The sequence below is a fragment of the Patagioenas fasciata genome, chromosome 1, assembly GCF_037038585.1.
Source record: "Patagioenas fasciata isolate bPatFas1 chromosome 1, bPatFas1.hap1, whole genome shotgun sequence".
NCBI classification, from domain to species: domain Eukaryota; kingdom Metazoa; phylum Chordata; class Aves; order Columbiformes; family Columbidae; genus Patagioenas; species Patagioenas fasciata.
In genome coordinates this window covers 152,859,824-153,367,444 of record NC_092520.1, presented here as the reverse complement: position 1 = coordinate 153,367,444, position 507,621 = coordinate 152,859,824, and the positions used below count along the sequence as shown (strand labels likewise).

The window sequence follows — 507,621 nt, the reverse complement described above, 5'->3', positions numbered from 1 at the left end:
CTCAATGAACCAGGGCAGGAGTCATCCATGTGAATTTTGCATCTTTGTGGTAGCTGACTCCCAATGATTTTAAGCCAAACTTCAGGGGTTTTCTCCATCTTACCTTTATGTTTCCTTCAGATATTTCTTCAGTATTCTTGTCATTTACCAGAAAGTCCTGTTTTCCTCTGTATAGCAGGAACTGTGACAAAGAACATTTTTTTTTTGGTTACAGCTTCAAGCATGTCTCAGCCTGCACTTCTCTTTGTGCTTTCCTCAAGGCTTCTTCAGGCTGTGCCAGTACATCCTCACCACCTTCTGTCTTTCTGGTCCTTTTCACCTATTGCAGATGCACAGATAAAAGGTGCTACAGAGTAATCAGCAAGAACTTCACTCACATACTCCTTGAAGGGATGGCATACTGGGATTTGTGGTGGAGGCTGTGTTTTTCCTTTCCCTCTGGAACAGCAAAAAAAAAAAAAAAAACACCACACCTTACATGCTTCTAACAACTATCTTAAGTCAAAAATGACAGTTATTCATAATCATAATAATAAAAAAATCTATAGAAGACTTCAGATTCCATTAAAATAGAAATCTGAAAAAATATGGCTGATTTTGCTAGAACATTAATACAGCCCAGAAATCCTGGGATCTCTGGCCCTCAGAGGCTTCCCTACATTGTCACTTGCAAACTCACAAGGTGAAACTAGCTATAATTTTAATTAAGTTTTACTCTGCAGCTTACAAATGTACTAATCATAAGATGTAACTGAGTTGGAAGGTGAGAAATTATCTTTCCTGTGGTACCCTGCTGTGATCCTTGGTGGTATGGAGCAAGATACTAGGCATGTTGCTTAAGGACAGAGTAGAAGTAATCTTTTTTAACAGTGTGACTTGCAAGGGTTATTCACTTACTGCTGAATGACTTCCCATTGCATACAAACCAGGAAGTTTTAGACATCACTGAGCTTTCCACTACAGTGACAGCTACTCTGATTTATCACTGGTGTGAGGCTGAGGATGCAAAAATTAAAATCATAGTCTGTGCAAAGTATGATTAGATTAGTGATGACAGGCTTCACCTGGAAACTGTGAGTTTGTTTTGTGAAGGACATAAGATGTGGGGGCGGGGAGAACCACAGATATGTCCACTTTTTCGGATAGGAACCTCACAACTGTACACACATAGAAGGACATTTGGAAGATGCAACCTCAGCAGTGGAAATACGCACCCACACTGCAGTGACAGAAAAAAGAGCATCTCGGAAGGCTCTTTATGGAAGTGGTGACTTCTTCTTGTTGCCCAGGTTTTGCTGGAAGGGAAGGTGTGAAATTAGACCCTCTTACCAACCTGGAAGTACTTTTCAATCATTTTGCTTTTTGGCGTGTATGTAATACCCACATCTGGCAACCTGTTTCTCAAAATTGCACATCAAAACCCTGGTTCAGAGACACTGTAGTGAATCAGAGACCAGCAACGTTATTTCCAATGGAATCAGACATTGGTTTCAGTTATTACTGGTTTGGGACTCAGTGACCAGAGCCACTGATGATATATTTTCCTTTAGTGAACAATATTTGTGTTAAAAAAACAACCAACCAAATAAACAAAACCCAGTTTTTTTCTCCTGCTCTTTTGCTGTTGCTGAAATTTGTGAAAACAGACTTTTATGAATGTTTTCAATTTGCTGAACTACCCACTGGGAAAAAAAGCCCACATTCAGAGGGTGGTGTTCTAGCTTGGCTTTGTGAAGACCTTCAGAGAGTTCTGTTCATTAGGCTATTCCAAATGTTCTCAGACATCCCATTTTCTTACCAACACTTGTGTCTAAGGGAGCAGAGACTGCATTTTATTCATTATGGTTTTTCTTTTACTCTCTGCAAAGCTGTGTGCTATGGAAAGTTGCATGATACGCGACATTAAAAAAGACTCAAACCATTTGCAGAGGACACCCAGTTAGGCAGGAGTGTTGATCTGCTAGAGAGATCTGAAGAGGCTCCATAGCTCAGGGGTAGGGCACTGGCCTAATGAACCAGGAGTCATGAGTTCAAGTTTAACTGGAGCCTTGGGGCTTTGTACCCCCTACAAAGATCCTCAAACTTGTATTTCTGGTTTCTCTTCAATAAGGTAATCTTAGAGGTGCAGGAGCAGGCCCACAGGTGAGCCTTCCGGGAAGAAGACTGGCCTGGCTGAATAGAGAGGCATAAAAAGAGAATTTGGAAGGAGGGGCAGTCTACTCAAAAGAAATACAAGAATTCTGTGAGTTTATGTGGGGAGAAAATTGTAAGGGCCAAAGCCCAACTAGCGCTGAGGCTACTGCTGTTAAAGGCAACAAGAAATGCTTTTGTAGCAGCAACAAAAGGAGGGCTAAGGAGAATCTTCATCCCCTCCCTGATGGATGTGGGGGGAAACACAGTGACAGAAGATGAGGGAAAGGCTGAGGTACTAAATGCCTTCTTCACCTCAGTCTTTAATAGTCAGAACAGTTGTGCTCTAGGTACCCAGCCCCCTTAGCCAGAAGACAGGGATGGGGAGCAGAATGAAGCCCCAATAATCCAAAGGGAAATGGTTGGTGACCTGCTACACCAGTTGCACACCCACAAGTCTATGGGGCCAGATGGGATACACCCAAGGGTGCTGAGGGAGCTCGCAGAGGTGATCACTAAGCCACTTTCCATTATTCCTGCTCTACCCCGCACTGGTGCAGCCTCACCTGGAGCACTGTGTGCAGTTCTGGGCACCACAGGATAAAAAAGATATTAAGCTACTGGAGAGTGTCCAGAGGAGGGCTACGAAGTTGGTGAAGGGTTTGGAGAGAAAGCTGTATGAGGAGCAGCTTAAGTCACTGGTTTTGTTCAGCCTGGGGAAGAGGAGACTGAAGGGAGACTTCATCACAATCTACAGCTTCCTCACAAGGGGATGAGGAGGGGTAGGTGCTGAAGTCTTCTCTCTAGCGACCAGTGTCAGGAAGATGTGCCAGGGAAGGTTTAGATTGGACATTAGGAAAAGGTTCTTCCCCTGGAGGGTGGTGGAGCACTGGAACAGGCTCCCCAGGGAGGTGTCACGGCCCCAAGCCTGGCAGTGTTCCAGAAGAGACTGGGCAAGGCCCTGAGACACATGGCGTGAACTGTGGGGTTGTCCTGTGCAGGAACAGGAGTTGGACTCGATGATCCTGGTGGGTCCCTTCCAATTCAGGACATTCTATGATCCTACAGATCAAAACAGCCCAGTCTTACTGTGCACTTCCATTCTATTTCTGAACGCTCATACTTTGTTTGATCCAAACTTGTGGTCTAGGTTACTTCTGCCTTTCTCCTTTTATCTAGCTGATGAAGTACAGCAGCAACAGCTGCTGGCACCAGAAGGCAAAAGAGAGAACTTCAGAAGGCCGGACTAACAAAACAGATCAGCTTTGTTCTGGAAAATACAAGGAAAGTACTAGAAAGTATGCATTTCAAGTTAAAAAGTGAAAACAAAATAAAAAAAAAACAGACTTCATTAGGGTATAGATTTTTGTACTTGTGTAGCTTAATGAGACAGTCCTGTATGTTCTCATGCTATAACCATGTAAAACACAATATTGGGAACTGGCACCAGGAATGCCCACACAAATACTGGATTGTTCCTGTGTAAAGAAGAAAAAGGCAAGAGATGCCTGTATGCTGTGTTTTCAATTCTGAGCTTCTAAGCTGGAGAAATATAGAGTTAGTTCAGAGAAACAGCCTTTTATTTAAAAAAAAAAAAATGCTTTCTTCAACATTTTATACTACAGATTTCATTGAGAATTTAGAGAGGCTGCCCAAGTGCATCTCTGTTTTGCTGAAAGGCTTGTCAACCTTTTGCAAATACCTTGGGCTGTCTGTTCAATCCATTTCCTGGACTTCTGGCATTGAGTCTGCAACAAATATCTCAGATATACAGCTTCATACTGTTCTTCCTAAGAATGGTTGCTCTGATTTCCTCCTCTGACTCCTTCACTTCTACCACCTGCTAGAAGCTTTTCCTTCAAATTCCTGTCTTTCCAGTTCTTCTAAGACAATGCATAAGAACCAATGGGCTTAGTGTTGTTCCTCCAGTAGAGACACATGTAGCTCTCTGAACCAATGGTCTCTTTTCCTTCATATCTGCAACCAATCCTGACTTTACGTAACCCATTTTGTTCATAAAATATTGTTTTTGAACACACAGACATGCCATATTCAGAAACTATTGCATCACAGATATATTTTGCTCAATCAAACTATCCTACATTCCAATGCACTAAGCAACTGAAAATAACTCCATCTATACTTAGCTAACTTATCATATTAAAGATAATGCATTTCAAGCTACTATAGCATTGATCATGGCAGCAATCAGATTATTTCCCTGTGTTGTGAAATGACACACAAAAACCAAGCAACCCAGATCTTGTCTCTTGTAGTTTTGGAACTTAAGGAAATTTAAAGTATAGTGACTTTACTATAAATAACCTTGGTAATGCCATCACTAACAGAGCACTCACTGAAAAGGTCACTTACACATACATCCATTAAACTCCTCCCATAAAACAGAGTCAACAAACCTTCCACTTTATGCAATGTCAAGAAATACTTCCAAAAATATCCAGACCTTGCAAAATCCTCCCCCACATCTGTTTCCAATCATCACTTCATAATTCAGGGTACATCTTCCATTCCAGAAACCATTTGGACTTCATGTGAAAGCATAAGCCTTCCTCCTCTCTGGCCCACATACAGTTTATACCAAAGATTAATCAAATGCTATCCTAATTTATATAATGAACAGTGCAGATCAGTAAGTTGCAGACTCAAGGATCAGTGTTTTTTGGAAAGAATAACTAAATCAGACAATCAATAGATGCTTTGCCAGATTTTAGTAAGAGCAGCTGGAACAAACACTTTCAAAATCCTGCCCGTGACATTCACCTCTAGTGAGCTTTTGCTCCTGCTGACAGATGATAGTAGCTTGATCTTCCTGAGAGAAATGGCTTAACAGCCCTTTTCCCTTCCCTCAAATCTGCTTTGGTTTCCTACTGCTAATGGTTTCTGGTCCCTCTAGAAGTTACAGCCCCAGGCTCCCTGCCATTCAATGCCTATCACAAAACACCTATACTTCTGTTCTCTACTCTTTTTTCTCCATTCACATTCATCTTCATAGAGTCTTCCTGCCTTTACGTCACCAGAAAGACCTTTTCTCCCCATGTTGTTACTTCATCTCTCAGTGAAATGTCACCATCCAGATCTCAGTGAAGCAAAGAATGTACTTTACAGGACTACACTTGAGACCCAAATTGCATCATTCCTAAACCATGTTTCATATTATTTTCTTCAACCAGCATTGTCCCTCACCAAACACCCTTGTTTAGCATTGAACACTGCAGTTGGATCAATGTGGAGCTTCTTCCTGCTTTCATTACTTTTTGTCTTTTTTAAAACCAGAGCCTACAAACCCTGTCTGGAAACCAGGACCCTGTTGTACCAAACTCAACAGAAACAAAACAAAATACGCTGGAAAAGATGGTCCTTGTCTCTCTCTGTTAAATAGCCAAAGTACAAATCCCGGTTTCAGAGCCAGCTCATTGGACTTTTTCTCAGGGCTATTTGCACCATGGTGTGTTGCAGTGCAGCTGTGCCCTAAGTAAACTTTAAAAGACTACTATACAGACTTGTGACAGGCAGACATAATAAAGAGAGATATAACACTTGAAGAGCCGTAATTGTCAAGAAAAAGGAGTTTGTTAAGGGTAGTGTTTGAAAGAGAAGTAATTTAATCCAGAAAAGGCAAACCTGAGTCAGAATATTTGGATAAAATTTCTGGCAGAGAGTTACACCAGCATGGAAATTGTCCTCCAAGGAGAGCAACAAAGCTCTTCACTTTTGGTATTTTAAGGCTCACATAGACTGGGCACAGAGCAGAATCCAGGGAGCAACATTAGATGCCATGAAAGGCTTATTCTGATGCTAAATTCAGTAACAGGCAAATGAGCTGAAAGCTCCGGTGTTATTAAGGTACCTTTTAGTCACAGCTCAACTGTCTTTCACGCTTATATTCATCATAGGATGTTGATGTGGTGTTTTCTTCTGTAGTCTGATACTATTTTTAAGCTGAAAAATACTAGTAAAGAGATTGAATTACTGACACAGATACATTAATTGGTTATTTGATATTATCATATTCTATATTCATCACAGAAATAATTAAAATTATTTAAAAATGTGGGACAAGAAACAGGCAAAGGGAGAATTACCTCCAAACCCCACGGAGATGTCAATGACACAGCCATTAGTTTCGGCAGTCTGGCTACTTATGTGGCTGGCACATGCTCTTGAGCAGCCAAGTCTTCAACAAAGATAAAAGCCTGACTAATTGCAGCCTTCCTTCTCAGGTGCCACTGCAGTCGGCATTAGCCAGACTGAGCTCAAAGCACAAGAATAATTAACCTGAGTCCATGGTGGGCCAGCATTTGTCTGCTTTGATGACTTGACCAGGCTGGAGCTGTGTGGTCAAAAGCCACCTCTAGAACTGTCCTCTAGAAAGGCTCACTCCAAATACTGAGACTGAGTCCCAAAGGCAAATGCAGGGTAAAAAGTAAAGAGCAAGAAGTTAAGGCAAAGGAGGATTTGGGACATCTCTCCTGAGAAACTTTTTGCTTAGCTAGGGGAAAGCCTCCAGACAGAATAATCCTGTCCCGTGGAAGAAGTTAAAAAGGCATGAGCTGCAGATACAGCTGACATTTGGTCAGGAGAGCTACTGAAGTGAGCAGCTGCAATTTGAGCCAAACCTCTTTTCTTCTCCAGTTCTTTTTGGGGATATATTATACAATGTTAAATTAAGGTCAGATAAAGAACATGTTAGTAACATCCTTGCCAGTGAAAACCGCAAGTTAACTATTAAATTATGTTTATTTATGTACTGTTTTATTAAAAGAGTTTCTCTGTGAAAGTCCATTTGAAGAAACTGTGAGACTGAGAACAATATTTGGACACAGCTCTGAATAGTAAATGGAAGTTCTCTGTGCACTGCCTGAAAGCAGTTGTGGTTCTCTTTTAGCACATTAGTTGAATGTATACACTGGGAATATTTTACTTTGTTTTATGTTATTGCAGTTTGAAAAAAAATTACACTAATAGCCCAATTTCATGCAATTATCTGAATGCAAAACATTTTTCAGTTGAATTCCCATAGCCTAATCCTACTAGTTCCCTTGGCTGTCTCACTTTCAATTATGAACCAAGATCTGCACATGAGATGAAATGCTGCTATTGTGAAAATTGATCCTTTCTTTAAAAGTTATTTTCAGTGGTCTTCTGCCATAGAAGCTGTTTTTATTGTCTGCAACCAAAGGCACTTTAAGGAAATCTGATTTTAACATCACAGGCCTGCAATACATATACTTTCTCTAGAATGGTTTGTTGTGTTATTGTGGTAATAACCTGGTTATTTTTGCACCATAATTGTGCCTCTAAATGTCTCTTGAGCTGCACATATGGGGCAAAGTGTGGCTTTATGAATACAAAGGGGAAGGGGAAGAAAAAAGAAGGGCCATACAGAGAATTACATCCTTTTTTCCTTCCATATATAATACAGCTAACACAGTTTTGGAATGCAAGCAATGGGTGATGTTAACATTACATTAATGTCAACTTGGTGGTCAAATCTGAGCATTCAGAAATCATAAGCCTGGCTAAGGGATCATACATGTCTGCTTTTGTATTTGCTTTTCCCTTTTTGGAGCCCTTACAGTTTGCATCTTCAAGTTTTACTCCACAATCTAGGAAAAAAAAAATTCTTTTCAAGAAAAGTCCAAGCTTTTATTAAATCACATGGTTCCAGGGTGTAGGACTTCAAGGAAAATACCAAAGAAGTTGAGACTTACAAGAGTCAGTGACAATTTGCTAAGTTCCTCAAATCAAGTGAATGAATTAACCAAGCCAACTGACCCACATCCCTGGAAGGAAGCACATTTTGTATGTTGTGAAAAATGTGGATAATATCATACTGCTGAGTACACTTCCTTGAAGCTTCAGAAGGCTTGACTCCTGCTCTAATACATCCATCTCTCTTTTGGTTCCTCTGAAATACCTGTCCTGCATTTCCTCATTTGTGCTCATCCTTGCTTGCTTATAGACCTCACCTGCTTGGTAGGAGGAAAACATTCTTACATCCACTTTGGAAAGAACTTGCATTCCTTGACTCAGCACAAGTATGACAGATCCTTTTTTTAACTGAAGCTACATGCGTTTATTTGAAACTCAGTCTCTAAGCTCCATTCCATTGTTGTGAATAGAAAGAAATAATATGCATTTTATTATAAGATGGGACAGACATCAGCCTGGCTCATCTGGCCTTGCCTGGCTCTCCCCTTTGTCTATAGAGGAAGGCTTCGATAACTACGTCCTTTCTTCTAGATGGATAACATTAGGTTAAATGAATCTCAACCTTAATATCACATTTTGGGTACCCATGAATCAAAATAATAAAATTAAATTCCTTTTTCATTTTCACTGCTTTAAATATCTTCCATCTTTTTTTGCCCTAAAGGAACAGCTGCCTCTCTGGGCGGTGAAATTTCTGTTCCTTTTAAAAGCTGCACATTTATCTGACATCATTATTCAGGTCTCCAAATGACCTTCATCAAAGAAAAGGAACTGGAGACATGATATTTTGGATATTAAAGGGTGAAAAGTAAGCAGAAGAAGAGGGTAAAAACAATTAAGACTTTAAACAGGAGGGTGATAAAGAGAAAGCTCATAGGTTTAAGCTTTGAATTTCACCTTTTACGTACTAATTATATAGTAACACACTCAGATACACACCCATAGATACCCTGTTACTAATTACCTTTAAGGAATACTTCAGTCAGTGAGGCAGTTCTTTCCATCTTATTTTGGCTGTCATGCTTTATAGTACCCCCTTGTCTTTGCACCTGCAAACATGGCCATTCTGGTACTTTACTCACACAGTATTTTGTTTGTGAATATTGGTGCTAGCCCAAAAGTCTTGGGGAACACAAATTTCGGTTTTTGGTATATGCCAGCCGTCTCCATCACAGACACCAAAGAGTAAAAAACATATATTGGCTCCATAAGGTTCCTTTCATTTTCTTCACCTGCTTTGTTAGAGCTGCCACAGATCCTTGCAGAGGATCAGACAGACACGTGTAACATCTCTACTCACTTGTACTGGGAATCACTCACAAAACTGGTTTCCTGTCATTAAGCAACTCAGAGAAGTAACCGATAGCAATGTAGGCTTCAGCAATTATTTAACATCATGAACAGCCAGAAATAAGTGGACAGGCTGCCTTGATGCTGCAGTACTTCTTTCCTCACATGGCTGTCTGGAAATCCTGCTGCCCTGAATCTCTAGTTTCTAGTGAATGTATAGTAATGCACCAGCCTTATGCTTGGGTATGCCTTTCACAGGCATAGTACAGTATATTATGCTTTCCAGCATTTATGTGTTACATACACTGCTGGCACAAAAGTTTACATTGGAACTGGCAAGGTTATTGATTACAATTCTGATTTAACCTTCCTATGTCTTTTATATCTTTGCAACATCCATTTATATATATATATATGCGTGCACACATACATTTATAAATACACAAGCATTTGATATGCTATTTTTGGAGCAGAAATCAATGCTAGCTGCCCACTGCTGAGTGGCTTCCCAGAATGCTTGACTGTGAAATTCTGCATTAACAAACATGACTACATGGACATAGAGGAAAAAAAAAAAGAAAAATGTTCAAATGAAGGCATATTTCCATTTCACACTTGCAAAGCACTATATAAAAAGAAAATTAAAAGGGATAAAAATCCACATTCTTAGTGCTTCTAAAATTGCATATCACATATTGTATTTCATTATACATTTTTAAAAGGCTCCTCCTATTCTCTGAGACTAGAAATCTTTTAATAGCATGAAGTTAGTCAATCTTTCTTTCATTAATATTCATATATATGCCCCAATTCTTGTATGTAAATCTACTAATGCAGATTCGCTGGCGCTGCAGCTGAACATTGTGCAGGACCTGGGATCCTTCTATGCCAGCAGCCCCTGTGGAGCACTGAACTGCATGGTGGGCAAACGACATTCATTAAACAGCAGCCACTTCACCGTCTTTCTGCTCCCTTAGCCCTTCTGCTAATTCCTTAAACCTCTTCAGCACACCCTCAGCTGAGGGGGATGTGTTCCTGTTGCAGCGATGAGAGCGATAGGCAGGGACTTGTAATGTGCCTCTCCTCTGTGTTACAAAAGGCATTCTAATAATCTTTGCCAAGTCATTCAATCTTTTTGCCTTTTGCATTATAAAGTGTTCCCCATTTTGTGAAAAGGAGACAATAGTGCTTCTCTTCTTCCCAAGAATTTGTTGCAACTACACAGCTTCTGGTTTCCATTTAGCACTAACTCCATCTCTTTATGCAGCACCACACTGTGATGTGTAAACTTAGCCTGAAACAGAGTCTGAAGGCAGAAGATACCATTACGATCATTTAGCTTGGCTTCCTCTAGGATTTTTCTCAGGGATTCCTGCATGAGGCTTCACCGTTTCAGTTGCCAAGGAAACAATTCTCAATCTTTTCCATCCCTCACCATCCCTATCCCTCCTATCCGTTTTGTCATTTCTTGCTACAATAAAAAAAAATCCTGTCAAATGTCCTAGTCCTTAGCTCTAGCATCCTCATCTCCACCTCAAAGAACGAATGGGAAACAGTGGTGAGGGTCCTTGGCTGGGAGTTCAGCCTGAAGCTTACCTTTTATCCTTGGATCCTGTGCTGCAGGTGGATTACCCTTGGAAAATGACCCTCTCAGCTACAGTTAGCTTACTAAATGCTGTATTGTTTGGCTAACACAAGACATATTATTTTTTTTTCCAATTGCACAGCAGTGTACCGCTTGATTTATTTTTGGTATCTTTCCTTTCACCACAGCTTTAGCTCCACTGCAGCCTCATGCGGAAATGCTTTGGAAAAAACACACTGTATTGTAAAATAAAGCTGAAGAGCAAAATCACTAATGAGAAAAAGAAAAGAAGATACAAAGAGATGGAGAACCATGTAGGAGTGTGATAGAAGGCAAAACCCCCGCATCAACTAGAGAATAAATTAGATGTACTCAGAGCCAGAGAGAAACTTTTGCAGTCTCAGGAGGTTAAATTCAAGTACCTTCAGGCAAGTTACAGGAGATCTGCATGTTTCCCTAAGGTCTAATGAGTCCCACCTGTATAACTTATAGCATCTGACAGTTACACTGGTTTTTATGCCCTTAAATACAACTCTGATCAGAGTAGCTGTTTGAAGGACAGAAGGGTGTCTCACCAATGTAATTTGAAAGGTAACCCCCTCAAATTCAGTAGAATTGTATCAGTGTAATCAGTTCCTCAGTGTGCACAGAAGGAGGATGAACACACCAACTTCAGGGTGGAAAGAAGAGGCAAGTGCTCACAAAAAGCTTATGGGGAAGAGGGCTGCCATTTGGCATGTTTTGATAATCCACCACTTACGGTAATTGTCCCCCTTTTGTAAGTAACCTAACAATACTTCACCTGAAGGAAAGCAGGCTTACCTTGCAAACCTCAGGAATATCAGATCATCAAGGAAAAGTCAAGGATATGTAGTAACAGCTGAAACATCCCTGAGGATAAGACCCCGGGAAGAGAGAAACAGGGTAGAGCACATTAACAAGTCAATCCCTCTTTAGAGTCAGAGCAGTGCTTTGGCCCTTCTTCTTCTGGACACTCATTTTTTGAGCTTGCCAAGGCTTTTTTCTCTGTGTGTGTGTGAGAGAGACATAACAGGATGGTTCAGAGGATGGCCAAACCATGCATGTATGCACAGAAGATGTTATGTCATACATACACCCCCATAGAAACACTCAGTGCGTGCTCAGCTGATCGGGCACCAGAGCCTCTGTGCCCCTGCTGGGACCTCTGTGAGCCCAGGCCTCAGGACACGCCGGTGGCACTGCTCACTGTAAGCCTGGGAAATCTGTATCTTTTGGCCATTTGAGTCCATTTGTTTAAGATGCTGCATCTAAATGTAGCCCAGCACAGGTACTGAAATCCCTGATGCTTTTTCTGCAGGCACCACTTGCTGATGGTTTAGGTTGTTGTGACAGAAGTAGTAAGATAAAGCTAAGTGTGAAAAACAATGGAGAAAACAAGTTATTTTTATGAATGTTGACAATATTTCAGTTTTCCCATTGGCTATTTTCCTGCCAGGCTATACAGAAGAATGTCAGAGGGAAGCAAATAGGAAGAAAACAGTGACAATGTACAAATACCTTTTCAAATATCACAGAAGTATATCAGGGATTATCTATCCACATACCTTCAGGCTGGCAAGTGTTAATTTCTCCTAAGTCCAGAGAGAATAAAGAAGACACTGAAATGCTGGAAACCGCAGCCAGACAAAGAGGAATAGATGAACAGCAGTGTTGGGATGAGTAAGAAAAAGCAAGCCTTTAAGAGAGAGTTGGTTTTGGCACTTGACCTTGAACAGGTGTGTTTATGCTCAGTGGAAGCTCTTGAAACAGCTGTGTTTTCTGGTAAGACTTACATACAAATGCTCTTTGTTTCATCTCACGTTTCATCTTCTGAATTTTTTCCTTTGTCTGAAAAAAATATCTTTTGTTTCAAAAATTGTATTATTGAGTGCTCTGGATCAGCTGCTGGCCCAAAGTGTGTTGGGTCAGTGCGGTGCAGAGCAGGGGCTGCTGGCTTCTCTACAGAGTGCTGGACTCGGTTACCCTGGAGAAGACTATGTGGAGGGGAAAAAACCATTGCTGGTTGGCAATGACATGAGATGACTTAGTGTGCCAGCTGCCTCATAAGCCTGTGCTTCCTCCCCTCAGCAGTGGTACACAAGTGTGAGAACTCATTATTCCCAGATAAGAAAAGCAACAACTCCATAACAATAAATAAACAAACAAATAAATAAGCCACAATCAACCAAACAAAAAGACACCACCACCAAATTCAAACAAACAGAAAACCACACAAACCCCACAAACAGAACAAAAACCCCTCAAACAAACAAACAAAAAGCACCACAAACCAACCAAACAAAAAACAACCCAACCCCCCCAACAAACAGGTAAACCTGAGAAGGGTACTGTCACTTGAACCTACTGTTTCTCCCACCCACGTGCGCTCTATAGTTCACAGCTGGCCGCTGCCCTGCTGCTGCTGCCCCTGCCAGGCTGGTGGCAGGGAACAGGGTATCAGTTTGCAGAAGGAGAGCAATCCCACTCCGTACAGGAACGGTACAATCTTCCCTTACGGGCAGACCCAAGTATATTAATCGCGCAAATGGTACCAGGAGGCAGTACCCGGAGGTTACCTCTTCTGCTGTCCTCGTGGGCTTTAAATTACTCTATTCCTGTTCACACTACTGAGCAGCCTGGCAGTTGGGTGCAGGCAGTGATGTCCTTTCCACAGCCCTGGCTGGAGATGTATGGGGAAGGAAAGGGCTCTCCACTGCTTAGGAAGCCTGAAAGGGAGTCAGGAAGGGTTCTGGTCATGGAGATCTCATGTCCAGGAGAGCCTCTACTTCTTGCTTTTGGATCCAAGACAGACCCATTATGCCCTCTGAATTGAAACTAGCTCACTTTTCCAAATCTCCTCTAAGATCTTGGATGTTTCAGACTTGTCAATGTCATCCGCTAAGCTAAAAATCCCAATCTACTCCTATTCACAGCTTCTACCTTTCCAAGAGTAAATATCCCATTGCTATCAGGGCATGCCTGATCACTCCATGTGACTGTCTTCATCACTGTCTTCTGTCTTGCTAATCATTGCCAGCCCCTGCTGTTCTCAATAGTGATTTCATATTCATTTAGATCATAGATTAAATGGTTGCATTCATGGATCAAACAGCTTCCAGCATTGCCCAAATATCCAGAAGCCTCTCCTGGACTACTTCACTGGCTCTTTGAGGTCTGCCAGTTGGCCTCCTCTTGGTACCATTCACGTAAGTTGTACCGATATCGCACGGTGTTCAGTTTTAGACTCAAAATGCAGTGCACTACTGACTCATACACCCACCACACTTTCACATACATTATCACTATGCAATTACCTTTGTCAATCAAATCACAGAATCACAGAATCACAGACTGTTATGGATTGGAAGGGACCTCGAAAGACCATCTAGTCCAATCCCCCTGCCGGAGCAGGAACACCTAGATGAGGTTACACAGGGAGGCATCCAGATGGGTTTTGAATGTCTCCAGAGAAGGAGACTCCACAACCTCCCTGGGCAGCCTGTTCCAGTGTTCTGTCACCCTCACTGAGAAGAAGTTTCATCTCATATTTAAGTGGATCCTCCTGTGTTCCAGTTTGTACCCATTGCCCCTTGTCCTATCATTGGTTGTCACCAAGAAGAGCCTGGCTCCATCCTCGGGACACTGATCCTTTACATATTTATAAACATTAATGAGGTCATCCCTCAATCTCTTATTCTCCAAGCTAAAGAGCCCCAGCTCCCTCAGCCTTTCCTCATAAGGGAGATGCTCCACTCCCTCAATCATCTTTGTTGCCCTGCGCTGGACTCTCTCCAGCAGTTCCCTGTCCTTCTTGAACTGACGGGCCCAGAACTGGACACAATATTCCAGATGTGGTCTCACCAGGGCAGAGCAGAGGGGGAGGAGAACATATGTAGTCTCATTAAAGCACTGATACTGGGTTTGTTTGGTAAGTTTGCTTATAGTTACTATAAAACTATGTCAGTGGCATTAATCATATTCTTCACCTTAATTCTTGCTCAACTGAATACCACACGAGCTTTCCTTTATTTTCCCTGGAACTGAGCTAAGCCTAGCCAGCTTGCAAATACTGGGTTCAGTCTATGGGGCAAAATTAATACTAGTCTTTTTTTCTGCTCTGTACGTTTATTGTGTCCTGATCGCACTTTTCACTGACTGTCTCTGCCCTGACCTTCGGAGAGTAGCACATCCTCTTTTGCTCCTGGAGAGGCTCAGGAGAAGGGATTGAAGCTTCTTCCTCTCCCTTGCAGAGCACCATGGAGCTACCGCATGTATTAATATGAAACTCTGGGTTCTGGGAGGGCTAGAGGGCAAGAGAAGAGGCTGTGGGTGTCTGCATGCCCACAGTACCACCTCGGTACTTCCACAATGTGTTTATCCCACAGAGAGAGGCCCTGGTCCCAAGAGAGACCAGACCACCTGAGAAATGAGAGACAAGTGAGGAGGGCAGAGCAGGAGAGTTCTGCCCCTGCTTACACTTCTCCTAAACTTGTCCAAAAGGTTTAACAATACTGGTCTGGTTGACAATACCATAACATCATCCTTTTGGTTGCTATTGGCAGCAAGGCTCAAATGACATATTTTTTCCTTACCTGCAAGTCTGCTCTAAAGTCTGCTGGAGTCTTTTCATTAGCATCAATTAGTATCAGAGCAAAGTTTATGATTGCATTTCCCTGGAGGTGTAAAAGATGTGTCACACTCATTCTCTTCCTTTTTGGGATGCTCAGCATGATCAGAGGGTCTCCTCTGCAGGACAGCAGCAGCAGTTGCATTTGCTTTGCTAGAGGAGTTACAGGTCTTCTTCCCACTTGCCAGGCCCCTTTCAGGCAGTGTGCTGTTTCAGAGCCACAGGTGGGGCTCCTTCCTCCCAAGACAGATTCTCCAATTGCATCATTCCCCAGAGAATTAAAATTTACTTTTACCAGAGTCCTTAAAGAAACAAAGGCAAATGTAGGGTCCTGCACCTGCGGAGGAATAACTCCATGCACCAGTACAGGTTAGGGGTTGACTTGCTGGAAAGCAGCACTGCAGAGAAGACCTAGAAGTCCTGGTGGACAACAGGTTGACCATGAGCCAGCAATGTTCCCTTGTGGCCAAGAAAGCAAATATCTCAAGGGTGGGTGTCAAGAGGATGGGACCAGACTCTTTTCAGTGGTGCCCAATGATAGGATGAGGAGCAACAAGCACAGACTGAAAAACAGGAAGTTTCATCTGAAGATGAGGAGAAACTTCTTTACTTTGAGGGTGCCAGAGCACTGGAACAGGCTGCCCAAGCAAGGTTGGGGAGTCTTCTCCTCTGGAGACATTCAAAACCTGCATGGACACATTCCTGTGTGATCTGCTTTGGGTGAACCTGCTTTAGCAGATGGGTTGGACTAGGTGATCTCCAGAGGTCCCTTCCAACCCCAACCTTTCTGTGATTCTGTGAAATCAGTGTTTACTCACCAGGAAACAGATTCAAGATCTTACACCCATCCTGCCAGGGTAACCTGTCGTATAAGCCGGTATAAAGACCATATGCCAGACCATGTGAAGCACAGGAGAAACACACATTGCTGTTCAAAGGGTTGATGCAGCAGAATTGGTTTCGGAAGACCATTATTGTATTCAGCAACATACTTCAAGTGCCCTCTTCTTAGGAGGCCTATTATTAAATGGAGGTAGATGTCACAATAAAGAACTGCTTCACAGTTCAGAGAGTAAATATAGTGCCCTGGGCAAGCAAGCCGGATGGCTCAGTAACAGAGAGTTCATCACAGACCATTTAGGACCATTAACAACTCTGCTCATAGCAAAAATGAAAATCAGGGTAATGGGAGAATATAAAGAAAGGAAGGAAAAAGAAAAGTGAGAGACAAGGCAGCTGCAGAAAGCTGAACTTTACACTTAGCGTATGCCCTGTGACTCTGCCTGCCTGCAGTTAGAGGACAAGGAAGAACATACCCTGTTGAAAATCTCTTTAAAAAAACCCAGATTCTATCTCTGTAACTTCCACTTGTGGTAAAGGAAGGTCATAAATGACAAATCTGCTTCAGGAAAATTTTCTCAAAGTTTTCATTAAACATAAGGAGTAATAAACCATTATGAAAGGAAACCAAGTATTGTTTCTGCTCTAAACCACAGGTGGTTTGCTTCTCAGAGATTGCTTATCAGTTATTCTTTTTCCACAAAGCAGATCATTGGCTCCTTGAGCATCTGCATGTAGCTCAAAACCTTGGAGTATTTCTTGGTGAAAGCCCTGTCTCCTTTGAAAACTCTGAAAGTAGTAATGAGGAAAGACCAAACAGACACTCTTCTCCAATCAGTTTTCTTCTCATGGGGCTGAAATCAGGCTGCTGCCTTTGCAGCTGAGGTGAAATATCTTGGAGGAAGGGGGGTGGTGGTAAAAAAAAAAAATCCAAACAGCCCCTCATCTTCCTGAGATGTGACATTCCTCATCTTCCTCGCCGTAGCCAGGAGCCTCTGGAGAGCAATGGATTTAAGAAGCCAGAGGACTCCCATTTTTGTTCAAAGGAAAGGCAACTGAGATGGATGAATGGCCCCTCATGACCTCTTGCCATCCAGATTTTGCATTCAGGTAGTTCCATCAGTTTGCTGGGAATCTCACAATCAGTGGTTCCAGCACTGGATGTGTCGGAGCTGTTAACATTCGATATCCAACCGAGGTATTATAAGATCCTCTGTGCAGGCACAGTGCTGTTCCCTGTGATCAAAGGAAAACCCTGTGATCAAAGGTGTATGTCTGAGGATCTTTGGCTCCTTCTAGAGAAAAACACCAGTGATATCCTTACTTGAGTGCTCAATTAATATTCTGCTTACTTTTACTTTACCTCCAGCACCAACTGCTTTTACAAACTGAAATCTTTGAGTGCTCTTTTTTAATTGTCTCTGTAGTTTAAAAATGAGCTGGCAGACTTCTGAGTGTGCTTTTCATTATGTTGGCATTTGAGTGAGTACCTCAACGAGTTGGATAGTTTGTGTGGCTTGAGTGACAGAGGCACAGACCGGACTGTGTCTTGTGGTTGTTGCTCCAGGCTTCAGTGTCCAGGTGCATGTATTATTTCCCAGTGCCTAGTAGCACAGGTATTTTCAGTCAATTTTCCAGAGAGGGATTAATTGTAAAACTAAATGTTTAATTTATAACAGACAATGCAAGTGTGCAGGCCAGTTAATCTGTACACACAGACAAATGAGGTAAACAGTAACAGGTTAGTATAGAATTGCCTTCATTGTGAATAATCTTCAAAACAAATGTATTTGTGCCTGTGCCTGTCATATCTATTACAAAATGGAGAAAATATTAAGAGACTGAGTAAATCCTCAGCAAGTTTGCTCATGATACCAAACTGAGAGGAAGGGCTGACACACCAGAAGGCTGTGCTGCCATTCAGTGACACCTGGACAGGCTGGAGAACTGATTATATTAAAAAATGGAAAGTGTAGGGTCCCACACCTGTGGAAGAATAACCCCAGACAGGTTAGGGGCGGACCTGCTAGAAAGCAGCATTGTGGAGAAGGACCTGGGACTTCTGGTGGACAGCGGGATGACCATAAACCAGCAATGCACCCTCGTGGCCAAGAAGGCCAATGGTATCCTGGGGTGCATTAGGAAAAGTGTGACCAGCAGGTCGAGGGAGGTTCTCCTCACCCTCTACTCTGCCATGGTGAGGCCACATTTGGAGAACTGCATCCAGTTCTAGGCTTCCCAGTTTAAGAAAGACAAGGATCTTCTGGAGGGAGTCCAGCAGCAAGGTACGAAGATGATTAGGGGTCTGGAGCATCTTTCTTATTGAGAGAGACTGAGAAAGCTGGGTCTGTTTGGCCTAGAGAAGAGAAGGCTGAGCAAGGATCTTATCAACGTTTATAAATATCTCAAGGGTGGGTGTCAAGAGGATGGGACCAGACCCTTTTCAGTGGTGCCCAATGACAGGATGAGGGGCAACAGGCACAGACTTGAAGCACGGGAGGTTCCATCTGAATATGAGGAGAAACTTCTTCATTTTGAGGGTACCAGAGCACTGGGACAGGCTGCCCAGAGAGGCTATGGAGTCTCCTTCTCTGGAGACATTCAAAACCCACCTGGACACATTCCTGTGCGATCTGCTCTGGGTGAACCTGCTTTAGCAGGTGGGTTGGACTGGATGATCTCCAGAGGCCCCTTCCAACCCCAACCATTTTGTGATTTTGTGAATTCTTCTGCTACCTCTGTTTCAAAACATCTGAATTACAGTGTCTTTCACAAAGTTTCCCAACTCTACCATGTCTGGCTGGGATGGAGATAATTTTCTTCGCAGCAGCATATACAGTGCTGTGTTTTTGATTTATATCCGAAACAGCACTGATAACACAGCAGCGTTTAGCTATTGCTGAGCAGTACTTGCACAGGGTCAAGGTTTCTCTGTTTGTTGCTCTGCACCCCTGCAGAGAGTAGGCTGGGGTAGCCAAGAGGCTGGGGTGGGACAGCTGACCCAAACTGCCCAAAAGGATATTTCGTACTGTATAATGTCATATTCAGCAATAAAAAACTGAGGAGAAGGGGGAGATTCCAGCGCTGCTGTTGCTCAGGGACTGGCTGAGCATTGGTCTGCTGGTGGCAGGTGGTGAGTGACTGCTCTTGTATCACTTGCAGGTTTTCTTCTTTGCTTATTAAGCTGTCTTAATCTCAACCCAGTCTTCTTTCACATCCTTATTGTGCTGGGTTGACTGGAAATGAGTTAATTTTCTTCATGCAGTTAGAAAACTTTCTTTTTCATAGCTAGCATGGTTGTTGTTTTGGATTTAGTTTGAGAAATAAGAGGATAACATCCTGGGACAGAGTTAATGTTTTTAATAATTCTGGTCTGAGAGCCAAGGCCTCTGAGTTCTGCCCACAGGTGTGAAGCAGCTCAGAAGGGGGGCAGAGATGGGGCAGAGCTTGTCTGACATCCAGACTGATCAGTAAGGATATTCCATGCCGTTAGCATCATGCTTCATATTTAAGGAAAGTTGGGATCTTGTGGTTATGCTTGGAGCGACTTGCAGTCAGGACAGAGACCTACTTGGGGGAATTTTGTTTGGGAGTTTCTTTAGTTTGGCCTTCTGTCATTCTACCAATTTGCAGAGGCCTCTGGGCCTTTCTGCGTTTTTCTCTCTTCTGTCTCCAGGATCAGCTGTTTGGGACCAGGTGCTGCTGCCTGGGACTGGCTGCTCAGTGCGGACAGAGTTTGTGAGGAATTGCACTGAGTATCTTTTATTTTATATCCTATTTCTATTTTATATGTATTAGTAGTAGGAGGAGTATACTAGTGTTGTTTTGCTGTTTTATTAAACTGTGTTTATCTCAATACACAGGGTTCTCCGTTCACTTTTGATTCTCTCCCCTATTTGGGGGTGGGAGAGAGGGGAAGTGAGTGAGCGGCTGTCATGGTTATATTGCTAGCTCGGGTTAAACCACGACACTTACATTTGAATATTTCTACCGTGCTCAGCACTTTAAAATGTCATCAAGCACCCAACCTGCTTCACTTCACATGGATGTACAGCATCAAGTACTGCCGGCCACAACTAACTTTTCAGTGCCACCTAACTGCAGTTAAATATCAGGGATAAGAGGGAATTTTTAAATCCCTTCACTTCTCGGTGAACTGAGACTGTATGTGCCGTGCGCTCATTCGGGGGAGCCGAGCCGAGCCGAGCCGAACCCGCCGCTCCGGGCGGGTGCCGGGTGCCCTCTGCCGGCCGGTGCCTGGCGATGTTGATTGTGTCAGATGGGTTGCTCGGGGGGTGATGCTGTCGTGGTTCCACTATTAGAAGCCGGTAGAAAAATATTTCCTTCCTGCACCCCAACGGACTGTTTCGTGCACACCCCGTTTTGGAGACCGCAGCTCCAGAGGCTGGGTGGAAAAATCTGGCTGAGAGAGGACCTGATTTTTTTTCAAGGGCTTGAGCACCCCCCCGCAGTCTTCGGTATTTTGGTTAGACCAGTGGAAACACATTGCTCCTGAAAATCCTGTCTTTTTTCTTTCACATCTGCATCACTGTCTTCTTGTATTCCTCTTACACCTGCTGCCTGTTTTCTCTTCAGCTCTTTTCCTGTTGTGTCTGGTCTCAGAACATTTCATCCCCTTCATCCACCTTTGCCAGTAATACCCATCACCCCCAGGCACCGGTAACACTACCATCTCATGGTGCCTTCTCCCTAATTCACACGATTTTTTTGCCTCCTTTGTTTTATCTGTCTGTGTTGTACACCCCGTTTCTGTATTTTAGTGGGCAGCGTAAAGGGTAAGAGGTGGAGAAAATGACAAACTGGGGCAAGTGACACAGCCGAGGGGATTGCATGGATATGGGGAAAGGATTCCCAGCTGCTTTGATTCTTCCCTCCTCGTGTTTTAGCAGCCATGGGGCACACACACACAAAGGGTTAAAACAAACACCCCACGAAAGAGGTTCTTATCACGAGTCTGAATGGTGAGCCACTACCATCAGTGTCTCTAGGCCTTGTCTCCATGCAAACACAGCCATCCCTAATATTATTTTAAAGCCTTTAAAAAAAAAAAAAAAGAACAACCTAATGGGATTTGCTTTTCCTGACACCCTCCACTACCCGCTGTTGCCTCTTTCAAGCTGTACCAGCCCACCCCGCACTCCTCAGCTTTCACCCACCCTGCTAAATTATGCATATACATGCTGAGGTCAAAACAGTATTGAGAGAAAATAAAGGAGGTAAGGGGAGAGGTGAGGAAATGGGACCATGCAGGACAAGGGTCATTAAAAAAAAAAAGAAAAGATGGGGGTATTTTGATCCTGGGGAAGGCAGGAATAAAGAGGGAAATGTGACTGGCACAGGAGCACTGGCTCGCTGACACAGAAGAAAGCAAAGCTCTGATGCCACATAACGTTTTTAAGAACAGAGTAGACAAATAGTCTCCACGTACAGGTGAAGTACAGCTGAACCTTCACTGATGCCTCCTGCAGCCAGACCTGCCTTCATTTTCCTTATCACTCCTATTCCATAAACTCCTGAGGAGGCCCGTTGCTGTCTGAAGGAGAGAGACGGATCAAGGATATTTGGGTGTGGAAGAAACACCATCAGAGAGCCAAAGTCAGCTTTTCTTGAGCAACCCAGCAGTGCTGCCGTGATGGAGCTGTGACCCAAACCTCACTCTGTGGGGGAGCAATTCAGTATCAGCCTCGCTCTTTCTTTGTGCGTGCATGAATTCCTCTTTGTGGTTTTCAGACTGTCCCTGAGCATCTGGAAGGGATGGGAATATTTATCTCAGAGTCCAGTCACAGTATTGTGAACTACAGTAAGTCCTTTTTAACCACACTTCCCTCTCCTTTTTTTTTTTTTCCTGTGACATTAGTACAAGTTTTAATATTTTTTTTTTTTTTATTTTTTGTTTACGAGCTTGGCATAAGAACAGGAGAATAAAGTGACTTTTTTGTATTTAATGAGTTCACATGCCAGAGGCAGTATACTCTCCAAATACAAATGGGAAACCTTCCAGAGGCCTGCTGGACTTGTGGCTTCCTGCACCCCAACACTACATGCCTGGATGTGTCCAGAAAGGCTTGTGTCCAAATGCAGCCTGGAGTTAAGTGTACTTAAGCTACCTGGTGTGCCTTTTCGTTGTTACAGGGTTTACGCAGGGGTGATGAGTCCCTGTGGGGAGGCAGTGTTGCTCCCTGGTCTGTGCTGGGTCCCCAGGGCTGGCACGGTGGTGGTAGCGCTGCCTTGGAGAAGCCTGGTCCTGTCCCAGCCTGTTCCCTTGACAAATGGGTTTTAGCGTGGCTCTATCCATGCAGTGAGCTCCTCCTATGGCTGCTTCCCTGAAGCCCCGAACAGCAGAGACTTTGATATATGGTGCAGTGTGGGGGCCTTTAAATAACAGCTTTTATTGCTCCTCATTTGCACAGCCACCTCACAAGAGAAATCATAAAAGGAAAGTGCATTGCAGGAAACGCTGATGCAGGCATGTTTGCCCTGGCCTGACTGGCATAGTAAGAAAGAGAAGACACGAGAATTTACAGGATGGAGTTCCACAGCAACAGCATGGGTTTGCTGTAGAGATCCGACAAGCACGCACAGGTGACCCAAGAGAAACAGCCTGCATTTCATGGAGCAGGACCATTCCCCTCCTGCTCTCAGTCCTCATTTCCAGTCTTACATGAAGCAAACAGCAGCTGGGACAGCAGAGCAGTGCTGGAAGTCAGACAAGTTCTCCTCATATGGATAAATACAAATTTAGGTGCCAAACTTTGGATGCCAAAGAACTAAAGCGCGGCCTCTGCATTGGAAAGCACAAGCAGCACCTGCCAAGAACAGCTGTATCACAAGGTGTACACCGTATCAGCAGGTCCCCACACACTCCCAATTTTAAGGAAGAACCATACTCACCTTGAATAAACCAGTTTTGGCCAAGGTGAACACTCTCAAAGAAGCAGTAGAGATTCCTTTTAGCTTAGAAAGAGCTGGAGTGGCGCAAACTCACTGGTGGTCATTTGTACCAGCTGCTCAGGTTCATGTTCTCCAGGTGCTGATGTTCCTGCAGCTCCAGAGGGTGTGGGCCACAGAGAGAGACATAATCTGACTTTAGCTCCATAGTGGACCAAGCTCTTCAAGCCCTGCCAGGCAGTGTAAGCCTGAACTTTATATGTGTAAGTTGAACTTTATATCTTTTGGGTGAGCTCAGAGCAATGGGGGATTAATTCCTTGTGACCACCATGCCAGTGGAAGATGCATGGACAGTCCTGACCTCCTGCTAGTCAGTAAGAGCTCCCTTGGGTTTTGGTAAAATGACTACCAAGCTAGATTTAACTGGACTCAGGAATATTTAAAAGTGGATATGCAGATAAATGATCGATCTGAGGAGAAACCCAGGAAATGGCTGCACTTGCAAACCATTCCTAGGTGTTGGGCAGTCTGGAGGCCAGTTTTAGGCCACTGATGGTGTTGGATTCTCTAAGACCATTCTCATCCTTTTATCTGGTGGCTGAAAACCCTCACGGTTTCCTCTTGTGAGGCATTGCAGGCTCCATTGGAAACAACCTTGTTTAAATTGAGAAACTATTTTCCCTTCCTGGACAAAAATGATCAGAAAGTACATTCTCCGACTACAATGCATTTTTAATCTGTTTTGGTCTTGGACAACAGAATGACAAATAATTTTTTACAGTTTTATAGATAAGTTTTACAAAACAAAGAAACAAAAATAGAAGACACTACAACACAGTACAAACATGGAGAAACTCTGCACTAGTTAATCTAACTCTTCTGGATTTACAGCTCTTTCTGAGATTAGATCATTTACTAATGTCTCTTCGTTGTATCAAGACCCAGTAAACTCCTCATTTCCAGTAAAGCACCTAACCATGCAATTACCTGTTAGCATATGTTAAAAAGCTTGAAGTTTAATAGGACACGTGATTTTGAATTAAACACACACTTAATTGGTTTGCTCAACAGGCACAAGCATTACAGCTTTAATTGCTTTTGCTGAGTTGGGGTCTCAGCCAATTTAAGGCAGCCAGGAGAAAGGTGCCATGACCTTTCGTTACCAAGTGTTTTATGTCTACCTAGAAATTCATAGCACCAGTTTCTGCAATACTCACTGCTTCTTGCAGGGATTCCTGAGGCACAAGGCTGGAAAACCGAGCCTGTGGAAAGCGGCCATTGCCTCACTGCTGGCACTCCCTGCTAAAATGAGCTCCCTGCTCTACCTAAAGGGTGATGTCCCATGGCCTGGTGGTGCTGTGCAGTGCCATCAGGCACTTACCACATGCTTGCAGAAAGCCATTTGTCACACACTTAATGCAAAGTGTGATCCTGGGCTGTAGGCAGCCTATACAACCCATGGAACACCCTCTGGCCGTGCCCAAGAATGGAGAGGTTGAAGTAGAGAGATGAACCCTGCAGGTCAGGAAACCTGGCGGCTTGTGCACTATGCTGGGAAAGGTCAGCAACAAAACCAGGTGGGTCTTGCTCTCCCTTTATTCAGATGAGTTGCTGAGGAGCCATTGGCTTCCTCCAAGGTGACAACATGGTATTTTGGAAGACACACTTCCACATTGCTCCTGAAGCAACCTCATGGTGAAAATCAGGCCCGGCCCAAAAGGCAGGTACTCCTATTGGCAACAGGTGGTGGTTTAAGCATCTTAATGTCTGTATCAGCCTTTCAAAGGTCAGCTGGGACTTGGCAAAGAAACAAAAAGGAGCAAACAAAACGAGGGCTCAGGCATTATGAAAAGAAAAAACAGAGCAGCATTTATAGCTGATGCCCACGCTTCAACCAGCACAGCGGGACGTAGCAGGGAGCTCTCGATGGAGCAGCTCTGAGCAGCCTCTCTGTGCTTCTGGGAAGCCCAGACCTGAACATCTGAATGCAGATGCTCTTCTGCCCTGGGGAAAAAAAAGTACATCTCACAAATCTAAACGTGTCACCTCAAAGGGAAAACTATTTGTTATTAATGATACTATTACTGCTGTTTTTCCGATAGACTGGGGAGATTAAATAGTAGTAACTGAAAACTAACTAAATGTTGAGACCCAAGTTTAACCAGCGACAAGACATGCAGACACAAACTTTGCAGTGACTTAAAACAGTTTAATGTAATTCCAAGACAAAGTGTGATTACATTTCTACACATATACAATATGCATATGTGAGTTTACAAATTCTGATTAATGACTCATTTCACCTCAGAGACCGAAAAAATGATCAAAAAGAAACTGTGAATAACAAGCTATAACATAGTTCACCACAACGGGACCTCCTTTCTCACCCTACAGTTAGTAATATTACAATTAAAATAACTATATTCTTCTATAATGTATTTTCTGTTAAAATCATCTCATAAATTTACAATGCTATTATTAGTTTCCAAGACTAATATAAATTCACTCCATTTTTCTACAACGAAAATGATTATTAATTAGAAGCACACAACGTCATGATGAAAAACACAAGCATTTTCTTTTTAGTAGCAAGAACTTGATTGGTTAAGAATTAGTTTTCTTGTAAAACATTCTAAAGCCAAGTAAAATATCCATTCTTATAACATACCTATAATATGAGACTAAGGAATAGGTTACATATAGGTCTACAACACATCAGTTTGTTTTTGTTTTTTCTTTTAAAAGAAGAAAGACATCTTTACCAAAAGAAAAAAAAAAAAAGAAAAGAAAAAGAAAAAAGGAAAAAAGGGAAATTAAAAAAACAAAAGGAAAAAGAAAGGGACAATTCACATAGGAAAAAAAACAGTACACAAGAAAATACTGTTGCACACAATAATTTTCACAAAGATTAACATGGATTAACACTCTTATTACAGAAACCATACAGTGAAGGAACACAACGGCTCAGGGCTTTTGTGGGGATATTGGGCTGAGATGATACTGTAGAGAAAGAACCACTCGAGATCCAGAGCTGGGGCATCTTTTCCCTTGCGATTGTAATAGCATTTCACAGCTTTTCCCCCCCTCCTCTTCCCCTTCATAATTTTGGTGCAGTGTACATTAACTTCCACTTTCCATCCAGAGTACGCTGGGCTTGTGGGCAGTAGAAAGGCATAAAATATTCCCTCCATTTCCCCGGTTCTGTTTTTTAAAAGGATTTTACTGCTCATAAAAAAATATGTTTCACCCGTTGGTTCATTTTCAGCTACCTGAAGTCTAGATTCTTCACCTTCCGAGATGACCCTTTTTTGTCTCTCTTTCTTGCTCCCTCTTTTACTCTCTCTCTCTCTCTCACACTCCTTTAATAAAGCTATTAATGACACTTCCTCTCCTTTCAGAAATTTGATTTGGTATGAAAGATACAGGCTACATTCTGGTTCTGCCCAAGTAGAATCTGGTACCCAAAACGCCTCAATTGCTCTGTTGGTGAAACACGGCATGAGGAGATCCTTTTTTATACCTGAAATGGTTGCGCCCTGGAATATCTGTGGAAGTTTCATTTTGAGAAGAATACAGAGCAAAAAAACCCCATAAAATAAAATTTAAAAAGTCAAACACTTAAGGGATAAAGAGGGGGGAAAAAGAAAAGCCAGAAGTGTTGTACGTAACCACGTGAGGTGGAAGGATTGCAGAAGCATTTTATTTCCTTGCTGAGGGCAGGGGTGCTATATGTAACCATTCAGATCCTACGGGATGTGTATTGCCAGTATCCGAGATCCCTTCTCGCCTAACAAGCCGCAAGCCAAAGTATTAGATAAGATTTTGTGGCTCCTTCATGTGAGTATTGCTGGTATTTGAGGGGTGGTGTGACTCCCCCCATGGGAACAGAAGATGGGGCAGGTGGCAAAGGCAGCAAAGCGTGGTGGCTGGGTGGTGGTGCCCAGTGAGAAAGGGTGGACTGGACGTTCCCCAGCTGGCCCCAGTGCTGCTGGCAGTCCCGGCTCGCTGTGACACGTTATCACTTTGGGTGACCGACACAGCAGCCCCGGAAAGGTGCTGAGAGGGGAGGAGGAGAAGGCGAGTTGCCCTCCCCTGACCTCACAGCTGCTGATTGTACTGGGAGCAGCACCGGCGCCCAACTGCAAAGCATCGCCCGTCGCTCCTTTTCTCTGCCTCCGCTCTGAGCTGACTGACACAGCCCCGTCAGGCACGAGGGAAACACATAAGGAGCTCTCCCGAGGCCTCCCAAGCTCCACCACTTGAAGCTCGGTTCTTCAGATTAAGTATACGTTGTATTTAAATGCCAACTCCTGTATTTTCATGAGCTCAAAGTACCATTTTGCCCAGCAGATATTCCTACCATGTTCGTTGGTTACCCAAGTGAAAGAACACAGCAGACGAAACTAGACAGCTAGGCGAGACCGGGGAGGGGGGAATGTGATATATAAAAATGCAAAGTACAGGGTAATGACAGCGGGGAAACAGCATTGACAGGAACTGGCATGGGCTGAGAAAACAGAGCTGACAAGGAGATGGTCAGTGAACTTTGTATTTCATTTACTGGTTCAAAACATTTCTGTGGTGGTAAGCATTGTTTGTAAGAAAGGGGTGAACACATGGAAGCCAAATCACAGCATTGCCTCAGAGTGGCTGTCACACACACACATATACACCACCCCCCACCCCCCCCCAAATAAAACAAGCATTCACTAACTCAGGAATTAATCATTTGGCTAATGATGTATCAACAGTACAATACGATCCTTCCTTTGAAATATCCTTCATTCTCCTGACGTGGGTATCTTCATCCAGATGAGGATCCTACATAAAACAGTGAATTTAGTATCGTGCTCCCTGCTTCAACCCAAGGAGCCTGATAAAGTACGTTATTAAAACAAGTGAACAAACAAATAGCTTATCTGTTGGACTAAATCTTCAAAGTGGGTGGAGTGTTTTTTCAACCAGACTTCAGAATACAGTGGGTTACTTGATCTCTGGACTGACCTTCCAACACTATGTTATATCTCAAAACAGAATATACATATTAAAGACACAGTTGTACTTTTCCATTTTTAACGGGCAAAATTAAAAAGAGGCAGCTATATTGAGTTTTTGAAGGTGTCACTTACAAACACAACATTTCCCTTAAAAAGTACCAGTTTAAATGTAAACTATAAAACACTGTAATAACTATAAAATGTAGCCAGAAAACTGTTTAAGTAGCCACAGTCTATAATTCAGTTCATATTGGTTTAAAATGTGACTCATTAAATATCTTCTAGAAGGCCAAAGCATTTTACAGTAGCTATAAACATATATACTTACATGTGCATTTTAACATCACAATTGATTAAAATACATAAAAGAGTAATCTATTCCTTGGTTTGTGTTTTTTTTTTTCTTTTTAAAGATTCACTGTCCTCAGAATTCACTCAAGCAACAATGACCAGGGTGGGCATTTATCGCTATTCCGCCCCTATGGAGTTCAGAGTCTTTGAATCGAAGTTCGAGCTGGCTACATGTTTTCAAAAAGGCTAAAACCAGGATGAATGCCCACATTTGAGGTAATTATTGCCATTAGGTCACAGTTTGTGTAATATAAGTGTATCTAAATCCTTCTTTAGGAAAAAAACCAGAAGGCATCCCGCGGTGCTGGGGGATACCCTTTGTAGCAATCAGAATCCAGAATCCTGATCAGTGGGTTTGCTTCCAAAGGAGCCGGCGGTCCCGGAGCACCAAGCACCCCAGGGATAGCGGCCGACCAGCCTAGAGGTCAGGCGGCAAGCCATTGTTTTATTTGTATTTTACATTTTCTTTAGAAAAAAAAGAAAACAAAAGAAAAATCAGAGGTGCCATAAAACAGATGGGTAACATTTCTGATCAGAATTCCAGACTGAAGCTTTTCTATATCTGCCTTATTCCTTTCCAAACGGTTTGCTGAAAAAAGAGTAATAATGAAATCAAAACGCATCGGCATTAAATATTAACTCTATGCCAGCACTGCTAAAACTCCTTGGCTATGTTCTGAAAGTGGGATAAGCTTTGCTTTTTGCTCTGAGCATTGTTGCCCCATTGCTTTCTGTTTCAAAGAGGAAACCTTGTGAAAGAAAGAAAGAAAGAAAGAAAGAAAGAAAGAAAGAAAGAAAGAAAGAAAGAAAGAAAGAAAGAAAGAAAGAAAGAAAGAAAGAAAGAAAGAAAGAAAGAAAGAAAGAAAGAAAGAAAGAAAGAAAGAAAGAAAGAAAGAAAGAAAGAAAGAAAGAAAGAAAAGAGGGAGGGAAGGAGGGAAGAAACAAGGAAGGAAGGAAAAAGAAGGAAGGAAGGAGGGAAGAAGGGAACAAGGAAGGAAGGAAGGGAGGAAGGAAGGAAGGAAGGAAGGGAGGGAGGAAGGAAGGGAGGAAGGGAGGGAGGAAGGGAGGAAGGGAGGAAGGGAGGAAGGGAGGAAGGGAGGAAGGGAGGATAATCCCTGGCTGTCAGAAGTACACACAAGTATTTACAAGGTTTGTGTGAATCTGCACACAGTTCCCCTCACAGCGAAAGAGTTAAGAACAGAGATGTCACAATATTTATCAGTGCAGTAAAAAATATCATTTTTGGAAAAAAATATACCTTTAGTATTGCCTTTCTTAGATTAACTATGATAAGCAAAAGATTAAAAACAAAAACTTTTTCTTCAAACACATACGAATAGTCTGTTATAGCAGCACTGCTAAAACTGGAAGGACAAAGCTAACCCGTAAATAAGAAACAGGAGTTTCGAACCATAAATGCCGAACGCAAAGCCTCCTAGTACGCTTCCTAAGACTTCTGATGAACCAAGCCAGTCTACCATTCAAATTTCACTTTTGACCACACGCAAATGCTCTAAGACGTGTCTTCCCACTGAAAGCATTTGCCCAGCTTACCTCCCCGTCCAGTTCTCACACCTCCACCTGCCTCAGCAGTTCTTCACAGGTAATGGCCACCTTTGGGGGTCACTCCCAGAGATTACATTTGTCACGAGGACCAAAGACACCTTCAATGCGGAGCTCTCAGTTAGCGATGCTCCTCTGTCCACTCCAAGGGGCCACCCTTGTGGTGGGAGGTGAGTGCGGTGGCATCACGGTGTCCCTCACACATCGTGGCGCTCCCAGGTGGTGGGAAGGATGGACCGCTGACCAGCCCGGTGAGCCCAGTACCTCCCGTCCATCGCAGGACTCCAGCAAGGAGCCCACGCACAGCCACGTGCAACAGGACCAGCGCCACAGCTTTGAGCACCCTTCCAAAATGTTTTACCTCCCTCAGCATCTGCAGCCTGGTGTGAAACTCTCACCGTCTTCAGAGGGAGCTTTGATGGAGCGTGGCAGTGGGGGAAGCCCAGTAGCGCAGACCCATCTTCTCCTCCCTGACTACAAAGGGAGCAAAATGATTTGTAGGCACAGGAGCGGGCCACAGGAAGTTGGGGACTCCATGCACTATGGATAAAGACTCTCCTCACAGGAGCATCAGTGAAACGTGGGGGTGACATGGATGAATGCCTAGGACTGCAGAACCACTGCTTTGAAGCTCCCATGGGAAATGGGATCACAGCAGGCACAGCTCCGTCAGCAGGAAGGGGGAAATCGTTCCCTATCCACACTTTTTCCTTCTGCATTGCCTACCCTCAACAAAGATTATTTCTGCAGACCTTCCGTGCAGGTATCCAGGATTTAGCCCACAAGTAGCACTGCAGATCTCTGATGGGCTGATTGCCAAGCCACGGAGAAACACACACATCAGTCCAACACCCTTGTCCAGCTGTGCAAGGCCTGACCACAGCAGCACTGCTGGGCGTCTGATCCACAAAACAAAACCAGCATCCTAAATCCAGAGAAGGAGATGCTACAGAAGCATGCAGAGCATCCAGAAGCTTATCTCCACTATGCAGCCTACCATTTCCACACTGCATTGTCACCACTGAAACACTTCAATCAATGTGAACAACAATGAGAGAAGAATGAAGTTTTTGACATCCCCTACAGTCTAGGATAGCAGCAATATTTAGTGTGAATTTCTCTGCTTGTCAAGCCAGCTACTGAAAACAATGACAGGAACTTGAGAGAGAAAAAGAAGAGAAAGGAAAGATGGAGTTACGCAGCCTATCCCCATTGCCTGCCGGTCATGACTCGTGACTTAATTTCATTTCTGGAGTGGGTGGGGGTCTCGTTCTCTCTCTCTCTTAAAAGGTTTCTTTGGTAAAAGAAGAAAACATGTTTACTACCCTTCAAGTTTGCTAATGGAATTGCCTTCAAACCAAGTGACAAGACATAATCCCTTGGAAGCATAACAAAGGAAAAATGTCACAGACAGAAATGTCCCCTTCTTGGAATGTTTTGTGAATTACGACAAACTAGAGGGAGAGAGAGACCTGCCAAGGTCCAATTTGTTGGATGCAAGCAGGTACAACTCTGCCAAGGAAGATGCAATTGCATTTGCTCTCTCAAACAACAGGATTTGGCCCAGTCTGCAGTGAAAGTGCTTCCATTTGAGTTTTCCATTCTGCTCATGTCAGTGGTTCTCTCTGCTCCCTCCTGTGTTCTGGTTTCACAGCAGGGATTTGAACATCTCCCCGCTGAGGAGAGGCGATGTCCGTCATTCCTTCTGCTTCCCACACGAGAAGAATGCAAGACAACATGATGGGGAAAGGGACCGCTTTTTCACTGTGCCAGCCATAAGCCACCCATAAAACTTCCAGTATTCTAAACATTCGCCTCCTCTCTCAAGTTTCCATGCCGTTTACCCCACGCACACGAAGAACACCAACCCAACCACGCCAACCCCGTTTCCTCTCCAAAGGGCTCTGTGAGCAAAACAAGCTGGCTGTTACTATGTAAGTTGCACCGAGAGCACGCAAAACTTCTGCCTCCTCTGCTAATACAACCAGATTTTCCCACCTGTGATTAACCACACCACACCTTTTTCGACACCATGCCTTTATACCGATCTGAGGAAGGAGGTGTTGCTCAGCTCTCCCATATCCACCAGAAAAATAAGCAGTGTTGCACCGCCGAGGCAATTCCACAGCTTTGCTGTGCACCCTTGCAATCATGGTGTCCCATCACCACGATCATCTGACCGCCTCTGGCTGGCAGGTCAGCCACTCCAGCATGGACAACGTGAAAGGTGGCTCCTCCGACACACACTGCACCCCGCCTCGCCACCAGCATCTGCCGTTCTAACACCTCCGCTGCCAAACACCCATCAAAACCAGGTTTGAGCCCACATGGGAGAACAAGTCAGGCGGCTACACAGGGAAAACGCAATTAATACAAGTAAAAATCTACTGTGATTGAGATTGCAACCTTCCACACTTCACCAGTCCTAGGCCAGAAGAGCACATAAACAAGTAATTAACTTGGAGGGTTGAAGTCCGTTCTTTAGCAAAGCGCTCAAGTGCACGATTAAGTCTCTACTGAAGTCCTACCATTTATTTATGGAGTTTGAATTCAGTCACCACTCCCTCCCATTCTAACAGAGCAAATGATGCAAACGAAAACATAAATACATAAACTCTAGCAACCAGAATAGCTTTACCCAGCTAATGGCACCCATGCACCGTCATCCTCTGTCCCGTGAGGGGACCGAGATCCACGCTCACACCTCTGCCCCTGCTCCTCTGATAGCCCTGTTTCTGGAGAGCCATCTATCTGCTTTCTCCTTTAGGAAAACCAAACCCTTAATGTGTAGCGTGACTTTGGTTTGATTGAACGGGCCCAATGACCATGGCCTGGAGCACAATTAGGTCTTGATCTCATATATACTTGCAAAGTGATGGTGAGCTGGATCCCAGGGCACCCAGGTCCTCACCTGCCTTTGATCCAGCTCTCCTGATAGATCATTACGTTAGCTGCTGTTTGGTTTTGGCCTCTGAACGAATGTTTCTGGACTTATTCTGAAATGCAGATGTGACATGGAGGGTAACTCCTGTACCTCAAGGCTGTAATCACTCTCAAGAGAGTGGCCTCACTCCCCTTAAGTTGGTGGCCGAGTTTTCATCCTTGGGACAATCTCGTTTCCCCTTCCTCCTGCAGTTTTCACAAACACAGCAACCCTTCTGATGCCACTGATGAAGAGAAATAAAATTAACAAGAAGAATGACAATACTAAGATGAAAAAAAATAACACAAAGATTAAGGAATGCATGTGCAATTAAAACCCAGAGTAAAATACAATAATAATAAAATAATAATCATAACAACCATACAATAAAATAACATTATCTTTCCTTCTCATGACACAAGCAGCATGACGCTCTCGCTCCCGAACTGGTGGGAGAGGAGAGGAATGCATCAGAGAGAGCAGGGCTTTATGCTCCTGCCTCAGACGAAAGGGGGACATGTTGTCTTTCCAAAGGAAGCGGGGGGTAAGGTGCATAGGTGGCTGGGAGATCGCATCTTCATGTACAGTATATTGAGCTGGAATGAAGGACAGGCAGGAGAAGAAAACTGCAAGAGTAGCCCAGGAACCAGAGCTGGCAACCAGGGTGGCTATTTGGTGGTTTGCCAGAAGATAACAGCCTTGTTGAACAGCCTATGCATAGTGGGATCCCTTCTTCCAGGCCAGCCAAGCACTTACCACAAGACAATATATTTGTGCTTGTCTTTTTGTTAGCTCTTCCTCCGTGAGAGAACCGCCTTCCTTACTGCCATCCTGTGAACCCATCCCTCACCAGCCTGCCAATGAACCTGATCTTTTCCAGCATCTTATGAAATACCTGAATACTTCATGCTCCAATTACAGGGAAATGTAGAGTGGAACTGAGCAGCCACGTATACTTCAGCTTTCATGGAAACGCTCTATCAAACTCTCTTCTTCCTTCCTGGGCCACCCACAGGCAAGGGTACTCTAGAGACACTTCTGAATATTCCAGATATTGATGCACCAGTGCAACTGCTGTTGCCACCGACACTCCCCTCTGAACCAAACCCAGCTGTAAGAAAGGCTCAGTAAACAAGATGACCACATAGCATTCCTCAGTGTGGAGGACCCACAGGACCATGGTGCTCTCCCATTCCAGGGTCCTTCTGCCACTGCAGGCACAGGGGAGAAGGGCAGAAGGAAGCACACAAGGTCACAGCTACATTAGAGTGGGTAAGGCCCAATGTATTATGATACTCTTCTCATTTAGAAACCTGAGTTTGACTCACTCAACTGGATTTTCTCATGTTTGCTTTGGGACTCCAGTCCTTTCCGGAGCCCCCTCCATCAACAGATGTAGTGAGAGATGTTGGCAACAACTAGTGTTTCCCCCTTGCATGGGCTAAAGTTTTGTTCCCATTTCAGACACACAACTGGGACAACCTGACAACGCGGGTGGACGCTGTCCTCCCAACAACACACCGAGAACGTCGGCAAACAGCAGAATGAGAATTCAGTTTCCGGGGAGGAAACCTGCTATTTCAACAGGATAGAAACAGACCAGTCCACAAACTAATCCCCAGACCCTCTGGGAGTCACCCTGGGTCCCACAACCGACCTGGTCACTTCCAGCCCATCCAGTGCTCGACAAAACACCCAGCTATACGCACTTCCAATCCCGACGAGCTTCCCCAACACCTCAACAAGTGAGCTAGGATTGACAACGTGGGGAAAAATAAAACCAAAACAACACCAGCAGAAGAAGAAGAAAATCGGCAATAACAACCCCCCCAAAAAAAACCAACAGAAAAAGAGCTGAGAGTAAATTCCGACTAGCCTCAGTCAGTTTCTAGGAGTACCAGTGGAAGTAAACCCTTAAACCGCGTCTGTAGTTCGGTAAGGCACTACGAGGGAATGATGTAAAACTAAGACTGTGACAGTTGTAATGGCTGTGCCGAGGAACACACCACAGAGAGAAGGCAGCATCTGCACACACGCACACACGCACACACACGTACATACCTGGACAATCACATTTGTTACATGCCTATGTTATATCACTTTTCTTTGTGCAATCACATTGAGGAATAGTCTATTGGTATCGTTGAAGTTCAACACAAAATAGTAAAAAGGGCGTATGACCTGTAGAGTGCTACATTCTACCAGGGTGGGGGTGGTGGGGGCAGCTAAAATGTCTCCTCCTATACTAAAACGGCTAGGGATTGAAAGGGAACATTTCCAAATAAAATAAAATGAAACACAACTGAAATCCAACATACATTATTACAGATCTCATTGAGGAATAGCATTTCTCAGGGATTTATCCAGTGTGTTCAAGGAAAGGGAGAAACATCCCCATTGCTTCCGCTCTTGACCAGTGCTGCATGGCCCATTTTGCTGACATGTTTTTAAGTGTAGCACTGCTAGATCCAAATTTAGAGCACTGGGACAACATTTTCTCCTCTTCCCTCAGCCTCCCTTACCCACTTTCTATTTCCAGAAAAAAAAAATCCAAAACCTTATGTATGCTTTGGGATACAGACTCCACTGCCAAAGATAGGGCATAAAACCTTTGAAATGCTGGATAAATCCCTAATCCGTATACTTATTGGATTAAAACCTAATGGATTTCATTTTAGGTGTTCTGGACAACAAATTTCTAAATGTAGCTCACTATTGGATGAAAATAACCTTTAAAAGTCTATTGGTGAAGTTCTTCAAAAGACAGGACCCGCTGGAGGGTCCTTCTGCTTCTCTCTCTAGTTTGGTGCAGAATGGTTGGGTTTTTGTGGGTTATTTTTTTTTTCTGTTCTTTTTTTTTTTTTTTTTCCATTTTCTCTTTTTTTTTTTTTTTTTAAATAAAAAGTGTAGAATTGGTTCTCCCCCTTCTTTCCTCTTTTTCGTTTCTTCCTCAAAGTCTCCTTCGTTCAAGTTTCGCGCGAGCCTCCCATTGCATTGTTTGTCATGTATCTTCAGTACAAAAGTGGCCGCCTCGCTCCCCCGGGACGGGTGCGTCTCTCCCTCCTTATTCCAGTGTTTAGATGTAAGGGTACTGGTTGACCTTGGTGGGGCTCAGTGGGTATCCAGTGTAGACTGTGGAGGCCGGAGAAGCACTGATATAGGTCTGATGGGCAAACTGAGCCTGGTACTGACTCGGGTGGATGGTGGGTGAGGGCAGAACCCGTGGGCCCATGCTGACCGGGACTTGGTGGACGATGCTGGCGGGGTAGGTGGTGTGCTGCACGGTGTGCCGCGCAGACCCTTGGGAGGCCACCAGGTGTGCGACGGCGCCGGTGGAGCCCAGGGCGGCGGGGGCGGTGTAGGTGTAGAGGTGGGGTTGGGTGGGCAGGTGAGCAGCGGCAGCCGCGGCCAAGTGAGGATGAACCGTGCCATGGCTGGGACTATTGTGCGGGAAAGAGTACGGGGCCTGAGCTATCGTTGGAGTGATGTAGGCTTGCTGTCTCCGGTGACTCCCTGTGCGATCGGTCGTGATGTGCTGCTGGGCCTGGAGAAAGACAGCAATAGTGATAACTGGTTACAAGACGGGAGATGGATCTTCACCTCCTCACTGGTGCTGGGGAGCCTCCCTGCGACACCAGGACAGCCTCAGGAAAGTCCTATGCGCTCCTCCCAAAACCCTCAGCATCGCCACAGTCTTCCCTGGGAAACAGGTGACAACAAAGGGTCCCTCCCAAGCCTAGGAAGACCCTGTTGTTTCATACATTCACCAAAATGGCCACCAAAAGGACAGCAGAGTTTGAGCCACAACCTGCTGGAACAGCTACCACAAAGACCCAACTTTGGACGCTTGGCTCCTAAGAACATCTTCCATGAGTCCAGCCACTCACACAACGCACAGCTTCTGTTAGTGAACTGTCTGCAGATGAAATGTGGTGGCGCTGACCTCTCAGGGGAATGAAGTTGCCTAACCAAGCCTGGCACAGGCAATTTATTTTTGCTCAGTTTGTGTCTTTGCTGTTATAATTTCCTCATTTAGTAAAACAACTACTTTATTTTTCAAAGATAAAGCCCTCAGCCCATAAGATCCTGCAGGTGCCTGGTACCCTCATGTAATCAGCTATAGTCATTTGAGCATGGGCAATTTCTTGCAGTGGGACAGGACCAATGTACTTTTTCAGGGATTTTTCTAAGTTTTTTTTTTGCATTGCACAATAATGTCAAGGAGTTTTCCTGGCCCTTTGTAGTCAGAGTATTAAATACTCAACAAAGTAGGAATTAGAAGGCAAGAAAGGCAAAGCTCCATGTTATCTCCTTCTAGTCTTTTACACCTTCTCATCCTATTTGTAGGCACTCCCTGTGCTGTCATTGTGGTCTAAAATGCGGCAGCCACACTCTTCCCCCACTCCTGCAAACAGCATCTCACCTACTTCCTCCATTTTCACTTTTATTTCAAGTTCATTTAAATTTTAAAATTTCAACTACATTTTGAGGGGGGGGGATGACATTCTTCTTCTCAAAATTATTAAAAAAAACCCAAACAGTTCTGCTTATATCCAGCTCTGGATGCAAATCAGCACTGTCCTCTGAGCTCTCCAGACTTTTTTCTCTTGAAACATTGGTAATTGTCCTGTTACCTCCCTACACTCATGACCTTACCTCAAGGCAGAGAGAGGCCCCAGGTGTGGTACATGAATAGGGCATTATTTAGTGAAGCTCCTGGTGAGACTCTGGGCGTTGTGGCCACAGGTTATGAAGCATCTTGAGAAATACATGTTGCCAAGTAATGGGATTTGCCCAGATCTCAGCCTACGTTTATCATGGGATGGATCAACCTCATTACATGAGGTCACGCACATGCACAGAGGCTTTGCCTTGTCATGTCTGATGGGGACTTCTCCCCAAGTCCCACAGCCAGGCTGATCCACACTCTTCGCTTGGAAGATACTCTTTCTTCACTTGGAAGATACTCTTCCCACGGTTACCTATAGCTAAGGAGAATTTAGTCCTCCCTACATGGTCCTGCTCCATGCCTTTGTGTCTGAGCCACTGCACCGTCTCTCTCTAACATTATTCCCACTCACAGTTAGATCATCTGGCTTCAAAACACACAGTAAAAGTACCGCCAGCCCACCCAATGTCTGCAGCAAAGTTGAAACAAGGTGATCAAACTCAACATGGGGCCCAACTATCGTTAGACTGGAACAGGACAGCCCACGTTGGAGGAGTGGTAGGTCACAGCTGGATGACACACCACCAAAATTTGTCTCTGTTGACTTACCTGACTTAGATTAAGAGGCTGCTGCTGCTGGAAATGTGCTCCTGGTCGCTGCTGCCTATAGGCAACGGCTCCAGACGAGCTCCCTGAAGAGTGACCGCTGGTGGAGGTCACGGTGCTGGAGGACTTGGACTTGTAGGAGGATGAGTGGTGACTGGTGGTGACTGTGCCAGGAAAGGAAACACATTTGTAGCTTACATCACATTCTTTAATTGTTCACCCTACCTTTTCCTCACTGAATCTCCTCCAGAGTGGCTTTTGGGAGGAGACATACAACAGAAGCAGGATAAGAAAACAGTTTATCTTAATTAACAGAATACCTCAGCAGTGTTTCATATACACAGCCAGCATGTTATTCTAGAGGTAGACAAACAGACCTGATATCTGGACCCAAACTGGGCCTGGAGAAGGCCTTATAGATCCTTCAGAAGTGTAAGAAACTGTTCTGCCAGCAGAACTGTACGATGTAGGCACAAATCCCAAGGAGAGGAAGGAAAGAATAGTGCGCACAGCACAAAAACGCCCTGGCTTGGCTCACCTCACAGTGAGTAGGAAGAGAGGGCGAAGGAGCTGGTGGGGAGCTCACCCTCTGAGCCTTTGTGTTCACCAGCAGTGCATCAAAAGAAAGGACTGCCAAGTAGCTCAAAGCCAATTGCTTCAGGCCAGACTTTCACCGTAAGCCCCTTGGCAACACATCGTACTACCTAGCATTGCAGAGGCTCTGGATGAGCAAACCTCCTCAGTCCACAATGAAGAACCTTCTTCCCAGAAACGTCAACAAGTTCGGATGAAAATGCACATGTATTTTCAATCTCTTACCCATTTTAAAGTACACCTACAGAAACGCAAGGCAGCAAAGGTTCACACTTGCATTTGGGAGCCTCTCAGGTCAAATGTTGAGCTAAAGGCTGCATTCTGTTCTTGGGTTTATACAGAAGTAACGGGGAACGACACTTGCCCCCGTGACTTCTGAGTCTACCAGGGCACATAAATAATGCAACATTGCTCCCAAGAACAGATGTGTCACTTGAGAGAAGGGCAGGAGCACGGTTTCTTCGGAAAACAAAACAAACAAACAAAATGAAACTGAACAATGAGATTCTTCGAAGATAAATCATTTATTTCTTACTAATTTTCTTGACGGAAGAGGTGCAATTTACCTGGTGCCAGGCTATCGCACTCTACCAACACCTCACTGGCCTGGGTTTTCAGTGGTGGCACGATGATGGTTCGGGGGTTCCCACTGCAGTGAGTCTCTGGAACCCCTTTGGTGTCGTAGGTGTTCCCGTTATTCTGCCCCGCGCGATGCTGCACGGCATAAGGGCTGTTGTTGCTGGAGGAATCGGAGTAGGGGGAGTCATGCACGGTGACACAGCTGATGACGTTCTTCCTTTGCTTGGACAAGGTGCTGAAACAGAAGGACACAAGTGGAAAGAGTTAATGGGGAACGATCGACTGGACAACCACCAGAAGACTCTGCCCGCGGCTGACCAGCATCGTAAAGGCAACACACTCTTCAGTCCTCTGCCAGATAAAGGTTGCTAAAGCCAAATCCCAGGCTTCCAAATTCACTCGTTGCTATTCCAGGAAAGCCTTCATGGAGGTCAAGGAGTGAGTAAGACATTGTGGATAGATCTTATATTCACACTGCTTAGAATAGCTCTGGACCAGACTGCCAGATTTATTTTCAGACTGCTTTATATATATATATAGATGTGTGCAGTAGAAGCCCAGCAGTTATACTATGCTTTGTTGCAAGTCTCACCACCCACACAAAAACGTGGTGGTTTCTCCCAGCCTTCCAGCAATGATTTAATAATAGATGCTATGACTTTTCATGCTCAATTCCCATGATTCTACAAAATACACTCAATGCTATTTACTAATATGGTACAATGGACTTATATTCTCAATAAGCATTTGAAACTGAGGCATGTATGAAGAAAAAATGAGCAAAGTATATAAAGCTTCTGCTTTTTTTTCTCTTTCTCTGAATAGGCACTGAGTCTTCTGACTCTAGCATGGATTATCAAGGTCTTGCTGCAGCTAATCTATCTATGACATCAAAAAAGTGATTAAAAAGGAACATCAACACTTCCAAGATTACTGCTAGAAGTTCATTAGACTAGACTGCATGAGTACGATTGGGATTTGCTCTGCTATTGTGTCTAATTATTCCTGATGGTTTCTCCTTCCTGTTATGAGGTTGTTTAGGGAGAAAAAGAGAGAGCAAGAAAGAGGGGGGAGGAAGGGGGATGGTGAAGATTTGCTTAAATGGTTTGCATCCTTGACAGTGCACAGACCTTGACTACAGAAAATAGCTGCTATGTTTCACTGATTGCATTATGTTGTTATGGCAACTGAAGTTTTTAAAATTATGAAAAGAAATGGATAGCACATAAAAAGCTAAGTAATTAGGTGTAATGGTGGAAACAGCCCCAACAGGAACAGAAATGCCATGGAGAAAGAGGAATCCATCCCTTAACTTCCTGAATGTGCACTTTAAAGAGAGAGAGATCCCTTTCCCATGGAGTTTCCTCTCCATCTCCTCACTCTGGCCAGTCCAGTCCAGGGAACAGCTGATTAATCTACTCTTAGTTTGTGATGGAGCCGTTTGTTCCCTAATCTCAGCATCACTCCTTACCCAGGGAAAGGTGGAGCAGATACCAGAGAACAGCTTCCTTCCAAAGATGCTTTTTGCCCTATTTATTTTCCACAGCGCTAAAGGAGCACTGGTGGGTTCCCTTCCACTTGTCCATCCCAAAGCCTCTCCGCCAGCATTCACAAACTGCAGCTTACCACCCCGCTCCCAAGACTTGTCACTGGAAAGTTATCACCTCCTCCATCAAAGAACACCTTGGGGCACTGCACTCACAAACAAGTTATCATCACACGGCCTTCTCCCAGACTATCATCACAGGATCCTGGTGTGCCCCAAAGAGATCCTGTTGTTCTACACACAGCAAAAAACACATCTTGAGAGGCTCCTGCTATTCTAAAGCTTGAAACAAGGCAGATGACAGAGAAGGAGGGGAAGCTATCCCAGAGCAATCTGGAAGCTGAAAGCACGCCTTGCAAGGGCAGGGATCTTTTTGACAGGGAAGGTGTGTGACAGCAAACCCTTGTATTCTGGCATTCCACAAGGCGCTGGAGAGTGCTGGATTAGAAATGGGAAGAGCAACAGCGTAGCCTGGATGGACAGCTACCGTATGTGAAGAAAGATGTAGCAGTTTGGATATGGTGCTACGAAAGCAGACTATTAAGCCAATAAAAATGACGAATATTGCATCAATATTCCTCTCTCCTTCAGTAGAAATGTCTGTAATCACACATTTATGAGTATCCACACTGCTTGCCCTTTGCAGCTACCCTTGGCTGACAGTTGAGAAGAGATATATATTCTCTACCTCTGACAGTTATTGCATTTTATAAAGAAAAATCAAGTCACTAAAGAGTTTGCTGACAACTGATAAGGTCTAGCTATTCTTTTACAGTCCCTTCCTCACATAAGTGTCTGAGCTGCTGAACTGGAAATACTTGTTCTTGGCTGACACTTGACATGGGAAGGTTTGAGATGTAGAACTGGAAGGGTATTTTTCTGTGTAATCTGTACTATTTATTGTTTTAGAATGGGCATATTTTTCAGCAGTTTGACTGAGGCCTTGTCAAAGCAGGGACCATGAAGAGTCCTCTCCTTCAAGTCTTCTCCTTATAGCTCCTTAGTTACAATAAGAACAAAGAAGTGACCCCAAACACAAACCATTCCAAAGGGACCGTAGCAGGATATTAAACTCATTTCATGGATGGGAAACTGAGAAGGACCAGAGCTATGGTCCTACCAGGCCTTACGCAAGTGCTTAGCACTACTGATATGTGTCATCCACCTGTCAGCTGGACGATTCCAAGTAACAGAGCTAAAGCACATGGGTAAATATTTGCAGGATTAGGCCCTAAGTGATCAGCCTCTTGATTCGGCAGGCTGCACCATTTCAAGCACACAGGGAGTCCCATCAAAAGCAGCTGGATTTTTTGTCTTTAGGAAAGGTAATGTCCATGGTTGATGTTTGAGCAGGCAGAGGAGTTGGGCAGGACTATTCACATGCCCAGAGCTCAGAACCTGCTGTACCACAGGCTGCCTGCGAGATTAAGGGTGGGAAGTTCAAAAGCATCAAAGGCCCAACTCATGCTGAAAATCAGCCGATTCACAGGCTTAGAGGTACATGTTAAGCTGAAATGTGGGCTTTTGAAAATCCGACCCAGAAGAGCAAGTGATCCCCCTTCCCAAAGCCTTCTTGCTGGCCAGCAACTGTCCTGCTCCCAGCTCCCTTGGGGGACTCTGCTGCTCTCCCCACCTTGCAGTAAAGCGAGAGTTCTCTATGTCAGCTCCGGGCTGGTGTATCACCTTCCCTGCTCACGAACTATCAGGACTGAGAGATTTTACCTGTTAACACAGCACTTGCCTACTCAGCAAACCTGTTGTATTCCTATAACTCAGCCCCAGATTTTGGGGATGTTTGTGCTTACACAGAAAAATGCTATTAAAAGTCTTGCCCCCTTCCTATTAAGCTCACTCCAAGCCTAGTAATTGCTTTCCCTCCTGCAAGCACAGTAGCAGCAGCATATGTGATTTAGCAGTGTTGAGAGTCAGCATGTACTGCTGGTCAGCTTGTGTGCTTGCCTGCATTATGTGGGTGGGTGTATTCTAATTCTCCAGAGGAGGGAGGGGCGAAGATTACCAAAGTGGCATCAAATCTATCTGCACAGACTGAAAAGCAATAAGCCAGGAAGGCTTTTTAACCCTCCCTTTTAGAACAGCAACTGGCAAAAGACACATTGCTTTGTAAGTTCATTATTAGTTTATGAGTGGTAGCCCATTCCCACATGGTCCCGAAGAGCTTGTTCTGAAACTTGGACACGAAACAATTCACGTCTATCCAATGTGCAGACACAGAGCACGACCGTGCCTTCGAACATGCAGAAGCAGGTCGCTGAGATGGCTCCCTAACACATATCGCCCTTGTGGATGCACAGTGCAGAGATGCACATGGGTTCCCACTCCCCACAGCAAGCAAAGGTTTCAAGGAAAAGTTCAGTGGAGAGAAGATAGTCTGTGCACAGGTGCAGGGAACGAAACTAAGGTGTGCATCTGAGATACTGCTAATGGAAAGGTGCCAAAGGCAGGCGTCGAGAACAAAAAAGTCAGAGGAAATTAAGAAAAAGATGCTGAATTAGGTATTAAACCAATGCGGAAACCACACAAGTAGCCAAGGACAGGGACAACAGCTCTTGTAACAATGCAACTTGAGATGATTTTGACTTGATGAAGGCCCAGCCCAAAAGCTTGGTATGTGATAGCACTGCATGACCAGGATCTTTTTTTTTAATCCTGAAGATCTTGAGTTACACCAGAATCCCAGAAAAAGCAAATTAAGTCTATTAAGGACAGTTCTTCAGTGTGCAGTTCACCCAAAGAGATACAAACCTTTCAGTGTGGCTGACACTACAGCAACAAAGGCTTTCTGCTCTGAAGGTCACCAACATGTCCTAGGTTTGGGGGAAAAGGCAGCCACCCCACAACCGTGCCTTCGGACTGGTGTATGTGTACACCATGTCACGTTAGCTTTACATCACCTCACAAAAAGAACTGGTCCAGGTCTCTGAAAACTTGATAACACGCAACCTTTTCAGTTTGCTGCTTCAGAATAATTCACCTATTCTAGGCAAATATAGAGTCAGCCAGCAAAAACTCATGCTACAATTGCAATCGCTCTCTTCACGTTGAAATCTTACGCCATGCATAGCTCAGTGCTGAGAACATGCCCCTCTCCAGCTCAGCTTCTATCCTGTCCTGTTAATCTGCTCTCACCTTCTTTGCGAATTTGTGATGGTAAGAATTATTTATCAAGCACTATACTGAGGCCATTTTATTAGACTATACAGTATGTGCTGTAGCTATTTAAGTCATATACACTGAATCGCAAGCAGGTTGTAAATGTCCTGTTGCTGAAGGTTTGCCGAGAGACCTACAGTCTATCTCTGTTATTTTAAGTGTTAGCTGCATATCGGTCTGTCTTCTGGAGATGGAAGGCAGCAATCCTTTTACCAGATGACTGTGGTTAGTCAACGTATTGCTATGCAGAGTCAGTGCATTACAATGCACAGCATAACATAGCCACAATAGGCTAGATGTCAAAAGGAGAATCACAAGTGGTATTTTGACCCTCACACATGCACATCAGCAAGTTGGCAAAAACACCTGGTTTGAGCCTGCCAGCAATTTCTGTGCGTAAGGGGAATGACAGTCCTGTGAAGTAGGCTCCACAACCACTGGACTATGATGTGAATAAGGTAAATTAACCACTTGCACCAGCTCATGCTCAGTTATGAAGGTGAGACTCCCAAAGAGACTTCACTGTACAGTTTATCATCTTAAGAAAAAGGAAAAAAAACCTCCACCCTGCAAGAATTTTGGGCCAGTGAAGATGGCCAAGTATGCTCAGGTGACATCTGCGGTCCAGCCTTTCTTGCCCAGGTAGACAGTGATTACTGTGAGGATCCCACGCAAAGCCAAGCTGGAGAGGTGTTACCACCCTGAAAACCACCCACTTCAAGATCATCACTGTATTGTTTCAGAAAGTCATATTTTCCTTGGCTGTTGCACTTGTTGCTTGGATGGGACGTCATCTAGGCACATCACAGTGGGCACCTCCACTGCCTTTTCCTTCCACTCTTCCCTCCTGCCATACTCTGTGATGTGGCCCATGGCAGGACATGGACGCACCCCTCACTGCACCACTGGCACAGCCCTGCGCATGCTCTCCCTCCCAGTCGCCATTCAGCCACCCCAGAGTGCACTTATAGAATAGAACCACAGAATAGTTTGGGTGGGAAGGGACCTTCAAAGCTCATGCAGTCCAATCCCCCTGCCATGAGCAGGGACATCTTCAACTAGATGAGGTTGCTCAGAGCCCCGTCCAGCCCGGCCTTGAATGTCTCCAGGGATGGGGCATCTACCACCTCTCTGGGCAACCTGGGACAGGGTTTCACCACCCTCATTGTAAAAAATTTGTTCTTCATGTCTGGCCTGAATCTCCCCTCTTTTAGTTTCAAACTATTACCCCTTGTCCTCTTGTAATAGGCCCTGATAAAAAGTCCATCCCCACTTGTTCCTCTCAGCTCTGTGTTTAAGTTGTTGCTTAATTTTTCTCTACTGCTAAGCTTCAGAAATATTTAATCAAGGGAGGATTTATATTTAAACCACTGCACCATGTGAACTTGCATACTGGGGAATACTTAACCCCTGCTACTTGCTGCTTTCTTAATGTGTCCTCCAATTGCTGTTGGTCTGTCTGCTTGACTTTCTTGCTAGAGCGAGTAGAGAAACTTCAGAGGGATAAACTGATAAGAAAAATATCAGGTCTACAGTCTTGTTTTTACTCTTTGCAGTGCTTTACAGGTAATGGTTAGACCTAAATTCTTCTTTCCAGAATAAATACCAATCACGGTTTTATCTTCCAGCACAGCAGGAAACACCTCTTTGGCCTATAGAGTCTCTTTGTAAAGGACACTGAACTGAGAGTCTAGATAAATAAACAGAGTCACAAAATTGTTCCCTATCCACATAGTGCTTTTCATATGCAAATTTTTTTCTACTGTTCTATGAGACAAAATGTCACATGCAAAACTTCGTGGGTATCAAAAACCAGGTAAAAACAGACAGTCAAAGTGTTCCCTTTTTATTTTGCCCATTTCAAAATTTGTTTTCTATTATTTTCTTACTTTCTGGAAGAAGAAAAAAGCTTCACTTAATCAGGAAAAAGAAGTCTTCCCCTTAATTAGTTAGTGACCTAACATTTTCTTTCCCTTAAAAAAAAAAAAAGTTAAAACCTTTTTGCAGTTTTGAAGCTTCCCCAGATTTCACTGTGTTGGGGATATTCCTAGAAAAATCTCAAGGTAGCCTGCAAAAAGCCTTGTTTTTGACAAACTGACTTTTAAAATCAGACACTTGCCCCCTGAAAAATCTCTGACCACTTATTTGCGGACGTCCCTGCCAAACTGTACCCAAGGTCCCTTCTCTGTGATTTTGCCCCAGGCATGGGGCTGGGGCCCAGCAGATGGCTCCCTTTGACAAGGCTCCATTGAACATGTCCCCCAGAATCCACTTCACAACACCTCCCCAGCACCTTTACTCAACAGGAGCCCAACATTTTCAGATGACTATTGATTTTAAAAAGATTACACCAAGCTATACTGATCGAGCAAAGAACGAGCAACATGCTGTCCTGACTGCCTGGCCAGATGCTATTTCATAAATACCCTACTAGAACATCCGTGCTTTTCGAAAGGAAATGAAAGGGAAAGGAAAAGGAAAATTCTTCCCATATCACACCAAATTCTTCAGATTTTTCTTTTGTCAATAAAAACTTGCACCCTCTGTCCTAGAAAAGCTCTCTCTGCTGCTGTGGTATTACAGAGAGGCTTTTCTGTTGAAGTAAATCCAAGCTGTGGGGCTCCTTTACTGCATCAGCAGTATAATTTTTTATCAGCATTACCAGTCCTTCTCAAACTGAGACTTACGAACTCTTATATGGCCAAAGGATCTACCACTTCTCACAACCACATGTAGCTCTAAACAATCTTGGCTGAGCAATCAATAGAGTAAACATTTTTAGTCTCATGGGTCAGAGAGAAATTTCTAACCCCAGAGGAAATAGGAGGAGGAAGTGCTGTAGCAAATTCAGGAGCTGATCCAACATCAGTGAAGTTAATGGAAAGACACCACTGCTATCACTTAGATGGGATCACACAATCAACTTTGACTGATCTCTCAAGTGCCATATGATTTCTGTATTCTAACCCAGAATGTCCAGTTCTGGGCTTCCCAGTTTAAGAAGGACAAGGAACTTACTGGAGGGAGTACAGCAAAGGGCTACAAAGATGGTTAGAGTTCTGGGGCATTTTTCTTATCAGAGACTGAGAGAGCTGGGTCTGTTCAGCCTGGAGAAGAGAAGGCTGAGAGGGGATCTCATCAATGTCTACAAATATCTCAAGGGTGGGTATCAAGAGGATGGGACCAGACCCCTTTCAGTGGTGCCCAGTGATAGGATGAGGGGCAACGGGTACAGACTGAAGCACAGGAGGTTCCATCTAAACATGAAGAGAAACTTATTTACTTTGAGGGTGCCAGAGCACTGGAACAGGCTGCCCAGAGAGGTTGTGGAGTCTCCTTCTTTGGAGACATTCAAAACCCACCTGGACACATTCCAGTGTGACCTGTTCTGGGTGAATCTGCTTTAGCAGATGGGTTGGACTGGATGATCTCCAGAGATCCCTTCCAACCCCAACCATGCTATGAAATCAACAAAGAAAAGGAAATATTTTTAGGATGTGACCATAGTGTGTTTTAAGTTATTCTTTATTACCCAACAAGGTAACATTTGCATAAATATGGGTGAGACAGTGCATTCTTTGCACAGTTTCATTTTTGACTCAGATCCTGAACACCTGGGCACTGATTAGAGTAAAGAACATACTTCACTGTCACTTCCATTTTTCTTGGAGCCAAAAAAATACATAAGAAGACTAGGAGGTACTTTCCCAAATGTGACATGCTTTCAATGAAAAAGACCTCATACTGTGGCAGGGGCAAAGTTCATTGGCATTAAATGCTGATACGGCTTTCTAGATTGGAAGCTACATTCTTACTCCAGCTGAGAACCTGGTCTTAGATATGCCTGGGTCAAAAGGTGCGGAGCGAGTTGATTTCACTCTCCTGGAGACTTTAAACAAAAATTCTCATTCTGGACCTGCTCTTTTCCATTTCTGTCTCTGCCCTTAATTCTCCACTCACTCTGCCTACATCTGTGGAGGCAATTTAACTCACTCTGGAATTCCAAAAGTTGCACAAGAACAGCCCGTGCCCAAATGAAATATTTCTACATGGCTCTGAAATTAAATCTAGCTCTAAAGCTTTGGCCTTCCAGGAATGCTGTTGCCCTGGCACTCTGTATAGATATGCCATATGGATACAGAAAGTAGCCAGGGATCTGATCCCAGGCAGGAACGTGTCCTGAATATCCCTTAGTCATATCAAAGCCAGTTTGTTTATGTAAGTCTGGCTCCTGGGACTACTTTCCTAACCCCTCATCAGACCTTGCCTGAATATTTAAGTATCCCAAACTCCCAACTTGATTTCCAGACATTTTCCAGAACTTTGTTCTGTCCGTCTCCCTGGAGAGCTGCCGACTGAAGAAACTGGTCAGATGGCAGCAAAGTTGAAGCAGAGGAGACAACCATTAGCTGAAGTGGCTGGAGGATCCCAGCTCTTCCCTCCATCCTCTTCTGGACCCAAGGGGATACCCCAGGTGGTAAGTCTAAGTATTTGCACATAACTGTCCCAAGCCTGGGATCAGCACCCTGGGTAAATCTGCTTGCAAATAGCTCCCATGACCCTTGAGTTACCTGTCCTCTTCGTGCTGTCCAACCTCACAACCTTAGTTTTAAGCACTTCTTTTGTCTTACCCTTCCTACCCTGGAAGTGGGGGCTCCATATTTATAGGCCACTTGACTTCCATGATGACCTTCATTAAACTCTTTCCAGAAACATGCTCTCTTCTCCCTACCAAACTAAGGAATACTGTAGGTTTTTTTTTTTTAAGGTGAACAATTTTACACTGTCCTGTGATCAGTTCCCCATGATAAGCACTGCATTCATAGCAAGCCTGGATGTGAGAAGCACGGAGCTCTTGCTGCCTGGTGAAATTCACCGGTAAGGAGAAGGGGAATGGGAAGCAGCGGTGCCTGTCAGGAGGCAGGTTGAAATTGCAGCCCTAGAAGCCTGAATCATATGGCTCCTCTCTACAGATTTTTAGCTCCTTGAGGCCAAACACATCTCATCTGTTCTGTGTGCATGTGCAGTGCTCCACTTACTACCACACCGCAGAGATGCAGAGATATAGATAGGTATCTCCAGTGATTAAAGGAAAATCTGCCATGGAGCGTGTTCTAAATAAAAAACATAAATTCTCTCTCGATAATACTGGAGGGATTAGGTTAAAAACTTCCTAGCTCAGTTAACAACATAAAGATGGTGCAATTATTCAGCTGTTTGCAAGGCTACTTCTCTACAAGGTATAAAGCAGAGTGATGTCTTGTGATCGGCATCAGATGTGAAACCTAGAGTGTTTGCATGTGATAAAGGTGCTGAAAAGACAGTCCTGGAAAATTAAGTCCTCTCTCATTCACAGCAGATGATCAGCAGTGGCAGCAGTCCTGGGCCACACTGTTCACTTGTGTGAGTTACTTCTGAGGAGCCAACTCAGTCACCACCGTCTTTATCACCTCATCTATGCCTCTCTGCATAGTCAGTCAAAAAGCAATCAGTTTCTGCCAGTTAAGACGATAGTTCAGGGATGTGTTGGCAACACAATCAGAACAGAGCAAACTTCTTGCAAGGTATGTACCATTACTGAGTGTTTATGACACAAACCACTAGCTGTTTTTCAGGATCTTTTTACGGAAAATAACACACATGGAAGGTGTCATTTAATGCTCTTTACGGATCGCTTAGACAGAGAAAAGGCAATTTTAAGCTACCCTCCTTCTAAGCCCTTCTTTTTACTTTGTTTTAAAAGGCTGACTTTAAAAAGCTCATCACCATAGAATCTCTAAAGGATCCTTTCAACAGTTCCGCAAAAACTATTTCCTTTTACAGATGAGAGACTACTACACTTCTCCAAGGTCACACAGCAAATGTACAGCATGGTAGGGAACATCACCTAAGTCTGCGGAGTCCTCAGCTAGTATTCAAGCCTCCCCATCATATTTCCTCTCAAAGAAAAAAGACAACCTGGGTGCTGAGACCCAACTGTAGCTCCTGGGACCTTACAGCAACTCCTGGGACCTTACAGCAACTCCTGGGACCTTACAGCAACTCCTGGGACGCTCCATCACTTCTCTGCCTCTGTCTCTCTCTCTCCTGCACACAGAGAAGAGCAGAGAGCCGCTGCTCACCTGGTGGGTGCATGCTTCTGCTCCTCCTCTTCATCTGTGTCGCTGCTGATCGTGATGACACTCACTGCGGGGCTCGGGGTGTCGGGAATGATTATCGTCTGCCGCTGCCGCTCCCGTGTGGTGCTGGTGGCCACGTCGCCCCAGCCGCAGGTGACTGAGGTGCTGCAGGCCGGGCTGTTGTGCACCATGGCGCAGCGAGGAGGCGTGTTTTCCTTCACCCGTTTCGACCGCTGAGGTGAGCTGATGGATTGAGAGGATGAAACTTCATAGGTGGATGCATTTCTGGAAACAGAAAAGGTTGTTAGTTGGTTAAAACTTAAGTTTGCTTAAGTTGCCCGTCGCCATGGCATCTGATTCCCGGTCTCTGATTCAGTGGCACTGATTTATGGAGTCTAGGGAAGGTGCAAAATTAGCATAGTCACCTCTTCAAAGGACAGAATGCCTCACATGACTTATTCATATAATTAGCTGAAAAGCAGTTTCTTTTATTAAAATACCAATTTTGTTTTCCCTAGAAGTTTCCAAATGAGAAATGCTGCCTCCCAGGAGCTTGTGCTGGGAGGTGGAGGCTAATCACACAGCCTGGACATACAAAACACAGGCAGGCACCGTATGGCTGTTGCAGAAGGAAGAACAACCCAAATGATAATCCCGTCCTCCTGTATCCTGCATGGATGCATCATGACCAGATATTTTTTGGCCAGAAAAAGCTAAAAGTAAAATTATAATTTGTTGTGGAAAACAACGATCATTTATCAGGAAAATTGCTTTTCTTAGTTGGAAATTTAATTTTCTGCTTAAGAATCTTTTCAATGAACATTTCCTGCCCAATGCTTCATCCTCTATGATAGTGGAGTCCCATGGATGAGAGCACACAGATGGGAGGACATATAATCAGTTTCATTTAATTACAATGTGAAGCAGCAGATACAGCATATATAAACCAGAAAGAAAAGAACCATCTTCTTATTATGCAGTGGAAAATAATTCTCAAGCCCTGTTTTTTCCCCAGCCTTCCTACTCCAGCTTCCCTCCCTGACAGGTGGAAAAGGCTCACTCGGATCATGGATCTGAACACAGAACCTGTCCACCAAACAGTGCAGTACAGGTCTGCAGATGGGAATATTTACCAAAGCACACTGACTAAAGCTCATTTCACTCATTTCCCACATCATCTTTTTTTTCCTTGCATTTCTTCTGCCTATTGTAAAACATTTGCAGATTCAAAAATAAAGAAAACAAAGTTCTGCTTTTGTTCTACAGAGGGGCCTGGGCTGCATGTTCAGCTTGGCCCAAAAGCTAACAAAAGGAATAGGTGGCATCCATCAAAAGGAAGTCATTCTGGATATATCACACTATACCAACTTACCCAGGCTCTTTTGCATAACAAATGGCTCGCCCAGTAGCACTCGCACTGCTTTTTGAATACCAATGAGCAGTGTGGAGTACCCTCCTCTCCAAAGGGGTACGTTCCTCATTTGGCTACATAAGCATCACGATTAATGAAGCTGTAGGAACCTGTCGCTCTCAAACTGTCCAGTTTCTCCTGGACACTGTCACCCAGCCCCTGGAGACAGCACGCCTTGCACAGACAGGGTGCAAGAGGGGCTCTCTTCAGCTGACTTGGTGGGGACATGGCTGCCTCTGCTCTACATGATGAATGGACTAAGACAGCTGGAGCCCACCCAAAGTAAAAGCAACATTAGAGAACAGATAAATAGGAAAGATGTAAATAGTGGCCTCTTAACTAGGGTCGAGTCGGTTGTGAACTCAGAGCTCCTCTGGCCTTCATGCAATCACCCAGGAAAGCCACAAACTCCTCTGTTTTTGCCACTGCATGAGTGGTGACCCATTTTGGTTCTCTCCTCCACACTGTTTTTGTTTTGTTTTGTTTTGTTTTTTTTAAAGAAATGTGCTTGTTTCACAGCCCAGAGGACTTTCCCCGGAACAGCTGCACATACATCTGAAACAGCCCTGTCCTCTAGGGAAGACTACAGGGCTGTGACAGACACCGCCATTATCCTGCCATTTGAGTTGTGCCACATCACACAGGATGAACCAAAATCCTGTCTCCTCCCTACAGAGCGAAATGGTCCTGTTTAAAGTTGACAGATGTAGATATCTAAGGATTGTCCATGTACGAGATGTTCTTATAAAGTGCCTGGTTTTAAGCTGCCATGATTATAAAAAGGCCAGTGTGGCTATCTGCTGCTGGTGCATATTGTTGAAGATAGGAGCCAACCACCTACATTAGGAGCTGAAGAGTTTGAAGATGGCCTAAAGCCACCCCAGTCCTCCACTCTGCATGGAATTGAAACTCAGAAGATATGCCCTCATCCCATTGCTTTTGAAAGAGCAGATCTCATGTGCACACATCAGGCATGTGTTCCCGAAGTGCACCACCTTGTGGAAATGCAGACACTGCACCTCTGGAATGCTTTGAGATGGGAAGAAAAAGGTCTGGCAACTGGGTATGGCACCACACCGACCTGAGAATATAGTTACTTTTTAATTACGATGACTAGAAGGCCTTGGGTAATCTCAGTAGCATACTGAGCTTTATGAATGGGGTCCGAGCCTCCCATCTTGCAACCCCTCCAGCCAGTAATCCCCACAGCAAATGGGTATAAAATGCACCTGACTCCCACCTACCCCCCACTCTCCTGCCCTGGGTGCAGGAGAGGTGAAACAGCAGACTCCAGCCACACAAAGCGTGATCTAATCACTTGTGGGCTGTGGAAGAAACCTCACTTTGCCCCACAGATGTCAGTAAAGACCACCCTCACCAGCACGCTCGCGTTGCAGAGCTGCAGGGGGGTTGGACTAGATGAGGTTTGAAGGTCCCTTCCAACCCAAACTATTCTATGATTCAGAACAACCCCAGTACGACTCTTGCCTGACCGAGGCCATGACAGGTGCTGGTTTTGGGAGCCATGCCCACTCACCGGGGTGCTGACTGGTGCTGTTTGCTCTTCCTGGCGGAGGCGGCAGTGGTGGCAGGCGGCTGGCGCATGACGTGAGCGACACCCACATTGACGGGCTGGGCGGCGGGGAGAGTGACGTGGCTTGCCAGCAGTGCGGGCTGCTGCATGATGGGGTTGTAATGGCTGCCGTGAGCATGGGTGTTCCTGCAAAGTGGGGAGACAGGCACACGTGTAAAACGGAACGGGCGGCTCTTCAGCAGGCTCTTTCTCAGGCTTTCACTGCCTTCGCCGAGGCACCCTCCTCCAGGGCCTGTCGGGCTCCCAGTCCCCTAAGGAAGGAGCATTTTCCTCAGGGAATTGACCGAAGGGACAGGAGACAGTGAAGCTGCCCGTAGCTCTCAGACAGGGGTGTCAGGTTGCAGCCTCTGCCCTTCTCCCCACAGCTCTACAGCCTGGCAGGACCCCATCCCTCCCACCCCAGCTCTTCTCATGCCTCCTCCAGCACTGGTGGGTACTTCGGGGAGCCTCCATGCACCTCCAGTTTACCTCCAGTCTGCCAGCGGTTGGGTGCCCGCCATGGACTCCGGGATGACAGTTGCGTGTTGGACAGAAGTGTGGGTGGCCACCCCGGTCAGTTGCTGCCAGGCGGGAGGGAGCAGGATCTGCTGGGTGCCACTGGGCCACGCTTGCTGTGGGACAGAAGGGAGACAACTTCTTCACAAGAGCTGTCATACACTGAGCGTGGTGCTGGTCCACGCTCAGCTGGGGCTCCTGACCATGATCATGGCCATACTACCTAGCTCTTACTACTTTTCAGTCATAGATGACAAATACTGTTAGGAAACCATGGTAAAAGCAGTAAAAGTTATCAATAGAGAGAGCACAAAGGAGGGACAAAAAAATCCCTGCTGTCCAAAGCCGCAGCTGTGTTTCAGGTTAAACTGGGAAGGGAAGGGACTGAAACTAGTTGCTGTTTCAACCCAAACATCAAACACATTAGCAACTTTTCATTTTGACTTTTCAGATCGACCAGGCACTATGGTACCATCACTGTTTCTACCCCCCCGCCCAGCCAATTTTCCTTCCTACCCCAACGGGACCTAAAGGATTTCAGGAGAATGAACTTTTCAAGGATTGGGAAAGAGAACAGAGAGCTACAAGGCTTTTGCAAGGAAGAAAAAAAAAAAAAAGAGGAATTTGGGGATATCAAAAGGGAGTGAGTATTGGTTACTGAGCGCTCCTCAGAAGGAACATCCTGCTCCATGGGCCAAGGAGCCCAGTCATCTGCTTCCAGCTCATCAGGAGCCTCCCAGCCAAACCAGAGTGGCGCCGTGCATGGCTCCACACTGTGTGCCTCTCCTCTCCACGTCCTCTGTTTTCTTCTGAGTGGGTGCCCCCCTTGCAGGGGTGGAAATCTCTGCCCTGTGAGTTGAGCCATCCTTCTGCTATGCAACCATCCCTCCAGCTGTGCTGCCACAGGCACGACTTGGGTCATCCCGCTCCAGTGACTCCACACGAGTCAGATGATTGTGGGGTTTTTTGACTTGAGAAACTTTCTTTGCTACGTGCTGTCTGAAGGTGGCTCCAGCAGCTTCTCCCTGCCAGGGCTGGGGAATGCAGGGGTACCTGCTATGGTTCTTAGTCCTAAACGCCACCACTGTATTGGACCCATGTTGTGTCATCTCACAGTTCTAAGGAGGCTAAATTTTAATGAGGGGACTCTTCCTCCAAGTATGCATTTGTCCCCGTCTCTATCCTCACAATAATTCTGTTAACTATCACCATAATCCCCTCCTATCCCCCAGTAAAACAAACACCCCACCCCAAATCCTCTTTTTCCAGTTCTGCTCCAAAGTTTGTCTTCTAATTTTCCACCTTGCTGAGTAAGATGAAAAGGCTGCTACAGTGAGGCCTCTCAGCAACATCTGCAAAGGATGGACAGTAACAGGGCTCCTGAAAACTCTTCCTCTAACGAGCCATGACTACAGACTAGCGCTGCTTGGAGCAGGTAGGAGGAAGAGACAAAGATGCAAAAAGATCAGGGGGAAAGAAAAGGAATTTTTTTTTTCCCCCGTTCTTTTCTTCTATTCCTTTTTTTCTCCACTTTGATTTGAAAGAGGAGACTAAACTACTGTTGCAGTCAGTCCCAGGGGACTACCTGGATTTACTTGCAGAGAAAACTGCTGCCTCCCTTTTCAGGAAGAGAACTGAACAAATCTAAGCTCCCTTCCCAACTGCAGGGCATAAATTTAGATGCAGTGTCAGGGTCCAGGCACAAATTCCTCACTTGTTAGGTAAGGACCACTGAATCATTTCATCTGTCGATAAGACTTGTCCAGGCTGATCCACCAGCACAGTGCTCTGTGCCTACACACAGGCAGAACAACTAATGGAATAAGCGTGTCTGTTCTGAAAGTCGGTGGCAGGACCTACATGGGAAGAATTGTTGCTGGTAAGGAGTTAAAAGGAGAGAAAATCAAGAATTAAGGGTGTTATTCAAGGACAGGGGACAGTTCTGGGTCATGTCATGGAAGCCGGCCAGAAAACTGTACAGCTTTGTCTCTTTTGAGATCTGAAGCTGCAGAGAGCTGCTAGTAAAGACAGGATCAGTCTCACTGGCCTCTGTGCCTACAGTATGTGGTCTCATACAACATGCACAGGGAGAGCTGGGCACTGGCTGTGCCGGAACGCAGTACGGCTTTGCCAGACACAGCCACCACCAGCAGGTGAGCAGAGTGACCTGTGCTGCACGCTGGGCAGGGGAGAAAGCCTGACACAAAAAAAAAGGGCTACACAGTGCTGGGAGCACAAGGAGAGGCATCATGCCTCACCAAGAGGACAAACAAGGTGGGTGGAAAGACAGAAGCGGTCTCTGGAGGCGCTGTGCTCTCGACTGGGGACAGTCCCTCTGGTAGTTGGAGCAATCACACCATCCGGTCTGAAGAGCATTAGATAAGCAGCTGCGCATGAGAGGAATAGCTCTCTGCTGAAAGAGAGACAGGCAGCCGCTTGGAGATCAGATGCGACTACAATGCATGACAAAGAAGCTGTGTTTTTCCATTCAGGAAACTGGAATTGGGTACAGATTTGTTTATCAGACCAGCTGCTCAGCCCGTACTGAGCAAGGCCCGCGGACACCAGATGCCACCGGCATCAATCAGAGTGCCTTGCCATCAGAGAGGCAGCTAGCATTTCTCATCGTGTGAGACAGACAGATATATCAGCAGGCAGACTGCCCTTCTTTTATTAAATCAAGAATTAAAAATCTATGCAAGTGAGGACTGTTTTTCAGAAACAGCTTCAATTCCCTTGTGGAAGTGACAGTGAACAAAACATCCATAAGAAGTATGAGAGGGGCAGCCCATGAAATGGGAGTTCATGAGACATTGGAGTACTAGAGAGAGTTCAGACAAGAGTAAGGGGTCTGGAGCACAAGTCTGATGAGGAGCAGCTGAGGGAACTGGGGCTGTTTAGCCTGGAGAAAAGGAGGCTGAGGGGAGACCTTATCACTGTCTGCAACTACGTGAAAGGAGGCTGTAGCATGGAGGGTGTTGGTCTCTTTTCCCAAGTAGCAAGAGATAGGACAGGAGGAAATGGCCTCGAGTTGAGCCAGGCGAGGTTCAGATTGGATACGAGGGAAAACCTCTTCACATAAAGGGTTGCAAGGCATTGGAACAGGCTGCCCAGTGAAGTGGTGCAGTCACCATCCCTGAAGATGTTTAACAGGTGTGTAGACATGGTTCTCAGGGACATGGTTTAGTGCTAGTTAGGTTACTGTTGGACTCTGTGATCTTGAAGGTCTCTTCCAACCAAAATGATTCTATGATTCCATGTAGCAGGGGCAGCACAGAAGCGGGTAGCAAAGGTTCTTTTGAACACTCCCTCCCTCCCACAGACTGCACAGTGACCCCAACAAGGCCACCTCAAGAAGAAATAAGGGATTAGAGGTCCAAAGATCTCTCAGAATCCCGATGCCTTCAGGATGCTTTAGACCCAACCCTCACCCCTCTAAGCTCCATTGTAACAGCACACCTCAGGAGGCCTGGCAGAACGGTGGGGCTGTGCAAAGCTCTGTCACCTCCTTCCCCCACTGCCTTGGCTGGCTTCTTGCACAAGCAATAGGCGCCTGCAACCCTGCTTGCACAGACTGCATCTCGCTTTGCCATTGTTTTTGTTCCCCCTGCCTGTTAGGCTCTCCTTTCCTACCAAACAAGAGAATTGGCTCAGGGAGATTGTTACAACAGGCTGCAAGAAACAGGTTCAGTGTTTCAGACAGCCCTCTAGCTAAGACTTGGCTACTGGGAAGGGGCAGGGCACCTTAGCTAATGGAAATCACACAGGCTGCAAGTTTTGTTTCAACCCATCTTCACCAGATAAGCTTGACTGGTAGCTGGCAAAGGAAGGCAACTGCACTGAGTCTTACCCTGGCAAGGCAATGCACAGGCATAAACCCTCAAGTCTGCTGGTACCTGACTGCCTAAGACTGTGCTGGCGTTAATGAAAGCATGGCAGATCAACCAATCCTGAGTCAGTGGCATGCATTTTTGACTTGTAGTTCATATTTTCCAGGCTGTATAATTTAATACTAAGTATACTAGGCACTTTTTTTTTCCTGCCAGAAAAACAGAGGTACCATGGCAGCAGCTGAAAACCAACAGGGGCAGATTAACTGGAGCCAGCACAAGAAGGAATAAACTACTCCTCCTTTTTGAGGAGCTGGGGTTCCCCTTGAGGATGTGCACATGATTGGTAATACTCATCCCCATTCCTTTTCTCTCCTGGCAGAAACCATGCTTTTCCCATGACAGCGTTCTGGACAATTGTGCCAACAAGTGCTGCTGACAAGCAGAGCTCCCCGGCTATGAGGACCTTGCCCCTGATCCCCTAGATCTCCCTCATAACTTAAAAGCAGAGGGGCAGCTCATAAAACAGAAGGGTGCAAAGTTAACGCGTGAAAGGTATTTCTTGGCTGCATGCAATTCCCCAGCACAACTCCTGGCCACCAGCTACCACTGAGAGCACACATTCAGGAGGATGAAGGAAGGTTTATTACCAGTTCCTCCTCAGCAGAGGCCTGACACAGCTTTCCCTGAGGCTTCCCAGTGTTTCCAGTGGAGAAGTAGAAGGAAATAAGGTTTTACCATCAGCTTTTGCAACTCCGACATAGCCTTTGAGCTGAACAATGAACTGGGGAAAGTCTGGACATTTCAGAGAAAGCTGGAGACCCTTATATGGGCTGCCCAAGTCTCCAGATTGCACCACAGAAGGTCCTTGGAGAAATCTCCTCTCCTCAGCCTCCAAGAGCTAAACAACACACAAAAAACCAAAACATGTCAAGCTCAGTGTCTTCAGGGCTCCTTACCTGTGCGAGAAGTCCTGGCTGGATCTGAAGAGGCTGGGCCCCAGGAGCCTGAGTGACAATGGGAACGGCGTTCTCCATCCGAACTGAATACCCAGCGTGCTTCGAAGGGGAGGCTTGTAACCCTGTTCCACCAGCACAGAAGGTACAGCATTACCCACCAACATCATTGCTAGGAACAGGGGTCTGGTTTTCAGAGGACCTTAACGGCACTCACTGATGTACACTTAAATCTGATCAGGCTTTCAGGGCCCCACATATTTTACCTCAGCTCAAAGGTGTCCATCCAATATTCATAAACATGATACATGCATAAGAGTTGCAGAGAAGACATTTTCAAAGATGGTAAATGGTTAACTGAGTTCATATCTTTGGGGTATCATGAATCCATGGGGGAGACACTTCAACACAATATGTAACACAATATGTACAGGGAGAAAAGGAAGAGAGGGGAATGAATGGCTCATCCTCCCCCATGTTCTCTGGTTTGATAACAGAAAATGATCCCTGTCAGCCAAAAAACATTGCTATGTGACAAGTCTCTCCTGTGACCCAAGTGGGACAGCAGGATGGGAATCCAGAACTGTGCACTCAGTTATGACAGAAATAGGTGATTTTCTCTTGCACAGCTTCTCAGGACTCACATTTAAAAAATTCTCATTTGACTGTGTAATCTAGTACACCCCAAACTCCAGCCATTGCTGACTCAGCCATGCATTAGCCTAACTGATATGGAGGAAACTTCCCTCTCCACCACCTTAGTGCCTGGCACAGCCTGTGCTACCTCCTCTGCTCTAGAGCTTTTTCAAAACAGGAAGCAAAAGATGTTAGCTTACATATTCTAGCAATACATTTCTGAAGTCAAACCCTCGAGACGCATTTTAACTATGCAGAAGAGGTCTAGATAAACTCCCTTGGTTCAAAAGAGCTTTGATAATCCTGAAAACATTTAACAAGTGCCTAGAGACTGCTGTACAGACAGGCTTGCAGAAATGAAGAGTAGAAGTTGCACCAGCTGAACTAAGGTCTGTTTAGATCACTTCCTACAGACACCTAGCTAGTTGTTCCAAATTGCTACAGCATGCAAAGTCAAGACAAGTGGCTAAATCTGACCATCACCCAAGATGTCTGACAATGGTGCCTGCCACTGGTATACACAGGCAGAGCTGCTTGCAGCTGAAGGAACTGTACCAATAAATGGCCATGAGTATCTGTCATGGAGGCAAAACTCATCTCCACCAGCACCACACTAACTGCTGCATTAACCTCCTGAGTCCCTCTTTTAACAACTGAATCACTGAGAAGTGATGAACCTGTTATTTATGTACTGATTTATCATTGTTGTGGGGCTAAGTTTTCAAGATTATCAAAGTGAGGCAGAAGAGCCTTAAACTCCGTTCAGGGGAAAAGACGAAAAATTTCACATATTCTCCCCCAACCCCTTCTCAGTGCTTGCCCCATTGTTTCAGACCAGCCACTTCCAGCCCGTGATGCTGGAGGTGCCTGCAAGGTCCTCCGCTGACACAAATATCAGCAGTGGTAGGTTATTGGTTTGACTCGATGATCTTTTCCAACCAAAATTATTCTATGATCCTGTGATTTCCATCTGTAACAACCTCATCGCTCTTACGGTAGAAAAATTGCTGGTCTGTAAATATGATCTGCGCTAAGGAGCAACAAAGATGATTAAGGGAGTGGAGCATCTCCCTTATGAGGAAAGGCTGAGGGAGCTGGGGTTCTTTAGCTTGGAGGAGACTGAGGGGTGACCTCATTAATGTTTATAAATATGTAAAGGGTGAGTGTCATGAGGATGGAGCCAGGCTCTTCTTGGTGATAACCAATGACAGGACAAGGGGCAACAGATACAAAATGGAACACAGGAGGTTCCACTTAAATTTGAGAAGAAACTTCTACTCAGTAAGAGTAACAGAGCACTGGAACAGGCTGCCCAGGGGGGTTGTGGAGTCTCCTTCTCTGGAGACATTCAGAACCCACCTGGACGCCTTCTTGTGTAACATCATCTAGGTGTTCCTGCTCTGGCGGGGGGATTGGACTAGATGATCTTTTGAGGTCCCTTCCAATCCCTAACATTCTGTGATTCTGTGATTCCACCAAGAGCTGGATGAAACAGTAGCAGGGAGGGAGCAGAGACTGATCAAGACTTGGTGAGGCCATTGCTTACCTTGGAAGCCTGGTGGGCAGACGATGAGAGCTTGCTGGAAGGGGTCGGGCCGGGCACAGATCTGCGCTGTTCCTGTCTGCAGGGGCATGCTCCTCTGGGCCACCGCAGCCATGGACGCTGCTGAAGGCTGGTAGAGTGCAGATTGGTAATTTAGTATGGAGACCTCGGGGTTGGCTAAGGAAATAGTGGCACTGGAGGAGGTGGGAGCCAGGTTGGTGGTCTAAAGGAATGACGGGAATTAAACAAAAACAACAACAAAAAATGAGGGAGATGGGTATGTTGGAGGAAGCAAAATCCAAAAAGAAAATAAAAAGGTAAAATAGTGTAAGATAAAGTAAAAAAAAACCAAACCAAAACAAACCAGCAAACTGAAACCAAACAAGGGGTAGAACAGGATGCTGAGAAGCATAGCGGCAAGGGCAGCGATGGGGAAAGGAACACGATCTGCTTGAGTAACTGCAGCTGTACCACGCCATGGGACCTCCAGCCATGCGGTGCTGCTGCGTTCTGCTTGGAGACACAGTGCTTTCTCCACAGCAGAACTGTAGCCCCATTTATCGCCCTACCGGCTTCGACTTGCAGCAGGCAGAATATGGGTTCAGAAAATGCTCCTACCCGCAAATCACACTTTTCTCTCACCATGCACGTACTCTAGAAGTAGCTCATATTTCTTAAGTAAAAGAAACTCAGGACCTCCATGCCCTCTGAAGCTTCATCCTGAGAGGGGAGACTCATTCCAGCCTTTCCTTTACTTTGTATTTAAGACAGCACATGCCCCTGGGATTAGGTTTTGAATTTTAAAGAATCAGAAGGCATAACAGTAGGTAATAATAATATTTTCAAAGTCCAAACTTCCCTTGGTTTGACTGTCAGAGCAGAAACTCCAGCATGGAATGTTGCAAAGCCACACAAAACAGCACAGTGTTCCGCAAAACACCTAGAAATCTAAGGGTGATTTGTTTTTTCTTTGGACTGAGTCCGTAACAGTTGCAAACAACCCCTAAACAGCTCTGCCACTGCTCTATAAAAATACGCCCTTAGCATTGGTGTCTAGGCAGCTAGGCTCTGCCAGATCCACGCCTCCCCTTCATCCAAACACACCAGAACCACTGCTGGAGACAGGTGAGACAACACTTTCTCATGGTGAATGCATGGACCAGGGACAAGGCTCTGATCAAGGCTGCAGGAGGCAGCAGGCTCAGCATTTCATGCTGCCCCGGTTGCTACTGGGCCCAGGAAGGGCACTTGAGCTGCACCAACACAGCTGCAACCATGGCCCTGAGGGATGCGATGGTGAAACCTTTCTCCCTTGTCTCTGTGCAGAGGCAGGGAAGTGTGATTTATCCCCTGTGCGACACACTGAGCAGCAACCACGACAGCTCCCACACTCCTGATCTCAGGAGCTGTAACTGGAAGGAGAAAATCCCCAGATACTTTGCAGAGACAGGGAGCACCAGAGAGCCAGGATGAGTGGTATTTTGAAGAGAACAGCAAAAGGTTTAGAGCTTGTTCAAATTAAAACACCCTGCCAGGAAATGTTTCTACCACTTCTTCTAGGAACACTGGAGATACCAGTTCTGCTCACAACACACACCCCTTATGAGAATTCAGTGATCACCACGGATCTCCCCAGCCAACAACCGATCTTAACATCTAGTGAGCTGTGAGGAAACGAAAGCAAGTCTGCATTTCCTACTAGCAGTTGTGGTGCAAATGGTGTCCCTGACCTGCAGCTGTGGCCTAGGGGAGCATGTAGCCCACATTTCTTTAGTCAGCATCTCGGAAACAGCCAAGAAAGGGAACCAGTGTTAGCAACTAATAACCTATCACATGAAGCCATGACCTAGCTCTGCCTGCACCTGCTTAATGAATTGTTCCAAAAGACCTTCTGCGATCACATATATTGAGAACTAAGTCATGAAGTCTGGCTTTCTGAGTGACACAGGCACAGCCTGTACATCTACACAGACTCCTCTATCTCCCTTGCTTTCCAAGCACCATTTCTGCAATGCCACCTGCAATGTCTAGAGTGAGTCTTGCGCAGCCTGCTCAACAGGCTTAAAAGACGGTAGCTATTTCTTCAGCTTCAGCCTCCTAGGGTGCTGTCCCTGGAAAGTTTCCTTTCACTGTTGTAATACAGTACCACAGTAAACAACTTAGCCTGCTAGTCACATAAATTTTGTCAGTCCAACACTGGGGCACGTAAAACTAATTCAAGAGTCTAAAGCATCACTACAAAGCCAGACCCCACCAATGCAGAGTACAATGTGTTTGGAGTGGGGGTACATGCACAGGGTCCCCACATCAACTGTGGCACCTGCATTAAAATCAGTGAGAGATAAGAATAAACATTACCACTAAACTCTCCCTTCCTGTTGATCAGTTACAGTGCTGTGTCTGTTACAGAAGGGTTTAAATTCTTTTTCCTTCCATTTGAAGAAGTGCTATAAGATCACAAATACTTCTGCCTGACCCAGGGAGTGCAGTCCTGCTTGCTGCATTAAGGGACTAACGAGCTTTTCCCCATAGCAACTTCCCAAGTAAGCAGGATTTATCACCCCAAACAACAACATAAACAATTGAGGGCAACATTTCACTGTTGCACAAAATGTCACCAGATTTACTGCTTGCCTGAAGAAAAGAGCATAAGGAAGAACAGACGAAGGAGAGTTAAAAAGCACCATCTTTTTGCAGGCATGTTAAATGGGATGCTACTTTGCTTTTCACCTTCTAGACCCTACGGACTTAAACCTTCCAAGCACTGGCTGCTTCTGTTCGATGTCCTTACCTGGTTGTGGACTGTGTTCAGCTGGTTGTTAAAAGTCATGGTCAAGTTGGTTGATGTGCTCGGGGCCACGTGGGTGATGAATGGTGTCTTGCTCTGGTTCACTGTGTCATACATATTCACCCGCCGCTTGCAAATCTCCATGTTCTGGAAGCAGGACTTGACACTGTATAAGGAAAGCGGGGACAGGGAAGAGACAGAAAATCAACCAACCAATCAGCCAACACAGGTAACAGCTCATCACAGCGGCCCTGCATTAGGTCTCAACTGCAGGCTTGGCACCTTCTAGGCTTGTAAAGCCCTTTGCTGTTTTATGCAGGTCTCTCTTAACTGGTGAGAGTCAGATTTGCCTTGTGCTGAAGAGGGTCAAATGGGTGTCAAGAGGGGAGCGGCAGCTCTGGGACTCCTGGGTGCCCCCATGGGTCTAAGCACTGCAATCTAAGTCACAGAAAAGCCAGCAAATTGGTTGCTCTTCCGGTGTCAGGGCAAGAGATACAAAGTGGCTATTTTAAAAGAGTGAAAGAGATTGAGAGCAAGAAAGAAAGATACAGACTGGTTTTTTTTTCTGATGATTGAGGCTAAGGGAAAAAGACAACTCATTCTTTCTGCCTCGATGTAAGCCCAAAGGCAGTTTTACAAGTCTTTTGCAAGAACTAATTTTACTGTTCTTGGTCACTGAGACCCCTGAAAAATCTTATTTGCTCCTTTTAAAAAAGTAGTTCACTGAGAGCAGAGTCCAGCCAAGCAGTTAGAACATTGCCCTGTCTGGCTAAACGCTTCTGCAGATGCTTATCTAAAAGCACATGAGCTGTCCTCTTGCAGTCAATGGGACGATTCACATGGCAAAAGATGATGCCAAATCAGATTCATCAATGTCCCAAGGGAATCAGGTTTTAAGGTTATCTCAGACTCAGATCTCTGGGGGGAAAGATTACAACTTCTACCTCTACACAGACTTTTGTTTAAATGTTATTGATACAGCAATGGACATTTTGAGAAGCATCATATTTTGTATCCCTGGTAAAGGAGACAAAATACTCTCTGCATTGCTAGAGCACTCCAGGTGCCTGGTACATGAAACTGTTGGTATTATTTCTAATTGGGATACCAAAGCATACAGAGCTTTAAAAGGTAACAACATAGCTTTTTTGTGCAAAGCTGTATTTTTAATAAAATCTATTTTTCCAAAGTCTAAAAACCAATATAGGTTTTCCACAGTCCTTCCATAATAGTTTTTACAAATGTGACCTCAGAGTCTGAAACACAACCCCAAAAAGTATAAAGGCATTGATTTTATTTCCATTATCCCAACCCAGAAAAATAGAAAATCTAAGCAGTGAAAATCAGCTGCAGCTGTAAAAAATCAGCTGTATGCATAATTTGTTTTTGTAACAATCTAAGCTACTGGAGGTAGGGGAGGTAAACACATCCTCACATAATTTTTATGAAACAAATTGTCCCTTGGAAGGGAACAAGCTCATATGATCCCTAGGGTTGGTCAGGAGGAGGACCTAGATCTGTTCATCTCTGTCTTGTCTCTTACTCACATGGTCATCTTTCTTCTCTTACAGGTAATATCTTGATAACTGGATCTGTGCCATAAATACCTGCAGACAAGACAGGCTCAGGACACTGTGCATAGCTGCGCATTATGTGCATTCATTTAAAGAACTATGAAATACCTGTAAGTCGCAGAACATTCAGAAATATCACTTATCAAATAAATATGGAAGACTATTGGATTGCATTTTTCTAGTCAAGTATTAATATAATTCTCCCTCCATAAAACAGAAAGCACTGAAAAGAGTGTATATTCTGTACATGATTAAATGGTTTGTGTTACCAAATGTTTTAATATAACAAGGTATAATCTCTACTAATGTAATACTGTGTTCTCTGTCTTAAAAAAAAGGGGGAAAAACAAGAAGGCAGGGACAGAACAAAACAGACAGAAAGACTGACAAGTACTCAAGAACTTAAGAGCCAGGCAGCTAAATACACGTGAAATAGGGAGCTAAACTGGCTTTGCTTTTTGCTTGGAAGTAAGCAGAAGGGTCCCTCTCAGGCCGCTCAAGCTTGCAGAATCTCTGAAGCACACCACAGCAGAGACTCCTTCCAGAAGCTGCATCTTCCATATATTTTCACTTTCTCTGCTGTCTGATTTACTTTCAAGAGAGATTACAACTCCCTGCACCTCCTGAGGCTTTGAAGTTTCTACTCTCCAAACCACAGGCAATCACAGACAAAATTTCCATCAGCTTGCCATGCTGGTTACAGCTTATTGCTCTCTTTACCCATCACCGCTTCCAAAGCAGAGGGGCTGCGTGGGGTTACGCACCTGGCTGGTATATCATTTACTATTCGGAGACCTGATGCTGAATTTTTTATTTGGGTAAAATTCTCACTGCTGTTGGCCCCAATGGTATTTTCAACTTCTCCGGGGTTTTGCCTGAGCAGCCCACAACCAAGCTCTTCAAAAATGAAGATGTGATTATGGACTGTTATGGAAAGATTTCTGACGGCGATGCATTATGACACAAATCTCTCCTATCTCACAATCAGTTGTTGCACAGTAAGAAGGACTTTTGCAAATAAAAAGACTACCGTATATGATGCTAACACTGTCGGAAAACACTGTCATTTTTAAATTTATGAATGTTTTTATATGAAACTTACTTTCTCTTTGTTTAGCACAACAATCTCCCATCCTGTTTTCATTACATTTATCACTTACTATCTACTTATAGATAACAATGTTCAAAAATGTCTATGCAGGGTAAGCCTGGGTCTATGCAGATAGTGCACCCACTACCTTCTGCTAAGCAGCTGCTCTTGTCTTGCGACAAACATAACGAAAAGGCAGATACACCTCCTTCAGAGAGGGAAAACTACCTTAAATGAACTTGAAATACCACAGGTAAGAGCACACATGTGGGCAGGAGAGGGGACACAGAGTAACCTGCTGGTCTGCAGTACCCACACAAATATACCCTATGGCTTTTTAAGCATCGCCTATATTTTTGTACCCAAACTCCTCAGAGGCTTCAAACAGCCGTGCACATAGCACCCAATGAAGCACAGTGTTGTGCCAGTAACTGTTCTCCTGCCATGGGGAAGGGATGGCCTGCAAAAGCCCCTTGAACTGCAAAGTGCTGTAGAGCAGGATGCTCAAAGGTAGGTGGGTCTGAGGGCTCTGGAAAACTCCCACTACGTGTCGGTCTTGACTTGCACCTGAGAAGCCCGGCCTTACGTGACCTGCCCGGGGGACATGAGCAAGTGCTTGGTGCGGATTTCTTGCATTTTGGGCTGCTGCGCTCCATGACACAGCCTCCAGAGAATGAGGAGTCGGGCTGGAAGGCATGACACATCCTCACATCTCCACTGGGCAGTGCAACCCATTCTCCATTCCACAACTGTGTCAACTGAGGTCAGAGTGTGGTGTTTGAGGTTACACAGGCAGGCAACAACAAAGCCTAAAACTCCTTGCTCCATTGCCTGTGCCTCTAAACCAGCTTGCTGCAGAAAAAGCTCTTCCCTTAAAAAGCAAGCAGCCCCAAATTGACCCCTGCAAGATGGGAATGTTCTGGGAGGAAGGATTGGCTCCCCACTGCAGATAAGGCTGATTGCTGCAGTAACAATCAGGACTATATTACTTTGAGATATACTGATACTTTCAGCACTAATTGCATAATTTCTCCTGCATTTCAATGCAAACATATGTAATTATTGAATATTTACATAATGAATGTAGCACACTCTGCAGTGTTTTAAATGCCAAGCACCTACAACACAATTCTTGCAACCTTAGAGTTGGCAATCCTCTTTTCTTTTTTAACCAGAAAAAGAGTAAAACTTAGCACTTAAGCATCTCAATAATGCCCCTCAGACACATTTGCTCTCCACCACAACTAGCTCCTCTCTTCATCCCTCAATTCAAAACCCAAGGGAAAAGAAAGCCACGTACTGTGTGCTGTGAGGGAAATCGAGCAAGTGCGTCATGGTGACAAAAGGGTGGTTCAGAGTTTCGATGGGTGTTATTCTCTTATCTGCATCTATCGTCAACATCTTCTTTAACAGATCTATAAACTCCCGCCGGTCTGCCTTTTCCACCAACATATCACTTCCTTCCAAATCTGTTGTCATGTTCACCTGAAGGAAAAAGGACAAGGGTGAGCACTGAAGGGAAAGAGCAGATGGTCAGGTCTCCAGCAAACTGTGTTTACTCCTTGTTGGAGCAACATGCCCTGGGAGCCTCCCTGTCTAAAGGGGTAGTTGCTGAAGTCACACGGCAGACTCCTCAGTGGCTCGTCATCTGGCTTGTGCATGTCAGATCTCCAGACAGACTGTTAAGTGTTCAGTTCGCTTGGGTCAGTGGCTAATGAAACACTTAGTCACCCTCCACTGAAGATGAACAGCTTCCATGTGGTAGCAGGCAAGCTCTGATAATCAGCGTATTTATCATATAAGGGACAGTGCTATCTGATACTTAATTATGTGTCCTGTGAGCAAAAAAGATACATAGAACAAATAAAAATTGTCAGTAGGTTTATGGGAAACATCCCATTCATGTATCAGGTACCAGAAAAAAAAACCCTTTATGTTATTTCATTCATTTATACAATCCTCTATTTCTGCATGTTTGCTTGTGAATGCTACAATGTCTGGACTTTGCTAGCACAAACTCCAGTTTTGTACTGGTGTTGTACCAGTTCTGTGTGACAGTTTGCTTGCCAGCAGAAAGTCCAGTCACAGGAGTGGTTAGTCTGTAATTAACTTTCACAACCACATGGGACTGACACCGAATTAGTACACCCCGTTCCCCTAGACAGCCATGTTTTACAGTGACCACACTCTTCTGCAGGCATGGTGATTATTTCCAATGTCACCACTTTACAAATGGAAACACTAAAGCACAGAGAAGTAAGTAAGTGACTTGCCAGGGGTTGCTCACAGGAGAGACAACGGAAAACAGTCAGAGATGTGACTTAGCCATTTTCCAAGGCTGTTTTACTACAGCACATTGAGCCCACATGCCCCTGTGTGCAGTTTTACCTACACAGCAGCACATAAGGAGCTGATTAGGTAGGCATAATCCTGGTATTTCTCAGGAGCTGTCCCAAGAATAGGGTACACAGAGAAATCATGTAGTTCCCCTTCGCTAGTGTTGCCCGAAAACACATGAAGCAGTCTTGCTGGTTACTCACCAGTGCTCTTACCTGTGCCATATCATCCAAACAGTTGAAAATATACTTTCTTGCTTCCTTCGACTTAATCCCCGTCTCTGCCTCATGATCATCTGGTGTCTGCTCAAAACAGGAGACAGGCATTGACCAGAACTGCCCTGCAATCAGCTGCAGGTTATGTGCCACTTCCAGCTTGTGCCTTATCCTCTCCTCATCAGAGACCACTGTGTCTCCCTCACCTGAGCAGATAACATTTACGCTATCTCCCCTATGGTTATATGACAACTTTTGTGGCATAAGGTGATATGTCTCTTATTTTTCACTTCAGAGGATCCTCCCAACTACAGTGGGAGTCCCAGAGGTCTCCTATGCCCACCTCAGTGAGAGGCTCAGCATCCCATCCTCTCAGTCAGAAGCCCACTGGTCTCTCTAGCTGGGTACCAAACACACTCATACCAGAGACACAAGGCTCACTTACACTACTAGCAGTTTTGATTGTCAGAATCTTTCTTTCTTTTTTTTTTTTTATTTTTTCCACAATGCATTAGATACTAGAGCAAAGTCTCCCCAGGGCATGTTTCATTTAAAGTACACATGAATTCATAGACTACTTAGAGGGAGATTTCCAGGTCAAATCCAGATTAAAATTTCCCACAAAGCGGTGCCAAGCAGGAGGGCTAAGTGCTGCAGACTTCGGGGATGGCAGTTTTACTTCAGGCTATACCCACCCCAATGTCTGTGCTGCGCTGCAAAAAGCAGAGACCTAAGTTCTGAGGTGACCTGAATGTCTCCTTGCTTCCAACCAACAACTGCAAGGCAATGGACAAAGAAGGCAAGGCAAAAGAAACAAGGGAACACCTTCCTACCTTCAGTCTCCACAAAGGATATGGTGAGTCTGTATCCCTGTTGAAAAACCTCGTGGTCTTTGTCCCTGCACTTAGCAAATACTCTGCTGGTAAGCCCTGCGTCTGTGAAATATAGCGAATCTGTAAGAGAAGGATGAGAGGTCACTGTTCACCCCGTGAAAGATCTCTGGAGGTTTTCCGCGAAGGAGGGCAGGAGGCATTTAAAAGAACAGAACAAAGAAAGAAAGTGAAAATGTAGCACGTGGTTAGACTTCACCAAAAAAACACCCCAGTGCAAGGAATGAGAGGAAAGAGAATTCCCATATGGCATCCCTCCGTTTATCACGTACATCACTGGAAACCCACCCCTACGGAACGCTCCTACAAAGCCTACGGATAAAGGGAGGAAAGTCCCTAGGTTTTGGAGGTCAAAGAGGAAGACCCACACAGAGATTTCAATGGGGTGTTTCACTGCTTTGCACGCTTTCCTCTGCAGGAGGTAATTTCAACAATTTGATTTTTGTGCTCTAACTTTTGCTATTTTTTCCCCCAGCTGAGTGCACAAGCTTTCCTAAAGAGCAGTTTGAAGTTCAAAACAGAGGACTATGAAGCGACTATCTTTGAACTTAGATGAAATACACACTCAAATGAACTGACACCCTCATAGTAGGTAAAGTACTTAATCTCTATTGCCTACATGACTTATTTGTTATTTGGGTTACTTCCATGAGTATGACCTCGCTGGCACTCACACAGCTAAAAGATGCTGTATTTCCAGGACCTCAGACTTTAATTTATTTATTCAAAGGAGTGCGGCAGGGAGGAGAAAAAAAAAACTGCTCTTCATGCTTGGTATGTGATTTTGAAATGCTTGTAAGCTTTTCAGCTACATCTGATTTCCTTTGGAGTCACTAATGGCCCTGCTCTTCACTGCAGGTTATTTCCCTTGCCAAATTTCACCTTTAAAACTCTGACTGAAAATACACTAGCTGCAAAAGAAGAGTCAAAGAAACATTTTCATATATTAAAAACCTGTTTATTACCCTGCCTTTTTTTTTTAATTCTCTAAAAGAAAAAAGACCTTTTCAGGCTGCATTTGCAGACAGCTAAGATCATATTGAAGAAGACTATGGGAATGGCAAGTGTTCTGCAGCCCTTGTTCTAGCAGCCACTGCACTATCAGTTTTAGGTCTACAAAAGGAGTGCAAAAGCCTATAGGGAGAAGAGTATGACAGCTTATATTAGCTGGAAACCTACACCACTGTGAACGTTCTCCTTGTCACTGCTTTTAATATGCACCCCCCATAAAAGGGGTTATGAAACACAGCAGAGTTTGTGCAGTTTCTTCTGACAAATAAACCTTTATTCAGCACTCGCTGTTACATCAGAGAAAGGGTCCCTGCTCTGCTCGGTGAGGAAAGACACACACAGAGCTCTCCAGTCAACAGTAGTGTTGACTCTTGATTGAGACTCTCCTTACGTGGTCAGGTCTTAAAAGCCAGTGTACCAAACAGCACACAGGTTACCTAGAACAAATTCCCCAGGTGGATAATAAAAAGTTGACTTTGGAGGATAAGAAACACATATCCCCTGTTAGTGAAACAGAAAAAGTTGACGTCTGTTCATTCCGCCAAAAGAAGCAAAAAACACCTGTGCTTTTACCAGCATTCACAGCAACATCTGTACCTACCTGGTCATACTCCGAAGCTCCTGGGTACAATGGCCAGCCCAAGAACAGCTCTGCAATGACGCATCCCAATGACCACATATCGATTGCTTCACAAAACGGTAAACCGAGGATGATTTCAGGGGCTCTGCAAAGGAAGAGGTTAGAAAACATCAGCAACAGGATCAGATCTGTGCAGCTGGTGTGGGGAGCCCCACGCAGAGCATGATGCTCACAAAGCTGCCTGCTGCCAACAAGTGTCACCGCTCCCGTGGAGCCAAGGGCACCACCGATCATCGACAAAATGTCTGCTAACCAAGCACGAGTGTCAGTGAATATTTATCCTTACAGAAGAGTCCTCCTGGAGCGTTTCACCAAGAGACAGCCTTAACATTTTTCAGCAGTTTGCAAAGGAGAGAACTACCATTATTTTCATTCGGCAGGTTGGGAAATGAAGCACAAACCAAATGTTGCAGGTTCGAGGTCACCCAATTAAGGCCCCCATTCGAGGTTCTCAAGACCAGTTTGCCACCCTGTGGAGGAAGCGTGTGGACTCCCTGCGGTGAAGCATCCTCTGTTCACGCAGCTCGGTGGGCTTCACAAACAGCCGGACATTAAATAATCATTACAGGACTGGTATAAAAGGATTACTGACTTTTTAAATGAATGGATGTAACCGTAAAACAGAGAAATAACATCATTAGATCTATTCAACCTAAGACTCTTCCTCAGGAGGAAGTAGCCAAGAAGCCTTTGCTTCCCAGTCTGTCCAAAGCACCTCATTAGATTTTCTCTTCCCTCCCTGCCCAAACAGCCAAAATGTGGCAGCACTCCTGCTATGCATTTACTGTCAGTTTCAGGAGATGCTCACTGAGGCACCTCTGCTCAGCGAGTTTTGATATTAGCCCTGCTGAGGAAGAAGAGAACAAGGTAAAACTTCGCTTCAGCTCTCCAGGAGGATCCCCAGCCAGGGCACAGAGGAGACACCCAAATAAGTAAAATCAGTCTTAGCTCAGATTTCCACAGGAGCTTAAGGTGAGGGTCATTTCACGTTTCAGCCAGGTAGAAACTGGTGTCAAATCTTAGCCAGGTACTGTGCAGTCAATGGAGGGACACACACCTCAGCAAGGGGGATCTGACCTGCTGCCTTGGGATGATTTGAATCTTCCTTCACTGAGGCTATACAAGCTCCCGAAACTCCAGTAGCCAAGGTTAGACAAGATGAATCCTCCCCTTAGTACCCAAATGTGTTCCAAAAGAAACTTCTAAGTGGAATAATCAAAAGTATCTAATAAATACTGGACACCTTGTACAAAACCCACTCCTGCACACAAAAGCCTTCCTTATTTTCCCTTCCTTAGCCCAGACTGCCATGTGCAGTTAAGTGCCAGAGTTCCTATTTTACACAGCGATCACCCAAGGTTTCTCTCCCGCACTTCTTGCAGATCTTGCAACACTTCTAAAGCCTCAGCTTCTGGAGTCAGGTGATGTAAAACAGAAAGAAAAACTTACTTTCCTATACTCCTCTAACTAGTAAAAAAAAAAAAAGGCAGAAGACAAGATAAAAGAAACACACACTGCTTTAAAACTTGAGTCATTTTAAAAACAGCCTTGGGATTTCTCAGGCTGTGATGCATATTTTGGGAATGCCTGGAGTTTACTATTGAGTAAATCAAGTGCCACCATCCAGAGCTGGAAATAGGGCCCATGGTTCCCATTTTTCCATCTGTCATCAGGATAAGATCTGACACTACTGAGATCATACTAAGGATTACCAATTGCAGTGGAAAATATTATGTTTTAATCACGTCACTACATGGCCATGTGAAGACAAGTCTTTAGCCAAGAAAACAAGCAAAATGGGTAATTTTTTCCAAGGAAACAAGCAAAGGCCCCGTAGCAAGAATCCATGCCCCATCTTCAGCCCACAAACTTCCCCAATTTTGAGTTGACTGGTAATGACAAAAGCCCAAAACTACCTGTTCTCAAACCAGCAATGCAGAATGTAAAAATTTCAGGAAATTCTGGGATTTTAAGGCTAGGATGCTTTGTACCATTCCCACAGAAAACATACCAGAAACTTAAAAAGTGGACACCCTTAGCCCTTCTAGACTCATCTGTTCTTGTTTTTCCCATACCCCATTGTCCTTTAGCCTGTTGTGACAAACTTTTTATTCTAATGCCAATCTCTTCTTAGGAACAAGGGGTTAATTTTCCTCCATCCCTCCCCATCCCATCATCCCTACTCACACCTAGACAAAATGCAGAGAGAAAAAGACAGCTATGGTGACCTGAATCTCATTACTATGTAAATCCTGCATTCAAAGCCATCTGCCTCTCACTGTCTGCCTTCCACATTGTCAACAAAATGTCCCTGGTCACTAATGAGAGCTCAGCCACACAGTGCCTGAACTTCAAATCCCTCCCACTAACTCAAGTGGAGGGAGCGGAGGGCTGGACTATCCATGGGATATTCCCAACGTGATTTTGTGTAGAAACCTCTCTGTTCATAAAAACGACTCGCGCTGCTGTCATATGCGGCACACGCCTCCTCCCCACGCTTATGCTGCCAACACCTCCAGACCCCTGCAAGAAGGGATGACCTAGAATTTGAGATTCCAAAATGTCTATTTTTTTTTTTCTCATGAGTCTTTGGCTGTCCAGTGGGTTTTCCTTAAAGCTCCAGCTTCTGGAGCGCAGCAATTAGGAGAGAATTTATTTTTCACACACGAAAGAAGTTTTGCATCTCCACTGTTGGGAGGAAAAGCACAAAACCAGTGTCTGTACCATTTAGACACATAAAATGCAACTAAACAGAACACCATTCATTACACTAAACCAGACCTATCGTTGTAGAGAGGGGAGGTGGTGAGATAGTTCTATTTTATTTTACTTTTTTGAAAGTTGGTATTCTCATTACTCAGCCAAGCCTAAACATCAGTTGCAATCTTTGCCTGTTCAGCCCCAAATGATGATTATTTTGGAACAGCGATGAGAACGCCTGCGAGAGGGGGCCAGACTGAAGTGCTATGGTGCTCTATGTGCATCACAGCCAGTGTTCTCTGCACCTTTCTCCCAGCCTTTGCCTCATGACTGCAATTTTTCCATGGAGAGGGAGTCGCCCTAAGACAAAAAGATCTTGTTAACTCAATTAAGCAGTCATTAAGACACCGCAAGAACCACAGGTGTCAGACACCACACAGGCTTCCAGGTTTTCAGCCAGCAGACAACTCTCGTTTGTGGTGCAGAGGAGAGAGCTGGAGGAACAGCGTTCTGCTGGCCCGCTGTCGCCCTGCTGATGGCCAATGCCAAGTGTCTTGGTGGAGGATGCTACAGGTTCTGTAATGAAACATCTTGTCCACTGATAAAATGCCTTCCGAACACCTATTGGGCAGAAACTTCTGTATGCTCAGTTACGGATGCATAGATTCCTTCTGCATGTAGACCTATACCTAAGACGTGGAACTCCTCTCTTTCTTAACAAATGTCATTTTTTTAAGACAAGCTGAGATCTTGACTTTAATCACGTGTCACCTGGAGTTCCACAGGCAACCTTCTGCTTTCAATAGCATCCTAACTCAGTTGTTTAAAGCCTGATTTTCCTTCATCAGGTTTAAATCTGTTACCTCTCACTTCATGTTCACATGGATTGGCCTAAAGGTGAAGACAGAAGTGCCTGAATCACCTTTCTTCTAGCACAAGCTATTTTTATATCTCTTCCCTGCTCTCCCTTCTTTGCAGCAGCTTCTGGCTTCTCAGTGTTCCATTCCATGGATGTTTCAACCCACTTTCACTGCCTGCCCCTACAACTCCTCTTCCTGACATGACTGCTCAGCAATAGGCTGAACAGACCTAGAAACAGTTAAACACGAGGATATTCCCCAGACTTATTTTACGCTATTTGCAGAATGCTTTTGCGTTCCAGTCTTCCCTGAGCCTAATACTTTGTTTGCTTTTGGAGTGACATGAAGCATTTCAGCAGATGTTTTATCTGGGAGATCCTCTGAGACACGCAGTCCTTTCTCCAGAGGAGCTGCAGTTAATTTAGGACATAGAATTATGTAAAAATAGTTTGTTTTTCCTTTTCCAATGTTTACTTGCCTTTCAGTACAGCAGTGATCGGGTGTAATGTTGTCTGTAATCTAGATCAAGTCCCTTAAATGTTCCTCACTCTCTTCTGCAGCCTAACCCAAGCAAGTCTGCAGTATCTGCACACTCAAGCACTTCACTGCTGGTCCACCACTTTTTGCAAATAATTAATACATTAAATAACTCTGGTCCTAAATTGTGCATGCTGTCCACTCCACAAGTGACCCTTTTGTTCCTAAAAGCACTAAGATTTAGCTCAGCAATCAGAATGATGTAATTCTCTTTTCCAAAGCGAAAGAAAACATTTCCATGTTTTAGCCAGTTCTTATGCAGGATTTCTCCATTCTGCAGTTGGTAACACTATGTAACAGGGGAAAATACTCTATTAAGGTCTGCACATCAGAGTGTTGTAATTATAAATCAGAAGGACAACTCACATGGTGTCAGGTCCTCCCAGAACAGCACTGAGATCTTCAGCATATCACCCCATGGCTGCACAGGGAAGTATATCCATCCCAATAATGGTGCTTGTTTTAACACAAGGGACTGAGAAGGGATCTCATCAATGTTTATAAATATCTCAAGGCCAAGTGTCAAGAGGATGGGACCAGGCTCCTTTCAGTGGTGCCCAATGATATGATGAGGGGCAATGGGTACAGACTGAAACACAGGAGGTTCTGTCTGGATAGGAGGAAAAACTACTTTGAGGGTGCCAGAGCACTGGAACACGCTGCCCAGAGAGGTTGTGGAGTCTCCTTCTCTGGAGACATTCAAAACCCACCTGGACACATTCCTGTGCGATCTGCTCTGGGTGAACCTGCTTTAGCAGGTGGGTTGGACTGGATGATCTCCAGAGATCCCTTCCGAACCCAACCACTCTATGACTCTGTGAACACAGACTCACCAAACCTTTTGATGGTGGTGGGGATCTGACTGGAAACCAAGCAAATGCAGCCCGCTGCCAGATATCTTGGTACATGCAGGAACATCCCCATTTACCGCTTTCTGCCAGTTTTCGGGCTGTGCATCCGCAACACCCTCAGCACAGTAATTCCAGTCTCTGGTATGAGACGCACAGGAGGAACACAGAAAACTTTGCTCTCCTGCTCTCCCTTTCCCATGAGATGCCTTCCATGTCTCCCAAAGAAAGGCATGTATACACAGGCACAACCTGCTCTACAGCTCACACAGATCTCACCAGCACAGACCAAAGATTTAAAAACCACCAACCTGCGAGACACTGAAGAGCCCCCCAAGAGCCCATATCTCCAGGACAGAAGCAGCCAGCCCATGCCCGCTCCACACATCTCCTACCCCTTTCCCAAACCAAATTACTCCCTTAGCCAGCAAAAGACGATCCGCTCCTTCGCTCAGTGCTGGGTGTGGTAAGTCCCCCATCACCTTGGGGCCCAGCTTGAATGTGCCTGTGTACACCAGAGAGCTGCTGGCATCGGGTGCCAGGGACCCAGGACATGCCGGTAGCTGTGTTGGCAGCTCCCACAGGCCCCCAGAAGCAGAAGTGCCATCTCATCATTTGCTTGCACTTCACATATGACCCCGTCCTGTTTTCAGGCCTGCCGCTGGCAGAGTATTTACTTTAGCAACCCTGCTTTGTGGCAGGGTAATTTCATTGTCTGGTGTTTCTGTCAGGAAAATTAATTACCAGTCTAGATCGCTGGCTTTTTCACCCACATATCACAGGACATTAAAAACAAATGCCAAAAAAAATCATTTCCACAGACTTGGATTCAGAGAGCTGGGCTCTTTCTGAATTTTAAAACTCCCCTGCAAACTGCCCTCCTGGGGATAATTTACCACCTCTGGTAGGGTTTCGTGGCTGAGCGTGATTGTCTCAGCAGAGTCCTTCATGGACAAGTATACACATCAGACAAAAATATAACTCAAAACTTGATACTTGCTGGCATCTTGAGCAGAGAGCGCGCCTGCTTCTTGCCTTTGGGGTGACGCTTCTAGAAGAAGGTTGTGGGCAGTTGCAGGCAGTGCAGACAGACCCACAGCGGTGCTGTCTTCTCAGCCGATAGACACAGCTCCTGTCTTCTACCTGTTAGTCTCACGTGCCAAGGCCTGAGTGCTTCAGGAAGCAGCAGCTTTCACATCTCCACCCAGAAATCCCTGGGCAGAGGCAGAGTCAGAAGCCAGAACCCCCAGCCCAAACAAGCACTCACTGACCAGCTGCATGCCCAGGGCTTGAGCCCTCTCAGCGCTTGTGCTCTCCCACACACCGAGCTGCTCCCTGTGGGGAGGAGGAACTGCATCTTTTCATGTGTCCTACAGAGGGGCTTTTATTCAAGCGATGGGGCTCCATCTTCCTCCCAGCTGAACCCTTTCTTTGGCATCTCTACAGACTCTTTCTCACACCTCTTCACTTGACTCTTCTGAATTTTGTGGAGGTATCCACTTTTTATTGCTGTATGTTCTAGCATGTAGAGTACCTTTAGCTCTTAGTTAATGGAGATGGAGAGCACAGAGCACCTTGTTTTGTCCTTCTGTACCTCTCAGACCCCAAATCACTTCTTAACTGCAGGGCTGTAAAAGTAGACAGACTCATATTCTGGGAGTAAAAGGTAATAATTGCTATTTCTCTTGCTCCTCCACCTTTCCACTCGCACAGACACTGGGAAAGAATGCAGACATGTAATGCAATGACCCCCAGACTCGAGTCCTTCCTCCACTCCAGGGCTGGGCAGTTGCAGACTTCCCACCTGTGAAAAACCCAGCTATCAGGGCCAGAGCTTAACACCTTCAAGCACCAGTGTCTCCTGCTCACTTGCTCCCCATCCTGTGCAGGAGAGCAGCTCCAGACTCCACCTGTACCATTCCCAGCCAAGGAGAGCCAGGCTCACTCTCGTTGCTGACCTTGCTGTGGGACCTCTGCATTTCTCCTGCATCCCTGAGCTCTGGAGTTTGCTCGGACACTCAGCCGAACCCCATACAGAAACGGTACAGCTCTGCAGACTTCTCACTAGAGCCTAAAGGACTGCTGTGAACTCTGGACTGTGTTGGGAAGCACCAATCCAGCAGAATCGCAGCAAGTGACAGCCCTGGGCATCAGGACTCATTCCAGAACATGCAGGCCCACCATGCCTTTCATATTCCAGCATAAAGTTTGGACTCCAGAGAGTTTAGTTAACACAGGGATATTCATGAGTGAGAGAAAGGGCCATTGAGGAATGTCAGCCAGTGTTTACCTACAAAGATGTTTTGGTTTGAGTTGTAAGGATGGACAGTGTCTCTGACGGGTGTACTAACATGTTTCCTATTTCACACGTCAAGCACAGCGACACTTTCTGGAAAGGACTGGGGGTGTAGCCAGAGCCATTTCTATCGCTGTTGGGCCACCAGCACAACTACCACTAGAGGGTAGCTCCAACACTGCATTGCTCACATTGCCCTCACCCATCCCTCAAGATTAGTTTGCAACACATCAAAAAATATCTGTATCAGCTCAGCGGACTGGAAGCTGGATCCACTCAGCCTTCGGTGATGGTTTATGTTACAGGACACAAATATAAACTGCAGGCTCGTAACAAGTGAGGTACTGCAGGGGTTTATCCCAGGACTGGTCTTGTCTAACTTCTTTATCACGGACATGGGGAAGGAGGCAGAGTGCACTCCCCTCCAGTTTACAGGTGATGACAAACTGGAGTGACCTGGCGATGCGCTTGAGGGCAGGGCTGCCACCTTGAGGGACCTGGGCAGGAAGAAGGGGTGGGCCAATACGAACCTTCTTAAGTGCAGCCAGGACAAATGCTGAGTCCTACCCCTGGGATGAATAAGCTCTGGTGACAATACCTGTGCAACTACTCAGCAGGAATGGCCATAGGTAACTTAACTTGGGGGACAGTGGGTAGAAACGAGGACCCTGGCAGCAGCTGGACCAATGGCCTCCCTGGAGCAGGGCCAGCAGACCAAGGAATGTGATGACCCACCTCCAGCCACACTTGTGAGACCAATCTGGATACCACGTTCAACCTGGGGCCTCCCAGTGCATGGGCAAACTGGAGCAGCCTCAGTGAGGGGACAGCCAGCCATGGGGGACCTGACAGCAGCCTGTCCCCTTCTCCTCTGCCACATGGAGAAGACGGTGCCAGGCTCTCTGCTCAGGTGGGCAGGAGGAGGTAGAGATGATAAACATAAACTGAAACAGGGAAGGTTCCTACTGGGGACAGGGAAAACACCTCCACTGTGCAGATAATGAACCACTGGCACAGACTGCACTGAGGGGCTGTGCAGTAGCCACCCCTGGAGGCTTTCAAGACCTGACAAGACAAAGCCCTGACCTTGATCTTGTGGCTGAACCTACCTTGAGCAACAGGTTGGGCTAAATGACCTCCTCAGGCCCCCTCCCACCTGAACTATTCTGTTTCTATATGGTGCAGCAACCATACACTTGTCAATAGGAAGGTCACCACGATCTTCCTACATCCAAGCAAAACACTTCATAGCTGGGAGTGTACAGACGCAGGTCCCAGGGTGTTTGTAGCAAGTGTACACACAGAGTTCTATCTGTCTTTTAAAAACAGAGAACAAGTTACACAAGAATTACTTCCAGACTTGATTGGCGTAATTATCAAACAAGCCTTGGGAGCCGAACACTACTAAGGGTATTTCATAGCAAATAAATCACAGAAGCAGACTAAACTACCCGCCCCTTGACACTGCTCATGTTCCACCAGGGTGCTGACTGGGAAGGGCGAAAAATATTCCAGCGGATGGTGTCAGAGGCTGACAGGGTTAGTCTGGACCTCTAGAACTCACCCGCTCCCTCCCTGCCCTGGTACTGGACCAGCCATGCCCATGTCACTCCCAGCAAGCATTCAGCTGGTCTTACAGACCTCCCATGGTGTAGCACCCATAAACTTTGCTGTACCCTAAAGGACATCACCCCTTGTAATTTTAAGGAATAACACAGCTGTGCATAGCTGACTTTATGTCATGCTTAATTACAGCTTCTTGTCAATTCAGCATCTATGTAATACATCTATGGAAATAAATATGGAAAACCTAACTGAATACATCTCACTTGACTTTGCCTTCTGCCAGGGTGTACATCCTCCCCATCTTCACCCTTCCTTGACCTCAACACATATTCAGTACCTATAGCCTTGTCTCTTTCTCTACTGCTTCCCTCTGCCTTCTTTTTCTGCCTCATCTCTTCTGCTCTCTTCCTGCACACATTGTGGATGAATAGGGAGGCTGACATCACACACAGGAGCTCTGAAACCCCCTACCCTCATGGAGGGGTGCACACCACGCACCTGCAAACACAGCCCTGCGCTGCTACGAGGGTGACCTGGGCATGTGCAGATCACATCCATTTATCTGTAAAAACGGGGTGTCACACAGAAACTCACACACCAGGCACCCCAATGGGATCTCAGTGCTTGCCACGACCATCAGCACAATGCTCTTGGGAAAAGCAATTTCCACGCGTTAATCCTGGAAGAGTTTCAAGTGCAGCGCACTAGCGTATCCCACACACTTCCCATTGCTACACATCTTTCTTGGGATTAAGGAAGCAGGATTCAGCGATGAACAAAGCCTGGGTTTAAGTGAGGAGGGAAGGGTGCCTGCCAGAGGGCTCTGAGCCACTGTTCTCCTATATACATTGCATATATAATCATTCCATTTAGGTTAGGGCCTGAAAAAAAACCTCCTGTTCTCTTCAGCAAGAGCGTGCGAGCAAACGTCTGAAGCCCTGAGCTGGAGAGGGCAGCACAGCTGTTTGTGGAAACAAGACAAAAGATTTAGAAACAGTTGCTTTTTTCCCCCTCTCCCATGTCAGGCTGTTTACAGAAACCAAGGGATGAAATTTTGCAGACAAAAGCACTGAGAGCAGCCTGTCAGTCTCAGAGGGAGGGAGGGAGAGGGAGAGGGAGGGGAGCGTAGGCTTCTTTCAGGATTATGGATCATTGCTAAATTGCTCTATCAATTATTAAACCCATCACTCAAAGCGCAGTAACCAAAATATAGCAGATAAAGCCTTTCTCATCCACTCTCTACCAGCTGCTCTTCTCCTCCTAAAGCCAGAGGGGAACGAAAATTCCCGTAGTTTTATTTTATAAACATCATTTTCCCTGTGCCTTGAAAATACAAGCTTTTTCAGACAAGGTACAGTAGAACCGGGCCCATGGCAGGACGATATTAAAGGAGGATGTACCCTTTCAATTAACAGACCCAAGGAATAAAAGAAAATCTCTCAAATCAATATGATTTCTTAGCGCCGACAGGTTAAAACATTTGTCTGTGGATAAATGCAGAGGCAGGCCCCAGCCATTGGTAGCTGCCAGTTGCCATTTGCCTTTGCTGCTGGGTGGATCCAAGATCTAGCTGAGGGTGGGTACGGTCCTGGGAAAGGATGGGACGTGGCCAAGCGGCACTTGGCGTTTGGTCTGGTCAGTGGCTCTGCGGAGAGAAAAATCGCAAACAGACACCCAGGATGAGAGAGGAAGCCCTGGGTGGGCAGTGCCCGCACGGAAAGAGGAGGACCAGGACCTGACATCCAGCCGGAACGGCTGCCACGTGGCTGCTGATGTCTGAGTGCACTGGGGCTTTTAGTAGCTCGACACGTGTTGGTTGGAGGCTGCGGCTCCAGCTCAGCAAAACCCCCCACCATGTGCATTACCTGAAACAAAGACATGCCCGAGTCCCAGTGAAGGCTCTGGATACAGCTAAAGTTAAGCAAACACTTTAGTGCCCTGCTGAATCTGAATCTCCTACCAAGTCCTTTTTGCACTTGAGCTGGAAATCTTAAGAGGCAAGAAAAGCTATTAAGCCTCATAATGGAAAAGAAAGCCAGGTCCTGGGTCAGCCAAGAGACACACTAAGCTTGTCCCAGGCAGAAGCGCATCTTTGTACATCCCTGGAGAAAGCCCTACTGGGCTGATCACAACCACGCTCATCTCTTCAGACTTAGAAATGCAGGACCCTATGAACTTCAGAGGAGGTGCAAAACGCTGAGCACCACGATCATTGCCGTCGGGGGTCGGCAGCTCCACGCTGACCCAGACGTGCAGGAACACGCATGGGCGGGGGTGATGCAATCGCAGCTACATTCAGCACAGCGTGACCCCTGCTTGTTCTCCGAAACAAAGGGTAATGCATGGTGGGGAGAGCTGGGGCTTTTCCCAGGTTGTGGAAGAAATCAGAGAATAGAAAAATCATAATTTGAAAACAAAAGCCCTGCCCATGCCAGGCAGTGAATGGATGAGCTGCAACGTATTGGGTGCGGAGATCCCCTGAAGGAGGCATCTGATCAGGAGGGGAAGAATGACAATTATGCGCTCCCATTCATGCCACCGCAATGAAAGCATAATTCTGACTCCACTTTCTGACCCTCAGTGTGCAATTTATGCAAATCCAAGCTGTTCTCACTTCCCTCAGAGCCAAATGTCCACCAATGCCAGAGCTGGCTCTAACTTTTTGTTTTCCTTTTCAGATCTATTGTTTTCACTGTTGAATGCTTAAGACCTTTTGTTGTTGCTGTTGCGTTTCTCTGGAAATGAAATAATAATTTAAAAAAAAAAAAAAACACAACAAAAATAAAACCAAAGCACAAAGAGACAGTCAAGAGTTGGCTTCCCATCTCCGACAGCTTCCCATTCTGCTACACTCAGCTCCATCCCAACCTCTTATCGTTCCAGCCCAGACCCTGCCACATACTGGCCAAGTGAATGAAGCTCCTTGCGTCTGATCTGTAATGTTTCCCCGAGACTTTTGTTCACAGCAAATACCGAAAGTTGCACCAAGCTGCATGGTGGCTTTATGGGATTAATCCAAATACTTGAGCCAACTACCAATATAAAGCTCCAAACAACTTCTACCCCTGGCAAACACGGATACAAATCAGACTGAGGCCATGATCTTAAGACTGGTTTCACAGAGCAAGTCTGAGGCTAAAAATATCTAATTACTGCAGTCTCCTTTATTTTTTTTTTCTTTTAGTCATGTCTACGGGCCACTTTTTTTTTTTTTTTTAATTAGAAAAATACAAAGACAAAAATAAAGTACTTATCTTGCCTGCTCCTCGGAGAAAGGAGCATTGCTCTTATCTCTGAAGAGCCATGCAGATTTAATATTATTATTAGCAGCAACTATTTGTATTTCTGTAGCACGCAGAAGTCCCAATGGAGACTGGAACCCCATAATGCTAGATGCTAAAAGACAACGTGCTAAGGGACTGCATCTGCTCCAGAGAATTGATGATCTAAGGCGATGTGTGGTGACAGGGGAACAGATTGGTGGAGCACTTCGCCCAAGATCACACGGAGAGAGCGCAGCAAGGCCAAGAAGAGAAGTGAGGTCCTTGCGAACAGTGTGGCATATCTATTAGGCCACAACGTCTTATGATATTTGGGAACAGCAATAATAATACACGGATTCCAAGCTCTTTCAACAGAAATGGGTATTTCCGAGGCAAGGCAGATTTTGAGGTGAAATGACCTGTAAATGTTACCCAGCAAGATAGTGTGTCGGGAACAGCTCACGAAACCCAAGGTCTGCGTTAATGCCCCGCTTGGTGAGCTGCAGCATCCTGCCTACACTTTGAGGACCTACAAACAAGTTTTAGGAAAAGCCTGAGAACACCTGCCCACTCACACATGGAGGTAAACGTGGCTGGGAACATCAGGGACACAGCAGAGCTGCCTCAGCTGGTTATTCCTGCTGCAAATTTCTACCTTCAACTCAAGCCCTACTTGAATCAACACAACCACAGAGTGACCCGTGGAGCAGGTGACAACAGCCCAGTGTACAAACGGTATGGCACAGCACCGTGAAAGAACATTCCTCTTCCACAGAACTGCAGAAACACAAGTCCACTTGAAAATTAACTTATTTTTACTGTATTTACACTAGGGCTAAAATCTGGAAAGCTTAAGCAGGGCTCTGCAATACTAGAATCATAGAATAGTTTGGGCTGGAAGGGACCTTCAAAGGTCATCTAGTCCAACCCCCTGCCATGAGCAGGGACATCTTCAACCAGATCAGGTTGCTCAGAGCCCCATCCAGCCTGGCCTTGAATGTCTCAGGGATGAGGCATCTACCACCTCTCTGGGCAACCTGGGACAGGGTTTCACCACCCTCATTGTAAAAAATTTCCTTCTCATGCCTGGCCTGAATCTCCCCTCCTTTAGTTTAAAACCGTTATCCCTTGTCCTAGGTGCTGTAAAAAAGCATAAGAAAACAGGCCCTGTCCTATAAGACTTGCAATCTAATTTGGGATCTCTCATCACACTGGAAAAATAAACTCTAGGACTTGCTGCTCAGCAATGGCTAAGCCAGGATGAACAATCAAATCTGCATAAAATACAGCCCCTGGCCCATCAAGGTGACCACTGACCGTCTGGACGCTGCAGCCGACGGGGACAGGAGCGAGCCCATGGATGGGAGCAGCCCCACTGGGAAGCCCCGGCAGCTTGGGCTGCTGGTATCCCACTGTTGGTTACGTAAAGAGTACAATAAAGTGAGGCTTAAGCCAATCTGCAGGAACGACAAAGGATCAGTGCTAAAATCTCAGGCTGCTCACGACACATGGCAGCCCTTAACAAGTCAGCTCACAAACACCCTTCCAGCACACAGGGCGTCAATGTGGACCTCAGCATGGACTCCTGTGAGGGGCAGAGAGCTGGACCTGATGATCCTTATGGATCCCTTCCAACGTGAGATATTGCATGATTCTGATAAATGCCCTAGGTTCTTGAGCACAAACCTGAGCACTGAAGGGTAACCAGGTACCCCCCGCTCCTCATGGAGCCCTGGGCACAGTGATGGCAGCAAACAGCACCCCAAGGCTTTGGAGGGACCAGTGCCTTGTCTGCAGCTTCCCCCATAACCACATCTCCCACCATAGCTCTCCTAGTCCCTGCCCTTCCCTTCGCCTCCTCCCACCATCCCCACCAGCCCTTGCTCCGTTTCAGAACTCCACTTGGCTCACCTGTTCACTCCAAACACCAGTTTATTTCCTCCCTCCCCACCCCTCTTCCTAGGTCTCACCCTTCCTGGGCTGAAGGCCTTCTGGTCCAGTGCCTCAGGTGCAAAAGGGTGGACAGGGCAAGCCCCAAATACCATCGCTGGAATGGTGTTTTCCATGAATGACTTCTGCTGTCACCCACACCTCATCTCACACAGGGATGGGGGCCACCACATTTTAGGGCCAAAGACTGCAATTCCCCAACTGTCCAGATGTGGAAGACTGCCCTTGCAGCTGTTTGCAGAGGAACAACTCTGACTTCAACCTTTAATGCCACATATCTTACAGGAGCCGTACGGAAAACCAGAACTCGAGCAAGAATGCACACATGGTGTGCAAATAGTCCCGAAGGAACCATGATGCTTGCAGGGAGAAAGGAAATGCTTCAGAAGGAAGACTTTTAAAAGAAAGTCTTCTGCAAAGTTAGGTTCATTCCTTATTTAAAACCATCACATAGAAAATTCAATTGTTCTCCAACGCATTTCTGTACGAAATCAGGAGACTAAATTCAACCATTAAAGTGTGAAGCTGATGAATTTAAATCCATAGTAAGTGCAAATTTCAACACAATTTTAAGCAAGGAGTCGCTCCCAACACCTTCATAACATGTCAACACATACTCATATATTTGTTTCTGGGACTCTTCAAATGTCTCCTTTTACAGTTTCATTTTTTTCTTGCCAAAACAAATTCTTAAAGCTATCCCAATGTTCTGAAAAATATAAACATTTCCCACATGTTAAAATCTTAGGTGGCCATGATACAAATTTTGCAGAGACAAAACCTGTGGAAAAAAACATCATACAAAAGAAACTTTTCCTCCTCTTCACCATACACGAGGGGAATTTGGAACAATTCCCATCTGATTAATTTTAACTTGCAAATTGTCCTTGGATCGCATTGCAGTACGGATGTCATTCCTTAATTTGACTGTTTTGCAAGTAGCCAGTACTGTCCTTGTAAAGGGTGAAGAAATCCCCATATATCAGGAGTGCTTTTGGCTTAGGGGAAGTTCGGTAATCACTCCAGAAAAATAAATACAAGAATCAAAAGTACTTCCCTGGACATGAAGGCAAAGATCCACCCTTCCTTGAAAGAAGGGGCTCTCATACATACATTCATATCTTCAGTTATCATGACTGTCTGTAACCATTTAGACCTCTGATAAGTCAACTGGAGGGTTCAAGAACCTTTCCTGGCATTCTTTACATTTTTTCATGTGTCCTAATTTTATCTGGCATCTGCCATATGCTTCTCCCCAAAATGCGTGAACTGAATCATCTTCCTCCTGACAGAGGAGTTTGGGGTCCCTAAACTTGCTGCAGCTCTCAGAAATCTCATCGCTTGAGGGCTGTGTTTGAAATTACTGAAAACAGGATAAGTTTGGTTTTGATAGGTAAAACCAGAGTACATTCAAGCAGCAGGGGATGCAAATGGACCAACACCTCCCCTTAGAGACACTTTCACCCAGGCCTGCGTCACCAGTTTTAAGCCCATGAATTTAACACCTCAACATCTTGGAGCTTCCCCATCCCTCCAACAGAATACCTCAGGGCACCTCTCTGGTTTCATCACCTCCTTCACTGCGCCCTTCCCCACCTCTGTTCCCACAGCTCTCACAACACCCATTTTAGTTGTGGACAGTGGTCGTTTTGGTTTAACCTGGACTGGAGCACAGTCGGTGCCGCTGCTCGCGCTGCCATGGGCAGGCAGCTCCAGCTGGGCAGGGGAGGCCAGAGCAGCCCCTGCCCAAGGTGCAGCTCATCACCCGCCACACCACTTACTACCAACACATGGTAATATTTAGGGCGCAATAATAAGGCGGTACATGAGTGCTTTACCAACAAACAAGATGGGGAAGGGAATAAGTGTATTTCCCCTGTTATTCTAAGGGGAGGTTCACCAAAAGGTTAGCGAGAAAACAATGTAAGGCCATCGATCACAGGGACAGCTAAGCTAGAAAGGTTACCGCGTGTTCCAACCTCATTTTTCACATCCATAATTACCCCGCCGCTTCTCCTCATGCCCCACCCATCACCAAACACCGAACGCAAACCACTGCTGCTTTATTAATTACATATTTTGTTTATGCTCTTTGTTACTGCCCCACAACATGCCACGGTGGCTGAAGGATGAAGTGGCACAATTCCTGTGATGCCCGCAGAGCTGAGTGGCCGGGGAAAGGCAGCCTGGGGGCCTCCTGCCCTCCCTTCACCCAGTGTGAGGAGCTACCACCTCCCAGGGGAGGTGGAGGTGGGATGGAGGTGGGAGGGATGCGGGTCTCTACATCCGTCATGTGAGAAAGAGAAGCAAGGGAAGGCTGTTTGAATTTATGAAGGGCTGAGATTTGCTTTCGGACTTTCATCCGACTGAAACAAAATTCCAGTATTGTTGAACATACTCAGCACCTTCCCAAGCACAATCCTACTCTGAATGGTGCTCGCCTAAAAACGGTATCACCAGGCTCCTTGTTTACTGCATCTCCCCAATGCCTCATCTGAACTTCTCCATTTAAAAGAAGAATGAGATAGGCATGGGAAGAGATGGGAAGAAGAGATAGGCATGGGAAGTGCAAGGCAATGATTTGAAGACAGTGAATTTGCAGCAACTCGGTATGTTTCTACTCAAAGTACAGCATCATGTTTCTGATGCAGGGAAGCCGGAGGGCATTTCTAATTTTTTTATTACTTTTTTCTTTTTCTTTGGGGAAACTTAACACAGTTTCCTTTGAGAATCTGCACTCACCATTTCTTCCTTTTGCAGTATTTCTGGATCTAGCGTTCTCATTTGTAGAATAACAGTAAATATGTATAAAATCAGGAAAACTGCTGCTGCAGCAGCAATAATAGTGAGAAACATTTTAAGCCCTAGATCTGAGAACTACTTCCTTTCTTGTTTTTTTTTTCTGTACCACCAGAAATGGTAATTAATTCATTATCTAACAATACTAAACCAGTTATTTTCTAATTGTAACCATATCTGCAATAGAACTCTAGGTTGATGCAAAGTGGAATAGAAAAAAAAATTGCTGACAAGAGTGAAAAGCTTGCACGAAAGTCACTCAATGATACAAAGTTGCATGCATGTCCCATTCCGGACCCCAGAACATCTGTTGAATGCTAATGACGAGAGAATCACCCTAGAAAAGCCAGCACCAGGAGTCTCAAGCAGAAATAATATACAGAACTTCTCTTGAGAAAGAAACCTAGAAAGGTGAGAGCTTTTGCAGTGCCTTTGAGGCTGCTGAGCTCTGAGCTGCTCACCTTAGGATCTTGATGGAAAATTAGGCACAAGTAGGATCCAGAAAAAACAAGGAGGTGTAGGTCTTCTTAACACTGCCAAGGACAACCAAAAGCACGGCACCTGCTGCCCTCCAAGGATAGCTCACTGTATCGAATGTCACCATGCTCAACCACTCCAAAATCCTCAAATGTGTTTCCAAATGTTTGTGAAGGGGCCAAATAAAGCAACAAAATCACCCAAAAAACCCAAATCCAAACCAAAAAAAAACAAACAACAAACAACCCACCCAACACAAAAAAATCAGAGTGTCAGCCCATCCCTAATGCTTTATTTCTGAGTGGATCCACAACAGACAGTGGAGAGGATGCTGGAAAAAACCCACAACGGACCACAATGGACATTGGTTCCCATGTCCCTCAGCCAAGCCCTCAGGAAAGCAGCACAGGATGGCTGTAACAGTGACCTGCCACCTTCAGCGTTGACCACGGCACAGATGTCCCAGCTACAGGCACCTCCAGTTTGGCTCTCACCCCCTCTTTATAGTTCCCCCTTCCACTCAATGGGATATCTCATTACCAAACCCTTGTGGTGCTCCACACCGCATCCCTGTGACCAGAGGTGATGCCAGCACCTCTGCCAGACCTGCCTGGTGGCTGTTACCAAGGGAAAACCCACGCAGAATCATAGAATCATTTTGGTTGGAAGAGACCCTCAAGATCATCGAGTCCAACCATTAACTACTCTGGCACTAAACCATGTCCCTAAGAATCTCATCTATGCGTCTTTTAAACACCTCGAGGGATGGTGACTCCACCACTTCCTGGGCAGCCTGTTCTAATGTCTGACAACCCTTTCTGCGAAAATTTTTTTCCTAATATCCAATCTGAACCTCCCCTGGCGCAACTTGAGGCCATTTCCTCCTGTCCTGTCACTTGCTACTTGGGAGAAGAGACCAACCTCCTCCATGCTACAACCTCCTTTCAGGTAGTTGAAGACAGTGATAAGGTTTCCCCTCAGCCTCCTTTTCTCCAGGCTAAACAGCCCCAGTTCCCTCAGCTGCTCCTCATTAAGACTTGTGCTCCACCAGGAGCACTGATTTTTTGCATCAATGCCCATCCTGCACACAACCAAGGCACAGATGTCAGAGCTACCATTGTTACAAAACCTGAATCGAGCTTCAGAAGGGCAGCCAGACCTTATTTGAAGCCAAAAGAGTAAGAGCCACCTCCACTCACTGGGGGCTGTGCTCTGTGCCCTCCTCCCCTCCACATCTGTGGGGCTAACTTCTGTGAGTCAGACCTGGTTTATAGGGATCTTCTTTCATCCAACAGAGGGGACCAGTGTCAGCACAGTGCTCATCCTCCCCTGAATCCAGGAAGCAATGTTTACTTGTCTCAGCAGCAGCAGGACTGACATTGTACCCAAGTACAGTTTGCTGGACCAAGGGGAAGTAGAACTGAACCGGATGTCTGAAGCTTCTTGTTTTGACAATGCCCACAAGGTCCTCAAGGACATCAAGAGATGAACAGGAGTGTTTTCAAGGTAATTTCTGCAAAAATTTGAGGATCTCATGTATGATCGATTTTAAAGATCTAAAATTGAATGATGGGAATTTTCTTCCCCTCCTGATTAAACCAATTTACAGTCTTTTCAGGTTAATGCTCTACCCGTAAGCTGGGGTATATGTGTTGGGGGACCTTTCTTGGTTGCTTTTTTGAATTCCATTGTTTATTTATTTGCTACAGAAACAAAGAACAACCAACCAACGTAGTACAGAGTTGCATGCTCTCAAGTGGAGCAACAGCTGCAGACCCTCCAGGACTCAGATGGGCCCTCTGAGGATCCATCTCACTCACTTTCAGAAAAATCCCTGCTTTTCCACTCTTCCTTGAAGCAGCAAACTAGATGAGGGAAGGATTAATTAGCTGATGTTTGTAGAGCCCTTTGAAGATGAAAAGTGTTATTTTTATTTTCAAGTCTCGCCAAATGAAAAAAAAAAAAAAGAAAATTAGAAGAGGAAATTAGAGAAAGACTTTTGCCATCTCCTTCAGACAGGGGTCTCAGGACTGAGCTCCTGTACAATGACACTCCTCCAACAGAACACATTCACTGGCAAGCTGACACTGCAGCCCTTCCTTCCCCTGGGGCACGCATTAACAGGGTCTCTGCCCAGCTGCCTATTTTCATGAAACATGTAGAACTCAATACCAATGAGACCTCTCCCCCTGCATTAGATTTGCTTGAATTTGTCCACCGGATTAAAAAGTTAAAGGGAACACAGCAGCAGTGTGATCACACACATCTCATTTCCTTAGAATAACAGACCGAAAACAAATGAGGAAGGCCCCTGAATACAGATGCGGGACCCAGGTGGGCTATTTTTTCCTGAGGTGTAAATTACATAAGTGATTTGTCTTTTTTAAACACTCTGCACCTACGGTTGGAATTTCTGTATGCCACTTTTTGTTGTTGTTGTTGATTATTTGTTTGGCTTTGTTTGGGCTTTTTATTTTAGTTCCTGGGTCGTTGGCATCATGAGGATGCACTCAAATCAGAGGCACGCTGTGGTGCCGGACAAGGTTTCCCTGGCAGCTGGAGAGCAACAAGAAGCTTACAGGTGGGTGCCCTGCTCTAGGAAGACAAAAATAGCAAGAAGACATTTAGGATAGCAACGTATTAGCAGAGTTGTGCTTAACACCTAAGACAAGGATGACGAAGAGCTGTTATAGGTCAGCCCTGAAGTGAGCTGGCAACACAGAAGCGGAAGACTTTGCAGTGTGCAGCCCATTACAGCTCATTCAACTCCAGGCTCTCATTGAAATTCCGTGACCACCAAAAATAAACAGGATGCTAGCTTTGAATTATCTTGTTAGATAACACCTAGATCTTAATTATGATGTCTAAGCATCCAGCTCCAGATATGTTCATTCCCCGCGACCAGGGCTAGCAGCATCTGTCCCGAGCCTGTTTTCACCTGTAGAGCCTTTCCCTGCTCTCAGCTTGGCAAGGCACAACATGCAAGAGCTGTGAGGTCCTGCACAAAAACAGCCATCTGGTGAAGGGGCAGGAAGAACCGGTTAAAAACAGAGTAGCTCCACCATATGGAGAAAATAATTCCGTTGGGCAGTGTAGGAAGAAGCAAACCCTATTATAATAATTGTTGCCAAGTGATGTTGTAGACTTGTTTTTCCCCTCACGGTTTCTGCACCGATTAGGAACAGAGCTTCTCCCATAATGTGGCACCATCCCCACAGCAAGATCAAACTGTTCCCCCAGGAGACTTGTGGGATTACCAGGTTATCACCAAAATGTCTAAATCGTGAACTGAGCACAGGGACAAGAGCATTGTATTTGCCTCCTCCTCCTCTCCTCTCACCTTACTTATTCTTCCACTGCGAGTTGAAACACCAAGACTTTGGGAAAAGGTGACCCAGTTTGGCTGGACGGCACCCCAAGGGAAGCTGAGGCCTCAGCACAGGAGGCAATTACGCTAGTGGCAAGCCCATGTTTGAAAGGCTTCTGTCCCACCAAACCCAAGGACAAGCAATGCAAACCTGCCTGGGGCTAAGGCACCTCTCTTCATTAACACAGGAATTCTGGCCCTCCTGTCTTCCCCCAAATATCTGGGACACAGCAACTTGATAAAATCCCAATTAAAAACAGGTCCTTCTAGAACAGCTCCCTTTTCCTTCAAACATTTCTGGGCTGTCGATAAAAGGGTCCAGGTATGCAAGCTCCAGAAATATTCCTTACTCTGCAAAGTGAAGACAAGCCCTCCCTGGAGGCCACATTAATCAGCTCCCCCACAGCAGCCATTACTACTTGGGCTCCGAGTGTCCTGCAATCAGATTATCCTCACCAAGAGCTAACCATGTGCAAAATGGCGAGGTCCCTCTCCTTCCTCTGCCTTCCTCTCCCAAGGTCCCACCCCGGCTCTCCTGGCCGCAGCGCTGTGCCCCTCTTGCCTGCCTCTTGGGAATCCATCTCTCCTTCTGCTCCACCATCCCCTCAGCACACAGACCGACAGGCAGCCACCCAGACAGACGTGTAACACGATGTGCTGGCAACCATCACCACGATCAGCACAAGCTGCTGCTGATCCCTGCACATGAGGTGGGACAGATGCCCAGGTCAGCATAACTCCAGGACAAGTGTGGATCAGGATGCTGAAGACAGCCACCACACTGAATGATGGTAGGTAGCCCCAACTCTCCACCTCTGAGAGATATACCCTCCTCCCAAAATATGTGTCACAGGTATGCTCTTTCAGGTAAGAGCAGCTCAGGTTCAAGTTCGAAGCTCTAGCTTTCTCTTTGTAAAGAACTAGGTCTTTCCTCCTTTTTGCTTTGTTTCCCCTTCCTCTTTCTCCTTCCCATCCATTACCACGCTGTGGTTTTCCTCTGGGCTGCATTTATTTCCAGACATGCATGGTTGCAAACAGAGAGATTTCCAATCTGCATGAGCCGCCTTGCAGATTCCAGCCAAAGGTGGACAAACCCACCCGTGTCTCCAGAAGCGTGGAAGACAGAGAAGAAAGCACAGCCCCTTGCTGCAGACATCGTTCCCAGGCAAGCAAAATCCCAGTCCGAGGCCAGTTAACACATTAGTCATTAATTCTGGATAAAAGGAAATGTATTTGCATGGCCCTGCTTAGACAAGACTGAAATCTTAACTTGCCTCTCCCCCTTCCCCTGCTTTCCTTTAATACCTTATTAATATTGTACGCCAGTACAAGCCAACATGCAAATAGAACTCTATGCAAATACGGCTCAACGCTAAGACAGCTGCACTTATTTCAGTGCGTTAGCTCAACTCAAGAGGAATAGCCAGGGGTTAAAATAAATCACATAGATGATAGAGAAAGCATGTCTTAACTTCCAAATTTCCAGGGAGAAAGCCATGTGTGAGCGTCTGTCAGAACAGAATCTACCAAGTTTCATCAAGGAGACAACGTAGTTAATGCTCTCTTAATTAGAGGCTGCAGTGTTCTTTTTGGGGTGCCAGAGGATTGCCCTCCTAAGTGTCTAAGGCTCTGTCTTGCAAAACCTACTTCTAAAATGGACTTAAAAGTGCAACTCTGCTCAGTGAAAGCAGTACTGTCAACTTTCCTGTTCATTGGTCCTTTGTAATTCCACATCAGATACACTTAGTTTCTAGACAGAAACCTTTTTACGGGTTTCCCCCTAAGCACAGTCCTGCAAACAACAGACCTGAATTTGAAAGTCAATCACCCATTCTGTTCCCAAGCACTGCTACCTGTCTTGCATTAATTGCTACTGGCAATCAACAGGTCCCCAGGAATGATGCTGATGTGGTGCAGAATTATTTCTACCAAGAGTTTTGAAGACATAGCAGAATTCTAACTTGATGCATATGCAGTCTGGCCCCTTGGAGCAGGGTCTAGGTCAAGGATGTTCACAAGAGCTGCTGACAACTACCATACTTGCCTGCAATCAGAATAACCTTCCATGTGACTCCAGCTGTGAGAAGCAAGCCCGTGGGTCAGTGCCTAGGGTGGGAGTGGTAGGAGAAAGACCCAAGCACTTTCTTTTTCCATAAAGACAGCTGTTGAACCTTCAGAAACTTTAATATAACCAGGTAAAGCAAGCACAGTTTATTAATCCCACTTTATAGCTGGGAAGACTAACAGATGTAGCAGAAGAATGACTTTGACAAGTTCATGTAAGCAAACAAGAAAACAACTTCCGTTGTCGCAACCTTGTATGTTGGCCACAAGACCATCTTCAGATGCAAGTGCCAAGTTTATTAGTAATACATATCACTGCAATGGGTGACCTTGCATTCAGAAACCTTTCTTGGCTGTAAAGGACAGCTGAGAACGCATTAAGGTCAGTTGGAGCACTTTTTGAGAACAAGCAGTCCCAGGAATGTCATTTTTGCTGAAGAACTATTTGTAAATGAGGTTACCATTTGGAAAGCTCATCTGCTAGAAGTGACAAAAGGACTGAGGGCATCTGCCTTGCCCAGTAAATACAGATACAACACGCCCCTGCTCTTAGCATAGGAATTACGAGTCTCCAAGGAGGTGGAGTTCAGGAAGGAACTAAAATCCACGACTGAGCAGGAGCATCTTGCACCCCTCAACTGGCACCTGTTCCAGCCAACACCGCTCCAGCAGTGAGCCTGGCAGAAGGAATAAAATTTCATTCTGGATTCAGCAAGGGAAAAGGTGACATCCAGAAAGAACGCAGGCAACCTCCCTTCTGCAAACAAAGCTACTGGGACCTATTTGTAGAAGTTATCTCCTCCATGCATTGGGTTTTAGATGTCATGCAAATACCAATTCCAAAACGAGGGACAGAAGGTGGCTACAGAACAGTAAAACAACTGAAATCTTTACAAAGTGACATCCTACCTTTGGCGATCTTTGATTCAAGACCAAGATGTATTACCTTGCTCTTAAATGTACTCCATACTATTATCCCATACACTGCTCATTATTACAGATAATGCTATAGATCCACGCCTGCTGCTTGGCGATGCTTTTTTTTTTTGGAAATAACCACAGGCGGACACCTGGCACACAGCAACACATCAGAAAGGGCCTCGACATTTTTATTTTTTTTTTTAAATTTCAGCACAGCCATTCTTTTAGCATTCTTCCTTCTTTATGTAACTGGGAAAGGGCTGAGGTGAGAAGGATCCCACACAGAAAAAGAGCTGGCTTGCAATGCAGAAGAATGAAAGCACTGCTAGGAAAATGACAAGACAGCTGGCTTCCACAAAGGGTGCCAGACCTTATGTCTAAAATTAAAGAATCTCATGTTCTGAGGAAAGCACCTAGTCTCACCCTTAAGTAGAAAATGAAAAAGAAAGAACTGGAGCACACCATGTGATTTTTAGTGCCCTACAAAAACCTTACACAGGTTGGGAGCCAGATTAAATCCCACGCGTGTCAGTAGTACCTGATGGGCTTTATTTTTCAGTCATTTGCTTCAAGGCCTGCATGAATGGAGTTCAAAAATGGCTGGTCAGCAGCCAGGAGCTGAATCCACCTTACAAAAATAACCACTTTTGGTAGCATGTTTGCACAGCAAAGACCAAGGGAGTAATAAGGTTGGCTTAGCCCTTTACCTAGATATGATGTCTCCAGGCCATGCGAGATGGAAAAGCAAAAGGAGAATGGACATTTCAGCCCTGCTTCAACAGCAGGCACGCTACCATGCTGCCCACCTTCCCCATCTACTTCCCCAGCATGAGCCTAATCGGTCAGAGGGAGATATCCTGAGTAATGGGCATGAGTAACAAAGCAGGTATGGACATGGGCAACTCCTGCACAGCTCTAGGGCAACGTCGACAGCGTGCGCCATCTGCAGACCTGGAGTTCCACCTGCATGGGAGGCATAGGGAATCACACCCCCGGCTTGTCTTGGCTGTTGTGGAGGCTGTGGTCTCCAGGTACATCTCTTCTTGGTGGCACTGCTGCTTTAACCAGTTTCTATCCCAAATCCCAGGTCCCACCCCCATGCCTTCCCTCAGGACAAGCCGGTACCAAAGCTTACGGAGTCATGCAGGGGTGAACCAGCTCTGATGTACCAGGGTGGTGAGACAGGGAGAAGGAGGCAGCACTGCTCAGGCAGCCGCTGTCACCAAAGGGCACATATGTGGCCATGTCCCAAGAAGACAACTGCTGCCTTGGTGAGCTCAAGACCAACCTACCACACACAGGTATGTAAAAACCAAGACAAAGCAACCAGCAGAGTGATGGAGATCAAAGCAGGAGAATTCACTGCTGGCCCATGAGTCATTTCTCCTGCGCTCCCAACAGCCTGATCTTTCACATGGTGCTCAGTGGTTTGGACATTAATCACAGGTGAAGGGTATTTTCTCTCACATGGAAGTAGAAACTCCCACAAGGCCACCTGTTGGTGCGGTCACTGTGACTGGCAGAGACAACACACCTCCTAAAGGATCATGGACTTTACACTGTCCCCGGACTTCACCTGAGGAGCTGCTGGGGAGACAAGCTTTGCTTTTCATGCTAGCACACAGTAAATTAACCTCTTTCTTTGAAGAAGGAAGGGGGAAATAGCATCACCTCTCCAGTATCCCAGCCCTTGAATCCTGAATGTGTTTCCCACCATCACTACAAGCAAAGTATCTCACGTCCACAAGGCAGAGAACAGCACAGAAAGGGAAATGGAGATTTTATCACTTCTGATCAGGTAACAAATATAGGGAGAGACATCCCTAGCAAACAGTCAGAAGGACTTGGGAGAAAAAAGTCCACTGTCACTGAAGTAATCCTGAAAAATTAGTTTTGCACCCGTCCTTCTTGCATCGCTTTTGCACTGGCTGAGGAGACCGCATACTACTTCAGTCTTCAAGGATTTTCTTTAAGGCACATTTTCTCCCTGGTTCTGGGCCAAGTCCTGGTATTCTTTTTACATGGGGAAAGTCCTCAGGAAAGTCTGCCACAGATTTGTCTTGAATTATGGGTCTTTGCCTGTAAAGATTCATCTCTTCCCATCACTAACACATGAAAACAGTCCAGATCTGGTTGTCGGGAATTTGGTAAGAGCACAGAAACTACCCAGTTGCTGCAACCTCGGCCACAACAGGCTGTGGAAATAACCCTCACACTCTATGGGTCAAACTATGAGAACCTCCTGAGAATTAACGTACACTGTTATTGACACTAATATAAGAATCAACACTAATTTCCCCTGCTCCTGCTTTCCTGGAAACTAACTACGGAGAAGAGGCCCCAGGCAGCTTCACACACTGGTTTGGTGGGCAACCAGCAGGAGGTGGGTGCAGACCCTCAACCTAGCTCCCCAGTCTGCCATGCCCCTGCCCAGACACCCCCCAGTTCAAAGTCGCTTAGAGGCCTTGGTTCTTATCATGAAATGTTCTGCCAAATCAAATGTAAACAAATGACATGCACAGTTGACATGGCAACAAAGCAGCCCTGCACGCAACGCCGCGGCAACATTTAACTCTGCTGGGTTGGGCACAAATTTGCAGGAAAGACCAGAGCAGCCAGGAAACTGCAAAGGTAGAAGATGCTATGTCCTCTGCTTTCCCCAGGTGCCTGGAGAAATACACTGCTCAGCACCCGGGGGTTTGTGGAAAGGATGGCCAGGCCACCTCCTGCAAGATGTCTTCAAGTTTCTGGGTAGTTTTGGGTGGCATGAGCAGTGGTCTAGAGCAGCAAACCCACGTACACATCTCAAAGCTCCTCACAAAAAACTTCAGCATCTCAGATTAATCTTTCCTTCTGAGAACTAGCAGCACATCCCTCTTTCTATGTGGTCTACCCTCATGTATGGGTCGTTTACAGGAGCAGAGCCCAGCCATCCATCACACACGTAAGAATGATAAAAAGCAGCACAGAGTACGAAATGACTCAAGGAAGGAACGCAGCAAAACACCAGTATGATCACTTGGTATACAATATTGAGCTATTCGCACGCTTTGCATCTCCCACCAAAATACAGCCCTAGGAATACACATATTTAATAAAAGGAGTAGGAATAAAAATCACCAGTGCACTTGGGCTTCCCTTGGACTGTGCAGTTTCGTCAGCTCCCTTATAACAAGTTGGATTCAACAAAAGCTTGGAGTCAAGGTGGGTGTTCAACTGCAAGCACTTCGGGACAGGGACTGCAACTGTGTGATTCGACACTGCTTTTCCCTACAGACCTCATCGTCTTCTAATTTTAGATGCCTGGGACAGTTTTCATGCTCTGACCTAATAAAAAATACCGGGTGCTGCCAAAGCACATCTCACTTTTATCGTGGTGGCAGCACCGTTCCAGGGACGAGGGCAGGAATCCCTGAGAAGCCTGTACAGGGTGTAAATACTGTGGGAGCCTCAGCACCAGGAAGCATCCTTTTTGGAGCAGAATATTTCAGTTTCACCCCCCTCCAAGGAAGGCAGTGTGATCTCTGAGCTCCCTTCCAGGAGAGCCTAGCAAGGAACATCAAGTCTGCAAGGCAAAGTCCCTTTAAAAAACAAGCGGCTGCTGATGTTAAGATAAGCATCCAAGCAGTAAAAATAATGAAGCTGGCTCTTAAATAATGAGTGCTGATGGCCCCCTCTGCTTGCATTCCTAGCCTAATTACTTACATGGTTAGCTCAGCCCTGTATGCCTTTCAAATGCTGCCATTTAAAAATGAAAGTTAAATCTACTTGGAGTGGACAGGAACTAATGGAAACTACTGTGCGTGTACATTGAGGGTCCTGCCAAAGGGATCCCTCCCCTCAGTCTCTACTTTCAACAGGAAAACCTGATTTAAAAAAAAAAAAATCAAAGAAGTAGCCAGCTTACAGATGGAAAAATAGCTCTTTAAAACGGAGGAATCTGCAGCGTGTGAGTTTGGGAATACAAATCAGTGCCTCCCATGAGACATTTAGAGGTTTGGGTGATGGTGCTGATGTCAGGGAAGGCAGAAGGAGCAGCTCTTTATGATGGAATCACAGGGTCAGGTTGGAGCCCCGCTGCTGTCCTTTGCTGGGATCTCTTTCAGCTCCATGGGAGCACCCACAGGTGTCCTCACACCATGCAGTGTGTGCCCCAACCATGTCCCAGCCACACAGACAGGTCACTCACTTTGGACATACAGGTATCTGAAGTCCCACCAGCAAATCCACAGGGTTCCTTGTACAGCCTCTGAGACCAAATTACAGGCTTCAGAGCTGCTCAAAAAAAAAAAAAAGAAAAAAAAAAAAGGAAAAAAACAACCCCCCAAGAGTGAGATGTGACTGCACACACTGAACAGGGTCAGGAAACAGCAGGAAGGAAGAGGGACATGTAGTGGCTTTGGTGAATATGTCAGGGCCCAGAGCATCACATCATCCCTCGCCCCACCGTCACAGAAGTAGGGAGGGGGTCACCAGAAGAAAGGCTGCAACCCCACAGGGTAGCACCCTGACATGTCTCTCACATGTGCTCTTCCCGTTCAGTTTGGCATCAACATTTTGGCTCCAGAAGCTACTCTGGCACAACATTCTTTCCTGCAAATTTATCACATGCCTTTATACAAAGCTGCCAGAATCATTTATAGCCACTTATCTAACAATATCTGCTTTCGCTTCAGTCATTAAGGAAATAAACAGAGGCTGCAGAAGAGTTAGTATGGAAAAGGGGCCTCTGCTTTGGAGAAACAACAGCCTTGGACTACCGGAGATGAGCAAATGCTGCCCTGCCTCAGAAACAGGCTAGCGTGACAACAGTGATGGATTACAGAGAGGGATTGCTTCTCCAAATGACGTCCAATTACTCTTCATGCTCAATCAAATTGGTTTTAAGTTATCCCTCAAGTGAAAGAAGCATTCCTGTCCTGGAAGAGAAGGCAAGGGTTTTACATGTAAATAAATTATTAGAAATAACCATAGGCTGATGGTGCAGTTGCTGGGGTCTATCAGAGAAGAAAGGAGAAAATGCAGCAGTAATGGATTGCTTTCTGTCTCACATCTGTGATGATTTTTTCCAACATCTGTAATTTATGACAGATTGTTTTTATGAGCCACTAAACAATGATTTATAACACTAATAAGCAGCAATAGGTAAGTTCCCCAAATACGATTCCCTTATGTACTTCTCCATGACATGTATGGAAAAGACTTTCCCTTCGAATATGAAGCTTGAACCCCACAAAAGCATTAGTGACATCCAATAACCACGAAAGTAAGTTCTGTGCTGTCAGGGACAGGAGCCCCTGCCTTTGTCCCTGTCCCCAGGTGCTCGCGCCGGGGCCAGAAGGTGGGAGGTGATAGCTGGGCTTGCTCAGGCATACAAGTCTGCGGGACCAGGGCTCCTGGGATGCAAGGTGCTTGGGGATGTGCTATGCCTTTTGTAAATAAAGCACCAGCTATACATCTATGTCTCTGGAAAAATAATGTATTCACTGCAAGCACTGCGTATCTCTGGCACCAGTTTTCCTGCATTTAACAGCTCCAGAAGGCTCCTGCCTATTTCAAGAAGGGATACCGAGGACCTGACAATTATTTTTCTTTAACAGCTGAGATTTGGAATAAATGGCTCGGAGGAATCCAGAATAATTCCCTTAGTCCTCTTCTCATGAGTCCTCACGAATTTCCTACCTCAAATAAGCCCCTGCGACCAGCTGAGAGCTCAGACATAAAATGCAGCCATTAATGACGATGTGCCTCTATCTCCGGAACACAATTCGTTAGGAGAGGAGTGAAGGGGAGGGCAAAAAAAGGGAAATCAAACGCAGCTCCCATCATGTTCACAATTACTTTATGAACCAGGAGTCCAGTTCTGGGGAATATGAGCAGTAAATTGCTGAGTGGCTTTCTAATCTAATTATTTCACTTGCAATTCAAATTATTTTCCAATTAAAACCAAGCTAATACATTCTGAAATGTAAATCAGACTCTATTACCTTTTTTAATTGCAATGCCTATACTAGTCCCCCTTTCCCCTTAATTGATAAAAGTCAGAGGGAGTTTTCCATATGTTCTCCTGCAGTCCTGTAGGGTTATTTCATCGTGGCCTTGTCGGTCTTCCCATCCTTCACCTCTGCCCTTGTTTCCACCACAGCAGAGGTCAATGCTCTCTGCTTAATGAAAGCAAAAAGCTTAGAGAAGGAGGCAGAGGAACAGCTCTTTTCTCTTCTTATGAGAGCAAAGCTTTCCCATTGCAGCAGTGCAAAGGTATGGACAAAAGATGCCCATTGAGTGCTAGGTCTTGCCCTAGAAACAGGGTGTTTGCCCCCAGTTGGTGGGGACCAGTCAGCCCTGATGCTGTTCTCCTGCACTCGATGGCTGCCTTCTTCCGAAAAAAGAAGAGGAAATAAGTACAGAACATTTTGTCCATTGAGCCATCCCAGGTCAGATATAAATACATAAAGAACAAGCAAGGAAGCCTCTTCTGCAAAGGGAATCTATTTTTGATTTAGGCAGGGCCCTTTCCAGACTGACAACTTCTGAATAAACTTGCAACGTCTATATTACTTCCCTTTTCTCTCCTACTGACAAAACTCAAGGGGAGAGGTAGCCTGCAGGATTACTTTTTCTTGCATCCTACGCTCGCCTCCTTTTCCCCCCAGTTTCTTGTAAGTACTGATACCAATTTTGAGCCTAGCAGCCACTCACAATCCGCTCCTGCTCCAGGGTGCAGTGTCCTCGCTCTCCCCCAGGGCCGCCAAGGCCTCTGCAGGAGCTGAGCCACTGGATCCCTGTGCAGCAGCACCGCCGCAGAAGTGGCTGATCGCAGCATGCCCACCTTCCCGGAACACTGTTCACTGCACCCCTTGTCATGTGGCCTTTGAGGGCCACAAAGTTAGGTGAAGGGTTTGGAGAGGTGAAGGGTTTGGAGAGGAAGCCATATGAGGAGCGGCTAAAGTCACTGGGTTTGTTCAGCCTGGAGGAGACTGAGGGGAGACCTCATGGCGGCTACAGCTTCCTCACAAGGGGAGGAGGAGGGGCAGGCACTGATCTCTTCAGCAACCAACGACAGAACCCAAGCGAATGTCAGGAAGATGTGCCAGGGGAGGTTTAGATTGGACATTAGGAAAAGATTCTTCACCCAGAGGGTGGTGGAGCACTGGAACAGGCTCCCCAGGGAGGTGTCATGGCCCCAAGCCTGACAGTGTTCAAGAAGAGATCGGACAAGCCCTCAGACACAGGGTATGAACTGTGGGGTTGTCATATGCAGGGACAGGAGTTGGACTTGACAATCCCTTTGCTTCCCTTCCAACTCAGGACATTCTATGATCCTATGATCTGCTATTTTATCCAGACAGATGGGAGTGGATAAAATTATGGGTTGACTGTCGACTCTGCAGTCCAGGTCTGCGTTAGCCCCAGCCTTTGCTCCTGAACCTCTTACAGATCATAACGTGGCAGATGGAGCTGAGCAAGCCAAGGTGCCCTAAAGGGTGGGTGCTCGTTCCAAAAGCAAGAGGCAGCTCTCACTGCCCGCAGGAAAAGCAAGTGAAAACCAGTGAAACCAAGCAGGGTTTCATGCCCCGTCGGTGTGAGCAGCTGTTCCAGCTGTGATGGGCCACGCTCCTAAGTTTTCCCCTTCTTGAGTCAGAAACATGAATTAAAAGGAAAAACAGAAAAAAGACACAAGAATAAAGAGTGAGAGACATCCAGCCTGGCAGACAGTAACTGGACTGACGGCACCGGCAGGAACACTCACCTTTACTTCACTATTACTGGAATAAATTAATAGCGACTGTGGATGTGGAAAGGCTCATCCTGAATCCAGAAGTCACCTAAACCAAATTCTGTGTGGATTTAGACTTCCCACAGCCACACATGCTTCAGCAGGGCTAATGGAGATATAACTCAAAGGGAACTACCCTCCTCTCTGGTGCAAATATGCTCTTTTCTGTTGTTTAACTTTTCAGCATTACCTCTAAGATGCTCTGGGAATTTTCAAAATTCAGCTTCACTTCATTCACCAAACATCTGTTCTCTACCTGTGCTTTTCCTACAGTTTGATATTAACATTTGGATTGCTTTGTAGTTTACATCATTGCAACATAGTAGAAACTGTTCGGAGAATTCAAATTATTAATTAATTTCCCTCATACATAGACCAAAAAAAAAAAATCAATGGCATATGATTATTTTTTTCAGGTTAGTCCTCAAAACAGGAGTTTCATCTGAAAAAAAAGAAAAAAAGAAATCAAAATGCTCTAAATATTTCAAATATTTAATGTATACATACAATAAAATATTTAAACTATATATGATGCATTTAGATTCTCAAGCAAGAGAACTAGCCAGGCAGTTGGAAGCTGGGATGCCTTTTGAGTCTGAACTACCAGCACCCTTTAAAAATTGTAGGTGGAGATACTTAAAAAAACCTGGCCATAATGTAGTTTTCTAGAAAACATCTCAGCAGGTGGGTGTTGATCTTTTATTCCTATAGAAATCTTTTCAGACTTCTGTTTTAATTTGGTTTTTAAGGAAGGTACAAAACAGACCCAAATCTTAGATGTGGAAATCCCCATTTTCAAAGTACTGGGGGAAAGGAAGAAGAAGGAGAGAAAAAAAAGGCTAGGCATCCAACTGAAGGAAACTTTTTTCAAGTGTCAAATCTAACATTTTCTTTACATGCAGATTCATCTCATTTGGGGCAAACTCATCTCCAGAAGGCAAATGACAACTGTAGCAACTTGCCCTACCTCAGGGACTAGCGGGATTTTTATGTGTTCATTAACTCCCTGGTAACCTCTTCACCATCCAGGTGACGATAACCCAGCCTTAACCTCTTGAGGATTTCCAGGCGCTAGCTGCAGCTCTCCAGGCAGCAAAGACTCCCCTCAAAGCCATTACACCCCTTTATGTTTTTCTCTTCTCAGTTTTCAAGCCATGTGTTGCCCAGCACGGCCAGCTCGCAGATGAAATAACAACCCTGCATCCGTCCAAATCCCTCCTCCCAACCAGTTTGCCAGCCACGGGGTGGGTTTGCACTTGCCGTCCCTCCCAGGTACTTGTGTGTTCTGCTTTTATTGCTCTGATCTCCTCAACTCCTTCTTGCTACAAACACTTTCTGAGGGAAGAAGCAAGCACAGGGGTAAGCGTGCAGGAAGGCGGTGGAGGGTTTGGTACTCGACATTCGAGGGAAAAATCAGAATGAGAATGACCCTGCGCTTCCCTTCTGCTCCAAGGTTTTGTCTTGCACCCGGCTGCCCACCATGAGGGCTTCTATCACCTTCCCCCTGGTTCTTCCCAATTTCTTCCCCCCCCTGAAGATTTTAAGCATCTGAAAGGCTCTGGGCGGCTGTGCACAGAGAGGGGAGGGCTGGGGTAACACCTCTTGGCATTGGGGATGCCCCGGGAGCTGCTCAAAGCAAGAGGTATAGAAATAGCCCTAGCCCCAGAAAGGAACATGCAGGCTGGGCCTGTAAAAATTAGAAAAGCGTGGGCAAAATAAATAACGTAGCCTAAGACTTCGTCGGCAGCTCCTTGTCAGAATTCAGGGAAATTTTGGAAGCAGATTTTCCAAGAGCTGTCACTGCAGTGAACTCGAACCACAAATAACTCCACAGCTGTTCCACTGGAGATGCAAGGATTTAAATCAAGAGATAAGCAGTTCCCGTGATTCCAGTATTATGGAGAGTCACAGAGGTATTCATTTCCACCGAGGCTGTTTCTGCAGGTTTTCTCCCCGGAAACAAAAACATAAAAAGTCACCTGCCAACCTGCAAAATTACATTAGTGGGTTTTTTTTTTTTTTTTTTAAGAATGTATTCAGTCTCTTAATTTCAGCTGGTTTTCAAACTCCTTCTGGCAATAACACTGAGGTCTAGAAATGCCTCACCCTTTTTAAGTTAAAAATCAGATTCTCACGGGTAGGTAGAACGTTAAAAAAAAAAGACTTAATGAAAACAAAAGGAACCAACAATGCTGGGTGCATCTACATCAGCGTTTCAGCTGCTGGGCCCTTTTGAGGCAAACCTTCCAGTTGCTCCCACTTGTTCTGTGCTCCTATTGCAGAGTGGTCTCAGAGTGCAGGAGCAGGCATTCACCCACTGAACAAGATCTAGTCCACAAGAGCCACCCCCCAAAATGTCCCAAACATGGCTGGTGCGTCCTTGGCACCAACTGATTGAGACTGACTTCCCAAACCAGCTCCCACCAGGCCATGCAGCATGTGAGGACACCCAGTGCCACCATCTCCTAGGCTCCTGCACAAGCGGCACGTTCTCTGCTGTCATCCATTGAGAGTTACTTTATGGTTTGCAGCTCCGTGTTCGCACATGGAACAGCACGAGTTTCATTGTGAATTCCTTTCCATGAGAAGACAAGAACACAGGCCTGATTTATCACACGACCCTTCATTAAGCCCATTAAGGCATTAAGAAAATTAATTGAAATGGTTAATACACATCTGTAACAGGCTATGCTGCTTATGACATTTACCTTCCCCATCACAGGCGAGTTATCCAGTCTCTACTCTAGAGTAAAGATAAATGTCAGCAGAGATCAACAATCATGTATTATAAATATACAATGCATAATTTTTTTCTCCTGCTGTTTTGAAGCACAGAAACTGCTTTAGATGACAGGCATGAAATATTTAGAAACCATTGGAATAGGATGTTCTGAATCCTCCTAAACTTTTAATAACTTGCAAATAGCGCTGTCACCCACAGGACAGCATCAGGAAGGTGCCTGTGCTGAGCAGCAACAGACAAAAAACCAGCTTCACTTCTGCTGCACCGAGTAGGTACCATTTCCCACAAAGCAGGCATCACAGCTGCTGGCTATCACTCTATTATACCTGGTCAGTGGGGTATGACATGCAAAGGAAAATTTGCAGAATTAACCGGATTCAGTAAAATCTTACAGAGAGTTCCCAGTTCAAATGACATTAACTTCTCACCATCCGGAGAAGCACACGCAGCCCGCGCAGGCAGGATCTGCTTTACAGTAGGCACACATGTGCAAGATAGCTGTTGTTTACTAGGTCATGTTGATTTTGCTTTCAGCTATGTTTTCTTAGGCACCCACGTCTCTTCATGTAGGAGTGCCTTAGAAATTACAAAATATTACTCCCACTCAGCATGCACTCATGTGTGTATACATTGAGCTTGTGTGTATATAGCTATAGAGATGCCCACCATAAACAAACATTTGCATCCATGAGCCTTCAGAAAAAAAAAGGTATTTTTCCATCCCTTCACAGGAAAGTACCGCATTTAAAGTGAGGAAGAGCTACAGCCTTGCTGCTTTTGTCCATCCCCCTCGTCCTGGCAGCACTTTGGGACCCCAGCTCCCCTGTGCTTCACTTCCAGAGGGACCTGGCTCTGCACGACCCTGCCAGCTGCCTCTCTCCTGGGGCAGACAGAGGAGCAAAAGGGGGTCCTGCCTCACCGAAAGCCTTTCCCTGCAATGCAACTCGCTTGCAACTCAGCATTTCCCCACAGAGGGGCCTCCAAATGCTCCTCTCCTTGCCTGTCTCTGTAGCATCCCTTCTGCTAGCTCTGGAAAAGCCCGGTTTCTTGGAAAGCAGCAGATTTTTGCTTAAGATAGGAATTCCTGCTAAGGAAGCTGATCCCGATCAAGCTCTTCCCTTTGGCCCCGACCTCCACCCCAGTTTAGGAAATTCACCTTCCTGGAAATGTCTTGGCTATAAATACAGCCCTCAGAACAGCTTGTGACATTTTTCCCTTTACTACAGAAACTTTCTGCTTGCCGGAACCCTCCCAAGGAAAGCCACCGCAGAATATAAACCAGGGAAAGCGTCGCTTCGCCGGAGAAGCCGTGTGGGTGGCACTGGGCGATCCGCACTCAGACCATCGTCACACACCTTGGCATGAACCACCTCACGTGGGGACATGCCAGAGCATCACATAACCTATCCTAAGGATCTGTCCCCTTCCCTGCCACTCCTTGTACTCGATAACCTTCCCCCTCCCCACTCCCCCCACCTTTCCTGTCACCCCAGGTTTGTTTCATTTACAGAAGCCACTCGGCGGAAGTTATTAATGCTGCTTTGGTATGGGGAAAATCTCATTAACGTCAGCAAAAGGAGGAAGAGTTCTGAAAAGCTCCCAGCTAATTTGCTTTCTTTTAATTTTCTTGCAATTACAGTAAGCAGTGTAGCACTCTCCCAATAAATGAGTCTTTAGCGTTGTGGCAGCAGTCTTCTCCCCAATCAATTCTTGCTCAAAATTTAACCCTTCGCTAGATTGACAGAGAGGAGAAATGACTTGTGCGGTCCACCTTCCCAGAAGTAACAGATTTCAGACATTTCCAGTAATTTATCCATTCAGACATTTCCAGTAATTTATCCACGTGATGGAAAACCCCTCTTTTGGCTGCACTTTTTTTTTTTAATCTATTTTTTAATTTTTTCTTTCCGGTCATCGCAGCGATACCAAGCTGGTGTTTCCCACATCCTCTACTTGGTGTAAATTCGGTTTCTCTTACAATAAACACAGCTCCTAAAGGCTGCAGTCCAGTTCTTTTCTGAAAAGAGGTTCAGTGTAGCATGTCCCACACACTGGCTGAGTTTTTAAAACTTGTTGTGTGATCTGTTTTCCCTTACTGCTTTGGAAAGTTGAAGAGAAACATTTCTATTTCAGACTGCACCTTATTATTTTTACTCCACTGTAAAAAATAAGGGAATAATGCTGAATATTGTTTAAGCATATAGTCTAGAGCAGGGGTGTCAGGCTCATTTTCACCAGGGGCCACATCAGCCTCGTGGTTGCCTTCAAAGGGCCAAATGTAATTTTAGGACTGTATTAATGTAGGAGTAGTCTGGAGGGTACTAAGGGGACAGAGGTTTTGTTTGCTTTGTTTTTTTTTTTTTTTTTTTTTTTAAAAAAAGTAAAAATCATCCTTTTTATAAAATAAAATTTGATTGATTTTTCAGCCACTTAAAATTTTACAATAAAGCCCAACACCAAAATTTCATAGTGACAGGTTTTCAATTAGAATGGGAAAAGCTTGCCTTTTTTTTTTCTGGATAAAAATTTGGAGAAATAGAATTGTGAACAAGATCACTTATCCATATCAAAACAAGTCAGGGAAGTCCAAATACTATTATTATTTGATTGCTCTTTCAGTCAACACATTTTTAAAAAAATTCTCAGCTGTGGATTCATGTAAGAATATTAGATTTCCATTATAATTAAGTTTCTAATCATCGAGGCTCCAACCCAAATCTTTACAGTATCAACCCTAGAATCTAAAAAAAAAAATTATACATCTCCAAACAAAATAAAGAAGAAACTGTTATTTTTTTCCCCATAGTTGGACCAACGTTTTTCACCTGCTCCCATTGCATCTTGCAGGGGAAGCAGGGACAGCAGGAACAGCTGGGAGGGATCAGAACTCCTGTCTGGACACTTGGAAATCTCTGCCCCGGGTCTCAGTGAACACTGTGAAGGTGGGAGCATACTGCTGACACTGGAGTGCAGTGAAGGACTGGATTGAAGCGGCACAAAATGTTTCCTGCCTTCACAGTTAACAGAGGCCTCTCCCCCCATAAATGATCTATCTATCCTGGGGACTTTACGAAGCAAGAGGAAAAAGCCTATCCTGGCACATACTACAGTACATCGATTTTATTTTGCAGAGCTCTAATCAGCACACCAGAATATATGAAAAAAACCCCACTCTATTAATTGAAAACTATATTATGTGTGGAAATTAGGTGGTTAATGTTTGACTGGGCCCTTTGCTGAACACATTTCAGGCAAGGGAAGCTTCTTGCACTGATCTGCAAGTTGCAGAAAACCCCACTGCTGCCAACATTTGAAAATAATTAAGTAGGACCTTTGTTGTCTGTGGAATGAAAAGAAGGCAATAAAGACACATTTTTAGCTTCTTTTAAAGGATATTTGATGATCACAAGCTTCTTGCATGGATAAAACTGTGTATGCACAATGTAAAATGGTGTCCACCAGTACGTACATACATGTACCAAGCCCTGTGCTGAAACAAATCCTGTATCATTTATAGCTACTCTACCTACTTCATAATGTATGCATGGATAAGCTATATCAAATGCAGGATGCTGAAACTGTCTCATTTGTCCAGGCCAGTCACAATTGCATAATTAAATAATGGCCATAAAGAAATCCTTACTCGAACCAGGGACAGCAGGAGAAGTTTAATTTTCTTGTTTGTTAAAAATGTGCCCACCCCATTCACAAGTGAAATCCAGGGCCAATGGGGATCTTCAACACTGAGAAATCAAGATATCTGAAGCGGGTCAGGAAAAGCAAACTCTGAGGATTTCACTGGAAAGTCACACACCAAAAGCTGGGGTTGGCGCCCCAGCAGAAGTCGCTGTCAGGAACCAAATGCTAACTCATGTTTTCCTCTTGGCTATGGAGATAAGAAACCATCATAAACACAATTCTTCCTTTCCACTCATCTATACTCCATCCTCAGAGCTGATGGTGTTTCAGAATGAACTCCACTTAGCGACAAAAACATAGAGCACTGAACAAGCTCATCTTCTGGTGGTCCAGCCACTAGTGGAAAGGTCCCTTCTTCCCATTCCTTTGCTCTCAGGACCTAGAGCTCCTCAGCCAACAGCAACATTAGGAAACCTCTTCTGTTGGTACAGCCAGAAATTCATTTTCTCACTCAAAACACCAGCCTGGCTGCGCTCCAACCAAAGCAGCGTTCACAACAAGCATCAGCATGTGCATTTATGTGAAATGACTGAATGGCCCTGCAGGTTGATAAAGGTTCTGGAGTGTTTCACACACAACTAAAGTCATCGGTTTGAACCTGAACCGTATCAGTGGTGTGTGCAACAGGCTGCAGCTGGAAGACTGCCGGTGTCCTATCTAACCGAGTCGGTAGTATTGCTCTGCGTCCTGGAAAACAAATATACAAGCTGTTTGGGGTACTTTGCATAGAGAGGTCAAGACTCGGAAAGGAGTGAATTTTGAAGTTCCATTTCACGTATGCTATTTGCTCCACCATGCAGCTGATAGGCTCTCCAAGCAGATACAAGGCTTTTCATGGGTTGTGATATACTCTCCACAGCTAAGTTTTAACTGAAAATATCTTCTAGGTTACCATTTCATGTGTTGCCACAAACTATCTACCACAGCCTCATGAACTAGGGCTTACGGCTAACACATCTCCAAGAGAACATTCTGGAATAATAAATTTCTCCCACACCACACAAAAAAAATCCTGATATTAAAACATCATCTATCCGTAATCTGCCCTTCCTTCCATCTCCCAAGGCCATGGCCAGCGGTTTCCCACAATACCTCGATGTTAGTAAACTCATTGCCCCACGAAAGATAAACACGGATATACAAATTCCCCATCTCATTTGTTTGCATACAAACGCTTAGTTGTGAAGGAAGCAAAACCTCATCCCTGCTGCTTCAGCTCCCGCTGAAACTCACTTCGGAGAGCAAAGGTCTCTGACCAGTCTGCACTGGGAATGCCCGGCATGATGGGGCAAACCCAATCATAAAGTCCTATCAAACTAAAGCACACTTCAGATTAAATCTCATTTTACCGGGATCTTCAAACCTCCTACTTGCCCTCAAACTGGTCTGGTTTTAGCCCATTTTTACAGCCTCAAGCTGACCACCTTAAAAATCTTATTAACCTAATGAAAAGTGCTCCCCAGGTCCTACTTTCCCAACTGTACTAAGCCACTCATCAGACCTTACCAAAATGACAGAGAAATAGTGATCCTTCCCGTATGAGTTACAGGCTTTGCCTCTGCCTTGACAAGGCAGCAAACACTGCTGGCTCGCTCCCATTCACACAGCCCTGCACATGCTCAATAACACCATTGATTTTGTTTGTGCAGGCAGAGAGAATCCAATTTTAAAAAGCCACATTGATTCCCACCCATTAGAAACAGAGCAAGCTGCAGCATTTGCTAAATGGATAGAAAAAGACTGAGGTCAGGGTGGAGGGGTGGGAATAATGTCATTACCCGAGCTCATTCTGAAGGACGGAGAATTACAAAAACAGGCAATAAAATAGTAACCGTTTGACTTTGTTACTTGTCGTAGTTTCTAAATTACAAAAAAAAAAATTAAAAATAAAGCAACTCAACAAGAAGGGAGTGCCCAGGTGCAGAGACCAGGGATGCACAACAGAAAGCATCCAAGAGCATGAAGCTGTGAGTAGTTGCATTTGGAGCATGAAGACACACACGCACGCAGAGAGAGAGGGCACAGACACAGGAGCAGAGAGAGAAGCCCTGTGAGTATTTGTGAGGGCCCTGCCTGCTTTTCAGTTCTTTGTTTTAGCACATTAAACAAACAGAGCCATCACACAGGTCACCAAGGACCTTCCCTCTGCAACTGTGGCCCCAGCTGCGCTGCACACAAAAACTATTATTCTCTAATGGCTGCACCTTTTGGACAATGATTCAGTGTTGGGTTTTTGTTCGGTTTTGCTTTTTCTCCTTTAGTGCAGTGCCACTTAGTCTTCTGCTTCATTTTATGTTTCATTCGCACACTCTTGAAATCTTCATGTAGTGACTAAAAATTCATGAGGAAGCCTTAAGTAGGAGCCTCCGCTCCCCATGCCTTTTCTAACCGTAGCGAGCAGCTAAGTAGGTACTGGGCACATACTGGCGCTGCCACAGCAGCAAAGGGGTAGTAGAAGCCGTGGGGTGGGAAGGAAGATGGTGCTGCAGCCCTGGGGGTGCTTCCTCCCCACAGATCTGGGGCCACAAGCTAAGGATGGTGCTGACATAGGGCACCGCAGCTCATCGGTGCTCAGCAAATGTATCCCAGGGCACAGACACCCCACGCTGGACACGGTGGCTGTGCTTCAGCTCAACACTGTGCACTACCCGACCGTGAGCCTGCCCGTGCGTCGCAGAGCAGTCACTCATCTCTTCAACTTCAGTCTGATGATATGAACAGGCAAGTGCTTGCTAGCGTTAGTGAGGTTTTCATAATTGGTCCCAGCTGGTTAGTTGTAACATGCCTTGTTGTTGAGCAACTACCTACTAATGCTGTCAGACATCCCCTGGTTGCATAAGGAGGGTTACTATCATCATTAATTACAGCCTGCCACCAGTCTGTGCCACACTCTGCAGATAAGAAAAGCCTTTAAGCTCCTTGTTGGTCAAAGCCTTGTTGGAAAACCTTGTGCCAGATTCAAGGAAAACAAGCTCAGACTGTAGCCACAGCAGCCTCCTGTCCAGCACCTGGGTCCTCTCTCCCCCCCTGGCTACTGCAGGCTCTGCTGCCCAGCCCAGCAACCTGCTGGCCCTTTGGCCACCACACACAAGCCCTGGCTCATCAGAGAGGTGCACACATGTGTAAATGGATATGTACAATGACGTCGTGGCAGATGTTTCAAAGCATCACAAAGGAATGTACCTTGGTGCCCGGCCACACCACTGATGAAAACTGCAAACACTATAGTGTGGCACCACTTCAGGCATAAACCGAGAGCTAAGCAAGGGAACACAGCATCAGGCAAATGCACCGCTCCTGGTGTGGAAGGGAAACGTGCAACAATTTGGATCTCTCAGAAGGCAAAAGCATGGGGGAAATATGATGGGACTAGCTATTTCACAAGCTACTTGTCCTTACCAATGGCTCCAAAAACTTGAGTCAAAGTTTGCAACCATTACCACTGCCCTAGACCTCACTCATCACACAATACAGAAAGTCAGGGGCATTTTCTGCAGAAAACCAAGCAGAATCCCCTTCTTTCTGCTCTGTCACTGGGCTGCTGTGACAGCCCCCTTACAAAAGTAATGACTATAGTTATATTCTGCACATAGGATTCTTACATGACTTAAAATGCTGTTTTGTGGGCAGTAATCAGAACCTGTAGTCCCAGGCTAAAGTAAAAGCTGTGGGTGTGCCTAGGAGCTAGAGCTTCAGGCTTGCTCAAAAACACAGACCTTGAACTGGAAATCAGCTTCTTCAAATCCCACGTAAGAGCACACTGCAGAATTGGGCTGAGAGTAGTGGTCCACGTGGCTTTACCAGCTGTCTAGAGGAACTCTGGCCTTTGCCATCCATGGTTTTCAAATGAACCAACCTGTGAGGGTCTGGGTTTGCTCCTGCTTCTTCTCTCTCCAACTTCTACTTTGGCTGTCCTTCAGAGCCTGAGAAGGCCACCAGTACTGCTAGGAAAATGCCCTGACAACTTACAGGTGGAACAGGCACTGCTGCTATTCTCCAGCTACCAGAGAGAAGCAGCTGGGGATTCTTCACCTCCCTCTGATGAGCAGGGCCAAGGCTTGGGCTCGTTCAAGGTCCACATGACACCCAAGTCAGGGGGGCTGTCAGCTGTGTCTCAGTACCCAGCTGCCTGATGCTGCAGACTGATCCTTTTCTAAGATGTGAGCCATCTTCTTGTTCGTGCCCAATGCCTTTGAAAACCACACAGGAACAGCAAATACATTGCAACACTTCATACCTGTTACCCCTATTCCTCATTTTAGTCTAGGAAGTGAACACATGCTTTATGTTACCCATACCTCTGGAAGCCAAGAGGGTCATTGACATAAGTTTAAGCTTAGTTTCTTTTGCTAGATCATAGTACTGATGCTGGAAGGTAATTCTCTAAATCCAACGTAAGGGTTTAAAGTTTATTCCCAAAGGATTTATGTAGACATAAATATACAGATTAAAAACAAGCAGGACTTCGGGAGCTTTCTACTACCTTCTGAAGTAGCCAGGCACATGGATATTTTATCTCTCTTTTGTATCTACCGTCTTCCAACCGCACAGTTCAGAGACTTCATACAGATCAGCAGCAAAGTTCAGACTAGCACTGACAATGTCATTAAAAGGAAAAAAAAAAAAAAGAGAAAGAATTGTGTTTTCTTATGTTTTCTATTCTTTTACTGCTATTTTCAAAATGAAGAACAGACCCTATCAAAGTGCTAAGGGCTGAAAACATAACTCTAAATGATACAGGAAACCCAACTTTGTGCCAATCCATTTTTATCATCTCTTTGTGGTCATAACAAAGCCAAGAACAAGAGCTAAACAATAGAGAAAAAAAGAATAATTTCAACTTTTTTTTTTCTGAAAGTAACATTGGTCACAATAACTAGAATCCATTCAAAAGACAGAATGTTATCTTCCAACCCAGTTAACATGCCTTTCTTTCTCTTGCTCATTATATATCTTACACATCAAGCTGTATTCTGACTTCACAAAGGAACACGTTTGGAGCTGCCACATCTCTGTAGACATATTGGTATTGCTAAGTAAAATCCAGACCATGCTAACCTTTCCCTTCCCTGGCCCCTCATGCACCTGCCAAGAGGACGTAGGTTATCAAATGAGCCTCCAGAAAAGCCTTTTCAGAAACAACAACACAACTATCTTCTGCTTTTGCTTGTGCTCATCACAGGATCACAGAACGTCAGGGATTGGAAGGGATCTGGAAAGATCACCTAAGCCAATCCCCCGCCGGAGCAGGAACACCTAGATGAGGTTACACAGGAAGGTGTCCAGGTGGGTTTTGAATGTCTCCAGAGAAGGAGACTCCACAACCCTCATGCAACTCACCAGAATCAGTCCACTAATTTAAGTGGCTAGCAATGGCAAGAGCTGTATTTTTGACAACTACAGGGATGAGATCACTTAGGTAACCTTCTATCTTTGATACAGGTCATCACCATTACTTCCTTTTACCTGCTGAAATCAAATGGCAATATTTCATCATTAACTTTTTAGCGTAATAACCAGCAAATTCAGCTAGCCTCAACTGAGCCTGTTTAGCTTTAAGATTTCATCTGTCCCTTTTAATATTGTTGTGAGGTGCATAGAAATACTCAATTTTCCTCTTGGATGATATTCTCTGCTTGCAGACTCATACTGGTAAGTAAAACAATATGGGACAAAATAAACTGAAACTTTTTTTAAGCCATCAGATACTCCTCCCACCCCATCACTCTGAGCTTTCTTCTGAGTGCACAGCTCTGCATAGAAGCAACTAGTTGAAACACGAATTCTTACCATGGTGCATCTGAAAAAGGCCATCAGCTTTTCTTCTGTATGCCAGCTGTCACATTAACATGCATGCTGGCCCTCATTGTCACGTGTACTATTATACTCTCTATTACCCCTTTGTTTAAGGGCCTCAGCCACAGAATCTCTGTGTGTTAGGTGCTGTAAACACAAGCCCCGCTTCAGAAAACCCCGCATCTAAGGAGAGCAGTGGAAAGTAAATGGCGACAGACCCCTCCAGCTAGGTTGGAGAGAACGGGGAGCAAACATGGTGGCGTTGCTCAGCAGTTTTACCACAAATAATCTAATTGTACCATCTGTAGTTAAAACACAACTCATTACAGCACTGCTCCTCTTCTGGTCAAGTTAACTAAAAGCTGGTAACTTTTTTGTCTCTCTGCACATGACCACAAGCATCAGCTGCTGGAACAGATGATTCTTCTTCTCCTCTAAAGGCTTCAGGTGGTGAGCTTCCTAAGTCATCAGAGTTACCTGAAAACTCTCCCAAGCCTCCCACAAAGGCAGAAGTTCAGTGATGACACTACAAAACCTTCAGCACTTTGCATGTCTCATCAGGCCCTGGGGTCCTACTCTCAAGCTTGGGAATTTCTGCTTCAGACCAAGTAAGAACGGCAGCAGTTGGCAAAAAGAAAAACAACAGTTAACTCTTGGAGACAGAATTTTTGATTCTGAGTCACTTGAGTCAGACTCAGGCCAAATCCTACACATCTACCCTGTTTCCACACCTAAGCGGGAGCCTTTGGAGACTGACAGTAGGTTTGGTAGCAGGTAGGAAGAAGTCTGCTACTCCCCAGCTGATGCAAACCAGCATAAACAGGGACAGAACCTGAACATGCACTCAAGAACCAATTCCATACAGTCACAGCAAAATAAAGGCAAAACCTGTCAGCACAAAATCACTTGTGTCTTTGCAAGTAAAACAAGGGCTGCAATTACTTCTGTCCTTCAATAAGTAGAAGACAGAAGTCAAGCTGCCACTCAGGGACTCACGGTTTACTTTCCAACCCATTGCAGCAGAAGCACACTATCCTGTTTAGAAACCGGCTATCTCTGGTTTTGAAGTCTCCAGATAATGGGAAGAGGAAAATCTCATCTTCTTTCCTCCCACATATTTCCTTATATGGGGAAGAATGACTTCCAGGTAACCACCTCCTGTAAAAGGATTTCTCCTCTCCAGTTATTAGAGTCACTTCCCTTTTATTTATTCCTCTTGGAAGAAAAAAAAAAAATTCACAGTATATACACACATGCCTCTCTTCTGACTTTTTTTTTTCCCCCCCTTTGTAAGGCACCACAGAATAACCATTGTTATGACCTGGCCTAAGAAGCAAAGGACATTTCATTGACTTTCCTCCTTAAACAGGTGACAGCTGTGGCTCTAACTCAGCTTAAGTCAGGCCACAGGATTAGTGGTTTTCAAGGAAGATAACTATTCTCAGCTCCTTGGGAGTCACTCCTTTTCCCCCAGCATGACCAGGAGAAGGAGGCAGCTACTGAGTCCCCACCTGAGAATTAGGTGCCTTTACATTAGCTTAGGCTAATTTGATGCATCAGTATAGCAAGTGTCTTGAGAAGTTAAGACAGAAACTTTGGGGACTGAAATCACAGTATTAAGGGGTCTGAAGCTGGGGAATGTATAACCCCATACTAATCATAGCATCTTCAGGTAATTTCTCTCTTCTGGTGATGACTCATTCGTTTATAAATCCACGTCAGTCACTTTCCTACCCTCATTGCCAATAAGCAGCAGAGCAGAAACACTCTCCAATCAAAAACTGCTCTTCAGGGTAATACAGCTTTTCAGTCCCACTGTGCTGGGGCCTAAAACCTGTGAACCTAATGAATGCACAGACGTACACAGTAAGCTGCCTCCATGTTACACGTAAATCCCTTGCCTGCAGTGAGCAAATGTACAGGGGGAGGTAAAAACCTGATAGGATTTAAATACGTGGTACTTGAGTAAAGCATCCATGAAATCCTGTGCAAACTGTGTTGCTAATGCTGCTTTTTCATATTCAGAAGCGCGGATGATGAATCTCACTACTTGTAATTCTTCGTATTTTCACACTTTGTGCACTGATCTCACGCCAACAGCCCCTCATCTCATTCTGCTTCTCGGCAGCTATCGCTGCCATTAGCCAGCTACTGCCCTGACCCAAACAAGTGCTGAAATAAGTGGAGAGGGACATGGAAAATCACACCCCAGTGTGCGTCTGCAGTGCCTTCTCCTTCACTGACCACCTCTTGCTGGAGTAACATCTGTGGGTCACTACACTGCTTGTTCCTACAAGCAGCTGCTGCTGCTGCTGCTCCTCAGTCACTGGAGCTGAAAAGAAGAGCACACTTTCCTCTGCTCCGTTTCCTTTGCACTTGGCGAGGAAGCGACTTGAGTGGGAGGAGAGAAAGGAGAGCAAACACAAAACCACAGAAGTAAGCTAAGAGGAGCAGAGACCAAACTTTGTCTTTCATATACATGCAAAGAGCAGACTCCGATTGCAAATGGTCCTTGTTCTAGCCCCGCTAATTGCACTGCCACTCACACATATGGCTGCAGAAGCAACTGCTTGTCACCGTACTGAGACAGGTTATTTCCTAGCCCCTGGTCTGAGCACAGGTATCTTCACGAAAAGACACTATGTTTTTTACGTGCTACAGAGATGGAGTCTGAAGTGCTACAGCCAACAGCTGCAATAGGAGGATTCTGAATTCTCTTAGGTAAATAGCTCTTTTTAAGTAAAACAACCTAGTAATTTGTAGCTGTTTCAAACTTGCCCTGGTACAGTAAATATGAGAGTGACCTTGATTTTTCACATCATTTCACCAGGCTGCAGCCTTAAAGGGACTTACTGTGCTTATAAAGCTTGAGAGAAGAAAACTAGACAGCAGGAAATCCTGTGACAGGCTTGTTTTTGTGATCATGTGTGAGAGATGCTAGCAAGAGAAAAAAAAAAAGCCAAAAAAACCCTAAACACAAAACCACCTGTGGCCAACCTGCAAGTGGTGAGACTGGGACTTCTGAGCCTCTCACTGATCCTCCCGGCGTTACCAAAATGACTGCGGGAGTGAGCGTAGATAAGAATCATAGAATCATATAATAGTTTTGGTTGGAAAAGACCTTTCAAATAATTGAGTCCAACCCTAATCTAGCACTGTCAAGTCCACCTTTAAACCACATCTACACATCCTATAAACACCTCCAGGGATGGTGACTCAACCACTTCCCTGGGCAGCCTCTTCCAATGCCTAACAACCCTTTCTGTAAGGAAGTCTTTGCTAATATCCAATCTAAACCTCCCCTGGCACAACTTGAGGCCATTTGCTCTCATCCTATCACTTGCTACTTGGCAGAAGAGACCAAACACCCTCCACGCTACAGCCTGCGTTCAGGTAGTTGTAGAAAGCGATAAGGCCTCCCCCGAGCCTCCTTTTCTCCAGGCTAAACAGCCCCAGTTTCCTTAGCCGCTCCTCATCAGACTTGTGCTCTGGACCCTTCACCAGCTTCATTGTCCTTCTCTGAACTCTCTCCAGCACCTCAATGTCTTTCTTGTAGTGAGGGGACAGATTAAAAAAAATAAAGGTTGATGGATATTTATGTCAGGAGTACCCAGATGACCTCAGGCAGCAGTACAGGGACAGGTAATGGAATGTATTTACTTGCTGCCGCCTCTCTACAAGCATTCTCGAAAACACACAGGAACTCCACCTCAGCTGCATATGAAGAGTGTTTGTTTCCAAACCAGAAAGTGTTGCTTTCGGGGAGCTCAGCCCCAGGCCTGGGACTGCATGGCACCAGGAGGTGTGAATGCCCACAGAGGCAATGTGTGCTTACACAGTAAAGTTCTGGAGTGGAGGGGATGGAGGGGAAGAGGAGCACTGTTCTCCAAAACCATGTCACTTCAGAGCTGATGTGGAGAAGGATGGTGAGTTGAGCTGCCCCAGCATGGACAGGACACCTGTGTCAGAGCCGGTGGTCAACCAGTGAGCCCTGGTCAGCAGTGCTGCCACCACAGCTCTGCTCCTGCACTGAAGGTGAACAGGGCTGCCTGCACCCAGAGGGCTGCCCTTCTCTCCATGGGGATCGCTGACGCACTTGAAACCTGCGGCAGCCTTGGGAAAATGCTCTTTTTTCAAGAATCAAATATGCGTTTACCTTCTCTTTCCTGTGTTTTGTTCACTCTTTTGCACAACTGCCATTTTCCTAAAAGAGGGATCTTCAGCCATTCACGGGCTCTCAGTGCTCATCGCCTCACCTGAGGCCACCATCCTGCTGCCTGCACTGGTTGCACTGGCAATTCTAGCCCCTTTCCACAGCTAAAGGGAAATCAAATTATAACTTCAGGCAGCGAAGAGAAACCGCTGGAAATTAGAAACTCCTAAGAAAAAACTTTCTCATGCAAGTATCTCTATCAGTGATAAGAGAAAAGCAATGCAGGAACAACAGGGTATAGTCAACAGGTGGCCCAAAGCCCAGATTTCAGGGTGCTCTTACGGTCTCTGGTTGTTCCTACAATTAATGGTGAGTGTAGCAGCCAAATCTTTTCTTTTTTTTTTTTTAAAATGGGTGCTTAGTGGGGCTTTGCCAATCAGTTCCCTGTGCTGTTTGACCTTACTGGACTATGGCAAAGGTTTTGCAACTCCAGATGACTGGTGAGGACCAGAGGCTCTCACCTGTGGGGCAGCATCACCCAATACAAAACCAGTGCTCCCAGCCCTGGTACCTGCCTCTGGCTGCCTTTCATGTACTTGTCTCTGATCGACAACATCCCTAATGCATTAAGCCCTGCCTGTGGACACACAGGTTCCTCCTTTTCCAGCCACCAAGACAAAACTAAGATCTGCTGGAGCCAAGGAGGGAAATGCTGCGGTGTCACAGGGAAAGGGGCAGATTGCTAGCCCTGACAAGATGAAAGAGGAGATGGTGGGTCTGCTCGGAGCAAACTAAAAAACACCAAGGGAAACGGTAAGGTTTCACCAGAGAAAACCTTAGGGAGACTCTGGTCTGAGGAGACTGTTTAGCCTGAAATATTGGGTTTTCTGTTATAAATTAGACTCCAGAAAGGCAGCTATTTTGGAATATACAGTGTGTATCTTCTGTTGGATGCACTATGGGCATAATGCTGGTTTACCATCCCTGCTCTGGGGTGCTATATATACACAAAGGAACTTGGCGAAGAACTAGCTTTCCTTTTGTTTCGGAAAACAAAAAACCAACCTGGCCTGATTATCACAGAGATGGGACAAAGCCAAAACATTTCAGCTGAATGTCTGTTCTTTTCCAAAACTTGGTGGTCTACGTACAATGAAACCGAGATTCAATTAATCCTGATGTTGGTTTTACCAAAAAAAAGGAAAAAATCTGCTGAATTTTGGTTCTGAAAAAAACCCATCCAAACGTCCTTGGGAAATAAATGAAAAACTGCTTAAAATAGTACAGCCTGAAGTCTGCTTTCCTCCACAAAGTCTTCTACAATGTATCGCTTCTTTTGCTAGCCTGCAGTCCCATCAGGCCTGATCATCACTAAGTGAAATCCCAGCTTGGACTTCAGCAATGAACTTGGTTGTTTCACTCCAGTCCCCAGAAGAAATATTCCTCCTCAAACCATCTAGCTAACCTGCTCTTTACCTTGGAGAGGCAGAGTCAGTAAAGCAGTGAATGTTGCAGGTAGGACTGGAACAGCCTGGCAGAACAACGAGACTCCCACGGCTGCAAAAGCAGTCAAGTCTGAGATAGAGATGTTTTTGCAAATCCGGAATGGCGGAAGTTTTTGAAATGTAAGTGCACTGTTATACAAGGACATAACAGATGCCAATTCACTGAGTAAACTAATAAGCACAGCCTATCCCTGCTGCCATTACTACTGCCTCATTTAAAGGGCAGTTTTGGCCAGAATGACGCACGCTCTGAGTCACACAATAGGGAAGAGGTTGTGATGCTTTGGCTCCCTGTCAGCACGGCTAGAGGACTGATACCTGCGATTGCACGACATCCACGTGTGACAAGACAGATGAGAGATCCAGTTTAACCCCCTGTGTCCCTCAGGACCCCAGTTAAAAACACAGCTGCCCACAGCCTCACTATTTACTCCAATTAGCACTCTGGGCAGCAGACAACATGTGCATAGGCGTTTATGCCTGCATATTTTCTTGTGGAGCCTGAAACTAGACTGATAAACACCTCTTCAGACTGATACTCAGCTTCATTCTCTGTTATCCAAACATTTCATCAAAGGCCACTTACCTACAAAGCAGAAATCTCAACCCATGACCAGACACGCCACATACTAAAGCCTTTTGAAAACAACGGACTACATTTAACCGTTAGTAGTTTAGGGCTGACAGCCATTACTTTATATCTTCAATATTTTGAAAATTCTAAAAGACTTAAATCTCATAAGGTGATTACGCCATTAATTAGTGAAATGCTGCTATCACTGGGGTGCAACACAGCAGCTGTTTGAGCCGAGCAGCAAAGAAAAGCCAAGAAGGCAAGAGAGCATAGTGGTAGTGCCCTCAAAAGAAGCCCTCCTGCTCCGAGCATCCCAGCGCTGCCACGCCATGCTAGGGAACGCTCTGGCTCCAGCAAGGGAGGACTGCAACTCTACCCACCACCCCAAACACCCCCTCTCCCAGAGGGTAGCACCCCTTCTTCCCCCTGGTTGTGTGAGTGTGGGCTCTCCTGGAGCGAGCACTTGTGGCAGCCTGAGCCCTGCATGTCTCAGGACGTGGGTTTTCCTGGGAAGCTGTTCATACACAGACTGTCAACCCAGAAGGGATCTCTCTGATCTCTTGCAAAATGGAGATCACAAAGCCTACCTCAATGATCTCCCCTTCAAACTGCAGCATAAAAAAGAAAAGGAAAAAATAAAATCCCATGAAGATACCTTGTGACGCAGCAGCTGTCACAGCTTTTTGATCGGTTGTTCTGCGAACCAGCTTTCACTTCTAGCCTAAGCACGTCTGGCTGTAAGTGCCAGCCCTGCTCCTTCACTGTGAGCTGGGCAGAGCAGCCCTCCACCTGCAGCTTCGGTTCCTCACACAGGCACCTCCAGACCATGGCTGTGTTACCACGTCCCTCCATGAAGAGTCACTGATCAGACCCAGGCTGACTCAGCTAGTGATAAGTGACAAGACAAAGGACTGTGGTGACTGAGGGCAAGGCTGGGACCATTGGCCCAAGCAAAGGGGAAAGCTTGGATGGCCACCAGCCAGGTTCTACACGTGCAAGCTAAGGATGCTACATGAGAAACACTTTGCACATCAGTGAGTTTTGCACCACAAGCTGAAGATGGGTGGGAGGAAGGAGAGTGATCCTTTTCACAGCACTCTCCCTTTTAGATGACAACTCTCACCACCACAGTACTGAAAACACCACTGACTTCGGTGGAGCAGCAGCACAAGGGGCAGCCAACAAAACTGGGATGGGGTGGAAGAGTCCCTGACCAGCCCACCAGCGCTGGCGAGAAGCTCCAGAGCTGTGCAGCCCCCAGGGCTGATGCAGGTGACCATGTGCCACTGTGGGGCTGGGTGGCTGAGAGGACTCTACCCCTGGTTCCTCATCTGCTCTGGCATCATTCCCGTTTAATAAAGGACTCAGGACTGGGAGCTTTAAGTTCTCACAATGACTGTGACATTCTTTATCATTTCGGTGCGGAGCCAGTGGCAGAGTGCAGGGTGTGCCTGTCCCCACCAGGCTCTGGCTGGTGCTTGTCCTCTTTGGCAGAGGCATGGGCAAGCGCTGGGGATGTGACAGTCCCAAACGGGGACTCTTGGTTGCAAGGAAGGGTTCCTGCAAGGCCCACCTTAGCCTGGCATGTCCTGCCTCTCTCGGGCCCCTCTACAGGAGTGAGGGAGAAAAATATATAGAATATCAATTATGGCAGCAGACCCAGCCAGGAGGAGGCTATGTCCTGTGACAGGGATGGGAGCTAAATTTTGTTCAACTGAAGACATTCAGATGATAATTTTTAAAACCTTCTGTCCCACCCCACCACCTCAACACTGTCACAATCCCTCCGGAGAGCACTGCCTGAGCCTGACAGAAATATCCCTGCTGGGACAGAAATGTTGCTGATGTTGGGGTGCCTGGAGAGGCCCCCGAGTTGCACCAGAAGCTCAGTACCAAGTCTGCCCACTGTTCCTTTCACAAAAAACTGTGCTGAGGGATCCGTTTTGTCTTCAGAGCACACTACACGTGGCAGCACATAGTTATGTGGATTTGTGTCAAGAAAGAGCATGGAGTTTGTTTAAAGACACTTTTGTCTTCCACCTCCAGGAGAAGAAAATAGGCCTATCATTTAAAACAAGAGGAAAGGCCTTACACTGCCCTGAGAATGGCCAGGGTACCACACAACTTTCCTCATTTGAAAGGATTTGGCCATCACATTCTTGAGTGTAGTGTTAAACAACAACCAAAAAAAAAGGCAAGTTGTTAATAAAATATGGGGACAATCTGGGAATTTGCTCCCAAAAGCCTGTGATAAAAAACCTCCAGCTGAGAGCCGACCTCTACATTATATTCCCCAGGGCTCTGCCTCATCTTTCCTTAAATGCATGGGGTGCAGGGCTTCTGTCACTTCTTTGGCATGCCTGCTTAGAGTCTGAGAGGTTTTACTCTGAGGAAGCTTTTCCTTCACGTTCAGCTTCAATGTGCCATTTCTTGAAGTCATCCCCTTGTCTTTTATACTCCAGCAAGCAAAACAAGTGTAAATTAAATGGAAGACACATGAAATCTTTATAAAGCCCTGTGTTTCCCCTAGCATGAAAGTTCCTTCTCTTTGGAGTGGAATGGGTCTTTACTCTGTGCTGTATTTTTCCCCATCAGAAAATGAAGAAGAATATAAATTTTTCCTCATGACTTGAATTTAGCTTCATCAGCACCCCCCTGCTGATGTTATTCAACCCAACGAGATTTTTCTTTTTCTCTCTTTTTTTCTTCTTTTCCTGGTGAGCTGCTGCCCCTTTTCCCCTCCTCCCATCAATTCAGCCATGGAAAACAAGGCAGGAATTAGACAGACAGAACTTATTATCTAACAAACTGCAAACTCAGACCGGGCAGGAATAACATTAAAATACAAAAAGCAAATTTTATCAAGCCTTTTCCTCCCCAGAGACTGCCACAGAAATATTCCTTGTTTGTCGCTGAGAATGAACCATTTTTCTCTTTAATTTCTGCTTTCTGTCACATATTTCATTTTGGCTGCCCCTTCTGTCTTTCAGCTAGGGACCTAGGCTGCTAATGCAGAATCACAGATAACTCAACAACAAAATGCCTGTATTATCTCCTTTTTTTTTTCTTCTAGTCTGTCAGGTAATTGCAACCCTAAAAGCTTTTGCATATTTACTACAGAAACATGTCTCTCCTGGAGGATGGGACTGTCATCAGGTAGAATATTTCATTTAATAAGCCTCTTCTGAGGTATAAACTCAGGTTGGAGATTTTTTTCTGGCCTCCTTCAGAGCAAAGGACAAGTAGATAAAAATCAGCTGCTGCAGTGCTACACTGTCAAAGTTCCTGTTCCTGTGGAAATTAACTCTTCCCAAGCTCAGAACTCAGGTATTCTTTGCCACTGTGATATTTATGAAGTACGAAAATGGCCTGTTAACAACTCATGTTGGTTTTTTTCTCCCCAGTCCTCCCCACATATAAGCCAGATTTCTTTCCTATTTACAAACAGAGCAGTTACCCTGCTTTTCTGTAATCCATCTGATGAGCTGTGGATGCTGCCAGGACTGATTTTCATTAAATCAGTCATAAAGAAGGATCACATTTTCCCTCTTCACCCCTGTTTCACAGTATTACAACAACAAAAACATGGCCTGAACATTCCTAAATTCAGCTGTCATCTAAAAGCAAATTCCCTTCCCCCCTGCCCCTGCTATTTCCCCCACCCCTGAGGTAGCAGTGGAATTGCTTTTCTTGGTTCCTGGGATGTTGAATCAAGCTCACTGGTACCAAAGAGAGGGTCTGAGGAGAGTATCTACAGAGCAACTCTGTGTCTTGGAGTCAAGACAGAGGGAGAGGATGCCCATCCAGGGATGTTGTAGGAATAGGTTGCTTTGCTGAAACTGTTCAACAGACTGAAGAGGGACATAGCTGGTTCATACATTTGGCCTTGTGCACACACACATAGAGGTTAGAACTCCATCCTAGCACATCACACACCTGTAGTTAAAAGCACTCTGAGTGGGAATAGACAGTTCATGGCAGGTCCTCAGTCCAACACTAATTAACTGACAATACTCATTCATTCCTACCGCTAACTTCCCACACGGAGAAAAGTGTTTCCAGCCTGGCCAAGTTGCCCGTTCACTTGGAGCAGAGCCAACAGGAGCCAACCGGAATACTCTCATTGACTTTAGCAAGCTCCACAGCCTGCGTGAAAACTACTCCTAAACAACGCATCTTCTGCATCCACAGAGTTTTCCTGCAGGCCAACCTTATTCTTGTAAAGTCTCTGGTTTCATATATGAATAAAAACTGGAAGGCGCAGCTGAAATATGGATTGTTTAGGTTAAGGTTTTTCTGAAACCAAGAACCTACTTGCATTGACCTGGAAAGGAAATGTGAACTCTCTAGATCCATCCCCTCTTCTGGAAGTGGTCCCAGAGAGAATGAAATATGGACAGAATTGAAAGGGTTTCTGAATTGTAACAGGCAAACTCTGTTTTTACAACAGTTTATGGTTATTTACAAATTTACAATGGTTTTCAATGCAAGTAAACTCCGAGAGGTAAGAATACAATTTTTTCTATCACCAACAGCCATTCAAAGAGCCATCCCAGTTTAGGATTAAGGGATGACTCTCATTCATTTACAGGAATGTAGGAAAATCCCCATAGGTAAAACATTTATCCCCATAATATGCCATAAGCCCAGCCTCTTACCTGTAATATCTGGATTGAAGGTAGGTAGAACACACAGCTTTAGACACGTGGCTAGCTGAACCGAAGTCTATGACCTTGACCCTATATGGCTGTCGGGATGGGTCTACCAACATGATGTTCTCTGGTTTGAGATCAGCATGAATCAGTCCCAGGCTTTTCAGCTTCATTAGGGCAGTTGCTACCTGCTGGAGAATTGGTCGAATGTACTTAAGGGGCAAGGGACTGAATTTGTTTTGTTTTAGGAAATCATAGAGGTTCTGCTCCAACATTTCAAACACCAAGCACGTGTGATTCTTGTGCTGGAAGCACTCATATGCACGGACAAAGTTGTAGTCATCCGCACTTTCTGTGCTCAGCCGAGCCAGGATGCTCACTTCGATCTGGCCTTGCCGGGCATAGGAAGGATGGTTTTTTAGGATCTTGATAGCCACAATCTCATTAGTGCCACGCTTCCAGCATTTGACTACTTGTCCGAAGGTTCCACGGCCAAGAAACTCTAACACTTCGTACGTGTTGGTCATGGAACAGAGCACCTCATGTTGCACCAGCTGGTAATCCCCTTCGCTGTTGGAGCCACTGTTTTTGGAGGTGGCCGTGGAGGTGGTGGCAGTGGCTACAGTGGCCCCACTGGCATTGTTCTGAATCATTGGCGGATGCTCTTCAATGATCTGCACGCTGCTCGTGTTCTCGATCTCCTCACTCTTGCGCTTAAGTCCACATTTTTGGTAGGTGTCCAGAAGGCTCACAGTGCTGCGACGCATCAGGTTGTGTGGCCCGCCCAGTGTTTGCCCAGACACTGCAACCACACCAGAGGTGCTGTTGGCGGATGTCACCACGATGTGCCCCGTGCTTGCTGGGAAGATGATGGTCTGTTCGTACGGGATGCTGGGGTTGGGGATCTGGAGGGAGGCGTTGACGGCTGCTGCGGCGGCTGCTTGGGAGGACTGCACGTTCTTGCTCTGGCTGTAGACTTTGCTGTGTGTGCCGTACCCAGTCATATCCCAGTTCGAACTCGGCTCCACTTTCAGTTTCTTCACGCTACAGAAGGCACTTGACTGAAGGGTGTGAGGAGAGAAAACTTGCACATGCGAGGCCATACCTGCAATACAACATCAGAGTGAAACCAGGGTGTCAAGATGCCCTCCACAGCTTTTTTCATTTGTTCCGTGGCAGGAAGGGAAACTGGGATACAGACATCAGATACAGCACACGCACACACACAAAACCCAAGTTCTGCCAGAAATATGTACTCAACACAAATAAAATATTATGCTCTAAAATAAATCATTACCCCTGATTGAACTATACTAACAACAACGACTCCTGCTCTCTTGCTCTCCCTCTTCTCATTTTTAATAACAGGAATGTAAATGTTATTTTTACCTCCTCTGCCTAAAGAGACTCTTATTCCCATTGTCTCCAGGAATATATCTAGCTCTCAGGAAGAACCGATGTCAAATACTGCAAAGTATTCTGCCTGTGGAGGCCAAATCTGAAATCCTCAGGCTCATCCTATACTAAACAGTTTGGTGGATCTGATTTAAGTCCTCTGTTTATTCCCATAAAACCACTGTGTAGCTTCTGGCCTGCAGAGAGCCAAGATAGGCCCTGGAGATGATAGACCATGATGACAAAATGGAGATGCGCGGACAAGTTGCAGAGCCAGGACAGAAGCAGCAGCTGATGTTTCAGGTTACTTGCCAAGTCTGCGTGTGGGTATCGTGCACAATGCTGGTCTGTGCTCAGGGACACTGGAGATGGGAGTTACTTAACATGAGCTTCACTCTGTGCTCTCAGTTCTCCCAGATTTATAGAACTGTGTTCATCTATCCTTACTCACAGTGACAATACCACTACCGGAAAGCAGATCCCCTGGAAATGAATGGCATTGTTAATGAAACAATGCACACATTAGCATGTGGCAGAACTAGGTCATAATATAACTTTAATTTTTAAGAAAAGAAAAAACGTGTTGTACTGTAAGCTTCTTTGGTTCTAGAAGAGTTAATGGCCTTCTACATCTTTAATAAAAAAAACCACCCTACCAAACAAACAGAAAAAGAAACACGCAACCTCATAACCAAAGTGAAAATAAAGTATGACTGAGACAGACTTACTGAGTAATATTCCATTGAATCAGAACACACTCCAGTGAAAAAAAAAAAGTCCACTGAGAAGTGGACATCTAAGTCCTGACTTGCTGCCAGCTTCCCCTCCCCAGGGTAGAGATGGCACCACTGGGGCAAAGGTATTGTGAACAGCACAAATCTATGGCAATTCCTGGGGAAGCAGTCAGCACCCGGCAGGAGTTAAAGCAGAAAGGCACAGCCTCCTTCACTCTTCTGCCTGTCGTCAGTGTTTCTTTTTAATAAACCAGAATGACTAGGGAAGAAAAAGACAATATGCTGAGCTGGCACCGTTGCTGAATTATTAAGCAAAAACATAACCTTGACTTGTTTTCAACTTTAAAAAGTTAAAAGCTGCACGAATGCTTCAGTGACAAAACCACAACAAACTCTGCAGTGCACATGATGACTTCTTCAAGGGGAGACCTGAGAGTATTTAACACTCGGCTCCCCCTCCTAAAAGAAACTCATTCTCCACTAGTCATGTGGCTCTTCAGAAGATTTCTGGAGCTCATGTGTAGACATACACTCACACATGTGCATACATAAATACATACACTCATACCTTAAAAAAGGAACGTTATTCCATGCTTCCAATGCACGGTCAAGCAAACACACCTAAACACATCCAACATTCCCAGCAGCCCAAAGCCCAGGAACTACTCGGGAGTGGGGCACTGTGATGAGCCCAAAACCATTGTACACAGCTAGAGCAAAACAATCACTCCGGCTTGCTTCAACACCCCCACCTTAATCCCTCCCGCAGTGATGAACTTCTGAAGACAGGGCAGATGCAGAAGAAAACCCTTATCAGGACACATGGGGAAACCACCACACTGCTGGAACATGAAACACAAAACCCCACTAACCCCACTCTAGCAACAAAGCCCTGCAAACCACAGTGTGTCCTCCTTTGCAGACATGGCCCCTGGCTTGAATGTGATTTCTGATGCCATTTGCTGCAATTTGGAGTAACTTCCCCCCACCAATCTCCTTGGCAGCAACCTCCAAGGTCCCTGACACTAGGTCCTCAGGACCCCCAAGCTCCCTCCCCCTCTAAGTGTTTTCTGTCCCCTCTCCTCCATGGAGCAATGATGCTGCCACGAATGCTGTACCGTGTAGCACACAGTGAGCTCAGAGAACCGCAGTAACATTACTCAACTTGGCATCCTGGGCACAAATATCGTATGTGAGCAAACCAAAACTCTGTTTGTTTTTCCACTGATAAAGAAGAGTCACGGTGTTCCTTCCAGTACAGTACCGACCTGCCTGGAGAGTGGGGTGGGTTTGATGTATGTTTTCCCCCTGGACATGAATAATAAAGCAGACGTAATTGGTAACATATTGTGGACCTAGCAGAGGTGTAATTTATAGCTTTATGGCTTTTATTCCACGGCGTGCTTGAGCAATATCTCTTCATACAAAATAAAGCCAGAAAAAAAGATTGACACAGAAGAAGGAGAGAGGTTCTTCTCACACGCTTCTCTCAAGGTAACACCAGAAAACTCAGACACCCCAAATTAAAGTCAGGGATGTGAAGCGCAGCAGCTTCAACTTTCTCAGTGCCACTGTAAAAATCAGGATAATCACCACCATTAAGAGACAGACTTTCAACTGGTGCAAACTGGCAAGGCTCCAGTTGGTATCAGCTGACGCTAAAAACAAGGTCAGCAGTCACTCAACGTTGTCAACGTCAGACGGCCGCCTGTGCCCCTTGGTGAAATGAGCTGTTGTTAGGGACTGGTTTCCACATCAACAACGAGCCCCTTGCTGTCCCTGCAACACTGCTGGCAGCCTCAGCAGGGGGACAGGAACCTGGGACAAACACTGACGCACCCTGCTAGCCCAAAAATGAAGGGGATGGAGGAAGCAGGTCTGTCTTGCAGCTACAGGGAGGACTTTGGACTTCTCTGCTCTCACTTCTACTCTCCTGAGAGGTTAAATCTCATTGCAGGAGAAATATTTTTTCCCCTTAAAAAAATATATGAAATGTTCTTCCTTCCATCCAAAATTATTTTTTCACATTTCAGGTTTTAGGGGCACACATTGTAAGGAGAATAACTTGGCCACCTCTTCGGTATAGTCCAGTACCAAGAAATTACAGGCTGATCGACAGCTTGGTGATGGGAAAAGAAGGCTTCTGCAGCGAAGATGTTTTTATTGCAAATTTGCCTGTGCAGCTAATGTGAGAAAAACACAGTCCTAAATTCTAAATTTCCTGAAGACACTATCAAATTGTGTAAAAAACGCATCTTTACTTCATGACAATAGCAGAAATAGTAATTAATGTGAATAGAAGTTGGATGGTTTGTTGCAGGGATCAAATTCCTCATTAGAGCCTGTAATATGATTTACAACCTCAGCCTTTTGATTACGTAGGCCAAGAACGGCTTGCCACGAAGTCCATGAACAGAAACAAGCTGTCAGTAATGCGGCGATCCAGGCCAGCCAGGCCCTGTGACAGTGATGCCCCCCGAGCATCCCCCAGAGCCGTCTCTGGGGCAGGAGCATCCTCGCTCCTGGAGTCATCTTCAACTCAGGCCTGCCAAGAAACCTCTTGTGCAAGGCTGGGTGTCTCTTGCTACCTCCCTTTGACCCAGTAAGGTCCTATCAGACACCCTGCCACATTTTGCGTGTGACAGCCTGAGGCTGGCCCCTGGTTCCTCTCCTTTTTGCCCTCTGACAGCAGCAGAGAGGGTGAGGATGGTCAGGATGAGCAGCCATGCCTACTGAGCATACCTGCTTGCCCAAAGCCTGGCTCAGCAGCCCCACCTGTGCTGGGAAAAGCTTTTTCTGCATGAAGGCAAGCGGTGATATGGACTGAACTGTCCCGGGCTCAGGCTGGGTCCCTGCCTTGGCGGGGGTGCGAGGCAGCCTCCTGCAGCCCTAGTTAGCCAGCCGGGCTGCAGTCAGGACTCTGCAACAGCTAAATACAAGCCCTGAAGAGTGCAGGACTAATTTTTATATCACCCCTGCACACAGCGAGTCTCTGGGCTGGGAGCAGAATCAAGCTTGGGCACTATGCATTAAATAAAATTGATAGTTCCCTTCTCTAATAATGAGTTTTAGTGTAGCCATTTAAAGCTCTCACACAATTGACAGTAACTGGATTTAATGGGGCCTCCCCTGTCCTTGATACGACCCATGTAACTCCTCGTAGCATCCACATGAGCTGAAGTATGTGGTGTGCAGCCAGGGGACAATGTCAAAACAGTCCAAATGACTTTTATTAAAAGACTTGACTTTTTTTTTTTTTTCCTGAGAACTCCTCCCACGTCAGCTTTCACTTAATAATCATTTAGCAGGTGCTATTTACAATTCAGATGGCCCTCTTCTGCATGCATACACAAATCACGCAGCCGCCTCACTTGTACTTCCAGCAGGTTTCAGGAAAGCAAATGAGGCAAAGCTCCCTATCCACCCACGTCACCCCAAAGGGCAAAAAATACACTTTGGGGACTATGGAAGGAACAGTTTGAAAGTCACTGATGTTTTCCTCTGCTTTACTCCTAGCACTTACTGCTGATTTATAAACCTGGCCTCTATGGTGGCAAGAGACCAAGCCCCTGCCCTGTATTAAGTAGGCAGTAAGACCTTCTGCAGTACCTGCAGAGCTGCCAGTGCACTGTAACCAGCGGCTGCTTGCTGACTGCCACCAGAACGACAGTGCCTGCTTGAAAAATGCCGTCGAAAGCACATGGCGTGTGTTCAGCATATAAATGATGGACGCAAGACACTCCTGAAATAAATATCTTCCAGTTCTCCCCAGAGAGGCGCAAGCCTGCAAACTCATATGCATGACCAGGTTAAGGTGGCAATGAAAATGGGATCTGCTAAGTATGGCTGATGTATTGCACCTTCATAATAGATGTGTGTCTCAAGCACAGCACTCTTCCTCACATCGGCCTCTGTGTGGCCTCTTTGGAGGCTCTGTCCCCACTACCACTGTGCTCTTGGAACCTCCTTAAAGTTTATGTCCCTGGAGGCTACACAAATTCCTTCCCCTATGCTCTTGAATGTTTGGAGACAACCTCAAAGTAGAGTTCAGACCTCAATAACCTCAGCTCCTTCCTGTTCCTGGTGAGCAGAAGATGTCAAGGGAGCCTTCGTTCCAGGTGAAAATCTCCCTGCCCTCCTGCTCTGCTTTTCCTGTCCTGCTAGTAAAACTGTATAGTCCTAATTAGTGCTTTCCTAAATGCTTATGCAGCATGAAAACAGTTCTTATAGATGTGACACAGCTTGTTCCCTGCAGTGTTCCAGACCTGGCTTCACATGGCTTTAACCTGCTGTGTTTGATCCACATCCCCTGGCCAGATGAAAACGTAAGACTTTCCAATGCACGGAGTAGCCATAATCAAAACTGACCAAACAAAGCCAAGCATCCTTTTACCCCACACACCCCCAAGAAGCCTATCTCCCACTGCAGTGTGATGGCCAGGAGCTCTGATCACAATCACCTTCACACCCTATATTCCCCTGTCACCCCGACTGCCCTCTTACACGTCCCTCTCCTGAATTTATAACATCAGCAATGCAATCCTGCTTACTATTTCACACTCCACACCACAACTTTCCTTTATAGATAGGACAAAAGTTAGCAACCAGGACTTCAGTTAGTACTCCTGGGCATGGGGCAGCTGTTCCCTGTGATGCCCTGAGCAGGTTATTCTGGCATGTGGCTCAGGATACTGCTATCTCCTACACCAAACCATCTTCATTCCTTTTAACTCCTTAAATCTGGGGCAACTTCCCTGCTGGGTACTGAAAGCCACCTCAGTTGACCAGGGGGAGGAGGACACAGCCAGAAAAATACTGGGAAGACCTTCCCTGAGCCTTCAGCCCCATTGCACCTGCCCATGGGCACAGGAGGTGCTGGGAGAGGTGGTATGGGAAGTGCCACAGAGCTCAGTGTCCACGCACCGACGCAGGCTGAAGGCTGGTGAGACGGCACACACCCACTGCAGGACATCTCCAGTGTTGGGGGTGGTGGGTGCTCTCTGGTGAACAGTCTCTGTAGGGGCAGTATCTCTTTTCCCAGGGCTACATGTGGAGACTGTGAGATGGACAGCGCTGTCCCCGCTGCACCCAGTGCTGCTGGAAGCGTCCTGCCACCCCAGGCAAGAGCTGTCAGGAGCAGCTCGATGGGAAATGGACTGCCCAGAGCCCTGGTGTGTCCTGCACAGACCAAACGAGGCAGCACCACCCTGGGCCAGATGCTGCACCGGAGCCTGGAAACATACAGGCTGCTCCAGCCCCATCCACCCACGCTCATCACATCTGGTGGGTCACTAGACAATGTCACGTGAGCTGCATTTGGATTGTGGGCAAGCACTTAAATAAGCATGCTAATCATCTGAAACACCAAACTCTTGTGAATTAGTGAATACAAGGCATCACCAGCCACAGATCTCCCTTTGAACCATCTCTGCTGTCTTTTATTTTATTTTGTCTCTATAGACAAAGGAGTCGAGTCCCTGAAATATCAAGCATTTCCTTCAGTGCTCAGTGACCACAATTTCACATCTCATCACTACAAAACTCCACTCTTCCATATCCACTACAGAGCCACAACGCCCTACTATTAGGTATCTTTTGTAATCTAGAAACATCGCCATTCTTATTCATCCTTTTGATGTGGGTTCATGTGCTCACAAGCCTAAGTAACAAGCTGTGGGCTCCTCTGACATATTCCTGGTTTTAGGCATGTGAAGCAAAATCTCGGGGACAAATATATACACTTATTTAAACCCTTAATTACAGTTCAGTGACGAATTCTTTCGGGGTCACCTCCATCTCCCACTATAATGAATCGCAGTAATGACAAGAGATATTACGGATCTCCTCAGTGAATCATGTGACTAGTTTATGTTTCACATTATAGTTAATTAACGATGCAACACCTGAGAACACAGGTTAAAATCTACCTCACCAGAGGCTGTCCCACTACCTCCCTGCAGATGCTGCAGACACTGGACCTGACACTAATTTCTAGATCTTGGTGTGAGAAGGTCCAGCAGTCAAGTCTGTGCTCCCCTGAACTGGAAGACAACCCTTTGATATCTTCCTGGGGAAAACCCAGCACAGTTGGGATAGTGCAAAACAACTTCTCTCCAGATCACCTCAGCATCACTTGAGTGGAAAGCAAATGAAGGCAGCAAGTAAATACATTTGCTGGGTTACAGCCCTGACAAAACAGAGCCAGACCCCAGTAAATAAACCCCCTTCAGCATACCTGTCAAAACTGACAGGAAGACTGTCACCTCCAAAGAAATCACGAGATGACACTGATACACCCTACTAAGATGTCAAAGTGGTCTCCAGACATAATGTAAGAAACCCAGGAGTCCAATCTGCCTGTAGTAGGTCTCGGTGGCTTAAGAAGACAGATGGATACCCCTGCTGGGCATATCTCACTGAACAAGAGTCCTCCTGAGTCAGGGAGTGAAAGCCATCAGCTTCTGCGATGACTTCTGGAGTCTCAAGAGCAAAATGAGGCAATGAATGATAAAGGCAGGGGCAACGTCAGCATCTGAAGGGTCTGCATGAGAGTACAAAGGAACCTTTGCAGAGTCTGAAGATGTTTTAGAAAAGTGGTTGTTGAAGAAGTCAGGAACAAGTTTTACAACCAAAATCTCAGTGCTCCCAAGGGTCTTGGAGAGGGGTTCAGCAGAGCTGAGGTTCTTGTCAGGTGCTCGGCTGGGGTTGCTGCTGTGGGGCCATGAGCAGTACCACATCTCCTCAAAGAGCTGGAAATCGTGGTAACACTCGCAGCACCACTCAAAAGGAGGCATGACACACTGAGGTTTGTATAATATTGTCCTTAAATGAGCTCCTGAGGTGCTGGGTATGGCCAGAGGAGTGGGAAGAGCAAGCTACCAGGGAACATTTTGTGGCTTCCCCATTCTGAAGCGGAGGGAGGCTGAGAGCAGGTACTCAGATCAATGTGCCATGCAGGACTGCCTGGCAACAGCATTTGTATTCCGGCCACCTCTCCCCCACCCATCATATATCCTCCATGGAGTGAAAGTGGAACAAACGTTAACCACGGCATTTCCACAGCACCCAAAGTTCCATTTGGAGAGTTATACCAGATAGCCTGAACAGTAAATATGAAACTGGCCAGGGCCTGCCTTGTAGTCCAGTTTAGCACATGTGTGGGTCCCTATAGTTAACTCCAAACATCTATAATGCAAGAGCCTCTGGGTTCCCACAAGCTCTATCTCTAATTGTTACTTGCTGAGAGTTGCATCCTGAAAGCAGAACTGAAAAAAAGAAGCATCTCGGCATGGCTCTGCTTTCCAGGCAGAGTGCATCAAGTCACTCAGCTGGGTCACTTCAGTTTTCATCTTCCAAACAGGGTTGACAACAGTATCACCATCTTACAGGGGACACAGAGGACCTCCTCAGCTCCTGACCTCAGGTCCTACAGACTTCACCAGGTGCCCTTACCTGGCCCTTTGTGATCTTAGTTCCTGGAAGAGGGTGCCAGGGCCTCTGAAAAAGGGACCAAAATGAATCAGTGTTTCCCTCTGCTGCCCTGGCTGTGGCCCCATCACCCACACAGCACTGGCACACTTGTGACTTCTCACAGCTGCCTAGAGGAAAGGAAATTCTGGCTTATTCCACCAGGTCTGCCTCCCCACCTGGATGACTTCCCACCTGTAAGTATTAGCTTTGTAATGTCAGTGACTCCAACTGGCCCAAGTGTGGTGAAACCACAGGGAATGGCTGGCACCTCGCACACCTCAGTCCGTAGAAGCAACCCTACTTGTGACGGCAGGACATGGGCAAGGCTTGCTGGAGTCTCAAGCTGAACCTCTCACTCCCACAGGATTTTTTCCTAAGTGTTTCATTTGCAAAGCGGCCATTGCATGACATTCAGCCCTTGCTTTGTTTACGAAATCTGAAACTCAGATCAAGTGCTAGCTGGGCTGAAAAGGTCAGTTTGCCTGCTTGCAAAGTCCCTCCATTTCATTTCCATCAGGATACAGACCTGTTGGAGAGAAATAATCCTCTGGTGAAATCTGGACAAAATACACAGGATCTGGGCTGCAAGGGAAGACGAAGCTGCACGGAGAAAGGTGGGGAAGCTGGGCACGGGGCTCTCCCAAAGCAGAAAATTGAGACAGACTGATGTGGTGACTTCCCAGCTATCCCAAAGCCAGGGTTAGCTACGCCTGCTCGCTTCTGCAGCAACATCTCCCTTTGAAATAAGAATGACCAAACACAAGATTTACAGCACTCTCATACACCAAGGGCTACAGGGTGTTTCGGGAAATGAAGAGAAAGGATACTGCAGGCTAATCGCCTGACCTGCACTTCACGTAGTTAAAACAATTCTGTAAATAACCTGTCCTCACGTAGGCACACACACACCCCCCCCCCCAGAGAAAAGCCCTTAATTTCCTCAAGGAAACACATCTTGAACATGAATTTTTCACCCTGTCTTCCAGACTTTATGTTCCTTGTCACTTAGGGCCAGAAAAATATGCCCAAAGCGATGACCAGTCAGAAACCCTTTTTTGCTGTCACTCATGGCTTTTGATTTGCTTTCCAAAGTAAGACTATAAACCCAGAAATGTATGACATGAAACGGCTGAGGCCATGAGTTCGGACCAGAACAGGCATAGCAGGGCTGTGCCACCTGGCCCAAACAAAAGACCACTGTGGAGATACAGGGTGTAGGGCTTGGGTGTGGACTCATTTCTCCCCCCAAAAAAACTCTTTAATTCACAGGCTGCGCCTGAGAAGAGTAACCCTGTAGAAAAGTGCCACTTAACTGTATCTCTCCATCCTTCCTCCTTCAAGTGGTGAGTAGCTCGTAGAAGACCACATGAGAGGGAGCTGCAGCAGTCTCCATGAGAACATGGTGTGTTAATGGGTGTAACCTTGGGAACCCCGGTGACTGCGATGCCTTGAAAATTCCAGAGGTTTGCTTTGCTGTATTTAAAGTTGTACTGACCTCTGCCATGGTTATGCACATGATCATGCTCAGGCACAGCCAGAGGATGACCCGAGAAGACAAGGAAAGAAATGAGTGATGCTGCCCCATGCAACCCCACAGAAGTACTTCCAGACACGTCCCTGCCCCACTGCTGGCTGGATGTTGGGGCCGGGGGCTGGTGGTACCCGCCAGATCTCCTGCTGTCTTCACAGCAATTTTCTTTTTAAGCAAGGTCTAATAGGACAGAGGCCAGTTCAGTATGCAGAGAAGAAGCCTGTTTGGCCAAGGAAGGACAGCCTAGGTGATGCAGGAAGCTCTTGTTAATACAGAAAGAAAACCTAATTTAGGTACGGGGATAAACTACATGAGGGATTTCAGAGTCTTGAAGAGTAAACATCCAGGAGCTCAGGAAAGGATATCTACTTGAGGAAGAAGGATATAAAGCCCTTGTGTGTGATGAAGAAGCTCAGGGACACCAATTACTGCCTACTCCCCCTCAAAGCTCTAAGAGAAAAGAAATCAGAGGAAGATAAGTCATTAAGAGAAAGAAAACAGTAAAAACCTCCACCTGTATCAGCAGAACTCCCTGGCTATCATCAGTCTCTCCCCCAGGTTTCTCTTTTGTGCAGGATATGATTATTTATTGACATATTTATTTACTCAGCTCTACAGTGCTTAATGTCATAGCTGCTGGGCTTCTTGCACTGGCAAGACTAGAGCACGACAGAAGAGGAGCAAAGCTGAGCCTGAAGATCCAGTACAATACATGCCAAATGCCTTCTGCAGTGCAGCCTGAGGCATTCTGCCACTGTGATGGGCTAGAAAGGGGGATGGAGCTTCAAAAGCAGGCTTTAGGCAGAGAACACAGAATGGTTGGGGTTGGAAGTGTCCTCTGGAGATCACCTAGTTCAACCCACCTGCTAAAGCAGGTTCATCTAGAGCAGATCGCACAGAGGCTCCATCTGAATATGAGAAACTTCTTTATTTTGAGGGTGCCAGAGCACTGGAACAGGCTGCCCAGAGAGGTTGTGGAGTCTCCTTCTCTGGAGACATTCAAAACCCACCTGGACACCTTCCTGTGTGATCTGCTCTGGGTGAACCTGCTTTAGCAGGTGGGTTGGACTGGATGATCTCCAGGGGTCCCTTCCAACCCCAACCATTCTGTGATTCTGTGATCCTACATCTGTGAACCGACATGTCGCTATTCACTTATCTCGTCTCTTCCGTAACCACCTTTTTGGCACTACTACAGCTGTTTTGCAGCCATGCCCTTTCAACCCAGAATACTTGACTTTTTCCTTTTCCTACAGCAAGGAAATTAGAGGATTCAGCCTAGATGCAATGGGATGATGAGTTCAGAATCATTAATGTACTGGTGACACTGCAGCCAAGCTGTCCACAGTCACACCTACGGGTTTCGACTAATGATGAAAAGGAAGTCTGGCCAAACTGAGTCACAGGGAAAGCAGAGTTTCTGGGAAAGTTAGTTCTATATGATTTTCTCACAGAAAGCAAATACAGTGCTGTTTCTGCAGGATCCAGGGGAAAAAAAAAATTAGTAACATCTTGTGGTCAGTCACAAGAGCTTTCAACAGGTCTGGGAGAATCTTGGTCATCTCAGCTTTGTCTAACACAGGAATGACTGTGGAAAAAATGGCATGGGGTGGGGTTTTGGTTGTTGGTAGGGTGACTGTGAGAATCCTAGTAAATGATGAGAGGGGAACTGCCAGAAAAACAAAAGCAAAACCAGCTACGGGAATTCAGTACCAAAAATCCTGTGAACTTTCATCAGACTTGATGCACTCAAACTCACAGAGAGCTTTCCAATACTCATATGGATGAAGAATAAGAAGAGACTGGAAACTAGATTCAGCAAAAGTACAGTAACTGGGGAAAGAATTTCAGTGGGAAGGGGCAAGTTTACACCCTATATAAATACCCAGTTCTTTCGATGTTTCCATTACTCCTTTGTGGACATAGTCCTTGAGTTTGGTCATTTTTCGTATCTGAAAATAGCCACGCTTCCCTCTTTAGCCCTTCCTGTGCTCATGGGAGACTGAAATGAGTCACCAGAGGACCAGCTGAGTCATCCATCCAAAGCCTGGAAAGCGATGCAAAATTGGTCATCACATCCACAACTAAAATGTGGATGACAGCAGTCCTCCTAGCAACCAGCCATGCATTAGGCAGCCAGGGATGGGGACCACTGCTACTACGAGCCATTATTTTAAGCCAGACAGAAGAAGGCTTTAAATGAAACTAGTACAATGCAAAATAAGCACTGACCACTCGTTCTGCATCTGACACAACGCCCTTCTCCATTCAGTTTCTCCATCCCAGTCACATCAAGAAAAAGAGAATTCCTAATCTCAGAAAAGGCCACCTCTGTCTTCCACATCACAGGCAATTTCTAGTCAATTTTCCAGCTTTTACGAACCAAGGAGCTAATTCATTACAGTTCTTTAGATTATCATCAACTCTTAACAAAACTTGTTTCAATACGAATCTCCCTCAGGACCAAATAACTATGACCTTTTAAGAACACAGGTCCATATTTCATTTTTATGTCTATTATCTTCAGAACAGAAGGAGCTGGGGCAATTGCTTTTGGGCACAGAAAATGTACTTACTCAACAGGTTTTTTATGGTGATTACAAAAGTTTAGCAAGTGAATTCTGGACAGTGGGCAACTCTTAGACCTGTCCTGAGGAGCTGGGCATGCTGTAAGCAGATGCAGGGTAAGCTTCCTTGCCCCATACATCACTTAGTGCACCACAACCTTGCATTTGGGCACTGACCAAATGATGCTCATCCTGACCGGCTGCCCAGCCCTCCCGAACATGCTGTCAATCAGCACACACCATCAGGCACATCACTGACACATCTGAACAGGCTAAAAGTGCTAAGTGGGCCCTCAGTCCTATAAACGTTAGGCTTGAAGTTTAAAACAGATGTATTTATACCAGGACATACAAAATCAGTGACCCGCAACACAGAGCTCACCTTGACCTCTGTCCCCCTTTACAGAAACCTGGCAAAAACAGAGAAGATGTAGCTGCGTGATAAAACCCCTGAGGGCCACAGAAAGTCTGAATATGAAATATTATGGAAATATTCACAAAAGAGACAAGTAAAAGAGAGTTGCAGCTCTACAGCAAAATGAACAATCAGTAGATCTCTAGGATAAAATCCTGTTCTCCTTGTGCTGTTATGGAAGAGCAACACGGACTTGCAATGGCTGGGTCGCATTGCACCCCGCCTCCGGGAAACCCGTTTCCACAAAGCTCGCCCTGCAAACCACCTGCCACAAGCCACCACCGAGCCAGCAGCCTGGGGACTCCAAAGCAGCAGCTGCTTATGGGGACAGATCAACAGTGCAGGTCCCTCTGTGGCTCACCCAGAAAAACATGCTGGCTTGAGGCTCCCGACCACACTCCTCGACCCACCCCAAGCACCGACGAAGGCACCAAGGGGTTGCACGCGCGATAGCACCAAACAGGTGTTCACAAAAGTGCTGTAAATCTGCCAACTAGTGACACCACGCCTGTTTTGTCTTGGTCCTTCCCTCCAGCTCATCCCTGGGTTTCAGCAGGGCTGCGATGCATCTTCCTTGCTGTGACTTTGCTCCCAGCCCTCTGCACATTCCTTTACCAGAAAAAAAAAAACAACCAAACAAAAAACCCACCAAACAAATAGAAATAAAATTTTTAAAAAAGGAAAAAAAGAAAAGAAAGAAAAAAAGAAAAAAGAAAAAGAGAAGTGCTGAGATGTTCAGATGAGCATCAGTGAACGAAGGACCCAACAAGCCAGTCGTAATGTTTGAACCTTAGGGAAGACAAGTGTCAAACAGAAGCAGGTGTAACTGGACATCTGCTCTTTCAAAGGCTCGGTGGTAGAGACTCTGAGCTGTTAAAATGAAATGATAACTTACTCCACGCTCTGCAGGGCAGAAAATAAACATGAAACTGGATCCTGGCAGCACCAGTAGATCCCAAAATTGACCCTCCCGCTCTCTGCTCTGCCTGCTCCAAGAAACATGCTATTCCTGGAGGAATCTTCTAAAATATAAAGCCCAAGCAAGTGTTTTCACATCCTCTCCACTTCCCAAAGCCAACAGAAGCAGCTTGCTTGAGTGGCCCTCCCACACACAGCACCCTCTGGGTCCTGGCAGTTGCTCACAGCCCAGCACCAGCACCCTCAGCTTCCCTGGTACCAACCACAAGCAATGCGGCAACCACAGCGTGCAGCTCCGCACACACCAGCTGCAATAAACCTGTTGGGCTGTGCAAGACATGAATCACACAGATTGCCACAACAGCAATACAGCATGCACAGCCCTGCTAAAAAGCAACAAACAAACAAACAAACAAAAAATCCTAGGACGTCCTAAAACACAGATGTAGGTAAGTGGCCACTCTCCTGAGGCTGCCAATACATCTATGCTACAGGGCTTGCATGAAAAATATATAGCCTCTTGACATGAGACACTTCAGAAATGTTCCTACACGGCTGTAGTGGGGAGCCAGGGGAAAGCAGGAGTAACACTCAGGCTCTTCTTGCTGGGAACGTGGACCCCAACCAAGCAGATACCTGGGTTGCCTGGGATGCTGGAAGTGAGAGAAAACACTTAATAGCGAAGGCTGCTCTTCAGCCACCGAGGGCTGTGACTGCAGAGGTTGCTCAGGGTCTTTTGGAAAACACATCTCCAAGAGCGCGTAGCCAGCTAGATGTGCTGCCCTCTCACACCAGCAGAGAAGCTACGTTGGAGAAACAGCAATGCCTTTTCCTACTCATGGTCCTCCTGGAGTCTTTGGTGCAGTCATGAGACTGAAGCATGGAAATAATGCTCCAAGTGATGATGAGGGGTCTCCATGCTGCCCCTGCCCTCCAGGGTAGCCTTTGGACTGCATACAAGATGACTGTTCCATCCATACTTGTGGGCCCCCAGGACACGCTGTTCTTCAAGGCAACCAATGAATGGACCAGTGGCTAATAACTAGACTTTGGATGTCTAGTTAGATCTATCTATAGGATGTCTATGCATGCACAGATATTTTTCACTTGTATCACTGCAATATGGTCAACGTGGACATCGACCATCTTACAGTTCTGTTTTCCCCCTTGCTCTTTCATAATCTCACTGTGTCACCTCTTAAGCCACAGTCCTTCAAAGACTCGCAGACATGCCTCACCTTCTCACCAGCAACTGCAAGCCTGTGACCCAAGAGATGAATCAGGCAGACAAAAGCAAAAGGGAAAGGCGCAAGGCCAGTTTGTTTGCTTTTCCTTGAGGATTCAGGACAGAGACTTCAGCTCCTCCAGGTCAAGACAGTGTCTGCATTAGAAAATATTCTATAAATTCTTTATTTAACTGTTCCCCTAGGGCAGCTGGCTAGACCCTCATGCTACAAGCACGTGGGCCTGTGTCTGAGTTTAAGCACATGAATTGTCTTAACTGACTACAGCAGGACAACTCATGCATTGAAAGCTAACCACATGTGTAAGCGCTAGCAGGATCAGGGCATTAGTCATCTTCCCTTGTCTCCTCCAAGGGGATTCGTGTAGGAAAAAAAAGGGGGGGGGGGGCAAAAAACCCCACAAAACTTGTGGATACAGTTCCGGTATCCAAGTCATATTTGAATCCAAATTAAACTCCTCTCTCTCCCTCTTTCTTTACTAAAACTAAGTAATTTTGTACCAGTTAAGTATTTGACCTGCTGTTAACCGATTCCAAAAGAAATCCCGCAGCAGGTAGAGTCTCCAGCACCCATGCCCACCCCAGAAGCTGCACACTCTCACAAGACCTACACAGGCACTCCATGCGTTTTCTTCTTCTGGATTTTCTTGCGGATTTTCGCTTCGCTTTGTTCTTCATGACTAGCAATATGCACAGGCAAACATGCTCTCTGCTCTCAGTAGAGACTGTCTGCTGCTGCTGCTGCTGTGCATTCTCCACCTGGAGTGAAAACTCCTCTTTGTGACACCACGTTGTCACGGCAGCCAACGGTGATGTCACACACCAAGTATTGTGATTTCAGATGGAAAAGGAGCAGCGGGAGCAGATGAGCTCCGAAAACAAAGATATTGCCTTGGTCTAAACAGACTTCGCAGAAAAGAGGGTACTTTTTAAAAAACAAGTATATCTAAATATATAATAGAGTTTTCTCAAAGTATAAATAAATACATGATAAATACCGTTTTCTCAAAGTCTCAACTACATATTGAAAAGTTTGTTATTTTGTTTACGTTCTGCTAAGAAACAGGGCCCTTACAAGCTTTTGAAAGAAACATTTTCTATGCTTTTTAAAATTTTGTTTTGTAATACCTTCATGTCTCATCCTTGTCACAGAATAAGCAAACACCATTGCTATGTAAAGAAACAGGTCTCAGGAAATAATGTACAGCGTGTTTCCAAACGCTTCATAAATCCACAGGCAGCCTGCAAACACTGCTTGCAGTCTTGTGTGAGGGTGGTTGTTTTTCATATAAGTCACGTATTAATGCAATTTGAAGAAAAAAAACTTAACCCCATTCAGTCACATCCCCTTCCACCTTTGCACCTTACCCAGAGGTTATAATTACACCCAGGAGCAGGAATAAATTAAAACAAGTGCTGGCGCTGCCTCATACTCTTTTTTGGAAAGATGATCCCACCTACCCAGCCTTATGTGCTCTAACTCAGAACAGGGTTGGATGGCAGGCGCAGGGGCAAAGAGTAGGTTTTCATGAGGTCAAAAATGAAAATGAGGTCATTTTCAGAGGTCAGAAATGGAGTAACGCATCCCATCTCCTAACACGTACCAGATCTTTGGAGGGGCACGTTATCTCCACTACCTCCCCTTCTGCTGCCCAGGACAGCTTCATGCTGCGGCACCCCAGGAGCTCTGCGGAGGGGAGCGGGAGGGAGGGTGAAGGCACATCATGGGTTAGACACTTCTCCCCACTTAGTAGGGGTCATTTAAAAAGTAGCGGATTGTGACAAAGTCAACACCCTCCAGTTTGGGTGTGAAACACCAGAGGTTGGGGTAACAGACTGATGCAACGCAGTGGGTTCCCAGGTGGGCCCTGACCAAGCCCTTCACTAGTGGGACTCAACACCACCTTTCAGAGGAGATGAGCCCCTCCTGTGGTAACAGCCCCCTTTTTTCCAAAATCCTTGCTCCTGAGCAACTCTGTGTTTCCCTCGCTAGGGTTATGGGAGATGGGACAGTGGTGGTGATCCACACTGAGCATAGGTACAACCTGGAGGTGAACAGAGATGCCTACAGCAGTGGCTTCCCCCAACAAACATGCAGGCACACGCTGCATGAAGCAAGACCAAGGGACTGCAACCCCCCCATTTCTCCCTCACAGGGCTGGAGCAGGACCCCAACTTCTACCCCAGCTTCTTCTCCAGGGTTTCAAGCAGGCTGAGGGACCTCAGCTCAGAGTTACACACTCAAAGCTGCCAGATACAAGCCTCCTTTTGGAGGAGTCAACAGCAGGGAATGTGAAAGGCATCTGCTATTAAAAGCAAAAGAAAAAAAAAAAGAAATAGAAAGAGAAACTATCATTTTGCTAAAACACAATTATCTAATGCTCGAACAACTCAAATAACCAGCCTGTGCCAGCAGACCAGTGTCTGCCTTGACAAATCTTTCTGAAAATTCACATGCAGAAGAAGAGGAAATATTGGTAGGACTTCAGTTATCAGCTTCTCAGGGGACAACACAAATAATAAGCAGTCCCCTCCCCAACGCACCCTAATGGCATCCTAGCTTTACAAAAAATTATGCTTGAATATTTTTTCTGAAATATAAACTTGCCATGTGCCGTCAAAATTAAAGAGAAGTATAAGACATTTTTGAGAGAAACTCCATGGGGAAAAGCAACTGTGAAATAGCCAAACATCAATTATGAAAAACACGTTAAGAAGAGGCTCTTGTGCACGGGCTTTAGGGTTTAGGGATTTGCAGAAAATATGCATCCTGGTTTGACTCATAATGTAGGCAGAGAAGGAGCAAGTTTCCTCAACTTGTACAGCTCAGCAAGTATGTTCCTCTGCTGAACTGTAACCCTTTAGAGTCAGTGTATGTCTACAACTCTCTTGCATCTCATAGCTCCTGGCAATCTTTGCTGTTCACAGCATTGGAGTGACTGCCTCACTCCCATCCCAAGCTAGTGCAGAGGAAGCAGCCAATACTACAATGACACGAGCAAACTTCTGTTGAAGTGTGCATCCCAGCCATCTCATAGCTTGCTCATGTGTGGCACGATCACGATTTCTTCTTCAAACCCTCATCCAGAGCCTCCTCCTCCCCTGGTGCTGCCCACATACAACTAGTAACGGGCTGCCGGCAGCCCTACTTGCCTCTACCTGAGGAAACACACAGGGGTGGAAGAGTAAACCATAAGAAAATGAGCAAAAGCAGAGGGATTCGGGGGTGATTCTGCCTGTGAGTCAGGGCTGGGTCATTTTCCCAAACTTAAAGATGATCATGTACCACTTAAGATTTCCACAGGGCAGGAGCTGGGAGAGGGAGCCACCAGAACTGTGAGTACCCAGGAAACACCTTCCAACAAGACCCACAGCAAAAAGCAACAGGATGATCTTGCCCTTCTTCAAAATAACTTGCAAGTCTGTTGGTTTGAGGCATTGCTATTTAATGAAAATGTTATAGAGAAACAGCATAAACCAAAGAGTTGTCATGAGGAAAAAAAAAAAGACATCCGGGTTTGTTTGCTTTTTTTCTTCCATCCCTGACTTCTCTCTATCTCGAGGGCCACACATGCTCCTGTGCGCAACGCCTGGCTGCAAGGCTTCAACAAGAATATTCCTCTCTGACGACCGGTGGCACCAGGCATTTCCCTGTCTCTTCTTCCAGGAGCAATGGCTGTTTATTATTCCTCATGCCCACTCCACATGACAGACAACTACGCAGAAAACAGAAAAAGGTGAAAGCGAGACTATTTAAAGCCACAAATCGAGAATTCAAGGCTTAGGAGACCTCAGCTTTATGATTGCCTGTGAAACCTTCCTTCGGCTCTCCTTCCCTTCTATGTACTGTGGCAGAGCTGTTAATCACATAATCACGGGCTATTTTTCTACAGAACCTTGGCCTCACCCTGTTCAGCAGGACACACGGTGCTCACTTAGCGAGCAGCTAGTCACTACTTCATCTTCTCTGCATTGTTCAAGGTGTGGCCCCAAGCCTTGTTTACTAGGTACCAGCCACACTCTGCTCTGCAGACGGAATTAGTAATTTACTCACAGGCTTTCCTACAGTACACATCATTAGAGTAACTGAATGTTTCACAAACATGAAGGAATGTATTTTCACAATGCCCTCATAAAGTAAGACATTGTATTATTCATATGTCATGGGCAGGGAATTGAGGCACGGAGAGGTTAACGTGAAAACATTCCACTAATTTTAACTGCTTAGTTGAAACTCTTAGGTCACCTCTTCTGTGAGGACACCTGAGAGAGTTGGGGTTATTCAGCCTGGAGAAGAGAAGGCTCCAGGGAGACCTTATTGCAGCCTTTTGATGCTGAAAAGGGGCCTCTAAGAAAGATGGGTACAGACTTATTAGCAGGGCCTGTTGTGATAGAACAAGGGCTAATAGTTTTAAACTAAAAGAGGGGAGGTTCGGGAAGAAATTTTTTACAAAGAGGGTGGTGAAACCCTGTCCCAGGTTGCCCAGAGAGGTGGTAGATGCCCCATCCCCGGAGACATTCAAGGCTGGGCTGGACGGGGCTCTGAGCAACCTGATCTAGTTGAAGATGTCCCTGCTGTTGGGGGGGGGGTTGGACTAGATGACCTTTGAAGGTCCCTTCCAATCCCGAACTATTCTATGATTATATGAAATTCTTCAGAGATTTGTTTTGTCTGCTGAGGAAGTGGCGACAGCCAATTTTAAGGCTTAAAACTTGGCCAAGTTTGGGCTGATGTTCTTCAAGACAGCAGAACTGGTGCCCCTTATGTATATACCATGCAAATTTCATTGGGTTATGAAGACAGGGGATTGTTTTCTCATTTATTTGATTATTTGTTAGATTGAACCTGCATAAAAAATTTAAATAGAGGTATAAGTGAGTTGTTTTCTAAATATACATTATAGGTAGGTAGCTGGGATGGAAAATTGTAGCCCAGAGAGTTTAAGTTTGGTAAAGTTGCGAACAACCCAAAAGAGGGTCTGTAATAGGGAAGCTGAAGGATGTCCTCAACAGCAGGTCACTGCCACGACATACAGATTTGTTCCTCTTGGTTGATATTGTCCAGCTGTTGAAGAAACCACACATGCCAGATGTTACACTAACAGAATCATGTCAAACTTAAATGCAAACTGTAACTGAAGCTTTATTTCATATCCTGGTTCTGTTCAGATAAACAAGATTCATTTATTTTTAATCTTAATGCCCAACAAAGTCTTGTTACTCATTTCCAAATAGCAACTTTTGCTTGGAGCAAGAGCCTCACCTTTCCTCCTGTTCTCTTGGAAACAGAAAGCTAGTTAAGTATCAGGCACTGTAGGCAGCAGTGGTCATAAGCTGGATATAGGACAGACAGATGGACAGTACTCAGAGGTAGTGACTCTTACATTGGTATCAACAGATCCTTCCCCTTATTATTTACAGGAAGATTCACAAAATCCTAAAAAAAACCAGACCCATCTGAAAATTTCAGGCAGTGATTTATCTGTGTTAACATCAGGAAAGAAAGAGAGACAGACGAAAAGACAGACGGGGGTGGGGGGGAGAATAAATCAACCCATCATTGGTGGCAGCTTTCTTCAGAGAATTAAAGTGTTTTTAGAGATGCTTCTGCAGAATCATAAAATCCAACCTTGCAACTGCCCACCAAGCGTGTGCGGGACTCGGAGGGAAACACAGTGAGACAATATGGAAGTTGGCAGAATTGGCTCCCCCAGCACCTTGGGAACGTGCAAGGACAATGCTGGGATAACTCCCGATGATTCCTCCTTGACACCCAAGGCTGTACTCCTGGTAAATTATGTTATAAACCATCCTTCCTTTGGACACATACCACACACACACAGAGACAAACACAGACCCAGTTTATCTGTCCTGCACTGAAAACTCTTGCCATATATCCCCGTTTTTCAGCTAGTGATGTCTCTTGACTGCACTAACATTGACTAATTTAGTATTTTTAATTACAGAGGGATTTACAGCACTGCACTACAGTGCTCTCCTCTTTTATACCCACTGTTTCTACTGGATCTGGGTGTACTCTACATACAAAGTTGCACATTAGACAAATTACACTGCACATTAAGTAAATCTCTCTCTAGAAACAGGATTACATGAAGAGGCAAAACTTCCTAATTTCTAGTGTATGAATTAATATCTCCATAATCAATATGAAGAGCTCCACATCAATTTACGAAAAAAAACAAAAAAGAGTTTAAACATCTTCCACAATGAATTAAATTTATGTAGGAGCATTCTTTTTCTCCTATTTTGCTTAATAAATAAAACAGCTGGTCTGAGGAATCAGGTCAATCAGTGTCTGGAAAAAGCCCCATTAAAGCTGCTATATAACCTAGTTTCTCAGGCTACATAAGGCATCCTAATATTGAAAAGGCAGAGTCCACACAGAGACAGCCTGGATGGCTCAGCTTCTGGCTCTACAGGGTTATGGAGGACATTTATCACATAAGATAGCAGCAACTGAGGTATCATCTTGCAAACATTTAAGGAGCTAGGCTCTGGAGGAGTACAACAAAGACAACACGATGCATCCAGACCTATACACTAAATACGGCCAGTGATCTTGAGCAGCTTGAGGTCATCCAACACAAGGAGATGGGAAAGGACTCACTTTTTATATATGCTCAAATCCCCGCAAAGCGAGCCCACACCTATCTCTGCCGCCACAGCAGGTGACAGCGTCTCCTCTCGCAGTGTGGACCACTCTCCACACCCGCACGGTCCCGTCCCTCCCACGCTATGTGGGAGGGTGAATCCGGCAGTGTCCAAAGCTGTGGGTGTGCTGCGCCGGCGCAGAGCCTCTTCCAGTACAGGCAGAAACCCCCCAGCGTCAGCCTTCCTTCTCCTGACAACGCGGCTGTCGGCACAATGCTCCAGCCCTGGTCACCTTAGAAAACGTAGCTCTGCCTTTCTTCTACAGGTTTGAAAATGTTTTGCAAAGGGATCACGAACCACATATTATAGGGACAAAGGCAAAGCCAGAATAAAGTGCCTTGCTCAAGTTTAAAGAGCAAGGCAGCAGCAGAACTGGGAAATGAAACCTCCTGACCCACAAGCCTAGGTTTTGGCTTCTTAAATAAGGATTCTCTTTCCTCATTAAAAAACTAAAAATGGGAAGAGGGGGAGGAATATTCTGCAGACACAATGAACTTGGCCCTCAGAGGGCTAATGACCTGATATACTTCTTTTTCCTTCTCACCTCTGTTTCCCCTGATAAAGTCACTGCAACTTCAAGGACTATCCTTCTTTACTGGTCTACTTTAAACTAGCTTGTTGGTTCGACACCCTTTTCCCAACCGTCTGAAGCCAGAGACCATCCTTCCCAGAGAGGAGATTACCTTCTCACTTCCAGTCTCTCTGGGTGTCCTCACAACACCCTGGACTGACGCCACTCTGCTTTCTGGATCATGCTGAGGGACACCAAACTCCTATTCGCTGGTCTCAGCCTGCAGTACGTGGCAGCCTAAAAAGGCACCCTGGGGGTAAAACCTGGTTGTTCTCTATTAATTTTTCATTTTAAGAATGGCTCCAGGGAAAGGAGGGAGATATAGGTCAGAGACTTTGGGGGCTGATTAGCAACTCCATACATTTTCCTTTAGTTTTTTTTTCCTCTCCCTCTTTTTTTTTTTTTTCTCCCTTCCAAATTCAGAAGCAGAGGGTTTTCCCTCTGTATTTCTCATTTACTCTTTGAACATCATCGGCATTAGTCAGCAAACTCCTGCTATTTCCTCCACGAGCCCCGACACTTGCAGAGTGACTAACCCTTCTTTCCACACACTTTGGCTCCAATAGATGCACCTGTTTTTTTCCCCCGCAAGAAAAACGGGTCTCCCTGTTGCACGCGTGCAGTTTGCCCCTGTGGACACCGCTGGATACACTCCCGCTGCTGTGCAAACACCACGTTTTATGCACAGAGCTGAAAAGCCAGGAAGGGATGGCAGAACCGGCGTTCAGGTGACTTCTTAACTTACCACCACAGGAGCAGCATCCCTCAAATTGGGAAGTGGTTAGCTACTGCCCCAAGACTGGGCATGTAGGGAGCCCAACAGAGGAAGCCTGAAGCAACCTGGCTTCTCTCTGCAGCCCTGCCAATAAGCTGGTGTGTTGGGTGACGTTGCCTCCAGGTGCCTGTATCTGCCACTCCTTCCTGGGATGGAGAGTCTCTGCCCTTGTCAAGGCAGCTGGTGCCTAACATGGCACATGAGAGGTCTTGGCTGGGCTTCTGAGGCACGAATGCAGGGTGAATAAAAACACGGCTCCTCGTGATTCAAGGCCGCCTCATCAGAGCAGGACAGGAGGAAGGCTCCTCCTGGCCAGGTGGGCTTGCACAAGATGTCCACCCACAGCCACGCTCACAGGGGACCTCGCACGGAACTCACGCTCGCGTGGGCATATCCAACGGCCCTGCCCACGCTTTACTCTTGAGCAGGCAGCCAAGTTGTTGTGTTCGCCTTTCCAACAGTGCACAGACCACAGTCCCTATGTCTAACATGCAAAGAGAACGCCTTGCCCACAGGGCAAGGTCACGCCCTCAGGCTACGGTAGGTGCTAACTCCTGCTACCCTTAACAGGAACGAGCCGCATCCAGAGCGGAGCATGTCAGTAGGGATCAGTGAGAAGGTTTGCCAATTTGGATCTGGAGAATGTTGTTCCCCACTTGACCTTGTCCCCCCACCCCGACACTGACCCCGCTCCCCACTGCTGTTACCTCCGTCCCCATCGCAGGAGAGCCTTCTGCATCGCTGTGTAGGGGGGCATGAAAATAAACCATCGGCTCCAGTGCCACACTCCCTCCCGGCAGATCTGTTTCTCTCTTCTTAACTGTTTCCAAGTGCCTGGCTGTTTTATAATCCCCACTGAGCATTCCCTTAACTCCTTCCGCACTGAGCCCTTCCACTCTCCCTCACCCGGTCTCTCTTAATAGGCAGAAAAAGCCAAGGTGAGGTAGGGGGTACAGAAAGCGAAGGAGGGGGCCTGAATCAAAGAAGGAACAGCTGAATCAAATTGCACGTACAACAGAACCAGCAAATTAGTCATTTCCCCAGCCTTCTTTTACGTAGAAAACTGACTCTTCTGTTAAGATATTTCCTTTTTCCCCGTGGACATTTGTGTACCTCAGAAGCTTACTTCTTTGCTAATCTGCTTTTTCATACGATGAGGTCGAATGCTTCTGCTGGTAGCACAATTTTAAATGACACAGCAGCTTGCCCTTTGAGGTCTGAACTGAAATCACATTCTTAGATCACAGGTAAATATGACTTGATGGCTTCACACCCAGTGTCACCACCACCCCATTTATGCATATTGCAAAAACAGAGAAGAATCAAGCACAGGTATCGTTTCTGAGTGGAAAGGACCTTGGCAAACACCACAAGGGCTGTGGGAGGGCTGTGTGGAGGAGCTCGGGCAAAGGGACACAGCCTCCCTGGTTCTGAGACGTGGGACTTTGCATTTGCCCTGAAGTGAACTGGTGAGAGCTGTCAGTGCTAAAGCCTGTGCATTACACATGCGTGTGCACGCGTGTAAGCAAGTGCAGGTGGTGGAGGAGAGGGAGATACCTGGCCTGGGACTTTGTAGGAGACCCATGGGTCAGGGCTGCATGGGGGTAACCACAACATACTGCAGGTCACTGTGTGCCAAGGTGTGCTGGCAGCACAGCGCAGGGCGGGACGGCTACAGTAGCTCTGGATTTCATAACCACGCCTGCGTGCAAAGCAGTATCACAGAATGCTCTGGTGCGTACCTTGCTCCTGTGAGAGGTGAATAAAGAACACGGAGGGAAAAATCAAAAGCTTTCACTTGTCCACTCTCAGGTGGGAACTGCTGCTCTTTCCTCAAAGCCTACAGTTGCTTCTTCCAGCATCTTGAGGTTACCTCTGACAGCTTGCACTCAAAAGTTTGTGAAGGTATCTTTTTCCCTGACAAAACGAGCTATTCTGTCACAGAAGGCTGGGCTGCAGGGCTTTTAAAAATGGTTGTGCTGATGTTCAAAGGGAGCAGCTTGCTGTGCAGAGGAGTGGTAGAGTTAATAGTAGTAGGATCAGCACAAGCTCCTACCCTGCCATCTGCCTTCAGCTCAGCCAGGCCTTCTGCTGAGCAGCCAACGCGGGCTGGGGCCACTAGAGTGAGCAGCAACTCAACGACATGAAAGACCGTATGGGTTAGTTGATTAAGAAGAAGATTAAGAGCACAGGGATCCTGTATAGAACTGGTACTGACTCAGTTTGGGGATTTCATGGGGATATTTAAGCTCGGTTTTCCAAAGAAGTCTTTTATTTTGCACAGGTGGGTGTTCGCGTGCCAGCTTAAACCAACCCCATGAACTGATGATTTCAGAAACAGCGGTCATCTCTGAAACCGCTACGTTTTCTTCTTTGGTTGCCCCTGGTAGAAAGTAGAGATAAATAATACTTAATTACCTCACTCCCCTGTAATGTTCAACTCCTTCACATTTATAAAGCTCCACAGGAAACACAGGAAAGCCCACTGGAATGACAGGGATGCCCCTCATAGCCATAGATCACAGATCCCTCATTTTCTCTGTGGACTTCTTTTAAGCGTTGGCCACTGCCAGCAGACCCCAGCAGAGGCTGCTCAGCTCTGTTCCTGGCATCCAGATTGACAGCTGCCTCAAGAGCTTTCCCTTTTCTTTTTTTTTAAATAAGAGTCACTTAAGGCTTGCAGATGACCTCAAAGTACCAAACTGCTGACCGACAGTGAACTCTGAGCTTGCCACTGCAACCATGAAGAGCAGGGCTTGGTCCCCTCAAGGGACGGTGAGGGCAAAACAACTTTATAAACCCATAACAAAATGCTGGGGTCCCCTCTGACATCGTATCATTCTGTGGTGATAACCTACAGCAATTCAAAGGACTGCTGTGGCTGGTCTCCAAACCCAGGAGGAGACAGGCGGAGGGTTCAGCTGAAGGATGCTGGTCTGGAAGGGCGGTGGGGGAGCTGGGATGAGCAAGGGCACAACCTGCCTGCTCTGAAAGCAAAAGGAATGGAGAGGCCCCTCCTTTCACAGATGGGGGAAGGGAAAAAGACAGAGGAGCAAAAAGCCTGGACTTAATCATGAAAAACAATCACTCATCATTTATTTTCATATCCCCTCACTAATGCTGGAATAATGCTAACAGTGGAATTCTTACGGCATGCATGTCATGCCTGCAAATACCAAGTGAATTACTTCTCAGTTAGGCTATGGGCTATGGCACTGAGCAGCAGATTCGTTACAAGCGATTGGATGATGAACAACAGTTCCCAAATTCCTCCTTCACAATGCTACTTGCATTAGTTGTAATTTAATGAGAGAGAGAGAGAGAGAGGGAGAGAAAGTTTTGGCTCAAACCACTGAAATAATACTGCCTGCCGCAGATTCCCACTGAGTCTTGTATTAGCTCACACCACCTCCCCCTTCTCCTCCTCCTCCACCTCCTCCCTTTTCTCACCTATCCTCAGGTGCTAAAAGTGGTGCCATGAAACCCATCAGCCTGGCAAGAGAGCATGGCAGGAAGCCCCCAAGCACATGCATTCCTTCTGGCTGAAAGGCAGGTGAAGACATAAAACTCTCCCTCTCCTCTGCTGACAGTAATGGGAGGGCCAGTGGGGGGGTTCCTCCAGCAGCCAGTCTCAGCATGGACAAACCTCCAACTCTACTTCGGTTTCTTCCTCTTAGAGAGCCAGAGCAGGTGAAAGACGCTGAACTGGCAGCTCTGGAGACCCAGCACCAGACGCACACAGCACGACTCGTGTGGGTGCGGAGCTCCTTATCTGGTTTGTTGCTCTTTGTAATGATTTTGAGACCTGGTAAGCAGCCAGCTAATGTAAACAAAACCTTTGGGTAAGGCCTTCAGCGGTGTAAATGTGCCATCACTGTTGGCCCGCAGCAAAGCAGAGAATCACTGCCATGGCTGCCTCCTTATGAGCTTTCTGGTAGGTCTGCACCTCCCACGTCTTCGGGGCAGAAACCAAGTCCCTCTTCTTTCCTCTATGGGCCCTGGCACAAAAGGGATGACCTCTTCAGAGAGGCAGGGGCATCTTGTAGGTTTCTGCCCTGTAAGGAAACGAACTGGCCAGCACTGCCTCCCACTCCTGTGGCAACCTTGTTGCATAGCCCATCCCTTCATGTAACAGGACATTTATCCACCAGATGACCCTACATGTAAGGTTCAAGCCTGAAATATGACCCAGTGTGTGGGGTCTCATGTGCTGGGTCAGAAGAAAGCTGAGAGGTCTGATCTGAGCAGCAGACCTACAAATAAGAGACTGCAAATATCATTACTGCTCTTCTGTTGTATCCAGTCTCTTCAGGGTTCCCCACTGACAGCGTGTGAACAACATCCATGGATACCTACCTGATGGAGCATCCAGAATCCTTTTTATCCTCTCTGTGCCAAATGTAATTTATAAGCCCCCAGCCACATTTTGTGGTGTTTCGAAAAAATTAATCCAAGCTAAATTTACATGTTTCTGAAACAAGGTACAGGCAGGAGAAGGCAAAAAGCCCTTAGGATTTGTGCGAATGAGACCAAGGCTTTACAGTTACCTTCCAACCTCCAGCTACACTCTTCTTAGCCTTGGCTAAAAAAAAGTCACCTGTTTTCTAGTAAAGGTTGACAAACATCAGTGATCCTTTCTCTAGAGTACTGGCCGAAGTTCCGTGGACCTGACTGGGGGAGGAAGGTGGGCAGGATACCATAGGATGCTCCCAGGGACGTCCGCAGACACGGGTCCCCGTGGGCACACAGGTGCACGTGTGTGCTTCCCAGGAATACAGCAGGCACAATGCTGGGGGCCATCCTCAGGACCTGTCCGAAGCATAGCACGGTACATTCTGACTTTCCCAAAACTAGGGCTCTGAAACAAACGAAAGCATCCAGTGCTGAAATCACCCTAAGTGAATGCAACAAGAGTTGTTACAAATACATGAACAGCAATCACAGTTGCAAAGAAAAGGAAGATGTGGTGAGGCTCAGCCCACTGTGACTACCTGCGCGCTGGGTGGCTGATCCACTCCCCCCACGCAGAACACGAAGCCCAGCATCCCCCAAGGGGCATCAGAGGAAAGAGGTCCCTGTGCAGACAGCAAGTGTGGGGAGGAGGGAACACGGGCATGAGACAGAAGTGGGGGGCTCCCCCAACTGAGGCCCATTGCAATGGCTATGTGGCCTTCAGAAGCCTGGTACAGGGGTGGTTGTTATCGACTACCAGTCACAAGCTGAGCCTGCTGCCCACAATGAGAAGACTGGGCTGGGGAGATGGAGAGATGGAGGTGCAGAACTATAGGGATGAACATACATTAACCAGACACATGGAGACCAGCTGGGCTTGCAGGCAGAACAGGCCCATTAGTTGAACAACTTCTTTGGGCATCCAGTGAAAACCACAGAGGTCAGAACCACCAGCTACGATTAATCACACTCACAGTCTAAAACCCGACCAAATCCAAAGCTTCTGTTAGGACTGAGAAGTTCAGCTGGAGGTTCCTGGCCCTGCTGGGAAGGCAGAGGCTGTCCTGCCCCTCAGTTCCCCTCTTGGCAGGCTGTCATGGCTCAGGAAGGGTGAAGCTCAGCCGCAGCACTTGCTGCCACACTTCAGTTCCCTTTAAGCCTTCAAATTAGGGCTTACACGGGGCTTAAGCACAACCCGTCCCAGCACAGGGTTGGATTTCACAGTTCTTGCATGCTGTTGGTTTGTTACCTTCAACCAAAACGGGGACAACTGCCCCACAGTATGGCTCGCAGGCAGCCCATCTGCCCGGCACCCCAAGCAGGGAACACGGAGTGCCTGCCCCCCGCAGCCCTCCCCACATCCACAGAGGGCAAGGCAGGCAGGCTGAGATCATCGGGAAGGGCTTCCACTTCCCTTGCCTTGTTTAGCCAAGTAACTCCCAATATCTGCATTTTCAGCAAGCTTTTCGTGGTAACCATGGAGCGTTCCACCCATGCGACTGTGCCTGCACTTCTCCTCCCCTGCCAGCCCCCTAGGGCTCACCCCGAGCCCCAGGGGTGACAGCAGAGCCCCTGCACTTGCTGGTCCATGGCTCGGGACATCTGACACGCAGCATTCAGCTCCCGTGGGAAGTCAGCATGTTCTCGATACGTAGTGCACTATCTCGTCAGCCATGAACATCTCAGGTGGGCTGGTCATCTTCAACCAAGCACAACCGAACATGACAGGGCTGTGCTGGGGAGGAGGTGGCAGAAGGAAAGATGCTTCCGGGAACAGGAGAAAGGGCACAATATACAAGCAAAGTAAAAGCCTCAACCCTTCCACAAGCTCTATAATGACAGAGGGCAAGATGGACAGGAGTACCAACCACAGTCAAATCCAAATGAAAAACTATGACCTTCAGCTTGCTCCAGTGATGCCAAGTGACATAAGCACTTCTCTTAACTTGCCCCCAGTGCTGCCAAGCATCTGTTTTATTGCACCTAGTATCAGAAGCATTGTGCATCCCCACCTGAAACCCTGTCCTACCCCGCCATTCACTCACATCCCAACTTCTTCCCTCGCACATTATTTTCTACAGGCAGCAGCTTTTTGGCAGGAGTCTCAGTGCCTATTTGTGACAGGGCATGGCAAGGGAAAGCAGACGTCTCCTTGTAAAGCATCCTCTTCCTGAAACCCCTTCAACCCTTCCTGGCTGAGAGGAAATGGAGGGATTGATAGTGACTCAAGTGCTCCTCTGGGAAACAGCAGTGATTTTGGAGGAACACAAAATAACTTTTAAGCCAAGCCCAGTCCTAAAGAGGGGAACTCCACAGTCTGTAGCTTGAGTTTGCAGTGGAGCAAGAACAAAAACAGGGTTCAGGTGCCTACCCACAGGCATGCTGAAAAAAATACAGCTACTTTACTGAGGTGGCCTCACCTACACTAGGTATGTTGTGAGCAATACGGTAAATACATCTAAACACACACAGATTCCCCAGGGGATATTGCACTTGCATATAGACACCAGCTACATCACAGGACCAGGTCAAGACTGAAACCACTGAGGATACAGGAGGACAGACGTGCGACACATTAGCAGAGATACCCAAGAACCAGTCCAGTAGGGCCACCAAAGCCTGGCACTGGGAGAGGTGTAAGAGACACTAGCCATACAGTTGTTCTGTGTCAGGATGGAGATGAGCTGGTGGATGTGGCTTACATATCACTCCCAGTCAAAATGTCTTGGATGCTATTTTTCTCAAGCTTGGATTTCTAGCAACCCTTTTGTTTAGCCTGAAAATAGTAGCATTATTGCTTAAAAAAAATCCTTCCCTGCATTTTACAGGCAGAGTGGCAGTGTCCCCTCCTGAACGCACTGTGATTTACAGCCTTCCACACTCACACCGGTGACACAAGCCCTTACGCAGAGACTGCAGACAGCACTCCTGCCAACATACGCGCTGTCACAGCATCACTTCACATAAACACCCTGCATTCACCTTGTTTGTATTTCCTCCTGTACAGGCTGCAACAGCTCACAAACACATGGAAGGTCTAATTTATATTTATAATAAATCTCCCTTCTTCATCCCCCGCAGTGGAAAAGAGCCCTGGCACAAATGCAATTTGCTGACAGAATGGCATAACAGCTCTAAGAAGAATCAGGCCCATGTTGCCTTCTGTAGACAAAGGGGTGCAGCCACATGCAAACACATGTGCATGATCCTACACGTGCCTGCAAACATGGAAGGAGTCCCACATATGCATCTATACACACATATGTTCTTCCACCTGTATTCTCACACATAAGGCTCAATAACAGCATCTACTATCCCCTCTGACTCGCATGTGCTTTCAGGCAGCATAGGCACTTGAAAGCTGCACTTTTATTATCCAGGTGCTCATAGCCTCAGATAAGTGATGAGAAAACGACACTGCAAGAGAAATATTGTCACCACCAATGGGATCTGCTCATGTCTGGGTTTTGCATGTCCTTGTCAGGTGGTGCAGCTATTTTAAAATGGAGTTTGCAACATGTTTCTTATCCCCACTTGCTAAATACATACACATTCTGATGTTGAGAAAACGCAGAGAGGAGGTTTGATGGGAAGGCAGGTTTCTGGTGGTGCCAGAAGAGCACTAGAAGAGATGAAGAAATTTATAATTGTACTCATGACTAAATGTGATCCCCACTTTGCTTTGTAGGCACATGCCTTACGGGAGTTATGAGTTCTTGGGTTTCTCCACTGTGCTCACAAAACTGTCTGTAGCCAAGAACTGTCCTTTTGTTTTAATCTGGCTTTAGAGAAAAGGTTGTGATCTCTCTTCCCTCTGCAAAGGACCTTGTTCCAGCTTCCCTTGCCCCCACCACCCTGAGGCCTGACTGCAGAAGTGTGTGCCCCATGGCATCACTAAAGCATCGCTAAAGCTACCTGATGTGTTATGGATTGCTGCTCTGCTCAGTTCCCTGCCCTGCACTCCTCCTTGGGGCACCAGAGTGCCTAAGCCTTGGATCACAACTGTTTGTCAATGTTAAGGTCCTCAAGAGCATCAGCAGAGATTTGCCGTATTAGAGATGACCCTACACTGAGTATTTTAAAGACCAGCAATGGCTATTTAACTCCTCAGAAATTTTGCCACAAGAGGAAGATTAAAGATTGCACACACACAGATGGAGTTATGAGGCTATCTAAGAGGGTTTTCTCGGATTTTTTTCTCCAGCTTCTGAAGACAATAATCCAAATAGGAAAGTTGCAGCGATGGCCAGAAATTACTGCTATTTAGAGGCAAAACAGAAACCTGCTGGAAATCCTTGCCAAACTATTTGGAATCTGTCAACACTAAATGCTGCCTAGGAGAAAATAAACCTCCATGCATTTTAGCTGGACGTTCTTCACCTCCGGCCTCGTGCTTTAAGCAGATAGTCTTCCTACCAACGTAAGCATGGAGCAACACAGATACTCATCCTTCTGCAAACCTGTTGCTGTCATCTCCATGGAAAAACCCTGCAGTCACAATCCAGACCCCCGGCTCACTACGGGCACAGCTCTTCCAGAAACACCACTGTGGAAAGCTAACACTCAGACCACACTCTGGGCAGGCTGGAACACCATCTAGAGATCATACTTCTGCTGACAACTTTTTCTTGGGTACTTCTCCCTCTTTTCCCCATGCCAGCTCTGTCTGATCTGAGCACCTGTCGCATCCTTTCTCAAACACAGGTTGCGAGCTCTCTGGGGCAACGTCGTGCCACATTTGTCCAGCTTTTAGAAAATGTGCAGCACAGAGATGATTGACTTGGGATCCCAGTTGCTAGTGGCTACAACTAATTCATAATTAAAGTGAAGCTGCACGAAGGGATTGCTGTGCCTCCAAGTTTCCTCCAGACTAGATTACTCTCAGGAGACACAGGAGAGCTACCACTGAGATTAAAAAAGCAAAACAAAACAAAACAAAAAAAACCCCAGCCTACTAGGTTTACACAGAGACCACAGAAAATATGTGTCTGTATTGTTCTGACCTCCAGATCTTTTTTATTCCTTTGCTTTTTCCTAACCTTTAAAAGGCATGTAAGATAAACAGAAGAGAAACCAGGCAGACAACATCCTCAGAAGAGACGTAGGAATATAATCAAGCCCTCAGACACACGCACACAAACACCATAATTTATCTCTTCCTCCTCCTGTTTGATATTATCCTCTGTTCTAGTATCATAATCTGTTGCTATAGAAACAGCTATGATGTCACTATGAGAGGTTTATGGATGCCTTGAACAGGAAGGAAAGGTACATAACGATGGGAGAGATAAAAAACATCTACAAACAGCTGCTGAACAGGAGACGTTCCAGGAACAGCAAGTGTTAACAGGGAAAAGATAAATACACTGACGGTGCTGGCGCTGCTGCAGACAAGAGCAGAATATAAACCATGTTTTAAAAATAAAGAACACTTACAAATTTTGCCTCCAAGTAAAAATATTCTGGGAAAGCTAAAGGAGCTTCCTGAAAAACTAAATTTTCTCTGAAATGTTCTGCAAGTTTTCTGGGACTGGGTATTTTCTGGGTCTTGCTGCTAGAGTCCAAGTCTCCATCAAGCCACTCCATCATCTGCTGTAACATTCCCTCCAGAAGTGTTAGTGTAACACTCCACCAATGCAGCTAATAGTTAGGGACTTGGCTGGCTATCCGCCATCCCGTGTGCCTTTACGATCTGTAACTAAAGAATAAAAAAAAAGTCATGTCTTCAAGCAAAAATAAACAGAGACACACTGAATCCACTGGATCACATCCAGTAGCAAATAAACACCCTGACCCCAAACTATAAGCAAAAAAAAGAGCTTTTCTTGCTCTCTTCACCCAAGAGGAAAACTATAATCTTACAGACTCGCTGCCAAGTGTACTGACATACCTGACCTGCTACTAGAGAGAACAGAATGTTGAGCCTCGTGCGCTCAAAACGCACCCAGCCTTTGGGCCGCGCACATCCATGTGCAGCCCGATGCACGTGCGGTTCTGGCCCATGAGCTCAGTCACTGGTTACTGCGCCTCCATGCACGCACCCGTTTCGGTCACCTGGAGAGTCACACATGCCCTTAAAGACATCCTGGGCAGGCCACAGGAAAATATAGCGTGCAGGGCCTGCCAGGGAGGAGGAGGGAGGATGGCACATCAGATTTATCCTGCACACCCACATTCGTCATGGAAAGGGCGACGACAGCAATGGAGGAAATCACGAGGATACCAGATCAATGAAAAGTGCTGGTGTTTCAGCTCATCTCTGCCCCATCAGAATTTCCCAAGCATGGAGAGCAGGATTAGAGATTTTATGGGAATTCTAGAGCATTGATTTTGCCTCTGGTTTCAGCTCCAGCCAGGCAATCCCCAGGCAGACTTCTCATCCCATCTACGAGCATCAGGACATATGTGGTATCTCCTGTTCTCACCCACCTTCCTTTTCAAAGATGCTGGAGACAACTGCAGGGGAAAAACCTGGGAGAGACTGAAGTCTGGAAGGGCAGCTGCAAAAACACTCCAAGTCAGGATATTCAGCAATTCACCCCAATCTTCTGTCCCTGTCAACCTTTGCTGCCACAGACCTCAGCCTCTTTATTTCTCAGGGATCACCTCCTCCACTCCTGTTACAGTTACTTTCCTCATCTTTCTTCCTCACCTGTCTCTCTCATCCTCCTCCCTCTTGCTCCTGATCGATTTCCGTACTATTTCTCTCCCTCCAGCCCATCCTTTTCTTCCCCAAACAAATCCCTATGGCAAATGTCTAGGAAAATCCATGTGTTGTGATTTCCTCTCCCCAGAGAGCCAAGCCAGTTTGTATTATCCACCTTCCCGTGTGTGAGTCTATATAAAATGCAAATCCTTTGAGGTGGGAACTATCTATCCCTTCACGGCAATGCCATGCCTAGTGAAATAAGGTCTTGCTTTTGTTGGACACTGGCGCTAATGCTGCAAATACGACTGTTCTTAGGAATACTTCAAAAGCACCAAAGGAGAGTAGAAGAATTGGAGATATAACAACAATGCCAGTGTTTTGTCTTTTTTTCTCAATTTATTTTATATTTTGAGGGCAAAGTTCTGTTCCAACTTTTTATGAAAAGATTTCTTCTGTGCTTTCTATTTGGGACTGTGGAGTGGAAAAGCAAAGCTGGTCTTGGTGAAGAAACAGAGATTGTCGTTGTTTTTTTTTAAATTGGCAGGTGACACCAAGCAAGAAAAGACTGCAAAGTCAGGGCCATTAGATCAGAATTCAAAACAATCCTGACAAATTGAAAGGTACAGGATAAAATAATCCAAACAGAGCAAATACAAATATCATATGCTTCGGTAGGAAGGGCTAGCTCCACACACACAGGATAGAAAATGGCTTGTGAGACACCAAACCTCTTGGATGGGACCTGGGAGCCATGGCAAATCACAAGTCACACACAGATGAGTGATGCTGAAGTGCAAAAGTTAAAACCAAACAGGAACACTGACAGTAAGAGATACGAAGGAGCACTTGTGCTCGACTTGGCCAGCACAGGAATCCGGGTATGGACCTGTGCTCTAGCAGTGACATTGAAGAGAGGTGCACTAGCTGAAGGGAACACAGAGAAGCAGGAGGATGGTCAGAGCTGCAGAATAACAGACACGGGAGAAAGAACTGAAGGATGTGTTTGAGGCAGGATTTAACCCAAGGAAGAGAAAGCTAAGGAGAGACACGACAAAGAGGAAGGAATAGTTTTTCCACACCCACTGTCAATAGGACAAGAAATCACAGCAAGCAAAGCAGACCACAGCTACAGATGAGGTGAAGTCTTTCCAACGACAAAGCTAGCAAAGGCCAGCAATGACAGCCCAGGCAGGCTGTACACACTCCATACATGGGGAATATGCTAGACAAGAGTGTTAGGGAACGTCCTCGACAAACATGTATTTGGTATAGGACATCCTGCTCTGCAAAAACATTCTGAAGTCTTTCCTATGCCCACTTCCTATGATTTCAATGATTTTGGTGAGAGATAAGTTTCTTTGGCATATGAGCATAGCCCACAGATCAAGATAAACCTGTCAGCGTTCAGAAGGACAGGAGACGTTAGCCTGCAGGGTACCGTTCGCTGTGTAACACCATTGTTCCAGGTCTTGCTAATGCCTTTAAGGATTAAAGGTTATAATGAACAGTACAGACAGTTGCCCTTCCGAGTTTCCCAAGTATGTCTGGCAAATACCACTGCCTTGTGGGTGACCTTTTCCACTTTCCAGGGTAGGAGCTGTAAGCGATTGCTCTCACTTCATCCTTCCAGAGACAGATGTCACCACAGGTCCTGGAAGGTGAGCAGGACAGAGAACGAGGTGCGCATAAAGAGTTAACTTCAGCTTCTCCAAGCGAATGTCCCATACAGCAGGAACTGCTGCAGAAAACCAAGGGAGACACTGTGTCATCCTTCGCTCAGCATAAGACTCTCCCTCCAGAATGCAACACAAATGGGCCAAGGCTCACTGCACAGAGACGGTGCTTCCCCCCACGTAGCTCCCTGGGCTTCAGCGGTGCTGTTGATCTACAGAACAATCCTTGAAATCAGAACTGAGTCCAGGAGCAACTTGAGGGGCTCACATCTCAAAGACTCTTGTCTTTCACTGGCTATTTTGCACATCCCCTGCGAATAAGTGAAAGAATCCATTCTTTGGCAGCATTCTGTCAGTCACATAGACACTCTTTATGTAGCACCTTGAACATATGCAGCACTGTATAAACACACACCATAACAGACTATTATTACTCCATTGAATAAATAAATTCTAATGGCACAGCTTTTTCGTTCTTTTAGCCCAGAATTTGGACTCTCCAAGGCATTTTGTGATGTTGTGATACCCTTGCCAGCCTACAGAGATGGGAGCTCTCCTCCGCTCACCTGCATGGGGAAGTCTCAGAAGAACTATTTCTACCATATAAGTTATCCAGTTCAGAAGGCTATCTGAATTCAAGAGTGGTCCCAAAAGGTCCAGAGGAAAGATCTCAGCTCTGATGTGGCCAAGCAAAAGAGGATTCAGGGGTGCTCTCTGCATCTCTGTGCTGTAAACAGGTGGAAGCAGTAACATATCTCTACTCTCCCCCTCCAACAAAAAGACAAATTGCTAAATGCCCTATCTGGAGTGAAATTATCACCTGGGTTTATTTTCAAAACAAAAGCTGAACTCTGCACTGCTAGGGGAAATAGTTTCAAAAGAGAAGGCCTCCTGTTAAACACCTAGGGCCACGGCAGGGTATGTAAATAGCTGAAGAAACAACCTTTTTTCTAACTAGTGTTTAATTCTCACTTCTTATTATCTACCAGTTAACCTTCCAAAAGCAAGCAAAAGCTCTATAAATAATATTCACATTCAGAGGGCAGAGACTTCCTATTAAGGGTGAGGAAACAACCTCATTTTTATAAATGGACTGATTAAGCTATAGAGGCCATGAGTCAGAAAGGTACTTCAGCGTGTGGCTAGCTTTAAAGACATAAACAATTCTAATGAAGTCAGCAGCACTGCCTGTGAGCTTAAATTTAGGCACAGACCCTAAAATATCTTCTTAAATTGGGATCAGAGAGGAAAAGGGCGGAACTTTCAAAAATATCCAGTCTCAGCTTACCCAACCTCTGCAGATACAGAACTCGGGACACTGTAATAGCTGTCAGCCCACCACTGAATGTCTGCAAACTTCCCTTCTCAGGAGTCTTGCCCAAAAGCACGTGCTATCCCAGTTGCCCCAACACCTGCACCTCAGTGGTCTAATCTGCCTCATACTCTTGTCTCAGCCCAGTCCAAGCAGAAGGTGGCTGAACCTGCCCTTGACCTCACCATCTGGCAGGACTGCTCTAACACCATCACCTGAGACCCACCTGGTGAGGCCCACAATCAGGCCAGGGATTAACCTCCACGCCTAGGTTACTAATCCTTCCATGATGTTACTTCCCAGAACTTTCCTCTTCATCGAACATCTACATACTTTTACACACCATTGCTGTGTTGTGGCCACAGCTGAGGTTTATTTGTTTAGCCACCCAAGTATGTTATCTGCCTCTGAATAAAAAGTCTAACATCCAGGGGCTGACAGGAGTTCCAAATCCTCACAGGCACGAAGGAGGTCTCTGGGCTGTCCGGCATCACTAGAAGACCCACACTAATCAGGGTGCACAGCCAGCACTTAACCCAGCCTGGAGGAAACCACATCCAGTAGCTTCAAAGCACCACGTGAAAGTGGGCAGTAAATAGCAACCACTGGGTAAATAGGTAAACCGAGGCAGGGGAAAATGAAAACTACTTCATTTTCCAGGCCTGCTGAGGTATCCAGCTGAAGCCAAGAGAGTTTCCGCACCTGCTATGGCCATGCAGAGGGATGTGCTACATGGAGTCCAAGGGCCAACGACTGTAGTGAGTAACTGTGACTGCCTCTTTGTCCAAGCATGTTGTTCACTCAACGCAGCCCCTGGTCCCAGCAGCACTCTTTCCGCTTCCGAAAATAAATCAGCATTTTTCACCTCTTACATCTCAAACCCATTTAATCACTAAACGCAGCAGCATGATAAGAACAATAATTATAACTGGAGGGGGCTTCCTGTTATCCTGGCTATAGCCATATCCTGAGCTAATAAAAACTTACGCTTTTGGTCCCAGCATTGACTTAATGTGAGTTCTGGTTATTAATTCATAAACAGGAAGCACCTCCGAGTTATCATCTCCTTGCACGAGTTTTGGGGTAAAGGCCTTTACTCCGCCTCACTGGTGCCACCTCCCCAGTGAGCAAGTTTTGTGCGTTTTAAAGAGATTTGAGGATGCATTCAAAACTCAGCGGGGCTGGCCTGATCCTGGTGTTAAACGGAATCTGGTCCACAATGCATCTGGGGGCAGATTTTCAGGCTGACCAGCCCCTGGTGTGACAAGAGCAGCATACAGGGAGGTCCCCACCTGTGCCACGCTCTAGCAACACCGACACCGGTGGCGAGGTGCAATTTACAAATATTACTGAGATTAATTCCATGAGCCACCCACATAGAAAACTACCAACGCAGCTGCTAAAAATACACAGTGAGTTGCAACAAAGTTGTCAGGAATAAGTAAGAAGCAAAGCAAAGAGGAACAAAACCAAAACAGAGGTAATCACTGTATAGAAAATAAAGGTTATGGTGCATAAACACCTCTTTTTACCCAATTCTGAAGGATGCCAGCTACAAGACACCCAGGAAATCACTGAAAAAACCTGCCCAGGGCCAAAATCTACCTGCAGCCCAGGCACTGGTAGTGTCTAGCAGTAAACCCTCTTAAAACGGGGTCTCTTCTGGTCCACAGAGCCTGGTTCTGTCCTCTTGAACAGAAGGAAAAGTCACACGATGAGCACGCCGATGACAATTTTGCCCAGCAAGGGCAACATTGCCTAGAGAAGCTTTCAAAGAACCAAATTCTTGCTTGCCTCAAGCCATTCAATTCCCCTGAAGCTGATACAACTGCCCCTGAGGACGCTGCATCTTTGGCGTTCAGTGGGACAGCGGCCGCTCATTTGCCCCAACTCTGGAGCAGAGACCATGCAGGTTTACAGCTGACGAGGCCCTCTTGGAAGCCAAACACATTTCACACAATCAAAACTAAAATCCACGTCAAACACTGCACAGCGGTGTTACTGCTGGTGTAGTTTACTTGGTAGGTTTTTATGTCCTTCATGTTACTGTTCAGTTTTGCAACACCCGGAAATGAATGAGAAAAAGGTAGTGGAGGAGAAGATGACAGCAAAAACTCTTACTTCTTTAAAACAAACGGGAAAATTCTCCTTGCACAGTGTACATAGGAGAGGATTTCACACCAGATACTCACTTATTTATCATGCTTCACCTATTAGTATCAGGTGAGGCACTGTTCCGCTTCCCAGAACCACTATTTAAGCCAGCTGCTGACCACAAACACACACCATCCTCACCTCCAAGTCGGGAATCGCGGGTGAATTTGTGCATGTGCTCTATGTTATCACTTACTTAAATTTCTACTGGAGCAGCTTCATAAGGGCCTCTGAGGTATCACATTTCCTCCCTGGGGCACCTTTTTCTGTCAAAGAGCCTATGTTCTGAAACCCGTATGGTGGAGATGCCATTCCACCTACCCTCGCCTCCCTCGTGGCAGTGGCTGTGCGTGTGCCACCATCAAGGGCAGGAGCAGAGAAGCGGCTGTTCGCCGCAGCGCTGATCCAGCCCCTTGGCTCCTGCGCTCTCCTCAGTGGCCTGACTGTACCTGCTGCTCCAGAGGAGGGCTGGAGACCAGGCCAGTTACTGCACATACCGTGAGGCTCCTAAGGGAGGATTGCAGTCCTCGCCTCCTTCCAAGGAGGAAATCACATCCCCTGCGATAAGTAAGTTTTTATCTATGCACTGCGATATTGCAGGGAATTCGAAGGACCTCTCATGGCAACCAGGAGGCAAAAAACATTCATTAACCCCTCCTCCGCCTCCCTCGAAGCCATCCAGCACCAATTTAACCCGCAAACATGCTGCAACACAAATCAGATAAAACAATCCCTATCAGCCTTTACCCTACCCACTGGCTCCTGTGACTTGGGTTATTCACCTACTTTAAGGCTCGAGGTGTGCTGCAGAGCCTGGCCGCGGACCCTTCTGTGTCGATTGCAAGGAATCTGTTTTTACGGGTTGCTTTTCAGGGCATTTTTTCCATCCGCTCCCTTTTTCCAGTCAGGCAGAAGCACGGGCGCCGCTGAAGTTAAGATGCTCTAGGGAACCGCTAAACTTCCACCGCACGCTTCGGTGCGGCACCACCGCCTCCTCCCCAGGAGGAAGCCGGCGCCCTGCCCGCCCTGGCTGCGGCCGAGGCCTCCTCTCCCTTCCCTTCCCCTCCCCTGCCCTGCCCGGCTCCGGGGAGGCGGCTGTGCCGGCGCTCGGCGGGCGCCCGCTGCGGCGCGCCGGGAAGGGGGAGCGCGGCCGGCCTGACCGCAAGGCCCTGCGCCCTCACTCCGCCCCCGGCCGCTGCGGAGCCGCCGGGCGCCGCCGCCCGCCGAGGTGCCACCGCACCGCTCCGCACCTCCGCCCGCCCGGGGGATGCGGCCCGGCGAGAAGCGAACTTCAGAGGGGAATCGCCGCATTACCCTCTCTGCCAGCGGCGCCCGCTCGGGAGGGGCCGGGCAGGCTCAGCGGCGGGGGCTGCGATGCCGGGACAGGCCTCACCGGCCCGCCGGTGGCCCGGGGCCGCGCCGAGGGGGGACAGGCCCGGCCCGGCGGGGGGCTGCGGGCGGGGGCTGGGCAGGTACGCGCCGGGACTGCAAGACCCCGCCGCGGCCAGGGGGCGGCGGCAGCGAAACGGCGGCGGCCTCCCCCTGCTCGCCGCAGGCCCCCGCGGCCGCCGGCTAACGCTGGAGGCGCCGGGGGCGGCCCGGGCACAGGCCGGGGGGGCTGCCCGGGCCCGGGGACCGAGGCCGCTCGGCGGTGCGGCGCGACCGGCAGAGGGCGCCAGCGGCGGGCCGGCTCCGACCGGCACCCCGGGCCCGCCGCGGCCCCTCCGCTGGCACCGGCCCGCCGCCGCACAGGGCCCCGCTACCGCCGCCGCGGCCCCTCCGCGCCCCCCGGCGGCGCCGCCGCCCCCAGACTCCGGCAGCCCGGTGTCTGGCAGCGGCGAGGGCGGGGAGGGACGGCCGTCCTTCCTCGACTGCCGAAAACGCTCCTCTTTGTCTGCCTGTCTCCCGCGGGGTCCAAACTCCGCACCGCCGGTGAGCCCGGGGCTGCCCAGAAATAACCCGGCGGGCCGGTAACTTTACACCGCCCGCCGGGCGCCCTCCGCTCGGGCGCTGCAGCCCGGGCTCGATTTTCTCCTCAGATAAGTTTTACCGTCCTCGCCATAGGGAGAAAAGTACCGTGTTCCCCTGTCCCCCCACTCCTGCCGCCGGGCGCCCGGGTCTCCGCCGCCACGGACCGACCGGACCCCGGCCGGGATAAAGCGACGGCCGGGTGGGCGTCCCTGCGGTTTATGCAACGCTGCCCGGCCAGCGCCGAGCCGGGAGGGGTGACGGAGGAGGGTAAAACGCATCGCGAGGGGATTTAAATGAACCCTGGTATCTTCATATTTTTTTTTCAACAGCCACCCTGAAATACGCTCCGATCTAACACAGCCCCCCCCCCCTCTTTTTTTTCCAACCCCAAAAAACTAAGTTCGGGCACTTGGGCTTTTCGCCGCAGACCGGGCTGAGCTGAAACAGAAGCCGGAGGAGCTGACAGGAGGCTGCCGGCAGCCCCGTCCCCCGCAGCCGCTCTCCGCGAGGTCTCCGCGCCCCGAAGGAGCACCCCGGCGGGGGGAACTCTTGGGAAACCGGAGAAAGGAGCGGGGTGGCCGGTCCTGGAAATGAAAACTGCAGCGAGGGGCAGGCAGGCAGGCACACGCACGCACACACACACGGAGGCGCAGGGCAAGCTCCGTCCACCTCATTGTTCTGCTCGGCACCGGCACGGACTTCACCCACCGCCCCCCGCCGGGGCCCGAGCGCCCGGGACCGCGGGGCGGGGGAGCGGTGGGGCGAGGGGGTGTGGGGGGGCAGAGCCGGTCGGTGACCCGCGCCTCGCCCCGCTGGGCGCCGGGCAGGGCGGGGGTGCCTCGCCGCCAGCCTCCCCGCAACAACACCGGGGGCACGGCGAGCCGCGGGCGGCCGGGGACCCCCGGTGTGTCCCCGTCCCCGTCATCCCCCACCGCGGCAGAACGAGGGGTACCGGCAGGGTGGGCCGGGCCGTGCCGGGCCAGGGCTTACCTTCGTACATGGGGGCCATCGGTGCAAGGACGCCTGTTATTCATGGCAACGCCGCCACGAACGACGCGAGATCGCAGCCCCCCAAACTCAACACACATCTGCCATCTTGAGCGGGTGTCTCTCGGCGGAGGCGAAGCTGCCGCCTGCCTTCTGCATCGCTGCCCGCCTCAGCGCGGGGGGAGCCGGGCACATCCAGCCCCGCTGCCGGCCCTCCGACGCGGCCAGGGCGGGCGGACGAGCGGGCGGGGGGCGGCGGCGCCGGGCCGGGCCGGGGCCGGGGCCGGGGCGAGGCGCGGGGCCGGGCAGGGGCGGCGGGCGGCGGGGCCCCCCCGGCTCGGGACGGCGGCGCTGGGGAGGGAGGGAGGGAGGGAGGAAAGGAGAGAGGGAGGGAGGAAAGGAGGGAGGGAGGGAAAGAGGGAAGGAGGGGGGCTGGCGCGGTGCCCCCGCTCTCAGCGCGGCATGGCTGCGTGTGCCGGGGCGCCTGCAAAAGTTGCACTGGGGGTGAGAGAAAGGGAGAGAGAGACGGAGGGAGAGAGAGGGAGACGGAGACCGAGACGGAGAGGAGGGAAAAAAAAAAGGCCAAAAAAAAAAAAAAAGCGAAGGGAGTTTGCAAATAATCAAGCGCCGATGGCACTGATCGCGGCTTCCCAGAAGGAGAGAGAGCGAGCGAGAGAAACCCTCTGCTGAGATTATGTGGGATCTTGTTTAACAACACATTTCAATCAGGAGAAAAAAGGAACAGTCAACAGAAGTTGGTGAAACACTTCTGTCTTCTTCCCCCCCCTCCCCCCCTTAAAGAAAAGAGAGGAAGGGAAAAAAAAAATAAAAAAGGCTACTGATTGAAGCTTTGCAATTCACTGGCTGTGGGGATCATATAATTTGAGCTCGTGTTTTACAATAGCATGGAAAATTCCTACCTCTCCCCATCTCCCCAAATAAACCTTCTATTCCCTCAAGGCATTTCACAATCTGGTTCACTGACAAAAGTTACAATTTTTTTTTTTTTTTTCATTTAGCTTGCTTGCAGTGTAAATATTTAGCGGATGCATTTAAAATAAACATACGTTGTTGCTTTTAGGATTCTGGTTGTGTTTTTGTTTGTTTATTTGGTTTTTTTTAAAAAAGGAACCACATCAAAGAAGTGTTTACTTGCTCAGATTGACAGCCACTACTTCCTCCTCCCCCCCAATTTTTATTTTAAAAGATGCATCTCTCCGTTTGAACTGTTGCTGTAGGAGCACCAAATGCAACCAGCATCATTTTTGTCAGTGCATACAGGAAAGCTGTAGGTGAAGCCACATTATCTGGAGCCCCCTTTGCCTGACAGCAGCTTTATGAAGGAAGGTCAGTCACCAGGTACCCATTGCACAGGTAGGGAAGCTGAGACTCACACAAAGCCTCTGGCATAGGTGGAAGTGAAACCTCGGGCTGTGATCCTGCATTAATTCCCATCTGGATTTTCCTGCCTGGAGCTCCTTGGCAGCCAGCAGTCTGGGATCAGACCAGTGAAGACGTATTCTCTTCATGCGTGCCTGCTGTTACGGCTGGTCCCCAAAATCGCTGTCTCTCTCTGCTGCTGGTGCCAGCCCAGACCTCTCCCACCACAGGATTCGATCGCAGCAGGGCTCAGCACCCGGCTGCTCCTGTTGATGTCTCGAGGAGGAGGCAAGAGGTAACTTTTATTTGGGGATTTCAGTGAGAGCCAAGTGCTCCCACCAGCCTGGCTCCTGGTCTCGAGGTTCTCAGAGGATGGCAGATAAAAGTGGGCCAGGGCGCAACTCATGTTGACCAGCCGATGGAGCAGGATGGCCATGTCCCCACTGGACATGAGGACGTGATCCACAGGCTCCTGTGGGCTCCCTTGTTCGCAAGGTATTTTCAGTGTTTTGCATATTTATTTATTTATTTATTTTTCCCCACTGAAAAAAGCCTGAAATAACAGGAGGGTTGTCTCACAGCCCATTAGCATTCTGTTTACAACATGAAGCTGAGGATATGTGTTAAATGTTTCCGGGAGTGGCAGGCAGGGCAGGTGGAGGTGGTTGAGGGCACAGTCGACCAGGACGGCACTGAAGGACTGTGTACAGCAGAGGGAGCAAAACCTGCTGCTGTCTCATCCCTGCTTCATTTTGAGTGTGATCCCAAGACCAACCATCACCGAATCCTGGAAAGAAATGGAGCTGTCTCCAGCTGGGGAAGTCCAGGCTGGAGGGCAAGCAGCATGGACACCAGCAAGCACAGTATTTTAACTTGCTTCTTACCCCTCTTTTATTTAGCCATGAAGACCCTCAGAGTTTGGCTCTAGGCACTGAGTCGATAATCTAACATTTTCTGGTCATCGTAATTCTGCACTGCTCTCTTCTTTTATGATAGAGGGCATTATCTGCTTTCCAAGACTACTGATGCTTGTGATCCCAACATGCTTCCTTACCCTTGGTCAAAGCAGCAGCCATAGAGCCCCAACTCGGAGCCACAGGGGAGACATGGAGAAGTATCAGAAAAGAGCAGAGGACAAGACCAGAGCAGAGGAGCAAACTGCTGAAGGAACAATCTTCACTTCTTGTCACTGCATTTTGTTGCAGCATGGCTCCAGGTTAGCTCTCCTTGGCTGTGAAATGGGAGCAGTGGTACCAGCCTCTGCTGTCCGAGACTGCACTGATGGGTTCTTTCTCCCTTGCTGTTTCACCCTGAGCTATCCTGTAGCCATCGGGCCCATGTCAGCAACATGTCCATCAAAGCTTGCATGATGCAGGAGCTTAAAACATAAATCAAGCTTACTCCCCCACCAGAAGAAAAGAGGAAGGGGTAGGTGGACTCACTGTGTGTGGCCTGGGCATAGCAGTGATGCATTCTGGCCCTGTGGCTGGCAGGTGGAGTGCAGAGGGAGCAGCCAAACCCGTGCATGACATACTTGCACAAGCGCTAAAGCTGCCTGGCTTCAAAGCACAGGTTATTCTGCCTCTTTTAGGGGCAAGCTGCTGAATTCAATGGATTACTTGTCTACTTCAGAGTGGCAATTCCAAATTGTGTTTCAGGTTCTATAATCCCCAGAATATTATAGATTCTCATTTGCTGATGATAAGTCCAAAGACAGGAAAATAAATGGGGATATTTTCACCAAATAGGACCATTCTGGTCTTACATATTTTTAAATATTGCTGCCAAATGAGGTCACAGCATATCTGGTAAATAAAAAACAGCCCCAGCAAGTCCTGACCTTAGCTAAGATTGGCTGCTTAAACCTGGTACACAGAGGAACTTTATGATGTGTGGGCATGCAGAGGGAGGAGGGGTTTGCCCTGCTGCGTACAACTTTCTTCTCAGCTCACACAGGGGCCTCCCTGTCAGAGGGGACTTGGGGTATATGGCTTGGAGCTGGGGGCTACAACCCCTTGCTGTGCTTTCCCACTGCTGTGCACGAACAGGGATGCATTTGGGAGGTGGCCCAGCTCTCAGCCAACCACTTTCTTTCCGTTCTCCCCAAAACTGAGCATCCATGCAAGGATGCTACACCCTTGGTCATGTAAGGTTCCCTGTGGAGTGAATGTACCTGTTGGGGGACAGGGACTAGCAGTGAGGCCACAGCAGCCCCAAGGCAAGCCTGTCTCTCCACAGGAGAGATCATGGTCCACTCTGTGTGTGCCTGAGACCACAGGACATGCCATTAAAATTTTTAATCCAAAGAGACTTTCCCATCCCAACAGACTACTTCTTCTCTTTGGACCCTTCACTTGAGAGATGATCACAAAGCCTCACTGGAGAAGTACATTTTAACATCTCATCTTATGATTTTTCATTTCTCCATTTGTATATTTGGGTCAACCATAAACACACCCATAGTCTGGATACAAGTACACAGCATGCTCACCATGCCAGGGAGCCTGCATTCTCAGCTACATCTGCCGTGGCTCCAGGTGATGGTGGCAGAGATTAAGCCAGGGAAAGGAGGGGTGGCCTTTTTCCAATGCTGGGCTAGCACCAAGAAGGGCTTGTTTCCATTTCTGCCCACCACATATAAGTCTTGGTGGCCTTGGGCATGTCACTCACTTTTCCAGAAAGGCATATGGTGTTTGACTGGCATGTCTCAGGGTCCTGCTGGTAACAACCCAAGCCTTATACCCTTGTACCTGACTGCAGTAAGGAATAGCAGGAGTTACTGTTTCTTACTGGAAATGCTGAGAGTTTGATTTTTTTTTTTGAGTTAATACAGATTTTGGAGGTCAAGGTGCAAGAAGGAAGGAAGGAAGGTGAGTTTTGCAACATAGTTCTTGAGCACAATTCTCATTTTAGGGAGATTGCACAAATAGACACGGGGTGTCCTTTAGTCTCTTGGAGCCAGAAACACTACAGTGGCATCATCTCCTCTTCTCTTCTCTTCTCTTCTCTTCTCTTCTCTTCTCTTCTCTTCTCTTCTCTTCTCTTCTCTTCTCTTCTCTTCTCTTCTCTTCTCTTCTCTTCTCTTCTCTTCTCTTCTCTTCTCTTCTCTTCTCTTTCTCTTTCTCTTTCTCTTTCTCTTTCCCCTTCCCTTCCCTTCCCTTCCCTTCCCTTCCCTTCCCTTCCCTTCCCTTCCCTTCCCTTCCCTTCCCTTCCCTTCCCTTCCCTTCTCTTCTCTTCTCTTCTGCCTCTGCCAGACCCTGGCTGTGCCAAGAGTGTGCCAGGGGTAATGCCAAACGTGCCTGCTGCTGGGGTGCAATTTCTTCCTCCTTCTCCCAAAAAAAAGCTGAGGAGGTTCGTGGCTTCCAGCATTGTCCATCCACTGCATTTTCTTCTTCAGAAAGACTGAATCTAAAAAATGTACTAATAAAAGACTGTAAGGTACATTGGGAAAAACAAACAAACACACACACACGCCACAAAAAAACCAAACCAACCAAACAAACAAAACAGAAAAGAAAGGCTATAAGCACACCGAGTGAGCACGTCCTCTTCAGTGACAACCTTTAATACCTGTTTGCCTTCCCGGAGGAGCTGGAAGGCAGCGTGTTGTTAACAAGAATCAGGCCCCAAATCTTTCACAATAAGCAAAGCAAAATATTCTTGTAAACACCAGAGGAAGGCTTCCCAGTGAAACACACACAGATGTTTTCTTTTTAAATGTAAATCAGTGCGGGAAGGGACAGTTTAATTAAAAGCAAAATTATTAGGTAAGTGCTGAGGGAATCTACTTTAGTTGCTGGGTACACTCACATATTTTTACTGGTGAGTCAATTGCAATTTTAAATTTCTTTCCTCCTAATATGATCAGCTCAGAGACTAGCCACTGTGATGTGGATTATTTGGGAGAGGATTTTTCCGCGGAGAGCAAGAATGTCTGTTCCGTATGCAAGTTGCAGGTGCCCAGGCAGCCTGCTATGATATATCCATTTGTAGCCTTACATCCCTGGTAATAGTTAGCTGACACTCAGTATAGGCTGCCTCTGTGGCATCACCTGGAGAAAATCGTGTCACTTGTGACTGGGATTTTGAGTCGCTGCTAGCAGCTGAGACACTTGGGCTTACTGCTGGCTGGGATGTTGAGGGAAAGGGGCTACAGTGTTAACCGACTTTACACCCTGCTGCTGCTCTGTTGCTAGACTCAGCTCCCTTCAGTATCCCCCATCCATCCACACACAACCGTTTTTGCAGGCAGATGTTTTGCAGAACCCCCACTGCCCCTTCCCTCCAGCCCATGCCTCTCTCTTCAGCATGACGAATGACACAGACTGACTCCTAAGCACGTCAGAAAACAGCGTACGGGACTGGGACCATGACTGCTTATTTTTTAATATTCTGAATAAAGGCCCTTATCTTCTGAACACATACGGAAAATACGCTGCATACTTGAGTGGGGTTGAGGACCAATGGCCATGTCACAGCTCAAGTTCAAAATAAGACCACAAAAACCTACAGCAAAATTATCCTGTGCACCAGGAAGTGGGACTCTATGAGAGCACTGATATTTTTACTCAGTCTGAACACCAGTGGCACCCTCAGTGCAGCCTGTGTAACGCAAATACCTGTTTCAGGGAGCAACAATTAGATTTGCAGTGCAGACATACAGAGGGATGAGACTTAAGTGACTTAAGCCCGTCATGAAACCAGATGATGCTGATAAAGCCTCAGTGGCTTCAGTAAATGTACCCCAATACAGACAGGAATGTGGCAATGAGGAACAGGACAGATGTTGACAAAACACTTTAGGTACCAGGGCTGGAAGAAAGGTGCGACGAAAGCACAGTCTGATTAGTGCCCCAGGAAAGGCAGAGATCTGGGTCACCTCATCCGTGCTTACCCACCACATCTGATCACATTTCTGAACCTTGCTTCCCCATCAGGAGTATCACTGAAATAAATGTCCTAAAAATTATGTGGCCTCTTTGTTTGAGGGGTTAAACACAATTTCCCATCATCAAGCTTTTGCAGTTGGTGCAGGTATTGTCGCCAGGGTCTTGGATCCTTTTCTTCTGATTATTAAAAAGAAACTTTGAAATATGTATAAAAAAGTGCTTATCAGATAATGAAATTCTAGCTGTGGTCAAGTCTTTCAAACAACCAGGGCCATGATTTAATTGGAAGTAATTATAGTCTTTTCTGAAGTATAATTTTTAGGGTATTTTTTCCCTTGACATTTGCAGTGTGAAAATTAAAAATAAAATTATGTCAGAATCACGAGATTTCAATCTATCTTCAAAAAATAATGTGGGCTAGTGTCAGAGGTTTGTCCTTGGCTGGAAGGAGGAGAAATCCACTGAAGAAAATCCTCCTGGTGAAAATTGCCAACAGCACCTACTTGTGCATTTTCTGTGCTCAGAAAATTCCTGTGAGACTCCTGCTTCCCAGAGCTCACTGGAAAGCGTCCTGCCTCTGCTGCAGTGGGAAAGGGCACATCAGTACCTGGCTCCTGAGAGCACCACATTCGTGATGCAGGCTTTATTAATTATTCCATCGGTAAGGCTGTATTAAGAGACACGCTTAAGAGAAAGAAAACAAATCCCCATTCTACACAACAAAGATTAAATGTATTCCTTATATCCTGCTGAAAACAACCCAGGATGTAACAAAGTTATTTCCATATTTATTTCCTCTTAATTTTCACAGTTTGTAAAGAAGAAATTTTTCAAATGTTTATCTTCTAAATTATGCCGTAATTTCACTTTGTAGTTCCTTGGCTTCCTTTGGTGAAACGACCAATGGGTCCCCTAAACTCCAGCTCTCACAATCTGTCTTACCCAAAGTACCATTCCCAAGGGAAGGACAGTCTCTACCAGCATAAACTCAACCTTTTTGGTGGCCAGTGGCATTAGCAGGACCCCACAGGCAGAGCCACAGCTGCTACCAGCCAGCTCAGCTCTGCTGTCACCAGTGGTGCTATGATGCCCACAGACAGAAATGCATCTCTAAATACAGCCACTTGGAAGGACCATTTGGCCCAGCCTTTTAAATCAGCTGCTCCAGACTCCGAATAATTTCTGCAGGGGTGTGTGTGCATGTGCGAGGAATCATCTTGCACTCCAAACCCTGTGCTGGTCGATCTGAAATGTTAGATTTAACACCCATTTTCAATCCATTTCTAAACACCAGCCAAAGGGGAAGGAGGAAATGATTTCAGATTAAAAGGGCAACACATATGAAAAAAAAAAAAAAGTCGCATAATGAGGCAGGCTGTGATTATAGCACTGTATAAAGTGCTGTAGAGGACTGTGTGAGGGATGCTCTGTTCTGAAAGTGTGTTGTCTTTTTGATGAGGCTTTCAGTGAGGTCCCTATCATTACAGACTCCATAGAGTTTTTCACCAGCTGAGTTACAAGCCAAATTTCCATTGGGCAGCACCTGCCTGGCCCGCTCATGTACCCCACCTCGCCACTCAGCTTTATTTATCCCATTCTCTGCTCTCCATCTTAAAACGACCCATGGCGTGGCCTTACTGATGCAGAACAGCTATGTATGATCTCAGACATGGCTTAGCTTCAATAGCAAGGGAAGGGACTTTCATCTACTCTTTGGCCTCTGAAACCAGCCTTTTCAAAGAGAGGTGTCAGGATAATAATATTAATTATTTCATTATATTGGAAGTTATGGTAAGGGAAAAAATGTATAAAGGCGGAGGTAAAATTTGGGTCAGGCCTTATAAGAACAACTCAGTGACTTTAAAGTAATAAAACTTCTGTGGTGCTTTGCTGAAGCTTATCTTCAATACTTCAGGGATAAATACGGATATTTCTGATAGGAAATGCGTGGCTTCCAACCCATGCACTCATGAGATTTTTTGGAAAGAAACTGATTTTCCAAAGTTAAGTATTTTCACTCCTCGTCCCCAAATGGCCAGAAGACTAGCAGTGTTTCAAAGAGAAGCGTGCATTTTACTTTCATGCCGTCAGCAAAAAAATACTTGAAATTGCAGGCAAAGTTTCCAAGAAAGTAGAGATGGAGATTAAATTTCCCAGCACCTTCCAGCAGTCATTCTCTTGCCCTTTGTACTTCTCCCTCTCTCATCTGGGAGCCTGGAGATCTGAGGCCATGACTTGACCACCAGTCTGCTCAGGGACTTTGTGTGTTTGTGTGCGGTGGGCCAAGGATCTCACCTGGTACATGCAGTGCCTGCCATGACACAGCCCTTGGGTTGGTAGGACCAGTGGTGAGAAACCTTTGAAATATTTACACTTATTGGACTATTTAATGGAGGTAATCTCCTTTTCCAGCCCAGATCTTTGTAAAAGCCAAACCTGGCTATGATGTCCATCACCGCTAATGCTGTACCAAGATTAATAGCTAAGCTGTCGGTGATGGGTTCACACAACAGAGCTGTGCCTTGCTGGTTAGCCGCAGCCTGTGACTATGACTTTAAAAATTGTGCTGATGAGGTCTTGACTTGAGACCCTGCCGCCCACCCACTTCCATGCTGAGAGAGCCAAATAAATATTTACTGCTTCTCATAATAACACCCAGCCACACTCATCCTTACTGCTGCGGAGTAGTTCATCTAATTGAAGTAAGAGTATAAGTAAACTGTTTGTCAGAGCAGTTTATTAGGAAAAGCATTGCTGTGTCAGGAACTCCCTCACTGTGAGACATGCTGTGTTGTCTATCTTAATATTTAATGCCATTTTAATAATATTTCCCAGTTAGGGGCACAGGCTGATGCTACAGACTAAAGGCCAAGCCTGCCAAAGCAGGGAGGAAGGAAAGCTCAAGGACTGAGGTCAGGCCAACTCCAATGGCTTATCCACCAGGAGGTTAGCAAAGAGCAATCCTGCTCTTCTTCCAAGGGACTCAGCCACTCCTGGGTCTTCTTCTCAGCAACTTTACCTCAGATTTGTGGATATTGCCTTTACTGACTCAGAAGGACACTTTGAAAACTGCAAGCCACATCCCGAGGTGGTGGACTTGATGATCTCTGAGGTCTTTTCCAACCCAGTCGATTCTGTGATTCTGTGGAGATGAGAAACCCACATTTTTCCTTTGACAAACCCATTTCTCATTGTGGTACCACTCCAGATGGGCTCATTAATCAGATAGTACCATAAACTATTGAATTTCTCTCAAGATTGTGATTGCAGCTGCAGCTACAGCACTCTTACCTGTCTTTGGCAAACTCTTCTGTCTTTTGGGAACCTCTAAACCTCCAGGTGAAAGTCAGAGGTGTTTTTGCTCAAGGAGTGAGGAGCTGCAGTTAAAGTATCAAAGGTCCTTGCTAGTAAAGCTGCCTCCGCATTGCTCTCCAGCCCCCTTGGCTGCAAAGCTGCTGCTCAGGTGATGCCCCAGTCTCCGTGCCACCCCCAAGGTCTTCTCCTGGCAGTGATGCCCCGCTCAGGCTCTTCCTTGTTGTGAAAGACTCCTGGCTGAAACACCAGGGACTCAGAGCCTTTTGAAGCTGCTGAGTAATAAGCTGCATTTTTTTCCAAACATCACTAGACAGTTCAGTAATAATTACACGAACTTTATAATCAACCAAACCAGCGTAGACATACACCTGGCCTACACATAGCATTTGTGAGTAATTTTACATAAAGGGCAGGTACTTTTGAACTTAGTGTACAGGACTTGTGCACAAACAGCTATAGGGGGAGGGCCCAATTATAAATAAACCATCCTTAGTTGTCACTTTGCTGTCTCTAACTTCCCACACATTCAAATGGTGAGACTGATTCATTTAATCTTACTCTAAAGCAGCAAGCCACAGAGGCAGTTTCCTGGCAGTTGCTTTAAAAAGTGCAGCTGAGCTCTCTGAAATTGTCTTCCCTTGTATTATATTTAGACATTGTGATTAGAGTATCTGCCACAATATGCTTCTGCTTTAAGGCAGAAGTTCAAGCCACTTTCTGAAAGCAAACAGAGATGCTCCGAGGAACCAAGGATGCACGAGCGCTGGGATTTGGCATTGAGGAGCAGAGATCTTCAGTGCCACTTGCACTGCCGGCTCCCCCAGCACAGCCAGCTGTAGGAAACCTGAGTTTTCAAATAAGTGCAACATTATTTACCGTAATGAGACTACTGGGAAGGGTGGAGGCAGCTAAAAGCCTTAGCAGCTCTTTCCATGTGTTTTAGCAATACCAGCTGAGGAATTCTTATGGTCTTCCCTTCTCCCCACCTTCCCTCGTTCCCCCTCAAACATGGCTTTTCTTGGCAAAGGAAGATGCAGAATCTGGACACTCCTGTCATACGAACAAGGCTTATATACATTTGTGTTGCTGCAAAGCAGATTATAATGACTGTTCTTCATGCATTTTACTCTAATTAAGTTGGTGAGGGTTTCAACACAGATACAGACTAAATCTGCAGCTCTGCCCTTGACAATTGTATACCAAAGAGAATACCTGAAAGCTCTTGTTTTGCTAAATATGCTATTTAATATTTTGTAATTCTCAGGCAAATACAGTCAGTGAACATGGAGTCTTCTGCATTTCTATATTATTATCATAGAGGAGGTCATTAGAGTTGCACTGAAGGAGCTTCCCTCATTACGTGCCTTGCTTTGCTGGAGTACTTGTCAGATACTGAACTGCAGGTTCCAGTCCTGCTGACCACCAGCTGTGTTGAGAAGACTCTCAAACTCCAGCAGACCCTCAGCCACTGGTCTGGCTGCAGGGGCTCTACAGCAGGGTAGCAAACATGACAGAAGACTGGTAGGCAGGACAAGGTGAAAGATCTTTTGGGCTCTGAGATACATGGGGAGCCAGGGAGGGCACTGTGTGGAGGGGTAACGGTAGGGAGTAGATGCTGTACCTCCTACAGCTTTTGTTTGCCTGGAATAAATACTGCTGTGGAGTTTAACACACTGAATTGCAAGGCAAGTTTCTCCCATGTGCCAATTACTAGTGTTTTAAGCTTGTGTTGGATGCCTGTCTTCCTCTACCTGATCTACTGAGATCTGTAAACCTGTTATTGCTTCCAGGTAACCTCATAGAAACTCGTGCTTTTAGTCTAGTGCATAGAAAGCTCCTACATCCAGATCTGAATGTGGTCCAAATGTGATTGGATTACCATTGTTTTAAGAACTGCTGTATTCGTTTTCTCTCAGATAAAAATGTCATGCTAGAAGCTTTTCGCCGCTTCCATGTCACTCGAGAGAGTCTTGGAGACTTGAAGGTGACTTTTCTGTGAAACAGTCTCAACATAATTCCAAAATTACTCTATAATTTGGAGGCTGCTCCTCAACCTCCAGCAGAGATCAAAGGGATCCCAGAAAAAAATAAAGCATCATGCATTCCTAGGAGCTGAGCCTTTGGCTGTGATGAATCAATCAACTACTCTTTTATCAGCCAGATATAAATTGACCTGGGGCACTTTGGAGCCTAAGGCTAGTATAAGACTTCTGGTTTAGGCTTTATTTCCATTAAAAAGTTTAGCTCCAGAGAAAGACCTTTGTTTTCAAAAGGTGTTTTTTCCATCTTCTTGTTATTTTCACCTCCAAGCTTGCTTGGCCAGTTGGGTATGAAAAGCTTGTTCTTGCTTCCTAGCAGCAAGATTATCTGTTGATGGTATTTATGGGGTGCTAATTACTATCTGTCATTGGTATTTATGAGGTTCCAATTGCTACAGTACCTAGGCGCCAGGTACAATATTGAGATAAGCATAAATATTATTGAATATGGACTCCGTTCTTCCCATCCCATCTTGAATACTTTTCTTTGTCCTGTGCCTCCTGCTCCTTTTCATATTTGGGAGGTGTCTGAGAAAAGATGAGTTTTGTGCTCTGCTATGGAACAACATTGCCTTGTGAGCTCACTCGGGAGTTACCTGGCTCCCCTGGCTCCATCTTGGGGTATATTGTGCCTCTGTCCCCACACCAGCAGGTGACCCCAGGCACCAGCACTGTGACTGGTGGCATTGGGAGCAGAGCCCACAGCAGCCTCCACTGCTGCCTGCGTCTGCTTTGCCTGTAGCCAACACACCCGCTGCTGTGGAATTATCTTCTGTAGGATGTTTTCCAAAACCCAGCAAACTGTGGCAACTGGGAGAGCTGAAATCAAACTGGGTGCTGCTTCCCAGCCTGTGCAGTCACAGAAGGTGTCTTGGTCAAAGAGCATAGAAAGGTTTGAACTTTTTGGACCAGGAGCTGCCTAGAAGTGAGCAGAGAGCCAATGGAGCCTGGCTGGCGTTAATGTGAAGGATTTCTTGTGGCCACTGGTATGAGAGAGTTTGCTGCTCAAACTAGAGCCTTTGACCAACCTGACTGCCAGCTGTGGCCAGAGACTGACTCTTGTCCTGATTTGGAGAAAAACACATGCCTGGGACTCCCTTTCTACCACTACAGAGAAATTAAAATGATCCCACAAGAAAGTGGAGATGAGATCAAAAAATGCAGGTCACAGTAGCAGCTAGTTCCTAAGTGGGACAGGCATAAACTTCTTTAATGTGGAAAGAGAAGGGGACATATGTTGTTTCTATTATCACCTGGTTATAGGAGGGTAGAAGGAAATTTGCTCACAACCTCAAGAAAGAAGTGTTCAAAACACATTTTCAAAACACCTGGGGGTTTTCATTTTTATTTTAAATAGGAAGGAAATTGAAATGAAGTATCTATGAAGATTTTTTTTCCCAGCTTTTTGATCACTTCTGATAGTTCTAATTGAAGTCCAAGGAGAAAGGTGGGAATGACTTTGAAATGCAGAAGCAAGGGGTTGTACCCTTGCTAAGCCCTGCCTGTGGGACAGTAACCCTGGGACAACTGAAAATGCAAAAGTAAGAAAGGTGCCACAAACCGAGATTTATCTCCTGCTTACTCTTATGGATATTTCCTTAGCCTCTGTTTTTCTGCTTTTTGATCGGTTCTGATAGTTCTAATTGATGTCCAAGGAGAAAGGTGGGAATGACTTTGAAATGCAGAAAAAAGGGATTGCTCTGTGGTGCCAGTAGGTTTACAGAGAACAAGCAGGGCTGGGGCCAGGTGAGAATGACTCCAAAGGACCAGGCAGCAGCTTTCCAAGGAAAACACATGCCCGTATAAATAATGAGAGAAATAACTATAAATGACTAATTCGCTGAGCAGAACTAAAAATGGAAAGCAGAAGCAGGACTGAAAGAGAGAAGGAAAAGAAAAGCATCTGAGCTATTTTGTAGATGCAGAGGTTTGCATTTTGTGTCTAAAGAAATAGGAGAAGAAATTTGAATATATCTTTAAGAAAAAAAAAATCAAATGTGAAATGCAAAAAGAACCACAAGCTTTTGTGAGGAAACCACTGAAGAGACACAGCTATAAATGCACAAATCCAAATATCAACCTTTGTTCCTTCAACAGTAAAAAAAAAAAAAAAAAGAAAATAATTTAGTACAGAGTGAAAGTAAACTTTTGGGAAAGTACCTGAGGATAGTGCTAGGAGTTGTTTACCCTGCTATTTTTGCTCCAGTCATCGGGCAGTATACGTGAGGTAGTTATTAGAAGTATTATTTATTCCAAGAAACATTGCATTCCTTTCTTCTCACCACTGCCTTGCTTATAGCCAGGTGTATTTATTAATCTTGCTGAAAGCCCTGAGCTGCACTACCACTGCTCTCCCAGCACTGTCTGCTCAGCCAACCAGCAGAAGAATGAAAGACCCCTATCCAGTGAGATACCCTTCTTCCCCATCTATCTCCTCATTCCTCTTAAGGAAAAACTGGAAAACATGATAAACCTTATGGCACATCCTGAAAGCCAACAGCTGCCAATAACAAATCTCCCTTGGGCTCAGATAGAGAAGACAGTTCCTAGTCACTTGCTAGAAGGACGTCCTGCCCCATTAAACAGTGGAGATGGTGACAGGTGAAATTGGGGCAAGGAGGTAAGTAGAAAATGGCTCGTCAAAGAAGTATGATCTCACTTACAGAGCTCCTGAGCTGAAAACCCAGCCTTTAACTTTCTTCCAAAAGGCTAGATGGAAAACAAGTCTAAATATGCTTTTTTTTCTTCTCAGCATCACAAGATACCTTCTGTACTCCACTCTCTCATGTTCCTGGCTGAAAGAAAACACAACAGGGAATTTATCACCAAATTAAAGTCACTGCTATCAAAATCAGTCTGGATCCAAAGGAGCCAAACAAGTTTGATCTTACACCTGGACAGATTTCAGTCATGGACTGACTGACTGAGTTCTGGCTGGAGGAGCCTCAGTGCCATGAGCTGAGCTGGAGACGGAGGGGCTCGTGCTTGGGGATCATGCTACATTCCTCGTCCTAGGATGCGGCAGAGTCCCCAGGGACATGGAGGCCAGGCATGTGCTGCCTTTTTCCAGCCTGGTTAGGAGCAAACAGGGGTGGTGCTGTAGGGAGAAGATTCGGGCATTTAAAAAAAAAAAAGGAAGAAAAAGTCCCTCTATGATTTTGCGGCTCTCAGGGCACGCTGGGTGGTGAGGCTGAAAGTACAGTAGCACAGGACACAGACTTTAGTAATTTAATAAACGAGAGTGACTAATCTATCTTGACACTCCATCACTGTAACTAGAGTTTAGTGAGCCGAGGTCTTTGGCCAGGATTTTCTTGTCCTTATGCTCACCCTGCCTACTAGGCACTTGGGGATTGTGCTGTTTAACCCTCTTTCCCCTCATTTATATTCCCCATTCCCAGTCAACCCATAGGCAGTGTTGAACAGCATTACTCCCCTCCCCCAAACTTTCCCTCTTTCATTTGGTGTCACCACAAAGGAACAGATTATTACTGACACTGATCTCAATTTAATCCTTCCAATAATCTGATTTTTCCAAGCCTATTTATATCCTTGAAATGGCAGTGGGGTTTAAAGTGATACAAATACCTGAGCCTCAGCACTGGTATTCTCCACATCAGCCTGCTCCAGTTTTGACCCTCCAGAATAAAGTGTAATACCAAAGATTATGTGAGTAAATCCCTTCCCAAGTGTTGGTAGTGCTAGACTGGTCCTTGGTCCCTCTTTTTGATGAACAATACTTTTGATGTCACAGGTTTACTCTGCCTTACACTGGTAACACGCTTAGGTCCCAAAATAAGTTTTAAAGCTCATATAAATGTAGAATTTCTTTTCCCTTTGTGGATTTCTAGTAACGTTCTGGTGTCTGGAAATGATCAAGAAGTAAAGCTTTCATAGCAATTTAAGAAGTATAAACCCATTCTAGTTTGTTATTTCATCCAGCAACTTGAGAACTTTTTTATTTTCCTGGGATTTAAAGTGATCAACAAATGTTTTTTCCCACCCTCAATCTCCTTAAGAGGCTTATTAACATTTTACATTCAAAATAAAGTCAAACCATCTGAAAACAAAGCCGTCCTTAGGGCTGCGTATTCTAAATGTGCATGCTGGACTATTTCCACTATTTGTAACCAATTCATTTTAATATTGCTCCTGCTTCTTGCTAGGTCTGCAGAACTTCAGTTCACACGTAGGCAAGGAGTAGTTCAACCAGCAGTCAGCAGGTTTTTATTCTTTCCACCCGCCCCGCTTTTATAATTCAACACAGTGACCTGCTTATATAACCAAATCTTTTTGTTTCTCCAAAAGGAACTTGGATATTCCACTGAGTGACAATACCCATGGTAGGTGATAGTCTGGCTTTTCCAAAGCAAAGACCTCAGTTTTCAGCTAAATTTACATTCCAGTAATAAATATTTAAAGGAATTATAATGGAACTGAAGTAAAGAATGTCCCTCTGAAACACACACATACGTGTGCACAAACACACACACACAGAGTCAATTATTCTGGGGTCGCTCTGATGCAGATGGTGTCTCTGTTCAAACCCTGAGATATTTTGCTTTTTCCATTAGAAAACATGGCCTCTTTAGAATTTTAATACCCCATAAAAAGCTTCTAAAATGCTATTCCTTACTGTCTATGTAGAAGATCACTGAAACATCTATGTCAAATGAATTTTCTGCAGCAGGATCTCTTTCTGCCCCTAAAAAAAAGTGTAAGAAAGAATACAAACCATGCTGATTTCTTGCTGTCCTTTCTCAGGTATGAGCTTTGGGATTTTCAATCATGTTTGTTTTTTTCTACAACAGGCTAAAATAAGTGACACCACTATGGCACTTTTGAAACATTCTGGGGCTACACAACTACGTTTTGGCTTCAAATGTGCAGGCTATTATTAAGCATATGAGATTCTGATGTACTTTTCTATTTACATAGCTTGTATTTGCCCCTGTAGGCATAACATCAGGTGATGTCTGAATTAATGATGGTGAAGATCTTATATATGACATAAACAAAAGAGCTTCTTTTTAAAAATAAGAAAAAGTGAAATATTCCCACTCCCCTGAGGAAAAAGAAGGAACTGTTTCCAAAAAGCAGAATAATGAAAACCAAAAGCAAAACCAGGGAAGAATGCAGCATAAATATTGGAGTTATCTGCAAATATCTTCCTCTGCAAACAAGACAGTATTTACTCTGTACAGTATGCACAGCACTTCACATTACTCATAGGACAACCTGTTTGTCTTTACATTTGCATTGAACCACGCACACATTTGCAGAACTGCATCTATATTATCCGCTGGCTGACACAGTGCCCATTGAGTGCTGCCCACTGAGGAGGAATCAGAGACTGCTGTCCCTTCTCGTGCCGTGGACAACCTTAGTTCATGAGCCTGCTAACTGTGGAAGAGTTAGCTGTGAAGAACCGACCCACTGAGACAGCACAGCATGCTGGGGTCTGACACCTCCCTCACCAAACTGGCAGATGATAACGCAGCGGTCAGTACCCTGACCGCCTTCCTCTGCTGTGTTATCTGCATCTGCAGTGATCGTGTGATGGGACTGACACGCTGATGTCTGCTCATCAAGGGAAGACTGTTGTCTCCAACTTTCAAAGCTTGAAACATATAGGATTGATGAGAGCTGAAGAAGGACCTGTGTCTCACAATCTCACCAAAAAAGCATGTGAAAGGGATTAATAAAAGGGTGTTGATGGGGAACCAGTCTTGGAGAAGGGCCCTAACGCAAGAGGGTGGGAGGATGAAGGCTACATCTTATTTTTTTCCTTCATACCTGCATTCAGGGCTAAGCAGGAAAAGAGTACTACATCTCTATTTCCACCTCCATCTCCAATTTTTCACCTTGTGAATCTGGTCATTCTTAGTTCAGTAAGTTTAATTTACTACTCTGACATGGACACATCCATCTTTCATGTTAATTCTGGCTTATGCTCAGAAGAAACAGAAATAAGAATGGAAAATAACGTAGCTGGCCATTACAGGCAATGGTGCTGAACCAGTTTAGGAGAGATGGAAGGTGAACACAGGTATGTAGAAGATCTCCACTGCTCAAAGTAGTCCACAGCCAAACATAAAAGTGTGTGTGCACGTCTGTGGACATGTGAGCATGGACATGCATGGACCAGTGGAGATGCAAGGATAAATGCTTTTACACTCATCAACCCTCCTTGCTGTGCTCAGCTTTCTGCAGGTGCTAGTGCAAGGAGGCAGCCCTGGGAAAGGTTTACCTTCATCCCACGAGAGCTATGGGACAGATCCTCTGGCTGGGAGAGGGAAGCAGAAGGACATCCTGCAAGAAAGGTGAGACCCCTCCAGGGCAGGGCAGGGCAGGGCAGGGCCAGAGAAGCTCCTCCTGGGAGAGGGGCAGGCATGGATGGAGGCAGAAGGGCCTCCTGCTCCTGCAGCTCCCTCTTCCCATGCCAGCCCTGCTCCATCTGCTGGCAAGAACAATGCGGAGCTTCCCACATCGTTCTTGTCTGCTGGCAACCAGCTCCTCCTGCGATTCCACCAGCCCAGATTCCCTCCGTGGCCTTAATTCATCTGCCACAAGGGCCAAGGGTGGGAAGAGCAGAGCCTTCCCCAGGCAGAGGGAGAACAACCCTTTCTCTTAGGTCACAGGATGAGGAACTGCCCTCCCATGAGCTTCCCTCTACTTTCGCTTCTAACAGCTCATCAAGGTTACAAAGGAGCAAATTAAGTTTTGTGCACGTTGCTTATTTGCCACCTGAGCTACTGGTTGGGAACTTCATTTCGCTGCTCACTTGTGGTCAGTCAGGCCCCAATGAAGAGGCCCTGCAAACGCCTCGATGCTGCATGGCAGAGTGGGATGCTGCTGCGGATGGGGCGAGGTGGCAGCATCAGCTCCTGTCCCAGCAAGTGCTCAGGAAACCAGGGTGCAGCTGGGAAAGGTGTTCAGGGGAAACGTGAGCAGTTCAGGTCTCTGGTTTGTGGCTCAGCACTTTGCAAGGTTATTGTTTTGGCTTTACCGCCATTTTTCCCGTGCCTACTGGGTGTTTAAGAGAATGTGCTGAGGAAAGCTCTGGCCTTTTCAAAGTATGGAAGCAACAAGAAAATCCTTTGCCATGCATGAGGCTGAATGGCATTGCAAACTTGACTCTCTCTGTGCAAGGAGACACAGGCTGATTTAAAAACTCCTCTGTGAAAGTCAGTGGGAATTTTTAGCTCTGGCACTGTTGGCATAAAATGGTTTTTCCTCTTGTCCCACCTTCTACTATTGGGAAATCACCCACACCTGGATTTTGCTTCTTTTTTCCATATGGGAAAAGCATCATATTCATCATCCTGCGGTCCCTAGAGATAGCATCTATTTCAGCTCCGTGTTAGAGGTGGGCAGGTGAATGGGGTGGCTGAGGTTCCCCATGTCAGCCATTCCCTCGGGGAGGGAAGAAAGACAGCCAGTGTTGGATTGCTGTTTACAGAAAGTTCAGTCTCCAGTGGATTTCCCTACTCCAACAAAACAATAGGAGGGTCTGGTGCTATATTATCCATGCTTCCTCTTTATTCAGATTTTATCTGTGAATTCTTGCAAATAATAGATGACTGAGACCATTATTGTTCTGGGAAATAGGAAGATGAAAACATTAGACAGACCTTAGCGATTTCAATGGACTTATTCATGGTGTATTTAGTTATGGAAGTCTTTGCAGAGTCAGGAACTAACAAAACACCTGTTGAAATAAGTAATAATCCTGTGTGTTCACAAAAGCAGCTCTCTTATGGCTCATTTTAATAAGAGATACTGCCCCAGTCAACTGAATGCTACTGAGTTCACAACAAAAAGAGAACACAAACATAGCTCCACTCTTAATGCCACAAGATCTTGGGAATCAATCCATTCCAGGTCTTCAATATCTCTGCTTTAATACAGGCATTCTCAATGTAAATTGCATGCCAGTGATTAAAAGATCTTGTATCAATTGAACTTGAACTGAAGTCAAAAGAACATACTTTTTTTTTTTTTTTTTACTTCCTCTTATTTTTTAAACCTGCATTAAAAAGATTATTCAGAAATCTTAGAATTACAAGTGCTAAGGCAAAACTCACATTTTTCTAGCAAGTCTTTGGAAACTTACTTTTAAAAGTCATATGCTGTAGAATCACAATTATTCTGAAAGGCTTATCTGGGTTATGGCTTAAGTACGCTATTCATGAGCTGCCAGCTTGTTCTAGAAGTACAGGATCAGCTGCAGTGCCTTGCAAAGCAGCTAAACACTTCCCCAGGCCAGACAGAGTCCAGAAGCAGCTCAATGGTTTGACTTGAGCGAAGAAGTCCTGCAGCCCCCACAGAGAGCTGGGCTGTCCCTTGGCCCTGCAAGCCATGGAGCCAGGTGGGTCCTCTGCAGCTCTAGCAGTTCTTGCAGGACCCTCTGCATCATGACCTGAGCTCTGGAAGGTCTTCTTCGTGTGGGAACATTGCCATACAACTGCATGGAGACGGCTGTGACGTGGTGCTGTGTAGAAACAAAGAAGTCTTCGTGGATGCCACTGATCTGTGCACTAAAGCCTGCATCACACCTGTATTATCATTTTCCATTATCTAGGACCCTTCCTTGTCCTCCTCTTCACCTCATGTAAAGGGGAGCTGTTTGTATATCCATAAGCTTAATACCTACTAGTCTTGGAAGAACTTATCTGACTCTTCTTGCATTAATATTGTTCACATTTTTAAAGCAATGCAGTTAATAAAATTTAGTTAAAACTTTGAAGCTCTGGACAGATCAGGAATTTTATGTTCTCCATGAAGTATCATTAGGACTTGCTGTCCAGAAGGACTTATTGTGAAGCAACGATTTTACTCTGAAAGGAGAGCTTTCCCTCCGCTGCACCGCCTTCCCCTCGGTGTTAGAAAAACAAACATTCCCCGTTAGGCAAACAGGGCCATGCTCCCAAAGGGCTCTTTGTGGGTCTCGTGGCATTTAGTGTTCCTATTGATTTCCCAAATTCATGACAGCAGTGACTGTGTGAGAAACTTCACCTCTAGTTTTCAAAAGAAATGTCTACCTTTGAGGAAGAGATGCCTAAATAAAGGCTAAAACACAAGGTAAAAAAGAACATGCAGTTTAGGCTCACCTTGCACAAGTCCATCAATTCAGGCAAAGGTAGCTTGTGAACTGAAATCCCAAGCAGTGCAAATGAATTCTAAATAAAGCAGTATTAGTGTGAAATACATGTCCAGCGCAGGGGAGGGGAGTTACGCAAGTGAAGCTACTCTGCAGCAACTCCCAAAGTGGATGAACCCTTAATTACTTCTAAAATCTCACCACTACTAAACCATGCTTGTAATTTCTAGAGGTCTTGAGTTTCTGGAACAACTGGAGTATGAGATTCGATTGCATTCACTTCAGTGGAAGATACAGTTAAGTATGGGCACGTTCGTACGCTTGAGGCCAGACATTAACTAATTAGCGTATGGGAACATTTCAATTTTTCCCATCTGATTTTGCAAAGTTATTTGGCAACACTTGCATACAAGCCTTTTTTCACCTTTTCCCCGCTCCCTTTCCAGCAAGCTGAACCCACACCAGAATCAAAAAGCTCACTGTGGTGTTCCCTTTGACTGTACACAAAAATATTTGCTGAGTTTTGCTTTTTTATACATGCATACCTGCAGATGTACATATAAAGGTTTTTTTGTTGTTTTTCCTGTTCAAGCAATAGTTTCCAGAGTGTTTGTTTCCCTCGCAGCCACGCAAAGCCTCCCTTCCCAGCAAGGGCACGGCAGCGGCAGCGGCGTGCATGTGTGTGTGGGGGTGCCCCAGAAGAACTACAAGCCCCAGAATGCATAGCGAGGAGCAGCGAGGGGGCAGACGGCCAGCGAGGCGCGGGGCCTTCTGGGAATTGTAGTCCAGTGGGCTGTGCCTCGCTGCGGGGCCGAGGGCAGCTCTCCAAGCACCTGTCTGTTCCGTGGGAGGCAGCGATGACTCCGCTCGCCGCCGCACTCCTCGGGGTGCTGCAGTGCAGCTGCCTCCTGGCAGCAGAACCAGGAACCCATGGAGGAGGGCATGGGAGAAATCTAAAGGTAAGGATCTCCTAGTAAGTACGGTGAAGTTGGCTGTTGCCCTCTTGGTCCTCCTTGCCCGCTGCTTTTATCAGGGAGGTTTTGCCGTGCCGCTCCCGTGGCACATCATTGGGCAAGTCGTCTGGATTTGTGTTGGCTTAGGGAAACTGCTGCGTTAGCAAGTGTGACTGGCCGGGTAGGGACGTCATTCTCCCTTGCAACTGTACTTAGAAGTGTGGCTGTTCGCTCCTCTATGTAAAGGTTAGCGGGAATAAAAAATCATTCAATCTCAGAAGAAGGTGGGGGAGGGAATCATACTCCCTATGGGGACTGGAAATCTTTCTGTAGTCATTAAGGGTCTAATAACAACTTCTTGTTGAATTTAAGTTTGCCTTTTTTTTTTTTTTTTCTTTTAAGTCGACTTTCTAGGTGTTAGTAGAGAGAAATCATCAAATACAAATTTTGCATAAGTGACTGTCTCCATACATTTCCTTGTTCCAGTGTTTCTGCTGTTTGCTGACCTGGAGGCAACTGAAAGTCTCAGGCTGTGCAGATCACCACAGTGAAAATCTTGGAAATGCTTCAGTTTCATGCTGCTGCTTAATAAAACAGAGCAGCAATCAGGGTAGTTCAGGGAGGAGAAACAGCTTTGTGTACTTCATGGGTCAGATAAAACTCCTGAACATTTTGGCTGTGATCCTCTGACAAATAACTGCCTGGGAAACTACTCCAGCCTTGCTGCTGGTCCTTACAGCTGAGTGTGAATTTGCCAGGGAGCTCTGGGAAATCCTTTGTCCAAGGATGCTCTATGGGCCTTCCAGGGCTGAAGATACATGAGATGGGGATAGCCAACACATAGGGACTGCTGCTCCTTTCCTACAAATAGTTTACTAATTATGCTGAAGACTGCAGATTTGCTGAATGCACAATTTACAGCCAGTGATACCGGTTCTCAGCTACTGCTTCTGGGGTGGAACAGAAAGCAGTGGGCACACTGAAGACTGCAAGAGCAGAATGGAAGTTTTTAGCTAAGGCTGCTGACGCAAGACCCTATTTCAATGCAAAAAAATGGAAGCGAAGACAGGAGTCAACCCTAGTAAAGGTCTCACGCAAGAGAAGATGTGAAAGGCAGTTCTCAGCTCTGCTGGGAATTGCATTGCCCTTTTAATGGTAATAAAGTAGCTTTGCTGTTAATCTCCGCAGAGGCTGCCAAATGCTGAACAGGTCTGGACAATGAGGCAATTCTTTTCCTGCTCGGAGACTCGCTGCCTCTGGGTCAATGTGGAGGTATGGCTCTTGGGCGTGTTGGGTTTGGGCAATGCAGGCACCAGGGCTGCTGTCATATGGAAAGGCAGAAAGCAAAAAGCTAACGAGCAGGTGACCTTCATGAATCAAGCACGCAGAAATGTTAAACACAGTGTCTGTGAATAGCTACCCAAAGGAAGGGGATATACATCTAAAGTGAGGATGCTATAGCTAGTGTTAAATTTGTTGGTAAGAAGCACTAAGTTTTCTGTGAACTAATCCATTACCTTAAAAAATACTAGCTGCTATAATGGGGAGGGCTTGTGGGCTGCTTTTCATGTGATATTTTTCATACACCTCATAGACTTCTGCCATATTTGATGTTCACTGTTTACAACATTAGAGACACTGCTAATATGTAGGTAATAGCAGAAAATAATGTATGGGGGCACTGGCATGGGATCTGAAAACATTTCCTATTCAGTCAAGAAGCTTTCTCAAGTGAGAGTACCACTAATGTCAAAAATAGGGGACCACACCTACGTGCAACCTTGCTGAGTTCTGGGTATTTCCCTGTGGACTGACACCACATTCATCATCTTAGCCCAGGTGACAAGAGCCACTGCAGGACTTGCGGTTCCATCTCTGGAGCAGCGGCACGGCCAGGGATGTCACCGAAACCCTGGGGCAGGGCAGGTGCCCCAGGAGGAGGATGGTGGTGGTGGGACCTCCTGTTGCTCAGAGCCCCGTGTGGACAGCAGCAGCAGTGGGTGCATCTCCCCCCTCCCTCCCGGAGGTGAGGCTGTGCCAGCAAAACACAGGGGCCTCCCTCTGCCACTTTCTCCTGCCTGCCAGTCGGGCTGCAATGTCTAAAACAGGCATGGATTTTCCAGTTTACCCAACTTTAGTGTACCTGCCAAAAAGCACCTGCGCCGGTTTTGTTTTCCTTTCCTCGTACATATCAGAAGTCAAACAGCGTGCTGTGGCTAATGGGATTATATTGACCCACCTCTGCCGTTGCTATTAATATCTGAAGAAATTCCCCAAAGCCACAGCCCAAATGATAGTACAATTGCCTGCTCATCTTTCTCTTGCCAAACAGAGTGGGCTATTTTTAAGTAAGTCCAGCAATTGCTAGTTCAAATTTTGCTCCTTGGTAGTGGTAAGAAGCTAGGGATCAGATTATATATGGGAGAGAATACATAGAGAATATATAGACAATATCAATTTTTGCAATGGATAACAAGTTGATTTGTAATGTCATTTGAACTGTATCCAAATAGCCAGTTCTTTTTTTAAAAGAGGGGTTTTGGAGGGCGTAGTGTCTATTTCTTGCTGACTGTAGAAACACCGCCCACCCTTTTTAAAAAAGTGCATTGAGAATCCAGCCCCAGCACACAGGCTACTAAATTTCAATTGCTGTTTTTATGTCATTATAGCAATTGCAGTAACTGTGTAAAAGACAGGACAAAAGGTTTCTCTTTCCACTTTGAGCTCTTTCCATCCTCCACTTTTACAGCAAAGGTTACCCTGAGCAATGTGTACATCTGTCTGTTGTAGGGATAGAAATACATATTATTCATACCTTGTCAGTGTATATGCTGGAAAACAGAAGCTGAATTTATAGCTATATTTCCTCTTTGCCAGGGCTTTTAGAGTTGAGTGTTTCAGTGTTTCCATTATAAACCCCTGTTTTCTGAGGTTTATAACAGTCTTGAAGAGCGTAGCAGTCTTGAACCATAATAGAAAACGTGTAATGTTGCATTTACAATACAGCTGTAACTGCACATTAAGGAGTGTAATCTTCTTAGTATACCCACAATGTTCCAATAAGGTTAATTGGAGTTACATATACTAAGAGAAAAACAATATTTTACACTTGGAGTTGGTGCTTTCCACCCAGAGAGCTGAGAGCATCACACAGGGACAGAATGCATCTACCTGCACCAGACGTACAAAAATGCTATTCCTTGCTATACCATTAAAATACTCATATGCATCTGCAAAAGCCCTGTGTCCTGGTTTTGTTAAAAAACAAGTTTCTCTTTTAGTGAATTTTGCCTGTCAGCTGAAGCCTTCATATTAGCTGCATTTTCCTGAAGAACCAGACACATGTTTTGGTAAACCTAGCAATGGAATGCAAACTTATTGATAAGCACGGATGGACATCTCATGAGAGGGGCAACGAGAAACCGGTGACCAACTGTGTATAACATTCCATTCACATGAATACTTCATATAAAAGTGGGAGATCACGAGGACCTCGTCCCTTTTGCCCTTTTTCCTTCCCTTCTGCTTATGGCTGACATTAGCAGAGGACCTTACTGGTTGTCCCTACGAACTGAGGCCTAGTGAGAGACTGAATCCAGCTCCGGTTGGCTACAGAGTCTAATCCAGGACTTTGGGTGCTGGCTCTGCAGTTGCTGAGACTTTCAAGATTGGTTTTGTATATTTTGTATAATTTTCTCTATTCTTATTAGTAACATTAGTAAAACATCTTTAATTTTTCCAACTCTCTTCTCTCTGTCCTTCTTTCCCTCCCGATCGCCTGTCCTGAGTGGGAAGGGGGAAGAGGGAGGGGCAAAAGGGGAAGTGGGGGGGAGAGGAGGTTAACAATACATCTGCCAGGGTTTGATTGTCACCCCGCAATCTTAACCCTCGACACCCTGCTAAGCCCCCACTTCCCTCTTTTGATGCCTGAGTGCTTTACAGGTAAAGGTGACTAGAAGAAACTATATTTTATTGAATAAATGGCAAGACTTTTGTCCTGTGTGATGTCTCTGCTGTTTCTGCCCTTAGCTTCTAGTCTTGCATAAATATAGGTCCCATCTGAAACCTCAGGCTTTTCCTTTTCCAGTCAGCTTACTCCATTTGGCATCTCACATTCACATGTCACTTTGCTTATGAATATAAGGTAAATGAATTAAAGTTCATAATAGCATCGCACTGCCCCTGGGCTGTCTAAAGTAGTCCCCGCTCCTTTGCCATGCAGCTGGGTAGCTGCTGGATTCTCTAGTTAGCCTGAGCTTCCACAGACAGAGCAGGGAGTCTTAAGGAGAAAGTACCCCCTACATTGGGGTACCTGTCCACAGGTCTGGCTCTCTAAGCAGCATGTGTTCCAGTGTTCCAATAGTTTAAATTTGGGTTGATGGCTGTAGGACTAGGGTTTAGAGGGGAAGCCGTATGAGGAGCGGCTAAAGTCACTGGGTTTGTTCAGCCTGGAGAAGAGGAGACTGAGGGGAGACCTCATGGCGGCTACAGCTTCCTCACAAGGGGAGGAGGAGGGGCAGGTGCTGATCTCTTCACTCTGGTGACCAATGATGACAGAACCCGAAGGAATGTTAGTAAGATGTGCCAGGGGAGGTTTAGGTTGGACATTAGGTAAAGGTTCTTCACCCAGAGGGTGGTGGAGCACTGGAACAGGCTCCCCAGGGAGGTGTCACGGCCCCAAGCGTGACAGTGTTCAAGACGAGATTGGACAAGCCCTCAGACACATGGTGTGAACTGTGGGGTTGTCCTGCGCAGGGACAGGAGTTGGACTTGGTGATCCTTGTGGGTCCCTTCCAACTCAGAACACTCTATGATTCTATGACTTTGTGCTGGGACAGAGATACCACGATGCGAGTTCAGTTGCTGTATGAGTGTAACCGTCAAAGTTAGACTAGGGGGAATTATCTGCAATAAGTGGTGTTCTGAGTTAAAATGACTACTTCAAAATGGATGGTGAGGAAGAAGAGCTGAAGTTAAAAGTGGACAGTTGCCAGGGCTGCTGGCCATGGTCATGCTAGAATTGATTTATCATTGCAGTTGCTCACTTGAGCTTGTTGGACTTAATTGGCTGAAGGTAAAGAAAGCAGCAGCATGTTCAAAGCAGAAAGAAACTTCTAAGAATTACTTAAAAAACCTCCTGAGACTCTTGGAGCTTGAAGACTTTGTTAGGCTCTGTGGCGAGCACAAAGTGGTCCTCTCAGATTGTCACAGAACCGTGGTTTTCCATGAACCTGATCTCTGATCAGCAGCTAGTAAAAAGATAAAGTATAATGGCTAAAAGTTTTGTTCCATGGATTTTTTTTTTTTTTTGTATTTCATTGAAACTGAGAAGGATACGTATTTTGTTTCTGTACTAGCCCAGCTACAGTCTAAGGTTGTGCTTATCTGCCACTTGGTAAATGCAGCAGAAGGTATGAAGGAGGTAGGAAGCTGGACTCACGGGAAGGCGTGGGCTCAGATCCTATCCATGCCTCAGTCTGAGACAGCAAGTTAACATGAGTATCAGCAGAGATGAAATCTTGTTGAGACTAAGTTCTTCTTGATGTTTTAACTAATATTTAACATTATTTAGTCTTCTACTTAACCTCTCTTCCCCTGGCTAGCAGGTCAGCTTATTGGGTTCATGCCCTTTTGCAAGTATTGTTAACCTCACACATTTAGAAATCACAAATTTACTCTCATATTCATGAGACTGCAGGAAAAATGTGCATTTTTTAAACTGAGCAATTAAAACAGTTTAATTACCATTTTAGCTCTGATCCTTTGAGTTTCACAGCTTTGGAACATTTTTTCCTTGCTTTAGGGGCTTGACCATCTTTGCCCCCAGTAAAACCTGTATTTGCCACAGTTTCACAAATGAAGAACTAGTGCTTTAGCAAACACCTGAACTAAGCCAAGACTTGCAGTGAGAACTTGAGATATGGAATTGCTGGTTTTGTGATTGTGTAAGGTTGTGTTTTTTTCACTTTTTTCTGTTTTTGTGCCCCCTCACCACTTATGTGTGTCCATTTTACAACATATCTGCTGAGAATGAGGGAACTGAAGGGATTTCTGATTTGGAGAATTAGTGTAAAAGTGATCAGCAGGAAGGACTGCAGCAAAAAAACAATTAAAAAAAAAGTGATGAATGGGAGAGCACTAAAGGCTGAACTAGAGTAAAACCATCCGTATGTTACATGTGCTCTTCTGAAGCACGTAAGGGGCTGCAGTTTGCATGTTGGTTATCTGTGTTCCCTTTCATACGGGTAAGAAGGCCTTTGGGAATATTTGGCATGATCTACCCAGAATTATTCATCATGTGATGCATAAATTTAGGCAGTGAATATCTCCTGGACAGGGGCATTAGTGAAGATAAGGCTTTACAATGTACTTCATGTTGTCCCTGCATTTGCTCCATAGTGTAAAGGTGCGATACATCATCCTGCCACAGCTCTGTGTTTTCCAATGCCTCATACATTTTTTGTTCTTACTCCCACCTGAAAATATCCAGCATGACTGTTCCCACTGCAGTTATGGGCATTTTGAAATATCCATCAATGGGAATGGTTTTCAAAAGTAAGAGAGACAGCAGGGCACCAACTTCCACCTGCCTGTCCACAGGAGTCAGAAAACCATTACCAAAACCTGTACCTAGTGTACTCCAGCAGAACTTGTCCTGTGAAGGGATGTTTCTGCAGCCTAAACAAGAGGCTCTGTGGATGCCACTAATGAGTAGCTGAAGAACTGGGACTGATTCTCAGTAATTACTTTGAACTGCCATGTTCAGTCTCTGCAGTTGAATGGCCTTTCTACACGTGGATGTAGACTAATAGCTTCTGGGCTTCTTGAAGTATGAAAATCGTTGCTGTGACAATAGCATTAGTCTGACTTTCTTGATTTGGAACTTCCTTTTTCCTTTGTGCCAGTTGACAGCCTCTTTCATGCTGAGACTAGGTGGTGATGGGGCCTGAGTTGTAATGCCTGTCCTGGTTTTGGTGTGTTTGTATTGTCTAATCCATTGCACATTCTTTTTCTCTTTCTTTTTTTTTCTTTCCTATTAATTTCAGAGAGATAATTACATCCACCTCATCTGGTCATAGAGATAAAGCATAAAGGCAGACCTGATACTGCCCACAGTGCTCAGATGGGCCCGATTCTGCCATTCTTGGTCAGCCTGAGGGCCAAATGCCATTGGAACATTCTCTGTTCATGTCTGTGGGGCTTCTTCTGGAAGCACGTGCTACTTGAAGAAAACAGTGGTGGGCCTCAGATGAAGAATACTTCTTTATCTCATCTGAGGTTCAAGGTTCTTATGACTTTTGGTGCCTTCCCTTTTTGTCATTTTGAGTTTTGACAGGGTATTAACAAATGTGTTGTGTTGGTGAATGCACTGTTCCAAATACCCAGCTCCCTTGTGTCTGTCATTACCTTTTTACCTGTTCCAGGCCCAACTTTTTCAGGTCCCTGAGGCCACCAATAGTTCTTAATTGTCCTGATTGGTCTCACCTGAGACTTCCCACCTACACACTCTGTTCATTGGCCTGGGAACCCCATTGAAGGTTGGGTCTGGGGCTTTAGTTGCCGATTTGACCCCCTAGGTGACCTTGGTCCTGACTTACCTCTTGCTGTGCTGTTGGACCCTGTTACCTACCTCCTATGTTCAGCCTGGTGGGCTTGCATCCTTTGGTAAGAGCTTGTCTTAGATGAAGGTTGCCCTCAGCTCCCGTCTCAGCCCCTCCTGGCCCTGGCAACCCCATCTCCAGGGTACATGTGCAGGCTGTTGATGGTCTGTATCAGCAGCCTGGTGCTTTTGAAAGACATACAGAGCAACATGTTCATCCAGCTTCTTGCCTGTCCTTTTCACAAGGAGAATGCAGGGCAGATGGCTGCGGCTGCCTTCCCATGATGGGATGGTCAGAACTGCCTCTTCTTATCTGCTGTTCCCCCGTTTCTCCTTTCTCTTTGTTCTTTGACTCCCCTTCTCCCATTAGGCCAACTTGAAGGATGCCATGGCCAGGGTTTCTCCAGCTGGCAATCCAGGAGCCATTGCACTGCTCTGTGCAATGCCAATTGCTGTGGTGAATTGCCTCCAAGGTGGCTGCCCCACTTTTGAGGGGGCTGCCTGTAACCTTCCTCTACAAAAATCTCTTTGTATCATTTTGAAAGGATTCCACAATAAAATTATTGTACTGAAAAGTGGAGAGGTAAGGTGGGAAATGTAGTAGCTGGAGATTACACATTGAGCTCTCAAAATTTTTCCATTAATTGGGGAAAAACAGCATTCTACATCTTCATATTTGCAAAGTGCAGAAAAGGACTGGGCTTTCTAAGTTTTGATGTCAATCCCATGAGCTAATGGATGAAAGAGAATTTGATAAGAACAGTTTGGTTAATTAAGGTATAGAACAATGTGCTGCTGTTAAGTTTTTCACAGTTCTTTTGACCTGTGGTCCAGCACTGAAACACAGTTTGGAGAATTCAAGCCTTGACTTTGCTACCTAGAGTAGCTTTTCAATCAAAGAAGGTTAGGTGTTTTTTGTAGTGCTTAAAAACTGAACTTCACAGAAGAAAATTCACTGGTTCTTGTCATGATATTGTTACAAAGGCAAACATTGATATGGCTCTCTACAACTACAAGACTAGTTTACGCAGGATTCTTTGGCTTTTGCTGTCAATGTGGAGCTATTGATCCATGAACATAAATCCTTACTGATCTCCAGTCAAGTTTATAGGACAATGAAATTATAGGATTACTTGAATCAATCCATGTTTCTAAAGCAAGCTATAGAAATATAAACAAGTTACCGATTATTTAATAAAGTCAATTTGCTTAGAAATGCCTGGCCCCAGGCAGCAGATGTTACGTTAATATCTGCTTGCTTTGGAATTTCACTGGTGCTGCAAGATCTTAATGTCACTATTAGCAAAGGTAACTTTATTTTAGAAATGCATTCCAAGCTCTCACAGGAAGAGGAAGAAACTGCCATTCCTTTTGACCACAAAATCTGTGCTATTTCTAAGTGGAGTTCTTTGAAATAACTAGGATATCTCACAGCTTGTTGCTTTAGAGGGGACTTAGTACAGTGACACTACATTTAGTTAGCATAATTAGTTTTTTAGCTCCTATGATATTGACTGAGTTTGAAGTACCATAACTTTTAGTCAGCTAAGATTAAATTTGTTATTGAAGTACAAGTTTTCACGATACTTTAGCTTTCCTAGAATTTTAAGCTGGGTCTCTGCTTTCTGAGAAGCATTCAGGTTAATATAACCAGGTTCAGACTTGGGGAAACAATTTAAGTAGGAAAGTGAGACTTTCTGTTTCACAGTGGGAAGTGTCATGAAACCTTCCTCTGTGTGAGTTCACAGTTACCGTGTTTGCCTTTCAAGATCCAGTTCATTGTAATGATTTTATTCAAGGTGGATCAAGAATTGCCCATGAGCCAGCCCATGGGTGTCCTTTCAGTGCTCCTGTCCATTTTGAATGCAGGGCAGGATCTTCATAAGTGGACTATGATGTCTCAGTGGTCTGTCTGTTGAGTAGTTTGTCATAATTTATCATGCAGGAGCACAAAATCACCTGGATAATCTGCTTGGTCAATCCTTGAATAGGGGTAGTAATAATGAAGTCATGGACAGCCACTGTAAATCCCTCTATTCCAATACATTAATATTCCCAGTATTCTGGGTATTAAGGTTGTTTTAAACATACAAAAAATCTCCTTGTGAAATGTCCCTTTGGTCTTTTTTACTGGTCTACCTTAAAGATGTTAAGAATTCATTTTGGCTTTGGAAAGGTTTTTGTCTTTAAGATAAATTAATATCATATATACTTAGACAGTTTTGTACATGGGCTTTGCTAAAGCTTATACATAAAGTAGTTTCTGATTAATCTCATGTTTTTTTTAAGCTGTTCTGTGGTATTTCATTTGTAGCATTTTGTGCCTAAGCTGTCTATATAACAGAATTTCATTGATCTGAAGACTGTGCTACAAATTTTGATAGAGAAGAACTGCTACAAAATTAAAATTAAACACATATCTAAGCTTCCTTCACCTATCATAAAATTGCTGTGGCTCAGCCTTGATTAGATTATTATAGACCTAAAACATAGGAGGTAGAATAGCATGAGTGAAGTTGAATTTGGTCATTAGCAGGTGTTTGTGGTTAGTCTAGCTGGTTAGTCATTAGCCTCTGAAATACGTGAGACTACATTTTCCATTTGATACGCTCTGAAGATGAGTCAAAAATCTTAACATGATTTAGATCTGCTGAGGTCTATAATCCTGCTTTTTAATAAGTTTTATATTTCATGTCCGAATTATACTTGTGTATGTCAAGCATTGTTGAGGCTCACTGCCCTGCTTGTATTCATTTTGAACTTGAAAGGCATTGCTTTGGAAGAATATTTGCAGAGAATATTCCTGAAGTCACAGCAGACAGGGCTTTCAAGGCATGAAGGCTTCCTGGACAGCCTGGATTGTCTGCATGATGGTTTTGGTTTTTATTTCCCAGTGAAGGAACAGTTCAACTTCTCACACTTTGAATGCTATAATATACTTCACTTTTTAATATTTACTGCTATGAAAGTGCATGCAAGCTGAAGCTCTGTCTGTTTGGGATTGAACTGCTTCTCCCTTGTAGGTCTGACATTTGCTGGGGAGCTCTCAGGCTGCAGGTATGTCATGCTGGGGAGTGAAGTATGAGGTGGGTGTTTTGAGCTTTGTGTATGTCAAAAATGGTTTTTTTGGCTTATACTGAATGAGATGGTGATCTGTCGATTCTATTTGCTATGGAAGAAGAGAGCTCAGATGGCACTGCGTCAAGGAGCTGGGAACCTTAGTAGATGCAACATTGAGTGAAACCTAGTGGAGGCAAACGCTGACAGTGCTGCTGACTCATAGGGGTCTGGCAGGAAAAGGCTCTCTTCCACTTTTGCTTGTCTCAGGCTTCCTCCAGCATGTATGTGGTTAGTGAAGACTTCATGTCTCTTTCCAAAGTTCTTTGATAACTTTATCATAATCAGCCTGACTAGCGTGGCTCCACAAAGAGGAGGTTGGCAAAAAATATCTGTGCCCTTAACTAGTCAATAAGGATGGCATTTCTCATGTAAGGGACCTGTAAAGAGAGGTACAGAACTGATAAATAGTCTGTTTTCATTGCTATCTGTCTCCCTGACACCTTTCCCCATGCCTTGCAAAGCATCATGTGGATTTTTGTGAATCCTCATGGAGGTGGACCCTTAACTCTGGGATGATAACTGCGAGCATGTGGATCTGCAGTGAGGAGTGCTCCAGGTGGTTTGTAGAGTCAGTGCTGCACGCCACCCTTCTTAATGGCTGGAGGTGCTGAGTTAAAACCTTCCAGCAAGAAACAGGTTCTGAGGCTTAAAAAACAAAACAACCTTCCCCACAAAATCAACAATAGAAAAAGATGGTTGTTGTTGGGAGCTTGATTATGTGTTCTCTTCCAAATTGGATGCTGATGTGAGAGCCTATTTTCATTCGTAATGAGTGTGTTTAAGAACTACTCATCCCACCTACCTCCCAATGTGACTGGGAAAAGGCTCCGGTGTTTCTTAAAAAATAAGTGAGGTCTGTACTTGATTCTCTGTTTGCTGATAGTTTTGCTGTTGACTTTAATAGGAGGGCATAAGTCCTCCATGTGCAGATAAATTTGTCCTTTAATTAAAAAACCAAGTAAATAAAAGCACAGTGAAACTGTAATATTATTTCTTACCTTCTACTCCTGTGGTGATTGGTTTAGTTTTTTGAAGATACTTTAATGCATGTGGATTTTTTTTTTTTGTTTTTAATTTTATTTTATTTTCTTAAAGTTGCACGGGATCAGTTGCTGGTTGAAACTGGCTTGTGCTCATTGATTAACTCCTTGTGTCACTGGTCTTGAATCATGTTGCAGTTGTTCTTGGAGAACCTGGCAACAGCAAACTGGCAGAGCTTTTATTGACCCAGAATAGCAATAGCATTTTTAATACAACAAGCAAGGTTTTCTGTGAACTACCATGCTATTCTGTGGAGCTGATGAGCTGGTTAACACTTTTAACTTATTCTGCAAAGATCTGAGGCTGGAAAGGAATTAATGCAGTTGTGAAGCACAGAGGACCAAAATAGAAGTGATTCAGTTAGAGTAGAGCCAAATCTTCTTAAAATTAAACTCCATTGTGTTAGAGACTTTACTTTTTTGATACCTATATTATTAACTTCTCTGATAAGAGCAGGAAATGTAATACAGTGATATTGGAGAAGCCTCGCACATTAAATCTAAGCTATTATCTTGGGGCTGTATGAGAAGAAACCACTCTTCATCTGGTGTGTTATGGGAATGAGATGTTGCAGAATTTCTGTTTCTCAAGGTTGCCATATAATTCACTAATAGAGGGTTTTTTTTAATAGTTTTTATTTCCGCAACTTTCAAATAGGTTGTATGGAACAGGTGGGAAGGCTACAGTACCCAGAAATGTGTATTTCTAGTTTCATAACTAACAAATAATACTGGACAGTTTGGGGAATTTTGTCATGGGCAAGAGTGTTTTACTTGCAAGCTACTGCTGTTGGTGCTGTAATCCTTAAGATTTTTTAAATAATGACATTTAGTAACTTTGTAACAAGCTGGTGGTCTTCTCTCATATGAGTGGTTAAAGGTTTCCTTTCGGGTTGCCCTTTCTACTTGGACTGGACCAGATGCCTGAAACACAATTGAGGTTTGCAGGCAGGGAATATGGAAGAAAGCTGAGAAATTCATATACTATGGATAAAATATTTCCTAACTGCGGTCAAAGCTTGATTGTTCCTGGGAGGTTGTTCAAGGGAGTGTGGTGGCTTGACTGTTCTGCAACACTGAGATAGTAAATGTTAACCCTGGTACTAGAAATGCAACGCAGGGGTAGCCAAAATATCTCTGGAGGGGCTGGTTAATGGTGCCTCCTGATGTAGCACTGCATTGAGTCAGGAAGCCTGCTGTAGGACTCATGAACCTGAGATGTCACAGCCAAACAGTTCTGTCTGTGTGGATTAGCCAGAGTGATAGATGCTGACTTATGGACCCTGGTACTACAGTGGGGTTTTTCTGCTCATTAATTTTTCCTTCTATATATGTTTTCGAGTAGTCACATTGGAAGAATTTTCCCCCAATTCCTCCTTTTAGTTGTGATAATTTAAAGTTGATTTTGTTCCATTCTTTTAAGGCATAACCAGGCTGGACATTAAGTGCTAATTAAGTTTTATGTTGCAGAAATACTTTATTTTTGTTACTTCAGAGAATGACACTGTTTGTGTGCCAGGGTGCTACTGAAAGGTCTTTATATCCTTCTTCTATGACCTGTACCATGGTCAGCCTCTCTCATCCTCTGTTCCCCCCCACCCCGACTTTCCCCAGTTTGTTGTACTTGATGTCTCAAAACCTATTCAACAGCACTGATGTCTCAAGCGGTGGGTATGTAAATATTTAGTGGCATGACAGTCAACAACAGTGGGAGGGGGGAAATTGCTACATCCTTCCATCCAGGGAACCTTCAAGTTCCTCAGAGCGTGCAGTTGATGAGAACAGGAAAGGTTTGCAGTTTGCACTTGATATATTTTTGCTCTCCTGGTTCCTGTTTTGTTGCAGATGTCCTTCGTATAGCTGTGGGAGGCTTTATCAGCTCTTGTGAAGACTTTCCCCCACACGCACCACTCAAGGCGGGAGCTGCAGTGGAGGAAGATGGAGCCTCTAGGTCTCCTGGCATTTGTCTCCGTAGAAATTAATAGTACAACGGTCACCCTGGCTTTGCTGGCAGTCTTCCTGGTCCTGCTGTATTGGTAAGTGACAAAGGTGATATGGGCTGCATATTGGACACAAAGCCTACTGAAGGTCCTCCAGCATCTTATTTGTAAGGGTAAACTGGAAGATAATTGGCTAGAAGGGACAGGCAAGAGGGAGCTGGTTTGGATGCAGAGATTGAAATAAATACTGACAAAACTTACAATGCCTTCTAGAGAATTCTCTCCTTGCAATATTTTCTTGTAAGTGCTTTACCAACAAGATTCTAACAAAAATTGTCTTCAAAATTAAGAGCTTACTATTGTTGGTTTCTTATTAGTTTCTGTAGGCAGCAGGAACATTAGTGCTGGTCAGAAAGAAATTGAGTACTTGTTGCAGGGTTGCCTTAGACCTCTATGCTGTACACTTGTCCCTTGACAGGTTTCTTGGCTTAAGCATGCAGACACTTTAACTGCTGTTTGAATTTGCTCTCTTGTAGTGGATACAAATCAGAATAACAGTAGCTGCAATGGTTAGCATGGTAAGCATTGCAGTGAGCTATGCTGAAAAAAAACAAAACCAAAAACCAAACAACAATGTTTTGTCTGGATAATTTATTTCAGAAATTAAATTAGCCCAACTCGGAGTGCTTTTATGACTGTTTTTACTTGAATACCTCTTCAAATCCTGCCTTCCAGTAAACCAATGTTTTTTTCTTATTTGTATGTGCGCTCAAGGAAAAGTTTCAGGGATGGTGGTAGAAAAAGAATCTCTGACAAAAACCCAAAGCTAATCTAGAAGAGAATAGTGATGTCAGCTTCAGGTTAGCACAATTGTTACAGCAGTGTAAATGACAGATCATTTCTGCACATATTTCTTCATTCTTTGACCCTGTTGAACTTTGTTCAGCTTCCTTGTGTGTCAAGGGAGGGTCTAGAGAGACTGAAAAAGAGTCAAGCCCATATTTGATGTGCATTGGCATATTGCGTAGGTGAGTGAGCCAGCTTTCTTAATAAGATCTGCCCTGATCATCACAAACATCCAAGTTCTAATTCCTTTGAATTTGACTGGGAAATAAAATGGCAGTAAAACCATGCTGCTTAGCTGCTGAGCTGTTGATCTCTGTAAGCTTATGGGGATGAGGGTGAGTGCAGAGGCACACCCACACATCAGAAGTGCAGCAGGTTGCTGGTGGGATCTGACCACCTGTGAGACTGGTGGAAGGGCCCGATGTTTCCATGTAGTACATGTCAATGTGTCCTGAGGTCCCTGAAGGCATGGAACTGCTCTGTGTAAATGTAGGGTACCTTCTGGTGCATGCTTCTCCAGAGCCTCATTTTCTGGTTCTGTTTGAGGAAGGCTGTTCTTCCCCTTGAGGTGGAGGCATGGCAGTTTAGTGCAGAATTTGGTCTTGCTGTGAACAAACCTAGCTCTAATTGCAGTCTGAAGTCAAAGTTAAACTAGGCTTTTGGCTGTGGACAGTCAGCTGCTGAATTGAGTGTCTACCATATAAGTTTCAGAAAGTCTACATTAGGATTGAGGTGGGAAATTGCCTTACAGTAGAGATACACCATTAAGTGCTTCTGCTTTCCTGGCTGAAGATGAGTTCTGTGAAGGCAATAAGTAAGGAAAACTGGAGTTTTATATGGGGAAGTGTTTTATACTCTTACCTGGCAATGGTTACTATTAACCGGTCTTGTTGATCTACAGATACAGGTTGATTTTAAGTAGCTTATTAGGTACAGGTGCCTATGGGTTACTCTTCCAATGGAGGAGGGTGCTTCTTAAACTTTCAATGAAATATACCGGGCAATATCTGCGGGCTATTGGTAGGTTTGCCTGGTGGCTAAGCTATTCAGATTCATTTATCTCAGTAAGATGGAATGACTGAACCTGTAAGGTTAATGGTGTGAATCACATCTGCAAGTGCTGTGGTTGTTGTTCAAACCTGTCAACCTATTCAATTGAGAGTCTGTTTTTTATATTATTTTTTTATACTGCATGTCTGTTTAAACAAATGAGTAAAACCCAATGCATGCTCATAGCTTCCTTTATTCATGGCTGAAACCTTGGGGTCAAGGAGCTATTTAAAGGGTATGTAAAGGGTTGCTAATAAAAATGCACATCCCTAATTATAGAGAATGGTTTTATTACAATCATATTGCATACCCAATTGTCTGGCACTTCCAGGAGTCAGAAAACACAAGTGTTATGTATGGCAGGAGTAATAATAAAGTAATAACTCTTCAAGTTCCTTTGACATTTTGATTCTAAGCCTTATTCTCATTTTTAAATAACTTCTGAATTCTTATTTTTCTATCTTTTTCTGCCAGCATTGTATCATGTCAGAAGGGCAGTCATGGGGGAAGAGAGGAATGAATATTTGCTGTTGTGAATTTTGTTATGGTAGTAGCTTATGTGAACTGTTGTGTGAGTACAAAAAATAGGCAGCTTGTCCACCTTGTTGGCTCTAAAACAGACTAAACAGAAGGCAGTTGCAGGTAGAGGAAAGAGTCGATAGATTTAATGAACACTAGAATACCAACATGATGATGGCAGCTGGCATGTTATTGAGTTGTTTTCTTAGCATGGTTTTGGTGGATGGGGGAACTCTGTGGTTTAAATGAAAGCCTTGAGCTGCTGCACATCAGCTCAGCCTCAGTCACTGTTAGCATGTATATTGTAAGGCCAGCTGTGATTTATCACAGTTCAGCTGGCAGGTGGTATCTTGCTAAGTTGTGATAAGACCAATCTCTTCAGATTTTTGGGTAAGGTGAGGTCATATGAAGCAAGGGTTGATCGGGAAAGGGAGGAGAGCCTGTAGCTGCATAAAAATAAACTTCTAGAAAATATATAGGCCTTAGGAGGAAACTTGGATGATTTGGTCCTTTTTTTTAAGACTGGTACAATAAAGATCATCGATAACTCTTTATAACAAATCCTCTAATAGCACATCTCATGCATTGTTATCAGTGTAATATAGAGATGATGCTTGTAGTGTATTGTGTCAATTTTAAATCAGGGAAAAATTCAGTGACTGTAATCTCTGAGTATTTATCTTCCACATGACCTTAAGTCAGCTATAAGGAGAGGCTTTTTAAGGTAGTTGATTTAATGTTGGGAGTAGAAAGATAAGCTTTTGGGTACATAGTCTCTTCAGATTTGAAATGAGAAGAACAAACCTGAGGTGTCTTTTTTGGTAATCTGTCAATTTAACTGACGTGCTCAAGTCTGCTTGCTGTCCTTCATTCTTGAAGGACTTAGTTGTCTACTCCTCTCCCCATCCTTACTCCTTGCTCTCAGTAGGTCAAAGTCTCTTCTTGCAGGTCTCCTATAATGGATTCTTCAGTGTCTCTTGCTACCTCATTACTATTATGACAGTGAAATTACTGTTTTACTGGCTACAAAAAAGCATAATATGGCTAAATAAATAAAATTCAATAATACCAGTGGCACAACACGGACCGTTCTTAAAATTCTCTTGCCCATGTCCCCCCCAACCCACTGTGATTTCTAATAGCCAAACTGATTATCAGAGCAGTTTCTTTTCAGAGAACTTTCTCAGTTTCAAGGACTGCTATCTCTATTTGCTTATTCTCTGTGAATCTCAGAGTTTTTTTAGGCACAAAATGAAAACAAACACCTAAGAGAGAAATGAGGTTAAGATTTACAAATCCCAGTGATATTCTGTATTTAAAAATACAGTAGTATATTTATGCAACATATTGTTCATTTTCATTTTAAACAGATGCTGAGATGGGTATCCCATGCTTGGCTGTAACTGCAAACATTGCTTTGTGTCTTTCTTTTTTGCTGTCTGGGAAGATGTTTGACGAAATGAAAGCAGGAGCTTATCTTGCTTTAAAGTTTAATGTACCATAAGCTTAACATTATGAAGAAGCTGTCACAGCATTCAGATACCTGTGTTCAAACTGAATTATCAACCCCTGTCTAAACAGACCTGGGTTTTTTTAGAAATATGGAGGTTGGATGGGAGGTGTTTGTTGATGTTTGTGAGATACACGTCTAATTGCATGCTTTCAAACATAGCAAAACACATACTAGCAGTGTTCTTGTCTGTTTCTGAAAAGCTAAATCATTCAGAAGATGCCAGTTTTACACTGAAGTAGTGTTAATGATCACTTGTGTTACAGAAATGTATAGAGAGATTGAGAGATTTTGGCTCCACTGGATCTAGATACTGTCCACCCATTGCACAACAAGTCAATCCTGACCCAAAGCATTTGCAGTCTCTGATCAAAAAGAATGAAAACTAAACTTTCGCCTCTAGTCTTAAGACTAGGCATTTGCTTACACTTAGATACAGAAGGTACTTCTTAGAAGTGGGGGACAACGTGTTAGAGTTCATCATTTGATAGCATACCTGTATGAGACCACTACAGAAGTTAATCTTGGGACAGATAGTATTTTGATACAGGTGACTTCAATACTATTGTTTGTTTGGCATTATTTTACATCTGTTGTTTTTGAAAGAGCTCTGAAAGAGAAAGCTTAGAGATAGCTGTCTCCAAGTAAAACTTTGTTCTGTTTTTGCAGAACCTTGCTATTTGAGCTTGAGTTAGGTAAAAGTGAGATCAAATAGATTTCATTTTTTTTCCCCTCTAACTAGATGCCACCTAAAACTAGATTTTGCACCATTTCTTCCTCCTAAAAAATTCAGTGTTTATAAAAGATGTTTGATTGCTAGAGCATTAGGCTGATGATTTGAGTGCAGGTAAGTAGGTGAGCAGGTTATTCTCCCTAACACATTCAGATAATGCTTCCAACCAGATCCAGCGTCAGGCAGTACAAAAATGGGAGACGTTTTGAAAGGAACACCAGCTGTGGGTGAGTAGGCCTGAACTTTTCCAGCTCTCACTGCTGCCATCAGAGAGCTACAAGGACCACTGTGGCTGGAGACAGAAGCCTGGGTAGGGAACACCAACATACACCCATTAAGATGTACAGCTTTCATGGCAGGCTCATTAGTTTGCAGTGAACCCCACATCAGGTTTACAGGGTCAGAAGCCTGGGAAGTTTGGTTTCTTTGGTATTCTTTTAACCCCAACTGTTTTTTTGTAGTTGTTTTGGTTTTTTTCCCCTAAAATGGCCATTATGTCAGTGGAAGTCATTCTGCTTCTCTCCCCTTCATTCAAAGGGCTTATGAAAGCTAGAAGGATCTGTCTAAACAGGAAACATCAGCAAACTGCTGTTGGTGACAGAAAAAACTAACAGATTTGGAATTTGTCACGCAGCTTTACATGAAGCAAATCTGGAATTCTCACTAACGCGTCAAACGTAATTTGATCCCACAGCTGTGCAGTGTATGGCCTTATCTTTGAGCTAAATCAAGCATCTCTAGGTGAGCCTGAGAAGGAGCAGGGTAAGCTACTGAACTATGATTTGGAAAAGTGCCACGCCACAAATGACTAAATACTTTCTTTCTTTGAAAACAAGGTAGATTTGATAATCCAAAAAGAAGTTCCCTCAGTGCCCTGATTATGCTGCTTTTGTGTCAATAAACCACTCTTTTTTTGGTGGGGGGGAAGGTAGAACAGGCTTCATAATTACATTTGCAGGTTATCCTGGTAAATGTAGCTCAGCCTCTAGTGCTGTGCTGCTTTGGATATGCTTGCTTGCATTTCATTGGAAAACTCAGAGGCCTCTTATGTTCAAGTGTTGTATGTGTGTTTATTTGAAGACCCTTTTCTTCTTTTGTGAAGGTGCATTTCACCCTAACAACTCTGTGTAAAGTCAATCTCCAGCCTACTCATTCTTTGTGGTCTTCGTTTTTCCTAAACCTTTTCATGCCTCTGCCCAAAAAATCCCTCAGGACAATTTCTTTAAGCGCATGGAGATCATAGCATTAATATCATGTTAAGGTAGACCTACAGGGATAGGTTAGCTTCCTTTTACCTATCTTCTGACATCATCTCCAGATCTAGTATCCAGTGGAGCATGCTGTGAAGCTGGCTAGTGCTCACCAATGCCACTAGACCAACAGGAGCTGGACACAGTCCTTGAGCAATCCCATTTCTGCTTTTCCTTCCCACAGGGCTTGGGATGGACTGGCTCTGGTTTGAACTGGGATGTACAAACAGGAGAGACTGGCAAGGGGGGAATTAATCTGGCCTCTCCACCATGCAGCTTCCATCTGGGAGTCTTCTCTGGAGCTTCATTTAGCTTTTCTGGACTAGGTCTTTGGTTTTAATTTCTGATCTGCTGTTTGCTTTGAGGCAGGTTGCTTTTCTTCTCTTGGGGATATTCGGGCACCTCACAAAATAATTTTGGGTGCTCTGAGTTAGCTTCTAGGATCTCCTGCCTCCATCTACTGACTGTATTAGGAACCTGAGGAACTTAACATGCTGCTCCTGGTACACTAAATGGAATTTAAATTAAATGGTGAAAGAAGGCAATGTAAACAACCTCCTTAAGGAGAAGACTCCGCCTGTGTGAGCAGTGGGGCACTCCATCCCATTGCTCAGGGGCTGTCTCTTGCGGTGCTTGTGCATTTAATTGCCAGGCTCAGCAGGGCCTCTCAGAACTGCTGTAATTCTTCCAAACCATGGCACGAACTCTGCTCTCCCCTGAGCCCCAGGGGAACGTATTGGCAGTTCCTGTGACTGCCCTGCATTGGGGTGACTAGTTTTGTGTCCTCACGTGCTCCAAGGGGTGAGGACTTGTCACTCCACATCTTTCAGACAGCAGTCCAAGTGTCCTGCCAGCCTTGCTGTGGTCCTTCTTAAATGGAAAGTTAAATCAATGGGCAGTTTTGACAGGTGAGACTTCCTCGGAGTGCTGAAGAGTAAATCGGTGTTCTCCCTTCTCTTGTCCCCTTCAACATTGCTCCCATCATTAAAAGAAAGTTGTCCATATTCTTCTTTTTCACTCCTTTTTGTCTTTACGTCAAGCTTTGTCAATAATAATGTTCAATGTGTTTTGTCCTCATTGCTGGCTCACTGGTAATTAATGCCTTTGATTGCCATGCCTTGCTCTTCTGTAGTATTTAATGGAGCTGTCTGAAAACAATTTTTAAATAAAATATTGACATATTATTGAGAGAGTGTCTTTTATCAGTTCCCCTTGACATACCTGAAACCTTTAGATGGATTTTTCTCTATCTTTCTGTTATCTCCCTAGGTTTGGTTTTGGCTTTTTTCCCTATTGAAAACAAAGTTTACTCTTCCATGAGCTCAGTGTGTGCTAACTGCTGAGAAATAGCCAGCAGAAAGAGCTCAAAGTATTTTCTGGCTTTGGTCTGGAAACACATTTAGTTCACTTTCCCAGCAATAGTGGAGGAATTTGAGAAAATTATGTCCAATGTCCATCTCTTCGTTCCCTTGTCTTATGTACCATTGCTTACACTGCTAACAATTTCTTTTAGGTTCTGCTTGTTTATTTTACATGTATTTTCTATGGCTGAAGTGACTTTGCAGGTCAATACTAGAGTTCTAATGCAAGGGTCGTCTAGCATGTGGTAGATTCTCCATATCCATTCCTCTGGTTGTTTCTTTCCTGGTCAACCCTCTTTTTCATGGTTCTGCAGGACCTGTGGGGTTCTTGAGGACTTTGATAAGGAAGCCAGAAAGAAGGGAAAGAGCAAAATCTGTTATTTTGGTTTGTTTCTCAGAGAGAAGAAGCAGCTAGATGCCCAGAATGGCTGGGGAAGGACTAGGAAGAATGAATGGGAACAGAAGGATATTATATGAATTTGAAGTGAGTGGTTACAGATGGAGGTCAAGTATGTTTGGGAAAGTTGAGACTGGAGGAAAGGAGCTGAACTGAGATGTATGTTGGGAGCAGGGCATGAGGTGGTAGCTGTATGCTTGTGTTGACAAACTGAAGTTTACTTCCTTGGAAAGAATAGTTCCTTTCAGATAGTAGAAACCTTGTGATACTTGTTAGGAGTTGAGGAGTATGGGAAGGATGAAAAGGCAGTGGACTTTAGAGGAGATGGGTAATTGGTAACTGTATGATCACAAGCTCCTGCTGTATGAATGCTCTTGGATGAGAACTACTGGCAGAGTTTTGAACCTGTAACCTTAGGTTTTCTTGTAACTTATTCAGTAGCAATAAATCTGATGTAATCTGTGCATGCATGTTTGTGGTTTCTCATCCAAAAAGCTCTAAAGAGCTTTTATGTAAACAACCTCTCAGTAGAGCTATAACAAGATGAAGAGGTCATTGAGGCACGTGGTTTGAAATGTGGGAACGGCATGAAATATAGCCACCCTGGGAGAAAAAGGAGCAGCTAAAGGATCTTCAATGTGTTGCACACCAGCATGAGGGACAGAAAGTGATGGTGGTGAAGCCTGCAAGGGCCTTCTTCCAACTCTTAAAATATCAATATTATCTGTTTGCTCTCCAAAGATTTTAACAAACCTCAGTTTCAAGGTTTTCTGAAATGCTCATCGTTAGTTGAGATGCAGTAATCTCTCCAAGAGAGACCTCAGTATAAGCTTCACAGTAGGAAAACAGAGAAGCTATATGTTTTTATTAGGGTAGTGACTATATCACTAATGCTCTGGAGTGTTTTGTGTCTCTGAACGTTATGATGTATTGTACCCAGCACAGAACTCTGAGTTGCCCAAATGCTTCCTCAGTAGTTGGTCAGGTCAGAGCTCTGGGCGAGAGACAGCACAGCTTTAAGAAGAGCAAACACCTCTTGGTGGTTCCAGAAAGACTTTATGTCCACTCTGTGGCTAATTAAGCTGGACTGACATTTAGCAGCCTTCATTTCTGGATACATATCTGGCCTTCTGTCTCTCTTTTTCTCTTAAGAGCTAAGAATAGGTGGTGCAAAGATAAAGGATCCTCAGTTTTGTGATAACTATGCCTAGCTATGGCAACAAACCTTGAACCTTTCGGATCTCAGAAGAACAGTATTTTAAACTTTTTCTACTAGAAAGTTTTAGACTTCAGGTAATTTCTCACAGTTTGGACACCATTCTCAGTAGTTATGTTTTTAAACTTTTTCAAGTTAAAATTATTAACAGTAGTTAATTGTATAGTGTTGTCACAATTCATTTTCTTTCCTGAGATATGACTTTTGCTTAATACAGTTGGAAGCGCTATCAGCTTAAGTAGAAAACCAGCCATCTGGTGTCCTTCTAGGACACAGAGCCCTGTTGTTAACTGAAAGAGACCATCAGATCTTAGGTGTCAGGCACAGAGGAGTGAGGAGCCTTCCCAGAGCAAGGTTGCAGAGAGAGCTTGGAATATCAACTGTGGGCACAGGTGGTGGAAGGACTGTAAGAATCTGTGCCTTTGCAGGCCATGCATTTTGTAAGGACTGGTGTATTTACGGTGGGTGTTCATCCTGCCAGGACTTAGGCTGGGATTTGAGACTTTGGATTTAGGTAGTTTGTCCCTAACCTGCCTCCTCAGCTTTAGTAGAAGCAAGCTATTAACAAGCACAGTGAGGTGGCGTTTACTTCCATGGTAGCTGGTGATTCAGTTCCTCTTTCAAACCTTGACTGTATCACCTGTGGACATTTTACCATTTAATTTTTGACATTTCTAGGGATTCTGTATAGTAAAACCTGCCCTTTCCCACCCCCGTGCCTTTTATTTACATTCCTGAGTGAGAGCGTAGCCAAGCAGTGAGCTCTGTGCCATGGAAGCATTTTATATTTTGAGCAGAGATAAAAATCTTGTTCCTTCTATAAACAAAACAAATCAACAGATGATGCCCAGGAGAACCATTTCTCTATAACTGTTTTCCTCCAGCTGCTTTCAATTCTGTGCAGCTTGTAATGCACCATATGAAATAGGTGTGTGCCTTTCTGTGTGTGCACAACACAGGTTTCCTCCAGACAGTGGCAACTCCATCATAAAAAAAAAAAAAAAAAAACCAACAAAACAAAACCAAACAAAAAACCCTCACATTTTTTTTTCTTTTACAGTGCTGTAATAATAAGATTACTAATAGAGTTGAGAAGTTTGGTTGCTTAATAGCGTATAGCTTAGCAATGCTAGAAGATATATAGTAGAGGAGCTCTGCAGTCACAGCCACCTCATCCTCTCTCTGAAGGGGTTTGGACTGCTGTCCATGGGAGGATGAGGGGCAGAAATAATCTGAGTGAGTTTGAGTGCATCATAAACATGGTGGGGGGGGAATGAGGGTACAACCAAAATGCTTGTTTGGAGTTTGCTGCCCTGCATTTGCTTGCGTATATCCCTGTGTCAGTGAGGAGTTCCTCGGTGGTGTCACAACAGCTTTGTGGCCAGGCACAAGCCTGTTGCAGGAACGAGCCTGGTAGAAGGCAATCAGAAATGGCCCCTCCAGCCTACTGGAAGCCCTTGCTTGATGGCACCTCTTGCTTTTCTGATTTTGTTTGGTCGTGGTGAACAGCTGGGAGGTTCAGGTGAACGGCCAAAAGCTGCAGGGGCCAGGCAGTGAGACCCAGCAGCATCATGGAAGAAGATCATGAATGGGAAAGAGCGGAGGGTGCTGGATAAGGTGCTGGTAAAGAACTTGTATGGCAAGGTCTCACATGCTTGAGCATAGTTGCAGGCCAGCCCTTGGCAGAGGTGCAGCTGCAGTTGTCTCTTATCTCAGCAGTATCTTCCTCTCCTGAGATATGCTTCTGTACAGGAGGATGGCGGTTAAGCCAGATGTTCTTAAATTGGGGCCTGGAGAAGTAGTATTTATCTTTCCAGGGGCCTTGCTAGGTTAATGGTCTGTCTTTTGCTGTCAATAATCAGTAGCCCCTGAGATGTGGAGGAACTTGGAGGTAACAGGGGAGCAGGAGGGTGGTAAAATTCGGCAACACTTCTGGTCCTCTTGGTGAAGTATGGTTTAGACCTGAAGGAAAATACTATGGTTTCTCATTCAAAAATCTCCCAAGAGCTTTTATGTAAACACCCTCTAAGTGTACATGTATGTACGCACATATGTATACATTTCTATATAAATACATAGCAAGTGACTGGGAACAAACAGCTTCTAAATAAACAGCAGAACATAACTGATCTGATCCTTGGATAGATCACACTCAGTGCCCAGAGCAGCCCCTTTATCCCATCTCTAGCCAAATGACTTCTGGCAGCTAAGGAAATAACCTTGGGTAAAACCAATAGAATGTTTATAACAGGGACATTAGCTATTGACCCTGAAAGTATTTTATGACACCACCTTGGTTTTGCCTTGTATATCTTCATTCCGTGGTTGATATGTTGTACTGTGTTTTTGAAAAACTGCAGTCTTTCCACACCACTTGGGAATCTGTCGTTTGGGCACTCAGACTTGGGTTCACACCCATCAGTACTGGATCATTCTCTAAGGCAAATCTGATCTGGACTGAGGTAGGCACATGAGACAATTTTGATTGAATTAATTAGAGTGCAAGACAAGTAATTCATACCATTTCTGCTATGCTATTGGGAGAAGATAGGCTGTACCTGATCTGGTTCAAAGTTCACTTTTCCATATTAACAAATTTAAGTTAACAGAGCTTATGTCACAGAATCACAGAATGGCTGGGGTTGGAAGGGACCTCTGGAGATCATTCAGTCCACCCCACCTGCTAAAGCAGGTTCACCCAGCGCAGATCGCACAGGAATGTGTCCACGCAGGTTTTGAATGTCTCCAGAGAAGGAGACTCCACAACGTCTCTGGGCAGCCTGTTCCAGGGCTCTGGCACCCTCAAAATAAAGAAGTGTCTCCTCATATTCAGATAGAACCTTCTACGTTTCAGCCTGTGCCTGTTGCCCCTCATCCTGTCATTGGGCACCACTGAAAGGAGTCTGGTCCCATCCTCTTGATACCCACCTTTGAGATATTTATAAGCATTGATGAGATCCCCTCTCAGCCTTCTCTTCTCCAGGATGAACAGACCCAGCTTTCTCAGTCTCTGCTCATAAGATGCTCCAGACCCCTAATCATCTTCATAGCCTTTTGTTGACTCTCTCCAGTAATTTCTTGTCTTTCTTAAACTGGGAAGTGCAAAACTGGTTGGAGTTCTCCAGATGCAGCCTCACCAGGGCAGAGTAGAGGAGGAAGAAGGCATTCAGTAACTCCACCTTCTCTGTATCCTTCATCACCAGGGCACACACATCATTCAGCAGCGGACCTACATTTCCCCTGACCTTCCTGTTGCTGGTGATGTACTTGAAGAAGCCCTTCTTGATGTCCTTGGCATCCCTGGCCAGATTTAATTCCAAGTGGAGCTTGGCCTTCCTTACTGCATCCCTGCGTACTCTAACAGCCCCCTTATATTCCTCCCAGGTAGCCTGTCCCTTTTTCCAGATTACATAGGCATCTTTCTTTCATCTAAGTTTTGACAGGAACTCCTTACTTATCCGTGCTGTCCTCTGCCTTGGGTGGTATGGCTAGGATGGTTTTGATCAGAGGCTTCTTGCCCTAAACCTGGATTTACTGTATCGTTAAAACAGTCTCAAACTTGTTTGAGAACTCAGTTCCATTTACTTTGTGCAATTGCCATAGTAAAATTAGGGAGCAGCAACAAAAGGTCAGTAGAAATTTCGCTGGCTGTCAAGTGCACACGGATCAATTTTTTAATATTTCTATTTGTGAATGTGTTGCCCAATGTGATCTGCTTATGTCTGAGCATTTAGGCCTGTAGCATCTATGGAGCTCAAACTCAGAGCTTTAAGGAAATGAGAGGTAAGCGTTGTAACATAGCTGACTTTTTTTTTGTCAAAGCAGCAAAATATCTTAGGTGCTCAGTTCTATTGAAAATTTGGCTTTAAGTGGAGGTGGATAACAGTCAGAAATCTTCTCCCAGCTGTTGCTGGCAATGGCTGGTTGTTTTTCTGGGTGACAGTATTTTGTGTCAAGTTACAGAGCTGGCTATAAAATTTAAATATTTTTCAGTAAAGCTTACATGGGCAACTTGTCTCATTCATTATCCAAGAAATTCTGAACTTTTAAATAACTGCTCTAAGCTGATTTACTAGTCTAAGCCCTTAAAATTCATAGGCTGAATTTGGCTTGCATTGATTGCACCAGTGATAAAACTGTGTCTTTTTTTTTTTTTTTCTTACCTGAGAACAAAAATAAATCTCTCAACTTTCAACTTTCACATGGTCCATTTTCTGACTGAAAAATATTGTTAAATGTAATATTGATAAAGTAAAAGAGCAACACACAAACCCAAGCAGGACCACAAATCCTTCTCTGAAATTGTTCACACTGGTTATGTAAATAAAATAATATTGATGCTGTTTGCAGAATTGTGATGATATAGGAAATTGCTCTTACATGATAGAAATAGTGTGCCTGTATGTGTCCCCATCTATCTGTCCACCCACCCAGCTCTTTGTTGTTTTGGTTAGCTCTGTAGTTGGCAGACATACCACAGAACCACTTCCTGAGGCAGAAAATGTCCTTTTTCAAGGTTTCACAGAGGATCATTGCAGTAGCTGTTTTGTCTTTTCCTTGCTTGGCAAAAGCCTTTCGACTGAAAAAATTTTTGCTTAGTTTGGGAGGAATTACTGTATGTAGTCAGACACTAATGACTTTCAGCTGAATGAGGTGGATTTTGGTTCCCATTCCAAATAGTTTGTAGAGACACAGTGCACTGAGAGATGTTTCAGCTGCCATGGCTGTTGATCCCTAAGGATGCAGCTAATCTATTTATGTTGGTGTTTTGGTTTGTGTTTTTTTTTTTTTTAATTTGTAAATTGCATTGCATTTGTAAATAGCCAGTGGCCAAAATCATTATCAATGTGTTAACTTAAAGATCAATCAGCATTTTCAAAGGCTGGACAGTTTCAAGAGCTTTCTCTGAGCAAGTTGGAGGCTTTGTCTTGTAGGCTGTGAGCAAATTGTTACAAAACACAAGAGAGTTGGTAGGAGTTTATGGAATCATAATTAATTGACAATGGTTTTTCAAAACCTGCATTTTCCAATTTAAAATAAGCTGTTAAAATAATTTAGAACAGTGTTATGGTAGTCCCTTGGTACATGTAGGTAGCTTTGGGTTAAACATATAAATAATGCTGAAAGGACTATATTTAGTTCTAGACTGATCCAAGGACAACTGAAAAACTGAAGGTCAAATAACAAAACGAAGAAAAGAAAATTATAGCCCTCCTTGTTCTGTTCTGCAGCATGCTGCTTGGCAGCCGTGAAGGTTCAATACTGGGGAATTTGTCACATACAGCTATTTATGATTTGTACTTTAAGTAAAGCAAGTAAGCATGAAGTCTGTGTACTTATTGACAAAAGCACATCACTGAGTCTTGTCACACTGAATCTAGGCAGCAGCTCCTGAGTACTGCAAAATTTCTGAGGCCTGGATATTAAAAGATCTGTGGAAGACCAATTAATCAATGATGACTTTCTTCATACTCTGTCTTGACTCCTGGAGTCTAGCAGTTTCTTCCTAGAACTGAGCTAAAGAGTAACCAGGTGCTCAATGGTGGGCTAAGACCATTGCTTGATTTTTTTTTTTTTTTTTTCCTTGTACAAACTATTGAAATTGTTGAACAAGAGGGACTTCAGGTCACTGTTGACTTGGGAGAACTAGGAGTCTGTGCTTGAACATGAGTTTGTTTAAACAGCCCAAGTGCAGAACTGAATGCTTCTATTTATAGAGATAAGGCAATGAGCTTCGACCCATCTAAGTCAGCCCTCCAATGGTCATGGTGGTGGTTTCTTGCTTCTAATGGAGGGACCTAGTGCCTGTGCTGCCTATCTAGGCAGGATCCAAGGTAGATGCTAGGCTGTATTCTCTTTGCCTAGGAAAAGCATTTCACTTAGGTAGCTGCAGGTAACACAGGCACTGTTAGAGCCACAGGACTAGATTTTAATGGGTCATGCCTATCTCTTCTTCTGAGGACCTGCTCAAGGATGGCGAAACTCTGAATGACCAGGCTGACCATAAATTGTCAGTGATGTGATTTGTGAAATCAAGTTTATGTGACGTTTCACTTGACCTAATCTTGCCAAGCTTGATCATGCCTGCTGGTCCTCTTGCACAGCTCCCCAGCGCTACTGGCCAACCAGCCCACAGTTCCTGGTGCCAGATTCTATCCCTGAGGAGTCCGCTGGCCACTTTGCTCCGGCCAGTTGACGCATTCTGGTTGCCAATGCCTTTATGAGGAGATTTTAGTAGTACATGGTGTGATTAATTATTTTCAGAGGCTTTATTCCCTTTAAACTAGTTTCACACTAGCCTTCCTGTCTCTGAACTACTTATGAAACCATATTCAGTTGAAACTGCAGGGTAGTATCTCCCAAAGTAGTCAGGTTTTCAAATTGGGTAATATACTTTATGTCAAATGTGTGCATTGTATGGACAATGTCTACTCAAACAAAACATTGGCCACCAGTTGAGTGAAGATTAAATGCATCCTCAGTCATCCTCAAAAATGAGTTGGAATATATGTGATTCGACTTGGCTAACCACTTTTCCCAAGATAGATGCATTCAACTCTGAAACAGCAACATTCAGAGAAAATGACTTGTTTTTCTTAGCTGGAAACCATGTCTTGCATAATTTGTGTTTTTGCAATTTCACTTTAAATCTAGGATTTGCATGTCAGAGATAATGGGAAACAATTATTTCCTTCCACTTATTAGCTGGCTGTTGTTTACATTTCTTATGAGCCAGTCTCTCTCTCTCTCTCTTTAAAATATTTTTGTGCATGCTGTGTCTAAAACCACATCAAATTAGAGGCCCAGTAATTAGGGCCATCCCTTCAGCAATGAGTTAATCTCTTTGAAGAAGTGAAGAACAAATCGGGATTGTCCTCAGCCAGAATCCCAGCTGATGCATCATTTTTAGTCTGGTTGTTTCTTCAGCTCTTGAATTTATTATATGTTTAATCATGACTTTGTTTCAGAATAAGGCATAAACTCAGTTATGGTTTAGAAGATTGGTTGGAGTCTTATCCTGATGAAGGGCCGTTTGAACTGAAACTTGAAATTTGGCCTTTGAAGATTGTGTAAAATACTAATGCTTGCAAATGTCTCTTTTAACAGATGTGTTTCTAACAAATGGTTGTTTGCCCACTTATTTTTTCTTTCAATATTACAAGGAGCACCTACATGAACGGTGTATGTTTTCATTGGTTTAGTTGTGCTGTTCATTTATAGCTTAATTTCCACTACCTCAGACTTTTACAGATTATTTACGGAATAAATCTGAGTTCATAAGCTTAGATACCAGATATTTGTGATTTGGGTGAGGAATCCCTGGGCAGAACAGGGAGTTCACAGTGCTAGAGCTGAATGTGGCTACAGCCCTGGCTTTGCTTTAGTATACGGAACCTGACATTTGCATGTGCATGCACAAGAGGAGGAAAAAGAGAGAAATTCCTGAAACTTTCACTTCCCCTACTGCTGATTACCAAAAGTGAATTAAAATGAAACTCCCAGCCCTCACTATGTGTGGTATGTCATGACTGCACATTTTAGAGTTGTTTTTGAAGAGCCATTAACCTCACTGTCAAAAAGCAAGCAAGCCAACAGAATCCTCCTAACTGTCAAATGCAAGTTAAATGGATGCTTAAGTTAGTTTTCAACTATGAAGAACATTTTATTGTTCATGTTTAGTCTGTAAGGGTGCTCAGTTGTCCCAGTTAAAGTCAGAGCCAGCCGCATCAGGAGAAATAATCTTTACACAATGTGCTATCTAACTATGCATGCCTTTGTGATGAGACAAATATACCTTTTGTAACAAAACCAAGTAAGAAATATCTGAGGAGCATAGAAGGCTTGATTGTGATCTTTATTACCTTTCTGTAAAGCAAGAGCAGCACTGCTGAACTCTGTGAAGTTGCTCTAAATTGAAGTGTGAGCTCTGAAATACAGAGCAGAATAAATTCACTTTATATACTTTAACTTGGAGAAGGCAAGTCTCTGTGGCAGTCCCAGCAGGATTACCAGCATTCAATCAATTTCGGGGCTTGTATATCCCAGAATTGTAGGTAGGCTTGGGAAGCTTATTTTGCGGTAGAAATGTCAGTGCTCTTACACAGAATGCTCTGCTAACAGCCAAACCTCCTAAATAATCATCATCCCTACTGTTCAGCGTGTGAACGCTGAGAACAGAAGTGTTGGGGGAATCTTTCTCAGTTCTGGCAGAAAACGTGTCTCTCGGAGAACAGGAGACTTTCCACTGGCGCAAGTCCTTACTTCGAGAGAGCCGTCTCTTTGCTGAGACAACCATCTGGCCATCTCTGAGGGGTGGTGGTTTGTGGCACGTTGCTGCTGGGGGTGGGTGTTATCTATCCAGGTGGCTCGAAAGCCTCTTTATGCTTGCATGCCTTTGCCATGGGCAGAACGCATAACTCCAGGATTTTTAATGCTTAGATTCATTATCCAAACTCCAAAATATTGTGCAACTATTTTTTGGGGCGGAGGGAAACCCTAATCGTTTCACTTTTGCTATTTAAGCTGCAAACAAGTCTTTACTTGCTCATAGATTTCGGGACTTTAAGATTACTTTTGGTTCTACCTAGCAACCACAAGCCTAGAAATAAGTTTTAGTTGGAGCCCTTTATCCACGCCCAAACTCTACTTCCTTAGGCATTCGCGCAGTTTTAATACTGATACTTTCAGAAAAATCCAGATAATGAGGGACTCATGATTAAGCTGTGAGATTTTGTTGCTAGGTTTATTCTTGTGGAGCAGAACTAATAAAACTTTAAGCAAGAAGCTTTAGCCAAGTTTTTAAAAGTAGGATATTTCTATCGTGAAAAACAAAATTAAAAAAAAAGGAAAAAAAAAGTGCAGCAAAGCTTGGAGATTGAAACTCAAGTTCATTGAATTCATGTGACCAGTGTAGGCTTTTTGGTGAGCTGGAACCAGACAAACAGGTGTCAGGTGCAGAGAAGACAAAGTAGGATCAGTATGTTGGCTGTGAACTGAGCCCTGCTTCCTCCTCCTTGCATGCATAATATTATGATGAAAGTTGGCAAAAGGAAATACGATTGCACGTGCTTAAGTGTTGACAGCCAAGGAGCTGGGCTTTCTGTTTACAGAGGTAAAAATGACAAAAAAGTTGGGGAGTGAAGCTTCCTCTGTGTCTTTGCAGAGTCCTGGAAAGTATGAGCTGAAAAAACTGGAAGAAAGCCTGTAATAGAAATCTGATTTAAAAAAATCATACAAATAAACAAAACCCCAAAACAACAACCAAAATAAAACCAAACCAAACCAAACCAAAACCCCAAACCCAACAACAAAACAGACAACAAAAAACTCCAAAATGTTCTAATGAAAAAAATACTCTGATGCAAATTGCAAAGGAAAATCACTGCATCCCCCTGGGTGTGTGCTGTATTCCAGAGCAATTGAGAAATGCATGCTAACGGGAAAGGGGGGACAAGTTTTCCCCTTTCCTGGACTTTTGATATAATTATTTAGCCAACACTGAGAGAATCTCTGAATACTCTAAAACTTCAGTCATTTCTGAAATATTGACCAGGGACATTTCCTAAATTCCAGAGCTGATGAGGTCAAGGTAATGAGATCAAGTGATAGGCCCAGTAGTACCCACTGATTTAGTTGTTTGGACACTGTAACCAAACTGTGACCTCCTTGTTCTGCAGCCTCTTTGATCTAACTATGTGAAAACACAGCTGCTTACTGGATATCGTGTGCTAGTGCACATGTAGGCATTAGGGTAACTTTTTGTGACATTTGCTTTAATTATTCTGGGGTTGGATTATAAAAATGAGTATCACCCACCCGTCCAGCTTTATCTGTTACTCAGAGCCCTGTTTTACTTGCCAGTGGTATAACTAGTGAGAAGATGACCGTGCGGCATCTGTGATATATTCTCCCATCTGACTTGGGAGTGATGGGGAAAGGTGGAAAAAATCCTCCAGAATGAGGCAGGGAGCAAGACCTCCACAGTCTTCTAGAAAAATGTTGGTGAGGGGTGGAATTATTGCTATTTTCAATCCTGGCAGCTTTGCCTAAGGACTAGCCCTAGATCAAAACTTCTTCTAACAGATGGGTGGCTTTGGGTCACTGTGACTTGTGCAGTGGGCACTGGCAAAGTACCCTCTGGTTCACTGCCTTTGTGTGAAGACACTCATTGATTTTCCATTCCCATGGCCAGTGGCAATTCCTTGGTGTCTGCTTTCCCCTGCACCTCTCTGTGCGATGCAGTCCCTGGTACTGGTGTTGAGCAGGCAGGGTCTGCCCAGGGCTCTGCCTCAGTATAAAACTGCCCATGGTGTGGGTCTGTTCAGGGCTGGACCTGTGTTTTACTCTTCTTTGTTGACTTTTATATTTGTTTTGCTTCTGGATAGCTGTTTGTTTTTTGACATCTCTGCAACGGTTCCCTCTGGAAATACTCTGCCATCAGCTCTCCACTGCCTGTGCCAGACTCCATGTGGTATTTCCTTCCCCAGGCAAGAAAACACAGGTATGGAGCAGAAATTAAGCCTGCTAAAAGCTGCACCACACTCCCACAGAAATATCTACCCAGATCCGTATGAGATCATACACTGGAACCCAGCTGCTTCCTGCCCCAAGTTTAAGCACCGTGAGCACAATAGTAAAGTTTCATGATGTATGGATGTGCCCTGGAATCACTTAGAGCAGAGGAGTGAGATGGAGAATTTATGTCTAGCCCATGGCAGAGCATGTGGGTTCCTGGCTGTTGTGTACTGTTGCCTTTCCACTCACACACAAGCTTATCAAAATGTTTTTGTAGGCTTGCTCCAACTTCCCTGTGCAGCTTTTAACTCTTCATTTGAGAACCTTTGTGAACTAAGCGGTAGCAGCCCAGTGCTCAAAGATGGTGAATGGTGAGAGCACAGCTGGAGCCGGATTGACGGGCCAGGTTGCCGCAGAGCTCGGCAGGAGCTGGGAGCCTGCAGTGCTGGCTCTGCAGGCCTGCTCACTGGTCTCCTTTTCCCCCAGGCATATGAGTAGATGGATTTAAAAATAGATAGGAAAGCAGCCTGGAGTGCCACTGTGTGTGTCCCTCTGAGCATGATTCAAAAGCATGTGTTGGGGAAGTTTAGAGGTCATTAGACATATGGACTGGCATCAGAAATACGAAGTGCATCTAAAGAAGCGCCAGAACTCCCTACAAAGTCAAGCAAAAATAATCCCACGATGATTTATTTCCAGACACACACATACTTCCATAGAGGCTGGTGTGAGGCATGGAAACCTGGCCCTGCAGTACTGAATGCTGAACACAAGATGAAAAGGTGGTTGCTGGCCTAATAATCTTGAATATGTTAGAGTCCAGTTTAGTTCATAGTCTCTTTCAGATGTACAATAAGCAATAAAGTTCAGATCCTTAAAGTATGTTTTGTGTTTAGTAGGGAGATGGTTGTCTTTTGAGGAAGATGGACAATACTTCATGCTTTTATTCACACTGAAGTAAAGAATTGAAGCCCCTTCTTTATATGATTTCTCTGTTTGTTTTGAAAATCCCTCTTTCTTTCCTGCTTTGTATGTAATATTTTCAAAGTGCATGCATAAAAGGTGAGCTGGAGAACAGTCACTCTAGGCACTGGCAGATTTTTGCAGTGTGCACAAAGGCCTGGAAAAAGCAGTTGTAGGAATGTCTTCCTTGCTGTCACAAAATGTCCCTTAGCTGCAGAAAAATAAATTACTTTAAGGTGGAGGTCTTTCCTTTTTGCGTGAGAGTGTATATGTCTTACGGTAAAATTAAGTAATTGCAATGCTCTGGCCTTTTTCTGTTTGTGTTTATGTTTGTTCCTTGCTGCGGTTACTCATCAAGCACAAAATCAAATTGCTAAACATAGTACAACATCAAAGCAAAACTACCAAACATGGGCCAAACTTATAGCAAGGCAACAAGTATATTTTTTTAATATTGTGGATATCTGTGGAATCATATGAGCATTTTTAAGTACTTGTCTGAGGTCTTTTCAGGTTGATTTCTAATGTGGATTTGTATCAGAATTTGTATAATGAATGAGTGTGGAAAAAATTATTTCTGTTGCTTAGCATTATCTGTATGAGATACTCACCTAGAACAGAAGACCTAGTTGAACATTTCAAAGAAAATAGCTTTCAAAGCATGCACTTTCTCTCTGTTCTAGGTTAAATTATTATGCAGAGGCTTAAATAACTAGCTGTATTCTGCCCTTTCATATCACGTGATAGGGAATTATAGTTTACTTTTGTGTTTAATATTGCGCAGCTGTGAGTTGGCTGTAAAGACTGGAAGCACGCTTAAACCCATACGAGAGACGTGCTCCAAATCCACTGCCTGTTGGAGAGGATGAAGAAATATTGCTAGAAAACTCCACAGAGGGCTATAAAACTGTGTCAGGAATCTGTTGTTGCAGGGATCAAATAATTAAACATGCAAGAAGCTGTTGTCTGTTCTTCTGATATGACGCGTGTAGGTAATCACAGAATCACAGAACGTTAGGGATTGGAAGGAACCTCAAGAGATCATCTAGTCCAATCCCCCTGCTGGAGCAGGAACACCTAGATGAGGTTACACAGGAAGGTGTCCAGGTGGGTCTTGAATGTCTCCAGAGAAGGAGACTCCACAACCCTCCTGGGCAGCCTGTTCCAATGTTTTGTTACCCTTACTGAGTAGAAGTTTCTTCTCAAATTTGAGTGGAATCTCTTGTGTTCCAATTTGAACCCATTACCCCTTGTCCATTGGTTGTCACTGAGAAGTGCCTGGCTCCATCCTCTTGACAATCACCCTTTATATATTTGTAAACATTAACAAGTTCACCACTCAGTCTCCTCTTCTCCAAGCTAAAGAGACCCAGCTCCCTCAGCCTTTCCTCATAAGGGAGATGCTTCACTCCCTTAATCATCTTCGTTGCCCTGTGCTGGACTCTCTCCAGCAGTTCCCTGTCTTTCTTGAACTGAGGGGCCCAGAACTGGACATGATATTCCAGGTGTGGTATCACCAGGGCAGAGGGGAAGGAGAACCTCCCTTGACCTACTAACCACCCCCCTTCTAATACACCCCAGGATGCCATTGGCCTTCCTGGCCACAAGGGCACAGTGCTGGCTCATGGTCATCCTGCTGTCCACCAGGACTCCCGGGTCCCTTTCTCCTACGCTGCTCTCTAATAGGTCATTCCCCAATTTATAATGGAAGCTGGGGTTGTTCCTAACCAGATGCAAGACTCTACACTTTCCCTTGTTATATTTAATTAAATTTTTCCCCGTCCAACTCTCCAGCCTGTCCAGGTCTCACTGGATGGCAGCACAGCCTTCTGGCATATCAGCCACTCCTCCTAGTTCGGTGTCATCAGCAAACCTGCTGATAGTGCACTCTATTCCCTCATCCAAATCATTGATTAATATATTGAATAGTACTGGTCCCAGTACTCACCCTTGAGGCACTCCACTAGATTACTTCTCAAAAAATACTCTGAAATGGCCAAATTTGAGGGGAACTGGAAAGTCAGTTTGCAAACCCATGAGCAGTTTGTGTTAACTTGCTTTGTTACTTGTATGCAAATTGAAAACATACACACATGTATAGCAGGGAAAGTATGGCCAGAGCATTTTGACACGTGGCTCTTGAGGTGTCAAATCAGCCAGCACCTTGAATTGCTGTGAGGGAGGAAATTGGAGCCGAGTCCTGATGCAGGTCAGGGTGAGGCTGCTCTGGCCAGGACACCTCTCATTGGAGTCAGTGGGAGCTTTCCTGGAGTGAGGTACCTGTCTGTAATGCACAGTATTGTGACACACTGCAAGTGAAGGAAATGGATTTCAAAGATGGTGCAGCCAAGGGAAAGTGAGCAGAATGAAGGAAGAAAGTCAGTCAATATCAAGGTGCATGAATGAGTCCCTGAGAAAATGCTGTTTCAGTAGAGGGTGTTAGGTAACTTTGGGATATGCTGGTAGTATTTTCTGCTTTACTAAAGATGGTAACATTTTGCTAAATTTAAACCCCCCTCTAACTTTTAGATTTTCAGTTCTTATAGCAACCCCATGAAGCACTTGAGTGATACTGAAATGGATTAGATGGGTCGTGATGGAGACTGTGGGATTAGCGTTTGCTTTCCCACAGTGATCCTCTCACCTCCTGTACAGCTGTATCTGGCTATGGGCATGCTCCTGCTCGTGCTCTCCCTGGAGTTCAAAATCCCACAGTTTTGATGGCATAACACTGCCAGCCACGGAGTGTGTGCCACCCAACAGGCAGTCGGTACGTTTTCTCTTTTCTTTGTATGTTGGCATTAAGGCAAAGTGCAAAACACATGATGGGATCTGGACAGGAGAGGGGGAGATGCTCAGGAGGGAGAGGGTGCTGCCGTGAGAGGTCACATTCCTGTAAGCTTTTCTGTAAACGTTGCTCTTCCCCAGTTCACAAGCTGTGCTGGATAGAAGGGCTGATATACAGAGATGTCAGACTGTGCCAGAGCAGAGTTGTGTTCTTACATAGCTCAGTATTACACCGTATCTGGGAAGAAAGCCTGAATTATTCAGTCACTTGCATAACTGTGTGTAAGAGTGTTTATAATCAAGGACTTGGGTTCTGTCCATATTTATGAATGACCAGGGCTGAGTCTGGGCGTCATTCCAGCACTGGTACTGTGTGTGAGTTGCACAACCATTGTGGATACATGACATTGCTGCTCCACGCGAGGCCACGGGATGGATGGGATATCTGGCAGGGTTTGTGCTCCCTGTTCTGAACAGTTTGTGCACAGTGGGGACCGCTATGTACAAGCACGCCAGCCCGGCACACTTAGAAGTCCTTCTGATTTAGCTACTGCCTCTGGCTAAATCAGAGATCCTTCTTCTTCAGATCATTTATTTAGTTAAAAGCCACTCCTTGAATTTACCAGGAGCCTACCTCCAGCAAAAGTAATACTAAAAACTCCCACCCAGCTATTAACTTCCTTGAGTACTAATTGTTGAGTGCTTTTGACTTTTATTGACAGCATATGGATACATTTACTGTATTTGATGAAATATTGGACAAAGTGTTGCAATTAGTTCCACAGCAGCTTTGGTGATTGATGTTAAACACTGATACTTCTCTATAGGGCACTTTAAGTGAGAACATGATCCGGGTTGTTATTACCAGCCCCTTCTGCTTTCAGCTGAAGGAGTGGAAGCCTTGGAGTTACCTGAGGGAGAAGAGTAGCAAAACTTCTGTGTCTCTGTTCCACTCACGCTTCAAGGTTCTACTCCATAACGTGCTTTTCCTGCACCACTACTGGGCTTCACTACCTAGCAGATCAGTGTATTGCTTTTATCCACTAGTTACGATTTTGCAATGATCTAGTCACATGCGACCTGGTTGTTGTATTTTCCTCCTCTTCAAGGTCCCATGTGTCAGGTGGCTGGATGAGAGACCCTACTGACAGGTCTGTCTCCAAGAGCTGATCTTCATCTCCTCCTGGAAGTAATCATAGAATCATTTTGATTGGAAGAGACTGTCACGATCATCAAGTCCAACTGTTAACCTAACATTGTCACCACTAAACCACGTCCGTAAGAAGCTCATCTACACATCTTTTAAACACTTCCCAGGATGGTGACTCTACCAGTTTTCTGGGCAGCCTGTTCCAATGCTTGACAGCCCGTTTCTGGGAAGAAAGTTTTCATAATATCCAATCTAAACCTCCCATGGGGCAACTTGAGGCCATTTCTTCTCATCTTATCACTTGCTACTTGGGAGAAGAGACCAACCTCCTCCATGCTACAACCTCCTTTCAGGTAGTTGTAAACAGCGAAAAGGTCTCCCCTCAGCCTCCTCTTCTCCAAGCTAAACAGCCCCAGCTCCTTTAGCTGCTCCTCATCAGACTTGTGCTCCAGGCCCCTCACCAGCTTTCTTTCCCTTCTCTGAACTCTCTCCAGCACCTCAATGTCTTTCTTGTAGTGAGGGACCCAACCCTGAACACAGGATTCAAGGTGGGGCCTCATCAGTGCCAAATACAGTGGGATGATCACTGCTCTAGTCCTGCTGGCCACACTATTTTTGATACAAGCCAGAATGCTAGTGGCCTTTTTGACCAGCTGGGCACACTGCTGGCTCGTGTTCAGCTGCTGTCGACCAACACCCCCACTCCCTCAGCCCCCCTCGTGTCTGATGGTGCAAGGCACGAAGCAGAGAGACCTTCCTGTTCTGCAGATCCTATAGACTAAAGCAGAGGAATGCTGGTACTGCTGTATTCATGATCACCTAATAGTTTTGGCCAGTGTCCTGGATGAAGGCTTTGCCTGCTGTACTGACATCCATCCAGTTTGGGTAAATACTGCATTAAACAAGAGAGAGGCAGAGAGAAAATATCATGCTCATCTCCTAGAAACATCATGTGATGTATGACTTCTTTGCCTTGTCCTAAATGAATTAACACTGCTGTAGAACGAACTAAAAACAAAACAAAACAAAACACCAAAATAAAACAACCCAAGCTAAGCAACGAAACAACCGAAAACCCAAAACCAAACAAGCCTGTCTGCTTGTACATAAGAAGAGAAGAAATTTTCCTTCGTGACCACTCATTGTCAGGTCAGTAGATCCCTTCTGAAGTGACACGGAAGTAAGGATGTAGAATCACATTCCTATGGTAGCATAAGATACTCTAATTTCACTTTGTTACCCAAAGTAATATCTTGTTTCAAGAGTTAGTGGGAACTGGCCCTATTTGTTTCTAGCAACTCTGAGTAACTACTGACAACAGAAGAGGTATTTGTTTTGAGGAGGAAGCATCATTCCCAACTGCAGTGTGTCATTTGGTCATAAAAATATTCTGTTGTTTCTTTTATGGAGATACAACAGACTTCCCTCTGTTGCTTCTGGAAGTATATATGTACAAAGCACACAGCAATAGAGCTCTGCAGGAGCTCATGTTGAAAAGTAAGTGCTTGTCCAACCCTTTTTGAAGCGTATTTTTGTCCAAAGCTAGGATGCAGTGTGTTGGTCATGCACTCTGCATGAGGAGTTTCAGCTCTTCCTAGTTCTCCGCTGGCTGGACCAGAGTGGCACGGCATCATCCCTGTCCAGTGGCAGAAGCACAGCCCAGCCCTGAATGGTTAACTTCCTCGTGTTGGTCTGTTACCAGTTATCAGGAATGGCACTTCTCTTTGAAGACTAACTCTGTTTGGGAGGAAGATGGTGGCTGCTGTTTTTAGAAAGCAAAAAATGCAATTACCTTTACCGAAGGAAAAGAGCAGCTCTAATAGGATTTTTTTATCAGACTATTTTTTAGACTATTTGGGTAATTCAGTGATTATTACTGCACAGCTCTTTTCCCTTAGGGGATGCTAGACTGTTCCAAAAGCATTTGTTAGTTTACTTAGACATTAAAGGGGTCCTTATGAATTTAGATTATGCTAAAGTACTTCAAAGTATCCCTAGAGGTCCCAGCTGCTTTGAACTTAACCTTTTCTGCCCAGTCTTGTCATATGTGTGAGCCCAAAGATTGTAAGCAAGAGATCGGCGATTCTCAGTCTTCTTAGTACTTTGACCTATGTTGGAACAGGAAAAAATAAACAAACCAGATTCCCTCTGATCTAGCCAGGAAGAAAGAGTGAGGACAGTTTCAGTGGGCCTCTTCATAACCCTCTTCTTAACCTGCTAGCTCTCCTGACCCATTAAATAGGACAAGGAGGGAAAAAACAAACACCCCTCAACTTTAAATACCCACGGCCTTGCTTCTAACTGTGTTCCTTTAAAATGTGTTTGATCCTCAGGGCACCTTGAGATCTTAGTGGTTTTTTTTTTATATAAAATTTGAATAATGAAGCATGTGAGACACTCGCGATTGGAAAAATATGAACTTCAATAAAGCTGGTCACGCTGCTTGTGAGCTCTGTACATCACACAAAAATGTGTGGCTAGATCCTCCACTGGGGCTGTTCAAAATAACTGCAGTGACTCCAGTGGTGCTGTGCTGATTTACATGAGGTGAGAATCTGGCTCACATCCCGCATTATCTTGCAATGTGACTGTGCATCTGTAACGCAATTTTATTCAGCTCGTTGGGTTCGGGGGCAAAATAAGTACCCATGGTTATTTTTAGGAAACCACGTCATCAGAGAGGTTCATATGATTCTCCCTCTCTCATATATTTATTTTTATTGCTGTTGACCTACCTGAGCTCTTTCGGTGTTTGGAGACTTTAAAAAGAATAATTCAATATTTTTCTCCACTGGGGTAGCTGGATTTTTGTTTTTTCCCCTTTCTATTGCTTCACAGTGTTGGAGGCTATACAGGCAAGGATTATTTTGCACATGATGCAACACAGCTCTTGTTTTTCTTGAAAGGTGGGTCTGACTGCACCTCTTTTCTGTTTTCAGGTGTCTCTACACAGCTTGCATTCCCCTTCACTCTTTAAAATAGAAATTGGACTGCTTGAGGGTTTTGTGGGTCAGGTACTTCTCATTTTCCCATCTGAAATCTGAGCCCTGAGACCTTACAGTCATCTTTCCTACAAATAGTCATGATAGTTGTTTTGCCCATTTTGAGCCCTTGTTTCAGTCGCTGGGCTACAAAGGGAGCACGAAGTCTACTGGTGTCCTTAGGATCAGTGTCTGTTACCAATCAAAAAGCCTCTTGGACATGTGAATACTGTTTATATGCCAATATTTTCCCTAATAGTGTTAGGGAGGAGGAAATTTGGAGTGTCAGTTATTTTTTGTAAGCAGAAAGTGCTGCCTGTTTTCCCATGAGGCACGAGCAGCTCTTTCAGAACATTCGGAAGAATGAAGCAACAAGGTACTACTGGGCGTTATCACCAGCATTCTTTTTCAAACTATTTTTATTTGCACGTACTTTATCTCCAGCATTTCTTCAGTCTGAGAAGATCAAGCAGACGCCACATGTACAGTGTAGCCCAGACAGCCAGATGACACAGTACTATTTTGACTCGAAAGTCAGGCTTCTGCTAAGCATCAAGGGGCAAACCTTTATCTCTGCACGTAGCGCTGAGGGGTGTAGGGAAGAATTCATTCCCTCAGTTAGTGGAGCTGATCTAGATTTTCCATTGCAGTCTCTAACTGCGAGGTGAATAGCTACAAGGCTCTCTTTTCCAAAGTAGCTCTGGGACCCCCCCCCAAACTTAGATTGACCAGCCTTGTATAGGTTCCTCTCTGTCATCTATTTCTCCTCTGAAATTCAATTGCTGCCAAGAAAGTGCAGAAGCCTCTGCTTGGTGCTCACATGAAGGTAAATGAAAAGTCTTTGTATTCTCTTTCTATCCCACCTCTTAATGAAGTGTAGCTGCTACCTTGGTCCTGCTGGAATGAAGAATGCCAGTGCTCTGAAGGATGTGACTGGCTTGCCCCCAAGAAGTATGTAAACGATAAAGGTGGTTCTTGAAATGAAGAGCTCTGAAATAAGAATTTGTCAGTGGATTGTAATGCATTGAGTCACTTGGACTGACACGGGTTCTGGGTTGCAGCTTGCTGTTAAGGGCAAAGTCATGTCCCTTACAAAAATTCTTAAAAAAAAAATATAAGTATGAGGTCATCTTATTCTGTGGAAAGTTTAGTGCATTTGTCTTCCCTGCTGCAAGGTAAGCATAAATCAGACTGTGTTATGATAGAAGTGCTCACTGAGACAAATTCCTAATAAAAGAATAAACATGGAAGCAATCCATCTGTACCCTCAGCATTCCTTAGTGAAGCCTTCCTAGAAGCACAGCTTGGAAGGGAACTCTTGGGGTGGAGGGGGGATACTGCTTGTTGTAAGCACTGACAAATGAGGAGAGGTGTGTTGAAGTTAATTCTGTTTCCCAAAAAGTAAATCAGATTCTCAGTGTATTTTGATTTTGCCAGCCAAGCTAATCCAGCCCCCACAAGCTTTTGCTTTCAAAAGCTGGGGCACCAGTGCCATGTGGAATGCTCCTTCCATTAGCGCAGATGTGCATCACCTGGACTTGCTGGCTTTCAGTGTTGACCTGAAACTGGTAACCTTGTACATTTAAAAATACCTTTATTAACCTCCTTCCTTGCCTGCCCTTTCTCCCCTTCCAAGAAAACTCCACCATCAGAAAGAAACCACCTTGTAACAGGTCCAAAATCAAGTATGCTATTCTATCTAGTCTATAGTTTGGGTAGGCTTTGGCTGGGTTTGATTCTGGCTTGGAGTTTGTCTTATCCAAACAGAAGACTACATTGAAATAATGCTTGATAAATGGATACTTAAATGTCAAGAGCTTAAGAGGAATATCTGTGGAGGAACCATAGAAGAGGCTTGACCAATTTCTTCCACAGTTTCAAGTTATGGATCCTAAAAACTACATCAACTACTGAGCAATGTTTAGGTTTGAAAGTATGGTCATTAAGAAAGAAGAGAGAAGTGGCTGTCCTTTATGGAAGAGGAGTTACTCTAACACAACTTTAGCACATAGTTGTACTTCTTATACTGGTTTCTGTGGCACCTTTTGCTTTAAGACTTCAAGTGTTCAATAAGCAAACCTGTAATTCTTTCAAGAGGGTTATTTTTCCCATCTAAAGGTGAGAGAGCTTGAAAACAGAGAAATTATTTGCCACTGGTGCACAAGTCCACATCCGAGCCAAGAATGGACCAAAAATTACAGGCTTTCTTGGCAATGTGCTAGCTTGTATAAATGATATTGTGCTTGTGTGAAAAATGAGTACCATGAAACTATCTCTCCTCCCCAGTGTAGCTGCAATGTTTCCTGCATATTGATAACAAAGCAAAGCATCTATTCTAAATTCCAGGAACCTTATTTCAATTGTTCTGCAGATGGTGATTACAGAACAAGGAGAAAGTTGTGGTAGCAGTTAATGACTTGTCACTGTCTGAAAGCTGACTTGGCTTGTCTGTGCCTTTCCTGCCCTGCATCATACGACCAAGCTGAGTTCCTAGCAAGTTTGATGCATGTGTGGTCTCCTCCATAAGTGACTTGTACTTCAAGGAAGAATACACAACATTCATCTAAACTTTGTGCCCATCCTGAGATGTTTTTGAAAACACAGTCTGCAGTGTTAGATGTCTGATGTTATCCTGTATTGTTAGATAAAATGTAGGTTCTTCTCACATTTCATCACCTATCTCCTGCTGCTCCGTGTAGCTTGTTTTACCATGAGGGCCCCCACGCTGAATGATTAACACAGTTATGTGCCCCTGCAGACTGGGGCAGGTACCTAGAAGAGGTGGTCTGGAACCATGATGGGAAAAGGGGGAGGCTGTGGTCAAAGGTTTGCTGGTACACATTGTGGTTCCCCATGCATGCGGGTGCCCAGAGGGGCCACCACAGACCCTCAAAGGTCCCCTTTGTGTCTTGCCTCTGTCCTCGCTGGCTCTCGCAACTCACAGCAGTGTCAGTCCCTCTGTACTGTAGTGTGATTGCCAACTCGGCATGAATCCTGCTCACCTGTCCCTGTGTAGGAGCTGGTGGTAGACTTCCAGCCGTACCTCAGAGTACTGAGAGACCTTTCAGAAACAGTATATGCATGGGGGGGATGGGGTGGGGGAAGAGAGGGAGGAGAGTTGTTTAAACTGTCTCCAAATAAAGATTTGCTCTTGCTGTCTGTGGATAATATTGATTTAACATATTTTTGCTACAACTCAATTTAATCTTTGCTCTCATCCAGCTGTGGGAGCTCTGGTTTGCAATTGCTTGTGCGATTAATCCTTTTGTGCATTTCTTTCATTGCATGCATAGTGTCAACTCTCAACTAGCATATCTATGCTGAAAAAATCCAGAAACCTGCCTTATTTTCATTTGGTCTGTTGTACATACACATCAGTGTAGATGTTTTGTTGTTTATTTTTTTTTTTTAAACAAAAATATCCATGAAAACAATGTTGTAGTGTTAAAACTTACATGCCCCCCTCCTTCTCCTTCTCCCATACCCTTTCATCCTTCCTAAACCCGTTAAAGGCATATATAATCATTTGGCTTTCCTGGCTTACTGCCATATTTATTACATGAACAGCAATCCACAACAGCACCTGTGAGCTTTATAAAGGTCTTATTCATCTGATAGGCTTGGGCAGTGCTTGGCACAGAGATGAGGAATATGTACAAATGGAGCAGGAGGAAATACTGAAGCTGTGTTATGGGAGAAACTATGAGGCATGTGGGAGGTAAGGTGAGGGGATTTTTTGATTTGAGGCCTCTTTTTGTGTGTACATTCTACTGATTGATGGAGGCGAGCACTCACACCAGCCACCCCCCGCAACTCACTCCCACATATGTACACGCTGTTACCTATAGATCATGCTCCCCTCTGGATGTACACGGAAAGGACAAAGGCAGCCATCAGCTCTCACTGCTGTCCTGTGCCTTCTGGAAAGAGATTGTCCTCCTGCCACCACACCTGCCTGACAGGGGTGGCAGTGGGACACAATTTCTGATTTTCTGTGCCCGCAGTCACACTTGTGCATTGGCAGTCAAAGAGTACAGTAACATTTGTTGTGTTTTTCTCTTTCTTTTTTGTTTTAGCACACAAGCAGGGGATTATATCAACAGGGAAAGCAGTTAATAGAAGCTTTCTCTTCCTGCAGGTGTGCACACACACCTGCATGGGTTTATCTGGAAGTTTAAGGTCCTTTGCACTGAATTAATAAAATAGTGTCCACACTATGTTGTCTGTGATGAATTTAATCAGTGGAAATTTTATGTGAAGGACAAGATCTGCTGAAATTAAACGCTCAACAACCTCCTATTGTATTCTGCTCTGTTCTCATAGTTTATGTGCAGGTAACCCTTATTTTAAGATCAGTGAGATTCTCCTGCTTGCAGACAACATAATCAATTAACTGAGGGGTTCAGTCTTTTGGATGTGACAGTTTTGAGAGCCCTGTAGTGCCTCACCTACTAACCCAGGCTCAGATCAGATGCAGTTCTGGGTTAAATCCTCAGCAGAGAGGAGGCATGGGTTAGAACAGTGAGTTAGATGATATGAGGGTTGTAGAGTTTCTCAAGAAGCATTTACGGGTTTGTTTTTCCTTAAACACAAATAAGGTTTTTGTTTGTTTGTTTGTTTTTCCATAGTAGTCAGTGGAACTACATAGTTATAAAATCCTGTTAAGAAAGATGATACTGGAGCAGCAGTTTCTGGTTTTAGTGGGGTTTTCTGGGTCTTTCGTAAGATTGTTTTCCTGTTGGTGTGTCAGTAACAAAGACATACATTTAGAATCTCATGTAGTTTGAGAAGCTTTAAAGGTATTTTCTGCTTGACAAGGCCTGTTTTTGAGAACATAATGTGTTTATTACAGGTTATCAGATCACACCACTTACAATTTTCTCAGAAAAGCAATCAATTTCTTAGAATAAAATGGCACTGAAAAAAATATTCAAGTGTTTCCTGATATAGTGCCCTTAGCCTATCTGCTGAACTCTTTTTTTCCTTGTAATATCCTATTTGCACAGTGCCTAAGTGCTGAAGTGCATTTTTCTAGTGTTATGGTTTGCATGCAATGTAACTCAGAAAAAGTGCAGCCTTCTATGAAGGCTTAATATAAGACCTAAGCGCTACTTAGGGTTTAATGTAAGCCCTGTTTTGATGTGCTGAAGTAGGATACCTGCTGACTCTTTGCACAGTGATGAATTTCACCTCTACAGTTTGATTTGCAATTGATATTAATAAGGGGATGGCTTACAGGGAAAGCAGTCAGCATGAAGACAAGTGTTGAGGCCCTGCCTTTGACTGGAAATGATAATAGATGTGGTGCTCTAAACTTGACATGGCTTTTTTTTTTTATAGCTTGTGAAATACAGGAAGGGGTAGGCTTGTCAAAAAATAAACAAAAACATATTTTCTGCTTTCCACTTCTAGTGCAGCCCAGCAATAAACATCAGTAAGCAAGGCAAAGGTGGGTGACAAACTAAGGCTGGAAAGGGGCCTCCTGAGACACTGAGCCCAATCCCCTGTGATTGCAGACACCTGTGTTATCCCCTAAGCCTTTTCATAAACTGATAAAGCTTTAAAGCTTTATCTTATTAGGTGATTTTGGCTCCCCTATGTGAATAAGCTCAGTAACACATGTGCTTGTCTTCATGCCCCAGAATTCATTAATTTGAGGATTTTTAGGTGGGGAACCAGGAAGAAAGGTTGTTAGGAAAGAGGTAAAGGAGCAAAAAAAACCTGAGCTTGGTGGCCAGATTTTGGGAAAACTTTTGCAAAGGGGCAGAAGTGTGGATGGCTGACTTATGTCAGTGAAAACTGGCAAAAGAAAAGATGTGAAGACTGATGTTGTCAATGTGAAAGAAAGGAGGGGAGACACAAAAAGAGACTTAAGTGAAAGATGTAGGAAAGCGCTGTGTGATTTTTCAATCCATAAAAACAAAGATGAGAAGACTTAAATTTTTAACGCTCTTTGCAGAATATAAATACTGTATTGAAGGGGAGGGTTTTTTAATTTACTGATTGCAACTGGAAATTTGAGGACAGCCTTCTAAAAGCTAAGCACTGAGCAGAAGGCAGCAGCGCTGAGCAGTTGTGTGATACAGTGACAAACAGCAGATGCAGCAAGCAAACATCTGTTGTGCTGCCCAGCACTCACAGGCCAGATTCTTGCCTGAAGAACAGGTCAGGGTCTGTGTGTACATGGTTAAGGCTTTGAAATATCATTTGTAATAGGGAAAGGAACATATCTGAGTACTGTATGGCACCTCCATAGAGTTGTCCTCTTTGGCATCAAAGTGGGGTGCATGTACCCCAAGAGATGTGCAAGATAATCTATTAGAGTGCAGGAAGGAAATATTTTTTGTACTGTTAATTAAAAAAAAACCAAACAACTACATGTTTATCTCATCCTTTCTTAATTTCTGCTTTTGTGTATGCTTTGTAGTGCACAAAATTTATCAGTACAGTAGTACAAGTATATAATTTATAAGTAAGTACATATACATGTATGTATACATATACACATATTTGGGGTGTGTACTTAAAAATGTTTTACTGTTAGGGTTGCAAAATCAAAAGGGTTTGGAGATCAAAGCTCTATGGAGCCCTCAGAAACAACAAATGTAGCAAATTAATTGATAAAATACAATATCACAAATTGGACAATGCATTTTTAATGCAAATCTACAGTGTGCCGCAGACATTACTGCTCTGAAAGGCTTGCATACTGATGTTCATCCATCAGAGAAAACCAGAGCTAGAAGGGCTTCTTCACATTGATTTGGGATGTGGCTGAGCACGGCAGTAAAGCTGGAGTATCGGTGTTGCCCATTTTTACATCTGGCTAAAGCATTTATAAAGGAGGGGGCATTGGGAACAGGATCAGTGTTGCCACAGTAAATTTAAGAAGTGAGTTAAATCACTAATTTGGTAGTTGAGAAGTAAACTTCCTGTTCCCCAGATTATTTACATGCTTCACCCTCGATCACAGTAATGCCCATACAGCAAGGGCAAATTCCTTGTTTTGCCTTTATCAAGCTCAGGCCTTGCTGCTGCTTTCCATGAGTCGGATTTTGTCAGTCCTTCTCGTGCTCTGCAATACTTTTTATTCCAGCAGTACAGCAAATTAACGCAGCCCTATCAAATGAGATTACTTGCAGAGTGGTTCTGATCAAAACCCCACTGAGGTCAGCCGAGAAACTCCCATGGTCTTCAGCACATTTGGGATAAGGCCCAGGATACAGAGCTTGTTGAAACAGGTTGGTTGAATGAGTCCCTCGCTCTTTTCAATAGATTTGATTGAGCTGTGCTAATAGTTTTTTCCAGCTGAAAAAAAAATAACTAGATAACAGCATGTTTGCATAGGAGCTTGTGCCCTCCCTCCCCCTCCTCTCTGCGTGCACATGTATTTAGCGCAGAGGCAGACGCGTGGTTGTGTCAACTAACTGACATGAAGCAGCATATCTCTGATAAAACTGGGACTCTGTTTGATGTAGTTGCAGTCAAATGTGCTTGATTTGAATAAAAGATTTTTTTGAAATCTATTTTTATGCAGATTTTAAAGGTAATGAGTCAATAAGACAGCTATTAACACTTCAATCTTTCTGATACCCAGAATAAGAGAAAGAGATGGATGAGATCTGGCTGTTGTACATTTAGTCAGCCTTTTCATGCTTGGGTTAAGTTAACCCTATTTTATATGCTGAGTTTCATGTTGAGCAGTTCCAGATTTTTGTAAATATGAGGTTCAACTACACAAAAGACTGTACAGGTGTGCTGAGATGTGCACCGTAATATTTCATGACTGCATCCTTCCTCCATTTACACATTTATAGTTCTCTGATAACGCCCATTTTTCAAGGTTATCACACAATAACATTTACTGACCTTAAAAATTGTGTTCTAGGACTGCCTGCTCATGACTGTCCTCGTGTTTTCTCTATATTGATCACAGCAGGCTTGAATAATGAGCTTCAATTTCTGTCATTAGTGCAGGCCATGGAAGCAATGTGTCCAATTATTTAAAAGAAAAACAACGGATAATATTTGATTTAATATTTTAAAGAGGAATTTTCTGGTTTTGTGTAAGGTCCCAGGATAAATCACATATACACTAAATCTTTTGTTTGTTTTGCTTGCCCCTTTCAGGGTATGAACTTAGTTATACATACTGAAAGTCGCTTGTGTACAAACACAGAATGCTATTGAATGTATCAAAAGTGTGCCTAACATTCACATATTTATGATTACTACATGTTCAGACTGAGTAATTATACATGACAGTGCAGATAATTAGGGGTTGGTGTAGGCACACACTTGATAAAATTGTACAGACGGTTATGTGTGTCAGCTGTGTGAAAATTGTGTCTCTACTCTTCAAATTAGAGCTTTTGAGGGCTAAAGAAATTTTACACATATGACAGGTAGGGCAAAGCCAACAGCTGAGTCGCTGCCTTGCAGGAGGGACAGCAGACGTGCAGCTGTCCTCATCTTGCTTTTGGGGTGACTTGCGGGTCTGTCTGTCACTGAGATGTGGCACCCCACTTCCCGCCTCTCTCAACGCTCCAGCCCCCTTTCTGAAGCACACACTTAACAAATCCCTCATTGTTCATCTCATCCTTCCTCTCCGTTTTCCACTCCTTCTATACACTGTTATTTCTTCCTTGAGTCACTAGTACTAGTGCCTGCAGCCTAGAAGGGCCCAATTGTATCTTGGGCTGCATCAAAAGCAGCAAGCCCAGCAGGTCGAGGGAGGTGATTCTGCCCCTTTGCTCTGCTCTGGTGAGACCCCACCTGGAGTCCTGTGTCCAGCTCTGGAGCCCTCAGCACAGGAAAGACATGGACCTGTTGGAGAGGGGCCAGAGGAGCTACAGAAATGATCAGAGGCTGGAACAGCTCTGCTGTGAGGACAGGCTGAGAGAGTTGGGGTTGTTCAGCCTGGAGAAGGCTTCGGGGAGATCTTATTGTGGCCTTTCAGTACTTAAAGGGGGCCTGTAAGAAAGATGGGGACAGACTTTTTATTGGGACTTACTGTGATAGGACAAGGGGTAATGGTTTTAAACTAAAAGAGGGGATATTCAAGCTAGATATGAGGAAGAAATTTTTTTTTATGATGAGTGCGGTGGAACACTGTCACGGTTTGCCCAGAGAGGTGGTAGATGCCCCATCCCTGGAGACATTCAAGGCCGGGCTGGACAGGGCTCTGAGCAACCTGATCTAGTTGAAGATGTCCCTGCTCATGGCAGGGGCGTTGGACTAGATGACCTTTGAAGGTCCCTTCCAACCCAAACTGTTCTATGATAGTACAGCAGTGAACAGTTTTGGTTGGGCCTTTCTGTCATCTTAACACTTCTGGCCAATGTGGTCAAAACTTCTTTCCTCCGCTGTCTACAGATGCTTTCATTTGGACACTTACGTGTACATAATGTGATGATTTCTCTTTTTCTTTAGAAAAAGTTGTGGGTCTGCAACTTCCCTTTGTTTCTGGAGAATTTCTCTGTGGTTGCTAGTTAAGATAGAGCCCCTTTATTTGAGTAACTAAATGTAGATTTAGGAACTTTGTCTTTTGATATCCAAGTTTGAAAAAACCTGGCTGCAGGCAGCAATGCAAACTATGAAATCTTTCTTCTTTATGATGAGAGAAACACTAAAATACATTTCTATTAAGTGAGGATAACGTGATGTGGAATATCCAGCCTCTGGGTTACTTCTTGTTGTTTTTTAATTACATCCAAGAAAGTTTGTTTTGTTTAAGAGCTTTGTAAGCTGAGAGTTGTAGAGTACCAGTTGTGTGGAGAACTGCTCTTTTGATGCTTGAACAGAAACAATACCATGTCCAGTTCCTTGGCAAGGTGGAGAAGCCTGAGCAGCAAATGTGGGTGCTGTAATTACTGCCTACTCAGGGTGCCTTGGCTCCCCAAGCTCACATACAAGCACTTAATTATGTTTTAAAAACAAACAAAAACCTACCACGTGCTTGCACTGTTTTAGAGACACACAACTTATTTTACCACCAGCCGCAACTTGCTAATGAAACAATAGGAACCACTGTAGCCTTGGATGACTGGTCTGAGGATGTTTCATAAAGTCTCTGAGTCATCTCCCATCTACTCGTTGCAATGTTGCACCAACCAGGTGCAGGCAAGTCAGAGACTCATCTGCCCTTTTGCCAACGTGCCAGCAGCTATAACTGTAAAAACCTCTTCGTCTAAGTTCAGTCACAAGCACTTCAGATAACCTGCTCCCCAGATTTTGTGCCATCAGCATGCACTGCTGTCAAACTTCTTCTTTGCCTTTTCCTTTTTCTCTTTCCTTCTCAAACTCTGTTTTCTAACATCACAGGCCAGTCTGTCACTGCTTTGCTCTGTAGGAAGAGAAGCTATGATAGGGTGCATGGAAAGCCTGTGCCCATGGTCAAGCAACAGGAGGCAAATTGTGCACACACAATAAAGGGCTACACACTGCTGTAAAATACAACTCTGCTCAAATAGACTTGTTTCAGAATTAGAAAGGCAACTGTTTTGCTGGCTTTGATCTGTCAGGAGAGAAAAGTAATAGCATAACTTTAATTTTCAGGAGGCTTAAGCCCACAGTTGGCCTGCCCGTAGTAGTAAGTCTCAGGTGCTTCATATGTTGCTGATGGAGTAATTAATTCTGCCTGCCTGTCTCTCAAAGAGTGGTAAACCAGTACAGGTGTGGCTACTGAAGGATATGTGGTATCCTCTGGATACTTACATTTTGAAGTTGAGAATGTACTGTATGTGGTCTAGTATTTAAGAGCAGACTAGAAGAACGGGTTGTTTCTGGGTTATGTTAAAGAGGAGACTTGGTTAGAAGTTCAATATATCATTATGTACTTAAAAAGTGCTGTACTGATTTGAGAATATATTTGGGTGCACTGATTTTGAAATGGTAGGTTTTTCCATATTTTCTTCCTTCCCTGAAAGATTCTTTAGATTACTAGCAGTTACTGTAAGTTAGAAACTATTCTTCATGGTTGTTCATACATCCACACATACTCATCCCCCTGTACATTCAGAGGGTTGCACAAAATCCTGTAATGATGTTGTACAGTAGTTGTAAGGTTCAAAATGGTGACTGTGTTGTGGTCTTGCATCTCTGTGATTGTGCCCTTTAGTAATGGACATTACCCCATGCTTATGTAAAAGAGTTTCTTTTGTTTTTCCCCCTTTCATTCAAAGAATCACTGTTTGTAATAGCTGCCTGATTTTTTAAATGATGATGATTTTTTAAAAATTTGTTATTATTTTTTTTCTTTAAGTGGAAGACTTGTGGGGTGATTGGTTTCCCAAATAGGCTTTATTAGATATAAGGAAGGGAGACATGCCTATCTTCACAGAGGTCTTTGTGGTATCTTTAAATAGAAGGCTCCATGCTCTAAAATGCATTTAACAAAACTGCATGGTAGGATAAGGTACTAAAATCAAAGCCAAGTGCTAGATTCTAATAAACCCTTCAATACAGAAAAGCCTAAATGTGTATGGGACTGTTTAACTAATTGTTAGCTGGCTTGGTAACTTTGCTTAGGCTCCCATTTAAAGAGGCAAAGCATTTGTCTCTGCAGGTAAGTTGTAGGCAATTTCTAACCAAAGCCTTTTAGTTGCCGTCTTTAGCTCTGTGACTGTATTGGCGTGGAAGGGGCCAGTTCTGTGACTTTGTCACTCATTTGTGTTAGCACAAATCCGTTCCTGATGGAAGAGGAGGAAAATAGTCTCTCTTCCATTGAGAGCAAACAACAATTAGAGCAATAGTTAATAACTTGCTTATTTATAGACGAGAATGAACTGCGCCTCCATCTAGTTTGACTTCCTGTGTATTCAGGCTGTGTGTTTTCCTTTAGACTTTGTAAGGGGAAGTGCTGTGTGGTGTGGGTTTTTGTTTGGTTGTCTCCTCTCCCCCACGCCAAAAAAAAAAAAAAAAAAAAAGGGAATTTTCTTCTGAAAGCCACAATGAGTCTGCTAGCTTCCCTGTTGAACTGTTTTCATCTTTCCATGCCCTCCATCGCAAGAAATGGCATCTGAATTCAGGGTTAAATGTCTGTGATGTCTTTACCCAGCACCATAAGTTTTTTGGCTTTGTCAGGGAGGATGGAAAGCTGCTCGCTATCAGAGCTCATTCCTTTGTAAGTATTTGCAGGCAGCAGTCAAGGCACATCTCAGCTTTCTGTTCAGTATGCTGTATTAACTGAGCTCCTTAAGCTTCTCACTTTAAAGTTGCTTTTGTTTTTTCTTCCCCATCCTTTAGATCTCTTTCTACAAGCATTCTTTGAGTTCCACCCAGTATTCCTGTGCATTTCCTGAACAGCAGTGGGATGGGACTGTGTGTAATGTTGCACAGTTGTCTTACGTGTGCTCTACATGTTGTTTCCTCACTTCTGCCTGATAGCCCCTTTATACTCTTTTTTTCTAGCCCCACCAGCAATGCTTCCAGCTCTAATCAAAGCAGTGACCTACGACATGTCTGTGACCTTTCCAAGCAGAACCTTCCATCCTCTAGGTATGATCTGTGGTTCTGCTTCCTAGATGCATCATCAAGTTGCCAGATGACTTCACTTCCCAGGCCTGTAGCTGCAGCCTGTCATTTTTGCTCTATGCTCCCCTATCCATCTTTGTGTCAGTGGTTAACTTGGCCAGGAAAGAGCTTTAGAGTCACTCTGTGTAAGTGAAACATTTCACATAGTGACTGAGCTGACCTAATAGTTTGCAGCTGCCAAAAGGTATATTCCCCTTCCTGTTGCCCACTTGCTGGTGCTGACTCTGGCACTCACTTGGCCTCTCTGTGGACTTACCTGGCTAATTACGTGAGTACCCCTCCCTCTCCTTCTAGGTACAAAACCACCAGCAAAATAAGTTCATTTCTGCTGGGCTGGTTTAGTGACTGCATCAGCTCAGGCAGGGATCAGATGAACACAGAGAAAGCAGCAAGAGGAAATATGTGGAGGTGGGTGGCAGGGGGAAGGGAATCACTTTTTGTCATCTGCAGTGAACTCTCACATTGTCTCAGCTGCCTCCTGCAGCCTTGCTCTAGTGGGTGATCTGCTAGCTGGATTGTACCCATATAAATGCCATGACTAGGATGTGTTTGTCATAGTTCAGGTGAGTGGGACCATTGCTGGTGGTCTGTGATGCCCATCAGCGATCAAACAGCTGCCAGGACAGATTTCCAACTATCAAGCCACTTCAGTGGCTCTAAGGCAGCAGGATGCCAGGGAGACCTGTGGATACATTCCTTAGTACAGAAAATCTGGGGCTGGATTTAAGTGGCTGTAACTCATTATTCGTTTTATTAGCAAATAAGAAACTATCCCTGTAAATCCTCCTAGTAAGAGTCTCGCTGATTAATACCTCATGCTTATCAGCTACATTTTTGTGGCCAAGCGTTGAGCCAACTTTTAGGCTGTCTAGTTTGGTGTCACGTTAGTTCTTCATGTAGTGTGAGGTCTTTTAGACAAGAAGTTACCTGGTCTAGCAGTTCTAGCACATTGGACCAGCTCAAGTAGATGCTATTGGAAGAGCTGTATTTATCAACCATACCTATATACCTGCCAAAAAAAAAAGCAAAACCAAAACCAAAAAAACAAACCATGAATTACATTTTTAGCATCTCCTCACATTCTTTGTTGATGGCATCCCAAATTGATAATTCCATTATTTTATATAAGGATGATGTCGGGCTAAATGACATATCATTACTTTCGCTTTCTTCTTGTCCTTTTACTTTTTAGGATTATGCTAGTGTTCTAGGTTTTGTTAAAAATTGGTATTTTTAGTATGGAGCATCTTTGCCATTTTGTTAGCATACTACTTAATTTTGAAAATGTTCACTCCAGTAGGATGCTGCCTTACCTTTTCCTCAGTTAAAAATTGCATCTTTTCTATTGCATAAGCTTAAGAAATGCTTTTTCAAAGTATTATTTGTCTGCATACTGATACCTGTGGATGCAGAACTGAAACCAGCCAGTCTTCTAAACCACTTCGAGTAGGCAGCCACCTGATTCCTTCTTCACGTAACTTCCATTTTCTCCTTTCCTCTTCCAAGAATTTTTGAGGTTTGCCTTCTTCTGTTTTGTCCTGAGGACAGAGAAATTGCCACAACAGAGAGCCTTTACACCAACTTGCAGGTCCCTAAGCTAATGTGGTAGTCCTGGGTAGGTTCTGGCCTGTCGTGTGGATTTGAAGTAAAAGGAGTTGAGAAGGGCTAGGTTTTCCAGCCCAAACGATAGAACAAAACTATCTGTAACTGGTGGGACTGTAGCATAGAAAATTTTCAGCCTTGCATGTTAGGTTTTCTTTCAGTGTTGTTCAGTAGGGGAGCTTCCCAAGGAGGAGAAAAACAGCCCTTTCCGAAGGGGGTTAGTGTGGGCACTCGATAGCAGAGTGTCACCTTAACTTACCTCTGCTGTGGATGCACCTTCAAGGGATAGATGTGTGTGAAAGATAGATGCTCAGTATGAATAAAAACATGATGTACAGAATCCCTTGTGGAAGGTTAACAGTATCGAAAACATACAAAATTTTAAGATATTTATTTGTTCTGTGGGGAAATAAACAGATTTAGTGTGTGTGTATGCATTCATACGAATGTACATACATGGATGTATACATAAACATAAAAGCATGGTTTCCTAAAGGATTTGAAAGTATCTTAGCTTGAGTTAGCTATTCCTACTGTGGTGACAGAGCAAGTAAATAAAGTAACCAGTACGGCAATGCATCACCTTACCTGGGCCTTTGCATTGCAACCACCTTTTCATTTACCGCTTGGGGGAGAATTAAAGCTAAAACTTATCTTCAGAGCTCTGGTAGTGACCAGTGATGGTCACCTTCTTCCAGGTTGCCATGTTTGGCATATGATATATTAGATTTTTGTACTACTACATTTTATTTGGTTTGAGTGGATTGTGCTAATGCTTTCCTGAGTGTCTTTTTTTGTATTCCTCCAATTCAAAGATTTCTGTATGTCACTTGTGTTTCCATGATTGGATCTTCCAGTCTAGCTTCACTTAGCACAAGCGCTAAACTCAAACTCCCCAGTGGTAAGTCAAAGTTTTTGTCTTCAGGTCTCCAGGTTCATGTCTTATGGTTAGCTCTTTGGAGACAAACTAAACCTGGAAATAATGACGTGGATCTGTAATGAGCCTTAAAACAAAACATTGTTTTAGTTAGCAAAAGAAATACGCAAATCCAACTGTAATAATTAATTAACCTCTTTCATTGCATCAGAGCCTCTTCCTTATGTGGCTCTAGGTAGTGTTAAGGATGCTGCACCCCCTCTCTAGGATGTGACTTCTCTGAGATTTTGACTGGCTGAGCAGCCTTTTTGTTTCTCTCTACAAGGCTCTTTCTTCCTGCCAGCATTTCTGTAATTTGTGTCATGCCTTTTTCCTATGCTCTTCTGCTCTCAATTCTAATTCTGTTGTTAGTCCTTTTATTTTTATCAGCTTCTTAGTCTCCTTCCAAGCCTCTGTGTTTCAGCATCTAGTTTCTTTGTTCTGCCTCTGGAAAACATCACAGATCCACTCATAGGTACTTGTGGAGAGGGTGAAGAAAACTGGCTTCTCTGCGCTTCCACTGTCCTCTTGCCTCTCTTTGAAGGTGAATCATTCATGGTAATGACTCTCTATCGTTACCTCCCTGTGGAATTTTACTTCATTGTGGTAGTTAAAAAGTAATCGAATGACAGCAAGCAGTCTTCCCTCCGCTTTAGGGGACCCCATGATGACGATTTATTTATTGTTTATGTTTCAGCAGGAGCTATGAAGCCCTGTCAAAGATCAAGGCTCCACAGTGCACATGAAGGCTGTGCGATGTAATGGAAAGATGGTCGCTGTCTCAGTGAATTTGCAGTTGAGGCACTGAAGCATCTTGATTTCATGTGCCAGGAGCGTTTGAGACTGTGTAACTTGAAGGAGAGAGGGTGAGCTGGGACCAGGGTGCAATAGCAAGTCCTTTGAGAGATACTGTGAAGGGGTTCTTTAGCAGATTCTTACGGTACATTACTCGTGCAACAGTATGTCAGATGTTAAAAAACTCAAGAGTCAACAGGCGACAGTAGTGGACTTTGTTAGCAGAGAGCAATGATTACAAATTACATCCAGGAGCCTGCCAGATAAACAGTTTGAGAAGGGATGTGACTGATACGAGAGCAAAGACGCTTCATTAAAATTAGCTCTTCCTGTCCTGTGCACAACCACTTCACAGAGAGGAGGACTGCGGCTGTGTGGATTATAGAAGATCCAGACAAGCGGGCTGCAGAGTAAGCTGTCATGTGCTATGACACCGAGTAATGCAAACCAACTCTGTTCCAGGAAAGCCATTTCCATGTCAGCCTCTACATGAAAATTATCTGACTTGAACAAGGGCTTCTTTATAATGTTAAGTGAATTATTCTTAAGGATTGGAATTTGTCTGTGTCATCGAGGAATGGCCAGAATGGACTTCAAAGTACAGTCTGGAGATGAGATAATGTGCAACAAGCACTTTTTTTTTTTCTTTTATAACCAGCAACCCAGAGAGGAGTATGTCAGCTTAAAAAGTATATTCCTGTCTGAATGGTCCAACCTGCTGTTTTACAAGTAATGTGTGGTGTTACTGCATTTTTTTGGTGATTAAAGAAGGAAAATACCTTTTAGTCCATTCGGCTCTGGGTTTGACACTTCGTGCATACCCAGTGTTCCTAATCCTGTGTGTAGTTGGTTGCTCAGTCTCTTTAAGGTTTGAATGGGTGATTTGGAGCTCCAGGAAACCCCAGTTGCTTTTGTTTTGTTTTTCATCTGGATAGCACTTGGGAGCAACACTTGAGCCTGCTTTTTTTAGGCAGTTTTTCAAGTTCAGAGACTCTCCTTGAAGTCTGCTGTCTGCAATCCTTTCATTCAGTCTGTTTGAAATTCTGCTTTTCCTTCAGCTTTCTTTGGCATCTATTCAACTACCTTCTGTTTTGTAGTAGGTATCAGCCTTTGTTAGTGACCCACAATAGCTTACTTGGGCTGGTGATGGTGATTGACTGCTCAAGCCCACTGAAAGGTGATTGAAATAATTTCAAGTTTGTTCCTGTCTCATACCAATGGTTGCTAGTGATGGGGTACAGAATAAAAGTTAGGCATATTCCTTTCTCTATCTACTTTTTCTCTTACAAGATGAGTTGACATGAAAAGGACTAAGCTACTCCTCTTTCCTGTCTACTCGACTCTTGTCAGTCCATAGGTACTCAAGAGGTCACAAATAAGGAAAAGAGGAGGCTGAGTTTATCTTCTGTATTTCCACTAGTCTTTGAACCCTACTGCTGTACTTCCACTCACTGTTCCTGTGTGCAGGAACCTTGAAGTTGGAAGGATTGCCTCTTCTTCCCTTCAGAAATTAATGATGTTTATCTTTGGTGGCCACAGTACTTTGCTGCTTTTCACAAAGGGATCTCTAAACACCCTTCACTTTAATTGTAGTGGTATTAAATCAATGCAGCGAAACACAGAGCTCTGGACTTTCACTATTTAGATACATGTATGGTAGCTTCTCTTGTTTGTTCTGGGGTTATGCAGCCAGCACTGTTGCTATTTCATTATATAGCAGATTATCATTTGTTCCTTGAAGCATTCTCACCTCTAGTGGGTCCTTTTATACTGCTTCATGTGACTGGTTCAACCACCTGCCAGGAAAGCGGATCACTCCTCCAGAGGTGTTTCTGCCTCCTTTGTACCTGAATGGTGTGGGTGTGTGAAGTTTAATTGAATAATTTATTGTGATTTTTATTTTATTGGGAATGATAGAATATGAGAGAAAGAGAGGACTGAAAATCTGAGCAGGAAAAGAAAAATGAAGAGGCATCTTTTCTCCTTGTGGAATCAGACTACTACCAGGTTTCAAGTCATGGGGAGCAGGCAGTCTCCAGTATTAATTTCAAGTTTATCATAGGCTGTCTGGTATGTACAGTATTATAGCATCTTTCCTGTAATTAAGGGTCAGACAACATTGTCATTGTCACCCTACAACCATAATGGATTAGAACTTGCATAAAATAACTAGCTGTGAGCTGAGATTTTATGTGCACTTTTGGAGTGAGAGACAGCACTTCTTTTATTTTTAATCTGGCATACTTAATTATAGGTGGGTCTGAGAGCACCACAAATTAAGATTGTCTGATGCTCCCCTTATACAAGTCTCTTTTCAGTTGTCTATTGCTTTATGAAACTCTAAGCAGCTGAACCTGAAGTTTTCCAGGGCTAGTGTCTGCCTTAGGTGGAATTATTGAAATATTTCAGTTAAACTAATTTCTGAGGCTGAAGAAAAATGCTGGTTTGTTTGTTTTATTTCTGGGATATTTTTTTTAAATTACTCTTTAGAGGTGGTGTTTGATTTTTATATTAGCTTTGACACAGAGATTCAAATATTTGGTGAGCGGAGGTGGTTTTTGTCAGTGTATGTACTTCTTGCCTTTCTCATGCAAATTTGGGAAAATCGTAAGTCTTCGAAAAATTGCAGTTAGCATACATTCACCGAAACCTATTATGTTGATATATAATTTTAAGCTAATATTTCTGATTCTGTCTTTTCTGCCCACATTCACACCACTTGTCTGTGCTGAGGGCTGACCGGGCAGCAAGTTCCTGAGAGCAGCTCAGCTTGCTCCAATTACAAGGACTGAGAAAAGCATTTCTGTAGTGGATCCCCCACACGATAACATCCACAAGGCTTGGAACTGCAAACTGGGACCCTGTCTCACTTCTCCACCAGCCCTTTTCCCTGGACTCACCCACCACCTCTGTGCAGCGCTGCTGGGGAGGAGGGAAAGTTTGTGGACCGCGGGTGTTCGAATGGCAAGAAAGGAGAGGACTTTGCGCAAGAGGTCCTGGGATAAAACACTGCATGGGGGATAGTGAATGGCTGATATGAAACAGCATGGGAAGGGTTCAGTTGGGGAGCTCACGATGGGAGGTGAGGCAGAGGGTGGGCAAGGGGAGCAACACAGGTCTATGCAAGCTGGAAGCAGAGATCTGGCCTGGCAGTGGTGGCAGGACTGTGGATGAGAAAGACTGAGGATGGTGGTGGAGCTACCAGAGGAGCAGATGAGGGCTCGCTGGTAAGGTGTCTGCACCCAACAAGAAGCCTAGCATTTTGGTTTAGGAGCTCTTCGATTTTGCTGCTTTTTATTTTCTTTTTCCCCTCTTTTAAGGATGTATTAGAGACACCCTCTGGCAGGCGGTGCCTCGCAGGTCCCTTGTGTAAAAGACAACCTGCTTCTTCTGTCAGCTTCACCATTAGCTCACTTGGCAAAGGTCTCTGCCATAGTCCTAGGGTCTTTTGATGACCCCTAGGGATTCAAAATGATGCAATGTGATGGATTTTTAATGAGCTTTTAAAAAACCTGAGAACTTGTACAGAAAATTGCATTAAAGGCACAATATTGAGGTTATAAAGTCAAGTACACACAAGTTAGGAAATGCCAGAACAAAGTTGGGCTGTGGACCATTAATCCAGGCTTTCTGCACATTATGAAGTGATCTCTGGCACTCTGATCACATCTGTTTCTGGTCAGCAGGACCTCTGCCCTGTACAGTGCACTGGATGGATGGTGGCCTCTTGATGTTAACTTGAAAATAAGTAAATAAAATAATTATTTCATGTGCTATGTAATCATGAGGTCTGTCTGCGTTTATCCAGAACTGTCTAAAGGGAGGTGAGTATTCCTGGCAGTCTGTCAGAACTGCTCATTTGAGCCTACAAGTGGGGAAGATGCCTGAGGGTTTGTTCCAGTAACTGTTTGGTGCCTGCTGTGTGTACAGTGACAGGCTGATCTCAAAAAGGGAGGAAGGACTGTGTTCCCTGTCTTGCCTTTGGTCAAGGGAGACATCTTGGGCCCAAAAGCACTGGGAGGCATTGAGCCTCTTGAGGTAATTTTGTCTTTCCCGGGGCTTTCCCTGGCAGATGTGACTCCATGCAGTCCTTGTGCCAGGTGGTTCTTAATAGCACCGTCTGGCTTTGTACATACTGTTGTTGTTGAGGAATGTGGTACAAGACCTGAACTCTAAAACCCTGACAGCAACAGACAGCGGGAAAGTTGTCTGAGAGACCAGAACTGCATGGATTAAAAAACAAAAGGCAGCTGAGGTATGTACATGCTAGTGGGAATACGGCTTGGCTTTGGCTGCACAGCACATCACTACTTGATGTATACGCTGGATAACATTTCAGGAATGCAGCCACCACAGCATCGCAACCCCGTTTTGACCCTATGAAATAAGGGCCCCGTGGCCTAGTGAGTACCTCTTTTGTGGCTATGAAAAGCAAGAATGATCAGGCTCCCAAGCAGACTTGCCTCCTTCAATTTAAACATGAAGCTGCAACCCTCATCCATACCATTGTTCCTGGTGCGTAGGAATGGTTGAGATGCATACAGAAACAGGTGCCATGTTCCCTGCAAATGGAGTTGCATCACTAGGATATGAAGTTGCATAGCAATTAGGAAGACTAATTAAGCTAAAACTTCATGTCCTTTTAATTATGCAATTAAGATGTCAGTTTACAAAAGTAAGATATGTCATTATATAGAGAGGAAGAAAAAACTTCACAAAATTTTAGTACAGTTTCTGAAAACTGAGTTTCTAGCAGTGTACTTCTTTATGCAAACTTCTATCCTCCTGGCTGAAGCAAGAACATTTATGGCTTTGAGGTGGTACCATTTTCTTCTGTGTGCCTCACAATATCTGTGTGAATAAAAAGGAGGAAGAGGAAATTGGTCCTTAAGAAAGGTATGGTACCAGTGTTCCTGGGGAACAAAAGGAAGGCTTGGCCTGTGGTTAAGGCAGTGGGGCTGTGATGTGAGAACTGAGCTTAGTTATCAGCTCCAACCCAGGCTTCCTGGCTTCACATGCACCAAACCTCAGATCTTCTGTGGACAGTCCTCCCTGTGAGGAGACCACCCTTTGCATTCACATGGGGTAAAGGTACCACCTCCTTTCCCAAGCGTATACGTTGCTATAAGGACGCAACAGACTCTGCTGCTGTTGACCTCCATCATTTTGTTTAAAGGTGTTGAGCCAATAGTGAGGAGCTGAAGTTGTGGATTTATGACTCTTGTTCTTTTGTTCTTTATTTGGAAAAGTCACTGCCCAGTGTGAAAGGGCTGCACTCTGAGAGAGGTGATGAAATATTGTCATTGGCCTCCTGTACGGACCATTTGTCTCTGCCAGGGCTAGTCTGGAGCATGGTGAAGCGCATTTGCTTTCTGTATGGGCTTTTTAATTTAATTGGCCTTGATTCACTGCTATTTTTTTTTTTCTTAAAGTAACTCACAAAACTTTAAACACACTGTGACAACCTGCATCCTTATTACAACCAGTCCCTTTAGCCGATCAGTTCCCTAAGATAAGAGACACTAAAAGAACTGTTCATTGCACCAGAACAGTATGGATCAAAAAAATTATTGTTAAGCAGATAGATGAGGTATAAATTTAATATTGGGCATATAATTTGGCCTTTCCTGCATGTTATTGCTGGTGCCTTAGCAAATGTTTCAATGAAATAATAATGCTATGGTCATTTAGGTTTTGCAGCTGGAAAACATCTGCCCCTGTGGAGGCAGATGGTGCAAGTGTGTGTAATGTCTGTCTTTTTCTTGTGCAATTATGTCAAAATTAAAACACTGAGAGCGCATGCAGGTGATTAAGGAGAGCAAGTGTTACATGGAAGTTCTCATTATCTCTGAAACTGGTATTACAGCTCTAGAAATTCAGAGCTTAAAAGTATAGATTCGTTGAGCTCGAAAATGAAATTGCAGTAGTCAAATAGTCTTATGCCAAGCTGGCTGAAGTCTCTTTTGAAGCTTATCTCTCAATGTACTGAAATTATACTTGTGATATTCCGTATTTTTTTTTTTGAGGAATAGTAATAATTCCTTAGTCTGAGCCCAGCATTCTACGCAACCAATTGTATTTTCTTTCAGCAAACCCCTCCATTCTGACTAGGAGTACTGCTAGGTAAGAGTAAAGGGGAATTTGGTAACCTTTGTTGACCAGGGTTGGCACAGGTTGTAAGGGGGATTTACTTTTCCCATTTTTCCCTCTTCTGCTTTGTGAGAGAGTGCTTCAGGACCTATCTGTCTTCTGGGTGGGAACAGCTGATATAATTTTATGTTTTCTTTTTCTTTTTAGTAAGTACACTTTTTGGAGGTAATAACCAGAGGTGGTTGTATCCATCTGGGGTGGTATCCACTTTGGCTGCAATACTCACCCACTTGCAGGAACTGGCTTCTGCATGTTCCTCCATCGGAATGGGACCAGATAATGATTTTGTATCTTTAACATCCTGAATATCAGACTAGAGGAAAGACTTTTGTGATGGCACGTCTCCAATAACCCTGAAATACTTGTGTGATGGCCGGTCTCCAGTGACCCTGCTGCAGTATTTGTAATGCAGAATTTCCCAGAGAGGGTGAAGAGCAAAAAGTCAAACTCTGTAGCCAGCTGGGGGTGATATCAATGTTTTGGTGAAACTGTGCTGTCTAGGCAGTGCTCCCAGGAACGCTTGTATATTTTATAGGACCCATCGTTGTAATGGGGAGGCTACTGTTATTTTGTATATTATCATTAGTTTGTGAACAAAATACATCCTAGTGTTAACTGGGATCTGGTATGAGTATATGTAAAGAGAGACAAATAGATGAAAATGCATGATGGTTATCTCTTGTTTGGCAGAATAGATTTCATTTATCTCAGCAAATTACTTTGTTTTTCCACTCAGTCTTCCAAAATAAACACCGCCCATCTCCCAACAATGAGAGTAAATAACATCACTTTTTTGTTTTGTTTTGTTTCTGAGTGTCCTAGTTTATAGCTTTCAGATATTATTAGGTTGTATATTACTTAGATGTTGAAGGAATGACACACTTTCTCTATTGAGACAGATTTGGGGTAATTTCAATGATATGTTGAACTCCAGGATGCAGAACTGGCCACTAATGTTATCTGCTACTCAGATCTACTTAATGGTAGAATGTATAACACTTTTCCTTGCAGTTCGGATCAGTACTGACCTGGCTGGGCAGATGGCTAATTCTTTTGATCATATATATATATCACAACTTCTGTTAATCACCTGTTGATTTTAACTCTTTCTCTTTATTTTATTTTCTACATGTTGTTTTGTGGAGAGAAGTTCATATCGCAGAGCGCTTAAATCTGCAGTGCTACCCTACAGGAATGTATTTGTCATGTTATCTTTCTTTTAACAGTCATGTTTAATATATCCAGAGAGCATCTAGCTCTGAGAGGCCATTTGAACAGCTTCAAAGAGTCATTGAATTGTTTATTGATCTACTTCATTACTGCTGTTCCTCTGGTTGCTTTTGATGTCTTGTCACTTTGTTCAAAATATACTGCCAGGGTTTTAAATTAATAGTTGTGTAGGAAGCCCAACATGTGTAAATATTAGGGTATGCTTCTCCTTTGAGTGAGAATGTGCTAGATTGTCCAGTAAATATTGCTGCCATCAGTTTTATCCTTTTTCCTGCCCTTCCCTTTGCACAAGGACTCCTTCCTCTCTTCCTCTTAAGAAAACTGAAGTGTCTGAGGTTTTGCCTTTCAGCTTTTGTAGTGTTTTGCCATTGGAAGCTTACAGACTTGTTCCTTGCTTAGAAAAAAAAAAATGAGTAATTTTCTGTCTTTCCCTTTAATCTTTTCCGTGTGTGTCTCTTACATTTGTTACATTCAGGAATTAAAAGTCCCTGCTATATTTTTTCCTTTCATTAATTTATTTAATAATTTTTTTTGCAGATTGTTAAGCTTCTGGAATAGACAACAACCCATGGCAAGAAGTACCATAGTTAGTATATTGATTACCTGGAAAAGTGCTTCATTTTTAATCCTACCACCTGATTTATTTTTTTTTTCCTTTTTTAATAGTGAGTAATAATTCTTTACTTATTTTCTTTAAACCATGCAGGATCTTAAATGTATTTGTATCCTGCATCAGTTGCTTCTTTTCTCTTCCAGGATTAGATTACAGCCTATTTGTTTATTCCTTGTACAGACGTTGTTCTGGATCTTTGGTCATCTTGGTCACCTCTCAATATCCCTTCTATTTCTAGATTTTGCATTTGACTTACCCCTTCTAGCTCATTGGCCGGTCATCTACCCTTAGTGTGCACCCCCAGCAATAGCAAGAGCTTGTCTGATAGTGGATTAATTTTTGTGATAAACTAACATGGAAGTGTGGTAAGTGGCAGAGTGAGAAATAAGACTTTGTGCTGGTGATAAGGCAGGCTCACAACCATTTCATTTACATGGACAGCTGCTCCAGATGAACATCTTGTGACTGCCTACAAGGCATTTGTGCACTCTTGGGGCTTCCAGCTCAGCTCCCCTTCCCAGCAGCGGAACCTGGCCACTGTTTTCCCCCTGCATTGAGCACACAGTTCTGATTTACTGGCCAAGCGTGTGTCATGGGTGTGCTGAGTAGCCAAATCACATAAATTAGCCTGTTGGAGTTATTGGTTGCTTCTGGCTGAAAAGGTAAAGGTTTGTGTCATGAAGCTGTCAGATTTTTGTGTCGCTGATGTTCATCGTGTGTTATACAGGGTAATTTTTATTTCCTTATTTTTTTAAAAGAAGCCCCCAAGTCACTCTTTCTTCTTCTTTCCCCCACACAAAATGGTGGGAATGAGCTGAAATATTGCAGAGGTGAGGAAAAAGGCTCTTCAAGTAATATTTAAGCTTGCAGAACATGAGCTGTTACATTAGAAATGGCCAAGGTCAAGATTACCTGTGTGACGTTAGATCTTCCTTCTGTTGTGCATGCAGCACCATCAGTCTTTACACACTCGAATACTGTCTGCTTTTGGTTTGGTTTTTTTCTGCAAAACTGCAGATATTTCAGAAATACCAGAAATATTGTGAAATATTAAATAAATAGGGTAGAGCTAGAGGTGTTTATTAATGACATTTATTTTTTTTTCCTGCTGGCCCTACACTTTCATTTCAGTGTGTAGCTTGACTACAGCACTTCTGTTTCCCATCTCATTGTATACCATGTTTCCTTACCTTTTGAAAACCTACTTCAAATGTAACTGAATAAAAAGCATCACAGAAAACCACATTAGGAGGGGTAAAAGAAAAGCAAGTGCTCAGCTGTATGGAGCTGTCAGTGACATTCAGAATTTGACAAAGAAGAACCTCTCATCGAAGCATAGTCTTCAGAGTCTGGGTATTTCTTGCCTTATGAAACCAGGTGCACTATACTCATTGGTTCTGCTCCTTTTAAAGTATTTAGTGATCACATTGTTTACTCTGCGTAGTGTAAGGCTCTGTTGTAGTCACTTTTCACAGAGCTTCTTCACGGCATGGTTATTGCTGGAGTTAGGTTAATGGTTGGACTTGACGATCTCGGGGGTCTCTTCCAACCAAAATGATTCTATGATTCTATGAAGACCAGGAGTCTACAGAGTATCCGGTCTACAGTGAAATTAGCAATTAACTGTAGCCCAGCCCTGGTGTTTTGTGATCTGCTGTTATTTTACAGCAAAAACATCTGGGATAAAATACCACAAAACTGACAGGTTTCCATTGAGAGAGATTTTCATCTTTTCCACTGTTTACATACTGAAGATGAGGACTTTGCTATGACACAAAGATACTTTAGGAAGATTTCAAACAGCAGCAAAAAATCCTCTCTTTGGGAAAGAAAATGTATTGTGTAGGCTGTTTGTTGTTTTGAAGTTAAAACATTTTTTTCCCAAGAGTATTAGCTGTTTCAGTAAGGAAAAATGCTTATATTTTTAATATGTATAAAATGTGTAATAAATGTCAACTTTATTCCATGATACCCTGTCATACTGAAATAATACCCTTGCATTGTCTGAAGACACATCCTTTCTATTGAGAGGTTTGAACTTCCCTCTCAAAAAAACATTGTTGCTATTTAAAAATGATAAAATCTCTATCTTCTGATTTATGTTTTTTGTAAAATATCTGCACAAAAGAAAAACCATTAAGAGAATACATACTGTGCTGCAGGAAATCTTCTCAGGAAACAAAAGTACAAAAAACTGCTAACTTGATACTTAAAGTGCATTCTGGTTTTGCTGGTCATGTGAGATTTAATTATCTTAATTTTATATAAATTTCAAAACTCTCTCTCTCTTTCCTCTCTCTCTCTTTCCTCTCTCTCTCTTTCCTCTCTCTCTCTTTCCTCTCTCTCTCTTTCCTCTCTCTCTCTTTCCTCTCTCTCTCTTTCCTCTCTCTCTCTTCCTTTCTTTCCTCCTCCGCTAGAGAAAAAGACCATTTTCTGGTCTTTTCTCTCCCTCCTCCTTCCTGATTCCCAAGAGCTGTGTGCTGTTTGCTCATTAGGTTACATTCCAGCCTGCGTCATGTAGGGCATGTCAAATGAAGCATGTTTCAATTATTTGATCTGAAGGTGGAGAGATCCAAGTCGCAGGAATGGGTTAGCAGAGTTTTTGGAGTCAACAGAGGTGTACACTGGGATAAAGAGGGAGTCAGCCCATTGGGATGTGAGGGTGTTGCTTCTGCTGTCTCTCTATTATGTCATTCAGATGACTTGCAGATTTGATACAGTAAAGTAGTTGATATTATGACCCCTACACTATGTTTAGTTCACGGTTTTCATTTTGGGCTAGATTAAAGTTGCTCCCATGGCTAAATAGTCTCACCGCACCTGGGGTCCAAAGCTGAAGGATCGCTCATTAATTCAGACCTACCCTGGTAAGAGATGGATTGGAGCAGAGCTTCAAGTTCAGTTACCTCTCAAAAAGGTGTGGTTGCATAGGCCAAAACTGCCCCAGACATAGAATTGTCATGCAGGAGGAGAGCTTTAAAACTATACTATTGCTTGGAGCCAAGGTGTTAATATAGACACAGCCTTTATTAATCTTAAAGATATTTTGCCCTCGTTTTCCTGGTGATAGCATTCAGTGTGATAATATTCACTATTATTGAGTCTTTGCCTAATCAAAGCTGCTACTGTTAGCTCCTGCTCTTTCAGGTTTCACTAATTGAAGTACACTGAGTTAAATCCATTGTTTGTATTAAGAAAGTGGGAGGAAAGGAAAAAAAAAAAAGCTATGAGGTTAGATTTTTCTTTTTCTCTTTTTTTCAGTGTTGTCCCTGTCAACATGCCGCAGATTCATCTGAAACAAGGGATACATAAAGCTTTTCAGTCTGGGTTTTGTTCCTGTGTATTTTTTTTAATCTTTGTTAAATTTGCTGACTGGCAGCAGGAAAATCACTTAATCAGCATATCTGGCCCAAGTAGTAGGCTTGGCTTGAACATACTGACAGTGTCTTGGCTCGTGTATGACCGAGACTGGTTTGAATTCTTGTTCTGTGGTCTGTATAGGTGATAGAAGAAGAATAAAGTAGTCTGCAGATATATCTGGTTCCCTTCCCAACTGTGCCACAGTAGTCAAAACGCAAATACCTATTTTGATCTCGTTTGTAACCTCACGTGAGTAATTTCTGACTTACAAGACCTTCTGTGGGTGGAGGAACAGCTTTCTGTTCCTACTGCTCAATTTGCAGGCCTGTGTTTGAGGCCCTTTGCTCTTCTGCCTTCTCTGAAGCACTAGTGTAATGCATTCATTTCTGTGACCTGAGGAGCTGCTGAGTAATGTCACCACATTGGCAGTTCTGTTTGGCCAACATAGTAAGCATTTTCTCCCTTTCTGAATCCAGGAAAGTCATCTGCACTAATTACTATGGTAAATCCCATCATGACAAGACCCAAAATTGACTTACTACCTCATTTTTTCCAGGTACTCCACATCTGCATTCTCCAAACTAAGCAAAGTAGGGATCCGACATCCTCCACCTCTTCCTTTTGTTGGAAACCTGTTCTTTTTCCGTGAGGTAAGAAATGTTTTTTTTCTTTATCTATCAAAGTGATGGGAAGAGTGGATAAGACAAATTGAAGGGACTCCTACACTTCAACATTACCATCTCTTCAAGTATCTCCTTCTGGAAAGAACAAGCAAACCTCAGCTTTTTGAGCAAATTAGTAGAAGAAGTTGTGCGCAAGCAGCTCTAATTTCAGGGTAAAATAAACTTGAGGGAAAGAAAATGTGTAAGCTCCTGCAGTTAATTACTTGAGCTTTTCCAAGAAAGTTCATGCCCTCAGTGAAATAAACTTAGTTATGTGAATGGAGCAGATTATGTAAACTAGCCCCAACTGGTTTGTTCTGAGTGGTTTTGGCTTCTACGACCTTTCTGTTTGTTTGTGCTTTTGCTGATTGTATACATTTATTTTAAAGCATGTAAGGTTTCTTGCTCCTAAGCAGTAACTGGAATTAGGCTTCAGTGAATGCTGTTGCTCTGTGCCCCTAGTGTTGCCGTCCTGTACTGGGAGGAGGAAGAGACAGAGGGCAAGTATTTGGATTCTGCCTCCAGATTTCACTCCCTTATTTTTCTCATCCATCCCCTTAGTCTCCTAACACTACTAGTTTTATGTTCCTTGCTGGATTTCAGTAATGCTTCTGAGGGTCCAAGATCTCTTAATCGTGAGAAGCTCTATTTGTCTGGTTGGATCTTGCCGTAAAATCTCCCTGGTGTTTCTCTGTTACAGTCCAACACCTTTTCAGGAAATCTGGACTAAGTCCAGCTGCTGCCTAATTCCCTCTTTTAAGTGCATGTTCATCAGTATCCATGCCGAGATTTCAATTATTAACAAGCATATAGTACCTCTTACGTTGGTCTTCATGGTGATTGTTTTGTCAATATCTGACTCATTATTAGGTAAAACCCATTTAAATACTGGTTTTATGTGAACATATGATTTCATTTAGAAAACATCATGAAAGGTAGACTTGATCCACTTTTGATTAATTTGAACTGGAATTCACAGGGTGACTTTAACATACAGGAGATGCTGGTGTTGTGGAATACAGTAGCAGTTCATTCTCACTCTTCTGGTTTAAATTCAACTGGATGGCATGAAGCTACTGATTCTGTAGCTATTTGATGACAAAATCCAGTTATTAGTCACCTGCTAACACTTGTTGTAGAAAAAGGTGCCTGGAGAGTAAGTTATTTTGGTGTGTTGTAGATAGGCTTGCCCAGTACCAGTGTACAAGTAGAAAGTTTTTGTGAACTGTTATCTATGATCTGCTAAGCAAATTTCATTGTCAGATTTGCATCCGTTGAATTAAAGCAGGCTAATGAAGAAAAGATAAACTTGATTTTACTAACTTCTGGGAACAAAGAAAAAAATTAAAGGTGGCTATGAAATTGTATCTTGGAGTACCAAGAAACAATAATTCCAGATATGGTTTTTAAACAGAGTGATGCAAAACCACAAGCTCCACCAGGCTATATGTCCAGCACTGCCACGTTTCACCGTCTGTCTTCCCTACAGTCCTGTCATTGCCAGTAGGAACAGGCAGGGATGAGTCCAGGCTCTTTGTTATTTTTCTTTCTTCCCCCATGTATTTTGTTATATTTCCTGGACCTGCTACTGTGGCTGCTTTTGTAGAAATAGTGCCCATAGCAATGTGCCAGTAATAGGAGAGCTGCTTTTATACTGCAGGCTGTTCTCTACAAGGGTGTTTTCTGGAGCACAAGTCCTCTCACTGCCATCAGTAGAGGAAAGCTGCTACTTTCCCTTCCCCAGTCAGGGAGAACCAGAGGTTGATCATCACCTTCCTAGGTATGGGGATGATTTTAGGGGCATAGCTGTGAAGGCCACAATGAGCAGCAGTTGGTTGGTGGCTGAGGTTACTCTGTTTTTTATTTAGGAAGTAGCAAAACATTGATTTGTTCTGCTGCTACATCTATAACGTTAAGAAGTTTTTGCACTTGCATGTGTATGCAACCATGTCTTTTCACTGAACTGGCTTTTTAGGGAGTCTCCCTTTTAAATATGCCAGCTCCTTGGCATTGCCAATGTTGTGCAGGGAAAATCCATAAGACACACTCCCACTGAATCATTAGACAAGTGGTTTTCAACCCATGAACACTTATTTCAGAGGACTTAATGAATGGTGACTAAGAGGAATGAATTGATATGTTTCCAGTGTCCAATTTGGTCTGCAAATCCACACAGGTTGAAAATCCCTGGACAACAGTGAGATGTAGAAGAGAAAGGGAAATCAAAATGCTTCCTCATATACAGACTTCTAGTCCAAAAATTGTCTTCATCTTATGGTTTCAGGCTTTCTTCCTAGAATATGGTTGCTAGAGACTTACAGAAAAAATAAAGTAGGAGAGGGAGTCCCTTTGACATAATCAAGTAAATCTAGGACCTGGGGATTTAAGAAAAAACACTAAATATCAAAAGCTCCCAACAAAATTGTAGGAGTAAGCAGTACTTCTCAGTTTGTAGTGGCATAAATTCAAGGATTTTCTTGTCTTTCCATTACTTGGGTGTAAATCAGTTCTACTGAAGTGAACAGAGGTTCCTATTTTGCTCCGCTGTATATGTCAATAGAGCACCAGGCCTTTTTGTCCCCCCCCTTTTTTTGCTATTATTCTTCTTCTGTAAGTGTGCCTGAAAACAAGTGAACAATGCAAGCAGGATTTGACCAACAGTGCTGGGTTGTGATGTTCTCAATAAACTTTCAAATACGTCTTAAATAAGAAAATATTTTCACCGTGAGATTTTTTTGAAAGAGTTATTTCAGGGATTTCTTGAACAGTGTATTTTCTATGAGTAAAATAAGAGTTGCTGTTAATACAGTGTCTCTGAGAGAGGAAGTGCTGAAAGTTAAGGGGCTAAGGGAAATGCAACAGGAAAGATCTATCTCCATCACAGGGAAACAGACTTTAGGAGCTGATTTGTTATTTTACTCTAAGTTACTCCTTTTCTCTCAAGTACAATAAAAGAGATAATCGCACCCTGAAACTAAAACATGTCCAAATTAATCATCTTATCTCAAAAATGAGAAGAAAGAAAATTATTTGAGTTCTGCAGCTGGGAAATTATCCAAGTCCAAGATATTACATTAAAAATTCTTCCATTGCATGAGAACAATTTGTGGTGGGTAAGTCTGATGTAATAGTAAATATGATTAGGCTGTTTAAAAAAAGCAGTATGTTCAATTTTGCCAATAGCCAAGCAGACTTGCAGCAGACAGACAGCTGTTTTACTAGAAACTCCTGACTGTTCCCCCACCTCTCCACATACTGCATTTTTCCTACCAGTCTGTGGAAAAATGTGAGGTTTGTTTGCGAAAACTGCGTAATGGGAGACACAAGGGTATAGACAGCATGGACTTTCACAGAGGGATCTGCATAGGCTTCGGAGCAGCAGGTTGCAGAAAAACGAAACAAAACTCTCCTATTAATTCCCAGGCTAATGCTTTTATTACGTGACATATGCTCTGGAAACCGAGACGGAACATGAGCTGCATTATGTGTCCTCCCGAAGAACCACGGCAAACACTTGACCTGTTGCTATGGCTGTGCTGTGCTCTTCTCCCCCTTTCCCATCTCTTTTCCAAGGAGACAGCTATGCTGTTTTTCCATGTCACTGGCTCCAACATTTGCCTGGTACCGTACCTGTGTGCATTGCTCCCTACTCAGCCTCCTGGAGAGGAGCGCGGTGCTGCTGCAGCCTCAGGCTGGCGTTGCGGCTGTTTTGGGGCAGTGGTAGGTGTATGGTTGGCTGCCTTGTTTTGGTACACGGTAGGCGGGATACGCAGTTGCACCCTGTGTGCAGTTGGGTGATGTGCTTTGGGTCCTCTTAATGGTGTGAACTTGTGCCACTTTCCTCCTGTTACTCCTTGCAAGATCCAGTGATGCTTTTAAATGGCTGCGTGCTTGTATCCCTGTCTTGCATTTAATGAAAGACATCCCTCTCTTTAGCCCCTCTCTGCTTGGACAGGATACTCTGTTTACTTCTGTCTGACCTACTTGTAGATCCTGGGCTACCCTGGAGTGGCCCATTCCTGCTGAATGGAAGTGGGGGCTGTGTGGCTGCTTTGTGTTGCATTCGGTTTGGGATCTGGCTGGGCTGTGTTGTTTTATGGCTGATGGGTGGGAGTGGGGAAGAGGGGAGTGCAGGGAGGAAGCAGAAAGCAAACATGATCTTTTTCCACTATGCATCCACCAAAAACATCCTCAGAGTTGGATGTAAAGAAAAATAAAAGGCAGAGTCCTTGCAGAAATCAAATTAACCCCATGTCTAATTTTCAGCCTAGAAAGCAGCGCATCAGTGCTTAGAGAAGCTGCAGTGTTTACAGTTCTGGAATTTAATGACACAGCACGTAAATCCAAACAAGGTTGGAGAGAGGCAAACGGTGAGGGGAGCAAAGAGGAGGGGAAGGGGGGAAGGGAAGAAGAGGAGCTCTCAGGCTGTGGACCTGGATTTAATTACAAGAATAATATAGCTTACATTGACAGTGAAAGCCTGCATATGGTTTTGTGTTGCTTCACACGGATAAACAAGAGAGGAAGGGGATAGGGACCGTGTGTTTTGCAACTTGATAGCTCTCTGTGTGGAAGCAAACAGGGTGTCCATGGCATCACCAACCAACCCAGCTTTACCTCCCCTAGTCGGCTCTGTGTGTCCACCATGGGCTGCTGACTGCCCAAGCAAACCTCACGGGGTGTTCCAGGTCTTCTCTTATGTTCTAGAAAATCCCCCCTTGACAAGGAGGCCTGTGCATTTCATGTGACATGAATACATGTGGTGCAGATCTAAACCTAGCCATGTCACAGCCTGCAACGTGACAGGAAACCTGGGGTTAGGTGTGTTTTATGTATATATTCATACATCTATAAAGCCAGTCTCTTTTCCCTTCAAATATGTGTATTTTCCTAGTTTCAGCTGATACTCTGTGCTGCCTCCTTTGATCAGATGTTAATGTTGTCAGATACCCTGACAAAGTCGGTGTGGTATCTGTTTCTGGGAACCTAATGCAGGAAATCGAGACATCGCAATTAGCTGACTCTCACTTGACTAAACGCTATTTTCACCCTTCGGCAAAAGCCAGGCTGCTGGTTTCTCAGAAAAGCACTGGGTAGGGCTGTGCTGTGGCTCACCCCAGCTTCTCCCTGAGCTTGTGGGATCTCAGCAGGGTGATCCTGGCTTTGGAGGAGCGGGCTGTACTCCTCAGAGACCCTTCTTTAGAGGCTTTTTTGCACTTAATGTTTCTGATAGCTGTGTTTGCAAGGTATCCCTGAAAGTGATGCCAACTTTAAATAACCTTTGTGGAAGCTGCTGACATCATTTAGAATACACAAAGCAGCTGGCAGGTCTTAGATGACAGAAAAAAGGTGAATCATTGCTGCTTTGCTTGTGAATAACAGGGGCCCAAGCTATGACAGTGGTTGTGGTCATGACAGATGCTTTTTCTCTTTTAGACTATACTGTTTTTCCTTTGAGGGAAGAAACAGGTCCCTTTCATATTCCAAGGAATGGCATGTTGCCTGTGTGGTTTCTTCCCAGAACAGTTCCCACATCTATTTTTGATTTAGGGTTGATTGAGTGTTTCCTGTGGACCTCAGTAGTTGCCCCTAGAAGGAGATGCAGACTTTATTGACAAGCAACATCGTAGGTTTGCTATTCTTTCAACCATGTTTTGGTCGTTCCTTTTGGCATACTTTATGCTTGCTTTATTAAACACTGTGAGGTGCAGAGGCAGTGGTTGATGCAATTGCCAGCTGTATGTGAAGGGCTTTACCTGTTAAGTGGAAAGGGGATGATGTTCTTCATGGCAGCACAGCGAGTGAGGAGACTGCAATAATTTTTTGACTTTCCCCAGGCTCCCAATGTGATTATGGCCAAGTCTGAGGGAGGCAAATGTTTATTTCCTGGGTAAGCAAATCTCCTTCTTTTGCTTCAACACCTGCAAAACTACATAGATGATGTTCTGCAATACACAGGCCTTGCTTTTTCATCAGGTTATGGTGAAATGCCTTGAGCAACTTCTCTGGGGACTTTGGTAGATCTGGGGAGGCTGATATCACTGATGTCTTCAATAATCTGGGGAGTCTGAGGGCAGAAGGGAGATTATATGATTTGGCAATAATTACAGAACAAGTGGATCTGTGAATCAATGCCAGGCCTAGGTCTGATCTATAAATAAAAGTGTCTGTGTAAGGTGAGTCCCCAGGATAACGGCACTGAAGGACACTTCTCTACTGTCCTATTCCATCCTTGACCAAAACCATTGTTTTCTGATTGTTTTTTGGGGTCAATGAAGAAATGTCTACCGTATCCATCAGAGCAGAAGTCTACATTATAAATGACATGTAGCTCCCAAGAGTGGTGTAGGGGAAATTTGCCAGGTGTCATACCTTTTGATGACTATACTTTCATGTGCATTGCATAACCCTCTGGAATTTGCTATGTAGCCCACTCTTTAAGGAGCATGTACTGCTAAATTAAAGCCACCTCTGGCATAACATGTAGCAACAGCAAAGATAAACTAGCCATACTGCACAGTAGCTGGGTTAAGAGAATGAAGATAATTTATAATTGCAATAGTGGTAACATACAGACCCAGCATAATCACTTAAACTGGAATTTACCTTGGACTCCAGGATCCCTGCAATCATGCACCAGGAGTAGAATTCCCACAAGAAGCAGGGACCTTCACCTTGAAGAGTTGCACATGAGTGATATGACTACATAGGAGGACTCCTGTAGCTGTTGTAGTAAACTTAATGGGCTTCTTCTCATGGACTTAAACACAGAAATATTTCTTCAGCATGATTGTCTTTAGTTTTGGATGTAGTCACCTCAGTGTGGCACTGGCCTGAAGAGAATGGAATTGGACTAAATAAAATCTTTTAGTCCTTGAAATTAAAAAAACCCAAGCAATAGACTCAGTGCTACAATGAATAAGAGCAATCTCTGTTGCTTGAAAATAAATTGTAACTTGCTCACATTACTTGTAAATCTGGAGTTTAGCAGCATCATATGTTACTCACCTTCTTATTGAGATGTGGAGAAAACCGTATTCAGAAAACCAGTTATTCTACGTCAGCAGGATCAGTACATATAATAATGACCAGGTATCTGTTGTAAAGCTAAAATTATAGCGGGCTCAGATTGGTTGTTGAGAACAGTTGTTATCCATGAGCTAACAAATTTAGCTGAGTCTTAACTTCATTAGCAGTGTCTGAATGCATTAGCCATATGCTTCTCAGCATATGGGTAAATACATAACAATTTATTTTCATTAGGGTTTTCTTATAAGTGCTGCTAACCCAAGCTCTACTAGAAGTGTTTACAGCATGGCACATCTCTTCAGATCAGAAGTTGGCCTTCTGTACAGCAAGTCATCCTGAAAAGGTGGCGAGGAAAACACTTCCCTCACCCTTTCTGAGAGTAGGAAGGTGCATCTGCTGTGGGTTTGATCCTCTGCGGCTAGCTGGGCTCAGTTTCTGCAAGGCTTTATATTCAAATGAGTAGTAGAAGGCTTTGGAGAAGTGCCTGTTCAAACATGTGCCATTAAATCCCTGGTATTCACAGTGTTCTGTCTTCTGGCTGCCTACCTTGTGCGCCTTGGGCAGCATCACCTCCTGGTAGCTTTGTCTGACTGTAAGACTCACGACCGTCTGGGTTCTCCTCCCCAGGCAGAAAGCAGAGATGAAACTTTAAGAGGGGACTGAGTGTGAAGAGGGGTCTTAGTCATACCCCACAGTCAAATGGATGCAGTGCTGGAAAGGGCACAGTGGGTTTGCAGGATGGGGGCTGGGGCAGGGCTGTGAGGCCTTCAATAGCTGCAGATGTGGGACAGATGTAAAGGAACTGTTGTGTGGTCAGGATTCACTTAATCTGCCAGAAATAAATGAAACTGTATTTTCTGGAGAGGTCTTTTTTTTTTTTTGTATAAGTATTTATGCAATTTGGTCCAGAAATGCAAGTTGCTTACAAAGACGTGGAAGTGTAAAAAAGGAGCAATCTTTCCAGAGAGGTATAAAGATCAAAAATTAATCAAATTCTCCATGTCCTCAGAGACCTCAGCCCATGTCTAAGTGTAGGTGATGATGTGAAAACCAGAATCAACCAGAGTTGAATTATAACCAGATTTGTTTGAGAAGTCACTCTTGGCTGTGGGTTTTTTGTTTTGTTTGTGTGTTTTTTTGTTTGTATGTTGTTTTTTTTTTTTAAGAAAATGGAAAAATAAATCAACAGGAAGTCTAAACAAACCTATGTGCTTTTAAAAATAAGTTTTTCAAATTGTTCTTATTTGTTTGTTTGTTCGTTGTATTTTTCTTTCCCACAATGCAATGCAGTGAAATGGATGATACAGTCTTGGGTTGGCCTTGTACTTTTTAACTTTTCATTTTATTTTTATGATACTAGCCTTTTTCCTGCTTTCATTTTGTAATTTTTAAATATTCAATGAATTTTAGATGATTTCTAATAATGCAGAGGGAAAAGTGAAATATTCTCTGAACAATTGTGCTGGTGCACTTTTAAATATTCAGGTAGAAAAAACAACCCACTCACTGAACAACAGTGATTTTTTATTTCACTCTGTGACAAGAAAAACAGAATACAAGCAAGAGAAAAAGAAACTGAAACCTATATATATTTAAAATACTCCCAAATACACAATAAACTATGCAGAACCCCACTAAAATGATTGCAAATTAATCTTTACTGTTTTATGAGCTTCCATAGTTTCTGTGCACTATATATATATATATATAATTATGATTATGATTATTATTATTACTACTACTACTATTACTTTTTTCTCAATTCTTGACATATGCAAAGCTGTTTACTTTTCATAGGTAGCATGATGGCAGAGGCGACCTAGGTAGGGTTAGTGAAAGCTGGGCTAGAGAAGTCATAAGAAGTTGCACGTGATGTGGAGTTTAAGTATTCTCTGGGAAGGTGAATGTGACTTTAAACATGGTGATTATGTTCCACTCAAGAAATGGAAGAAGATAAATGACAAGAGGAGGGTTTGGAGGGAAGTGTCGCTTTGAAAACACAGGAAAAGGGGACAGGGAACCCCAAAATCTTCATTGATCTCCCTCTATTTGCTTTTATGTCTATATATTGAGAGGAAAGAGCAGGCGGTAAGCCCTAGCTAGGATAAGGCACCTTGTGGCTCGAGAGGGTAGCCCAGCAAAGAAGTACAAAGAGGTATGAACAAGAAATGTGTGATCGATACATGATTTTTGCAAAGGCTGCAGCTTGCAAAGGGATGAACAAATCTACCTTGATCAGTTAATACACTGCAATATATGACGTATTGTGCAAAGCACGTGGCCAGGCAGTTGGAGGAAGGGTGGTGGTTGAGTTGCCCTTCTTTGTGCTCCATGTCTGAGGAATCTTGGACAGGAGCACCTTGCAGCCAAGGTGGGATGGAAAGGTGGGTGTACTTGATCACACACAAGGAGGAAATAGGAGAGCTTTTGGGAAAAAAGCTACAGTTGGTGACCTTATACCAGGGGTCTCTATTTTCATAAATACACCCATATAGTTCATGACAGATAGAATTAGGAACCACGCGAGTATCTTACATTTGTGTTTAGATTTTTCACTATTTTTTTTCCTAATGCCCCAGGGAGCCATCCTGAAGACCTCATAAATGTGAGATTTAATTTTCTAATGCTATTTCATTTCCTGGATGGAAGACCTGCCACAAGAAGACCAGATCTCGAATTATAACAGCCCTATAAATAACTCTCTAAGGCAAAAGGAAAAAAGAAAGCTTTTGAAAGACAACTGCAAATGCTAATATGGAGGTATTTGGGTTCTTGCAGAACCAGACTAAGCAGCTCTAGTTAGGACATTATTAATTTAGTGTAAAGTTTTTTTTACAGGTTTCCCTGTTTCTCTCTGTGCTCTGTTTACTTGCAGACCTATATTTCAATAGTCCTCTGAAATCTTTTGCTTGAGTTTAATATTCTACAGTGTTTTTGTGCCTTATAGCTTGTCTTTAAAGCCTGTTAGAAAATAGAGTTTGCAAGTAAAATTGAAAACAATACAACGAACTGACTAATACAGACAACAATCACAAATTGGGTAAAAATAGTCTGAAAACGCAACTTTTTCTTCTTTGTGGGTGAAATAGCTTTATTTCAGCAGATTCAGACTGTCTGCCTGCTTTCCACTGGAAATCTGTGCAGAATTGGCACATCGACTAGAATAAAAACATTCCCGAGGAATCGGCATGTTCTGTCAAAACATTTGAACAGCTCCTGTCTCTCGGAGCACAGCGCTGCAAAGGGAGCCCTGCCACGCAGCGGTACTGACTTCCCATCCAGCATCCTATCTCAAATCCACGTGTGTTTGTTTGTTTTCCATAATTACAGGCAAAGTGCTTCAGGTTAAATTATATTTAGCAGAGAGAGGAGGTTTGTGAGAGCCTTTTGCACCATGGTGTGACCTATGTAAGGGGCTGTCCTTTCCCTGTTCCCATTAAGGATCTGTTGTATATGTGAGGGAAAGTCAAGAAGGTCAGGCTGGGTTAGTGTACTGACCAGGGACAGCAGGGCTGGCAAAGCTGAGATCCAGGAATCACAGAATCACAGAATGTTAGGTATTGGAAGGGACCTCGAAAGATCATCTAGTCCAATCCCCCTGCCGGAGCAGGAACACCTAGATGAGGTTACACAGGAAGGAGAAGTCCTGCAGCACAGGGATGGGATTCCCCCTTGGCAGATGCTTCTGTATCGTGACTCTTGCTGTAGCAGAACTCTCTGCTGTCTCTCAGTTCAACCTCCAGCAGCAAAGTTCAATATCTGTGTTGTGGAGTAGTGACATTTTTTTAAATATATATAGGTACCTATGAAACTTTATTAATTAAAAAAATAATAGTGATTTTTGTCTAGAAGACGACACACAGCAATTACAGAATGTAACTAAGCAAAGTGTGATTAGCCTCAACCTTTGCAGCAGGACACTGATTATTCTTGCTAAGTAGTATCTTGGTCTTCTAGCATGGAAATGAAGGGGATCTCGCTGGTAGGCTCTACTCTGTATGAATGAGAGTGGTAAAATCAGGCCTGCGGCAATTTAATGGCGGTGCTGTCTCTCTGTTATTGAGACCAATTCCTTAGGAATGTAATTGTATTGTTCTTGTTACCAAAATTGACTGACTACAGCTAAACGAGTTTTTATTTTTGCAGAATTTCTGGGCTGTTGCATGATAAGGCATTGTGGTGGACAGCATGCAGTCAGTGGTTTGAAACAAATGAAGTTTTTCTTCATATTTGAAACAGTGATGTGTATTAAGCAATGCTTTACTGTGCTGATGAACTAGCAGACAGTGTCCTTCAAGGCTGCACATGTGACAGTAGCCTGTTTGAATGAGTATCGTACCTACTTGTCTAAGCCCTGTCCAGCAGAAAAATCCTTTATAAAGTAACATAAAAGTGAACAAGGTGGGAAAGCCAGCAACCTTACGTATGTGCTTATCTTGTACACTGTGGCACTTGCCCACAGTAGCAGTTCAGAGCCATTTTGAGAAATGTGATGGAACATAATGAGCTGTGCCATGCAGGGCAAGGGAAACATAGGTGGCTTATAAACCAACCCTAGCTCTGCTTGGGTTAGCAGCAGGACAGCAATCTTACAGGAGTTGGCTTGTGAACATGTATTTCAAACTCTATTACTTATCCCCTGGGCCAGATGGGCCAATTTAATCTGTAAATGATCATTCCAAATGGATCTCCTCCAACCAGTCCAGAAGTTACATTACTGGGTCCCAACCCACTTTGAGTAGAAAGACAAGACCACCCAATCTGGTGCCTTTAGTGATAGGAGAAGATGAAAGTTCTGTGATTACTGTGATTAATAATTTCACATTTTATGCAAGCAGTTGCACATTCTGTGGCCAAAATGCTTCCATACTGGTGCCTAACCCAAGGCAGCTAAAGCCACACTGTGGCACCTAAAAGTGTCACCATGTGATTCTCACATGAATCAATAGGTGTTGTTGCTTTCAAATGGTGCTAGAACTCTTTTTATTTAGCTATGCAAAGTCTAACTTGCTGCACTTCTAAATTTTGGCCTGCGCCTGCTGGCAAAATATGGTTACCTCTGGGACTGAGACAAAGGCAGTTCACCCCAGTATGGCCATATGAGAGGGGAAGACCTGTTAAAATCCTTCTACGGACAGTTAGGGCAAATAATGTTAAGAGGCTTTGAGATCTTGCACAATGATGAAGCCATCTCTTCCTGGGAGAGGAAGCAGGCTGAAATGACAGTGTCAGAATTGAGGCCTCTAATATATTATGTTACTGTCTTGCAAAGATCTGAGACTCAGGTTTGTGCAGACTTAACCGCTGCCCTAAGCCAGGAACAGTCGCTTGATTTGCAAAAAGCTTATCATCTGCAGAGGCAGACCTGGAAGAAAGGAAGTGTTCTCGCAGTTTTAGGGGCAAGAAAACTGAGGTCTGTGACTGTAACAGTTTTGCTTCACCACCTGTTGAGACCAATAGCTGAATGCCCGCTGTCTTTGCTGGGCACGGGAGTAGGTAGTGAGTGACTCCTCCAAGTCTGGGCAGAGAGAGGTGATGGCAAGTCTGTGAACCGCGTCCACTTCCAATGGGCTGTGGCTCAGAGCTGCAATCACTGCCACCTTCTCAGAGCCTCCTGTTGCTGCAGGAAAAGTTTGTGTCACAGGGAGGAAGACACTGCCTCAAAACATCCCCATTGAAATAAATAAGCATCTTAAGTCGAGTATTCAAACAGAATTTGCTTTTCTACTACTTCTGTAGTCAGTCTGGTAATTTTTGTTTAGCTTAGGAAAAATAAGTGTTAAAATCATGCTTGAAAGATTGTGTCTCTTCAGAGAAATTTGTTATCCTTTTTCTCATTTTCAACAGGGAAAACTTACTTTTGCAGCAGAGATTTTGACATTAAGTGTCTTGATAGAATAATAGGCGTGAGATGGATTGCCATCTATTGCCTCAAGACTTTGCCCATCATAAACTAAAATCAGTTAATGCATTGAGTTAAATCTTGCTATATTGTGCGATGTGCTAGTAGTATTAAGAAAAATCAATCCAGAAAATATATTGATTATATTATCTCCATAGCAACAAACAATAATGGGATAATGTTAGCTTAATAATTGTGCTTTGCGAAAACCTTTCAGAATAATTACTGCATTGTGGTCTTTTCACAACGTGGAATGCAATAACGCTTCTTCCTTGACTGCAGTCACCATCAGCACTGCGTCAAGAGATGCTGTTTTTGTGTGCATGTATATGTATTCATGGGTAATTTTGCTCCGGGTGAAACAATTCAGCAGACTATTTTGGGATCCATTTTAAATGGTCAAGACCACAAATTGGCAATTGTTTTCTATGTGGTTTGTTTCCTCCCACCTCCTCTGACAACTGGCTACTGTAAAAAGGGGCTGTTAACATTTTTAATCATGTGTTTTTCTTTACAAGGCACAAAGATTTTGGCATGTCACAAAATCAAATATCCAGCTTCAAATCTGCTCCTTTAATTGGAATTCTTCTATCATTGTCTAGAAATGACCTGTTCTACGGGAGCTGAGGTATTTGCTTCTGTTTTAGAGAACCTGACTCTCTTGTGCATCCTGTATTGTCATATAAATAACCTGAGGATGCGATGAATAAATACATATGTAGTCTAACGTATAACTAGGGGTATCTGTATAACACTCTAGCTTGACATTTTAACAGGAGAGTCAGAGAAATAGATATATATGCTCTTCATCTGGGTCTTGCTTTTATTTTTACTTTGAGATCAACCCCGGCACTTTTGACTTAAAATGAAAAAGAGGCATTACCTAAGTGTATGATGGAGAGGCCAGATTTTTAGAGTGGTCAAAAAAAACCGCCATCAAATCCCTAAAATTTAAGCAGCCCCTAAACTGTCCTGCCTCTATGAAAGCCCGTAGGGGACCTGGCAGTAGATCAGGAGTCCATTCACCTTCTTGTTGTGCCACTATTTCCTGATGTACCTGTTGTGCAAGGGCTGGGTTTAGAGATAATCCAACAGAGAGTAGGCTGATGCCAGATCTTGCACTGGCAGGAGATTCTCGGTGGCTTTCGTAGGGTGCTTGGCTTCCCCCAGTGATATGGTGGGGTGCACCTTTATTTCCAAGGGCTTCAGTGGATGCCCCATTCTGTAGTAGTCATTCCTGCGTCCCTTTTACTGGGGGACAAACCAAGGACAAACTGATGTCAGATTACATTTTTAGCACAATTTCTTGACTGTATCATATTATTTTGATTCCTACTTCTGGACGGAATTTGTCCTTCAGATCATAGAATCACAGAACAGTTTGGCTTGGAAAGGACCTTCAGAGGTCATCTAGTCCAATCCCCTGCCATGAGCAGGGACATCTTCAAGTAGATCAGGTTGCTCAGAGCCCCATCTAGCCCGGCCTTGAGTGTCTCCAGGGATGGGGCATCTACCAACTCTCTGGGCAACCTGGGCCAGGGTTTCATCACCCTCATTGTAAAAAATTTCTTCCTCATGTCTAGCCCGAATCTACCCTCTTATTTTAAAATCATTATGTTTTGTCCTATCACAGTGGGCCCTGCTAAAAAGTTTGTCCCCATCTTTCTTACAGGCCCCTTTTAAGCACTGAAAGGCCACAATAAGGTCTCCCCAGAGCCTTCTCTTCTCCAGGCTGAACAACCCCAACTCTCTCAGCCTGTCCTCACAGCAGAGGTGTTCCAGCCTCTGATAATTTCTGTGGCTCCTCTGGCCCCTCTCCAACAGGTCCATGTCTTTCCTGTGCTGAGGGCTCCAGAGCTGGACACAGTACTCTAGGTGGGGTCTCACTAGAGTGGATGAGCTATAATTTGATTTCTTACTGCTTTTTCTGATGCTTCTGCAGAATCCAGCCCTGACTGGTGATCTAGAAGCAGAACTGAATGGCTGACACGAACCAATTCAGTCACCACCTCCAAAATCAAGCTCTTCTCTCTGTGAAATTGTCACAGTTGAAGCTATGACTGTGCCTTTGCTTGGCACCCCCTGTGCTCACCCAGGGTGCTGGCCAGTGCCCTTGCTGATCCCTAGGGCTATCCCAAATTCTCGTTCCACTGCAGCCTCCCATTTGGTTTCCTTGTGCTATCTCAGCTCCCACTGCTCTCTGCGATCCTCTCTCCAGCCCACACAGGGTTTGGCACTGCATGTTTCCATCTGTCTTCCTCCTAATCCCTTGTTCCAGGAAGGCCTGATACGGCTTTCTAGAGTGTCTGTTTTCTGTGCTTGGATCCTACCAGCTACCACATGGGTGGCTTGGGTCTTAAACAGTGTTTGGCTTCAGAGCAGAACATGAAGAGAAACTTACCCTATGAAAACAAGGAGATTTTGTTAGAAATAAAACAATAATTTCTGATAGGTGAAGAGTCAACTGCCTGGTGTAATGCATCTGGAGCTGAAGCTTGCCTTATTCCCAAAGGGATAAAATTATTCTGCACAGGATCTGACAACGGATTTCTGTCCATAGCGGTTTAGGATGGGTCTGTCCTATCCAGTGGACTGTCGGTCTGGGAGCAGGATGAAGAACACCACTGTTGGTTCACATGACCAGGGTGAAGGTGCTTGTCGCTCAGCAGCCATGTGCCCCCTTGTGCCCTGTTGAATGTATGGGCTCACCTCAAGGCTTGTGTGTGTCATGCTGACTTGTCTGCCCTTAGCCTTGTGGCTTTTACAGAGGTGCCGTGTGACAGATGCCTGTCATATGCCTGGCCTTTCCATGCTACAGATAGCAGCATGCTCTGTTCTGCATCAGAGTCCACTACAATCTATAGGGACATTTTTCTCCTTTCATGCTTGAGAGCCTGCATCCATACAAGGTGGGAATTAGACAAGAGGAAGCTGGGCTTGTCCAGCTATGTTAAAGGACAGAAATAGTCCTAGTATCTGCTAGTAATGCATTAAGTGGCATGATTAATGTCTGTCACATGTAATGCTCCTGCCAGGTCTCTTCCCTTGATGGAATATCCTGTGTGCAGCCTAGTGCTTTGATTTGGACACTGTTCTGTGTCTTAGTGTCATCACAATAAAAGGTCAAAATCAGGATACTGAACATAGCTGGAGTTTTTTCAGATCCATGTTTCGTAGTTTCAAACTTGGTGGTCACAGATATTTAAGTGTCATTGATTTGTATAATCAGTTCATAAATAATGGCACAGAGACCCTTCACACTCTACAAGGGAAGGGCCTCTAGGGAGGGCAAGCTATTATCATCCACTGAATGAGTGATGTTGCTTCCTAAAGCTGAGGTTTTCATGAAACCCACCTGTCTAGATAGTATCCACTTAGGCACAACTGAGTTAAATCAAAATGAGATAGCCCAGAGTTTGCGTCAAGAAAGAAAACTTAAACACTGTCATCCTAATTTGGTAGGTGAAGATGCAAGATTTGCACTTGGACACGTAATTTTTCCAGTAACTATTTCAAAATCTGTTTGCACTCTTCTCCTTGGAGGAAAAAGAGTCCCTGTTTCCCTTTCTTGAGAAAGAAGTCAACTTTCATTTCTCCAAATGCCAGTTTGTTGCCCCATAGAAAAGTGCTGTGCTGTGAGAGTAATCCCAAAATGTTTGTTTTCCTTAGATTTAGCCAGCATGTCTGTCTGTCCTACAGAAGTTGTTGCCATTTCTTTAAATTATGCAATTATGCAATTATGCTTTGCTTCCCTTAAGGGAGGCCAGCAAAGAAAAAAAATAAAATTCATTCACCATTAGTAAGATGTGCTGCATGCTTATGCTAATCAACCTGAGAGACATTGAGCACGGAGTGAAAATACACATTGCAATGGTCTTCTCTTGCATATTCTTCTCTTGCACAATGAATTCCCTCCTACAGAGAGCACTGTAATTCTCTGTTTTTCTGTCTTAATTTGAGTATGTGGTAATATTAAGAAATGCAACAAAGTTGGTTAGCGATCCACTGGAATTACATAGAAGAAGATATTCTGTAGGAGAGAATTACACTCAGTTTGGAAAGCAGACAACTTAGAAGAGATTTAGTGGAAATTAAATAGTCTAGTAAAAAAAATCCATCACTATTTTCCCTTTTCTAGTTTCTCGACTTATTATAAATATATGTTTATCACAGGATCAGAAATTGCAGTGAGTCTGTAAGACCTCATATGGAGCCTTTCATGAACACACATTGCTCAAATTGTATTTCTCTTTGTACATGTCTTCATAATGACATGTTTTCTGTTTTTGATAAAGGTCGCTCACAGCATGAATAGGTGTCTTCTGTGACATTTACTATTAAGTAAAAAAAGGGCCTTGCAGGTTTAAGTGTTATCCAAACAATAGTCCTAATAAAAATAGTAAGGTTGCAATTATAGCTCTACAGAAGATATAAACAAGGTCTAAGCTAATGGCAGGCAACTTCCAAATAGATAAAAAGAAATATTATTTTAGCCAGTGTAATCAGTCTGGAGAATTCATGATTGCAAGAATCAGGGAGTCGAATACAGCAGCTGGAATAATTTGAGGGACTGGAGAATTTTATGACTAATTGCATTTGTAGCTATGCATATTATGATAAGAGTAATTGAATCTTAAGCCAGCGGTTGGATGAGGAAGAAACCTCTCTCTATTTAAAGCATTTTGGAGTTAAGCATGTATGTAGGGTTGTTTTCCTCTTTGCCTATCTCTGAAGCCTCAGGCATGTGGTATGTCTGAAAGCTCAGAAAAAGATCGAATTTGTTGATATTCCTATCTCATATACTCTCTGTGTTTCTGTGGAAGGAATGGTTTTGTCAGACACCAAGAAGGAGGACTGAGAAACCTGCAACTTGTCTCTGGCTCTACCATCGACTTCTTAGGTGGCATTTGGGAAATTGTTTAATCTTGTGAACTTCTAACTCTCCACCTGTGACAGCTGGGCACTTACCTACCACCCTAGAAATGTTGTGGAAATTAAGTTTGTAAAGTGAAATGAGATTGAAAATAGCAAGACAAAAAGAAAATGAGAATCTCATTGCAACGTGCTAGAATTATGTCTGAGACCATATCTATATGTGAATGCTTTGGAAAGTTAAGGTGAATCAAATAGAAGTGTGAATGCAGTGTGCACATATGGAAACACAATACATATTTTTCCACTAGAGGAGAGTCTCATTTTGGAAGTGGCTGTGTATCACCTTAAGGGGCTGACGTAGATGGACTGGGTTATTTATCCTACTCTCCATTTTTTTCTAAGTATCCACATTTTATCAGTTCCTGTGCCTCGAAACCTTCCTTGAGTTTCTTGCCACTGCTATCCTGACTGGGAAGTTGTTCTAAAATCCTTACTACTTTGAGAGTCAATAACATTAATTTTTAGCAGCATTTATCCATGGCCAGTTTATGGTCATTTGATCTTTTAATAATGTAGGCCTTTATATTAAACAGATATTTTTCCCTCCCTGGTGATTACTCCCAGTACATTTATAGACAGCAAGCATGTCTCCTTCCTTTGGTCTGTTAAAATGAACCTTTGGTTTGCTAAAATGAACTCTCCTAATTACTACTTGTAAGACAGGCCTTCTGTTCCCTGAGGATCCCTGTAACCCTTTTCTCCACTCATTCAATTTTTTAATTCATTCCTTTTGAATTTGGCTCACCAGATTTGCATGTAGCTTTTCAGAGAAACTGTACCCTGGATATTCTACATTTGTAGTTTCTGTCATACTTGTTGTTCATCATTATCCTGTGGTTGATGTGTCCATCCAGGTTTTTTCCCTTCTCTGTAATTTTCAAACAATAATCTACTAGTGCAGAAATTCTTGGAGTTTATATTGTCCCTCTAAGGGCACGAAGATTTTCTTTCAACTAAAAACTCTTCTGTTGCAGTAGTTCAGGTTCTTTAGGTTATCCAGTTCTTCTGATATGACAATCTCAGTTTCTCTGCCTTCTGAGGAAAGAATTGCCTTTCAACCCAGAATCATTAATGTACTTCACTAAGGTCTGTCTACTTTTTGTGCCAGTCAGTCCTCAAAACATTGAACAAGGTTTGTCCTGAGACTGATCCTGGAGAAATCCGTGGATTTCTTCCTTTCATGCCTGTACTTTTTCTTTCAGCTCAGTTGGTACTAATTTCCCTAGAGCTTGCATGGTTACCATCTCTCAATTTTTATTCTGGTCTTCGTCTTTTTGGGTGTGATGACCATTCGCACGCCATTGGACCAAACGTATTACAGAAGTTTGTGTACATCTTCCACTGTTCTCTCACCTAGAAAATGTATTATCTTCCAAAAGGAAGAGAACATGGGGTGTATCCCATTTCCCATTTTCTGACCCTCTTTCCTTTAGGTATTTACTGTGAAGCAGGGGTACCAGGTTGTTCCCAATGGGACAGAAGTGATGCACAAGGGACTGTGAACTGGCTGTGCTGCTCCATCTGGTTGTGCTGCTCCATCCAGCTCTGCCACTCACGCAGTGCTGGTGCTTATAACTAAAATGTTAAAAATGTGTGGTGGGGTTTATGAGGAAATTTGAGGACTGTGTGTGTTCCATGCACTGCGAAATCTTGAATGCTATCGAGGTCAGGCTCACAATTGTGTTTTTACTTGCTTGGCTTCCCCTCCCTCCCGCTGACTCTTCAGTTACCAGCCTATTAGAATCAGCCATTAACCTGGTTAATGGGGAGAGACAGCAAATACCAGAAAGGATGATGTGCTTTTCTTAATTCTATTTTGGAAACCTGTTTTAAAGTGTAAATGTCTCAAGCAAAGGCTGAAAAGGGTCCAAAACTTGTCTTGCTTTTGTAATGCAGACACTCCCGGGCAGAGGAGAATGAGATGAGGTTGTTTTCTCCTTGGGACTTCAGTGGGAAGTGATCTTTGGGGGGTGAAAGGGTAGTGCCCTGCCAAAACTGCACAGGTGGCTTTGAGCTGGCTGTATGCAGGCTTTGGGGTGGTGAATCAGCATGGCTGAATCTTATTGTGCCATCTGATCCTTTGGGTGATCCGACTCGATCCCAAGAGCTTCTGCCCTCTCTGACCAGGACAGGTGGTGGACAGCAGAGGAGAAGAGGGCGATGAAGGGCAGATGGGGTAAGGGCATAGAAAAGGGTAGAGCTCATGCAAGAGGGAGGACAACCATCTTTCAGGGAAGGACCAGTTTCTTCAAACACCGATATGACAGCTCCTTGTTCCAGACAGCAAGGGCTAACAGAGCACACAGAAATAAACTTGCCTGCTTAGCCTTTATTCAAGACCTGAAAAGGCAGAAGAAAAAAAATTACAATTTGTTTGGTATTTAGTTCAGGTAATTTTTTTTTCAATTGTGTAATGAGAACACATTGTCCAAATTTTCATATGCAGATTCAATTAGTGTTCAGTTAATTAGCCTTTACAGATGAGGATTAACTTAATTACATAACTCTAACCTCTCTTAATAACTATTAAGGGTAGGAAGGCTGTTTTTAATACATTTGGAAGGGCTATATGTGTTTTTAAAAATCTGAAATGGCATACACATAAATTAAACCAAATTGCACACAGAGGACAACCATTAAGGGTAACGATCAAAGGCAACAAACTATGTACATGGCTCAGAATCAGGCTGGTTAGAAGTTCATGCTGTTTTCCTCCTCTTGTCTGCTGGCATCATAGTGTTTTTACTGGGATTATTACTGGAGATGATGTACAATCTGGGGTCATTCCTTCAAAGTGGGATGCAGCCTGATGCAAGGTTGCTTTAATTAAATGTTAGCTTGTATTACAAAAAATAATCAATTTAGTGCTAGGTTATTAGCAGTTGTTTTTTTTTTTCTCCTGGTGGTCTAAAGAAAAAAGACATGTGAAGTCCATTGAATACTAAAAATCTGATCCATAAATGTCATTCATTGTCATTATGTACCATAAATAACTGTATAGATTTTTTGTCTCTTGATGTGCAGTGTGCACTGAAACAATGGTGCTTTGGTTATATGGCAGTGGAACAGAACATCATGTCTGATTATGGGGTGGTGAGGGTGGAGCGTATATGGGGCAAGTGATAAGATGTGGCAGCTTTGGCTTCCAAGTCACAGGTTTGAATCCAGGTTCATCTGGTAAGTGATTGACATCAGGTAATACGTGATGCTTTTCAGAAAGAGACAAAAAAAGCCACGACCTTTTCCTTTGGCTATTCTTGCATAGGTAATGTTTCCCACTTGTAACGTATTTTGATGGGCACACTGCATTGCTCTCTACACAATTCAGTAGCTTTTGTAGCATTCAGTGCACTATAAAGTTCAAGGGCTACTCTCATGCATTCTTTGGGGTCCAAGTTTTGAGCTACTGTCAGGACCATGCATCTGCTGGGTCCCAACTATGTGACCACATCCAAAACATTTTATCAAGTGTTTCTTAAGGACAATAGCTAAAGTTATAAACTATGTGATTTGTTTTCCATCTACAGCAAGCAGAAATGTTACAAAGCATCCTTCACACTGGGTCACTTTAAGCTTGAACTTAAGCTTGAAGTCACTTAAGTCCCTATTTGCAGCCACAAAATCTGCAAATATTGAGCAACGGATAAGAATAAGTTGAATATGCTTCATGTTAGCCACCCCAAAAATCAAAATGCATAGCATTACTGCATCTTTCTGAAAACTCTGGCTAAGTTCCTACACCCATTGTCATCAAGGAGAGAAAATAACATTGCTGCAGATTTTTCCTTGTGATGAGGGATTAGCAAGGTGAATATACAATAAGGAGGAAATTGCTGAAGGATCTGTCTTGCCATGGCAGAATCTATTGAAAAAAGAGAATATTTGAGCCAATGGAGTCCTTTCTGAAGCCCTTTCACAGAATCACGGAATGGCTGGGGTTGGAACGGACCTCTGGAGATCATCTTGTGCAACCTACCTGCAAAGCAGGTTCGCTCAGAGAAGATCACACAAGACTGTGTCCTGTCCAGGTCTTGCTGAATGGCAGCACAGCCTTCTGGTGTGTCGGACCTTCCTCCCAGTTTGGTGTCATCAGCAAACTTGCTGAGGGTTCACTCAATCTCTTCATCCAGGTCATCGATGAACAGGTTGAACAGGACTGGACCCTGTACTGACCCCCAGGGAACACCACTGGCTACAGGCCTCCAACCGAACTTTGCACCATTGGTCACAACTCTCTAAGCTCTACCATCCAGCCAGTTCATGATCCATCTCACCGTGCATTCATCCAGTCTGCACTTCCTGAGTTTGCCTATGAGGACGTTGTGAGAGAGAGTGTCAAAAGCCTTGCTGAAGTCAAGGTAGACAACAACTGCTGCTCTTCCCTCGTCTACCCAGCTAGTAATACCATCATAAAAAGTTATCAGGTTGGCTAAACATGATTTCCCTTTGGTGAACCCATGCTGACTACTCCTGATTAACCTTCTTTTCCTCCACATGCTTGGAGATGAAGTTCAGAATGAGCTGTTCCATCACCTTTCCAGGGATAGAGGTGAGGTTGACTGGCCTTTAGTTTCCTGGGTCACCTTTCTTGCCCTTTTTGAAGACTGGAGTGATGCTGGCTTTCTTCCAATGCACAGGCACGTCTTCTGTTCTCCAAGAACTTTCAAAGATGATGGAGAGTGGCTTTGCAATAGCATCTGCCAATTCTCTCAGCACTTGTGGGTGCATCCCATTGGGGCCCATGGGTTTGTGGATGTCCAACGATCTCTAACCTGATCTTTCTCAACAAAGGGAAAGTCTTCCTTTTGCCAGACTTTCTCTTCTATCTCTAGGACACCTGAGGATTGGTTTTAGCAGTAGAGACAGAAGCAAAGCAGGCGTTCAGTAACTCTGCCTTCTATGTATCATCCATCACCAGGGCACCCTCCTCATTCAGCAGCGGACCTACACCTTCCAGTTTCAGTTTTCCTCTCATGTATGTGCTGCTCAGGCTGAAGCCTCAGCGTAAGATATCTGGAGTTAGATGGCTGGCGGTGATCAGACTTCGCTCTTACTGATGTAGATCCAAATCTTGTTCCCTTCTATAGGGATTCAATTGTACCCCTGAGAGCAGGATTTGGCGTTGTGAGTAGTTCTACCCACAGATGCAGCTGATGCTACACACTCAGAGGAAGGGGAGAATGCAAATTCCCTATAGGGAGGTGACCGCCAGCCACATAAACAATGAAGCCTTCTGGGTGTGTAGCAGTCAGCCCACTTGAGCTGTTGTTTCCATGGTGTACCAGGTGCTGTAAAACATGCTTTCTTCAGGGAAAGGAGCTTTTCATACTCCTGCATCATCTTGCTTGATAATGGGTTGTCATCAGGCTGGTACCTCACTGTAGGGGCCACTCACAGCAAGTCCCCCCTGCCCCAACCCTTTTCTGAGTTGTTGTCGATGATTCATATTATGCAGCTTCCAAACAAAAAGTTAAGTGATTTTTGTGACTTGGAACAGCATTACTGACTATGTTTTTACATTTCAGTGTTATGAGTGACTGTTTGAAGTGCTGTAGTTCCAGCTGATGCACAGTGTCATCTTAATGGTTGGACTTGGTGATCCCTTAAGATCTTTTTCAAACAAAACGATTCTGTGATCTCATAATACTGTGCGTGGTTCTGCTTTTCTGTTTCCTTCTGTTTTCCTAAAAAATAAGATTATGTGTTTCCATTTTGCCCTGTTTACCCCCTTCCTAACCCCCAGGTTCATGATAGCTCCTGCCTTACAGCTGTTTAAGCCACTGGATATATGTCAGCAGGTTCCACCTCTGAATTCACTTCCTCTTTTTGTATTCACTCTCTGCATGGTCTTGAGTCAGAGAAAGGTCTCTGTCCCCATTTTCTTGTCAAACAGTTGCTGCTGGTGGTCAGGTGCTTAGTTGTCCTGTGCATATTAAGTACCATTGCAATTATAAATCTGGACAAACCTGCAATAATAAGCATTGGAGCAGATCGACCTCAGCTAGTGTAAATAAGTTACCAAAAGCACTTATGAGGCTTGCTGTGCTTCAAACATGAGTCACAGGAGGAGGAGGATGTTTTCAAGGTACCTCTCTACTGGAAGCTGTCTTCAGGGATGGTGCTGCAAAACTGGCAGAGCTATGTGGACATGGCATATCCCCTCACTGTGTACTGAGACCATCACAGGTCCATTGCTCTTCCTCACAGCTACTGAGGAGAAACACAATTGCTTTCATATGACGCCAGCTTCCTCCAGCTGAAAGGTGTGCCTTGGTTTGTAAGGGATGCACACACATATTCCCTTTGCCTTGCCCATTGCCTTGCTCTGGCCACTGCAGCCTCACAGGTCTCTGTGTGTGCTGTTTTCTTGTGTTTCCCATGCAACCTGATGAGACCCACTCCAGGAGAGCACTCACCATGCCCTACATGCCCTTGGAGGGAGCTGGGATAGCTGTGGACTGTGGGGGTGGATGGCAGAGGTAGGCAGTGGCATGTGTGTGTGTGCAGTGGTGCAGGACATGAGAAAGTGTCCTGAAGTGTAGAAAACAAGCACTTTTTTTTTTTTACTCCTGAAGGATGCTTTCTCCCAGTCTCTCCCAGATAATTTTCAACTCCTTCCTTACCCACATCCTGCAGGTTTGTACTTCTGACTTTGGGGAATTAAAGCTAAGTGTAGTTAATTTTAAGCTAGTGCAATCATTCAGGAAACCTGGAGGTGGAAAACCAGTTATTGGTTAACAAACCTGATTTGAAATGCGTTCTGCCTGACCTCTCTATGCTAGTGAGCCAAGAGCAGTGCTTCCAAGAAGCCAGCTTTCTGAAAGGCTTTTTCACTGAATTTTTTAAAGCCTAGGCTTCTTGTAAATGTTAATATCCTGCTGGCTCTCTGGAATGCAGCTGGTGGATACAGCAAGTGCAATACCTATGTGCATGCCTGCAATTCAAAGCCAAACTTAGCGGGTGAGGTTCAGGCTGAGGTTTGGGATGTCCTTACTGAAGGCTCAGGCTAGGAGGGAGGTGGGCTGGAGGGTGCAGACCTGATTTGGCCTCATCTCATGAGACTGGAAGTCCCTCTGTTTTGTGCAGCTGATCCTGCTGCGACACAGCAGTGCTGGGCACACCGGGTTCAGCTCTGCCCGGTGACCTCGAGCACTGCCCAGTGTCGTGCTGGTGACCAAGCGTGGCAGCAGATCTGTCACCGTGTTTAGGCGGGTTGGTGTCACTCTCCCAATAAGAGCGGTCAGAGTGCACCGAGGAGCTGAGCCCGCTGCACGGTGTCTTCGATGACTGCTCGGAGAATAGCGCTGGGGGGAATCTGGCCCCAGGACTTCCCCTTGCATCAGCAGGGGAAGGCAGTAGGCAACCTTTGTGATGCTGAAATCATAACAATTGCAGGCTGAAATGCTGCTACTGCTGAAGTATCGCTGTAGCAAAATGCAGGTTGGTGTGAATGCGAATGTACCTTTTCCCCTCCCTCTGTGTCTGCAGATGAAAGCCTTTTTTAGCTAACTCTATGTATTTGTGGTATCACAAAGGCTTTGTTCACCTTAGTTTTTGTGTGCTAATAGATGAGGCTTTTCTATTTACCTTAGTAGTAAAGTACTTTTCAGGTGAGAATATATATATATACACACACATGTATATATATAATGTGTGTATATGTATATATGTTCTTTTTTTCCCCCTGGGCAATCATTTAAACCACCTCTTTCATAATTTTATCTTTATTGTGTTTTCTTACACACCATCCAGTGCTTTACCTTTTTGTAGCTTAAGGAAAACCTAAGTTCTTGCCTTAACCTAGAAACATAACGTCCCGTACAATAAAAAATATCGCAAGTACATCTTTTAGAAACAGAAAACCAACACCACACCTGTATAATAATAAAAGACATTTGAAGGTCTCTCTAAGAGGAGGACTGTAGTTCATGGCAAGTGCTTTTCTAATTAGGGTGATAAGTAGGATAACTACTTTTGATTACCAGATTTTCTTTTGCTTAGTGTGGTAAAATGCTCCTAACACATACACACATTACATTATCTTGTTTATTTATGTCTGTGGTTAATGTATTTGCAATAATTCATATTGTTGTAGCTAATATTCTGAAATATGTCATAAAAATAAGAAAAATTCAATATGAGGCACAAGTATTCTACTTTGTTAGTGAATTTTCTCTGAAGAATGAAGACAGATCACAATAGTCTTTCTTGAATTAATATAAATGCAGATTAATGCAGTCAAATGTGTTATTTTTCCATAGTCAAGTTACAAACACAATGTAGTGCAATTCTCAAATATCGCAACTTTTTTAAAACAGATTTTTTAATATTCACTTTTGGGAATACATTTTGCACACCTTCTTTCAGATTAATCAATTTGAATTCATTTAGGACACTAACAATTTAGTATAATGGCAGGTTTATTTATATAAATGGATACAAATTTTCATCAATTATGAAAATGAAGCACACGGTAAAAATTCTAAAAACTTGTTAAAATACGTCTGCTTATTATTCTACAGAGTGTTGCAGGTGACTGCCTCATGCTAAGCTCCCAACTTTGCTGGTTTGGGGTTTTTATGAATAATAGAACTAAAATGGAAACAAGACCACCTTTCCACGTTTCCTATATTTCTTTTGTGTGTAGTAAGTCATATACTTATTCTGTTATCAGAAAAAAAAGTTATGAGCCAGGACCCCAATCCTGAAATTAGTTTAAGAAAAAATATTTCATGAAATGATAATATATTTTGGAGTGTAAAACCCCCATTAAAACATGTTTCATGTCTTTCCCGTTTTTTTTTTTTTTTGTGTTGAGGTGTTGTTTTTTGGTAGGTTTTTTGTTTGTTTGTGGGATTTTTTTTTTCTGGTCACCTTTTCTAGACTCTATTGTCATAGATGGACAATGAGACAAAGGTGAGGTTATGACTTAATGCCATGGTTCTCCTAGCTGAGGTTGGTTCAGAGCTTTGGTGTGAATGGTAGCAGCACTGTATAATGGAGCTCCTGTTAAGTACTATTCTAAAATACTTCATTATTTTTCTTTTATCCAGGGTTTTTGGGAGAACCACACAAAACTCATAACGGAGTATGGACCGGTTTGTGGGTAAGCTTAGAAGTGCCATCAACTTTCTTCTTTTCTGGCTCTTGCTGTTTGGGTTTGTTACATGGGAGAGGAGAAAATGCCAAGATAAGATGTTTATCCAAATGCAGAGTGCTGTGTTTCAGTCTGGGGGACAGAGGTGGAGGTTGTTTGATTACATGCAGAATGTAACCTTGGCTTATTTTAGTTCAGTGTTTGGTGTTGGACTTCATTCTTCTCTTTCTAATTTTAATTACGCATGTAAAGTTCAGTCTTTTTTTGGAACTGTACAAAGCTACCAGCCTTCAATACTCTCTTTTCATCTGCATATTCTCTATACTTATGGTGAACAGTGGAAATAATAATTTAACATCTTAAAAAACCCTCACCTAGTTTACAAAATAGTATGAATTTGGTTCAGCTGTTGCTATCTGTGTTTATGCAAAATTCCCAAACTTAAAATATTATGAAGTACAGATTAGAAATGAGGCACTCCTCTCTATAGCTCAGCTGTGCTATTTTGGCAGTGTATTAGTAATGAAGAGGGTTTAAGCAGTATATCCATTCACAGAAACCCTTCCATGTTTCTCTGAATGTAATTTCTGTTCCAAGAACTACTTTCCAGTTGTCATGATTTTAAGTGGAAATGCAGTTCTTCATGGTGGCTTCTATTGTTGTGGTCAGTTGGTGTTTCTAGCATAACTACTATTTCAATATATAAGTATCAAGCAATATCCACAAAATACAAAAAATGTCATTTTTTTTTCCACTTTTAAGAGAGTACATATCAACGTGTGTGTGCATATTTGATCGTAAACTACATAAATGTGCTTTGTATGCTCTTCCAGCAAAAAAACTATCAGAGACAAGTCAGACTCAGGCACGTGAATCATTTGGTGCTCCACTCACAGTTGCCTTGTGGCATTTTTGCTCAGCCCTAAGGACAAAGTGCTGCAAGAAGTGATGGAAATAATGAATTCCAAGGGTTAGGTACTTGTCTAAGAGGGAATAATACAGTGTATTGGCTGACCAGGAATGGAGAAAGATATTCATTAACACTGTGGCAATTTGTATATTGTATAACAAATGAAAAATGACTGAGGCTTATTATCTCTGTGACCTTTGGTGTAATGCCCTTAAATGACAATAATGTAAGAACACTGGCATTCAATCCTCAGTATATTTCCTTCCTTATTAATATCATGCCTATTTTTTTCTAAGCTGAATTCAAGACAAGTTGCAATTTACTCGTCTGTCTGCTCACTTGGGCAGGCAGAGGCTACGTCAGCAGAGAAAGAGATGTATAATTACACAGTGGATAGATAGGAAATTTTGGTTTTGTCCAATTTACCCACAACTGTTAGGGAATGAAACCTCTGTGAGACTTGCATGGGCTGCAGAGCTGGTGGTAGTGGTCAGCCAGGATAGTCCTGTCTCTTTGGGATGTCCTGTAGGTAGAAGCGAGCAGATTGAGCATAACTGTATCCCATTTATTGTGTGCATGAAAAACTCAATTTGTGAGGCATCTGAGAGGCTGGCAGAGAATAAATGCTGGTTTTTGATATCACCCAGGAAAACAAATCTGGGCTCAAACATCACTGTGCTCAAGGTAAGCTTTGTTTGTAGTTGAAGGAGAGTGTTTTATTATAAAACCTGGCTTGCGAGCTGCTGTTCAATACGTGTGGTATGTGTCGGGGGTATTTATCATGGTGCTGTCAAATAAAGAAATTCCTTCTCCTTCCCTGTGTGTCTTCTGTCTGATTCTTTCCATGTCCTTTGAAATAGGCAATGGTAGGTGTGTTTATGTATATGGTCCAAGCAAAGTATTGGATCTGGCAGTTGGAAGAAGATGTGGCATTTTGCTTTTTCCAGATTGAAAACTGCTTTCCAATAAGCATAAAGAGCAATGATCTTTATTTCTACAGTGGTGAAGTGAGTTGAATACAAATCTTTGGAAGTGAAGCCTTTTTTTCTTTCTAAGGTCACTTGAATAGTCTGAATGATACCATCACAACTGTTTTCTTTTGTGTGTGAATTGGTTTCCTTGACAACAGGATGTCAAATCAACTTTTCAGCTTTAATCAAGTCAAAACAATATATCCCTTCCATTCCAAAAGGCCTCAAGTCGTGGAGAATTATTTCAAGTAAGGCTTTTGTAGGTCACAAAAGCATTTTTTTTCTTCACTCCTGTGTGCAGATCCAAAGGAGAGGTGATGGTGTTGTTCTTTTATAGAGAGAGACAATGCAAATAGTCTTCAGTTGTGAGTGTGTGATGTGGAAACTGTCTGTTTTCATACAGAGATGGCCCAAGATGGAGACCAAGGCAGAAATACACAGCTCTGGTTTGGTGCATAAAGCAGAGTTGGAGCATTTCTTTTTAACGGGTGAATCCAAGCCACTGATGTAACTTGGTAGTTTTTGGTTTAGCTATAGTTTTGATGTATATTCTATAAGAATACCTGCTCTAAAAGATGTATGCTGATTCTCCATAACAAAAATAAAAAGTGAAAAATATCCTATTTGGAAAGCATTGTATTGATACATGTTAAGATTTTTGTTGAATATTCTCCTTTTTATGGTAAGAGTTTTGTAAGAAAGTTGTCTTGGTTTCAGTGGAAATTAGTGTCACTTAGTTTCTGGGTGAACTTTGTTTTGACAATTTATTTTCACCCATATCACATGCAATTGTTCCATTTCAAGTTTAAGTTATGGCTACTGATTGGAAATAGGCAGTAAGAGCAGACAGAGAAACAAAGAGCTTCTGGACTGAAGAAGAGAAATAGAGGGGAGGTATACTTTATAGAATCAGAAAAGCAACTGCTACCATAGGAGTAGATCTGTAGAAACCATGAGTTTATTTTACTTTATATACACACCTCGTACGTGTTTGACCACTCTAATGTGATTGCATCATTATGGCTTTACAGGACCGTAAGCACATATGGCTGATTTGGAGTTGGAGAGTAGTGCAAAAAGAAGCACGCATCACCACTGAAGGAGCAGAAAATAGGACACAGCCCCAAGTAGGCAGGTGATTGCCTCTGGGATGAATGAACCTATTCTGCCTTTGACTGTAGCAATGCATTTTGATGTGGGGAAGAGTGTAAGAGTTCATGACACAGACTTCAGTAAGAAAAAAATATCAAAATTCAGTGCGATTTCTAGGGTGACTCTCTTTCTTCATGTCCTTTTGCATTTGAAACAGCTTGAAGTAGATCAAACTCTATTCTTACTCTTCCTTCACCCGAACTCTCAAATTCAACCTGATGTGAGAAGTCTGACCAACTATGTAGTAGAGTAAGTGCTAAGGAGGACAAGTAAGGTAGAGTTGAAGAGATGGATCTAGGAATAGCAAGAGGACAGAGTTTGGATTAAACCACCTCTAGATAGTAGGAGACACTTGTGATGTTTGAGCCCATGGTTGTCATGCTATGACCGTACAAAGAGAGTCAACAAGCTCAAAATATGGATTTTCTGATAGCAGCAGGAAATAATGAGAATGGTTCTGACAAGATCCATTTGTAAGCCATTCTCAGTCCCTAATAAAGCCACCAGCAGCAAACTGCATGTACCCAAATTGAACCTCTGCTGGGCTCCAGCATAAGTATCCCAGCATCAGCACAGAAGGACAAGGTGCAGGCACAAGAATGGGTGTGTGCATGCACCACTGAAGCATCTTGTGAAAGCATGGATGTGTATAGACAGTATCTTGTTTTGCAGTGGATTACTTCAGCATGTTTTTAAGCCATACGCAGAAAACAACTTAAGATAGGTGTTTTTCCTTAAGATGTCTATGGAATTACTCAATGTGTGATCTGTGGGTGGTGTGGTGATTTTTTTTTTTTTTTTTTACCTTTTAAGAATTCCTAATATTCCTTAAATTGTTTCCTAGTAAGTCATTATTGGAACCAAGATCAAGCCTGGTCACTTAAATGGTTGAGTGGTTTAAAGAATTAGGCTAGATCATGGAGCCAGTCTCTAACTTGAAATGTGTCCAGGGGTGAGTTGTGATTGTAAGCTACACTGGCAGCTGACAGCTTGTCAGAAGTCTATGCAGCCAGAGTTGGTTCTGTCTTAACGCTTGACTTCTCCTCTCCCAAAAAAATGTCGCTGCAGATGGTACTAGTTAACGTTTCTGCAGATGAGTCCATAATCAAACAGTTGTGGACAAGAAACAGGCTTTTCTCACTGCTGCTCCAGGCCTCTGCATCAGGGCTGAGACACACTAGTTAGTCACTGGGCAGTGGGGGTTCTCCTTTTGTGGGCAGAAGAGGGACTTACATTTCTGGGATCTGGGCATCTGGAACTTTTCTCAAAGCCTTATCCTTCCTTCTGCCTTCCTCAAGCACCTTGGAGTGAACCTACAGTGGATAGGGGCAGGATCTCCTCCTGAAGGAAATAGCTGATGTGTTAATCATGCAGTTAATTTACCTGAAGAAACAGTGTCTTTATTGCCATTTTAATTTCAGAACCTTTTTTTTTTTAAAAAAAAAAAAACCCTCTCTGTTTCTCACCTTATTCTGCTTTATGAGGAAAAACTAATCCCAGGACAGGCATTCTCATCTTTGTCTCTGAAGGCTCATGTAAATAAATAATTTAGTTTTATGAAACAATCTTATCCTGTTTGATTTCCTCTTTTGCACTGGGGTTCTAATGGACTTACTACCTCTCCTTTATTTTGATATTTTAAACAATTTACTTTTCCTATTTCAGCTGGAGAAAATCATGCCTGTGCAAGCATAAGGGAGAGGGAAGAAAAAACAAGCTTCCTATTTCTGATCTATAGCTCTTCATAATCTTTATTTCACATTAAACCCGATAAAGATTTTTGGTAGCCTCACTTGCCTGGAGTTTTGTTTTCTTACAGAGCGATATACTTTTATGGCCAGAGTCAAGTCTTCTGTAGTATGTCAAGATTTTTTTTTTTCCTCACCTTATTTCCTCATTTATGTGTTGTGATAACATCCTTTGATTCTATAGGATTGTTTATCAGCCTCAGAATAGTTCTTGTGGGTTAAAGTTATCTCTCTTTCTGTTAAATACTGGCAAACTGAGGATACAGTACAGCAGAACCCTTAAACGTGTGCCTAACTTTGAGCACATGAATAATCCCGTTAAAGTCGCTGGTGTTACTCAACATACTTCACATTAGGCAGAAGTTTATCTACCTTGCTGAGTCAGAGCCATAAAAGAAACAATTGCATTTGTGCCTGAAAAATCTTTTAACTGCTGTTGGTACACATAAACACCTAGGTTTACTGTAGCTGAAAGAAGTTAATGGAGAGAAAAATATTTCTTCCCCCTCCCCACCCTCTCTTTTGACAGCACTTTGCATGTAGACAATTTTATAGCTCCTCTGTGCAATGTGCTAGCCATTCTCTGAAATACAAGTTTATCTGAAAAAACGACTGAACAGTAAGAAAATAGTAATATTCTTAAATTAATCTTTAAGACCCCCCTTTTTTCATTAATGCTTTCAGAATTTATTAATGGTAACCTATTCTTTAAAGTTGTCTTTTTTAAAAGAACTCAAACTCAATAACATTTCTGGCTAACGTGTAATGCCAGTGTTACAGTGCTGCACCTCCATCTGGCTCCCCACACTTAACCCTAATTAGGTATTGGTTATAGTTAGTTCCAATGGTTAAATCAAGCTGCTGGAATTGGAGAATTGGAGTCTAGTGTTATTGTTACAGTTGAAAAAGGTTTTGTGGACTGCCTGATCATTATGGAACATTTTGCGTTCTGCATACATAGAGCTGTGGGATGCAGTTTATAGGCAGAATTTATGATAAATTAGTTGACTAGTTTAATTCTGGCATGCTTCAAAAATGTGCTTAGGCCTCTGAAACATTGCAGATTGATGCTTAGTGTACTAGTAGCTAGTAACTAGTAAGGTATTCATTAATGAGTTCTTCTTAGCCATGGACAAATTCCTATGTGTTTGCTATGACCTCCCATGAGAACCACACGACTTGAGCTTGTATAGTCTGTGATGGCTGTTGACTTGTTGCTGTAGCCTCTTGCTGTTGCAGTCAGGTCCATGAACACTTGTGTTCTCGGTGTTCACAGGACTCAGAATGTCACAGCCCACCAAAATTTCACAGTCCCAGCCCTCAGCACAGGCAAAGCTATTTGGATGGCAATGTTTAATGTAAGTGATGAACTCTTCTGTGTGCAAAGCTCTCCCTCTCCTTCTCTGAGACTCCAGATGTTGTCCTGGGGTGGCTGAGCTGCAGGCATGTGCTCCCTGCTGCGCTTTTTCCAAGTTTCTTTCCTCCATCCATGATTTCTCCATGACTCTACTGCAGCTGTTCAAGCCAAAGTCAGAGAGACCTGATGTAATCTTTTACACCTCTGGAAAGAGAGTGCGAAATCCAACCAAATGAGACAGACGACATTTTATGTGCACTTAGCAAGGCAGCAAAGGACAGTGCCGGTCACCTACACCATGTTTCTGATGCTTGGTTCTGTACTCATGGCATGTGCAAACTGCTGTGGTCATTGCTCCAGCAAATTAGTGTTTGCATAGAGGGAAATCCTCTGCTCAGGAAAGCTCCACTGAGACAGCACTGGTTGGATGCAGAAAGACTCTGTGAGATTGGCCAGAACTGCGTCAGCTCCAACAAGTGATGAGGGAAGCAGCAGAGCAGGCTCTTGTACCATATTTTAGCATTGGAAGAACCAGATTAAGTCTTTGTCTGCTTCTGCACGTGCAGGTAGCAGGTTTGGCTGAGAGGAGGTTTCAAGCCCATTTGGTCCCTGGGAGGTGTTTCTTGGTTTCCCTGTTTCATTGCACATTGGTGGTGCAGCACTTAGCTGTTAAAGCATAGTTCTTGTGAGCTCCAGGTTGAGATTATTTGAAGACCAAAGTTCCTTTTCAAAACTTACTGCCTGAGGAGCATTTTACACCTAATGTACAACACGGGTGATCTTTGATCTGTACTGCCTGCTTCTTAGCTAATTAATGCTTAAAATAATCATTTAAAGGGGCTTGGGATGGGACTACTAAACAGATTGCTTCTTCTTGTCATGTAACACTGTTATGATCAGCACCTGCATACCATCCTAATTTAAGACAGGGGGAGAGGATACTCTGAGTGAAACCCACAGTTATAAAAACTGGTTTCTGAGACTTAATTTCACCTTGATCTGCTCTCTTCACCATCTAACAAAGCCTGGATTTGTTAATTTTCATAATGGGCTGTAAAGTCCACCCTGTAATTTTTTTCCCATTTCCACCATTTTGGAAGAAGAAGGGTGAAGGCTCTTAAAAGGACAAAAAACCTGAGCATTATTTTAGTGTAGCAATTCTATATGAAATATTTTGCTGTGCCTATTTAATGCTTTCATTAGAATTTCCTACATCAGCCAGAAGTGGATCCATACAATAATGTAACATACGGGAGCTATTAATGGTCTCTGAATTTAACAGCTATGTATCTGATCATGAACCGCTCTTCCCAATGCCATGCATGGCAATTTTTAAATGAAGTTCCTGAATCATTTTTCTCAGCTACACAGAAAGGGAGGAAAATGCATCATCTCCCAATGTCTATCACCCTCCCCTACTCCCTTTCTTGGCAGCCATTGAAGCAGATCAAATTTAAACTAATGCTGCAACTCAGGAGCTCCTCCTCCCTTCCTTGGTCACCCAAAACTTCACAGGAGACTCAGGTTACTGCCTCTCCAGGTGACTCCCTACTGCAGGTTTACCCTTCCTTGTGACAGCCCAAAGAAAGCCAAAAGCAGCTTGTGACTGCTGTCTCATGGGCCATGAGTAGCACCAAGCAAACGGGATTTCCCCTGCCCACATATGTCCTGCTGGGGAAAAAGAATGCAGAGAAGAGTCTGTAAATCAGCAGCCTGTTGCATGTCCCAGTTCTCTTCAAGCCCCAGCACAGGCTGGAGCATCCATGGTTTTGTCCTCTCCTCACACACACCTCTCCAGGAGCTCCAGGGGGGAGACATAGGTGGTGGTTAGATGTTCTCTCCCCATGCTGGGGAGTCCTTAGACAGGACTTTGTGGGGCCTCTGCCCCTTAGGACACCTAAGTGTTGCACAGGAATGGATTAAGGACGTGTCTTTTGTTTCATAGAAATAGTTGTATTTTCCTCTTTGAGGATGACCACAGCTGCTTTGCCCAATATCTATGGAAGCAATTCTGATTCTATTGCCGCCTGTTATCCTCTAATGGTGCAACTACTTTGCTCTGGGGTTTGTTCTGTTTTTTTCTTTTTATGTTGACAAGCTGGTCTTGTTGACTTTGTATTTGATTCTTGCTGCAATTTCCCTTCTCCTTCCCCCCTTGTCCCCCCGCCCCCATTTACTCTGACTTTGCATTCCTTCTCTTCTTTCTATCCATTTGCTTTCTTTCTTCCATGCTGTAACTTTTATTCCTCCCTGTTTTTCTTATCCATGTTGAGCTGAAACCAGTAACATGACCTGACAATTTTTACGTCATTCCAAGGTTTTTATATACTTCCATAAATCTCTTCATTACTTTTTTATTGTTTTGTCATATATAGGTTTTAGTTTCTCCTCTGCCTTATTAGTCTGGGGATCAATTTGAGTCTACTGTGTTTTATTAGTAGTAAGGGGAACAAAACATCTCCTTTTTCTTTGTTGGTTTGGCATCATCTTCAAATTACCCTTTTCCTCTATTCGACTACCTCTCTTCTTTCCCTGGAGAGTCTGCTTTATGTCAGACCTTCTGCTGGTAGTGAACTGGATATGATTTCATCAGACAATAGGCAAAAGTATACCCAACAACAAAGGAAGAAGTTGTTTTCAACTGTTATTCTATTTTTTTTATTTTTTTCCTAGCTTGGGGAGTGTGGAATGAGCTGAGCCACCATTACACTGGGGATTGGAAATCTGTCTTTCCTTCCATTAAATTTGGTGGCTAAACCTGAAGCTTGTCTTGAAAGGGGATTTGTTTTAGTCATACGGATAAAATTGTAATGGTATAATTAAACAGCTGTAGTAATGTCGAAAAAGCTCCCATGCACAGACACATCAATTCTGGGATGACTCAAGCGACATCAGGGAAAAAACTGGTCATCTCCCCCAGCAATGATTGTGTCAATAGGGGTGTGCTCCCGTAGGAGTTTTTCTAGTATGGCTTTATTAAGATTCAGATCACACCTTGTCCCAGAATCTCCTCTCTCCCCCATGTAAACAAGCCTGAAAATAGTGATCTGAAGCTTCAAGCTGCTGTTTACTTCAGTGTAGCTCCATTAAAGGCATAGAGCCGTGACTATTTGAGGATCTTGACCCAATGGTTTTAGGTCTCTCATATGTTATATAACTTCGATTTTTGGATGATGGTGCCTATTGAATAAAATTAGGTTTTGTACAGCAAATTTTAAGACATATCCAGACATCTTAAAGTAGTTTACCGAAAAAGGAGTGAGTTGGGAGCAATGTTCTGACTGTGTAAGGGCTAGCAGTAGACATTTTATCACTCAGCAATAATCCACTCTTTTCTGTCAATGTTGGAATCTATTTTATTGAAAAAGGATTTTGGCAAGGACGCAGGGAATTGCTGCAGAGTCTTTCAGAGTGACATTATGAGAGGATCTTGGTTCTTTGGGACCTTTTATTGCATGGAACAACTTATGAAATACTCTGTGTGATGGGCCAAAGTAAAATGTTATCAAAGCAGCCTAGCAGTTTTTTATGTCAACTGTCTGTCCGTTTGGCCCAGTAAGAAATAAGCTATACATGGGGCAGGAGAAAGTAGGTCTACAAATGCAGTATAGAGGTAAATGTTAAAACAGGTCAGATGGTAACATAATGTCACATGGAAAGGCATTAGCCATTAAATATTAAGTTCTTTTCTATTAAAATAATTTAAATTCTGATTTTAGAGGCAAAATGGGAAGATTAATGCTCTAAGTACGTAAGCTTATTCTTACTACAGACCCAACTTTTCTCCAGTGCCAGTGGCATTTTATTTGCTTTTGCCCAATAACTAACACAACTGTATTTTCATTAACAATGAAGAACAAAATTGAGTTTGTGACACTACTGTATTTTTCTTGATATTCATTTTCTTAGCAAAATATTTAAACAAATACACAGTTTGTAAGTGTTCAGGTAAGCCCCTGACACCCCTTTGATGCACCACTGTGTTTACACATATTCACAGGACTACTCCTGTTCTCCATCACATGCTACTTTTGAATACTAGATTTCTTGTGCTGGTTTCACTGAAAGCAAGTTAATTTTCTTCATGCAGTTAGAAACTTTTCTTTTTCATAGCTAGCGTGGTCATTGTTTGGATTTAGTTTGAGAACAAGAAGATAACACAGAATCACAGAACACCCTTAGACAGAGTTAATGTTTTTCTTCAAGTAACTTTCCAGTGGTTTTGAGTTGAAACAAAGAGAATGTAAGAACTTACTGTTATCTTAGTTGTTGTCTGGAAGCCAAGGTCTTTCTGGACTCTCTATCTGCAGGTGTGAGGCAGCTCGGAAAGGGGGGCAGAGATGGGGCAGACCTTGACTGACATCCAGACTGATCAATAAGAATATTCCATGCCATTAGCGTCACGTTTCATATTTAATGAGAGTTGTGTTTTCTGACTGGAGAGACCCATTTCAGTTGAGTTCCATTCCAGAGTTCCTTTAGTTCGACCTTTTTCCATTCTGCTGTTTTGCAGTCGGCCTCTGGGCATCTCAGCCTTTTTTGGCTTCTTCTCTCTTCCTCTGGGATTGGCTGTTCAGGACCAGGGTGCTCTCTCTCTGCTCAGGACTGACTGCTTGGTGTGGACAGAGTTTGTGAGGAATTGCAATAAGTATGTTTTATATTCTATTTACATTTTATAGACATTAGTAGTAGTAGAAATATATTAGTGTTATTTTGTTATTTTATGGAACTGTGTTTATCTCATCCCACAAGTTCCTCCTTTCACTTTTGATTCTCTCCCCTATTGGGGGCCAGGGGAGCATGCAAGTGTCTGTCATGGTTTTGATGGCTACCTGGGGTTAAACTGTGACATTTCTGCAGTTTGGGTGATTTGCTCCACCTGGCACCCCCAAAATCCACAGGTACCCCTACCAGCACTCTCCTGCTGGCTGAGTGGAAGCAGCAGCTTGCGCTGAGGTCAGAGGACAGGTGGGTGCTGCTGGCAGTGCTAAAGCTGCCATGCAGGCAGCGTTCCGCATTTACCTGTAAGGGTCTCTGCTGGATTAAAAAAGTTCCAGGCGAGGTCAATAATTATAAATATTATAAAGTGGTGCCTTCTTTTGCTTTCCTACCTTCCTCCCCTTCCTTCTTTGCCTACAGGACACGAAGCAGCTGAATCCCCCAGATGATCGCTCCGTGCATTTACATTTTCATTTGCTTGGTTTAGCACAAGATTATTCCAGCTTTTGGGAGGGGCAGCTATCAAAGACATACAGGCACTGCCATTGTGTTTTATTGTTCCCGTCCATTTTCCCTGTGAATGCAGGTGGGAGTCTTTCAGTGGGTTGGTTTTGTGGTTTTTGCTTTCTCTTTCTTCTAAGCATTTTTAACCCTTTTTTGTCAGTCTTCAATCATTTTTGATAGATCAATGTATTTACTTCAGTGATGGTTCATCCTACAGTTGTGCTTGTATTTTTTTTTTTGCTTTGTTTATATGGGTTGCAAATAGATTTAGTGGGTTAGATCTCTGCTATACCTCTTCTGTCACATGAGGATCAAGCTGCTTGCTCTTGCCCCAATGGCTCTATATTTAGATGGAAAATGAAGTCTTTACACTGGTCAACTTTCCAATCTACTTGTTTTTCTTTTTTTTTCTAGGTAGCCTTTGAGCAATTAAAAATGCAGTTTTTGTTTCAGAAATACTGTCCTCAGAAATCCTAAGCACAGCTGCTGGTGTTTCATGTATGCTCACCTGTTTGGAGGAAAGGGCTCTAGGAAACTATCCCAGCAAACACCAGAGATCCAAAGGGTTTGGGGAGTAACATAACAAAGAGATGTTGGATGATAACATTTGCTAAGACAATTCAGAAATGAGGCAGGTCCTTGGGAGTTCTGAGGTCTTCAGCCTTCTGTGACTGAGCCAAAGAGGAGAAACTATTGAGCATACATCTCACTCATGTCCCTGGGCAGCCAGACACAGGCCTGGGACAGCTGTTTAATGCAGCTGTGAAGAGAGCTCAGTTTTGTGCAATGTGCATGTGGGAATCAGGTACCAGCATCAGTGTGATACACTGTGCCCTGGCTGGCCATCAGCAGAAGGAGGTGAGTGAACAGGAGCTGTTGCTCTGTGGTGAAAGGGTACTTCTATGGAAGAGGAGGGAGCTACATGTACTCTTCCATCCTCAGGGCTTTGGGTTGTCTCAGGACACACTGACATATATGCCATTAGTTATACAATTGCCCCCTTTTACCTCAGGAAAAAAAGCGAGCAGCAAAAGCACGTTTGTTACAAATAATAGCATGTACAAGGTGGTAAATGGAAAATAGGTCAACTAGGTAGTGCTCTTACTAATATGACTGTTTGAAACATGGTTTGTGTGTTATGACTGCACATTAAATATTGGGAAAAATCCCTGAACATGCATGGATTTCAGCGAGGATTAGTAATTTAAACCAGGTGACTGTATTAGCTTCTTTGTAGGATGTTATCCCCATGGTCACTTTACCACAGCCTATTTTTCAGTATGTCCATTTTCAGGCTGAAATAATTTGCCATGTTATGAAAGTTGTGACTCAACGACTTCTCAGCAGCACCTTGTCCATTTGTAACGGCAGATTTTCCTGGAAGTCATTACTTTGGAGTGCCATTGTCAGCTGTGCACATCACTCCTGCTCCTCCTTTGTGGCACAGATTTGCCCGTTGTTAGTGAGGATGCTACTGCTGAAAAGCAAGCTATCAGGTTTTTCCATTCTTTTCTTTCTTTTCTATCTCTGTTGAATTGCAGTTTCCTTTGTCTTCTGTGTGATGCACTGAAAGAGGTTAGGAAATTTATCATGGTTATTTTTAATGGGTTTTTAAAGTCCAGCACGACACCGATTGAATTGATTCAGGAAAATTTCCTGGAGCTGCAGTGTTTTTTACTTCGTCTTTTTTTTTTTTTTTTTGTCATTGCAATTTTTCTGTAAAAAAATGCATCTATTTTTTCCTTCTAGTTCTATAACAAAGCCATACTTTCTAATGTTTCCACATGGTCAGATATTAGCCATTTCCCTAGGTAATTTAGTTTGGTCATGTGTACAGCTAGCATTTTTATTGTGAAGAATTCTGCTAGTGTTTTCATGATAAATGCATAAAGCATTGGGAAATGACTTTTATTTGGCTTAGTGTGCATTTAATAATGCATTATCAAAATTAAATTATTTCATGTGTATCTGTGTAGATCTTAAGAATGTATAGAAAAAGTACACACTACTATAGACATGCAAGGATTTTAAAAAAATGAATCTTTCCTGTGTGCATTTTCCATGCTGTAACATAAAAAGTACATTCCCAGGAGCTCAGTAGGTGGTTACTATCCTTTTTTCCTTTGTTTCAACATGTTGTTTTTAAAGCAGATCGAGAAAGAAAAATGAGTCCCAGTGACTGTCCCCCTCGTGGCCAGTCTGGCAAACCTTTACTTGCCTGAGTAAGACTGTCCAGTGTAGGCTGGGATCTGTGTCATTATCGCACACAAACCAGATTAATTGGTTGCCCATTGCTTTCCATTTATGAAACCCAGCTTTCACTTGCTTAAACCTCAGATATCTTCAGGATGGGAGCCATGACCAAGTCAAAGTGTCTTATTCAACAAGACAGCGTATGCATGTGTAGTTACACAAAACTCCATTTGGCCTAATCATTTCATCATGTTATATTTATGATGCAAAAACTCAGTATTTTGACTCCTATCTATTATTGAGGAATTAAAGTATTCTAATATTAAGACAGTATTATTTCAGAAGTGCATGCATCTGCATAAACATAGAGCAAAGGAATAAAAAGGGATGTTGTGCAATATATTGTAACTCTCATTGATTTAAGATCAAAATGCCAGTAAGGAGGAGCAGACTGAAAGAAAATTATGTATGTTTATTTCAAACACATACAAAAATAAAGTACTGTATTGTCCACCACTGCTGATCGTATTTACAGGAGGCAGATGAGCTGTCTTGCCTATGAAGAAATCAAAGATAAAGTGCAGAATTAAAATAAACAGAAGCAGCCTGCTGATTTTGAATGCCTCTGTTCTGAATGTCTCTTTGGAAGATATGTATGAGGACATGACTTTTCAGCAAATAGAGATACTCAGTGTTTTCTGAAAGCCTTGTTTTTCCTTCAGGGCTAAAATGGCTAACCAAAACCGGAGATGTGAAAAACTCTAGTCACCCTTGAGTCCTGGCCGTGATATGTAAAGTATGTATGAGATGAAGGATGCAGAAATGCAGACTTATGGATAGCTTTTCTTTGTACCCTGATGTCAGGTCTCGGGAAGGGAAAATAATACAAACCTCAATTTTATTGTGATCAGAAACACTTTATTAGAGGCAGAAGTCAGATCCCACAGGTTTTGTTTTAGTCATCTTGAAGTGTTTGCTTATATGAAGTTTAGTGATGGGTGTGTAAACTTTATTACGCTTGTGGTTTTATTATAGTCAACCTGTTTTATAGCTTGCTCTATCTTGCAATGTTGTAGTATCACAAATTATATTTAAATCCTTTGACCTCCTTCCTGTTTCTTTTTCTCCGTATGGTCACACATATGCTCTCCTCTTTTCGTCCCCGTCCCCAGATTTTCCTTGTAGCCTGCACAACAAAATGTACCTGCTCCCTTGCCTTCTGGGACACTGAGGGTCCTCCCTGAATTCATGGCCACCCATTCAGATCAGTCCCACCCCACTTTGCTAAAAAGCAGCATTGCACCACACGCTCCTCTTCTACATGTTCTCTCAGCCGTATTATTCATCTTCTTCAAGTGCGCTGCTCTGTCTCCATTTATCTTATATGAAATGGCTGTAGCCCTGCCAGGGTAATACTTCTCATCCTTTCCCAGAAATTGCTTACCTGTCTGTCAAGGGAAGCTGCATAGAGCTTTTGACTAGAAATGGGGATAAGTACTCAGCAGATTCCTCTCCCTCCCTTATGTGGGGGAAAAAAATAACCAAGTTGGAGAGAAGGCTGCCCTTATTTAGTCTGAGTAACATTGTCTGCTTATCTTCCTCAGCCATCTTCTTGTCTTTTTTTTTTTTTTTTTTTTGTCACTGCACTGATAAGAATGGGTAGTACTGTTGAATATAAATAATAGGCTCATATAAATCCATACAAATGAACACTGTGTAGGTGATAGCAAGTAAAGTTTGGAGACACAGAAAGTTTGCTATCTCCCAGAGGTAGCCTTCCCTAGAAATGTTTACCCAGTGTTCTGGAAATAGTAACCTGATGGTTTTTCTCTGAGGATATGGCAAAGGAGCACTTTGGTAGTGAATTAGGTACAAAGAACCCGAGATGAGACTGCTGTATATCGCAAACCCACAGAAAGGCCGGGCACAGAAATATGCTGAAACCCACAGGAAACATCTACTGCATCATCACATGAGGTCAGTCAGGCATACCCCGCTTTAACGAGCGCAGACAAAACAAGCTTTGGTGAAAATGTCACAGTCTAAACACGGGTAACAAAACACAGACTAATACAGCCCAAGCCTGGTGGGAAATACCATGGGAAAAGATTTAGAAACCACCCTCTGAAGATCTTGCCAAGGTGAAGAGCTGTGAGCGCTTTCAGCGTCACCCAGTAGCAACAGCATCGCAAGCCCCGGCGGGAGGAGGCACCGGCTTCTTATTAATATCACATTACTTTTCGTTTCCAGTAGTATCCTATAAAAACAGTACCCTATTTACAGCTTTCATTTTGCGTTAATGAAGTGGAATACTGATGTAGCTAATCAGCGTGAGCGGTATGATGCAAGCATGCGGAGCGGCGGTGGCGGCAATCATCTTAGCCCAGTTGCCAGGATAAAAATAACCCTCACCAGCCCTGGGAAGCGGCAGCTCCCCAGCTGTGGGGCAGAACAGCCCGGGACCCCGCGGCTCCGCTGCTCACCTAGAGCAAGAAAATAACCAATTTTGTTATCCCTGTCCATCCCCTTTGCTGCCTCTCTTCCTAAACCCTGAATGTAGGTGTGAGTTTTTGTACTTGCAGTTGGATCTGGGCTCAGATTTCCTCAGAAAACCAAATGGACATAGACTCCAAAGATGCTTGTATAATTCAGAGGTGGTTTATTTTTTTCTTTTTTCTCTTCATGGCACTTTGTGAGCTTAATTTAATCCCTGTCATTCCTTATATGTGGGTAAATGTCATCTACTTCATTTCATGAATGAATTAACACAGCTATGCAGAGTTTCTGTCTCCTGTGCTGCTCACTTGGAAGGGGGAAGGAATTAGTAAGTGAGTGTGACACCCTCAAGTTGCTACACTCCAACTGGGGTTAGAGATGCCCAGAAACAGACCTTGTTTGCACCCTGGTGTAAGGTGCTTGAAAGACTCTACCAGCTCTGTGCCTTGTAAAGGCCCCAATCAGCCCTCCTCCTCTTTATTGTCAACCCTAAATATATTACTTTTGCACCACAAATCTCTTATTGCATCTGACAAGGGAGGAGCTCCTTTAAAAATAGCTGTGCTTTTAGTGGTGGCGAGAATATAAATAATCTCAGAATTTTCTTCCTTTTTTGATATTTCCTTAAGCATTTCAGAAAGCAGAGGTCTTTTAGCAAGGTGCAAGTTTGAGATAGCGCAGAGGTTCTTGGTATGTAGAAGATAGCATTTTTAATCTTGGGTATGTGGAGAAAGAGGTGGATGCATAGCAATACGGAGTGGTGCAGAAAGTGTGTGCAAGTGTTTGGGTATCTTGTTACATGATATTTTTAATGCAGTCAGGAATTAAATTAGTAGTTCTATGTGCTTATTTTAAAGCTTTCACGACATGAAAATAAGCATAGTTCATAGAGAAAGGAAATGAAGAACAATTTATTCTTAAATAGAAATCACTGTGGCCATGTCTTCTTTTTCATGAATTTACACAATGGTTTGGATTAGTCTAGCGTGTGTGTGTGTGTTGGCAGAGCTGTGCTTTGAAATGTTTCTTTGTGCCTGAGACTGCTCAGTGCTACTGGGGCTTCATGTTCATGTGCAATAAGTTCGCCTCTTTCTAGGGTGTGTGTCTGTGTTGTTTTTGTTTGTTTGTTTCGTGGGGGGTTTTTTTATGATTTATTTTTTTAAGTGGTAATTTGCATTTCTTAGTTCTCTAATCTGGAGATACTCACCTTATCAGTGCTTTTTAAACTAGTCCAGGAAGGCACCCTGCAAGCTAGAGTCACATCCTGGGGTGCAGGAGAAGTGGCATGGGAGTTAGCTTCCGACTTTCCAGCAGGTTTCCCCCAGACTGGAGAAAGCCAACGTGGGAGTTCCAGGTGCACATGGCAGCTGAGGAGCTCTGTTCACACAGGGAGCCGTAAAAAAATGAAGGCGGTTGCTGGCAATTCCTGGCTCCTCCATACCTCCCTGTGCCCCAGTACCTCAGATGCAAAATGACGGACGTTGTTTGTTTTCCCCGCTGTTCATTATTTAAGTTGTTGGCTCCACAGGCCTAGAATAAGCCTTCTACTTATGTATAACTCTTGCCAAATTAGGGCCCAGGGACCTTGGAGGCCTCTAGTTGCTAATATAACACAAATAATAATGGGACTTGTGGTACCTAATAATTTTTTGTCCTTTCCTTTCCTCTCAGCCCAAAGTAACCCTTTCCATGAAAACTGTTTGTGTGCTTTGCAGCTGTTTGTTACGTATCGCTTAGTCCTACAGATTCCTTATTGCCTGCAAGTGCTGGAAGGGAAAGTGCTCATCACAAATCAATTTGCTGACCTCTGAACTAATTAAGCAAGAATGCCAGGCTTGAGTCCTATTTTAAACAAGCAGTGTGCTATTTGTTTTTGCGATTCTCTGCCTGCAGTGAATGGGTATCTCTAAACGAAAGAGGCAGAGTGATTGAGGAACTTTCTTTTAAGGAAATGTCTCATAAGAAAAGTAGCCTTTTCCCCTGTATCTCTCTGTCTTGGCATACCACTTATTTTTTCCCTCTCTTTTTTGGTTTTGTTTTTTGTTTTTTGTTTTTTTTTTTTGGGGGGGGTGGGGTGGTGGTCTTTGTTCTTAGCTCTTCCCTGGGGAAGATAAATTTTCTATTTTCATTTAGCTTTCCAGATGATCTTTGTGTACTTTGCCAGACTGCAGCATAGAAAACAAAGCCTTGTTTATTGCCTAACAGCATATATGTGTTTTATGATTAATGTGATGTGTTTGTATTACATGGCACTGATAATAGATAGGGAGATCAAAGTCTTCTGTGAATTGACAGCAGCACTATAAACAAGGTGAAAGGGTTGCAGGTGTTTCCCACACAAGTGTTATACAAAAACATATGGCCCTTTGCCATGATGTACTGTGTGCATATTCCATATTTTCCTGTGCAGCAAGGCAACGTTGCTGTGAAGTTTACTCAGGGAGCATGCCCATGACTCAGGACCTGGCAGATGCTGTTGGCAGCAGATGACCGTGCCATGTAACCAGAATGATCTTGGGGGCACAGAAGGGATAATGATAAACTGGTCCTTCAAATTAAAAGCAGCTGACTGATCTACTATGTCACTTGAGAACAGAAAATTGCATTCCCAAGGGTTCCATGGCAAATGTTGGAAAGGGAGATGCTGCCACTGGGTGTTACAGGAGTGACTGGGCAGTCCAACGTGCTACTGCCTTGGCTTGTGGTTGAGCCCAGCAGCTCATCTCTCACGTGTCCTGTACCTCCACGGGGTAACTTCTGTGGCCGTGGCCATGGAAGGCACTAGGCGTGGATTGGGACACCTGGGCCACAGCTCTGCAGAAAGCAGCGGTGGGACACATGTAAACCAGCAGAAATCATTGCTGTATGGCTGCTTTTTTTGTGGATAAAAGAAAAGACTTGTTTACTAAATGACTAGATCGCCTCAATGAGGACTGCAACATTGTGGGTGAAACCTGAACAAGAGGCAGAAGTCTCTGTCCCTTTCATTTGTTGACCTAAGAGCAGTGCTTGTCTACTCCTACAATGCAAAATGCTGTGGTTGAGTGTATTGGGTGAATGCAGATTTACTTGCTTTGCTCAATATAACAAAACCACCCCCTTGACCTGTGAGCCTTTTTGGTAAACATGCTGGCGGGCAGTCTGGCTCTTCTGTAACTTGTGGGAGTAAATCCATGCCCTCCGTTGAACACTTCTCAAAAGATTTTTAACTGTCCTTCCTGGAGATGGTGCGGCACACGGCTGCCTGCTTTTGCACCAGCAGCCCACGGTGGAGATGGCTTTTCATCTGCCCTTGCATCTGCTGGAGGAAGCCAACTCTGTCCTTGTGCTGTTGATGTACTGGTGCTAGGTCTTTCCTGTCTCACCTTCCAACAGAGCTAAAGCTGCTGGTCTAAAAACATGGACTTTTTTTTTTTCTTCTGTTTCAGAGGGCTGCAGTTTAAACTGAAAATTAGTGGAAATTTCCCCAACAGCATAACTTAGATAACTGAGGCCTCATCTACACAGGAAAATTGAAATCGTGTGTGGGTCTTGAAATTAATTTCTACCAATACGGCAGTCTTGTAGCAGATTCCAATGTAGACAGAGATGCATCACTCTGAGGATGCTGTAACACGTTCCTGTGTTCTTGTTTCTCTGCAGGAGTCATCTGGATAGTCCTGAGTGTTTGCATTGCACCCTGAATGCCCTACATGAAAATATTGCAGAGGGCTGGGGCAAGTAGTGTAATGGTGCTGTAACACTGTAGCTAAAGGTATGACTTCTGTGTTTGGACAAGCCCTGTGAAAAGATTAGCCTAGAGAAAGTTAATAAAAATTGCTGTCCTAAATTATTCATGACTCCATTTGTAATGCAGTTGCCAGGAGGCTTTTGTTTTTCTCAAACTCTTATTTATTAAAATCTGACAAGAATATCGGGTTTTGTTCAATAATAAATCTGAGTCTATGTGAGACTGGTGATAACCTTGTGTAGTAATACAGAATCAAAATGAAGTTACATGGCAGGGGTGAATATGTTATTTACTTGGGAAGAATAGATTATTGTACAGGGAGATTTTATCTTTTACTTGCCATTTTGGAACAGGTGGAAAAACAAAACAAAACTCCACCAATACAAAAAACCTCTTAAAAAACCCCCAAACCAAACCAACCAACCAAAATCCCAGAACAGCAACAATAAAAACAAAACAACAAACCAAACAAAAAACACCAAACACAGCCTATTTGGGAGATAACCTCTTGGTTTGTGGCTAAGGCATTGATCCTGTAAAGCATTTAAAATATGTTAAAACTCAGTTAAGCATCTTTCTGGTGGCTTTGCACGTTCTGAACCTGTGTTTTCTAAACGAAATAGCTCAGGTGATTTTGTTTCATGCTTAGCTTTCTTGTCCTTTTTCTTTAACTTCAAGGGAAAATCATGGAAGGCATGCTCCTAGCCTGTGCATTTTGACTTCCAAAGCATGCCCATACACATTCTCCTTCTTTTGTGTCCTAGAAAAGGTTAGAAAGATTATATACAGAAAATAGGAGAATAGAAAAAAAAAAAGGAAGAGAGCTTTTGCTGTTTGGAATAAGAGATGGTAAAATCTGTGTGTGCTTTATAGCAGTCATTCCTTAAAAGCAGGTAGAACTTTGCTTAAAAAGTAATATAAGATATTTTTACAGTATTTTCAATTTATTAATTTTAGGGGATTCTTTCCTCTTCTCTGCACTTATTCATAACTGGATAAGGAAAGGAAAAGCAGGTACCTATAGATAGAGACAGAAGAGTAAATAAAAAAGATAGAGCTTAGCTGTGGAAGTAGAACTTGGAGTATGGGTGACTGGTCTGAGTTGAAGGATGATGAATAGATATGTTTGCACAAGCTTGGCTTGTGAGTCACCTTCTCATAAGAAGAACTTGAGCAGGAGATTCTCCTGTCCCAAATTTTAGACCTGAATGCCCTCAAGCACAAAGAGGACACTGACGTAAGGGCTGCAACTGTGAACATTGTCCTGTTATTTCAGTGGACCAGAGCTGGAGCTGTGCAGCTTCCCAAGTTTGAAGTTCATTAGACGTGTCTCACACACACACGTGCTTTGCATGATGTATTGTGTGGTGCCTCTTGGTGCTTAGGGTTAAGTTTTCTGGGTAGACATAATCATTTTTTTTTTCAAATTTGGTTATTTGATGTTAGATATTTGGACCCTGTGAAAAGCTGTGTGTTGAAGGACCACCAGCCATGAACAGTTAGATGAGACAAGGAACTTAATTAACTTGGAGACAGGAAAAGGAAAGCGAGGCGTGAGCGTGAGAGGTCAGCATTTGTGGCTGATCATCCTATGTAGGTTTGGAGTGGCACAGGTCTTTCCTTGGGAGATTGCTTTGCTTCTCTAACACCAGATAAATTGCACAAAGTACACGTGGAAGGGGCATGTAGGACATTACCCTCTTTTGCCAAATACTGTGAATAAACCACTCTTTAAAATGAGGACTCAGCTCTTTCTTATGCATCTATTAGGATTCTGAAGAAAAGTTTGTCCATTAAAAGACAACTACTTTGCTGTGATTTAGCAAACTGATAGAGGTGGAAAAGGGTTATTTTAATAGAACATGCAACCTGTATCTAAGGTTCAAGTGGAGCCTGTGGATTGGATTTGGGAAATAACAGTTCCCTCATGAAACCCACCAGAGAAGAGAAGATCTCTTCCTTCCTGAAGAAAATTATATTATTGTTCTAGTCTACTTTTTGTTTGTTATGAGTTATGGTAGTAAGAGGGTCAAGGTGGACTGTGAAACCCTGCTTTGGAATCAAGATGTGTGTCTGACTTGTTTGCCCTTGGTGAAATCAGTGCTGCTGCAGCTTCATTGCCATGGGAACCTCCAGTTACTAAATTTAATTCAGCCCAGGGTTTGCTTGTCTGTTCTGTTCTTGCAATGTAGACAGGTCATAAGCAATATATTGATACTAAGCTGTAGCATACCAAAACTATTAGGAATCAATATTACCAGAGTATTGCAGCATATTTTATGTTCTGCTCTGAGCTGCCTGGCCCTCCTGTGCCTGTCTCCAGCCTCCTCTTCCTCTCTGCTGGCAGATCAGAGGCAACGCTGCCTGCATAGTCTTTCTGGTCTGGCAATTGGCAAAGGTAGGAACTGCAGGCAACCTCTGCTTGCTGGTGGTTCTTCATCCTCTCCCTGCACAGCAGCCAAGCACGGAGTACCTGTGGGCCTTGAGGGGGAATGCTGCTGGAGAATCACAAAATGTTAGGGATTAGAAGGGACCTCAAAAGATCATCTAGTCCAATCCCCCTGCCGGAGCAGGAACACCTAGATGAGGTTACACAGGAACGTGTCCAGGTGGATTTTGAATGTCTCCAGAGTAGGAGACTCCACAACCTCCCTGGGCAGCCTGTTCCAGTGTTCTGTCACCCTCACTGAGAAGTTGTTTCTTCTCATATTTAAGTGGAACCTCTTGTGTTCCAGTTTGAACCCATTACCCCTTGTCCTACTACTGGTTGTCATCGACAAGAGCCTGGCTCCATCCTTGTGACACTCACCCTTTACATATTTATAAACATTAATGAGGTCACCCCTCAGCCTCCTCCAAGATAAAGGGGCTCAGCTCCCTCAGCCTCCCAGAGAAGGGAGCTCTGCACCCAAGAAGCTGTGGGGTTGGCATGGATCCCAGTACCTCTGCAGTATCCACAATAGCGTGAAGTCCCCCAAGTGCAGACCATGGCTCCAAAGTTCATGTTGAACTGGAAGCAGGGGGACAGGGGGTGTACAAGCAGAGGGTGAGAACTCCTATTGCCTATTCTTCTTCTGAAGTGTTATTAATTTCTTTATAGTCGATGGACCTTTTTTGTTGTTGTTGTTGTTTGTTTCCTTTTTTTTTCTTCTTTTCTCGTTGATGTTATGTAAAGTTCAGATTACATCTATTGTATGGTTATGTTCATGGCAATGTAGAGCCTGGACTCTGAGATGCACTCGGTTCCAGTGCTAGTAGAAGAGGTGGAAGTGTGCCTTTACTGCAGCCACGCTGGGGAGACCTCTGCAAAGTCTTATTGCAGACAGAGTTTTGTCATGGAAAAGACATTTCATGTGGCTCACTGCAGGATAATTGATTTTGTAAGTCTTTCATGATTGTTTGGGTTGTTGTTTGCTAATGTTTTGCCCCTTTGTAGTTTGGTTTAGTGATACTGCATCACTTTGTACAGAATCCATGGTGAGCATAGAGTGTGTAAACCTTTATGTCAAAAAGTTGGCTGAGTACTGATTAATAATCAGTAAAAGATTTTAACTGTTTCCTTTAAAGTCCAAGACCACGCATCTTGATTTAATAGTTGAGAGGGATGAGGAAAGATATTGATTTACCTAAAGGAATATATTTCTGTGGTATTTGTTCATGGCAAGTATTTTCAAGACAAAAGAGGTATTTTAGGGAGACAGTTCTCTGGTGGTCATCTGCTAAAATTACTCTCTATTTTCTTTCTTTGTAGGTACTACATTGGTCGCCAGATGTATGTGGTGGTTTCCGAACCAGACATGATCGAGCAAATCTTAGTGACAAACTTCAGTAACTTCACCAATAGAACCGTAAGTAGATAAAAAGGTTGGCTTTGTGGATGGAGTTGGTAGTACTGTGAACTGGAGCTCAGACCAAAAGTGACTGAAAAGGAGCTAGAAATAGAGGTGGGAAAGGTACAACATAGGTCAATAAGACTTAAAGCTATATAAACTCAATATATACATTCAGACAAAGGCTTCTGTTACCAGGACACTCTGAGGAAGAAACAGAATGTCCTCAAAAAAAATGCACCGCCCTTGTGAGCGAGGAACCAAATGGATGCTGAAGAGAGAGGGTTTCAATATCCAGTTTTGCCACTGACCTCCTGGGAAAGCCTGGGGAAATCACTTACTAGCTCTCTTCCTTGGTTCTCGATCTGTAACATGTGGACAGTACTATTTACTTTCTGCCACCCATGGTCTGTTTCATGCTTTTAGACTTTTTTGGGCAGGAGCAGGCCGCTCGGGACAGGGACATGCCTCCTGCAGCTAACGTATGTTGCTTTGTCATACTTAGCACTTTGAAAATAATAAATAGCAAAGAATGAAGTTGGGTTTAGCAAGGACTTGTACATATGCTGTTCATTACATGCATAAATATAAAAAAACCTTTTTTTCGAGTACTGGTTAGAACAAATAATGAGGGGAAATGGCCAAAGAGATAAGGAAGATTTGAGGCAGTTCCTCAGCATTTTACATGGAAATACATCCCATCCATTCCCTTCTTTGTCCTGGCCCCTGTGTATGCTCAAACCTGCTCAAATAAACTCACATGTATTCAGGAGGGTTGTTTGTGTCCTAGGTGAAAATTTCATCTCTGATCAGCTGTCTGTCTCCTCTGCCCCTCCGATCCTCTCTGCAACCAGACAGTCTGTTTACAGACTTCTTGTCTCCTTTGCTTCCTTCTTTTGGTACGTGAGGTTCATCTTGTGGCTACCTATATCTTATTTAATAACAACTTCTACAAGTTGCCCTCCATTCTGCCTGTAACTCACATCCAAATGGAAGAATCCCAGTGTGAAAGCTTCTTAGGCTGAGTTTGTTGTGTGTGGCAAGGGTCTTTCCCCATTTCCTCTGTACCTGAAGGAATTTCCCACCTCTTCCCTTCTTCTACTCCCAAGCAGGAACCCTGTTTCTTCCTGTCCATAACTTCTGCATGCTTTTATCCTGTGTATTTGATAGGAGTAGACTATACCCACTCTTCATAGCAGTAGCTGGTGCCTCAGTAACACCTCCTTGAAATTAAAGAGCATTTCTTTGAGCATAGATTCATATATTCATTCTGCTCTTAATTTTAGTCAGCCTTTGACAATTTGAATTGTCACCCTTAATATTTGGCAGAATTTTTCTTTATGTTCAGGATTTTATGGTGAGAGGTTTCTCTCTTGTGGTTGTACATCCATCTGTCATGATCCGTAACATTTGTGTTCCTCTCTAAAATTCAGGTAGTTCAGGTCGCCATAGCCAGTTTCTCTCTCTCTCTTCCTTTTTCTTTTTTTTTGTTTTCTTCATCAGGGATCTGTTAGGTGTAGACGTCTGTGTAGGTTCATATCTTGCCCTTGTCACTTAACTGTCCCCTGAACCATTTGTGGCTTTTCTGCACAACATCCTGCACTATGCGTGAGAAACTGAGACACTGACAGAGTGACATCCCACCACCAACCAGAAAGCCTGTGACAGATGAGAAAATTTAACTCCTAACCCCCTCTTTAACAAATAAAGAGTTTTACCTCTGTGCACTGTTGCTATTTCTGCCTTGCTTAATGCACATGAGTCTAATTCCCATGAACTTCCCTCATCTTATATGTTTTTATCTGTTTATTCCATGGTGTTCTCACACAGCTGTGATCTTTGAGTGTTGATATAGTATGTCTCACTTTCCACTTTGTTCCCCCTTTTCCAGCTATTGCCTTTCACTTACTGAGAGCAAGGGGCCTTCTGTTTCTGGGTCCTTCCACATCTAACCTGGGGATCTTTTCCTCTCTTGAATTTTCACACTGGAAGCTGACTCTCCTCTTTAGTTCACTATCAGCTCTCTCGATGAAGTGTTCAGTAGTCCTGTACACTAAGGATTCTATATGAAAATAAATAATGTGGGATGGTATGTAATGAAGGCAAGTGGAATTTATTCAGATGTGATTTTGGTTGTATGTGAAAAATGGTTGAAAGAGTAGAGTGAGAAAAGCTCTTTCCAGGTTAATATAATTCTTTCTTCTCATATTGACTGAATAAATGTTGGTTTAAGACTTTTAATAGGGTTGCTTCTATTTATATCTTTTAAAATTACTCAAAGCAAGCTCCTTTACTTAAGTGAGGCTTTATATTTGCTAGCAGAGAATCCAAAATGCAAAATAGATCCCCCTACCTTATTTTACCCCTCCCTTCCCCAAATGGTCTACTGATGAGTGGTTATAGAATTGGCTTTGGAGTAAGTGCTATTCATAAAGCTAGGCTAATATCTTCCAATTTAGACATGACATACAGTTGCTATTTCAACCCAAAGCTTTTTACTTTTAGCTTAAGAGTGTCAGTCTTCAGGGGTGAGAAGGATGGGAAAGGGAATGAGACTAGTGGGTTTGAACAGGCCTTGGGAAAATCCACTGTGCTTCCTCTCTCCTCCCCACACCAGTGCTTTCTGAAATCAAGGTTTGTACTTTATCCACTAGAGGTGAAATATGAGTTATCTAACCCAGAATGCCATAAAGAGAGATTATTGACTGCACTCTACCAGTTGTAGCAATCATATGTTAACAAAGCATCAGTGAGTTGCAGGATGTGAGAACTAATTCTAAAAGCTAGGTGTAGAAAAAGTTAATGTCCCATGTTTATTATTCTACTTTTTCAATTAATCTTAGAATGTGTTTATATAAGACTAAGAGACAATAGGAAATTGAACTTGTGAAGGGTTGCGAACAGTGGATGTACTTGATAGACAGAAGTGGATAAGATGATGATTCAGTGAACTCTGAGATTTTATTAAAGCTGGCTATAAGCACTTGCTGGCTGCTTACTGGGAAGTGATCAGAAGACATTTAGGGAATCAGGGTGGTTTTACTCTGCTGAGAGGATTCTTTTGGATACATCTTGTGTCCTGTCTCCACATACAGAGCGACCTGAACCACTCGTACACTTCTCATACTTTGAACCTATCTGCTCACTCATTATATGGACAAAGTGGATTTTGCATGTGAACAGAAGCCAATCTCCTGTTCATTTTACGCATTTATGTTACCCTTTGATATTATACATTTCACATCTTTACTATGAATATCTTTGAAATATTGCTGTAAAAAACCTTTCAGGTTGCCTTGACAAACATACTGTGACCCCTTCTGTTGTTTCTGAGTTACTAATTAGTAATTCTTGTTACAGAAGTGTATGATGACTGCAGATCAAATCTGCATTAAGCTTCACTTCCTTTTAGAATAAACAACCAAATCTAGCACACAGGGTATTATTCCCCTATAGGCATGGGGCTATATTTATTGTTAACTGTGTAGTCACAGGAAGATAATAATGAACATTCTACTTTCCCACTTAATTTTGACTTGATTAAGCTGAACATTGTAGCCATTTAAAAAGAAAAATGTCTCCTGTAATGTACCTTCATACTTAAGGCATGTGAATTCTCTTCCCTATGTTTTTAAGTATAGTTGAAGAAGAAAAAATGAAAATTAGCTTATAGACCTTCTGCCAGAAAATATGGAATTGATTTTAATTTAGGTTAACCACGGAAACCTCAGCCAGCATTCTAGGCAGGGCTTTACTGTAGTAAATAATGTATTTTTCTCACAACTATGTTAAGTCTTCCCTTGAATAGAAGTTTTCTTTTAGGAGCACTAAGACTGTTTTTAGCTGAATTACTGTGTTGTGCATGAGATAGGTTTATGATGTTTGTTGCATTCTCCCCAGCAGGATAATAATATGTAATCTGTTTTCAGATAGTTTTTAATTTCTGCATTGAAAATTTCTTTTTGAATTAGTAATTGAGAGTCATTAAAGTGTACTTTTAAAAATGTAGGAGCAGAATGTTAAGGAGTAATGTAAAGAGAGGTATTACCTGGTATATAATTTGTATGGTTCAGAAATTGCATGCCAAAGCACTTGCTAAAATTGCGGATTAGTGAGCCCAAAGGCAAAGGTAAGTACTGGCTAGTCGAGGTTTGTCAGCTGCTGGAGTCAGTGCTCTGCCAGGATTCTTGTGGAAGCTAGTAGTTGATCCAGACCAAATCCTTAAATCTGCCTGCCAACCAGCTAGATGAAGGTGACATTTTAAAATACAAAAATCTACACCAATTGCAATAGCTGAAAGAAAACATTACTGTTTTCTCATCAGGAGCTTTGCTGTTGCAGTGGAAGAAGTAACAATAGACTAACAACAAGTGAGAATGAAGTGGTAAATGTAAAAACAAAACAGTAGCATGGAAGTTGATATAATGTGACAGTACAAATTCCTTGTATCCCTCTTGAAGGAAACAACAGTTGCTTAAACTACTTTTCTTTGTGCTTCTGTTTGTCCTTTCCCTCCTCCAAGTTCCTCCGCATGGAATATGGTTATTCTTTTTGCATGTAGAACTTGCCTGTTACACTAAGCTGTTGGCTTCATCTTTATTTTGTTAAGTCTGTAAAGCTTCAAGACCTACCTGTGATATTAAATCAAATATTACCACCAAATAGGAAGGAGCCTATTTTCTGTGTCTTGTTCAGTTGCGGTTCAGGATCGCTGACATACCCCTGCACTGGCTGTTCTTTCTCATCTCTTGCTAGGGGACACAGTACCAGCAAGAAAAGCATCTGTATATCATAGAATCATAGAACAGTTTGGGTTGGAAGGGACCTTCAAAGGTCATCTAGTCCAACCCCCTACCATAAGCAGGGACATCTTCAAATAGATCAGGTTGCTCAGAGCCCATCCAGCCTGGCCTTAAATGTCTCCAGGGATGGGGCATCTACCACCTCTCTGGGCAACCTGGGCCAGGGTTTCACCACCCTCATTGTAAAAAATGTCTTCCTCATGAGTAGCCTGAATCTCCCCTCCTTTAGTTTAAAACCATTACCCCTTGTCCTGTATTTCTTCGGCAAAATGTCTATCCAAATTTGATACAAGATACCCTCCTCCGGTCCCTTCCATCCTCAACCATCCTGTATTTCTGTGAATTTTGGATCAGGTCCTCAGCCAGCATAAATCAGTGTACTTCCACTAACTTCAGATGACCCTACATCAACTGATAGCTGTTATGTCTCTGAAGTGGGGCTGGGATACATGACTGGCTTTGAACAGTTCAGTGTGGTGCCTCAGGAGTTGACTGTCCTCTGTGTGTGTGATCTTGGCCTTCTGCAAGTAAAGAGTCACTTGCGTGTCTTGTGCCAGATTTACTTGATGTGTCCTGCTTCGGTTTTTAGAGTAACTTGCATTGCCTGTACACAGCAACTCAGCTGCTGGGCTGTCATTCAGTAAACTGTGGTAATTCAGTTATTTATCCAAACCCATAGTCTGATCTAGCTTATGGGCCTGGCTGTTTCTTTAGTCATTCTCTCACAAGTATGGGTTTTGGTTTGAAAAAATCAATCCACTGACATAATTATTTAGAGATGTATCATGTAAAAATAGTTAAGGAATGAAGCATTGTGTACTGTTGCCAAAAGACACATATACATGCTTGACCCCATACCCTTGGTTTTGGGTTACAAATGTTTCTTCAGATTAAATGCCCTGTGATTATTTCCAGTGTGTCAATGCTATCATCATCATCTTTTCATGTTGAATCTTTTAGTTTATTTCCAAATCATTGTTGCAAAATGCAATGAACTCAGTTTGTAAACAGATGATGAGTGTGCAGATGATCAGTGATGAGTGGTTGGAGGCTCACCTTCTCATGGGTGCCTGGTTTAGAGCACTAGTGACACACAGTATGATGCTGGGTAAGTCAATATTTGGAAGATGATTCAAACAAACAAGAAAAAAATGGTGAAATATATATCATGAGATCTTCATTTTTCCACTCTTTAAAATGACTGTTCAGTGGGATGGTTTAGTATACAAGTGACGTTCCCATGTGTGCTAATAATTTGATTGTGATATTTAGTTTTAAAAACAAGCTGGTTTTCATGGCAGCAGAAATTAGTGACGTGCTTTAAATTTGTTCACTGCCTCAGTCTTTTCAGATATGTTTCTTTGTTTTCCCGTTCCTTCATCTTGGTATTTGTCGGGTTCACATAGGGCATGGAGGGTGACCAACATAGTGTTTCTGGAGCCAACATATTCCACAATTAGTTGTTATACCTGCATTTGTGTATATTTGTCTGTATTTATGGATGCATACAGATGCACATATATTTGATTTGGAGTGTCTTTGTGATTTGAAGAGATGCTGGATCTCTTGTCCTCACTAGAGCCTTGTGGATCTCAATTGTGCCATATCTTACTACGGAAGCTTCAAAAATGTGCCTCTTTGTACATGCTGTGGTGGTATTTCTGTTCCTGATGCAGCAAAGCCTTCATACCTGATGGCAGGCCATGCCAGGAACATCCAGTTCTTTCTGATACAGAGCTGCAGTGTTCTCTCCTCCCTTCTTCCCTTACTTTGTAGGACAAATTGAAGCAAGTGTCAATACTGCCACATGTACAATGAGGCTCAGTCTCATTGAGCCGAGAATATTCAGTGCTTCCAAAAATCATTCAGTGCCTTACAAGGATAAGTGAAAAGGTGTCCAAGCAGTGAATTTATTAAGATTTACTTTTTTTTGCCTAGCAGTTTTGTACAGCTGCGAGATCATAGTTGATTTGAAATCTTGGCTGGTACGACATCATTATAGAAAGGGAATTATGCTAGCACGGAATGCATTTGGCTGTATAGCACTTAACTGTTTAATATTAATGTTTGACTGAATATTTGTGGGTGCTGTTGTACAACCGTGTGAGCCCAGATGCCTGAGAGATTTTCTTGTGCCAGTCCCTGCCAGGGAGAGAGCAAAGGGTCTCATCATTGTTTTGACCTGATGTTTCTCACTGGGCTGAGCTGGAGCATTAGCTCCAAGGCTCAGCAACTGTAATGATGTATCTGCTTTCTTTCCTCAGTGTGCCTCCATGGCTGTCTTCCAGACAGATGAGAATAACTTTATAGCTTGGTCAATGTGTATGTAACTATATTGCCATTGCCTTTGCCTGGTAAGATAGCGTTTAATTCTGGATTTCTTTTTTCTTTCCTCTTTTTGCTTTCAGAGCTTGCTGGTTAATTTTTCTGAGCAATTAAATCCAGTTTTGTTTAAATGTTTTAAAGTAGCAGTGCATATGCTTGCAATAGACACTTTAAAATTAAAATAATAAATATTGAGAGGGTCATTTCTTTCAGACTGTGTATGTCTTTTTATGCACACACAACAAATTGCTTCTTATTCCCCATATGCCACAGCTAATAGCACAAAACTAATGTTGTCAAATGATCACTGCTATTGACTGTAAAATTAATCAGACTTTGGCTTTGGTTAGCCTTAAAGAAAGACTTGACATATTAGTAGACTGTGTTCTGGGAACCACCTGATCCTCTGAATCCCAGTGGGATGAAGTCTGGTTTTATGATTAGGGCTCTAGGTTGGGATTTAGGAACTCTGAGCTCAGTTTTTGGCTTTGCTGCAGAATTCCTGTGTTCACAAGGGCAAATCGTTTAGGAAATGCTTTGTCACCTTAACAAATGTGAAAGAGTATGTTGGGAATTTCCAGCTGAACATTATCATTAGTGAATATTAGTGCTTCAGAACTGATGGCAAAGGGTTGGTATTTGGTTTATCTGTTAATTCAAATGGTTGTGGTGGGAGGTTTTTTTGTTTGTTCTTAAAAAAAAGCTTCAGAAACGTGGAGGAAAAATGTTTTAATGAAAAGCTTTTTTTTTTTTCCCTTTTAAGTAACTTTCTATTTTGAAGTATTTGTAAAAAACCTGAAGTATTAAATTAATATTAACAGATTCAACTGAATGTATTTTGAGGATTATCTTCTCTTTTGTAATTTTCATTTGTAATTCTAATTCAGAACAGGAAACCAAGTGAAACCTCTGTCCTGCAATGTGGGAAAGCTCATTTGTTCTTACCTTGAACACCTGGCACGTGCCTCTGCTGGCTGCTATTCATGAAAAAATGTTAGTATTTACCTACTTCTATGCCCATTCTTATGTCTCATTTAATTCAGTGGGCCATGAGTGCGTATTTACTCAAGTATGTTTATTAAAATTCTGTCCAGAATGGGGACATTCACTTAAATAGGAGCTTTTGTTTTTCTATGCCTCACGTGGTGAAGAGGGCAAACACCATCTCTTTTCCCACATTTAAGATTTTGATGAGGACTTCTGAAAGTTTAGGAGGATATCAATAACAACAGTTTGGTGTGTAACGGAATGACTTAGAAGCAATCAATCAGGTTAAAAACAGTGACTGTAGTTAAGTCCTGTCAGTTTGAGGATGGTCTCATTGACTGACTTGGAAAGACCCTGTGTTAAAGAGGAGAACCTTTAACTGACATTTTATTTCCTTTGAGCTGCTACTTAGATGGTTTGCTGTTTGAGGAAGGTTTTCTGTGTTGTCATGGCTGCAGGGAGCTCTTCTGCAAGAGGTCAGCATATCCACAGCAGTGGTGGTCAGACCGCAGTTGGACTTGGAGAAAACCACACATCTTGTAAGGGTGCTATTTTGGCTGGCTAATGTGTTGTTGTCCAGGTAGGTCATGTGAAATGGTTCGCTTAAGATTTATCAATCTCTAATTGAGTAAGCAAACACTACTATTTGTCACGTTTGCAGGTAAGACAGCAAATAAAACCAGCTGATCCCTCCTGTATGAAGGGCTAGCAGTAATGGTGGAAACAGAAGGGTTACACACAGATGGAATACAAGAATAAAAACTTTCTACTTTTTCTCTTTTCCAGACGTGGGTTGTCTGTTTTCAGATGCTACGGGCCATAAACCTTGGCAATGTAAAAGCAATGCAATTGACTGCAAGGAGGCTGGAAGCCTTAAGAACAAGTTTCCTCTTCCCTTGCCCCCCATCAAGACATGATGAATCAGTAGGCTGAGACCACAACTGATGTTGAGATGCACAGTCATCTTAGCTTTTAAAGGATTTATTATGAAGTGAGTTATTCTTCAGCATGTGTCTTAGTATTTGAATCTATCCCTGAGTCTTCCTCTGGTTTATTAACGGGCTGCAGTGCTGCCATCACCATGGTATTCTGCTACCTCTTCCCCTGTGAACACTGCAAAACCGCATGTTGATGGAATTTATATTTTTAATTCTCCACGCCTATATATATATATAAAGGGTTTGCAAAACCATGGGGGAACACAAACACAATGACAATCTGGTATCGAGAAATTACCAAGATTACTGTGGTTTTTTGTTTGGTTTTAATGCTCTTTCTTTATGCTATTATACTGCAGCCATCTTTGGTTCAATACCTGCTCCTAGGTAGACACCAGAACACCAGATGGATTACGTACTTTACAGCACTAATGATAGCAGCTGATAATGTGTGCAAATCTCCCTTTTGCTGATTGTTCAAGGCAGTTACGAAATACTGAATACAGCTGTACATAATTACACTTCTTTTGAAACTAAACCAGCCTGTGAAATTTCTGTTCCTGGAAAATGGTCAAAATTAGTCAATAACAGAAACAAAACAAACAAACAACAAAACCCCAAACCCTTTGCATGTACTTAGTTGATGGTATATTGTGACATTCTGTTTCTTAGATGCAAGGCTTCCTTGCCAACTCTATTGAGACTTAAAGGAGGGAGGAAAATAGCTGCATAATGAAATGAGAAAAAGGTGTTTTTGCTGCAGGTGTAGGAAGATGCTGATTTGACAATACTCTGTGCATATGCACTTTTTTATGTCAGAATGAGTTTACCTAGGATTAAGTATGTACATGTCTTAGTGTGTTGCAGGTATGTGAACGGACATTCCCTCTTTCTACCCACTCCCTGTTTCTTTCACATGTTTCTTTGAGTTACTGCAAGATCAGCTTTTGAAATTATCTTTTTTGGCTTGTTTATCCTCACCTTTTTTCTTTCTTCTGTCATTCTGCGAAATTTCATCTTCTAAACTACTGAATAAAACAAGATCCAAGTTTTATTAGGTTTTACATTCTCTTTCCCCAGTTTTTCTCCTGTTGAAACTTGCCAATCACTTTTAAAGCCTACATTGGGCTTTTCTGCAGCACAGGAGATATCATTAAGGCTTTAAACCCACTAATGAGGGAAATGTGCGCTGCTTGAAGGCTCCTGCAATATTAACCACATCCAATTATGTTAGGTAAACGTATGAGTATAGTCAAAACAGGATGAAAGCATATCTTTCTATTCAGGCCAAAAGCGGTCTTCCGAGCCAATCTTTCATCAAACTTACATTGGCTATTTATTTACTAGTTTCACAGCAGCACTTTTTTTTTTCTTCTTTTTATACTGCAGTGCTGAAGGCAAACAACACTTATAGACAGGAAAGGACTATCTATTCCCAGAACTCTGTTCCTTACATAAAGAATATGTTTTATTGCTGGATAAAATATGTGAAATCTTAGGCGGATAAATATTTTTCCTGTTTAAATACAGCATTGCTTCCTTACCTAGTCCTGTCCTTAGCCGACTGTGTTATGAGTAGGTGTGATATATGTGGAGATGCGGTTTGTGCTGGTCGTTGCTGGTCCTGGCCTTTGTTTTCTGCTAATTTGTTATTTTTTAAAGGGAGGTTCAACTTTTCTCACTTCTTTGGACATATTTGGTGGGGTTATTTTTTTCTGAAGCTTATTCAGTCTAATAGCAGAGGTTTTCAGCAGTCCCTCATTTCTGATTTCTAAAACCTCTATTTGTCAGTAGCAGACTAGTTGTTTTGTTTATATTTTTCTCCCTTTTCCCATTCTTAATGTATAGTAGAGTGTAATGGTTTTGATTCATGCCTTTCCCAGTCTGCTTTTGTTAGGAGGAGACTAATTAGTTTATCACATGTTCCAGAATAGATATGGGCTTGGACCACAATGTCCAACTTGGCCTTTTTACATACTTGAGCAATCAGAGTTCAGACCCAGTACCTTGCTTTGCATCAACATTTGGAGATAACTCACCTGGTCATGAGTTAAAAAGTCCTTTTGAAGCATCTGATGGTAGAGGAACCTGTTCAGGTCTAGGAGGGTGATGTTTCACAGCACAGAGATTTACATGTATCTCTCCAGAAACCTACAAGTTCAGCACTGTGCACTGGAGCAGATGTGATACAGCAATATATGATAGTTTGAATGGATGGCATGTATCACACTTAAGATCTATGTAGCCTAGCAGGGTGTCCTCTTTCAAAGATGGCCAGCAGCAGAAGACAGACAGTGACAGTAATCTTCCTTCTAGCCGATCTGTCCAGCCTCCAGCAACCAGTACTGTGGTGACTTCCAGTGCCAGAGGCTGCATGTGGGCATCATCTCAAATCAGTTAACCCCCACCACTTTTAAATCCTTTCTATTGACTATTATGCAAGCAGGTTCCTTTCTTTATTTATCTGTTTTTGGTGTGTGTAGATGAGCTTTTTGTTTCAATTGGGATAGGAGTTAAATCAGGGGAGTTGGGTGTGTGCAAATAACTATCATTCCTCATCAGTGATAGTTAATGTGATACATGCTGGCATTGTTATACTAGTCCTTGGACACCTCTGCCATTCATTTTAAGTCTTTTAAAAGCAGCATTGTTATCTCATCTCGAAAATACTGGAAATAATTCTCTTTACTCGTTCCTTCTGATCACTTAATCTATTTACCTGCCTTTGTATTTATATTTGAATCTAAATATGTGAAAGTTTTTTTGTCTTTTTGTTTGTTTGTTTGTTTTAGGTAATGATAATATTCCTGTCTAGCACAATGTTAGTAACCTTTTGTGAAGATATCTTAGCTGGATTTACCATTCCAACAGCAAGACCTACAAAATAGATCGTGTGAGCATTCCTCATCTGGTTCAGCTCAGAAGCTAATCCATTTTGGTTTATGCATCAATGCTGACTTTTTCAGAACTACACAGTCTGGCTTGGCACTGAAACAGATGATGAGTGTTTATATGAGCTCTCTACCAGCTCAGTTTCAATGGTGGTAATCTCCAATGGATGGGGAGTGTCGAACAGCTGATGGAGTAGTAGCATCTTAAACTGATGCAGCTGTTTCTTGTACCGGTTCTCTGGCCATGGCCTGGAAAGTTCTTCTCTGATCTTTACAAAATAACCTAGCAATTAACTCCAGAAGGTCTGTTCTGAGCAATCCTATTTTTTTGCTTGTGGTCATACACTGTGTCATGTTCATTCTGCAAGAGTAAAACCTCCATGGGAAAGGGTGTTTAGAGATGATGCACTCCTTACCACTGCCAATGTGTTGCAGCTATAAATCTTATGAACTATAAGTGAAAAATGAGTCGGCAGGTCTTATATCAGTCTCCAGTGAGAATTCTTCTTTGTTTATATAGCAACCACATATCTTGGCACCATTTGTTGTGAATGGCTGATAGCAAATACTCGGCTGGTGTGAGCCTTAGGAAGGGAATAGGCTGCAGGGTGTTCTGCAGGTGCTGGGGAAGTGCTGCCCTGTGTGCGTAGTGTTCCCCACCACAACCAAGGAAACTTGCAGAGCCCTTTGCCAGTGCTGCTGACTTTTCATCAGCATTAAATTCACCACACTTAAGGGAAAAAGAAAAGAGGAGGAGAGGTCTAAAATTCAAGTCTTCACACTGCATAGCTTGCTCCCGGCTCTCTGGTGTAACAAGTGCTCCCTACTTTGAGCACGCCTGGCCACTGCTCATTTTCATGTTGGTTCACCTGTTTCTGAAGGCTTGGTGATAGTGAGAGGTTTAGCCATGCAGACACATATGCTGTAGCAGCTATATGTACATGGATCAGGAAACAGCTATCCTGCAGCAAAAGGATTGTTGATCATTGTTAATTATTTACTCCTGCTAGTCTCCTCTCGCTAGTGTTAAGCAACAGAAACTAAAATAACTACATTCTTTACTGAAATAATGTCCCATTCTTCTTCTTTTCCTCTCATGTATACTCTTGGGGAAATAAATACTAAAAACAAGCACTATCTTGCACCATTCTCCTCTGCTAGATTAATTGTAAGTTGAAGATACACAATATATTATTTTTTTCCCTTTTCAATGTAATTGCAAAGGACAGTTTCCCGATTTCCTTTTCCATTTTCAGTATGCGCATTTAGATGAAGCTAAAACTGCACTCTTGCACTTTTTATGCAGCTTCCCTAAAATAATTCTGAATAATTTAATAATGGCTCAGAAACATTCCAGTTTAACCAGTCGTTGACCTTCAGTCACATTTTAATGTCATCAGGACTATACTGGTATTTCATCAGTTCCAAAGAAGCTGTATTGTAGCAGAGGCAATGGTGATATCTATAATTAAAGTTGCCCTATGTGTCCTATTACAATGTTTACCTTTCAGAAGTTTATCAAATTTTAACTGAATCAATTAATATTTTCCATTTAGAATTTTTCAAGCAAAATGGTCTCGCTATTTTGGACAAGAAGCCTAGGGAAAAGATAGAGTTATTTATCCATTGTGGGGAAAAATAAATCCAAAGTCCTTTTCTTTGACTTTGGCTTTGATTGCTCTGATGTAAGGGCTGAAAAAACAAACAAACAAAACCCACCAAAATGTAAAAACAAATAAACAAACAATACTTTGAAAATCTGACCAAAATGTTTAGTTTATAAATCCCTGAAGAATCGCAGTAAACACAAAATCAACAAACATTATTAAAGACCGAGAAAACACACTTGCTGGTATCACTCTCTCATGACAGGGCTCTACAGATCACAGACTTCTTCTACAAGTTGTAATGTGAGCTTTATGTCTAAAGATTGAGAATTCTAAGTTTGTGACAGAATCATATCACATGAAATATGTAATATTAAAACCTTTCAGGACTTTATTTTCTTTTAAAATGTTACATTTACAATATCAAATAGAGATGCTGTGGGGAAAAATAGTATAGGATAACATAGCTAAAGAATTTGACCAATTTTTGTATATGCTTTAGGATACAAAGACCGTGCAAAGTCTAAGATTTTCAAACCTTTTAGCAATTTATTTTGCTCTCCTATTTTCCTACTAATATAATCTTAAGTGACTGCAGCAGGAATATAGGGAATGCTATATTGACAGCATCAAGAATGAAAACAAATAAACAAAAACAACAAACAAACCAAACCCAACCAAACAACAACAAACCAACCTTACATAGCCCTTAATTTTTTCTGAGATGCGATTAGGAAATATGTGGAAGATAGTGGTTTCATGTTGTGGCTGATTTTGAAGAGGTGAAAGATTAAATAAAAAGCTAATTAGAATGTAAATGTAAAGTCAAAGTTGGTCCAATTTGCAAAGTAAAGTTATTTTGTTCCAAGAACATATATAACAGTATATTTTGCTGGAACTTTTCTCCATTCTTTTTCTTCTGGAAAGCCTGGTAAAACAATTTTGCAGTATTTCTAGCTTCTCTCAACTACAGAGCTTAGTTAAGATTCTCTAACCAGCTCTGGGTTTTTTTTTTGTTTAATGTTTGATTTGAGTTTTTAGAGGGAACCTCTCCTCCCCGGTTGGTGTTAGACCATGTCAAATTAGACACTCTCTGTTTGCTGGATGGTGCAGATTTGGTTTTTTTCCTCCTTGGTGGTCAAGTGGGGTAGCTCTTATTTCCTCACTTTTTTCAGCTCTTGGTGCTTGTTGTAGCTTTTATATTATATTGGCAGTGCACAGTCAGTTTTTGCTGTAAGAACTTAGGCTGGTCCCACGGTTACGATCTATTCTAAGTAAAAATTTCAGCAGGATTTTAGACATGTTGCAGAGGGTTACTCTTTCAGTTTCAAGATCCCTTTTGTTTATCAGGCTGTTGGATGCTGCGGGGATTCAGCACCAACCTCAGATGTGGGAGAAGCAGCTGTGCAGAAGCAAAACAGATTCTTGTGATATCAGAACTCGTGCTGCACTGGCCAGCACTGATGTTTGGCAACTAAAACCCCTTTCTTTCTCCTTTTCCCACCCACCAGTAAAGCTGGGCTTGGAAGTGCAGATACAGATAGCTTGTAAAAATAGTAGGTGCGTGAAAGTACTGGAGTCCTGCGTCCAGGTCTGGAGCCCTCAGCACAGGAAAGACATGGACCTGCTGGAGAGGGGCCAGAGGAGGCCACAGAAATGATCAGAGGCTGGAACACCTCTGCTGTGAGGACAGGCTGAGAGAGCTGGGGTTGTTCAGCCTGGAGAAGAGAAGGCTCCGGAGAGACCTAATCGCGGCCTTTTGGTGCTGAAAAGGGGCCTATAAGAAAGGTGGGGACAGACTCTTAGCGGGGCCTCTTACAACAGAACAAGGGGTAATGGTTTTAAACTAAAGGAGGGGAGATTCAAGCTAGACATGAGGAAGAAACTTTTTACACTTAGGGTGGTGAAACACTGGCACAGGTTGCCTAGAGAGATGGTAGATGCCCCATCCCTGGAGAGACATTCAAGGCCAGGCTGGATGGGGCTCTGAGCAACCTGATCTGGCAGTGGCTGGCAATGCTGTGCTTGACGCACCAAGGACATGGGTGGCCCTCTTGGCTGCCAGGACGCTGTTGGCTCATGTTCAACTTGCCATCCACCAGAACACCAAGATCCCTCTCTGTGGAGCTGCTCTCCAGCATCTCATCCCCCAGTCTGTATGTACAGCCAGGGTTTCCGTGTCCCAGGTGCAAAATGCAGCACTTGCCCATGTTGAACTTCATGTGGTTGGCAGCACAGTAAAACTGAAGCGATGGGATGGTGAAACTGGCCCTCCAAATGTTGTGTCACCTGAAAGAGGCCTGTTTTGCAAGAAAGGGATCAGCGAGCTCTGGAGCATGGGCTCCAATCTGTGGGTTTTTTGGTTGTTTTTAGATTTTATCTTATCCTAGAACTCTTCAGATGACAAGATATGGTGATGTGCTTTACGCTTCATAATCCGCACTGCTTGCTATTACAAGCCTAATATGTTTGAGAATGCAAAAGTGGCTGATACTGTTAATTTATTTTGAACAAGGTACTTGCTGGTACTCAGAGGAGCATTTTAGCTACACTCCTTGAAGAAATCAAATAAGAGAGATGTGAGGAACAGTCTGGTTACAGGTTGTTTGGGAAGTGAGACTGCTTTACTGAAATTACCATCTCCAGGGAAGTTGTGATAAGTTCTGTAATATTATCTGTATGCAATAGGACTATATTATTGTTGAAATTGTCTTATGACAAACACTTAAATCTCAATATGTTCAAATTAATTTGTGAGAGTCAAATGAACAAGCATTATTTCATATAAACATTATAAGCATGTTTTGACATGCTTTGATAAATTAGGGTTTATTTTTTTTTGCTTGATTGAAACCAGACAAATAACCACAAATGTGAAATCTTGGAAGATAAAATCCTGGAAGTTTGCTATGCAACTACTTGCAAAGTTTTATAGCCTAACTCTTCTTGAGGGACAAATAAATGAGGAACGAAAGCAGCTACTACTATCAGGAAAATGCATTAGTGTTTTGACAGATAGATGTGGAGATCTCAATACACGAAGTTTGTTTTTTCCCTGATGTGTATTAAATAAATATACACTTAACGCAATTAGAAAGAAGTGTGAAGTAGCAGGCAGGGAATTTGAATTCTTCAGTTAAGCAGTTATTGTGAATGTGATTTGTTGACAGCTTGTCGTGCTGCCATTACAGATGACCTGGAGTTTTCTTTCTGAATGACTTGTCGAAGGAAAGCTAACATGAAAAGAGACATATTTGGCCAGGGAGTGCTCTGTCTCTGGTTAGCAGCAGATGATTAGGGAAAGGGCAAAAGAACAGGGCAAGTGCAGAGAAGTATTTCCTATAGAATAGCCCCCTAACATCTGACCATCCGTGGCTGACTTCCTGAGCTGGAAGTAGCATCTATGTTTTTAATTTTTAATAGCTCTTTTCTTCCAGTATTTTTATTTAATGACCATCTTGAACCTATTTGTATTTTGGAAAACCATGAGGAGTCTTCATAAGCAAACTTTCATCTGCATTGTTTGACATTGTTTTCAAATTTTCATTTTGGCATTGGGGGAAAAAAGGTGAAATACTTTTTCCATTAGCTGTTTTGTGCGTATTGGAAATTATTAGCCTGAAATACTGATTCCAAATCTTCTACTTCAAATTAGACAAATGATTGTTTAAAGTATATATTTTTTTTTTTATCAGGATTTTGTCACAAAGGAAATGGGGCACTAGGCAACAACTTTTGGGTGCTGTATGGGAACTTGGAAGACTGATAAAAACTCTGAAAAGACTCAGCTTTTGGTCGTAGGTTACTTAACTTGTTTACTTTTGATGTTTCTCAGTGCTTTGAGATTTTAAGCTAGATGGGCCTTTTAATGATTTTATAACTATATTACAACATATGAGTGAAAGAGGTCAAACCAAAATTGTCAACAAAATATGAAATACATTAATAAGTTATACTTTTTATATGTACTCTGCTCTGAAAAAGTTTTGCATACAAGTAATACTTCTAAACTAAGCCATTGGTAGGTCTCCCCTTCACCTGACTAGCTTGTCTCTGCTAGTAATCAGCAAGTCTTAAGCATTTAACGCCCATTTGAGGAGCTTAATTTGGAAATATAGATTAAAGCCCCTTGGCTCAGCCAAATACCTAGTGCTTGGAAGTGTATTGAGTCCCTTACAACTGGTAATGTCAACACCAACATTTTTCAGGCACCTGCAATTTTTTTTAAGCATTGTCAAAAGTAGCTTGGTGCTAAAGTGCTTAGCGGTTTTGAGACCTACCTCATGTTCAGCCTAGGAGACATACGATGTTTCAAGAGATGGACCTCGCAGGTACCTTCGAAACTGGCAGATGATTCAGGCTCTGAACAAAAAGTAGCAGCAGCAAACATGTTCCTTTGAGTCACAAGAGAAGGTGGTGGAACTGGGCCTCTTCAGTACAGTTCCTAGCTCCTGGGGAGGCTGCCTAGACTGCATGTAAAAGGCTTCAGTGCAATTTTTCTCCTAGAAATTGTTCCAAAGTGCTCATCTGATCTCTCTGGTAACTGCCCTACCTAGCAACCTATAGGTGATTCTTGGGGAAAATGCACTAGCAGGCTTTTGTTTTGAAGCTGCTCCACACTCCATGTAGTCCTTGGTATTAATGGTTGACAAGTTAGTGAATCTCTGCAGCCTGAGGGGGGAGTCACCTGGCTTAGGGAGGACAAGGTTTCATATACTACTAAAAAATATTGCTGATCACAGAGGCCAAGGTTTCAGATACTACTGCAAAATATTACCAATATGTCTTTATCTAATGATAGTTTTATATAAACAGACCTTGGAGAGGAACTTGGACTGTAGCACATTTCACAAAGGGAATGAATGCTCTAAGTCCAGTCTCAGTTCACTCCTAAGTATTCTCTGACTTCTGCTGTGGTAGTTCTTTCTTTCTTCATTATTCTTATTTCCTTACTCTTCTTCCCATCTCCCTCGCCAGGAGGGAATTAGAACTTTTTTCCCCATATGTGAGTTCGTTTTCCTCAGCAACATTATGAAAGGGAGTCACCACCATGACTTTGTTTCAGTTGAAATAAAGGAGGTAATCCCTGATCACAGCTGTAGTGGCCTCCCTGCTGGAGCACATTGTCTTACGATGTCCATGAGAAGGATGGTGGTGGGGCCCTAGGATGGTGTGAGACTCTTCATGTACTGCTGTCATGGCAGCTTGGGCAACTCTGTGCTCAGCTTTGGTGAATCCTCTTCTGAGGCATCCAGCTGCAGACCTGAGGCATTTGGGTCAGGACTACGGCAGGTGTAAGTACTGTAAGTACTTACAATCTCCATTAGTATTATCTAGGCTCTCCAAGGGTGCTGCAGTGATGTCTCTAAGTGAGCAGACTGTGGAATATTATGTTCCTATGTAATAGAAAGGTCTAGCCCAGGTTCTTAAGAGCATTACCTGCTATTGAAAGGACATTACCAATTGTTGAAAGCATGGGAATATATCTGTAGCAAAAGTTACTTGGGACTGTTTTTCTCCAAAATCTCCCTACAATCTGTAAAAGGAACCTTGTGGTCCTCAACCTTTCCTTTAGGAAAAGTGGGCATAAACAGAGAGGCTTTGTGACTTAATCCAACATTAAAAAGTCCAGTTACGTCAGCTGTAAAGTAGATTTAAATGTTGTATTTAAAACCCTACTTCTCAGCACAGCAGAAACTGTGCATAGAGCACAGGTTCTCTAGTACAACCTGAATTTGTTCATAATACCAAAACTCCTAATTAATTTATATTGAATACTTTTTTCTTTGGGTTGATTGTATTGACCCCAAATGTGCAAACTGACCCCCATATGCAAACTGATGAAGGCGTTGACTTAATGTGATCTTGCTTACACCAATAAATGGAATGATATGTGACTTGAATCAGTGTAGGTCAGACTGCAGGAGGCCACGTGTGTTTGTTTTAGCATTTATGAATGGTTATATTTACTTCATTGCAAGGACTCGCTTTGGTTTCTGTTGACAAAACCGTGACTTAAGAGAATGTTTGCAAAGACAAGAACAGATGTTTCCAGGCTGCTTGCCACAGACAGGAAAAAAGTCAGTATTTACTTGTAAGCTGGTCTTGGCTGTGCCATTTTTCCAATGTAGTAGTGGTAGACAGTAGCCATTAGTCAGTTGCTGAAGATCCTGACTTGACAACAAAAGAATGGGCTTGGAGATGCCTTTTTGTATAGTCTGAGTTATACAGTAGAGTGGGAGACAATTACTGTAATCACTGAAACCAGTTCTACCTTCTAACACTCGTTCGAAGTATCTTAATGACCAAGGAGAACCTTAAAAGCTTAATGAAATAGATAATTCATGGATATTTTCTCCCTTTCTCCACAAGCATGTTGGTTTCAAATTAAGCAAAAAACTTTTACTAGACACTTTTATGAAATTACAAAGCAACTTAGGCTCTTTGGAGGTAGTTTGGTGATTTTTTTGTTTCCCTCTGCAGGCACAAGAATACCTTCTAAATCATAGATATTAAAATCAGGCTTGTTTTAAATGGTGTTTTATAGAGGCAAGTGTAATAGACTATCAACAGGGTTAATGATGATCTGGGAGGGTTTCTGGGAAAACATTTGTGAAGAAATGTGTGTGCACACGATTTTAATGGGCAAGGGAGGACTGACTTCAGCTACCCAGGAGCAGCAGTGCAGGGTGTGAGGCATCTGAGGATTTAGATATGGAGTTTTGGAAAGGCAAATGAAGAGTGAGCCTACTATGGGAGAGACCACACCTGCGTGTAGTGACTGTCTCCAGTGCTATATGAGTGGAAGGCACACAGTGGTCTCCCACACTGGGGCACGGTGCTCAGTGGGCCATGCCAGGCCTTATCCTCTGTGAGGGCTGTGATCTTTGTGTAAGAAGTTGAGCCTTGCTCCAATATGATGATGATTTTTTTAAGAGAAAAGTGATGTAAATTTTGAAAAGATGTGGCTATGACATCTGTGTAAGCAGGAACCTGCGAGATGGAAATGATAATGAACTATAGGGTATATGACATAAACCAGCTCTGTTTTGTTTTTAACCACATGCAACACAGTGCTCTCATGGTTCAACAAGAAGCCATTACACAAAGCCTTTGATTCTCATGAACACAGAGATAGTGGAGCATCTCTTCTCCTCTTACAAAACACCAAGCAAGTTTGAAGAAATACTGTATCAGTTTACCACCTGGGAATTTTTAGAGCTAATATACAGAGGCATCTTCTGCCTTCTTACTTTCATGATCCACTTACTGCAGACTTGGTAAGATTTTTCTTTTTTCAGTAGGACATTATGTTGATCTGTAAATGTCATGCCTCTGCCACTAGCTAGGTGCAATACCATCTGAGCAGCTCATGGACCTACTGCTTCCACCTGCTGGCTGAAATGGTGGTGATGACCTGTCAATCAAGTGGGTTCAAGCAAGTAATCTTATGAAGAGATTTTACAAATAACTCCTGTCTGAGGTTTGGGGATAGAGCCTTCTCTTTGTGTGACAAATTTTCTCACTTTCTTCATGTTTTTTCATTAAATTTCATCTAATTAGATTCAATTTTAAAATGCAGTTTCTAAAGCAGGATGGCAATATGTAATCACAAGTGCACTTTTAGCAAAAGAAGGACAGCAACCCTCTTTGAAAATAAGAAGATGAACAAATTAACCCACTGATGTTCTAGTGCTGCTGCCTACTCATCGCTTCTGGAGCTCACTCAGGGACAGAAAGCGCAGACAGACCCTTTCCTCCTAGAGCTATTGCAGATACTGCATGGCATGCCTGAGGACTGGGAGAAGGACAACCCCTTGTATTGGGAATATACCCAGCAATTTCCCCAAGGAGAGAAAAGGGCAGGGGTGGGGTGAACCCAGAGCTGGACATAGCCCTGGATACTTCAGTGTCCATGGGTACAGAAGACAGGCTGGACGTGAGTGAACGGATCTCATTAGCACAGGTTGTAGGTTTGAGACTAGGGCTAGAATTCAGGGGAGAGTGGGCATGGGATTCAAGTTAAAGCTGGAATCTGCAGAGCCTGCAGGGCTAGAAGAAAGCTGAGGACTTACATGAAGGCAAATGTTGTTTGCTCGGTATGACTAATGCCAGAGTTAGTGTCGGAGTTACTGTTAGGATTTGGGAATTGGAGTGCTCTAGAGCTTAGTTCCTTATTTGAATCTCACCAGGCTTTCAGTGCTGTGGGTTGGCTCCAGCAGAAGTAAATCTTTTTTGATTGGTTTTGTTACTACCAGGCTATGATTAAGTCTAAGTTTAAGATAACAAGGTTTCTGAGATCCTGTTTTATAGAGTTTCGTTTCTTGCTGTGTTGTCAAAGCATGTGGAGTAGATTAGCAGCTGGTTCTATGGAGGTGAATGGTTTATATTGTAGGTTTTGGAGTCAGTAGGCTTTTAAAGGTCTTTGGAGTTGCCCCTTAGGTTCTTTGAAGAATCAACTGTTCAGCATATTTTAAGAGTGCGTAGCAGCATTAATTTTCTTCTGCTGCTTGCAAATGTACATCCTCATTTTTCTACCAAAGGAAGAAGAGAAGGTTTCTGAAGGAATATTGTGGTGCTGCTACACTTCCTCCTGCTCCAGGCAGTCATTGCTGACTGCCAGAGGTTCAGTCTAGCTTGCTAATAACAAATGCAAAAAAGGAGCAAATGATTCATGAATCACACAAGGTTACAGTTATACTGCAGAATAAAACAGGGACAGATTATTAGTGCATGAGTAGGTCCTACAGATGTCCATACTGACATGCTTCTTAGCATGTCATTGTCCTGTATCGATTAGTTGACCCCCAGGCATGGTCTGGGCACAGTTAAGGAGCTGAACATGCACCATGACCATACACAGGTTGGATATGGCCATACTCTTTGGGAAGGTGATTTAATTTCAGTGACAAGAGGTGTTCTGTACCACTTGGCCTCAGAGCCAGAGAAGAGTCACTTGCCTAAATTATTGAGTAATACACAGCAAGCCAAATTGACTCAGGGACAAACAAACCAGTAACTGGGTCTGAAGGGTCAGCCTGAGGAAGAGCTTAATGGGGAGGGAATTCTTGCATCAGTTGCGAAGATGCTGCTCATCTGCAAACATTGTTTTCTATTCTGTCTTTTAAAGGATTTGTTTGGAAGCAAAACTCTCCAGTTTCATTTGTTGTTTCTGTTTGTGATAGTGGGTACTCAGTAGCACTTGCAGGTATGCTGCAGCAGATTACCATGCTGCCAGTAGTTTTCATGCAGCATTACTGTTCTGTGGTCAGAAATGGTTGATTACACAGGAGAAGGAAGTGCAGAGCAGTTGTTGGATATTTAGATAATTCTAGATGGAATATGAGTCTCATTGCATTTGACTTAAAAGCAACCTCCTTCCCTGCCCAAAAAACAAAATCCCACCTCTGAAAATATTACAGCTGCCTTCCATGGTAATTTTTTTAGTGTTTTTTATAGGCTCAAGAGATCTCAGACAGTGCTCAGATAGCACTTCATCCATTCGGAGAGAGGTGACACTTCATCTTTCACTAAGATACTTCAGGCTCATTCTCATACCAAATCCATTTTCATTCCTGCTGTATGAACCTGCAACATAGGTTATGCAATTAGGAGGAAAGTGTTTGCAGAACGATAAGGAAAACCTGATAAATGAAATCTGCTATACACTGTCAGTCACGCTGATGCTATTCCAATAAACACAAACATGTTTTTGTGTTCCCAGTTTAAAGAGACAGAGTAAAATAATTTATGGGCAAAATTGTCTTTCCTTCCTTGCAGCGTTTATATGTATATAATACTGTATGCACCAGAAATATGTTAAAGGAGCATTACTGACATGAAGCAGAGTGCTAAAAAGGCAATACTATTGTTAGCATCATAGTTATAGCATTATGGTTAACAGGCTTTTTGTTCAGTAACTGGGCCCCTCTCTGTGAATGCGCTATATACAGTCTTTATGCAATTAGGGGCAATTTTTAGGGTGAATGTTTGGTTTTAGGAAGGGGTTTTGCTTTCAAGGCAAATGCAGTTAGATTTATACAACATCTGTTATTATCTAAGTGGAGCCTTGTCTTCCAAAGGAGACTTGTCTTATAGAGTGCACAGATTGGGCAGCCTTCAATTTAGGAGTGGATGAAAAATATTTTTCCAAGTGTTGCCCTATAATTTTTTCCTTTTTTTTTTTTTTTTCCTGTACACTATTCAAACCTTGCTTGGAAGACAAAATCAGTCATTTCCTTGTGAGAATTGTTATTCTGCTCTTTCACTGTAGTTTCTGAGTGCCTCAGAAATATTAATGTATTGTTAGCAGTTCTGAGGAGGTGGTGTGATATCTCCACTTTATAAATCAGGATTGAAGGCTGGTGGGTTGAAGCACAGGTCCAGGAATGTTTGCTAATTTGGGGGCTCCATTCAATGACCTGATTTCTTGGCCTAATGCTTTTCATGTGACCAAGGCACGTTCTCTGTTGTTGATTTCAGTGGCATTAGTGAGTGCTCAGGAGGTTTGCAATTTAGGCCTTAGGGCTTGAAACTGAAGACCAAAGATGTAAGGAATACTTATTTGGTGACCAACTGAGTCAAGACTTAGTGTAAAGTGCTTCCCTAGCAGCACATAAGAATTGTGGAGCAGAGGTTAGCACACAGTACTTTCTCCAAGAATGACAATCATTTCCAGTTGTCTGGAGCCTCTTTCTTCTGCTTCCACTATGCCTTGAAAACCTGTAACAAACAAGGCAGCACTCCAGTGAGTGATGGTCTCTGTAGCTGCACTCCTGATCCTCAGCACAGATACCTACTGACAAGTTAGAAATCAGATCATTTATTTAAAGAGGATATTCAGAGAAAGGAGTCCAAACCACTTCAGCTTTGACAACCTGGCCCAAGTGTTTCTTGTTATTGCATGAAATAGAATAGTTTTTGTATACATTAAAAAAACGCCCATATTTTATCTTACAGTAGTCATCTGATGAGAGTACCTGAGTCAGTCTCTTCCTTCAGCTTGATATCCTGATACATATTCTTCTACTTGAAAACAGCTCATCTTTGCACAGAACTGGTCTGTGGTGTCATCTCAGTGACATCAGTTTACTACACTGAGAATGTAAAACTATCCCATTAGCCTGTTTGCAATATAGAATAGGCTTCTGCATTTTACAGGCTTATGCAGTATAGCAAGATTCTGGCAAGTGTAAAGGAAAAAGGTGTTAAGGAGAGCTGGCAGCTCCTTAAAGAAAAGATATTAAGTGCAAACTCTTCCAGTAAGGAGGCAAGTTAAGGAAGTGCAGTAGAAGACCAGTGTAGGTAAATTGTCAGCTCTTCACAGCCCCGAAGAGAAGTTTGTTTGTTTGTTTGTTTTTTTCAGAGTGGGGAAGTAGGTCAGATTTCCAAGAAAAAGGATTAAAAAAAACAGCACATAGGGACAATAAAATCAGAAGTCTTGAAGCACAAAATGAGTTGAAAGCATCCAGGTGTTTAATAGGTTGAAAGAACTCATTTTTCATGTACATTAGTAATGAACGAAAGACTGAAAGAAAATGGTGATCAACAGATATCATTGGGAAGGCCAAAGTGTCTTTGGTTCGCTCGGGTCTCTCCCAATAAAGTGAATGCTGCTGCTACTGATAACATGGAGGACTCTACAGCCACTGCTACCTTGGGCAGGTAGGCAGGGGCCTGGGGGACAGAAAATCTAGTGTGTGCAAATAAGTGTCTCTGTACAGCCCAATATCTACAGAAGCGTGTGCTTTCCACCTCCACTTACCATAATTAGGATGGTTTGTCTAGAGAACATGGCTGTACAATACCTGAAATACTGACTGAAGGTGACTTGGGAAGTGTTTGGGATCAGTCCACTGTCAGAAGGGAAGCATGAGCTGAGAGTGTCCCAGAGGTGGCTTATTTGCAAGTGCTGTTCTGTACTTTTGTTACTGGGTTAGATGACGGCACTGAGTGTGATAACAATTTATACAGAAGGCACTAAGCTGCTAAGGATGAAAGATGCTATGAAAGGGCTACAATTCAAAGTGGTCATGATCAGGTGTAGAAGAAATCATGAAAAGAATGGTCACAGTTCAACCAGGACATGTTCTATCTATGACTCTTAGGAGTCACTTTAATGATAAAGGCTGGGAAACAGCTTCCTAGGGACTAATAATTCAGCAAAAAGTCTGAGAGTTGCAGAGAATCACAAGCAAGTACCTGAGTCAACATTGTCATATTGTGGTGTGTAGTATTTTGGGGTGAATAGAGAGGGATATAGCCTGCAGAACAAAAGAAAAAAAAAATCCTCCTTGGCTGAAGTACCGTGTTGAGTCACAGGGACTATACCTTGAGAAAGATGTAAATTAACTAGACTATGCAGAGGGACAGCAACAAGACTGAACAAATGATCCCAGATAATATGCCTGATACATATGCATTGAGCGAATTGGTGTTATTTGGGCTAGATGGCATCAATATGATTAGTTGTTATTGTAGCCTTCTGCATAGGTGTGCTGCTGGAAAGAGAAGAGAATAACCTGTGCTCTGTGCCTGTGTTAGCATAAAGTCTAAAGACCATAATTTCCAGCAAGGGAGAACCTGCTACCATCGTAAAATTAGTCCAATACTGAAAGACTTTGCGTGGGGATGGTATTGAATCTCCATATTTGGAGTCATTCAAGAACAATTAGGAAACATCCTCTGGCAATAACTGAAATTGTATCAGATTCTACTATGCGGCTGGGCATCTCCTGACACCTCTTCCAGGTGTATTTGTGTTGTTTTCTGACACACTTCCTCTTTCATCTTTTTTATCCTTTCAGTCTTTGGTGAGTATCACACTTTTCTGGATAGAGATTTTAGTAGTTGAAAGGGGGATTGAAATTTAGCAAATCTGTAGCCGCCTTCTTGGTACAGAACTTCATGGGGCAGTGCTTTAAACTACTGTGTTTGACTATTGGCTGAAGCTCTAAGAGTCTCAGGCCACAACTTCTTAGTGCGAGTGCATCTTATAGATAGAGTGAGGACTAGGAATTGCTTTCTAATCAGCGTATTTTCTGAAGACTTTTAAAATGTGTGTAACAGGCTGACATACCAGCTGTCACCAGAAATCGTGTCCCCTACTGACACTCACGTGCAGTGCGTCGGCACTCATGTTGCACAGAGAGGAAGTGTTGACAGGTCCTCTTGCTAGTCACCTTAGAAAGGCAGGAAAGAAGCCAGGGTTCAGCAAAGGAGAACTGGCAATCTCAGGAGAACACCAGGAATGGCAGAACCAGAACAGTCTGAGCAAGGAGTTACTGGACTGGCCCTGGCATTTTTTTGCAAGTGCAAGAGGAAATGTATGCAGGAAAAGAGGAATTTTCTCTAGCCTCAGCCATGTTTAGCTTGGTGGTTGGGACTGACTCAAACCTCTCTCATTGTAGGACAGTATTGTGGGACAATGGCATTCATGACCAGTCTTTCCAAGTTTCAGAGTCTCAAGTAGCTCTACTTGCATTTGTGTTAAAACTGAATCATGTTTTCTTTTGACTTAGAAGCCGAATTTGGTTTCCAAGCCAATGCTTGACAGCATCCTTTGTCTTCGTGATGACAGATGGAAGTATGTCCGGAGCCTCCTGACCCCAGCCTTTAGCGATACCAAACTGAAAGAGGTGAGATGTATGCTGTGTTGCTTTCCTAATTTAGAAGACAAAATTGTTTTCTTTCATACAAGCATCTACTTCATGTAGCTCTGTATTAAGAACACGTAAAAAACTGCTACTTTGTGCGAGTTTATTTAGACCTGAAGAGCACATGCAGTTGGGCATACATATAGAGTGGTCCAAGTCATACATTGGTGAAAACCAGAATAGATCGTCTGAGAGTATGATCCTCTGTCTTTATATAAACCAGTTTGTCCATAAAAGTGAAGCAAACTCAAAAAGGAGCCTTACACCTTCCTACCCCCCCACCCTGTTAGGAGTAAGCTAAAGTACAGGAAAGGTTATTGCTCCCAGTTGGAACATAGCTTTTTGTGATTTGCAGAGTCAGCAGCTCTCACGTTAACACGGGAACTGCTGTCAGTCTATTTTCATTTCTCTGTCTCCTTCCCCCCTCCTCCTTTTATTCTTTAATCCTTTCATATAATAAAATAAGTCACTGGAACATAATGTCGTTGCCAGATAAATACCTCTGACTGAAAATAAATGTCTATGCGCTGACCTGCTGCTAATTTCCTATAAATGTCTCAGCATTTACTTAGCCATGGGAACCCATTACCCAGTAACAAAGTCCTATTCCAGTGACACGATACCTCTTAATTAAACGCAGTTAAATGATTGACTGCTTAAAGTCTTCTTTCGGGGGGAGGTTGGGGAGGAGGAGGGAGAAACCCCAACAACAGCAAAAAAAACACCTCTTCCTTTATGTATTTTATTCTGAAAGGGAGCCATGCCTCACTCTGGTGCCCAGTCCTGGGTTGTAAAATTTTCCACTGGGCAGACGCTTGTGTTGTCTTGACATGCCGCTGTCGAAATCCACAGTAACATCTAAATGTGTCTGGCTCTCCCAGCTCTATAGACAGCGGTCGCTTAGCAACGCCGGCTGTCACCTCCTTATTATGGTAAATTCTAATTGGCTGCCAGCCTGGCAGAGATGCTGATTAATCACGACTGACAATGCCATTGGTTATGCGCCTCGACATTTGCTCTGTCACCGGCTCCATCGTGAAATTTTTGCGAGGCGAGGATGTTTAAATATGCAAGCGATTAGTTGCTCATGGCGTGGTGGGGAGAATTTTGCATTTTCCTAGCAGAAATTAATCTGCCTTACTGCAGGTCATCAGCTCTTGGCTGGCGGACTAACAAAAGATAAAGCTGCGCTCCCCTCGATTTGCGGAGAGCAACCTCTGCCGGCACCAGCCAGGCAGGCTGGATGGAGCAGAGCGGTGAGGGCGAGCAGGTGGAGGCCTCGTGCTTTGGGGCTGGGCAGCCATAGGTTTCTGCAGGTTTTGACCTATTAAACCAAAGTGGGAGGAGAAGTCATGGTGCTCACTTTGCACTGCTTGGTGGCAGAGCTGCGATGCAGGAGTAGTGGTAGGAGGTAAAATAGAGAGCTGGAGAGTGCCTGGCAGCTGTCTTCCATGCAAAAATTGAGACCTTTATTTTTAGCCTGATAATCAGCTTTTCCTGTGCTGCCTCTTCCAAATTCTGTGGAAGGGGAGTGATTGTGTGTGGGCTCAGGTGACCTGGAAGTGGTCACTTTCTCCTCCAAGTCTACAGAAAGCGGGAAAACGAGGCATGAGGAAGGTCTCTCTGAAAGGCCCAACTTTGTTCCTCTGTCCCATGTCTCCACCAGAAGACCGTCCATCCTTACACAGAGATGCTTGCAGTAACTCTATGTGAGACTGAGAAACTCTTTTGAATGAATGCACTCCTCAGCCTTGCATTTCATTTTCTACCCAAGTACTTGAACTGTCTTGGGATTTCAAGTTAATACAACTTAAGTCCTTGCCCATGTGCTTCTTTTGCTCTTGCTTAATTTAGAAGCCATACCAAACCTTCTCAAAGGAAATTAATGCTCATTAATTATGATCTCACTTTCTAACTCTCCCATATTTCACATTCTCTCAGAACCTTTACAGCAGCATGGAAATAAAAATACTATATTCTAGTATTGGTCATACTACAGAGTATTTAGAGTTATGTACAAGACATCCTGGTTTTAATAAGCTCTTCCTCTCTACCTCAAAGGAGTTACAAATAAGATAGTTTTGGTATTTATTGCCAAGAACCTGGATATGTTGTTTTATACATATTTATAAATTCTGCTAGACACGTTCCTCATTTCTTCTCCTAAGACATTGATTCCTTTCTCACAGAGATCTGAGCTCTGACAAATTCCCACACTAAAATCTTCTTCTGTGTGCACTCTGGATGTCTGCCTTGCCTTCATTCCCCTATGCAAACTGTCCAGTGATGCTGGAGAGACTGCAGACCTCCCGAATGGCTTTGGACAGTGGTTCCCCTTGATGAGCCGCTCCAAACACAGACTTTGTCTGGACGCTCTGAGAGAACTGGCAACAATTAGCCTGTGACAGAGCAATAAATGTTAACAACTCCTTGTGCTTCCCGTAGCAATTGCTTCAGATAGAAGATGCACAGAGGGCTGGAGAGTTGAGTGTAGGTTCCTGATATCTCCATTTTGGAAACACAAGAATCTACTACTAGGCCAAAGGACAGCTTCAACACTAGCAATAACAAAAAGCTGATCATCCACTCTTTGGCCTGGCTTCTGGAGGGCAAAATCCAAGACAGAGCTAAATTATGTTGCTAAGGTTTGACCTGCAATGCCCCACAGAGGCAGCTAGCTGCTGTGGCTGGGGACAGAGGTGTACTTTGCCCATGTCTCTCCATGGAAGCGGTGTAGTGTCACTGAGAAGTTCAGTAAACTTGAGGAATTTCTCCTCAGTTTGGCAAAAATCTCCAACAGCCAGTCACCAAAAGAGGGAAAATTGATCCCAGAAATTTTGTAGTTTGCACAGTTACGAGCATTTAACTGAAACTAGAGGTTATGGAGCTGCTGGGTAGCCAGTGTAGTGATTGCTGGGTGTACACAGAGAGCTGTTTTCCTAACATTTTTCAAGATTTTCTGGCACCTTCTCTATCTTTCTCTCTCTGTCTCCTCAATTTGTCTTTAAAAGCTGTGCATCGTTTCACTATTGCTTTTATGGATTTCTACACATTGTATGTTCTCCCTTTTTATTTTTCTATTTCTAACAAGTATGTAAAGATTAGTAAAGCAGTCCATTCCAACCAAGGAAGGTTTGGCTCCACATAACATTACATTCAAATACTGCAATGGTGAGCATAGCATAAATCAGTGGACCTCTAAGCTTTATCCTACAGTAAGATTTGGTAGCATCTCAAAAGAGATTCACAGTATCACAGTATCACAGTATGTTTGGGATTGGAAGGGACCTCAAAAGATCATCTAGTCCAATCCCCCTGCTGGAGCAGGAACGCCTAGGTGAGGTCGCACAGGAATGTGTCCAGGCGGGCTTTGAATATCTCCAGGGAAGGAGACTCCACAACCTCCCTGGGTAGCCTGTTCCAGTGCTCTGTTACCCTCACTGAGAAGAAGTTCTTTCTCAAATTTAAGTGGAACCTCTTGTGTTCCAGCTTGATCCCATTGCCCCTTGTCCTATCATTGTTTGCCACTGAGAAGAGCCTGACTCCATCCTCATGGCACTCACCCTTTATATATTTATAAACATTAATAAGGTCACCCCTCAGTCTCCTCTTCTCCAAACTAAAGAGCCCCAGCTCCCTCAGCCTTTCTTCGTAAGGGAGATGCTCCACTTCTTTAATCATCTTTGTTGCCCTATGCTGGACCCTCTCCAGCAGTTCCCTGTCCTTCTTGAACTGAGGGGCCCAGAACTGGACACAATATTCCAGATGGGGTCTCACCAGGGTGGAGTAGAGGGGAAGGAGGACCTCTCTCGATCTACTGACCACCCCCCTTGTAATACACCCAAGGATGCCACTACAGTTGGTAGCAGATCTGATAATTAGCTCTTTCCAGTGTGATCTGTGAATTGGACCTCATGGTGCCATTGCTATGGGAGCATTAAGAATGAGAAATGAGAGACAGGAGGCAGGAGACCCAAGAAGTTTCACTTGCAGCTTTGCCATTGACTGCCTCTGGGTGATCTGGCAGAAGCTACGTAAATTCTCTGTGCATGTAATGGCTTTCATCTGTTAAACAGGAATAATACCATCCACTGAATGTTGATCCAAGATGTAATTCATGAGGAACTGGTGAAGTAAAATACCTGGAGGCCCTTAAGTAAAAGATGCATTTCACTGTGTTCCTGTCATGCTCTCCTCAGTTATTATGTAATGAAACAAGCTGATATATTAGTGATCTTGCTGTACCAATCTTGATTCTCTATTTAGTATTTCTTATTTTGTTCCTTTTCTTTTTGCTGCGGTGCCTGTGATGATCCTGCTGTTCTGGACCCCTTGTCAGACTTGATAAATAGCTTTGCTCTCTTTTACAGCCAACACCAGCAGAAAACCTATTGATTTTTATTTATTCTGATGGTGCTGCAGTAGTCTTGTCATCTCCTATCAGTATGCCAGGAATCCCTCTCCTCCATTAACCAACCATTAAAACAAAACAGAACACAAAAATTAAAGAAGAGAGCAGAACATAATGTAGCATTGTCCTAAATAACTTGCAAAGTCGAGTTTGTGTTGAGGCATTTTCTTTCAAACTAAGTGAGACACAAAGCAGAACTTGTGACAACATGGCAGAACAGTGCAGGAAAATCCTCTAGTGTCACTCTCGGGCACGCAGATTTTCCAGACCTCACTAGGACATAAGATCTGACAGTCCAACCATTGAGGTTTCCTTGATTTGCTCTTACTCTGCTTGTGCATGATGTTCAGAGGCATTTTGGAAGGGTCTTTGGAAACTGCAATTGGCACTCAGCAAAGCAAGTATGCTTACCTGAGACAAAGCAGATAATTAACGTAGAAGCTGGTATGTGAACTGTGGATGTCCTTGAGCCACAAGTCAGTGTCTGGTTGAGTTGGTCCTTTTGTTAAGTTGTGCCTATGAATAAATAGCAGGACCCTACCGTGAGCTGATGGAAACAAATCCTCTCACAAACATCTTCCTGACACTCCACTCTTTCCCTGGTTTTAGTCAGGAACTTGAAATCTGGTACAGAAGCAGTTCTTATGTTAGAGATGTGTCCTTTTTCCTTCTCCTTCCCTTGATATTTCATCCGAGTTGTGGGATAAGAGGCCCAACGGGACCTCTGCATATTGTATGTGAACAGTAATATCTCCAGTGTGTCTATCTAGAGTGAATATGTTCCAGCCTTCTACTTTATAGTTTGGGTGCTAATGGTAGGGAAATAATAATAGTGAATACTGAGGACCACATCTAACTAGAGGAACGTGACTCTGATGCCTTTGAACAGAGCAAACATCCCCATGCACTGTACATACTGAGAATCAGAAACTAATTGTTGTTGTGTGCCAAATAGCATGCTGGCAGGATTTATACAGCAAAGCCCCTGGCATCACGAAAACCCTAACCCCAAATGCTCTTCTTTGGCAGAAAGAAATAAATTTGGACTCTGGGCTACTCTTGCTATTAGATAACTGGCAGATCAAATATTTACAGGGACCATATTGTTTAGATTTTTCTTCATCCTGTTACTCTCAGCCAATCTGAACACAGAGCAGCTGGGGTTTGTTTACCCACTAAGAACTGAAACTCAGGCAGGTTATGCAGCTTTTATGTTCTGACTGGTAAATGAGAATGTATAAGAAGTTAGTGATACCCAGGGTGGTACGAATCAACATGTGTGGTTTTGTCCCTGTTTTCAAAGTTTGGTATAGTTCACCTCCCCCAACACTGTTTTTCTTGACAGCTGAACAAAGACTTTAAGTGTTAAGGGACTTGAGAAAGTTTCAGTCTGTGTTCTTTGCATTATAGTTAGCAATCTTGGACTAATTTGTGTCCCTCAGGGGAATAAAAACCCAAACCTAATCCAGGATTCCTGAGTAGATATCCCCCATAGCTTTCATATGCAAATAATTGTCTCATTGATATGGCTCTGTCCTATCATACTAACAATAAATCAGATCCATATGCCCCTCTCCCCTTTTGCATGGTTAGATTCACTAATAAAAATATCTTAAAACTAGAAATGAATTGCAATGGTATTTTGAAAAGCTGGTGGAATGTGAAAAGTGCAGAGGGGCTCTGAGATGCCCTGGCCAGACATATGCGCCCCTGCCATCTCTGCCAGCTGTTGGAAAGCAATAGCAACCAGCTGGGTGGTTGCAGATCTGGTGATGTGATGAAGAATAAAAGAGAAAATAAGGCAATAAAAGGAAAATACAAAATGATCACCATCTGTTTAGAAAACATACCTGTAAAAATATGGATTTTTGTTTTGTTCTCCTTGACTGATTCAGTTCATTGGAGGGGCTGGACCCAGAGACTTATAAAGCATTTCACCCTTGTTCAATCTGTTGAACAGAAACGTGTTAATTTTGTTGAACCATTTGAGAAGAAGCTCACTGCAGGAGACTTTCTTTAGAAAGCCAAAAGGGGAAGAAAACTGCCACATAACATGATATGCACCTCCCAAACGACATAACTGCTACTTTTGCCAAATACTTATCTGGCTTCAGAATTGTATTGAGAGACTGTGGCAAAGCCCAAATCAATTCGGCTTTGAAATGAAACAGTGGCAACCTGCTCTGTCCCATATAGGTACAGGACCTCAGGAGCAGCAAGACACATTCCTCAGACTTCTGCCTTTGGAAAACATGTTGGTTGCTCCCACATTGGCCTTCTGACTGCGTAGAGTCTTGCCCATGTGTTAGGGTGGCAACATGCCTGTGCACAAAGTGTTGTGCCAGTTTCTCAGAGGTGGAAGTGCCAAGCAAAATGGACTTGGCTGGGCAGGCTGCATAGCTCTCGGAGTGTGCTGAGAGGCTGCAGTAAGCCTTTTTAGGTAACGAGAATGTCAGAGGAGTAAGGCAAGTATGTTCTCATATTTGTTGACATCCATATGCTGAAGGAGGTTTTTCGGGAAGGAAAGGCAGGTTTCTGTGCATATATCTGCTGATGCTTGGCATCATTGTTGAGGGAAGACTGTGGTATCAAATTGCAGGCTATAAGTTTCTCTCAGCAGTCCATACAGAGAAAGAGCAATAGCAGATAATGCCTTTAGGGTCATGGCTGGATTGCTGCTACACACTTCCTCTGCCCTCACATAGTAGGTGTAATCAAGACAAGTGTCTCATGCCTTTCATATGCAAAAAGTTAAAGAGAGACTTCAATGAGGTCTCGATCATGTCCTGTGTCATGGTTTCCATGAAGTCCTAAAGAGGAGACTATTGCACTGTTCACTACAGCCAAGCTGTGGGTAAGTCTACCTGAACATCATGTGTTGGTGACAGGAAAGAACCATTAGATTAATAAATTCACATGAATGACCATTTAATGGCATCACTGCTCCATAAAAGCCTTTCCTCAGGTAGCAATAGCAGTTTGCCCACAGCAACGTGTAGTGGTATACATGGTGCTTTTCTAATGTACAGGTTAAATCCCTCAAATTGAGGGACAACAGGGTGGAAATTCTGGGCCTCTCATGCTAATATCTTTAATGGACTTTAGAACTATGGAAAATATTCCTTCTGCCCTGGAGCATGTGTAGCCTAAATGTAATATATTGTAAATATGGATTGTGATAAATCATCAACTGGAACAGGGAATGATTAAAAAGAGAATGTCTTTGCTTGATAGCTCTTTATGTATATAGTAAGGTAAGCAAGAACCAAAGGTCAGGTAAGCGACAGGGCCTCTCATGTTTAGGCCCAGAGCTGGAGAAAGGCATCCCTGTAATGTGTAGGTTTATTTTTAGCAGACAGTCCCAACATTTCATCTTAACTGTGCAAAAGTATTTGACCACACCAGCAGAGTATCCTGAGAGATCTGTCCTGTCTTTTGGATAAAAGTAATTTTATTTTTTTTCTTTTTAACGTTTTAATGTTTTTCACAATACAATGTGTTCCTTTCTAGATGACACCGCTAATAAACCAGGCCTGTGACGTCCTGCTGTGTAACTTGAAAGTCTATGCAGATTCTGGCAAAGCTTTTGATATCCAGAGGTATGTTCAACATGCCAGAAATTAGTAGCAGATTAAAAAAAAAAAAAGTCAATGGCAGCAGTTATTTTAAATATGTGCTTACTGTATAGAAGATTTTTTTTTTCCCCCTCCCTTTCTTTTACAAGTGGAGATCATAGTTTAATAGAAGATGTGTCTGATAGATGCTTTTTCTCCTGGGGGCAGCCATTGCATACTTGAAAAGTAATTTTGGAAAAGCATCTATTATATTTCTAGCTGTTGTTTAATGAAGTTTTAACAGCTGGAAGCAGAAAAGAAAGCTGCATCAGTCCCTGTCCAGTCCACTGTCTACAGCCTGCCAATAATGTACAAATAAAGGAACTGATCTAGTATCAAATCCCTCTAGTCCATCACCCTCTTGCTTTTTTTACATGAGGTTTTTTTAGCACTTAATCATTCTTACCACATTCCTTCCAACCCCCTCTAATGGCATGCTAGCCTTTTGTGAAACGATGGGATCAGTACTCCAGATGAGAATGCACCATTGATTTATAAAATGACACTTTAATATTTTCCATACTGTGCTTTCTCCCATTTGCTATGCATTTAATATCCTATTATCTTTTTTTGTTGCTTTTTCATCAGAGGTCTTCACTGAAATCTTCACAACACTGTCTAGCCCCTTCTCTAAGCAGAAGCTTTTCTTGCAGGATTCCGTATGGCATATGAGTAGTTCAAATGCATTCTTTCTAATAGGCACTATTTTGCATACATTTAATTTGCTGGTTTGGCCAGCGCTACTGAAGTTGATCATGATTTTCCCTAAACTGGAGCAGTGCAAATAATTTTGTGTCATCTAAAGAAATAGATATTTACCCACGATTCATCCACCTCTTTTCAAGTGCATGTATGGGTACGCACGCAAGTGTATGTGTGTGCACAGAGATCTCTTTATTAAATTTCTGCAGAGATGCTATGAAACCTTGAGATACATTACAGTTACCCTGGTGCTCTAATGAAAATTGACCTTTTGAGTCCTTCCAGGGTTTTCCCTTTTTTCCATTTTTCCTTTTTCTTTGCCTGGTCTTTTACCTATTGATCCATGATAGGGTTTCACCTCCCAAGAGGCACTTTGGAAAAGACCTTTTGAAAGTATAAATGAATGATGTTGACCATCTCAGAATATGATCTTCCGGTTTTTTTATAATAGTGCCATTTCAGCAGGTTTGACATTTATAAATGTGATTCTCATTGCACTGCAGTTTCCCAGAATTGCCTTGGGAGCTATTTTTTGGATGTAAATCATGGAATCATAGAATCCTGGAATGGTTTGGGTTGGAAGAGATCTTAAAGATCATCTAATTCCAACACCCCTGCTATAGGCAGGGATGCCTTCCACTAGACCACATAGCTCAGAGTCCTGTCCAGCCTGGCCTTGAAATACTTCCAGGGACAGGGCATCCACAGCTTCTCTGGGCAACCTGTTGAGCGCCTCACTGCCCTCATGGTAAAGAATGTATTCCTTATATCTAATTTAAATCTGCCCTCTTTCAGTTCAAAGCCATTGCCCTTTGTCCAATCACTACATGCCCTTGTAAAAAGTCCCTCTCCAGCTTTCTTGTAGCCCCCCTTTAGGTATTGGAAGGCTGCTTCAAGGTCTCCCTGGAGACTTCTCCAGGTTGAACAACTCCAACTTTCTTAGCCTGTCCTTATAGGAGAGGTGCTTCAGCCCTCTGATCTTTTTCATGGCCATCCTCTGGACTCACTTCAACAGGTCCATGTCCTTATGCTGGGGTGCCAAGAGCTGAATGAAGGACTTCAGGTGGGGTCTCACGAGAGTGGAGTAGAGGGACACAATCACCTCCCCAAACCTGCTGGTCACGGTCCTTTTGATGCAGCCCAGGATAGGGTTGGCTTTCTGGGCTGCAGGTGCACATTACGGGGTCATGCTGAGCTACCTGCAACCTCCTGTTGTCTTGTGCATTAATTTTCTACAGCCATTTTGGTTTTTGCCAGCCACTCAAAACTTAGTTCAGTTATCTACCCCACCAAGGTACTGAAAAAGAGAATTAAGTGCTTCTGAAATGATTGTTTTATTGCTGTGCCCCTGCTTTTAACATTTCAACTTCCAGTAATGTCTCTTTTTGTGTAAGAGTTGAAAACTCAAGTAAGTTACTTAACTTGGCAGTATTGTTGTTATCTTCCAAATCTGTTCTGGTGTCATCAGAATCACAGTGCCCAAAGATCATAGTTTAGAAATGCTGCTTTACAATATACATGCAGGATACACTGGGGCCCGAGTCCTGTCCTTTTCTTACTACATGCTCACTCAGGTTAAAACACCAGAGAATTTGATACTAGCCTTTTGTAAGGGAACATAGAAGAACAGTCATTGCACAGTTGGCCAGAGGTAGGAAAAATCAAATTTGAAGAATATTTTGCATTCTCAGTCCATTTGTCTCAAAACTAAATATAGCTGCTAATTCCCAATAGAAATAAAGATGGTGACACAACTGGATAGATGGTCAGATATGTGAGGAGAGATTCAGTAAGTTCTGAAGTTTCTAGATCATGGTCCACAGATCATTTGTAGTTCTCAAAGCATTTGCTGCTTCTCTGCAGAGATACAGTTTTCACTTGGTGTCAGTTCCTCTTGGTTTTGACCACAATTTTGCATCACAAAGGGACTATCAAGATGAAGGAAATCCTTGACAGGAAATTTTACTTAAGCACCTCTTGTCACTGAGAATTTAGACTGGACTAGTGGGAGATGTGGTTTCTGCAGTTCAAAATGAGAAAGAAATTATCTTTTTTTTTTTAGGATGCATACTAAGAAAATGCTTATGAATCTCTGACCTGTTACATTTGATTTCTAGGTAATAAATGAAATAATTTTTTTTTTTTTTTAGTGAAATTATTGAGCTGTATGAAAGTATGTTCAGTTTGTAGGCAAAGAAAAGGTGATCATTATTAAGAACCAGCATTTGTCAGAATGATGCAAACATCTTCTGTTGGCAAAGCTCAAATCTAAACCAAAAAGAAAATCAGAGGCAAAAATTACTGTTATGTGATGTTTGTAGAACCAAGATACTAACAGATATGTAATTTGTAGCTAATGGTTTATCACTCTCCAACTCAACGCAGGTGTTACAACTGCTTTACCTTGGATGTTGTTGGTAGCGTAGCTTTTGGTACTGAGGTGGATTCTCAGAAGAATCCTGATGACCCCTTCGTTAAGAATTGCAGAACATTCTTTGAAATGTCTTTGTTTAAGCCTCTCCTCATTCTAATCCGTGAGTATAGTCTACCTTTGTCTACTTATTTATGGTAATTTTCTAAAAGTCATTCTCAAATTACAAAATATTCTGAAGCAGGAGCAGGAAGATGTATAGCTAAATTAATTTCAAGGTGTTCAGAATGCAGTCTACAGGCCAAATATACCCTTGAGATTTCCACCATACAACTCTCATTACTATTCATGCAACTTCCTCCAGAAACAGAGAGTCTGGGAAAGCAATGCTCCAGGTTGATCTGAGTGGAAGGATTCTAGGACCTGTAGTTTCTACGATATTTCTTGTAATACAATTCCGCATTAAAACAGAGTAACTGCCCATTGGAGACTGAGAGTAAAGTTTTTGTGCACTCTGTTTGGTAGAAATTGAAATCCCGCCCATAAACAACAGTGGGCTAATAACTGCCTAAAGAGAAGAGGTGGAAGAGCATAAGCAGATAGTATAAGTCCTGCAAATTCTTATTTGAATAGCAACAGCAGCCTGGCTGATGGCTATAAATGATAAAGATGATAAGTGCTAGCACAGGCTATCATTAAGAGAATGTATTTATTTTCAGGTGGATAAGGAACACAAGAACGGGGTATAAAGCCATTTGATTCTAGGACATGAAAGTTAAGGATGCAAGATGATGATGGCCTAGTTAAATGCAAGGGCACTAAGAATTGTAGCTGAGGAAGCCGCAGAATAATCGAGGTGGTTGAGCTTTTTACCATCTTGCTATCTAGACCTGCTCACAGTAGTGTCAGGTGGCACAGTGGCAAAGTTTCCTGTGCCCATCTGATCCTGCTGGCATTACAGATTGCACCTGTATTAGTAGCACATGAATTGTTTCCTTCTGGAGTTGTGTATCCAAAATGTCCTGGGGTTAATGTTTAACCTGATTGCAAAGTGTGATCTGTGACAAAATTCTGAAGGGACAAAAATGTGCCCCTATATGCCTAAGACCATGCCCTTCATGAAAGAAATTTTCTGTAGGGTTTGGTGTTGGATTCCTTGGTTAATCTCTTTCTGCTGCTATGTTATGTGGTCTGAATTTCCACATTGCATTCCCTGTTGGCAGCACAGGGGCTTTCTGATGACTGATTTGTTAGTCTTAAGCTGTTCATAAGTCAACAGGGTGTTTATTAAGATGCAAGACTTTACTCAGGTTTCTAGTTCCTGGCTATAAAGGCAATGGACTGGAGACCATCCTTGTGATCACATCCCACTTTTGGAGTCTGTGGCCTGTTTAGAGAAGCAAAAAAAAAAAAAAAGCAAATGAGTATCCTAATATTGGAGAACTGTAAGTGAGAATGACTACTACACAATTTCATGGATCAGTGCCATAAGCTGCTAGGCTAGTTCAAGATCCCTTGCCTTCTATATATGTCATTGTTTGAGTAGGCAGGGAAAATAATTCTCCCTTTTGTTGTGGTGGCTCTGTGGCATTGAGAAGCTGAACTGAAATCCTGAGGCATTGTGGAAGCAAGCTAGGAAGGCATCTGTCTGGCAGGGGAGTCCCAGCCAACATGGAATTTCTAAAAGAAAATCCCTTACCAGCCTATACGGGTGGAAGAAAAAGAAGGGGAGGGAGAAAGAAAGAGGAAAAAAACAGGTTTCACAAAAGTAATACATCCCACTTGATGAGTTGTATAATATTAATGGAGGAGGATATTATATGCCTTTACAGTCTGTTTTCTTCTTTAAAATCTCTTACAGTTTCTTTCCCATTCATAATGGTCCCATTGCTTCGGATTTTGCCAAACAAGAAACAAAAGGAACTAAATGGATTTTTTATCCAAAGCATAAAAAATGCAATTGTCTTCAGAGACCAGCAAGATGCAGCTGAGGTAAGGCTATTTCTGTGATAAATATATGGATAAGCAAATATTTTGAGGAAAAAAATGGAAGTGGCATAAGCCTCAGTTGAAAAAGCAAACTCAGTCTGTTTGAACAGTCAAAACAATTTAGTGAATATTTTGTTCATTTTTAGCTTTACGTTCCATCAGCCAGGCTTGGTGTTGATGCAGAATGCTTAACACGTTACAGGAAAGAATGCTTCTCTTAGTGTTTCTGTTCAAATAAGGATGCGGAAAATGTTACATCTGGGATGACTTTTCAATCCACTTTTTTAGACCCAGAAGGAAGGATTCACTCTGTAGAATTTTTTCTCATCTTGAGGTCAGGTGTTTTCTCTATGCTACTTTTCCTTAACGGTCAGAGAAAAGGGAGCCCCCACTGAGTCTTTCAACCCAGTCATTACCTAGGAGCTGAGACAGGTTTTGTATAGTCCTGTGACAGTTCCTATTGCTTTTGAAAATTGAAAGAACCTGAGTGTTTGGTTAAGAGCACACACTTGATATTGAGATGGCTAAAGAGAAAAGTGGTAAATTCTGCCTGAAGTATGTAAACTAATCAGTATGTGTTATTAGCAAGTCATTTGTTACCCATGTATTTCTCTTTTGTCTGGACATAAGGCAGGTCTGGGTTTTGTTGTTGCTTTGTTTTAATCACTGTTGTTTTATGAACTGTCTGAAAGCACATGTATTTTTATGAAAGTCTCTCTATTTTAGATACACAAAGCATTTGGAATGTAGGCATGTGATTCAGTTCTGTAATACGAAAATTCTCCAGGTCTGCTTGTCCTTTTGGACCATTCTTTACTGCAGAGTGTACATAATATCCCTAAAAATAAGTTAACCACTTAATTATGGATGTGTAGTGAGAAACAAAGAATATCAATGAGAATTCCATTTTAAAGGTAACTGAGACAAATTCTACATATCAATCGATGTGAAACACACTACAACATACACGCTAAGGAGCTGTTAATATTGAAAGAGACGTTTCTTACCAGTTTGAGATGAAGAGCAATTCTGATGTGTTAACAGCACAGGTGAGAATGGATCCTCCCAACTTCTCACAGCATAGACTCACAACTGTCACCTTTCAGGAGAAAAATTGATTTTAGTTTATCCTACCTTACATCTAGGACACATTTAAAAATCAATTTGATTTTCAAAGATACTGCTGCTCTTTGCTGTGTTGCATGTTCTGCTCTTTTTCTTTGACTTTTTCTGCAGAGAAGCCTCACTTCTGTATCTGTTGTGCTTTATCACCACATGCTTCTGGTCTTTCCTTCAGCCCACCTTTATGAGTCTTTCCCCCAACCAGCTTTTAGGTCTTTGTCTCCATCCTTCTTTTCATCCAAAAGATTGTAGACCCCACTGACTGCCCACAAACAATTCATGATTCATAAACATGATTCCTGGCCCAGACTGAGTGCTGGAGGAATATTTTCTAACAGGGATGGTGTATCTAAGCTGCTTGTAGGCACCTCATTTCTAGTTCACAGATCCAATGTGAACTTCTAATGACATATTGGTGTGGCTGTATCTATGGAGAGTTTTGAATCAAATATTTATGCAAATGGGTGTCCATGAAAAGTCTATTCTGTGTATCAATTATAAAAAGATAAAAGGGAAAATTAAAAAAGATAATGTGGATTAAAACAAGTTAATGTGTTCACTACTATTAGTAAAATGCAGTGTATTTCTGTGGCAGTAGCACTGAGGGCATCAATCATGAGCTAATTCCTTCACTATACTAGAGATGGTCACTCCCTGAAACTGCGGGCTAAGATGAAGTACATCAGGTGGGTATGGTTAGGAGAAAACACAAAGAAAAGCAAAATTGTAGTGACAAGAGCAGGAGGCAGCATTCTCTGCATATGCAGCCTGTTTGCAGGTTTTGGTGGTAGATGGAGCAGAGGTTTCAGCTTAAATTGGAAGGTAGGTTGGGAGGTGCTGTAAGAGATAACACATGGCAGTAGCTGCACAGGAACAGGGCAGTGTGGCGGAAAGTGCAAGGCCCGTGTTTACCCTAACAGGGTATGCATGAGTCCATGACTGGCTGTGGTCCCACCTGCTCCAGGACTTCTGCCTTAGTTTGCAAAACTGGCATATGGGAACTGTTTCAAATGCTGGGAGTTAGACACTTAGGACCATATTTTTGAGAGCGCATTAAGTCCCCTTTGCTGCTCAGCATTATTAGCATGGCTTTTACAAATGGCTGAAAAATTTGGAGCTTCCTTTTTTTTTCCCTTTTCTTTGCCCATCTCATTACGTGCTCTTAGAATTTTGACGATTTTAGGTAGGTGGCACATGAGTCTTGTTACAGATATAAGCAACTTAATAATTTGCCAGGAACACTGAAATGGTATGTGAAACACATCAAAATGCAGCTGTGTCCAATTTAATGCAGAAATGTAATCTGTAGAGATTAAGTGTCCCAGATAGCCCCACGTTTGAAGGAGAATTACGTCCTGTGTCCTAGGTCTCAAATGATGAAATGTACCCACTGAAGTCACTCAGAGTTTTGGCATTGAATTTTAATGAGGCTGAGATATAACCGGTAGCTACTCGTTCTTTGTGCTAATAATGGGAGCTATAAGCGAAATCTTACGGTCTCCCTGTGCTGCATTAGACCAATGGGTATTCCTTAGGTTGCCATATTCCTAAATGGTACATTGTGTATATCTTTTACTCCTCATTGATTTTATCACATTAAAAGTGCCTTTTTTTTTTTTTTTTAATTTGGAGGCCGGGGGTGGGGAGGGGAAGAAAAATTTTTTAAAAAGAAACAAGCTGAAACAATGAAAAGCTCCATGAAAGTGGTTCAGCTGGAGCTTGTCTTCCTCTCATCTGCAGCTAACATGAATGAAGAATAAAGAAAGGCCAAAAAACAATGTGACAAGCAAAGACAGCCTGTTATCATCCCTGTTCTATCAGTAAATGAAACAATGGTTCTGAATGCCTAAAGGTAATCCCATGGGCAGATAGTCATTTTGCAGCCAGGTTTAGATCTAATAATGTGCTTGCAGCTTATATGAGATCTGTGATGTCACTTTCTCTCATCCCATCCGTTGGTGCTGCAGATGTCATTTTAATTATATATTATCTTTCTGTGGTCAGTCAAATAATTTCAGTCCTGGTTATTTCGCTTATTTGGCGTATGTATAAAAACATTTAGTGGTAGTACTTTAGAAATTTTAATATATTACATTTATTCATGGATTCAAATTATTATAAAATGCTTTTCCCATTATTTACAAAAGAGTAAATTCATCCGGCTCAGAAGAAACAGCACAAATTTAATGCACCACTTAACACCTACTTTGAAGACTCCAGCAGGATTTAAGTGTTCAAATACCTTATCCTGATTATCTGCCCAGGCTTGAATTTTTCCCTTAGGCAAAATGTTTCCAGAAACAGGGCAGATAGACTGTTTGTTTACTTCAATAAATGATAGTTTGATAGATTTTCATTTAATAATCTGATATGTAAACCATTATTCATGTAAGAGTTGTTTTTTTATCATGTTATAGCTCAGCTCTTAAGCTACCATGTTGTTTCAAGTGATGATACCTAGATGGAGAAGTCTTTCATGGTGCTCAAAATGAGATTCCTTTCTAAAACTGCGGGTTGAAACTAAGCCGCTTCAGAAGATGAAAGGCCAGATTTTCATTTGTAATTCATAGTCCTAACAACAATTGGAATGTAACTATTTAAGGATATTGCAAAGCATTATTTTTTGAAAAGCCAAACAGATCTGTGGGAAAGTCCAGTTTTCAAAATACGTGCCCTTTAACAAAGAAAACTGAGAGTTCACAGAGCCTGCAACACATTCTTCTGGCATCTCCTGATTTTTCCATTCATACTGTCTGCTCTGAATGCATAATTCAAGGTCATTGTTCCATGCCAGGTAGGTAGTGACCTGATGATGTTTCTGATGATGATCAGCTGTTTCTTGGTAGTCTCAAGCAGATTTGAAATGAAAGGATGACAAAGCACAGAGAAGTGTCACCAGAACTGTATTCATTGACTTCTCGGTTGGCAGTTTAGTCAGTGTGGCTGGAGACCTGTATGCTATCTGAATACTTTTCGTGTAAGTACAGGGCAGACAGAAGGAATCATAGAATCATTTTGTTGGAAGAGACTCTAAAGATCATCGAGTCCAACCATTAACCTAAATCTAGCACTAAACCATGTCCCTGAGAACCTCATCTATACATCTTTTAAACACCTCCAGGGATGGTGACTCAACCACTTCACTGGGCAGCCTGTTCCAGTGCTTGACAACCATTTCCATGAAGAAAATTTTCCTTGTATTCAATCTAAACCTCTCCTGGTACAACTTGAGGCCATTTACTCTTCTCCTGTCACTTGCTGCTTGGAAGAAGAGACCAACGTCCTCCATGCTACAACCTCCTTTCAGGTAGTTGAAGACAGTGATAAGGTTTCCCCTCAGCCTCCTTTTCTCCAGGCTAAACAGCCCCAGTTCCCTCAGCTGCTCCTCTTAAGACTTGTTCTCTAAACAAGAAAAGAGCGTGAAGGCTGTGCTGCTGTAAACCATGCTGCCCATGAGCCACATGGTGTAAGCCACCAAGAAGCTGCATGGTGCTGTCAGTCCTGGTGGTGATCTAACCTGCCATGAACTGGTATGGCCCTGGGATGCTCTGTACTCTGTTGTGCTAGATCTAGATCAAAACAGACTTTCCTCTGGACAGCAATTGCCAGTGAACGATTGCAAACTCCCTCCAGTTTTCCCCACTTCTCATCCTTATTCATACCAGTCCTTTTCCCGATCCCTGGCAAGTAAAGCCACTGGCTGTGCTGCCCCTCGACCACCCACCCAACCAAACAGGCCTGAGTGATTCCTGGTGTGCAGAAATCCTTCAGTTTTTCAGCATCAGCCATGGGAGCCTAAAAGGTTTGGGAAACTGAAGTCTGAGGAAGTCTAAAACTAAGCTGTTTAAAGGCTTGCTAAGGGGAGAGAGCTGCCCTTGCACTACTGGCTAGCAAGAATAATGTACTATAAGGAAATAGTATCTTTTAATATCTTTCTGGGAAATGATGGCCTGGCCACCACTTCTGTCTCTGGAACACTGATTCCCACGGAAAAAAAGTGCAACAAGCTCCCCTCAATGCTTTACCTAAATAGAAGAGGGGCATGTCTGTGTGTACCTGCATTCTGTAGGATAAGGCACAATCTGAAAACCTAATTACTGTGGCACTCTGTTCTTTTCTCTTCCTTCCACAGCAGTACCCTGGAGTTTTTGCTTTTCATGAACTAATGAACTATTTTATTCAAGAGCTGCTTGAAATGAGTTGAGCAGAGGTAATCCTCATGAAAAAGTCTGATCCTCTCCTTGTCAAGGGAAAACTATACAATTACTAAGAAAACTTAGTTAAAAATTTGCTAAATACTATGTACATTCCAGGAGCTATGTGTGTGTTTGAACTGTGGAAATGCAGTACAGATGTTAGAAAGTAAATATTTTTCTAAGGAAACAGCAGATGGGAGGATTAGACACCTTCTAATAGTGTGCAGTTTTCCTGCCTTTGTAGAAAACCAAGCAGAACTTGTTTATATTTGAAAGAAGGTGGTGTCCATTTAAGGATACACACTACACAGCAATATTAAATAATCCATTTTTATTGATTTATCAGTCAGTAAAACAAAGGATCAGTCTGGTCCTTTTGTTTGTCTAAGTCTGTAGGAGGGATGCTGCAATTCTTTTCTTCTGGGCTGTTCTTATGGTTTGATTATGTCATTATCCACTGCCTTTGTCGGGTGGAAATGTGAAGTGGGCTTTTCAGAAAGGTAAATGTGTGTCTTAAAGATACAGAGGGAATTTGTGCTAAATATGGGGTTTGATCCCAAATCTCAAACCTGTATCTCTGCTGTTTTAAGCAGAAGAGTGTCGTTCTGCTAGAATATGTTAAACACCTTTTGAGCATTAAATCCTGGTGTCTGTGCTTGGGCAGCATGCAGTGATTCTCAAAAACTGGCATTATGTTAAAAGGCATTTTAGTTATTCACCTTTTTTAAAAAATCAAGCCATTACTGATTGCTTTTAAAATTGTGTTCCTTCCTTCCCACGTTTGAAGAAAAATCCTTTTTTTTCTTTTTCCTTAAAGATGTAATGAATTTTATAACTTCCTCAGGATTTCTTAAGTGGACGTTTAAACATAGCAAGGCCTCAAAACCTTGAATTGAGATGGACTTGAAATCCCCATTACTTTTTGTCACCAGTTGAAATTTCTTGATCAGTCTGTCGTTATCTTTCCCATGATGAATTGCAGGCCTACGAAATGTGGTATTTTGGTTTCAGGCCTGGGCTGAAGTGTCTGGCTGAGGTGCTTTCATCATGAAATGCAGTTCTGCAGTCTTTCTGCTCAAAAGAGATCAAGGACAGAATAAGTAACGAGAACGGTGACTTTCTCACCTCCCTGAGGCGTGTTGATGGGGGAAGCAAGAAGAGTTTTGCATTACTGCTGCATCTGTCCTGGTTCTGCAGCCCAGCACACCCTGAACCCAGTGCTTTACCAGCACTTCAGTCACAAGAAAAGAGCAAATGTCTGCTCGGTTACCTGCTGCCAGCAAGCACGTACCACATCTGCTTCCTACCGCTCACCCTTTGCTCTTATTGCACCATTTTTACTGCCTCCTTGGTTACGCATCAGAGTACTTTATGGGTCCTAGACAAGGAATGGGCAGATGGTATAACATATATATTATCTGCCCTACTCCAGCAAACTCTGCAGCAACCGTAATAAAATAAACTTGACATCTGGGACTCTTTCTCCAATACCTCCATCCCTGCCTACTTCCTTTTAGCCTTTTTCAGCCACTGTTGTGTATCTTCATTTCTTCTTCAGAGGGTGACAGGAGTGGTGTCCCTGTTAAATAATTTGTACGTCCCACTTAAGGTACAACCTGGGGTCCAAACTGCCATCATACACATAAGCAATCTCATTGACTTATTGGAGCACCACTCACATGCTTCAGTTTGCAAGAACACAGGCTTGTACCAAAGGATGGAAATAAATTCAAAGGACCAGCGTATTAATACCTATTACGGTGATGAAACTTTTGGTTATCCAGAGTTGCCAAGAATGATCTTGCAGACAGTACTGAGCAAATGTGAGTATCTATGCAGGAAAAAGCTAACCTCACTTTCTAAGACATGTGGTGGAGCTCTTTCAGAGGACCTTCAAATAATGGTATCTTTTATCCTTTCTGGGGAGAACAGGGGAGGTTCAGACCCTCCCTATAGCAGCATTAATCCATGGGAAGTCATTAGGCCAACAGGATGCCTTCAGAGTTACAGGGAGGAAGGACTTAAAAGCGTCTGTCAATAAGATATGCATGCATTTTCCTCCTGTTTTCACCATCCAGTGCAGGAAGTGAAGATGGACATTTAGCTTTGCTAAACTACAGCATCTGAGAAACATCTCTGAACTGAAAAGGGTGGGATTTTTAGTGTTGAAAAAAACCTTTTTTTTTATGCGGAGGAAAAATAAATAAACCCACATGCTCGGTTGTTGGTAATGTCAAGGGTTTCAGCGACTTTTTAAAATTGTGTTTATATGGTAAAATCAATCACTTAAAATATTGTTTATAAAAAATCCGGGCCAAAAGATAGCTTAGGGACTCTTTCAAATCATGTTTGCAGTAATATTTTTCTGAAAAACTGGAGGAGGAAAGAATTAAAAGTCAAACCTGTCTTTTTCAAAGAAACCACCACATCCTTGAAGGGGAGATCAAAAGAAAAGTGCTTGTCTTTTGGTTTTTGTTATTCTTTGGCCAGCCGTACTTACACCTCCTCTAGGTGCTGGTTATTGTGGCCGTATCCTGTTTTTCCTGTTCTTGTTACTGAAGAGGAGGGAGCGGTCATGGCTCTGTTTTATGTGTCCATAAAAGTAAGAAGAGCAAGAGCTCATTGTCCTTTGAAAGTGGGATTCAGCAAACCCTGTTCTGTGTCACGGAGCTTTATGGCAGTTTGACCAGCATAGGTGAAAAACGGAGGATGAGAAAGCCAAGAAAAAGGTGGTTATTCCTGGGCCTGGGTCTCTTGCTTCGCCTCTGCAACCCCACCCAATGATGAATTTTTTTGCATTATGTTCCCTTATGATGGCAAGGGGACGCTGTGCTTGTTATTCAGAGAGAAGTTTGAACATTGAAAATCCTGTTTATGCCTGTGGTAATTCCCTGTAGGCAATAACGTCAGTGCTGGCCACTTGTCCCAGCCTGATCCTGTGCTAGTAATGAGTATTCGCAGCATGCATTTCAATGTCTGATTAAATCTTTCTGAAAGGCCATCTGTTTGAGGAGGATGTGGCACAGGCTTTAGTACTTTTTATACCTAGTACTCAGTACTGCTGTTTCATGACCTTAGACATAAAGTCTGTCCCTTGGTTAGTTAGCATCTCACCTGATACTCCAATCAGAGAAAATAATTGGATCAAGGCTGTTGCAACCTGTTGGGTCTCTGTGTGTCTTTGGGGAAACATTCCTGCGTGTTGGGTCACAGAAGTTACACAGACCCAAGGAAACCTTGCTATGTCCAGGGCTGAGAACAAGGTGTCTGTTTTCTGGAAAGGGGGTAAAGCATCTCCAGCTGCCTTTCTTTTGTAGCACTCAGGGCAGAATCTGATATAGTCATAGATCTATTGATACATGCCAAATCAGTCAGTAAAACAGCCTTTCTGTAGTATGTGCTCATCTGTGCAAAATATCCAGCCTAATCAATGTTACATCTGTCTTTCGGGGTCATTTTCTTATAGGCTTGGAAGCACAGTTTCCCTTTGCGATTCCCTCAGCATAAAGTAAATCTTCTCCAGTGTGTCTTTTCCCACTTCTTGTAATTTGCTTTCCTTTACAGTACTGTCTCTGTATTCATCCCACTGGCTGAAAGGAAAAAAGTTGCTTGAATTGAATGAAGCACATTCCCTTTCGTTTTTGACTTCTCCTTCTTACAGTTTCTCATCTTTTCTGTACATTACCCTTGTGGTCTGCCCCTCCCAATTTTCTCACAAGATCCTGCTTTAGGTCACGGAAAGCCCTTCCCTTTTTTCTGCTTAATCTGTCATATGGTCTTCATCCAGGGTGTGGGGTTTTCAAATCAGCAAACAAAGGGAATCTTGCCATAAAATGAAATCATCTGGAGATTAATTTTTTGCATAGCAGGGTGGTGGCCTTTAATGTCAAGGTGAGATATCAGATCTAATCTTCACTTACATAGCCTCCCCCCCCTTTTTTTTTTTAACTTACTTTTACTTTTGATCTAAATCTGCAAGGGATCTGTTGACTGGGCCTGTGAATTTTCTGTATTTCTTTTACCTTGCCATTCAGAGCAATAGCATGTTTGGGTACTTTGTCTCTACAGACAGACTTTCTTCTGACACATTTAACTAGAACATAGCACCTAAATTCTTAATTTAGAAAAAAATCACAGATTTACTGACCTAATTACAATAAAAGATCTTTTATTTTCTTTGTCATTTTAAACATTGTCAGTTTTGTCTTTCATATTTCATCCTTTTTTTAAATTTTATTTGTTGTAGGTTCACCATGCTTCCTTCCTGAGTTGCTCCCAGAATGAGGAGGGGAGTTGCAGTGTTTGTGGTTTTAGTGGGTGATCTTTAAACCTGTCTCTGTAGTCTCTCTGTGTCTCTGTTTCCCTGCAGTGACCTCTCTCAACCCCATGCACTACCTTCTTTTTGCAATACAGCATGACCTTTTCTGAAGCAGTTATGAAAAAGCTACTCAATGATATTTCATTCTGGTTGAACTGCCTTGTCCATCTGTTGGCATGTTTTGATCTCTTGAGGCTTTTCCCTTGATCTGTCTCAACTGCTGGTATCTACTTTGCACTCCTTTGATATTTCTTCCTTTTCTCTTTTGTCTACTCACCTTAGCAGATCCATACTTCTACTATAAGAGACATCGACATCTGCTCTTGCCAACAGGAGAGACATTTATCTGGTCCATGTCTGGATGTCAAGCACATGAAGTTGCGTTTCTTTGGAAACTGGTGGCAAGTCAGTTTGACCATCTCAATGCGTAAAAGTGACCCAATTCGTTTACTGGGGCAATTCTCTTCTTGCCACCATGCCCAGCATGTCCCAGGGGCTGCCTCTCCTTCCCCAGCTTGCTGGAGCCAGCAGAGCCGGAGGCCTTTGCTAAACCCCAGCCGCTCATGATCGTACCTACATTTTGAGGATAACTTAACATAAGAGTTACTTATCGTGGAAAAACGACAGATTGTCTGTCACTGAAAGCACTGAGGAGAAGCTTTCGAAAATGTGCCCTTGATGTCAGCTGGCTGCGAGGCAGGAATCCCTCTGCTTTTTGCTAAAGAACAGCCAGAATGATTGCAGTGATTCCTCTCCCTCCCCCAAAAATCCACCTAGGAAATCTTACATCCACGCAGTCAATGGCAGCTTTGCCCTGGCTTCAGAGCCTGTGACTCTGCATGACTTTCTCCGCTTTATTCGCAGTGACTATCCACTTTTGCCTCCCACTGGGATAAGCAAGCTATACCTAAGCGAGACAAAGACTGGAGGGCACCCGAGCACCTCCTTTCTCCCTTCAAGAGAAATATACACTTTTTAATAATGTAATTGCGATTAAAAACATACCAATTAAAACGGGCTTTTTAGCAGGTCTCTGGGGAGAGGGAGCCATAATTCACATTAAAATGTAAAGCTTCAGAAGCAGGGAAGGCTAGGTGCATTGCAAGTGCCCAAATATTCAGTGATTTTAATTACAATGGAAACTTGATAAATTGCTTTGTGCCACAATCCATTATTAACAGCTTAATGAATATCACTGCTGCCTGTTTTAAACTGCTCCACAGTGAAATTTGTTGTCAGTATTTGAGTTGCGAGCTCTGATTTTTAGTGTGTATGTAACTTGGCCCCTTAAAAAGGGAGGGAGGTGAAAGTCTGTGGGCTTGGCTTTGGGTCTGGGTAAGTTCTACTGGCTGTAGTATCCCGAGAGAGAGACAGGAGGAAAGATGGAGCTTTTGGTTTTGTTTTTGTTTTTTTTTTCACCAGGGCTTAAATCTGCTCCTTGCACAGTCTAAGAGCAATGTCACAGCTGCTCTTTGGGCACGCAGAAGGGCCCTTGTTCCAGCTGAGGGGTCACCAGAGCATGGGGCTGCCTTTCCAGGTGCTGCTTCTCTGCACAGCATCCATCAGGCTGCAGGACTGGTCAGGATGTCTGCCCAGGAGTCAAGGGAAGCAATAGTGTAACAGCTCATGACCGAGCATGCTGATGAGCTTATTTTGGAGTGAGCAAAGTGCAAGCTGGTTCAAATTTTCCAAGTTTTAGTGAGCAAAAATCTGAAGTATGGAATTAGCCAAGTCGTTTTGGAGCACTGAAACGTGAACAGTGATTTGACTCAGCTTTGAATAGAGACAAAACATTTTTTTTTTTCCTTAACAGTTGTTATGGCTGTAATTGTGCTAATACGAAGATGTTATCTATTTATATGTATGTATATGTATGTACATATATATATATATATATATATAGTAAACTGGTTCTTTCCTCCCCTTTTCAAATGTTTCAAGGATAAAGGTTATTATTAGGAATGCTATTATTTTAGATGCTACAGCAGGTATAGTGGGCTTATAGTTGTGCCCCACCAAAATGTTAAGACACAGGGATTTAAATAGCCATGGTCTGACTTCTATGAGATTTATTATTTATTCCGGTTGTTCTGTTGTTGTTTTTCACTTGATTGTGTGAGCTGACCAGAGGGTCACAATCCCAAAAGTGGGCTTACTGCCAGGTGTTTGATAAGATCTTGACAAGATCTGAGGGAGATGCGAGGTAGATGTCAGGGTAGAAGAGATCGGGAGCTGCTCTTCTCATTCAGAGAAGTCACAAGCGCATACACAGGATAAACATGATTTGTCTGAATGTAATTAATGTTTTGCTATTATTATTATGATTATATTTTTCTGGAAAGCAACAAAAGCTTATTCACTTTCCCCATCTAAGAAATGGCAGCATTGCTCATAATGATGTTAACTTGCACCCTGCCAATTACACAGAGCTCTCCTGGTTCATTATATCAATAATTTCACATAGGATTTTTTTTCTTGTGAAAAATCTTTCGTTGACAGAGGAGTAATGATGCCTGTGAGCTGCTGAAGTATTGCTCAGTCAGGGATATGTAAGATGTGGGATATGTCCTCATATTTTTGGGAAGAACGACAGTTGGTATTCCGGCATGCTGTTAATATTCATGTGTTTCTGGAGTTGTATTTTTTTTTTACTTTAGTTTGACTTTAGAAAGCATTGCAGTCCACAGTGCTGCCTGGCTGTAATTTTTCATGTATCCCTGTACCAGCAAAGGACAAAGCGGCATGAAATATATAAAATGGCATCAAATTTTTCTTTTGTGCTTCAATTCATGCACACACACTTCTTCTGTGTGTTTATCAGTGTGCACAAAATGCCTATATTTGCAAGATAATAGCTGTGTAAATATTAGAAACTCGTATTGAAACTCTGTGAAAGAAAGGAGAGCAGGAAGAGAATCCTTCCTGCTACCAAGGAGCCATCTATTGGATAAAACCCATAACTGAACCGAGCATTCGTGAAGCGGCGGAGGATAACAAAATTTGTTGTTGGTCACCGGGTAACTGAAAAGAATCCTTTCCTTCCTAATGCTGCTTTCACCCACTGCATGAGAAACCTGTACCCGTTCATGCACACAACTGGAGAGTCAGAGATAGAGGCAATTTATGTACTACAGGTAGAAGCCAGTTTAATTTAGCTGAAGATCCAGGATAAATCATAATGTAGAGTGCAGGTGTGATTGTGAATGGATAAGCCAGAAGTAGGATTGCCTGTCAGCAGTGGAGAGCAGTTGCTCAGAGAAGTGATAGAAAAGACAAGTGTTTTTTTCCATATTGTTAAGAGAGAACATAAATAACATCAACTGTGCTTTTTTTTTTTTTTCTAACAGTACATATTTATATGTTTTACAGCCATAATTAGTTTAGTTAAAAAGTATTTTTTTTTTAGCTACCCAGAATTACTTAAGACCATCACAAAACAAAATAATGAGGTGTTCCTTCCCTCAAAATGTATACAATCTATATGTAATGTGATGCAGAACGAGGAGGATCTTGAACAAACCATGGGCAGAGATGGAAGAGGATGGGATATGAACGGCAAATTCCCAGGATGGCCCCGAAACATCCTGATGGCTTTTCAAAGTGAGTCGTGGGGCTTTGCGAGCATGTTAAAGAGAGCACATGAGGCAAGAAGAACAAAGGATAAAGAAGCAATAATGAGACTCCTGTGTATTTTCTCGGATGTTAGGCAACTGCTAAAACCAGAACTGATTATTAATCAGGAATTAAATTTCAGCAAATACAATTATAACCCGTGTCAAATAGAAAAGGAACAGAGGGCTGCCTGCAACAGCAGCCTTTAGTCAGCAATTTGAGTCAGCAGAGGGTCAAGCTTCTGGGTGTCACTTTTTCTGAACACTCCCTTCCTGCATCCTCCCTTCCTCCCGCCAAGCGTGGAGGGGAGTTTTGGGTGGTTCACTGGGAGGGCAGATCAGCTCTGGGGGGGACATGTGCATCCGTGTACAAGAGGCAGTCAGCTCACTGCTGGCTTCGGAGCTGGTGCCAGTTCCACACACTGGTGAGCGTGGGGGAGCCGGAGCCCAGCTGTTGTTCTTCCCCAGCACCCAGCAATTTCTTTGCTTGCTCTATTTGCCCCATCTGGGCATTTTGATAATCTCACTCCTCCACCTCCAAGCAGCAAAACATGCGTGGGGCAGGAAAAGCTCAGCTACTGCACACACAAATCCAATATTTACTGTTTGTGCTATGATAATGCCAGGAGCTGTTATCAGGGTGCTGTTACCCTGAATGTTTTGCAAATACAGAATAAAGAGTTTTCAGTCCACTGTCGCTACCAGCGTGTTTTGCTCACCATGACACAGGGATTGGGAAAACCAGATGCGACTCTCTAGCCATTGCATTTTGGGCTGTTTTCTGAGTCTTCCCCATACGTGCATGTGATGGAGGGAGCTGTGATGGTTGTGCTGTTGTGCTGTGCTCTGGGCTGAGGCTCCCAACCCAGCACAGCAGAGATGCCCACCAGCTTCCACAAAGTGCATGACACTTGTTTGCCATTAGGCTGAGTTTCATGGAGAAACTTACTGCTTCTCTTGACACCCAGTTCATTCTGCTCAGCCAGAGTTAGAGACAGCAGTCAGTTCCTTAGGGGTGTACATAGACCAGGCTGCAGGCAATCCCTTGGTTTTACACTGAAGAACTACTGGAAGCAGCAGAAAGACATAGGTTTCTCTGTGTACCCACCCAATTAATGAAACAATCAGATAGGCATGTACTTGATTTTTTTGTCTCTTCATCCTACCTATCACATCAGCCAAGTCAGACCTCTGACTAGGATCTTTGCAGCTCACAGTCAACAGGCCCACACACTTAAGATTAAAAACTGCCTCCTTCTACAAGAGCCGTAAAGACCTATGTTAAGCTTGTCTCAATTCAAAACAGTTTTTTGCTCTCTCTTCATTCACTAAGTTAGATCTCAAATTCAAATTTATTTTCATTCCTGGACAGTGTGGGAACGTCTTGAGGAGGAGGCTGTTGTCTTTCAAGATGTGAGCCCTCTAGTGCCACTTGCAGCAGTTTAAGGTGAAGGGAGATGCATCCTTAACAAAGTCTTGCTTTTAAGCATTCTCTCCAGCTTTATTTTCAAGTTGAATTGGGCTTGCCTATGCCTCTGTAGATTACGAATGATCTTACTTAAACTTTGCATTTTGGAGGTCAGAAGAGTGCAAAATTTTTGAGGAAGAAAGCAGCTGTACCTGAACATTCTTGTCCCTCACCTCATGAATGGAGGCACTGCCATGTGAAAATGGTTTCATATCTTTCAGTAGTATGTTTTTTTTCTGTTACTGGTGTGCTTTGTAACGAGCAACTGAAGTAATATATATATAGAGGGAGACTCATGCATAAGTACAGGTCGTGGAGCCTCAGATGTTACAGGTGTAGCTGGGTGAAATCTAGTGACCTGCGATATCTGCAGTGACTTGCAGGATGAGAGGAAACCTCTCCAGCGACGAAAATGGTTCAGTGCTGGGGTGGACTGCCTGGGGGAGGCTGTGGGAAGCTGGAGTTTGGCTGGGTTTTTAAGAACACGTTAGACAAACAGCTGTCGGGATTGGTTTGGCTGATCCTGCCTCATGGCAAGGGGATGGAGTAGATAACTTGCTGAGTTCTTTCCAGGCCTCTTTGCCCCATGTGATGATGCTTTTGCCTTAAACTCTTTGAGTCTGTGTAAAGCTGTTTTCATCCAAGGTCTTAAAGGGTTTTCTGAGATGATCATTAGCTTTTCCTCATGGGGTTTTATAAGATTTGATGTGTGTTGTACCGATTTTACAGATGGAGAAGCTGCACCAGTTATAACTATGTTCGAGGGCAAAAAAAGAGAGTACAGCTTAAAGCATCCCAGCTCTGTGGAGGTCAGTGCTTTAAGCAGTAATTCGTATCGGCTAGTCTGCCGATTTAGTGGCAAATTTAGCCAATAAAATCCATGCCATACTTGAATTTAGACTTACTCTTGGTTTTTTATTTTTATTTTCTACAAGACCATCGGTTACATATAAAAGATACATTTTGTTACCATGTTTAATACTTTCCATGCTTAGGTGCTTTCATCAATTGGCTGATGTACCTGCTTCTTCTGGGCCTGCTCAGCATTTTATGTAGCATTTTTGTGACATTATTGTAGGGGCAATTATTTTTTCTTTCAAGTAGAAAGCAAAAACATTGCTGTGGCTTCTGACATCAAACGTGGTGTCATTGATACTCACAGTGCTCCCTCATTGCTGTGAACTACTGCCAGAAACTTGTGCAGGAGTTTAGTGACGATAACATATGAAAATATCATAAGTTATACAAAAATCTTCTCAGACTGGGTTTTTACTACAAATGGTAAAAACAGGCCAGGCTGGGAGAAGGCCTCTTGGTTTTCGAAGTACACATTCAGCGATCTTTTTTTTTTCTGCTTTAAATTTACTCAGGTTTTTAATGCAAGTTATATTGCTTTGTAAGACCTACCTCCTCAGTCATTCAGCCCATTTACAATAAACACACTACAGTGTTTTCACCAGCTGATGTTAACCGATGCAAACAGAAGAGTTTTTTCTGCCAGACTGAAAGCCTCCCAACCACCCTTGAACAATGGTTGTACCCTGCCATTCAACAGGCTCCTAGTCCTTCCAGACCTCAGCATCACCCATAAGGGCACCATGTCCTCAACCTTCAGACACACAAATTTGAGGACTGTCAGTTCTGGCCTGCCAGTTAATTTCAGCTCCTGGGTTCAAGCACAAGGCAAAAAGACAATCTCTCTGAAATGTTTTGAGAGTGGATGCATTGGCAGAGAGACTGGCGTTTTTTGTTATTTCGCTGAGAAACCAAATGAAACCCGCAAGTTTTAGGAAGAGGTGGAATTTGATCCTTTCAAAGCAGTTTGGCAAAGTGATAGTTTTAGTGGGACTGCATTTTGTGCTGCTTTTTCAAAAGGATCTGGGTAGCTATCGCAGTGCTTTACTGATAACCACAGGGAGACACAGCTTTGTCTCACCTAAAAAGGTGGTTCCTAAATCAAACTTATTATACAAAAATTTATCTGGATACAAACTAACACAGCAGTGTTTGTAGAAATTTGTTGGAAAGTGGGATAATATGAGACGTGAGCTTTTGACCTGTTAGATAAGGATTCTGAAGCTTAGCGCTTAGCTTCTGCTTTGTTTGAGCTGCCATTAGAGCATTTGAGAAAGGCTAGAAGGGTCTGCACAGTTTATTGTGAGTGGTATTATATTAGCAGCATTATATTTGTATGACTTCTGAACCATAGCAGGTGTTTACAGAATACCAACCGCCTATGTCATCTAGTTTGATTCACTGATTTATCTTTAAGTTGCTGTTTGTAGTTCTGGGCTCTTTTGAACTCAAAATGGGGAGCTGAACTATCAGAGTGGTGCAAAATTTGAGTGTAGTTAGCAGAAAACACAACTGAAATCCCAGCATTATGAACAAAAAAATTCTAACTGGTACACATTTGGTAGTTCTCTTTAAGGAATTTTTTACTTCACCTTGCAGAGAAGTTGAATGGCTCAATCTCTCTGCTAAAAGCACAACCCAAGGGTTCCCTAGATCCCTAAAGCAACGGTGAATTTGCCACAAGGTCAGCCGGTATGTCAATCTTAGATATGAAAACACAGTTCCCTGTTTAAGATGGAAAGACTGGGAGATATCCCCTGCCCCCCCAGGACCCTTGCCTCCTGTGAGAAAAGTCATGATACATCAGGCATGTGAGCGATATATCTCTCTTCTTCTGACAGTTGCAAAACTTAAAAGCAGTGATTTGAGGAGGGGTGATAGATACTGCCGGATTGGCCTTCCCCAGCATAGCACACATCTATTCTTCCAGTGTGTAGCACATAGCTCGTTACGGTTCTCTGCAGAACGATTTCTCCGCATGGCCAGGTGATGTTTAAGGAGACTAATGAGAGAAATGATACGGCCCAGAACACTGGTGTCAGGAAATATATTGCAAGGTGTCTATCTTGGGGGAGCTGAAAGCGAGGCTTGTCTTATTATATATTTCAAAGGGGATGTCTATGTCACCACCAAGTTAGACATGCACCCTGTCCCATGCTGCATTCAAATTAGATTTTTTTCAAATAGTAGCTTTCCATTCAATTTTCATTGGCTTAATGATAGGCTCTGTGTTGCATGGGGGCAAAACAAGAGTCTGTCGCATTCGTATGCCATTCTTTTGAAGCAGGAACTTGTTTCTGAGGCCATTGTACCATAACTATGCAAGTGTCAGAGGACACAATAAAGGCTATTATGGTCTTGTGCTTTTTGTGAGGAAAATCAAACAAATGTCCCTGATGGAAAAAGGAAGCTGGCAGCTGTATGTGATGACCAGAGAATATTTTTGTGCAGTGATACTGTCAGTACCTGGTCTGTTGTCAAACTGAAAAGAATGCTGCTTTTTTTTTTTCTGCTGTCAGTCAAAGTGGAGAAAACCCCTGTGAATTTTCATGAGATACCTTTTCCTCATTTCCAGCACTTAACAATCCAATTATATTTGGTTTTATGCTAGTGTTCGCCTCTATTGCCATTGTTAGGTTTTTAAATCAGAGTGATTTTTCCATCTTGATGGTGCGGAAGAAAAATATGTTTCATTATGACTGGTTATAACCCTGGAAATCTTTTCTCTCGCTTGGCTTGATGATGATTTTTTATGTTACATTCTATACTGATGCCTAAAGTGAAGTAGAATGAACCATAAGGAAGAGAAGCTTTGCTAAAATATAGCTCTTTCTGCGTAGCATTATCTTGAAAAAAGTTCACATCTTTCTAATTTTATTCCTTCCCCCCCACACTATTATTCAAGTAGTTTTTACAAATGAATATTGTTTTTGTAAGGATTGTTTATGAAACCATTGCTCTTAGCAACCCCTGCTCACCTGTGAGCAAATTACATGGCACAGATAAAGCAGCTAGTTGTTTCTCAATAGGGTGACCTTATAAACAGATTCTGCAACAAGACAAGCTTTTAAATTCCTAACCAAATATATTACGTGAGTAATAAAAAGAGCTCCTCAAAATGGCCACAGAGGCATTTCAGAGCACATTCTTGGGAATATTCACTTGTGCTAGCATTCGTTAAGTTTGCTTTCAGCAAAAATTCTCATGAATGAAATTTTATTCACTAGTCATTATGATTATTACTTTACTATCATTGAAATAACCAGATGCTTTGCATCAGGCTGGGACCTGATTTTGTCTAAGGCTGAAGAAACATCTTATAGGATCTCCAGAGAGTGTATTGTCTAAATATAAGACCAGACTCAGGTAACAGCTCATGACTGGGAACTGCAAACCCTCAGAGAGCAATGGATTTGTTTACAGGAAAATTCACAGCTAGAAAAGGATGAATGCAGAACCATATCCAATGTTATACCATTTGAACTACAGTATGTTACAATGTTACAACTCCACTGAATATGAGTGTAATTACACATTTTTATGTTCTAAAGGTAGTTTAGGGGATGATAACTAGTCTTACAAATAAAAGGGAATATCTCTACAGATGCAGTTCATTACTATAGTGGACTAGTTTCGCCACACACCGATGAATACACTGGTACTGGATTGTTTGGGGTTTTTTTAATTTAAAAAATGGCCTAACCCAAATATAGGTACCAGGAAAATCTCTGAAAATTAGGCCATGCTACAGATCTGGACTCTCAGTTGTGCAATACGTGGACTCCCAGAATGTGAATAAAGCCCTTCCTGAAAAAGTTAAATGAGATTTTTAGTTATGCACACCTGAAGTATGTGTGAAGCCTTGTTTCCTCCAGTCTAGAGGAATATAAAAGAGCAGAGGTATCCTGCAACACTAGGGGAGGATGACTGTGGCAGGGCAGTTGCAACTTTTGGCTGGCTGTGTTAGAAATAAGAAACCAAAGAAGCATGGCCAATTTGAATATGGAAATTGTGCTTAAGTCTAGGCACAAGAAAGTATTTCCAGAGCCAGAGCTCATCTGCTGAAAGTCACGTGTATAATGATGCTTTGTGTGCCTTCCCTTACTGGGGAAAGCATGTATCCCATGTCTTGGAGGTGATGCAGTTTGACTGGCCAGCTTGTAGAGTCCTTCAGCGTGGGGTGACTAGCATTCACTGCTGTCTGAAGCACTGATTCTTGGGTGTACCAGGGTGCCAGATGCACTGTGGTCATGGGTACAAGGTACATAATGTACATGTGCAAAATGAAAAGGTTCCGAGGGGTGGAGGGAAGGAGCTGTTAAAGAGGCAGTGTACCAATCCCTTCTGTTACCCAAACCTCAAAATAACCATTCCTCTGTGCCTGTAGATCAGTCAGAACAGCTTGTTGGCAACAGAGCAAAGCACAGGACACTAAGTATTTCGCCTCCTTTGTTGTCTCACCGGTCTCTTTTCCCATGTCATGAAAATAATAAAAAAAAATCTGATTAAGTTCTTTGACAACTATAATTAATTAGTCCTTCCTTATTCTTATTCTTAGTTCTAGTCTTAGTCTTTATTCTTAGTCTTTATTCTTTATTCTTATTCCTATTCTTCTCCTTCTTCTTCTTCTTCTTCTTCTTCTTCTTCTTCTTCTTCTTCTTATTATTATTATTATTATTATTATTATTATTATTATTATTATCTTGTTTGCCTGTCCTTTTCTCTGGCTTTTCTTCTTTCTACTTTATCTCTCAATCATCAGATCCAAGAAATTATTCAAATTCTTTTTTTAACAGATTAATGCAGCTTTACAGTTTTGTTTGTTTGTTTGAGAAAGACTTGGTCCCTGCTTTTGTCCATCCCACTGCACACGTTGTCATGTTCTGGCACTGCAGTCGCTTCTACGTCCTTGAGCTATCATGTATTCTGTTGGTACTTGAGGAATTGAAAATCAATCACATAGGGTTATGGCTCAGGTTCAGCACTATTCTATTATGCCCACTCCCAAAAGTCAATTCAAACCTTTTGGGTTATATTTCAAAGCCTAATCAAGCTTGCTGTCCAGACTGGTTTGGAGTCAACTCACTCTTGTCCATAGATTATATTAGAATTTTTCTGTCAGAAGCTAGTGTGAAAGAAAGCAGTTTTCATAACAGTAGAATCATTCAATGGGCATTTTGCAAAAACAAGCCATCAAACCAGGTTTTATGGTAGAGGAATGCTTACTCTTGTAATGTCTTTCTGCATATATGTTTTAAAAAAATTCATGTAGGTACAAGTGTCCATAACTTTACTTTCTCGTAAAAAGATGCACCAGTTTACTGAGATCAGTTTCTAGTTCTATCTTGTTAAGCTGCCACTGAAAGTATTGTAGATGCAACTCTAAACCTATAAGGGGACTTTCATGTTTTGACCATGTGAACAAATTAAAATGGTGCCTTCAAGGAAATAGGCAAACTCTTCCAAGCATGAGTTGTGCCACCTCCACTTGGTGGGTGCACATGGGACCAAGCATTGACTATATCTATCACCTTACTTGCAGCAAGTGCAAAGAACTCACCCTGAGGATGAAAGAAGTTCCGTATGGAGCTGGCCATTTGCAATCCTCTGTGAAAATATGTACCTGTTGTGTGTTGGAGGCAGATCAGTCTCATCCCACTGGGATGAAATCAGTGACTGGCTCTTAATGATGCCATTTCCAGCTGATTTATAGAAGTCTCCTCATTTGGGGAAAGGCTGGTGGTCATTCTATGTGAGCTGAGTGGGCAGATAGATAGGAAACAGCTCTCTCTTTCCATCCCCTGTGGCTAAAAGCATTGTTCTGTGACTCAGTCTTTGTGTGTCTTCTCCTCCTGTATTCTGCAGAGGCGCAGAGATTTTCTTCAGTGGATGCTTGACTCCCGCAACTCAGCTGACTCTCTGGCATCTGGGTGTTCTGATGTGATCGGTCCATCCGTCACTTCCAGGCAGAACAAGGCACCTCTTGCTGGCAGGACACCATCTGAAAAGGTTCAGAAGATGTTAACGGAGGATGAGATAGCAGGCCAAGCTTTCTTGTTCCTGATCGCTGGGTATGAGACTACCACTAGCACACTGTCCTTTGCCACATACTTGCTAGCCACCAACCCAGAGTGCCAGGAGAAGGTGCTTCAGGAGGTTGATGCGTTCTCAGCAAAACACGTGAGTACAATGCGCTGGTGTGGAGTTTCGTGCAGGGAGCAAGGCAATGTGAATGTCATCATGCCACTGTGGCACCTGCACAACCTCTATTTGTTTCGCTTATGTATGTGTATATTAACATTTTATTTTCAGCCAAAATTTCAAAATTAATCTATATTGTTTAGTTTTTTGGAGAGACCTGATAAATAATGTCACTTTACAGCAGCTGAAGAGGTGGCCCTGAAAATTTATGTCATAGTCAAAGTTTAACCTTTACAAAATATTTTACACTCTTGAAATAAACCATCTGTCATCAGACTCTAAAACTACACATTTCTATTTTTTTTCCTCCTCTTCAGATACTTTTATTGTTTTTGTGGTCAATGTTATTTACTGATCTTGATAGGGACATAGACAGCATTCTTACAAACCATGAACTACAAAGTTTTGCTTTGAATGTTCATACTTTTTTTTTTCTTCAACAGCAGAATATATGTGTATGCGTCAAAAAGAAATCACAATATCTAATTCTCTTATGCTGTGTTCAAATTACTTCTCCTTCACTATCTGTATTTACTAAGGGCATTTATGTTCCCTGGATAACTGTTGACAGTATTTTGTATATCTAGCAGACCATGAAGCAGCCATTCTTCCACCCTACACTCTCCACAAAAGTTGTCAGCTATGACAATTCAGATTGAGGGTCTTTTTCTTTTTATGAACACTTTTATAATGGATCATGAGGATAACAGGAATAAAATGACACCAGGTATGTCTGTCATGCAGGATTTTAGCTGCTGGATTTGCATGCTGAAATCCTTAAATATACAATTTTGGTAGTTTCACACATTTTATGCATTCCATACTTTGTGTTGTACTTACAGAAGAAGAAAAGAGTTGTAGAATTTTCTGCTTTGCTGGTAATAGAAAATTCTCGACTATGCAGGAGTGTGCCCATTCAAAAGCTACCATTTTGCTCCCTCTGGTTGTGCAAACTTAAAAGCCAGGATTTGTGTACACAAAAAATATTTTCTTTTTTCTTGCATGATAAGGTTCTGAGTGTGGTGGTTCTCCATCTAAGATTCCTTTTGCTCTGAGGGTGCAAATGCATGGCAGCAGTGGAGGTTGGGATTGCACAATCTGATCCACAGAGCCTTTCCTTGGTGCATGCTTCCTACCTCTGGTGTGAGTTAACTCAGTACAATGAAACCGTTGATGTGTTATGTTCTAACTTACAGTGCTTGGGTAATATTCTTAGGTTATTAGCACTACAGTATTCCAGTTGGAGTGTGTTTACTCATTTCATTCAAATATGGCAAGTCTAATTATGCCCTCATGTCTGGTTATTTCAACTGACTTCCTCAAGGTCTGCAAAGATGTGAAGGTGCAACTTGGCCTGGATTATGTGCAGCTTACTGGTCAATACTGGTGGCAGATTTGCACATAGAAACCCCTATTATGCAGCCCCAAGGAAAATATGGTCCATTGGCTTGCCAGTTCCTGAAAACTGACAGTCTAAGAAACTGAAGTGAAACCACAGGGACAGGTATCTAATATGATAGGTATGCAATGTCATTCATATTTGTCTGCAGATGGGGTTATGAATTAGTAAACATTTCCATGTAAGTGCATGGAAAGCTGACTGAAAGCAGTCATTAACTGGTCCATTGCTTACAGATGTTTCATATAGGGAGATAATATACATGGCTAGGTCTACGTTGAGTAGTGTGCTCCCATAGACACAGATTCGTCATCTAGCACAGCTGGTAATGAGGACTATTGAGTGCACACTGGACACACTTCAGGAGTTTATTTTGGGTTAGTTTGAGTCTGGCCCCATGTACTGAATTCCCCTTAGCAGTAGAACCAATCTTCTGGTTTAGTTCCAGTTAAAGGAGCCTTTGCTGCGCACCTGGAGACTGCAGTGTGAACGAGCGCAAGTGACTTGCATGTGAGTGTGCTCCTGATTGAAGACAGAGAACTAAACATACCCTACATTGTATATGGTCTGCCTGAGCCATCACTATAAGCATTATTTCAGTAATAATCCAATTCAGACACATAATGCTTGACTCTCTTTGTTCTCTAACAGGAATACTTCACTAGTAATTTCAGCTTTTGCAGTGTCTAGGAGAGGTTGTGGAACTAGAGATACTCATGGCAGAGAAGTTAAAACTTTGTGTAGAGAAATGGCACTCAAATGATTTTTGCAGGTCAGCACTGTACAGTCTGTGTGGTACCTCAACCTGAACTGGTGACCTTATCCCAAACCATGCTGTCCCGTGTCATATATTGGTTGGAAGGACCTTTCAAATCACTTCCTCATACTTTACTAGTTTTCAGGTTTAGCTTTAGATGAAGCATAGATAGCTATATGGCCAAAGTGAAGAGGGAGAGAAGGATAATTATTCATCTGCTGTCCATGATTCCAGGTCATTCATAGATCTAATCTGTACAGCCCCATCCTTCAAAAGATTTCCTCTTATAAAAAGCTCATGATTTGAGGGGTGGCAATGCAGTGCTCAAGGAATCCATTCCAGAATAAGAAAAAGGATGCAGCAGTTCATTCCCCTTCGTGAGTGTAATTAACTACATTTAGCTTAGAAAATAGGATCTATGTGAACGGTTTGCAAGTTACGGGAGCAGGAGCTATTTTAAAACCGGGAATATATAGATGCTGTGTTCAGTTGTCATGCAAGGGAGAGGAAGGGAGGGGGCATAGCAGCTACAGACTCACCGTTAGTTATCAAGTCAGTTGCTAAGAAATTTGATTAGGTTGTCGCTTCTGCTCAGCACATCAGCTTTGCCCTTATCAAGGTGCTCTGCAATTTTCAGAAAGGGCTTTAGAAGGCCAAAACATGGAGAATGGTACAGTCAGGTTGTTATGACAGGTGGTGGAAGACTGCTTTGATTTGCAGATATGCAAGCGTTGAACATAGTACCCTCTTCAGCCAAATTTATACTCAGGTAATTTTAACCAGAAGATGCTCTCCACTACATCCCCCTTCCTTCCTCCAACCGTTTTGGTTGCCTCATGTAGTGTTTTATTGCTCTAATCTGTGATGCAGAGCTGTGATCTGATTTTATAGCAGCTGCTGTGTATCATCCCAGGGATGGCTGTACTTTGGTGGTGGACAGAGTGATTTGTGTGTCGATAGATCTAGTTTATACACTCATTTGCTAAAGTTTATAAAGACATTTGAGAGCCATCTGAGAAAAAGTACTATAAATGACAAGCCCAGTTCCAGGGTTTTTGGCACACTAGTCAAAAACTCAGATCACAGTGACCTTGTGAGAGCCACTGAGGAGAGCAAGGTCAGTCCATCTGGACGTACAACGATATTTTGGTGGCTCTGCGTGGTGTACTTGAGGATACTCCTGATTTTGCTCTGATCTTCATCTGTCTTGCTTGCATAGTGGTTACTTTAGCAGAATGGGGCAGAGTGAAGGGGAAGGAGAAAGCCATGGCATTGCTGTGTTAGAGATCCCTGTGCCAGCTTGGTGCAAGCTGCTGTGGTGTGATGCCGAAATATGAGTTTAGGTGCTGGAAGTGATCTGGCCCCAGCACTGTGCTGGGAATTTGGAGCCCAGAGGAAAAGCAGGTCCAACTGACCAGGTTGTCCTGCTGTGTTTTGTCCAGCCAGATTGTGTCAAAGCTCTCCTGAGAGACCTCTCTGCCTCTCTCGACCACACTGTCTGAATGCACTGTAAAGATGGCACTTCCAGGACAGTGTCCCCAGAAAATAGTACCTGGAGTGGGTCATACATTGTTTTTTAGGTCTTTTCTTGGCTGATATCTTTGTGTGGGGGTTGGATGATATCTCTTTCCCTGAAAGCGAGGAAAGGCACCTGGCCCGTTTCAGATTTTGTGGACTAGGTAAGCAGGGGAAACCTCTATCCTTGTTTATTTTAAAGGGCAGGATACACTGCTTATTGCCCTCCTCACCTCTGTCTGGATTTTTGGGGTATAGGGAAAGGGAGTGCACAGCTTTTCATTGTCTCTGGTGAAGCAGAGAGACAGATTACTGAATGGTGACTACTGTCACCACATACTGCGTCTTCCCATTCTACCTGTGAATTCCTGTGAAAGACAATTTTGAGCATGATTCCTCTAACAGAAGGACTGAAATTAAAATCATAGAGACTCTGACCTTGTCCTCCTCATGAATCCCCTGGGGTTATAGTATGCGTCCCATGAAAAGCCATCTACTGAAAATAAGATGCACGTATTTGCTGCGAGCTTGTTGCTGGGTCTGCATCTTGCTTTGATACCATGAAAACAAAATAAACAAGATTAAAAGAGAGTTAAATATGAGCTAGTGGGGGCAGAACGCCTACATCTGTGTGTGTATAAAAGAATATTATTTTCTGCAGGGACTGCAGATCTGTTTTGAGGACAGCAGAGACGGGTCAGATCCTCAGAAGGGTGTAAACTGGCACAGCATGTTTGATATTAGTACAGGTATGATGTTATACACCCATCGAGAAGCTAACCTTTAATTTCTACATGCCAGTAAAAGAGGATGGGGGGAAGGAAAAAAGTTGCTATTTCAAGATCAGATTATTTATTAGGTTTGTGGCTAACCATCGCTAAACTTTTAGAGGCTATAAAGTTGTGAAAGAGATGTTTTTATTCACATTAACCAGGTAAGAAAGAATACATCCATGGTTTTCACCTTCTCCATTTCAGTCAACAACAACTCCTGTGTGAAGCTCTTAAAGAGCCCTTCAGAAGGCTTAGCAAAAGCACAGTAAACCTGCAGCACACATTTGTTCTGAGCAGATGGACACTTGCTTCTGAGCCCCACTGCACTCTGAGTTGCTCTGAGTGGTTTGTCCAAAGTTATAGTGCTTAAGGCATGAAAAATTGCTGCACCTTTCATGCTGGGAATTCCCTTAGTATGAGGTCTCTCTTTCTTAACTCTCTTCCCATTTTAGCATTTAAATGTCTTCTCCTACCCTGTCTCTTCTCCGTTCTTTCAAGCCTCAGTCATTCCCAATTATAAATTACTTTCTTGTTGTTGTTTTACTGGACTGCACAATTTTAGACAGGAAGAGTAGTGGTAAAAAATAGATTGAAAAAAACCTAGGTGATCGAGTTAGCTTCTCATAAGAAGTTATTTGATGCCCTGAGGTGATGTGTTAAGTGGCTATGTATATGCTCCTGATCTGTTGCAAAGTAAACAAATCCACTGAAATTAGGTCATTTTCTTGAGAGAGGGAATGCAGGTAAGCTTTGGGACAGCTAAGGAGGGCAAAAGATGTATAAGAATTAACTGGTCTGCTTCCATATAATAAAGAAATGCATACCTGAAGGTGTCAAGTGTTGAGAAATCTGGAGCAAGAAGCACCCTGAATTCTATCACAGCTTGTGCCCTGATGAGACCGCATCTTGAGTACTGTGTCCAGTTCTGGGGTCCCCAGTTTAAGAAGGACAAGGAACTACTGGAGGGAGTCCAGTGGCAGGCTATGAAGATGATTAGGGGTCTGGAGCGTCTTTTTTATGAGGAGATACAGAGAGAACCGGGTCTGTTCAGCCTGGAGAAGAGAAGGCTGAGAGGGGATCTCATCAATGTTTATACATCTCCCAAGAGTGGGTATCAAGAGGATGGGACCAGACTCCTTTCAGTGGTGCCCAGTGATAGGATGAGGAGCAATGGGCACAGACTGAAACACAGGAAGTTCCATCTAAGCATGAAGAGAAACTATTTTGAGGGTGCCAGAGCACTGGAACAGGCTGCCCAGGGGAGTTGTGGAGTCTCCTTCTCTGGAGACATTCAAAACCCGCCTGGACACATTCCTGTGTGATCTGTTCTGGGTGAACCTGCTTTAGCAGGTAGGTTGGACTAGATGGTCTCTAGAGGTCCCTTCCAACCCCAACCATTCTGTGATTCTGTGATTCAGGAACTATTTACTGCACACTCTCAGTAACAGATAACAGTGTCTTGCATTAACAAATGGGAAGACTTGGTACATAACAAGTTTTGGTTTTTAGCTCATATCTACATTAGCCTCTTTTTACATAAAGCACCATGTGAAACAGCTGTATCAAAGGCCTAGTGTTAGTTACTGAAACTTGCTTAAATACCTGAGAAATGTATTGCTACACTGATACGTGATGCTGCAGTGGTTCTATGCCAGCCAGGAGAGTGAGGTCTAGTGAAGCTCAGATGGAGTAGCAGCTCATTCCTTATTGCTAATGCCTAGGAATACTTTCAGGATCTCTGGCAAAGGTGAAGGAGAGCACAGGAGTCAGGAAGAGTAAAAAAGTAAATAAAAGTAAATAGATGAAAGGGCAGCTATTACTGTAAAACATTCATTGGAGACTGCAAGACCAGCCGGGTTTTCCTTTCTGTTTTTAAAATGCCAGGCACAGCTCATGATTATCATTGGTTGATATGAGACTTGTAAACATCAGTGTATAGAAGAATGAAGAGCAGGATAAGCCCCATGCTGTCTCTACTCCAACGGTTTTCCTATCCACACAAAGCACTAGCACAACTATTCAGTGCAGATGTGACTTCTCAACATTTTCATCACTTGTTAGAGCCCATAAAGTTTAAAAAAATTGTAAAGTCCTGTGATATTCTCTCACCATTTAAATAGAGATTTGCAGTTTTTTCTTTAATGGAAATAAATCTTCCTGTTCCTATAAATATTTGCTTTTCTATGGCTCTAGGGCCAAGGAAAATTTTCAATAGGTATAATTGAAAATGTTGACTGGAATGTTTTAATTGTATTCCTGCATGTCAATAATATTGAATGATGCCAGCCCAAAATCATTACAATCCATAGTTTCATTTATGAAAAGGTACAGTTTAATTCTATTTTAACTGCAGTGTGTGGTCAGTTGTGAATGGGCAAGGTTGAACTGGATTGATACATAAACTCATCCTTTATGATTAATGATTTGGCATTTTTATGCAATGGGAATGGCATTTGCTCATTTGGAACAACTTAGCATGTCATCATTGACTTGAGTGGAGTCACACTGTCTTCCACTGGCTTATGATTCTGTCTTCACATTGAAAAACTCCTTCACTAATATCTCTGCAGTCTAATGGAGATGTCTTATTGCAAAGGAGATTTTGCACTTTCACAGTTTTCCCTTCCCATAAAATTCCCAAGGAGCAGAGAGAGATAGGACCGTTTTTATGGTGTCTCTGTGTCTGATAGAGCACTTTAGATTTTTAAGCTGTTTATGCAGAGAATCCCCTTGGCAGTACAGACTGTTTTCTCTGAGTATTAGTGAAAATGAGAGGTGAAATGCAGAGAGATGGCACTGTCAGGGAATTACCGCAACAATTTGCATGAGTTTGGCGCCTTTCATGCAATATCTCAGGGCACTATGCTCTCAGAAGCTTGCAACTACAGAGACTAAGCTTCACTGAGCAAATATTGCTGTCAGTGGAGGCTTGCATTTATCACAGGAGCCTGAATTGTAAATAGTTTGCAGAAAAAAGTCTGCAGAAGAGGGTCACTGTTACACATGCAGACACACATACGCACAAAACATACAAAAACATTAAACACAAGCAACATTGCATGGTGGTGTTGTTTATGCTATTGAAGGAAATGACCCTCTTTGATTTCTTTATTTGTGTAAGATGATATTGCAGAGCGTCACATTCACAAGCGTCAGCTGTCAGCAGTCGGTTTTGTTGTTAACAAATAAAAAGATGCATTTAAGCATGTAGTGAGTGAATGCTGTTGGGTCATATTTCTGCAGTTCTTCATACCATTGCTCAGTGTCTGAAATCAGTTCCTTATCTTTGTCTCGTGTTACTTCTGTACATACAGGTTGAAGATTGCTAAGTTAGGAGAAGACAATAAGCCCTTTCCTACACTTCCCCCTTTCCCGTAGTGTCTGGAATCTACTGATTTAATCCCAGCTTTGGACTCAACAGACCCAAAGTCACTTTTCTCAGGCAGAGGTTATTTTGGTTCCTAACTCTTCCTAACTTTCAACCACTTAAGGACCTCTGAGACTCAGGACTTTGGTCTCCTCTGACTTGTCTCTACTTTATAAGGAGGGGTAGCCCGAGCAAGTTCTTGTGCCCAAGCCTGCTTCATGTTCTCCCACTTTGCCATAAGCCTCTTCTGACACTCCATAGCTGAGAGGAAGCATCTTGTGGGGGAAGCCCGGGCTCAGTTTGCTCACTCCACGAGCCTTTGCAGGTATCTCCTTGCACGAGTTGCCTTCTGTCCCAGGCACCCTCACAGCACCAGCCAGAGCAGCTGTCCTGGAGGCCTTTCTAGAAGATCCCTGTTGCTTGTGGGACGCTTTACAGAAGCTGTGGTTTGTAGGCAGCCATGGTCATCCTTTGGCAGAAGCATGGGCAAGCAGGAAGAGTGTGAGCAGCCAGGAGCTACATGAGGGCAATTCTTTTTGCTTATCACGTGTTTATAGTTCTTACACTTTATCTGCAGGTCTCTGCTCTCCACAGGTACCTCTTAAACAGAGAAGCAGTTCCAGGAGAGTCAGGTTATTTATAATATGGAAAGAGTTGAATTGATCAGCTGGTAAGACCAGGGTATCTTTTAGAAATGTTTTGGCTTTGAGTAGGAAAAAAGCTTATTTCTTTCCCAGGGAAATCCTTTTGACAGCTGAGAACTTGTGATTCTATGTGGCCTGGAATAAGGTGTTGTTGAGATGATTAATGTGCCCACATTTCAAGGAACTTTTTGTTGTTGTTGACATTGCAGGGTTCATTTACGCCTCTTCACAAAAAAAAAAAAAAAGAAAAAAAGTCCTTTATTTTTCCATTTGTTCAGTTCAAGCTTATCAGTCTCTTGGCCATGAAGACTAATTTATCTTTTGCTTGCAATGTCACGTGTTGCTCAGTGATTCTGTCTTATTGCTGTTCTTGAGCAAAACTGAGTCTCAGGTAATGTATGCGAGACAGATACTCATTTTCATCCCTGAATTTTCCTGGTATTTTACCATCCTCATAATAATTGACCCACTATTACTGCTACAGGGTTCATGTGAAAGAATAATTTTTTCTAGTGACATGGAACATTTAATGGTGAAGATCTTAATAACACAGTACTTTAAATGCGATTAGACATATTTGTTTAAAGAGGAAGTAAAGGGAAGAATGCATCTTCTTCATCTTTATGTTCTTTCCCCCATACCCTCCATCTGAGGCTTTTATGGAGGAAAGAGCATATTTGTTTTTAATCTAAGGAAAAATGTCACTGTTGAGTAAGAAACTGGTTACAGTTTTCTTGAGCATTTGTATCCCAGCTGCTCCTGTGTACCACTCTGGACATTACTTGACAATCAACATACTTCCCCCAGAGACAGAGAAAACCAAATTCATACCAACATCAGTGTTTAATCGGTGCTAACTACCAGTACCGGTGTCAACATTAGCTACAGGTAGGTCACATTATTTGCAGAATAGAGCATAGTTTCAGGTAGAATTGATAGATCAAATTTTGCACTGGGCAGCTGAGCCTTGCAGAAGTGAATAAGGAAATAAGCTCAGCTCCCTCCACGGCTTTGGGAGGGACATACTCTCACTGGTCTTCCCAGAGGAGTTATGTGTAGCAGAAGGAGAGCTGCACATGGCATGACTTCTCCGGAGTGGGGATACCCTTCAGGGGTGTAAGCGTCTGATCTTTTTATGGCAACCTGTCTAGCTCTCAGGAGTTTTTTGTATGTGAAGCAGAGGTCAAGTCCAGGAAGGTATTATGCTTCTATCTGTCTGTCTGTCTATCTATCTATCTATCTATCTATCTATCTATCTATCTATCTATCTACCTACTTACCTACCTACCTACCTACCTACCTACCTACCTACCTATATTTTTTAATGGGTGTTAGGCATCGAAAAGTTTTTCATAGAGTATGTGCTGCTGAGTTGTAAATACGTAGCAATGAGAGGGAGGACAGCCAGCCATAGACACAACCTCAGATGCAAAAAATCAGAGAAACCAAACCATCTGACCCTGAGAGAACTTACAAATGGGAGAGGGTGGCCTTGGGCACCCACCTTGTCAGGACCCCACACTGTGTCTCAGCATTAGCAGCCGATCACATTCATCAGGCAGGAATTTGTCTCCTGGGGAATATGAAACACTAAACCATACAGAGAAGTATTTTCAAGCTCTGTGTTAGTTAGCATCCAGTTGGAATGAAATCCTGCCATGTCCACAGTGTAACAGGCAGATTCTTTGAAGATGATGGTCCAGCCCTGGCATCCTGATATGCTGTGGGGGTCTCCGGTGAGCCGTCTACTTCTGAGATGCCTTCAAGACTCAGGGATAAAATCTTGCTTTAATAGCACTTTACTTGGTCAGGACAACAGCAACTTTTGAGATTTGCGAAAACAAGTATCACTTTCTTGGTAAGGACTTTTCATGGGCAGAGGAAGAGAGAAGGAGAGGTATTGGGGAACAGCTCATAAACCAAAAATGACTAACAAGTTGTGTGTGTGTGTGCGCACATGCCTGCATATGAGAGAGAGGAGGAGGGAGAGAATGAATCATGGCTGAAGAAAAGAAGGTCTTTCATGTGGAAGTTCAACACAGATGCCTGAATTGCACATACTATGTGCATTAAGGTGCAAAAGCTGAGCTGGGGAAAACACATGCCTAATTTGTCAAGAAACGGCAAATCCCCAGCAGCTACCACGCTGAAATTAAACTTGTATTCAGCATATTCATAGCTAAAAAATGATCTTAGCTTGTATGAATGTGAGGTCAAAATGGAATTTTTCCTCCAGGTATGTACATAAATTAGGTAGCATTAATAGGAAATAACCAGTCCATTTATTTGTCAATAAGCGTTCAAAGTGAAGGCTGAATGAGCCTGTGCCAGAAGGAATGGAAACTAGTTTGCATTTCATGATTATGTAAAGCAGTTCTTGGTAGAATGAACTTCTTGTGACCTCTCCCCCGCCCCCCGCTTTATTTTTTCCTTCTCTACCACCCTGGCAGAACGTATGTATTTAAATAATTTCCATTTATAACAATGTGTTTTTGTGTTACTTTTAATCAGCGTGAGATGGCTTTTGTATTGTCTGTCCTGCTTCAGCTTATGCTTCCCTTTTAATACTGAGAGAAAGAAAATGTGGTATTTCTGGGTGTGCCCTTGCTCTAGAAATGTAGTGGTCTTCCAGTGATATGAGTGAACGTTTCCTTACTTAACCAGATAGCAAAACTGGTGCAGAGGGAGTAGTCAGGAAAGCACAAAGAAAAGTAGGAAATTCGTGCTATTTAAGGAATTTTCCATTTCACACCAGTTAGCAGATTTTACTGTCTCAGATGATACCTGTTTTTTCACTAGTATTGACAGCTAATTTGATGCCTGATTTTCAAACAACGAGTTGTGGGTCTTTTCCAAAATCAAATCCTTTAAAGAACCGAAAACTTGTACCTCAGTGTAATTAGTCACATCTTGAATGTTTTGGTCCATGCCGCAAAATGCTTTCCAGGGAAATAGGCTGGTCAGAAGTGGAATTTCACCACTGTAGCAGCTGCCAACATAGGAGTTCGGGGCCTCGATCAGGGGAGACTGAGAACTTTTGTACCCTAGAAACACCGATTGCTTGTATGGACTGGACTGTTTTCTAGCCAACACTGAATGGATAAATAGGTGCTTGAATTAAGACGCCTTTAATAACTGGTACCAAATTCTGCAGTTTCCTTAGTCAGGTCTCAGATGTGATGAGACTGAAAACTCAGTTGCTTTCTCAGTTCTAGGAATTATCCTTTGTGGCTGTCTCTGAGGCATAGTGCATTAGGGCACATTGCACAAGCAGAAGAATTAATTATTTGGAAATATTGACTCGATACCTTCCACTTGTATAAATCTGTGCTTTCAGAATTCAACAAAATATTCATATTAATTTACATATGAAACATTTTGATTTTACGTACATCTTAAACAAAAAATTAATTTCAGAAAAGTTTCTGTTAATAGATGGGAAAATACAGAGTGTGCTTTTTTTTTCTTTTTAATGCTAAACACACACTTGGGTCAAAAGAAGGATTGCATTAAAATGATTTTGACCTTCTGGTGTAATAGAAATTTTGAACAAACTGTAATATCTTTCTCAATACTCCTAGTTACACTTCAAATTTAAAGGATAAAGTTGAGAAGAACTGGAAAAGTTCTGAACATGAGGGAATTATCCACAGCCCCTTGCTGCTGCTGTTGATCTAAATGAAGTAACAAGGAAGTAACAAGATGTCAGAAAGTCATTTTATTGTGAGCTGGAACAAAACACTTTTAAGAGCTCTTGCTTTTTGAAATTTGTTTTCAAGATGCGTTACGTTCATATGCACTCAGGATACAATATGAAGATTTTGTGCAGTCAGGATTGAAGATTTAATTGCCTGATAAGTAGAGAACCTTACAGACAATTTCAAGGTGTTAATCTAAACTTGCTGTGCCTTTAATCTTCTGGCTTTCTGGAGAAAGTGAAAAACAAAAGCGGACTGTTTTAGTATCATAGAGCAGTCATGGAGAAAAAATTTCTTCCAGCAGAGCAGCTTTCAAATAAATGATTACCTTTTTTTTTATTATTATTATTTTTTTTCCCCCTTGCTGGGTAAAATTAACTGTAAGATGGATTTAAAGGGAAGTGAATTTACTGAGTGTCCTGCATCTTTCTCTCTCACTAATTAGTAACAGTCAAATGCTCTTTTTCTGCAGACAATGACTACAAAGAAAAGGATAAAGAACTTGGGAAAGACTCTAGAGCCAAAATAATTAGGCAATTTATCATTTAGGGTAATTGGACTTGTGCAAAGCAGCATTATTTACCACGGGTTTCCATTTCTTCTAACCAAGTGTGAAAAATACTGCTACATTGACTAGGAAATGCTCTTACTGCTTTTTCCAATGTGCATTGTGTCAGGGACGTTCAGTTCAAAGTGTGGTGTTCCTCCCAGTGATTTTTTTTCCCTCAGTGATCTTCAGAAGCAGCCTTCAGCTTCTAAAACCTCAAACCAAAATAAGATTAAAGTGCCCAATATGGGGTCAAAAATGGGAGGGAAAGAGAGAGGGGTTTCCACCGGGGAATTTTCACTTAACAAATGAAAGCCTTTGCTTTGTTTCAAAGGAAAAATTGCCAAGTGGAGGCACATCTTAATCACATTGGTAGCCAGCTGAGGTGTTTATGCTAATTTCCAAAGGTATGTAAGTGTAAGAATCAGGGGGTCCAAAACTCCTGGCTCTGTGATGTGAGAAACACAAATGTTTAAGCACCACCGGCAGATAGCTCTGATGTTGTTTCAATGTAAGGGGAGGAGTGAGGAGTAGTCGCAAGGGGTTTACTCGAATTTCCCTTCACAATTTGCCGGCAGTATGAATGCCCCCTCACCCAAAGGTGAGTTTTTCCATTGTTTTTCCAAGGATGAGTGCATGGTTACCCCTTTGTGGTTTGTCAAATTATGGCACTCTCCCCGCTTTGTGCCATTGCCCTCTGTTCTTGAAGATCACGTGTCCACAAGCAGCTTTGCTTGTGATGGATGCTCTGGAAACATTTGGACTCCCTGGATTGCACCACCAATGGTACATGGTACATGGTGACCCCAGGGCTGAATTTCCACCAGACCCCAAGGGTGGCCAGGAGTGTCACAACTCACTCCAGTGTATGACACTTTGTGCTGCAGGTACTTTGTGGTGCTGGCATCCCTATAATGTTTATAAATATGTAGAGGGTGAGTGTCAAGAGGATGGAGCCAGGCTCTTCTCGGTGACAACCGATGACAGGACAAGAGGCAATGGATACAAACTGGAACACAGGAGGTTCCACTTAAATATGAGAAGAAACTTCTCCTCAGTGAGGGTGACAGAGCACTGGAACAGGCTGCCCAGGGGAGCTGTGGAGTCTCCTTCTCTGGAGACATTCAAAACCCGCCTGTACACCTTCCTGTGTAACCTCATCTAGGTGTTCCTGCTCCGGCAGGGGGATTGGACTAGATGACCTTTTGAGGTCCCTTCCAATCCCTAACATTCTCTGATTCTATATTGCTATGCTCAGGTACATGTCCCTGCACTTTGGGGAGTGGAAATCCAGTAGTGGAAGAAATTGTGCTTTAAAAGTGATCTCACTCTACCTGCCCAGTAGAAACCAGCCAGCAGAGACACCCCTGCTGGGAGGGGATGTGGGGAGGGAGAAGGTGATGTTTAAAAGCATTTTATTCCCTGCCTGGGAGAAATACACAAATGTGCACTGCCAGGCTGTCGTAGGTGAGTGCCACAGAGTGCTTTTAAGTGGCACAGCTTGACACCAGTTGCATGCATGACTGTTACAGGTTGTGGGTTTTTCCCCTAACAACTTGTTATTTTAAAACTTCTGTGTGTGTTTGATACTTTCTTTAATAAGAAAGTCATGATTACCAGCAATTTTCTATGGAGATATGAGGAGCAAGAAGTAGTAGGTTGTTACCTAAAATACTGCCTGTCGCCTGGGCGAGCTCAATGTGAGATAAAATGCATGATTTGGCTGCAAACTTGGAGTGCTTGATGCCTCACCAAAGGAGTGTGTGAGCATACCTCTGTGGATGTGGCTACCCTGTCAACCAAGAAAAATTCCATCATTGGTCAGTTTTTGTGCCGTATCATGATTTGATGGCTGTTTATGTTGATTATTTGTGTTAAGCAGAGCAGCCAGCTGAAATTTCAGGGCCTTTGTGTTGTTTCACTTAGAGCTAGGATCCAGATATCTTTGAAGGTACTTTCCTTATTTACAAGGAATGTGCGAACTGTCTTTGAGCGCAGCAGAAACAGAGCAGCAGGACGTGACTCCTGCGCTCACAGCTCCTGGAGTGGCATGGACAGTGGCAGCCCCTCGCCGAGCTGGGTTTGCCATACGCCTGAAGCTGTGCCTGGTGCTTCCTAATCTCCTTTGTTTTCCTTTCCTGGTTCTTTTCCTTCTCTCCTGAACACCCAAATCTCTGCAGAGAACTACCTGGAGAAACCACTCTGCCCACAGATGCCTTGTGCACAGCCTTGGTTGACATTTTGCACTGTGAGGGTCACCTGTGTAACTTTGCACAGGAGCTGTCATCCTCCTTACTTGATTCTGTAATGGACCTTATCTATTTCTTGTATTTACCCAGAGAGGTGAGTAGTTGCTTTACCTACTGCTTTGATCAATGTTTAACCCAACATTAGGCTGGGACTTGGCTGCTTTGGCACTGCAGACTTCTGCCGGCAGGAGAAAGATACTGTATCTTTTCTAAATATTTTAGGTTATTTTAGCACTTTTCATATGATAACACCCAAATGATATCTAAATACTAACCTCTAAATGTACCTACAGGACTTGTAATGTTAATGGCCCTGCTTCTTCAGGCTGAAGCACAAAGAGTTTAAAAGTTTTGGCATGGGAAATAAAGGAACTCATCAAGCTGTATTTGCATATTCTAGTTAACTTACATCTCACAAGGAATCCCTTATAATCTGGTGTTTGTTTCTCCCATGGATTTAAGTAAAAATAGAGTGATTTTCGTCAGAAATCCAAATCACTGAAGTCAATAGGTCTGCTTGTGTGCACAAATTAAAGGATGTATATGCATCAACCTATGCAAGGACAGGCAGGCAAATTGTGACATCACCAGTGTTTTGAGCAGTTCCTACAAAGCACACTCATATCCATTCTGTAGGGGATAAAAAAAGAGGTATTGTCTATGAAACACATTAAGCCATAGAATTTAAGTTTAGGAGTTTGTTACTGTGTGGTCTAATCTTCTGTACAACTATGGGTGTAGGACTTCACTGAATTAATTGTTTGAATTAGTACATCTGTTTAAAAAAAACCCCTCCCAGTTGTTTTAATTAGGTGGCATAAAATGTCCGTCCTGATTCTGAAAATGAAGGATCCCAAGAAGAACAAGCTAAACAAAGTGCTTTAGTAATCTTTTTAATTATCCTTGTTCCATTGTTGCAAGTTCTGCTGTTCTGGAAATGTTGGGCAGAACTGTCTTCAGTGTGTTTTCTTTATTGAATTGTGGAACCTTCCACATTTTGCGTTAATTAAACATATAAATCCTACAAACTGTATCCAGGGTAACTGCAAACCAAGAGCCTGATTCTCATTTTACACTTATGTCCTCTCTCACCACTTCTGTAAAGGGAATGGACTGTCAAGGTGCCTGTACATCATCCTCACACTTCATCTGCAGCAGTATTATCATCACCTTATTCCTGCGTGATGCTATCTTGTCAACATATAAACAAGCACTTGCAACTATGGTAAGGCCTGTTTATGCTGCCATAGTAGGAGCTTAGTGCAACTGGGAATTGGGCTTGAAAGACACATCTCTTGTTCTTACAATCCAGTTATTTAAAGAGTAATGCTCATCTTGCTGGAAAGGAGTAGGAAGCAAACCAGTGATACAGAAAACAATAAGAGAAAGAAAAGAGAAAACATGACACATTCCATTAAGTTTTCCTTATTAGGGGGAAGAACATGAATGTTTTTGTTGTACTGTGTACCAACTTTGATACAAGAAATGTAGCCCATGCAAAATAACAGATTTTCTTATCAAAGTTAAAGACGGAGTAGAAACAATTTTCTTTAAAATTCTTTACTGTTCACACTACCTTCTTTTGTATTCTCTGTTGGACTAAAATAAGAACCTTGATATACGAATGCAGATAATTTGATTAAATTTTGGATCTTACCAGAGGTTAAGCTTGTAGAGTAGTGATATAGAGGTGCCTGTCGTTTAGGCAATCTGTAAAGACTTGACCCAAAGCCTCAGGAGGGTGCTGCTCTGGTTCAGATCCTAAGCGAAATCAGTGCTGTGCTTTTATAATCAAGAGGCTACTGTTGCTGGGCTCGGAGTTACAGTTGTACGCTCAGCCCCAGAGGACCAGCTGCTCTGCTGTAAATTGGGCTGATACTGAGGGGGAGTGAGAGGCACAGTAAACACACAGAGTAGCAGTAAATGACAAGAGGATATGATATGTAACATTAGCCAGGCTCAGTGTTTGCTTAGGTTGTAGAATCGTCTTTTAAATCAATCTTTTATTATCAGTGGAGCCTTAGCGGTGCACTTAAATAGAGAACAATGCAAGGACACAGAGACTTGGTGCGAAGTGAACAGCCTACTTTCTCTCTGAGCTCTGATTTTACAAGAAAAACCATAGATAGAGATCCAGGTCATAACATTCAGATGTGAATGTGTTCCATGTTTGGCAACATTTGGAACTGGGCTCTGATTTAATTCCTGTTTCTGCTGTAAGGGTTCATCTTGCCACCAGTCTTGACATCATGCATAAACAGAGCTGGGAATATCATGCAAGGGGTCCTCCAGCTTCTACCCTGATTTTTCTGGCAACAGAAAATATGTCATGTATTTGTTTAATCTCTTCCAATACTTAATTATCCTTATCTTAAATCAAGTTTAAGTTTGTTTCAATCTTTAATTTGTTGCATTCAGATTCCCCTGAACTTCCACCGTTCTTTGACTGATGTACAAAAGACCTTTTGCATAGGAAAGTTATTTTCTCCTCACTGTAGGACTATAATAATAAGCTGCAGTGATATCACCTGTTAGTGTTTTTTGTGTTTTGAAACTGTAAGTCCCTAAAAATTATTTCTTTTTTTCTTTTTTCTTTTTTTTCTTTTTTTTTTTTATAAGTTGGACAGTTTATGTACCTGTTTTCAGAGGTTCACCTGTGTTTTTAACATCCTTTGGAAAACATGAATATTAAAATTGGATAGAGTATTCGAAAAGCAATCTCCACCAGTGTGTAATATTATCTCACAGACCTGGTTATGCTCAGTGCACCTGTCGAGGGTTAAGATTGCGGGGTGACAATCAAATCCTGGCAGATGTATTGTTAACCTCCTCTCCCCCCTACTTCCCCCTTTTGCCCCTCCCTCTCCCCCCTTCCCACTCAGGACAGGCGATCGGGAGGGAAAGAAGGACAGAGAGAAGAGAGTTGGAAAAGTTAAAGATGTTTTACTAATGCTACTAATAAGAATAGAGAAAATAATACAAAATATACAAAACCAATCTTGTAAGTCTCAGGAACTGCAGAGCCAGCACCCAAAGTCCTGGATTAGACTCTGTAGCCAACCGGAGCTGGATTCAGTCTCTCACTAGGCCTCAGTTCACAGGGACAACCAGCAAGGTCCTCTCCTAATGTTGGCCATGAGCAGAAGGGAAGGAAAAAAAGGGAAGAGATCCTCGTGATCTCCCACTTTATATGAAGTATTCACGTGAATGGAATGTTATACACCGTTGGTCAGTCTCTCGATCACCAGTTTCTCGTTGCCCCTCTCGCGAGATGTCCATCCGTGCTTATCAATAAGTTTGCATTCCATTGCTAGGTTTAACCAAAACATGTGTCGGGTTCTTCAGGAAAATGCAGCTAATATGAAGGCTTTAGCTGACAGGCAAAAATTCACTAAAAGAGAAACTTGTTTTTAACAAAACCAGGACAGCACCCTTATTTCAAGTGCTGTCATAGTTGTTGGAGTTAAGTGTTTCCAAGTGTTTCCAGGAGTGGACTTGATGATCCTTGTGGGTCCCTTCCAACTCAGGACAAATGCTACTAAGCCCTCATATGCATCTATATGCATCTACATATGCGTACACTTAGAACTAAGCCCTCATGTGTATCTATAAGGATCTAAATATATGTATACTTAGATATCCTTCTACACTGGACTACGCTATGGGATGGCAATTATAGGCCAGAATGCCCTTGGTAGTAGATGGTTTTTGAAAAGGAGAACTTTATTTTCCAAGTCAGCAATGGGGCGAAAGGGTTTCATTTCAATGCATTATCCAAAGGGTACCACTCTTCAGTGGTGCAGTGTGCCTCATCTCGTGGTCCAGCTCCACATTGCTGTCAGCGATGCAGTAATCAAACCAGGCTATAAGATTTTAACCTCTTCATTTCTGGAGTGCACGAAGCAAGAAGAGAATTGAATGAGCCCACATTGCCAGCTGATGCTAGGAGGTGTCCCAACTGTGCCAGACTGAATGCTGGTCCATCCAGTGAACACAGGAGATGTTAACTGGAGCTGTTTGGGTTTGCTGCAGAAGGCAAAGCTGTAGGACATGGATTTACATTGCTGTTCAGAGTGAGATAGGAAACAGATCTTGAAGTTAAAAATCCAGCAGGGCTTGTTAATGTATTTTGTCTGGATTCAGAGAGGGGAGAAGCAGGGTTGCCAAAGGAACACTCAGAAGTATAATGTGCAGTTAAACCTGCAGCACTGGTAGGACTGGACAACCACTAGTTAAAGCTAGTTAATTATTTAGGAAAAAAATTGTGAAGTATAAAATATTCAAACTGCCTGTGCCTGACGCATGCCATTGCCACAAAGGCACACACACCTGGTTTATAAATTCTTGCCTATTTAATACATCTTTTAAAATACTTTTTAATACTAATGATGGAATAATATTATTTGTGAAATATTATTAATAAACAAAATATAGGGGAGAAACTTTGCTATTTGTTTCTTCCAGAGGGGAATATGACTGCTTTCTTTAAAACGATAATCATTTACAACATTCCTTAGCTCTCTCGGAAATGAATAACTTGCTAAGTGTTGTGATAATTGTGCAGAAAACCCATTGCAGTAACAGAGTGTAGCTACAAACTGACTGGGAAATTGGTGCCTTGAGTCTGAAATTACACGTTGCAGTTACCAGGCGTCATTTCAGATTAGCTGTACCTGTCTCGTGGGCAGCTCATCGAGAGCCGCGCTGGTGAGTCAGAGAGAACCTACCATTTTCCTCCATTGGAAGTTGGCCTGGCGTAGAGGGCTTAACGTAAGGAACAAAGGCGAACTGTAAATCAGGCTATGCTGATCTGTTGAGCCCAGAGACAGGGTCTGCTAGAGGAGCAGTTTGTTGGAAACCTCAGCAAAATAAAAAAATCTCGCCTTCTCCAAAAGCTTGGAGACGGTATAAGGCAGCTTACATAGCCAGTGACAACTCTCGAGTACCTGGCACTCGCCTGAACTCGCTGTTGACATCTGTACACCTGCTCTTAGCAGGCAGAAGGCAGCATTTCTCTGACTGTATCTAAAAATGGCATTTCTCACAAAAAAAAAAAAAAAAAGACTGTTAGTCACAGTATCTTTGCCAAACGCCATTTACATGTTGGCTGCTTAAAGACCCATCTGCAGCGTCGATCGCCTGACATCGGTTCACTTCCTGTCCTAAATTGCTGAAAAATCCCAGTGCATAAAATGCTGGTGCCGTGGCTTTTCATCAACTCCATGACATTCTTCTTCCCCGTTGCTCTTGACTTGCCTTCCCATGGCCTGTCCTTCTGGGTCTCCATGATAAAGCTGGGTTGGGTGAGACCTCTGGACCTGCAAACATCAAAACTGGCACTTTCCACCTTCTCTGTTTGCAATGCCATATATACTTGTATTTCCACAGTTGTGATCTGAAGTCCTGACCTGAATCTGAGGACCATTGCTGGGTGTATGTGAGCAGCTGGAGTCACCTTGGGGAGCAGGACTATCTGTATGCAGAGACACATTTTGAAAGTGTACTGAGGTCCTTCAGGGTATAAGTTTTATAAACGACAGATATTATAAATCCTGACTGCCTGATGGCAGGCACTAGAGTGGAACATTTTGTCATCAGTGCTTATTATCTCAAGATTCTTAATTAGTTTCATTGATAATTTTGTCGCACTTGGATGTTTCAAATGATTAAATATTTCAGTGCTTGTTTGGTGGAAAGTCTTTCTGTTGTGTGCAGCAGGACATAATGCCAAGCTCCAGATTGTGGGTAGAGAAGCCGTGTTCACTGTCCCTTTTGCAGTCCCTCGTGGGAGCTGCTTTCTGAGCACTGAGGTTGTGTCTTATTGCGGCCAGTTGCAGAACACCGAGGGCGCTGGTTTAGGAGTACCAGAGGGGGAATGGTGAAAAAGCCTAATTTTCCCTCCCAGCTTTGAACGCAGTATTTTTCCTCCACTGTCTAGTCCAGCATTCAGGTGTCCCAGCTGAATGAACAGGAGTCATTTGCCTGAGTCCTGCAGAGAAAAATATTTCAGCTAGATGGGTTTTCCAGATTTAAAGAATTATACCTGGTGGAGGCGGCCTGAAGTTTTCTTTCCCTCTCCTTCACACTTGTGCTGAGGGCAGCGGGTTCCCATGACATGGCTGCAGATCAGTGAGTCTCCATTTTGCATTTAATGTGCATTTCTTCGATTCCTGCCCACCCTCCTGGCTGGGGTCAAATGTACCTCCAACATCTGCACACACGCCCCAGAGCCAGCAGAGCACAGGCTTGTTTTAATCCCTTGAAACACTAACAATAGCTCATGTCCAAGCTAAAACCTGTCCTGAATCACAGGAATTTTCACCACAGCACAAGGCATGGATAGTTTATATAAAAGAAAAAACATAAAAAACCCAAACCAAAATAAACAAAAAAACCCACCAAAACCCTTTAAAATATCACTGTTTACTTAAGTCATAGACCTGAATGCTGAATGTCTGTTGTAAATGGATGGTATAAATTCCCTGTTTGCTTCGGCAGAGAATTTGGCTCTTTGCCTTGAGACTTTTAAGAAGAGAATGTTTTAAACTGTTGATTAGGAGATGCAGCACATTCATATCATTTCTTTAATCAGATTACTTTTTTCATTTTTCATTTTTATTTTTTTTTAGACCAAGTTGTGAGGTTTATTTCAGAGCCCTGTTCCTTGAGTGTTCCCCATAGGTGGAATGTAATTAAACTCCACTGGCATCTCCCCCTGCTGGGATTTAGACTAGGGACAGATCTTTAGGAAGCATAAAACAAATACTGTGAAAAAAAAGAAACCTTGTTAGAAGAGTTGCCAGAGAATCAGCTCTGCTCCATTTACAAGCTGATAGTTTTGAAAATCTGCCCTTTCTCCTTTTGTGAATTGGTTTCTAGAAATTGTTAATTAATTGTTTAAACACTGGGGGCATGGTGGGGGCAGAGGGGGACCCACAAATCTTTCGCAGCATTCATTCTGCTCAGAGGCTGAGAGTTCACGTGTCGAGAAGCACTTTCTGCCTCAAATCCTGGCTTTTGCTTGAAATAATTTGGTGGGGAAGGCACTGCCTTGACGGTGCTGAGGAGGGAAGGCTCTGACAGCAGTGCTAAGTACAATGGATGCTCGAGCCCTTGAGCGTCCTGGCATGAGGGTGACCTGCCCCTTAGGAAGCTGACATCACTGAGGATGTGGGGCAGCTCCTTCCCCATTGTCAAGGGCATGGTGCAGATCCTTCCCTGGCCAGTTGCCCTCTGCCTGGCCCTGTGAGCAGGTATGGCCTTGTGCTGCTCCTGTCAGCAAGGGGCTGCTCCCTCACAGCTCCTGTGAGGCTATTCCCACGCTTCACCTCATAGAATCATTTTGGTTGGAAGAGACCCTCAGGATCATTGAGTCCAACCATAACCTAACTCTAGCACTAAACCATGTCCCTAAGAACCTACCTCAACTACCTCCAGCTGGTAAAAAACAAAACAAAACAAAACAAAAAACAAAACAAAACCAAACCCTGCCTCTCAGTTCTGGGGGTATAAATAAGTAATAATCTTGTCAGCTCGGGGGGTTACTGTGCTGTAACCAGGAGGAGAATCTGTCCCCAGATATTGCTTGACTAATGGCTATCAAAGGCAAAAGTGAAGTAATAATAGTTTGGGATCAGGTCCTACCTGAGATAGTGTATATATTGCAAAACAAACTGTACCATAACAGGATGGTCCTTCTGCCTCAAGATTTAAGATGTTCTCTTTGGAATCAAGAAAAGTCCTGATGCTGGGAATTATATATTTCTCACCTGCCTGATATGAGACCACTTCCACTTTTCTACATACTCTTGCGACAGTGACATGAGAGTTTTTATTTCTTGGTTGGCAAAGTCTGTCTCTGTGGATGGTGGAGCAGAGTGCTCAGCCTGGTGGAGGAGAAGTGTGTTGTGCTGCTTTCCTCACAGGGCAGTTTGCTGAGACCTAAGGTGGGTGCAACTCTGTGTCAGCTGGAAAGTATGTTTTGTTGTAATAGTCCTTTGCCAAGTGATGATAGGAGAAGCAGTATTAAGAGATTTTTTTTTTTTTAAACCGCTTGGGGAAAAGTATACAGATTGCAAGCAATATCTAGGAGCATTTAGAGCTTGTGGTCCAGTCAAAAGCAGTTTTTAGTGGTTTATGTATTAATTTGCTTTTTTTCCCCACCACCTTTTTATCTCTACCAATTATTTTAGTGTCTGAGTGCTGGATCCACAGGTGATTACCATACTGCTGTAATGTGAGTGGAGTACAGGTCACCGTGAAGTCCTTTTCTCTCCCCTTCTTCCCTCCATTATGTGTCCAGTCTTCCATGGTCTGTACTTCCTTCTTGCTCTCCTTTGTGGCATTGGTCTAACCATGGCCCCTTGCGCGTGAGAGTGCTGGGCTCTGCACCGCTCCCTGTTTGGTGAGGGAGCTTTCCAGGTGTCCGTCAACGAGTGGTGTCAGAGTGACCATATAGAAGCAGGATGTTCCAGTAAATGTTGTGATCTGAAATTGCACTTGCTCCACAGGCCACACATAATTTATAAAAATAAGTACCCAAGTGCACTATGGAAAAACAATCCGTTCTGTGCATCTGTTCACTGCTATTAGGAGTATTAATCTTCAAGAGCAATCCATTATTTTGTGAAGTACTTTACTTTGTTAGAAAAACAAGAAAACCAACACTTTTAATCTCCTGAAGCTTTTAACGGCGTCACAGGATGCAGGTACTTGAGACACCGATACCTACAGCAGTGGGATGAAATGGCCTTAGCTTCTCCGTACCGTTGACCTGAAAAAAAGCAGAAAACAGAACTGTGCCATTTTAAGAGGATTTTGCCAGCAAGGACATTTTTTGTAAGCACATCAGGTGTATGCACTTGAGCAATAAAGGCTATAGATGAGAGAGAGGACTGTGCTTTGAGTGCTCTGAATTTTCTATAGCTGTATATTAAATTCAAAATAGCAGTCTAAGCTTACCTTCATCAACAGAGCCTGCTGAAGCTGGGGAATAACTGTGGGTTGTGAATTAGCTGAGGCACCTCATAGGTGCAGTGTTTTGGGGGCCAGAGAGGCTTCTGCATCAGCTGTTAAAGTACAGCAGTGGAAAGAGCAGCAGCAAGCTGGGAGCCGACTGCTCATCTCTCTGTGTAGCCAGAGATAAATTGCTGCAGCAAAACTGTGAGCAGTGTCATGTAAAGAGGATGGAGGAGCTGTGCTGGAGGTTGAGGGAGACGAACTGGTTTTTTTGGATTTGTCTGGAGCAGAGTGAGTTCAGGGTGTTCTGACATGTTCCAGCCACAGCAAGACTAAGAAATGGAGGTGAGGAGGCTTCCCCACTGCCAGATATGTTATTATATGGTAATTGCATTATAAGTAGCTATACTTTATGGATCGTTTGTATCTTCATGCTGTTCGTATGGCCCGTGTACGGTGTGGGGATGTTTCTGTGCACACAAAGTGGTGAAGCTAGTGTTTGCTGCCATGCTTTTGCATCTTCTCTAATGATCGTTATAAATTTGCCTCTTTCCTTTTTGAACTACACAGCCAGCACTGTAATAAAATGCATTTTGTGAAGAGAATACTGAAGATAAGAAGGAGGGGAAAAAGAGGGCATGGATGTGCTTAATAAAAAAAAATTCTCTGCACTATCGCAGGTGCAGTTGATGCTGTTTAGAGCAGTCACTCATCTCACTCCAAATAAATAGTAATGACTGTTTCCTGTGACTGTGCTGTGAATCATATTCAGTCCATGCAGGGGAGTAGAAAATAAAGCTGCGTGCAATCCACACGAGATGGTGGCTCTTGTAATATTCAGCAGTTGGGCCTGGTTAGAAGCGTTTCATTATCTCAGAATTAAGAGAGAGCTTCCTGCTGTCGCAAAAGCTTGTTTATTCTTCTGCCTTCCCTCCCCCTTCCTCTATTCTTTCTTTCGTTAACATATATCCCCTCTCTTTCACATCTCTGAAATGTTGGCTTAATGTTTCTGAGCAGAACTGCAAGGTCAAATTAGGGACAGTGTCCCTGGAAGTACATTAGTAATTTGTTGCGTGGGTTTTGGCTTAATGGGGGGCACCTGAGTTTTCTTTTATCTTTTGCCCTCTGTTTGTTTTTTGAGCTTATATTCAAGATTTAGCAGGAAGAAGCAGAAGAAGCCGAACTTCTTTCCCAGTTCTCAGTGAACTTCAGAGCTTTCCTCTTTATCCTTGGTTTGGTCCAAAGTTCATCAGTGGGAGTCTTTCAGTAAACTCCACTTGCTGTTACCATCTTAAGCCATGACACAGTCGCCACTAGCAGACAGCTGTTCTGTGGGTGCAGATCAGTTTGTGTATAAGCTGGATGTCAGAGGTCAGCTAGCAAACAGATAGTAAATCCAGTCAAATTTTCTCCTTGACTGGACAGCTGAACTGGAGCTTCTAGCCCAGACCCTTAAGAAGGAAGCCAAGAGCCAGAGCCTGCTTTTCAGGCTCCAGCATCTCTGCAGAGTAGCAGCATGAGGCCAGTAAACCTGTGTGAGGCTCTTGTGAACTCACATCACAGGCTGCATTTGTAGTTGGTGGGGAAGGATGCACATAGAGGTAATTGCGTCCTGTCCTAAGATCTGAATGATCCCCTGTGGGCTTTTCTTTCTCTGTGGGCTAGGGAAAAAGGGAGCTTAAGGTAGCTGTGTTTCTAACACTGACGCCAAAATAAGATGTGCCTCACTAGAGGCAGGATTGCTGGGGAGTCCCACTTTCCTATCAGTCACAGCCAGCAGAAGCACACAGCTGGGAAGCATAAGGACCACCTCAAGCTAGGTGTGATTCAGGCAGCATCTCATCTCAAGAAGAGCTCTGATCCAGGTTTCCACGACTTTGATTCCTTATGGGTGAAGGAGGACAAAACGGGCTGTGCATCCCTTGAACATGGCCCTGCTCTTTTTAGTGGCCAGGACATTCAACACTAAACAGGTGCAGCCAGGGCCTTTATGGGGTATCTGATTTCAGCTCAGAGCCAAAGCGATGCAGGGACCTGTGTGATGCTTCCTGGCTCCTCTCCAGCAAATTCTGAAAGTAGAGGAGGAAGTGTACTGCCCTAAGGACACGGGCTTACATGGACGGTGCCCTCCTGGAGGGTAAATCGTGAATAGTAATTAATTCATTAAACCTCCTCAAGCATCTCTGTTCCAGTAGTGTTTGCCTCAGCAGCAGTCAAGATGGTTAAAAGGCAATTGCAGCCACTGAAATATGTAGCAAAACTATTATCAGAAGATGTCATTTTTCGTAAATGTCAGTACGTAGATTTTTTATGGAGATATGGTGACAGGTAGTGAATAATTTAACATAAATTTACATAATATAGTGCAGCTGTTAATTTATGGCCATATTAGACTACAAGGTTATGTATCTAATGGCTTTTGGTCTCTTCCTCTTTTTTTTTTTTTTTTAAGTTAAAACTTTCACTAAATTGTCCCGCTTTACTCATAATTCATGAGACACCTGTCTTCCCTCCCTTGTGCTGTACAGAAGGCTGTGCATGTCATACCCTTTTGTAGCCATATGATTCACAGTGAACTCATTCCCATCTCCAACCTCAATCATTTCAATTCAATGTATCCCTGTTTTTACTCAAGGCAGCCTTCTGAGAGGCAAGAACGACTGTTACTACTGGTTGACTTGTATTCCTCAAGTCTGAGTTCTTGGACATAGCTAGGGACATGCATTCCTTCTCCCTTGCTTGAAAAGCTGGAGACGTGCAGCTGAAGCTAACCACTCAGTAATTCAAGGTCTCCACCTGCCTACCCTTTCCAAAGTAGTCAGTGGAGGTGGCTTCAACTCGGTGTTTGGCATCTGCAATTGAGGATAGATTTTCTCCAAACACTTGTTTGGTGATTTTCCATAGTGCACGTACTTGTCTAAATGTTAGAGAGGTATCCATGAACCGATCCTTGCAGGACACAAGTATAGAGGTGAGGCTTGAATCTAGAAGGAATTGTTAGGGTATGAGTGGTGGCAGTGTTTCTCAGAGTACTTGATCTCTGGAATAAAGATTATGGACCACACTGCTGCTTCCAGGCTGGCCTGAAGCTCCATCCTGCTGCCATTTTACCCAGATGATGTCCAGCTTGTGGGGCAGAGTAAGAAAGGCATGTGCCCAACTGCAGTTGATGCCTCTGAAAGTTTTTGCCATTTAGGTACTTGAATAAGACTCAGGCATTCAGGATAGCTGTGTGCATCTAACACACTAATAATATAAGTACCAGTATGCCCAAGTGTTTGAATCTCAGATGTTTGGGTGTCCTTCGCAAGACTTTTAGGTGGGAGATGAGCTCTTCTTGGAAGCTTATTGCAGAAATCAAACCCTCTGCACATCCAAGCCTTATTGTAAAACACGCATTTCAAAAGGGAAGAATTGTGATTAGAAAAGTCAGTGTTCCTAAATAGAGCAAAGGTCCTTCTTGTGAGGTAGGTAACTTTGCTTCCAATTTGCTTGGGATATTATTTAAAATAGTTTTAAAATGTCCAGCTATAGCTTTCCTACCCTCAATGCATCTCCAGGTGGACACAAAAAAGCATGATTCATGTCCAGCAGGTAGGTTTGCAACAATGTGTATTTGACTAGGGTTAAACCATACATAATTTTACATGTCTGCTTTGGTAAAAGGGACTTAGAGCAAAGAGTGAATATCTGCCCTTTTGTCCAGGGTGATGAAGTAAGGGATTTTGTTCTCTGCAGAGAACAGTAACGATTAGGACTTTTTTTTCAGATGATGTACAAAGTGTACATCTTCACCTCCCCTAGGAGAGCAGCATGCACTCTTTCGTGTTTGCAGGCCTGTATAATCCTTGAGGTGGGAAAAAAGAGTGGTAGTTCCATTGCACTTTGTCCCTGCCTTCAACATTGTGTCCCTTTTGAGAACCAGAAAATCCTGTGTGCCTTTGACATCGGGGACTATGTCCGTTCTATGCAGAGTCACAAAAGAAGCTGTCTCCTCTGCCAAGGCAGGCAAAGCTCCGAGTGTGATCACTGGCTTTCTGTACAGCACTATGGAAAACAATGAGTGTCTTAAAGAACAAGTAAGAAAATTGTAATTGTACTTTACTGTCTCACCAGAGGGGTGAGCAAAGGAAGCATTTGGTTACATACAGCAGGGTAGTTCATGTTCCTTAAAACGAAATATCAGTTCCAAAGTCTCCAGCAGATGCAGACTTGTCTCTCCTCTTCCAAGCAAGAAGCATGTTGCCCTGTTTTCCCGAGATGCTTCTCTGTATGCTTTGTTTCCTCATGAACAAGAAGCATCACACGCTCCGTTACCCCTCTGACGCCAAAATGTTACACCCATGGCTGTACCCCAGGCTCAGTGCAGAGTTAAATCAGCATGATGGAGCCCTGAAGACCTACTTTTGGAGCTCCCCGCGGCATAACAATGGCAAGTGAATGCCTGTTTGCCTCTCTAGGGTAGGGTCTCTGTTGAATATTCAGTATGATCCTAACTTTTCCATCTTTCTGTCCCACCTCTGGTTAAAGTTTCTAATCATAGCACGATAGCAGGGAGAACTGTGGTTAAACAAGATCTCCCTGCCCCTGCTCCTCTCATGCTCTTATGCTCCCAAAATTCCCGATTCAATAATATATTAGGTCGATTCATAAAAAAACAGTGGACCAAATGCCTACCTCTCTTCTCATGTTTCTACAGGTCTTCCAGGAATGAAAAGAATTAGCACACAGACAGCTGATTTCTCTGGCATACCACAGAGCTGTATTTAGTGTGGCCTCAAACCTAGCCTGGATTCCCACTGGACATGATACAAATGTTAAATAATTAATGTCTCTTTTTAAAAAATCAAAGGGGGTGGAAAGAGGTTGATCTATCCCAGCAGTTCTTAACTGAGAGATGATAATGGATTGAAGAAGCCTAAATTCTTACTACCCTCTAATATTTCTTGTCGGGCACAGTAAACAAGACCCGCATTTTTGGGACAGTGGTGCTCAGTGTTCCTGGAGCACTAATTGGAATATTAAGTACAAGACAGCTATGAGTCACTGTGGTTCTTATTCAAGTCAAAAGCATAAATAGCACTTCTCATATATCCACACTGTGTCATTTGAAGATACTGCATTTCCTTTCCCCTCTGCCTCTAATAAACATCCGCCGACCTTAAGCCGCTATATACAGGAAACAGCCTGTTGGTTATTGTGTTAAACTGATAAGGTCCCCTGGGATGCTTTATCTGTCTCTGTTGTGCGTATAAATTTAGCTTCAGTCATTGTAGGTTTTGTTCTTTTACCCTTTTTCCTCTCCTCCTTTTTTAATGCCTGCTAAGTAAACATGGCATTGTGGAAAAAGGGATAGAGTAATTTTTTTAGCAAAATAAGATCCACATCCAGAGACGTAAGGATCCATCAATACACTTTGCCTTTCAGTTCTCCTGCCTGCATCTGTTTTACAAATAATGAGTTTCTCTGTTTTGAAATCTATACTCGTTATTTGTTACTATACTCTACCCGCACCCCTATTCCATGCAATTGTAAACTGCAGCAGACCAGAGTGCCTGTCACTATGATTTTGCTCTGAGACATGATGGTATTTACAGCAATATTGTATGCTTGTCTGCGTTTATGGCAGGTTATGGAGCTTTCCTGCTCGGCACAGTGCTGTGAAATGGCAGCCAGAATTATCTTTTAATGCAGCGCTCTCAGGAGGTTGAGTTCTTGAAGCTGTAGAGCAATTAACACTCTTAATAGTACCAGTATTGCTTAAGGGTTTGGTGTTGGGAGGGTGAAACTGGGTTTCGGGTTTGCTGTTTTGGATTTAAGAGAGTCTTATATGTCATTCTTGATTATTGCTACATGTGCTCAGAATATGGTCAGCAGTGTCTCAAAGGTGGCTTCAGGTACTGTTTGGGACATGTGTGGTGCAATACCATTGTTCCTCACTTTTGCCTGTGGTGTGCTCCATACTGAAAGTGTGTTGGAGAGCTAATGGATGTGGCTGGATGTAGCAAGCCCTCCTTACTCTGCAGCCTCTCAGGGGCCATTTGAATTGGGTTGTCCTGAGGTGACTCAAGCTCTTTTTGAGGTTCCCTCACTACCTGCTGTTATCGCTTCTCTTCCATTCAGGAGCTGGTGAGCTTGATGCCCTGTGGTCTGTCTTTTGTGTAATTCCATCTTAGGCAGCTCCGAGGTAAGCACCTTGAGGTGCATTTTACGCACAGTTTGTAAAAGTGTGATTATTTGGCAGTGTGCTGGACAGACAAGATTCAGGCCAGACATTTTACCAGCTACTTCTCAAAGGCTGAATGGTAGTCGGACAAGCTAGCTGCCATTTGTGCTTTGGAAGATGCCCTGCAATGTTCTAGCCTGACTCTCACTGTCCTTTGGCACCTGTATACTGGTTTTGGCTTTCAAAGTGTTCTCCTTGGTCTCTTTCTCTGAAGACGGCTGAGCGACTCCCTTTATTGCTGAACAAGCCAGCAGAGCCTTGCTACTGCTCCTGTAATGTTACAGCTGTGTATGGGGTGTGCTGAGGGCCAGCAATGGACATTACTCTTGGTTCTAGGGCAGAACATCTATCTCTGCCATGAGAAGTCAACAGCCTACAGGGCAAACAAAACAAGTGAGGAGCATTCAAAAGGGCATGCCTTTATCAAGCCCAGAAACAAAAAAGATTGGGCCAGCTATGCATATACTGTGTTGGACAGTAGGGCTGCTGTATAACCAAGATAATGGATTTTCTTAGCTTTTTATTAGCTAAGTAACCTTGGCCTACACAACAGACAAGTTAATTATCTGAGCATTAACCTAGTTATTCAGGTGAGTTTCAGCTCTCACTGACCTTTCTGGTTCTGGTGTGGTTTCCATTCCTCTTAGCTTGCTCAAAGCGAGCTCAGCAGGTACATCCACATCAGTGGCATTAACCGCACTATAAACTTACTCTAAGAATCTTGGTGTGGTTTTCAGGACAAAGGAGATGGGATCAAAAAAGTCTTAAAAATTTTAAGGTAAAAAAGCTGAAGGTGTCCTTTTGACACCTTGTCCATGTTTCAGCTTCACTGGGGCAAATGCTACACCTCCTTTAATACTCCCCAGCTTTGGGAAATTTAAGTGAAAACAGATTCTTCCGGAAAAGGCCAGATGAAGTTTTCAGAGCACTGTTGCTTTCCAAATTTCTCCAGCCCAAGGTAGTGTTTGCATTTATGCTTGCAAGACAGATGTTGGAGATCTTCTACAGTGTTTGGATGAGGAATTTGTCCAAGCTAGCTAGGGGTGAAGGATCTCACTCTGCTTTCTCCAAAGATGATTTTGTCATGAGTGGTGCATAGAAATTCAGTAGCACTTTTTGTCAGTAATGAGCTTCTTTGTTCATTAGGTTAACATTGGCTGCTGTCACTAGTAAGTACATTTTAATGAGGAAGAGAACATTCTGAAATTGTGGAAACCTGGCACTCTGGGGTCTAATTCACAGCTCATTGAAGTTGGTGAACAGACAGACTCCCACTGAATTCAGGTCCTATTCAGAGCTAAGGCAATTTACCCTGGTTGAGGACCTGCCCCAGGTTTCCCCATGTGGCTACTCAAGTGTAAAGTGCAGCTGCTGCTGGCAGGGTTTTTTTCTTCCATTTGGAGTTCTGAATCCATCCGGTATTGTTTTCAAGGCAACAACACAGCAATTGAAGTTTTGCTCTACCTCCCCAAATTAAACATAATTCTCTTACATCATTTACTTCCACTTTCTGGTTTGCTTTCGTGTGACCTGAAAACCATGTCATGCAGCATTAGCTTTGTAAATGCTGTCATGAACTTGGTTTGAAGTTTTGTGCCAGGTCACTTGTAATTCCCTGTTTTTCTCTTGCACTACAGAACAAGCAAAGAAATTTATATCATGGGTGTAAGCCCAAGTTTGTAAAGCTTTGGTTGTAAGTAAAATGAAATTTTAAAATGTAAAGAGTTTTCTACAAGTAAACTAATTGAACAAGCTCTCGGTTACTGTCATATTTTTAAGCTATGTCAGCTTCTAAGTCCCTCAAACTTGCTTTGTACCTCTGTTTCTGGTGTCTCTGGTTGAAAAGATACATTGTTTTAAAACACACAAACCACACCTTCACAGTAGATAGTTCTGTGTACAACTTCCACTTGTTACTTTGTGGAAAAATTACGGATATGTTTTAAAAAGCTGCTTCTTCATTATTTCCTTCTCTTCTTAAATAACAATTGTTACTTATTTTCATACAAGCCCTCTTTTCCTGCATGGTACATTTGAATAATTTACACATTCCTGCTGCATGGGAACCAGACAGCAAAGCAGACTTCCTGAGGGAATGTTGCTGCAATCCTTATTCCTGTGATTATTTCTACAATACCACTGAGAATTTCCATCCTAGATCTGAGTTTTGTTGGAGCATGCAATGTTCAAAAAAAACCTAATAGAACATAGATTCTTAAAATGTTGTGGTTTGTACTTAAACTGACAAAACAATGTGGATTTAAGGTTGTATATCACTGTTAGAGATGTTGACTGCTTTCTTAATAGAGGAACTGCAGATGGATATACCATTGCTCTTCAGTGAAACACCACTGAACTGATTAGGACCCTGAGTAAGCACTCGAGTTCCCAGGAACCCCTCTGCCATACTAGAGGCTGAATGTTTCCTGAGGCCACCATCAAAGCTTTGGGCTATTGTCATGTAGTCTTCTAGAAGCACTCGAGCTGGATGCAGGGCAGCAACAGTTGGTCAACCAACCTTTTGCCTGCCCCACAGCTCACATTCAAATCTGCAAGCCTGAGTAGTTGCCCCCCACACCTGCCTCAGTCAAAATGGCCCTATTTAGCATGAAAAATTTAGTTTAGTGTAAGGCTTCATCATAAAGTATGATGATTTTGGAAGAGCATTTTGGACTCAATGAGTGGAGAGCCAATATGTGAGCAGATCTGCTCTCAGGGTCTGAGGGGTTAGTAACTTGTAGCTGAGGGCAGTGTTGAGCAATGGAAGCAGTAACTTCATCCAGCTTAGATGCACACAGAACGTGTAGTATGCCTACGACACAGCCAGATGCTGACCTACCCAGCTAACTACCACAGGGCAACACTGCCCCATAAAGCTGTTTCCAGTGGCTTCCATGGTCCACTGGTCATTCTGAGTAAAAGTCAGAAAGTTAAAGAAATAACATGGAGAGAAAATGCAATCATCTTCAGATTTTTGCACTCCTTGCTTAAGAACCGAGGGAGACAACACGCGTTATCACAGTGCATGCCTTCATGTGGAAGCAAACGCTCGGAGTCGTATCTGAAAAGGTCCATAAAACTTGTCTACACACTACGAACATATCATGGGTCATGTAACGTGTCCCAGGCCTTCCTAACCAACTTGAAACCTCTGTTAAAACATCGCTAGCTGCAATTATTATGTACCACAGGAAGAAAGAAAGAGAGATCAAGATCTTAAGTCGTGGCAGTAACAGGGCATTTGTTAAATAAAACTCATCTTCAGTGATCAAAGCTATAATTAGTACATGGATGAGCACAGATATCTTTTTAATGGTTTTCATTTTCACATTAACCTTTTAATAGCGAGTGAAATCTTCCTAAACTATAGAAAGAAATTTTATTTTCACAGCTTACCGTGTCAGATGAAGTAATAAAAAGGGCCCCTTTCCAAGTGCTTTTTTTTTCTGAAAATTGAATTTCTCAGGACGCTCCCACTAGGCAATGGTTGAATCTACCATCACACAATCCAGGGTCACTTCCCCAAAGCCATCAGTTTACACAAGGTTTCCCTTGGATTCCCATAGACAGCTGCTGCAAAGGATTCTCACTTGACTTCTCCAGACTCGTGTGCTGTTTGGTTGCTCTTTTAGTACAGCCTTGACCTCCAAGGTCTTCAGATAGGAACAGTGCACATCACAGTTGGGTTATGTTTTCCTTAAGGGTATTGTATTGTGGCCCTTTCATATGAGTGGATTGAACTTGATTTAGGGGGAGCGGGAGTGAAATGAAAGGGATGTTTCGGTTTCCTTAGGGAAAATGAAGTGAGCTGTATAATCATAACTGTTGGTTTTAGCTCTTGCTGCAGACTCTGGCTTTCTCTCTAAAAAAGTCCTTTGTCTGCTGGCACTGACTGCAGAGTGGTTTATAGCTTCTCATGCTTTAGCTTTGTGTCGTAAGAGAAGCGGTACATATAGGCAGCGCTGTAGGCAAAGCCTTTTATGTTTTAGTGGGGAGTGTTTTCTCCTTTAAAAATGTCAAGCTTAATACTGTGATGCAAAGGAGCAGGGCCTCCATTAACCCTTCCCAACAAGGAATGATTCCAAGGTCCTACTAGTTCTTTATTAGGGCAGTGGGGCTTCCCTGTAAGGCATCATTTGTTGTATTACTTGCACCTTGTAAATTACATTTTCTTTGGTTTTTAATTTTTATTTTCTTGTTTGATTTTGTTTGATTGTTTTGGTTTTTTTTTTTTTTTTTTTATAAATTATGCTCTGGGGAGGAGAAGGGAGGGAAAGGGCAAGGTACACCTCTGAATTAGGGTTTAGGGGGTAGGAGGAAGCAAGGAGCATAGTGAAATCCTTTACATCCAAATGTAGGGAACAGAGCAGGTGAGAGGGAGAAAATGTCCTGCAGAGACATGTGGAACAAAAGAATTTTAGGAGATGTCTTGGATCGACTTCATCAGGACTATTTTTGTCTGCCGGGTTTTGGAAACCTATAGTGTTTGCACCTTTATTTTCCATCTAGTTGACCCTTTCTTATATTCTTGGGAGAGATCCCATCACCTGTTGCATTCTTGAACACAGCCAGAAAAACAGTGATGTTTTGTGCAAAAGTTATCTGATGCACCTCAAGACTGCTTTACTGACAGTGTCATTTCTTCTTCCCTCTCATGAAAAGACGTGGAGGTCTTTGGGCTGGTTGAGGACTACTAAGACTGAGGACACTAATTATCAAGCCACAATGAAGGAATTAATGCTTTAAGAAAGAAAGTGCATGTATTATAGTATCTGTGAGCCTGAAACCATTTCTTAACAGCTTTTTTAGCCAGGATCGGAGTCTCTTCATACTCTCTTTTGCAATCAGAAATGGAAACAACAAGGCTAAAACCTAGTCAGCATTTTAGAAACATCTGTCTTCATAAGAGGTTTACTTGCATAAACATGGTTGCTTCCTCATGCCCTTCCTGGATACTGTTACCATAACTGTGATGCTGTGATGTGATGTCATATAAATCAATCCTCATGCATCCATCATTGATCAATTACACAATGATTGTTAAATATTTATCTGGTAGTTTTCAATTGATCCCACAATTTCAGCATCCGGGTTCCTTACAAACTGTAAATGATCTTGGTGACCTATGCAAGTACCCAGTTAAATCAAATTTTTTACTGTTAGTGTCACTGGCTTCAAGGGAGCTATGCTGATTTGCACCAGTTGACACTGGCCCAAAGCCTCAGGCTCAAATCTGGAGGGTTTGCAGTGGAGAGGGTTGTGTAGCCCAGAGGCAGAGAGCAACCAGGTTTTGTTTTCAATGTATTAGGAAGGTTTTTCAGATCTTTTAACTACCTCTAATAAACATAGTGTTGAAATTGTTACATTTAACAGCTGCAACTTCTCCTTATCCATTTTTTTATTGCCATTGAAAATAATACATACTGGATCTTTAAAATCCTGCTAAGGCAGGTAAATTGTAATTAATCATGAGCCCTTCATCAATAACTAATTATTCAATTACATTAAAGATAATCTTGTTTTCAGTGAATATCAATCATTAAATGAACTATTGTTTATTTCTAACTCCTAACATCAACACTGTTCATTCTGTAATTGCAAGTGTCATGAAATGGCCAGAGCATAATAAAACATACATGCCCTATAACCTCCACATTAAATCAGAATGTCATTCTGACAGATACTGTAGCATTGCAGATAAGTCACCCTCTTTGAAGCCACCTTTTTCCAGTTGGAGTAACTGGAATTAAATGAGAAATAAATGCTGCCTGTGTTATAGTTGGGCCCGTTTGGAAAGGTCTAAAGAAGCAAACTAATAGTTAGCAGACTGATAATTACATACATTTAAAAATAGATATGTAGCTATTTATGCTTTATGGAGTATTAATAACTTTATTTACAAGTGGAATATAGCTCAGCTGGGAGAGCCAGCTTCTATATGACACTTCCTTGTTCCATGTAGGAGCAGAGGTGGCTTTAATAATTAGGGGAGATTTCACCAGAAAATTTTGTAGATCTTGTGTCTATATGCATGCACAAATAAAGCGATGGAGGTTTGAGAGAGTATTTTTATACAAAACGAATTGTTGCTCATTATCCAAACAGTGCAAACAAGAGGAGAATATTTTGTTGTAACACACCAGCAAACAGAGGGAAAAAAAAAAAAACCATTGCCTTGTAAAGGACCTTGTAAGTTTTTGCAACATGCCATATCTACACGCAGCCTGTGTTGCCATATGCTTGTCTTTACAAGGTTGGAAATGGTCAGGGAAATCCCTGCTGTGGGCTGTTGCGCATGTCCTGTGTCCTTCCCGCTCCAGCATGTGGTGGTGCTGGGCTGGGTGCTGCCACGGGCACTGTCCTCACTCAGCACAAGGGGGAAATGGGGCTCGCAAAGATTTTACTGAAGGTTGTAAAGTTCTGGTGGGGCTGCAGGTAACAGCCACTCGAGTGTGGGAGTAAGAGAAAGGATGCCGTCACACAGGATTCTCATTATTTAGTAATCTGGGGGTTCAGAGGGTGATTCAGGTGAGGTGGGATTGCAGGTTGAGCAGCGGTTCCTGGGTCTCAACCCCTAGAGTTCAGTGCCAGCTGCTCAGTGGCCACAGTACCAGCGCAGGCAGTGCAGAAGAGGCATTCATCTCTTCAAGGGCTGGGCCCGGTGGTCTTTTAATTCCTCTGTGAAATGGAAGTAGACATTCCTGTCAATGCGATGAGGGAAGGCTGCCTGGTAGGGCTGTGGCTATCCTCAGGCTGACCTAGGGGCAGTCCTGGAGACCTCAGGGAGGATGCCCATCACACCTAGACTGTCCTTCTGGCAGGAGAACGGTGCCAGCAATGACTTTGAGCAGGAGCCTGCACATCGTTTTGGCTGCTGGCTCCTGCCAGTCAAACTCTGGTCATATGTCTCCAAGGGGAAGAGCGTAAGAGTTCAAAGGGTGTAAACCCTGCTGGTTGGGTTTCTGCAGTAAGTAAGAAGTTGTGTAGGTGTAAAGCTAGTGATTGCTGAGACATCCCTTAGCTCTTTTCTCTGCCTGTTGCATACCACTTTGGCACTGTTGGTGTATCAACAAACAACAAGGGCTTTGTTTATTAGATTGATGGAGCAGCATGTAGTTTAACTGCTTAATCAACAGTACTGCTCGTGAAGCTGTAACAGGCTTGTCTTAACAGCTGCACCCTGCTAGAAGCTAAATTGTTAATTCCGAGGAAGAGAGATGGCTGCATGGCAGGGTGACAAGTCAAAAGCAGACGCACTGTGCCATGGCTTAGTTGTGTGATATAAGAGCTGGAGTAGGTAACAGAGATCTTCAGAGTCAGAAGATGTGGGCCAGCCTTTTTGTGCATTATTGCCCCTCTCACCCTGTGCCAGCTGGCACCTGGATCATCTGTAGATGCATGTGTTTGACCAGCCCTCCTGCCAGGAGGAAGGTGCTAGCTTGGGCTGATTTAAGGTGAACAAATCAGTAAAGAGCACAGTGAGCAATACTATTGTTTCCTTTATCAATATAGGTGTTGGATTTGTTGTTGTTGTTTTGTTTGTTTGTTTGTTTGTTTTAGTAGGCTCTAAGCTGAAAATATTGTTCCCTTTTGATTCAACTTCGACATGCACTCAGACATGACCTCTGGCAATAGCAGTCGTCATCCATAGTGTCGGGAGTTTTCAGAAGGACTACAGCAAACGTGCTGAGAGATGTGCTGTTCATCCTCCTCTGAAAAGAGAGGGAAAGGCGGGTTTCTTATTTGGGGAGTGAATGCTGGCTAACATTACTTGAACTCTTTGTTTCTGACTTTTCTTAACTTCTGACTTGCTCCAAGACCACAGTGCATTCTTGTATTTCTCTGAACAGATGTTTGAGATTCTCAGCTGAAGGGCATTAGGGAAGAGAACATATTATTATAATTTTATTATATCTCCTACTTTTTCATGACATTATGGAAAGTTCATAGTAGTATTTCAGCATCAGCCTACACAAATAGTACTTAGCAGTGGTATTTTCAGTCATGGATGCCTAAAGTCAGATGCCTGAGTTTGTTAGAAAGACTAACCACCAGCAGTCTCCACCAACATGAAGGAGAGCTTTACATGTTTGGTGTCTTTTAACAACAAAACATTTATGAGGATTGTCCTAATCTGGCATCTCATTTTAAGCATAGAAGTTTGAATATGGTATGTCATTGCAGATTTTGTCATCTTGATTTTGCAAGCAGCATCTAACTGCAAAGAAGCAATAACTAAGTGTCAATGCAGTTTATCCACTTATCAAAGACAGTTGGTGTCTCTTTGGGGCTTGTGCTTAAATCATTCACTCCAGGAAACACAATTCACATGTTTAGCAGTGTTAATGTAAAAAATACTGTGTATTTTTGAATTTAATCAGGCCCTAAAGTGTTTTCTGGATCTAGCATCAGTTATCTTCCCCATCAAGGTGCACAGCAGTGAGTGCGGCCAAGCTGTTATTGCTTTTATTGTATTCTAAACACGCACATGCATACACACACATCTGCATCAACAAAATCTGGCAAAAGTGTTTGTTGTTGTCTCTAAGAAGGAGTAATACTCTCCTACATTGTGAAATTTATAGGCACTAATTTTTGCTGCTTATTATAAAAACAATTAATCTCATTGCAGAATGTATGCTTAATTATAATTTGCTAATGCCCTTGAGTTTTTTAAAGTCTAATTTATTGCTCAAGTGTACTGTAGCAAATATTGTCTGGTGACAAAGCAAGGGAATTAGCTTAAGGAACTGATTTTTCTAGCACTGAATTTGTGATCTGTGACATTATGCAAAACATTTTACCTTTTCGATGAGTCAGCTTCCCCATCTGTTTTGTAAAAAATGGCTGGAGATTACCAGGTGAAAGGTACCATATTTTTATTTTGTTAAGTGTCAGACCACTGGATACATTCAGCACATTATCTATAATGTACAGCTCTGCGTTTGAAACACCTCATCATGTTTATACTTTAAATTTGGCTTTTCTTATGCTATCATCGCTTAGCCACCCACAAATTAAGCACACTGATGTTCTTAGTAGTCTAAATCGTATCGGCGATTCAACCTAAACTTAGTGATACAATCAGTCAGTACTACCACTGCTCTTAGGGCTCAATCACAACAAAGCAGCATGAGGAGTGAAACCGATTTTTCTCCTGGCATTTGGTTCAGACCGAGCTGACAAGAGCTGATGTGTGCTGTGGCATCAGGGCTGCATCCATGTGGTGCATGGATCTTGTCTGCACTCTTCCTTGGCTCCAAAGACCATTTACCAGCTCTGCTGAGGGAGAAAAGATGAGGGTCTTGTGTGTGATGGGAAGGAGAGAGAGAGGTCAGCTTTTTTCTCCAAAGACATGATCTTTCCTCTAGTTCGTGCGACTTCACATAGCCTGCTAACAAATCTGTGCTGCTGCTTCTTTTGCAGAAGGCTGTGAATGTCATGTCAGGGACTGCTTTCAGAGCAACCCCAGGGGCATTTGAGTGAATGTTTCCTCCAACTGTTGACATCTTGGTGGCCTCAGAAAGCTGGCCCCCTGTGGCTCATAATGGGATGCTGGCTGGATGAGATGAAACAGGGCGTTTAATCAAACCACTGTTGTTTTTCAGTTCTTGTTTGCATTCCTGCTTAGCTGTGTATATATCATATCACATAATGCATCTTTGTCCTGTGAGGCCTATGTAGTTGATAGAAAAATATCTTTGATGGGAGTATGCAAAGAAGTTCCACTATTTTTTAAGCAAAACGGCTCTGAAGCCTTTGCCTTGCTGCTGACAGCGCTGAGATGTTTTCTTTTATGACTACAATGTGAGTACCATTAAGAAACACTGTGTGCCCCGGGGGTACATATAAACTCCTGACCCTGCTTAAACTGTGTGGTACACGACACCGGGCACATGTCAGCAACATTTGTGTGTTCAGCACCACCATACCAAATGCTGTGTTATAACACATCATTCATATCCAGCCGACCACGGGTCCAGCAGTAATGTTGCAACCACTGGTCCTGATCGCTTCCTGACGAATAAACACAAGCCTGTCCTCCCTAAAAATAGAGATCTTTCTTACTGCGCAGTAATTGCAGTGCCAGCACCAGAACCATACCTCTCCGCAGTCTGCTTCAAGTCTTAAAATATTTCTCTCCTACTTTCTTTCTGGCATAAAACACAGTTTGGGAAATCTATTAGAGCTATTCATTTTGTTTCAGGGAGTGCAGGGGTGCTAGTGTTTTATTAGCACGGTAGCTCTGCTCAATGGCAACATCTGGTTTTCAGTGAGATTTCAGGGTGGCTTTTTTTTTACTCCATTTTCCAGCTGTGTTGACTCAAGTCAGAAGGCAGTCAGCCACTTGTGAGAGTGAAGTCTCCAAACACTTGAAGAGCTGAGATATTCTTTGAAACTCCTGGATCTTTGAAAATTAGGGCAGAATCTGACAATACCAATTTTTCCTCCAGAGGCTTCCGGCACTCTCAGTCCTGGTTCCAGCCAGGACCAGGAAATTAAAAATCACATGGAAACTTTTGCAGCACTTTCAGGATGGCTGTAGGCTAGGTCTGCATGAAGGCAAAATGTGCAGGAGAGAGACTTAGTTCTCCCGGGTTGTTTGTGTTGTGTCGTTCATGTATCCTGAAAGATGATTTACCCTGCTCGAGAAAACACGTAAGTCAAAAGAATAAAATTTAGGTTGTCTGGAGCAAAGAATGAAAATGCAGCTTTGGTGTCAAGGCATTAACAACTCATTAGGCTTACCTGTGTCCCAGCAATGGGGCCAGCCAAGAGGCAGATATTCTTATAGCTAACACCGGCTGCATGTCTGATGTGCGGTATAAATCCCATCCCTTTGGGACTTCCCTCGGCCAGGTGTGGGTATGCGCCTGTGGCTTGAGCTCCAGCAGAGCAGGGAATGAGTGGCGAGAAGGACACATAAAATGTGTTCCTCCACACTGATGGTCAGCTCTCCTGCTCGCTGCTCCCTAGCATGGCCTGGCCCCAAGCCGTCCCCTGGCCCTGGCCATGTGGAACCCTGTTACATCTCAGAGACAGGCCAAGGTACCTAAAAGGCTGTGACGGCTGACGAGGTAGTTCTCCCGCCACCTCGTCCACCACTGCTTCTGTCCTTGCTTCCTTCTCTTCATCACACACCACCCACTTTTTATCCAGCTCTCCTGTTTTCTCTCCTTTCATGTTATTCAGCTTTCCTTCTCTGGTGGTGGTTTTTTGCCTCCTTTTTTTCACCTCTTGGCTCAACACACTCCTCATACAGGAGGAAAACAGCAAGCCACGCGATGTGGCCTTGTAAGCCATGACTGGTGGTGGCCTGAGAGGGAGAGGAGGGAGGGCAGCTTTTACACTCAGCATCCAAAAATTAAATTTTTGCTGCTTCTGAAGTCAGTTTTGTTAGAGGAGCTCTGGGGTTCTTGTTCCTGTCCCAGTTACCTGACCGAAGCAGGGGGCTGTGCCGGATTGGGATGTGGAGTTCAAGCCCAGGCTCTATCTTTGCAGCACTGCCCAAGTCCAGAGGAACTTCAGTGATGCAGCCCACAGTTAAGCTGGTGTAGGTGGTGTCCACTGGTCATGACAACTCATGTTCTTGGTTTTAGTTAAGTTGCCCCAACTTTTGCCCTGTTCTCAACCCTCATTTTTTTTCCTGAAAAGAAGCTTAGACGAACCTAGGAAAATCAGTCAGCAGAACAGGAACTGTTGAGTTGTTTTAGGGTTAAGTTACAACCATGTTGGTTTTTTCCATGTTTTTTTTCCCCCCGTCCCAGACCGCTTGAGTCCTAAATTCCCTCTGTAAATCTGCTTTCTGTACCGTCAGTTCTCAGAACAATGAACCATTTGATGTACCTGATAAGAGTTAACATGAAAAATGAATAAATCATTTGCTACTCCCTTTTCTTTTTTTGCTGTAACTGGGTGTTGGTCTATAAAATGAAGGAAGTTACATTGAGCAGGAAATTTAAAAATGCTTAGACAGATGTCATTAAAAAAAAAAAATCAAACTTGGCTCACTGCCAAGTGACTGTAATTAAAATTATTTTCCTTAGTGAGAAAAAAGCAGATGCAAAGGGAGGTTTCCTGTTTCTCGAAGTAGGAACATAAATAACTGTTAGTCTCTCCTTTGTGTGTGCATGTGTGCATGCATGTGTGTTTGTGTGAGTGTGCATCTTAATGTAGGAATCTTTTGCTTATTTCTGAAGTGGATTGTGATTGAAAACTTTAGTCAAAACCATGTGGATGGGTACTTTATTAATCTTTTTTTTTTTGGTCTTGTTTTTAAATTTTATCTTTGTTGAAAGATAATGTATATAAATTGCAGTATATTAATTACCCTTACTGTATTACAGATTACTCAAATGGCTGCTTTTACAGAAAAGAACAGTAAATTTCTGTGTACAGTGTTGAAGGAAGAAGAGGATGTGAGTGGGTGTACACATGTGTATATAGCTATACACATCTACACACATCGTATAGCTATAGCTGATAGCTATATTAATTTAGAAACCAAGACAGTTAATGCCATGCGACTTCCTAGCTTACATAGGAGTATACAAGTATAAAACTGCTTCTATCAGCATAACTTCCCTTTTCCTGTACAAGCATCTTTAGTTTGACATAATGCCTTTACATTATACTTCAATTTCATTTTAATTACAAGGGTTTCTCATATGATATAATTATACAAATTCTAAACTGGTTTATTAGTCAAATTAGGCAAGCCTCCCATCGGGGCACGTGCTCTATGGCTCTTTTCTGTCACCACTGTTTAAAAGGAGGGTTGAATAAATGTTATCAATCCATTTACTGTGGGTTTTTTTCAGATGTTGGATGGAAGTTTGTAGTTTTGTTTCTTTTTGAAAAGAAGTTCGCTTTGAGGAACTGCAGACAAGGCATAGGCATCTGTTTCAGTGTTGATCCATGAGAACTGGTAGTCGTTGGTGAAGCAACACCTCTTGACAGCTGCTAAGGCTTCTACCAAGCACATTAGTTTGTATAGAGAGTGTTCCATATGCATATCTGGATGGGACATTGTTTGCTGTTTTTAGCAGCCTAATGTTTACACAGGTCAAACTTACTGTGTGGTTTTTCCACCAACACTCATTGATGAGCTTTTAGTTATTGCATCTCTGAATTGTGATGTATTATAGCACGGATGCAATTCCCTGGCAAAAGCATCCTGGTAATATTGCTTCTTCTCACTGTATTCGGATAAATGGGTCCAGTGAAAGGAGTAAGTAAAAGTATGCTTCTACTGACATGGGCTTTCCTGATTTATTATGCTATCTAACATTTTTAAGTAGACTATGCTTGAATTTACCTCCACCTCTGAAAGTAAGGTTTAGCCTCAGCACCATTCTACTAATCAGTACATACTGCTCTAACGTGTATCAAATAGCACATGAATATAAATATACTGTATGCTATACAAATAGCACAGAGTGTAGGTGTGTGGGTGCAGAGTCTCAGTTTGATATGAAGCACATGGAACGAGGAATAGAAGACAGCAGATAACCCCCCAGTGTATTTTGGGGGTGATGACCACAGGCAGACATTCCTCTCCTTTTCCATGAGTGCACTACAATACAGAATAAGAGATTTATTTTACTGTTATTTTCTTCAGGACTCCACAGCCGCTCAGCTTCTGTTTGTGGGCTGACTGGTCTCAATGCAATAAGACAGCTGCAACAAGAACCAGCAATTATATTGATAAACCCCGACTGACCTTAATATCAGAAGCTGGATGGCATGCTGGTACAGTGTGTAAACAATTCCTCTGTGATTTTGGCATCTTTGAATGATCCTGAAAAAACTTTCCTTGGAACAGACAGCAGAACTTGCTGCTTCTGTTTTTTGAGTTGCCAGATTATCTGGCAAGAGAGCTGCTAAAAAGAGGTTACGAGAACAGCTGAAAAAGAGCAAGTACACGCCTGCTGCAATCAATAGAGCAACTGGCACCCACTGTAGCAGTGATGTGAAAGCATGCAAGTGGAATATGGATACATACATCCTATGGGTCTTGCAGTGCTGTGAGAGCCAAAGAGAGTTCCTATTTGCTCAGAGAAATATAGAGGAACTAGTCTGAATAGACAAGCAATGTAGGCTTGGAGATGAGTTCAGGTTACAAAATCCATCCCTAAGAACTCTGTTGGAAACTTTAGGAGCAGCTAAGCTTATAACTCTTTCAGAAAGTTAAACAGAAATACGTTAAACTCACAATCCACTTTACAGCACAGCCCAAGGCCATAGGTAATGCATTTCTGCCAATCCTAGGATGTCCTCAGTAAGCACGTTTGAGAACTGCGTTGCATCAAACCTTCTTGTGTCCTGAAAAGAGATTCTTGTCTCTGTTGACATGCAGAGATCCTATGAAAAGGTAGGGAAGGTCAAATGTATAGCACAAACCAAGAGAAATCTCATGTTGTTCTTCCAGGCCTGACTCTGTGCTCTTCTTGAGAGCAGTTAACTTAAGTCTGATCCAGTTGGATTTGCAGTTATGTCTGCTACTGCTAGGTGAAGTCTATCAAGTGCACCTTTCAGTTGTACCAGGCAACCTACTGGAGAGGTTTCATTGCTGTTTCCCGAGTGAGAAGGGGAGCCACAGAGGGATTAAGTGGCCACTTCAGTGGCAGCACCCACAGCTCCCAAATTCTTGTCAGATGCCAAAAGCTTCAAATCAGCAAATGCTTAAAACCTTGCCTTACTTTAAGCTGCTGATCCATTACATGAAAAAGATAAGTCAGTCTGTGCTGTTGGCAGTGAGACCTTCGTCGCCTGCTTCCCAAAGTCATGGCGTGATATGTCTGTATTTGGGGAGATGTGCTGTGAGGGGAAGGGAATGGGGCAGTATTATTTGGGGAAGGTAGAGGGAAGACTGATGCTTCTTTTACTTAAGAGTGCCAGAAAATACACTGATGTTTTTCACTCTTGTGCCGCTTTGCTGCAGACATCTTGTGAGCAGGAAAGGAAAGTAGTGGGGCTTTTTGTTGGCATTTTGGCAAAGCATTTTTATGAGCACAGCTGCCCGTTGAAGACATCTGTTTAAGTTCCCAACCCAAGATAACAAGCAGATCTGGGCAGACGTTTAGAGCTGCGTTTTTCCAGCAGGTTCACTTACATTTCATACATGTGGTTCCAGGGATGGGTAACAAATGCACAGAGCAGCCCTGGACAGTGCTTTCAGCTGAAATGCGTGTTTTGTGTCCGGCGCATGGGAAGGAGATTGCATTCCTGAGGAACTCTTTTGAGGAGTGCTAAGTAAACAATAAATCTCTCCACAATGGAATTTATTCTGAGTGAATTATCAGGGTTAAAAAAATACTCTGTTGCTTTCAGCTCTTATCTTTGTTTACCATATCACCAAGGACAGTGACCTGCCTTTGTGCCCTAATACTGAACTGTCAGCAAGAGGGACAGGAAATGCTGCCTTCTTTATAGGCTCAGCACATAGACTTAATGAGAAGAATAACAGCAGCGGTTGTTGGGTTTGCTCAGTCTGGTTTATTCTCTTTTGTTGTCTTACTTTAGCAAACCTAGATAATCTTAGAGAAGGGCCTTTGTGCCAAATTGCTGCACTCTGTCATTTAGTGACCTTCAGATATTTAAACATTATTAAGACCAAGCCGAGCTGACTAAAGAGCCTATATCCTTTTAATTTCCCATCGAGCTGAGCATGCTGCATCCTGTCTGGAGCTTGGCACAGGCAGCACTCTCCAAACGTGAACCATCCTGCAGATCCAGCAAGGGGGGAACGTGTCGGCACCCAGCAGAACACCAGCTCTGTCCTTGCTGTGGTGACACCAGGGTCACCTGATTAATAGCTCCCCTTAATGAGATAAGAAATATACTATGGAAAAACATATTCAAATAGGGAAGCACTATCCAGGCTGGAGCAGAGATGCGCTGGTAGCACCACACACACAGTGCAGTGGCGTTGCCTTGTCCCAGCACCCTCTCATCTGGATTTTGGGGACCACGTGATGTGAGAGTGGCAGGAGCCCAGCTTCTGATCTCTGGCACTGGCTGCAGAAGCCTGTCCTGGTTTCTGCTTGGGGAGCACTTTTGGTGCTGCTCCTCTTTCAGAGGTCCCACAGCAGCAGCAGTCTCCATGCACAGTTCTTCCTTCATAATTTGAATAGGCAGAGGTGTGGGGAGCAGGGAGGATCCCCACAGATCCCAGCCTCTCTTTGAGACCCAAGGGCATAATGTATAGATAAACTTTGAGAGCAGAGCCCTTAAACTTCAAATTACAACTTTTTTTTTCCATCAAAGGTAGGTAAACAGTGAGTTTCTTTGCTTGTTTGTTGCTGGTATGTGGGTGAGTGTATAACACTCATTACAGCTTTTTTCCTCTAGCAACTGCACATCGTAAAGCAAAGTTTAACGGTGGGTTACGTTTACTTCTTTATTTATACAAAAGGAATGTGTAAAATTTCAGTTCTGCTAGTCTGTCCACAATTTTGTTGTCCCTTCAAGATTTACCTTTATTTTTTATAATATCGGTATTAACTGACAAGACTTACATTATCCGTGACTTAAAAAAAAATTCTAAAAGCTCACACTATAGTTACAGTTAGTACTGTGTGACGATCAGGAACATCATTTGAATGGAACATCGTATGTTGCCTGTCTCTGAGCATGCCAGTAGTATCCGCACAATCTCATGTTAAGGTTTACTGGTCTTATTAAAAGCACTGGAGGAGAGGAAGAGACTTTCCCAAATGCACTTAGAAAGCTGCGTCAGGACTTGACCTCCTGACTGTGAGCCCTGTGGCTTCACCACACAACAGCTACTCCCCGTGCTCCTCCTGCCCTTGCAATAACGTGCCTGGAATCTGACCCCGCATTTCCTGCTGTCATGTTGGTATCAGCTGGAGATAAATGAAGCCTTTTGTTAACTTGTTCCTTGCTTTGTAGGCTGCTTTTCTCTTCTGGTTTAAAGAAGAGGCAGTGGTGATGTGGCACTGAGGCAGAGCTACGTACACGCACTGACCATCAGCACGGTATTTGTAACATAGTGGCCTAAGTGTCTCTTGTGGTAGAGATGAGACAAGACTCCATTATAAGGAACACAAAAGGGATGTTTCTATTAAGTCCACAGGAAGCAGGGAGCGAGCCGTCATCTTCCCTGGTTCTTCAGCTGCCAGCCTGTGTAATACCAAGGTGCAAAATCAGTGACATGCATATGCACAAGGCAAAAAAAAGTCTTCCCACATCCTGACCTAGATAAATAAGAATTGGAATGAATTTTCTGACTTCACAGCACTGACACTTTGAATCTTCTGAGATTTAAAGATTTATTTTTGTCATTTTTATACCATTTCAAATTGATGGATGTGTTACAGAAAATACACATGCATACATGTGTGCGCACATAAAGAGAGGCCAAAAGTACTAATACCGATTTCTCTTACTGTGCTATAATGTGAAATGGGAAGCAAATGTGTCAGGAAAAGCAGTGGGTATGGACATAAGTGCAAGGTGCTCTGGCTCTTCTGAGCCACGTCGCAAATGCCTTGGGAGCTAAGGCAGGGAAAACCACGAGGTTGCTCTAAGTTAGGCTGGCAGAAGGCAGGTCTATATATGCAAGAGTTTCAAAAGGGAGTCGCATCCACTTGCAGTTTTTTCCCAATGTATTTCTTGCAAGAGGTGTAACTCAGGCAAAATACGACCCCAAGAAGGCTGCTTTCCAAAATCTTTTCCTTCGTAATTGATCCAAACCCCTTTTTTGTTGTTTTTTTTTTTTTTTTTTTTTTTCCTTAGGTGCATCATAGGTATTGTATCACTGGAACTACCAAGACATCGCATGATGTCATTTAAGCTAGAGCCGCAAAGTTGAAATAGCAGCAACGTGCCATTAGATTTGTGATTATCCTGCTTGTTCACTAGAAAGAATTGTAGGTTTCTTTACACACATGGAAGTCAAAGAAATAATAAGCACCCTTCATCAGTCAGATAGTCTCTATTTATACATCAGAGTAGGTGTGGGAAGCGTGAAGTCCTTTTTTTTTTTCTGTTTTTTCTTGCTGATTTTAATTTTTTTTACTTTTTAATTAAATTTCTTCATTTAGAGTCACAGCTGTCTGGCTTCAGCCATAGATAAGTGGATCTAAGTATGACAGCAGCAACCAAAATTTATATTTCTTCTCCCTCTCTCCCCCTCACTTCCTCCCTCCCCCACCTCCCTTCTAGTACCCAGAAGAAACAACATGCTATCTATAGACTTAGCACAGTTTCCCCCCCAGTTACTTTGTCTGCATGTTCCAATTTCATTCTGTGTCAAGCTTTGCCAAGGTACCAAGTTTGGCGTTCTCAAAAGGAGGTTTGGATGCTTAATCTCCGAGGCCCCTCTTGCAGTAACACCCTCTCCCCCCCAAAATGTGTGCTACAAAACTGTGGGCACTCTGAGGGGCAGCTTATGCTTGTGTGATGTTTATTCACATGAAGTTCCCAGTCTTGTAGACTTTTTTCTTTTTTTAAAAGGTCTGTGTGATTCTAGCTGAGCACTAGCAGCAGATGGCCAAAGGGCAGGCAGGGATGGCCCATGGTGCTCTGTAAATGGCATATTACCAGCATCCTGCCATTGCACTGCAAGTCTCTGGGTATTTGTTTTGTATTCTTTCAAATCACGTGACACTGAAGTCAGGTGTATAACCAGAATCATTATTAAATCATTATTAAAATCATTATTGAAACTAAAAGCAACCAACCTATTAAAAAAATAATTTTAAAAAAAGGTTTCTAGTTGGAAAGATAAGACTGAAAACATGAATCCTGGTTCATGAGCCAGAAGGCAAATGAAGTTCAAAATACTATTATTGGTCATAAACCTCATGTGTTTTCCAGTCAGTTTCTAAGTATGTTGGGGCCTCGCTCATAATGTTTGAGTGATCAGGGTTGTAATATTCTGGGTATACCTATCTACTCTTGTGTGTGCGTGACAGATCCTTTACAGGAAAAGTCTGCATCTGTGCTTCAACTTTGTACTCTCAGAAAATCACTCCTTGCACCCAAATTATCCCATCTGTAGGTATCCATAGATCCTTGTGCCACAATTTGTGATAAAAAGGGCAAAGGATACTGTATTTTATCAGGTATTTTATGTGGGCAAAATTGCTAATGAACTCCCTGCAGACCACTACGGCTTTTGCAATTTTCTGGCTTAGAAGTGCTCTTTTGTGCTAACTGGTTGAACAAATGTGTCATTTTGTGGGTGCCACCTTTGTGTCTCAGCGGCATCTGCATCGAGTGGCCTCCACGACAGGACTGGGTCAAATCTAAGTGGGTACCACTATGTTGGGCAGGTTCTTCTCGGTCTCCACACTGCACCCCAGAGTTTTTGTGACTACATAAAGTAGATTAGAGCTTTGAAAAAGAAGAAGAAAGGATAGAATACTGGGTATTAAAGTAGTGTGGCTTTAAGTGAAATGACAGCACGGAAGTGAGGTGTGGGTAATTGTAAAAATAAGTATCTCCTTGGAAATATGGAGAGGTAAATGACTGAGGTGGTCAGGCACTGAAACGAGAAAGGGTCAGGTTCAAAAAGCAAAAATATCATTGAGGAGCAAGAGAGAGAGAACAGCAAATTGGTCTTCACACCAGGACTGTTGTGAGACTGTGAGTTAATAAATAAATAAAGGCCAAAGCAGCTTACTCATGAAGCAGAAGAAATCGTGAGCAATACTTTCCATTTGCCTTCCCTGTAAAGTCTTATATCCTTCTAAAACATTCTAGAAATGACCTTATTCAGGTTACAAATTAATTCTGCATTTTCTCACTGCTGACCCTGTGCCTTCATCCTGCAGCTTTTTGAGTTGTGGGGTTTTTTTCCCCTCACTCCTGTTTGCTCTATGAGGGCCGGTGATTCAGTACTCATGGAGGGGCTCCCTCCCTGCAGCGGTACACAGTCCCCAAAACGGCTGCGCTTCCTGGGCCCATCCTCAGCTGGTGCAGGTTGGTACAGCTGCTCTGATTGTGTGATTCAGGTCAGTGCTAAAGGAGACTGTGAAAGATGTGGCCTTCTGAATTGAATGCTGTTCTTTATAATCTCTTCTCCAATATGCATCTTTAAAGTCAGAAAGACCCACGTGTCAGTTTCTCTTCTTGTTTTCTGTTCGTTTTTTTGTGGACACTGATAATTGCAGAAGAATTGCAGATAAAAATATAAATTTTGGTTTTACTTTCTGGGATGAAGAACAGAAAGCCTCTCCTGGGAGAGTCCCAGTGGAGTTTTTCCACTGGCCTTTTTTTGATTGGAAACTTCCCCATGACTTGGGTACAATTTGAGTGTCATTACAGAGGTCCAGTTGGCCCTCAAATAACCTACTGTGCCTATCAGTGTAATTGGGACCAAGTCATTGTGTGAAGTAAATCATAAACAGATGGACAGCCGTGCCATGCTGCTCTGCAAAGGGTAGAGGAAAGCAAAGACACGAAACAGTGCCAGACTATGACACCATGATGGCTTCACTACATCTAAGCGTGAACAGACTCAGGGAAATTTCTTTGCTCCCAGATGGAGAAGAGAGAGAGTAAGAGAAGAAAAGGAAAGAAATCCTTGAATAGGTGTCTGCCAGGATTCGTTGCAGACAGCTTGATTTGGATATCTAGGGGGGTTTGTCACAGGATAGTGTCACGGTAGCAGACACCCCAGCTCACAGCCAGCTCCCCTCTGAGCTTGGGGTAGTGAGTTTTGGACTGGCATCTATGTTTTTTAAAAGATCCTCTTCATGCATAGGAGGGAGAAAACACAAATGCTGGTTTAAGTGCTATCAAGTTTTTTCGCATACTAATTGAAGATTGCTTTGTTGTATCCAAGGGGACCAGCACTTTCCAGAGGGAGCAGAAGAGGAAAAGGCATGGAATAGCTTTGTTCAGAAAAGTTTTTCCCATTTTTTTCTCCATTTTTCATATTTTCAGCTGAAGCGTGAGAAGTTTCAACAGGAACAGACTTCCCCCTTGTGCCTTGCAGGAAGGACACATGCTAAAATTTGGAGCTAGAAGTGGACATGGCATAAGCCACATTGCCAGTCAAGAAATGAGGCAGCAAATGGGAGTGACACAGAACAGGTCTCAATTAGGAAACTTTGCCAGTGCTGTCTGGATGGGGAGAAAAGAGAGGTGGAGATCAAGAGTTGCCACACAGATGGGACATACCAGTGTTCCTCTGCTCCAAGGCTTTCCATAGGTCATCAGTTTTGAACCATATATTAGAAAATTATTTCTCCTTTTGGCTCCGATCCTTTGCTTTGGGAAAGTAAGAGGAGAATGGTTAAGATTTTACCTATATTAAGAGGCGCGGGAGTCTACAGCAGGGAATTGGAGTTTTGACACTAGAGAAACTTCTTTCTGTACTTTTAGTACCGTCAGTTTCTCAAGGACATGCTGAGCCCTGAGTTATGATCTTGGCAGCTAAAAACAAAGCAAGCTCGTTTTTGTTTAAGACATATTTCAATGCCTTGCAATGCATTTCTTTCTTTTTTGATCATTCTAACTCTATGTATTTGGAGCAGTATTTGCCTATTTACTCACAGAAGTCACACTGAAGCTGAAAAAAAATCAGGCTACTTATTAAGGCTCGAATTGGTGGGTACTTGACTCTTAAGGTGGTAAATTGTTGGCCTCAGTCTTCAGCACCTCTGTTGGCCCCTTGTGTACAGGGAGGGATTATTTACCAGGAGCACCTCACACGTGCATTTGGAAGATGACCAACTAATTAATGTTTGCTAAACACTTTGCAAGCCTCAGGGGAAAAGGAACTATGGGAAGGCAAAGTTTTATTATTGCTGTACTGTACCTAATGTACATAAAATGTTTTCAAGGCATCAGGCACTACATAAATGTTGTATGGTATTAAAACAGACCTGCCCTTGTCAGAGCAAATAATAATTAAGCTGAGTGATGGGAGAATCTTGCAGAAAAGGTCTCATGCAGCAACGGCTGAAGCCAATGACTTAAGCAGCCACTGGCTCAAGCCCATATTTAAGTGTCTGCAGAAGGGCGAATTACCGAAATAATTTATTTTGTGTGAAGCTCTGCTCTCCTCATAGGTTGGAGCATGCTCTCTAGGGCATATTTCCCCAAACTGCAGGCCTGGGGCTCAGTCCAAAAAGGCTGCCAAGTGTACGAGGCCATAGAAATGAAGAATGACCAAAGAGGACCTCACTATATAGCCGATATGATAGCCTCTATTTGCAACATGAAAATTCATGCCGATGCCTTTTAATATAAACATAACGTGAGGAAATGAACATTTGATTAAGCTAAACACACAGGCCTTTTATATGCAAGGCCCTAATTTAAAGCACTGTCACCTCCATACAGAAAATACCAGCTGGAGCAGGAATGATTAAATTAAATCATCTGGCTCTTATGTGATACCATGAATGTCTGCTGAGAGGGGAAAAAAAAATCCCTTCTCTTTATTCCTGTAGATCTGCAGCAACCACCAAGGGACACTTCTATAGCAGGAAGGATTAAGTCTTGCACGAACTTCAGTGCTTAATGTGCTTTGGACTGGTGACATGCCCTTCGGACAGACCTACCCCAGTTTTATAATTCTCTTTCTCAGCCTGTTGGGCCTCTGGTAGTCCTTTCTCCCATTTAATTTCCTCCTTGCCTCCCTCCCACTGGGATCCTTCACCATTCAGCCTTTCTGCCACCCAAGTAGAAATTTTGATTGTGCCAGACAAGTGTAGAAAGGGAGACTTTCGAGGCTCGGTGGACTTGAGAGAGAACCCTGGGGGGGATTTCCTGGGGGCTGAGTGGTTTTTTTAAGGAGGGGAGAAACAGGCAGTCTCTGTGCCTCTGATGGGCTTAGCCCAATACAATGCACAGCCAGGGATTATTTCACATCCACAAATAGCTGGAGCAAGGCAAGCGGTGCATGCAGGTAGGGAACCGCTTCTGGAGAGGAGCTACTCTTCCCCACCAAAACTAAGAAAAATAAAGATAGTATAATGAAGGTACTTGTGTATTAAAAGCACACCAGGGGCCTGCCCCATCCTTTGTGACAGTGGAGCACCCCAGGTGCCCTGTCTCACTCCCAATTATTTACTCGCTTTTCAATTCAAGGGCACCCAGTTCTCTTGGCATGAGAATTTGGGACTAGATGGAGCTGACAAAATTACGAAATTCAGATTGAAACTTTTTTTTCTCTGTTCTTTTAGTTTGTAGCTTGCTCATCAAGGATTTCCGTAGTGATTTTCTTCTCTTTTTCCTGCCTTTTTTTTTTTTTTTTCAGATCTTCTACCTGATGGTACTCATTCTGTTCTTGGTGATCGCCATGTGTCAGTAGTAATGTAGGTGGAAGAGGATTTCTGACTGTTTTGGTCACAGCTTTTGTGCTTATCTGTTTGGTTTTAGGACACTGTTCAGTTCCAGGAAGTATTTTTATCTCACAGAAGTTTCCTTGTGAACAGTGATGCTATGAAGACCTTGTTTTAGCACCACGAAAGCTCGTGGAGGTAGTGCAGGTCTGTCTTCTGTCAGGAGCTAAAGTCTTTGATTCAAAAAGCAAAGTAACATTAAAGAGTCGACATAGGTGTAACGTTATACTTTCTGGCTCTTTCCCCAGCACTATTGGGTACATACTTAGAACCGCATTTGCCTCTGCGTTACACTGATACAACCCCAGGGAGCTGCATGGATTTGCACCAAAGTAACAGAGGGAATTTGGCTGCCAGGTTTGTGTGTGATGTGGTTATCGGAGTGTAACTGGTGTGCTGGCCTTTCCCACCACCTCTCAACTTGGCCTGCAAATCTGCACCTGCCCCCACCTGTGCTCACGCGACTGGTGTGGAGATGGACCAGGCAAGCGGGGAACATGAAGAGTAGAGTCAGAGGCGGTATGAGGCTGAGTGGCAGGTGATTTGAACAAAAAGCTGTAATACTAAATTTACTTGGCATGCACAGTCTTTAGGAGGAACCTGGAGGAGTTTGCTTGAGTTGTCTGAAGCACTGAGTGCTTTTGCAGCTTGGGGAGTGCCTCAGTGAGCAAAGTAGCGCTCCCAACCCTAGTGAGCATCCACCAAGGGTGGGAGTGAGGGCCTGCAAGCTGCATTTCCATTTGAATGACAACCCAAGCAGATGAGAGAGGTGGCAGGTAACTGACATGGAATAAAGAAATAAAGGGAAAGCTTAGGAGAACATATTTTGCGTAGCCTTTGCTTACTTGTGGGGAAAGAATCAGGAGGGGATGGAGCTGAGGACTTGCTTTAATGTTAATTTCTGAGAGGATTTGAGAGAAGAGGTGCTAGGCCACTCAGGAAGCCTCTTGCTGCTGTGTCTTAATCAAGAAATCAGACTTGTTGTCCTTGTTTTTGTTCCTGAACCATGTTCTCAATTTTACAGTCGGGAACTGAATATTTTGCTAAAAGAAACCCTTCTCTAGGCCTGTATCACTGGAAATGGCAAACAGACACTTGGTGACTTTAGACAGGCTCTTCTCTATGTTAAAGCAGTGTGTCTTAAAGCAACACCTCTGCTGTGATCTGCCTGCTGGGATGAGTGGGACTCAGGAAGTTCAGGGTTCTGTTTCCCCAGAAGCAAGGGCTGGTTCTGCCCAGTGCCATGCCTCAGGGAGACATCTCACTTGACAGGTCCAGGCTGGACCACAGATCACAGAGAGAAAGGTTTTGTAATAAAAGTATCGCATGAGGACTACCTTAAGCATTTTTTTAGTATTTGGTCCAAGTTCTAAGGATAAAGCAAAGAAATTTTACTTTAGCAACTTTGTCCTAATTTCATTGCCTGACATTGTAGGGAGGTTTTACTTTACTTTACAGGTGTTCCAGCATGATGTTGTAGAAATGGTAAAACATGAGACAAGCTTTTCTTAAGCAAGTTAAAGCCCATTGAACCATCCCACCCCTTTTTTTCAATTGATCTGCATTTCGAGTGCTGTCCTGTCTCTAACCTTTCCTTTCTTGATATGGTTGTTAGCAAGGTTGTCATGGGTCAACCCGAACTTGACATAGTATTCCTGCATTTCTTCCCCCTCTCCCAGGCTGAGCATGGCACACAGGCTCTAGTTCTGTTAGGGGATGAGCAGCTCCTACAGGTGACCAAAGAGAGGTCAAAATCCCAGGCAGACTCTTTGATCTATCAACAGCTTTTGATCCATTTGATCAAGAAACATTATCGACCTGTTTGTGAATCCTAGCTATGGCTATGGTCTGAATAGCTCTTTGGGCAATTTGGAAGGGGAGGTGGGTGAGAGTTACTGGGGACAATGCTGGCTTATTTTTGCCTCACCTCTTCCTATTCTGTTGCTATCCAAATTCTATATTTCGGGGAGAGCTGATGTGGGCTGTGTAGCTATGCACACAAAGACAACTCATGGATCTGCATCTCCACTTTTGCAGATCTGCACATCTTCTTTCTGACATGGACTTCGTCACAGTCACACCTGCCCATGAGGCATTTGGTTTGGTTTGCAGTTTCTAAGAAACCGCAGCTGGTTCAGTCTCAGGCCATGACTCAGCAGCGTTAGTTATGAGGAGTGTGGTCTCTGCAACCTTCGCTGCTTCCAAAGCGATTTCAGGTGCACGTCACACTCTGTCAGCTATACAAAATTTTCTCTGATTTTTTTCGTTTCTGTCTGCTGAGCACCTCTGACCATGACCAATAGGATAAGTGGAAATCTTTCATTCACTGATATGTATTTGGATTACCATTCCCAAAACAGAGGTGGTAGAGGAGGATCTGTGCCTCACTCAGCACCTACTTTGGGGAAAAGTTAGCATCTTGTCTTAAACTGCTGCTGAAGATGGGTTCATGCTGGACGTTGTATGGAAGCAACTGAGGTGCAGGCATATGTTCCCTTCTGCTGACTTGGCTGTGGTGACGCTAACCACAGCCAGCAAAGAGAAGCGAGCAACTGGGAACAGTAACATCTCAAACTGCAGCAGAAAGATTGGCCAGACCTCTCCTGTCAGCACTTGGATTCCCTTCGTGTTCATTGAGGAATTAAAAGTTAACTGAGGGTGGTGGCAAAAAATAGATTTGCCCGCCTAGAAAATGCTAAAGCCAGTATACTAAAAAGCAGAGGTGGATCTGAAGGCAGTTATCTCTCTTGGAATTTATGTGGGAATTAAACCACGCATCATCCTCGTAGCACATACGCAATTTTATAATCACTGCTGGTATTTCACCTCAGGGTACTCTGTGAAGAATTAATTTCCCACCTTTTTCTAAGGAATTGAGGCCTGGGATTTGCTGTCAGTCATAAAGGACAGTTTGTTGGCCAAATTAGATGCTTTCTGGACCTCAGAAGGGATTGAATATCCTGGGATGGGTGAGGATGTACCTCCACACCTCCAGAAATCAAACCAGGGAAACATGCACACAGAGAAATGCTGCAAGAATTTAGGTGGCCATTTCACTTCCATGTCAACAGGAAAAGACACTACAAGGCTGTGCAAAGCATACGACACACTGCTGTGCAAAGCAGTGGCTGCAAAATTAAAATATAGAATGTTTTATTACATGCACTGTGGTGCTTCCTTTTTCCCTCCACGTGTCTACTTGTTACAGAAAGGAATATCTTTCTTAATGAAAAAACACCCGATCTTGAACAAGAGGCAATGTAGACAATATTTTTTGCCGGGGGTTAAAGTGTCATCTTTGCACAACACCACCCCCCCATCCCAGCAAACCTTCCAGCAGTTGAAAGATATAAATAGGGACATTTAGGGAGAAAAGCATATTTAAGTTCCTTTGAAATGTGCTTGGCTAAAGGAATATTTTTTAAGAGAGGGAGTGGAAAAATAAATGGAAAATATTTTCTTTGAAAGGGAAAAAAAAGCAGCAAACCGTCCTTCCTAAATAGAGATACTTGGCTGGTGTGTACTTTATGCAGCCCTGGGTCAGACCTTGCAAACAACTACTAAATTAGGTCCAGCTACTTTGATGCTAAAAGCATGGGAAGTGCCAATAATTAAGTTGCATCTGATGTAGGAAATGACTGATGTGTCTGCCATGCTCAAGATAGCGAAGTTCACTGTGCTGCCATTTGACCGACCCCTTTCTCTTTATATAAGCAAAAAGAATTTTATTCTAAGGAAAATCAGCTGGTTTTGTACCTTTGTTTTGTTTTCTGAACTGCTAATCCCCTGAAGGTATAGAAGGTATTTGAAAGAGCAAACCAAAGCTCCCATAATTTAGTGTTATATTATTTGTTGTTGTATGGTTTGATTTAGTGGCTACTTATTATATCAGGTTACCATATAATTATCTTAATTATTGACTCCAGAAGTAAGCAGAGGGATTATGAGAGAGACAGGAAGGGCCAGTGGAAAGAGCATGGCTCAAAGAATCGAACACATCACAACATGCTCATGGCTCCACCACTCATTTACTCTGAGCCCGAACTCTTCCCTCAGCCAGCCTGGCCGTGAAATCAGAAGGGATTGCAGAGACAGGACTCAAACGCTGACCCAGGATTCAAAGAGATGCGGGAGAGCAGTATAAAAAGGGCAGAAGGAAGTTCTGAAGAAGAGATGTAAAATTAGCAGGAAAAGAAGAAAAAATTAATACACACCACAGCATGTATTTGCATCAAGGTGTGGAGCACCTGTGTGGTCATGGACAAGGGTGGTTTTGCCTTGAAGGCCTGAAATTTGAGTCTGATCACAGCTGATTTCTAGCCTCTGCTACTTATTCCCCCTGCAAAATCAGGTAGCCCTTGCATTCCTTTCTGCAAAACAAGGATGGTAACAGTCATCTTTCCATCTTTGGTTTCAGCCATTCAAATTATTGGAGCACAGCTCCTCACACAGCCTTCAGCAATGGTTTTCATGACTTTGCTGACATTTGTGGCTTTTACTTTCCTAGCCCTTTGTCTGATAACCATCGACCGAAGCCAAAGATTTGAGTTAGTAGGCACTACTGCAATATAAAAGCAACATTGAAAGGCTGTCAGTGCAGGCTATGCTTCCTCTATTGATAATATTTGACATATACTGACAAAATACTTCATCTATTGACAAACTGAGTTGCATCTTCTTCCCTAAGAGAGGAGCAGACACACTGGTTCTGCTCAGCCTGTGTAAATTTCTTTCTCTGGTTTTGCTTTTCTTTCCTGAACCAAAATATGGGGACAATAGAATGTATCTGTTTCCTTCCTAGAAAAGATCAGTTAATGTGAAATAGTGCATGGTGGCTTAGTGCTGAATAAGTGGGATACCCTAATCCAGCAAGGTATCCTTGTTCTATTGTACGCCTTTTCTGCATACCATCTGGAGTTGTTCTCTGCTTAGTATTTTCAGTATGTACCATATGTTTTTGCATGAAAATTCAATAAAATATGCATTATACATGAAAAGTGCTGTAGTAAATAAAGGAAGGATGGAATCCAGTCCCCTTTGTGAATGACAGGGGCCCCAAATCTTCATAAAAGGTTTAGTCTAGTCTGACGTCTGTGCTTTTCTCCAATTTACTCCGTGTCAGTCTTCAGGAGAAGCTCTAATTTGAAACAAAACTCTGCTTTCCTGATGAGGTTATTAGATGTACTTTGGCTGCCCTCTGCTGAGAGCACTCAATAAGACAGCGAAAATGTCCTTTTTTCCAGGGAAGGTAGCAGAGGGACAAATTGTCTGTTCGTCCATGTACTGAGTCCTGTCAGGGCTGCTGGTAGTTGATTGCAGTTTTGTGTCTCTTGCTGTCTGTTTGCTGCCTGTCAGAGGGCAAAGTCTTCTGAGCTACAGCCCTGTTTGGCTTTTAGTGCCCACCACCTGTTATCAAGGGCTGGCTGGTTCTGTAAACTTATGAAAATGTGGGCTCAGGCATTGCTCACCACGTAATATTAAGCAGCATTACAAAAGGGATGGCCACAGGAGCAAACAGGCTTCTCTCCCCAGGTCCCATTGCAATCCTCCTGGGTGGGATTTGACCTCGTCTTTGGGAAGAAACAAGGGTCCTGTGCAGATTTTCATGCATGTATAAAACAATAGCTCTGTTGTAGCTATTCATGTTCTCTGTAATACCCGGCTTTTAATACTTCCCAGCAGGTTGATTTATTATTATATCTTCAGCTGGGCTGCACACCAAAGTGTTTTGATCATGAAAGGAATGCTATACACACATTTAATTACTGCCCACATTTTCGTATAATTTTATCATTTACTGTTTTAGATGAGACATCGAGTTCTTCTACAGGAAAAATGCTCAGTAAAAAATAGATGATTTAAAAGCTAATCTGAGATGAGCTTGGCACTTAAATGTGAGAAAATGTAATTGTTCCTTTCTTCCTGCCTTTTCAGATGGTCCCTGATTACCAAAATGTACAAGAACTCTCTTATCTGGACATGGTGATTGCAGAGACATTGCGCATATACCCACCTGCATTCAGGTATCTTTTTTTTTCCCCTTCTGATTCTACAGGGTAGATCCCTAGCTGCATAAAATGGAAATCTGCTCTTGGAAGACCAATGTGCCCTTGGTCTCTGTGCCAACATCAATATTGCTTGTGCATTTGAAAGATATGATGTGGCCTGTTGAAGGAAAACTGCATAATACTGGTAGTTCTAAAGCAGTTTTTTACAGCAGATTGGCCAAGATTTCTTCCTCACTGTTCTTCACATCCCCCAAGGTTGGAGGATAGAGCCATTTTGCAGCAAGACTGGCCTTAGAAAGCCAGGTGTTGCTGCTTCTGTATGCCTTGGGCTTTGGTGATATGGAGCAAGGACCTACCCCAGCCCATTGGCTGGTGTATGAGTTACCCTGTTGGCCATCAAGGCCCTGATGTGGGGAAGGGCTGCACATTCAGAATGATTTATTTTACGTATATGTTGAAATTGGACCCGTACTGTTTTGCACTTAGTGCTGTGTTATACTAATATAGCAAAGATAATGGCTGCATCCCTTAAATTTGGAAAGTTTTGCCCCAAGTCACACAAGACTGATTTTACTAAGTTGTATTGATGAACTGAAAAGAAGGGGGGAAATTGAAAAGCTATTTGATTGTCAAATTTTCAAGTTATCACCAGCATAAATGCAAATATTAAGAATGGAACTTTTGAAGGGGTCAACTGGTTGCACTGCTTGTGAAGCCAGGGGAAAATTTCAGATTACTGGAAAGGAGCCAAAGCTGAGGTTGCAGTGAGAGCCTTTGAAAAATGCACCTCACGACTGCAAGCACCTTGAAAAAGCTTAAAATCATATTCTCTTTTACATGTTCACAAAGACCAGAAGTCAAGATGTTTGCATGGACATCTGCAGGGTTGTTCAGAGCGTGAATGTCAAAGCTACTTGCTCCTGGATGAGATGACTGGGCTTGACTATCTTATACATGGTATACAAGTGGAAATTCTTTTGCCAGTTAGAACATCAGATATCTTTGAGTTTCAGCTGAGACACTGGGAAACAATCAATGTTTGTCAGATGGGAAACAGAATTAAAATGGAGCAAAGTTGTTCTGAAGTTCAGGTTGGCGTTGTTGTTTTTTATTGATCTGGCTTTTACTCTGATTGATGTGGAATGGATAGGACAGCCCAGTGCCTCAGAAAGATGCTAATTGCCTATGACAAGGATAATGCTGAGTTAGGGGAAAATTCAGTAACAGCCAAACTTGTTATAAAATGAGTTGTTTTATTTAAAAAAAACAAAACAACAACAACAAAAAACTTGCTAGCCAGAGAACTTTCTTTCCCAGAACTCACATTTCCACTATCACCAAATTCATGTAAAGAGGAGAAGAATGACTTGTCAATGTGTTTTTTTAGCACGTCACTGTTTTGTTCCAGGTTTGGAGCTTCTGTTATTTATTTGCCTAGGAGAAAGAGAGAGATGGGTGACAGTGAGGAAAGAATGTGTTCCTGTAATGATATCAGGCTGACAGCCCTGGAGCTGAAATCTTTGTTCAACTTCTTAGGTGCAGCGCAGGGAGCAGCAAAAGGAGCTCCTACATGTTGTCTCGCCCCTGTTCTCCACACTGGTGATAGGGAAGAGATCTCAGGCTGAAATAGCACAGCACCCACCTGGCTCTGGGCTGGTTTGGGGTCTGTAGTGACTGCCCAAGCACCAAAAGGTCTAGATCAGGGTCTACCAGCCCACATGCACACCCACACACCATTTTTAACAAGGTTCACAGATCCAAGCTCAGCTTTGGCAGGCGGCTTTTCTCAGCCTTCTTGTCATGATGAAGTTCCTAAGGACAGTCCTATTCTGTCACCACAGGGTGGGAGGAAACTGGAGAGTTTTGTTGCTAATGTTGTGCCTGTCTTTGATGAGTGTATATGAACGGCAGTTTTCCAAGGCTTGTGAATTGGTGGTATTTTTGCAGCAGCAGCAGCAGACTTAGCCCTAATATTAAAACCATCCCTCGCTACGTTTCAGGTGCTGTCTCAGTGTGAGGGAGCTTCTCAAATAAACAAACTCAAAACTATATTTGATATAATTTTTCCTCAAAGCAAACCAGCATACGGTTTCTGTCTGTTATTAGAGATGACTGACACATTCTGCCTGCAGTTTTCATAAAAGATTAGTCCAAGACAAACATTAGCAATAAATTGTGGTTTAATTTTGGAATTGTAAGCAGTCAGAAATGCTTTGCTGTGAAAAGGGCAAAAGTAAGCCAGCTGGGTTGGAGCTGTGTACTTCTAGGTGAAGATGAGTAACATGAGAAGACACTCACATCAGCAATGGTTGCTGTATTTATCTTCTGCGAAAATGTAACTCCCAAAATTGTGAGGTCAATCCAGCTAAAGAGATCGACTTTTATGGTTCCCTTCTGCTGCGTTTTTGCCTTTATTAATCATCTGGGATATGTGACACTTACTGTTGCAGGTTCACGCGGGAAGCAGCTAAAGACTGCGTAGTGCTGGGACAGCATATTCCAGCTGGGGCTGTCATTGAAACTGCAGTTGGACATCTCCACCACAACCCTGAGCTCTGGCCAGAGCCTGAGAAGTTTATTCCTGAGAGGTATGTGGAGCAGTGCTTTCCATTCTTAGGTCGAAGTCCTTATTTGGGCCTGTTTAGATCACAGCCCTGCCTTAAATGCTGTTTCATGCATTAGGGTGGGCACAGGACTCCAGTCTGTCCAGTAGAGACACCAGATCCTGCTGCTCCTTCACAGACACAGTCACCCGCTCTTCACCCAAAGCAGTATTTCCACCAAGAGGAGCACAGTATGATTTAGATCATGAAATATGTAATTTCTACCAAACTAGGCAAGTAGTGATAATGGTGCATCCCACAGAAGGTGCAAAGACTGGTCAAGGTTGAAATGTGGCACAGCTTTTCAGATCTGTTTTCAAATCAGATGCTGCAAATAGTGTGATGTCTGGATGCAGAAATTCTGAAGTGAGATAACTGGAGCTACCCAGGAAACTCATCCAGATCCTGGCTGATTTAGAGCAGACTTTTCACCTGAGATGTTTTAATGGCATGGGTACACTGAATGGGGAACCTATCCCATCTCCCAAGGGAATATGCTCTCTGCCCATAAGTTAGGATCCTGGGATCTTAGCTCTGCTTGGCAAGATGTATTTTCACATGGAGCATTCATTCTCTTTTCAACTGTGGGGGGCACTGTCAAGTTGTGTTTGTGTATCCTGCCCTATCTTACAGATGCTGAGCTGAGCTTACAGGGAGAGTTTCAGCTGAGGCAGTGCTCTGTGGAAGCACAACTGAGTTTTGTTGGCAGCTATATTTTAAGCTACCACTGCATTGAAAAGTCTACTAAGAGAAAAAGTGCATGCTCCATAAACACTTGGGTGTGATGCAGGCAGCCCAAAACCATCTTTGCCAGCAGGACAACGTGTATAGTGTAGGTGGGTTTGCCCAGTGCTCCTTATGGAGCAAATCTTGGCAGATGCTCTATCAGGCCATGAAGAAGAGTAATGCCAGGGTTAGAGAGGCCCAGAGTTTTTGTTGGGAAGGAATGTTAGCAATAACTGGAAGTCAGGGCATGGAGGGGGGAATGTTTAGCAACGCTTATCTAGAAATGCTGTCTTAATTGTTTATTCACCACTTTAACAGTAGTATGAAAGCACATTACAGGATAGTGGGGGCTGCAGTCCCCTTGAATCACAGAGTGCTGTTTTTTATGAATCTGAGATGAATTCCCTTTTGAAATTTTCCTGAGGAATAAAGCATAATTACTAACACTCTCCCCACCTTGTATCAGTTGGTAATGTTAGTAAGAATTACAAAATAAGAGCTTAACAAAAAAATAAATTCATGCAGCTACAGCCTTTTTCCCCCTTCTATTTCATTTTGAAATCTGCCTCAGGAATAATACAAGGAAGACTTTAAATTTACCAGAATTATATATGGGGGTGAGCAAGGCAAGAATTGCATGGGATATGCAACAGTGCTCAGTACATGAGTTAATGTTCTTTTAGCCTCAAATTACAGGCTTCTATAGTACGCCCTGCAGTAGTATCCCAATTTCATTTAGGATGTCTAAGCCTGGGGATGGTGGTAGGAGAAATACACAATGTTGTTTTTTTTTCAGACTTCAAAATAGCCTGTATTACCTCTCACCTCTGTTTACTCTGCATGAGTTCTCTGGGCCTTAGGAGTCTGAAGTTCTTGCAAAATGTATCCAAACGGATGAGAGATTTTCATGGATGACCCTATACATCAAGGACAAAACCTTTATTCACATACAGAACTAGAAAAGTAGTTTTGTACTACCAGAGCAGCTGTGAAGACCTTATGACCTGGGAGGACTATGTAGATTTCCATGGTAATGGCGCTGCTGTGAAGGTTTCCTTATTTTAAGGAACCATTTGGATCAGTGACTCAGCACAGGCCAGGGTGAGCCTCACCTTGCTGATTATGCATTGGCCCTAATTACTTGTAATTAATTGGCCCTAATAAGTTGTAGTGACTCATGCTCTGTACTCTTGTCTGTTTAATACACATCTATCTTTGCAGATGATGGCAAGGAGATTTTACTTTTCTTTTTTCTTTTGTATGGTTGTTCAAATAGGAATTTTGTTTGTTTCCTTGTGAGAAAAAAAAAAGCCTCATTTCTAGCTGGTTGATCAAGTATTTTAAAGCTAGTTAGTTGATGCAGATCTGCATACAGATTGCCACATTCATCTGTCTCTCCAATTGGAATGAGTTACTTCAGCTCTCAGAACAGAAATCTCTGCAGTTTCAGTGTTTCCCAACTGGGAACCTGCTCACTTTGGGCTAAGAACAGAAAGACTGGCTGTCCTGAATTTTAACAGTTCTCTTCCACAGCCTGTCTAATCCCATGAGATTTCGGCTCCCCTCTTAAACTTCCAAGAGAAATTCCCGTTGTTCCGCTTCTGTGGTGCAAGGCAGGGAATCTCTTCTGCCAATTCTGGTTAGTTCACACTGCAGCCCATTAGTTTTCTCTGAGCTGTAATCCCTCCCTCATTCATCCAAATGTCTACACAGCTAGCACGTCTGTACCTGAACTTATCATTCTTCTGAGCATGGTCTTTGAACAAAGGCAATTCATTAAAGACAGGTTGGAAGTAATACTAATGTCTGCCTCTCCTCTCCTGGAATCACTAGCTGATGAAGGCTGATGGCCATAAGTTAATTATCTGTTTACTTAAGGCCATCAGCCCCATCAGGACATAATCTGTCAGTAGTCCCTTTGACCTGTTCATGAAGACCAATTGAAATAACCACCTTTTGAGATCTAAATGAGAAACATTGAATCGGGAGCAAAAAGCATTTCTTGAACCAGTTTTCATCTCTGCACCTTCTAGGTTTACAGAGAAGGCGAAGAAGGAACGACATCCCTTTGCATACCTGCCCTTTGGGGGAGGACCCCGTGGCTGCATTGGCATGAAGATGGGTTTGCTGGAAACAAAGATGACTCTGCTGAGGATTTTGCAGAAGTTTCAATTTAAGACCTGCCCAGAGACGGAGGTTTGTACATGCAGATGCTTGAAGGCCACACTTGTTAACTTCATTGAGTTGACGTTGTGTCCTAGACAGGACAGCTTTGTGACTTTTTCTTCATTTGAGAGAATTGCTAGGGCCACTTCCAAAATAAGGAGCAATAAGAGGCCTGGACTACATGTTTTCATCAAAATGTGATATAACTTCTATGATTTTTTTTTTTCCAACAAAGCAAAAAGTTACAGACCCCTTTCTGGAGAGCAGTGTAGCAACACCTCAGTCAAAATATTTCAATTTATACATGGTAAGAATGGGTGTACAACTTACATGGTATCTCAGTGTGCCTATCAGGGTGTACAGGGTGTACAGGGTGTTTCAAAATGATGAACCCAATTTGAAATCGCTATATTTCTGAAATTGGATCCATCTTTTTGAAACACCCTGTATATTGCACCTGGCACTTATTAGGCAGCTCTAGAGTTTACAGAGATAATTTCTTCCTGTTCAGATCTACAATATACCTGGGCAGGCACTGCGTCAGCCTCTGGCTGTAAATTCTATTTAATATTATACTACCACAGCTGACTGTAAAACAAGTACTTTACAGCTTCCACAGTAAACCTGGTGTGAATTGGTCCCCAGCAAAAACGTCTGTCTGTACGTGGGGGTAGTATACACACATAAACAAATACATATAACTGCTCTTTTTTTCTTTCAGATTCCTTTGCAGCTGAAATCAAAAGCCACACTTGGACCAAAAAATGGAGTCTACATTATGCTAGAATCTCGCTAAAAGAAAAATGTACATCCTGAAACCTCCTGAGATAGGACCCCTTCTTCAATGACTCACTTGGTATAATATTTTTCAAAACCCCAAAGACAGGTAGGAGCCTAAGTCCCACTGATGGTAAGCAGGTGCTGCCTCACCTCCTGTGGGTGATCCTCCAGTCACTTCTTAAAATGAGATGTGGGCTCTGCAGTCATTTGGTGGTTTTGACATTGCTGTGAATAATATTTGTAAAGAAGCGTCCCGCTTTCATTTGCTTTTCTACATTGCATTTGCTTACACTCATCTTTGAGAATGCTTTTTCATGTTTATGTTCAATGAATGGAGCAGATGTTAAGCGTACACTAAATTTACAGTAGATTTTGATTACAATTCATTGTCTTATTCATCCTTCTCATGCTTCTAAGTCCCTACTCTAGAAAAAGCCCAGGAGGCACCACAGCTACAGCAGAAGACCTGTGATCCAGTATTAGTATGTTGGGTTTTATCCTGAACTCTGCTAAAAATCAAAGCAGAGACTCCTGCACAATGCTTAATCTATCCCAGTGTCTTTCTCAAAGTAGAAGGAGCTGCACCTTCTTCAGGCTTTTGAAGTGATTTGAAATATGCTCAGATTAACAATTTGCACTTGGCACATTGCATTGACTTGATTGAAGAGGAATGAAGAGTTCCCCTGTTTACTAGCTAAGTTCCAGTAGCTAAGACCAAAGAAATGAGGTGGCATCTGTTTTGCTGGTTACTGAACTGTTTTGGAAAGGTGGAGGAAAAGAAGATATACAAATTCAATGAAAGCAGGAGGACTGGAGGAAATTTAAGGGTATTCAGAAAGTGTTGTTACAACATCTGCTTCACCGCTCTGAGGCCTTTCCTTTCCAAGCATTGCAGCTGACACCATCCTTGTTTGGCTCGTTGACTCACAGTTCAGAGCACTGCGTGCAATAAAGCCAATGGCAATGTCCAGAATCATCAGCCCCAGCAGCTCTCTTGATTCCTTGTGTGTCCCCAGAGCAGGTCGTGTCCCAGGTGCCTCACTCTGCTCAGGAGGGAACTTGTCTGGTTGCCCACTGCAGCAGCACCATGGGTCCATTCAAGCTGTATGGCTGCGTACATCCATCTTCACAGCCAAAACAGCAGTATGCTCCCATGCTTCACATTCCCTCCATGCTCTTTCCTACTGCTCTACAAAGCCCTTCAATCACCACACAGCTAGTGGACCATCGCACAACAGTGACTGACCTAAAAAAAGAACCAACCAACACATTTCCTTCAGTGGGCACCACAAACTGGTTTGCTGTACAACAAAACCGTGAGAGGAGATAGTCTCAGGGTCCTTTGATTTTTTTTTTTTTTATATATAAATCACAAAAAAATCTTATGGCATCATAAGAATAAGGAAGCACCTTTCAGTTCTTTGCAAATGTGGTGTGCTGACATACTCTGTTTGAGGTTTCCTTAGGTACAGCATTTCTTTTGGTGACATTATGCACAGAGAAGTATCATGGCAGGAGGAGGAAGACACTGACTGCTCAGCATCACTGCAAGGATTGCTGGAAGGAGCCATCTGCTCACTGATCCCCAGCTAGTTCCCTAGTTTCTCTCCAGCAAGCACCTTTTGCTGCTTTCTTCCCACATCCTTACTGAACGCTGATCAAATTATTGTATCTTGCTCCTGGAAGGTTTTGTCTCTTTCATGGGATTTTTTTTAACAGAGCTGAACAGGTAGTAGTAGTGAAGTACTGACCTGGTAGGCTTGGAATTGTTCCTGTTTCCTTGGAGCATCTCTGGCACGCTACTAAGTGCCCTGTTACAGACACACATTATATGAATTACTGATGGAGTGATTGTTATTTGAAAAGCAATATACTGTATATACCTTAATTTCTACATTTTATTCATCATTTTTCCTTCATGAACATAGCATGCCGGCAGCTGATTTACTGTAGAGCTTATGTATAAACTAGCAAAAAGTTAGATGTGCCTTACCTAAAAATGTTCTACCTACCTGAACAAGCAGGAAGCTCATTCCAGTCTGAAGTCAGCTGTCAAAGGCTTGTTTGTTTTTTCAATTTTTTAAAAATCTTTTTCTTCTTTAAACGACTTAGCAGGACATTGCGTGCTTCATTTTTGAACAAATGCTCCAAGCCTAAATCAAGCTTATGTCTTTCTTCAATACATTTTTGTATTGACTGTTCATCTGAATGTGTTTGTATCCTCAATATTTGTCTGAGTGCCACTAAAGTGTAGAACAGTTGAACAACTCATATTTTTGTGCCTGAACAGAGCACTATCATCTTGAATCCTGCTGACTCCACTGGAAAAAAAGCCAAACAGTACTGCACTGGCTGCAACTGTTCATCACATTTTACAGGCCTGGAAATTGCACCAAGAGTCTTTCCCAGCCACTGTAGAGTTGAACAGACAGTATGTGCAAGTAAGCACACTTGATTCTGAGCTAAGTTTCTCTCAACTGTCCTGCAAATTTTTCTGGTTAGGAAGCATTACGTACTTTCACCTGTCAGTTTGCAGTGGTGTGGAATAGAAGAAATATTTTTGCAAGTGTGGGCCAAGCCAGATTCCTGGAAGCACATCATCCTGTGTTCTACAGGCAGGCCTAGAGAGACAGCTAGAGAATTAGGAAAGACAGAGAAAATGCTGCCAGCTTTCCAGTACTAAAGGAAGAGCCCCAAGCCATTTCTTCCTTTTAAACAACAGCTGCTGATACAGTCACCAGACAGCGCACATTTTACCAGGATATTTAACAACGCTGGGCCTCACCCTGTCTGCGTGGCCTCAGCAACATACCTAAAGAGTGAGGTGTATTGAGGGACCCGTGCTGCTCTAGCCCCCTGGAAGGACACATTTGCAAAAAATGAGACACAGGACTGACAGCAGCTCTGCAAACCGAAACTGGTAATATCCTATTAATCACAGCGTGTCTGTGCACCCATATAACATGGTTTCAAATTGATCCTGAACAGAGTTGACTCTAGTATTCCTTTAAAAAAAAACTTGCAACATGAAAGCGTAACTTAATCTTTAAGTAACAGTGACTGTTAGCATTTATGGTACAGCATGCTTCACTCAACAGTAGTTGATACTAGGGAGGAACAAGGAAGCTGATTTTAAATAATTTCTCTCCTCAGAAACAGTAAGCGTGTTGCATTGCTGAGCTGCAGGTTTGTTTAAAACCAGGCATGTCTGTTTTACAAGAGGGTCTCAGTTCTTCTCTGACAGCTGATACAAAGCAAATGATGCTTGGTAAAGGAAAGCTTCTATTAAAAACATCTTCTGGGACTTTGCAATGATTACAGAAAGCTGTCAGTATAAAGTGGTGTTTTTAAATGAGAGTGCTGAGACAGAAAACCTTTACAGTTTTGTACTTTATAAATAGCATTCCTGGAAAATCAGGGCTGGGTTTTAAAAATGGTTCTGCTTGCACGATTGTAAATTTGATCTGTTCTTACCTGGCAATAAATTGCAGATTTTCCTCTGTGTGTGATACTTTCTGAAATGACCACCTTCTTATTTCCCTTTGTTAAATCATCTTTCCATCTTGAATCAGCTTCACCTAATATCAGACACTTCTGTGCATTCACAGTAATAAATATGCTAAAAGAATTAAAAGCTGATTTACAGACCTTTATTTCATTGCTTGGTTCACACTGGCCCCGCTGTCTTTCTTCCAGCTGTGAAAACTCAGATTAGTGTCTAAGCTGTTCGCTCCCTGCACTGCTGGGTGCTATGGCTGCTTTCAAGGAGAGAGCAGGATTCCCTCAATCGCTAGGGTTTTTGCAAGTAGAGATGAAGCCATGACTGAGCCTGAACCAAAAAGTGCAAGAGAGCTCTTCAGGCCCATGAAGCCCATCCCCTGCTAGAACAAGTAAGCACCAGTAAACCTGGCAATACAAAACTGCCACCCACCCTCCCAGGTTTTGTGCTGGAAGAAGTATTCCAAGTAAAACAGCATTTCTGCAGTTCCCTTTGGCTCAAATGCAAAAAAGCAAAGCAAAGGTGGAATTCTTCTCCAAGCCAAGCAGCACTGAGTACAGGACCATGGCTGGTACATGCCATCCACACAAGTTCCTCTTATCCACCACCTCTACTTTGCCAGGCTGCAGGTATCCGACCTGGGCAGTGTACTGCCAGTCCTTCGCTGCCACCACTTACAGAAAGGATTTTGACACACACATCTGATAAAATCGAGGCAGGATATCACGACAAACCTGATTACAGGTAAAACTCATCAAATGGTGTGGTGCGTTGACCCCTAACCTGCCAGACCCCTACCCAGCCCAGTGGGTGGGGGTCAGGGGTTCATACATTATGGTGCTTCACACTGGGTGCTACTGGCAGAGCAAAGTTGTTTGGCTTCTGCTGGCTTGCAATCTGTCTTGCCAGGATGGATCTGTTATCAAGAAAGGGAACAACCTTTGCAGCTTATCTTTCTCCTCACATGCTGTAGGAGTGAGGATGATGTTCCTGCTCAGCTTCTTAAGTAGCCAAGAGATATCCTCCTCACTCAGAAAAGAGGTTCAATATCAACTGTTGTCTAAAGTATAGATTTAATGTAAATGACACTTTCATCTGTTCATTTCCAAATGCAACCCAAACAGGTGTAGAGGGACAGAGGGACTCCACTGCTTAAAAGCAGCATCTTTAAGAAAGTTTCCAAGAACTCAGGAACCTGGTGCTTTTAGTATTAAGAGAGAGAAAATCATTACAAGGAATTTAGTAGTTGAAATAGTTGTTTATTTACTACACACAAGAAAGTTACCATTGCAGTTTCAAAAGTGGAAAACATGGTAACTTTTTTGTGTTAATGGAGAAATAACAGATGCCAAAGTAACAAAACCAGCCATTTTTATTCCAGTTATTTTATTTACACACACTTGCACACACACTAACAGATCCTCTCCAAGAATTAAGGTTTTAAAAATATTACTAGCCATCAAAAAATGTTATTAAAAAAAGTCTCAACTTCTTGCACGGAAAAATGTTTGTTTCAGTTTTCTGGAAAAAGATTAACATGACTTTATCTATTCCAGTTCTTAGCTGAAATGCTGATTATGTTCAGAGAAAGAAAGGCATACTACCAGTATTCTCATTTGCCATCAATGTGCAGATTAACATGTCTTTTGTTTTGGCAGAAAAATCTTATTCTGCACAGGTACAAAAGCTTTCATGCACATACTCCTCAATGAATGCAGCATTTGCTGACAAGCTCATTTACTGTCACGAGATTTATCATATATTTTCTATTACAAATCTTTCAAAAGAAAGAATGCAGTCAACTTGCTTTTCCACATCCTGTGTTTTTCTAGGTTTAAACACGGAGTTATTTTCCTTTAGATATCATACTGCTAGCTTTATGGTCACATAAACAGGAGTTCTGCACAGACTTACTCCAGCTAACCATGGCTAAGCTCCTGGTTCACAGTGCTGAAATAACAAGAATTACCCAGTGTACACCTGTCACTCATCATCCAGATGAATTAAAAAGAAGCACTTCTCAAATACAGGTAAAGATGAACTTTTTTTGGTCCTATACAAAGTAAATCTTAAGGCTCTTGTAGCACACTATAGCTAGCAAGTACTCATTTAGGAGCATTAAAATCATGATAAAGTATCAATCTATTCATCAGCAATCTTAAGAAATACTTGACAGCTCAAGTATTTTTTTTATTTGCATACATGTATGCTTCCTGCTCAACACTAACAATTTTTAAAAGGTTTCAGCTCTGTGGCTGAAGACCACTCCCCAGGAAAGCATGTTTTTCATGCAAGAAAGTCCAAAGGCACCTTGATTCCAGAGGTAACCAGTGTATCTCCTCCAACCAAAGGAACAGTAAACCTAATGAGAGTCGCTCACTGTCCTTCCCAACAGCTGTAAAGTACCAGAAAGCAGCTCCACAGAAACAACTATTTTGCTAATCAAGTAGTGCAAACTGTGTATTTCATGCCCATAATATTTTAAAATTACAGCGGGAGTTGCCTCCTCTTCTTTACCCCGGGCACCTGCCAGCACTCTCTCATTTGCATACACAGTGAAAGTCATGAAAAACTTCAGTTCTCACAGACCTAAAATACAGCATTTATTTGACAAAGTAACTCAATTGAGTAGCACAGCACCAAGCGACCCTTGTTATGCTTCATGTCCTTGGTACTTGTTTTAAATGAGAAAATTAACAAGGGAAAATAAGTCCCAGTTCCTTTTCAACAATGTTGCGGTTTCACCTGGCAGGGAGCTAAACATCACACAGCTGTTCACTCACTCCCCTCCAGCGGGACAGAGAATTGGACAGTATAATAGGATAAAAAAGGGAAAATAATAATCATCATAATAAAAGAATTCACAAAACAAGCGATGCACAATGTAACTGTTCACCACTTGCTGACCAATGCCCCGCCAGTCCCTGAGAAGTAGCTGCCACCCTCCGGCCAACTTCACCCAGGTTTCTTTTGTTTGGCATGATATCATATGGAATATTCCTTTGGCCAATTTGGGTCAGCTTTCCCAGCTCTGTCCATTCTCAGCTTCCTATGCACCCCCAGCCTTCTCACTGGTGGGGTGGTGTGAGAAGCTGAAGCTGAAAAGTCCTTGACTCTGTGTAAGCACTGCTCACCAACAACTGAAACATCAGCGTGTTATCAACATCACTCTCATCTTAATCCAAAACACAGCACTACAACAGCTCCTAGGAAGAAAATTAACTCTATCGCAGTCAAAACCAGAATAGACAAGCAAGTTTAATTTTTGAGGCTTTGTTGGTAAAGATTAACTAGGGACAAAAACCAAGTGTTGCTAAGAATTTATGCAATAAGTTGAGCACAGAGACAGAGATTACACAGTCTCATTTGCAAACGCTTCAATGTCTGCTGTTACAGGAGACACATTATTTAAAAAATCCAGGTTTTATCAAATTTTGAGTTAAAAGATAAGCAGGTAGGAGACAAGCTACAGGTAAAGATCTTTCCTGAAACAATTACAACTAAATATTGTTTAAACTTGGCAGTCATAGCCAGTTCTCATGTTACAATCATCAGCGAACTAAACTAATACACTTATAGTAGTTTCTAGTAAGGCAGGGAAACATGATGCCTGCTAAACAACAGGAGACAGGCACAGGAGTTTACAAATTCTAAGACATCCTTTGTGTCTTTTTATCCCTTGTTTTCTATTGCACAGAAAGAATAGAGAATAAATGTTTCTGAACATTCATCTTCCCAATTACAAAACTTCTAAAAATTACTTTTACTCTGTCATGGTTTAAGCCCAGCTGGCAACTAGGACCACACAGCCTCTCACTCGCCTCCCACCCCCTATCCCAACCAGGATAAGGAATAAAATTGGAAGGGAAGGGAGAAACTCATAGGTTGATATAAGAACAGTTTCATCAGACATAAGAGAAAATTATAACAATGTATATACAAAATCAGTGATACAGCATGCAATTGCTCACCAACCAGTGACCAATACTCTGGCCATTCCTGAGCAGCAATTGCGACCTCCAGTTCCAAAGAGCTGAAGCCAGAAGAACAAAGATCTGGACAGCAGTTCATACTCAAACACGATCATGCTGAACAGTTGGTCTCAGAAAAGAGAGCACCATGGTCTTGAACAGCCAATCCCAGAAGAAAAAAAAAGACTAAATGGTAGAGTTGGACAAGCTGGTTCCAGCTACATATGGAGCATGATGCTAATGGTAGGGAATATCTCATTGGCCAGCCTGGGTGTCAGTCTAGGTGCTGTCCTGTTGTGCTCCCTCCCAGCTTCTATGTGCACCTGTAGCCAGAAAGTTGAAAAAGTCCTTGGTCTCCTTGGCAACAGCCAAAACATTAGCCAGTCCTCACATTCTTTTCATACTAACTCAAAAACACAGCCTAGCTATTGGAAAGAAAAAAATAACTCTGACCCATGCAAAGGCATGGGAAGTTCCGTGTGTTATCACATTATTCTCATATAAATCCAAAAGAAAAGACTGTGCTAGCTACAAAAAGAAAAGAGTCTAACCACTATGATGAAAATTAACTCGATCCCAGCAAAAGCAGCACAGGTTTTGCTGCTATAGCATTTTTGCCAGTGCTTGGTCAATGTATTCTATGAGATACTCTGGATAAATCTGTTGTTTCTCAAAGATGACAAAGATAGAAGGGTTTGAACAGCTATTCACACAACTGTCATAGAAGTTTTGGTTGTCCTTCAAGGGAGGGCGAACATAAGAAGAACTACCAAGAGTGAACTCCCCCACCAGCACCCGTGCCAGAAACATTGTCTTGGTGTATGAGTCTTCCTCGCAGTAGTTGTCAGAATAAGACGCATCCCTTGCAAAATAGCTTCCTGCAGAAGAGAAACCAAGACAGAGTTGATAAGACACCAAAACTGCAGGGAAGGGAGTCATACGGTGTGAAAGTGAATTCATAAGCAAAAGCCAATAAATAGTCCATGAATGGCCTTTCCAAAGCCTTCACTTCTTTCCTGAATGGCGTTCTTAGTGAAAATGACCACTGTGCTTTACCTACACTTTTATTTTTGACAGCACACATACTAAAAAGCCACACAAGTAATGTTTATAATGTTATCATGTTCCTCAAAAAGATTTCCCCCTTCTCCTAGACATCTACCTCCCTCCTCAGTCTCATTGAACTTCCTCTCCTAAGAGAGGCTACTAATATGCAGCAGAACATTTCTGAGAGTTACAAGGTCTTCAGTCGGATGGGCGGGTAGCCTGTCACTTGGCATGTTGATCCTTTCCTGCACACAGGACAATGTAAAGGAATATAATTCACTAGTAATGCAAAAAGCCTGTACTCAAAACAGCATTTATGTTACTGGAAAAAAAAAGGCAAATAATGCCATTTTCCTTTCCCATAGGAGCTTGGAGAAACTGGAAAAGAAGTAAGCCTGGACGCTAGGAGAAACCATCCCTAGAACTGGACTCTCATAAGCTTGTCTTTTCTTGCAAGGGCAGAGTGGAGCATAAAGGCCTTTCAGTATGCCATAGCTCCAAGTAACCATTGCAGAAGTCAGCTATCATCCTCATCATCACAGAGCTAGGCCCTAGATTGGCTGAGCGCCCTCTTCGTAACTTCACACCTCTGCAGTAACTACTGAGAATTTTGTAGTAAGTCTAAGGTTAACGAAAGAGCTGAAAAACAACCTTTGCCATAGACTGTCCCATGAAGGCCACAGATCCTCCAGTCAAAATTTTGCTGACAGATGGCATCAACATATTTTTCGCTGGTTCCATGAAATAAAAATCGCTCATCCGCAGCCTTTCCACCATTGCTCTTCTGCATTTGTTCCTTCTGCCTGCAATAAGAAGCAGTGTTTTTGCAGTTTCACAGTGGCTGTACCCAGACACATTCCAGCCATACTAGCACTCAGAGGTAATTTCACACAGAGTACTTTCTGAAAATACTTACCTTAAGGTCTGAACTTTGGGCATAGAGGGTGTCCTGCTGTCTAGCTGGGTACGAAAATGCTTTTGTTATACACAAATGCCCCCAGATATTTAATAAGGAAAATGTTTTGTTTCATTTACTGCCTTTGGGAAGTAGGCAGAATCTTATCCATTATTTTTTTTCTGAACACAGGAGTTCATGTTAAGGCTTTCCCTCAGTGAGTTTTGCATTTAGTTTTGAAGGCTGTTTCAGTTTTGACCAGCTACAAACCAGTGTTTGTGCCAGATGTGACTCATTACCAGCTTCAAAGCTTCAGTGGAAGGCAGTTGTCCTGCACACAGGCCTGGCAGAAGTCAGAACCACTTACCCAAGAGTAAGGATTCCTCCCACAGAGCTCATCTAATTTTTCTAAGCATTATGTCATGACTGAGTGTTGGTTTTGTTGATACTTCTTTATCTCAGTGTTGACCCTGGCTAGGTACTTCAGTGGGGGAGTGGAAGCAGATTCTTAATTGCAGCTACATTTGAGGAATGATTATGTCTAACATACAGCTAACTGCAGAAACAACAAACTTCATGCACACATACCAGAGCAGTATTTGACACATACCATTGATACAGTTCCCAGAGAGATGGGTTCTGAACTCTACGAATCCTTGTAATAACGGTTTTGGGCATTGTGCGCCGGAAGTCCACCTTTACTTTATTGTATTCTTCAGAAGAAGGGTCAAGCTCAATCAGCTGTAAGGAAACAAAAAGCTACTCCCATCTTTTACTGATTCATAACAAAGCCACCCTACATAATACACTCTTCAGACCTTTAAAGTATTTTCTGTGAAACAGAGGTACAAGCAGCAAAAATATTCTTGGAAGAAAGGGAGATTAGAGATCCCTGCCCTGTAAAAGTGAGCTCTTACCTAGGGAAAATTAACTCCTGGAGTTAAGACACCCAGACTGCACTCTCACAGGACATTAAAGGAGCTGCATGCTTTTGTGCAGCCACCCAGCCTCTTTTAATATTTGGGCCAAGATACAATTGCATACATATATCAAACAGTACCTAAATACATAGAAGAAATGAGCACATTAAAAAAAACAGAGAATTTATGTTGCAGCAAATCAAAGAGTACCTCTACACCCATGCTTTTTAAATCTCTATAGTTTATACTCCCTACAGCCAGTGAATATAAACTGCACTGCCTGCTATGTTTTTAAATAAATTGAAAAGGCTTTATTTGTTCAACAATTCTAGGGAAGAGTAGGGGCAGACTGCCGAAAATCACTGCCTTACATGAGAGTCTTGAAAGTGATCTAAGTTTCCTACTTGCATGTTTTCCCTAGGAACATCAAGAATGTCAATATTAGCCTTCCCTAGTTTTTATTGACAATTTCTAGAGGATCTGCATTTTGCAAGTTAGTAGTTTTCAGGCTTTGTATAAGATCTTCTCTGCAGGTATAGTTACTAGAGTTGTCAGAGATGGTGGTAGAGGCAAGCAAGAAGTCAGCAAAGGTAAACCATGCAGATATTAACCGGGTGTGTTACAAAGGTAAAAAAGTTCACTCCACAGGAGTGATAAATGATGCCAGCCTGAAGCCTGTTGATTTCAGCAGTGCTCCATAGATGTACAACAGTCTACTTATACACAGCACAGGGCATGGCAACCCTGAAGTTCAGAGGCATGATTAATCTCTGATACTTCAGCACCTTGGGTTTCCAAGCTATGTATCTTGGTCACCTGTAACACTCTTGCTAATTCAGGCAAACTTGCCAAGGAAAGGGATAAATAGTAGCCTTTGGAAGTCAATGTTTCCATTGTTACACTGCCACCATTTGTTAGTTTAAATTAGGTTCTAGTTTCAGCTCTAGGCCTGCCAAGTGTGATACCAAGCTCAAATTTCCCAACACCTCTGCAGTATGTTACGCAAGAAACAGTCATCTACGAAGGCACAAGCAACACTGAACTAGTGATATAACAAACCTGTACACAACAAAACGGATGGAGAGAAAAAACAAAAAGCTCCAAACCTTGAATCCTAGTTCAGGCACAGCAGATTTGTCCCAGTGAGCTGGAATGCCCCTAAACTCTTCTGTATGTTTAAAGCCCCTGTACATTACAAGATATTACAAAACATGTAATTAAAACAAAACAAATCCCTACATTTTATGTACACATGATACTAAACATTTTTGCCAAATTTAAGGAGAATATAAGCAGCTGAACATATTCAGAAATATTTCAGTACATGAAAATATTTGTTCTAAATCATCATGTCAAGACTTATGGCAGGGAGTAAGATGCCAAATGAGAAAAAAAAGATTAGATAAACATGAAAGTAGTCTCCTTAGCTGCAAAGAGTTGAATGCATACATAAAAGCCCTGCTACAACAGGGTAGATAAAATGCATCTAGTATTATACCAGTATGTCAGAAACAGAATATATACAGCCCTTCACCCTACTTCCACCTCAATTTCAGTGTGTTTAGTTGCTCTTTTCCATGTTGTTTAAGCAAGCACTTTGTGCTGCAAGGGAATGTACAAAAAAGTTGGCAGTTGCATGCAATTATATAAAACTTCTCCCCTTGCAGACTGTCACCTTTTGCTCCACCTGTGTCAAACACTACTTTCCTCTCAGACCATCTGGTTGTTCTCAAAAGAACTGGTTCTAAACTTGTACTTAGCTTTGAAAATTACTGAACTCAGATGTCAGAAACGGCTACTATGCATAAAACTTATTGCTTCCATCTGTATCAGCTGCTCTAGTAAGACAGCTCCCTCTAATCAGAAGCTCCCTACAACATTGCTACATGTTGAATTCTTTTATATGCTTCCACACTTTCTGTGGCCAAACCCAAACCTCCTTTATTCCCAAGGTTCCTAAATTGCTTGAAAACTGCTGGTCAGGCTGCAATACTGCCCTGAGTAGAAATCGCTGGAGGAAAGATATGTCCCTTCCTCTCTTGATTTCTTTTAAAATTGTCTTAACAGCTACTCATTCACCTTGGAAGACATTGCATTCACAATGCACTAAATTCATCATCTCAGAAGGAGCAGTTGCAGCTTACCTTGCTCTTGTCTTTTCTACCTCTGCCTGAGACACAAATTTAGGTCTTCTGCAAATCCTTCTCTCTGTTGTGTAGCGAAGGTTTTTCTGAATCATGGCTAAAGAAAACAAACAAACAAAACTGAACAATCAGAAAGATATTTTAGAAAGCCTTCACACTTCCAAAAAACTTGCCACTACATTGTTGCCAAAAATGTTGAAAAAAACACACCAAATTTTTTTTTCTTGCTACACAAAGGAAAGTGAGAGCAGGATGTGTAACCCATGGTCTATCTGTATAAATCACTGAGAAGGATTTCAGTTTCAGTTTTGCTCATAACTTTAGAAGGAATGACAGACACTGGTAGCTATTTTTCCTTCACTGTTCCATCAGCCACACTTTACTGAAAAGGATCATTGTAAACCAAGTATCTACTTCTGCTCCATGTTTTGCATCCTTCCTCAATTTGCAATCAAGATACTGTTTTCTTATGTGTAGTTGTAGAGTTCAAATCCTACAAATGCAACCTAACAGTTATCACAGATCATTTTTATTGACCACCAACATAAACAAGTCACAGCAACCCGAATTTTAGAGGCATTGTTTCTGGATCTTGGAACCTCTGTAGCTATTGCCACATCATACTAGTAACTAAGAATTGGTAGCAACCAGCAGAACAAGGCCTTATCTTCAGAGAGAAGAAATAAACCAAACAAAAAAATCTCTTGGCACTACCAAGCCTAGAAATTAAGTTATGGAAGACATAGCACATGTTTGCCTAAGTTACTAAAAAAGCCTAAACCTTAGAAAAGAGATTGGTTTGCAAGTTTCCCCAGCCTATATAGATGTTCACAGCATTACTTTAAATTGAATCACAAATCACGTATCATATGCCCTTTCTGCTTCATTTTTTTATTTTCATGCAGAATGAGGCAGTAATGGAGAGCTGGATCAAAGGCAACTACACCAAAATGACAGTCTAGGTGGCTTGATTCCCACAATCACTATTCCCTGTGATTTTTGAAGAGAATATCTGGAAAGGTAACAGCATTAGAGATGACAGTGCCATCGCAAGTGGCTTAAATTTCCTGAAGTCTTGGGAAACGCATCTTCCTACTTTGACGTAGTCACGGCATGTTCTCAGCTTTTCCAGAAAGGCAGAGCTATGAACAAACAGCTACACAAGTCTTGCAATGCTAAGAATCGTCTGGACGCCACGCTTTGCCCAAATACTCTTTCCTCTGCAAGCCAGCGATTAAAGCACACCAGAAGCTGGCTTGTCAAGTCTTCCAGAAGTTTCTCACCATTTGTGTTGGTGAAAGCACCAATGGTGATTTCACACTTTGACTTGCTGGCAGACATTTTGAAACCTAGCAAAAGAACTTCTCAAAAATTAAATGGAGGAATAGGAACGCCACTTTGCTTATGTGAGCAGCTCTTATTCTGACAACTTTGATAGAAGCTCTGTCTCTCTAAGCATTGCAGTTCAAAGTTCAAATTTCTCTATCCCATCTCCTTTAGTAACGTAGTTTAAAACCACAAAAGACCTGTGAAGGAGGAAGGGACGGAGCGAAAGAGAAACAAAATAAAAAACCAAAGCAAATGCAACCTACCTCCAAAATTGAGTTCATATTTATGTCTCCCAGCTTCGAAGTTCAGCTTTGGAGAACCTTTGGCTATATAAGCTTTCTCTAAGTCATCACTGGAGACAGTAGCAGCTACATGATCAACATCCTGCCAGGCCAAAACCATAGAAAAAATAATTTTCCTGGTCTGTTATATACAAGCAAGTTTAAAACCAACAACTGTTAGATGGTATGGTGGCTGCAGCATGTATCAGCTTTTGTGCATGATACTAGATATCAGACAAAAAACATGTGCTAAGCCATTGAAATTGCCCCTAAAACAAACCAGGCAGCATTATGAAGCCTAAACTTACACTTTGAAGTGCATGCTGTGAACACGACTACTGAGACCACACATTCACCTTGGCAAAGACAGAGTTGTACCGGAACCTCAGAAAACAAAGTTTTGGACACGAGCAATGAAAACAATGTGTTAATGTGATCCTATCTGACATGACTCACTGAAGAATTATCCGTCAATTATATTTGTGACTCACCAGCAAGCACTCCCCTACCTTAACCAATTAAATTTGCAGGGAAAAGATCCCATTAGGCCTTTAAAGTCCATCTGTAGAGTGGGGGCGGGGGGAAGGGTAACAAAAGAGTGGGAGGATACAAACACTGTATTTTTTAGTAGTTCTGTGCTTTTAACACAGAGTTGAGCTTCCCCATTTCTCCACACTTACTTGTTTTCCATACTCCTGCCACTGGCCATACTCATCCTCCCAGTACCAGATCCATTCTGTTGTAAGAATGAAGTGAGGGGGTTTGGTCACAGAGGAGGCTGTAGAAAGACGTCTAATCTTTTCAAACCCACAGCGCATATTCAGAAAACAGATACATGACAAGATGGAGCCACTTTCAGTAACACCATTATTAAATCTACAAAAAAAAAAAGAACAAGAAGAGAGAAAAAAACTCAGAATTGTTTGTGAAGCTTTACACATACGTTCAAAAGCCCACCACAAATTTTCAAATTAAGTCAACATCACTCAGAAACAGAACACAAACCTGCAGTTTCTACAACAATCCCGGCTCTGTCTTGTGTTTATATGGATTTTGCATTGCAATATTACATCTTGCATTGGCTCCCTGGATCGTAACCACTATCAACGCATAAATTTGTGAGATACATAAGATGAACAGAAACAGTGGAAAATGTACACTGCCTTCTTCTTGCTAACCTACTATACTCTAAACTGAACAGTGTCATTACTTAAGCATGGCTTCAAGGAGCCTCTAATGTAACATTAGTGGGCCAGGTAAATCCTCTAGCATGGGACACAGCACACTGGCATAAGCCCCTTCCAATACCCTCTTTGTGCTACATAACTCCTTCCAAACCCTTACAGGTGTTTCCATATTCTTAGCGGTTCTCCAAACCCAAGAGTATCTCTCTCTCTCTCTAGGTACACAAGGTATTCTACCAGTTCTACAATATGGACTTGGGGGGAGGGGGCTATAGGACCAAGTCTCATGCTACCTTTCCATCCTCCAGCTCAAAAGGTGACAGAGGTTACTTCTAATCATGGGGTCAAGCTGTGTATTAACAAGCTCTAACCAAAGACAGATTTTCACAAGTACTTTTAATAAAAACACCATTCTCTGTAGTTTTCCAGCCATCCTCAGTGAGGATTAAGTATTGTTATGGCAGCAACAGTAGGAAGTATTTATACATTTATTCACAGCAAAGAAAACTAGAGAGTCTGCAGGTCAGTCACATAGAGTAACTGTGGTGGATTGACCCCATCCAGCAACCAAGTATCCACACAGCCGCTCGCTCATCCCCCTGCCCTTCCTTGCATGACAAGTGGTAGAAAATAGGAAGGGCAAAATGAGAAAAGTTATGGGTCAATATGAAGGCAGTTCAACAGGTGAAGAAGTGGGGGTGGCAAATAAGCAAACAAATAAATAAAGCAAGTCACTCACCACCTACCAGAGGCAGTCTCCTGTCCAGCCAGCCTCCAAGTAGCAGCCACCTTGGAAACCAACACCACAACTCTCTTTTTCCTCTGCCTGAGGTTTTACTGCTGAGCATAACGTTATTAATATATGGTATCAGAGACTCCATTGGTCAGTTCAGGTCAGCTGTCCCAGCTGATCCTCTCCCAACCCCTTGCTCACCTCCAGGCAGAGTGGGAAAAAGAGAAAGCCTTGACTCTGTGCAAGCACTACTCAGCAACCCCTACAACACTGGTGTATTAGCAGCACTGTTTTAGTCACAAATTTATGGGTTGCTACAAAGTAAGACAACTCCATGCCAGCAAAATCCAGTAGGGTAACCCAGAGGGTCCTATACAATCTCCAGGCATAAGTAAGTCACAATGGATCAGATCTCTGGCAACAGATCAGCAAAGTGAGGTCAGTAGAAGAATACCAAAGTAAGCCATTTATATAATGACTGAAATAGAACCGCAACAATTTATAGCCACTAAGGGCCAGGTCCAATACAGCAAACTCTAAAGTTTATTAGATCTTTATAAGAGTTTATACCTGGTGTTATGGGGGTCACAATATGCTTTTTCTATTTCTTCCATATTCTTCAAGTCTTTCCAGGTATCACCATCAGAAATCTGCCATCTATACGGCAAGTGAAAATGAGTTCTAATACACTTGTCTGTAAATGTTAAAAAACAAAACACAACATTATTTTTACAGGCAATGAGAAAAAATATCCAGCATTTCAGTGCTCTACACCTGGTCAAAGTATCAAACGCATAGCTATGGAAAGTATTCACCTTTGGAATCATTACAAGCAGTAGTTCAGAATTTTCCGGCATAAGCAAGCAAAACTTAATTTTTGAATTTAGGCAGAAGTTCAGTTTCTGTATCTACTACATTCTCTTTGTGCATTGAAACTACTAGCAGGAGCTCAGTGGTAGAAGTGTTTCAGAGTCAAAAATTTACAATAAATTGAGAGGAGAAGCTCATACAGGCTATTATTTCATGTCTAGAATAACAGTGTAGACTCAAATATCTGTGCTAAACCACTTAGTCTCAAAGTGGTATTACCACGGTTAAAATAACAACCAAACAAAACAAGACAACAGTGCTTAGCTTTAGGATAGGAAGTAGCACATGTAGGGACTTCAAGAAGTCTCTAAGGGTTGAGGCTTCACCAGGAACAAGAATAATGGTAGCATGTATCACAAGTGTTACTCAGAAACCATTCGAAGGGTCAGTATGCAGTCACTCCTCAATAAGAGTGAAGATCACATCACCAGCATGCACATGCATAAACTTGAGGCTAGTTTTTGTAGAACAATCCGCAATGAGGGCAAGTCAAGGAGACTCCACCACACAGTTCATATGAGAAGGCGTGCAGTATGTCAGGGACTACTACAGGTCAAGAACATCAAGAAGGAAAAGGATGACAAATGGACAACCCAACAAGAAAGCTGGCACAGCAGCCTTTTTTCCTGGACAAGTTGGGACATTTTGAAAGGGAGACAGCTCAGACAGATGGAAGCAAAGCATGCTAGAAGAAAAAAGGAAGAAGGCAGAATTTAGAGTATCTTTTCATAGCTATTTGGAAATAGGACTCCTATCATTCAGCAATCCCTTAGGCGAACACAGACGGAGTAGCCAATCTCCAACACATGGTCATATTATACATTTCAGTGTGAAACAAAACAGCTCCTTTGTTTCATACACCAGGTAGATCAAACACTTTCCTACCAGCACTCAAGATTACCTCCTCAGAATTACAGCTGGCGAGAGGGGTCAAGGTCAGCAAGAAGAACTTTTTCAAATACATAGCAGATAAAACTAATACCAGAGGCAATGTAGGCCCACTGATGAATGAGGTGGGTGCCCTGGTGGCAGAAGACACAGAGAAGGCAGAATTGCTGAATGCCTTCTTTGTCTCTGTCTACTCCGCTGGAGGCTGTCCTGGGGAACCCTGTACCCCTGAGACCCCGGATGAAGCCAGGTTAATGGAGGAGTTTGCTTTAGTCGATGAGGACTGGGTTAGGGAACAATTAAGTAGTCTGGACGTCCATAAATCCATGGTCCAGATGGGATGCATCCGCGGGTGCTGAGGGAGCTGGCTGAAGTCATTGCTAGACCGCTATCCACCATTTTTGCCAAGTCTTGGGAAACGGGAGAGGTGCCCGAGGATTGGAGGAAAGCAAATGTCACTCCAGTCTTTAAAAAGGGCAAGAAGGAGGACCCGGGTAATTATAGACCGGTCAGCCTCACCTCTGTCCCTGGGAAAGTAATGGAACAGCTTATCCTTGGTGTCATCTCAAGGCACATCAGGGATAAGAGGGTCATTAGGGGCAGTCAGCATGGCTTTACCAAGGGTAAGTCATGCTTGACCAACCTCATAGCCTTTTATGAGAATGTAACAAGGTGGATGGATGATGGCAGAGCGGTGGATGTGGTCTACCTTGACTTCAGTAAAGCCCTTAACACAGTCCCTCACAGCATCCTCACAGCTAAATTGAGGAGGTGTGGTCTAGACAATAGAGTAGTGAGGTGGGTTGCAAACTGGCTTAAAGAGAGAAGCCAGAGAGTGGTGGTCAATGGTGCAGAGTCCAGTTGGAGGCCAGTATCTAGTGGAGTGCCTCAGGGGTCAGTACTGGGGCCAATATTATTCAATATATTCATTAATGATTTAGACGAGGGAATTGAGTGTACTATCGGCAAGTTTGCTGATGACACTAAGCTGGGAGGAGTGGCTGACACGCCAGAAGGCTGTGCTGCCATCCAGCGGGACCTGGACAGGCTGGAGAGTTGGGCGGGGGATAATCTGATGGAATTTAACAAGGGAAAGTGTAGAGTCCTGCATCTGGGCAGGAACAATCCCAAGTTCCAGTATAGGTTGGGGCATGACCTATTAGAGAGCAGTGTAGGGGAAAGGGACCTGGGGGTCCTGGTGGACAACAGGATGACCATGAGCCAGCACTGTGCCCTTGTGGCCAGGAAGGCCAATGGCATCCTTGGGTGTATTACAAGGCGGGTGGTCGGTAGATCGAGAGAGGTCCTCCTTCCCCTCTACTCCGCCCTGGTGAGACCCCATCTGGAATATTGTGTCCAGTTCTGGGCCCCTCAGTTCAACAAGGACAGGGAACTGCTGGAGAGGGTCCAGCGTAGGGCAACAAAGATGATTAAGGGAGTGGAGCATCTCCCTTATGAAGAAAGGCTGAGGGAGCTGGGGCTCTTTAGTTTGGAGAAGAGGAGACTGAGGGGTGACCTTATTAATGTTTATAAATATATAAAGGGTGAGTGCCATGAGGATGGAGTCAGGCTCTTCTCAGTGGCAAACAATGATAGGACAAGGGGCAATGGGATCAAGCTGGAACACAAGAGGTTCCACTTAAATTTGAGAAAGAACTTCTTCTCAGTGAGGGTAACAGAGCACTGGAACAGGCTGCCCAGGGAGGTTGTGGAGTCTCCTTCCCTGGAGACATTCAAAGCCCGCCTGGACACATTCCTGTGCGACCTCACCTAGGCGTTCCTGCTCCAGCAGGGGGATTGGACTAGATGATCTTTTGAGGTCCCTTCCAATCCCAAACATACTGTGATACTGTGATACTGTGATTACAGTGAGATTTAAATAAAGATAAGCATAAGCTCTGAAATTTCCCCTTTCTGTGAAAGATGCCTATCGCTTTCTCTTTATGAGAAAAGGAAAACAGACTGCACTTTCTACAGTCACCACCTACCTTTAAAGCCACAACTTCTGCAGAGATGATATAAACAGATCTGTTCCAATTCTTCATCTCTTGTAGTTGAGGACTCTCGGCTAGAGCTGTGTTTTCTCTCTAGAGGGGGAAATAAGCCTTATTAATACACTTTGTTTCAACAAGACCTCTTAAAAGTGCACCTGCGGGTAGGGAATAAGCCTGAAAACAGTATTTATAGCTACGTGACTGCATTCAGCTCCAGAAAGACACTGAAGTCTTTGATAACCTTGTATACTCAAATGTCCTATCCCTTTATCCATCCTTTCTGAAGTTGACTGTCCTGCAATGGCTGAATTCCTCAAATGCAGATTTTAGCTATCACCACAAAATAAGAACAGAATTCAATGCCTCTGCATTTCTAGAAGGAATTGAGTCAATCGTGCATTTCATGTAGCTGTTCACATTGGTAGTTGTAAAATCTGAAGTCTCAAAATTTGATACTTCTGTAAATTAAAGCACACTTAAGGAAACACAGAAGGAAAGAAGGAACTGCAGGGAGAATAGCAGAGATGAACACACACACTTGGATTTTCCATTCTGTTAGCCTTTTCTTCCCTGTTAAATTATACTTAAAATTCTAAGGAACTTCAAAAGAAAAGAACAAAAAACATATTACATCTCTGAGAAGTAACTGGGATATTGCCTGTGAATTCTTGTGCTAGACAACCACTACATTAAAGAAAATATGAATAGTTTACAATCACACAAGTAAATGCCACCCCTATTTTCAAACAATTCTCTAACACTTTTTATGCTTTTTGTGTTTTTTACCAAGAAAAAAAAATACAGATCTCCCTGTTTCCAGTTCCTGTCATGCTTTTCTAACCCCACATTTAAGGCTTTTACAAACACTAAGCACTTTATTTTTCAGGCGTCCATGCTTTGAAATCCCCTTCACTTAGGAAGACACAAATCTCTGTCAATGAGATAGGTGCAAGAAACATCAAGATGTGAATTCAGTTTTATTTTCTTAATGACATCTGTGAGAACATTACATTCAATATAATGACTCTTCTTCTGGTGTTTTCAAAAGATGATATCATTTACCTTTGCATGGTGAAGACTTGGCATCTTCTATGTCATATGTGTTCCTGTTGCCACTTTTTATGTCATACATATTCCTATAAATGGAGGGCAGTTTCCCAATAATGTCTGAATTCATTCCCTGTTTCTCCAGTTTCTCATAACATTCTGACTTTAATAAGTCATGGGATCGCTTGCAGCTGCTGCCAAATCTGCACTGTCCCTGCAAAAAGTACTGGCAAACATGCAGTTTGGTGCAGATCTTTTTAAAGGTACAAGATCCATAAGGTCCATCACCTTTGTTATAATGCAAGCAGACCTTGGGTAGAGGAAAAAAAGAAATAATTTAAAGATTAAAGTACAATGTGCTCATATAGACTGTCTGAATCAATGATTTTAAATTTTTACAGCTACGTGTCTAAATTTGCATTTAAAAGACTTATACAAGTTTCCTCTTTCTTCTTGTTTTCCAAATGATTACTTGATAGTTTTTCCTTTTCCCTGTTAACATCTAGAAAGATCTTTCAACAGACAACAACCATCTTACAGACATTCTCAAGCAGACGGGATTTTTTTCTAAGTCATATAAATGTAGGATAGTGGATTTTACAACATCACTACCCAGACTCCTTGGTTTTCTAGTTTTGGAATGGTGAACTTTTTTGACCTGAATTTGACGCTAAGAGAGACTGGAGCTGGCTGGGATGAAGTTAGCTTTCTTCACAGCAGACTGCGCGGCCCTATGTTTTGGATTTGTGACCAAAACGGTGCTGATAACACACCAATGTCTCAGCTACTGTTCGGTACTGCTCAGTACTTGCACAGTGTTGAGGCTTTTTACACTCTGCCCCTCCCAGAAAAAAAAAAAGGGGGGGGAGGCGAAGGAGCAGAGGTCAGGCCTTTGTATAATGTGTCTTTTGCTCTGAGGCTTGCTGGACATGGGTCTGTTTGTGGGAGGTGGTGACTAACCTCCTTTATAACACTTCTCCCTTCTTTTCTCCACTTGCTAAACTGTCTTTATCTCCATCCACAAGTTTTGTCACTTGTGTTGTTCATGTTTTCTCTTACCTGTTCTGCTGGGGGCAAGGGAGAAGGAAGTGAGTGAGTGAAGGGCTGTGTTTAGCTGCCAGACAAGGTCAACCCACCACAGACAAGAACAGATGATGCAGATTTAAAGTTTTAGATTTGCATTATGTTAACTAAACTGACACCTAACATCTCCATCTAGTATCAAGCCTCTTCCACTTCGTGATGCTCACTGAAAGACAAGGATAGGAAACCATCACAGTACTACTCACCTCTGGTAAAAGAGAAGGGTCATTTTGAAGCAGAAGCTGGCGAAGTTCACCACTGTTTAAATGCTCAAGCCCATATTGTTTTAGAACACAGAGATTGTGATCAGAGTAGAAGTTGTGAACAAATCTGCATTCCTTCCTACAAGTTAAGAAACCCAAGTGCAAAGTGAATGTAGCAGACTAGCACTATTTTGCTATCCTATCAATACTACACTAAACAGCTTACAAAGCACACCAAATTATCTGGTTTCAGAAGAATCTGTGGTGCTCCTTTATAAAGTCATTATGTGATTTGCTAAAGAGACTACATAATTACTCTGAGGATAATTACCATGCTATTTCTGATTTGCAGTCGTTATAGCATCAGCGTAATCTGACAATACTGGTATTTCTGAACCGCAACTCGCAACCACGCATAAGAAAACGCCAAAAAGCCAGAGTAACGCACTCAAACTGATAAATGCTGCACAAAGCGCTCAAGAGTTTTGTGTGCAGCAGCGTGTGCAGGAAGGGGAGAGCAAAGCCCTGGCTGGGGGGGTGAGCTGGGGAGGAAGTGCTGCTCCCCAAAGTCTGGAGAACAACCTTTGTGTCTCTCTCCTTTGGGAAAAACGAAGGGGGAAAAGGACATGGATGAGGGAGCAAGGCCTCCATGGAAGCCGCCCTCCACTGCGGGGAGGACACAGTGAGGCGAGGCTGAGGCGGTGAGGCTGAGGCACCCAGGCCCAAGTTCTCAGCCGCCCACGGCGAGAGGAGGAAGCGGTCGCAGCACCCGCCCCCAGCCGAAAAGTCACAGACTTCTCTCTCAGAAACACTTTTTTTTTTTTTTTTCCTCCCCACAAAAGCGTTTAGTGAGCGCTATCAACAGCGACGGGGCAGCGCCCAGCCCCGCCGCGGGGCACAGGCGGCTTCGCTTCGTGGTCCCGCAAGGACGGTCGAGACCCCGGCCCCCGCGGGGACAAGGGGGCTCCACGGACGGCGACCGCGCCCGGGGCCAAGGAGCAGCACACGAGCCCCGGGAAAACGCGCCTCCCCCACCGCAGGGCCCAGGCAGCGCTACGCGGGTCTCCGCCAGCAACCCCGGGCGGAAAGGCGACGATGGAGGCGCCCCGGGACGCGCCCCGGCCCGCCCCTCACCTGGCCTGCTGGTTGCGGCAGAGCCCCTTCAGGTGGTACTTGCAGAGGTGCAGCCGCCCGCACTGCCCCGGGCAGCCCGCGCCGTGCTCTTGGCAAAGCCGCACAGGGCTGGTGGCCACCACCACCGCCACCCCCCCGCCTGCCGCCGCCGCCCCCGCCTCGCTGGGCCGCCGCACCAGCGTGAACCGCTGCGCGTCCTGCAGCGCCCGCGACAGCTGCTCGGCTGTGGGCCGGCCCGGCAGCCGCCGCTGGAGCTCGCCCTGCTCCAGGCAGCCGCCGCTGGCGCACAGGAGCCGCAGCGCTTGGGCAGCGAGCGCCATGGCCGCTGCGGTGCTGCCTTCCCCGGCCGGAACTGCTCCCGGCTGGCCGGCCCCCGGCAGCTCCGCCCCGGGATGCTCCAGCTGCCGGGGCGAAGAAACGAAACCGAAACCGGCGACTGCGCGGCACGGGCGGGTGGCGGCCGGGCTGCGGGGACGGCCGCCCCGGGGAGGGGCCGGGGCGGAGCGAGATGCGCTGCGCTCCCCTCCTTCCCCTCCCGCGCCGTCCCGGTGCTCTGGTTTGTCCCCGAGCCGGGCCGGGGCTGCCCCTCGCCCGCAAAGCCGGAGCGAGGTCCCTGTCGCTGGAGGGGCCCTCCCTGCCTGCAAGGGCGGAGTCTCCCTTCACCTGCTGAGATGCTCCTAGAAACCCAGGCTCACCCTAAAGACTTTGTTATCTCTTCACTGGGGCTTGTGGTGCAATTTCTTTTGTTTTGCTTTAACCTGACTGCAGGGAGCGAGACACATGCGGGGGAAGAGGGGGGGGGGGAGGGGGGGTGAGGGCCTTTGCCTTCTTCCCCTGCTGATTTTTTGGGACGTATTGGCTATTTTTAACCAAATTCGACCAAAAATGGGGTGGCAGCTGCAAGGTGACACATCTCCTAGAGGCCTAAGTGGCCCAGGGCAAAAGAACGACCACAGCTGAGTATCCTTCACCACGTTCAGTTACAGGAATAAGGCTGGCATGCGAATTCAACCGTTGTTAGGTGCCAGAAAAACTTCTTGGTTAAGGTTTCTGACCTGCGCCAGTTTTCTGATGACACATTATGAAGGGCACTCTCACACTTCTTTCCTTTCGACACATAAATTGAAAGCTGAAGTCATGGGCAGGCATCTGCTGGACACGCAATCACCCTGGTTGCAACGCTCATGGTTTCACCTGGTACGCAGTGTCACTGCATCCTCCTGCACTACAGCCCTGGCACCAGACTGTGGCCAAGCAATGTGCTCACACTCTGGGAGCTCAGAAACTCCTTAGAAGTGAGATTTTTTTCTTCATTTCTTTAAGTGCTTTTCTCTGGGTCGTTTTGGCACTCATGGTGGTGCATCACGTTCACTCGGAGCCATGCTTTAAATGACAGTAAAACAGTGATGTACAGTACCTTTATTTAAGTCAGATTGGCAGCAGTAGGCACAGGTGGTGACAAAACAGATGGTGATTCACATTGAGCAAGAATCACACCTACTTCCTTCTTTTGCCAGTCAGGTTCTGTTGTGCCTTTCCCCTTGTCTCGTCTTATTTCCTGCTTGCCATGTGAGATCAGGAAGGAGTGACAAAACAAGAAGCAAGACAAGTGCATGGGACAGAAGAACAGCTATACTAGTTCACTTAGAGGTTCATATAGATCTATGGCCTGCCTCCAACAGGCTGTCAACAGATGCCTAGGAGGCAATGTGAGAGGCCATAGCATTATTGTCCTTTATCCCTCCCCTCCAGTGTCCACCAAGTAGCTTTCCTGAAACACAGGAAAAGTGCTTTTCTCTTCTTTCAACTTCTGATTTTACATCCACTGATCATACACCCCTTTGTTGTCTCTTCCAAACTGTAAAGTTTTGGTCTATTTTACTCATTTGTTGTATGGAAGTAATTCCATAGCTTGGGCTGTCTTTGTCCTTAGTTGCTTAATGCAGTCTTTCCTTAAGGGTCAGACCTGCAGAGGGTATGCAAGATGTGAATGCATGAAATGTGCACAGTGGCCTTTCAGTGGTTTTTGTTTTATCTTCTGTTCCTTTCCTAACAATTCTTATTGTTTGATTCTGTTGACTACTTTTGAGGTTGGAGTGTCACAGTTCATTTAGATATCTCAAATTTACAGAACAACATACTCTATAAATTGAACTTTATTTTCTGAGCTCATTAGGAAAGAAGACATACAAGAAGCCTTCCCAACCAGAAAGACTGACACAGAAGGGATAGTAAGATCCTTACTGGAAGAAATTATACCCAGCTATGGGGTACCAGAGTCAATTGAGTCAGATCCGGGTACTCACTTTGCAGCAAATATAAGCAAACATTTGTATAAATCACTAGGAGTAGAGAGGAACCTACACCTACATACTCCCTATCACCTACAGTCTTCGGGACCTGTAGGAAGAATGAACAGGACACTAAAGGAAATAATAGCAAGAATATGTGCACATACTGAATTAAAGTGACCAGAAGCATTGAACTTGGCTCTATGGGATGTTTGGAACGCACCACCACAGAACCACAGAATGGCTGGGGTTGGAAGGGACCTCTGGAGATCAAGTCCAACCCACTTGCTAAAACAGGTTCACCTAGAGCAGATTGCATGAGAATACATCCAGGCAGATTTTGAATATCTCCAGAGGAGGAGACTCCACAACCTCTCTGGGCAGCCCCTTCCAGTGCTCTGGCACCCTCAAAGTAAAGAAGTTTCTCCTCATATTCAAATGGAACTTAGGGTTCTCTAGTGGCTATGCACTTCTGAGATCACATGCCACAGGTAGTAATTGACAGAACCACAGAACAGTTGAGGGTGGAAGGGACCACAGCACGTCATCTGGTCCAAACCCAAATTCAGAAATTCAGCTGGGTTGTTCACAAGATGAGTGGAAGCCTCCTAATTTTGGTGTGTTGTTTAATGTTTTCAAGTTGTTGGATAACTATGTGTACTGTCACAGCAGTAGGAGGTATCTTGACTGAAACAAGACTCTGGGAACCCTCTAGGGTTATAAACATTGAAGCCAACGTAATACTAGACAACTCTCATTCTCCCCAGTGGGGCTCCATTTACTTTTTCTGGTCGGTGCCCTAAATCCATTGTATCTAACTGGCTTCCAATGTTTTCCATCTTAAAGATCTGCCCCAACATCACTGCGCAGTCCAGGTCACTGTTCCAACTCTATCTTCCCTCCACACTTCTTTTCCTAATGCATCTAAAAAACCCACTCATTTGGCAGGAATACAGCATTTTTTTCATCACAAAATTTGTATGAATGACTATGCCAATGCAGATGTCCACGTTATAGAGAGACAGTCCATTATAGAGAGAGAGCAGTGTAAGGTCAGTGTTGGAGGGGTGTTTGCTGGTAGCTTTACACCATTGCAATTCATTCCAATGTGCTGGTGTGTTTTTCACAAGGAAGTTCATATTGCTGTTCCTGCTTTGCAGCTAGACTGAGTTTTTCAAGGCTCTGGAGCAAAGCTATCATTCTCTCTCTTTTCATGAGAACAAATGTAAAACTAGGACAACAGCCAATGATTGATGCAGAGAGATGATCTGCAGAGCTGCCTTTGACTTTAAGCACCTTCCCATCCCTGAACATGAAGTAAATAATATCTTATTCCCTCTTACACAAGTTTCTTGTCATTTGTTTTGTGAGGTGTTCCTCAGGAAGAAAAAAAGTACCTCTTTGATTTGATAGAACTTCCCTACCTATGAAATATATATAAGCAAAATTGTATTTTCTCCTTCTTCAGAAGAATTTTTTGACAATGGAAAAGTCAATTCTCACTTGTAAAATTAAGTACCTCAAATGTAAGAAAGAATTATGTGAGACGTCAAGGGTACATAAGGCAAATGGCTCTTCACCTCTCAATACCTTAATTAAAGGTAAGGCTGGAAATGTTTTCTTAAATGCCATTGTAACATAATTGCATGTGACTACCTACAGTTTATGACTGCTCTGTGCATTGGCAGTGTAATATGCTGCCTTTGAACAGTCAATCAATAGACTTATATCTTTTTTTTTTTAGGAAGAGTTAATGGACAATGGTATTAATTAGAATGGCAACATAATTTCCCAATCTTGCATGCATCAGTCTTTAAAAGGTAGTTATTTAACATTTTTCCCATTATTTTTTTGTATGCATCTTTCAAATATCCATTATCATGACAGTAAGTGGTGCTCTCGCTTCCCACCCCATCCACCTGATTTAGCCCTTCCTCCTACCTAGCATGGTGAAATGAAGCTCCTAGCTTTTTGTTGTCTATTCTGGAAGATGGTGTAAGGAAAATGGGCAGAACAAGACAGATTTCAGACACAGTTATGAGCTAGAATGTTCTCTGCTGAAATATCAGCTGGTTGATACACCTGCATTGCTGACTCTCCAGAGTTCAGAAGCTTAGTTAGAAATATGATGCATTTACTTGCAAATGTTTTGGCTTGCCTCTCAATCTATGTTTGAACACACATTTGGAGGGCTAATCACTTCCCCAGTGATGGTCTGACAGCATGGTTACTTTTAAATACTTGACTAAACCTTCAATAATTTTGTCTGCAACTGGTCTGTTTATAATGGCTTGTATTTGCTATATATTATTTCTATGTACTACTTTCTTAATGTATGGCTTGTATTTCTGAAATCTGGACTAGCTGGCTGCATATCAAGTTTACAGCTACAATCCCAAGAGTTTCCCAGCAGCACAGTAAACTGAAAACTAACCAGCCAACGGATGACACATGTACCCACAATGCAAAAGCAAGAAACTGGAAACTTGACTCTGCTGCAGTACATAAGTAGCACCAGACTGTGGGGCTGTTGGCTGTCCCAGAGATCTTGCAGCCTCTGCAAAGAGCAGGATAAATCCTCATTTTCTACTGTTACCTCAGAACTGGGCATATTTTCAGATACTAACGGTATAGTCTGGACAGGATATAGGACAAACCGTCTGTTTTATAGGAACAGGCCAGCCTATTGGAACATGCAATAATTTGTATTGTGTACAGTTTGCTTTGTTGCATAAATATGTTTCAAGTGGTCTTGCTTCTGAAAATGAAAGTAATTTTGGGCCGAAAATTCATAGTATTGTTAGTAATGCTGTTATTTGCAATTGACACACCTCTGGTTCTAGTTACTTGGTGCAGATGTAAGTGCCTGTTTATTGTGCGATTCATAGGCTTTTGTTCTTCTCAGTTTCACACCCTCAGAAAGTTATTGTATTCACACAGATCAGTCAGCTTCTGCACTGGTTTTCTCCATCTTTCAGAAACCTCCTAAGAACCTCTCTTCTAGACTCTTCTTACCTCTACAGTTCCTGTGTCTCCCCTGCTTTATTCTTGTAAGGACTGAGTGTGCATTCTTCTCCAAGGTCTTATCCTAAACTCACAGGGTATTAACATGGGAGGGAATCTTTCCATTACTTTTGAGGCCACAGATCTCATTCCTGGTGGTTGTTTTCCTAATTTAGTATTTCAAGAGGCTCATCTCTTGCTAGAAGAGCTGTCATCTCAGATGTAGACATGTCCCTAAAACATGTGTGTTCGCTGGAAGTAAGCCTCTGAAACACATCTTTTTCTCCAGGAATTCTTAACCATTCTTAATACTACAGTGATCCTCAAATGAGCAGTAACTGAGCCATATCATGAACAGCAGTATTTTGATTCACTCATGGAAAAGCTGTGTGAATGGTAGCACATATGTTGGCTACAGCTATATAGAATGTCATTAACAAATGGCCCTGTGTGGTTTTGTCCAATCTTTTTTTGGCCATTTTTATACCTGTGAAAATATCTTAACCCATGAAGTCACTTCTTTAAAGGACAGGGAAGTCCTCATGGTTATGATGGGAAAAAAAAAAATCAATTGATTTCAGCTAAGTTTTTATGTTCCTGTTTCTTTACAGTTAGGATAGAAATTCAAGGTGAAACTTGTGCAAGGTGAAGAGGCGGGAACCATGAGAACCAGCCAAAACAAAACAAGTTTATTGGAACTTGCCAAAGTCTGGAATCCTTTTGTTGTCTTGCAGCAGTTTTGCCTGCATTTGTCACCACATTATCTACTGTCCTGATACACTGAATCTGAATACGTCTGGTAGTTTCTCCTTTTAAGCCTTCCACTTCCTGCTGGGAGTGGCCTCCCTGTTCACAGCTAGTGAATAGTAATTCTCTTTTCTGGAAGATATGAGTTGCCACCAAACCACTTATCTGTGTATCACAAATATTTGCTCAACATGCACGTATTTAAATGAGCAGTTCCAACGGTTCAAAAAGTTCTTTTAAAAGCTCAGTACTTTTTCAGAGTTTCCTATGATTAAAAAAGGTCATTTGTCAGGAGCCAGAACAGTTGTTGAACCTATGTCACATTTCATTTTGCACTGCGATCAGCAACAATGCAGATGTTGGCCTCGTCATACAGTGTTTCATCCAGTGTTAGACAAAATATAAAATTCCACTGATAAGGACTTACCTCTGTTCAGTCTCCAACAGCTGTATGAAGAGATATATTTATGGCAACATCCACTGCTTATGAATGAAAATTCTATGTCTGCACATACTAGTTAGAAAAACAAACAAACGACCGAAAAAAGCAAACAACTTGCTATTTTATGGCCAGATTATTGGTATTTTTATAACATCAAACAACTTTGAAATGAGAGACAGAAGGAATCAAATGGATCATCAACTCTAGTCACAATCACGAGCAACTGATTTTTTAGATATCCAATTCAGAGAAGTCTGCAGCATAATCAACAGACACCCTGAGCCGCAGGAGGCTCTTCAGCACTTTGCAACGTATTTAAGACCTGTAGCCTCTGAAGACACCAAGGAAAAAGCAGGATCATCATCACCATAGGAGAAGGCGGGAGGTTTCAAAGGAGTTGGTGTGTTTCTCAGACATTCTGCCCAAAGCCTTTCCAGACAGCAGACAACTGCATATGGGAAACACCCCAAGCAAATATAAAAAACCTTGAAACTACCTTTGCAAGAAATCAGAAACTTCTGACTTTATTTTCCAGCTCCTAGACCCTATTTTCCATTGAAGCTTCCTAGTTTCAGTGAAAGCTTTCTACAGTTTGCTTGTGATCTTTTTTTTTTTTTTCTGTGAGTTCATTTTCTTCTTTGTGTGTTCATCAGCTAAATTTACAATTGCTCATGTGGTGTGCCACACATCACCTGGAATGTCACAGGAAAATGATGTGGAGGTCAGTAGCAGCTGTTTATGGTGACAGAGGATAAACAGAAGGAGCAAAGGAACTCGTCAAAAAGCAAGCAAAAATCTGTGCTTTCAAAAGCTTCTTGCAAAAGTATACTGAGGTGTATAACTAACATATTCATATTATCTTAAACAACTGCCTAGAATCCCAACTAAAATATATGCTTAGGGAGGTCTAAATTGTACAAAATAATTCAACATGTAGAGTTTAACTGGCAATGCAGCAGCAAAATGGGAATGTATTCAGAGATATTAATCAGATAAAGTGCATTCTATAGGAAAGTACTTGCAGTAGGACCAAAGACAGTATGCTCTATAACACAGTTTACTGCTGGCAAAGAAGAAAGCATCATTTCAGAGATGTGCGCTGGATCTTCAGTTCTTTTGTCAGAAGACCCACGATAGAGGTTTTTGCCCAGGTACCCATTATAACTAGCAAGATAGGCTGGCTAATCTGGATTATCTGTTGTTGTACAAGGCAAATGTTTTATGTTGTCATAGAACAAGGACATTTATTAGCTGAACTCTTTTAGCCTTATGCTCCCTCTTGCCATAAAAGGGCTATCTATCTATGTAGTACTTTATAGTTTCTGTATAAAAGCATATTCCATGTATATTTTGTCTAATGATTGCATTTACTTCTTATAGGGTCTTAAAATAAAACTAGTATGTCTGCTGAAGTATAGGATGTGGAAATATTGCTTTCATTCTGCGAGAATGGTGCTACTATATGTTAGCAAGACTCAAGTTCTATGAAAAAAAAAAGAGGAACTTACTTGTAAAAAACCATTCTGCTGAGTCATATGAGTTTTCTAAAAGTAGATTTACAATTGTTTCCTAGTATTCTCATGGGAATTCCATGCTTACAACAGAGATTATTTTAATCAAGGCTGATGAGATTTTTTTCAGCTTATTTTCCTTTCATTTGGTATGTTTCAGTTCCCAAGTCATTGCTGGTCTATGCCATTTTTACAAGCAAATGTTTCCTTCATCAGTCTTTGTACTCTGAATTAGCAAAGAATGAACTCTGAAAGGCCATTTGCGGGATTTATTATCACCGATGCTTAATATTTAACTGTAGGCAAATAGTACTGAATAAGAAACAATCTGATTACTTTATAATTATGCACAGAGAAAAATATAGCCGTGTTGTTTTTCTCTTTTAAATTTTGCTTATAAAAAAGACCAAATGTCTCTCTTTCCTCATCAGTGTATAAATAGATTCCTTTTTCACTACAAGATCTTCATGCCATGTTTGTGTTAGAAGATCATGGACAGCTAGAAAATGAATTAAACAACAAACTGAGGAGAGTAGATGTGCTAAGCTCTGGCTGCTTAGCCACAGGTACATCTCAAGCTTTAACTGCATCTCTTAAGTAACTGGAATCTCTATGAAGAAAAAGGCTGTTTAGTAATCCCAATTCTTCACGTGGTGCTGCTGGGACGTTGCTGGGAAATTTATTTGCAAGCTCTGTCCAGACACTTTCCCAAAGGGAGCACTGGCTACATCTTCATCATCTCTGACCTGAGATTCCCCTTCCCACAGCTTTCTGAAGTATGTTGTGTGTACTTTGTGCCTGTAATCAATCTGGGATTTTATTATTTTGGTCATTTTGAAAATAGAGATGAACACTGAGAATCCAAGAAGTGGGGGAAAGAATTTTTAGGTAGTTACATTTTTGCTAGCTTTGTTTTATAAGAATACGCCTATCTGAGTCAAGAGTCTTCAAAATATTTTGGAAAAAAAAATGTTATTGCTGTTAAAGCACCTCCTGGTAAAGATCGAGCAGTCCCTTTAGAAGTCCATCATTTTTTTTTTTTTTAAAAAAAGGAACATAAGACTATATTCTGAAGGAAGAATCTGCTAAAAACACAACCCTCCTTTCTGTGCACGCAATGAAAAGTACTTTAATAGGATATTAAGATTATGAACAAAGTAATCTAAAGTTAGTTACACATGGCAATTTAAGTTGACTGGTACAACTTTAATTTGCCCTCACTGTGTGTGTTTTGGTACTATTTTGACATGATCATCAGTAGTTGCTGCTACAAGATCAGTGTATGTATGTGATAGTACTGTTTTAGTGACTAACTAGCCATTACTGATTGCATCCCCAAGCCCTTTTTACTACACGGTCATATGTTGCATTCAAGAGAGAATTGCTAACCTCCTTATAGACTTCTTTATGCTCCCTCCATTACAGCATATGTATGCTATGCAGGCAGTAAGTATTCATAAGAGCGTTGTGATGTGAAGATAATTTTATTACCTCTGCTCTACAGATGAAGGCGCAAAGAGATTCAATTACAGAATAGCCACTAATTTTGTGTATCCAATATAAGATACCTAAGAACTCATGTTTTAAGGAGTTCAGCATTTGTGGGCAGTTTGTGGGCGCAGACCAGTGCTCAGTGACTACACTTGGCAGCTGATACTGCTCAGCATTTCTGCAAATCTTATACTGGGGTCTAAAGTCAGAAATCCCAAAAATGAGGAACATACAGTAAGTGACCACCTGTGAAAGTTGTTCAGAGGGACTTGCCTAGCATCATTTGGGAACTCTGTGGTAAAGACAGGGCCAGAACCCACTTCTCCAGGGTAGCATTCAGCTGCTTTAATTTTGAGAGCATCCTCTCCCTTATTCACTAGGTAGTTTATAACTTCTGCAACAGATGCACCAGGGCTTCTGCAAATGACAGTCTAATTTACTGAACAGTCCCAGTTTACCATTAGAGCAAGATTTATCCCATGCACAGAAAAAGCTAGGGTCCTTTAGAGGAAAATGTTAAAACATACACCTAGGCAGGAGAGAAATTAGATGATTTTGTTTTGATTTTGGCATTTTCTATCATTGGAGTTCTTCCTCATTTTCCTGGAAGAGAGAAATTCCTCAGTTAACTAAAACAATATCTGGGAAAAACCTGGTATAAAAAAATCTGTTCCATCTGACACCTGCATTTCCACCATTTGAGTTAACTGCTTCTCTGATGGCAATAGCAGGTCACTGCCTTCCTCGTTCACCGGAGAGTTATATGGAAGCATTAGGAATCCAGGTGAAATCTTGGGCTCCACTGTGGTCTTGGGAGTTCGAGAGTGGGAAAAAGACATCGGTATTTCCCCTTCATTCCTCAAGTTTGACCCCTCCCTCTATTATCTTTCGGAAGCCAGTCTTCCCTCCCCCCTGTCTTTGGCTTCTCTTCTTCTTGCCCTCCTCAACCCACCACACATTAGCACAGGTTTTTCATCCCAAATAATACTCTCTTCATCCAGGCCCCACAGAACTAGTCCAGATTCTCTTATGAGTATTGTCCTTCTTTTTATGTTCTTGCCAAGCAGGTTCCAATCCTCTCTTCTCAAATCCCGGTCAAATTTCTTTTGGCACTTCACCCCACCTCTCCATTGCGCACACTGGGGTTCAGAGCCAGTGTCTGTGCAACCACTTTCCACCTCCGAGGACCTCCAGTTCCCAGTCTTACTTCCCAGCATCTTCTGCTCTTCTAATTACCAATCACAGTTTCCTTCCTATACCTCCCATGGAATCTCACATAACAATCCCTGGTACTGCTTCCTCTCAAATTCAGCCCTTCTTCTGCCTGTACTCCAGTCAAGCAGCTACCTGTCCCATGAAGCTTCAGCACCCTCCAGGAGGTGGTAGAAGAAAAAGTCGATCTGAAAGAGCAGGGAAAAGACAGTTCTGGCACTGCTAGTGCTCAACCATGTCCTGGTATAAAGCTTCAGTTACAGGGCAAGTCCTGATTTGCCCCTGCAGTACTTGTTCACACATGTGCTGGTGGAAGGCTACGTGCACAGTCCTGTGCCTGGGAAGAAGCTGGAAAGAAACAAAGCACACCCACCTGCCCAGGATCCTTCAGCTTCAGATGCTGAAGTGTAAAAATTCATTGAGCACAGGTGAAGAATTGGAGTGATTTGCAATGTAATCTAAATTCAAATGGGATTTTATGGGACAGAAAAAAACATATCCTCAACACAAACAATATCACACCTGTGAGGTTTTCTGTGTGTGATCATAATTAAACAACCCTGAAGAAGATGTTTTTTAAGGACAAAGCAGTTCTGGTGGCCATGCATTTCAGCTAACACTGCTGAATGAGTGTTGAATGAGTGTTCAACATGAGGCACAAAATGGCATAAAAACATAATATCTACCCAGTTATTTCTGTCATTATTTGCATTTGCAGGCCTTTCTCAACATATATTTAGGATCAACCTGGAAAGCAGGCAAGAATTAAGGGTCATGCCCAGTGTTCTTGTAACTGCATGATATGGGATGGAGTGAAGCTTGATGTCATACACTGTGCCTGTGAAATATGGAATGTTTCTGTTGTGCTTGATTTAACTGAGTAGGTTCTATAATCCCTGAGTCTAGAAGTTGCTCAAGCCTCCAATGTGTATTTTGCACAGATAATGTTAAGAGCTTGGCTTGAAATGAGAAAGGTACAGGAGGCATGGGTCAAAAATACTATTTTATTTGAAGGCTGATGTGGAATGTTTCTCATTTTCCCTTGCTGCCTGGTATTAAACCTTGTAACTTGAAGTTGCCTTTTCTGGAATGTTATTTATATTTGTTTCTGTTAAATGTTTGACATCTTTTGGGGGAGCTGCAATACAAGCCAATGCCTCTTACCATGTTGTAATCCCAAATAATACTCTCTTCATCCAGGTCCCACAGAACTAGTCCAGATTCTCCTATGAGTATTGTCCTTCTTTTTATGTTCTTGCCAAATAGGTTCCAATCCTCTCTTCTCAAATCCTGGTCAAATTTCTTTTGCACCTCACCCCACCTCTCCACTGCGCACACTGGGGTTCAGAGCCATGCTGAACCTCTTACCATGCTGTAATCAGAACTTTTCTAGGCATGTTAAGCACATACTTAGTTTTAAATTAAAATGTGCTTCTGATTAGGCATGAGTTTAAGGCCACATCTGAATGTTTTCTAGAACTGGGTCCCTAGCTCTGAATGTCTTTGAAGTGATCTTTAAAGAAGTCACTTTAAATTAAACCTCTTATATCTTTATTCTAGATTCTTGTATATGACTGAATTAAACAGTTAGCTGACCAACAGCTTAATAACGATTTCATACAATAGGTAGCCATAAGCCTTAGCTTGTAAACCCATGATTCCAGTTCTCAATTCATTTCATGTTTTTTAATACTTCTTTTCTAGCTACCTTTATCTAATACATCCCAGAAAACCTGAGCGAGCTCAACTGGCTGAGATCATATTGTAGGTGTGGGTCAGGGGAATTCCATGGGAGACATTTACAGGACATATGTAAGGCTAAGGTGTGGCATAACTGTCAGGTCTCTTCCTTCTTTGCTGAATTCAATGATAATTCAAAATGTAGGCATCTGGCCGCTTTCTGTTGTAGGTCTCTTTTGAAGGAATTAGATTTTAAAGTGATCATTTGATTCTCTGGGCTTCTGCAGCTGATGAGTGGAAGTGGGAATGGCAACGTGGCCAAAAAAAGTTCAAAAAAAATCTTAACTGACAACATACACACTTATATTTCTCTTTTCTATCCGTTTACCCAATGGAATGTAGGAAAAAAACCTCACAGACAGGTTAGTTGCTAGACTTTACCATTTCTTTTACTTCAAAAAGAAACTGAAAAGAGTGTGGCCAAGTAGAAACCATTGCAAAAAGACAGTTTCATTTGAAATTTAAAACCAAAAAACACTCAGCTTTAGAAAATTCACTCAAAAAGCTTCCATGCCGAGAACCTATATTACCAACATGCCTCCTACTCTACAATCACGATACAGAATTCTTTAACACCAGTTTGTAAAAATCCCCAAAGCCTGAGTGCTTCTTTGGCACTTCCCTGATAATATAGGAAGCATTTATTTGCTGGCCATAGCACTTTATGCCCACATAACTGTTTGCCTCATCAAAGCATAAAACCACATTATTTGGGACAGCTGTTTTTTAGTCACCCTCAGGGTACAGTAGCGAAAGAAATAATATTTTTATAGAACTTCCTTTACCGCTTTGCAATTCCTTAAAATGTATTTGTTTTATTTAGAATTCTGACAGAAATCTGACCTCATTCTACTCCTTCAGTAAAGACAGAATATGCTGGTTGTGGGCTGTTTTTTTTTTTTTTCAATATGACAATTGCAACAGCAAGAATGACTTTAAATAGTTTTTGTATTTTAACTACTTTTCTTCAGAGCATTTGACTGTGAGATCAGACATGTTTTTATGTCTCCAACTGAATTAGATCAACTGGTTACCTCTCACAACTATTTATTACTGTCTTCCTCCCAGCCATACAGCTTACTTCCTTTTAGAAGACCTGTTTTCAAGTCCCTACAACTGCACTTTTTCTGTCTCAGCCCTGTGTAGGAAATACCTGTCCAACTCTTTGGTGCAACTTAACGTTGGTATCCATTCCTGAGAATGGACATTTTGTCAAAGGCTCAAACTGCTGTGCTTTTGGTGGTTACAGTCATGTAGTACAGTAATGTAGTGCAGTAATAACTTGCATGGGAATGATATCAAAATGTGATCCCACATTTTGCCTTAATAGAAAAAATGGGAGCATGTTCACTATACAATGCATCTGTCTGAGAAGGTCACTTGGCCTTTCAGTTGCACATTGTGGAATTTGGGCCAGTCTATCAGAGTACTTTATTTATAATTTTTTAATAAAAAGGTACCTGCAGCAGAAATAGCTGGAGGAAAATTCCTATGGAACATTTCGTCTTTTAGTTGAAAGCCCAAACTGATTTCTCTTTTCAGTTTTCAGGAAGTTAATGACAACATGTAGTTTGCTTTGCCAGTTCTTGGTCTTGTACATTTACCACGAAGGATGGTGCAGAAAACTCATATTTGCGTTAAAAAGTGTTTTCCTCCTATTTTAAGAGGAAATTTATTTCTTTCATAGTGTCTCATATTATTTCTATTTCGAATTAATAAATGAAATACGTACACTTCATAGGCCTTATACTAGTATCCTGTAGCGTGCTGAATTTCTTTTAAGGTAAAGGTCAGCTTGTATTCTTATAATGAAAAATCACCTTGTATTCATATAATTCTCATTATTTCTATTATCTAGCTCAACAGAATTACAAATTCCAGTGTGGACCCATGATTTTCTTCCACCGCTTCATGTTATAGGCATATTTGTCTATTGCTGGTAATTTACTGAGAATTTAAAGATAATTTAGGGCCTGCTTAATCAGATGTTGATTTTTCTTCCTGTTCAACAACAAAAGATGTGGTCCTTCAAGATATGCTTATGTGGTCTGTCTGCCTGAACCTGGTATGTATCTTGTCTTAAAAATGTTAGTATTACATTACATTTATACTGTTTTCTTCTATACAAGTCTGCTGTAGGTTTTTTCTTTCATCTGTTACAGAGTTTCTAAGACCTTCTTTTCCTTTTTCTTCAAATCTTTGTCCTACCTTTTTTTCCAATTATGTCTGTGTTGTGATAATCATCATCATTGTATCCAAAACTTTGGTGCAGATCCTTTAAAGTCAGCCTATTTTGAGACTTGATAATATCTATCAGTGATTACTCTGCTTTTCATATGAATGAGAAATTCATGGAAGTAAGTATGGTAGCCACAAGGAAGTCTGTGTGCAAGTGTTTGCTGGAAACAAGGTTTCCCACTTCTCCCATTCTTATGTACTTCCTTAGGCATCCAGCATGAGCAACTATCAGACACAAGATACTGAGCTGGATGGACTTTTGCTCGGAGTAATTTCAGCCATTCTTATCTTCTCAAGCTCTGTTCTTAAAGCCTTGTTCTTAAATGCTGCCTCTCCTCAGCTCACGGCCAAATCGCTCTGTTTTTGAACTACAAAATGAATCACAGAATCACAGAATGTTAGGGATTGGAAGGGACCTCGAAAGATCATCTAGTCCAATCTGCCTGCCGGCGCAGGAACACCTAGATGATGCTACACAGGAAGGCGTCCAGGTGGGTTTTGAATGTCTCCAGAGTCCCATCAACAATTTCAAATTCTTGGACTGCAACCAGCAGCCATACTATTACACGCTTTTATCAGTTTTCTTAGAAGGCACGTATATATTCTGATGTTTCCTTTTCTCAAACAATTACTACCCTCTATCTTTTTCCAGGTTGAAGAAGCGATACTGGTTTTATGAATATATAGAAATGGTCCGGTCTGACTAGGTTAGTGCCTTCCTGATGCTGCCCAGGATCCAGATGCTGCACTTTTTCCTGTCTGAGGTGACCTACATTGTCAAAGCTGACAGCTGTTTCTGGATAATTTCTATTGCTAATGTACCAGCCTTCCTCCTAATATGATTTCAAACACTTTTAGAGCACTGGAACAGGCTGCCTGGGGAGGTTGTGGAGTCTCGCTCTCTGGAGACATTCAAAACCCGCCTGGACACCTTCCTGTGTAACCTCATCTAGGTGTTCCTGCTCTGGTGAGGGGATTGGACTAGATGATCTTTTGAGGTCCCTTCCAATTTCTTACATTCTGTGATCCTGTGAAAATGTGGGTGAGAGCTGCCTATTTTTAGTGTTGTGGTTCAATGGTGAGAACTCTTGGTATGGAATGGTTCACAGAGATTTGAATGTAGATGTTCCATTGAGGCACAGCTGCAAGGTGAAGAAGTGCCATAGCCTGGCTTTAACATACAGGTCAATTGTTCAGGGCCTTCTCTTGAATGGTGAGGAACGTGAGGTTAAACTCCTGAAACAGAGGAGGGAACTGAACCCATATCAGTACCCTCTGGGGCAGCTCTGCAGTCAGTGCTGTGGCTGTTGATTCAATTTTGAGGTACAAAACTGCCTCCAAAAGCTTCAGAGGGATCCTAAGGAGAGTAATGTATTGCATTCCGGAGTCAAGGAAGCAAAGCCATATATATTTCAGTACTCTAATTGTAAATCTTTTTATTGATCTGACCATAAGTCTATGCAGTAGAAAGGTAGGGTTCCTGAGTTGTAATATGGTTGCAAATGCTACACTAGTTATTGCATGCCTGTATTCTCAGCTTTTCCAGAATAGACACAATTGTTTCCTTACATTGTTTGGAGTTTGAAAGTCTCTGTCACCTAGTCTTAACATTTGTCAAATCTCAGGTTTATGATTTAAGGGGAATGGTATTGAAATGGGGTATTGAATTAATCCCCAATGATCTAAATGCCCTTGAGCCTAAAGGTATTTTTCTTCTACAAATAGCTCAGTTAGTCAGAAAATTATTAGTTCTTATTTGGCTTCACTAGTTTCACCATTAAGAGTTATTAAAACACTGTGTTCTTCTTTCTATATGCTTTCTCTTTAAGTAAAAGACTTCCATTTATCCACTTTGTCAGGCTCAACTCCTACTGACAGTCTTTTTTTTAATCTATTGTTACTTTTACAAAATACTATCCTATTATTATTCCAGTCTTGCTCTGATAGTTTTCCACTGAAGTATTATTGACTTTTAGGTGTTTTAGCTATCTCAATATTTAAGGGAGTATTAATTATACCTGTACATTGATCAAACTAATTATTTCATATTTCACTTTAAAATCTTTTAGTTAGGGTGTTTTTTCTTTCCCGCAATGAACTTTTTGATATTAGTTCCTTGTGCTTCTGTTGTGGTTTCTGGTTTTCTATCTTCTCGGGGCTTCCCAGTAGAAAGTCACTTCCTTTGGTTATATGGAGCCAAAGAAGCAGCTTCCTGAGAAGCCCTGCTGACATGGACAACTGGACCAATGTATTGGGTTGAGTTGTGAAGTGGGGGCTTTAGATGTGGGTTTTCCATTGAAGAGCTGATCTGCCCACTCATGCAGCTTCAGCCTTCATGGTGCACTTCTCTTTTTAGGCCCCGGAGTGAAAATGAAAATAAGTGTTTAGACTAACCTCTGCAATGATTTATCCAAATATCTAGTTTTCTGACTGTCATTATTTGATGGTTCTAAGTGGAATATGTTACAGATGTAAAATTAACCCGTAAATATATCTTTTAAGATTGGATAAGTTCTTAAAGAAAAAAAAAAAAAAACAACCCAAACATAAAGATGCAAATATATCACTGGTTTCAGTTTTATCTTTTACATCAAGATAAAACATATGTAATTCTGAAATAGCCTAAAAGTAGATAGTATCTTCTTAAGAAAGAGCAAGACATTTTTTCTTTGGACCTATAAAGTCCAGAAAATTATTAACTCTAAAAGGATTAAAACATTTTAAAAGCAGAATATTTTAAAGCAATATTAAAATCAAAAACATGATTCTGAGATGGGAATCCCGATGTGATATGCCAAGTTTTCATATTAAAAGGTAAGGAAATGAATCTGAATAAGATAGTCTCTCATTTTAGGCTTAATATTCAATTTGTAAAACATTTTCAATATCTGTTTTCTTCCCTAAGAAGAGAAAAAGCTTCATATATAAGATGTACTTTGAGATAATGGTTGGACAAAGCTCTTTTAAAATTCTTGCCCTGTAAGTAACTATAAGGAGCTCTTACAAGGATTAAAATGCAAAAACACCACTCTTTCTGTTTAACTAACTATAAAGCTTTTAAGGTGGCCAAAGAATCAAAACAAATCAGGAAGTCAGGGAAAAATGTGCAACATTAGTGCTGGGCCAGCAAGTTTCCACTTACTGTACTGAAAATAACACTAATGTCAACTATGAGCCAGAACCTCTGTTTGTACAAATAATCAGTGGTCCTTTGGCTTTGGTGAGTCTATATCAATTTATTCCAGCTAAGGAACCAATACTATAGCTCCACCAAGTCTATATTTTGCATTGCGGAGAGTTTGACATTTATAGAATAATTTGTAATAAAAATTGAAGAGTTTGAACTTATGATATATCCTCATCTTATGGATTTTGAATAAATAAATGATCGTGTTTGTTGAAAAGCGTAAACTGAATTCTCCCAACACAAAGGGACCTAGTTTGCCATCTGATTTGCTTATATGATATGATGCTATAACTGTGTTTTGGGGTTTTATGTTCCTTTTCAGGTTTTTTTCTGTATGCATTTTGCACTAAATTATCTGACCAAAATCATGGTAAACCATAGTACTTAAGCTGCTACTAAGGAGCCTTTATTTCCCTTTTGTGTTTGGTGTTTTGTTTTGTGTTTTAAGGAGAGTTTTCATTGTATTCCAGGGCTGGAAATGTGAACTCAGGCATTTTCTGAGCCCACTAATTTGAAGTTCAGATTGCAGACTGATTCACTGTGAGATATTCACACCTGGATTATTATTGCACTCTACATGTAAAAGAAGAAAGCTCTTTGTGTGTTGATGCCTCTTCTTGCTGTGCACTGAAAAGGCTGCATCCTTGCTGCAAGAAACTTCCCAGTTCCTTTTCAACCTTGAATGGAGTGGACCAGAGCCAGCATAATGGCACAGATTTGAAAGTCCACTGATCACATGGTTAGACTCAGGAGGTGAGCACAGGCATGTAATTTCTCATCCCTTCCACTTTCAGGGAAACAGCATCTGTGGTTGTGTAATTCTTGTGAATCTACGCCCATGAGGATTCATGGCAAAGATTATTACAGAGCTGCAGGGCCAGAAGAGGGGTGTCAAAGGGGTCTGACAAGGGCAAGAACAGTATGTAAGCACAGAAGCTCTCTGTGGCTCTCCCATTCACCAATTTCTGATTTCTGGAGATTGTTGAGCTGGTAAGCAGTCTGTTCTGCATGAGCAAATGACTCCCCATGACAGTATCATTTCTACAACCAGTTGCTTTTTTCTATGAAGTGCCTTCTATCGTGAGTGGTCTGTCTGTGTTATTTGGGCAGTTACAAATTGCCTGACATTCAAAAAAGTCTGAGAGAGCTACAAATACCTGGTGAGAAAACTTGACACTTCACGTTTTACATTCTTTTGGGAAGGGAGAGACTGTTTTGTATTCTACATTTGAACAATGCCTCATGCAAGAGTCTTTGGGGTTACTCAAGCCCCCCAACAAGTGCTGTAATATATTATTTAGTTCTGTCTTTTATTCAAAGAGAAGTGAAAATGCTGCTTCTATACCATTACTATGAAAAAGCTTTGAGTGCCAAGCAAAGATGAAAGAAAGTTCTGAAACTTAAACAATCACTCTGTTGTTGGAAGTTTATTTTTAATACATGAAGGAAGAAGAGCTTGATGTTGTGGTTTCTAACTGATATTCAAATTTTGATATCAGGCACATCAATTGTTTGAAACATTAAAATTTAAATAGTAAGTTCTCTTTTTCAGGTTTTTATCCAGAATTCATCTTCCTATCTAACACAAAAATCAAAACAGGCTTTCTTCAGTAATAAGATTTCTTGGTAGAGGCCAACAGGCTGCCTGCTGTGACTGTACAGTGATTTGTTGAGGAGTGAGCAGTCAGTGTCAGCTGATACTCCCTCCTCAGCTGTACCTTACTCTGCCTCTTCTGAATCCTTCCAGGCTTCTCGGTGAGGTAGCTTGAGTCCTCAGTTGGAGCTTGTGATGGGCCAAAGATGCAATGTGCAAATGGGTTACAGATTTTAAATCTACCATCTGAGACAGCATTTGCTCTTGCTTTTGTGCTGGGTGCTACACATGGCACCTTCCCATTTCCTCTGAAAACAAACCTTTTGCTGGCTTGCCTTATGGTGTAGCCTCTTATTTGAAATGAGAACATTCTGATCAAGCAATTTAATTTAAGAAGATTAATAATTTTAATGGTGTAAAAACCATTAGCTTTAATCTCTCGACCTTCAACTTCTTTTACTAGTAGGGTGGGTTAGCCCCAACCAGCAGCCCCACACCCACACACCTGCTCCTGCACTTTGGGAATTTAACTTAATTTATTGCCATAATCTATTTAATTGCTGATTCAGGTGTTGGGAAGCAAAGAAGGCAAACATTAAACCAACTTTCCTTCCCTTTTCCCAGGCTCAACTCCACCTCAGACACAACTCCTCCCCTGTTGTTATCTCTCCAGGCTACTCTCAGTCCCTTTGGTGAAGTCATGGGTGACACAGAGGGTTGGGGCCAGGTTGTAGCATTTTTTCCTCTTATTCTCCTTGTTTCTCACCCTTTCCTTCTGCAGCTGCTTTCTTCTTACTCATTACCTCTGCTCCAGCATGGTCCCTGTGTGGGCCACAATCTCTTTGTGTATGCATCTTCTTCGTCATGGAGCACCTCCAACTCCTCTGACCTTGTTGTCCCCTCATCCCCTTGTTCCCATCCTTGTCCACTTATTCCCTTATTGCCTCCTAGTTGCTTTTGCATTTGCTCTCAGGTTTGTCTCTTCACCTTTGGAATTTTCTGCCCTTTCCTCAGTATATTTTCACAAAGGTGCCACACACATGGCTGATGGGCTCTGCTTTCACAGGTGGTGGGTCCCTTGCAGAGCTGTCTGGAATCAGCTGTGACTAGCACGGGACATTCCTGACCTCCTCCGCATGGGCCACCCCTGCAGTTTCATGGCCAGGATGAGTGGGGAGCACAGGAGGGCAGAACAGTGACTGCCCAGCTGCAGGTGGAGATGTTGGAGTAGGCAGGTCAGATTGCATCATCAGAGGGCTTATTAGCACATCATTTATCAGGAAAGAACCCAGGAGGGATCTTGAAGCTCATTCACAATTTTGAATCTGATACATACTTCTACTTCAGGAAAGAACTGAACCATGAAATCTATGCTTTTCCATGTTGCAAAGTAAAGAAGTTAATTGCGTAAGCATATTTTGACCTGAAATCCAGTGCTGTTTCACATTTTTATGATTTAAGAATACAGTGACTAGTTAATTTTCCCTTATAAGCCCAAATCATCCAGAGAAGTCCTACAAAATGGAACTTGTAGTTCAGAAAACCACATACCTGTATTAAAATACTTCACACACATACACACACACATACAATATTCTGAAGCTTTGTGGTGCAAATTTTGAAAAGGCAGCTTGCATCTGAAACCAGCAGATAATGGTTGATCCTAACATTGGCTTCAGATGACTTCCACTCAGCATTCATAGCCAGGCTAGTTCTTTACTATTGCTTTTGGTTGAGGTAGTATAGATAAATATTGTAAGACCTAATTATTATTCTACAGGAAAATGCTGGGGAAATTTTGTGAAATGTGACTTTGAAAGTCTTGTATGCAAAGAACCATGGCAGAGAAGCAATAAGAAGTTCTGTACTGAAAACATAGAGTCCTCATCCTGTAGGATGCAGCATCATGGCTTATAGCTTCTCAGAAAGTGTGCAACAAATCAGCAACTACAACTTGTCTGAATCTTTACTGAATACTTCAGTAAATGCTTCAGAGCTGGGCCAGGGCTACAAACATGAGCTTTGAAGCAGAGTTCTGAAATTCCCTGAAACACTTAGTTTGGGGTCTAGTTTGGTTTGCTTCTTACACTGAACTAAGCAGGAGGTTGAAATAAAACCTCAAGGTCCACTGCAGTCTATGTGGGACAGGTGATGGATGGAGGTTTTTGCCTTAGAGATACCATGCTGGTGACAAGATGTACTATAAACCAAAAGGAATCTCTCCCAGTGGCCTAGAATCTGCAAGTCTTGGACAATATTACAACATTTAATTTTATTTTATATCAGTCCAAATCGCCCTTCTTTTGTGCAGAATGAAGGGCCATGCTAGCAGTGTACTATACCTTTACTCTTCAAAAAATCCCTAGCCAAAACACTTCCCTAAAATCAGCTATTTAATGCAGCCCCTTTGCCAGCCCATTGTTGTGGGAACTCAGTCTTTCATTTATTTATGAAACCGAACAGATTCTTGTGTTGTGTGTGGAGCTGAAATTGTAGGTAAGTGTCCAGATTACTTTTTAAACTTACTTAAGGTGTGACTTTTTCTTTTTTGGTTTGAATTCAACTGTGCAAATGGTATGACCATTCAACAGTACCTTGATGATACTTGTAGTTTTTAGGCTTTGTAAGGCATCAACAGTGACTGCAAATGTTCTGTCAAGGTGACCAAGTATCGGTTTGGAGTTTGAATTAAACAAAAGCAATTTAAGGAAAGTGAATTATCTAAAATTAGGGGAACACTGCATGAGGATCCTTACAAAGGACATTCATGTCTTTAGTTTCTACAGCTCTATATCCCCAGAATATGTGGCCACCATTGCAGCTAAAGGATTAATGAAGCCCATTCTGGTTTTAGGATAAAATTAGATCAGTTTCTCAAAACATTGGCTGCACTGAAGTCAAAGAGAAAAAGCCCATTGATTTCAATTAGGTCAATTTACTAAATCACCAGGATTTCACTATATGTGCTTGATCATCAAGATTTAAAAAAAAAAAAAAAAAGCTTTTAGAAATTTTGACAGTACTTTGTAACATACTTATCCAAGGCATAATTACCAGGTTAGAACATTCATTGTGAGTCTTGGATAAAATTCTTTCTTATTTACATTTATGTATCTTGTCTCCACTTTGCATGTTAAAACATCGCACAGAGACCAATCTTCCATCTGCTGAAATCATTGCCAAAATGTCCAGTATTTTCAAGAGATTGTAATCAAATCTTTAATGAGTAAAATACTGATGACTCGATTATTATATTTACAATTTTGGAATAATAATGCAGAAGAGAACAGGAAAAAACCTGCAAGGCAACAAAACCTAGTTATTGCAATCGGTAACAAATATAAAAAAACAGAGGTACTAAGGAATTGTTTCTGAGTAATGTGGTATATAAAGTATAATCTATGTTAAACTGGCTGAAAATGTGTCTATTTTCACTGTTTATCAAACTATCAAATTTGTTTCTGGAACTCACAATTAATCTGCAAATTTACATATAATCGTAAACAGTCATATGCTAATCTGCATTATGAAAAACCTTAAGCTTGTTTCAACTATGTCTGCAAACCAAAGGGATTTAAACACTTGCATTTAATTCAGGTCAGTATTTTGTTTGAGAAATTAGTAGTTGTGCTAACTAGAACTGAATGTCAAAAATAACACATTTTCACTTCATAATATCTTTTAAAAATTGTTTACAACGATGTGGATAATAATCTAAAAATTAGAGTATTAATGAAAATGGAAACTTTAGTAACGAAAATTAATTACAAAAAAAAACACACAAAAGCAACAACAACAACAAAACCCCCACAAAATCAAATGTTGCAAGTGTTAAATTTCATTAAAGTACCACTTCCTAATCCTAAATTATTTGTATCTGTGTTATTAAATATGTTTTATTTCATTTGGTTAAATTTATACTAAGAGAATCATTGTTTATTTTGAAATACACAATCTTTAAAATATTGTTTATTTTAAACAGGATTCAAGTTTTTATACCTAAATAATGGTAAGTCTACAACACCTTTATTATCTTTCATTATTGAGCACTTTAAATATGCTACAGAAAACTCTTAGGCAAAGTCAGATCTGGGGGGATTTTTATTTCTTTAGAGCAAGGTGTTCTAAAATTATAATCAACAGTTTTCTGAAAATTCACACTTGGTTTCCTGTACTGGCATAGTACAGCATTTTCTCTTCATAACCTCTTCATATCTTGTATGTAATAATTTTTGTCATGTCAATGTTATTGAATGATAACTTTGGCTTAGTAAATCATGTTACACAAGTGATACATGTCTCTGTATTACATACTATAAAACACTCCAATAGCAGTAACACCCTTTATGTAAACTTCTGCTGCAAATTAAGGAAATGAACCTTGAAACATTTGCATGAGAGAGTAACGTTACCCATGTGAGTTGTCCCACTGACCTCAAAGAGACTCAAAGGAGTGAGAACTTTCTCACAATAGTAAACGATGATGGTAATGCCTCAGTGCCTGCAAAATACATATTCCAGGAGGATGTATATTCTATGTAATCACTGTATTTATTTGGGATTTTCCAACTGACAATGTGAAAGAACCAGCCTGGTCTTTTCTGGCTCCTGACAGAATAATGTCCTTGCAGAGTTTTCCTGATCAAGACGTATTGGGCCAGGCTTTCGAAGATGCGCTAGAAGTACTGCAGCAGCACTCTGACAGAGAAATGCAGTATTCACCAGGTAAAAAAGACCATTATTCCATTTCATTTACCACTTTGTATTCTTATGGGAAGGTACGTCTTGAAGCACATAGGTGGGACAGCAATTTCCTAGAGGTAGATTAATGGGCAGCAGGGAGGTATGTTGGGAGGATGGAAAGGTGGAAGAATATTTGGAGGGTTTCCACCTCTCTGTTAGCACTGCTCAGTGTAGTGTGCATCCTCCGTGTCACAGCACAGGGAAACTGTCTGACAGTCCCTCTTAAACTTCCCCCTAGTACTAACCTGGGTGCATTGAGCTCGGATTTTCTATGATCAGGTGATGTATGACCATAGTGCAACGGCCACTTTCCAGTTCTAATGTTTTAGTTGAAAAATGCCCTTCTGTTATGCTGTGAATAAATTCATATAAAAATGAATTCCAGTACAAAAATCAATCAATCAATCAATCAATCAATCAATGAAAAAGACCAAGAATGCAACAGGTGAAATTAATTTCCACAATTACTTTTTATTATTAAAATACAAATTTGCAGTGTTTTTATGAAGAGTTGATAGCTTGAGTCTGGAGAATTGGTAGAAAAGTGTTTTTCTTGGCTTCAAGAATTTTCTACTTTGCAAAACTAAAAACACAGTCAAGCTGTAAATTGTTCTAGTTGAGGCAAATTAAATTGCTACAAAATTTGAAAGATGTGTTCGGTGTTTTTATAATTGCAAATAGAAGCTGAAGGAAGGGAAAATAGGAGGGTACATCACAAACCCTCTATGTCCAGAACAAAGTATCTACTGTCTTCTGTGTGGAATGCATTTCATATAAGGAAGTTTATTTACATGTTGTCTATTATATACTGAAATGTAAATAAGATTAGTTGGGCCACAACTTCAGCTGTTGTAAGTAAATTGTTGTCTCCACTGCATTGGTAATCTACACATGTTGAAGGACCCACTACAAATAATGTCTTGCAACATTCTTGCCTGTATCTATTGTAAGGGCCAATGGAGAGGGGTATTAAACACTTGCAATTCAGTGTTTATTATGTCCCACAGACCACCTGTGGTGCATAATTCATTCTAAGTGTCTCAGTCTGGTAGTGTCCTATGCTTCTCTCAAACACCCTAAGGCCTTGGGTTCCTTCCATGTCATTCCTTTAGGCACTGAAGATACTCTGATGCTCATTCACTTCATTCACAGTTGGAAACTCTGACTTGCATTGTACTAATGGCCTGCAGAAGAACTGCATGACATTCCCTTTTCTAATACGTGTATTATAGTAGTCTATAATTATCCCATTCGTTTGGTGATCTGTTTGGCCCTCCTTTTTCTATTAACCAAACTATTTAATGATGTTATGAAATATCAGACATTTTATCTTAAAAAATATTACTTTTCGTCATGAAGACAAACAAAACCAGGCCAAGGCTGTGATTAGCATTAACAGTACAGATTATGCTGGTTAACCTGCTGATATGAAACATCTTGGCGCTGGAGACTTTATTATCTAGAAGGCAGCCATAGGAGAAATGCTTTTTGACAGATCCAGCAGCATATTAGATTGTTTGCCACTGTGGTTTTTTTTCCTTCTTCTGATCTCATTACTCACTCAGTGTTTGCTTCATCCTCCTGATCCTCAGGATATAAAAACTGCCTGACTGTGATCAACCATCACCATCACCTCCGAGCGAGTCCCAGCTACTCTGCAGCACCATCTACAGAGGACCCAGGGTACAGCTGGAGAAATGTGGTTGTAAGTGAACCGACTACTAATAACGGAGTCAGACAGATATGGAAAACTGGCTGCCCATTTGTGTTTTCTGATACAAATCATTATGCTAACTCTGACAGAAATTCAGTCTGGGCAGGGATGATTCAGCTTATATTGGCTTGAGAAACATTTGCAAAACTCATTTAATAGTCTCTTTTTAGGCTTCATCTTAGCTGTTTGCCTCTAGTGCTCTTCTGTGGTTCATGATATAACATGATGACTAACAAACAAACCTACTAGTACTATAGGAAAAAGGCAGAGAACAACCTCCAGCCTCTGCATTGCTTCTGCTGCTGTGAGAAAGTACCACGCCTTTGATTTCTTCTGCATCATTTTGCTTTAAGAGTGCTGGATAGACCAGCACTATTTGGACTCTGAGCTCATTTTCAGCCAGCAGAGTCCATGTCCATTCTTAAAAACCCTGGCTTCCAGGAGTGATGGAGAATGAATATTGCAGAGGAGATACCTGGAGATAAACAGACTCCACAAAAGCCCATTTTTAACCAGCAGATTAGCAACAACATGGCACAGGACCTACAGAGTAGACAGGAGCCACTGCCTGTATGGCCCTTGTCTTTTACCAGCTCTGGAAATAGAATCCACTGTTCCTCCTCTGCTTCCAGCAGAAGGGTTGAAGGTCCAGGGTGAGGCAATTACTCTGTTTTCCCTCTTAATTTCTCCCCTGGTGGGCAGTCCTTCCCAGTAGACATAAATTAGTCCTGCTTGTTACTGGTACAATACACTTCATGCCTTCGTGGCTGAAAAAGGTCTTCTATGGATGAGGTGAAGAAAGATTCCATTTTGTGGCTCCAGGCAATTAATTACTACAAGTTTATTTTTCCTCAGAGAATGTACGCTATTCGTAACTTTTCATTGTCTTCATTTTTGAAGAACAGTGCAGTGGATTTTTATGCAGAAGAGACTGCCTACCATACACTGCAGAATACTCCAGAAAGCCAAGTGATGCATGCTGCTACTGGCCAGCCAAAAACAGGGAAAGGTGTGTAGAAAGAGCATATCTTGATGTGTACCTCGTGTAAGTTAAAAAAAAGTCCCTTGGCAAATCATGCTTTCTCTTTTTCCTAGTTTTTTTTTTTCTTTTACTTTTAACAGAAAAAAAAATAACATTTAATAGGAACTAGAATACAACTGCCAATATTCAGTTCCTATCTGATAAATCTTATAAGGTAAGATAAATCCATTAACGTCTTGATTAATACATGGAGAAACAAATGAGAATTGTGTTTCACTCCAAATCGTCTGGGATGAAGTCTGATGCAAAGTAAATCTATCTACCAGCAACATCTTCATCCACTTTAATAACTTACTTTATTTCATGTCGTTCAACAAGGAGTGGTTTTCTTGAATGTTTTTCACATATGTGGATTTTTTTCTTTGCACTTGATGTTACACCTTCCTTTGTTTACTGTTCAAATTACTTCTTAGCTTTTGTCACTTCCAATGTGCACTCTTATAGTTAAAAATTTGCGTTGTACTCCTTTTGTTTGAGTTTACTCCAGTGCATATCTGGTTTGCAAAAAATAGGTTGGGTTACATTGGTCATTCCAACACTTCATTTGTTTATTGCATTCATTATTTGGCTTTTCCTTGGTACTCAGCATCCTTTCTGTGACTTTGCTAAATGAGATTTCTTTGGCTTCCATCCTGAACTGTTTTCCTTGTGGGGTTTTTTCAAGCAGCTTCCTGGTTTTACTGCTTTTTGAAATCCCCTTCTCTCAACTTTAACCATATGGTGTCAGTTTTTGGTATCATCTCTTCCCATTGATGCTGAACACTGTGGTTTCTGTTGCTTAATAGTTACTACTATTACTACTACTACTACTACTACAAATTCTTTGGAATAAGGGGAAGAGTAGCCTCTCCTTTTAAGTTTTCTACTTCTAGTGCTTGAAATTCACCATTGCAAATTAAAGTCTTTCAATCCAAAAATGTTGCTTTTATATGTCTTACCCAGTGTTGCATCGGGGAATTTTACATGTCAGTATCTGAGTTCACCTTCAGTTGTTACTGCTCTGTTGAACTTAATTTCCTATTTAATCTTTCTTCTACGTTGTTTTCCATCTCCTTTTCCAGAAGGCCATACTACATATAGTTTCAGAAAGACCGACTATTCTTAATTGAGGGTTTTTTGTGTCCTCCTATGGGTTTTCTTTGTGTCCATGGAGATATTCCTGCCAGAAACTGTGATTGGGGGGACTGTTTCCACTATACCTAAATAAATTTAGTCCTCTTGGGTTTTTACTGAGACATAATAAGTTTTCTGTACACTAGCAAGTAGTGTGGCCTTTTAGGAACACATTTGTAGATAAAACAATCAGTATTGAGGACTCAAAGTCTGTGTTTAAAGTGTTTCACAGGGATTTATTTCGGCCAATCTCTAGGCTGGCCTCAAACTCTAAAAGCTGCAGTGACTTAGATATGCCTCTGGAAAGCATCTTTCAGTTTGGTTTCCTCTGAAAAGAGACCAGTTCATGCAAATCAAGACCATTCCATGATTTAAACTAAAGCTCCATGAGTGGAGACAATTGAGAGAGGTACTTCAGAAACGCAGTTGAACAAGACACATCCAGAGAGAATTAGGGTGCCTCAAGATAAGTCAGCACAGAAATCTAATGCAGATGCTCTGAAATGCCTTCTGGGGGAACCTGCCTCTCTCCAGTGACCACATAAGAAACCTGAAGACACCAGCCTGATGTCTTAGACTGATTTTTAGGGCCTGGTAACAAACGCCACTAGCTTATGCCATGAGGTACAGTACAAAGATCTGTGAACTAACCCTGATTCAAACTGGAGAATTAGCGCTGTATAGCACTTTGGAGATAAAAGCTGGGTTCTAGAAACATAGCTGCATTAACACAGAAGAGCCAATAAGCCCTCTCAAACCAAGACATTAGCTAGAGATGATGTGTCTAGAAATAAAAGCTCGGGCAGAAATGGCAGCTGAACTAAGAGGACAGACATCACGAAATCAGATACTGCTACAGACATGGCTACACTATTCCAGCAGAGACTCAGTCTGCAGTAGTCTGTGGATTTTCCCCTCATCTTATTTGTTCTACCATAGGTTCATAGGTTTATAGGATAGTTCAGGTTGGAGGGGACCTAAGGAGGTTACTTTCTAAGATGTTTACTGTGACCAGGCAGCATCCTGCTCTGGATGACTTCTAAGCTTCTCATCTTATAATACTGCATGTATTTCTAGTAGAATATATACTTCTAGTCACAGGCTAATTTTTATTTAGATAATGAAATTAATTTTTTGGAAAGTACCTCTGATTTTAGGCTCTTCTTCCTCCTGGTCTGTCACTTCTCTCCTCTTTCCTCACCACCAGATGCAGAATCACTGTCATGCCTAGCAGATGTCTTGGCTTGACCTCAGTGTTCCTTAGCAACTGTCACTTTTCCCCTGTTCCTAGTTTAAAATAGACACACAAGACAAAATTTTATGAACTTTAGAGGCAGCTGCTCGTTTCCACTTTGGTCCAAGTAGAAACCATTCTTCTGCATGATGGGAGGACTCCCCTGTTCTGCAAATGTTCCTCTTTGTCTCATAATTTTCAATTCTTCCTCCTTGTGGCAGCTTCTTGTTTGCCCTTGGCTTTGTGAAAGGAACTAGAAGTACTTCAGAGAGAGGGATCCACAAGACTTAAGTGGAACTAAATAAACCTCACTGGTAAACTTATGTTTGAGAGCTGAGCCTGTGGGGAGAAGTTCTTAGTTAACTGACAAATATTGCAGTACTGAACTTGCTTTATTCTGCTTGGGAATGCAAGTTGACACTTCTGCACATCCCCAAATAACCTGCTCTCGGAACTCTAATGACAATCCCTTTCTGTCGCGACATATCTCTACATGTTTCAGAACTATCATCCCATTTGCTGTTGCTGGTCTTCCATTGAATAGTTTATACTGATCTTTTAATTTGTGATGGGGTATCAGGTTTAACTATGCTTTTGCCTGTAAGATCCTTTCCAGGAAAAAAACAGCTGATCATCTTTTAAAACAAGTATGAGTTCTGTTCTGACCTTCTGTACTTTATTTCTTAATAGGTAGAAAAAAACTTCGACTGTTTGAGTACCTCCATGAGTCTCTGTATGATCCAGCTATGGCGAACTGCATCCAATGGGTGGATAAGCCCAATGGTGTCTTCCAGTTTGTCTCCAAAAACAAAGAGAAACTTGCAGAGCTGTGGGGAGAAAGAAAGGGAAATCGCAAGATCATGACATATCAGAAAATGGCCAGAGCACTGAGGAATTATGGAAGAACAGGTGAAATCATAAAAATACGAAGGAAGCTGACATATCAGTTCAGTGCTGTTGTTTTACAGAGACTTGCTCCATCTTATTTCTTGGGAAAAGAAACAGTTTATCATCCGTACATTCAGTCTAATCAAGAATATCAGTGTGCAGATGAGTGGATCAGTTACAATAATTACATGTATAACAATGGTTATGCAGTACAGCATGCTAACAGCTAGATGTGTCTTTCACATAAACAGGCCTTTGTTAGCTCGTAATACTTCCCAGCACAGGAACTCTTCTCTGTACATAGCTTTTCCTTGAAGATATCATACAAACACACCAAAAGATGGGTTTTGGAAATTGTGCTGGCCTAGTTTTGTTCCTTTTGAAGTTAATGATAAATGATCATTCACTATTGAAGAAAACCAGCAGTTGTAGGGCATGTGCTATTCTCCATGACATCAATCAGAAGAATCACTTCAGATTCAAGCTGGTATATCTAAAATCAGATTAAGGCTTTTGTCTGTTAGTGGACATCAAAGATCCCATCCTGACAACACTCGTGGGAAGTTTTATGCATGTCCTCAACATTTCCAGTCAGAATTTAGATGCTGTTGTACTATAGCATACATGGTCCCTATGAGCTGGGTGCACGTGAATTAGAATGGGAAGAGATTCATCAACTGCATGAAGCTGCTGTCTGCTTTTTTCATAAATGTTCTTAGTTAAGAGACATTTTGTGAGTGAATGCCTGGCTGAACAATAGGGTCCACATGAAGGTGCACCTGTTGGCCAAGCTGTTAATCCTTAATCACTTAAATTAACATATCTTAGGACAGATCCTGACACATGGTATTAGCATTGTCAGGTGCACATTTCAGTGTTGGCAGTGGATTAATTGGGAAAGTGACTATACCATGAGAGGGTTAGTAAAGGATTATGCTTTTCATGAAGTTATTTACAGTTCTTCCTCCACTAATATGAGAAGCTGCACTTTTATCCAGCAGTTCTGTACTCACCTAACAAATATAGCTTTGTTATTTATAACATCTTTTGGAGTTATAACTTTAGACACATCTATACAACTTCACTTCTCCAGCTCTTTTCCTACATGGAAATGTAGCTGAAAGGCTCAGTGATTTTATGCTCTCTTTATGGTGAAGAAGGACTAAATCTAGGTAAAAAGAGAGTACTAGACCCTTATGCCAGGATGATACCTATAAACCTACTTTTTCTCATACTTCTGTTAGCTGATCAACTTGTATCACCATATGAGTAGGCTGCTATGTCAGAATACTTACATTCAACTGCATTCAATTCCAAATTCTGCATTTTACTTCAAGTGGGTACAGGCTTGGATATTAATAAAGAGAAAATTAATTTCTGTGGAAAGGTATAAATAGTGGCCTGATATGTTTGATGGAATTCACTGACTTTGATAGTTGCTCCTTGGTCTAACTCCTACTTACTTGCACAGGGATATAGTTTTACGTAATAGATGCAATGCAACACACTTTGCTCAAGGTTTTGAGTTAGCGCTTTGGTAAGATGGAAGATACATACTCTTAGAAATCTGAAGCATGCTAAATAGCACTGAAACCAGACAGACCCAAATTTTAATTTAGTAAACATATACCAAAGTAAGAGGATCATAACTGTGTTGTTAATATTTCATTTTGAGTATAATGTCCTGTAAAATGTAAATGCTACTACAAAATAGACACAAGAATGCGTCTGGTCTTATAGAACTGGATCCTGCTGTAGCACTGAACACACTGAGAGTTTAACTCTTACAAAGGACTGAGGTCTTTCACTTGGGATGCCTTCACTATGAGAGCACATATGTAAATATAACATTTCAAATGTCACAATATACAGAAATTCACCAAGAAAATGCACAGTTTAATTACTGCCCATCTGTCACCTATCACACACTGATTTCATGTTATTTACAAGATTGATAACATACACTAGGTTAAGAGTTTGCTCTGTGTAAAATGCTTATCTTATCAATAGGTTTAGATTCACCTTCCTCAGCCTCATCTACTTGTTAAGGAGACACATTCTTATTCAGATTCTGTGTTACCTTTTTAACTTAGGTATAAGCAATTACATTTTCTTCCTATAAAACTGATAACCGGGTAAGACGTTACACCTTCAGCTGGAAGAACAGCACAGAGCTGAAAGAGCATAAGGGGTAAGAAGAACTGAAGGAAATTCAGGCAGAGAAGAAATGAGGGCAACAACACCTGTGGATAGGAAGAGACAGATTTCAACCACAGAAGTAACCATGGGGACTGCCAGTGTTGGAACAAGGTTTATTTGAAAAATAAAACCTTCTGACCCCCCGGTCAAATGCACCTGGAGAGATTTTAGAAGCTACCACTGTATTTCTGTGGGTATAGAGAAGAATGTTTAACTGTGCAATGCACTGATACTTGGCTTACATACAGAAAACATTCTTAACTGTTAGCAATGCTTTAGCCTAGCAAAGTCAGGTTAAATCATAAACAAAACCACAAGATTACCCAGTATCTGAAGCACAGACTTAGATTTACTGAAGTCTGAAATAAGGTGTAGCTGGTTTAACTGTATGAGTGTTTAACCACAGAAACAACATACCAAGGGATGCAGTGGATTCCTTATTTCTCAGCATCTTTAACCTGAGACCATATCGATTTCTAAGATGTACAGTACTGCAATAAAGTCATTGTAAAGTCGTGGCCACACCACAAAACACAAGACTGAGTATAGGAAATTGGACTCCTGCTAGTCTCAGTATTTGTAGGATCCTGTCATGTAAGTCTATGTAGGAAATTCAAGGCTACCTGTGGAGATCTAAACAGAAATGGGATGTGTGCTTGTAAGGCATGCAGCTCCCTGTGCACGTCACCCTCCTCCCATCATCAGCCTCTGTGTTGCATCTCCTTCATCCCACCCGCCCAGGCTGGGACATGAGATGTGAAAACAGCAGCTTTATCACATCTATGTAACTCTTGATAACTGGCCCATTGCTGCTATTTCTTCACAGTGAGGGTGACAGAACACTGGAACAGGCTGCCGAGGGAGATTGTGGAGTCTCCTTCTTTGGAGACATTCAAAACCCACGTGGACACATTCCTGTGTAACCTCATCTAGGTGTTCCTGCTCCGGCAGGGGGATCGGACTAGATGGTCTTTTGAGGTCCCTTCCAATCCCAAACATTCTGTGATTTCTGATTTTGCCTTTGTGTCACTCTTGTCTCCTATCTCCTCACCCCAGCAGCCAACTCAGACCAGAAAGCAGTCTGCCTGCTTACCCATCTGCCTGTATTTCACACACACCTCTGCCTCAGAGGTTGTGTCTTGCCTCAGAAAAACCTGGGATAAGGCCTAGTGGTGAGGGAAAGAAGCTGGGTTGCTCCCAGCTCCTACACTCAGTACCCCAATTTAAAGGATACCCCAGTTTGAGCAAGGTGGTGCCCCATACTGAAGTCCTGTATGTAAATAATACTGTGTATCGTGATTCTTCAGGCACTTAATGAGGACATGAGCCGTTCAGAGTGAAGTATGCCTTTGAAGGGATTGCAGAAATCCCGTTGCACAGGTGTAGCTAGACACGCTGACAGTCTCTTTGCTCATCCCTTGTGCTGACTTTGCAGCTTGGTTTCTGCTCAGACACGACAGACAAGATCCGAGGGTCCCAGGTGAGTTCTGGGCTGGTGCCTCTCTCCAACACACAGTTCTTGTTTGCTTGAGTGACCACAGGTAGTCTATCATGCCTTGCATATCTGCTGTAGGTTCAGTGTTTTTCTCTGATGGAAGGTTCCTGTGCTACAAGCCAGGATGGGATGAGGTGGAGTTACACCTTGGTGGAGAGAGCTTTGCCTCTTTGGTGTGGGGGGTGGCTCTGGGCCCACGAGATGGCACTAACGGACAGCTTTTCACACTGAATTTGTGACTCCTGCAGGCCTCCTGGTCATTTGTTCTCTGTACATCCCTTTTGGTTTGTTGTTTTTTTTTTTTTTTCCCCATGTTTAATTTTTTTTCATCTTCGTGCACAGTGCTGCTGCAGGTGGTAGAAGCAACACCTTTCCTTTTGAAGTTATTACCAGGCCAGTTCCATTTGTGGCAGGTACAGAAAATTTTGTGACTGATATGGTGATATGAAACACACAAATTAAAGCAGACACATTATGTCAGCAGATTCACAACTCAGTGTCGACTACCCAGTACAACAGTCAGTTTTACAGCTGCAGCTCAATGTTTTCTCCAAAGTAAGTGTGGCTGCAGTGGCTTCCAACATTGCTGAGGGTGGTGCATGAAGAAGAAATAAAGATCATCTTTCAGATTTAGACTTCTGAATTCCTATGAGCAGGAACTACATTGACAGCCTTAGAGATTTCCTGAAGGAGATAGAACCAGGATGTCTTTGTAACATATTTTGTCTACCCTATCTTGTCCAGCCTATGCCATGCTTACATACATATCTCCTGTTCAGCAGACACAAAGCAGGAGAGATTCTTAGCTTCCAGGTGAAAAATTGCTTGATTTGATTTAATTTTATTTGAATTTAACACCAGCAAAAATTTTCCCTTTGACAGCACTTTGAGCACATGTCAAGTACCTGCCCCCACCTTGTCAGATGCTTACCAGATGTGCATTCTGGGTCAGACTGTCCCACCACCCCAAGTACAGATGGATACTGTCTTATGTTGTGCGCCAGGTTACCAATCCCTACTTTTTATGAGCTGAGATCTTATCCTATTGTATCACAAAGCTGCATGGGGTGATGCATGCATTACCTGTAATACATTGCTTAGTGAGTGTTAAAAGGAAGGAAAATACTACAAACAGTGGTGGGCTTTTTTTGCAAGAAACTGCTCCATGGATTGTTTCCTAAGAAGTATCCTGTGTGCAAGTTGTAAACAAAGTTGTGTAATCTTTTTTGATTAATGAGAGCTGCCTCTGCATTCTTGGCAACATCTAAACAACCATGGCTAATTGCTTTAAAGACAAATTACTGTGGACACTCACTGGTATATCAGGGTAACGCTGAATCTCCAGTTGGGTGTTCAGGCTCTTTTCTAGTTAGGTTTAATTGACATTGGCAATTTTTTCCTAGTTTTCTAGTTCCCAAAATTTATTTTGCAAAGAGGGTCAAGGCAAACTCCCAGACTCTCACTAAACTGCAGGAACAGATTTCTACCTCTGTGCAGAAGTTGAGGGTAATGACATTGCACGTTCCTGCTGCTGTCTGCAAGAACAAATTCACTTGAGGGACTGGAGAGAGTCTGAGACCATAAAATAAAATTTGCATTTTTATCTTTTTTGACAATGGTTTTCAGTTCTCCTTTCAGTCAGATTTACAAAGATGCTGCATTTCACATTAAAAAAAATCCTGTAATATTCCATTAGGCAATGTGATTAAGGCCTAACAGATATTACAGAAGACCTGGAAAACTGCATAGTCAGTGCACTATGTAGAGAAATCTCTTGTTGATAGTGACAGCAGAGGGCGTTTGCCAAAATGCACAGTTTACTTGGGTTTTTTACGTCCACCAGAGCTCCCTGTGAGTTACCAGCTAGCCTGCGGGTGGGACATCATAGGCAGTTACTACCTACCTAAGTAAGGACCTCTGCTGAAATTTACCACTGTTTTAGAGCCTTATTTCATCCAACTTCTAGTTGTCTTCCCTGCTGTTCTACTGGGAATTTCACGTGGCCAAAACCATGCAGCAGTAACTATGAACTCACCATTAGTTTATTCAAAAGAGGTGTAGACCTCTAACACCAAAGTGTATCACCAGCAACACAGTGACTATCTTATAATATGGCTGTGTCATCGTGGCCTTTATTTTATCACCTTCACCAGGAGATTTCAAAAGTCTCTGTAAAAGTACCACTATTCCCATTGTATCTGCAGGTAGAGCAGAGCACACATCTGCGGACTCACAGCAGGTAAGTGACAAGGCTGGAAGGACAAGACCAGCATCCTAAGCCTGTCCCGCACCAACAACCAGGTCCACCTTGTGCTGGTCCAGTTTCCTACTGCGTCCAAGGCATCCAAATAAATAAGTAAAATAATTAGCAGAATCCACTCCATGCACTGGAAGTGCCCCAAAGAGAAGTAAGCAGTCCTCCACTAACACATGGGGCACATCTGGAGGCAGCCCAAGCTTTTCATATTGCTCAACAGCACACCTCAAATTTGAAATGTGGGATGCGCTAGGGTGGAAGGGCAGTTCTGAAGCAGATGGGCACCTTTTGTCCTGAGCAGAGTGTTTCTTTTGCTCTTGTTCTAGTGAAGGAAATTATATCTAATTATGACAGTCAGGAGCTTCAAACCAGACAGCCTTGATGCTGGGCATACATTTTAAAATATCACTCCTCCAACGCAATATAGTGCCTAGGAGGCACCAGTCGCCTTGTTAGGAAGTTGCACATTGAACAGTCAGTGTTGATACAATGGATTATAAGGTGAATTACAGTGCAACCAGGCTGTATTAGCAAGATGCCATTAAACTGCAGGCAGAGTGTAAGCTGATGGATGGAAAAGTAAATTCCTTATTTGACATTCCAGAAACATATAACCTGAGCCAAGGGTTCAAGAACCACAATGAAATGAAAAGAAAGACAGCTGGTTGTTTGTCATGATATCTGTGTAGAATTAGAGGCATTAATTACATATGGGGAATATTAATGACAGTTTAAAGTGGAATGCAGCTAATCATTACAGTTCTATCTCCAAGCAGAATGCTGGTGAAGCCTTGTAATATTTTCTTACAGAGGAAATGAAAACTCAGCAAGTCTATTTGGAGTATTAGCAGCATTTAGTAGTCCAAAGGTCTAGGCTGACTTTTCTGCCCCATTACGGCAGAATTCAATCACAATTAGAAGGCACAATGCTTTACAGATTTGGCTAAGACCATTACTCTTGTTGAGATACAGAATATACAGAAGATGGCTTAAAAATCATGAGATTGTCTTAAAAATAATAATATTTGAATGATTTGATTTGCCTTTCAATTTGTAACCATCTTGCCTTCAGGGTTCTAGCCAGCTATGTGGAGGTTAGCACTCTTCCCAGAAAAAGGACTGAATACTGGGAGAGCTGAGGTTATTAGAAAAGCAGCACATTTGGAGAGATGCAGAATAGTGAGGAAAACGCTATCTACTCTATAAGCAACAATGCGCTTCATAATGGAGGCAAGCCCATTCCCTACAAGCAGTTAGCAACTTGCCGACAAAGGAAAACGATGCATCTGTGAGATGGACCCCAGCCACTGGAAGTCTGTGCAATCACGCAGACAGCCACGTTTCCACACAGCTCCTGCTGCCCTGTTTCCTCTTGTCTGGTTTTAGGAAACTGGATTACTACGGACCTCTGAGGTCTGCAGAGCCTCTCAGTCATAGACCAAGACGAAGGATTTATATGGCATTTTGGCATGCTGGGACAAAATCCACAGAGTCTAGTTGTCCATTCCACTTGTTTAACAGTCCACAGTATTTAAATCAGATGAGAATCAGGCTCAAATATCTCAAAAGGCCCTGACACATCTGGGCACGTCATTGAGAGCAGTCCTGAAGGAAAACTGCAGTTTTTCCTTGATGTCACTGTAAGATTATGCTGTGTCCTGTGACAAGCACACTAGAAACAGAAATTGTTGGGTTGGCTACAGAGCATCAGGGTCCTGAATGCTTTTTCCCCTCTCCCATGGGTTTGGCTGCCTGGTCTCAGGACCAGGTTCAAGAAACAGCTGTCTGGCCTTGAAAATGTTATGAAGATACAGCTGTCTGAAAATAAGCTGAAAAAAACCTCAGCAGTGACTCTGCCCATTTGCTTGAGAGCTGCATTTAAGATGACTTGGACCCTGCCTGAGGTGTGCTGCATCCATGACCTGCCTGGCCATGTGTCTTGTTGACCCAGACACTCACCTGGACCCACGGACTGACTTCATGATGTTACTACAGACCTTCCTCATCACTGTGGACTTGTCTGGCAGTCATGTGACTGTGTCTGACCTGGTTAGTGTCACCAAATGTGTTCTGCTCACTTTGGTTGGGTACTGCAGGACTGTGCTCTTGTCAGCGAGGTCTCTGCCTGGTACACTTTGTTGTGCTCAGCATCCTTCTCCCCTTCCCTTGTGGAGCAGCTTGCTCTTGCTACTCATGGACACAAAGACAACTAAGGTGCAAGCTGTTAAAATTTTCAGTCCTAAGGAATGAATGACACTTTCATATGTTGGGAAATGCAATGAAACATGATGTCATATGGAATTACTTGAAAATAGTATCTAGTCAATAGTTCATAATATTGTTCGGCATATGGGACCATTTCATTCTTTCTCTGACCTCTGCACAGAAAAAGCCATCTCTTGTGTACAGAGGGAAGTTCTTTTATTATGTTCTAAACTGCAAATTTGAACTAGTATTGTTACACCAGTGTTCCCTCTCTTCATGCGAGTTCTTATTCCTTGTAGATGTCTGCCAAAAACACACTTACAATGGAATAAGCATTACACAAGTATAGTTGTCAGTGGTGTGAGTGGTAGCACTTCCTTATCTGGATTAAGCAGAGAGATGTTTTAATGAAACAGGTCTGCAGGATTTGGACTGTTGCAGGCTGCAAATAACTGGAAACATAAGTCTTTCTGCTTTCCATATTGATTTATCTCAGATACAGCATGCTTTAATTTCCACTGTATGTCCATTGGTTTGATTTCTTCTCATGTTTTGGAGTCCCTGGGTAGCTGTAATTCACCCCTTGGCTTGCCCTCTGACATGGTGAGGACAGCGGCACATAATCAATGGCAGGCTTGCTCCTATTAATCTTGTTGAGTAAGGGCCTGATCCTCTTTCTGTGAAGGGCAAGAGGACAGTTCACACCAACTTCAGTGTAGGGAGGAGAGTGCCCCAAACACTAATGGCTTCAGCAGCAGGTGTTTCAGGGGACCCACATCAATCTTCCCTTTTGTTGAGATTAAGACTTTTGCCACCCTGTGCTGGGCTGGAAGTCAAGTATCCATGCAACCTGACTCTCCAGAGTGAGGTGTGAAAGGTGTTGCAATGCAAAGCTCTCCATTCATCTTAACTGCAAGAAAAATTGACTAGCCCACTTGAAAAATGCACACCTTTAAAAGTGCTCACAATTAGCTTAAACTCTCGTATTTAATAATATTCCAGGATTGGGAGGAAGAAGCACTACGTACCACAAGGAAGGTGAATTTCTTACTTATCAGTGGCAAAAAATCTCCCTTTCTTGTGTTTCTTAAGCCTGGAACTAGACACAGATGTGTGGTTTGGGTCAGATAAGTTACTGTTTCGTCAGCTTGAGACTCAGGTCAGAGTCATTTGGAAGCAGAGTCCCAGTCTGCCAAGACTCTGAACTACCTGCACTGGGATCAGACATGAATGTAAACCTTTGTACTACTATGTCATAGTTATTTTTTCAACAACAGCTGTTCAAAGATATTCAGAGGCCTGGAACGCTGCAGTACTTCCTGAGAAGGCAGATTAAGCTCCAGTTCTACAGGGATTTCAGTCTGTAAGTCTTAATTTTGCATTGCGCAAAACTCGCATAAGTCCTTCAGGCACAGGATTGTACAGAGGACATCCATGGAGTCAGCCAACTGCAGTCCAGCTAGTCAGGAGCTCAAGAAATTAACAGGTTATGTGATTACACAGTGAAACAAGCCATTTATTGCATATCTGTAGACTTCCAAACAGTCAGGAGCATACATATGGTCATAACTCAATCATTCAATGTCCCGTGTTTAAAGTTTTACACATTTGCATCATTTACACATTTGCATAATACAAAACATATACATGCACATCAAAGTTTATATACCCAAACGGGCAGTGATGCAATAAATAGTTAGATTTTCTCCATATATTGAAACAGAAAGACAGAAAAGCATGAAGTATTTGAACTCCTTGTGCTCCTTTAATATGATGTATGATTGTGGTTGTCTGATTGTTGATGTAAGTAGTTCAGCAGATAGGTGAACTGTATGTCATAAAAATACTTTTCATAATATGTTACCATTTAAAAATGAGTCAGTTTTTAATTTTTTGTATGATTTATTCCTGTTTGACAGGAATGATTTTTAATTTCCAGGTAGTGAGAGGTGTGAGTGGCTGTAGAGACACAACAGTTTGCTTACAGTTATTAATTAACACTTCTAGTTATACTCATAGCTATTATTGTCTTTAAATTCTTTTGAGGGGTTTGCATTATAAGAAAGACTTAAGGAACTGAACTTTCCATCTTTGTAACTGTACTGTTGGAAATACTTGATAATAGATGAATAAATGCTTTGCAGAGCAGTTTGAAATAAAGTGATATGTAATTAGATGTTTGCCTGGAAGTGGAAGAGAGTACCACTTTGTACTGGTTGGAAATAATTTTACTTAAATGCAGGACAGAAGAGATGTTCTTTGCGAATAGAAATAAAGAAACCACATACATACAGAAACTTCACATACACACTAATATCATCTTGTAGATAAAATACCTGAATAAAATTTGTGTTTCCGTATTTATTTCCTGATTCCGACATAGGGAAAGAGTTAAATACTTTGCAGTGACTTAATGGCCTATTGGGAAATACAGTTTAATTCCAATTTCCCAGGCCTTGCGTGGCCCTGAAGCAATGGTTCAAAGGTCTAAGTAGTGCTGAAACACTGTGTTGAGGACAAGGTGAGCTGAACCCCAAAATGCCTCCTAACGACTTCTGTTCAGACACTAAAAGTTAAAAATAGAAGTCGGAGTTTGCTTCAGTTAATTAAGTGTTCTGTGGTCACCAAAATATTATTCCAGGGCATGTTTTGGGAAAAAATAAGTGGGGTAATAAATGCCCTGTTGTATTTCAGGGATCTGTCTGTGGAAGTAAAGCCACCCCATCCTGAGCTGCAGTGTGACAGCTGAAGACATGGGAGCAGGGAAGGACACTGGGGTCCCCAGCAGCACTGTCAATGCTCCCAGGGCAGCCTCATGGGGTCAGTCAATTAGAAGAGCATGGGCACAGGCATTTTTCAGTGTTTGTTTGGGGGTTTTTTCCATGTCAGTAGCTGTGACTGCCTCTTCATCTTGCAACCAGTTCTCATGACAGGTAGGACAGAGTCTGCCAGACTGGATCACTTCAGGTTCTTGTTTCCAGCCATGGCCCATGCCAAGAGCTTGGGGAAAGCTGCGAGAAAGGCTGGCAGTGGTTGATGGTGAAGGTAGCCTGCCTCGCATGGGCATCTCTTCTTTGGTGTTATTTGGTAGTAGCGGTGTTGCAGAAGGGTTCAACTTCTTTACCAGTCCTAGAAGAGTTAGGAGTATTTCATCAGAATATTTCATAAGGAGGCACGCAGAGGCTTCATATACTACTTTGATAATGACCTGAATAGTCCCAGTTAATTAACTATCTTGTTATGGATAGTCTGGCCTAGGAGTCACAAAACTGGCATTTCAAATTCCAAAAATTGGTGTTGCTTGGTCTGCTCCACTTAGGGATGAGCACACTGTGAAGGCTGTATTTGGACCTGCCTCCCTCATACTCCATGAGAGTGAGAGGTGTTAAAATTTGGTGTTTGCATTTGATCATTGCTTCAGCTTAATGTCGATGTGGAGCACTCTTTTTGATGGGGGTATTTATTGCTGTTTGTTTTTCGCCCCTTTTCTCATGCTGTACTGACACATGTCATGCTTCTAATACCTTGCAAATATACTCACTAGGTAACAGAGAAACAATGCAGGCTCTTGCCAGTTGTCAACCATATGATCAAAGAGCGCAGCATTGTACGTCCCTGGTCAGTGATGAATTTACATCCAGTCTTGTCCAGTACTTTCTTACTCTGGATATTAGAGTGTATTTAGATGTGGAAAACTGGAACTAGAGAGTCTTTGCCACAAACTTTTGAGCTTAAGTCCTTCAGAAGTTGCTGCAGAGATCTTTTTCTTTTTTTTTTTTTTCCTGAGCCAGGTAGGGGAGGCAATGTCACCTTCACCACTTAACCTGCATTTGACTTCAGTTGATCTTGACCCACAGCCAAGATGCTGAGTACTAGCTTTATGATTCAAGCTATGGCATGCTGAAGATGGGAACAAAAATCTAAGACTTCAGATTACACTTTGGCAAGGTCTGTAAAATTCAACACTAAACCCCTTTAAATCCTTTTGGTTAAAGCTTCATTTTTTTAAAGGTTAATGATCATTTAAGCTTCTGAATGAGTTGCTGCTGCAAATAAGGAACATAAATTAGATAACTGTAGAGCTAATATTTTTTTTTCTTTCATGCTCTTTGTATGTAATTTAAGCTTTAGCTTTAAAATAATTTTTTTACTCACATGGACAGAAGACTTGCTCTGTTTTCCTCTTTAGGTAAAGAATTGAGATGCCAGTTAATTGGCAACTCTTATTTGTAGTGAGCTGAGAGGTCCATTACAAGCCATTGTCAGTGACCTTGGTTTTAATGTATTTCCAGTACATAGGACTGATAGGATGCAAACAGCGCTCCCTAATTTCATTCAAGCTTAATTTCAGAGATTTAGGGACACAAATATCTATGGGAAGAAAAGATTCCCCTTTTGGTATAAAGCAATTGTTGCAGCGTTATAACTGTGTCCATGAACTCATGTCTATGGCATTTATATAAGGAACTGTATTCCAATGTGTGCATGGCTCACTGTACTGTTAAAGTTATTCCTAATGGCTTTCCCTCCTCTCTGATCGTCTCCCATGCATTGCCCTTTTCCAGTCCCCGGTCCCTGTCCCCAAACACTTACTAAAGTTCTCTCTCTGCAATAGTCCCAAAAGCTCCTGGTCTCACTGTCTATCAATCTTCAGTGGTATTGGTTCGTGTTTGACATTGGATGGTCTCAGACAAAGTTTTAGCATACCTTTTTATGCAGGACAACTCAGTGTTCAGGGTACTAGCAATGCTAACATATCAGCTTTTCACTTTTCCAGTAACTGCATCACATATCTGTGTGTAAGGTACACCTCATCTGTTTCCTCTTGCTAGACATGAATGTTTTATAGCTTTGTATAGAAATTTTTCAGCAATCAAAATAGAAACACTGATGTCAGTTCTTGACAAGCAACTCATATCAAATCACATCCCACTGGTAATCTGGCATAGCTCTTTCTTGCAAAAGTATTATGTGAATGGATGCCCAAAATAACATTTGGTGTTATTAGGAGTATCAAGGTCTCATCTGTAATAACAATAACTACTGAAAATCTTGCAGGAATAAAACAGATTATCTTTCTTATACAAAAAGAACTGGTGAGTTTCTTTTTAATTGCCTTGTGTGACATGACTTATAGAGATGATTCCAACATCAACATTAAATGTCATCAGTGAAAACATAAACTTCAGAAAAACTAATCTGCATGGAGGTTTTCAGGTCTTTTACCCAGTTATTAAAAAATACATAAAAGCCATTTCATAAATGCTGAGATAAGTAAAAATTGCTTAGCTTTCTTTCATAGTGCTCCCCTAAGTTTTCCCTGAAACCATTACATTTGCCCCTTTAGAGTCTGCATTTGCCACTATGGTACCAGATATGTCAGCACAGAAGATTCAATGTAGTTGTTAGGAAAAATCTTGGGAGCGTGAGAGCAATGGGTCAATGCAACAGATCTCTAGGGAGGGTACACTTTCTTCAGCCCTGGATGTGTTTGTGGTCAGGTTAGGAAAAATAATGGAATCGTGCTAGGGCAGATGACCTTGCCCTAGCACAAAGGCTGCATGAAACAACCTTTTGAGATTTCTTCTAGCCTCATTTTTCTTACAATTTTATAACATTTCTTATTGTAAATATTTTATGAGTAATAAGTAATAGTAAGTAATAACTGCAGGATGGGAGCTGTCAATGATCGTTGAAACCGCTAGGTACAAGAGAAATAGTGTCAAAACGCATTAAAACACTGAAATAAATTACTAGTGTAGCTGACTTTATTGAAATGGAATGAAATCCAGCCAAAGAAAGCTAAAATAAGATTCTGAGGAGACTATTACAAGCTAAGTGGTGCTTTTGCTCACATCTAAACACCCATTGATATATATGTGTACATATATATACATACCATGTATGTACATATAGATAGGGATTTTTATTTAGGCTGAATGTAAGGGCATAATTATATGAACATAGGTCCTGTGAGTCACCTTTGAGACTAATCTGACTCTTAGATCATGGGCTGGATAAATTCATATTTGGGTAATATTGGTTTTGTCTGCAAAAAACCCGCTAAGGTCCTGCTCTACTTATTTGTGCAATACTTGTAAGAGAAGGCTCCAATAAGCCTGGCAGGGCTCTGGCTGCTTAGGCACAGTTGGGAATCAGCTGGGGATGAAGGTTCAGCCATTTGCTAGGCTGAACCTAAGAAGGAAACCTGATTGTACTTGATTTTGTCAATTTAGTTTCAATCACTGGTCTCTGGAAGTGACAATGTGCTGAGAACGAAGGATTCTGCTCCTCAGAAGTTAATAATTAAGCCTTGTTAAAGAGCAGAAATGCATTGTGTGGTTCACAATTTTTTCTTGATCAAGTGCTTGCAAGATTTCCTAGGACAGTGGAAAACTTCATGGTTTTTGTCAGCTTACTATTGTTTTGGCTTCACTCCCAATTTCTGCAATAAAATCTTCATCCAGGAAGAATTATTCAGTGTTCACCACAGCCTCTAGCCTAGACTGTCACTCTCAATTTTTTATCAAGTCCTGCTCTCAGACCACTAAGCAAAGAAGGCAATTGCATGTTCTCACCAGAGCAGACAGAGTGAACTTTCCTTCACACATTGTTACATATGGTACAGCTGTGACAGCTACTCATACTCTGGTTCTGCATTAAATATAAGACAGAGAGCACTGTCCTGCAAAGAGTTGCTCTAGTCAACATACTCATTCCCATGGAGGGTCATTAAAGTTGATTTTGCCTAAGATTGTAAGGAAGTAAAACTGGCACATGAGGAAACGCAGGTGGAAGAGCTTCCAAGAGGACTCATTCTCAGAGTTTTCTGCAGCTCTGCACATTGCTCGCAGAAGTAACTGCATAAAATTTGCAGTGCTAGCAAGGATTAAATTTACTGTGCTAGACACAGCCATTTTTAGAAGCTTATCCTCTGTTTTTTTTCTTTCCTTTTTTTTTTAATCATAAAGGGCAAAGAAATTGATAGGCAGTGGTTAGGCACACAGCTATGACTAATCAGGCAGACTCTATGTATTAGATTTCTGTACACAAATTCATAAGCAATGATGACATTTCAAGGGGTTTTCTAGAATTTCCATAACCTTTCTGTCCGGATCTGCTGTGTGTGCTAACAGAGACATGAGTACATGCACTATAACACCAGCATGGCTGTTGTCTGGAAATTTTGCCCACTGTCCCATCAATCTAGCTGTTAGAGGTATCCAAAAATCCTAGTGGAATATATAAAGCTCTCAGACTCTATCTAGGCTAAATTATTAGAGCAAATAGGTTGTGCCAGAGAAACTGCGGACATATGATAAGCTCAGTCTTTCAAGGAAGTCTTACTAAGATGTAATGGATCTTGATCATGCATGTGCAATTACCTTGTATTTCTAATAGGGAGAGAGCAAAGCAGAGCACAGCAGAGAGAATGGCAACCTCCCGGTAGCCTGCTGTCTGCATTGCTTTGTGTGAGGCACGAAGCTGTACCACAGCAAATAGATAAATCTTTGAGGAGAGTGGGTGAGCTATGGCGGCAGCTGAGGACAGAACATTCCTTTACAATTGAATTTTCCTGGCATGCAGCTTCTAATGCATTCTCCCCTAGAACTGCAAGAAAAATCAAAGTGGTTTTAATATCTTCCAACATGAAAAAAAGAGGAGGTATTACCATGCCATTCCATTACTTTATTGGCTTATGGAAAGAAAGAAGAATTTCTTTTGATCCCACACAAGAAGAACCATGTCTGTTTCTCATTTTGAATTCAAAACCCCTGTACAAGGAAAAGGAAACCAAACTTGCCATAGGTCTGTCCAAGCACATGTAGGGGCACACACATAATGCCTGATTTTACCCA

General features: G+C 43.1%; 4 protein-coding genes and 1 long non-coding RNA gene across 14 annotated transcripts; 2 read left to right on the top strand and 3 right to left on the bottom strand.

Annotated features, from left to right (window-relative positions):
• Positions 1-29,550: 29,550 nt before the first annotated feature.
• Positions 29,551-169,566, bottom strand: HIPK2 (homeodomain interacting protein kinase 2). 6 transcript variants are annotated; one of them, XM_071798167.1, is made up of 16 exons: positions 169,303-169,566; positions 125,817-126,915; positions 71,225-71,348; positions 69,556-69,675; positions 68,711-68,809; positions 67,471-67,655; positions 65,054-65,113; positions 63,510-63,672; positions 60,722-60,941; positions 58,543-58,664; positions 53,727-53,869; positions 53,202-53,384; positions 50,257-50,538; positions 39,405-39,652; positions 38,248-38,408; positions 29,551-36,513 (listed from the first exon to the last, which is right to left on the bottom strand). In XM_071798167.1, exons 1-16 carry the CDS (start codon positions 169,319-169,321, stop codon positions 36,046-36,048), a joined length of 3,696 nt encoding a protein of 1,231 aa, XP_071654268.1. In that variant the 5' UTR covers positions 169,322-169,566; the 3' UTR covers positions 29,551-36,045. The 6 variants fall into 6 exon arrangements, with proteins under 6 accessions (XP_071654268.1, XP_071654280.1, XP_071654273.1 ...); XM_071798179.1 differs by having other exon boundaries at positions 60,722-60,848; XM_071798172.1 differs by having other exon boundaries at positions 68,723-68,809; positions 169,303-169,565.
• Positions 145,513-164,871, bottom strand: LOC139825478 (uncharacterized). The gene is made up of 2 exons (XR_011735543.1): positions 150,809-164,871; positions 145,513-145,799 (listed from the first exon to the last, which is right to left on the bottom strand). It is a non-coding gene; the product is annotated as an uncharacterized lncRNA (long non-coding RNA).
• Positions 169,567-190,853: 21,287 nt separating the features above from the next.
• TBXAS1 (thromboxane A synthase 1) lies at positions 190,854-441,828 on the top strand. 5 transcript variants are annotated; one of them, XM_071798152.1, is made up of 15 exons: positions 190,854-190,984; positions 192,167-192,250; positions 204,584-204,774; positions 259,713-259,806; positions 286,738-286,790; positions 310,313-310,409; positions 337,462-337,578; positions 345,518-345,606; positions 348,709-348,857; positions 350,556-350,686; positions 372,119-372,433; positions 431,846-431,934; positions 434,370-434,507; positions 437,282-437,444; positions 438,136-441,828. In XM_071798152.1, exons 3-15 carry the CDS (start codon positions 204,677-204,679, stop codon positions 438,208-438,210), a joined length of 1,608 nt encoding a protein of 535 aa, XP_071654253.1. In that variant the 5' UTR covers positions 190,854-190,984; positions 192,167-192,250; positions 204,584-204,676; the 3' UTR covers positions 438,211-441,828. The 5 variants fall into 5 exon arrangements, with proteins under 5 accessions (XP_071654253.1, XP_065709049.2, XP_065709063.2 ...); XM_065852977.2 differs by lacking the exon at positions 192,167-192,250; XM_065852991.2 differs by lacking the exons at positions 190,854-190,984; positions 192,167-192,250; positions 204,584-204,774 and adding an exon at positions 232,665-232,782.
• A 1,103-nt stretch (positions 441,829-442,931) lies between these two features.
• On the bottom strand, positions 442,932-461,850 carry LOC136112923 (protein mono-ADP-ribosyltransferase PARP12-like). The gene is made up of 12 exons (XM_065857846.2): positions 461,417-461,850; positions 460,286-460,421; positions 459,012-459,306; positions 457,944-458,042; positions 454,768-454,891; positions 452,961-453,156; positions 452,263-452,383; positions 450,671-450,767; positions 449,633-449,711; positions 448,217-448,347; positions 447,363-447,514; positions 442,932-446,542 (listed from the first exon to the last, which is right to left on the bottom strand). Exons 1-12 carry the CDS (start codon positions 461,734-461,736, stop codon positions 446,268-446,270), a joined length of 2,025 nt encoding a protein of 674 aa, XP_065713918.2. The 5' UTR covers positions 461,737-461,850; the 3' UTR covers positions 442,932-446,267.
• Positions 461,851-485,491: 23,641 nt separating this feature from the next.
• SPIC (Spi-C transcription factor) lies at positions 485,492-491,836 on the top strand. Its single transcript, XM_065829280.1, has 4 exons — positions 485,492-485,597; positions 487,208-487,320; positions 488,230-488,338; positions 491,409-491,836. The coding sequence occupies exons 1-4, from the start codon at positions 485,492-485,494 to the stop codon at positions 491,834-491,836; spliced, it is 756 nt and encodes a 251-aa protein (XP_065685352.1).
• Positions 491,837-507,621: the final 15,785 nt, after the last annotated feature.

Coding starts and splice junctions, on each gene's coding strand:
- LOC136112923 (XM_065857846.2), bottom strand. CDS start 461,736: ATGGCGCTCGCTGCCCAAGCGCTGCGGCTCCTGTGCGCCAGCGGCGGC. Junction 459,307..460,285: donor ACCCTTCTCTTTTACCAGAG/GTGAGTAGTACT, acceptor CCTCTACCCAAG/GTCTGCTTGCATTATAACAA. Junction 458,043..459,011: donor CAAGTCTTCACCATGCAAAG/GTAAATGATATC, acceptor TTCCCCCTCTAG/AGAGAAAACACAGCTCTAGC.
- TBXAS1 (XM_065852977.2), top strand. CDS start 204,677: ATGGAGCCTCTAGGTCTCCTGGCATTTGTCTCCGTAGAAATTAATAGT. Junction 259,807..286,737: donor ACCTGTTCTTTTTCCGTGAG/GTAAGAAATGTT, acceptor TCTTTTATCCAG/GGTTTTTGGGAGAACCACAC. Junction 345,607..348,708: donor AAAGCTTTTGATATCCAGAG/GTATGTTCAACA, acceptor AACTCAACGCAG/GTGTTACAACTGCTTTACCT.
- SPIC (XM_065829280.1), top strand. CDS start 485,492: ATGTCCTTGCAGAGTTTTCCTGATCAAGACGTATTGGGCCAGGCTTTC. Junction 485,598..487,207: donor AGAAATGCAGTATTCACCAG/GTAAAAAAGACC, acceptor CCTGATCCTCAG/GATATAAAAACTGCCTGACT. Junction 487,321..488,229: donor ACAGCTGGAGAAATGTGGTT/GTAAGTGAACCG, acceptor TCATTTTTGAAG/AACAGTGCAGTGGATTTTTA.
- HIPK2 (XM_071798167.1), bottom strand. Junction 53,385..53,726: donor CAACCGCTGGCAGACTGGAG/GTAAACTGGAGG, acceptor CCCACTTTGCAG/GAACACCCATGCTCACGGCA. Junction 50,539..53,201: donor CAGCACCAGTCAGCACCCCG/GTGAGTGGGCAT, acceptor TTCTGTTTCCAG/AAATGCATCCACCTATGAAG.